Source organism: Dipodomys merriami, unplaced genomic scaffold (assembly GCF_024711535.1).
Source record: "Dipodomys merriami isolate MVZ:Mamm:240054 unplaced genomic scaffold, mDipMer1.0.p SCAF_655, whole genome shotgun sequence".
NCBI classification, from domain to species: domain Eukaryota; kingdom Metazoa; phylum Chordata; class Mammalia; order Rodentia; family Heteromyidae; genus Dipodomys; species Dipodomys merriami.
In genome coordinates, this window is record NW_027206241.1 from 2730 (window position 1) to 565128 (window position 562399).

General features: G+C 55.5%; 10 protein-coding genes and 1 non-coding gene across 32 annotated transcripts; 3 read left to right on the top strand and 8 right to left on the bottom strand.

Moving 5' to 3' along the window:
• Window positions 1–34197: 34197 nt before the first annotated feature.
• Window positions 34198–82637, top strand: LOC138815651 (polypeptide N-acetylgalactosaminyltransferase 9). The gene is made up of 11 exons (XM_070005066.1): window positions 34198–34440; window positions 52108–52288; window positions 59533–59699; window positions 61117–61291; window positions 62211–62408; window positions 66964–67081; window positions 72652–72837; window positions 73779–73916; window positions 80246–80341; window positions 80770–80937; window positions 81693–82637. The coding sequence occupies exons 1-11, from the start codon at window positions 34221–34223 to the stop codon at window positions 81837–81839; spliced, it is 1794 nt and encodes a 597-aa protein (XP_069861167.1). The 5' UTR covers window positions 34198–34220; the 3' UTR covers window positions 81840–82637.
• Window positions 82638–86868: 4231 nt separating this feature from the next.
• On the bottom strand, window positions 86869–91762 carry LOC138815653 (nucleolar complex protein 4 homolog). Its single transcript, XM_070005067.1, has 15 exons — window positions 91626–91762; window positions 91382–91502; window positions 90886–90992; window positions 90232–90339; window positions 89795–89944; window positions 89617–89716; window positions 89466–89500; window positions 89075–89125; window positions 88886–88997; window positions 88625–88685; window positions 88278–88388; window positions 87977–88137; window positions 87499–87581; window positions 87104–87217; window positions 86869–87018 (listed from the first exon to the last, which is right to left on the bottom strand). The coding sequence occupies exons 1-15, from the start codon at window positions 91746–91748 to the stop codon at window positions 86899–86901; spliced, it is 1557 nt and encodes a 518-aa protein (XP_069861168.1). The 5' UTR covers window positions 91749–91762; the 3' UTR covers window positions 86869–86898.
• An 82-nt stretch (window positions 91763–91844) lies between these two features.
• On the top strand, window positions 91845–96377 carry LOC138815655 (ATP-dependent RNA helicase DDX51-like). Its single transcript, XM_070005069.1, has 14 exons — window positions 91845–92362; window positions 92805–92955; window positions 93226–93371; window positions 93463–93534; window positions 93675–93781; window positions 93934–94042; window positions 94124–94269; window positions 94374–94572; window positions 94656–94771; window positions 94846–94962; window positions 95162–95263; window positions 95401–95464; window positions 95553–95687; window positions 95895–96377. Exons 1-14 carry the CDS (start codon window positions 91853–91855, stop codon window positions 95919–95921), a joined length of 2001 nt encoding a protein of 666 aa, XP_069861170.1. The 5' UTR covers window positions 91845–91852; the 3' UTR covers window positions 95922–96377.
• Window positions 96378–97160: 783 nt separating this feature from the next.
• LOC138815656 (E1A-binding protein p400) lies at window positions 97161–209958 on the bottom strand. Of its 13 annotated transcripts, none has more exons than XM_070005072.1 (54): window positions 209898–209958; window positions 203543–204914; window positions 184447–184537; window positions 182560–182667; window positions 181688–182073; window positions 178842–179135; window positions 176435–176620; window positions 175637–175777; window positions 174015–174093; window positions 172925–172974; window positions 172444–172501; window positions 168165–168254; window positions 164396–164503; window positions 162019–162209; window positions 161630–161807; window positions 151741–151877; window positions 151439–151608; window positions 151025–151199; window positions 150364–150500; window positions 146683–146869; window positions 145475–145641; window positions 142874–143040; window positions 141458–141703; window positions 139155–139319; window positions 136536–136694; window positions 135493–135587; window positions 134774–135045; window positions 133935–134137; window positions 133548–133717; window positions 131039–131235; window positions 126739–126850; window positions 125298–125441; window positions 123615–123773; window positions 123349–123432; window positions 122874–123008; window positions 122228–122272; window positions 121992–122145; window positions 121186–121427; window positions 120864–121037; window positions 119508–119555; window positions 117979–118115; window positions 117817–117873; window positions 115251–115329; window positions 114877–115134; window positions 112778–112823; window positions 112583–112692; window positions 108027–108234; window positions 107464–107678; window positions 106300–106515; window positions 105513–105708; window positions 105048–105172; window positions 102677–102823; window positions 100176–100253; window positions 97161–99517 (listed from the first exon to the last, which is right to left on the bottom strand). In XM_070005072.1, the coding sequence occupies exons 2-54, from the start codon at window positions 204875–204877 to the stop codon at window positions 99245–99247; spliced, it is 9384 nt and encodes a 3127-aa protein (XP_069861173.1). In that variant the 5' UTR covers window positions 204878–204914; window positions 209898–209958; the 3' UTR covers window positions 97161–99244. The 13 variants fall into 13 exon arrangements, with proteins under 13 accessions (XP_069861173.1, XP_069861174.1, XP_069861179.1 ...); XM_070005073.1 differs by lacking the exon at window positions 209898–209958 and adding an exon at window positions 206131–206304 and having other exon boundaries at window positions 184447–184534; XM_070005078.1 differs by lacking the exon at window positions 209898–209958 and adding an exon at window positions 206131–206304 and having other exon boundaries at window positions 121186–121349.
• On the bottom strand, window positions 131713–131845 carry LOC138815665 (small nucleolar RNA SNORA49). Its single transcript, XR_011368410.1, has one exon. It is a non-coding gene; the product is annotated as a small nucleolar RNA SNORA49 (small nucleolar RNA).
• Window positions 209959–212706: 2748 nt separating the features above from the next.
• Window positions 212707–217840, bottom strand: LOC138815658 (pseudouridylate synthase 1 homolog). 3 transcript variants are annotated; one of them, XM_070005088.1, is made up of 6 exons: window positions 217749–217840; window positions 217029–217242; window positions 216671–216808; window positions 215061–215163; window positions 213557–214281; window positions 212707–213011 (listed from the first exon to the last, which is right to left on the bottom strand). In XM_070005088.1, exons 2-6 carry the CDS (start codon window positions 217230–217232, stop codon window positions 212964–212966), a joined length of 1218 nt encoding a protein of 405 aa, XP_069861189.1. In that variant the 5' UTR covers window positions 217233–217242; window positions 217749–217840; the 3' UTR covers window positions 212707–212963. The 3 variants fall into 3 exon arrangements, with proteins under 3 accessions (XP_069861189.1, XP_069861186.1, XP_069861188.1); XM_070005085.1 differs by having other exon boundaries at window positions 217574–217825; XM_070005087.1 differs by having other exon boundaries at window positions 213590–214281; window positions 217574–217823.
• Window positions 217841–222354: 4514 nt separating this feature from the next.
• Window positions 222355–249369, bottom strand: LOC138815659 (serine/threonine-protein kinase ULK1). Of its 2 annotated transcripts, none has more exons than XM_070005090.1 (28): window positions 249222–249369; window positions 248630–248722; window positions 248510–248551; window positions 235189–235221; window positions 234956–234992; window positions 232861–233034; window positions 232705–232778; window positions 232447–232548; window positions 232204–232262; window positions 231901–231983; window positions 230478–230528; window positions 229968–230056; window positions 229675–229822; window positions 229217–229277; window positions 228919–229008; window positions 228552–228674; window positions 227533–227663; window positions 227338–227424; window positions 226802–227070; window positions 226431–226624; window positions 225735–225844; window positions 225517–225663; window positions 224987–225135; window positions 224707–224879; window positions 224414–224532; window positions 223975–224132; window positions 223321–223456; window positions 222355–223251 (listed from the first exon to the last, which is right to left on the bottom strand). In XM_070005090.1, exons 1-28 carry the CDS (start codon window positions 249330–249332, stop codon window positions 223196–223198), a joined length of 3099 nt encoding a protein of 1032 aa, XP_069861191.1. In that variant the 5' UTR covers window positions 249333–249369; the 3' UTR covers window positions 222355–223195. The 2 variants fall into 2 exon arrangements, with proteins under 2 accessions (XP_069861191.1, XP_069861190.1); XM_070005089.1 differs by having other exon boundaries at window positions 224987–225162.
• A 12612-nt stretch (window positions 249370–261981) lies between these two features.
• LOC138815660 (matrix metalloproteinase-17-like) lies at window positions 261982–276254 on the bottom strand. 5 transcript variants are annotated; one of them, XM_070005091.1, is made up of 10 exons: window positions 276132–276254; window positions 270786–270918; window positions 270501–270630; window positions 269600–269883; window positions 269039–269215; window positions 268630–268729; window positions 267389–267471; window positions 267011–267163; window positions 264821–265078; window positions 261982–263990 (listed from the first exon to the last, which is right to left on the bottom strand). In XM_070005091.1, the coding sequence occupies exons 1-10, from the start codon at window positions 276252–276254 to the stop codon at window positions 263671–263673; spliced, it is 1761 nt and encodes a 586-aa protein (XP_069861192.1). In that variant the 3' UTR covers window positions 261982–263670. The 5 variants fall into 5 exon arrangements, with proteins under 5 accessions (XP_069861192.1, XP_069861196.1, XP_069861193.1 ...); XM_070005095.1 differs by lacking the exon at window positions 276132–276254 and adding an exon at window positions 274358–274629 and having other exon boundaries at window positions 269600–269733; XM_070005092.1 differs by lacking the exon at window positions 276132–276254 and adding an exon at window positions 274358–274628.
• Window positions 276255–283277: 7023 nt separating this feature from the next.
• LOC138815662 (splicing factor, suppressor of white-apricot homolog) lies at window positions 283278–339124 on the bottom strand. 3 transcript variants are annotated; one of them, XM_070005098.1, is made up of 19 exons: window positions 338764–338778; window positions 337141–338236; window positions 336620–336742; window positions 335859–335990; window positions 332096–332181; window positions 324996–325221; window positions 323675–323787; window positions 322756–322891; window positions 315348–315591; window positions 312696–312827; window positions 311663–311756; window positions 310016–310187; window positions 303940–304170; window positions 302681–302871; window positions 298057–298322; window positions 292319–292444; window positions 285080–285253; window positions 283827–283899; window positions 283278–283646 (listed from the first exon to the last, which is right to left on the bottom strand). In XM_070005098.1, the coding sequence occupies exons 3-19, from the start codon at window positions 336627–336629 to the stop codon at window positions 283581–283583; spliced, it is 2472 nt and encodes an 823-aa protein (XP_069861199.1). In that variant the 5' UTR covers window positions 336630–336742; window positions 337141–338236; window positions 338764–338778; the 3' UTR covers window positions 283278–283580. The 3 variants fall into 3 exon arrangements, with proteins under 3 accessions (XP_069861199.1, XP_069861198.1, XP_069861197.1); XM_070005097.1 differs by lacking the exon at window positions 337141–338236 and having other exon boundaries at window positions 310049–310187; window positions 336573–336742; window positions 338764–339124; XM_070005096.1 differs by lacking the exon at window positions 337141–338236 and having other exon boundaries at window positions 336573–336742; window positions 338764–339124.
• Window positions 339125–348732: 9608 nt separating this feature from the next.
• Window positions 348733–367986, top strand: LOC138815664 (collagen alpha-1(I) chain-like). The gene is made up of 6 exons (XM_070005101.1): window positions 348733–348852; window positions 348936–349712; window positions 353271–353324; window positions 365247–365364; window positions 365837–366013; window positions 366647–367986. Exons 1-6 carry the CDS (start codon window positions 348733–348735, stop codon window positions 367984–367986), a joined length of 2586 nt encoding a protein of 861 aa, XP_069861202.1.
• A 76209-nt stretch (window positions 367987–444195) lies between these two features.
• LOC138815654 (adhesion G-protein coupled receptor D1-like) lies at window positions 444196–537631 on the bottom strand. The gene is made up of 25 exons (XM_070005068.1): window positions 537363–537631; window positions 537209–537245; window positions 531243–531326; window positions 527814–527936; window positions 520847–521026; window positions 512036–512290; window positions 508144–508205; window positions 506815–506970; window positions 506263–506322; window positions 502796–502913; window positions 501811–501921; window positions 500259–500334; window positions 498757–498898; window positions 480825–480898; window positions 475861–475984; window positions 469990–470093; window positions 468510–468621; window positions 468049–468202; window positions 461840–461906; window positions 460409–460475; window positions 453506–453597; window positions 448418–448544; window positions 447005–447046; window positions 446692–446784; window positions 444196–444486 (listed from the first exon to the last, which is right to left on the bottom strand). Exons 1-25 carry the CDS (start codon window positions 537426–537428, stop codon window positions 444385–444387), a joined length of 2628 nt encoding a protein of 875 aa, XP_069861169.1. The 5' UTR covers window positions 537429–537631; the 3' UTR covers window positions 444196–444384.
• Window positions 537632–562399: the final 24768 nt, after the last annotated feature.

Genomic DNA, 562399 nt, shown 5'->3' on the forward strand with positions numbered 1-562399 from the left:
ACGGGTAGCAGCGGCGTCCGAGGTGAGTGTGGCCCATTGGCTGAGGCGGCTGGAGCCTCGGAGCTGCAGGCCCACCTGTGTGCAGCCGGTGTCCGGCCTGCGGGCGCCTGGGCCTCCTGTGACCTGGCCGAGGAGTCGCATGCCTCTTGACTCTGTGCCGTCAGTGTTAGGGTTCAATTGAGCGTTTTCTCCCAGACCCTGCGTTAGAGTCTGAGCCCGAGCAGGAGTTGGTTCAGCGTAGATTGCTGTGGGTGTGGTGGGTTAAGACGGGACCCCGCCGGACCCGTGGCATCTCGCTGGGTTTCTGGCATCCTGCCTGGATCTAGAACCCAGCCTGTCCACACGGCCTGCGGCCGGTCCTCCCTTCCTCTGTTTTCAGCAGGCGCCCAGCCACGTTCTGCCTCTCTCATGACTTGGCCTTTGCATCCGGAGAGAGCTCCCTGGAGCTGCTCTCTTCCCAGATTCCAGCCACCGCCTGCTCCCCGGGTCTGGGCACCGGCTGGGGAGGAGGCCTTGATTGATTGGCACTCGGGACCCGAGGTGCAGAGTGTGGATCCAGCCTCGGGTGCTGGGGTTGTGTCCTCAGGACGCCCCCTTCCCTCCCTGGGCCGCGGTCCTGGCTGGCGGATGCGGGGCAGGGCCTGTGTTTGGGTCCCATCGGAGTCCCAGGCCACGGGCCGGCTCTGAGAAGGGTCCCCTCCCGGCCCCTGCCCCGCATGGAGGGTGCTGGTTCACGTGTCCGCAGAAGGCAGGCAGGAGTGGCCCTGTCTCTGGGCAGCATTCGGAGCCTGGTTTCAAGCCCCCCATCCACAGCCGTGTCCCGCTGCCTTCGTCTGCCCCTCCACCCCAAGGCCCTGCCTTCCTTCCCCAGCACCTGGCGGCAGCTGACTGGAAGTCGGGGGCTCGGGGGTCAGTGCTGTGCCTCTCCCTGCCTGCTCTGCCCACTGCCCCCGTCTACAGCCAGTGTTACGGGGACAGGACCTACTCGTGAGTGTGGGTCAGCCTGTTATCAAATCCACTTGAGTAACCAACTTTTTCAGTTAAAAATTTTAACAGTTTTTTCTTGTCTTTCCCACTGTCCTATGTCCTGCCCCGTGTCTCCACAGCAGAGCACGCAGCAATGTCCCTACAGATCCAGGCAAGGGGCCTCTCTCACCGCCAGATGTCCAGGACAGAGGGAGAGAACTCGGGAAGTGAATGGACCCAAGGCCCCGCACAGCCCACAGTTACGTCTCAGCACAAACATCCAGAAGCCCATGCAGCTGGGAATATGGCTGGCTTGTTTTGTTTTGTTTTTGTGCAGGTCCTGGGGCTTGAACTCAGGGCCTGGGCACTACCCCTGAGGGCCCCCCCACCCCACCCCCCCCCCGCTAGTGTTCTACCGCTGCCACAGTACAACTTCCTTTTTCTGCACCACAGCATTTTTTTTCCTGAGTAGTTTATTGGAAATAAGAGTCTCAAGGATGTCCCTGCTCAGGCTGGCTTCAAACTGGGATCCTCAGATCCTAGCCTCCTGAGTAGCTAGGATTATAGGCGTGAACCACCAGTGCTGGTGGCTTTTTGATTCTTCTTCATTTTGGGCACTATCTCTGAGCTTCTTTTGCTCAAGGCTTGCACATTCTCACTTGAGCTATAGCTTCACTTCTGGCTTTTTTTTTTTTTTTTTTTGGTAATTTATTGGAGATAAGAGTCTCACAGACTTTTCTGCCCAGGCTGCCTTTAAACTGATCCTCAGATCTCAGTAGCTAGAATTATGGGCATGAGTCACTATTGCCTGGCTAGGACTAGCTTTTTTTTTTTTTTTTTTTTTAGTTGAGGGGCTTGAACTCTGGGCCTGGGCACTGTCCCTCAGCTCTTCAGCTCAAGGTGAGCGCTCTACCGCTTGAGCCACAGCACCACTTTTGGTTTTTGAGTGGTTAATTGGAGATAAGAGTCTCATGGTCTCTCCTGCCCGGACTGGCTTTGAACCTCGATCCTCACATCTCAGCCTCTTGAGTAGCTAGGATGACAGGCGTGAGCCACTGGCACCCAGCCTAGGACTAGCTTTTGAAATAGCGCCCACAGTCCTTATTTTTTGCCCAGCAAAATTAATAAATGTTTACTTCCTTTTCTGCAAAACCCTGTTATTTCTTTTTGTGAGCTGGTATTAAGTTTCTGGTATCACTACAGCACAGGGCTGAACTTCCTCTACCCCTGCCCCAAGCTGGGCTCAGCCGGACAGTGCCACTGAGGGCCAGGAGCGGGCGTGTGCAGGCCGCAGGCGTGGGGCTGGACGCTTCTCCGTGCCTGTGGTCCACGGGCTTCACCGAGCACGGACCCACCGGTCGGGCAGGTGCCGCTTGCCTGCTGATTCCACCTGATTTCAGATGAGGCCAGGGTGTGCGAAGGCTGCGTGGCCCCGCGGGCAGGCCGTGCCGGTGCAGACGGCTGGGGTCTGGCTCTCCAGCCCAGCGCAGCACACAGCCAGGCAGATGCACACACAGACGTGTGTGGGCGCAGGCAGACGTGGAGGCGGGGGCTTTCACGGGGACACCTGCGCCAGGTGTGCCTGGACACGGATGTGCGCTCCGGCTGGCGGGTGGCCTCCGGTGACGCTTGTACTCCAGCCTCGTCCCGGCCTCTTGGGAGTCACCTCGCATCGTGTCCGCTAGGCTGGCTGGGGCGCTGTCACCTCACTTTACGTGGGGGGAAATCGAGGCACCAGGAGGCAAGGTAACTGACGGCCAGCAGAGACGAGAGGACACGTGCCCTCAGGGGCACAGGTGCGGGCAGAGGGGCCGAGCTCCGTTCCCGGAGCCTGTGCCGCTCGCTCGGGTGCCTCTCCCTGGACTCTGCAGCCCAGTTCCCGAGGGGAAGGCCCTGCGATGCCCGCGCTCACCTTCCGGGGACACAGGGCTAGAGACCTAACGCTCCCACACCGCCCTCTGGTGGCCACACTGCCTTGGGACGTTCTGGGCCTCCGGTGGCCGTACTGCTCCCTCAGCGTGCCCTGGGGAAGCCCCTGCCAGCGACCCTCACTTCCCTGGGGTCGCTTTTGGGGACATTGGGAAGGACACGGGCAAGAGCTGTTTGGACCCGGTGCTCAGAATGTGGAGAAATAGGGGCCCCTAGGGGGCATCCCTGCTCAGGCTCCACCTCTGTGTCCCGGAACACAGGGAGGACGTGGGCCCAGCCTACATGACCGCCTGCGGCCCAGAGAAGCCCCACCGAGGTCGGTGCTGCTGTGATGAGCAAGCAGCCAGGCCCTGCCGCCCCTGGGCCCCGGAACCCAGCCGTCCAGCCGGGCCCTGCCGCCCCTGGGCCCCGGAACCCGGCCGTCCAGCCAGGGCCCCGGAACCCAGCCGTCCAGCCGGGCCCTGCTGCCCCTGGGCCCCAGAACCCGGCCGTCCAGCCAGGGCCCCGGAACCCAGCCGTCCAGCCGGGCCCTGCTGCCCCTGGGCCCCAGAACCCGGCTGTCCAGCCGGGCCCTGCCGCCCCTGGGCCCCCAAGCCCGGCTGTCCAGCCAGGCCCTGCTGCCCCTGGGCCCCAGAACCCGGCTGTCCAGCCGGGCCCTGCTGCCCCTGGGCCCCCAAGCCCGGCCGTCCAGCCAGGGTGTGTTCCAAGATGCCTCCTGGCCCACCAGCCCCACCCTCCACTGGCATGTGGGGGAGGACCCGAGCCTCGCTCTCCGAGGGGACCTCGCAAGTCCACCCGCTCCCGTCCTGCCCACCGGCCTCTTCCGCGTCCCCACAGGCACAGCCACCTCCTGCTTGCCCACCAGCCTCCCCAGAGCAGGAGGGCATGGCCACACGGAGGAAGGGGCGGGGCAGTGCCGAGAGGCAGGTGGCTCCCTCAGGCCTGGTCCTGGGAAGCGGCTGGGGAGCTGGGAGGGGCAGGCCGGGCACAGGCCCTGGGAAGCGGCTGGGGAGCTGGGAGGGGCAGGCCGGGCACAGGCCCTGGGAAGCGGCTGGGGAACTGGGAGGGGCAGGCCGGGCACAGGCCCTGGGAAGCGGCTGGGAACTGGGAGGGGAGGGCTGGCACAGGCCCTGGGGTGACTGGGAGGCTGTTTTGATGATTGATCCGGAAGCAGGTCTGTGTGAGGCCTGACATTTCATCCTGAGGACTATGGCACACTGGGATCTTAGAGATGAAGGGACCTGAGCCAGACTTGAGGAGGCACTTCCGGGCGCCGGAGGGTTTATGTATGCTATTTTTTGTTTTTCTTGGGCTCCAGAGTCCCGCCCTTAGCTCTTCTCCTGGGTGAGGCCCCGTGTGGGTGTTCCCAAATCAGCACGGCTGGAGCTGCGGCCTGGGTGCCATCCGGGAGCTGCTCAGGGAGTGCTTTGAAGAAGACGAAGGTCCCCGAGGAAGCAGAACCGACTGATGAGTTCCCATCTGCATAGTCCTTGCTCTCGTTGGCTCTGGGCCCAGCTTCTAAAACCCTCCCTGCGCTGGGCAGGGCTGGGTCCATGTGGACATGTACACAGGCAAGTAATCCAATCTCAGCCCAGCTTCACCCCTGCACGGTCGCCCCGGGCGACGGCTGGAGAGGAGTGTGGGGGGGGTTGTCTCTAACCTTTAAACCTGATTACCTTCCCAGCGCCATCTTTAGCCTGAGCCTTCAGTGGAAGGGCGCCGGCCCCCACCGTCCACACCCTCTGGGAAGCAATTCACCTGCTTAGCTGCAGGGAAGGACGGCGGTGCTGAGGGCTGGTCACCAGCCCGGTGTCCCGGGGCTGTTCCTAGGGTCTCCAGGCCTCGGCATTCCCGGGGATGCTCCCCCACTTCCTGGCATGGGGGGCCTTCCCAGGGTGGGGCCGCGACACCCCGTCCTCAGGCTGAAAGCAGGGCACCCCCTTCTCACTCCAAGGCAGATCCTGTGGTCTGCACCGTCAGAAAGCCTCTAGAATCTTCCGCCTAGGCCGCCCTCCCAGGCCCGGACGGCTGCAGCGGGCAGCTGCTGCGCTCTCCTTTCCACTCTGGCCCGTGTCTTTCCCGCTGCTCTGCACGGCGTGTTCTTCACACCTCGGCTGCCGCTGCTCCACGCGGGCGCTGGCTGCCGCCTGTGCCCCGACGCGGTTCACTGGGAGGAGGAGGAGCTCAATCCTCACCTTCTCAGCACCGTCTTCTTGGCACAACCTTCCTGGCCCCTGGTTCACCCGTGTCTCCCACTGTCTGCGCCCCGGCAGGACTCACCAGCACCCGGTGAGTGCTGCGCTCTGCCATAGAACGGTGGTTCTTCGTCTGCCAGCAACCGTGCCTGCTGTGCGGAAGACCCTCAGCAAACTGGTTGAGTGAATAAAGTCAAGGAGCCGCAGCTCTGCAGACACCCAGCTCCGAGGCCCAGTGGCAGTGTGGGGCTGCCCGCCCCGAGGAAGGGGCCGGTGTACGGACAGCGTGGAAGGCGAGGCTGCGCCTGGGGGAAAGGCCCGGGGGTGTTGTGACCACTCCAGCCTGGAGACCAGCACAGACGGCTAATCCTGTCTTCTTGGGAGGCTCAAGATTCTGACCAAAGGGCAAGGCCCCCCTTCGTCAGACCCTTTCTGCTCCCCAGAGGCCAGGCCTGGCTATGGCTACTTCGGTGGCTGTGACAGTACGCACCCGTCCCCGGCCATTACAAGCAACCTGACACGGGGCAGGGGAGGTGCATCCTAGCTGTGTCCCTGTGCTCGCCGGCGCTGCTTGTTATACGACTCCTCTCAGCCACACCGACCGCTACGCTCTTCCGACACCGACAGCGTCTGTCTCTCTTCTAGTTCAGAGTGGAGGGCCTGGGGCTTTTTCTCAGGGACAAGCAAAACTCTTTTCTTGTAGGTCCCTCTGGAAGAGATAAGAAGCCCGGAGGTGGTATCTGCAGAGGCTGGAAGAGCCCGCTTGCTCCTGCTGAGGGGAGGCCCGGACGGAAGGCGTCTCGGGCTCTGCCCGCGGCCAAGGGGACATCTGGGCACTCTCCTGGGCAGTGTCCTGGATTTGGGGGTGGCTCAGGGAAAGCCCTCTGCACCCCACTCAGCAGACTCAACAGCCCAGAGCTCCTGAGAGACTCGCGCGCAGCAGAAGGCCTTTGGGGAGCACATCCTTCCAGATTCTCTGAGTCAACGGCATCCACAAAACATGGTGTTCATAATATGATATTAATGATCATAATTTCAGGTTATTTACGTCTCCCACAACATCAGCCAGCTTCCTGGGATGGCTCATTGGTCTATTCACACATGATTTCCACACATCTCTAAAGATTACCATTTTAACAGCTTTGGTATGGATACTGAGAGGCAGTTACATTTAACAGTGCATAAATCTAATTCCCTCTGCACTCAATTTTCTCAGGCTGCAGAATCCATTTGGGCCTGTCAGGATTTTACTCCAAAGTCTATTAAAGCCTGTCCCTTTCCTTACAGCACCCCTCCCCCCCAATCCTGCAGAAAAAGATGCCTGGCTGATACAGAGTAACAGCCTTTTATCTCTTTACAACAAAATCTAATTAGGCGTGAAGGAGACGGGCAGGGGAGGTCCATCCCGAGCCATGTCACTCTGCCCTCTGCCCAGGGGCTTTGGTCTTAATAGCACCCTGCTGGCCAGACAGGAAACTACAGGCCCTCCCTCCGGTCTCTTTGTTCCTTCCCCTTTTCTTTCTTTTTCCCTCAGGAGCTTGAACTCAGAGCCCGCAGTCTGGCAGCGCACTGCATGCCTGGGCCCTGGGCAGTCCTCCATCCATCGTGTGTTCCACTGCCGCTCTGTGGCTGGCTTCCTCACCATCAAATGCAAGTCTGCTTCACGTCGTTGCTCTCCACAGTTCCCGGCCTGTCCTGTTGAAACCGCTGCTTCTCTTCATGTTGCCAACCAGCCTTTCCACCCCGGCTCTGCTTTGTGCTTCTGTGAGAGCCGCCGTGATTCAGAGCCACAAGGACCCTGGCTTGCCTGTCTCAGCTGCCGACACCGGCCGGGCAAACTGACCCCTGGGCACGGCGCTCGCCGCATGGGGACAGGAACAAGACCCCCAGTACGTGACTGCTTTGTTTTCCTCCTCTTCTCCCATAAAGAGACTCCACCAACTTGTTTCCAGACTACTTCTCAATAAAACAAAAGATGGTAACTGAGTTAGTCCAGTGAGATCAGACCTCGGGAGGTGAGCAGGAGAGGGAGCGGGAGGGGCTCAGGCTGGGCCTGGGGAAGGGCCGGCACATGGAGGGGCCGCGGTCCTGTCCCCGGGGCTCATGGCCTCTGAGCCTCCCTCCCGAGGCAGAGCAGGGTGCTCTGGGGAGAGTGGGGACTGGAGACGCCCAGGCGGGGCTGCTGGCCACAGCCACGACCTGCTACCCAGAGAGCCTGCGGGAGCCCAGGCCAGGGTCCTCACGGGCTCCACACACGCACACGTGCATGCACGCACACACACACACACGGGCTCCACACACGCACACGCGCACGCACACACACACAGGGCTCCACACACGCACATGTGCCCACTCACGCACACACACACACATGGGCTCCACACACGCACACGTGCGCATGCACGCACACACACAGGGCTCCACACACGCACACGTGTGCGCGCACACACACACAGGGCTCCACACACGCACACGTGTGCGCGCACACACACACAGGGCTCCACACACGCACACACACACACACTCAGGCTCCCCCCCACGGGCTCCACACACACACACACACACACACAGGCTCCCCCCACACACACACGGGCTCCACACACGTACACGTGCGCACGCACGCACACACACACACACGGGCTCCACACACGCATACGTGCACACGCACACACACACACACGGGCTCCACACACGCACACACGCACGCACACACACACAGGGCTCCACACACGCACACGTGCACACACACGCACGCACACACACACACGGGCTCCACACACGCACACACACACACACTCAGGCTCCCCCCCACGGGCTCCACACACACACACACACACACACGCAGGCTCCCCCCACACACACACGGGCTCCACACACACACACACACACACGCAGGCTCCCCCCACACGTGCACACTCCCCGCACACACAGGGTCTGGGGAGGGCCGGGCCTACAGGAACCCCCTGATTGCTGCCTCTGCCACTTCCACTGCCAGAGCCTTTCTAGCCTAATCAAGCTCCTCCAAGCCTTCAGGGTCCTGCTGTTGCCACGGCAACAAAACGGCCCATAATAGGTTTCTGTCTCCTTCAATGACCTAGGGACAGGGATGAGGTTTCTTAAGGACGATGGACAGTTCAGAACCAGAGGAAGAAGAGGGAGGGAGGCTGATGGCTGAGCCGTGGAGCCAGGGCCGTGGGGACGGATCAGCGTCTCCCCCCTCCTCCAGGGCATGGCTGCTGGTCCGCTCTGAGCTGGCTCTCCCTCCCTTCCCACTAGGCCCGGATGGTGCTGTGTTGGCAGAAGTGTCAGTCAGTTCTCTGGTGCCGCAGGGAGCGGCTCACAGTTCTGGAGGCTGGGGGTCCTGGGTCACAGCCCTGGACGATTTGGAGATCTCGTGGGTATTTGTGGCGATGTCTGTGTCTTGCATAGCCAGCCACAGCCTGGAGATCCTGAGATACGTTTTTCCTGCTGATCGACCCCCCGCTGCCTTCCCTGGGTTCTTGTGCCAGGGCCATGTAGCTAGGAGTGGGTCAGAGAGCAGAAAAGTGTCTTGTCTCTGTCTCTGCACTCTCTATCGTGGTCTCCATGCCCTGTCTCTCCTGTCTGTATGTCTCTGTCTGTCCTTATGGACTCTATCTCTACTCTCTCTGTCTCTGTTTCTCCATCTGTCTCTCTGCTGTCTGTCTCTCTGTGCTCTGTCGCTTCTGTCTGTGCTTTTGTGTCCCCCCCCACACTGTCTCTGTCCCTCTGTCCCTCCTTTCTGTGTGTCTGCCTGTTTCTTCATATGTCTGTCCCTCCTTTCGTACTTGTTCCTCCGTTGTCTCTGCAGCCCCTCCGGGTGCACGGAGCGGAGACAGGCCTGTGTCCCGCCTTCTCCCTGCTGGTGTCACTGCTGCTCCTGGGCATCCTTCAGAACCCTTCCTTCTCCACCTCCCAAAGCCCCAGGCTGGCCCCCTCCCCGCGTCCTCTTTGTGCACTCTGCATTGAATGTGTCTGGACGTCCCGCAGGTTTCTCCAAACCTGTTGGAGCCTGCTCCTGTTACTGCACAGCCACCCCGGGCTTGGGACGGGGCAGAGGCTGGGGCTCTGCTGGGCTCAGGCCCCTCTCTCCTCCCACCGCTGTGCCGAGCCGGCGAGTCACGTCATGCTGGCACATGTGCCCCATTAGTGCTAGGAAGCAAGCTGAATGCGGCCCCACAGCAGAGCAGCTCTGAGGGCGCAAATCCCTTAATGTGCCGGGCAGGCCTGCGGCTCCCGCCAGCTGCTCTCCTCTGATGAGCACTTTGGTTAAGTGAATTATTCATCGTGGAGATTACCCGCTGCATCCCAGCCGGCGGTTGGAGCCTCACACGGGGCCTCTGGGACCCTGGGCCGTTTAGGCTCCATGTGGGGGAGGGAGGGGGCTGGGATTTCCTGGGGAGAGAACCTGGCCAGGAGGGGCTGGAGGGCCAGCGGGGGCTGGGCTTCCCTGCGATGATCGCCTCCAGGCACAGACACGTAGCACGCACACACCGTGCGCGGGTCCCAGGGGGATGCTGAGGAAGTGGCTGGAAACTGGGGGCAGTCCCTGCGCCGCAGAGGGCAGGGTGGACAGGACCATGAGGAGCCCTTGGGGGCCAGTGGGGGGAAGAGAGCTGTTCTAAGAGCAGCCTCCCCTCAAGCAGAAAAGGGTTGACAGACGCTTCAGAATCCAGCGAGCACCCCACTGCCTGGCTCCCCCGGTCCTAGGTGGGAGAGCTGGGCTGGACACCACACACTGTCCTTCAGCCCGAGAAGTAGAGCCCTCGGCCCAGTGGACAGAGGGACAGGGCTTGCTGAGCAGGACCAATGTGCAGACAAGACCCTGGACCGTGGGCGCAGACGCTCATGGTGGGGCCTTCCTCCAGCACTACGGTAATTGAGATTGCTGCTGGAGGACAGGCTGGTAGTGGACAGGCACACAGGCTGGTGGTGGACAGGCACACAGGCTGGTGGTGGACAGGCACACAGGCTGGTGGTGGACAGGCACACAGGCTGGTGGTGGACAGGCACACAGGCTGGTGGTGGACAGGAACACAGGCTGGTGGTGGACAGGCACACAGGCTGGTGGTGGACAGGCACACAGGCTGGTGGTGGACAGGCACACAGGCTGGTGGTGGACAAGAACACAGGCTGGTGGAGGACAGGCACACAGGCTGGTGGAGGACAGGCACACAGGCTGGTGGAGGACAGGCACACAGGCTGGTGGTGGACAGGCACACAGGCTGGTGGTGGACAGGCACACAGGCTGGTGGTGGACAGGAACACAGGCTGGTGGAGGACAGGCACACAGGCTGGTGGAGGACAGGCACACAGGCTGGTGGTGGACAGGCACACAGGCTGGTGGTGGACAGGCACACAGGCTGGTGGTGGACAGGCACACAGGCTGGTGGAGGACAGGCACACAGGCTGGTGGACAGGCACACAGGCTGGTGGTGGACAGGAACACAGGCTGGTGGTGGACAGGCACACAGGCTGGTGGACAGGCACACAGGCTGGTGGTGGACAGGAACACAGGCTGGTGGTGGACAGGCACACAGGCTGGTGGTGGACAGGCACACAGGCTGGTGGTGGACAGGCACACAGGCTGGTGGTGGACAGGCACACAGGCTGGTGGTGGTGGACAGGCACACAGGCTGGTGGTGGACAGGCACACAGGCTGGTGGTGGACAGGCACACAGGCTGGTGGACAGGCACACAGGCTGGTGGTGGACAGGCACACAGGCTGGTGGACAGGCACACAGGCTGGTGGACAGGCACACAGGCTGGTGGTGGTGGACAGGCACACAGGCTGGTGGAGGACAGGCACACAGGCTGGTGGTGGACAGGCACACAGGCTGGTGGACAGGCACACAGGCTGGTGGTGGACAGGCACACAGGCTGGTGGACAGGCACACAGGCTGGTGGTGGTGGACAGGCACACAGGCTGGTGGAGGACAGGAACACAGGCTGGTGGAGGACAGGCACACAGGCTGGTGGTGGACAGGCACACAGGCTGGTGGAGGACAGGCACACAGGCTTGGGAAAGGCTTCAGCGAAGAGGGAGGCCCCCTCCCTCCTCTTGTTGGAACCGCCCTGGGCAGGCTGTGGAAGGGCAGCACCGAGGGCCGTTCGCAGGTGCCAGCACCAGCTGCTCGCTGCACTTGTGGCCTGGTGCCCGCTGGTCCCTGGGCAGCCTCAGGGCCGGTGAATGCAGACTCCCACCGCAGACGCTTGAACCTGCCTGAGCGGGTGGGAGGGTCTGGGGTTTCAGCTGGGTGACGGAGCCCGTGAGCCCGCCAGAGCCCAGCCTTGCTTTCTGGTCGCAGGCCTTGCTCTGGAGGCTCCCACGCAGTGAGGCAAGATCGACACCTAGTGGTCGGGCGGGACTCAGCGGCGCTGGGCAGCCCCTCCGGCCTTTGTGTTCTTGGGGCTGAAAGCAGCCAGGCTGCAGGTGCCGAGGCGTTGGCGGACATGACCCTGGGACCTGTCTCCCTCTTGTGGAAAGCATCAAGGCTGCCCTCTGGTGGGCCTGGGCCCGGCAGGGCCCCTTCTCGTCACATCAATTGCCAAGGTGCCCTTGCTGGCGTTCGTGGAGGAGCCGGGCCCAGGCGGCAGCCCGCCCTTCCGCCTGCACCTCCATCCTCAGCACCACGGGTCTCTGCATCCCCAGCCATCACTTGCCTGTGACCTGATGCCAGGGGCAGGCCAGGAGGGGCCTAGACACAGTCCCGTTCCCCTCAGGGTGAGCTGGACGGGTGGCTCCCTTCTTCCTGGAAAGGAAGGCAGATCTGGGGAACCAGAACGGCTGCGTTAGCGCGGGTGTGGTCTGCCGACGCCCAGGCACCGCGGGGACCGGTTGTGGTGCTGGCTTGTGTCTGTAGGAAGATGTGGAGGGGAGGCAGGGCTCCTCCCCACACCCATGACCCTGCACAGTCGTGGAGACCCCAGCCGAGGGGCTCGTGGGAGCGTTTCCGCGGTGTGAGAGCTCCCAGGCTGGGGTGCAGGCCTGGACTGCACAGAACAGTCCCCTGCGGGGACAGCAGAACCGCAGCGGCCCCCGGGGCTGCAGGCAGTGGGGGCCGTTTCCAGGGTGGGATGCAGCCGGGCCTGGGCGTGCCAGGCTTGCAGGGCCGGGCACACCCACTAGGTGGCAGCAGGGCCCCATACCCTGAACCTATCAGCTGGCACACCAGCACACACCTGTGTCATACTGAAGTGAAGAGGCCCCTCCCTCCAACGCAGAGGCCCCTCCCTCCAACGCAGAGGCCCTGAGTGACAGCAGGGCCGTCTTTGTCCCTGCAGGACAGCAGGGCCCTGCTGTCCCAGCCCCGGAGGTGTGTCTGAGCACCCTCTCGGATGAGGAAGCAGAGGCTGAGTGAGGCCAGGCCGGCCCGAGGCCATCTGTGAGGGTCCGGAGACCACGTGACAGCCCTGGCCCCCTCACAGGACCCCAGGCCTGGTAGAAAGGCCGGCAGAGGGCCGGGAACTGTCTGCACATAGTGCCACACAGCACAAGGCAGCGGACCCAGTGCCAACAAACCCGAGGCTTGATGCTGGTCTCTGCTCCTCCTGAAGACTCTCCTGTCTTTGAAACATGTCCCAAGTAGCCATCTCCATAAGCTCATACCCCAGGGTATGACACCCCAAGACCTGGGCCGACCCCCAGACCCCCAGGCGGACAGCCTCACGCCCAGAGCTGACTGGCCAGCCTGCCCCAGCTGGCCATCTCAGCGGGCTGGACAGCGTCTGGGGCAGAGCCTGCCTGTGCCCTCCAGGCTGTGCACTCCACCTGTTTGCAATGAATAGAAGCGGCCCTTTCAGAATCCCAACCTGCAGGAGGGCTTTGTGTGCTCTGGGAAGCTGGTTATTTGCCGCGTACATGTGTGAGCACACCTGTGTGTAGATGTGTGAGCACATCTGTGTGTGGACATGTCAGCAGTCTCTGCGTAGACCTGTGAGCATGCATGTGTATATGTGTGAGCATGTCTCTGTGTACATGTGTGAGCACACATGCATGCAGATGTGTCAGCACATCTCTGTGTAGATGTGTGAGCATGCGTGCTGACACGTGTGTGTGTGAGTGTGTGTGTGTGTGAGTGTGTGTGTGGAAGGTCTTCTCTGGCCTGGTCACAGGATTCACAGAGGATTCACTGCCCAGAGCCAGTGGCTCCGCTGGCTCATCTGGAAGCCCAGGAGGCACAGAAAGGCCAAGGGGCCCGGATGCTTGGGGCGGGAGGGCCGGGTGCCTTCCTGGACAGCGGGCCAGGCTCCTGTCCTGAGGGGAAGGGCCATGCAGACGCCCTGCTTTCCCCACGCACAGCCCAGGGTGCAAGCAGAACAGAACAGTGAATCTTCTTAAAATTCATTACATTGTATCGATTGCTGGACAAGAGATAACTCACACCCAGGTCTCTGGTTCCCCCCCACGCAGAGCATGGTCACCCCCCCACGCAGAGCATGGGTGCACACTGGGGTCACCCCCCCACGCAGAGCATGGGTGCACACCTGGGCTCAGGCTCACAGGGTGACCAGCGGGCAGAGGTCTGTGTTTCTGGGCGTCCAGGCGGGAGACCTGAGTGGCTGGAGGATGGGAAGCGAGGGCTGGTGACCGCACTCTCAGGGTGGAAGCCCGGCCTGCGGCCAGGCCGCAGTGGTTCTGGGAAAGAGCATCCTGCGGAGCCCTCTGCACCCCCGTGCGAGCAGCCTCTGCGGGGTCCCTGTCACCACCTCCCCTTACCCCCTTCACGCCCGCCTGACCTCTGCCTCCAGGCCCCGTGAGTCCCAGACACTGTTATCAGTGGCTGCGGCTTTGGAGAGGCTGCAGCCTATTAAGATTTAAAGAGATTTAACGTGACAAGACAAGCAAGAGAAGGAATTTAATTTAGTGATAAAAAAGTAATCAAATCTCGACGTGTGGATGGAGAGGCCTTGCGGGAACCACCGATCGTTCCCAGAGCCCAGCACATAGTTCATCGTGAAGCAATTAGCACTGTGGCTGCCGTTCCAGAATGGCCAGCGGGCAGGTCCCTCCTCGACCCCCTCTGCCACTCGGACCCGGCCACGAGGTCACCTGGGAACAGAAGCACAGCCTCAAGCTGCTGAGCGCGTGGTGCTTAATTTGGAGCGCGCCTATTGTGCTTTTTGGCTAAGTCAGACTTCTGGAAGTCTCATTTACAGCATTGTGCGCTGGCAGAGCCGGCCGCCGCCTCTCCTTCTGCAGTTTTAGCAAACGCATCCTGGTTTTGTTTCCGACGTTCTGTGGTCTGCGCTGCAGAGCGCCCACAGCTTCCGCCGTGCCTGCGTCTTCTCGGGAGCAGCTGTGGCCTCCCTGCCCGCGCTCTGGGGGAGGAGGAGCCCCCCGGGCAGGGGAACAGCGGGGCTCCTCACTCCTGTCTGCCTCACAGCAGCCCACGCAGCACAGCACAGCACCAGTGCTTCTTTGCTGAACATCCCAGCACCTCGCTCTGCGCCCGGACTAAGCCTGGGCCCGTCCCCCCTCCCCACCCATTCTGGGACGTCCTCTTCCCACTCTGTGCCACGGAGGCCAGGACTCCCTGATCCAGAGCCAATCCAGGTCCTGGCCCCAGGGCGTCACCCCTCCCCTCGACCCCCTGCCCTCCCCAGGGCTTGAACTCGGCCTGGGCAATGTCCCTGAGCTTCTCTTGCTCAAGGCAAGTGCTCTACCATCTGAGCACAGTGCCACTCCTGGCTTTTTCTGAGTAGTTTACTGGAGATGAGCATCTCATGGACATTCCTGGCTTTGAACCGCTACCCTCAGATCTCAGCCTCCTGAGTAGCTGGGATTACAGGTGTGAGCCTGCCCAGATGCACCCCTCTTCCTTCTGCTTAGAACTCACCTTGAACCTTCCCTTGAGACAGATAGACCGGTAGGAGGGCCCAACTGTCCCCAGGCCTACTGGATAAGAGGAGATCGGGGCTGAACAACCTTAATGTCGACAATAGGCCTTTATTGTAAAAAGTCATTTTGAGTCCTTTTTTTTGGTGATACTAGAGATTGAACTTGGAGTCTGGTGCTTGTCAGCCAGCGCTCTATATCACTCAACCTCCTCCATCCTGCCTTTACTAAGCAAGCCTGAGCTGCAACCTTCCCGTTTACACTTCCTTGAATTGCTGGGGATGACAGGCTCGGTGAGCTCTTCAGGCTGGCCTTAAACTGACTCCCAGGAGGGAGTTACGATGTCCCTCCAACCACTGGGTCTGTATATCAGCTTCTCATGCTTATTTTCCCTTTAACTAGGCTAAGCTGTTGGAGGCCTGGATGATTTGACTTCCTATTTTCACCTGCTAGGTCCTTCCCCGCTGCCCAGCTGCCTTGCGCAGGGGACTAACAACCAAGCCACCGTGCCAGCCCGGCCGCTCCACACCCTCCCTGATCCCTGAAGCTGCACCACCACCACAGCTGCCTGCTGCCAGAGCCCAGCTCCAGAAGACTGTCCCAGCCAGGACTGTTAATTAAGAGACTCCCATCACCAGCCTCGGTGAGCTGGAGGAGGTCCTGCACCCACTTCCACCCTGAGCTGCTTTGCTCACGGTGAGCGCTCTACCACTGAGCCACAGCTCCACTGCTGGCCTTTTCTGTGTGTGTGTGTGTGGTACTGAGCAATCGAACGCAGGGCTTCATGCGTGCTAGGCAAACGCTCTACCACGGAGCCACCTTCCCAGCCCAGGAAAGTTTCTTATCTCCACCTGGTCCCCACTTAGGCCTAATAAGGCTTCTTTCCAGCTGGCTGAAGAGATAAAGGAGAAAAACCGTGGAAAGTAGAGACATCTGAGAGAAAGCAGAAGCAGAGACAGTGAAGAGCCAAAGCCGGAGAAAGACAGAAGGGCGTGAAGAGCCCAAAGTGAGAAGCTGCAGACCCTCGTCACTGGAAAGTTCCAGAGAGCTGCCAAGCCCAAGCTGGCCTTGAATCTCAACGCTCTGGATCTCAGCCTCCTGAGTAGCATTGCAGGAATGAGCCTCAGGTACCTGGCTGTTTTCTTCTGTATCTGCTTTTTCTAACATTTTATAGTACATATCGGCAACTATAGTAATAAATGAGTTATTCAATGATTAACAGAGGGACATAGAATTCTAAAGAGAATTGATTTTCAATAGAGCAACTGTATTTCTTGCTACTTTTAGGTTATTTATTGGTTCCTTTATGGTGTTATTTTGGCAATCTCTCTCTTCATATCACTTTATTTTGTTGTTTCACCTTAAACTCTTATTTGTGTTGAATTTATGTTATTAGGGTTATTTTGCCATGGGAGAAATTATAAGAGGCTTTCCTTACTCCTGGGATGGGGTTGTCTGTTTGTTGGCTTTTCCCTATGCTCTGCCTAGATTTGTATTTGTATGTTCTCTCTCTCTCTCTGTCTCTCTCTCTCTCTCTCTCTCTCTCTCTCTCTCTCTCTGTCTCTCTCTCTCTCTCTCTCTCTCTCTCACACACACCCCTACCTCAGTCTGCCTCTGACCTTTCCTGTATCCAGCAGCATAGTGGATTGTGTGTTGTGTTGTGCCTCAGTTTACAGATATTGCCTTTTCATTTTGCTTCTGGGGTTTGAGTTCAGGACCTTGTTCTTGTCAGGTGGACACACTACTGCTTGGGCCAGACTCTAGCCCTGATATGTCCTTTCCTTTGGGAAATGTGTTTCTGCCTGTGACGGGTTCTGTTTTGTGGATATGAGGAATTTCTTTTGCTGGTGCTGCCCCTCCTCTGTCTCCATCTTCCTGACAGGTAGCTTAGTTGTTGGGGCTGCAAAGACAAGACCAAGGACATTCTTTCCTCAAGATCCTGGTTATGATGTCTGGGGCTGCTGAGCAAGCCCTAGACTTTCCCCCTTCCCCGGGGAGCGTTTGGGCCCAGGGTGGGGCCTGGACCTCTGCATTTCTGGTGGATGCTGTGGTCTGGAGGCCACATTCTGAGCAGCCTCCGGGGCTTCAACTCCCCCCCCCAACACACACACACACACCGCGCCCCGTGTGCCCCCGCCCCCGCCCCCGCCACACGGTGGCTGGGCCTCTCCGGAAGCCACAGCCACCCCCGCGGCCTCCACCAGGGAGACCACGCTTGCTCCTGGAGGGTTGGGGGTGTTCATGAGAATGCTCTGGCTCTGCTAACTCATCTGCTTTCGGCCTCCTTGAAGAAGGACCATCACTGGCCTCCCCTTTGCTCACCTCTGCTCCGGGAGCTCACCTCCCAGCCCTCTTATCTCCAGAGCGGAGGGGAACCCAAGATTACCGGGAAGTGATTTCCAGTCTGGAAGTCAGCTGAGTTTAGGAGACTCTTAAATGACTTGCCTGGAAATGAAGCTGTGCTTCCGGGTTTACAGTGAAACTTAACCTGTCCCAACTGGACTGTTTGGGGAGATTTGGCCTCGGGAGGCGTGAGCTCGTGGGGCGGAGCAGACAGTGCCCTGTGTTTTAAACGTGTGGCTGTGAGCGGGGTACCTGGGGCTCACGGCTGTCCCCCCAGCTCCTCAGCAGGAAGGAGGTTCCATGCCGGCCAGGGAAGCAAAGTTCTTGAGACTCTGCCTCAGCACAAGGAGCTGGGTTCAGTGGCATGCACCCATTTTCCAGTTATAATTAGAAGCAGACAGGAGGATCCTAGTTCAGGAAGGCTGGGGCAGAAATCAAGACGGGTGGGAAAAAAGAGCTAGAGGTGCGGCTCAAGCAGCAGAGCGCCTGCCTAGCACATGCAAAGGCCCCAGTTCAAGCCCCAGTGCCACCAAACCCTTCAAGCCAACAAATCGCTCCCGGCCTCGTACCACAGATAACGTAGAAAGTCCAGCCCAGCACAGGCTCTGCAAGGTCTCCGCCAGGGCCACCGTCCTGCGGGGATGCAGCACACAGCTCTGGGCAGGGTCTCCCGAGTAGGGTCTGTGCTCTGCGGGTGAGTGGGGTGCGTGCGGCGGCCCAGGGCCTCGCACAGCCTCCGTGGGTGACGTCGGACACAGTTGAGCTCTGAAGCATCACAAGCCATCGCGTGTGTGGGGTGGGGACCCGGGCTCGGGCCCCGAGGGGCCTCTGCCGTCCCCAGACAGCCAGGGCCGAGCCCAGGTCTGCGCTGCCAGCGCCGGTCCCCACGGCGCAGCCCTCGGGGCGGTCGCGGGTGGCTGCTGGAAATGACTGCTTCTGTTTTAATTGAATGTGGAAATGTGTTCCACCCGGGCAGCCCTGTTATTATTTGGTGTTGAATTTCGAGTAAAATAAAAATTAAAATTCCCAGCACTGTTTCCTCTGCAATCATGGATCTCATCCCTGTTGCCGACACGGTGTTTGCAGAATAGCTAATGGATTCAGAAATGTAATTATATTTATAATTGGACTCATACATTAGCCGCTTCTCCAGGGCTGGATCTACATGTGGGAGGTGCGTGCGTCCTGCGTGTCTGCGTGTGTGCGCCAGGTGTGGTGTGCTGTACTGTGCACACGCGTCTTTGCTCTGAGGGGCCTGAGAGCACACATGTACAGGAGCGTCGTTTCTGTGTTTCACACATGTGCAGGCATGAGTTCTGGGCGTGCACACAGGCACACATGTGAAGATGTGAACGGTACCGGTGTGTGTGCGTGCGTGGGGCGTGGGTCTGCAGGTCTAGCCGGCGCTCGTCTCTGAGCCTCCGGGAAGGGCAGGGCAGCCCATGGCACGAGTCTTCCTGCGCAGTCCTCTGGCCTGGCTTCCTCCTTGCTGAGCGCCCAGAAAAGGCAGACGTGGCCTGGGGCCTTCCAGGGCCTGTTTGGGACAGAAGGAATGACCAGTAACGGTGGAGATGGAGGCTTTTTTGGGGTGGTGAGGCTAGCCCATCCCCCCCGCTCTGCCTGGCACTTACCTCGGACGGTGTCCAGCCAGGCGGCCCAGCCTCGTGGAGAAGGGGCTGGCACTGCTCATTGCCAAGGCAACCAGACCTCAGTGCCATTTGTGCTCCAGGCTGCGGGTTCCCAGGGTTGGTCTCTTCGAGAGCTGGTGAAGGCCTGAGGTCTGCGGCTCCCTTTCTTCCGGTGGTCACCGTTTAAGACTCCAGGACAGTGGCTGGGGGTAGGGCATCACCACCCCTGGCCATCGTTTGTGCCCAGAGTCCATCAGGAGCTACTTGCCAGCTTTGGTGTTCAAGCCGAGGGGCCGCAGGCAGCTGAGGGCTCGGAGGACGAGTGCGCACGCCAGGCTCCTCCTTTGTCTCTGGGGCCCCACTATGGCTTGCGACCTCACTTTGAGGACATTAAAAAAGAAAGTCATTTTCTTTTTAAGTAGCATCTATTCGCTACATGGCGGGGGAGGGGGGTTCATGTGGCATTTCTGGTGTGTATACAATGTATTCCAGTCAACAGCACCCCTCTGCCACGCCCCCTCTTCTCCAAGACAATTTCAATGGGTTTAATTGTTCAGTTCTCATGCATGTCATTCTCAAAGGCTGCCCTGGGGCTGTCCTAGGACCAGGCCAGGCCAGGCATCTATGCCAACATGCGAATATCAAGAGAACCCACGCCAGTGCAGGACGGCTCAGAGACTCCGCCATCACGGGAGGGCTGAAGGGGAGAGACAGCCTGGAGAGGTGAAAGCGGACATGTTTGGTTTGTTAGAGAAGGCCAGGTTTATAGAAAATGGACTGTTGCCAAGGAGGGGGTAGCAATGCCCGACTCATTACCTTCCTGCCGTAACTGTCACCTCTCTGCACAGCATCTTCACAAGAAAATAAGATTAAAAAAGAAAAAGGACCGGTTCCCCTGCAGCTGACGGTGCGTTGGCTACCGTGGCCCCACCGGTAGTGACAGCCGGTCCTGAACTGAAGCCGGTGCTCGGGAAGGGGTCACGCTGAGCCCTGCCAGAGCGGTTCCCAGGCGCGGGGCCAGGGGGGACCAGGGCACCCGTGAGCAGGCGGGCACCTGAGGACCTGTGGGTGCTGCGCCCCTTTAGTTCCCGCTCACCGCCACTTCACCCTGCACCGCACCCCTAAACCACCTCACTAAGATGTCAGCACAGAATGGAACTGAGTGGACTGCCTCCTGGCGGAGCTCTGGAGAGGGTCTGGCTGGGGGCGGTGGGCCCAGCGGCGTCCCCGCGGCTCTGAGGCCTGGCCTGCTCTGCCCACCTCACCAGGGCGGGTGGAGCTATCGGGTCTGGAGAGATCTCTGTGTGGCTGCCTCCTTCACAGCAGAACAGAGAAACATTTCTTTTCTCTTTTTCTTTCTTTTTGTCAGTCATGGGGCTTGAACTCTGGGCCTGGGCACTGTCCCTCAGCTCTTCAGCCCAAGGCGTGCACTCTACCACTTGAGCCACAGCACCACTTCCGGTTTTCTAGTGGTTTATTGGAGATAAGAGTCTCACGGACTTTCCTGCCTGGGCTGGCTTTGAACCACGATCCTCAGATCTCAGCCTTCCGAGTAGCTAGAATGACAGGCGTGAGCCACCTGTGCCCGGCTCCAGAGAAACATTTCTGATACAGTTTTCTTTCTTGAGTCTCTGACATACCCATTCATCCTCCAGGCAGGGCAGGGTTTGCTGAGCGAACAGCAGCCTGGTGATGGTATCAACAGGGCTTTGTCTGTAATTATTACACTTAGTCCAGGTGTAATTACCCATAATTTGAGGAGGGGAGCAATCATGTATTTGCTTGTAATGTGCAGTGGCGATGGAGAGCTGATGCGTCTCAGGTCTTCCTGCAAGAAGCTCCTGAGCCTCCTCCACCATGAGCATGCCATGTGACCACCGGCGTCCGTGGGGGACAGAGGCCCACACTGAGCTCCTGCACAGCGTGGAACAGAGTTGGTGTGCAGCCCCACTGACAAACCGCCCCAGCAGGTGCCCTGAGGGACAAAGTAGCCTCTCTGTCCAGGCCCTGCCCACCTGGAGACTGGGAACAAGGTCCATCATCCAGGAGCAGAGTGGAGGGCCAGCGTGGAGGCAGGCGTGGCTGCCGAGCTGGGCGGATCCTGGAGGAGAACTGGTCTCCCCAGCAGAGGGCGCCGTGATCTGGGGGGGCAAAGGGAGCCACTGTCCATCAGGCCACGTGGAGCTCGGGCCTGGCTAAGCCACTGCGGGGAGGAAGACCACGGTTTTTGTTTTCTGAGGGAGTGATGGTATAGCTCTCGCTCCTGTGGGAAGCGTGGGGGGTTCTGACCCCCCTACTGCAGCCCGGGGGGGGGAGCCCCACCAGGGCACCGGTAACCCTATCCCCCCATCTCTACCCTAGGACTCAGAGCCAGGCCTCATGTGCCGGGCCCTCACATCACTGAAGCCGGCGCCCACCGCGTGGCTGCTCACAGCGGCTCAGGGAAACCTGGGGGCCCCACACCCCATCCGTCCTGGCAGCCAGGGCTCGGAAGTGGTCAGGGAGAGGTGCTTCCTCCTTCCCAGTTTCCAGAGCCCTGGGCTGGGCTGAGCAGAGAGCGTCTGCATCATGCCCACAGCATCCTGGTAGCTTCACGATGGGCTTCATTAGCAGGGAAGATCAATAGCAAATGAAGGGGAAGATAATCGGAACAATTACACCGCTGGGTCCTGTCTGAAGGCCCTTCTTCCAGGCTGCCTTCTGGCTCCACCCCGGCAGCATGTCCACACAGGGCTGTCTGAGGCCGGAACCTCAGGCCGGGGGGACAGTGTCTGGTGTGGGTGCAAAGTCCACGGAGACCACCGAGGGGCTGTGGCACCTGCTTCCAGCAGGCACCGGCGTGTCTGCATCCTGGGAAGCAGTCACCAGATGTACATTTGGTCTTCAAGACCCTTCCCCCAATCAGGCATGGGGCATTAATCAATGTGCATGTGCGTCCGCCGCTGTCGACGTTGGTTAGCGCTACCAGAGAGCACAGGAAGCTCTTTATAGACAAACTGGAGTCATGTCCCACCTTGGGGGAGGGGGCCCGCGGGGTCCTCGGAGCTTCAGGGCTGGGGTGCTGTGTGGAGGAAGCTGGGGAGCTGCAGAGCACGGGGGAGAGGGAGAGGGAGAGGAGGAGCCGCGGGTGGAGAGTAGGGCTCGGTCGAATCCACGCTTCCTTCCCCCAGCTCCCCAGCCAGATCCTCCCAGTTATACCTGGTGAGTTTCCTCTGCTGGCCACCAACCACCTGGACTCTCAGGGCCAAGGACCAGCTCCCATTCAGCCTCTCCTGGGGCAGGGGAGTGATCTCCGGGGTGCACACTTTGGGACAAGGGTGCACTGGCCTGGGGACACCCAACCCAGGTCTTTGGTGGGGCCTCTGTAGGTCATCTGGGGCGTCCGTCTGTCCACTGGGCCGTACTGACGAGCACCCGAGTCCCCTCACGTGATCCTGAGCCGTGCAGCCTGCCACGGTCCTCCACCGCCGCCGCCGGCCCCAGAGACCACGTGTCCGTCCCTCCAGAATCTCCAGGCATTTTGCCTTTGAGAGGGAAGAGCTTGGCAAGTGCTTTTCCTTTTCCTTTCTGGTTTGTTTTAAAGGACTGAAAGCCAGCTGCTCTGTGCCACGAGAACATATGGGAGCAAGCATAGTTTCCCTACACAGCCACCCCCCGCCGCAGACCCCACGAGTGCAGAGTTTTAGAACAAAAACACCACGGATCTGAGTTGAATGCACCAGCTGGCCAGGCGGGAGCGGCAGAGCGGCTCCCTGGGAACCGCTGAGCTGCGGGCCGCGCGCGCAGGGGCCCCTCTCCTCTACCCTCTGCTCCAGACACCCGGGGACACAGCAGACGGGGCAGAGGGGATCAGGGCCCACTTCAGGCCCTTCTGTCTGAGCAGGCAGGCCTCTGTGCCGGGGCTCACGCCTCCTGCAGAGGTGTGCTGGGGAGAGGGGTCCGCCTAGAGCCCACCAGGACGGGGTTGTGTCCGGCAGAAGGAGAGTCTGGCTGGAAGGCCGTGGTGGCAGACACAGCCCCCAGTTCCACCTCACAGAGACTCCTGCGTGGCCAGGACCATGGACCTGATTTATGTGTCATTTAATTGTCACCACGGCCCAAGCCCTTACCCTGGGAGTAGCGGCAGGGCCCAGACCCTGGCCTGCAGTGTCCCGATGCTGGGACCCTCTCCCGTCGGGGGCCCAGGCTTGAGAGGCTGGTGCCCAGCTCCTTTGTCTCCAGGCTGGTACTGAAGAGCTGAGTGGAGAGCAACAGGATGGGACTTTGACCCAGCACCACTCGCTGATCCTCCCCCTCCCTCCTGAGTCAGGAACGCGGGGAGGGGCGCGTGGCCCACTGCTGGCTGGGAGACAGGTTTGCACCATCCTGGGAAGGAACATCCGGCTCCCTTCTGGATCGCACTTTGTCCATTCCCTGCCAGCAGCCCAGTGTAGGCTGGGTCTGGGGCGGGGAAGGGGGGAGCAGGAGGGAAGAGGGAGTAGGGTGGGAGGGACAGAGGCCTGCAGGGGTCCCGCGGGGGGCCCTCAGTTCTGAGCTCGGGACTAGGGACACGGTAGTTACAGCCCGAGAGGCTCCACAATGAGGAAGCAGGGACAGGGAACCGCAGGGCGCAGGACGCTGCTCTTCTGGCTCCTTTTCTAGACATGCTGGGGTCTGCGGCCTCTTTGGGGCTCAGTCCTGCCGTGTGCAGTAAGAGCCCCTGGAGCCACCCGGGCCCCTGCACCAGCCAGGGGCTTCTGCAGAGATTTCCTCAGAGATACAGGGAGAAAGGATGGGAAGACAGAACCACACACACACACACGCACACACACGAGTGCATGCACACACACACACAGATCTGAGGAGACGCGCGGGAGGGGCCTGGAGGCCAGAGCTGGGCTGTGTGCACCCAGTGGACAGGGAAAGGCAGAAACGTCCCTGGAGGTCTGAGGAGAGGAGGCCTGGTGAACAGGTATCTCCAGAGACCGACAGGCAGAGTCCAGCCTGAGCTGAGGCATGTCGCTGCATGCCTGCTGTGCTCAGCGTGGCGGGCGGTGGGTGTGGGGCCGCGCGTGGCGGGCGGTGGGTGTGGGGCGCGCGTGGCGGGCGGTGGGTGTGGGGCGCGCGTGGTGGATGGTGGGTGTGGTGGGCGGTGGGTGTGGGGCGCGCGTGGCGGGCGGTGGGTGTGGGTTGTGCATGGTGGGTGGTGGGTGTGGGGCGCGCATGGCGGGCGGTGGGTGTGGGGCCGCGCGTGGTGGGCGGTGGGTGTGGGGCCGCACGTGGCGGGCGGTGGGTGTGGGGCGCGCGTGGTGGGCAGTGTGGACAGGCCAGTGCGGGAGAGTCTGGAGGAGGACTGTCTCAGGGGAGAAGGGTGGGTGGAGGGTGGGACCCAGCGGGGAGCTCTCCCGGGGAGGAGGGACCAGGCAGGGGGCCGGGACGCTCCCCCTGGCTCCCTGGGGATCTGAGCGACCCTGCTGTGCCGTGTTTGGCAGTCATATTAAAATGGGGCTCGTTTGGGGAAACTCAGTTCCACAGAAGCCGCGTAATTGGAACCCGTGGGAACATTTACACTTACGGAGAATTAATGGAAGCTTTGTTGCTGCATTTAAGGAGAAAGCTAGGGAATCTCACGTCATCACCAATACAGAGCACTAAGAGCCTCCTCCCCAGCCTTCTAGGGGCTTGTTTGTAGGAAGCAGCCCCCGGTGCGACTCCTGGGAACTGCAAGGTATCCTGGGGTAGAGTGCAGAGCCAGGCAGGGCTGGGGGGGGTGCAGGGCTGGTGGGGTGTGTGTGTGTGTGTGTGTGCGCGCGCGCGTGTGTGTGTGTGCGCGCGTGTGTGTGTGTGCGTGTGTGCAGGACCGGGCGGTGTGTGTGTGCGTGCGTGTGTGTGCATGTGCGTGTGTATATGCACGCGCACACACGCACAGGGCCTGCGGGAGTGGAGGTCGCGTGTGGGGTACGGGGCTGTCACCGGTTTGAGACCTGACAGTGGCAGGGCTGCTATTTCCACACCTGTTTTTCCTGGTGTCCTCACGGCACCTCAGAGACAGCAGGGCGGCCGCTTCCCAGGCAGGCGAGGCCGGCTGAGAGGAGAAGGGACTTGCCCAGGGCTGCAGGCTCCTCCCTGACGGCCAGGGGCCCAGCCGGCTCCAGACTCAGGATGAAGTCGCGGCCCAGTGACTGAGAGCGGGGCCATGTTGGAAACGGCCCTTGCAGACATGACTGGTTAAGACCAGGGGGTCAGATGACCCTGATCCCATTCGCCTGGTGACCCTCTACAGGGTCACCTGGCCACGGCCAGGGAGAGGGCGGCCACGAGAACCTTTCCAAGCCGGGCGCCTGTGCTGAGCGCTGCTGTGGGGAAAGGCCCGTGGTTCTGCTGGCGGGGAGACCTGGAGCCCACCTTGGCCCAGCCCCCAGACGGCCCCTGACCTCCTGCTTTCTTTCCCAAGCCATGCTCTGGATTTCTTCCTCTGCACCGCTTGGTGCCTACCCCAACCTCAGCTCCTGCTCTGGTTACTCCAGACAGGTGTCTCTTATCGACAGCCACAGTCTCCGCCACGGTGCTCTGTGCCACCACAAGCCCAGCACCATGGGATTGAAATCAGACCCGAGAGCCGAAGTAAACCTTTCCTTTTCCTTCTCCTCTTCAACGTTATTTTGTCCCAGCAACAGAAGGCTAACACACACATCTTTCTTCCCCCTTCCTTTTCCTGGTTCTGGGGCTTGAGCTCAAGGCCCATCCTTGATTCTGTCGTGCTCAAGGCTAGCGCTCTACCACTTGAGCCACAGCGCTACTTCCAGCTTTTTCTGCTTATGTGGTGCTGAGGAACGGAACCCAGGGTCTCACGCATGCGAGGCCAGCGCTCTACCCCTGAGCCACCTTCCCAGCCCCACACGCATCTTCTTTTGGCCCACGTTTACCATAGCAGAATGTCTGGACAGCCTGCTGGAGGTCAGCGTGTGGTCTCAGCTCAGGCCAGACTCAGCTCAGCCGGACCGGCAGAGCCACCACTGACCACAGCTGACCACAGCTGACCACAGCTGACCACAGGTCTCGGTAAGCCTAGTCCATGAGACACACAGCCCGCCACGGATGTACAAGCAAAGCTCGGCGTTCCCTTCCTGCCACTGACTGTCATGCGAGCGGCTGTTTGTCAGGAGCACAGCTGTGGCAATGGATAAGCACTATGTAACTGAACAGAGTCGAGCTGTGATTCCAGTCTCTCACTTGGTGCTGGGAAGAACCACAAACTCTCCTAAGGCCAGATGTCCTCCCATCATCGAAGGGCAATCAGCAGCGTTGCAGAACCCAGACAGACAGGGAGCGGCTTCGGCCCCCTTCCCCAGAGCCACACTCCAAGGACAGACGCCCGGCATCTCGGAGAACTTGGGGGCCCCGGTTCCCACCAGGCAGACGGCAAACCCTCCTGAGTAATTCCTTTGATAAAGTTGTGAAGAAAATTATATGTAGTACTGAAGTTATATAACTGCTATTACAGCTTGTTTAAAATTATTTGGATTTAATTGATCAATTAGATTAAATTATATGGTAGTAAGAGTTGGCAAAGGCCCAGACCAAATCCGGCAGAACTAGAACAGCCCACAGTTCTCAGCTCCAGGAACCTTGAAGCCAGGGCTGATTTAAAAAGAAAAAAGTTTTGTTTGGCTTAGTTCTGGTCCGAGGCTGTGAGTTTTGCTGTGATTTTTTTTTTAAGTTAGGTTGTTATGGCCTTTTCTCCAGGGGTAGTTTAAAAGTAAGCCAGGCATATCCTTGACCATGCGTCTCTCAGGCTGCAGAGAGGCTGTGGCGTGCACACAGGAGCACCCCACTTCTCGGGAGCAGAGCTCAGGGGTGTGTCCAGCCTGTGAGGAAGCTGCCTGAGTCCCGTGGAAATGCGTCCTGTCACACTGAGGCAGAGCACAGCACAGAGCCTGGAAAATAACACCTTAAAAAGCCACAGTGATGCCGGGCGCTGGTGGCTCACGCCTGTAATCCTAGCTACTCAGGAGGCTGAGATCTGAGGATCGCGGTTCAAAGCCAGCCCGGGCAGGAGAGACCGTGAGACTCCTATCTCCAATAAACCACCAGAAAACCGGAAGTGGCGCTGTAGCTCAAGTGGTAGAGCGCTCGCCTTGAGCTGAAGAGCTGAGGGACAGCGCCCAGGCTCAGAGTTCAAGCCCCACGACCGACAAAAAAAAAAAAAAAAAAAAAAAAAGCCACAGTGACGTGTGAGCAGGTGCGTGTGCACATGTGTGTACACGGGTGTGCTGCGTGTGCGTGCATGCATGTGTGCATTGCGTGCCTGTGTGTATAGATGCATGCACGTGTGTGCAGCGTACATGCATGCCCATACGTGCCTGGGTTGGGAAAGCACAGGACTCAGGCTCCTGCCTCTTGGGATGCTCAGGATGGAACTGCAGAAGGCTGCAAGCTTATTCCTCACCCACTTGAGAGAGACAAATACTGCTGTGCAAGCAGGGATATTCAAACGACCGCTAGCCGCAGGAGAGCGCAGGCCAAGGACACGGCAAGGCCTGGCCCACCGGGTTGAAGGCCTGCCAAACCGCCTGATTTATGAAGAATGCATAACTGTGATTCGGGAACAGCTTGCTCCTTTGCACTAAATAAAATGAAAAGGCAGCGCAGGAGCATGGTGTCTGTGAGCACCTCATGTATACAAATGACTGTCATGAATCTTCCAGCCACGGCTGTGCTCCGTGCCTTATCTTTGGGGAGCTCTGTAAAAACACCGTGGTTGGAGAGACCGTGGGGAGGGGGGGAGGGAGGCCTGGGGCCACCACACTGATGGGCAGGAGGACAGAGGCCGCGAGGGCTGGGAGGGCAGGGGACCTCCGCCCCACCCCGTGCCTTGCAGACTCCAACAGCTCCAAGAGCGGAGCCTGCCGCCCGTCCTCGTGGCAGGCTGGGGGCCCCGGGAACTCCGGGAAGATCTTCTGCGCTTCCCGGGGGGGCTCTCAGAAGAAACACCACCTGACCTTCTGGACAGATTGGCTTTCGTGTTAGCAAGCTCGAATTTGTTAGCAAATAGCAGAGACCCAGCCCAAGCCAGCTTAATGAGAGAGGAACTATATTGATTTTTGCAAGTAGGAGTTGCATGAGGCACCGGAGGCTTTAGCAGAGCCAGATCCAGTCATTACAGCCCTGGTATGTGACTGATCCTCGTTATTCACAGCAGTGCATTAGTGGATATAGACCGTGGCTCCCGGAGTCCACGGGTTCCTTCAGGCCTCTGGTGCAGCATTCCCATCCGCCATCATACATCACCACGGTCTACGTGTGCATCTGAAAGGCGCCTGCTTGGATGTGTATGAACACTGAGCTCATAGCACCGGGCTTGGCTGGGGACAGGGTGAGGGCTGCTGGGTGGGCACGGGAGCCTCTGTCTGGCAGCGAGGGCACAGCGGTGCTCTCCGTGTCCTGGCTCGGCTCTGGCCGAGAGGTAGGCTGCCCGGAGGCGGGGAGGCCGCTCTGTCCTTGAGGTAGAGCGGCCCAGCCTGCTCGGTCTGGCTTACAGAGGATCTGAAGAGGCAGGAGGACTGGTATTGGAGAGTACGTCTGTCCCACGAGGCCCCTGTACTGCCTGGCAGTGTCAGATGACGCACCTGTCACAAGGACCTCGAGGGACAGATGTGAGGAGCCCAGCAGACCTCACAGATCCTGAGGGATGAATGGTGACACCTGTCCGTCAAACACAAGATGGGTGCAGTTACCACGAGGGATGGCAGAGGCAAAGGAGAGCCCAAGGGGGCTGACTCATCCAGACCCACCCTGACCGCTGGGGTGGTGGCCTTGGAAACAGAGCGGATGGGAAGCCTGCTGCCTCTGACTTGTGCTGCAGAAGCAGAAATGTTTCAAGTTCACGATGTGAGTGGCAGAGACTCAGACACCTGGGTGAGGCCGTGGCCTCCAGGGAGGGCCCGGTGCGATGCTGGGCACCCTGCAGGCGCAGCAGGTGCAGGGCGACTGTGAGGTGGGGGAGGATGTCAGCACGGGGGAGGGGCGCCGCCGGCTTCTCTAACCCGACGCCAGTGTGGCCTTCCTGTGGCCTCCAGCCAGAGCAGGGCAGGGTGGAAGTCCGGAGACCAAAGGGGCTTCAGCCCTCGTGCCCAGTGCATCCCAAACCTAGTTCATGGTCAGCTCCCTGTTCCCAGTACATAACGTGGATAGGCCAGCAACAGGCAAACGTGTGTCATCTAGACTCTAGTGTATGGAGCGAAGGCCGTTAGAGCGGGAAAGGCCAGGTGGGGGCCACTAGAGCTGCCTCTTCTGGAAAAGTAGCAAATCAAAAGCACTGTGGCACCCTGGAGGGGTGAGAAATTTGGGCCACCGTCAGGACTTGAAGGATGTAGGGGTGCAGGACCCCACACCATTCCCACACCGCTCTCTGGCCGGCCCGCGCAGAGGACAGACGGGTCCTGGGGAATGGGGCTGGTTATCAAACGCTTAAGTAGATGGTGACTCCAGTTGTAGCTCTGCTGCTGTGCCTTTGCTGCTTGAGCCCAGCCAGCCCCTGGTGCATCAGCCTCAGCTACCAACCTGAACAATGGCTTTATCTGTCTGTGTCTATGGGGCCTCCAGGGACAGTGTGCGGCCCGCTGGTGGACGGCCCAGTGGACGGAGCTTTGCCTCCAGCCTTTCCAGATGTCCCTGAAGGACGGTGGTGAGGGTCACTGGGAGGGAGAAATGGCCGGACATGTGACCGTGTATGATTCATGGGCCATAGCCAATGGCTCGGCTGATAGAGGTCTGGAAGGCTCATGGTTAGACAATTAGAGACAAAGACACTGGGGACTATACATGTAGATGGATTTCTCCAGATGAATGAAAGAGGATGTGCATCAAACCTCTATAGGGGAGGACATTAAAAATCAAGTGGCTCATGCCTTTTTGATGAGTAGATTGAGGTTCAAGTCTAGCCCATAAAAAATATTAGTGAGGGGCTGGGAAGGTGGTGGAGCGCTTGCCTTGCATGCATGAGGCCCGGGGTTGTATTCCTCAGCACCACATAAGCAGAAAAAGCCGGAAGAGGGTCTGAGGCTCAAGTTGTAGGGTGCTAGCCTTGAGCTGAAAAGCTGAGGGACAGCGGCCAGGCCCAGAGTTCAGGCCCCACGACCAGACCCCCCCTCCAAGAAAAAAAGAAACCACAAAAAAAATATTAGTGAGACCTAAATTCAACCAATTGAAAAGCCAGGCAAAGTGTCACACGCCTGCCATCTGAAGAATAAATAGGAGCATCACGGTCCAGGCTGGTCTGAGCATGAACTCAAGAACCTATCTGAAAAGTAATGAAAGCAAGAAGGGACTGGCAAAGTGGCTCAAGTGGCAGAGTGACTGTCCAGCAAATGGTCATCTAATGGCTGCTCTTCCTCTGACCATCACATCAAGTTCCAGTTCCAGAGTTCCAGAGAGGAAAAAGGAAAGAGCATAAGGGAAATTGGCTAGACCAGTAAACCAGCCTCATTTAGGGAGGATCTTCCTTATAAACTCTATTCTGTAGACTTCTGTCCACACCCCACTGGCCAAAACTCAACAAGTGACCATCCTTAGATAACCAATCCTGATTTGTATTTAGGTCTGGAATAGGTATTGGAGGTCCAGAGATTCTCAGAGAAGATGCAGAGTAGACAAGTGTCTGTGCCATGGCCCCCAGCCCAGGTCTGGGGGCTGACCTAACTCCAGGGGCATCAACAACACAACTGACATCAAGACTGAACCTATATGAGGCCTATGTGAGTCCCTCCAGGGCTGGTCCTTCTAGCGATGGACTTATGCTACGTCCTCCATCTCTTTGAGGCCCTGTGGAAGAGCAGAGACCATGTGGTCAACTAGGCTGCTTAAAAAGGAGGCCCAGGTTGAATGGTTCTAAAATGTACCCACAAATTATTTATACCCATAAGGAGTGCACATCTACAGTATGCCTTTAGACCGGGGCAGTGGTAGCTCTGTGTAGCCCCAGGGCCAGGCCACAGAAGGACCCCGGTTCCCTCCTGGCTGGCCTACTCAGAATGTCTGTCTGCCATGTTGTGAGGAAGCTCAAGCCTCGTGGAGAAGCCAGTGTCAGTGGGGTGACCTCCCAGCCCTAGCAGACACCAGCGGTGTCTGCCAGACTGGGGAGTGTGAACCAACTGCTGTTCCCACCCTGCCACCCCTGAGCTGCCAGGTCCAGAATCAGGGAGCAGCCCAAGACTTCCCAAGTCCTGCCCTGCTGTTGTTGAGTAACTGGTAGTGAGTCCTGTTCACTGTGGTTCAGTTGTGGATTAAGGATTCACCCCCACAGCAGGATTTCTGCTGAGGGATGAGAGTTCAGCACCACAGGTCAGCAGGGGACAGGAAGAGTCAATCTTGAAATGGTAACCAGAAGAACACCCTAGGATGGCTCACTGGCAGCAGAAGCTGTGCACAGTGGCTCCCAGAAGCTGAACCAGCTGGCAGCCTACTGGGGCGGGGGTTCTGGCCAGTCTCCTGTGTCTGGCCGATGTTAGGCAGGTTATCAACCCTCTCCAGGCATCAGCCCCACACAGCCTTTAACATTCCAGCCTGCAGGACTTCAGAAGGGTCAGCTGCCTTAGGGAGGCCCTGGCTGGCTAAGCTCTCCAAAAATGGACTGGACTGGCACCATGGGGTGGTGGATGGTGGAGTAGGGGATGGGCACTGTGTGAACAGGTGTGTTCTCATGAGTCATGGCAGGCAGTCAGTCCTACAGACCCCATGTCCCCATGCTCAGCTGGTCCTCAGCTTCTCCTCCACAGTCCTACAGACACCTCTGATCCCTGTACTCCCGTCTCCTCAGAATCAAACAATACAGATCTGCTACACCCGGGGACCCGCTCTCCTCCCGCAGAGCTGTGCCATTTCCTGAACCCCACTGTGCTTGCATCTTCAATGAAATTTAGCCAAATATTGATGCATACTTAGCATTACACTTCCTGCTAGGTTTTAGACTGCATAACAATGTATTTACATGAACAAAATAAGGTCTTCTTTTGCAAAATCACTTCCACAGCACTTTCAATAAACATATAATGAAAAGTATTTGATTTCTTTTCTCAAATGACAGTGGCTAATAAATTTGATTCTGGAGCCAAATTGTCTGGGCTTTAGTCCCAGATCCAGGCCTTGCCATCAGAGTGACCTTGAGTAAAGATTTATCCTCCTCAGAGCCTCAGTTTGCTCTTGTGGGGAATTAGGTAAAAACAGTTTGGCCCTCAGTGCAGTTGCAGTTAGAATAAGTCAATCGATAGCCACCCAGGCCTAGAATAGCACCAACGCTGTGTGCGTATTGGGCTCTGTCCTGTCACTCAAGGCTGTCCTTGAACACGTGGAAAACGATGAACAATCCAGAATTCTATCAACAGAACAATACAGCATTTCAAGCAGCATCCTGCAAAAGATATTTATGAAAACCAGATTGGTGTCCACCAACTCCTTGTGCTGTGAGAATCTCTGGGCTCTGTCTCAGGTCACAGCGTTTCTCCAGCAAACTGTGCTGAGCACCAGCTCAGTCCCAGTGGCTGGGTCCTTCCTGGCCGCGTCCTCTGCATTTCTTAAGACAATGTCCTGAGAAAGAAAAGAAAGGTTCCTCCAGGAAAGGACAAATGGGCCTTCCAGTGACTGTTAATCTGCCAAGAGGCAGAAAGTCTCCAGACTGGATAAGCTAGTGTGCCCTTGTTGGGAAGTATGTATTTGAAGAGAACACTGGACTGGCAGCCAAGACAATGCAAGTCCCTACATCACACACACACACACACACACACACACACACACACACACACGTAGTGAACACTCATGCCCTAGACCTACAGCCAGGACCCCACCAAGTCCCTACATACACATGCAGTGAGCATCATACACAGATACATGTGCATGTCCTGATGAAAAGACACAACTAGACACTAGACACACGGACACACACAGGGAAATATACAAACAAGAACAAAGATACATGAACGGGCATGAACATCCATAAATACAGGTAAGCACATAGACACACCACATACACAACGCTTGTACACACAGACACATGCACGTTCGTGTACAGCCACACACTTGCCCGCCTGCCTGCCCGCACACCTCTGCACACAGCATACACACAGCAACAGAAGCATAATCTCAGACACGCACACACATGAACAGAGGCCACACACAGACATAAGCATGAACACGTTCGTGTGCACATGCACGTGCAGAGACACGTGCGTGCAGCCTCCAGGTTTGCGCGTGTAACCGCTAGGTCCAGGCCCGGCTTGCGTGAGCGCTGACCCCGTCCTTGCTCACTGGGTGGCAGAGCCCGCGGCGCGCGTTCGGCTCGGCTGGGGACGGGGCGCCGGGCCGGGCCGGGCGGGTGGTCCTCGTCCGCGCGGGGTCCGCCGGGTTTGCCCGGCTCTGACCCTGAGCGGCCTCCCCGACGCCCGCGTGCCCGGGCTCCCGGGTGGGGTAGGCCTCGGGGGAGAGGGGCACGGGCCTCGGGACCTCGGGGCGCGGTGGGTGCGCGGGGCGCAGGGCCTCGGGACCTCGGGGCGCGGTGGGTGCGCGGGGCGCAGGGCCTCGGGACCTCGGGGCGCGGTGGGTACGCGGGGTGCAGGGCCTCGGAACCTCGGGGCGCGGGGCATGGGGCGCGGGCGGGGCGCGGGCGGGGTACGGGCGGGGCGCGGGCGGGGCGCGGGCGGGGCGCGGGCGGGGCGCGGGCGGGGCGCGGTGGGTGAGCTGGGCACGGGGCGCGGGCGGGGCGCGGGCGGGGCGCGGGGCGCGGGGCACGGGGCGCGGACGGGGTACGGGCGGGGCGCGGGGCACTGGGCGCGGGCAGGGCGCGTGCGGGGCGCGGGCGGGGCGCGGTGGGTGAGCGGGGCACGGGGCACGGGCGGGGCGCGGTGGGTGAGTGGGGCACGGGGCACGGGCGGGGCGCGGGCCGGCGCCGCGTGCATGCAGATGAGCGGGTCCGCGTCACCGCGCACCGGCGCCGTGGCCGCGGGGCGGGCGGGGCGGGCGCGCAGGAGCCGGGGCCCCCGCGCCGCCTCCCGGCCCAGGCCGCTCCCGCGCAGGGCGGACCCCAGGACCATGCCGGCGGCGCCCCGGGCCCGCAGCCCCCGGCGGGCCGCGCGCGGAGAGCGGGCGGCGGCGGCGGCCGTGCGCGCCCGGTGCTGAAGGGACAGCGCCCCGCACGCGCCCCGCCCCGTCCGCCCGCGCCCCGCCCGCGCCGCCGCCGCCCCGCCGCCGCCGGCCCATGCTCCCCGCAGCCGCCCGCCGCGCGCAGGCTCCCGCGGCCCGGCCCCGGGCATGCCCCGGGGGTGAGCCGCGCCCATGGCGCTGGCGCGGAGGGTCCGCACGCTGCTGACGGTGAACGTGCTGGTGTTCGTGGGCATCGTCCTCTTCTCCGCGTACTGCCGCCTGCAGGACCGCGCCGAGGCGCTGGCGCCGGGCGTGCGCGGCGGGCCGGGCCGGGCGGGCGCGCGCGCCGACCGCGAGGCCATCCTGCAGCGCCTGGACCAGCTGGAGGAGGTGGTGTACGGCCGGCTCAACGGTGAGCGCGGGGCGGGGAGGGGCGGGGAGGGGCGGGGAGGGGGCCGGGAGGGGGGCCGGGAGGGGGGCCGGGGAGGGGGCCGGGGAACCGGAGGAGGTGGTCTACAACCAGCTCAACGGTGAGGAAGGCGGATGCAGTGTCTGCCACCCCCGACCCAAGCTCCTCACCGGGGAAGCGGAAGCGGACAGACAGAGGGACGGGCCGCAAGGCCTCCCCTGGCCCAGGGCTTGACCTGGATGACCATCCATCCATCCATGCGGCACGTGGGAATGCCCCCTCCCGGCGACCATTCCAAACTCACTTCCCAGAGAACTTGGGGGAACTTCTAGAGGGGTTCTGCTGTGAGGGGTCCTCCCGGCCCCCTGGAGATGTGGAGGACGCCCCCTTGCCCTCCCCGCCCACTGCGCCCCCCCCAGTGCTCTCCACCCCCCCCCCCCCCGCAGGGCACTCCTCCAGAGCCAGTTACTGGGGATGCACAGGGCTTGCACACAAGTTCCTCGAGGGAGAAGCAGAGGCCCTGGGTGGCTGCGTGACCGGCCCAGGGTCCAGCTGTGTGACCGGCCCAGGGTCCAGCTGTGTGACCGGCCCAGGGTCCAGCTGTGTGACCGGCCCAGGGTCCAGCTGTGTGACCGGCCCAGGGTCCAGCTGTGTGACCAGCCCAGGGTCCAGCTGCATGACCGGCCCAGGGTCCAGCTGTGTGACCGGCCCCGGGTCCGGTGGGGCTGGCAAGACCCCGCTGCCCACATGACCTGAGGCTTGGAGTTGGCCCCTGTGGGCTGTGCTTGGTGGAGCGCCAGGGCAGGGGACAGTGTCTGTGGTGGCAGGTCATGGCAGGTCGCGGCAGGTCACGGCAGCTGGGAGCCAGCGCTCTTCAGAGGACGCATGTGTGAGAGGCAGAGGCTGGGGCTCCAGGGCCGGCCCTGTGTGGGGAGCCCAGAAGGGGAAGGTCGGCACATGCCTCCATCCCCGGTGGTTTTCCCGTGGGACTTGGTGGCCCTAGCATCCCCTTCCTGGAGTGCCAGGCACGGCTTTGGGAGAACGTGGCTCTAGATCCGCACACCATGGCCTGGGAGGGGGGAAGGTGCGGTGAACTCAGCCTGGGGAGCCCTGGTATCATGTGCGGGTTCTGCCCACTCTGCAGTGTGCTTGCCCTTGGAGAGCAGGGCCCCCCGGACTTCCCGATACCCCCAAGGGGCTCCGGACAAGCCCCGTGGCAGCTCTGGTCTTTGCTCTGGTTGAGGCCAGGAGAGGAGAAAAGTTTATCTCCAGCAGCTGCTTGGCACTCGGCAGTGTGACTCACCTCCTGGACGGCACGTGGCCCGGTGATAGCACACGGCATTATTGAAGGGGTTTGCCAGGGTGTTATGGTCTGTTTTATGGGGAGGACCAGAGGATTATATAAAAACATTGGCAGCACACAGGAGTTGTGTAACATCAAGTCGGCCAGCAGCCCTGAGCCCCCAAGGGCGGAGCAGCCGATTTCTGGTGTGGGAAAAGCTGTTTCTGGATGAATGTCTGTCCGAGGGGACGCTGGCTGGGAGAGGGCCGTGCTGGGAGTCTGCGAGCTGCCCCCGCCCTTCTGTCTCCCTGGTCCCCTTTGTCCTCTCTTGGCTTTTCCTCCCATCCTCCCTCTCTTCTCCTCTTCCTGTCTTTCTTTTTGAGTGTTCGCCCTCCCAACCACACCCCTTCCTTCTCCCTGCCCCTGCCTGTTTCCCTCTTTCTCTCTTCTCAGTGCTCTGTGACCCATGTCCCTCACACAGTACTGGAGCCCAGTTGATGTCCAGTCTTTGTCCCAGAAAATAACAAGGGAAACCTGGTGTTTGGCCTGACCCCAGGCAGGCCTCGCAAGAGGGCAGGGCGGTGGAGGGCGGCCCCCACCCCAGTCTGAGGCAGGGTGTCTCTAGCAAGGGCATTGGAGGAAGCTGGGGAAACTTCCGGGAGGAGGCAGCCTGCCCTCTTCCTCACAGCGTGTCCTAGTTTAGATCCTAGAGGTGTGGCATCAGCCTCTGGGAGGTTCTGAGTTTAGAAACAAGAGGAAGAAATCTAAACCAAAATTGATTTATTGCTTCCATTTTCTTGGCTTTGATGGCTCTACCGGAATTCTCTTCTGGCTGAAGGAGTTAGGTGACAAGGAAGTGTGGAGAGAGGAGCCAGGCTCCTTGGTATTGGGGAGGGGCCGGCACCCTCCCCACTTCCTCCCACAGCTGCCCAGTGATCCTGCCAACCTGCCCTCCCCACGGAGGGGGGGGTAGCTCCGGGGGAAATGTGCGGTGGGGAAGCCCAGCCCCGCTCACGTCCGTGTGTGCGTGAGAGAGTGCTTCTAACGTCAGTGCTCAAACAGAGGCAAATGTCTGTGGACAAGGACGGTCTCTGAGCACCTTAACTCGCACGCAGAACGCAGCTCCCACAGCTCTGTGTGTGCAAGTCTACGAGCAGCGAGTCTGAGAGCTCCTGGGCTTGATGAGGGAGGGCAGGGAACACTCCATAGGGTGTTTGGCTACTCACGTCCGCTGCTTTCCGGGTTCACACCTCGGCCTCCACACAGGCATCTGCAGAGTGACAGAACTGCTCTGCTGTGGGAGGTGCTGTGCACACATCACCCCGAGTTCAGAGGGGGCCAGAGATGGCCAAAGCTCTGGGTGGTCTCCTGGTTTGGAGAGAGCTGGGAGTTGAGGATGAGGGATGACCTGCCCAGTTATCTGGAGAGGTGGTACTGGCAGGTGCCAAAATGGTACTTGTTTCGGAAGCGCCTACGTCACCGTTAGTGAGAGAGCAGAGTCACTGGAGGCCAAGCACAGATGCTGCCCAGAGCGGGCGAGCGAGGCCTGGCTGCACTGCATCTGCGCCCTCTGTGGATGCCAAAACCACCGCCCACCTGCCCTCTACGATGTTTCCTCCACTGCCCCAGCCTCCAGGAACTTGCCTGCACTCTAGCTGTCCACCACCCCAAACAGATCCACCCGACAGGCCCCTCTGAGGTGAGGCTTCTGTCTCTTCTTCATGGGTCTTGGGCCCAAAGCCCAGGGCATGTAGCATGCATGAGAATATCCCGAGTGACTGTGTTCATTGTATTTTATTAGCTTATATTAGTTATATGGGGGAGAGTTTATTGTTACAGCTCCACACGTGTTTGTGTTCTATTCCAATTAACCTCACCCCCTCTATCACACTCTCTGCCAACGGATTTGGATCTTAAGCGACAGCTTATGCTGTCACCATACCCATGAATAGCAAGTGCCTACACAATCAGTGCAAGCCAGGCACCACACAGGTGGCTCACGCTTGTAATCCCAGCTATCAGGAGTGGAGATCTGAAAATTGTGATTCAAAGCCAGCTCTGGCAGGAAAATCTTTCTCTCTAATTAACCACCAAAAAGCCAGGAGTGAAACTGTAGCTCAAGTGGTAGAATGCTAGCCTTGAGCAAAAGAGCTCGAGGAGAGAGCCCAGGTCCCGAGTTCAAGCTCTGGGACTGGCGCACACGTGCACACACGTCATGCAGGACATGCAGGACATGCAGCCAGGAGAGGTCTGCTCTGTGTGGGAAGGAAGAGGAAGAGGGACTCAGGGACACAGAGCGCGAGACCCAGGACCCGCCGTGCCATGCACTCGCACTGATAACCCCGGTCACTTAACTCTGTGCAGGCTTCCTTTGAAGCCGCGTGCTTGGCAGTCAGGTCTCCAGCTGTCTGGGGAGCGGTGCGCTGTGCCGTGCGGTCGTGGGGCCTGTGGGAGCGTGGGTCCCCCCTGGGGCTGGCATCCGGTGTGCAGGTGACAGCAAGCCCCTGGCTGCACGGGTCCTGCCCGCTGCCCACTGCGCAGGCTGAGCCTTTGCAAGCGTGCCCAGGGTCCTCCCAAGGCCAGCTGTGAGTGCCAGGGTGGGGCCGGGCAGATGCTGGCAGGTCAGCGGGTCACGGCGTGAGGCCCAGGTGGCCGGTGAGAGGCAGCAAGTCAGCTGGCCGCTGCGCAGTTTCTTGTGACCTCGCCCCCGCCGCCCACCTGAGCGTCCATGTTGAAAAACACTGCGTCTCATGTAGCTCTTCTACACACGCTGTGCTCCCCACACTCCACCTCTGTCCTGGCTTCCCAGAGAAGGGCTGCCGGGGAAGATCGTCTTTGTCGGGGGCCACAGGAGCAGAGGACCCCAGTGTGGGGACCTCCAGCAGCACATGTCTGTTCTCTTGCTGTTTGGATTCAGAAGTCTGGCCTGGTCTCTGCAGTCCGGGGCAGGTGTGGGCAGGGCTGGTTCCCTGAAGCAGGGGACCTGTCCCGAGAAGGCCCTTCCCAAGACGGGTGAGGAGGAGGCGGAGTGTGGGTGAGCCGTGCTGGGGCGGCCCGGGCTGGGAGTTGGAAGGCAGAGCAGAGGGCCCCCTCCTGCCGTGGTGAGAGGCCAGGTCCTCAGGGACAGCAATGGTCAGCACCACGGACAGCTCCGTGGCTGGAGGGCCTGGCGTTGGGGCTGTGTGAGCAGGAAGCCTTTCGGGATTTTCCATTTTCCTAGGCAACCAAGAAACAAGGTCAGGGGCTGAGATTGGGGATTGCAACGTGTGAGTGAGTGTGTGTGTGTGTGTGTGTGTGTGTGTGTGTGTGTGTGTGTGTGTGTGATTACATACGTCCTTATTTCAGAAAACGGTATCGTGCGACATGCTTCATCACGTCTGACTGGCTGCCTCACTCCATTACTCAGGGTGGGAAGCCACTGTTCCGGGGATGTGATACCTGCGTGGACAGAGTCCTGGGCTGTGCGGAGGCCCTCAGGGTGAGGCTGGCCCAGGCCTTTCGGGGGGGAGGCCGGGGACCCCAGGGAGGGCAGCTGCCTGACCTGTTCTCTGACACAGCTGTTCCCCTCTCTCATCAGAGCCCCCTTCGCGCTCTGGATGAGCCCGGTGGAGACTGCTTAGACAGCCTGGGAGGCATTTCCCAGGCCGTTGATTCCATGCGTGCCCTTGACGCTCACGGAGAGGCCTGGCTTGGCTTCCGAAAGCCAGGGGAGAACCATGGCAGCGCTGGTCAGGGTTGGGAGCCAGGGGAGAACCATGGCAGCGCTGGTCAGGGTTGGGCAAGGAAGGACTGGTTTTATTTTCAACACAACTGCCTATCAGATGGGCTCTGTGTACAGCCTTCTGTCTGGAACTCAGCAAGCTCAGGTTTCATTTCCAAGTAAGGAAATTGCAGGTGAGGTCTGAGTTAGGCAAGGGACGGTTTTCACACTATTTTGAGAAAACTGGAAATGTCTTCTAATATTCCCAGGGTCTGCGCCCTTGGCAGCCCATGGAGTCACACGCACAAGACTCTCTCAGCCAGGAGGAGCAGATGCTGGGGTTCTGGCAGGACTGCATCGTACCCCCGCCCCACAGCCGGCATCGTGCATGCACAGCCTCCGTCCGGTGCTTACGCTGCTGCTGCTGCGTGGTGCCTCCTGGGCAAAGCGGCAGCAGTGGTAAGGCTGTGAGGGAGCGGGCGGGCACTGGGAGCCACGCCTGTCACACACTCAGGCTTAGCAAGGGAGGGGCTGAGGGCTGTTTGCTGATGGCAGCGATGATTGTTTCCTTAACCGTTCTTGTTTGTTTCCGCTGTCCACATACCCTTCCTACCCATCCCTACAGGGCCAGCCCTGACAGCTTCTTGTTCTTTGCTTTTTATAGCTTTGGGCTCAGGGCCTCAAGCCTGCTAGGCAGGTGCCTGAGCCATATTTCCAGCTCTTTTTTTCTCAGGTTGTTTTTGAGGCAGGGTCTTGCCTTTTTGGGTGGCCTGGACTCTGGTCCTCTTCCACCCACAGTTAGGAGGACAAGTCCATGCCATCACACTTGGCTGTTTCTGTTGAGATGGGGTCTCGCATTTATTTTTGCCTGACCTGGCCTGGTAGCTGGAATGACGGGTGTGTGCCACCACTCGGAGTGGGTCTGCCTGAGGCTCGGAGCATGCTGTCCCCAGAGAGTCTGGGGTCAGGTGTGAAGGAGGCAGCCGCTGATCGGTCTGTTCCAGGGGTGGCATGCTAGCAGGGACCCAGAAGTTCACAGGTGCTTTGGGGGAGCTGCCCTGACCACAAGTCGGATGGCCTCATAAAGGGAGGTGTTTGCGCTGCACATCTGATACCAAATCCCAGCTGAGTGATACTGGGAAGGTCACTAGTGCTTTCTGAGCTGTGCTTCCACAGTTGAAAACGTAAAAAGCTGTACCTCCGTGACAGGATTATTGAGGAAATGAAACAGCATGGGGCAGCGTTTGTGGTAAAGTGCTTCACACATGGTCGGCCCTCAGAAGCAGCTAGAATAAGGTAGGATCTGGGTGGATTGCGTGAGGTCCTCAATAAATCTGTCTGGTTTGGTAGATGAGTGGGTGGCTGGGTGGATAGATATTTGAGAAGATGTCACATGATACGAACTATGCGCTGCATCTGGAGTGGCCAGAGCAGCTAGAGGCAGGTTGGGCCCTGTATACCCCCACGGAGCTGACCCCCAAATCTCCACAGTCCAGGGCTCCGGGAAGTCCCCTGATATCGGGGAGTGGGTCACCTCTCCCTGTCAGGCTGCCGAAGCCATGCCGACTTCTTCTCTGGTTGCTCTGAGGTCTGCCCTGATCTGATTCAGACCACACCCCCTCGCCACCCCCAGATCCTGCCAGGGGAGGTGGTCTCCATGATCCGGAGCCTGCACACACCCTGTTGGCCTAGTGCATGTGGCGGCCCTGGCTCTGCCTCTGCCCGCCCTGGTCTCCGCCTTCTGCTCTAGGTCCTCACACGGAGCCATTCGGTGTGGGGCCACGCGATCCTCTCTGCAGGCTGACTGGAGCGGGGGAGGGCTGGCCAGGCAACGTGGACGGCTCTGTGGCCCCGTGCCACGGGAGGCAGGGAACGCTCTGCCCCACAGTATGAGGCGGACTCCATCACCATCGGGGACAGCAGCCGGGAAGCGGAGGCACACGGTTGGGAGATGGCCTCGAGCTGAGACGGGGTGGAAGTGGGGCTTGAGTCTGGGCAGCCTGGCTCCAGCGTCGGGCGGGGCTGGCAGACTTCGACTCTTGGCGCCTGTATCTGGGGGAGGGAGAGGGCTGGTGCCGGAGCAGGAGGGAGAAAGAAGAGGCCCGACTCTGTCTTCTGTCCCGGCCTCAGTGGAAGACCCTGCCACACCGGAGGCCTGCCCCCCCCTCTCCCGGGGATGGAGCAAAAGCAGGGACCATGGGCAGAGGCTCTGGACGGCAGCCTGCTCTGCTCTGCTGCTGTCTGCTTCCACGGGAGCCCCGTTTATTCATTTGCTCATCCACCCATTTATCCATCGCTGTCCATCTATCATCCATCCATCTCTCTTCCTGTCTATGGTCCACCCATCCGTCTACAGGACTGTCTGTGCATCTAGGCAGCCCTCCCTGCGGTCAGAGGCCGCGGCAGGCGGAGGGGCGGCTCCCCAGCCAGCAGACGCGGGGCAGCCTCATCCTGTCTCAATGGGTTCCGGGCCCCTCCTTGTGTGACGCAGTGGCTGCGTGGTCTTGGGAGAGTGTCCAGCACACAGCTGGCGAGCAGCCCTGGCGTGGGCTTGATACCACGGCAGCGGGTGGGACAGTCCTCGCTATTTCGACTGTCCCCTCCACGTCCTTGCCCCCAGTGGCTCTGGCCGCTGTACCAACGGGGCCGTGGGCTGTCAGGCCCGTGTTTCAGGGAGCAGCCCGAAGTCCTGTGTACCAGGCACGCCATTCATTTACCAACCCCCGGCTTTGGCCCCATAACTATTCCTATCAGTTGAAGACAGTACTACATCTCCAGAGTTATCAAACCCGGTGCTGGTCTCGGGGAGGAGCTATTTTACAGATACTTCTGTGTCCTGCAGAATATTCATGACCTCACAGTTCCAGAAGGACTGCCAGTCTTTCCACTATTGACCATATGTCATTAGTTTGGGTCCCCAGGGAGCCTTAAAAGACCTACCAAAAATAGAGAGAGTGGATGGAATTGAAGCTGGGATAGGGAGAGGTGTTATCTATGGGGTGGCCGGGGCTCTCGTATTTATCTCTACTTTGTGGTCATCAAAATGAATAGCCAGGCACATGGAGCCAGTCTGCGGTGTTATGGGAGGAGGGAGGAGCTGGGGGCTGGCGGGATGTCCCGTTTGCCCCTTGTCTCCGAACTTCTCACTTGACCCCACGTTGTGTGCCGCGGGCAGCCAAGGGCAGAGGCCCTGGCTAGTAATGGATGTCGTTTTCCCTGTGAGAATGGCAGACTCCTGCTCGTGGGGCACAAGGTAGACGCTTGTGTATCCAAGGCCAGAGCAAGGACTGTGGTCGCAAGGCCTCTGCCCTGAAGCTGCCTTTGTTGCTCCCCTTGGTTCTCAGCACTGTCTGCGTGTGTGTCTGGCAGCGAGCTGGCCAGGAGCCCTCGGGGCGGGCATGTCGTGGGCCAGGGGCAGAGCCCTTCCTCTGGAGATGACTGTCCACGTCTCTGGGCTCCTGGAGTCTGGTCCTACAGCCCTCAACCAAGTTCAAGACTTGGGGGTCACCCGGCCAAAACTGTGTCCACACGTGCTCACATGTGTCTGGAGGTGCAGTGTCCAGTATTCAGAACGCCTCTTGGGGAGCAGGGAACTGGTACGCTCTCTCCTCTCTCCAGAGTTCCCTTCGCTTCTGGCCTCTGTCAGATCGCCATTGCTTTTTAGAAGTAGCCGTGGCGGCGGCCTGCCCTGCCGCGAAGGGGCCCTCAACGTGGGGTTCTTCCTCGGGGTTCCCAGCAAGTGCGGGTCCTCAGGCAGGGTGCCGGGAAAGGCTGCAGTGCGGCTGGATGGACGCATCACCCAAGGGCAGCCACACCGGGGGCTGGGCGGTCACCCCCCACCGTGGGGACAGCGGTCACCCCCCACCGTGGGGACAGCGGTCACCGCCCACCGTGGGGACAGCGGTCACCCCCCACTGTGGGGACAGCGGTCACCCCCCACCGTGGGGACAGCGGTCACCCCCCACCGTGGGGACAGGGTCGGTCACCCCCCACCGTGGGGACAGCGGTCACCCCCCACCGTGGGGACAGCGGTCACCCCCCACCGTGGGGACAGCATCCCCCCTCTCAGAGGCGCCTCCCCTGGGCCTACGCCGCCGGCTTCCCCCTCTCAGAGGCGCCTCCCCTGGGCCTACGCCGCCGGCTTCCCCGTCTCAGAGTCGCCTCCCCTGGGCCTACGCCGCCGGCTTCCCCGTCTCAGAGTCGCCTCCCCTGGGCCTACGCCGCCGGCTTCCCCGTCTCAGAGGCGCCTCCCCTGGGCCTACGCCGCCGGCTTCCCCGGGACGGCAGCCTCCGTGCTCGGGCTGCTGCCTCCCGCAGAACGTTGGCATGTGCTGCTGTGACAGATGGAAGTCGGTGGCTCAGAGACACGCGGGGAGCTTGAGAAGCCACACTTCCTTCAAAGCTGGAAATCGCAGCCACCCACGGGCCCCGCACGCTGTGTGGAGGCGTGGGCCGCCCGGGGTGGGGTGCGTCTCTGTGCGGGAGTTGGGAGGTCTCGGCATGGAGCCAGCCAGGCCTTCCCGGATGGGGCTGTTGGATGGCAGAGGCAGCCTGGCTTTCCCCTCCAGCATGCAAACCCACACGTGCAGGAATCAGGACCCGATGCCTTTGGGATCCATTGCTCGGCCTGCAACCCCTCTGGACACATGCTTGTTAACGTCTTCCAAATGTGAGTTCGAGGCTGAGATAAACATCTCCACACTGAGCCTGGCACTGGTGGCTCTCGCCTATAATCCTAGCTACTCAGGAGGTTGAGATCTGAGGATTGGGGTTCCAGTCTGGACAGGAAGGTCCGTGAGACCTGTTTTTTATTGTAAATGCTGTGCAGAGGAGTTGCAGTTATATGAGTTAGGTAATGAGTGCGTTTCTTGTCGAGCATTGTTACCCCCTCCTTTGTTTTCCTCCTACTATCCCTGCCCTCTCCCACCTCCCCCACTCCTCCCCTGCCTTGTAAGACACGTATTGCTAATTAACCACCAGAAAACTGGAAGTGGTGCTGTGGCTCAAGTAGTAGAGCACTTGCCTTGAGCTGAAGAGCTGAGGGATAGCTCCCAGGCCCAGAGTTCAAGTCCCATGACTGACAAAAAACCAACCAACCAAAAAACAAAACAGACCACCAAGTCTATATTGTCTTCCCTTGAAATCTGAGAAGACTTTGGCCCTGACTCCTAGGTGGTAATGGACAGTTTGATCTCCACAGCCCTGGGTATCTGTTAGCCCATTCCCCACTACCCCATATTGCCACCAGCACCACGCAGAAGGGCACATTCCTTCAGGAACTTCGACTGCCATTTCTGGCAGAGCGCAGCAGGAGGATGTGTGTGTGGGAAACAGAGGCAAGTCCTCCTCGGCTCGGAGTCGCCCTGGATGGGCAGGCAAGCTCCGCCGGCTCTGAGCATAAACAGGACCTCACCCCAGCCTCCACACCGCCATCCGCCCCAAATCATCTCTCGTAATTAGAAAAGCACTCTCCCGTGGGTCATGGGAATGGAACTTCAAATGATTATTCTATAAAAGTAGAATTACTGTGGCCATTAGCCAGCCTTGAGCATAAGTGAGCCATCGCTTCCAATTACAGCACGGATGTGGACTTCCGGGCAGCCTGGGCTCGACCGACTTCCACACAGAAGCTGCTCGTGCTCTTAAAAGTCACATCACTGCCTCTGAATCCAAACCTTGTTCAGAGGTTTTGTGGTAGGAGAGAGATGTCAGCTGGTCTTAGGCTATGTGAGTCACGTGAAAACTGCTGAAAACTTACAAAAGCAGAAATGGAATCAGGCACTGGTGGCTCACGCCTGTCATCCTAGCTACTCAGGAGGCTGAGGTCTGAGGATTGTGGTTTGAAGCCAGCCTGGGCAGGAAAGTCAGTGAGACTCATCTCCAATTGGCCACCAAAGCCAGAAATGGAGCCATAGCTCAAGTGGTAGAGCTGCTAGACTTGAGCACAAAAACCCAGACAGGAGCTTGGAAGGTGGCTCAGTGGTAGAGCGCTTGCCTTGCATGCGTGAGGCCCTGGGTTCGATTCCTCAGCACCACATAAGCAAAAAAGCTGGGAGTGGCGCTGTGGCTCAAGTGGTAGAGCGCTAGCCTTGAGCTGAAGAGCTGAGGGACAGCGCCCAGGCTGAGGTCAGGCTCCACTAATGACAAAAAACAAAACTCAGAGACAGTGCCCAAGCCCCAAGTTCATGCCCCAGTACCAGCACATGCACGTGTGCATGCACATGCATGTGTGGGCACACACGCACACAGCCTGACACTTTAATGCCTGAGTGCTTGGACTTCCCTGTGCCTGGCTCTCCCTGTGCTCTGCAGTAGACACCACGGTCCTGTCGGCACCGGAGAGGCCTCTCCTGCTGCCCCCTTCCTCGGCGTCCAGAGCCCTTGCCCCGTTTACTGCAGAGACTCATCGGATGTGGGACCTAACAGATGCTCTCTTCTTCGCCCTGTCGGAGCTCAGACCCTCCCATGGCCCCATTTCCTGCAGGCTCAAAGCTCCCGCTCTGCTTGTCCCCGTGAATCAGTCCTTCCACGTGACTCCCTAAGCTCAGGGCATCCTCTGCCTGCCAGACCCTCATCCTGACCATGGTGTGATGCCCGGCGTGGGGAAGCTGCCCACCCCTTGTCCTAGCCAGGCAGCTTTGGCCATGGCCAGGGTGGTCAGTCCTGTCGGAGGACAAGCTCCCGGGTTGACGGGGCCCTCCTGTCTGGACAGCACCTGGCATGTGGAGGTGCCCTGCCTGCTTTTATGGAGGCAAATGAATTAATGGTGCTGCTCAGGGCCAGCTCTTTATGCTTTCAGCCATCAAAGAGATGAGTACGGGGATCTCCAGAGACACGGCGGGCAGCCCAGAGTGCAGGTGCGTGAGCATCACCCGTGCTCACTGCCATGCAGTCCACACTGGACATTGGAGTTGGTTCCCGTGTGGATGGGACCCCGGGTGACCGCCATGCTTTCAGAGATTCCTACAATAAGCACGTATGACTTTTCCATCGGGGGAAACGGTCTTTCTAATTAAAGAAGTAAAAGCATACTTTGCTGGCAGCAAAATCAAACAAATCCAACCTCCCTGAAAAGGAATTTGACACCAAAATCTATAGAAATACCCGCGCCTTTGACCTGTGGCTCCATTCCTGAAGTAAACAACCCTTTGTAGTTTATCAAATGATGGATGGACTGGTCAATCTGTAAGCCTACAGGAATCACCAAGCAGGTGTTTGCACGTAGATAGATAGAATAGTCTGCGGTGGGTTAAAAGGTAATTATTCAAACCACCCTGAGCCTTGCCTGTAATGACAAGAGTTCTCTGTGGTGGCCAAAAGCAAATGCAGGGGCTGGGAAGGTGGCTCAGTGGTAGAGTGCTTGCCTCACATGCATGAGGCCCTGGGTTCAATTCTTCAGCACCACATATGCAGAAAAAGCCAGAAGTGGTGCTGTGGCTCAGGCAGTAAGTAGAGTGCTAGCCTCGAGCTGAAGAGCTGAGGGACAGCGCCCAGACCCAGAGTTCACGCCCCATGACCGGACCAAAAAAAGAAAAAAAAGCAAATGCAGCTGCGGCACAGCGCATCATGCCAGCCCGAGTCCCGTCTGCGTCAGCCTCCGTGCCAACGCCTGACACACTGGGGGAGGGCCAGTCACACCCGCTCCGCCCGCCCCCTCTGCTGGCCATCAACACGGAGCACACGTGTCCTCGGCCAGGCTCGGACCCCTCACGTGGCCTGGGTGGTCTCACACCGTCCTTGTCCTGGTCTCACGCTGCCCTTGTCCCCGTCCTGTAGGATTTCTCCATACTTGAGCCTTAAAGGCGGGCATGGAAGACTCCTCCTGAAGGCCCACATTCCATCAAAGTAGCGGTTCCGTGGGACCAATGGAGGGTGTCTGAGGGAGACGGCCCCCAGGAAACTGCATGAGAGGGTCGCTCACCATGCCTTTGCCTGTCTCGGAAGCTCTCGGAGATGGCTGTGGCTTGGCCTTGCGCCTCTTCCACTCTGTTGGGCCACGCATGCCCTGCCTGCGAGGGGGTCCTGCGATCTAGGGTGAAGGCGAGTGCTCTGTGGCCGCCCTGGCCACCATCCACAGAGCCCACAGAAGAGGGCTGGAGACGTGGGCTCTGTCTCCCAGAATTCTGTGGGGCAGATGTTTGAGAGCTGAGCTAAGGGGGGCCAGGTTCCGGTTGTTCTCAGGATCCATCTTCTGCGGGAGGGAGGCGCTCACACCTTCCTGCTAGGAGAAGCATCCGGGGCTGGAAACCAAGCAGCCCCTGCTCACCCCTGGGGGGTCTGGGCACTTTTGGACTTGGTTCTCCCACTGCACAGGATGTCAAGAAAAGCCCCTGTGTTCCTAGGAAGGAGCCCAGGCTGGGTGCCCCGGGCCCTGTGCTGAGTAGGCCATGGTTACCTCCTCATCACCCAACAAGATGGCACACCAGCATCTCCTGCCCCCTGGCAGGGCTGGTCCACACCAGCGCTCTACCACTTGAGCCACAGGGCCACTTCTGGCTTTTTCTGGGTTTATTGGAAATAAGAGTGGTATGGATTTTCCTGCCGGGCTGGCTTTGAACCACGATCCTCGGATCTCAGCCTCCTGAGTAGCTAGGATTACAGGTTTGAGCCCCTGGCACCCAACTCTCAGAGACCCCATTCCAAGCCACGGTCATTGGTTCTGAGAGTTAAGTCCTGATTGTGTTTGGGGAATGGGGGTAGAAACCAGCCTTTTGCTCTTTCCTGGGTACAACAGAGCTTTCGCTCATCAGAGCTGCTTATCCTGAAGGCTGGGGCAGGACTGACCTGCACTGGGTCCTGCTCCAGGCTGGCAGTGAAGCCAGGGACACAGGTGGGAAGGAAGGAAGAAAGCAGTACAGTTTGGGCCTTCACCATTCAAAGGCCTGGGGATGCTGGCTGGGCGGCCTGGCTCGGTGTGGGTCCCAGCACATCGCGGGGCAGGGGTGGCTCACCGGCGGTCAGCACAGTCAGACGTGGGCTGGAAACCGGCCCCACATCCTCGCCGGCCTCCATTCCTGGTGGGATCAAGCAATTCTGCCTCTTTACAAGGAGTCTCTGTGGAACAGGATAGAAGCCAATGAGGGGTACGAGCAGCGGGGGAAGATGAGAGGCCGGAGCCTGCAGAGAGGTGCGGGCACAGACCTTCCTTACAAGTGAGATCTAATCGTGGGTTTTCAATCTGCAGCGCTGTTACCGATCTTCCTGGTTCCAGAGAACCATGAGTGGGGAAACCCAGACTGAGGGGGCAGCTTGACTTCCACCCCAGCTCCGGGCTGTTCTCGCCAATCTCCCCAGCCAGTGCACCGTCAGGCCTCATGGGGTCCCCAGGCAGACTTGTGTTCAGGCAAGAATGTGAGCCCTGATCCAAGAGTGGGTGGTCGTGAGGCCTCATTCCAACACAGTGACCTCCAAGCAAGTCCCTGGACTGAGCCGGCCTCAGTTGCTCTGCAATGCTGGTTTTCCTTCCCCATGAACGTCCAGAGTCAGGCATTCAGGTGGACTTTAGGGTCAGGCATCCAGGAGGGGCTAGAGAACTAGGATCACACATTTGGAATCGATGATCTCAGAGCAGCTGTGTGTGGAAGGAGACGTCACCTCCAGGCTCCAAAGGTGGACAGGCGGGGTGGAGGCGTGCAGGCCTCGGTGCAGCATGGATGCAGGCCTTGGGGCAGGACGGAGGCATGCAGACCTGGGGCAGGATGAAGGCCTGACAAAGGCATGCAGACCTTCCTAACATCAGAACTCTGCCACCACCCCCCCCCGCTCTGGTTCAAGGGGGAGAAGATGCTGAGCTGCAGGAATTCTATACCCAGCAAAGTTATCCAGCACTTGTGAAAAGCTATTTTCAATGAAAGAAGGGATGATATTGACCAAGAAGCATTGTACTCATAACTGACTTACAGAATTGTAATCCCTTTGTACCACTACATAACAAGGAGGAGGAGGAGGAAGAGGAAGAAGGAAGAAGAAGAAGAAAAAGAAGAAGAAGAAGAAGAAGAAGAAGAAGAAGAAGAAGAAGAAGAAGAAGAAGAAGAAGAAGAAGAAGAGGAGGAGGAGGAGGAGGAGGAGGAGGAGGAGGAGGAGGAGGAGGAGGAGGAGGAGGAGGAGGAGGAGGAGGAGGAAGCAGCAGCAGCAGCAGCAGCAATTTTCAGACATCTCAGAAAGTTTGCTTTCCACACAGCCCTTTGGATATGTCTTTGAGACTGTGCTTCAGTTAAGTAAGAAGGAAGCCCCAGACCTGAGAGGAGGGAGTTGGGAAGTGATGGAGCCGCCCGGCTGAGCGTGGGGGTGAGGGGAAATGCAGGGCGGCGACCGGGCACATTGGTTCAAACAGGGAAGCAGGGCGCACTGAGGTGAGTTCTGGGGAGTGGGCCACATTTGCCATGGGAGCATGGGCTTTGGCCGGGCCGCCTCGGGGAAGACCCGGATCCAGAGCTCACGGACTGTGACCTGAACCTGTTGCCTGACCCTCTGTGCTGTAGTTCCTCTACCTGCCTCCGTGAAATTCTTCACTCGGTGGCCGACGTTAGCTAGAGATGGACGCACAGGCCAGACTCGTGGCCCCTTGGGCAGGCTGCACACAGCCACACGTGGCCCGGGCCGACTTGCTTCTCCTTCTGCTGGTTGGTGGTACTGGAGGTTGAATGGGGCCTCTGCTGCCAGGCCTATCACTGGGCCTGGTCCCAGCTCTACTTTTTGCTAGTTTAGTTTTGAAATGGGGGTCTCATTTCCCAGGTGTGCCTGAGCCCCAGATCCATCCACCCGAGTCTTTCCCACCGAGGCGGGGTGACAGGTGTGCACTGGGCTTGCTCTGTGGAGATGGCGTTTTTGCCTGGGCTGGCCTGCGACCAGGACCCTCTTGTTCTCGGCTTCCTATGCTGCTGGGATTGCAGGCCAGGTATGGGCTGCCACCCCGCGCCCGGGCTGTTCTTAGGTCAAGCGTGCGCCGGGCGGGAACTTCCACCCCTGTGCTGGCCTGGGGGGCCTCAGGGGACAGGCCCACCCTCCCAGAAGTAGAGCCTCCAGCATTCTTCCCAAGTCACCACGGTAGCCATCAGAATATCTAAAAATAGAGCTGATAAACATGGGGGAAGCGGACGGGGGTAGGGATGTAGGCAGAGGTGGAAGTGGACTGAACTCACTTTTCATGCCAGGGAGCCAGGGACCTGTCTGCTTTGAGCAGACGCTGGTCTGCACACTCGTCAGACAAAAGAACACAAACCAGCAAAACGGCCTTTCTTGGGGCGTGGAGCTGGAGGGGCGGGAGGGGGAGCACGCAGAGGCTTTGGTTTCTGGACGGCGTGCATTTTTCAACACATACCTGTTTTACTAGAGAAAAAGCAAGGCCCCAACCCCTGGCTGCGCACACTCTGGCTGCAGCCACACATCTGTCATGGCTGGACCCCCGCCCCCCGCTTCTCTCTCTCTAGATGTGAGTGTGGCAGAGACATTAAAAATAACAAGTTTTTACAGACACATTGCAATATTAAGATAAACATGAGAATGATTGTGTCACCAGTTTTCAATTTTATTTTAAATGTGTAGCTTTCAATCCTACTTAAGTATCGATACTAGGTTTGTGCATTTCGAATGGAATATTCCAGAATCCCCCAGGTGTCCTGGAGGCTGAAGGGCCTGGCTGTGTGTAGTGGAGAAGCTCCCTGGCTGTGCAGAGGCCAGCTACTTCCCGCACCCCTGGGCTGGGACCCCAGGGCAGGGCCCAAGGCCCAGCTCACGACCCCCACCCAGGGCAGGGCCCAAGGCCCAGCTCACGACCCCCACCCAGGGCAGGGCCCAAGGCCCAGCTCACGACCCCCACCCAGGGCAGGGCCCAAGGCCCAGCTCACGACCCCACCCAGGGCAGGGCCCAGGGTATGGTACCCCACACCTGCATGATACCCCCACATGCCCTGTACCCCACACCTGCCTGTACCCCACATGCCCTGTACCCCACACCTGCCTGTACCCCACACCTGCCTGTACCCCACACCTGCCTGTACCCCACACCTGCCTGTACCCCACACCTGCCTGTACCCCACACCTGCCTGTACCCCACACCTGCCTGTACCCCACACCTGCCCAGTACCCCACACCTGCCTGTACCCCACACCTGCCTGTACCCCACACCTGCCTGTACCCCACACCTGCCCTGTACCCCACACCTGCCCTGTACCCCACACCTGCCTAGGATGCCCAGGCTCAGGCACCTGTGAGTCCCCACCCAGCTGCCCCAGAGGGCCAGGGGTAGAGGCCTGCCTGGTTGTCTAGACAGAGGGGCGGGTTTTCTCTGGGCCTGGCTTCCTTCCTAGCACCCCGGAGCTGCGGTTCCCCCGTGGCTGCAGTTTCCACTCAAAGCCTTCCCTGCACGGATTGAAAGGGTTTCAATGGCTCAGGCGGATAGAGTGGACGTGGAGCCCCCTTCCTGCCCCTCCGACGGCCACCCAATGACCAGCAGTCCTGGGCTGTTCTTGGAGACGGACGTGCAGGGCCGGACGCCTCCTGTGGTGGGCGATGTCGGGTGACCTGCCCCCGTCAGTGTCCCCGAGCCCCAGGCGTGGCCCGCTGCCCTCTGCCAGCTCCGCTGTGCGCTTTCCAGTCAGTGTTGGATCCCGCAAGCGCGTGCTGGGGGTCAGGGGTCCTCCGCAGCCAGCTCCTTGGATCCTGTGACCTGAGCCTCTTGTCCCTCCAGGCCTTGCGAAGCCCATCGGGCTGGTGGAGGGCCCGGGCGGCCTGGGCCAGGGGGGTCTGGCGGCCACCCTGCGGGATGACAGCCAGGAGACCGAAGGCAAGTTCGAGGAGTTCGGGTACAACGCGCAGCTCAGCGACCGCATCTCCCTCGACAGGTCCATCCCTGACTACAGGCCCAAGAGGTGAGCAGGGGCGGGGCCTCTGGGGCCACAGCCCGGGGCTGGGATGCGGGGGGGGGGGGAAAAGGGGGGTGTTCAGTGAGTCTGAAAGGCGCTGCTCTTCCGTCAGGATCTGTCAAGGCCTTGATCTCCCCCCCCTCCATTGTGGCAGGAGGTTCAGATAAGCCACCACGCCCCCTGCCCTGGCCCCGCTGCCCTGGCCCCGCTGCCCTGGCCCCCTGCCCTGGCCCCGCTGCCCTGGCCCCGCTGCCCTGGCCCCGCTGCCCTGGCCCTGCTCACACCACGAAGGACCGAGTCCCAGGCCCCCGCCACTGTGCTCTGCTCTAAAACCTTTTGAGGGGCCTGGCGGCTAGACTTGAACAAGGGCCCCATTAAGGGACCAGCCAGGGCAGACACTCACAGCCTCCGGGCCCGGAGTCCCTCCGCCGTGGCTCCTCTCCTGTCTGGAGCCCAGCAGGGCAGGAGTCCGGAGAGGGCAGGCCTGGGCAGCAGCCGCACGGACGCTTGTGCTGGGCTGGGTAGTCGGGGCCAGGGCCACGGCAGTGTGGCACCTCCTCGTCCAGAAGGAAGGCTGAGGTGAGAGGAGGTGGGCCGCTGCCCCCCCCGCCCCAGTGTCTCTGGGGTGAGGACTCCTGGGGCGGGCAGGGAGGCCGAGGGAGCTGCAGCCTGCCACCCTCCCTGGCCCCGAGCCTCGCCCCTTGGAGGTGAGCTGTGGCGGGTCAGCCCTCCTCTGCCTGGCCCTGTGCGTGGATGAGGGTGGCAGACAGGCTGAATCTCGGGGTCCCCTGTGGCGGTGGCATGCCCCCAGCCTGTGTCTCCCAGCGGTGCCGTCCTGGGCTCCTCCAGCCCTGTTCTGGTGGCTGCACCACCCCCAAATGTCTTTGTATATTTGGTGCCTGGTTCTTTTATTGTAGGCATTTTTCAGACTCTGAAGAAATCTGCATTATTTGTATCCTGAGCCGGCCAGGGAGCTGGACACTGCCTTCAAATTCTGGGTCAGAAGAAGGTTCAGGGTGTGTGCTGTGAGCCTGAGCCCTGCCTGTCGGGCGGCAGTCCCTGCACTTGGAAGGGAGGGCTGAGGGGAGCCCTTCCTGGGAACGCTACGGAGGGGAAGTCCTCCCAGAGCAAGTGTGGCCAGAGGTCATGGCCGCTTTCCTCTCCTGAGGGGCAGCTCCTGTCCAGGGTGTGGCCTGTGAGGGAGGTACACACCCACAGCCGGCCAGAGGAGACTGAGCGGGAACGCCGCGGGAGCTGCTGGGAAATAAAAGGCCAGCCATGGGCAGCCGGCCCCCACAGCCCTGCGGTGTTGCTTGAAGGTGGTGAATTTATCTCACCGTGTTTGAGGCTGGATGTTAGCTACCAGGGCAAGGCCTGCGGTGCTCCAGCGTCCTCACGTGAGGGGTAACAGACTCCTTTATGACAAGCCCACCTACGTCCAGCATGACCCCCACTCACCTGCGGCACAGCACCAGCGCTCCAGCCGCGTCTATGGTGGCGTGGAGGAGGCTGGCGTGGAGGAGGCTGGCGTGGAGGAGGCTGGCGTGGAGGAGGCTGGCGTGGAGGAGGCTGGCGTGGAGGAGGCTGGCATGGAGGAAGCTGGCGTGGAGGAGGCTGGCGTGGAGGAGGCTGGCGTGGAGGAGGCTGGCGTGGAGGCTGGCGTGGAGGAGGCTGGCGAGGAGGCTGGCATGGAGGAGGCTGGCGTGGAGGAGGCTGGCGTGGAGGAGGCTGGCATGGAGGAAGCTGGCGTGGAGGAGGCTGGCGTGGAGGAGGCTGGCGTGGAGGAGGCTGGCGTGGAGGCTGGCGTGGAGGAGGCTGGCGAGGAGGCTGGCATGGAGGAGGCTGGTGTGGAGGAGGCTGGCGTGGAGGAGGCTGGCGTGGAGGAGGCTGGCATGGAGGAGGCTGGCGTGGAGGAGGCTGGCGTGGAGGCTGGCGTGGAGGAGGCTGATGTGGAGGAGGCTGGCGTGGAGGAGGCTGGCATGGAGGAAGCTGGCGTGGAGGAGGCTGGTGTGGAAGCCGTGGGAGCCTGGAGCTGCTGTCCTCCTAACTGTAACCATGTGGCAGGTTGCATTTTCCAAACACTGAGGCAGAGATCTCGCTTCTGGTCTTACCCCACCATCAGCAGTCTATCTTTTCTCCTCTTGAAAACAAGCGGGCTTGGTGGCTGTCTGTCCATCAAGGACAGCAGAGATGAGCAGTATGAACTCCAGGGCTGCGCGGAGCTACCGTCTGACCGTCTCCAAGCGGCCGGGCTGCAGGAAGCCCCCCTGTGGGGAAGAGGCCGCTCACAGGTGACCTCCAGCCTCCCAGACGCGCAGCCTTGGCCCACATCTGACTTCAACCGCATGGTGGTCTCAGCCTCCCAACCAAAGCTCCCACATGCCCGACCCTCAGGGGCCATGGCAGAAATGAGAGGTGCAGCATGCAGAGCCCCTGGTTGGAGGCTGTTGAGACCGAGACACCGGGGGCTGAGAGGGTGGGACACCAGCCGTGTCGACGGGAGCTGACACATGGCAGCGGCTGCTGGGTCCCAAGGCCTCGGCTGGGTCTGTGGTGGCCAAACAGACCAGGAATGCAAACCCACGGCAGGTCCACTTCATGATCTGGGGTTCTGAGCCCCGGCTAACCCCACTGAAGCCACTCAGCCGGAACCTGCCTACATCCAGGGCTGACCAGGGCAGGCCTTGGTGCATGGGTCTGCACGTGCGTGTGTGCATGTGTGTGTGCCCGTGCGTGTGTGCACACCCACACCCTCGCATGCTCCATCTCACAGGCAGCTCCATCCACGCAAACACAAGTTCTCAAGCGTCTTCCCATCGGACACACCATTGATTTCCCTTTGTCTGGAGGTGGACAGCTTTTCTAATTAAGCAGAGGCTTTAAGCCTGCCACAGAGCACACAACGTAGAGCTTGATTATGAAGACCCGCCCATGGGATGAGAAAAGGGAGCCGGCAAATCCAAATTAAACAGTACCGTAAAACGGATGGCCTTCCCCAAGAAGCCCCCGATCCGGCGTGGTGACGCCGCCCCTTCATGCTGGCAGTCCCCCTGCGAAAAACTGCGTAGGCTGCCAACCCTAATAGAGCGGATTCAGTGGGTGGTGAATTGAGGGCACCCCAGGCCCAATCCGGTGGATGCTAGCTTCCAGTCTGTGTGGCCAGGACAGGCAGAGTTGGGAAATGTGGGCCTCTGGAGGCAGGCATGTCTGTGCCTGACTGTCTCTTGCCTGGGGCAGGCACCCCAGCTGCTCCTTCCTTCCCTCCCTCCCTCCTTCCCTCCCTCCTTCTTTCCCTCCCTCCCTCCTTCCCTCCCTCCTTCCTTCTTTCCCTCCTTCCTTCCCTCCCTCCTTCCTTCCTTCCCTCCATCCCTCCTTTCTTCCCTCCTTCCTTCCTTCCCTCCATCCCTCCTTCCTTCCCTCCCTCCTTCCTTCCCTCCATCCCTCCTTCCTTCTCTCCTTCCTTCCTTCCCTCCATCCCTCCTTCCTTCTCTCCTTCCTTCCTTCCCTCCATCCTTCCTTCCTTCCCTCCTTCCCTCCTTCCTTCCCTCCTTCTTTCCTTCCCTCCCTCCCTCCTTCCCTCCCTCACGCCTTCCCTCCTTCCTTCCTTCCCTCCTCCTTCCCTCCCGCCCTCACTCCCTCCTTCCCTCCCTCCCTCCTTCCCTCTCTCCCTCCTTCCTTCCTTCCTTCCCTCCCTCCCTCCTTCCCTCCTTCCTTCTCTACCTCCTTCCCTCCCTCCCTCCTTCCCTTCTTCCTTCCTTCCCTCCTTCCCTCCCTCACTCCCTCCTTCCCTCCTTCCTTCCCTCCCTCCCTCCTTCCCTCTCTCCCTCCTTCCTTCCTTCCCTCCCTCACTCCTTCCCTCCTTCCTTCTCTACCTCCTTCCCTCCCTCCCTCCCTCCTTCCCTTCTTCCTTCCTTCCCTCCTTCCCTCCCTCACTCCCTCCTTCCCTCCTTCCTTCCCTCCCTCACTCCTCCCTCACTCCCTCCTTCCCTCCTTCCCTCCCTCACTCCTTCCCACCCTCCTTCCCTCCCTCACTCCTTCCTTCCTTCTCTCCCTTTTTCCCTCCCTCCTTTCTTCCTTCCTTCCCTCCTTCCTTTTCTCCCCCCTTCCTTTCTTCCTCCCTCCTTCCTTCCTTTCTTCCTTCCTTCTTTCCCTCCTTCCTTCCCTCCTTCCTTTCCTCCTTCCCTCCCTTCTTCCTTCCTTCCTTCCCTCCTTTCCTCCCTCCTTCCTTCCTTCCCTCCTTCTTCCTTCCTTCTTTCCCTCCTTCCCTCCCTCCTTCCTTTCTTCCCTCCTTCCTTCCTTCCCTCCCTTCCCTCACTGAGTACCAGGTTTTCCCTCCCCTCCCCACCCACACAGTGTAGTTTATTTTCAAATGTCTAGTGAGTACCACTACTGCATTTGTTCGCCTTTTGTCCCCCCTTTTCTGTGCCCCCTTGACCCTCCCAAAGACAGGTAAGTGAGCAAACAAGACAAAAAGAAAAGAAAACAAAAACAACAAAAAATAACCCTCTTGTTTCCATTTCCTGGAGTTTGGGTAAATAGTATCTTCTATCCATAGGCATTGCGCCCTTGTGCTCCTCCCGAGTATCCTCCTTTGGTCTCTCTGTGTGACACCCAGAGTCCTGTGTAATGGATCATGTCCTGGTATATTTTGGACCTTGCTTCGGCTCATGAGAGAAAACGTGCCGTTTGTCCGGGTTTCCCTCTTTGCCGGGGCTGGAGCTGCGGCCAGCCAGCCCGAGGCCTGGCCGTGGGCCCTGTCCTGTCCGGTTGCCCTGTGCCTGGTTGGGACCTGTAGGAGACCCTCCCTTCTGGCTGTTGATCGGGGGCCTGAAGGGAGCACTCAGGACCACGCTCATTCCCGCGGTGGACAAGCCGAGTCTGCAGCCACGGGCCGGTGCGGTGCCTGTCTTCCCCCTCAGACAGGGGTCGGGAATCTGCCGGATTCAGAGCCTGACCACGAGGCTGGTCCTGCCCTTCAGTGAAAGCGGACACAGACTCGGTGTTAGCCGTGAAACGCTGAGCTCCTGCTCCCTCTTCCCAGGAGCTGGCGGCCAGTGATGGCGTCTCCTGCTCGGCTGCGTGGCTGGCGGCAGGCGGATGGCATGGCAGGGCCGCCTTGCTGTGGATTCTGAGCTCACGCATTCTGCCAGGGCGGGAGCCGGCGGGAAGCGGGAAGATGTCCGCACAGAACCAGCTCCCTGACCCGCCTCCTGAGAACCTCCCCGCCTGGATTCCCAGGAACGCCGGCAGGGCTCCTGGCCCTTGGCTTCCTGTCCGCTGGGCTGAGCACGGTCCCTGGCAGGAGACAGGTGCCGCTGTCCAGACTGAGGCTGTGCCCCTGGGAGATGCTTGCTCCCAGGACCCCGAGGGCAGCCCGTGAACCCCGATTCGATCGTGGCCAAGCCCCCAGAGGAGCTCCGGAGCCCGGTAGTGCGCTGCCTCCGTGTTTTCCACGGCCAGGGTCAGGTCTGATGGAACGGAGCCCCGCCGCTCAGCTGCCATCCAGAACCTCTGTAGCATCTGTCTCCTGGTGCTCAGACCCAGCTCCAGCCTCACCCGCTCTGCCCACCATGAGCACCCACCAGTCCGCAGAAGAACTCTGTGCGCCGGCTGGGGTGGGGACAGAGTATCCACAGAAAAGCCCAGAGCCAGCGCCATGCCCTGCTTCAGCCCGGGGAGACCCTGGGCTCTGAGCTGGAGCAGGAGATCAGAAGGGCACATGGGCAGCCACGGGGCATCGGCCCGAGGAGGAATGGATGTGGACGGAGGGGCTGACACATGGGAAGCTGCCCCACACAGTCCCAGGGGAAAGGAGGAAGGGCTGCCCCTGGACCTGGGCCGACGGTGGGGCAGGGCGGGCCCTGCTGGGAGGTGTCTGACGGTGGGAAAGGCAGCGGAGGCTGACCTCAGCCCCGGAGCCCCCAGTCTGCAGCCTTGCCTGCGGGGCCCTGGGCGGCCAGGCAGCCCCTCACGGACCCCGCCCTCTGCTGTGTCCATCACCCCGACCTGGACAAACCTTGGGTGACAAACTGTGGCTGGTGCAGGGCTTCCCTGGAGTCTGTGACCTGCTCAGGGACCAGGGGCACTGCTCTGACCTTGTGGGTGCGGCCCTGACCCCGCGGGTGCTGCCCTGATCCTGCGGGTGCTGCCCTGACCCCAGGGGTGCTGCCCTGACCCCAGGGGCACTGCCCTGACCCCGCGGGTGCTACCCTGACCCCAGAGGTGCTGCCCTGACCCCAGAGGTGCTGCCCTGACCCCAGGGGTGCTGCCCTGACCCCGTGGGTGCTGCCCTGACCCCGTGGGTGCTGCCCTGACCCCAGGGGTGCTGCCCTGACCCCGCAGGGTGCTGCTCTGACCCCGAGGGTGCTGTCCTGACCCCAGGGGTGCTGCCCTGACCCCAGGGGTGCTGCCCTGACCCCGTGGGTGCTGCCCTGACCCTGCGGGTGCTGCCCTGACCCCACGGGTGCTGCCCTGACCCCGCGGGTGCTGCCCTGACCCTGCGGGTGCTGCCCTGACCCCAGGGGTGCTGCCCTGACCCCGCGGGTGCTGCCCTGACCCCGCGGGTGCTGCCCTGACCCTGCGGGTGCTGCCCTGACCCCGAGGGTGCTGCCCTGACCCCAGGGGCACTGCCCTGACCCCGCGGGTGCTGCCCTGACCCCGCGGGTGCTGCCCTGACCCCAGGGGTGCTGCCCTGACCCCGCGGGTGCTGCCCTGACCCCGCGGGTGCTGCCCTGACCCCAGGGGTGCTGCCCTGACCCCGCGGGTGCTGCCCTGACCCCAGGGGTGCTGCCCTGACCCCGCGGGTGCTGCCCTGACCCCAGGGGTGCTGCCCTGACCCCAGGAGTGCTGCCCTGACCCTGTGGGTGCTGCCCTGACCCCGCGGGTGCTGCCCTGACCCCAGGGGTGCTGCCCTGACCCCGCGGGTGCTGCCCTGACCCCGCGGGTGCTGCCCTGACCCCGCGGGTGCTGCCCTGACCCCGCGGGTACTCTGCTGCTCTGGCCCCTCAACCTCTGCTGGACTTCGCAGGTCCTCTTGCTGCACAGTGAGGGGAGAGGCTCCGCATGGGGCCGGCAGGACGCGGCCACCGGGCTCAGCCTCCAGCCGGTCCCGACGGCTCAGCGTGCGGCCGCAGCTGCTGCAGCACTGTGATCCTGCCCCGCACACGCCCGGGCCTGATCCGGCCGGGCCTCGGCAGCCCCTGCCCCCCAGCGGCCATCACGGCCTCCACTGAGCACGGTGCCTCCCGCAGGTGCAGACAGATGACCTACGCCAAAGACCTGCCCCAGGTGTCCGTGGTCTTCATCTTTGTCAACGAGGCCCTCTCGGTCATCCTGCGCTCCGTGCACAGCGTGGTCAACCACACGCCCTCCCAGCTCCTGAAGGAGGTCATCCTAGTGGATGACAACAGTGATAATGGTGAGTGCCACCGCCGGGGGGCTGGCACGGCTCGTGCAGGGGGATGCCGCGGAGGGGAGGGGGCACTGGGGAGGGCCCGCTCTGGTCAGGCCAGCTCCAGGGCGCTCTGTAGGCTGGGGAGGGGAGGGGGCACTGGGGAGGGCCCGCTCTGGGCAGGGGAGGGGAGGGGGCACTGGGGGGGGCCCGCTCTGGTCAGGCCAGCCCCACAGCGCTCTGTAGGCTCTGGGCACAGTGCTGTCTCCCAAGCAAAGAGCAAAACCTGGGGTTGAGGTGACAGGGACTTGGCTGGAGGCCAGAAGGCATGATCAGGTGAGAACAGGCCAGTCCCAACCTCCCAGGGCGGGGCGGGGGGGGGAGCCCCTGTCCTCCCCCACCCGCCTGGGAGAGTCCCCTGGCCCTTGGGCTGTGTGCAGCCCTGGCTCAAGCCTCTGCTCCTGTTCGCACGGTGTGCCTCAGTCCCCTCTGCGCCCAGGTCCTGGGAGGAACTGCTACTGATTGTGGGGGTGCCAGGGATTCAGGGATTCTTCCTTTTTTTTCAAAGTTCGTCTAAAATGTACCCAACTGTGCTAGCTGTTCTTAGTGTGCCGGCACCGTGTTGAGGACATGTGTGGCCCTGTCCCATCACCTCCTAGGAGGCTGCTGGGGCCCTGCCAGGCCAAAGCTCTGCTCCAGCCCCCTCCCCAGCCCCCATCCTGCTGTCTGCCCAGCCTCTCCCCTGCCCCTCCCCTGCCCCTCCCCTGCCCCTCCCCAGCCCCTCCCCTGCCCCTCCCCAGCCTCTCCCCAGCCCCCAGCCCCTCCCCTGCCCCTCCCCAGCCCCCAGCCCCTCCCCTGCCCCTCCCCAGCCCCTCCCCAGCCCCTCCCTAGCCTCTCCCCAGCCCCTCCCTAGCCTCTCCCCTGCCCCTCCCCAGACCCCAGCCCCTCCCCTGCCCCTCCCCAGCCCCTCCCCAGCCCCTCCCTAGCCTCTCCCCAGCCCCTCCCTAGCCTCTCCCCTGCCCCTCCCCAGCCCCCAGCCCCTCCCCAGCCCCTCCCCAGCCCCCAGCCCCTCCCCAGCCCCCATCTTGCTGTCTGACCCCGAGTTGGACTGCTCCAGGGGCCACTCTGGTGGCCAGACTGCACTGTCCTTGGACTGGCTTGTCCATCCAGGTTGTGGCCTGTGTCTGACTTCCCCTCTTAAGGCCGAGCCACCTCCCCGGTGTGATGGACCCCATTCTGCTCATCTCCCGTGGCCACAGCTGGTCCCATTTTCTCCTGCTCCAGTGCCGACCTCCCTCTGCATGGCCGTTTTTCTCTTTCGCTGTCCCTGCGGCCCAGCCCCGTGGGGCTTCGAACGACGCTCAGGAGCTGTGGACGCGGGGCTGAGGCCCGAGTGTCGCAGCGTGGGTCCCCGGCGCGTGCTGAGCCCTCCCTCTCCCCGCAGCGGAGCTCAAGCTCAGCCTGGACCAGTACGTGCACAAGCGGTACCCGGGCCTGGTGAAGGTGGTGCGCAACAGCCGGCGCGAGGGGCTCATCCGGGCACGGCTGCAGGGCTGGAAGGCGGCCACAGCGCCCGTGGTGGGCTTCTTCGATGCCCACGTGGAGTTCAACACAGGCTGGTAAGGGCCGGGGACCCGCTCCACCCCACGGGAGGCTGGGAGCCAGCCCCCGCGGTCCTGCAGGGACAGGGTGCACGGGGCAGGGCTGGGCAGGGACAGGGTGCACAGGGCAGGGACACACGGGGCAGGGCTGGGCAGGGACAGGGTGCACAGGGCAGGGACACACGGCGCAGGGCTGGGCAGGGACAGGGTGCACGGGGCAGGGACACACGGCGCAGGGCTGGGCAGGGACAGGGTGCACGGGGCAGGGACACACGGGGCAGGGCTGGGCAGGGACAGGGTGCACGGGGCAGGGACACACGGGGCAGGGCTGGGCAGGGACAGGGTGCACGGGGCAGGGACACACGGGGCAGGGCTGGGCAGGGACAGGGTGCATGGGGCAGGGACACACGGGGCAGGGCTGGGCAGGGACAGGGTGCATGGGGCAGGGACACACGGGGCAGGGCTGGGCAGGGACAGGGTGCACGGGGCAGGGACACACGGGGCAGGGCTGGGCAGGGACAGGGTGCACGGGGCAGGGCTGGGCAGGGACAGGGTGCACGGGGCAGGGCTGGGCAGGGACAGGGTGCACAGGGCAGGGACACACGGGGCAGGGCTGGGCAGGGACAGGGTGCACGGCGCAGGGCTGGGCAGGGACAGGGTGCACGGGGCAGGGCTGGGCAGGGACAGGGTGCACAGGGCAGGGACACACGGCGCAGGGCTGGGCAGGGACAGGGTGCACGGGGCAGGGACACACGGCGCAGGGCTGGGCAGGGACAGGGTGCACGGGGCAGGGACACACGGGGCAGGGCTGGGCAGGGACAGGGTGCACGGGGCAGGGACACACGGGGCAGGGCTGGGCAGGGACAGGGTGCACGGGGCAGGGACACACGGCGCAGGTGCTCCGCGGGCTCCCTCACCATCCGCGCATCTCCCACAGGGCTGAGCCTGCCCTCACGCGGATTCGAGAGGACCGGAGGCGCATCATCCTGCCTGCCATCGACAACATCAAGTACAACACGTTCGAGGTGCAGCAGTACGCCAACGCCGCCCACGGCTACAACTGGGGCCTGTGGTGCATGTACATCATCCCACCGCAGGACTGGCTGGACCGAGGGGATGAGTCCGCGCCCATCAGGTGAGGGGTGAGGAGACGGCAGGCCTGGGCAGGCCTGAGGCCAGGGGGCTGGGGGCCAGGCGAGAGGAAGAGAGGGAGACGGGGGACAGACAGTGGTAGAGACACAGAGCAAGGAGCCGGTGCTGGCACACGAATCCCGTGGCCCAGGCAGAGAGAGGAAAGTAGGGCCTGAGGATGGATGGTTTGTTTTTTGGTTGGTCCTGGGGCTTGAACTCAGGGCCTGGGCGCTGTCCCTGAGCTCTTCAGCTCAAGGCGAGTGCTCTACCACTTTGAGCCACAGCACCACTTCCTGTTTTCTGGTGGTTCGTTGGAGATAGGAGTCTCATGACTTTTCCTGCCCAGGCTGGCTTTGAACTACGATCCTCAGATCTCAGCCTCCTGAGTGGCTAGGATTATAGGAGCCTAGCTGGGTTTTTAAAAATTTGCTTTATTGTTATTTTAACGAGTCAGGTAATGAGCACATTTCCTTTCTACTGTCTCTTCCCTCCCTCCCTCCCGCCCTCCCGTCTCCACCCATGACATATAGTTCACTTTCATCGCACTGTCCAGGGATGGGAATGCTTTTTGCTGTGGACAGAGACCCACGATTATTTAATCAGATCCCCACAGACTGTCCTGCCGAGACTTTATTTTTTGAATTAGTTCCTTTGAAGAGCGGGATTCGTACACGTTTGGAATGCTCACGTACCTGCTCGTGCCTTGGGAGGCAGGCGCACTGGCCGGGGCCGCTTGCCTTGGTGGGCTGCGCCTGTGCCCAGCGGCCTGGGGGCGCCGCTCAGCCCAGACCCAGCTGCTCCCTGTGCTGTCTCACTGACGCCTGATTCCTACACAGCTAAACCACCTAAGTCGCTGTGTCAGTCCCCCAACCCCCGAGCTCCTGTAGTTTGAGACCTTCCCCCAACTCCCTCCACCCCTGTCCAAGGAACTCCTGGGGAGCCTGTGCCTCAAATTCCAGAGGCTCCCCCTGTCCCGGGGAGGCTAGGCTCCGGCACTGTCCCAGACGTGAATTGCACCTCAGGCCCTGACAGGCCTCCCGGGCGGGGGCAGGGCAGGGGCTGGGTGACTCGGGGAGGCCCCGCTGGCGGAGGCCGCCATGCCCATGAGGCCCTGAGAGCGCCTCGCAGCACCCGGGCCGGCACCCCTTGCAGGAGGGTCTTGCAGGAGCTCAGGGTGGCGGTGGGCAGCCCTGCCCGACAGACTGTGACAATGGAACATCAGCACAGCCGGGCCGGGCACCCTCAGGCCTGGCGTGGCCCTTGCTCTGCTGGCAGAACATCTCCGTGATAATGAAGTCCCAGGGCAGCCTGAAGCCGGGCAGGGCTGTGGGGCCGCGGTGAGGTGGAATCACTGGGCGCCGGCCCACACCTCTCTGATTTCCACCACCGAGGATGTTGACGGTGAGACTGACGAGCCTGCCAAGGCAGCCGGGCCCCTGGGGCTTCTGCTGGGAGCCCGGCTGGGTGCCGACACCGCCTGGCAGGGCCTGGGCTCCAGCTCCATCGCAGTGCCGTGCCACAGATGGGTCCCAGAGCCGCCGGTCAGCGAGCAGGGGTTGAAATGGTCTGGAAGATCCCAACTAGTGGCAAAACAAATGCCTCGTGTGTGACAGTTTATCAGTCAGTGAAATTCAGGAAGCCCAGGAGAGGCCTGGGAGCCATTAACACCTGGTCCTGAAAGCTAGCTAACCAGCACACAGCCGCCTCCGCCCGGCCCGGAGCCAGCCAGGAGGCTGGAGGGAGCAGCCCCTTGTCCCATGCAGCTTCCACAAGCGCCCCCCGGAGGACCTTTATCAGACTGCTTGCGGTTTGGAGCCCGTCCCTGTGCAGACACTGCCTCCCGGCCAGGGCCTTGACAGCATCTCCCGCAGACGGGGGCCCAGGGCCCTGGTCCCGGCCTGTCACCCCCCGGCCCCCAGTGCCCTGGTCCTGGCCTGTCACCCCCAGTCCCCAGGGCCCTGGTCCCGGCCTGTCACCCCCGGCCCCCAGTGCCCCGGTCCTGGCCTGTCACCCCCAGTCCTGGCCTGTCACCCCCAGTCCCCAGGGCCCCAGTCCCAAGCACCCCGATCCCCACCTTTCACCCCCAGCCCCCAGTCACCGCAGTGGTTTCCAAATTTAAGTAAACTATGACATTGGCATCTACGCTCCCCCATGGTCAGAGCCACCAAGTGCAGGACGTAGGGAAGTGGAGACTGAGGAAGAGGAGGGGCCGGAGGGAAGCTGAGATGGTGGCGGGGGTCTGACTGGGCTGGGCCAGGCAGATTCAGAGCCGGACATCAGGAAGGTGATGACCTGTGGCACGTAGTGCCCGAAGGAGCCCAGTCAGTGTGGGCCTGGTCCGTGTGGACCCCGTGTGGGCCTGTGTGGGCCCTGTGTGGACCCAATGTGGGCCCCGGGTGGAACTGTGTGGGCCCTGTGTGGACCCAATGTGGGCCCCGAGTGGACCCGTGTGGACCTGTGTGGACCTGTGTGGGCCCCAGGGTAGACCCTGTGTAGACCTGTGTAGATCTGTGTGGACCTGTGTTGGCCCCGTGTAGACCCATGTAGACCCCGTGTATACCCATGTGGGCCCCATGTGGACCTGTGTGTAACAGTGTGGACCCCGTGTGGACCTGTGTGGGCCCTGTGTGGACCTGTGTGTACCAGTGTAGGCCCCGTGTGGACCTGTGTGGGCCCCGTGTGGACCTGTGTGGGCCCCGTGTGGACCCCGTGTGGACCTGTGTGGACCTGTGTGTGCCCCAGGTAGACCCTGTGTAGACCTGTGTAGATCTGTGTGGACCTGTGTTGGCCCCGTGTAGACCCATGTAGACCCCGTGTATACCCATGTGGGCCCCATGTGGACCTGTGTGTACCAGTGTGGGCCCCGTGTGGACCTGTGTGGACCCGTGTGGACCTGTGTGTAACAGTGTGGACCCCGTGTGGACCTGTGTGGGCCCCGTGTGGACCTGTGTAGGCCCCGTGTGGACCCCGTGTGGACCTGTGTGGACCTGTGTGGGCCCCGTGTGGACCTGTGTGGACCTGTGTGGACCTGTGTGGACCCATCTGTGTGGACCCGTCTGTATGGACCTGTGTGGACCCATCTGTGTGGACCTGTGTGAGCTCATGTGGACCTGTCTGTGTGGACCTGTGTGGACCCGTCTGTGTGGACCCGTCCGTGTGGACCTGTGTGGGCTCATGTGGACCTGTCTGTGTGGACCTGTCTGTGTGGACCTGTGTGGGCTCATGTGGACCTGTCTGTGTGGACCTGTGTGGACCCCCTGTGGGCCCCCTGCGGGCCCCGGGTGGACACAGTGTTCCGGAACCAGCACTGCCAGCACACAGGTCCTTCCACATAAGGACGGAGGAGGCTCACCACCTGACCTCACCGACCCCAGCCCTCGGGAAATGAAGGTGGGTTAGCTGTGCTTCCGAGGCCATCCTGGGCTGGCCCTGCCTCCTCCCCGCACCACCAGCGCCCCCTGGAGGCCTCGGCATGCCGGTCTCCCCGAGGCCGGTTCCTCCTGGGAGGCGGATGGCCGGGCCTTTCTCAGCCCTGTGTGGAGAGCCCACCATTTACCTCCCCAGCTCACCGAGGCTGTGTGGGTTGCTCCCTCTTTCAACATTTCGAGGGGGTTTGTTGGAACCTAAATACTCAGTAGACAGGAGGTAAAGGCAGAGGGTGCCAGGAGAGGCAGGGCCTGGCCGCACCGGGGAAGGGAAAGCTCAGGTCTCCCTGCAGGCTGTAAGACAGCCAGAGTGGAGACGCACCGCAAGAACCTCTGGTGTACCCCCAACCCGAGAGCACCCAGGCCTGAGGCCCTTCCAGCCACGGTGCCCCTTAGCTTTCCTGTTTTCTTTTATCACAGCAAGGTTTTCTCCCACAAATAAATTCAGAGCTAGCTGACGCTGCTGCGATCGTCTTAGGGTTCGAGTTTACTTTGGAACTGAGTAATAATAATAATAGATCATTACCAGCGTTAACAGGCTCGATGGGAAACGGTGTCCGTCCACCAGACATCACGGTCATGGTGGCCGAGGAAGGAAAAGCCACCCTGATGTAACGTGGCCTGTCTGGGGCCGACGGTTAAAATCAGTGTTGAACTTCACTATGGTTGGCTTTGAGGCCAAAATCGAGTGCAGAGTGAGCCGGGCCTTTGCTCGGCTGTTGTCTGGCGTCTGTCGGCTGTCGGTGTCTGTCCTCTGTCGGCCCTGCAGGCCCCACAGGCGGGCTCAGCCCCCCAGGTGTGTGCCCCGCAGGTGTGTGCCCCCCAGGTGTGTGCCCCGCAGGTGTGTGCCCCCCAGGTGTGGGCCCCCAGGTGTGCCCCCCAGGTGTGTGCCCCCCAGGTGTGTGCCCCCCAGGTGTGTGCCCCCCAGGTGTGGGCCCCCAGGTGTGGGCCCCCAGGTGTGCCCCCCAGGTGTGTGCCCCCAGGTGTGGCCCCCCAGGTGTGTGCCCCCCAGGTGTGTGCCCCCCAGGTGTGTGCCCCGCAGGTGTGTGCCCCGCAGGTGTGTGCCCCCCAGGTGTGGCCCCCCAGGCGGGCTCCTGCCCCTCAGGTGACGCCTGCTGCCCTCTGTCTCCGCAGGACACCCGCCATGATCGGCTGCTCATTTGTGGTGGACCGCGAATACTTTGGGGACATTGGCCTGCTGGACCCGGGCATGGAGGTGTACGGCGCAGAGAATATCGAGCTGGGGATGAGGGTGAGCAGGCCAGCGAGGGCCAGCGAGGGCCAGCGAGGCCCCAGCCGTGGGGCAGCCGGTCACCCGACACCAGCAAGGGCGGGGCACGAAGCCTGGTGCTCTGATGCCCTTTGACCTTTCAGGCCCTCTCTCCTGCTGCTGCCTGGTGGCGGGGGGGGGGGGGGGGGGGGGGGGTGGGGGGGGGAGAAGGCACTGGGGACCAGTTAGCTGTGTGGAGGGGGAGGGGTGGGAGCTGGTTAGCTGTGGGGGGGAGGGGTGGGAGCTGGTTAGCTGTGTGGAGGGGGAGGGGTGGGAGCTGGTTAGCTGTGTGGAGGGGGAGGGGGAGCTGGTTAGCTGTGTGGAGGGGGAGGGGGAGCTGGTTAGCTGTGTGGAGGGGGAGGGGGAGCTGGTTAGCTGTGTGGAGGGGGAGGGGGAGCTGGTTAGCTGTGGAGGGGGAGGGGGAGCTGGTTAGCTGTGGGGGGGAGGGGGAGCTGGTTAGCTGTGTGGAGGGGGAGGGGGAGCTGGTTAGCTGTGTGGGGGGGAGGGGGAGCTGGTTAGCTGTGGGGGGGAGGGGGAGCTGGTTAGCTGTGTGGAGGGGGAGGGGGAGCTGGTTAGCTGTGGGGGGGAGGGGGAGCTGGTTAGCTGTGGGGGGGAGGGGTGGGAGCTGGTTAGCTGTGTGGAGGGGGAGGGGGAGCTGGTTAGCTGTGTGGAGGGGGAGGGGGAGCTGGTTAGCTGTGGAGGGGGAGGGGGAGCTGGTTAGCTGTGTGGAGGGGGAGGGGTGGGAGCTGGTTAGCTGTGGGGGGGAGGGGGAGCTGGTTAGCTGTGTGGAGGGGGAGGGGGAGCTGGTTAGCTGTGTGGAGGGGGAGGGGGAGGGCTGGGTCAGCTGGTGAGCCTGAGGACCTGAATAACCGACCGAGTGGGGACGGGGTGGAAGGCGAAGGGAGAGGTGGACGGGAGCGGATGCTCTTTGACCACTTGGGACGCCCCCAGCCCAAGCAGGCGCCCTGCGTGAAGCCCACAGGAGGAGCTGGTCCTGAGGACCGGCGGCCGGGCGGACACAGGGCCAGGGTGTGCTGGCCCACGGGCCGCCGGGACGTGGTCGGCTGCTGCGCTGGCATTCCACCTGGGAAGCGGCAGCCTTTGACCACACGCGGGCCGCCCAGCACAGCTCCCCGGGCCACCTGGCTGGCCCAGGACCGAGGTCACCGTCCCCCGGAGCTCGGCCTCTGTCCCCTCGCCTGGAACCCGCTGCCGTCCTGGTGTGCAGTCAGCGGTGGAGGCCAGTGACCTGAGAGCCCGGAGTAGCGCAGCTCTGCCCACCCCCAGCGCGCGGGGCTTCCCGCCACTCCAGCTCTGTGCTCGGTGCCGCCTGCCTCTGCTCCCGCTTCGGGTCCGTGGCTAACAGGCGGCTCGCACGGCCCCTCAGATCTATTTGGCCCAATTAGAGAAAATCCGTGGTCTTGGGGCCAATTTACATTCCTGTGCTTATAGAAATGCCAGCTGCGCGTCTCCTAATGAGGAAAGGCCTCATGCCGATTAGGGGAAGTGAATTCATCGTGTCCATTCAGTTTAATAAAGGTCAGGACAAAAAGCAAGCACCGAGAGTCTGGTCAGGAAATCCAGCGGCGTGCCGCAAAGCTCCAGGCAAGTGCTGCTGGGAGACGGGGAGGGCTGGCACCGCCCAGGACATGACCCAAGGGGGTGGGACAGGACCGAGGGAGCTGTGGGCCCGTCCTGTGCTGTAGACCTGCTTCGCGGGGCCTGTCCCAGTCAGCTGGGGTGGTGACTAGTACCAGGAGCCTCCCCCGCCAAGCGGTGCTCAGAGCAGGCAGTGACCACCGGCCCTTTGCACACTCTTGCTTCTTCCTGAGTCCAGGACAGTTCTCATGTGACGGGCTTCACCCGCTGTGATGCGTGTTTCTGGAGACGTGGGGTTGGGGTCTTCGTGCACCACGTTGTGTAACAGTGGACTAGTTCTCACCCTTCCCTTGGAAAAGCGGCTCCACCACGCACCAAGTGCACATCTGTCCCCACTTGGGGCTTCAGCTTTCGGCCGTCACCGCGTTGCTTTATGGCCGTCCAGTCCTTCCCGTGTCAGTGGCTCCTCTCTCACCCTGGGACCTCCAGTGCCTTCGGATGGGTGTGCTTGCCTCTCCTTCCGGCCTTTAGCATTCCTCACCACCGAGCCAGCAGCGCCCAGAGCCACGGCTGAGCTGCAGCATGCGCCTGCTGCCCTGGCTTGCTGACCAGCCAGCATCTGCCTTTCTGTCTCCAGAAGGAGGAACTAGAATGTGACCAGCCTGAAGCTCTGGGGGCGGGGTCAGTGGGGGACAGGGGATCCTGTAGAGGGTGATGCACTGACCTGGAGGTAGAGCCATTTGCAAAGCCAAAACCCCCTGGGTGAGTTGTTCCTGCAAGGCCGGTGTCTGGTGGCAGAAGGAAGAATCACCGTGGCCACAGGAAGGAGCCATCGGCCCCGGCACCAGGCCTGGCTGGAGATGGCTTGGCTTGCTGGGAGGCTGGCCTTGATGGGCACCAGTCAGCTCACACCAGGGGAGATCACCTGTGGGCAGGAGCCTGGCTTCTGGTAGCTCAAGAAGCCAACAGACAGGAGGCCACTGGGTGTACCCGGGGCCAGCCTCAGTCACCTTGGAGGAAACTGGACTCAAAGAAGACCCACACAGCCACCTTCTTGGAGGATGGAGGAGGGACGTCCATGTGGACAGACATCTGCGTGGACAGCTGTATGGATGGACGGCTTCTTGCAGCCTCCATCAGCCAAGATGGTGACCAGGAACGGCATCCTTTCCAGTCCCAGTGCATCGAAGGAACCCAGTGAGCATGTGGTGCGCTTGCTCTGACTCAGAAGCCAGGTGCCCAGCCACAGGGCAGCAGCGGCCAGGTTTGCTGCTTGTCCTCAGGAGCCACACTTGTCACCAGGAGAATGGGAATGAGCCAGAGCCTTAGTCCTTCCCGGAAAAATGGCCAGGCGCCCACCTAACCATAAGTGGCACTGGCTCTGCTGCCATTTGTCTGAAGAAGGATGAGGTTGTCTGGGAGAGGATGAGGTCGTCCGGGGGAGGATGAGGTCGTCCGGGGGAGGATGAGGTCGTCCGGGGGAGGATGAGGTCGTCCGGGGGAGGATCAGGTCGTCTGGGGGAGGCTGAGGGTGTCGGGAGGCTGAGGTTGTCTGGGGGAGGATGAGGTCGTCCGGGGGAGGATCAGGTCGTCTGGGGGAGGCTGAGGGTGTCTGGGGGAGGCTGAGGGTGTCTGGGGGAGGATGAGGGTGTCTGGGGGAGGCTGAGGGTGTCTGGGGGAGGCTGAGGTTGTCTGGGGGAGGATCAGGTCGTCTGGGGGAGGCTGAGGTTGTCTGGGGGAGGATCAGGTCGTCTGGGGGAGGATGAGGGTGTCGGGAGGCTGAGGTTGTCTGGGGGAGGATGAGGTCGTCCGGGGGAGGATCAGGTCGTCTGGGGGAGGCTGAGGGTGTCTGGGGGAGGCTGAGGGTGTCTGGGGGAGGATGAGGGTGTCTGGGGGAGGCTGAGGGTGTCTGGGGGAGGCTGAGGTTGTCTGGGGGAGGATCAGGTCGTCTGGGGGAGGCTGAGGTTGTCTGGGGGAGGATCAGGTTGTCTGGGGGAGGATGAGGGTGTCTGGGGGAGGCTGAGGTCGTCTGGGGGAGGCTGAGGGTGTCTGGGGGAGGCTGAGGGTGTCTGGGGGAGGATGAGGTCGTCCGGGGGAGGCTGAGGTTGTCTGGGGGAGGATCAGGTCGTCTGGTAGAGGATCAGGTTGTCTGGGGGAGGATCAGGTCGTCTGGGGGAGGCTGAGGTTGTCTGGGGGAGGATCAGGTTGTCTGGGGGAGGCTGAGGTTGTCTGGGGGAGGCTGAGGTTGTCTGGGGGAGGATCAGGTCGTCTGGGGGAGGCTGAGGGTGTCTGGGGGAGGCTGAGGGTGTCTGGGGGAGGATGAGGTCGTCCGGGGGAGGCTGAGGTTGTCTGGGGGAGGATCAGGTCGTCTGGTAGAGGATCAGGTTGTCTGGGGGAGGATCAGGTCGTCTGGGGGAGGCTGAGGTCGTCTGGGGGAGGATCAGGTCGTCTGGGGGAGGCTGAGGTTGTCTGGTAGAGGATCAGGTTGTCTGGGGGAGGATCAGGTCGTCTGGGGGAGGCTGAGGGTGTCTGGGGGAGGCTGAGGGTGTCTGGGGGAGGATGAGGTCGTCCGGGGGAGGCTGAGGTTGTCTGGGGGAGGATCAGGTCGTCTGGTAGAGGATCAGGTTGTCTGGGGGAGGATCAGGTTGTCTGGGGGAGGCTGAGGTCGTCTGGTAGAGGATCAGGTCGTCTGGGGGAGGCTGAGGTTGTCTGGGGGAGGATCAGGTTGTCTGGGGGAGGCTGAGGTTGTCTGGGGGAGGATCAGGTCGTCTGGTAGAGGATCAGGTTGTCTGGGGGAGGATCAGGTCGTCTGGGGGAGGCTGAGGTTGTCTGGGGGAGGATGAGGCTGCACTCCTTCGAGATCCAGGGCTGGGCCCAGCACTGTATGAGGGGTTTGCTGTCTCTGCCAGCCACACAGGGAAGACCCTGTTGCCAGTATTTTCTGGAATTGACAGAGGTTTGAGCCTCTGATCCATAGCCTCTAATCCAGAGCCTCTGACGCGTAAAAGCATCCCGGAGAGTCCTATATGCAGCCTTCCTATCCAAATATGCAAGAAATCCCAGGGCCTCAGACTCCAACTAGAGGAGGGGCGGGCGTCCTGCTCCCAGGCCCTTCCTGGGAGGAGATTTGTCCAGTGGCTTTGCAATGCCTGCACAGGGAGACATCCGCCCACCAGAGGCCTGGCACTCACCAGAGCAAGTGACCAGGAGGCTCCAATCCTCCAAGACACGCACCGCCTCCAGCCTAGATGCAGTGGGAAGTCACAGCTCGCGTGCGGTCCCTTTGCAATACCTCGGCCGCAGGAAGGAACCTGAGCGAGTGCAAAGCCCCCAGTTCAAAGCTCAGTGCTGCCAAGCCTCCCCCAAACCAATCAGGCCAGTCTTACCAAACAGCTCCCAGACTCCTGCGAGCCAGACATGAGCCAGGGCAGGAGGCATGAAATGAGCTCTGGGCTCCAGGCCCGTGGTCCAGCAGCGGGGAGAGGGAGGGCTATGGATGGGCAAGGATCAGCTGGAGCTGGCGTGGGACACCAGGCCGAGGCCCAGGTCTGTGCGGGGTCCGGCAGGGAGGGGTGCAGTGGTTGGCGCAGATTCCCCTTAGGCCTGGCTGTTGGATGGGATCTGGGGACGGGGCACGTGCAGACAGTGGCCCTGCTGTCACGGGGGCCGTGGGCCTGGGGCAGAGGCAGCTCACAGACCCCTGAGGCTGGAGGGGACGTAGCCATGGGGTGGGTGGAGGCAAAGGATCCACCGTCACAAAACACGCAAGAGAAATCAGTCTTGGGAGGGAACCCCAAAGGGGAGAAGGCTCGCACGCAGGCCCGGTAGACCAGCCGCAGCCTGTGCCCCCCGCCCCTCCCCCAGGGCATCGTCCCTGAAGAAGGCACGGGCGCCCCCCGGCCCCCGACCCCCGGAGGCAGGGCTGTCTGGGCCTCACCGGGTCCCGCCCCCAGGTGTGGCAGTGCGGCGGCAGCATGGAAGTACTGCCCTGCTCTCGCGTGGCACACATCGAGCGCAGCAAGAAGCCCTACAACAACGACATCGACTACTACGCCAAGCGCAACGCCCTGCGGGCCGCAGAGGTGTGGATGGACGACTTCAAGTCCCACGTGTACATGGCCTGGAACATCCCCATGACCGTAAGCCCGTGCCCAGCGGGGAGGGGCGGGGGCATGGGGAGTCAACGCCGGGGCCTCCCCGCCAGGAGGATGGGGCAGGAAAGGGCGGCCACCTCCACGCTGGGAGAGGCTGAGGACAGCCGCGGCTGGGCATGGCCGCGGGGCCTCTCCTCGGCACCTGCAGCAGCCACTCTGGGCCTGGGGTCTCAGAACAACTGTCCCTCAGCTCTTCAGCTCAAGGCAAGCGCTCTACCACCACTTCCGGTTTTCTGGTGGTTCATTGGAGATGAGTCTCACGGACTTTCCTGCCTGGACTGGCCTTGAACCGAGATCCTCAGATCTCAGCCTCCTGTGTAGCTGGGATTACAGGTGTGAGCCACTGGCCTGGTTTGGTTTTTGAAACAGACTCACTTTGGGAGCCCAGGCTCTAGTGCCACCCCTGTCCCCAGGCTGTAAGAAACCTGAGCCGGGGGAGAGGGGACGGGGCCTCTCTGCAGGCCTCCTCACCCTTAGGTCCCATGATTCACCAGGAAGACGGAGCACTCAGCAAGGCCAGCTCGGGGCTCCTAGGACTGATTAAAGTAGCCAAGGGCAAGGTGGTAGCAGGGAGGCTCCCGGAGCAGCCAGGTGTGAGCTCCCAAGGCCCTCCCTCCTGGGATCTGACCACTCAGCTCTCCCAGGACTCTGCCCAGCCCCAGGGTCTGGAGTCCGCACTGGGACTCCGTGTGGGCGCAGTGATTGCCCATGAGATTGGTTCTCGGCCCCTCAAGATCAACCCAAGGAACACAGGTCAGGAAGGAGACGCCAGCACTCAGGGCCCCTCAGGAGGGCAGCGTGTGGACACACATAAGACAGGGGATCTGGATGCAGTCTCGGCACGCCAGGCGGCCGGGGGCTGCTGTAGGCAGGAGACCTGAGCTGCGATGTGCAGCTCTCCACCTGTCCCTGCTTCTACCCCACAGAACCCCGGGGTGGACTTTGGGGACGTGTCTGAGAGGCTGGCCCTGCGCCAGAGGCTGAAGTGCCGCAGCTTCAAGTGGTACCTAGAGAACGTGTACCCCGAGATGAGGATCTACAACAACACCCTCACGTACGGAGAGGTACCGCCTGCACCCGAGACCCTGCAGGGGTGGGTGGGCTTTCCTCCAAGAGGCAGACATCTGCACCCTTCAGACACGCACACTAGAACACCTGCACTCCAACACCCACACCCCAACCAAAACCCACCCCAGCACCCACATCCCCACACCCCGGCACCACATCCCCACACCCACCCCATACCCCGCACCCACATCCCCACACCCCAACCAACACCCACCCCCGCACCCACCCCATACCCTGCACCCACATCCCCACACCCCAGCACCCACATCCCCACACCCCAGCACCCACATCCCCACACCCCAACACCACATCCCCACACCCCAGCACCACATCCCCATACCCCAGCACCACATCCCCACACCCCAGCACCCACATCCCCACACCCCAACACCACATCCCCACACCCCAGCACCCACATCCCCACACCCACATCCCCACACCCCAGCACCCACATCCCCACACCCCAACACCACATCCCCACACCCCAGCACCCACATCCCCACACCCCAGCACCACATCCCCACACCCCAGCACCCACATCCCCACACCCCAGCACCCACATCCCCACACCCCGGCACCACATCCCCACACCCCCGCACCCACATCCCCACACCCCAGCACCCACATCCCCACACCCCAGCACCCACATCCCCACACCCCGCACCCACATCCCCACACCCCAGCACCCACATCCCCACACCCCCGCACCACATCCCCACACCCCAGCACCCACATCCCCACACCCCCGCACCACATCCCCACACCCCCCCACCATATCCCCACACCCCAGCCAACACCCACATCCCCACACCCCAGCACCCACATCCCCACACCCCAGCACCCACACCCCAACACCCACATCCCCACACCCCAGCACCACATCCCCACACCCCAGCCAACACCCACATCCCCACACCCCAGCACCCACATCCCCACACCCCCCCACCACATCCCCACACCCCAGCACCCACATCCCCACACCCCAGCACCCACATCCCCACACCCACATCCCCACACCCCAGCACCACATCCCCACACCCCAGCACCCACATCCCCACACCCCAGCACCACATCCCCACACCCCAGCACCACATCCCCACACCCCAACACCCACATCCCCACACCCCCCCACCACATCCCCACACCCCAGCACCACATCCCCACACCCCGCACCCACATCCCCACACCCCCGCACCACATCCCCACACCCCGCACCCACATCCCCACACCCCAGCACCACATCCCCACACCCCAGCACCCACATCCCCACACCCCCGCACCACATCCCCACACCCCAGCACCACATCCCCACACCCCCGCACCACATCCCCACACCCCAGCACCCACATCCCCACACCCCAGCACCACATCCCCACACCCCAACACCACATCCCCACACCCCAGCACCACATCCCCACACCCCAGCACCCACATCCCCACACCCCAGCACCACATCCCCACACCCCAGCACCAACATCCCCACACCCCAGCACCACTTTCCCACACCCCAGCACCCACATCCCCACACACCCCCACCACATCCCCACACCCCAGCACCCACATCCCCACACCCCAGCACCCACATCCCCACACCCCAGCACCCACATCCCCACACCCCAGCACCCACATCCCCACACCCCAGCACCCACATCCCCACACCCCAGCACCACATCCCCACACCCCAGCACCACATCCCCACACCCCTGCACCACATCCCCACACCCCAGCACCCACATCCCCACACCCCAGCACCACATCCCCACACCCACATCCCCACACCCCAGCACCACATCCCCACACCCCAGCACCCACATCCCCACACCCCAGCACCACATCCCCACACCCCAACACCCACATCCCCACACCCCAGCACCACATCCCCACACCCCAGCACCCATCCCATAGCCCCACACCCCAGCACCCACATCCCCACACCCCAGCACCCACATCCCCACACCCCCGCACCACATCCCCACACCCCAGCACCCACATCCCCACACCCCAGCACCCACATCCCCACACCCCCCCACCACATCCCCACACCCCAGCACCCACCCCATATCCCCACACCCCAGCACCCACATCCCCACACCCCAGCACCCACATCCCCACACCCCAGCACCACATCCCCACACCCCAACACCCACATCCCCACACCCCCCCACCACATCCCCACACCCCAGCACCCACCCCATAGCCCCACACCCCAGCACCCACATCCCCACACCCCAGCACCACATCCCCACACCCCAACACCCACATCCCCACACCCCAGCACCCACATCCCCACACCCCCCCACCACATCCCACACCCCTGCACCACATCCCCACACCCCTGCACCCACATCCCCATACCCCAACACCCACATCCCCACACCCCTGCACCACATCCCCACACCCCCCACCACATCCCCACAACCCCGCACCCACCCCATATCCCCACACCCCAGCACCCACATCCCCACACCCCAGCACCCACATCCCCACACCCCCCCACCACATCCCACACCCCAGCACCACATCCCACACCCCAGCACCACATCCCCACACCCCAGCACCACATCCCCACACCCCAGCACCCACATCCCCACACCCCGGCACCCACATCCCCACACCCCAGCACCACATCCCCACACCCCAGCACCCACATCCCCACACCCCAGCACCACATCCCCACACCCCAGCACCACATCCCCACACCCCGCACCACATCCCCACACCCCAACACCCACATCCCCACACCCCAGCACCACATCCCACACCCCAGCACCACATCCCCACACCCCAACACCCACATCCCCACACCCCAGCACCACATCCCCACACCCCGGCACCCACATCCCCACACCCCTGCACCCACATCCCCACAGCCCAGCACCCACATCCCCACACCCCAGCACCACATCCCCACACCCCCCCCACCACATCCCCACACCCCAGCACCACATCCCCACACCCCTGCACCCACATCCCCACAGCCCAGCACCCACATCCCCACACCTGCATCCCCACACCTATACCCCAACACTCGTACCCCAACACCCACACCCAAATACCCACCTCAACACCACACCAAGATGCATATACATATCTATATATATATTTGCACAAATACAGGATTGTGTATAGACATGCATTCAGATGTGCATGTCCATACATACACATGCACTCATCCTGAGCGCCAATCAAAGCATCTCCTGGCTGGGCACAAGCTTCATCCCTGTAATCCCAGCTACACAGAGGAACAGGTCATGGCACGTGAGCATGTGTGCACACAATCGTGCACTCACACTGTGTAGCCATGATTGTGTACCACAATACATGCAACCCATGTGCCCTCAGAAGCACATACATGGACACCTGTGACACACAGGAGGGCAGACACGCCAGCTCTACAGACCCATGAGTGCCCACAGTGCCCACCTGCACAGCTTCACAGGGCTCCCTCCAAAGCCAGGGGGTGGCTACTGCTTTCCTGCACCCCTCAGGTCTATGCTGATGCAAGGAGCCCCCCAACGGCAGGGGCTGTGCCTCCTCTCCCCAGCGCTCCTCTGCTCTGTCTCTGGGTAAGAGGTGCGCTCTGCCCTGGCCAGCACGTGGGACGGCCAGAAGGAAGGAAGCCTGGAGGGCAGTGCTCACAGACGGTCCCTGGGGCTCCTGGCCAACTCATCCACTCCTGTTCCCTCCATACAGGGCTTCCCCGGGAACCACCAAACGTGGTCTGGAGCCAGGCTCTGTGCCAGCTCTGCCTGCCAAACCCCCAGCCTGAACTGTGAGCTGACTGCACAAGTGCACACGCATGCACGCAGACTACACAAGTGCACACACATGCACGCAGACTACACAAGTCCACACGCATGCACGCAGACTACACAAGTGCACACGCATGCACACAGACTACACAAGTGCACACCCATGCACGCAGACTACACAAGTGCACACGCATGCACGCAGACTACACAAGTGCACACACATGCATGCAGACTACACAAGTCCACACGCATGTAGATTGCACAAGTCCACATGCACGCAGACTACACAAGTCCACACACATGCACGCAGACTACACAAGTCCACACGCATGTAGACTGCACAAGTCCACATGTACACAGACCACACAAGTCCACGCAATGCGTATAGATTATACCAGCCACACACATGCACACACACCACACAAGTCCACACAGATGCATGCAGACTACACAAGCCACACACATGCACACAGACTACACAAGTCCACACGCATGCATGCAGACTACACAAGCCACACACATGCACGCAGACTACACAAGTCCACACGCATGCATGCAGACTACACAAGCCACACACATGCACGCAGACTACACAAGTCCACACGCATGCATGCAGACTACACAAGCTACACACATGCACGCAGACTACACAAGTCCACACACATGCATGCAGACTACACAAGCCACACGCAATGCATATAGATTATACCAGCCACACACATGCACGCATACCACACAAGTCCACACAGATGCACGCAGACTACACAAGTCCACACACATGCATGTAGATTGTACAAATCCATACACAGGTATGTAGATTACACAAGCCACACACATGCACACTCACCACACAGGTCCACACACATGCACGCAGACTACACAAGTCCATACACATGCATGCAGACTACACAAATCCATACACAGGTATGCAGATTAAACAAGCACACACATGCACCCAGACTACACAAGTCCACATTCATGCTTGCAGACTACACAAGTCCACATAGATGTAGACTACACACGTATGTAGATTACACAAACCACACATATGTACACAGACTACAATTCCACACACATGCACACAGACTACACAAGTCCACACACATGTATGTAGATTACACATGCCACATACATGCATGTAGAGTATACAAGTCCACACATGCATGTAGAGTATACAAGTCCATACAATGTATGTACAGTATACAAGTCCACACATGCATGTAGAATATACAAGTCCACATGCATGTAGAGTATACAACTCCACACATGGGTATGTAGATTACACACACCACATACATACATGTAGAGTATACAAGTCCACATGCATGTAGAGTATACAAGTCCACATGTATGTAGAGTATACAAGTCCACACAATGCATGTAGGGTATATAAGTCCACATGCATGTAGGGTATACAAGTCCACACATGGGTATGTAGATTACACACACCACACACATGCATGTATAGAGTACACAAGTCCACATGCATATAGAGTATACAAGTCCACATGCATGTAGAGTATACAAGTCCACACATGCATGTAGAGTATACAAGTCCACACACGGGTATGTAGATTACACACACCACACACATGCATGTAGAGTATACAAGTCCACACACATGCATGTAGAGTATACAAGTCTACACATGGAGTATACAAGTCCACATGCATGTAGAGTATGCAAATCCACGTGCATGGAGAGTATACAAGTCCACATGCATGTAGAGTACACAAGTCCACATGCATGTAGAGTGTACAAGTCCACATGCATGTAGAGTACACACGTCCACATGCATGTAGAGTTCACAAGTCCACATGCATGTAGACTTCACAAGTCCACATGCATGTAGACTTCACAAGTCCATATGCATGTAGACTTCACAAGTCCATATGCATGTAGAGTACACACGTCCACGTGCGTGTAGAGTTCACAAGTCCACATGCATGTAGAGTTCACAAGTCCACATGCATGTAGAATACACAAGTCCACATGCATGTAGAATACACACATCCATATGCATGTAGAATACACACATCCACATGCATGTAGAGTTCACAAGTCCACATGCATGTAGAGTACACAAGTCCACATGCATGTAGAGTACACAAGTCCACATGCATGTAGAGTTCACAAGTCCACATGCATGTAGAGTTCACAAGTCCACATGCATGTAGAGTTCACAAGTCCACATGCATGTAGAGTACACATGCCCACATGCATGTAGAATACACACATCCACATGCGTGTAGAGTATACAAGTCCACATGCATGTAGAATACACACATCCATATGCATGTAGAGTACACACACCTATGTGCATGTAGAGGTCACAAGTCCACATGCACACTACACAAGTGCGCCTCATCTCTTCCCCTCTCTATGGCAACCGCTCTTCCCCCGCCCCATTCCACTCCCTCCCCGTCCCTCACTCCTCCCCTCCCCTGGGCAGAACCCCCCCAGGGTGGCCTGTCCCTCAGGACAGCACCAGGCAGGCACAGCGCAGGTCCCCCACCCAAGGCAGGGAGCCCGAAGGCCCGCACCAAGTGACCCGAGGCTTCTCCTGTTTGCAGGTGAGAAACAGCAAGGCCACGGGCTACTGCCTGGACCAGGGGGCAGAAGACGATGACCGGGCCATCCTCTACCCCTGTCACGGCATGTCCTCCCAGGTAGGCGCCTCCCGGGGCCACCCCCGCTGGGCTCCGGCAGGCACAGAGGGAGGCGTGGGACGCTGCCCACCGTGCTCAGGGGTGGGAGCTGTCCGCCGTGGTCTAGAGCAAGGCTGGGGCTGGGGTGTTCCCTGCCACTCCAGCATCTCGAGCCCTAGGCTGAGTCAGGGGAGGGTGGCCTGGGCTCCTGTGCCCTACCAGGTCTCCCTGTGTCTAGTAGCTCCATTTCCCAACAGCTGAGGGCCGGCCGGCATCCTGAGCCTGGGCGGCGCCCATCTGTCCCTCAGCCCCGCCACCCTGGTGGTCCGCTACGGCGTCCCCAGGTAAAGCCTCCAACACACACCAGGGGCCCATGCAAGCGCCTTTCTTCACCCTGGGGTCAGCCAGGCCTGGTGGGCGGCCACTGACCGCTCCCGCTGCCCCCTCAGCTGGTGCGGTACAGCGCGGACGGCCTCCTCCAGCTGGGACCCCTGGGCTCCACCGCCTTTCTGCCCGACTCCAAGTGTCTGGTGGATGACGGCAGGGGCCGCACGCCCACCCTGAAGAGATGTGAGGATGTAGCCAGGCCCAGCCAGCGGCTGTGGGACTTCACCCAGGTCAGTGGGTGGGGCGCTGAGGCAGGAGGCACCGCTGCCCTCGGGGCTAGCTGGTGGGGTGGCAGCAGGGCAGCGTGGGGGGGTGAGGGTGGGGGGCGGGGGGCGGGGGGCAGGGGGCAGGGCAGCTCCCACATCAGCCCCATGGCTGTTTAAAGCTGGAGGTCAACTCTGAGACAAGCTCAGAGGTTTTGGTCCATCTTGGCAGGGAGGGTGTGGTGGAATGCGATTGAGGAGAGGGGGAGGAGGGGGAGAGAGGGAAGGGGAGAGAGACTGCTGGCAGGCCCCCCTCCCTTCCCTCCATGGCTGGGCTATGCACTGCCCTCCCATACTCAGGACCAGTCTTGCCCATCTTTCTCCATCCAGTCAGGCTGGCAGAATGAGGGCAGCCAGGCATGTCCTCTGAGTGTCCCCGTCCCTGCCCGACTTCCCTGGGGCAGTACTTGGCAGTCAGGAGTGGGTCCACTGTCCTGGAGGGCAGCATGCTCCTCAGCTGTGGCGTGAGCCGCCACTTTGCTTGCTCGGGTCGCTGGAGTTCCACCTCCATTGCCGCTGGGGTCCCCAGGGGCCTGGGCCATTCTGGAGTGTCTGTGGACCAGAGAACGGGGAGCAGGGCAGGCTTGCAGCAGGGCCTGACTAGACAGACCAGAGGACAGGGTCCCTAGGATGTTGTGGTGGCAGCGTGGGGCCGGGCGGGGCTGGCACGGTGGCCTCTTGTACGGAAGGTGAGCTTCCGTACCAGCTCAGCTTCTCCGCAGAGTGGTCCCATTGTGAGTCGTGACACTGGCCGGTGCCTGGAGGTGGAAATGTCCAAGGACGCCAACTTCGGGCTGCGGCTGGTGGTGCAGAGGTGCTCAGGGCAGAAGTGGATGATCAGAAACTGGATCAAGCATGGACGGCACTGACCCTTCCTTCTCCACCCAGCGCAGAGCCCTGTGGACCTGGGCGGGGGCACGGGTGGGAACCGGTCTCTGCAGACCCTACAGACCAAGAGCGGGGCTGGGCCCTGTCTCCCAGGACCGTGGAAGCCAAGCAGCCGGTGGCATCGGCCGCAGGCCGGGAGCAGCGTCTCCTGGGACAGAGATCTGAGACAGAGCACGCCAATGCCGAACCACGTGCCTTTTCTATGGTGTTCCCAGACAGGCCACCGGACAGCCGCCTCCCGCATGTGCCAGTTCCCTGTACATACCCCCACAGTGCCAGCCCTGCTGCCCAGAGCCGAGGCCGGGCAGCGTCTTTGCACCAGACGCCCCTTCCACCCAGCCGGCCAACACCTCCCAACTGGCGGCCCCTTCCTGGCCCACTTACCATCGCCAGACCAGAGCGGCCCTGTGGTCTGGTTAGAGGCCAGGAGACCACGTCTGCCCTGGTCACACATTTAGGAATGGCCAGTGGGGGACAGATGGCAGCGGTTAAGTGGCAGAGACGGTCATACCTGTCTTCGTGGGGGTCAAGGCTGGCCACTGCCAGGTAGCCCACCCCATCCTAGGCCCTGGCTCTTGTTGCCCTGCTGTCCCTGCAGCAGGGGTCAGCAAACAATGCCCCCAGCACCTCGCCTGTTTTTATAAATAAAGTTTTATTGGCACACAGCCACTCCCACTGTTGGCATGGTGTCTGTGGCTGCAGAGTTGAGATGTTGCTGGCAAAGCTAAAAGCTTTTCTGTGGCCTTCCAGGAAAACGCTCACCGATGTCTGCTGGGCCAGGAGGGCTGACCTTGCCAGGCGTTGGCTGGCTGGGGGTGAGCGGTCTGGGGGCCTCAGCCTGGGTGCTGGCCACTGTGGCTCTTGTGCCTCCAGAAGTTCCCTGGCCCCTGGGCTCCATGGCAACCATCCTCGTAGCTCAGGGCCCCTCCGAACTTTTCAGTCATGTGTGCTCAAGCTGCGGGTTGGGTACCATAGCACGAACCTTAGAGACGAGGCTGGTGCAGCGGCATGGGGCCGGAAGCGTGTGCTCACTGGGAGAACAGGCCTGGGGCCGCTGGGCTCACGGCCCCAGCAGGAGCAGGAGGAGGATGGAAACAAACAGGTGCCTGACTGACCGACGGAACCAAGGCCCTGGCTGGCTTCCGGCGCATGCTTGGCTCATTCTCATCCTGGGGGGAGGGGAGACGTAGACGCACACTCAGGAGCGTGAGCCGCAGCCAGCCTCTGAGCATCTCCTGGGGACCCTGTGCCCACTTCCTGCCCCAGCGTCCTGCTCTTGCGTGAGATTCCTTTTCCCCATGCCATGCCTCAGAAATGCCTTCTTCTGGTCTAATTGTCCCCAATTCTGCCTCCTGAGACCTGCTCACAGGTGCGCCTGACTTTCTACCCAACCCGACAGCCCTCACCTGCTTGTTTGTGGGTACTCAGCCCTGGCAATTTCCCAAGAATCCTGAGGAGCCTCAGCCAGCAGCTGGGGAGAGGGAGGTGGGCTTGGGTGGGCTCCTCACAGCCACAAGGTTTGCACAGCGCGGTGCCGGGCACTGCCCGTGGCCAGCAGGACGCCCCCATGGGTTCTGACTCGGGGACACACCCCACTGGGGCCAGCCTACCAGCACAAGGCCCTGAACTCAAACCCCAGTACCACAGAAATAGAAAACAATTAAACAATACAGCCAGATGTGGTCTGTATCGAAGCCAACCTGGGGAGAAAAAAAAGGAAAGCAAGAGATGAGGAGAGAGGATAAAAGAGGAGAAACACAGAACAGCACTGGCAGCACTGGAGATGCAGAACAGTCCACCGGCCTCACTCAGAGCTGCCAAACGGGGCTGGGGCTCCAGTGGTAGAGCTAAGGGGCAGTGCCCAGGCCTGGGATAGCAGCACAAAGGAGATACAGACAGTGAGAGGGAGGAAAAGGGAAAGAGGGGGGAAGAAAGAATCTACCATCTCTCCAAGCTCAGAAACGGATTCTAAGTCAAGGTATGGACAGGGCAGGACCCTGTGACCCCCGTCCCTCCCAGCTCTGGCGTGGCTCGCTTTGGCCGGTGCTGCAGTACCTGAGCCTCCGTCCTCTGTGGCTTCTGTGTCCCCCACCCTTTCAAGGACGTCATTGATAGGACCAGAGCCCCTGCTCCAACTTACCCTCATGCTCACACAAACTCTGCCCTGTCTGGGGCGCTGTAGGAGTTTGGGGAGACAGCATGTGGCACCCTCTTTCTGCAGAAGCATCTGGCTCTTCAGTGGAGCAGAGCCAAGCTCAGACCCAGGGAGTTCTCCTGCCTCCTCCCAGACGGGACCTGGGGAGCCCCATTCCCCCAACTCCCAGACAGACAGAAGCTGCCTGAGCCCCTCCCCACAGACAGACACACAGAAGCTGCCTGAGCCCCTCCCCACAGACAGACACACAGAATCTGCCTGGGGCCCTCCCCAGACAGACACACAGAAGCTGCCTCGGCCCTCCCCCCAGACAGACACACAGAAGCTGCCTGCGCCCTCTGCGCTCAGCTCAGGGCTCCAGGCCTGAGGGTCCAGCAGCTTCAGGCTGTCTCTCAAGCTGATGGGAACAGCATCCCCAGATGACCAAAGCTAATTAAGCTGACAACCTTGACAAGTGGCCTGGTTAACAGCCCAGGGGAAAATAAGTGGAGAAACCTCGTTATTTCTTCTTGCTTTTTAAGGCACCCAATAATCATGTTAAAAGTTAAATTAAATGGCTTATCTGTGCTAGTACAAATCAGCTAAAGTGAGATTTCTTCATGGCTGAGCCTCCAGCCAGCCAGGCCCCAGGCCAACTGCTCACTCCAGATGGATTTGCTCCTGTATATCCAGGGCCCTGAGGTGATACATGCAAAGCTGAGTCCTCCTCTCCAGAGGCTGAAGTTCAGTGGGGTCCAGCTCTCTCCTCTCCTCCCCTTGAGTCCCTACAGCAGATGTCCTTCCTGATAGCCATGGAAATGGCAGAGGCAGGGAGGCCGGAGGAGAGGGCAGCTGGGAGGGAAAGGAAGTGCCCACTAAAGCAGAGGACGAGGGCCGGGCGTCAGTGGCTCACGCCTGTCACCCCAGCTATTCAGCTGAGATCTGAGGATCACGGTTCAAAGCCAGCCTGGGCAGGAAAGGTGACTCTTATCTCCAATAAACCACTCAGAAAACCAGAACTGGCACTGTGGCTCAAGTGGTAGAGTGCTCATCTTGAGCTGAAGAGCTGAGGGATAATGCTCAGGCCCAGAGTTCAAGCCCCATGACCAAAAAAAAAAAAAAAAAAAAAAAAAAAAAAAGACAGAGGAAGAATCACCCTAAGAAAACCACCTGCAGAAGCCAGACTCAGAACCTGACAGGCAGAATTATGAGCAGCTTAGCACAGAAGTGGCAAGACTGAAGGATGAGAGGAAAACTGATACAAAGAAAGATAAACACCAGGCAGGCGTGGAGAGGTAACCAGGGGGAGAGGGAAATGGCTGGCACCGGGAAGGGTGTGAACTTAGATCTCGGTCATGATTAATGTGGACACAGCCACAGTGAAAACAGGCAGGACATCCTGGAGAGGGTCAGATGGGGTCACGCTGGGATGGCAGCAGTGTCCTGAGCAGAGGGTCTCTGCTCTGCCGGACTTAGTGCTGGAAGCCAATGGCCACCCTTCCACTTAAGAGAACAGACATCGTATTCCAGGCCCTGCTCCTGCTCTGGACAGCTCAGTAACGCCTGGCTAATGGAATGCACAAGGCCCAGGGTCAAACCCAGGAACCAATAGGCCTGATGTGCCTCCATCTGCCAGGAGGAGCAGATGGCTAGGAGAGCAGGCTGGGGAGAGAGAAGGGACAGAGGAGGGACAACGGAGAGGCGAACAGGATGATGCAGCCTGCGCCCCGCACTCACGCGTGAACATTTCAGAGCTGCAGCTCATGGGCCAGAAGTATTAGGGCATCCACACAGGTGCAGAAACAACCACCTAACAGCCTAGGGCATCCATGCAGGTGGAGAACCGATCACCTGCCCAGCTTGAGGTCAAAGCTACTACCTTCACACAGGCGCCAGCCCAGAGACGAGGCCTGTGCGGTGCAGAAGGGCAGGGGGGCGGTGGCGCTCCGCCAAGCGTGTGACTCGGTCAGCAGGGGTCTGCTGCAGCTCTCAACACAGGCTGCATGCTGGAAAGACGCCACTGACATCTCATTTTCTACAGTTAATTTGCTAAATGCCAACTAACTGCTCGAGTGCTCCTTCTCACCGGGCGGTCTTCTCCACATCTCTCTAGGTGTATTCTCCACTCCTACGTATGACCCACATTCGCCTCCTGTGGGAGAAGCGGAGGGAGGCGAGAGCATGAGGAGAGCCATTTGCATGGCTTTGTCCTTTTCCATACCAAGGTACAAGAGACACCCTTCTAGGCGCATAATAGGTGCTCAGTATGTCTTGTCCTAATCAAGCCAGATGTGGTATGATCCCATCATTTGAGAGGCTGAGACAGACGGATTGCAAGTTTGAACCCAACCTGGACTACTTAATAAGATCCTGTCTCCCTCCATGGCCCCCCCCCCCCGCACCCCCCCAAAAGAACCGGTCTAGTAAGAGAACTAAGCTGTGGAATGGAGAGCTTCTTGATCTGCTGAATGCCAGAGGCTCAGCTGTTTACAGACAACAGCAGTTTACCTTCTTTCGGGACCCTCGGCCATGGCTAGTGTTTGGTGAGGGAAAGAGGGCGAGTCAGATCTGCTGAAGCCCAAATTCCACCAACAAAGGGGCACCTCGGGGCCTTGCAGAACACACCAGCAGTGCCTGGAATTTAGTTAGTTAGGACTGGGCGCTTCCCAGGCTGGGCTCAAGTGATCCTCCAGGGCCTGCCTCCCTGCCTGCACCAGGCCACGCGGACTCAGTGAGGAGCCCCAGGCCCACACAGCTGCAGGGAAAGCCGAAGACCCACGCAGCCCCTTCCTGCCTCACAGGGCTACAGACGGGCTTGCGAAAACCAGACCCTCCCAAGGCCCTCTCTCTCCGAGACACTCTTCTATAGAAGCCATTTATTGGTGGGGATGGAGTGGTGGCTGGGGTCAGCTGAGCGTGAAGAGCTGGGCGCAGAGGTCGTCCTGCCGGCCTAGCAGGCCCTGGGCGGGGATGAACTCCAGGGGTACCGACTCCGGCCCCTTCTTCTTCAGGTCCCGCTCAAAGATCTGTAAGGGACCCATGGTCCTGGGCTTGCACTCCACAGTCCCACCCTACCACAGCCCTACCCAGCCCCTGCACCAACCCCAGTACCTCATAGGCAGTGAGCTCCAGGAGCGGGGCGATGCTGACCTCAGGGACAGACAGAACCTGGTTGATGACACTGGCAGCTTTGGACACCTCTGGGTGGTAATGCTGCTGGAGCGTCTGAGGGACAGGACATGGGGACCATCCACAAGGGCCACAGCCCCTGTGCCATGCAACCCCAGCCAGACGCACAGACCTCCCACTGCTGGGGGCAGGGTAGGGGGGGTGGGGGGGTAGGGGGGTTGAATGGACGTGCTGATAGGATCAAACAGGGCTCCCTGGGAGCCAAACCAGCATGGGTAGCACTGTGGTAATGCAGTTCTTGTCAGAGACGGAGTGGCAAATTCAGGGGTGGCTTGGGGCTACCAGAGCCCATCCGAAGCATGGAGCCAGCAGCTCACCTGCAGCTCCCATAGGCAGCTCTCCAGTGCCTGGCTCTTGGCTGGATCCTCCTCCATGGGGTCATAGGGGTCAGCATCCAGCTCTAGGAACAAGATCCAGGCCCCATGTGCCGGCTGCTCTCTACGGGGCACTGCCAGGTGTCCTGCCTGGCAGGGTCTTCCTGGCCGTACTCACCAGGCTCCACACCAGGACATGGCAGGTGCAGAGTCTGCTGCCCAGGTCAGCCCCCGCTGTGTCAGGATTTGGGGTGTGTGTGTGTGTGTGTGTGTGTGTCTGCAGCCTGTACTGGTGCTCTCTGGAGTAGGGTCAGCCCCGGTGTGTGTGTGTGTGGCGGGGGGGTGTCTGTAGCCTGTACTGGTGCTCTCTGGAGTGGGGTCAGCCCCGGTGTGTGTGTGTGTGTGTGTGTGTGTGTGTGTGTGTGTCTGCAGCCTGTACTGGTGCTCTCTGGAGTGGGGTCAGCCCTGGGGCTGGACTCACCCAGGCCTTGCGGGCGGTGCACCAGGACTCGGCAGGCAGGGTGTCTGCGCAGCAGGTTGCAAATGAAGGGCAGGACCATGAGGAGGGCCTCGGGAGGTGCCGTCAGAGCAAGGTGGGCAAGGCGCTTGGCGAAGGCAGCCACCAGGTAGGCAGGGAGATGGCTGGACGGGGCGACAGGGTGTGAAGTTTCCAGGCCCCACCGCAGCCAAGGCTGCCGTCCCATGGAGAAGCCCTGCAGCAGCCTGCGTGGCCCCGGCCTCCTATGCTTTTCTGAAGCCTGATGGGTTCTCCCAACACTTACGAGGATGACAAGAAGAGGTCAGCTAGATGGAAGAAGCGGGCTCGATACTTGACGTGGAAGATGGATGGATCCAGAAGGCCATAGAGCTTCCGGTAGAAATCAGGGTACTCCCTGAGACAGGGGGCATGGGGACCACATGGGGACCAGGAAGGAGGACAGACCAAAGCCCCAGCAAATCAGCGCTTCAGCTCCTCCTCCTCCCCTTTCTGTCCTGCCCCGAAGTCTCCTGGGCAGGCCCCGGACTCCCGAGCACCCTCACCGTCCTCTGGGGAGCAAGTCCCCCAGGGAGGGAGGCCAGAAGGACTGGAGGCCCAGGGCCAGAAAGCTCAGCCCAGACCGACACTCACAGGTTGTGTTTGTGGATCAGGATAAAAAGTCCGTTCAAGGCCAGGAGGCTGATGGCACCCCCTGCAGACACACAGAGATATGACGCTTGACTGGTAGCTTCAGGCCCACTGTTCCCACCCTAACCACTCCCATGGCCTGGAAAGACAGCCACTGCGACAGTGCCCTCAGCTGTAAAGCTGGAGGCCCCTGCTCATTGGGCCATCTACATGGCCTCAAGCTGATTAGGAGGTTAAGAGGCGTGACCGTGTGTGTGAACTCACCCACATCACAAGCACTAGTAAGGAAGTCAATCATGAGGGTGGGTTGGGCCAGGTGAGGCAAGATGGAGTCATGCATAACCACGAGCACCTTCTTGTACAGGCTGAGAGGCAGCTGGGAAGATCACAGGAAGTCAGGGTACAGGTGGCTGCCCACTTTAAGACCTCAGCCCCCCAGGCCCATTACCCTACCTTGTGCTTGAGGAAGCAGAGCCACATTGCCTGGAAGGCCTTCCTATGCTCCTGCAATGAGAGAGTGCTGCACTAGCTCCACTGAACCATACGTTCCCCCTCCCCAGCCCAGGGGTGGCGTCGGGGGCCTGCCTGTCCTCTGCCCATCCATACACAGAGTCTGGAGCCGCAGGCCAGACTGGCAGCACCAGACCTGGGCCTGCAGGCTAAGAAGCCTTGGTACAAACGGCAAGGACATCCCTGTAGGCACAGAGGGCATAGGGGCTCAAGCCCAAAGCTAGTGATAAAGTGACCAGACACATATCACAGCCTACCTCACTGGGCCTCTTTCTACCCAGGAAGAGGATGCTGTGCCCCAGGAAAGCCAACTAAGCCTCCAGAAGTATCTCACCTTCAGATGAGTGACCTTCCACTTATTGGACAGCTCTGTAAGGATAAATGAGAAATGTTTCCCAGCATGCCAGAGAGAGGCAAAGCAGCCAGGCTGTCAGACCTGGTCAGTGCTCTGTACACCCTCTCTGGGCTTGGCCCAGGACGATTACCTGTGTGTTTCACATAGAAGTTGGTGGCCTCGCCATCCTGGGAGGGCAGGCTTACAGCAGACAACAGTGTGAACGCATTGTTCCAGAAGGTGAGAGATGCCTGCAGGAAACCTGGACTGAGTACCACTCACCTGCCTTCCTGAGGTGCCACCGGGCAGGAGACGGACTAGCTGCTCACCTCGGGCTGCTGGGTGGTGACCTTGGCTGTGGTGGCCGCAGCCGCCTGCATTGTGTGGTAACGGATGTCATCATGTTCCAAGTACTGGCAGAACTGGGAGATGAGCAGACTCTGGTCCTCCTCGGAGGAGAGGAGGCCTCCCACCACTACCTGGGGGCAGGGGTGCAGTGAGGACCTTCTCCCCCTTGCAGCACCTGGTGCCAGGGCCCTATTGAGCCACCACCACCAAGGGTCTGGCCACATACTCCCTCTTTCCACTGCCAAGGAACCCCCCCCCCCACCTTCAAGAGACCTACAGGAGTCAGTGTCCCTCGGCCCCCAAGGCAAGAAGCCAGAGCATGCCAGAGCATGCCATCCCCCAGACACCAGCTCAGGCAGCTCACTCCCAGAACCCATCTTGTATGCATGGAGCAGTGCTCTGGGTCCCCAGGGCTCACCCTGAAGAGACTGTGGGGGAACAGGTAGTGGCCCTCCCACTGGGCCTTCTCCAAGGGCTTTGCTCCTTCCAGCTGCACAAACGTCATGAGCACCCTGAGGGCCTGCTCCTGTGAAGCGTGGGAATGGAGAGACCATGACACTTCCCCTCCAGGTAACCCTCCTCGGGCCCCCAGCACACCTCAGTCTGGGGAACCCTTACAATCAGGCCCAGGATTAGGCTAGGAAGCAGAAAGAAAAAACCAACCCTGCCATGTCTTGCTCCATACTGTCTCCACTCATGGTCTGGGCTTGCAAGTCCCAACCATGAGAAGGGGCGAGGACACCATGATGCAAAGGCATCTGGGCATGGAGCTACGTGACCGTTCCCTTGACACTCTGTCCCGGGAATGACACTGTCAACTTCACACACTGAGCCTTTAAAGACCCAGGCATGGGAACCAGAACAGTGACCCATGCAAAGCAGGGCTCAGGACAGTTCTAGAACCACAATTACAAACACTACACCTCCAGGGGCAGCAGGATGGCACCAAAAAGCTTAACAGCCTCATGTGAGGACAGGCCGTGGCACCCCCTCTCCTGCTGTCTGCCGCCTCCGCTTTGTGGAAAACTCTAGAGTTGGAGAGGAGACAGACAAAAGTGACCTGGAACCTTACCTTGACCTGGAACGCCGGATGGGCAAGCAGCTCCTGCAGGCGATTACAGCAGCTGTGATAGCGGTGTCTCATCCACACCTTATACTTACACACGGCTCCCTGGGACCCTGAAGAGAACAGTTGGGGGCCATCTGACCTGACACTCACATAGGCCAGGCGGGGCTTCCAACCTCCACACATGGGAACCAGCCCCGAGACCCCTACGGTTACCAGATATTCCCTAAGCCCTGAAAACAGGCACCAGGTGCCCTCCTACGTTGCCCCCACCCCCGGTCCCCTCTCCTCACACTGCCCCGGGGCCTGGACGTGTCGCAGACTGAACACACAACCCGTAGCAAGTGAGCCTTCGAGTGTGGCACAAAGCGCACTGGGAGAAGTTACCCCTCGATGGCATTCACGCGTGCGGACACGGACATCCCGTCTCTCCCCCAGAGAACCCGGCGTGTCCTCCCACCGCCTCCCGCCTCCCGCCTCCCGCCTCCCGCGGGACCCTCACCTGCCCGGACCGTGTCCTCAGAGGGCAGCTGGCCCACGAATAGTTCTCTCCGCTCCAGCAGGGCCCCAAATAGTCTGCCGCACGTGCGTACGGCTTCCTGGATCTCCTCCGGGTCCTCAGACTGCAAAGAGAGGCCAGACCGGGTGACCAGCGGCCCGCGCCACCTCTCCCAGCCCGGCCTCAACTCGGCCTCCGGCCTCGGGAGAGGAGGCCCCGGGGCGCCCGAGCGCCGCGGCCCGCGCACCTGCAGTACGGCCAGGATATCAAACACAGAGTTGGCCTGGCCGCGGCTCGCCAGCACCGCCCGCAGCAGGCCGCCCAGGTCCGGACGCGCGCCCGCCGCGGCCGGCTCCCGCGCCGGCTCCATGCTGCCGCCTGCCTGGTCCGGCGCGCCCGCGGCGTCATCCCGGCGCGCCCATGACGTCATCCGGCGCGCCCGCGACGGTCCGGCCGCTCGCCTCGCCCGTGCGCATGGCGCTGTTTCACGTCGCCCGGTACTCGGGCCTCGGCGCCGGGCAGCCGGAGGCCGAGGCGGAGGCCGGGCAGCACCGCGGGGCCCGTGCGCTGCTCGAGCGGCTGCAGTGCCGGGCCCGCGAGCGCCAGCGCCAGCGGCAGGAACCCGAGCCGGACCCCGAGACTGCCGCGGGGACCCCGGAGGCCGCGGCCCGGCGGCGGCGGCGGCCTCGGCGGCGGCCGCGGCGGGTAGACGGCTTGGAGCCGGGGAGCCCGGACGCGCCCCGGCCGAAGCGGCGGAGAGCGGACGGCGAGGGCGCCGGCGCGGGCGGGCCGGCCGGCTCAGGTTGGGATGACGCCCCACCGGGCCCCGGCTGCCTCGCAGGTGACGGCGAGACGGCGCCGCGGGCGCGCTGCGAGCGCCACGAGGCCCCGGCGGCCCTCGACGGGCGGTCCCTGAAGGGGACGCCTGGACTTCCGGGACCCGGCCCGGTCCTGGGAGGCTTCGCCAGGAGCAAGACGCCCAAGGTGAGCGCCGCTGGGGAGGGAACGGCGAGAGGGCTCCGCGTCATCTTCACTTAGCACCCGGGCGCCGGCAGCGGCGGGAGTAAGGCTTGGCAGAGCGCCCTGGGAGCGGGGGTCTGGGGGACCACCAGGCCGGGACCGGCGTCCAGCCAGGCAGCAGGCAGCACAACTGCTACCAACAGCGTTGCTGCAGCGGAGCTTCATTCTGGGGTGCTGGGGTGCCTGTGGTGTGCTCTGGGTGGGTCTGCTGCCTTCTGCCGCCACACTTGTTTGAGTTGATGTCATTTGAAAAGTGGGGTGGAAATTGGACGTGTGGAGGATTGAAGTCAGACTGGTCAGGGCCTTTTAGGGCCGCCGGCCTCTTTGCTTGACTTTTGTGGCTCTTGCCTGCTTTGCTCCTCTCACTGGCAGAATTCTCTTGGTCTCTCTTGTCTTCTGGGGTTAGGTCCAGCCTTTCCTGCCACTGTGGCTGGCTGAGCCGAGCTGTGTCAGGAAGAACGTCACCGAGGATCTTACTCCACTGGAGGCCATTCCTGAGGTGCACCCTGACCTGCAGAAACAGCTGAGGGCACATGGCATCTCCTCCTACTTTCCAGGTGCTCCAGCCCCTGGCAGCCAGGCAGGGAACACTCACTCCTAGAGCAGCCTCTTCCAGGCTGCTGGCCATGGGGCAGAAGTCCCTGCCATATGAAACATCGGGTGTACCTTGGTGTCCTGCAGCTTGAGCTCCTGGTGTAAACACTTGGGCTTCCCAAGCCAGGCCCTCCTTGTGCCCATGGTGCTGTCCTTGGGCAAATGGGTCCCTGAGGTAGGGCTGGTCCTGCTGTAAAGCTGACCAGGCCCATCTCTTCCCCGCTGTTGTCCAGTCCAGGCAGCTGTGATTCCAGCCCTTCTAGAGAACGCAGCCAGTGGGTTTTTGGTGGGAAGAGGGGGTTACCAGCCCAGCGACCTCTGTGTTTCTGCCCCAACTGGCAGTGGGAAGACTCTGGCCTTTGTCATCCCGGTTGTACAGGTGAGCGCTAGGGTCCCCTTCTCTGCCCACTGAGGAAGCAGAGAGCCACCCCTACTTATGCAGATGGCCCTCTTTCCCACCCTCCCTACAGGCCCTGTTGCATCGTGTGGTTTGCCACGTCCGTGCCCTGGTTGTGCTGCCCACCAAAGAATTGGCCCAGCAGGTATATCAACCGTACTTCCAAGTATGGAGTGCCCAGCCACCCCACTGGGCACATGTGGACCTCAGTCCCTGAGTGACTTACACTAGAGTTCAAGGTAGGGCCAGCACTTAACCTTGGCCAGTGACAGAGACCTCTTGTAGGTGAGCAAAGTGTTCAACATTTACACAGACACCACACCTCTCCGTGTTGCCCTGGTTACCGGACAGAAGTCGCTGGCTAAAGAACAAGAGAGCCTTGTCCAAAAGATGTACGTGTGCCAGTGGTGGGCTCCTCCAGAGGCGCCCTGTGTGTGCTTGCTGGATTCCTGGGGTCAGAGTGAGCTGAAGTGTTGTGTGTGGTACAGGTAGTGCTTATTAGAAAGCCCTGGAAGCAGCTTCTTTCTGTTGTTCTGATTTGCAGAGCAGATGGCTACCGCTGCCTGGCTGACATTGTGGTGGCCACACCTGGCCGCCTGGTGGACCACATTGATCAGACTCCAGGATTCAGCCTCCAGCAGCTCCGCTTCCTGGTAACCTACCCTGGGAGCCTGTTCCCTGAGCTGACCCAGCCTCAGCAAGTGTCCCAGCTAACTGGCTCCTGCCTTCTAAAGGTGATTGATGAGGCTGACCGAATGATCGACAGCATGCACCAGTCCTGGCTGCCGCGGGTGGTGGCAGCAGCTTTCCACAGCAAGGGCCCTGCAGACCCCTGTGCCCTGCTCCAGAGAAGGCAGCCCCAAGCTGTAACTGCCCAGAGGTATCCTGTCTGTGCCTGAACACATGCTGTGCTGACAGAAGTTGTCCTGCAAGTCAGGACAGCACTGGAAGCCCCCTCCTGCCAGCACTCCCCTTGTCTTCCAGCACCTGCTACCCTCAGATGCCTCTGCAGAAGTTGTTATTCTCAGCCACCCTAACACAGAATCCTGAGAAACTGCAGCGGCTTGGCCTCTATCGGCCTCGGCTTTTCTCTACAGGCGTGGTTCAGAGGGGCACCAACGATGGGGAAATGACAATGGACGGGGACTCCAAGGGGAAGTATGCCTTCCCCACGGGGCTCCAGGTCAGTTGAGTACACCTTCCCCACGGGGCTCCGGCTGGTGCCCAGGCCCCAGCCTCCTGCCTCACCCCTTCTACTCCCCACAGCACCACTACGTGCCTTGCAGACTTAGCTCCAAGCCACTTGCAGTCCTGCACCTGGTCCTTAGGACGGACGTGTCCAGGACCCTCTGCTTCACCAATTCCCGAGAGAATGCCCATAGGTAAGCTAGGTTAGGGCATGTATGCCGAGGCAGACTGGGACCCTGGCACCACCTAGCTCCGTCTTCTCTCCCAGGCTTTTCCTGCTAGTACAAGCTTTTGGAGGTGTAAGTGTGGCTGAGTTTTCCTCCTGCTACGGACCCAGCCAGAGGAAGAAGATACTGAAGCAGTTTGAGCAGGGCAAGATCCAGCTGTGAGTACTCGGGCAGGGGCAGAGTCTGCTGTATAGAGGAGTGGGGCTCTCTGAAGGGTGATTACTTCCAGAAATTGGCCTCCTGTGCCCAACTCTATGGCTCAAGGCCTGGAGCTTCTTGCTTTCTCTGAGGAAGGGTGGGCTTAAGTGGGGTGCAACACTTCTGGTTAGCAGAGTCCTCAGAGCTGTGTTCCATCAGCCTCATCAGCACAGACGCCACTGCCCGAGGCATTGATGTGCAGGGTGTGGAGCTGGTGGTCAACTACGATGCGCCCCAGTACCTGAGGACCTACGTGCACAGGTGAGAGTGGCACAGTGCTTCTGGGACTCGGGGCTTGTACACTCCCAAGAGCTCCATGTGTGGCCAGCAAAGAGCTGTCCTGTGAGGTCTCTGAAGGGTCAGGGCCACTGTCTGGAGACAGCTGTGCTTGATTTCAGAGTTGGGAGAACAGCTCGAGCTGGAAAAACTGGACAGGCCTTCACCCTGCTCCTGAAAGTACAGGTGAGGCTTTGTGGGTCTCAGTGGAGTCTAGGGGAGATCGCTGGTGCTAGGGGGGCTGCAACTGGCATGTGAAAACCTTTCCTTACAGGAGAAGAAGTTCCTCCGCATGCTGGCAAAAGCTGGGGTGCCTGAGCTGACTTGCAATGAGGTCCCCAATGAGCTGTTGCAGCCGCTGGTTCCTCGGTATCAGGAAGCCCTGTCCCAATTGGAGAGGACTGTCAAGGTGAGGGCTACTGGGCCTGGGACAGCTGAGCCTCAGGGACTTGAGTAGATGTCAGGACTCACCCTGAGGATGTGTGTCCTCCAGTGCCCGCTTAAAGCCATAGAGAGTTCTTCAGTGAGCCTGAGCTCACTCTTGCTTTTCCTTGATGCTAGGCTGGGCCCTGCAGACAGCCTGGACAGGTACTAACACTTCTTCTACCTCCTGCAGGAAGAGCAAAAGTCCAAGTTGGTCTAGGCAGGGGACTTGGGGAACCGGAGGGACCCTGCTGCTGGTTAACTGCTATCTGTCCTGAGCACTGGATGCTGTGTGAGAAGAAACTTCTGAGGAAGCAGCCAGTGTGGACGGCCCCTTTCCCGCCAGTTTCCTTTGTGTAGGGCACAGCCTGGACCTCAGCTCAGGCCTGCAAGCGTCATGGGATTTGTGTGGCCTCGGGTCCCATTGGTCTCTGGAAATAAACTCCGATGAGGCTGAAGCCTGGATAGGACAGTTGGAAAGTATGGGGAGACTGACATCAAAGATCTTTTCATAGTAGCAGGTGTCCGCAGTCAGCAGTGCTTTGTGATTCACATCACAGGTGTCATGTTCTGCCCTACAACCCTCATATTGATGGGATGAAGAGACTGTCACTGATCATCTCCATTTGTTAGAAGGCTTTTTTTATGTATTAAAGTTTTTTTGTTTTTTTTTAAAGAGGAACTAATTTTGTTTGTATGAAGACAGTACAGAAAAATGTTGGCGGCAGAGCCCTCTGCCATGTTCTTAGGTACCTATGGCTCCAGAACAGACAGACGGACATCTACTGGAGGTGCCTCCAGCTGCCCCCAAACTCACACGACTCTCCCCCCAACCCCCACTCTTACCCCTTTCTTTGAGCGGAAGAGCTGCAAGAACAGGTCTCAGTAGGTGCAAGGCTGCCTCTGGGAACCTGGATTTGGGGAGGGCTCCAGACATTCTCCTGCCTCAGTCCCTGACTTCCCCTTCCTCCTAACCATCTGGAAAATTCCCACTAGCCCTAGATGTGGGCTAGCGCCCCTGCCCTTCCCACCCCCCTCCAGGTCAGGCCCACAGCACTCCATGCCCTTCCCACCTCCAGGACTCTGACTTCCTATAGGGCACGCATTGATCGGCTTCCCATCTGAGCAGCCAACTTTGACTTCAAAGCAAGCAGGTGGCTCAGGCCTGCCTGTAATCCTAGCTACTCAGGAGACAGGTCTGAGTGTTGTGGTTCAAAGCCAGCAAGACAAACTAACTCCCTACTACTTTGAGCCACAGCTCCACTTCAGTTTTTTAGTGGTTCATCGGAGATAAGTCTCACGGGACCTTCCTATCCAGGATGGCTATGAACTGCAATCCTCAGATCCCAACCTCCTGAGTAACTAGGATAACAGGCGTGAGCCACCAGCCTGTGGCTCAGCTCACAGTCTTATTTTAACTTAAATACTACTACTCTTATTACAGATAACACAAAAGAAGTATAAAAAGGGGGTACTTTATTATGCCTTTCATTTGGTAGGACACATCAGTACCCTTTAAAATCCTACTCTTCAAGTACAAATGCTTGTGTTTACAAAGTATTTACAATTCAGACTTGTTCCTTATATTCTGAAACACAACAGCTAACGTTACAAAGTGAACAAAAACAACCGCACAAAGGAAGCCCTTGCCTGTCCAGCATCTGCTTGTCCCACACTTGCCTCACCCCTAGGGAGCATTAGAAATGTCTGGCCTTCCTCTTGCTTTAAGACTAGTTGGGTCCTGTTTGCCACGGGATTAGTTAGTCTGCAGTTCTAGATTCTGCATTTATGTTCTGTTCTGAAAACCTCACACATACTTCCTTAGAGGAAGGCAGGCAGGAAAGAAGATCACTCAGGTTGGTGGGAGCTGCTATCACCAAGTGACAGTACGAACAAGTCTGCTCGCATTGTGTATGGGAGCCTGCTGCAGGCACACTTCAGAGTGAGAGGAGATGCTTGGGTAGGAGGCCTCAATCCCAAGTGTGCTCGGGGCCAAGTCCCAATCTGCTCTTCCAGACTTGCAGAGAACTTTGGCAGATAGTCCATGTAGGGCCTGCTGAAGTAAGTGATACAGCTTTTGACATCTAAGAAAAGGCTGCCAACATGGTGGGAGGAACAAAGAAGGATGAGCACAGTACTGACAAGCAGACGCTGTCACGGGGAGCCAGATCTGAAGAGTGTGGGGGAGACCATGCTCCCTGGTACAGCACACACCAGGAGAGGACTAAGGCCTGCTGTGAGCAGACAGTGCTCAGCTGACAAATAACATGTCAAATCTGTTTTTGCAACACTTGGCTTATGCTTTTTTCCAAATGTCAAATCAGTAACTCAAAAGGTAGTTTGGGTAAGTGTTAGAAAATGCCACCACATTCTGGCGTACACAAGCCACGGAGGCAGAAGATACTGTAGTGTGGACTTGATGAAATGGGAACAGCAGATACAATGACGCGGCTGCAGTGGCACGACACTGATGGTGCACAAGCCTGATGTGTGCTGTTGGGTGCTGACCTCCTCAGTGACAGCAGTAAGGGGAAGAGCCACAGTTGGCCTACCCAACCCTAAAAGGTACACATGACGCCCCCTCAACTCAGGCCTGCCCCAGCTGGACAGCAGCACTCCAGCTGACCCGCAGAACCACAGGTTTGCTGCTACCATGCAACAGAAGTTGGAGTGCTGGCCCCACAGGGTCCCTCTGAATGCGTGGACAGAATGCTTTCCAGACCAAGCCAGGGCTACAGCAAGGGGTCCGTGACCCTGCTCCCAGATCCCACTGAGTTGTCTTACTGCCACACATTGTGTGACATCTGCAACCCAACAAGATGTGCCACCGTGGGCCTCACACCAGAAGTTTCACAGAAGTTCCCTGGAGACGTGTGGCATACAGAGATGGCATGGGACCCAAAGCTCCTTCAAGTGAAAGCTACCACCACTGTGGCAGGGCCAGAAGCCACACTGGCCATTCTTTGGAATGAAAATCCAATCACAGGTTCCTTCCACGTGAGCAGGGGCACGCCAGGTGTACCTGGGAATCAGTACTAAGTATTTCCTGTTGGAATTAAACCATGCATTATGAGGGGGGACATCCTCAGTGGTGCCTATGGAGCGAGAAACTGGTCTCAGGTTATCTTCTGCGATCATTCCTTGAGGAGGTGGCTGAGTCTTCTACCCAAACCACAGCAGACAGTGCCGGAGGCCAGGTTTTAGCAAGTAGAGTCTATTTTATGACTTCACTGCACATGCCCAATGGCTTCTGGAGAGTGCTAAATACTATGTACTAATAGAAACTCTACATGGCTTTCAAAACAAGCACCACTGCCTTGGAGGAAAACTGAAAGGTGAAAGAAACGTCTCCATTGTCACTTTTTCAACTTGTCACAAACACAGATAGGACCATTCTTCCTGCAGCGTCGCACATGTTAAGATAGTCTCACACAACTCTGCACTGACAGTGGCTGCCGAGTGCTGTCTGTCCTGCAGGGTGCTACCCCAGCACCCAGAAATGGCGTGGTGTTCTCCATGCAAAGGCCTCTCTTGCCTTCCTTCCTACTGGCACGGAGGCTTGGTGGGTGTCTTTAATCTCACGGCAGGAACTCTCATCTGCAGCTTGGGCTGCTGGCTTGGGCTGTCGGAGCTGGCTGGGACCTGTGCTGGGCTTGGACCCCCAGGGGTCTGAAGTGGGGCTGAAGCTGTGGTCACCACCTGCTGCTGTATGAGCTTCTGCTGCACCACCTGGGCTGTGGCAGTCACCGCTGGGATCACCTGCACCTGCTGCCCTGCTGTCGCTGCCTGTGTGAGGGTCACTGTCTGCGGAGAAGCCTGAAGGGGATGAGGGGAACATATCACCAGAGTACTGGCCAGCAAGCATGCTGCTCTGACAGAACCACCAGACCACCTCAACTCTGGATTCTAACAGAGCAGAGCAGGGAACAAAGCAGTGCTATATTAAGTTCAGGGAAGAATGGCAGGGATGGGTCAGGAGGCAGGTTGAACCTTACTTCGTTTCTTGAAATCATATGCTAGTGTCACTTGACCAAAGTAAAAAGTTAGGGAGAAACTGCTTTAAACTTAAGGTGTTATACCACATAGCACATTTTGCACTATAAATAAAAACAGGAGAAAGCCTTGGGGCAGGGCCCCGTTGCCTCCCAGCTCTGCACTGCAAGCAGAGTCCTCCTTTAGGTTTACCCTCCCAGGAATCCGGGGAAAGTGGACCACCAAAGGTACCCGCATAATGAGGAATGGGCCAGCGCGTCAGCATGGCAGACCACTGGAATGCCCTGTTGACAGTTCTTTGTTCCCTAAATAGTTAAGGATGTCAGCTTCTTCCCCAGAGCTGATGCTTTTGTATGCATTATGAAAATCAAAAGTAATTCTTTAATCAGGATGAAAAACCAGAAATGCTATCAAAATAAGCGTCCAGTTTATTAAAAAGTCTATGTGTCTGTTTAGGCCACAATGTCTTTCCACATCCTACCTGCTGAGAAGCAGAGGCAACCTGCTGAATGCTGGCCACTGGTGTTTGTTGCTGGACAACTTGTGGAAGTTTTGCAACCTTTGATAAAGCAGAGAAGTAAACACACGAGTCAGGAAGTTTTTCTCTTTTCCTTTTTTTTTTTGGTGTGGGGGAGCAGGGGAGAAGGGAATCAATCTTTGCCTGAACTCTGGGCCTGGGCACGGTCCCTGAGCTTCTTGTGCTCAAGGCTAGCACTCTACCACTTGAGCCACAGCACCACTTCTGACTTTTTCTGCTTATGTGGTATTTAATCAAACCCAGGGCTTCATTCATGCTAGGCAAGCACTCTACCACTAAGACACATTCCCAACCCTACAAGTGTGTGTGTGTGCGTGTGTGTGTCCCTGGGGCTTGAGAGCCTGGGCTTTGTCCTTGACCTTTTTGCTGAAGACTAGCACTCTGCCACTTTGAGCCAAAGCTCCACTTTCAGTTTTTTTGGTAGTTTAATGGGGGTCAGAGTCTCACATACTGTCATATCCAAGCTGGCTTTGAACCATGATCCTTAGATCTCAATCTCCTGAGGAGTTAGGATTACTGGAGTGAGTCACTAGCACCCAGTTCTTTTATAGTTTTGAAGTGAACAAATAGCTTAAGACACTAAAAATCCATCTCAGGTGAGCTTTGGGGCATTGGTAAAAGTAGAACTCCTTACTTGAGTACCTCCTAACTAGACGCCCATAACTTATTTCTGGTCTTGTGTTACCAACAAACAAAAGTGTTGGCAGTATTGGGGACTGAACTCAAACCTCACAAGTGCTGTACCACTTAAGCCATGTTCCCTAAACAGTGTTTTCTCTTTTAATAAAAAATGCTCTGGCAGGCGTGATGTTTATGCACACCTAGAATCCCAGCCAGCACTTGGGAGGCAGACCATAGGAGAACTGTAAGTTCAAGGGCAGCCTGGGGCCATATAGCACGACTTTGTCTGAAAAAACAAAACAACAAACAGGCAAACAAAATACTGCCAACCAGGCACTGGTGGCTCACACCTGCAATCCTAGCTATTCAACAGGCTGAGATCTGAGGATTGCAGTTCAAAGACAGCCCATGCAGAAAAGTCTGTGATACTCTTTCCTCTAATTATCCACCAAGAAAGACTTTAAACCATTCAAATGATAATCATCAACAGCAAGACTACAGATTATTATCAATGTGTATGTAACAGCCACAAATAGAAGATGGAAACTTAAAAACATACTCTATAAAAGCTCAACTCAAGTATTACTTGATATCAATTACATAAATTGATTTATGAAACCTGACACAATTTATGAGACCTTTATGAAAAAGAAACTTAAAAACACTAGAGAAGGCTTAAGTAACCAAAGATATATTATATGGGTGCATCAGAAGCTAGGTTTATACTAGTGTCAATGCTAATCACAGCAATGCAATTCTAACAATTCCAACAGTGAATGAACTTGGCTATAAACTTCCTCAACTGACTCTATAATTAAATATGAAAATGTAAAGAGCCACCAATAATGAGGACAATCCTAAGAAAGGATGGAATAGAGAAATATGCCTGCCAGAGGCCAGGTGTCATTTATCAAGCCAAAGTAATGGAACTGGGCAGGGCATGAACATAAGGCAGGGCCTGAAAAGTCTGAGCAGACCCTCAAAACTCAGTTTTTAATACACAGTATTAAAAGGAACAAAGTATTCACATGGAAAAACTAAATTGAACCTTTCTTTTATGTTACACACAAAGGTTAACTCCAGGATGATTAAAGACCTGAGAGCAAACTCAGTCAACCTTGGAAGGTGACCTGGGAAGATATAACTCCATGATCTGAGAAAGGTCTTAGGCTGTCTTGCCTAGCCAGAACTCCAGCCAGAACGGCAAAGACTAGCACCCCTACATACCTGACCACATCTACACACCAGTAGGTAAGAAGAGCATCCATGCACTGACAAGTCACTGGGACAACCAATGTCCAGACTGCTGAACTCTGGCACCTCCCAGAGCGGGATCTCAAAGTTGCTAAATCAACGAAAGATACTGAACACTCCTCAGTTCCCAGAAACACAAACACTTAGAGACCAACATCGTTCCCACTTGCCAGATAAAGACATGCTCAGGTGCCACACCTGTAAGTAGTCTGACTGGGATAGTTGCTGTAGAAACCAGCTGGAGGTGCAATGCCTCCCCTTACATCCCTGAACACATCCAAGTGGTCAGCTGTGCAGACTCATCCGTGACTCACAAACATACCTGAGGACCAGAAGGTCAGCCAGCACCAACAGCATAAGCCAGCCCTACATGCCACAGGGCTACCGGCATGTTACCCAAGGACTCTGTGGAGGTCAAGGCTGCAGGAAAAGGCTAGAACCACAGGCGTACCCTGTGGTTAGACTGGGCTCCAATGTTGCTCTTTAGCCCTCACTGCTTCCAGTAGCCCCCCGCACCCAACCTGCCATTCACAGCCTGCATGGCACATACAAACCCCACTCCCGCTCACCTGGATTTGGGTCTGTACTTGCTGAGGCCCAGCCAGTTTCTGGGCCTGTGATATGGGTGTAGTCAAAAACTGGGTTTTAAGTGCTGGTTGGGCAGCATATGCGACCTTCTGCTGTGGGCTCTGAGCAGCAATCTGTTGTGCAGTTAGCTGAAGAAAGGAGAGCAAAGGGAGAGGATCAGAGCTACAGGTGTGGCTCAGTGGTATTATACCAGCCTAGCAAACACAAGGCCTTAAATTCAAACTCTGATGTCACCAAAGGGGGGAAAAGCTGGATGTTTTAATACCTTCCTCACACCCTTCCAGACATTACCAGTGGATGACAACCCAGGCTTTCAGCAGGGCTCTACCCTTCTTCCCTGAGCCTGCAGTGACCCCTTGCAGAGATGACCCCATTCCCTGCAGACAGAGGTCCTGCACCCTTCAGCCAAGAGCCCTGGTCAGCCCCTCTGCCACCATGTTCAGTCTTCTCTGACATGGAGGCCTGCTCCTCGGATAGCTGGGTTGCATGAGCTCAGGTGTGGCCAAGAGGCTGCCTGCCATTTTGATTACCAGGGTAGGGGCTGGTCACTGCAAATGGCTGAATTTTACCCAGTCACTCAAATCTGATTTGGAAAATTAGGCAGACATCCAGAAAACACTTAATACAAGCCATAAAAACCTGCATGCTTCACTTTTGTGTGTTAAAAAAAGTTTATCATTTTTTCCTCCCAGGGAATGAGACCAATATTCAGAAAGACCTGTATTATATGGCTGTGTGTTTGCTGCAGAAGCCATGGCTTTGTGAGCACATGACAAAGCAGCTTAGCTATTAGCCAAGGCTGCTGTGAACCAGGCCTGGGAGACGGCACAGCTGCCTGCTGTGACCATAGGTGGCCTGGGCATCTACAAGGGTCGCTGTGCTCCTGAGGACCAGGCACTCCAGAGCCAGGAAGGCATGCTGTGTGGTGTCTCCCAGAGGAAGATGTGGTGACTATACTTGACCCATATCAGCTGTGCCAAATAAGAATGGCACTTAGCCAGCTGTGATGCAGCAGATACATCAGCCCCGGCTGAATCTCCCCTTCCTGACACTGTGTCCTTTTGTGCTCACTCCTCCTTTAGTCCCAAGGACAGCCCTACTGTGTGCCCCCAGAGCATGCTAGTGCCAGGCATCAGCACACTTTCAGCTCTATCAGATCCCCGCTGTGTCTTTCACATGATATGACCATGACTAAAAGAAAGGACAGGTATCTAGCATGCTGCTTGAGCACTGAGAAGCCACTCTCAGCCTGTTGCCACCAGCTCTGCCACTGGGCTCCTTTTCCTGGAGCCTTGGCAATGACAACGACACTCAGCTGAGTGAGGAATGCGCACGCCATAGCAGTGCAGCAAGCACCACCTTCAGCAGAGAGCAGTACAGGGGGCTGAGGATGAACACCTCTGCTCTGTCAGACCTGCCTCCAAACAGACTGACTTCAGTCCTGAGAACAGCACACATGTATCCTGTAATGAGTGCCAATAGGAGGCCATCTGCACATCTGCAAGCTGAGGGGGTCTGGGCTCTATGTTCCCAACAAGACACTAAGCGCAGAAGCCTCTGGAGGGACCCACAAAGGCAGAGCTGGGCAGTGAGAGGCTGTGGAGGGACCCACAAAGGCAGAGCTGGGCAGTGAGAGGCTGTGGAGGGACCCACAAAGGCAGAGCTGGGCAGTGAGAGGCTGTGGGCTCGCGGCAGTCTCCCTCTAGCATCTGCTGCAGCTCTTCCAGTCTCCTTCCTTACACCAGCCCCTTCCTCATCTATCCTCCCAACAAGCAAGGACCAACACAAACTGGGTGATGGTGCCACAGGGAACCCCCAACACTGCACAATGCCCCAGCTTCCCTGAACCCCTCTAGCCCTTCAATTCCACACCTGGAAAGCAGCTTCAACAGAGCCAGACCCCGGCAGCCTGAGGGCTCCTGCCTCAGACCATCATCATCTCACACAGGATTCATTTCAAAAGTAAAAAAGAGCTGGGCACCAGTGGCTCACACCTGTCGTCCTAGCTACTCAGGAGGCTGAGACCTGAGGATCACAGTTCAAAGCCAGCCTAGGCAGGAACATCCATGAGACTCCTCTCCAATTAACTACCAGAAACCTGGCACTGTGGTTCAAGTAATAAGAGCACTTGCCTTGAAGTGAAGAACACAGGGACAGCACCCAGGTCCAGAAGTTCAAGCCCCACAACCAGCAAAGGAAAGAAGACAAGTAATGCTGACCCACAGGTAGCTCTGCTCTTGAAGCCTGTCCTGTCACCCGTGGCGAGGCCTATGACCCCACATAGCCATCCGCTGAAGACCCCTCCTCAGCACAGAGATGCACATAGGTGAAACCTTATATAGAGGCTCATACCTTCTGCTGGACGGCAGTCTGGCCCTGGGCAACTTGTGGCTGGATAGCCTTCTGCTGCTGCACAGCCTGCTGCTTGAGCTTCAGCAGCTGCTGGACATGCACAGGCTGGGCCACAACGGTCTGCCCTGCAAGAGTAACTTTGTCAGGGAGGCCCTGCTCACAGCACGCTCTGCTGAAACTTTGTCAGGCCCAGGGAGGCCCTGCTTACGGAATGCGCTGCCAAAACTGACTCTCTTCTAACAGGAAATGATGAGCCATGGAACTGCACTAAGATAGCCAATGCCAGCCCAAGAAGTGTGCTTCATGATTGTAGTTCAAGGGTGAGAAAAGGTCAAAATGCTAATTTGGGCCAAAACCTAGACCGTAGAAATCGCTGTGGGAGATTACACTAAACGACAATGGGCCTCAGGGTGGGGAGAGGGCTGTCAGGACCAACGGGGCACGCCAGGCTGTGGGGATAAGCACCTGCTGCTTTCTGAGGCTGCCCAATCGCCACGCTGATGCCTGCGACGTTCATGGGCAGGGTTGTGACGCCAGGCGAGGACACCACGGCTGCTGGGACAGACACCACCGGAGGCTTCGCCAAGGCCACCTGCGCTGGCGGAGGGGCCTGCGCTTGCATTTGCCCTGGCGCCTGCAGCTGGGAAGTGGGAACCCGAGTCTAAGCAATAGAAATAAGAAAAGTCAAAAAACTCAGATATATCATTTTCAACATTTCTCAACAATACATCAAGCCATGAAAATTGTATACAGATTGATAACAAAGTTGCAAAGTGGCAGTGATACTGGGGGGGGGGGGAGGGGGGGGGAAATGCCCACATACTGCAGAAAATAATGAATCATGAGGCTGGCCAGGCTTCTTTGCCTGCCAGTGACCAATGCCAAATGAGAGGGTTCACATAATAGCCATGGTTCGTCAGCCTGGCTGCCATGGTCTTACTTCTACTCCCCAACCTCTCTGCACCTCACTAGTTAATCCAATCAGGTCTTGCATGTACCTTGTTCCCTGGCCTCCCTCTCTTCCTTCCAAGATCACAGCCAGGACCACCGGTTATCTACCATACATACTACAACCAAAATTACATTTTGAAGATGAAAAATGGAGACAAAGGTCCCTGGGGAAAGAGCACCTGTCACGCTTCACTTCTAAGTCTACCAGGACATGTATATGTGCAGGAATAAGTAATAGTGTCCAACTAAAATGGAGAAGTGCTGCTGCTTTTGGAAAACAAACATATCTACCAGAACTTACAAGCCGAGCCACCTGAAGATTGGCTACTGTGGTGCCCGTAAGCAAAGCCCCAGGTCGGGGGGCCGTGACCGTGGTGAGCTGGGGGCTCTGCTGCTGCGGGGGCTGCGGGGGCTGCACTTGCACCTGCGCTGGTGGCTGAGGTCCAGGCTGGGCCTGTGGTGGTGGAGGCTGCGGTGGCAGCTGCATTTTTTGCTTCTGCATCTTGATGATGTGTTCCTATAACCCAAATAAGGTACAATTTCTGCCACATGACAGTACACATCCTAACGCTAAGTTGCTCCTCTGCCTCCAGGAAGTACAGAGGTGCATACTTGCTGATATACAGAATGCAATCACCTTATGGCAAAGTGACCATTTACTAGAAATCCGCATTTCACCAAGGAAACTAGCCAATTCTGACAGATCAGCAAGTTCACAGCCAACAAATCAACTGAAATATGGAGCTGTCAAACTTATTAAATAAACAATTACTTATTAATAAATATCATGTCTTTAGCTCAAAATATTTTTTTTAAATAAATGGCTTTTGATTAGTTTTGTTTCTGTCATCTTCTGGTGCTAGGAATCAAATCCAGGGCCTTGCACATGCCAGGCAAGTGCCCTACTGCTGAGCTACATCCTCAGCTTAAATGGCTTTTTCAGAAGAAAATTTATAGTGAGTTGTTCATGATTATCTTATCTTTTTGGATATGAGAAATGAAAATGACTTTTAAACGAATGGAGAGAGAGTAGGGTAAAGGATGAAGGACCCTGGTGCACAAACAGGCAAGCAGGATTCCTAGTAGCTGTATGGTGAAAAATGGTTCTTGAAGTTTGTCACTGCCTAGATCCAGTCAGGTCAGAAGACTCTGACATGGTACAGAGGTCAAGACCACTTACTAGACAATTTTCCACCACTGGGTACAGGAATTCCTGAGCACTATAGAAAGGAATAAGGTCTCTAAAGTGCTATGAACAAGTCTGAAAGCATTTTTTGTAAATATTCAAGTCTTGTCTGGATTGACTTTGATCCAATAAGTTGCATTAGACACAATTAGACATATTTCCTACCTAAAAGCAATGCTAGAATTTTGCAAATACACTCTGAATTACACTATGCAATTGCATTATGCAATCTGCTACAGATAGGCCACAAGTGTCTGTCACACTCGGGGAAGCACTCACCGGTGCCAGCTTGCCCACGGCTTTGATCTGTGCAGGGGACTGAGCCTGGCCCTGGATCTGTGGAACCTGTACTTGGGAGGTCTGCTGTTGTTGTTGTTGCTGCTGCTGCTGCTGCTGCTGCTGCTGCTGCTGCTGTTGCTGCTGCTGCTGCTGCTGCCTGAGGAGCTGGAAGTGGGCAGGGGTGATGGTTTTTCCAGGAAGCTGAACCCCTGTGGCTGTGAAAGGTGTGTTAGTTAGGCTTACCCATCCTCATTTCTTTTTACTTATTTATTTTTTGTTGGTCCTGAAGCTTGAACTCTGGGTCTGGGCGCTGTCCCTTACCTCTTCAAAGCTCAAGGCTAGTGCTCTACCACTTGAGCCACAGCGCCACTTCCAGCTTTTTCTGTTTATGTGGTGCCGAGGAAGCGAACCCAAGGCCTCATGCATGCCAAGGCCAGCGCTCTACCACTGAGCCACCTTCCCAGCCCCCCATCCTTATTTCTTCTAGAACAACACATGCAGGATACAGCTTTAATAAGCTCCAACAGTGGATACCAACATAAGCAAATCCCCAGTCCTCTTACCTTGGGACACCTGGGTCACTAAAGACCGAGTTGGAGTCTGTACGGGAGTCAGGTTCGTAGTGACCACAGCTGAGGCAGTCACAGAAGTGACTGCTCGAACACCTTGAGTGGTTGCCATGGACACCAGGTCAGTGGTTGCAGTAGCAGGGGAGCCAACTGCTCGTTGCTGGGTATGGACCACGGGGGCAGGAGTAGAGGCTCCAGATGCCTAGGAAAGGCAATCACAGACATGTATCAAGCTGCTTCACATGGCACTCCAAAGCTTTCCACTCAGAGCAGGAGACAAAAATGTTCCAGGTTCCAGAATATACATCCTGGAGCTGTCTCTTCACACACAAAGTGTTGACAGTACGTGTTCCACGGAAATTCAAAAGCAAGTGCCTTGAGCTACAGAACGATGCTCTCTCACAGTGAACCATTTTAACCATAGAAACAAGTAATTTCAGGGGTCAAAGTTCCTGCCCCTGTATCCCTTTCCATTTGCTCACAGACTACCTGGTACCCAGGAACACGATCGGCTCCTGACTATTTCTGTACCTCCACACATCTTCCTGATGTTCACCATCATCCCTAAGATGGGCAGAGGTATGGCTAGCTGTTAAGAGTCTTGTGTTTCTTACCTTCATCTTGCTTAATTCAGCATACTACTCACTGCCTCCCAGATTCCACCTTGTGGCCAGGCAAGGGGGTATTGCCCAGCCTGGCTGTCTATTATGCCCTACTACCCTACCCTTCTCCACCACACAACAAACCCCAATGTTCAATTTACCTTCCTGGACTACTTGGTTTTTTTGAATCTTCTACATTTCTAGATTTTTTTTTTTTTGGTCAGTCCTGAGGCTTGAACTTAGGGCCTGGGCACTGTCCCTGAGCTTCTTCTGCTCAAGGCTAGCACTCAACCACTTAAACCACAGTGTCATTTCTGGTTTTTGTTTATATGGTGCTGAGAAACTGAACCCAGGGCTTTATGCAGCTAGGCAAGCATTCTACCACTAAGCCACATCCCCATCGCTCTTGGAAATTTAAGTTCAAAATGCTATTTTGTACTATTTTACGCTTGTTCTTTATAAAATATTTTCAAAAGACAAAGAACACCAAAGTGAGCAGTTACCTTCTTTCATTATGATAAAGAGTCACTGGCCCTGGACTTCATTACTTTTCATATGAGGCAGTGAGCTGTTGCCTCTGAGGTTAACCTTCTTCTGCTGCTATTTTTAGAATCTTTTTATCTCTGACACTATGTAAGTATCCATTCTTTCTATCAACAGTGATGAGGATATCAGGTGAACTTTGCATATGTAAGGATCAGTGTCATCAGCCAGTTTTTTTTGTTGTTGTTGTTTTTTTGGTCCGTTGTGGGGCTTGAACTCTGGGCCTGGGCGCTGTCCCTGCACTCAGCAACTCAAGGCGACTGCTCTACCACTTGAGCCACAGAGCCACTTCCAGTTTTCTAGTGGTTTATTGAAGATAAGAGTCTCACAGACTTTCCTGCCCAGGCTGGCTTTGAACCTTGATCCTCAGATCTCAGCCTCCTGAGTTGCTAGGATTACAGGCGTGAGCCACCAGCGCCCAGCTTTATATCTTCAGATACTATCTCTGCTCAACAGAAACAGGATCTAATTAAAGATTTTAGATCCTCTCTTTTTTTTTTTTTTTTCTGGGGGGGGGGGGGTCCGGTCGTGGGCCTGAACTCTGGGCCTGGGTGCTGTCCCTCAGCTCTTCAGCTCAAGGCTAATGCTCTACCACTTGAGCCACAGCACCACTTCCGGCTTTTTTTTCTTTTTGCTTATGTGGTGCTGAGGAATGGAACCCAGGGCCTCATGCATGCAAGGCAAGCGCTCTACCACTGAGCCACCTTCCCAGCCCTCCTCTCTCTTTTCTATGGCTCCTAAATTTTCTCTTTACGTCCATCTTGTCCCTATGATGCACTGGAAGACTTCTCTTCCAGTTTATCAATTCTTTCTGAGTAAGTCCACTCATAAGTGTCACCCTTATTTCTAAATGTTCCCTCATTTCCATTGTTTTCAGAGCCTCATGTTGTTGCTTGGCTTTTTCACTCACAACTGGTATTCCAGCATTATGCCACACTTCCAGCTCTGGCTTTTTGCTGGTTAATTGGAGATAAAAACTCTCTCACTTGTCTGCTTGGGCTGGTTTCAAACTGAGACCTTCAGATCTTAGCTCGGAATAGATGCATGAGCCACTGCATCCAGCTCTATGGTCCCTTGAAATACAGGTTACTTTCATTGAAACAAATCATAATTGGTGGCTCTTACAAGCCATGCCTTCTACTGTACTGTCTCTACTGGTTCTCACTCCAGGGCCTTTCTCTTATTCTGAACTTGAGTTATTTTTTTATTGCATGTAGTTCATTCTTGAAAACTGTTTGTGGATATTCTCAAAAAGTCAAAGATGGATGCTAGTACTCTAGAGGGAATCAGTATTTGTTTCCACTTAGCTGGCTAGAAACACTGCTGGTCCCAGCTGGCTACACTTGGCTTAGCGGGCAAGGCCAGAGGGGGAGCACACAAACTCTTAAGGCTGCCGAATGCACACTATTCACATTACTGTTTTCGGCTCAACACAGAGGTATAGGGGAAGGGGCACACAACAGGGTGTCAATATGTAGCCCAAGCTGGCCTCTGCCTCCCAAGTGCTAGGATTCTTGGTGTGCATACAACCACACATGGCTGCTGCTGTTCTTTAAACCAAAGGTTGATTTCACTTCTGGCCTACTCTTGCCCTAAGGGATCCTGGGCATGTATGTCAACAGCATCCTCTTAAGACTCCACCTTGGGCAAGGTGTAGGAGAGTCAGGCCCACCTAGCCAAGCCCTGGGTAGATTTGAGTCCTCTGTCCTCAATGCTGAAATCTACTCTTCAGGCAAACATGGCTTCATTCATTCTTCTTTCAATTATGGTCTGATCATTATTGATTCATTTGTCAGCCCCTTGAAGATCGTAACAATTCAATTTTTTTCTAGTATTTTTGTCAAATGAAAAACTGAGTTGTATAAAAATACTTAATTTCACTTATTATCAGAAACAAAGTTCCTTTCTGGACTACTGATAGTTTTTTACCTACCATTTTCTGCTCTCATCAATCCACATACACTGCCATCTTTCCTAAGACAAACCTCTTCTCCAACAGTCAAGGGCTCCCCACTGCCAAGTGGGTGAAATCCATGTTCCTTAGCCTGATTTTCAAACTCCAATCTAACCTCAATGTGTATAGTACTACGACACAGGAGTCCCTCAATAAGTATCAATCAAAGGCTTTTGTCAAGCTGAGCACAGATGGCTCATGCCTATAATCCTAGCTATTCGGGAGGCTGAGATCTGAGGACTGTGGTTCAAAGCCAACTGGGGCAGGAAAAGTCTGTGAGATTTATCTCCAATTAATTTCTACCCAGGGTCTCCTCCTCCTCCCACTGCCCAGGCATGCTGTCTATAGTCATCCGGCCTGGCCACACAAGGGCTCTGTGCCTGTTTCCATTATTCTCATGACTGACTTCCTGTGGCTCAGGTCTCAACTCAAGTATCAAAGGCATTTGCTGAAAGGCTCTTCCTAACCAACAAGGCACCATCCAGCCTTAGGTATCCTAAGAAATGTTTGCCTAGGTAAATATAGCCAAGATTTTTCTCCTATTTTCTCCCAGAAATGTTTTAGAGTCTATAAAATTTTTGGTCTTACATTAAAGCTAGAATCCATGATGATGGTTTCTTATACATGGTATCAATTATGAGTCAAGGCTCATTGTTCTGCTTATGATTCTCCAACCCACACCATTTGATGTAGACCATCCTCTCCCCACTGAATTCCTAGGCATGTTGAGGAAACTGACTACATAAAGGCAGGTATCTCCACTCCTGACTCCACCTAGCTCACTGTTCATCCTTGTGTCTCTCATCTTCAAACAGAAAAGGCACTACCTCAACCCTACACTATCTGGACATGGTACTGGTTCCAGAGCATTGCCACTGGCCAGAGCTGCTTCTCTTCAGTCAGGTCACATGCTACCTTGGGGTCTTCCTACCACCACTTCAGTTCTGTTTTGTTTTTGCAATGTACTGTCAATGAAAGCTGGTGGTCTGACAATGGAAAAGGGCTTCTGAACAAGCGCTCAGCCTTGCTGGCCTCTACATACTCCAGAATCTGTGTGAAACCAGGTCAAATTCTCAAAGGCACTGTGTTCCTTCCCCCAGCACTGTGCCCCTACCAAGTCAACCTAATTTTTGCTTCTGCACACAGAGCCAGGGATGCAAATATGAAAGGTACTGTGTCACCAGGACTGGTGATGTGTCCTCCTATCTACCCTACCTCATCTCTGACATGCATTCTGTAGAGGACCAGTAACATCTGAAACTCACCATTCCTCTGTATAGGAAAGAAACTATCACCTAATAACAGAGCGAGCTGAAACAGCTGTGTTATCAGCTACTTATTCTACAAAACTAAACAGCACCAGTACTTCCTCACCAATGGAATACTCAAAAAGCAAGGCATCACCTCAAATTACAAAGAAAGTAGGGCTCCCACACACAGGGGCAACTCACAGCCAAGGCTCCTGGGGCCACAGGTGAAGCAAGGCGCTTGTTAATGGACTGGAAGGCAGCAGCTGGCACACCTGCTATGGTGTTAACAATCACATTTCCACTCACGGTGCCTGCAGAGAAGATGCTTGTGAAACAAGAGGCCCCCCCCCCAAAAAAAAAAATCCAGTTCCCATTTGAATACTGTACTCTTCTCACCTGTTGGTATGCTTGTCCCAGTAACTGATGTTTTAATGGTTCCTGCCTATTTAAAAAAGAAAACACAAGTGAATTTCAGGCCTAAATTTTCCTGGCACAAGCCCTCCAAAGGGTTCAATTTCATCAAGAGTCAGAGCCAAACTCCTGAGCAATTACACAACCACCCAGGGCCTCTTCCAGCCTGCCTCCTTCTCCCACTACCCAGGCATGCTGTCTTTTGTCATCAGGGCTCTGTGCCTGTTTCCATTGTTCTCATGACTGACTTCCTGTGGCTCAGGTCTCAACTACCAAAGGCATTTGCTGGAAGGCTCTTCCTAACCAACAAGGCACCATCCAATTTGAGCCCTTTCTGTCAGCACTTAAAATGATCTTGGTCTACCCTCCAGTGATCTTAAATGGAATGTAAACTCCAGCAAGCAGGAAGTTTATCTATCTTGCTCACTGCAGTGGTCCTTGCACACAGACAATCTTTAGCAAATGTGTCATTTGAATGAACAAAGAATGTTGACCAAGTACATTAAAAAATATTACACAAGCCGGGAGCCGGTGGCTCATGCCTGTCATCCTAGTTACTCAGGAGGCTGAGATCTGAGGATCATGGCTCAAAGCCAGCCTGGGCAGGAAAGTCTGTGAGACTCTTATCTCCAATAAACCACTAGAAAACCCGAAGTGGCGCTATGGCTCAAGTGGTAGAGCGCTTGCCGGGAGCTGAAGAGTTCAGGGACAGCGACCAAGCCCAGAGTTCAAGCCCCACGACTGACAAAAAAAAAAAAAAAAAAAAAAAAAAAAAATTACATAGCCATCAAAAAAAAAATAGGATCAAGTCATTTTCATGAAAATGGATAAATGGAGATCATCCTGTTAACCAAGATAAGGCAAGCTGAAAAAGCCAATGTTTCATGTTTTTGCTTATTTGTAGTAGCTAGACTTAAAGGACATACATATACATGGACAAGGACATACACATAAACACACAATGAGATTCTTTAGGAGGAAGAGGGGAAGGGGAAGAGGTAGAAAGAATGATGAAGGGTGAATTTTGAAGATGGCATATGGAATCTCAGTGAAAGCTGCTAATCAATAGGACAATAGATGAGTGGATGGAGAAAATAGAAGGTTATTCTGTTTATATACACCTCTGAAATGCCATGGTGAACCCCTTGGTACAATTAATATACTCTGAAAAAAGAACGACAAGAAAGTAATACAGGTTCTTCTTGGAGGAGGGACAGAGTCAATAGGAGAGGAAGAGAGAGTAATTGAAAGTGAGTATGGTTGTACTCTTTGCATATATGAAAATAGGACAATGAAACCTCTTGAAACTGTTTTGGAAGTGGGGAGGAAAGCAAGGGAGATACTAACGGAGGGGTGAGTCTGATCAGGGGATAAACTGTACTTGTGTATGGAAACATCACTATGAAACTACCTTGTACGACTAATACATACTACAACATTGTTGTTTTTTAAAATCCCATCCATGGTCAAATATAATTTAAGAAAAAAAATAATGTAGAGAATAACTCTACATAAAAAAAATACATTCACACCTGGCCAAGCCCAAACTGTTTCCCCATTTGGCATTGAATCTGTTCTCTCAAAGTGCAACACTACACATGGGATTTCTATGTCTGTGTGATAAGCCCATCACATGTGACACACAGAAAAGGAACATACCAAGACATAGTAAAAGAACACACTGAGGTGTAGGTGTCAATAGTGGTGGGCTGTATAACTCTGCCCTTTTTGTGTACTTCATGGCTTGGACATGTGGTCAGGCACTTATATGCAGCTCTGAGGGAAGGAGCAGCATGTCCCCAAAGAGACGAGGGCTTGCTTTAGCCCTGTGTGCCTGCTGCTGGCACAATAGGCATCCAGAGGGGCTGAAGGGGCAAGCTCATTTCCATCACGTTCTATGGGATCTGGGTTCTTACATGCCCCAATCCCTATACTGTAAGAGCAGTCCAGCCCTCCCAACTCAGCAAGGCTCTCTGGCTACCAGCCTTGGAAGAGGGTGCTTTCTCTGAGGCAGGGTGGCGCCTCTATCCTGTCTCCTCAAAGAGAGAGGTCTGCAGAATATATCAAGGAGCAGGGGTCCTCACCAGCACTGCAGCACTGCCCACAGTTGTGATTGTGGGTTGCCCCTTTGGTGGGGCCTGTACAGGCTGTGGCTGGGCCTGGGCCTGGGTCTGGGCCTGGGTCTGGACAGCAGGTGGCCCCGCTGGCGGCTGGCTGACGGCTGCCTGTGGCTGGGGCAGCGGTGGAGGCGGCTGCTGTGGAGGTGGTGGAGGTGGCTGCTGTGGTTGTTGGGGCGGCTGGGAGACAGCTGGCTGCTGTACCTTCTGCTGGTCTGCCAAAGCCTGGAAGGGTCAGGTGAGAAAGGGGTACTGTCAGAGAGGGGGACCAGCGCTGGGCGAGCCGCGTGGCTGCAACACACGCTGGGGAGCACAGCACAGCACAGCCCACTGCCACATACCTTTTTCTCTTTTGCAATTCGCTCTGCACGGAGAGATGCAACCTGAATGGGCGGCAGTGGCTTGTCATAGTTGATTCCACTGAAAGATAAACGTAAAACTTAAAAATTCAGTAGTCCCCTCACCTGTAGTTTCAGCTACCTGTGCCAAAGTATGACATGGAAAATTCCAGAAATAAACCATTTATTCCTTTTTGTTTTGTTGTTTTCTTTGCCAGTCCTAGGGCTTGGGCACTGTCCCTGAGCTTCTTTTGCTCATGGCTAGCTAGCACTCTACTACTTGAGCTTTTTTGGTAATTTATTGGAGGTAAGAGCCTCATGGACTTTCCTGCCTCGGCTGGCTTCAAACTACAATCCTCAGCTCAGCCCCTGAGTAGCTAGGATTACAGACATGAGCCACTGGTGCCTGGCAGTTTATACCTTTTACACTACACACTGTTGTTAGTAGTATTAAAGATCATGACTGTCCCACCCCTGTCCTACGCCCAGGACATGGATTGCCCCTTCGTCCAGTGTCTGCCTCCTATCAGTTATCAGGTTGACTGTTGCTGTATTGCAGGCTTATGTTCAAGAAACTTTTATTTTACTTAATAATGGCCTCCAAGTACAACTGTCATGATGCTGGTAATTATTATGTGTCAAAGAGAAGTTGTGAAGTATCTCCTTTAAGTGAAAAAGTGTAAGATTTTTACTTAGGAAAAACCGTAACAGCTGACCATTGGTGGCTCATGTCTATAATCCTAGCTACTCAGATGAGTACTTGGCTGAGATCTGAGGATTGTGGTTTGATGACAGTCAGGGCAAGAAAGTCTGTGAGACTCTTATGTCCAATCAGCCATCTAAAAGCTGGAAGTGTAGCTGTGGCTCAAGTGGTAGAGTGCAGTGCTAGCCTTGAACACAAGAAGGCTCAGGGACAGCGCCCAGGCCCCGAGTTCAAGCCCCAGGATTGGCGCACATGCACACCCATAGCAAATATAATATGCAATACTATCTGCAGTTCTAAGCATTGACTAGCAGGCATTGCCCCACATTAATAAGCTCCAAATGCTCCCAGGAATTCTTACAATCACCAGTGAACACAGAGTCTGTTTCTAGCTTCCCCACAACTGCCTGGACAAGTGCTTCAGACAGACATAAAAATAGACTTCTCTTACATGTACTCCATGCTTTTCACCTGCTACATGACAGGTAAGAGTCCAACTGTGTAGGACTCCTGCCAAGCCCACCTCTTGCTCCTGGTTCCCTGCAGCAATGGTTTGCCTGTGCCCACAAAGAGGGTTTCCCATTTAGTTCACACCCTACTTTCCCAAAGAAGTGTCTGAATGACTCCCCGGAGTACCTGTAGACCTTTACCCTAAACCTAGACTGCTGCCGTGTGTGTGTGTGTGTGTGTGTGTGTGTGTGTGTTTGTGTGTGTGTGCACGCGTGTGCGTGTGTGTGCGCGCGCGTGTGTGTGTGCGTGCGTGTGTGTGCGCACGCATGCTTGTGCTCGTAGATCTCTCCCTATCTGTTCTCCCTGCCTTCATATTAGGTAAAAAGAGGACAAAACAGTGTCTATCAGGCCACTACGTTAGCCTGCAACCAGTCAATGAACACTAACAATGAACTCATCCACTTAATTGACAAGTACTGATCCAACCCTGCTCTATGTCTCTATAGGTGCTAGATCCCTACACTGTACAGATAACAAACACACAGATAAAAACACACAGAACCTCTAAAGGCAATACGTACTACAGAGAGAAGAGGAGTAGGGCAGGCCTGTGATTTTCAACAGGATTCTCCTCCCTTTGGAGGCAGGGCCCCATGAAGCCAAAAGCCAGGGCTCTGGCTGTACCGGAGGCAGGCTGGAAGAGGCCACTACAGGCTCTCAGCAGATGTACCATGAGCCAACTCACCTTGACAATGACCACTCTTACAGCTATGTGGGAAGGAGATCTACAGAGTCTCTGGACTAGGAAATCAGGGACTAGACAGGGGGTGACCAACATGAACATGGCAGTGATGGTGCCTAAGCCAGCATTTGTATACAACACCGTCAAACTACATGCTTAGTGCTCAGATTCCACAACTCAGCTTGCTCTGTTTCACTTCCCCTCCCCATTTCACTATCCACTTACTAATTCATCTTTTAATTCTTCTGCCATTAAATCTCTACACAAGTACAGTCATCTCTGAACTTAGCATATTAAGGTACCCAACAAAACCTATGCCTGAAGAGAGGCAGGATGAGAGAAAGGAATTCCCTGGAAGTTGCTCCCACAGTCCTAGAACATACCCCTCGTGTCTGTGAATGTGGGTCACCAGAGTGTGAGCAAGGAAAATAAACCGGGTCCCAATAGAAACAAGGCACACTTTCCATGTGTCTATGTTCGGTAGGGCCACCTGGCCTAGCCTGCCTGATAGCAGGAGGCTCCAATCTCCCAGGCCCAGATGCTACACCATTCCTGGCTGGGCCTGCGATACACTTGCCATTGGCATGGAAGTTCACTAAACTTACTGAATTTCACTGGACACTAAGACAGACATATTTCGAGTAGAGAAAAATGTGTGTCACACACACACTTACCTTTCTGCCAACACTGAGGCATGCTTGGGGTTCTTCTGAAAAGGATTCATGCCAAGCCTACAGCACAGAAAAGGAGAAAGGAATTATAAGCCAAGGGAGTACATAATGAAGGTAGAGCGCTCACCACCAGCCACAACCCCAGCGAGAAGAGCCTGGACGCACAGAGGTTTGATGGGAGGGCTCCGCTTGCCAGCAGTCACCTTCATCAGGTCAAAGTGGTTTGTGTATAGCTGGGTATGTGTAGCATTCTCATCCTGTGCATAGAGCTGGCTTGTGCGGAGTGGACGGTTGTTCTTACTCTGAAACAAAATGGACAGGCACTCATCAAGGCTGGACCGTGGGCTTGACAGCCGACCGCTGGGGAAAACAGCATTCACTGACTCAGAAGCCTGAGACTAAGCTCCACGTGGCTCAACCCATTTCCTTTCCCTTCCCTTCTTTTTCTGGCTGTCATTTGCTGGCAGCTGGTGATATCCCTTAATGTGTGGGAACCCTTGTTTATGTGAGCCTCATGGTTATCTCAGAGGGAAACTTACTCCCTTCTGCCGAGGAGAGAAAGGTTACATAGAGCACTTGGGTCACATAGCAGGTAATGGGATGAGGGCACCTCCAAGAATGCCCATGGACATGAAGCAGGCAGTGCCAACCCCACAGGCCCCTCCCTCCTCCTTCTACCCACAGTAGAAAGGTGACATTCAGAAACTTAAGTCTAAATGTGTGCCCTGGGGACACTGACTTTATTTGTGCCTGGTAATCTCTCCTGCATGAATCCCCCAACTAAACAAAAGGTCACTCAGTTATTGCCTACTTGAGTGCATTCTTGCTCCAAAGTCATCTTAGCATTCCATATAATTTAAAAGTGACTCCCTAACCTATGGAGAGAAGCACTGTACCAGGTCTGTGTAGGTCAGAAAAGGTCAGTAAGGAGTTAGGGCAAGAGCTCAGAGCTCCTTCTGGCCCAGAGCTCTTTCTGCTTCTCGGTATCTCTAAACTCTAGGCAACCCATACCTGGAGTCCCTGCCAGAGTGTAAGCAACACAGCACATGCCAACACAGTGACAGTCCCAGTGTAGGTGTGCTGTATGTATGCACGCACACACATGTGGAGACACAAATAGTCTGTTGGTAGAGGACTGCTTTAACTTCAGAGGGAATTTCAAGGAAAAATCAGAGGAGAAAACCAACGTGCAAGGTTACACGGGTCCACTTCCTGAGCATTGTCCAATATATGGAGCACTCTCCTATCAAAATAAAATCAGGCAAAAGGGAAGCAGGAGAAAGAAGAATAAGGTCAGGTGCATCACATACACCATAGAGTGAAGGCCCAAGCCAAAGGCAGAAGGACTCTGTGTTCTGTGAAGGAACCTGTTAGCTCTGGCTGTGACTGGTTCTCAGGTAGGCGCTGCTGGCTTTCCTACCCACACACATGCCCAACTACCACTGCTGAAGGCCTTGACAGGGAGTGAGCACCTGGGAGGACGTCCCCTATAAGACTCAGAGAGCCGTGGTGTGGTCCCCTCAGGTGAAGAAGCCAATCCTCTACGTACAGGAATAAAAGGCACTTGATAAAATCTTAGGCTTCGGGATTCTGTTATCACTAAAATACAGACTCATTCTGAATCTTGTTCTATGCTCCTTTGCAGAGGATCTTAAACAAAGCTTTCCAACTCATTCAGAACATCTCCTTCATACCTTATAAATATTTTGTGCCTTTTTCTTTGGATTAGCTTCACAAATCAGCTATAAGAGAAGAAAAAATTTTAGCTTTATTTTTTTTCCATATTAAGGTAACGGCTATTATTATCAATGCTTCCAAAACATAAAAGAGTGAATGTGAGAGTTCAGGGAGTCTTAAGGTGGAGGCACCACAAAATGGTATCATGAAGAAAACTTGCTTTTTTATTCTGAACAAAAAAGCAAACAGATGCTTTATTCTGAGACAAGTGTTTCTGAGATGAGAATTGAGATGACTGAAGGCGTGGTTCACAGAGTCGTGGTGTCAACATCATCTGGAGGCATACCAACTCAAACAATTCTCACAAATTGTAACCAGAACAGCAAATTTAACAGGGGGATGAGATGTCTGCCTCTACGGATGTGGCTGTGGCCCCTGTGCTGACAGGACACTTTGGGGGTGGAGGGAGTGTGGCAGGGAGAAAGTCAGTATTCTCTGCCCACTTGCAGTGGCACCTGCTATTGGAAGTGGGCCACAACCCCCCAAAGGGTGCAGGACATTTGTAATGCTGGTGCAACAGAACCTGCAGACTTTGTGCTGAGGTAAGACTAGCAGCTGTGTGGCAAGAGGAGGGAGGTGTGTGAGGAAAGCCAGATGGAGAAATGGAAGGAGACAAATTCAGCTGAGTGGGGAAAAAGCCGAATGAAGGCCTGCATGTCCCTGAGCAGCAGTGCTGACTCATCTGGGCCAGGATGCAAACCACAGCCGGCTTCTTAAATGAAAGACACAATGGTTTAGCTGTGCTACAAGTAAATGAACATTTGCAATACTCATAGTTAACACTCAGAGACTATTTGTGCTTGTCAAACCACTGATTGGGCACCAAAATAGCAGAAGAAGACAAAAGATTATTTTTTTTAAGTAAGCTAATCATTATGACATCCAAAACTCTCTTTAGAATAAAAAAAGTTGAGCTGGGGGATGGTAGAATGTGTTTGCCTAGCATGCTTGAGACACTGAGAGCAATCCCCCATATTGTCAAAAATAAAACCCCAAAGGAAAAAAAAAAAAGCTACAATTTAGATGACACAGTTTTCCAAGCGGCAGTAGCAGCACAGCTGTTGGTATCAGGTTGAGTCTGCTGCTAATAATCTACCATGATCCTAACAAGTGTAACATCAATCTCTCCACGGCTGCCTGTGCTGCATGCCCGGTTCAGTGCAGACATGAAACTTGCTGCATGAGGATGCTGATCCCCTCAGGGACAAAGGAGCTACCAAGGCAATGCACAGCAGGGCACCAGCCAGCATCACAGGCTGTGGGCACTGTGCAGGCCTTCATCCTCCCAGGAAAACCTAGGAGGCTAGGCTCACCTTCCCTTCCTCTCTGGGAATGATGACATTCTCATAACGGTTGCGGCACTGCTTGGAAGAACGGTAGATTCGGCTGCAGGAGTTGACAACGTCACTGACAAGGTCCCAGTTAGGTGTGTGGGCAGGTGACACAATTGTGAGGTTCAAGGGCAGCTCAAGTAGCTGCTTTACAGCCTGTAGGACAAGGTTTCAGATCCAACAGGTTAAGAAGCCACACACTAGAAGGTCTTTCTTCCCTGTCAAGACCCCTCACAAGGCGAGCACACTAGCACGTGTGCACAAGCACTTGGGTGCTCCCAGGCAAGGTATGAGTGCTGCTCACCTGCAGCAGGGCCCAGTCCTCGCCAATGAGCCACTCAGGGCTGTCCTGGGCAGGCTCCCCAGAGGGCTTGACATAGGTAGGCAGAGGTTTAGCGAAGGGTGTCTGTTGCTTCAGCAGCAGGTTCTTCTTCTGCTCTTTGCCTTCACGTCGGATTTTTAGCATGCCTGGGGTTGCCCGATCGAACAAGGATCGTGGTGGGACAACTGCCTCACCATGCCGCTGCTTCTTCTTCCTCCCTGTGGCTAAACAGGGGTGACTTCAGAAAAATAAGACCCTGCACCAGCAGGGAAGAAAAGAGGAAACAGGAGGGCAGCCAAGAGGTGCTCACGTCGTGGAAGCACCTACTAATTCTTTCCTTGAGTTTTTTACTTGTTTTCCTGAGACAGCCGGCCTGAAACGCAGGATCCCCCTGGCTAAGCTTCCCAGATGCTGGGATTATAAGCATGTGTCACCATACCTGGCTTCTTTGTTAAGTTTACTATTAACAAGAGCTACAACCAGGAAAGGCTCCTCACTGGAAACAGCACAACAAATGAATAGGGTGTAAGAGGGGAACTGATAGGGGTGTGGTTCCCTCTTCCTCACTCAGCAAAGAGGAAGAACCACAGCAACTTAGGACACTCCATCAAGCACAACAACTTGTGGGGGCATAAAAACCTGCAGTAAGAGAGCAAGGGAAGAGCTGACATTGTCCAAGAAAAAATGTCCTCTTTACCTGACTTATGTACCTATAACCCCTCTGCACTTCACTTCTACAGTAAAAATTTACATTTTTGTAAAATGAATAAAAACCTGCAGTAACACACCTGAGGGGTCTGTTTTATGCCGTTTGCGCTCCTTCCTTACATACACGGGAGGCAGCTTAGCTTCTGGGATGGGTGTGGTTTCATACATGAGACACATAACGGAATCAATGTAGATGTCATTGTCATCCTGAGGAGGAGTGGGTGGGGTCCAGAGCTGAGAAGAGAGAGAAAGTCCCATGAGTGGCAGAGCTGCATGAAGCTGGGAGTTCAGGCACACAGGAAGAGGAGCTACGTACCGGCATGACTTCTGTCTGCCCATCAGCATCTTCATAGACATATTCCTATGGAAACATGGCCAAACTTAAAACTCAAAATGTCTTGGTCTCATGTTCTAGCTCACAAGTTATTTACTTTCACATTAACTCTTCTAAGTGAGTTTGATCAGCATGACTAAGATTTGTTTTCCTGCTTCTATGCAAATCCTTGTGTAAGGGAGCTTCTCTATGTACAAAACCCCAACTGACAGAGATTTTAAAATGGGTTTTACTGGGCTGGGAAGACGGCTCCGTGGTAGAGTGGTTGTCTTGCATGCATGAGGCCCTGGGTTGGATTCCTCAGCACCACAGAAGCAGAAAAAGCCCGAAGTGGTGCTATGGCTCAAGTGGTAGAGCACTGGCCTTGAGCTGAAGAGCTGAGACCCAGAGTTCGGGCCCCATGACCAACAAAAAATAATAATAATAAAAATAAATAAATAAATAAAATGGGTTTTACTTGCTACTAGCAATGTAACTGAGAAGACCAGCATCAAACTGAAGATCTCAAAGAGCAAGTAAGCTATAAAGAAACTGCTTTCAGAACATGAGCTAGGTATAAGTATGAATGAACAAGGCAAGCAAGATGAGAGAGAGCTAACATTTGGAACAGGGTAGACACAAGCTGTACCATGCTATAGGCATCCTCCCTCGTATAGGTGAGCAGCTCAGCCTCCTCCTGCTCACGCTGCAGCTGGGCCTCCTTCTGCTGCAGGCTCTGGGCATTGCGAGACTCCCAGTTTCTCATTGATGTCATCACCATGTCCTGGTAGAAAGAGCACCAGGAAAGGCACTTTCCAGATTAGAGCCATTGGGTTTGGGTTCCTGCGGGCTGCCAACTCCCTAGGCACCAGCCTCTGTGCACAGGTGGACCACAAAGAGCACGTCTCACAGGTCTCTCTGCTACACAGGCTCTATTCCCTCCAACACAGAACCAATGCATTGAACACCACAGCTGCCTGTGCAAAGACTCCAAGACCTCCTTCTAAGTGAGTCTCATACCACTAGGTTTTGGCTTTATTTCTTAATTTAATAAAATTACATCTACTTCAAGTCCAATTTAGCAATGAAAAACTTGAGACGTGATTAAAAACTGATTCTCTTACCTCACTATTTCTCTCTTTTTCTTGTTCAATGGTTGCATGGAACAATTCCAAGTAATTCAAAGCATATTTTTCAATTGGCGTTAGCTATTTCAAAAAATATTTTGAACAGGGTAAATAGCAAGTTAATAAAGATCTATAAAGTCATTTACAAAATCCTTTCAACAATATTTGAATTGAAAAAGTAAATGTTCATAGTAAATAAACAGTATCTTACAAAAAGGCCCACATTTAAAAATAATTAGCTTTAAGAGAAAATAGCTCCAAACCTGTTCCATAAAATCAGCTAGCTCCTCCAGCTGCGACGGTTCCTTGTCACACCGAGGGCCCTCTGAGTCTGAGAACATAACACCAGTGCTCAGTACAGGTACAGCCTCTTCTGCAGACCTCGGCACGTCTTCCTCCAGATATTCGATGCTCTTGAGGGCCTATGGAGGTTTGGCATTGACTACTGAGATATACTTTCTAAATGAAGGGGTTAATAAGGTTAAGGCCAATGCTTTCTCTGTAAGCAATAATGAGTCTCTACACTGAGATCCTTGTATACATTTGTGTCACACTAAGGCACTAGTGAAAATCTGGGCATGACAGTATACACCTTGAAGTCACAAGTTCCAGGCCAGCCTGGGCTACACAGTGAGTTCCACGCCAGCATGGGCTACAGAAAAACTGTTTCAAGGGAAAAAAAGAAGGATAGAAGGGAAGGATAGTCGGAAGGTGGCAGTGGCTGAGGGTAGGGAGGCCTTCTGAACAGTTCATTTTCCAAAGCAGAAAAGGCAGCAGCTGGTCAACACCTGTTTGAAAGAATAAGCTGAAAACAAGGAGCAGGGCACACAGCTCTTATTTTCAGAAGAAACAAGCAATGAAGTCAGTGGCCATACCTGAAGCCAGACAGGATAAGAGAGGCATAGAGACCAGATCCTTCCATGGTAACAAAGGAAAGAATCTCTAGAAATAGGAGCTATAGCCCCTCCCTTAATAGGGGCTATAGTAGCAAGAAGGGATTCAGAAAGTGAGAAAAACGTGAGGCCCAGATCTGTGGTAAGGAGGGCCTCTACCAAAGCCAGAGGTGGGAGGTAAGAGACCTTGGTAAACACTTGCAACACACCTCTACATACAAGGCAGTCATCCTGAGGCCACCATGGGACCTAGGTACACACCTCAGTTCTTCCAGAGCTAAAACAGTAATTCACGCAACCCCATACCCAAAATATTACCACTTTAGTTTATCCCCAAGACAAAAAATATTAATGAAACACACAGCATTCTCTCTAAGTCTTCAAAGTCTGTGTATTCTACACTCATAGAACACTGTCATGCAAGTTAGCTATAGTTCTAGTGCTCAGTGGCCACATGGAGTCAGTGGCTGTTTTAGTCAGAGAAGGGGAGGCCAAGACAGCTGATTGTAGCAAGGGGCAAACAAGAAGGGCTTAAAAAGCACATATGAAATAGGGAGATAATCTTCCCCACTATTCTATTCTATTCCCTTCCCTTCTCCTTCCCTCCCTTCCCCTTCCTCCCTTCCTTTCAGTGCTGATCTTGGGGCTTGAACTCAGGGCCTGGGTACTGTCTCTGAGCTTTTTTGCTCAAGGGCAGTGCTCTACCACTTTAGCCACAGCTCCACTTTCGGTGGTTAATTGGTAATGTTCCACAGACCTCCTGCCAGGGCTGGCTTCAAACCACAGTTCTCACATCTCTGCCTCGAGTAGCTAGGGTTATGGGTCTGAGCCTGGCACCTGGCTCCTTCACCCCTCTTTACAGCTGGAAATGCCCACACTGTAAGGATGGAAGAAAGGGAGGGAGGCTATGAGCTGGGTGAGGTTATAGGTCAGCAAAGAGTCAGACTAAATACTCAAGAGTCCTGTCAAGTAAAAGACACAGCCACTGTGAGGAAGCATGTGGGATCAGGACCCAAATAACATGTTCCTCATCAACAGAGCCTTCACTCTTACCTCTATGAAAGGCCTTGCGATCTTGGGTGCAATGGTTTCGCTCACAGAGGGCTCCTGAGAAAGCACTACAAACTCCTCAGCTCTCACTGGAAAGCCAGCGTCATCCATGGGAGAATAAACCTCAAACAGCTCCTGAATAGTTCGCTGAACATTAAAAATAAAAATTAAAAATCAACAAATAAGCACACTACTCCCCAGAAACAAAGATGCAATCTTTTTTTGTTTTTTTGGTTGGTCATGGGGCTTGAACTCAGGGCCTAGGTGCTGTCCCTGAACTCTTTTGCTCAAGGCTAGTGTTCTACCATTTGAGCCATAGCTCCACTTCTAGTTTTCTGGTAGACAATTGAAGATAAGAGTCTCACAGACTTTCCTGCCAGGGCTGGCTTCAAACTTTGATCCTCAGATCTCAGCCTACCAAGTAGCTAGGATGACAAGTGTGAGCCACTAGTGCCCAGCTAAAAAGGTAATCTTTTTTTTTTTTTTTTTGGGGGGGGGGTCTGGTCGTGGGGCTTGAACTCTGTGCCTGAGCGCTGCCCCTCAGCTCTTCAGCTCAAGGCTAGTGCTCTACCACTTGAGCCATAGCGCCACTTCCAGCTTTTTTCTTTTTGCTTATGTGGTGCTGAGGAATCGAACCCAGGGCCTCAGGCATGCAAGGCAAGCGCTCTACCACTGAGCCAACTTCCCAGAACTAAAAATGTAATCTTATACCTAAACCTGAGACTTAGGTAACTTAAAATGCTCAATCATTTCTCATAAGTGTCTGTTTTAAAAAAAAAGTACCTGTCTAGCAAGCACAGAGCCCTGTGTTCAAACCCCAATACTGTCACACACACACATACACACAAATTAAAAAGAAATTTAAAAAAAAAAAAAAAAGGAAAAGGGACAGGGAAAGGGAGGGAAGGGTGAGAACAATTCTGCTGCTAACCCTGAGAAGTGAGGGAGGTATGAGACAAGGTCTTACTGTGTAGCCCAGGCCAGCCTTGAACTTACCCTCCCGCCTTGATCTCACAAGTGCTGGTCTGCGCCAACATGCCCAGTTTTTTTTTTTGTTTTGTTTTGTTTTTGTTTTCTGGTGCTCTCAGTACTGGGCTTAAACTCAGGACCTAGATGCTATTGCAATCCCTTAGCTTTTTCAAGGCTGGCATTATACCACACTTGAGTCATAGCTCCATATTTGGTTTGTTAGTATTTGGAAATAAAGAGGCACATGGACTTTCCTGCTTAGGCTGGATTCAAACTATGGTTATTAGATATCAGCCCCTGAGTAACTACAATTTATGTGTGAGCCATCAGCACCCAATCCAAAGAATTCTTAACAAACAGGGGTTGTTGTAGGAGTGACTCAGTTTGTAGAGCACTAGCCAATGAGTGAAAGTGTCAGGTACCAAGTTTGAGTCCTGGTCTAGGAACTGAAAGAATAAACAAACAAACAAAATACCTGAGTTAAGAATGCCATTGAGTAATCATTTCCCTGAGCAGCCACTTCTCGAATCAAATCTTTAGTTCCATTTTTCAACAATTTTTCTTCAATAGAATTGCCACTTACAAGCCTGTAACAAAATACACACACACACACATACACACACACACACACACAGAGTGACAATTAAATCATCAGGAAACAGAATTCTTCTAGATATCTGGATGTCATCTAGAGAACCAGCATCTGCCCACAGTCTTTGTGAGCACCTGCTAGGCTGCAAACACTCCAATCTTGGCCCTCGAACAGCCTGGAGAGCAAGCTGGGCCCTCTAAGTGTCCACACTGTCCACATGGCATCCTCTGCCTGGCACAGTCCTCTCTTGGCAATCTCAACTTGGAAATGTTCCATTTAGTCCTTCCAGACACCGTGAGCATCTGTCTTCTTTCAAAATTTCCCTGATCCTAACAGCAAAGATGAATACTTCCCTAATTGCTGCTTGTTGAGACACTCCCAAGAGAGCTTTCATTCTCATGTAAGCTGGACATTTTTTTATCAGCTGATCCCAGGAATACAAAGGAATTTCACTCATGTAACAGAAAATGAACAGCAGTCCTACAGGGGCAAGCAGACCCATCCTATTACTTCCCCCAGAATGCTTGTTTTGATGCTAAATGCTAAAACCCAGAGAAGTTCCAACAAACAAGATTTTCACAGGGATATTAAGAAATGGGATTTTTCCAGAAAAATCCTGAAATAGATAGCAAAAGACAATCAAGAAGCATGGAGTAGAGTGACAATCAGATGCTGGGGAGAATGAAATGAAACTGTACTCAGCCTCGATCCTATTAACTCATGCTTACTGCAAATAACTTGATTATATAATGCAAGGAGGAAGAAGAGAACCAGTTCAATCCCTCGTCACTCTGAAATAACATTAAAATGAGATGTTTTCATTGACACTGTTTGCACACACACATACGTACAGTAAGACAGTGTCACCTTCTATCTGTGTGATGCCGTGCACCAAGTGAATAACTTTTTTTTTGGAGGGGGGGCAATACTTGGGTCTCACACCTGCTGGGTAGGTGCTTTACCATTTCAGCTACATCCCAGCCCAAAGGTGTCCAACTTTTTTGAAACAATTTTTTAAACTCTTATTATAAAGGTGATGTACAGAGGGCAACAGTTACAATCAGGTAAAGAACAAAAGGGTAACTTTATTTATTTATTTATTTATTTTTGGTCAGTCATAGGGTTTGAACTCTGGGTCTGGGCGCTGTCCCTCAGCTCTTCAGCTCAAGGCTAGCGCTCTACAACTTGAGCCAGTGCCACTTCCGGCTTTTTTTGCTTATGTAGTGCTGAGGAATTGAACCCAGGGCCTCATGTATGCAAGGCAAGCACTCTACCACTGAGCCACCTTCCCAGCCTTGGGTAACGTTTTTAATAGACATGCATTTTGCCTGCTTCTCTGACCCCTTCCTCCAGGAAGCCAGTGTTTGGGAGGGGGAGCCTATCTGCCTGTCACAGGCACCCCATAGTTCCTGCTTTGTGCCATGTGAATAATGAAAGTCCATCCCGACACCACAGGTTATGATGGGACAAAGGATACAGTATTTTAATTACAGCAAACTTTGTCCGTGTCCCATAAACAGTTCCCTATTCCATGCTGCTGGCTATCTGCCGACTGTGTCTACAGACATTTCATCAGACGTTAAACTTGTATCTCTCTGCTTATCAGTGAGATGGTTATATTTTCATGTTCATTTTGCCACGTGGGGTTGACTAACCAAATTCCTAAGTTCACTTTCTCTCCACTTTTTGTTGTTGTTGTTGATTATAGGGCTTGAACTCAAGGCTTGGGCACTGTCCCTGAACCTCTTTGTACACAAGGGTAGCACTCTACCACTTGAGCCACAGTGCCACTTCTGGGGTTTTTTTTTGTGTTGTTTTTTTTTTTTTTTTTTGGGTCCGGTCGTGGGGCCTGAACTCTGGGCCTGGACGCTGTCCCTCAGCTCTTCAGCTCAAGGCTAGCGCTCTACCACTTGAGCCACAGCGCCACTTCCGGCTTTTTTCTTTTTGCTTATGTGGTGCTGAGGAATCGAACCCAGGGCCTCAGGCATGCAAGGCAAGCGCTCTACCACTGAGCCACCTTCCCAGCCCCCACTTCTGGTTTTTTAAGTTGTTAATTTGAGATAAGAATCTCACAGGGACTTTTCTGTCTGAGCTGGCTTCAAACCACAGTCCTCTGATCTCAGCCTCCCGAGTAGCTAGGATTACAGGTATGAGCCACCTATTTCACACTTCCCAAGTGATTATTCACCTATTTACTTGGTTGTGGTGTTTTCCTTCAGAGCTTATCTAGAGATTAACTGTTTACCCCATCTGGACTGTCTTGTTTCTAAATGAAAACAATGACTTGATCCTTCTCTAGCTCAGAAACAGTGTGCAGCAACTTATTATACAGATTAGTATTACAGCATAGTAACAAATGTTTCCAGAAATTTAGAAACATATTATGGGGCTTTCTCTATTTCCCCCAATTACCTGTTTGTCCAGGTACAATTTTTTTTTTTTTTGGGGGGGGGGGTCCGGTCGTGGGGCCTGAACTCTGGGCCTGGGCGCTGTCCCTCAGCTCTTCAGCTCAAGGCTAGTACTCTACCACTTGAGCCATAGTGCCACTTCCAGCTTTTTTTTTTGCTTATGTGGTGCTGAGGAATCGAACCCAAGGCCTCATGCATGCAAGGCAAGAGCTCTACCACTGAGCCACCTTCCCAACCCTCCAGGTACAATTTTTATGCTTGAAGGTATAAATACAGATCTAAATTCTTTCAGGAGATCTTTTATATTTCATAACAGTTCAAACAAACAAGTATAACATGTAAACACTGAAAGCCAGCAAGCTAAGAGGCCCAATTAAATTACAACTTTAAGCAAATGTCAAGTATAAACAGATAAAACAGCAGGCATACAAATGTGTTTGAAGGAAAAACAAACCAAACATAGAAACTTGTAAAATTAAATTATGGAATATCATCTTTGGTTCTTTTATTTCTTTGTTAGTGACTTTTCTTTTGCTAGACCTGGGGCTGGCACTCAGGGCCTAGGGAATGTCCCTGAACTTATTTTGCTGAAGGCTGGTACTCTACCATTTGAGTCACAGCTTCACTTCTGGCTTTTTCTGTGGTGAGCAGTTAAGAGTCTCACAGACATTTCTGCTTCAAACCACAGTCCTCAGATCTCAGCTTCTTGAGTAGAAGTTACAAGCCTGAACTACTGACGCTTGGCTTCATTAGTGCCTTTACATAACGTACGTGTGTATATGTGTATGTGTGTGTGTGTGTGTGTGTGCTTCATTAGTGCCTTTACATAACGTACGTGTGTATATATGTGTGTGTGTGTGTGTGTGTGCGCGCGTGCGTGTGTGTGTGTGTGTATATTTTTATTTATTTTTGGCCAGTCCTAGGGCTTGAACTCTGGGCCTGGGAACTGTCCTTGTGCTTCTTTTGTTCAAGGCTAGCACTCTACCACTTGAGCCACAATGCCACCTCTGGCCTTTTCTATTTATGTGGTATTGAGGAATTGAACCCAGGGCTTCATGCATGCTAGGCAAGCACTCTATCACTAAACCACATTCCCAGCCTACAATATATATATTTTTTTGCAGTACAAGTTCTGGTGCTTGAACTCAGGCCCTTGGCGATGTCACTGAGCTTTTATTGCTCAAGGCCAGCACTCTACTATTTGGGTCACAGATCCACTTTTGGCTTTTCTAGTGGTTAACTGGAGATAAGAGTCTTATGGCTGGGGCCACTGGCGGCTCATGCCTGTAATCCTAGCTACTCAGGAGGCTGAGATCACAATTCGAAGACAGTCTAAGCCGGATCATGAGACTCTTATCTTCAAGTAACTACCAGAAAACAAGAAGTGGTTCTGTAGCTCCAAGTGGTGGAGTACTAGTCTTGAGCAAAAGAGCTCAGAGATAGCACTCAGGACCAGAGTTCAAGCCCCATGACCAACAACAACAAAAGAGTCTTACGGACTTTCTCACTCAGGCTGGCTTTAAACTGCAATGCTCAGTCCTCAGCTTTCTGAGTAGCTAGGATTACAAGCCTGAGCTGCCTCAGTAGTGCTTTCTATATTCCTCCCTCAAAGGTTCTCATGATAAGCATTTCAACAACATTGTCCTCAATGGTAGTCACCTATATATGTGGATATCCTTACAAGCATTTCAACCACACAGTCCTCAATGGTAGTCACCTGAATATGTGGATATCCTTACAAGCATTTCAACCACACTGTCCTCAATGGTAGTCACCTGTATATGTGGATATCCTTACATCTCCCCATTCGATCACACCACTCCTGAGCCTTGGCATCCATCACTGGATTTAGGTCATTGTCATAAAAGACAACAGTGTCGGCTTCAACAAGGTTTATGCCAGTGGCACGGCTATGGGTAGAAAAAAGGGCACAGAAAATCCGCCTATCTCTGTTGAAACTCCTCATCAGCTCCTGAGAGGAAACAAAATGTTCAGGTGTTAGTATTCCTGGAAAACACTGTGAGACTTAAGAAGCTTTCTAACATCCCCCAATTTGAAAAGTTACTTTGTTACAAATTGGTTTGTGTTCCATGTGAGACATGGTCTGTACATCTTATTCTGGTTCTTCTGGACCTGTGGTCACCTTCCATACTGGCCACACACATGCGCACTGTACAAGCAGCATAGACATTAATCCGCTATGAAAGAGATGTGATGCTCTGTCTCCCCCTTCCCGCCACCCCACCCCAGTCCCAGGGCTTGAATTCAGGGCCTGGGCACTGTCCCTGAGCCTCTTTTGCTCAAGGCCAACACTCTACCACTTGAGCCACAGCACCACTTCTGACTTTTTGTTTATGTGGTATTAAGGAAGCAAACCTTCATGTGTGCTAGGCAAGCACTTTACCACTAAGCCACATTTCCAGAACACATTGTGTTCTGCCTTGTACTTCTTGTTAGCTCAATCTGTAGGCCCCACAAGAAAGCAGAGTCTTGCTGGGGAGGGAGATGTGCTTTCTCCTCTATCCTCAGGCAATGCCAGGGCACTCTACAGGCAAAAAGCCCCTGGAGTAAGGATGAGGACTTGGAGAGATATACCTCTAACCTCATAGTGTGAACCAAGCATTAAAATGACAATGTGAAACTTCTCAAATATAAATCAATTCCATGCCAAAACAAAACCTAAACTGAACAACTCTCTTCCTTGAAGAAATCCTAAATTGCTATACTCTTACAAGAAATTGGTGTAATATATCTGGTGTTTTTCTTTCTAGGCCTTTGGGGGAGGGCGGAGACTGCTGTGGGCAGTAAGAGCTCCCGCAAGCATCCTGCCTTCTGTACTTGGGACCTCTTTGCCATGCATTCAAGCTTGTCCTGAAATGCTAGGGACAAGGGTTTCGTAGTCTGCCCTATGCAGCTTCAAAGAACAGTTTCTACTGACAACACTGCCAAGTCTTATGAACACAGAGCTTTTTGCACTCCTATTACTGGACATTCACTCTGTTCTTGATTGTGGCTTCATAAACTTTCTACAGGGAACAACTATGTATACAAATTTTTACTTGGTGTGTTGCTATTGCTGTGTATTGCTACCTGAATATGAGTTTACTTGATTCAGCCGCTATCTACCTTTGAGGTCCACAGTGTCACATTGGCTTTATTTTTTATTTATTTATTTTTTTTCTGTCCTGGCACTTGACCTCAAGGCTTGGGCACTGTTCTTGAGCTTGTTTTTTTTGTCGGTCATGGGGCTTGAACTCTGGGCCTGGGTGCTGTCCCTCAGCTCTTCAGCTCAAGGTAAGCGCTCTACAGCTTGAGCCACAGGGCCACTTCCGGTTTTCTGGGTGGTTTATTGGAGATAAGAGTCTCATGGACTTTCCTGCTTGGGCTGGCTTTGAACCATGATCCTCAGATCTCAACCTCCTGAGTAGCTAGGATTACAGGTGTGAGCCACCAGCACCAGGCTTTGAGCTTCTTTTTGCTCAATGCCAGCACTCTACCACTAGAGCCACAGCACCACTGACAACCTTTTCTGTATATGTGGTATTGAGAAATTGAACCCAGGTCTTCATGCATGCTAGGCAAGCACTCTACCACTAGGCCATATTCCCAGCCCACTTTTTTTTGTGTGTGTGTGCCAGTCCTAGGGCTTGAACTCAGGCCTGGACACTGTCCCTGAGCTTCTTTTGCTCGAGGCTAGCAATCAACCATTTGAGCCACAGTACCACTTCTGGCTTTTTCTATATGTATGCTACTGAGCATTTTACACAAGCACTCTACCACTAAGCTACTTTCCCAGCTCCCACACTGGCTTTCTAGAAAGTTATACTGACAGAATGCCAGCAAACGTGAGGACCCGAATTAAAATCCACAGAACAAACAGAAAGTTCTGCTAAAGCATGCTTCCACCAGCACTGCCGAAGAAGACCTATTACTGGGCCTAACAGAGCAAAAGCCAGGCACATTATCTCAACTTGTGTTTCTTTATACTTTAGTCTAAACAGTACCCATATCCGTGCCTTGATCCTTGCTCCACAGTTACTTCCTGAAGGACATTGTCCTACAGTACCTACCTGTCATTGATGCCTGTCCTAACTGAGACACCTAGCATGTAACTAGATACCTGTGGAGGGAAGGGACTGACTAACCATCTTGGAAGTGCTATCTCTCTGCCTAGAAGAGCCAGGGTACCATTAAGCTTATACTACAGTGGTAAATGAGGCTGGAAAATAGTGACTAAGGGTTATACATCTAAACAAGTCGTATAATGAACAAGTTATGTCTTACCTGCCGCTGTTCACTGTTGGCATTTTCATCAATTCTTATATAGGTGAGATAATGGAAGTTCAAGAACATTTCTAAAATGTCTAACATAAGAACCATCTGTGATAAAATCAGCACCCGGCGCCCTTCAGATTTCAGCTTCTGAAGCAGGACTGCTAAAGCTTCTAACTTTCCTAGGAAATGAAACATCAAGAGCAACTCACATGAGTCCTTCACTTCCATTTCCAATGTGGGAAGCAGGAAACGTTCCTCCCCGATTCCCCATTCTCCCTACTTTATCCTGATATACTGAAAGAAATCCCTGCTGAAAATTAAAAAAGAAAAAAATCTCATAGTACAAAGCAAGCACAACCTCATGCCATGAACTCATGCCGAAACAGTCTGTCATACCTGAGTCAAACTGCACCAGTCTCAGCTCAGGGAACTGTAGAGAACGCAGTGCAGTCAGCTGCTGAAGCTGCCGGAGATAGGGGGCAGCATGCTCCCTCAGACGCTGCCTCAGGGCCCGGAGCCCACAGCTGTACAGTGAGGGTGGCCTGGCCACCCACAAGGAAGGGGGCGCAGCCACCACAGGAGGAATCACACAGGCCACCCTGAGGAGCAGAAAGCACATGTGGTCACCACATGGCACCAGAACCTTTGGCAGTATGAGTGGAAGAGAAGCAACAAGAGCACCTGACGATCATCATGGGCTGCCATCGTCCTTCACAGCACGGGGGCAGGCCTGGCCAATTATGGCAACCGGGGACCACCTCAGACAGCCCAGCCCAAATAACCAGCATTGGACACTCTCTAGACCATGGCTCATCATTCAAGCTCTGAAGTTGACCTGAGACATCAGGGCCAAACACTCAGGGGACTGCACATAGGGTCAGAACTTGGAAAAGAGGTAAAGATCCAAGCCCAGCAGGAACAGCACAGACAGCCTGGCTACAGCTACAGCTACAGCCCATATGGCCCTGCTCCACTACTGCCTGTTCTGAATTCAACATTCACCAGTGCACGAAATCAACTTCAAAGAATGTTTTTCTGAAAGGATTTGATGGAGAGACCCAGTAACATGACCCTCTGGACCCTGAAAAGCAACTTCGAACAAATTCCTAAGAGATAACATGGGGAGAAGTATATCAAAATAAGAACACTGGAAAAAGTACAAAGAAAACGGGTATAGCATAGTGAAGAAACACACACATACACAAAAAGTTACAACACTAAGTTGCCTAACTTACCTGTCAAGAATATCCTGGAGCGATTCTTTGCGCTGATTCAACGTTAATATCAGATCACCTTTACTTTTTGAGGGTAATAGGTAACAGCTCGTTGACCCAACCCCATTCCCAAAACTGCTGTCAAAAGAACCTGGCCAAGGCCTCTTTCCTCTGCCAGGTAGAGAACAAATCCTCAGCAAGTCTCTGCCATATACCGGGGTTTGGGAACAGCGTCGTTCATTGACAAAATGCATCTGATCCAGCCGCTCCTTCAATAGCCTGGTCTTTTCCTCCTTTACCAAAAACATGATTTAAAAAAGTTACTTACTGAAGAAAACACAACAAATTATCTCTTCACCCTGGATCCTTTAGCATAACATCTACTGTGTATATTGATGTACACAATCCTTGTTCCATGGGAACTAGTGACAGAAAGGAAGCAGGAAAAGGAAGACTTCTTTCTCTTCCACCTCAAGATACAGAGGACTTCTCATCCTCAAGAAACATAAGGAATGAAATTTTTAAAAAATGTTGCATTCCAGTTTCTTCTGTCATTGGACTATGTGTTAAAATCAGGACTACAATTCAGAGGGCACAAATGTGTGTGTGAACTGCCTGATCAGATGAGCCCAAACAGACTTCACGGTCTCTGCATGCAAGCAAACAGCTTCTGAAAGCTGCCTGCTCCACACTGGCAGTTCACAAGCTGCCAACGCACGCCCACACAGCCCGGCACGTACCTGAGTCGGCCCTGCAGCAGGAGAAGCTGGTTTAGAAGCCAGCCCAGGTTCTCCTATAGCCATGGCACTCACTGCCACTCGACCCGGAACGCCAACTACAAATGCAAAAGTGAAGAGCTGAGAAGGTTAGCATGACAGCCAGCATGCACAGGACCCAGTCCCAGGGGTGGGCTGCCTAGACAGGAATTTGCCCACCTCTGGAGCAGGTGTGATAGATGACTCCCAAATTCTCAAGGAGGTGAGAAGAACTGGGAGGGTAAAACCCTGCAGCTACCATCGGAACTGTGCTGGGTGACCGTGCAGGTATGGAAGCACGTAGCAGCTCATCCCACCCTCCCAGCCTTGCGGTCTCATCTAGCCCACCCTGGCAGAATGCTACCGGTCCATAGAGGCCCTGCAGCATCATCAGAGATGACTTGGAGGTGCAAGCGGAACTAAACAGAAGCCACTGAACAACTAGTACACAGAGAATGACCAGTAAACCAGTTGCTTCTGACCAATAGGGCAGACCCATCAGCCACTTGATATTATTCCCTGTGGGTGTCCACATGTCTAACCCACCCACCACTAGGTCCAGGACAGAGCACATCTAGGCAGAGCCAAGGTCTTTAAGAGGAAGCTGACAGGGGTGAAGCATGAGCTAGAAGCCCAGCAGGTCTGGAAGCTAGGCCACCCAGAAAGTTTGATTCTTGCATGCACAGGGGCCCATGGCCCACTCCCAAAGAACTTTAAGTATGCTCAGTAAGTGTGTTGGTGACATATTAACAAGCTGAATTACTCATGGTTCCCAAAGTCTCTTGTTAAAATAAGATCAAAACAAAAAATTTCAAACAGTGGGGACTGGTTATATGTAAGGACCTTTGAAAGCAAAAGAGAAAGAGAATAAACCAAGCTGATGCCACAAGATATCTGAGGAAGCGACAGTCACAGCATGGCTTGGATGTGCAGAGGGCCTACAGTCAGATACACAACACCTCCCAATTGCTCGGAAGAGTCAGAAAGCAGCTAAACACCAAGCCTTCCTCCTGAGCAGAACACCCTACCTTGTGGGGTCAAGGGTGCGGGGCTGGGGCCAGCAGTTGGGGGCTTGCTTCCCAGGGTGCTGTGCATAGCACCCGCCTGAGACACGGTCTGCATCACCACGGGGCCGGGGGCTCTCAGGTAGGGCTGCCCAGGGGCTGACACGATCTGGAGGACGCTGCCTGCAATCACACGTCCACCAGAGGCGTCAGTTATAGGTACGTGCTCATTACAGCACACACCCATCACTTCTAAATGTTACAGAAATAAACAAACACACTAAATACCCCAAATCATATTTACATAAGCAGATCAATGCAAAGCTCACTTTGAGGAAGACGGAAATATTTCATCCCCAGTAAAGAAGTGTTTGAGGAACAGTTGCTTTGCTCAACATCAGGAAAAAGGGCCAATGCACCTTATAATGCCTCACACAAACACCTCGGTACAGGTCTGTGGGGGCTGCATGGCTATCCCAAGGATATGATTCACGAGAGAGCCCCAGTTCCCAGATCCATGTGAGAGCCTGCTGTGTTTCAACTGGTTTGAAGAATTGCCAGGAAAAATGGGTTTGACCCAGGTATCCCTAGGTTTGCAGCTGTTTTGGAGGGTTGCTTCCCAAGAGTGTGCCAAGGAAACAAACGACCACCAAAAGTGTTCATAGATGAGCTAACATCTGACATCCTAAACCCTGGAAAGATGTGGAATCAAACCACATGAAACCAGCAAAAACCCTTTGCCCTGTGGTTGGCCGGGTCGCCACCTCCCAGCAAAGCTGCAAAGGGAGGGGCTGGCAACAACTGCAGAGGATGCTACTTCTAAATCTTAACTTTAAAATGAGAGCTAAGGACACATCTGGCACTCATAGAGCTAAAGTGGCTAAAACTGTTGTCACATAATGATTCAACACTGATTTTAGGGAGCCACTCAAATTTTCATTCCCTCATTTTCTTTGAAAGTAGTAACTAGAAAGCATGTTACTCTTAGCCAAAGGTTAAGCTAAATAGTCTAGTCAGGTGTGGCAGCATGCACCTGTGGTCCCAGCTACTAGGTAACATAGCCAGAATCTATTTTAGAAAAAAAAAAAACAGAACAAAAAACAAAATGTGTATATGTAAAAGAAAATCATCTCTCACACCAATCTCTAGTCTTTGACATTTCTTGAACAACTCATCTCATAATCACAAAGAGGCAAACATTGCTTTTTCTTTTTGCCAGTCCTAGTGCTTCAGCTCAGGACCTGGGCACCATCACTGAGCTTTTTTGCTCAAGGCTAGCACTCTACCACTTGAGCCACAGCTCCACTTCCAGGTTTCTGGTGATTAGTTGAAAATAAGGTTCTCATAAACTTGCTTCTCTGGGCTGGCTTTGAACTGTGATCCACTGGTGCTTGGCAAGTATTTCTATTTTGATTTATAAAATAGGGAACTATTTTCAAAGAGCAGATGCTGTTAATAAAAATGACTGTGGTGCATGCTGGTGGCTCACGCCTGTAATCCTAGCTACTCAGAAGGCTGAGATTGGAGGGTAGCAGTCAAAGTCAGCCCGGGAGCAGGGAAGTCCATGAGACTTATTTTTTTGTCGGTTGTGGGTCCTGAACTCAGGTCCTGAGTGCTATCCCTGAGCTTTTGTGTTCAAGGCTAGCTCTCTACCACTTTGAGCCATAACTCCTTCAGGTTTACAGGTGGTTAATTGTAGGTAAGAGTCTCATAGACTTTCTTACTCAAGCTGCCTTTAAACTGTGATCCTCAGATCTCAAGTCTCCTGAGTAGGTAGGATTGCAGGCATGAGCCACCAGTGTCCCTCAGCTCATGAGACTTTATCTCCAATTGACTACCAAAAATCTATAAGTGACTGGGAGCTGGTAGCTCACATCTGTAATCCTACTTACTCAGGGGGCTGAGACCTGAGGATCATGGTACAAAGCCAACCTGGGCAGGAAAGTCCATGAGACTCTTATCTCCAAGTAACCACCAGAAAATCGAAGTGGCACTCTGGCTCAAAGTGGCAGAGTGCTAGCCTTGAGCAAAAGATCTCAGGGACAGCACCCTGGCACTGAGTTCAAGCCCCACAACTACCTCCCTCTCCCTGCCCCCCTCCCCCAAAAAACAAACCCAGAATCTGGAAGAGGAGCTGTGACCCAAATGGTAGACACTAGCTTTAAGCAAAGAAGCTTAGGGACAGTGCCCAGACCCGAAGTTCAAGCCCCAGTACTAGTACACATGTATGTACACACACACACACACACACACACACACACACACACACACACACACACACACACACACACACACACACACACACACACACACACACACACACACACACACACACACACACACACACACACACACACACACATCGGAAGTGGAGGTACATCTGTAGTGGCAGAGCACCAGTCTTGATTAATCAAGCCCCAATATTGGCACATAAAATAAAAAATAAAAAAGACTATCATTAGGGTGCCTCAAGTTGACACCAATCCTCAACAACTTTATGCGGTGAGACTTGTTAACACCACTGCTAGGTAAAGAACCTAAAATTTGAAGAGGCAGCTCACTTGCCCGAGTCACTCCACCAGGCAGGGTAGGTCCTCAGGCATGTGCCAACAGTGGCATGCTTGTCATTCTCAGCATTAGTACCTTGTAGCTGTAGGGGCTGGCCTGCTGTGAGCTGCCGAAGCTGACTATGTGACAAGGTGAACTTGTTCCCCTGGAATTGCAGTGTCACTGGTGTCTCTGGCTGGGCAATGCGGCTCTGCGGTCCTGCGATGGATGCCAATTGAGCTATTTTCACTACTTCTCCACCTGTTGAAAGGCAGAGAAAAAAGTTAAAACTGGGACTCTTACATGACAATTATGTCTTACAAATAATGGGCCACCTACAGAAACTGAAGTGTCCTAGAAACACTAATTAGGAATTGTTCTTTACTGCTTCAAGAAAATAATTGTTATATTAGAAAAAAAAGCCAAATATAACAGATTTTAATGGTTAACCTATTTGATCACAAAATGTTGGAATTACTGGTATTCAATATTGATATCATCAGTCAAACTATTAGCGAATATTTTACTTTTCTCCTCAAATGATTATTTAAAAAAACCAAAACAGCAAACAGCAAAAATAGCAGAAATCTACCTGTAATAAATTTAGAAATCTGTTCTGGCAAATCTTCAAAAGACTCTCAAAATCTGAAAAAGCATGTGTTCAACTAAGCTCACAGAGGTTAAAAGATTTTTATCACTAGATAAAAAGAATAAACAGTGAGCTTCAATTACACCCATAATGTTTTAAAAAATCTAGAAATGTATTTAAATAAGTCATACCTAAGTAAAGCTTTTAGATATAAAATTTCATCCTAATTCAAACTAGACTGTAGGATTCAATCTACAACATTTACTGTGGAAAAAAGAAGTGAAACTTTACACTGTTTAAACATTTTAAAACAACGTAGTTCAACGTTATGTCTCCAAAACAGTCCTCCTATCAGGCCAAACCTGTGCAGCTAAAAGGCTTTTACCAAATGGCTGACATCCAAGTACAAATGCTCCTCCCAAGAAAACCCACACCGAAATCATTAATGGTAGCATAAAAAGAACAGTTAGTAAAATGCTGGAATCATTAATGGTACCATGAAGAGAATAGTTAATAAAAGAATTGGAAAATATCTAAAGATATCTTGCCTACAGAAAAACTATGAGCAAGAAAAGGAAAATGGGGAAATGAAAGTAGGAGACAGATTTATATACAGAAATTCAAATCTCCTCCTAACACTCCTTGGTCTGTAGGTTAGTAAAGCCTAGTTGACATAAAAAGTTATTCCCCCTTCATGCTCCTCTAATGCGTAGCTCCCCAAACACAAATACAACCTCATCTCCAGCCAATGGAAACGGGAGCATGTAAGGGCTTTCTCCCCTCATCTGCCTGCCTAAGATAACTGCTCTTTATTGATGGCAATGAAGAGATACTCATAATGAAAAAAGGAGCTGCTTCTCTACTTTTCCTCCCTTCTCTCTCTCCAGGAAGGCCTAACACAATTTTGTCACATAAGAAAGAACATACAGCCGGGCGCTGGTGGCTCACGCCTGTAATCCTAGCTACTCAGGAGGCTGAGATCTGAGGATCGCGGTTCAAAGCCAGCCCGGGCAGGAGAGACCGTGAGACTCCTATCTCCAATAAACCACCAGAAAACCGGAAGTGGCGCTGTAGCTCAAGTGGTAGAGCGCTCGCCTTGAGCTGAAGAGCTGAGGGACAGCGCCCAGGCCCAGAGTTCAAGCCCCACGACCGACAAAAAAAAAAAAAAAAAAAAAAGAAAGAAAGAACATACATGAGGCAGTATTTGAAAAATACACAGCCTGCAATATTTTAAGTTAGGATAATCTCCCCAACAGGAGAATAAAGGTCCATATGAGCTTTGAAAACATGCTGATCCTGCTGGCCAAACTAAAACGTGCTCTACTGAAAAAAGAACACTATGATATTTTAGCTTGGTATAGTATTACAATATGTCTGTTAAGCAAATATTCTTCCCATTTTCACACTTGATAACACTTGAGAAGCCAGAAAAAAAAAAGGTATTTGGAAACCTAATATCAACTAATATAACTTCACCATAAGCTCCTCAGTGTGGGGCTATAGACTGCTGGGCAGAACCTTGGCTGACCCTAAGCTGAAGTGCTAGCCTGGCACACCAGTCCAGCACAAGGAACGCAGGAGAAAAACAGAGCTGGCAAGGGTAAGGAGAAAGAGCAGAAAAGAGCAGGGACCTGGACGCTGACCTCTGGAGAGGCCCCACCCTCGGGGAGGTGTCAGGCTCCAGGCAGCACTGAGGCCTGGGCTGAGGGGCAGACAGAAGTAGTGGACAGCAAAGCTCTTCAGACATCCCATGTTCCTGACATGCTGCCCCAGGCAGCAACAGCAGATGCTGACTAGTGAGGCCACTTACTGGGCAAGCGGGCCTGGGCCTGCGAGGTGAGCACCAGCCGCTGAGGCTGCGGGCTCGGACCCGCAGCCAGCGAGGGGGCCTGGGGCGGGGGCGGGGGCGGGCCTGGGGTGGAGGCCTGGGCATTGGTCTGGGCCCGCAGTTTCACAGGATGGGCCGGGCCTGCTGCTGTGCTGGAGGTCGAGGCAGGCTGGTGGTGTCGAGGCGCACCGACGGAAGCCTGAGAGGTCTGAAACGGGGCTGCTGCCACTGCAATCGATAAGGTTGGTTTGTGCAAAGCTGTTAGAGGTTCTTCATAAAATGCAGTATTTTATACCCGATTTTCAAAGAAATTACATAAACATTTCAGTTTCTCAAACGAGAAGCACTCTCTTGGGGAAAAAAAAAAGTTGGAGGGACTTACACAGTTCTTGAGAAAAGAGGACCAAGGTTCAACCTGCTGCTGAGTTAGGCTCACTGTGAGCTGATCAGCACAAGCAGTGTGCACTTCTCAGAGGGGAGAGAAGGGTTTGGAGCCAGCCCAGTCCAACAGTTCTATCAATTACAATAACCCTCTAGACACAAGGAGGCATCTGCTCTCACCTTTTCATAATCTCACCACTGCTGTTGTGAGTACTTGTTTATCTCAAAGAAAAGCAATGGACTTGAGCGGCTGATGGTTAAAATGCCTTTGCAACCTTTTCTGTACTTCACCCTATCCTTCTTCAAAGTTACCATCAGTTACTTGAAAAGACCGCACCACACATAACAAGAACAGACTTTCTCAGGAGCTTCCTAATATGCCTTGACATACATAAAAAGAAATCATTTGCTAAGGCACTCACCATCAACACTCACTCAACAAAGAGTGAAGTTTCTTGTACAGGGAAAACCCAACGCAGCAAGCAAAAACACCTACAAGCTGATTGTGGTGGTGCATGCCTATAAGACTTGATTCACATGCATGTGACTTTTTTTTTATTTGGTACCAGTCCTGGGACTTGAACTCAGGGCCTTGGCACTGTCTCTGAGCCTCTTTGTGCTCAAGGCTAGTTTTTTTTGCTCTGAGCCACAGTGCCACTTCCGGCTTTTTCTGTTTATGTGATACTGAGGAATTGAACCCAGGGCTTCATGCATGCTAAACGAGTACTCTACTACTACTAAACCACATTCTTAGTCCATGCCTGTGATTCTTAACTCAGGAGGCTGAGGCAGGAGAATTAAGAGTTCAAGGCCTGGGCAAGATCCTAACTCAAGATACCAAAAATAAATTTTAAAAAATAAAGGCTACTATCATGGGAAAGTGTACATGGAACCTTTGGAGACAATGATGGTCCCTGCACCCTCTCAGCAGTGGCTGCAACACACAGTAGGGCAAGAATGCAGTGCCATGTGCTTCCCCAAGCCTTTCACAACAAGTGTGATAGCTAGGTGAGGTACCTTTTGCATCCGGGTTGGCAGAAAAGGTGGCAATTGGTGGCCGTCCTCGAACCTGGCCCTGTGGAGCAGCAGCAGTGGTGTTGGCAGTTGCTGTCCGGGGTGTGTGGGTGGGGAATGCCACAGTGCGACCCTCAGGCTTCTGACCATACTGCACAGGCTGGAATAACCTAGATGCCAGTTGGATCAGGCAGAAAGATACACAGAAGATCACCAAGCTGCAGAGTTCAAACTCTAAAGGACTGCCCACAGAGGCCCACTGAGAGTCCTCAATTCAGGAGCAATGTAATTCTGAAGACAGCTGTTCTCACTCTCAGCCCAGGAAAGCTGTTGACAAACTCTGTACTTAGAAGTGGCACGTTGCAACCCAGGCACCGGTGGCTCACGCCTGTCATCCTAGCTATTCAGGAGGCTGAGATCTGAGGATCACGGTTCAAAGCCAGCCCAAGCAGGAAAGTCCATGAGACTCTTGACTCTTATCTCCAATAAACCACTCAGAAAACCGGAAGTGGTGCTGTGGCTCAAGTGGTAGCATGCTCGCCTTGAGCTGAAGAGCTGAGGGACAGCGCCCAGGCCCACAGTTCAAGCCCCAGGACCGACCAAAAAAAAAAAAAAAAAAAAAAAAAGTGGCACGTCACCTAATTCTTGGTGACATTAAGATTATCTCTCTTGGGCTGGGAAGGTGGCTCAGTGGTAGAATGCTTGCCTTGCAAGCCTGAGGTCCTGGGTTCGATTCCTCAGCACCACATAAGCAAAAAGAAAAAAGCCGGAAGTGGCACTGTGGCTCAAGTGGTAGAGCACTAGCCTTGAGCTGAAGAGCTGAGGGACAGTGCTCAGGCCCAGAGTTCAGGCCCCACGACCGGACCAAAAAAAAAAAAAAAAAGATTATCTCTCTTTTTTAAAGATAATCTTAATAGGGGCAGGGAAGGTGGCTCAGTGGGAGAGTGCTTGCCTTGCATGCATGAGGCCCTGGGTTGGATTCCTCAACACCACATAAGCAGAAAAAGCTGGAAGTGGCGCTGTGGCTCAAGTGGTAGAGCACTAGCCTTGAGCTGAAGAGCTGAGGGACAGTGCCAAGGCCCAGAGTTCAGACTGACAAAAAAAAAAAAGATAATCTTAATATAAAGTATCAATGTGGACTAGAAAAAACATCTCTGGCTTGTAGCATCTGCACACTACACTTCAGAGTAATAGCAAAATGGGCGGAAAAGTCATGCTGAGTAAATACGGACTCAGGATGGGGGGGCACGGCAGGTCTGGAAAGGCACTCACGTGAGGGAGGGACACCAAGTCCAACAAGGTGGAGCCTGCTCTTTTTTTACCTAGAAAACGGGAGTGGCAGTTTTCAAAACCACTGTACAAAGACAACAGGCAGAGATAACATTGAGCCTCATTTTGTGTGCTGGTCCTGGGCCCAGGGTTTGAATTCAGGGCCGGAGCTCTGTCCTTAGGCTTTTTGCTTTTTTGCTCAAGGCTAGCGCTCTACCACTGGAGCCTCTTCTCTCAGCTTTTTTGGGGGGAATTAACTGGAAATAAGGTCTCACAGATTTCCCTTGTCTGGGTTGGTTTCAAACCATGGCCCTCAGATCTCAGGCTCCTGAGTAGCTAGAATTACAGGCATAAGCCACCAGCACCTGGCTCCACTGAGCCTTTTAACAAAACCCAGTGAGCACAAGTGAACCCATTTGTCTGGTACATCAGGTCAGAGGTTTCCTAAGTAGACAGGCTGGGGGTCTGTAGAAACCTGCTGCTGCCATTCCTACCACCACCAATCTGAAGACAACTGGTCACAATACTCACGTAAGCCAAGGTCAGAAGGGGCTATCAATCTGCTGAACTGGCTCATCTTCTCCCCACCCCCTGCTTTTTTTTTTTTTTTTGGGTTGGCCATGGGACTTGAATTCTGGGCGTGGGTGCTGTCCCTGAGCTCTTTAGCTCAAGGCGAGTGCTCTACCACGAGAGCCACAGCACCACTTCTGTTTTTCTGGTGATTAATTAGAGATGAGTCTCATAGACCTGCCTGAGCTGGCTTTGAACCGCAATCCTCAGATCTCAGCCTCCTGAGTAGCTAGGATTATAGGGATGAGCCACTGGCACTCGGCAGAACAGGCCCCTTTTATCTAAAGTACCAACTTTCATTTCATTTCAGGAATCTAATCACTGGGCTTAGTCTACTTAGTCTATCCTGAATCATGTAGTTCTCACTATCACCATCTAGTATGTCTATCCCTCTCAGATTCACAAAACCATCCTTTCACATTGCTGTGGAGATCTTCTGAGAACAGCTTTGATGCAATCCAGTAGAAACCCCTGCCTACCCTGTCACAAGCGTACCACTAACAAGATGCCTGGCTATACCAGCCGGCTGACTAAACTCTCATGTGCATCCCAAACCACAAGCTTGCTTAAGAGCACTCCTTGGACAGCAGCGACACTTGCTGTCCAGGAAAATTCCTGAGAGAATCAGGAAACCTACTTAAGATTACAGCATTCCTCTTCACTATTGATGGCCCAGGGTCAGCTGAAGGGGTGGAGAGTTCCCAACCCCAAGTGCTAGGGAGCTGACTCCCAGCCAGGTGCTGCTCCTAACTCACACCCACATACCTGCTGGCCTTCAACTTCACTGCTGCTGGCCGTGTTGATGGGGGTGGTGACACAAACACCTCCTCCATGAGTTTCCGAGTCACCTTTTTCTTAGATAACAATTCCGCTTCGTGGCGAGTGATTTTATTTTCTAACCCAATAAGATCAAATATAGAAAGATCGGTTTCCTAAGTAGAAAAAGAAAAGAAAAAAGAACCAAAAAAAAAAAGTGCTATACAAGATGGCAGAGGAAATAACTGAGAGGGAAACCATGAGCTGCTATAAGGAGGGGAGCCAAGCTGAGAAGGCTCTACCCTGGAGGGCAGCTCACAAATACTGCTGGGGTTAGGCAGGTCATGACTCCCCTATGCTTAATGCACTTGGTCCTCCCCAGGGTCCCAAGAATGAGGAACAAGCCCTGAGAGACAAACTAGAGCTTAGAGAAAGAACTTAGGCAGCTCCAAGTCTGGACACTATGGAGAGAGCAGGGGAAGGGCTCGGGTGAAGCCTGTATGAGCTGGGGCATGTGGAAGTTGGTGTAGAAATGACTTTAGCAAGGCTCACTTCAGTGACTTGAAGTCTCACTGGAGGCCGATCCTGGGCATTTCAGTAGACAGGAACAGAACTGCTGGAGGGCACAGCCCTGGGTCCAACGACATCCAGTCTAGACACATAGCTCTGCCTCTAACAGCAGCAAGCACCCGCCTTCCCTGGTACCACTGGTCATGCTTCTCAGGGCTTTAGATAACAAAAAAGTAACCCCACCCCCAAGAGGAGGGCAAGAGCAGGGCAGTGAGGAATGGAGAGTGGGAAGTGGCAAGCAAGCCAGGTGGCCCCACCACAGTGGCCTGTTAGCAGTTCTTCAAAAGAGGAAGACACAAAGTGACCCGGCAGCTCCCTTCCTAGTGTACTCGCAAGAGCAATGGAAGCCCATGTCTATGCAGAGACTCTTACTTCAGCCTTCAAAAAGGATATTCAGAAAAACATTCTGACAAACAAAACAGGGTGAACTTCAAGAATATGTTAAGTCAAAGAAGTGAGACACGAAAAGCTGCATGTGATTCTCATAAAGCAACCAGAACATGTTAAGTCCACAGATTGAGAACAGTCTGATGGTGGTCAGGTAAGGCTGGAGAAAGGGGCTGAAAGTTGCTTTGTATAGATGCCTGAGTTTTATCTAGCAAGTGCCTGGAAAGACCTCAAGCCGTGATTTAGCTTTCTTTACTTACCTTCCAAAACTCTCTCTCCAGGGCCTTGAGAATGAGAGAGGCAGATCGGTACTGTAGAGAGCCAGCTGCATAGGACGATCCTGGGAGCCGGGGCTCCACCAACCCAGGGTGGTTGCAGATGCGTTGCAGCCGCATCAGGACACTCAAGACACTGACAAAGTGCCCGCTCTTCAGAGCTTCTTGTGTCCTGCTCATTGGAGAACAGACAGGTAGTTGAGGCAGAACGGCAAATCTGTATTTACACTCTGACTCCTTACCATCTCCTATACTAACCCCAGAAGCTTCACTGGCATGTTCCCCTATACTACATGACATTAGTTTTGCTGAACATTCAGGTCCACATTCCCACACAGGCCTTTTATTCACCCACTGTGTCCCTCATCTTCCCTATGCAAAAATATACTCTGTCAGAGAGCCATGAACCAGAGGCCAGACATGGGAGAGCTGTCCTTTCAACAAGTTTCCACCACTGTGACGAGGACCCTGAAGGAGGAGCAGAGGCAGACAATTCCAAGGGTGAGAGGAACGGGCCAGGCAGAAGGGCAAGATGAAAACACTGCAGAAAGTGAATCCCCAGTCTCACAAGATAGAGCTGCTAACACCTGATCCTATGGGGGTTGCACTGAACAATGGTGAACAAGATACCGAGCAGGCAAACAGCTGGGCCCTGGTGCAGCTGGAATGGACCTCCTGGAAGAGAAGAAGCTTGCCTGGATAGAACACAGCATGTTTAGCAGCCAGAAATATGTAGTGAAGGTTGGCTAATCTGGAGAAATTCAGGAATGAACATGGAACCTGAGAAGGTATGGAGCGAATCACTGCAGGTTTCTAAGTCAAACATATCTACAACAGGAAGAGGAAAAAGTTAGGAGAGGAGCAGCTCAGGACAAGCCAGTCTCCTGGGATGACGCTGCCCCAGGGCGTGCTGCAACAGACTCACCTCCTGAAGCCACCAGCACAGTGGCTTGGGTGCTGGGACACATTGGGGCACAGGAAGGAAGGGTGAGCAATGACAGTGCCTGGCTGAGAGGACAAAGATGGAAGAAAGGGACAGGGAGGGAAGTTATTTGACTTCTGCTCCATTGGTACTGTGTTGAACTAAGAGCATCTTATTCTCATTCAGCTCTCTTCATTTATAGGGCTTTATTATTGAGGCACAGCTCTAGTTCATTGGAGATAATCTAGTGAACTTTTCTGCCCAGGTTGGCTTCTAACCATGATTCTCTCAAGTAGATAGGACTATAGGTGTGAGCCAATGATGTACACTTTTCTTTTATTTTAGCAGTACGGGTGTCTGAGCTCAAGGCTCAGGCTTACAAGCAGATGCTCTTATCACTTAAGACATATCTGGTGCTCAGGGAAGGAGTTTAAACAGTGTCATGGTTCTCTGTAGGAAGGCTGATCCTGGGGTGAGGCTCCTGGAGAAAGACCAAGGAAAAGGAAAGACAGGAGCTTCCTAGAGAAGAACATAGCAAGAGGAACTGAAGAACACATATGCAGCTCTCTGAGGAGCCTGGAGACAAAGCAGAGCAGACAGTGCAAAAGCAGGGTGAAGTCTCGATGGGCAGCAGCCCTATCTCAACGGCACAATGCAAAAAGGAAGACTGGCCAGGACAGGACATTCAGCATCCCTGGAGGACCTGAGGTAGACAGCAACAGCCCACAGTGTGGCAGCACCTGACAATGCTTTACAAAACGACCAAAGGCGAGACAGAGGAATATGCACACCTCACACCCTAGCACTTGATATGCAGAGAAGAAAACCACACATAAATAGGAAGTTTCTCCCTACCATGCCACTAGGGGGGCAGATGCCACAGAATCAGCCAAAGATCAGTAAAACAAGATCTGCTTTCACCTACCGGGCCCTAGTACTACAAGTCTCTCACACCTCAATAACAGACACCATAACTCTCAACATAATGCTTAATTCCATGAGTACAAGCCAATACATTAAGGAACAACTTGTCAGAGCTTCTGGTTGGTAGGTGAGCTAAGAAATGCAAGGTAACTGAGGAATGCTTCCCCTGTGTGCTGGTGATAGCTCCTGGCCACCACAGAAGCTGCATCCCCCTCCACCGGACATTGTGCATCAACCAGACCGAAGCCAGCAAAGAGTGACACCACTACTTCACTGAGAGATCTGACTGGCACCACAGCAGAGGCAACGGCAAAGCACCTTTGGCTCCCACCACATTCAGAAGGGCTAGCCACAGATGATGTTATGGCTGGGTGTACGTTATTGTTCCTATTCTACAGTGAATTGACAAGGTGAGTTTCACACCACTGGTTTGTTGAGGACTGCCGGAGAAACTAGAAAGTAAGCATGCATACATATTTCTGTCCTAAATTTCTCAATAATTTTATTTTCTTGTGAGTCCTGGGGCTTGAACTCAGGGCCTGGTGCCATTCCTGGGCCTCTTTGTACTCAAGTCTAGCGCTCTTACCTCTTGAGCCACAGTGACACTTCTGGCTTTTTCTGAGTAGTTTGTTTGAGATGAGTCTCATGGGACTTTCCTGCACAGACTGGTTTTGAAATGTGACCCTCAGATCTCAGCCTGAGAAGTTGGATTACAGGCATGAGCCACCACAGCACCCAACATTTTCTTTTCAGTCATAGGGCTTGAGCTCTGCTCTGGGCCTGGGCGCTGTCCCTGAGCTCTTCAGCTCAAGGTGAGCACTCCACTACTTGAGCCACCGCACCACTTCCCATTTTCTGAGTGGTTTATTGGAGATGAGATTCTCAGGGACTTTCCTGACTTAGCTGGCTTTGAACTGTTGAACTGCAAACCTCAGATCTCAGCCTCCAGTATAGCTAGGATTACGGCTTACAGATTACAGGTGTAAGCTACCAGTGCCCAGCTTTTTTTTTTTTTTTTTAAATGCCAATCCTGGGGCTTGAACTTAGGACCAGGTGCTGTCCCTGAGCTTTTATGCTCAAGGCTACAACTCTACTACTTGAGCCACAGCTCCACTTCTGGCTTTTTGATGGTTAATTAGAGATAAGTCTTAGGATTTTCCTGCCGGGCTGGCTCTGAACTGTGATCTCCAGATCTCAACCTCCTGAGTAAGCAGGATTAGATTTGAGCCAGTACCCAGGTCCCAATAAACTTTTGTTTTTGGTTTTTTTTTTTTTTGGGGTCCAGTTGTGGGGCCTGAACTCTGGGTCTGGGCGCTGTCCCTCAGCTCTTCAGCTCAAGGCTAGCGCTCTACCACTTGAGCCACAGCGCCACTTCTGGCTTTTTTCTTATGTGGTGCTGAGGAATTGAACCCAGGGCCTCAGGCATGCAAGGCAAGCACTCTACCACTGAGCCACCTTCCCAGCCCCCCAATAAACTTTTGAGACACACTGCAATAAGGGCCAAACGAGGAATACACAGTGCTACCCATGACTATAAGAACTTCAGAAACATAAACATCATTCTCAGGGCTGCAAGTATACACAATGTCCTTAAGATGAGAAGCAGCAGGGTGCTGTGAGGCCAACAGCCAGCTGCAGACAGGCATCACCAGCTGCTCTCCATCTTGGTGCACAGTGAAGGAAGATGCTCACACAATTGGTCTGCACCCATCTGTTCATCCTGGTTCTCACAAGCAAGAGCTCCCAACAAGACATCAGAGAACACACCTAATGCTCAGAGTGGGGGCAAGCAAGTGGGCACACGCAAGCCCAGCACTCACCCAGGCTGTAGAATGACATCCTCATACAAGGCCTTCTGCCGACTGGAAAGGCGACACTTCAAAACGTGCTCATACTTTCTGGTCAGCTGCTTCTCTACATCTCTCTTAGTTCTCCTCAAAATAAATGGCTGTGTCACCTGGAGAAAACAATGACTGTTTTCTTCCCAAAACAAGGCCCTAGCACATTTATAGTAAAGCACATGCACGTTCATGAGTAAGCTGGAGGAGACACACAGGTCTAACACATTTACAGTAAGGCGCATGCATGTTCACAAGTAAGCTGGAGACACAGAGGTCTAACACATTTACAGTAAGGTGCATGCATGTTCACGAGTAAGCTGGAGGAGACACAGAGGTCTAACCCATTTACAGTAAGGCGCATGCATGTTCATGAGTAAGCTGGAGACACAGAGGTCTAACACATTTACAGTAAGGCGCATGCATGTTCACGAGTAAGCTGGAGGAGACTCAGAGGTCTAACCCATTTACAGTAAGGGGCATGCATGTTCACGAGTAAGCTGGAGACACAGAGGTCTAACACATTTACAGTAAGGTGCATGCATGTTCATGAGTAAGCTGGAGGAGACACAGAGGTCTAACCCATTTACAGTAAGGCGCATGCATGTTTGCGAGTAAGCTGGAGACACAGAAGTACAGGTACCCTGTGGAGCCTTATGACCACTTTATGGTAGTAATCTTGGTTCTCTTCATTGGAGGCTTTCAGGGGAAAGCTCAGGTAAGGCCTGGAGATCCCGGGGATGAGAAAGTGCACCATGGTCCAGAGCTCCAGGAAGGTGTTATGTAGTGGTGCATCGATCAGAAGCAGGCGCTGCTGGCTGCAAACACAATGAGGTAAGGCTGGAATCTTAAATGCATGATTCTGCACAGTCCATCTCTCTGGGCAATGTGTACAAAAGGGGCAATAGCCATTCTATGCAGCTCATGTTAATGAAAGGGTCTGAACAAAGGAGCTCTGGGTGTCTCCTCAGCCCTGTGACAAAGGTGAAGGGTACAAGGCAGTATTACTAGGGGTGGGTGGGCAGCACACAGTACTTGAGTGGCATTCAGACCTGACCTGTGCAGAGTGAAAACAGCTTCCCAGTGCCTCTCAGTCATGCCCTTCACACGCTGCATCTCATCAATGACAAGGCACCTCCAGCGCACCCTGGAGAACGCAGTGTAACCCCTGAAGAACTGCTTATAGGACGTGATGCAGACATGGAAGCTGTTGGGCTCAGCCCATTCCTGCAGCACAGAAAGAAGCCCTTGTCTTCCCGCGGTTCTTGGCAGCCATCATCTGCAAAGCACTGACAGACTGCCACGCCACATCAAGCCAGGCCTACTATACAACAAAAAAAAAAAATAAATTAAAAATACCTGTCTCTTTGCTTTGAGTTCCCTGTGACTGCCAACATAGGAGAGGGTTTTTAACCCAGGACACCAGCGTTTCAACTCAAGTTCCCATTTGAGTATGTTGCAGCTCCTCACAACAACAAGATGGGGACCCCAATTACCTACAAAAAAGACAGAATATTTCACTTAATCTGTCCAGTCTAATCACCCGACACCATGTCTTAGCAGCAAAGCTAGTTAAGTAGGTGACACACAAGGAAAGCAGACATCAAGGTAACAAATGCTGTACACTAGCACTCCCACTGAACCTGAGCAAAGTATCAGCACAGGGATGAGTGAGAATAAAAGGGGTAACATAAGGGAGGGAGACCAAGATGGCGACAGGGCAGTAGGGAATCGCCACAGCTCTCCCCAACCAAAAAGAGAGTTCGAGTTCCAACGCTTAATCTCCCCAGGAGACCAACAACAACAAAAAGACGAACACTCAGAGAAAAACAGGAGGTGGAAAATAACAAAAAAGAAAGAGAGGAAAAGAAAAATTTCAGAACAGAAGAGCGAAGACCCCACACCCAACTTTTACTAGCCGTTCAGCAGCGCGCCAAGCCACCCGGCGGGGGCTGCCGGAGCCCCAGAGACACAGGGGGCCGCCTGCAGATCACCCGCGCAGAAGCCGCCTGAGGTACCGGTTTGCAGAACAACTGATCGCCAGGAACAGAGAAACCTACCAGCCGGGAGTCTCCACGAGGATCCCACCTCCACCCCTCACTCCCCACCCGAGCAGAGGCTCCATCCCACGCAGAAGCCACCTGAGGCACCGGTGTCAGACCCGCCCATTGCGACAACCCGGGATCCCAGTGGCACAGGGAGCTGCATGCAGACCACCTGCGCAGAAGCCGCCTGAGGCACCAGACCCACTGTGACAGCCCGGTGGGGACCGCCCGGGGCCCCAAGGCACAGGTGGCTGCCTGCAGATCACCCGCGCAGAAGCCGCCTGAGGCACCGGTGTCAGACCCACCAATCTCTACAACTCGGCGTCCCAGAGAGACAGGGGGCTGCCTGCAGATCACCCGCGCAGAAGCCGCCTGAGCGTGGACACTGTGGACCCGACAGCTTCGATAGAGGCAGAGACAGAAAAGAATCACACAGAGCCACCACCGCCCAGCCCAGCCCGCAACCACCCCAACTGAACTCGGACTGCAACAGCAACTGACGACCTACACCACACAGAAACAACTAGCTCCAGGGTGAGTACCCCACAGGGGTCAGTGTATCCCTCAAGGGAGACCAGAGCTGGAGGGAATCCCCAGACCCTGACCTAGACTCCCTACCCCAACACCCGGACCACAGGACCCACTAAAACTGGGAACTGTTTGAGAGCTCCACCAGCCCGTGGAGCACACTCCGCTGGCCAGGCTAGAGCAAGAGCGCCCCTGGAAGGGAGCTTAAATGCCCAAGCCAGGAACAGCGCCCCTGGGTCAAGACAACCAACAGTAGAAGAAATTTGAACTGTGTACCCCAGGCTGCATAACCTAGGTGGTATACACAGCAGCACAGGCCCAACGAGCGCGCTCCAGGCTGGGGCCGGAACCAGGCCTGGGGATCCAGCGCCTGAACAACACAACCAACTTCTCCTAACTGAAGTCAAAAGCTGAGCATACACCTCAGCAGAGGGGAGAAAAACAGGGAACAGCACCCCCTGGGAAGCACGCCTGTGACAACAAAAGACCTGGAGGCCCAGGACAAGAGAAGCCCAAACCCCACCAAAACCCCACCCATATACCCTAGGCTGGGAATTGGGCAACACAGGCTGCCAGCACCTGATAGTAAGCAGGAGCTCAGACTGTTAAGGCGGCTCAGCAATAGAGTGATAGTCTTGGATGTATGAGGCCCTGGATCTGATTCCTCAGCATCACAAAAACAAAAAGGGTCAGAAGTGGTGCTGTGGCTCAAATGGTAGGGTGCCAGCCTTGAGCTGAAGAGCTGAGGGACAGCACCAAACCTAGAGTTCAAGCCCACCACCAGCCCATAACAAACAAACAAACAAAAACACATCAGGAGCCCATAGCAGACTCCAGCATCTGGGAGAGTGCATCCAGAGCATCTGATCTTCCCAAGAGCACCCGTAGGAGCAAACACAAGCAGTCTAGGCTGCTCAACCCTTCCAAAGGCGGGAATTGCCAGCGATCTACAGCAGAGAGCCGAGAATCCTAAGTAGGTCAGACCAGCAGCTGCAAGTAGGCACCCAACAGAACCCAGATCTGGCACAGACTCTCTGTACCAAAACAGAATCAGCAACTAAGCAAAGACAGACACACCAAAACAAAATTGCAGATTAGTCTCCTGAACCCCCATGCGAAAATCAGAGAGAAAAATTACAAGGTTTACAACCACCCAGGACAGCAAGCTATCCTCAATAGCCAGCAGCCACACAGGGGAGAGCCCCAGAGGGAGCAAAGCAGGAATGGAAGACAAAAGCTACATCCAAGGGTTGCTGGAGGCAATGACTCAAGAAATAAAGCAAGAAATTGATCAGAAATTGAAAGAGCACAAGGATGAACTATCAAAAGAGATACAGGATATCAAACAAGAGATGCATGCAAAAATAGAAGCTAAACTAACCTCAGTAAGAAGTGAGATAAACGCCAAATTAGAGGTAATGCATATTGATCTCACCTCACTAAGAGGTGAGATCAGTATTATGAGAACCAACATCGAATCCATAAAGGGATCCATTTCCTCCATGCAAACCACAATAGAAGCCACGGTCAACAGAGTGAATGAAATGGAAGGTAGAGTATCAGATACAGAATACACCAAATGGACCAAAAAGTGACAGATATGGAAAAATCACTCAAATTAAACCAAAGGGAAATTTAAGAGCAAGCAGATAATGCCAAGAAATTTAACCTTCATATAATTGTAGTGGACGAAGGTGAGGAATTTCAGAGCAAGGGAATGCAACACCTATTCAACAAGATAATCGGTGAAAATTTTCCCCACCTCAAAAAAGAACATCTTACCTACATAACAGAAGCGTATAGAACACCCAACAAGCAAGATCCCAGGAGAAACACTTCTAGACACATTATAGTAAAAATGATAGATCTGAATAATAAGGAAACAATCTTGCATGCAGCAAAAATGAAGAAGGAGCTATACTACAATGGGAAAAAAATTAGAATCACTGCAGATCTCTCCACACAATGAACGCAAGAAAGGCCTGGGAAAGTACCATACGAGCCCTGAGAGCCAATAACTGCCAACCCAGACTGATATACCCGGCAAAGCTAGCATTCACATTCAATGGAGAGCTGAAAATTTTTAATAGCAAAGAAAAACTAAATGAATACATAAACATTAAGCCAGCATTACAAAGAATTCTAAGAGGGGGGACACAACCTGAAGAAAGCAACCAGGAACTGGGACCTGCCCCAGACAGGCATTACTCAAAGTCTAACTGAGCAAGCACAGGAGGAAAGGAAAGAAGAAAAACTTAGGAAAATGGAATGACAGGGACAACAATGCATCTCTCAATACTTTCTCTTAATATTAATATTTCTCTTAATATTAATATTAATATTAATTGGCTGAATTCGCCAATTAAAAGAAAACGAACTGAGGACTGGATCAGAAAACAAGACCCATCCATCTGTTGCCTTCAGGAGACCCACTTCTCAGCCAAACATACAAACAAACTCAGAGTGAAGGGTTGGAAAAGGGTCTACCAATCAAATGCCCCCAGTAAGAAAGCAGGTGTAGCTATCCTGATATGTGACAAAATAAACTTTTCATTAAAATCAGTACAGAAAGACAAGGACTGACACTACATATTAATACAGGGAACAATCCAAGAGGAGGATATTACCATCATCAACTTATATGCCCCAAATATTGGTGCACCCAGATATGTTAAACAAATGCTCTCAAACTTACAGAATAAAATAGATCCAAATACAATAATACTAGGAGACTTTAACACACCACTCTCATCAAAGGACAGGTCTACCAACCAGAGGATTGGCAAAGAAGCTACCGAATTAAGTGAGGCCATACTTCAAGCAGAATTAACTGACATCTACTGAGTGTTTCACCCTAAAACAACACAGTACACATTCTTCTCAGCAGCTCATGGAACTTTCTCCAAAATAGACCATATCATAGTTCATGCAAGGAACTTAAGCAAATACAAAGGGATCGACATAATCCCCTGTATCCTATCTGACCACAGTGGAATCAAGCTAGTTCTCAATAACAAAGCATACTGCAGAAATTTCCCTAATACATGGAAATTGAACAGCACACTCCTTAGCAATGCCTGGGTAACAGAAGAGCTCAGAGAAGAAATAAAACATTTCCTACAACTCAATGAAAATGAAAACACCTCACAAAGAAACTTGTGGGACACAGCAAAAGCAGTCCTGAGGGGCAAATTTATTGCCCTCAGTGCCCACATCAAGAGAATGGAGACAGACCAAGTAAATAATCTCATGTTGCAATTAAAACAGCTAGAAAAACAAGAAAAAATGGAACCTAAAGTTACTAGACGAAGCCAGATAACCAAATTAAGAGCAGAGATTAACCAATTAGAAAATCAGAAAATTATAACCAAAATAAACCAAACAAAAAGCTGGTTCTTTGAAAAAATAAACAAAATTGATGGCCCGTTGGCTAGATTAATTAAAAAAAGAAGAGAGGAAACCCATATTAACAGGATTAGGGATGCCAAGGGAAAAATCACAACACGTACCCAAGATATCCAAACAATTCTAACGGACTACTTTCAAAAGTTATACTCTCTAAAGGAAGAAAATCTGGCAGAAATGGATGCATTTTTAGAGAAATACAAGTTGCCCAAACTGAGCAAAGAAGTAAACCAATTAAATAAGCCAATATCCTATAACAAGATACAGTAAGCTATCAAAAGTCTTCCAACAAAAAAAAGCCCAGGACCAGATGGATTCACAGCAGAATTCTATAAGACCTTTAAACAAGAACTGATACCCATACTCCTCAAGCTCTTCAGAGAAACAGAGAAGGAGGAAGCTATCCCAAACTCATTTTACGAAGCCAATATCACACTCATCCCCAAACCAGGCAAAGACCCAACCAAAAAGGAGAATTACAGGCCAATTTCCTTGATGAACACAGATGCAAAGATCCTTAACAAGATTCTAGCTAACAGAATCCAAAAACACATAAAAAAATTATACACTATGACCAGGTAGGCTTCATCCCAGAGACGCAGGGATGGTTTAACATACATAAATCAATAAATGTAATTCAACAGATCAACAGAGCCAAGGTCAAGAATCACATGATTATCGCCACAGATGCAGAAAAGGCCTTTGATAAAATTCAACATTCATTCATGCTAAAGGCTCTGGAGAAAATAGGAATAGAAGGAACATTTCTAAAAACAATAAAAGCCATTTATGACAGACCAATAGCCAATATTATACTTAATGGGGAAAAGCTACAACCAATTCTCCTAAAATCAGGAACAAGGCAAGGATGCCCACTGTTGCCACTCCTCTTCAACATAGTCCTGGAACCCTTAGCCAGGGCAATAAGGCAAGAAAAAGACATTAAAGGGATCTGCATAGGGAAAGAAGAAGTTAAACTATCCCTTTTTGCAGACAACATGATACTATACCTTCACGATCCCAAAAACTCCATCCCCAAACTCTTAGAAATCATAAATCACTTCAGCAAAATAGCAGGATACAAAATAAACCCACAAGGGCTGGGAAGGTGGCTCAGTGGTAGAGCACTTGCTTTGCATGCTCGAGGCCCTGGGTTCGATTCCTCAGCACTACATAAGCAAAAAGAAAAAAGCCGGAAGTGGCGCTGTGGCTCACGTAGTAGAGCGCTAGCCTTGAGCTGAAGAGCTGAGGGATAGCGCCCAGGCCCAGAGTTCAGGCCCCACGACTGGACCCAAGAAAAAATAAATAAATAAATAAATAAACCCACAAAAATCAGTTGCCTTCCTGTACACTGACAATGTACAAGAAAAGAGGGAAATAAAGGGAGCAACCCCATTCACAATAACCTCCCAAAAAATAAAATATTTAGGAATTAACCTAACCAAAGATGTAAAAGAACTATTTAATGAAAACTATAAACAGTTAAAGAAAGAAAAAAGAAGACACTAGGAAATGGAAAGACCTCCCATGCTCTTGGATAGGCCGACTTAATATACAAATTCAATGCAATTCCTATTAAAATCCCAATGACGTACATCACTGAAATACAAGAAAACAGTCCAAAAATTCATATGGAACAACAAAAGACCTAGAATAGCCAAAACAATTCTAGGGGATAAAGACAATATGGGAGGGCTAACCATGCCAAACTTCAAACTCTACTACAGAGCTATAATAACAAAGACAGCATGGTACTGGCACAAAAACAGACCCGAAGACCAATGGAACAGAATAGAAGATCCAGAAATAAATCCACAGGCCTACAGCCAGCTGATATTCGACAAAGGAGCCAAAGACATACAATGGAAGAAACACAGCCACTTCAACTGCTGGTGCTGGGAAAACTGGGCGGCCACATGCAGAAAACTAAAAGTGGACCCCAGCCTATCACCATGCACCAACATCAACACAAAATGAATTAAAGACCTTAACATTAAACCTGAATCTCTGAAACTACTGCAGGACAGAGTAGGAGAGACACTTGAACTAATAGGTACAGGAAGGAACTTCCTGAACAGAGTCACAGGGTCACAACAAGTTGGAGAGAGACTTGACAAATGGGACTACCTTAAAATAAAAAGCTTCTGCACAGCTAAATCTATTGCAACCAAGCTAGAAAGACAACCAAGTAATTGGGAAAAAATATTTACCAGCAATATATCAGACAAGGGGTTAACATCCTGTATATACAGGGAACTCAAGAAACTAATCCCTCCCAAACAAACCAATTACAAAATGGGCAAGGAAACTAAAGAGGGACTTCTCAAATGAAGAAATAAAAATGGCAAAGAAACACATGAGGAAATGTTCATCATCCCTGGTGGTGAAGGAAATGCAAATAAAGACAACCCTGAGATACCACCTTACCCCAGTCAGAATGTCCCACATCCACAAATCAGCCAACGACAAATGCTGAAGGGGATGTGGAGAAAGAGGAACCCTATTACACTGCTGGTGGGAATGTACACTTATACAACCACTTTGGAAAGCAGTCTGGAGGGTCCTTAGAAAGCTAAAGATTGACCTCCCTTACGACCCAGTCATACCACTTCTAGGCATCTACCCTGAACAACAGGAACCAATATACAAGGACACGTGCACCTCCATGTTTATTGCAGCACTGTTCACAATAGCTAGGATATGGAAACAACCCAGATGCCCCACCACAGATGAATGGATCCAAAAATTGTGGTATCTATACACAATGGAATATTATGCAGCCATTAGAAATGACAAAATAATGGCATTTGCAGGGAAATGGATGGAACTAGAAGGAATCATGTTGAGCGAGATAAGCCAAGAGCAAAGAGACAAACGGTACATGGTCTCCCTGATAAGTGGATGCTAAATCCAAAATGTTAGGTGATAGGACAAAACTAACAGGACTTAAGAAACAAAGAACTCCCACTCATCTGGTTGAACCACTACTAAATATCCCCATGCTGCTGATCACATGTATGGTGCATAACATGTGAACACCGTTATATGTTATAGACTGTGATAGACAATTTGCTCCAGGAAAGTTAGAATGAACTTGTGACTTTAAATGAGCATCATTATTCCACAATACTGTGAAATTCGGGAAATTATGTAATCACTTAATCACAATAAAAAAAAAAACCTCGGGGAAGGGAGGGAGGGAAGGGATGGTAGGGGGAAAACAATAGAGGGGGTAACAATGTTCAATAGGAGGTGTACTCATTACCTCACTCTGTATAGATTCTGTATAGAATCTTTACAATGAAAAAAAAAGGGGGTAACATAGATCAAGAGGCACTGTATTCACAAACTGCTCTGCTGAATGGCAATTCCTTTGTACAACTACTTAAAAAAAATAAAAATGTACTTAAAAAAAGATAGAAATGCTGCTCAGAAAGGCAGAACTCAGCAGGAGAGGCAAGAGGGATATGTATATAATAGCACAAGAAAGCCTTGGGTACAATGGTGGATACCATAGGTTGTACAAACCAAGTGATTCAAGAGTTTGTGATTAGGGCTGGGATGTAGCTCAGTGGCAAAGCGCTTGCCTAGCAAGTGCAACGTCCTGGGTTCGATCCCCAGTACCAAAAAAGAAAAGACAAAAAAAAAAAAATACAGTTAAAAAAAAAGAGTTTGTGATTAGGTCTGGGCATGGTGGTTTGTTACTGTAGTCTTGGGTAGGTGAGAATCTTAAGTAGGTAGATAGCAGTCTGAAGCTGGCCACATGTAAACAAATAAACAAAAAACCTATGAGACCCTATACAAAAAGTATCTAAAGTGCTGGACCTGTGACATCAAGTGGTGGTATGCCAATCTCGTAAGTGCAAAGTCCTGAGCTCAACATCCCCCTCAAAAGAACTCTGTTCCCACAAAAGAGGAGGGAGGGAGAGAAGGAAGAAGAAGAGAAAGATGGGGAGAAAAAGTGGGAAGAAGAAAAAGGAAGGGGAAGAGAAGGAAGAAGAGGAGAAAGAGGAAGAGAAAAAGAGGAAGAAGAGGAAGAAAAGGAAAACTCAGAGTCAATTGGTGCACGTTTCTCTCATATGCAGAAGCTAGATTTAAAATACACTGGGACATGTTATTACACAGGACTCTAGGTGTCTCACACAGTGAGACCAAAGGAAGATACTCTTGGGTAAGGCACACAAATGTACAATGCCTATGGGGCCTCTGATCATATATTTTTCAAAATAAACTCCAGGAAATGGAAATTAGTTTTTTTCATTTGTTTTTTGTCTTTTTCTCTTTTTATTTCTGCTTTGTTTGTTCATTTATCTGTTTTTGGGAGAGTAAGGAGTGTATAGAAAAGGAGGGACAAAGGGTGAACAAATGCAGCAGTGGTATTCACCAGACACAACTTGTGGGTGGAGATGGGAGGGACAAACAGAGAATGAGGGAAGGAGTGACACTATCAAAAAAAGAGATGTTCTCTTTATCTGACTTACATAATGTAACTGTGACCCCTCTGCATGTCACCTTTATAATAATTTTTTTAAAAAATAAGCATTTTTAAAAGGAGGAAAAGGAGAGAAGGGGAAGTAGAGGAAGAGAAGAGGAGGAGGAAGAAGAGGAGACTAGCATATTCTGGAAACCATGCATCTGCTCTGCTGCTCACAAGCTGTGTGTGACACCCAAGTTAGAAAGCTCAGTTGCAGGTTGGCATGGCTTTGTATTAAATTTTGAATAACAGTGAGTCATTTCACCTAATGTTAATTATGATGTTTTAGCTGTTACGCAACAAATATTTTTGTGTTCTCTATTTTTAAGACAGTGTCTGATTATGTTTTCCAGGGATACTTCTGTCTTACTCAGCCTCTTCAGTACTGGGAATACAGCCATTCATATACTACATCTGGCTACAATGAGTTTTTGTTTTGTTTCACTAGTACTTCAATTCAGAGCCTCACTTGCTCAGCTGTTTACTCAGCTGGCACGCTACCATTTGCATCATGCCTTCAGCACCACGTTTTGCCAGTTAATTAAAGATGGAGTCTTGAGGACTTTTCTGCCTAGCTACCTCTGAACAACAATCTTTTGGAACTCAACCACCTGAGCAGTTAGGATTTCAGGTACAAGCCACAGATGCCTCACTTGCAATGGAAATTTGAGCCCACATTCTGGCTCAGGTCAAAGGACAGGGGCCAAGAGAAGGTGAGAAGGCCGAGTCCTCACCCTCATACAGCCTATGTGAAATCTTAGCACATGTGTATTGTCCAAAAATACAAATCTCTTACCTTCATTACAGGCAAGGTGGGCAAAAAAAGCAATAATCTGCACTGTTTTACCAAGCCCAGCCTCATCTGCCAATATGCCATTCAGATTCTTCCTATAGAGTTTGGCCAACCAATCCAGACCAATCTTCTGATAGTCTCGGAGTGCACCATACAATAAAGATGGCGCATTAAACTTCACCTGTAGTGACAGACCAGCCAAAAAATTACTTGTCAAAATAATGAGCAAAAATTCTTTCTCAAGCTGAAATCAAAAGAGTCAAGTGGTATTACTGTTGGCCAGTTACAAATGATGAGGCCATTTTTGGGAACTTCTGCAGTTGGGACAAAGAGCCTATTTGGAATAGAAAGCTTTCCTTGTACAATTTGCACACAATGACCCCATGCCTCACCGCAGTTGTGACCCGGGCACTGCCCTTGGGCAGGACAGCTTCAGCCACAGCTGTGACTTCTGCAATGTCCTTGGTGTTAGGTTTTCCAAGGTTCACTCTTTCTGTGGCTTTAAACTGATCCATAATAAAGAGGGAGTCTATGAGAACCGAAGCCCTCTGGCTCTCCCGGTCACTCAGACACTCTTCCATATCTAGAACAACAATAGAAAAAAATGGAACATGAAAAGAATGGAAAAAACAGAAAATATGAATACTTCAAGCCAGACACTGGTGACTCAAACCTGTAATCCTACCTACTTAGGAGGCTAAGATCTGAGGATAATAGCTCAAAGTCTGCCAGGGCAGAAAAGTCCTCATGAGACTTATCTCCAATTAACCACCCAAAAACTGGAAGTGGCACTGTAACTCAAAGTGGTAGAGCACTAGCCTTGAGCAAAAGAGTTCAGGGTCATTCCTCAGGCCCTGAGTTCAAGCCCCACAACCAACAAAAGAGAGAAGACCAACGAAACTTTACCTTTGTAACCCATTTTATATAACTACCTGGATAAATGAACAAGAACCCCTATGAAATATTACATTTAAGACCACTCTTGACGCTCGCCTTGCATGCATGAGGCCCTGGGTTCAATTCCTCAGCACCACATAAGCAGAAAAAGCCGGAAGTAGCGCTGTGGCTCAAGTGGTAGAGCGTTAGCCTTGAGCTGAAGAGCTGAGGGACAGAGCCCAGAGTTCAGGCCCCATGACCGGACCCAAAAAAAAGAAAAAAATAGACCACTCTGGATAGCCTCAGTAACTTGGTATTTGGGAAAGTTCTCTATGACATTTAAGAGCTAGAATAATGGATAGAAAGTATCTAAGAAGAAGAAATCTCCCCTCCACCACTCTAGAAAAAGCTGAGGTGTGGCTCAAATGATAGAGTGCCAGCCTTGACTGAAAAAACTAAGGGAAAATTCCCTGGCCCGGAGTTCTATTTCCTTCTTTCCTTCCTCTCCTTCTTTTTCTTCCTTGCTTCTCTCTCTCTCTCTCTCTCTCTCTCTCTCTCTCTCTCTCTCTCTCTCTCTCTCTCTCTCTCTCTCTCTCTCTCTCACACACACACACACACACACACACACATACAATCAGGTGTGAAAATGAAAGCTAAATAACTAGGGGTGAAAGCTTAAAATTAAATTATTTTCCAGTTTTCCCCTTCATCAAACTAAAAGGAAAATAAACACTTGAAACAAGAACTTTTTGAATAAACTTTAAATTCTATGCTCTGGCTAACTTGGCATATTTATCAGAGCACTGGATAAAGTTGCGCAGGCTATGATCATGTTTTTCTCTAGATGTCTAACAGCCATTGTTTTATAAACGTTAGGTTTTTATCATGTTTTGGGAGCTATGCTATGTTAGTTGAATACATTTGACGTAGTTGAGTTTGCTTTTCATTAGTCATTCCAGATAGATATAGGAAATACATAGTCTACTTCTCTTCTTATTTTACTTGTTCTTTTTTTTTTCCTGTCAGTCGTGGGGCCTGAACTCTGGGCCTGGACACTGTCTGTCAGCTCTTCAGCTCAAGGTGCCACTTCCGGCTTTTTTTGCTTATGTGGTGCTGAGGAATCGAAGCCAAGGCCTCATGCATGCAAGGCAAGCAGTCTACCACTGAGCCTCCCCACCGCCCCCTCCCCCCAGCCCTTTTTTTTTTGTTAGTTGTGAGGCTTGAAATCTGGGTCTGAGTGCTGTCCCTGAGCTCTGCAGCTCAAGGCAAGTGTTCTACCACTTGAGCCACAGTACCACTTCCAGTTTTCTGGTGGTTAATTGGAGATAAGAGTCTCATAGGAAGTGGTGCTGTAGCTCAAGTGGTAGAGCGCTAGCCTTGAGCTGAAGAGCTGAGGGACAGCGCCCAGGCCCAGAGTTCAAGACACACGACCGACAAAAAAAAAAAGTGTTTCATGGACTTTCCTGCCTGGGCTGGCTTTGAACCACAAGCAATCCTCAGATCTCAACCTCCTGAATAGCTAGGATTACATGCGTGAGCCACCGGTGCCCAGCTCTGCTTGTTCTTATTGTTGGATACATGTGCACATAAGCAGGGACAAGACAAGTGCTGAAGGACCCCCATCCCAAATTTCAGGGCCCTTCAGCAAACTTCCTCCTTGTTTTAAAATGTAGGAGCTTTTTCGCACAAGACTGGCACTCTTATTCATTTGAGCTACACCTCCACTCTGGCTTCTGGGTAAATAAAGGTCAGAGTCTGATTTGTCTTCCCAGACTGGTTTTGAACTGAGCTTCAGTCTCAGCCTCCTGAGTAACTAGGATCACTGGTGTGAACCACTGGTTCCCAATTCAAACCCTGCATCTTTATAATACTAGAAAAATACTAGAAACATACCCTCTTCTCCACTTGTCTCTTCACAATCAGGTTCAGGTTGTGGCCACTGAAAACTTGGCAGAAAGGCACCTTCATACAACTTCATTAGGTCAATTAAGGGCAGTTCAGCTGAAAGGATTGCACAAAGAAACACCATTATTTTATAACAATTGTCAGTTAACTGAAAAGAAAATACAACAAGGAACCAAAGCAAAAAGGTAAAAAGGATTTTTTCTAGCTTTAGATAATTCCTCAGAAACCGTACATGCAAGTTGGAATATCTTTTATAAAATGACTGGAGCCATGACTAATAATAATTTCTGAAGCTCAACACAGGTGGATCACATCTATAATCCTAAACTACTGAGGAGGCTCAGACCTAAGAATCATAGTTCAAAGGCAGCTTTGCCAGAAAAGTCCAGGAGACTCTATCTGCAATTAACCAGCAAAATGTGAGACTAAGGATATGGCTCAATTAGTAGAGCACCAGCCATAAGTGAAAGAGAGTAAGCACACATGCTCTGAGTTTAAGCCCTGGTACCACCAGTAACAACCAAAATTCTTGAGATTTCCAAAAGTATTGAGGTTTTCAGACTTGGAAATATCTACATACAGCTGACCAGGTAAACAAACCTAACTAGATGATATAAAATGTTCTAAAATCTGAAGCTTTTTGGCAGTACTGGTGAACTCAAGGCCTTACAAGCTACCATTTGAGCCACATCTCCAGCCCTTTTTGTTTCCATTTACTTTTCAGATAGGATCTCAACCTTTTGCCTAGGCCAGCCTGTGCTGCTCCTACTTCACCTTCCTGAGTGACTGGAATAATGGGCATAAATCACAACCACCATCCAAAACCCAAAGCTTTTAAAGCATCATTTTCCTAGTGCTCAAAAAGTTTTGGAGAGCTGGGCAGTGGCTCATGCCTGTAATCAGGAGGCTGAGATCTGAGGATCATGATTCAAAGCCAGCCCAGGCAGGAAGGTCCGTGATACTCTTACCTCCAATAAACCACTAGAAAACTGGAAGTGGTGCTGTGGCTCAAGTGGTAGAGTGCTAGCCTTGAGCTGAAGATCTCAGGGACAGCGCTCAGGCCAAGTTCAAGCCCCACGACCAAAAAAAGAAAAAAAAAATCAAGTTTTGGAGGGTTTTTATTAAAGAGCAAAAATATTCAGTGGTAGAATACTTGCCCAGCATGTGTGAGGTCCTGGCTTCAACTTCCAACACCACAAGAAAAATTAAAATGAAGCCTGGCAGGGCTGGGAAGGTGGCTCAGTGGTAGAGCGCTTGCCTTGCATGCATGAGGCCCTGGGTTCGATTCCTCAGCACCACATAAGCAAAAAGAAAAAAGCCGGAAGTGGCGCTGTGGCTCAAGTGGTAGAGCGCTAGCCTTGAGCTGAAGAGCTGAGGGACAGCGCCTAGGCCCAGAGTTCAAGCCCCACGACCGGACTCCCCCCCCAAAAAAAAAAAAAGAAAATGAAGCCTGGCACTGGTGGATCACATCTATAATCCTAGCTAATCAGAAAGTTGAGATCTGAGGACTGCAATTTGAAGCTAGCCAGGGCAAAAAACTCCATGAGACTCTTATCTCCAAGCTGGTAGTAGAGCTGTGGTCCAAGTGCTTGAGCATCAACTTTGTGTGAAAAAGTGCCCAGACCCTAAATTCAAGCCCCAGGGCTGGCATATACATATACCAAAAATTGAATTACCACTGATGTAAAACAACTAATGGTCATGATACATACAAAATGTTAACTGGGTACCAGTGACTCACACCTGTAATCATAGCTATTTAAGAGGCTGAGAATGGGAGGATTGTAGTTTGAGGTTGGGCCAAAGAATTCATGAGACTCCTATCTCAATCAATATCTAGGTGTAGTTGTATATGCCTATTAATCAGCTCGCAATAGTCAAAGTTCAAGATGGCCTAGGCAAAAAGCAAAACCCTATCTCAAAAGATAACTAGAAGCCAGGAGGTGGTGGCTCACACCTGTAATCCTAGCTACTCGGGAGGCTGAGATCTGAGGATAAGGTGTGAAGCCAGCCCAGATGGGAAAGTCAGTGGGACTTTTTTCTCCAGTTAACTAAGAAAAAGTCATAAGTGAGGTGTAGCTTAAGTAGTAGAGCATCAGCCTTCGGCAAATAGTAAAGGGACAGGACTCAGACCCTGACTTCAAGTCCTAGTACTGAGCATCTTCCTAGCTCAGAACACTTGTGTTGACAACATCAATCAATTTATTTGTGGTTGAGTTGTATAAGCTCTGGTAAGACTTATTCACTACAGGATGTATTTTGGAGGCCATCTAGGTAGGAAAATCCATGTGATTCTTATCTATAATAAACTACTCATGGGGATGGGAAGGTGGCTCAGTGGTAGAGTGCTTGCCTCTCATGCATGCCCTGGGTTTGATTCTTCAGCACCACATAAACAGAAAAGATTGGAAGTGGCACTATGGCTCAAGTGGTAGAGTGCTAGCCTTGAGCTGAAGAGCTCAGGGACAGTACCTAGGCCTAGAGTCCAACCCCCAAAACCGACAAAAAAAAAAAAAAGTACTCAGAAAAAGCTGGAAGTGCTGTGGCTCAAGTGGTAGAGCGCTAGCCTTGAACAAAAAGAAGCTCAGGAACAGCACCCAGGCCTTGAGTTCAAGCCCCACAACCAAAAAGAAAAAGAAAATCCATGGGATTCTTTTTTGGTCTGGTCGTGGGGCCTGAACTCTGGGCCTGGGTGCTGTCCCTCAGCTCTTCAGCTCAAGGCTAGTGCTCTACCACTTGAGCCACAGCGCCACTTCCGGCTTTTTTCTTTTTGCTTATGTGGTGCTGAGGAATCAAACCCAGGGCCTCAGGCATGCACGGCAAGTGCTCTACCACTAAGCCACCTTCCCAGCCCTGCCATGGGATTCTTATCTCCAATTAACAACTGAAAAGCTGTAAGTGAATGGAGCTGTGACTCAGTGGCAGAGTACCAACTTGCCCTTGACCTAAGTATTGGAAATGCACAATACTGGAATGCACACACACCCTTACCAGCCTAAGACTGTAGAGTCAAAATAACAAATACCACAAGTATAAGCAGTGACCTGTATAGGATATGATACCAAGGAGACTGAAGCCCTTCTTTTTGCCCCTTACATAACAGAGAATAGAACCAAATACTCATCTCTACCAAAAAAAAAAAAAAAAAGATAGTGGCAAAGCGTTTTCTTTAAAGAAAGACTGAGAGGAAGCCAGGCATGGTGGCACAGCCTGAATACCACCACTCAGGAGGCTGAGGCACAAGAATCATGAGTACAAGGTCATCTTGGGATATATAGTTAGACCTTATAGGAAGGAAGGAAGGAAGGAAGGAAGGAAGGAAGGAAGGAAGGAAGGAAGGAAGGAAGGAAGGGAGGGAGGGAGGGAGGGAGGGAGGGAGGGAGGGAGGGAGGGAGGGAGGGAGGGAGGGAGGGAGGGAGGGAGGAAGGAAGGGAGGGAGGGAGGGAGGGAGGGAGGGAGGGAGGGAGGGAGGGAGGGCAAGACAAAAGAGAACAGGGAAAGAAGGGAAAGGAGGGAAGAAGAGGAGAAGAAGAGGGGAAGAAAAGGGAAGGAGGAAGGGGAGAGGAGAGGAGAAAAAAGAAAGGCGTAGGGTTGTAGCTCAGTGTTAGAGAATACGTTTGACAAGGTAAAGAAAGGCCTAGGTTCAATATTTGGCAAAAAGTTAATTAATCAATCAATCACCCAATTAAGTACACCCACTCAAGTACACTAAAATAAAGAAGACTTTTTATCAGTCTCCAATAAGATGAGAGCCTACCTTCTTTGGCTAGGTTAGAAAGTTCTGTGTGGTGGTCTACAAGCCCTTCATGTGCTTCCTCCTCTTCAATGGTGTCCTCTTCATCTTCCACTGAAATGATCATCGGAGGTCAAAGGCATCCAAGACTCTCAAAGTTACCCAACATAACCAGGTGTCAGAACTGTTTTGCAGAGCCAGGTGCCAGTGGCTCACATCTTTAATCCTAAGTACTCAGAAGGCTGAGATGTTATGATGATAGTTTGAAGCCAACCCAGGCAGGAAAGTTCTTAAGATTCTTACCTCTAATTAACCACCACAAAGCAAGTGGAGCTATGATTCAAATGGCAGAGCACCAGCCTTGAGTTCAAACTCCAGTCATGGCACATGTGCGCACACACACACACGTTTCAGATGGATGTGGTATGCACACCTGTAAGTCTAGCACTTAGGAGGCTGAGTGAGCAGGAGAACCTCAAGTCTGAGGCCAGCCTGGGCTACACAGTGATACCATCTTAAAGCAGGCAAATAAAGAAGCAAAGAAAAAGTTTAACATTACCCATGTACTTCATGTAAAGTAGTTCCTGAGCCTCTAATTTTCCAAACTAACCCATTCTTTCTTTTTTTTATTATGTTTTTTTATTGTGAAAATACTGTACAGAGTAACCCATTCTTTCTTGTCAAAGGGGGTACCCCTAATTAAACATCTACTAAGAATTTTTTTTTTTGTCAGTCATGGGGTTTGAACTCTGGGCCTGGGCATTGTCCCTGAGCTCTTCAGCTCAAGGCAAGTGCTCTACCACTTGAGCCACAATTGCCAATTCTGGTTTTCTGGTGCTTAATTGGAGATAAGAGTCTCACGGACTTTCTTGCCTGGGCTGGCTTTGAACCACGATCCTCAGACCTCAACCTCCTGAGTAGCTAGGATGACAGGTGTGAGCCACCGGTGCCCTATGATGTAAGGATCATAGTTCAAAGCTAGCTCCGGCAGGAGAGTCCATCAGCTAGAAGTGGAACTGTGGTTCAAGTGGCAGAATGCTAGATTTGAGAAAAAAAGCTGAGAAACAGTGCCCAGGTCCTGAGTTCAAGCCCCAGGACCAGGGAGGAAAGGAGGGAAGGAGGGAGGGAAGGAAGGAAGGAGGGAAAGAAGGAGGAAAGGAAGGAGGGAGGGAAGGAGGGAGGGAGGAAGGAAGGGAAGGAGGGAGGGAGGAGGGAAGGAAGGAAGGAAGGAAGGAAGGAAGGAAGGAAGGAAGGAAGGAAGGAAGGACTTTTTTTTTCAAGTTTTATTCTGCAGATTTAGAAATTTGAGATTTTTTTTAATAACTGCAAAAGAAAATTCAGTTACACCTAATGATTAACAGAATGTAGTGGTGTATTATCTAAACAGAAATCATGCTGATGTGCCATAAGAAATTGTCTATGGGCTGGGAAGGTGGGCTCAGTGGTAGAGCACTTGTCTTGCATGCATGAGGCCCTGGATTCGATTCCTCAGGACCACATAAGCGAAAAGAAAAAAGCTGGAAGTGGCGCTGTGGCTCAAATGGTAGAGCGCTAGCCTTGAGCTGAAGAGCTGAGGGACAGCGCCCAGGCCCAAAGTTCAGGCCCCACAACCGGACCCCCCTCCCAAAAAAAAAGAAATTGTCTATAAGTAAAAAAATACAATTTAGGGCACAGCATTTGTATCACAAATTACAGTAGGGGTATTTTGCAAGAATTTAATCAAACTAGAGGATTCTGAATAACTGTCTCTTTTAAATGCAGCACTTAAAATTGTAACAACTCTGTGCATTCTTTTTTCTTAAAAAAAATGACGTGTGTCATAGAAATGCTGCTTTATTGCTGCAGGTCAAAGTTCAAGGCTCAAGAGGTACAGGAGAAATACAAAGGTAGCCTTTAGAAAGTTGGTTTTATGTATAAAAAAGGTAAAGTTTATAAAAGTTAATTTACAAACCAAGAACAAAAGTGGTATGCACGCATTATGTATAAGCATCCTTAAAACATTGAAATTTTCAAATGCATAGCCTAAAAAAAAGCCTCTGCTCCTGAGAGAGAGAGAGAGAGAGAGAGAGAGAGAGAGAGAGAGAGAGAGAGAGAGAGAAAGAGAGAGAGAGAGAGAGAGAGAGAGAGAGAACGAGGAGGACAGGAGGAAAGAAAGAAAAGAGCCCCCCTCCAAATCACACCATTATTTTCTTTTGGGTGATTACACATTTCCACAGCCACCAAGTTCACAATCCACTCCATTTTCTTTATGATACAGTATCTAGATATGCACAAAGCCATCAAAACTTGGTAATACTTAGCAAGAATGACCTAAGAATTAACAACAGGGGGGGCTGGGAAGGTGGCTCAGTGGTAGGGCACTTGCCTTGCATGCATGAGGCCCTGGGTTCAATTCCTCAGCACCACATAAGCAAAAAGAAAAAAGCCGGAAGTAGCACTGTGGCTCGAGTGGTAGAGCACCAGCCTTGAGCTGCCAAGTCTCACACTTAAGATGTCAGGAAGGACATCTTAAATCACTTTGTGTGTCCAAGATCCAAGACTACAACCAATTAAAACCATGTGCTCTCCACTCAGTTACTAAGCCAACTGCTATCTACACTGATGCACTGCAAGATACAGCCCACCCTTCCAATAGCAAGATATGATCAGTGACAGGCAGGGGCCTAGCCCAGGACCTTCCAGGAAGATGCTTGTTTTCTACAAGCTGGAGGCAAGCAGTCAGCTACTCTGCCTTGCCTTTCACAAGCTTCAATGACAATAGTGTTGAATAAGCACAGCTGAGCCATAGAGACCTTCTGTCCCAGGATGGTACTGGGACAGAGAAGTAGAGACAAGCATGGGCTTTGATAACACCCCAGGTTACCATATAAATGTTGTGAGATACATACACCAGGTTCCTAGCTCATCCCAGATACTCTTCTGAGTTTTGTTTCTGTCCTTTACAACAGAACTTAATCCTAACCCAATAATCTGGCCAAATCTCCCTGTCAACTTCCAAATAACAATCGATACATACCAAAATGTCAAACTTCCAAAATCTAGACTTTATACTTTATAATGAAACAAATCAAGCCAAACAAACAAAAAAGCCTGAGACTGCAGGCTTTTCCTGGCATCTGACATATTACACAATGTTAGAAAATTACTGCTGCATGTCCATGTCCCACGCCTGTATTTCTAGCAACTCAGGAGCCTGAGATCTGAGGATTGCAGTTTGATGCCAGCCCAAGTAAGAAAGTCCATGAGACTCTTATCTCCAATTAACCACCCGAAAAACCAGAAGTGACACTATAGCTCAAAGCGGCAGAGCATTGGCCTTTAGCAAAATAGCTCAGGGACAGACAGGGGCCTGGCCCTCAGTTCAAGCCCTATGATCCACAAAATAATAATAGTAGTAGTAATAATAATAATAAAACAAAAAAAAACTGCAGCTGCAACCCTTTTCCTGCTCCCTCCCTCTGTTCCTACAACCAGGGCCAGTCCTAAAGACTTCTGCCACAACTGATTCAGGTTTACAACCAGGTAAAAGGCTGGTGGTCATACGCTGTACCCACTCAACACTGGTGGTCACTCCTGTGGTTCTACTCTGAGTTAGGAATCAACACCTAAATGGCACAGGAGATGGTTCCTGAAAAGTCATAGACTGGCAAATCTAGGGGTGATGGCCAGTGAGCACATGTGACCACAAGAGACAGGTCCACACCAATACCCCAGAGTCACCATTCAAGAACATAAAAGCTGGGTCCTATGCCATTTGAGGATAGGGTCCTAACCTCTTCAAATGTACCTGGATTTCAAGAAACAGACACTGCCATACTGCTCAAGAAAATCTTCCAAGTCCTCTAGAGATATAAAAAAATACTACAAAGTTGCGAGGAACCGGTCATTTTCATCTATAATCCTAGCGACTCAGGAAGCTGAGATCTGAGGTACATGGTTCAAAGCCAGCCTGGGCAGGAAAGTCCATGAGACTCTTATCTTCAACTAACCAGCCAAATGCCAAAAGTGGAGATGTGGTTCAAGTGGTAGAGTTTTATCCTTGAGTGTAAAACCTGAGAGACAGCGCCCAGGCCTTGAGTTTAAATCCCTGCATCAGCATAAAAATAAAATAAAAAATTTAAAAACCTACAAAGTCACTGGGACAATTACAAAGGTTAACATTTCCCACAGATTTAAAATAACAATACTGCTACAGCAAAAGTCACCACAACTTTATGGTCTAAGGGCATAGATGCACGTTATACTTTGTTATTTCAAGAGCCCTAAAGAGTAAAGGCCAGCTCCATGAGGATGGGGCACAGACCTTCATCATCAGTCAAAGATGTGCTAGCTTTTCTTTTTCTTCCAGATATTCCTGGATCCTGAAACAGAATAAAAATCATAAACATAAGATTTAAAGTCCCAGAATGGGATGTCAAGGCTAAAACATCTATTTAGTACATATTCAAAGAAACAGAGGGGATCCACAATACACTTCCTTAACTTCAACCCATGGCAAAGACACCCAGAGAAAAGAGGGATCCACAACTTCAGATGTGGATCTGTAATCACTATTTAGCTGCATCCTCCCAAATCGCCAAATCCACACCTCAAGTGAGACTATGAGCTGTGAGGTGACAGTGCTTCAAAGCAGACTGATTTAGAATAAAATACATAAATATGTATAGGTTATATTGATAACCCACATATTTCTCCAGATAAAAACAACCCCACTGCATTAGAACACTGCATCTTACTCACTTTGCTTCCATTCTTTGTGACAGATGTAAGAATCTTGAACTTACCAGAAAGTGTTCGGGTAACACATCCAATCCCTTGGGCCTCAACTCTTTTCCTAGAGACAAGAAACATGATTAGTTTTCACTGCAGCTGAGGGGAAATCAAGCATTTCAATCAATGAATGTCTCTGCCCATGCCAGCTGTGCACTGTGGCTGCCATGTTCAAGAAAGGGTCCAGGGGCTGGGAAGGTGGCTCAGTGGTAGAGCACTTGCCTTGCATGCCTGAGGCCCTGGGTTCGATTCCTCAGCACCACATAAGCAAAAAGAAAAAAGCCAGAAGTGGCACTGTGGCTCAAGTGGTAGAGTGCTAGCCTTGAGCTGAAGAGCTGAGGGACAGCGTCCAGGCCCAGAGTTCCGGCCCCACGACCGGACTCAAAAAAACAACAACAACAAAAGAAAGGGTCCATATGCTAGCTCCAGTCCACCTCCTCATTTCTGATGACCCATCCCATAGTTCTATGACTTTTAGCAGGGGTCACTTCCCAGCCAGTTTCCTCATCAATAATTTATAATGCATCATGCAACTCTCCACCCTAACGTGGGACATCTTCAGATGGTAAGATAGTGAACCCTCCTTTGTAGATACCTAGGATTGATGACTGAAGGAAGCTGCCACAGAAATATTAGGGGGAAAAATAAGAGCATACAGAGGCTATACCAAACAATCCCAAAGGAACCTACAACTAATAGCTGCCTCCCTTGCTGTCTAAAGACTGACTGACTGCAGGTAATCTGCACTCTGTCCCAGAATAGACAGATATGAGCTTGCTGACTCACACTAGCACATGGGAAAAGAACTGAGATTTAAAACGAAACAAAACATAAAAACCTACATTGGCTACACAAAGAAAAATGCAACAATCAAGCAGACCAGGCCCTTCCCAATGGGCTCCCTGAGCAAATGGCTTCTCCAGCATGGTCACAAGAAGCCAATACAAAAAGAAGCTGCCTGTTGAGCAGAGAGTCTGAAGTGTAATCTAAAAATGTTATGGGTTTTTGTTTTGTTTTGGTGCTAGAAAGTGAAGGAGGAGGCATGGACCCTACCACCACACTGTGCGCTGATTCCCTGCCAAGGATCTTTTAAAATAATCATACCTCTTCTGAACACTTTCTGTAAACTTAAGGCTTTTTTCCTTTTCTCTTCTAATTCCACTTGCAGTTTTATTTCCACAACCTAAATACAAAGAATTAAGTATAAGGATGTGAGAAAGGAAAAAAAAACAACATGTAAGTCATACAAGTTCCATATGTAAAACATTAGAAGTCAATATATAGCATATAAAGTACTATTCAACATCATTTCACATTAATTCAAAAACAAAATTTTAATTTGGTGCTTCTCTCTCTCTCTGTCTCTCTTTCTCTGTCTCTGTTTCTGTCTGTCTCTCTCTCTCTTTGGTGCCAGTCCTAGGGCTTTTTAATTCAGAGCCTAGATGCTGTCCACGGTGGCTCACACATGTAATCCTAGCAACTCAGGAGGCTGAGATCTGAGGATTTCAAAGTCAGATTGGAGATCTCAACTGGCTCAAAACCAGCTCAGGCAGGAAAGGCCATGAGACTGATTTCCAATTAACTAGCAAAAAGCCGAAAGTGGAGCTATGACTCAAGTGGTACAGCATTAGCAGTAGCAAAAAAGCTCAGGCACAGCACACAGGCCCTGAATTCAAGCACACAAAAAACGGTTAGGATGAGCCATTCTTGCCTTTGTGTTTTTCTTTGTGCCTAGAAACAAGGTCCAGTTGCAACTGTAGCTTTGAGATGAGAAAACTATGGCAAATCTTCTCCAGGTAATTCTTGGTGTGAATGGCTTTGAAAGCAGTTTTCCTCGGGATGGCTGCTTGCTAGCATGCTAGTACACACACATTCTTGCTCCCTTTATTTTTTTGGTCAGTTGTGGGGCTTGAACTCTGGGCCTGGGCCCTGTCCCTTAGCTCTTCAGCTCAAGGCTAACCCTCTACCACTTGAGCCACAGTGCCACTTCCAGATTTTTCTGCTTATATGGTACTGAGGAGCTGAACCCAGGGCCTCGTGCATGCGAGGCAAGCGCTCTACCACTTAGCCACCGTCCCAGCCCTCTTGCTCCCTTTATTAAAAGCTTTTTTTTTTTTATTTAATCTTACGACCAAATAGAATTTGTTTGTTTGTTTGTTTTTGGGTCCAGTTGTGGGGCCTGAACTCTGGGCCTGGGCACTGTCCCTCACCTCTTCAGCTCAAGGCTAGCGCTCTACCATTTGAGCCACAGCGCCACTTCTGGCTTTTTTCTTTTTGCTTATGTGGTGCTGAGGAATCGAACCCAGGGCCTCAGGCATGCAAGGCAAGCGCTCTACCACTGAGCCACCTTCCCAGCCCCGACCAAACAGAATTTGGGCAAGATATAGTTAGATACACAAATAAATGGAGAAGCCAGGTGCTGATGGCTCACACCTGTAATCCAAGTTACTCAGGAGGCAGCCAACTCATCCTAACTTTAATATGGCTCAAACAACAAGAGGCAAGTATGGCTCACACCTGTAATCCAAGTTACTCAGGAGGCAGCCAACTCATCCTAACTTTAATATGGCTCAAACAACAAGAGGCAAGTAGGCAGGAGGTCTCACACCTTACATTTCCTAAGGGCAGTATCTTCTCTTGCTATCAAGGTTCTGTCCAGAGGCACTCAGAATCCCAGCTCAGACCCACTCTGATTTTAATGATCCCACTGAAATTCCACAATTTACCTGCTCAATGTTTGACCAAAAATATTCTATTTCTCGGGCAGTTGAGGCAGCAATACGTCTTAATCTGTTCTGCTCTTCTTTCTTCCCTCTTTCTTCACGAAGCTTCTTTTCCTCATGATGACGTGCTACTGTTCTAACGAGCTAGAAAAGCAAAGTTTAAGACTTTTATGTTGTACTCTACGTCTTGCCAGGAGATGTAAATTTTAAGGCAGGTTCAAGTCACATGAGGCAGGTGAAGTGGCACAATCCTAATTCCAGGCCTTGGAAGACTGAGGCAGGAGTACCCCAAGTTGAAGGCCAGATAGAGCTACATATAAAGACTCTGCCAATCAAACAATAAAGCAAGCACAGTCAATTTAATATCAGAAACTTCCTCCTACTCTCTTTAGGTGTACTAGAACAAACAGTGGTACAAACAAAAACCATCATCTTTTGATGTCTAATTTTTCTAGAAAGCATTATTCTACTAATTAGACACATTTTTCTCACATATATATTATACTGCATTACATTTTTTTTCCAGTTTCACATGTGACCTTACTCAACACAGATCAGCAGCAAGTTTAATAGGTAAGAGTATTTTACTGCATTAAAGCAGCAAAACTTACTAAGTTTTGTTGGACTGGGGTGTTCACTTTTTTTGTGTGCTGGTCCTGGGACTTGAACTCAGGCCTAATGCAGTGTCCTTGAGGTTTTCTGTGCTCAAAGCTAGCATTCTACCACTTGAGCCACAGATCACAGATCTAAATCTCAACTACCACCACCAATGGACACAGCACAGTGCTGTGACAAATCTACCTTCTTAGCAGCAGCCAGCTTCCATCTCCGCTCTTGGGCAAAGTCTGTAGCCATCCACTGCATCTCCTCTAGCAGGTAGTCCCAGTGAGATTTAGGGCGTGGGGCCTCCTGCAATTTTGGCAGTCGCCTTAAGGACCACAATCCTTCTTTCCTTAAATCTGCTATTCGTTGATGGATCTGGTTTTCCTGTAAGAAACATACCACCAGGGTGGGAGGAGAGTCAGCATATTATTATTGTTCCTATAATTAATAACCCAATTGTGTGTGTGTGTGTGTATGTGTGTGTGTGTGTGTGTGTGTGCATGCGCGCACGTGTGCGTGCCAGTATTGGGGTTTGAACTAAGGGCCATTTGCTTTCACTAGGCTTTTTCACTTAAGCCACATTTCTATTCCCAATTTTTTGCTGGTTAATTTGGTATAAGAGATTCACAAACTTTGGATCCTCATATCTTAGCCTCCTGAGTAGGTAGGATTGCAAGTGTGAACCACCAGTGAGTGCCCAGTTCAGATTTTGAAATCTTATGGTGTGAAAAGCTCAGTTAGAAAGGTGTTAAAAGGAGAAAGACCTCAAGGAGGTCACAGCTTAAGATGAGCTTTGTATAACAGCTAAAGGAGAGCACAGTAGAATAAGTGTGACTCTCACAGAAGGCTCAGGGAAGCCAGACAGCAATCCTTCTCAATGTCTAAGAAGCAAAATAAAACTGGGCTGGGAGTCAAGGCTTACCTAGCATGTAGGAGACCCCGTATTTATTCAATCCCCAACACATTATTATTATGTTTTGTTGGTCATGGGGCTTGAACCCTGGGTTTGGGCGTTGTCCCTGTGCTCTTCAGCTCAAGGTGACCGCTCTACCGCTTGAGCCACAGCGCCACTTCCGGTTTTCTAATGGTTCATTGGAGATAGAAGTCTCATGGACTTTCGTGCCTGGGCTGGCTTTGAACCACAATCCTCAGACCTCAGCCTCCTGAGTAGCTAGGATTACAGGCGTGAGCCACCGGCGCCTAGCTAACACTTTTTTTTTTTTTTTAAAAGATCCAATGTTTAGGGGTGGAGGTGTGGCTCAGTGGTAAGACTACCTGCTTAGCAAGCACAAAGCCCTGAGTTCAAGCTCCAGTATTGCAAAAAAAAAAAAAAAAAAAATTAAGCCGAGCGCCAATGACTCACACCTGTAATCCTAGCTACTCATGAGGCTGAGATCTGAGGATCACAGTTCAAAGCCAGATCTGGTAAGAAAGACCATGAGACTCTTATCACCAATAAACCACTAGAAAACCAGAAGTGGCATTGTGGCTCAAGTGGTAGAGCGCTAGCCTTGAGCTGAAGAGTGCAGTGACAGCCTCAGGACCATCAACAACCCCCCAAAAAAAAAAAAAGCAAGACCCAATGTTTTGGGTTTTTTTGGGTCCAGTTGTGGGGCCTGAACTCTGGACCTGGGTGCTGTTCCCCAGCTCTTCAGCTCAAGGCTAGCACTCTACCACTTGAGCCATAGCGCCACTTCCGGCTTTTTTCTTTTTTGCTTATGTGGTGCTGAGGAACTGAACCCAGGGCCTCATGCATGCAAGGCAAGCGCTCTACCACTGAGCCACCTTCCCAGCCCAAGACCCAGTATTTTTAACAAAGTATTTACAATACAATAGCTGGGATTTTGTTGAAAATAATTGGGAAAAGGAAGAAATCAAGGAAGGCTTGGCTATGTACTGACCAATATGCTATATACTGACCAATAAGCAAGACAGTGAGATTTTCACATATGCCTTTCAAATCTCTGATGAAGCTGAGCAAAAGACTGTAAGTATACTCCCAGCCCCACTTGTGGCTGTTGGAAAGTAGCCCAAGATGGCCAATGTGTCCTGAGGAAAAGACTCCTCACATGAGTCTGCTTCTATCAGAGGAGGTTGCACCACATGGTTTAGTCATGCTTTCTAAAGATCATAAACCACATTCAATTGTTCTTACAACTAGGTATTCCGTTTTAAATTAGCACATACTAAAAAACAAAAAACAAAAGTTGGGTCCCAGTTGCTCTCAGCTACTCAGGAAGGTGAGATCTGGAGGTTTTTGTAGCCAGCCAAGCAGAAAATTTGTCCTTGAGATTCCATTTCCAAAATAGCAAACAAAAGTCAGACAGGAGGCGTGGCTTATGTGATAGAATGACAGCTGAGCACACAAGCTGAGTGAGGACAAAGCCTTGAGTTTAAACCCAGCATTGGGGGGTGGGGGTGGGGGTGGGGGGGAGGAAGGTGCATCATAAACTAGATTATGCACTTGCAGTCACAGTTATTTTCTAGGCAAAGGCAAGAAGGTCACCTGAACTGTGGAACTGAAAACTAGCCTGAGCAACAAAGCCAATAGTAAACAGTCAACAAAAACCTGGAATACATTTTATACTTGCTTGGGCATAATTACCAGTGTTATCTGCTCTGCCAGCTTATCCTGAGAACTGTCCTGAGATGAGGCAGCGTTCTGAGCAGGGCTCTGTGGCTTCGGGGGGGCTGGCACCGCAGCCCCTGGAGAACGAGAAGTGGCAGGAGACAGTGCTTTGCTAGTGGCTGAGGAGGGTCTGTTCACTGGTGAAGACCGTGCAGGCAAAGGCCCCGGGCCTGAGCCACTCACGGGTGTGAGAGATGAGGAAGAAGAAGCAGGCAGAGACCGCTGGCAGGGCTGGACAGAGTCCAGGGGAAGCCTGGTTGATGCCACTGCCTAGCACACAGAAGACAAATGAAACAAGATCAAAACAAAGCTTCATGACATCCACAGTGCCCAAACACCAGAGCACTCAGATGAAAGAGGCCAACACACCCAGTGCTTCCTCTTCATAGCAACACATGCTCACAAAGGCCCATTACAACCACAACTAAGAAACAAACTAGAGGAGATCTCCAAATGTCACCCTGCCTTACTTCCAGAAACCCTAACAAGAGTGCTCACAGCAAACTGTATCTTCAATACTATGTTAAGAGCTCAAGGAAACTTTATTTTTTTCTTTTTTGCGTCTTCCAGCTTTTTCTAGACTTTAAATTTTAATCACATAAGCTTTTTTTGCTAATTGAAAATACTTAGAGGAGAAAATTCCAAGTCATCTCTTGTGGCAGGCTACCACGGTGGAAAATCCCCTACACTGTCCAGGGCCAAGCTTACAAAACTTAAGATGCTTCCAACTGTTCTTACAAGATGGAGTAAAATCCTCTCAGGATCCCTGCTCAAGATTACAGCTCCAGGAAGGTGGCCCAGTGGTAGAGTGCTTGCCTTGCATGCATGAGGCCCAAGGTTCGATTCCTCAGCACCACATAAGCAAAAAGCCAGAAGTGGCGCTGTGGCTCAAGTGGTAGAGCGCTAGCCTTGAGCTGAAGAGCTGGGGAACAGCGCCCAGGTCCAGAGTTCAGGCCCCACAACCGGACCCCCCCCAAAAAAAAAAAAAAAAGATTACAGCTCCACCACTTGAGCCACATCTCCACTTTCAGCTTTGTCTCACAGACTTTCTTGTCTGGGCTGGCTTCAAACTAATCCTCAGATTTCAGCCTCTTAAACAGCTTAGGATTACAGGCATAAACTACTGACATCCTGCTGCTTTGTTTCTTTTTGTTTGTTTTGCTCTGGTTTTGGTGCTTGAACTCAAGAGTCTGGGTACTGTACTTGAGCTTTTTTTGCTCAGGGATAGCACTCTGCCACTTGAGCCACCCCTCCAATTCCAGTTTTTGTTTTGTTTTTTAGTTTATTGAAGATAAGCATCCCATAGACATTCTTGCACCGGCTGACTTCAAACCGTAATCCTCAGATCTCAGCCTTCTGAGTAGCTAGGATTACAGTGCCTGGCTGCTACATTTCTTAATCGTGATGTTCATGTTGCTGAGTAGCAGAGCCACTTAAGCCACTCTGCAACCTCCCCCCCCCCTCCCCTTTTTAACAAACGTCCCAGCTGGATTTTGAGTTTAACTTCATTGCAATCTATAGCTAAGTCTTAAGTATTCTGGACTGGTGGCAAAAGTTATTAGTAGCTACTGCTTATTAATCACCTGTGGAGTGAGCTGTGAGGAGGGACTAGTTTATTTTCTCTGTGCAGTAACTACGAAGTACCCTCTATTATCCCATTTTACTGATGAAAAAGCACAGGCCAGAAAGGCTCATTGCAAGGTACCAGTAACCATAGCTACTCAGGAGGCTAAGATGTGAGGACTCCCCTGGCAGGAAACTCCTTAAGACCACCAAAAAGCCAGAAATGAAGCTATGGTTCAAGTGGTAGAGTGCTAACTTTCAAATTTTATAGCTCAGGGGCAGTGTCAGCCCCTAAGCTCAAGCCCCTAAACTCATTTAATAAATGAAATAATAAATATTAAGAGTTTTCAGTGAAGTCTGAGAGAACAAGAGAATCAAGGTATGTTTCTGGAAAATGTTTTTCCCACTCCCATGCTCTCAGTGAGTTGGTGCTCATGGGTCCTTAGGAGAACCTCTGGCCAGTTTACTACAAACATTCCCAAGACATATGAACAAAATGATAACTAACTGGGGGAGTAGGGACACTTTAAACACTCAAAATATGTGTTAAGGCTGTATAAGTAATGCCTTATACCAAACCGTGGAGCCTATGGCATCAAAAAAACAGGGCAGGGAGGCCCCCATGGAGAATGTGTGACAAATGTTTACAAATATGACTTTGCTCTTGGACAGAGGTAGGATCATTACCATATAACTCAGGCCAGTCCCATGATCTCTTGCAACTGGTGAGTTCAGTGACTACCTGAGATAATGGCCCTTCCGAGTGTGTCAATGGATGGGTGCTCCCGTACCAAGAGCAGCAGTAGTCATGGGTTCAACTACTTTAATGGCTATAATTCAGTCAAAAAATTTACATTCCAACCCAAGCACCAGTGGCTCATACTAGTAATCCTAGGTACTCAGAAGGCTGAGATCTAAGAATTATGGTTCAAAGCCAGTCCGGGCAGGAAAGTCCATGAGAATCTTATTTCCAATAAACTACCAAAATGCCGGAAGAGGAGTTGTAGCTCAAGTGCAAAAAAAAAAGCTCAGGGATAGCATCCAGACCCTAACTTCAAATTCCAGGACTGGCAAAAAACAAATTATGTTCCAACTGCTAAATTAACCAACTACTCTCATAGGCCAATGAGGTTCTCTGAAGACTGTACAGTTAGTATAGTGAGCCACCTGCCATTTACACAGACCACAAGCCACCTCTGCACACCACTTCCCTCTGCTTGCATATCTAACTTGTAACCAAACAGCAAATGCCTCAGTACCTGTGTCTGAGATGAAAGCTGAGATGCCTGCATCTGTGCCTTCCCAGGCACTGGAACATGGAGAGCTGGCTGTGTAGGCTGTGGAGGAGGAACAGGGAGCTGGCTGGTTGCAGGAGCAGAGAGAGGGACATTCGGTTGCTGAGTCTTCACGGGGATTTGGAGTTGAGTCTGAGCCTCCACCACCTGCGATTGCTGTGAAAACTGCAGAGTGGAAGAGAGGGCTGCAGCAGGAGCACTAGCTGGGGACAGCCTGGTGGGCAGCTGTGGTGGTGGAGTGTGCAAGCTGGCGGCATTCTGCACAGGAGGCCCCGTGGAAGGGTCGTACTGCTGCTGGCTCTGCTTCTGCCCAGTGTGCTGCACAGCCTGAGGGGTGGGGGGCATCCCTCCTAGGAAGTAAGGAAGAACCCAGAACACTGACTTCAGAGCACGTCAGCTTCCACCAGGTAAGTTCCAAGGGCAACTCACCACCATACTCAAATGGGAGTTAGTGTTCTATCAGACCTAATGTCAGAAGGAGCACACAAAGAAGGAAGGACAGGAGCTCGGCCTTTGCAGGTTAGCACCAAGCAAAACAAGCATCAAATAACCAACCACAGGGCACCCCTACAACAGCAGCAATTAAGAAAATCACAAGTAAAACTGCTAGAAAGCACAATGACAAGGCAAAGTGTGGCTCCCATTAGAATGGCAAGACTGTGTCTCCAGGGGCTTCCTCATCCTGTACTGACCGGGGCACACAGAAATGTCCCCATGTGAGAAATTCACATTAAATATAACCGCTCGACTGCACAGCCTTGGGCTGGGCTGGTCACAAGGCTTCCATGCACTCCCTCGCTATGAGCTGAGAGCACTGGCTCTGGTGCCGGGCTTACCTTGGACAGTTGGCATTAACTGCTGTAGAGGGACTCCTGCGTTCGCCCCAGGGTGCTGGAAAACTACCCCTGGATGACCCACTTCAAGTCGAGGCCTCTTAGACTGCTCTAGAATAATTTTCAAGAAAGGTGCCATTTCATGTAAAAATAAAATCACACAATGTATAGAAAAACATGTGCAAGTGTTTTCATAATTTAGAAGAGGGAAGCCTTTATATGCCATAAGGAATAAGGGGATTATCTTCATTAAAATGTTGACAGAAGAAAAAGCATAATAAAAAGCCAAAGAATAAGCAACCAAGAGAAATTGCAACACATGACAGACACAGGCTGATTTATTCAACATTCTGACATAGTTTACAAATGAAAAATAAAAGTCTCAACAACCATGAGAAAACAGGCACAGAACATGAGCAGTTAGCTGTGAGCAGAGTCACAAATGGCTAACAATTAATGATACTCTGTACCCTTACTTAAAATCAGAGATATCTAAATCTAAACAAAAGATACAATATTCACTGTGGGATCACTGAAGATGAAAGGTTTTATTGAACAAAATAACACATTAAAATGTAAGAGAACCAAGGCTGAATTTGGTGACACATGCCTGGTCCCAGCCAGGCAGGAAGTAAAGACAGGAATACTGTGTTTCAAGGCCAGACAAGGAAAAGTCAGCCCAAGAACCTTAGTGAAAAGCAAACTAAAAGCAAAAGGATTGGAGGCATGGTTCAAGTGGTAGAGCATTTGCTAGAAAGTCATGAGGCCCTGAGTTCAATCCCCTAGACCAACAAAAAAGAGAGAAGCAGAAATTTCTGCTGGAAATATAAGTGCCCTGTCCTGAAGAACAGCTGAATGAAGCCACCACCTCACTACTGCACATCCTCTTTGACCTGGCAGTTCATTTCTGGGCTTCCCTTTAGATAATGCTGACAAACATGCCAAGAAAACACTTTTGAGATTAGATATCCAAACCTCTATCAACACCTAAGAGTGACAAATGTGCAATAATACTTTCAATAACAAGCAAACACTTGTATGGTCTGACTGCTAAAGAAGGAATCGTCTACCCTATGGAATACTTGGAAAGGCAGCCATTAAGGTCCACTTTTTGTTGCTTTGTTTTGTTTGTGCTGGTAACTTGGGCTTGAATTCAGGGGCTTGTACTCTTGATTAGTTTTTTCTGCTCAAGGTTCTATCACTTGAGCCATACTTGCACTTCTGGCTTTTTGCTGGTTAACTGGGGAGAAGAATCTCATGGCTTTCTCTGCCCAGGCTGACTTCAAATCTCAATCCTCAAATCTTAGACGCCTGAGTAGGTAGGATTATAAGAGTAAGCCACCAGCACCTGGTAGCTTATTTTTAATATTTTTAAATATTTTAAAAAATATTTTAACTTATAAAAATGTGTCACAATTGAACTTTTTTCAGAATGACATGTACTTAACACTTGTACAGGAATGTCTTTGAGAATCCACAAAGCATGGGTAGTGGTCCCTGTTATGCTGGGGAAGAAGCTGACCACAAGCCAGGGTAGCTTGAAGCTACCTTCTGAACTGCCTCTGTCTCTCACATAAAAATGTGCCATCACATTTATAATTTAAAGAAAATCCAGTTAAAAAAAAAAAGCACACAACTTCAAAAAGCAGATAAATAATGCCAACATTTAATCACAACATAACAATGGTCCATGGAAAATGAAAATGGAATATAACTCATCAAATGAAAAATTTCTAACTTTAATATACAATAACATTCACATCTTTTGTTTTAGCTGATAATCACCAAAAGAAAATTTAATTTTAAAAGTAGAAATTAAGCTTTTAGAAATACATGGCAACTCCATCGCCACTGCCACTATGGCCACTTCCACCTGTGCCCAGGACATACCTGTGGGTGGTACAGCCTGCTGTCTCTTGAATGGGTCAGCCTCCATCACATTGCTAGCCCCTGCCACCAGGCTCCCAGTCAGGGCTTGCTGCTGAAAAACAATGAAAAGTAATGAGATTATGGTCATTTGTGGCATCCTAAGGATGAATATAAACTAAAACTATCAGGATTCCTTTTTTATACGAGAAATGTTATCTATCCAATGTCTTTAAATATACACTGTAATATACATTACTTATAATAAATACTTCTATGTACAATAAATACTTTAATTAAGGTTGTAACTTACCTCTGGAGGAAAAAGGGACTTGTAAAAGATGTTATTCGGGTTTTAATGGAATTGCAAATCATTACCTTTAAACACTGAATGACAACAAAAGGGTTAAACTGGGAAACCTTAGGTTTTTTTGATACTGAGTCACAATGCCAATAAAACTTCACACCAAAAAAAAGCTCAGTAATTACAGTTTGTCTTCCTACTGGAAAATGACACTAAAACCCAAATTAACAGCAATCCAACTTGGATCCTGAATATGGTATTTTTTTAGTAGCATCCCCTTGATACTCATATTGTGCTATTAAATGTGTTATGTAACTGTTTAAATAAACCAGAAAAAGCCAATCTGAATAGGCAACATGCTACATGCATGGCTTCAACTACTGTACATGATGCTCTGGGAAAAGCAAAACTGGAGAAACAATCAGTTGGTGATTACTAGGAGTTGGGTGGACAGGAGAAATGACTAGGTATAGCACAGGATTTTTAGGGCAGTGAAACTGTCCTATGTGATCATATTACATATACTGACATTACATATTTATCTAAGCTCGTAGCTCACCTAGAGTGAACCCCAGGGTACAGGATGCATTTGTGAAATAATGGAATGTCAGGCAGGCTGAGTGATAAACCCTCAATAGGTGTAGTGATAATAGTTGATGCTTTGTAGGAGCAGAGGGTGTGGGAAGTCTCCATACTTTCCTCTCAATTTTGCATTAAGCCCCAACTGCTCCAAGACAATTCAATGTTTAAGAAACAGCTTACAAGGGCTGGGAATGTGGTATAGTGGTAGAGTGCTTGCCTAGCATGCATGAAGTCCTGGGTTCAATTCCTCAGTACCACATACACAACAAAAGCCAGAAGTGATGCTGTGGCTCAAGTGGTAGAGCACTTGCCTTGAGCTGAACAGAGCAGAGACAATACCTAGGCCCAGAATTCAAGCCCCAGGACCACCAAAAAAAAAGGACTGGGAGCTGATGGCTCATGCCTATAATCCCAGCTAATCAGGAGGATGAGATCTGAAGATCTCAGTTTGAAGACAACCCAGATAGATAAGTCTGAAAGACTATTATCTACAACTAATTAGTAAAAGGCTGGAAGCATAAGTGTGGCTCCCGTAGCAGAGAGCCAGACATGAGAGAAAAAGCTAAGCAAGAACCTGAGGCCTTGAGTTCAAGCCCCAGCACAGCACGCATACACTCACACACAAAAGGGCCATCTACAAATTATCCTGTCTAGATATTGGCAGAAGTCCCAGGAAGTTCATCTTTGTTTACATTTTTAAAAAGTAACAATTCCCCTTTCTCTGATTTGTTGTCAGGAGCCTGGAGGTTAACATGCAATATTCTGTAAAACAGTTGCCAAGCTGACAATTAATTAAACTTCACTATCTGTAATCAAGATCTGATTAGCAACAACCCCTTAACATTCAAACTGAAACTTACTTTAGTACCACCATAAGGAGAAAACAAAACAAAAATCCTGGAACTACATTTGGGATCTAAATCTAAGGACACTTCCATAACTGAGCAAGATACCCAGTATAGTACAAGGTAATTTCTGGTGGAGACAGATTCTATTAATCTGATCTCCTATTTGTCATCTAAGTCTTCCATTTGATTACTGGTCATGCCTATGGTTCAAGAAGCTGACAGTTGGGGGGCTGGGAAGGTGGCTCAGTGGTAGAGCGCTTGCTTTGCATGCTCAAGGCCCTGGGTTCGATTCCTCAGCACCACATAAGCAAAAAGAAAAAAGCCGGAAGTGGCGCTGTGGCTCAAGTGGTAGAGCGCTAGCCTTGAGCTGAAGAGCTGAGGGACAGCGCCCAGGCCCAGAGTTCAGGCCCCACGACCGGACCCAAAAAAAAAAAAAAAAAAAAAAAGGAAGCTGACAGTTGGACGTGCTGAGATTCACGCCTGTCATCCTAGCTACTCAGGAGACTGAGAGCTGAGGATTGCAGTTCAAAGCCAGCCCAGGCAAGAAAATTCATGACACTCTTTATTTCCAGTTAACCAGCAAAAACCAGTGACCTTTCTTTAGTAGAGCTATAGTTCATATGGTAGAGCGCTAGTCTTGTGCAGAGCTCAGGGACAGCACCCATGCCCTAAATTCAAGCCCAAAACAGTCTCAGTCTCTCAGTCAATTCTCTCTTTCTCTCTCTCTCTCTCTCTCTCTCTCTCTCTCTCTCTCTCTCTCTCTCTCTCTCTCACACACACACACACACACACACACACACACACACACACACACACACACACACACACACACACACACACACACACACTGACTAATAGGAGCCTAAGATCTAAAGATTGAGGTTCAAAGCCTGCCTGGGCAGACAAACCCATAATAATCTCCAATTAATAGAACTGGAGGTATACTTCAAATGGTAAAACACTGGCCTTGAGCAAAAAAGCTATTCAAGAGCAAGCAAGCAAACACACACACACACACACACACACACACACACACACGCGCACACACACACGCACGCACGCACGCACGCATGCACGCACACACACACACACACGCACGCACGCGCGCGCACACACACACACACACGCACACACGCACGCACACACGCACACACACACGCACGCGCGCGCGCAAGCCAACAGTACACCGGTAGCTATGCCTATAATCCCAGGGCTACTCAGGAGACAGATCTGAGGACTGCAATTCAAAGCCAGCCTGGGCAGGGAAGTCTGTGAGATGTTTTTATGCAATTAACCACTAGAAAGCCTGAAGTGAAGCTGTAGCACAAGTGGTTCACTGCCAGCCTTGAGCAACAAAGCTCGAGGATAGTTCCTAGGCTCTGAGACTCAAGGCCTAAGACCAGCACCAAAAAAACAAAACAAGACAAAACAAATAAGGAATAACATTGTTTGCATTTAATTTTTCTTTTCTCTCTTTTTTTTTTTTTTGGGTCTGAAAGCAGGACTCAAACTCAGTACCTGATGCTTTGGCTCACTGGCTAGCGCTTTACTTAGCCATGCCTCCAAACCCTTCATTTTTAAATCTGACAAAGTGAACAGCTTAGATTCTGTGAAACAAGTATCTTTGTCAAGTTCACCAAAAAAAAAAAAAAAAGAGCCGGAGCCAGGTACCAGTGGCTCACAACTGTCATCCTAGCTACTCAGCAGAGTGAGATCTGAGGGTCACAGTTTAAAGTCAGCCCAGGTAGGAAAATCCACAAGACACTCATTTGCTATAAACTACCAAAAAAGCTGGAAGTAGAGCTGTGGCTCAAATGGTAGAGCACTAGCCTTGAGCAAAAGAAGCTCAGGGAGACAGTGCCAGTCCCTGAGTTCAAGCCACAGGCCTGGCAGCAAAATAAATAAAAATAAAGGAGCTGGATACCAATGGCTCACACTTACAATCCTAGTGCTCTTCTCTAACTCTGTCCTTCAAACTATGCTGCCAATACAGCTATACATATGTTTGCAATGGCCAAGGTTTCATTTATTTCAATGATTACTCAGATGAGTCTGCTATATGAAGATATACAAGCCACTGGTCAAGCTCTGCTGCCAACATGTTTTCTTCTTTGCACTTTAGAATACCAACACGCAGTGACCCAGGGACATCACTACATTTGTTCTAGTGCATAAATACAAGAGCACCTCAAGACAGAGCTGCCAAGTCTCCACCTTAAGATTTATCTTCAAGGGGCTGGGAAGGTGGCTCAGTGGTAGAGCGCTTGCCTTGCATGCATGAGGCCCTGGGTTCGATTCCTTAGCACCACATAAGCAAAAAGAAAAAAGCTGGAAGTGGCGCTGTGGCTCAAGTGGTAGAGCACGAGCCTTGAGCTGGAGAGCTGAGGGGCAGAGCCCAGCGCCCAGGCCCAGAGTTCAGGCCCCACAACCGGACCCAAAAAAAAAAAAAAAAAGATTTATCTTCAGCCAAGAGCTCTCACCTTTATTCCTAGCTACTCAGGAGGCTGAGATCTGAGGATCACGGTTCAAAGCCAGACCGGGTAAGAAAAAGATTTACCTTCAAACTCTAAATTAGAGTAAAAACAGCAGAATCAGATTATTCAGATTCATCTTCTTTACAAAAAGGAATCAGGATCCTTGGGAAAATAGCTGATTATGGGGCTGTCTGATTAAAGAAACATAGACAAGGGCTGGGAAGATGGCTCAAGTGGTAGAGCACTAGCCTTGAGCTGAAGAGCTGAGGGACAGCACCCAGGCCCAGAGTTCAGGCCCCACAACTGGCAAAAGAAAAAACAAAAAAAAAAAAAAAGAAAAAAGAAACATAGACAAATCTCCTTTTTTGGGGGGTGGGGGTGGTGGTGGTCTGTTCGTGGGGCCTAAACTATGGGCCTGGGCGCTGTCCCTCAGCTCTTCAGCTCAAGGCTAGCGCTCTACCACTTGAGCCACAGAGCCACTTCCAGATTTTTTCTTTTTGCTTATGTGGTGCTGAGGAATCAAACCCAGGGCCTCATGCATGCAAGGCAAGCGCTCTACCACTGAGCCACCTTCCCAGCCCCTCCTTTTTTTTTTTTAAAAGGAAGTACTGGGGATCTGAACTCAGATTTATACTTGTTAGGCAGGTGAACTGAGTTCACACCTCCAGCCCCTGTTAATTTAGCAAATTTTTCAGGTAGAGTCACACCTTTTTTGCTATAGACCTTCTTCCTAAAGCCTCCAATGTAGCTGGCACCTGTACAGGCATGCACCACCATGCCATGCTTATTGAGACAGAGTCTCATAAACCTTTTTTTTTTTTTTTTTTTTTGCCAGTCCTGGAGCTTGAACTCAGGGCCTAGACATTGTCTCTGAGCTTCTTTTGCTCAAGACTAACACTCTGCCACTTGAGCCATAGCACCACTTCTGGCTTTTTCTGTGTATGTGGTACTGAGAAATCAAACCTAGGACTTCATGCATGCTAAGCAAGCACTCTACCACCGAGACACCTTCCCAGCCCTCAGACTTTTTTGCCCAAACTGGCCTCCAATTGCAATCTTCTGATGTCTGCCTTCCAAGTAACTAGAAATACAGACTGAATCTTAAGCCAAGATTGGTGGTAAACACCTCCCCAGAACTGGGGAGGCAGAAGCAAGAGGATTTTCAAGTTTGAGAACAGATTGGGCTACATAGTAAAATTCTGTCAAATTAATAAAAGGAAAAAAAAGGAGAGGAGGAGGGAAAAAGGGTGGAGAATCTTAAACATTTTGAGTCATAAAGTAACATGGACATGTCACAAGTACACTAGAGCAGCTTACAAATAACCTCAGTACAGATATAAATGAGAGCACCATGGGAAAGAGCCATAGAGAGGGACTAGGCAGCAGCTGCCTAGCAAGGAGCCATGGGGAAGTTTCAGAGTGAGAAAAGTAGACAACATATCACCATGTGGGTTACTGCACAGTTGTCAAAACTTGACACTATAATAAAGGCCAGTGCATTCCCTGTTTATAAAGTACACCTCAATATAAGGCAATTCATCATTTTTACAGACACACAAAGTCAAATTGCAAATGATACCAACAGACACAGAAACTGCATTTGAGGGCTAGGCATTCAAAGAGAGTACTTAGCCTTACCAGAAATCACCTGCCTGAAATGAGTAATCACCTGACTGTGAGTCAGAGAAGAATCCCAGGCTCTGAGGTCACTTCCTGAACCTCCCTGGCCACGCCTCTTACAGACAGACTCTGAGATCACTTCCGCATCTGCTGGGTTCACACCTCCCACTTTTCCCTATATAATCCCATTCAACCATAAGCCTTTTCTTTTCTTTTTTCCCCTTCTCTTCCCTCTCCACACAGCATTTCCTGTGGCTGGCAGTTTGCTCCTTCCTCCTCCCTCTGCCCCCTCCCCCCCATATAAACTCTTTTTCTGCCTGAACCACGTGGCAGGCCCCTTTGGCCAAACCTTTCATCTGGTATCTAAACTTGGGAGGGGACGGCATCAGGAGTTGCTCGCTGGATCCCCTCTTCAATCGCCTGACCACCCTTCCTCGGACCCAAACTGCCGAAAGCCAAAGAAACTCCACCTCAGACATCTCACCTTTACCATGGCTGCCTATGCACCCACCACACCATCTCCTCCCTATGTCTGGTGAGTGACTCATCTACGGCACTGTTGTTCATCTGCTGTTTTTTTCAATGTGGTGCCACGCCAAAGGGCTCCTACATCTCCTTGGCTGGTCACTTAAATGGGGAATCTGACTCTTAATCTAAAAGAGAAACAGGGGGCTGGGAAGGTGGCTCAAGCGGTAGAGTGCTAGCCTTGAGCTGAAGAGCTGAGGGACAGTGCCCAGGCCCAGAGTTCAGGCCCCACGACCGAACCCCCCCCCCAAAAATTAAAACAAACAAAAAAAAGAGACTCAGGTGGACAGGGACACCTCTTTAAACTCATCAGACTCCTAGGGTCCCATCAATCTCTCCCAAGCCAAGACACTCCCTTGGGATGTCTTCCAATGCCTTATAGGCTAAGAAATCAGTCTTCATGGCCCAAACTTTTGGCTTGTACCCTGGAGTGTGCAATGCAGGCTGGGTCCTGGGGACCCCCTCTTAAGTTCCTTCTCAAAGCCTAGCTGTTCTGAGCTTGAAACCTGATCTAAAACCAAAAGATACTTCCCCACTTAAAAATTTGGCCTTAGTAACAACTGAACAATTACAATCACTGACCTGAATATAGCACTTGTGACTGCACAATATTGCAAAATTTGGACAGTTTCTGCCAAGGCAATGGTAAATGGTCAGAATCTCCATATGTTCAGGTATTCTCTGTTCTCCTTGCTCATCCTTCTCTGTCCTCTGTCCCTCTAAGCAAACTCCCTCTGTTGACTTTCAATTCTGTGCCTCCCAGACATTTCCTCTATAAAGACAATTTACCTTTTCTCATAGCAGCTCAGTCTGCCTCTGTATCTCCTCAAGGGCAGCGACACTCTGTTAGTGTGCCCCTTCCTTTCTACTTGTCTGTCTGTTGGCTTTGTGTTGCTTGTTTGCTTGCTTGCTTTACCTATCCAATAAAGCTCCACCAAGTTTTCTTACCATCATAACTCATGAAGAAATTCACCATCTTGACCACAAGATATGTCACAAGATACCCACCCTTCCACCACCCATCCAGGAAGCAGTCTGTGATGAATTTGTATGCCAATGTCACCACCTGTCTACTCAGGTCTTGGAAACTGAGGCCCGCTCATCTAATGTGCTTTGCTAACAAAGATAGCTATACATATTCTGTTCTAGGTTATGTAGACCTTGGTTATCTGTTTAAAAAAAAAAAAAATCTGTTGTTGGCAAAAGTTTGTTTCTTGAGTTTTGTTTTGTATTTTCTTTGGTGTTGCCTGTTTTTCTATCATGCAGTGGCCAAAAATGTCTTTTTGCCACTGGAATTCCAGAAAACTTACAGCCAATTTTCTTTTTTCTTTAAACCTAAGCATACCTTAAAACTTTTGTGCACATGTTCAAAACAACCTCGTTTTAATACATTAAAAACTGTCACCATGGTGTGATGACAGTTTTGTTGGTCTAGGGGCCTGAACTCTGAGCCTGGGAGCTGTCCCTGAGCTTTTCAGCTCAAGGCTAGCGTTCTACAATTTAAGCCACAGCGCCACTTCCAGCTTTTTCTGCTTATGTGGTGCTGAGGAATCAAACCCAGGGCCTCATGCATGCAAGGCAAGCACTCTACCACTGAGCCATCTTCCCACTCCCAAAAAAGAAGTCTTTTCTACCACACTAAAGTGCTTTGGTCTTGAATACTGATATCTTGAGTATTATTTCCTAAAATTATTTTGTTTTTTATTTCAATTGTGTATCTGTGCTGCTCATGACCAGCAACCACGGTTAAAAATGAGTGATGTTAAACTCCACCTACAAAGAAGGTAATCAGATTTGGGTATTACCAAATGTTCCAAAGGATTATTATCTTGCATAAAGAGGAAGTTTAGTTAAAAGGCTTTCCACAGGTTATTTTTAAAATGCAAATTAAAGCAAAGGGAGTGTAAAAAAAAATGGAGAAGTTAGTAAAGAAAGGCTTTGGAAAGGGAATTAAAAATGACTTCCTTTGGAAACAATAGAATCTGGGCAGTAAGAATTGTCTTAAATATTTGTTTCCAAGTGGAGAAAGGGGAAACTAAGGCTACCTAAGTTCACATATATATTTGTTCACATTATGGTCTTTCAAATGAACACCTTTAACTTGAATGCTATTTTTTGCTGTCTACTGTAAGGTTTACAATGGTTTCAATCTAAAGTGCTAAATTGAATTAATCAGTTGCCGTTCCAAATTGTGTTTTTTCATTGCAGATTTTTGTCCTTTGCGGCACTTAGTCAAACCCAGAGAGAAATAAATAATTCTTGCGAGTATTTATTGGTCAATTCTCTACTAGTTCCAAGTGAGCCCTACTTAAAAACTGTTTCTATTGATCTCCTTGTTACTTTAATTGGAAGTAAAGGGACAAAGATTTATATGATCTGAGGATCATGTTTCTAAGCCAGTGCAGGTAGAGACTTATCTCTAACTAGCATAATGCTCAGAAGTGGTACCGTGGTAGAGTGCTAGCCTTGAGCAAAAGAGCTCAGGGACAGCGCCCAGGCCCTGAGCTCAAGCCCCATAAACTGACAAAAGAGATGCCAACAAAGACAAAGCTAGTCTTAGCATGGAGGTATCATAGAGAGGAGTAAAAGGGGTTGGTGTCACATCCTAAATAGAGTCACTGTGCCCTAGCCCTTTCAAAATTAAGTAGAGCAAGATCAAAAGAAAAGTTAATAATAAGCATGCCTATCTAATGTTCATACTTGTCTTTCTTCTTAATGGACAGGAATTTATACTGAGTCCTCGGCTCAGGGCTGTTTGCCCTGGTAGCTTCCTAGGTGCCATCCATATTGTATAATCCAGGCACAGAAAGTGTTCAAGCCTCCCACTGGACCCTTAGCCACTCCAACCTAGCCCCAGATTCTGACTGCTTATTCTCCCACTCCCCTTCCCCCGCCAGTCCTGGGGCTTGAGCTCAGGGCCTGGGCATGGTTCCTGAGCTCTTCAGCTCAAGGCTAGCACTCTACCACTTGAGACACAGCATCACCTCTTTTTCTGCGTATGTGGTACTAAGGAATTGAACCTAGGGCTTCCTGTATGCTAGGCAAGCACTCCATGACACATTCCCAGCCACTGACTCCTTTTTTTTTTTTTTTTTTTTTTTGATTGGTTGGTTGTGGGGCTTGACTCTGGGCCTGGCACTGTCCCTGAGCTCTTCAGCTCAAGGTGAGCACTCTACCACTTGAGCCACAGCTCCACTTCCAGTTTTCTGGTAGTTTATTGAAGATAGGAGTCTCATGGACTTTTCTGCCCAGGCTGGCTTTGAACCACGATCCTCAGATCTCAGCCTCCTGAGTGAGCCACCAACGCCCGGCTTGACGGTTTTTTCTTTTGCTTTCTTTCTTTTTTTTTTTTTTTGTCATCAGTGTTGGGGCTTGAACTCCGGGCCTGGGTTCTGTTCCTCAGCTCTTCAGCTTAAGGCAAGTGCTCTACCACTTGAGCCACAGCACCATTTCCAGTTTTCTGAGTGGTTTATTTAAGATGAGTCTCACGGACTTTCTTGCCCAAGCTGGCTTTGAACCGTGATCCTCAGATCTCAGCCTCCTGAGTAGCTAGGGTTATAGGCGTGAGCCACGGGCACCCAGCCTTGACTGTTTATTCTTAACCAGTCTACTATGTTCTCCCTATCCAGTATCCAAATGTTCATCAATCAAGTCGCTAGAGACCTTATCCAACTCCAGGACAGCCCGGAACGCAGGAGATAAGGACTAGCCAAATCATCCAATTATTGTTTAGCCCCTGCCTTGTCAGACTTCTTTCAGATTTTATCCAAAGACACAAACATGTTCACCATCAAGGAACCATTACTGCTGCCTTCTCACAGACCAGATGACATCTGCCTCTTTACTCCTAAAACCAGTGCCCTTTCTCTCTCGGCATGCTTCATCTTGTACAGGCTGGCAGTTTGCTCTCTACCCTCAATAAACTCTTTTCTCTCTGAATCATGTGGCAGTCTTCTTTCACCAAATGTTATACATGTTATACATGGTTCAAGTAATAGAGCACCTGTCTAGCAAGCATAAGACCCCAAGTTCAAAACTCAAGTACTACCCCCACCAAAAAAAAAAAACAAACACCAGAATTTAATGAAATTCAACAGCCACTGATGATAAAGAAATAAAGGAATTTCCTCAGCCTGCTAAGAGCATTGTTCCCTTCTATATCCTGGTGAAAAATGTTCCCACTCCTATAAGGCAATATCACACTGAAGTCCTGACCAGTGCAGCAAGGCATGAAGAAATAGCTATAACCCTATTTGGAAGGCAGAGATTAGATTCTGATTCAAGGCCTATCTCCCTGAACAAAAAGTTAGACAGATTCCCACGTCAACCAATAAAAAGACAAGGTGCAGTAGTGTGTGCCTGTTGCCCTAGCTATGCAGGAAGCATAAACAGGAGCATAGTCCTAGCCAGCCCAGGCATAAATGCACTAGACTATTTGGAAAAAAAAAAAAAAAAAAAGTAAAAACAGCTGGGGAAGAATTGCCTAGCAACCACAAAGCGGACCCAAACTCCAGTACTGCCTCCCACAAAAGGAATAAAAGTCACAACAGTTTCAAAGAAAAAAGTTAGTCTTGCTCTATTTACAGACATCAGTCTCTGTGCATGAAATCCCATGAGATTTATAAAAGAGACTCTAAAATTAATACAGGAGTTTTATAGGCTTAAGAATATAGGTATGAGTGGGTGTTGGTGGGCCATGCCTGTAATCCCAGCTAAACAAGAGTTCTGAGGATTGTGGTTCAAAGCCAGCCCATGCAAAAAAGTCCATGAGACTTTATTTTTAGTAGATATTTTTTATTGTAAAGATACTGTACAGAGGGGTTACATTTACATGAGTAAGACTTTCCTATCCTCCTTTGTTTTTCCCCTACTATCCCCCTTCCCATCCTAACTCCCCTCCCCCACTATAAACCATCAGAATAGTGGAAGTGGTGCTGTGGCTCAAAGTGGTAGAGCACTAGCCTTGAGCACAGAGAGATGCTCAGGGGCAGTGCCAAGACCCTGAGTTCAAGCCCAAGGAATGGCAAAAAGAAAAAGAATACAGGGCCAGGGAACTCAAGCCCCTCTACAACCTGTTGTTCTACATGCTTGCAATGAACAGCTGGAAATTGACTTTGTAACTGTACAAAAAAAACTAACAAATTACATATACAACACTGACATGCTGAAAATTTTGAAAGAAATCAAAGACCTAAATAAGTGGAGAGGTCCACCATATTCAAGAACTGGAAGATTTGATATTGTCATGACACTGTCTTCTCCCAAAACTGGTCAGCAGATGCAATTCAACCCCAATAAAACTTCAGAATGTGGCTTAGTGGTAGAGTCTAGCATGAATGAAGTCCTGGGTTCCATTCCTCAGTACCTCATAAAAAAGGGGGGGGGAGGGGAATAACCAAAAACAAGTTAAAAAAAGAACAAACAGCAGGCAGAACAGTGCTGTACTGGCAAAAGGTAGACTACAAGATCACTCAGACCAATGGAAAATAAGAGTTCAGCACGGAAGGGCTGGAAATGTGGCTTAGTGGTAGAGTGCTCACCTAGCATGGAAGCTGTCTAGCACAAACAGGATCAACATGACTCTTCACTGAGTTGACAGATTAGAAAGATTATTTCTTTTTTAAAACAACGTCTTAAGCCAGGCACTGGTAGCTCACACCTGTAATCCTAGCTACTCAGGAGGCTGAGATCTGAGGATCACTGTTCAAAGCTAGCCCAGGTAGGAAAGTCAGCAGGGTAGGAAAGTCAGCAGGAAAGTCCCTAAGACTCTTATCTCCAATTAACCACCAGAAAACCAGAAGTGGGGCTGTGGCTCAAGTGGTAGAGCGCTAGTCTTGAGCTGAAGCGTGCAGTAACAACACCCAAGCCCAGAGTTCAAGCCCCACGACCGACAAAAAACAACAACTACAAAAAGTGACTTTCTATGTAATCCAGGCTTGCCTTAAACTTGAAACCTTCCTGCTTCAGCCTCATAGGCATCCAACACCACACTCAGCTAGGAGTCTAAGGCCTGATATTTGGTACAGTATGCAAAATACTGAACCTCTCTCTATGTCTGTCACACTGCACATGTCTGTCACACTGCACAGACTTAACTGTATAACTAGCAAACAGAAGAAAATCTTTATGAGCATAGACTGAGCAAATAGTTCTTAGATACAATACCAGAAGCTCAATCCATTAAAAAAGAAAGAAAAAGGTTAAAGAAGCTGAAACATGTGTTGTCAGAGTAGAGTGAGGAAAGGAGAGGGGAGGCAGAAGAAAAGTAGGCAAATGTAGTCATAATATTCAATGCATATATGTGAAAATGGAAATTTTGGATAAGATGGGAGAATGGGTGGAATTGGGAGGCAGGAGGAAAACGATAACTGAACAAGATACACTGTACTCATCAACTGATAAGTTGAATTGAAACCCTTTTGTCCAACTAAAGATAATTTTTTTTTTTTTTTTTGGTCAGTTATGGGGTTTGAACTCTGGGCCTGGGTGTTGTCCCTGCACTCTTCAGCTCAAGGTGATGCTTTACTGCTCTACTACTTGAGCCACAAAGCCACTTCCAGTTTTCTGGTGGTTTATTGGACATAAGTCTCACAGACTTTCCTGCCCAGGCTGGCTTTGAACAGTGATCCTCAGATCTCAACCTCTTGAGTAGTTAGGATTACAGGTGTGAACCACCAAGCCCTGCTAAGATAATTTTTTTAAACTTAAACCAATAGTTGATGATTAAACTTCATCAAAAGCGAAAACATGCCATCCTAGCTACTCAGGAGATTGAGATATGAGGATCACGGTTCAAAGCCAGCCCAGGCAGAAAAGTCCATGAGACTCATCTCCAGTTAACTACCAGAAAACTGAAAGTGATGTTGTAGCTCAAGTGGCAGAGTGCTCGCCTTGAGCAGAGAGAGGCTCAAGGACAGAGCCCAGGCCCTGGGTTCAAGCCCCACAATCAGCAATAAAGAGTAGGAATGATGGGGCTGGGAAGGTGGCTCAGTGGTAGAGCACTTGTGCATGCCTGAGGCCCTGGGTTCGATTCCTCAGCACCACATAAGCAAAAAGAAAAAAGCCGGAAGTGGCGCTGTGGCTCAAGTGGCAGAGCAGCAGGGACAGCACCCAGGCCCAGAGTTCAGGCCCCACGACTGGACCACCCCCCCCCCAAAAAAAAAGGGTAGGAATGAGCCTGGCGCTGGTGGCTCACGCCTGTAATCCTAGCTACTCAGGAGGTTGAGATCTGAAGATCACAGTTCAAAGCCAGCCCGAGCAGGAAAGTCCTGAAACTCTTATCTCCAATAAACCACTAGAAAACAGGAAGTGGCGCTGAGGCTGTAGGATAGAGCGCTCACCTTGAGCTGAATAGCGCCCTGCCTTGGGCAGGGATAGCACCCAAGCCCAGAGTTCAAGCCCCACGACCAACAACAACAACAAAAAAAGAATAGGAATGTAGCTTAGTGATAGAGTGCTTGCCTAGCATGCATGAAGCTGAGGGTTCAATTCCTCAGTACCACAGAAACAGAAAACACTGAAGTGACACTGTGGTTCAAGTGATAAAGTCTAGCCTTAAGCAAAAAGAAGCTCAGGGACAGTGCTCAGGCTCTGAGTTCAAACCCAGGACACTCCCCCGCCACACACACACACACACACCCCTAAAAATTTGCTCTGCAAAAGACAAATGTTAAAAAAAGAAAGAAAATGATAAAGACTAAGAAAAAAAACCAGGCGCTGGTGGCTCACACCGATAATCCTAGCTATGAGACCCTTATTTATTTATTTTTCCATTATTTAAACAATACTTTATTAGTGAGACCCTTCTTTCTTTTTTTTTTGGGGGGGGGTCAGGTCATGGGGCCTGAACTCTGGGCCTGGGCTCTGCCCCTCAGCTCTTCAGCTCAAGGCTAGCGTTCTACCACTTGAGCCACAGTGCCACTTCCGGCTTTTTTCTTTTTGCTTATGTGTTGCTGAGGAATCAAACCCAGGGCCTCAGGCATGCAAGGGAAGTGCTCTACCAGTGAGCCACCTTCCCAGCCCCCCTTATTTCTTTAACCACCAAAAAGCCCAAAGTGGAGGCTGTGGCTCAAGTGGTAAAGCAATAGCCTTGAGCAAAACTGCTACAAGACAGCACCCAATCCCTGAGTTCAAGCCCTCAGACTGTCACACACACAAAAAGAAACTGTAAAAAGCACACCAAGTCTGGCACCAATGGCTCATGCCTGTAATCCTTGCTACTCAGGAGACTGAGCTCTGAGGATGGAGATTCAAAGCCAGCCCGGGCAAAAAAGTCCATTTACTCAAATGAATGTCCATGTTCACACACACAAAAATAATTTAAAAATCTGTAAGTAAACAATTATAGCAAGTTTATTCAGGAATCCCTAAAATGAAAACAATCCAACTATGCTTATCTCCAATTAACTACCAGAAAACAGGACATGGTGCTGTGGCTCAAGTGGTAGAGTGCTAGCCTTGAGCTGAAGAGCTCAGGGACAGCGCCCAGGCCCAGAGTTCAGGCTACACGACTGACCAAAAAAAAAAAAAAAAAAAAAAAAGCACATCTAACAAAAAAAATTTGATATCCAGTTTGGAGGCATGGCTCAGGTGGTAAACAGTGCATGCCTACTAAGAACTCTAAGTTCAAAACCCAGTCTCATATATATATATAAAGTAAAAAACCTGCTATCCTATAAATTGTCAAATGTAACCATGAACAAAACAATTCAATGAAAAAAATGGGTAAGATATAAACAGATGTCACCAACGAAGACATACAAAAACAACTGAAGAACAAAGGAAAAATCATCCAACCTCAGTCTTAGAAATACACATAAAGATTACTATGTACTTAAAATTAACAGACAACCCAACAACCTGACTTCAATTTACTCAAATGAATGTCCACGTTCACACACACAAAAATAATTTTAAAATCTGTAAGTAAACAATTATAGCAAGTTTATTCGGGAATCCCTAAAATGAAAACAATCCAACTATGCTTCAAGGGGTGAAAGGATAAACTTGGTACATTTATATAAGGGGAATGCCATTTCTAACAAGAACAAATGGGCAAATGAATTACGCTGAGTGTAAAGGCTGGACGGCAAAGACCGCTGTGTATGATTCCATCTATGCCTCATCTGGACAAGACATAATACTGTCCTGGAGAGCATGGAACAAGGGAGAAGGAGGTCTTAATACAAAGGGGCAAGTAAAAGTACAGTTTAGGATTAACATAATCAATTCTGCTTCTTGACTATGGCAGAGCTACACAACTCCACACATTTGTCAAAACTCATAGAAAATATAAGTGAACCAGTGAACCTAAAGTGAATTTCTCCAAATAAAAACTTAAACAATACTGAGAGCGACATTTTATAAACTACTGATTAAGATGAGTTTACTATATATATAACTGAATGTCACAATTGAGGAAGAGTAAAGTCTCTCCTGACAGAAGATTTCAATGAGTAAATATTGAAGGTGCCAGGCACTGGAGGCTCACAACTATAAAATGTAACTACGCAGGAGACTGAGATCTGAGAATCCTGGTTCAAAGCCAGCCCAAGCAAACTCAAAACTCTTATCTCCAATTAACCAGCAAAAAGCCAGATGTGGAGGAATGGCTCAAGTGTCAAAAAATCTATCAAGGCCTACTTCCAGCACAGAATAATTAGGTAAGTAGGCAGATGCAGAAAGAATGATGGCGGCAGAAAATCTACTTAGGAATCTTTACAGAATAACTGACTCAGACACAACTCATCAACTGATGCTAGAATTAGTGAGTAAACGTTTAATGAGAAATAAGATATTTACATAATCTCAAAGTACCTTTCCCAGTTTTTCATTATTACAAAAGGAAAAAAGGAGTAACTGTTCACTGAAGGATGCTGGTAGATACCACCATAATTAATCAGTGCTCAAAATTAACAGCCCTACTCATAGGACACAGTAACTGCTATAGCATTTCTCTAAAAAACACATGACCCGGAAGTGGCGCTGTAGCTCAAGTGGTAGAGCGCTCGCCTTGAGCTGAAGAGCTGAGGGACAGTGCCCAGGCCCAGAGTTCAAGCCCCACGACCGACAAAAAAAAAAAAACACATGACCCGAATGTGACATAAGGAAACATCAGACAATCTTGCATCACAGGACCTTCTACAAAATAACTGACTTGTACTCCTCAAAACCATCAAGGTTACAAACTGGAAAACTGGCTTAGATTAAAGAAGGGTAGAGGGACACAGTAACAGCCCTATGGGAGATATACTGGGTTGGGGAAAAAAAACATAAAGGACACTTTCAGGACAAGAGATGAAATCTCTAGCCCATCATAGAAGAGTATTGGATTATTTAAGTTTCCTGATTTTAGTCATTGTACTGTGGCTAGGTAAAAGAACATCCTTATCTACTAGTGTTGAACTACTTAAAGGAGTATAATATGATGTTATACACTTGGATGAGAGAATGAAGATAATGCAAATGGGACAAAAAAAAACAGAAACTGGTAAATTTAGGAAAAGGGCATAAGAGAAAAGTTTCATATGATTACAATTTTTATGTGCTTGAAATTACATCAAACAAAAATTACAACCAAAAATATCAAAGATGAAGATGCTTTCAGAACTCAACACAATCTAGTTCAAAGCTCCTAGACTTTGGAATGTGTTTTAAAATCTTGGCATTCTCATTTCCTTCCCTTAGCAGCCTGCAGTCCTGATGATCTCAGGAGGTATTCACATCAGTATTTCCTCCAGCTAAAAAACACCAAATTATCATCTGCTTAAGTCTTTTTTTTTCCTTGTTCTGTTTTGCACTGTTCTCAAAATACAAGTAAAAGACACAAGAGAAAAAAAAAAGAACAAACATTAAAACACAACACACAAAGAATCCTGAGCATACAATAAAGAGGACTTTAAATATTAGATGTCATGCACACTAAAAGCTACTACCACATTGCAGGTACACACACACAAAAAAACAATGCAGTAATAAAGTCTGTGTTGTCATTCACTCATGCAATTTAATTTCATAACTATATATGCAGGAAGACTTTTTACTTTTTAAAAACAAGGAATGGGCTCTGGAAAAAAAAATGCTGAAGAGCGAATAGTAAATCGAAGGTTAAAATATCTGGATGAAGGAACGTTTGGGATGAGACTACAATTTAGAACCATCAAAAAGTACCTGAAATGGTTGCTGCTGAGATGAAAAAGCAGCAGAAACATTTGGCGGAAGCTGGGTTGCTATAGCAACGGGAGTCCCAGTCTGCCCATCCTTGCCTGTCACAACCTTTACCTGAGAGAAATATTTTGAGAAAAAAAGGCAACATAATTTTTAAAACTGCTCAAAATTTTGTTAGAATTTCATTGCTGACAGTTCGCTAACTTGGGTGTTTAAAATGGATTATTTCTGCACTCTGAACTGACATCTTCATTGCATAAAACCTAACAAATGCCAGTGTTCAGGGGCTCCTGTTTGGTCACAGGCAGCACCCTAGATTCTGCAACCTCAGGTTTTAAGGTGGGAATAGCAGACAGACTCAAGTTACAGCAGCTTATAGTTCCTTGGGCCATCTGCACCACAATACTACATTGTGTATGTACTATGTGGGGGTCACAGAGCAAAGGTCTACTTCAGCAGACACTTGGGGAGATTTGCTTCAAATACATATAAGGTGACTGAGCTTACAGGCAACATCAGTATACAAACATAAAGAAAACTAAATTTCACTGTTTTATAGCACTAGTAGGTAAGGTCCTTGAAGTAATCATAAAGACCTTCTGAAAAACATAAGATCTTCTGAAAAAAAGAAAACACAGATGGCAAAGCCACACAAATACATCCATAGATGTCAGTGAGGAGCAAAGAGACAAGCTTTTGCTCACCAAAAGCTGGTATTTTTGCTGAAGGGCTGACAAAGGTTTAAAATATTTTGTATCATAGAACAAAATAAGCTCCACCAACATAGTATACACTACACAACACAAAGGCACAAAATACAGTGCATCACAATACAGCACACTATCGCTCTGGTACTCAGGAAGCACAGATCCGAGATACTTAGCAGCCACAATGGTGTAGGGTTTACTGGGCCCCATTCTAGGTACCCAAAAATTAACTGTCTACAAAAGATTCTATCTCATTCAATATAGGTCTGCAAAATGTGAGTTTAAAACATGATCTCAAATCTAAAACTACATCTAAAAATTGGGGAAAAAAATTCAGTGTTGTTTTTGTTATTTTGTTTTTTGACACAATACCTGTACTTTAATTATAAAGATACATACAAACACATGTAGTAACTTATAATTTATGGCTGGTCATTTAAACCCCCTTTAAAAAGCCACATTGGTGGATATTTTTATGTACAGACCTACACAAGATGAAACCTGGAAACCAGGCAAGAGGCAACAAGTTTCACTCCTCTACCCAAATCTTGTAGGCTGTCCTGGGTGTCGGCCAAGGACTATACCCAAACAGGAGAAACATGGACCATGGAGGCTGAGCTCTCTGCCCAAGAGGTCCTGGGTCTTGGTGACCACACCCAGCACCAAGAAAGTGTTACTAGTCACAGGACCATCCTGCACATTCCTCCTGATGCAGGTGCAGTGAAGTGGTGCTTCCTCTCCGTGAAGGAATAAAGAAATGCACTCTTCTGAACTTTACCCCTCCATCAGATCCTTATAGAACCAAAGGCTTTGCAATAACCCAAGCTCATTACTTTGTTGTATATATCTAACCAGTGTCACATAGGCCCCATAGATTACTAAGCTGTTTCTTACCTCATCGTTGATAACTTCAGATTTTTCTTCCTCCTCCTCCTCTTCCTCCTCCTCTTCTTCTTCAATGTCCAAATCATTCTGCCTAAGGTATGCTTGCAGTGGAGCATAGTGCTTCTTCTTAAAGGCTAGGAAGTCCATCATGTTGCCCTGAAGGTGCTGCAGGAAGAACAGCTCAATCAGACACTCTTGGAAGACCTCTCGGAGCGCCTCCATCTCCTTGTGGTGGTGGTCCAGGCATTGCTTCCTCATCTGCGCCAGCTCCTGGGAGGCTGGAGGGATCTCCTCCAACTTCTTGGGGGCCTTTTTCACCCCTGCACTCCCTGCAGATGTGAGGGGCAGACTAGAAAGGCCTGGGGGCATGGCAGTCCTGGACGGGCTGGTTGGTGGTGGTGGGGACGTCATACCAAATGCTGAGGTGCTCCCAACCCCAGGGAGCAGCATACCAGGTGTCCTCTCGAAGCTCAGAGGTCTGCTCAGAGGTTGCCCCTGGAGCACCTGCTGCTGCTGGATCAACTGGCCCTGGATGAGGCTGCTGATCTGAGGTGGCAGGCTTGCCGTGGTGATATGACTTGGGCTGGCCAGAGGCTGTAGACCAGCCCCTCCTGCAGCTGCAGGGCTCTGGGGCCCCAGATGGTGAATGGTACCTCCAGATTGTGTATGAGGCTGGGATAGTCGCCGTTCTGGAACTGTGACAGGAGCTCCTGCATGCTGGAGCTGAACCTGTGCTCCCTGAGCCATCTGGGTGAGGCCTGGTGCCTCCTGAAACACAAAGTGCCCACCGCTGGATGGGCTCAAGCTGATCTGCCTCACAAGAACACTGGCATCCACAAAGCCTCCAGTGGGGCTATTGCTGCAAATGCCAAGCCCAGGGGTTGGAGCACCTGCTCGCACACTCTGCAAGGCCTGTCCTGGCCCAGGGCTAGCCTGCGTAGGGCTTTGCGTCTGGACCTGCTGGGACAGAGGGGAAGTAACTTGAATGTAGGATGGAGAGCCATGCTCAAACCGCCTCTGCTGTGTACTGAACTGGAACCCTGGAGAGGTAGGGTTGGGCAGTGGAAGGGGGGCCAGTGTGATCTGTTGGTTCCCTCCCACGATGGGACCGACGTTCTGCAGGGTGATGTTCACACTCTGCCCAGCCACAGGGCTCCTGCTCATCAGCTGCTGGATCTGGTAGCCAGGGGACTGGGGTGCAGACGGGCTGGCAGATGGAGCGAAGGGTGCTGCAGGGGATGGAGGTAGGTTTGGGTGAGCTGGCTGCTCTTCTTCACTGCCAGTGGAGGACCTAGACCTCTGCAGCTGATGCTGGACATGCTGAGGGCCATTTCCATGGTGCATTGTCACCTCTCTTTTTTAATCCAAAGTATTTGTTCTCCTAGAAAATCAAAATTAAAGTCAACCTACTGGAAGGCAGATACAATGATCACTAATATGATTACCATTGAAAGGCACTGAAGAGTCATAGAGCATATATTCACACGGATTCAAACAAGATCACCTATTATTAACTCTTCTCAGACAATGTACGAAGGCCTATTAATTATTACCTACAACTTCCTTCCTTCCTCTTCTCTCCAGCTACTCAACATGCCAACTAGAAAGAATGTCAAGGGAAGATGTTCTAACTCTCCAACCCTGGCTGCCATGAAGCAGGAGGTCAAGAAGATAGTAAATCCCATTTGAGAAAGGCCTAAGCATTTTGGTACTATACAGGACATCCAGCCCAACAGAACCTCATTCACTCTGTAAATGGCCCCACTGTGTCTGCTGCAGTGGCCAAAGGCTCTTCTCTATAAGCAGCTGAAAGTGCTTCCCAAAATTCACCAAGGACTTGGATGCCAAATACCTGCCTAACTGTGTAAGTGTAAGCTGCTCCCCAAGGGCAGACCAGAGAAGAAGAAAGAGATACTGTTGGCTCAAGCTGGAAAGAAAACTGACAGTTTTCCCATTAAGAGACTACAGTCCCCTGTGAAGAAGTCAATATAGTTACCACTTCGGTGGTAACTATACAAAACTATAACTAAAATGCACAAAAGTAATAATAACTTGTTTTTCAAGACAGGCACCAGTGGCCCACATCTATATTCTAGCTACTCAGGAGGCTGAGATCTGAGGATCACACTTCAAAGCCATCCCAGGCAGGAAAGTCCATGAGACTCTTATCTCCAATTAACCAACAAAAAGCTGAAGTGGTAGAGTACCAGCCTTGGGTGGAAAAAAAGAAGCCAGAGCTCTAGGCCCTCAGTTCACATCCCAGTTCCAGCATGCTCATGTGCATCTGTTGTGTGTGCACGCACACACACACACTCTCACAAAAAAGTTGACAACCCTCATCTCCATCATATAAGCTGGTCGTGGTGTTGTATATTCAAGAGACCATTCGGCAAGAGCCTACCTGAAAAATAACTAAAGCAAAGAAGGGCTGGAAGAACAGTTTATCAGGTAGGGCCCAGCAAACATGAGGCCCTGAATTCTAATTCCAGTACCACCAAATAAAATACACACACACACATACACACGTACATATATACACATACACATATACTTATCAATAACAATCCACAAAGATATGTCAAAGTATTAATACTGACCTGAAACTGATGAACAAATAGACTATGGTGGAGCTCACAGCAGAGCACAGACTCAGCAACTGAAGAAAAGGAGCTACTGAACCACCCAACAGCTCGAGTGAATTCCAGCCCAAGAAGCCAAGTGGCAACCCAATGCACACCACGCACATACGAATCACTCACTGACAGAACATTCTGGAAAAGGAAAAAACACAGGGCTGGAGGTTAGGCGAGAAAGCAGTAGGGCTGAAGATAGGGAAAGGCTCACTACAAAGAAGCAAGAGAAACCTGAGGAATGGGGCTATGTCTATAGCCTGATGTGTAACAGTGGTTTCAAGACATAATGCACGCTTCACAAATTCACAGAACTATATGAAAACTGTGAACTTTTAACTGACTGTAAACTATGGCTCAAGCCATCCTGAGGCTTGAACTTAGCATCTGGGTGCTACCCAGGAGCGTCTTTTGCTCAAAGCTAGTGCTCTACCACTTGAACCATGGCTCCACTTCCAGCTTTTTGCTGGTTAGCTGTAGATTACAGTGTCCCAGACTTTTCTTGCCTGGCCTGACTTGGAACCTTGACTACCAGACCTCTGCCCCCTGAGTAGCTAGGGCTATAGGCATGAGCCACTGGTACCTGGCTTATACCTAATTTAATAAAGAAATGGTTCCTGACTTCAGTGAGTTCACAGTCCGGTTAGAGAAATAAACACAATCGACCAAAATGCTTTGATTTGGAAGTGTTTCCCCAAAACATAGTGCAAGTAACTCAACAGATAGCAGGAAATGCCTACAGCCATACCACCCAAAACACCTATCTCAGATATCAGGAAATCATGAAGCAAGACATTTGTGTTTTCATAATATTCATACACATTTATAGGGTACAGAAGTGGCAATTAAATAAATGGTGTTCTACCACTTGAGCTGAAACATAACGATTACATTTTATGTGATGATTGGGAGGGGATGGCACCACAGCAGCAGGGTAGTGACAGCCTGTAACACACATCACCCTAGGCCTAGCCATTTGAAGCTCCTTCCTCCACCTAAAGTATCATCACTCTTCAGAACTCCTTCTTACAGAATGCCATCTTTAATCCCTGAGAACCATTTCAAGTCATCTTTGCTTTCTCAAAAGACAACAAAAGACTTTACAATTGGGACTCTAGTGGCAGGACTCAAGTAGTAGGCCCTGAGTTCAAGCACCAGTACAGCCCAAAAAGACAAAAGAAAAAAATATTCTAATAATCGCTTTTATCTAAAGAAGTTAAAATAAAACAATCAAAAGACTGAGATTTTAGGATCAAGGTTGCAGGCCAGCCCAGGTAGAAAAGCCTATAAAATTTATCTCCAATTGAGTGACTGACAAAAAGCCCCAAGTAAAGAAATGGCTCAATTGGTAGAGTGCCACCAGCCTTGAGCAAAAAAGCTAACAGTTCAAGCCTGAGTACCAGCAAAAATAAATAGTTGAACATATTACAAACAGGTCACGCCAGGCACTGGTGGCTCACGCCTGTAATCTTAACTACTCAGGAGGCTGAGATCTGAGGATCACAGTTCAAAGCCAGCCCGGGCAGGAAAGTCCATGAGACTCTTATCTCCAATAAACCACTCGAAAACTGGAAGTGGTGCTGTGGCTCAAGCGGTAGAGCCCTCGCCTTGAGCTGAAGAGCGCAGGGACAGTGCCCAAACCCAGAGCTCAAGCCCCACGCCCAACAACAACAAAAAAAGAGCACTTAAGTCACAAGTGAGGCCCTGGGCTAATCCATACTACCATCAAAAAAATTAAAAGATGAGATCATAGCAGGCTCTTAACTTGAGACACCTCAAGCCCCTTTTCAGAGAGGTATGAAATGCTTTAGCAAACATGGAGCAGTGACTCCAAAACACCATTTTTTTTCTTTTGTCGGTCCTGGGACTTGAACTCAAGGGCTGGACACTCACTGTCCCTGAGTCCTTCTGCTTAAGGCTACTGCCTTACCACTTTTTTGGGGGGGTCCAGTTTTGGGCTTGAACTCTGGGCCTGGGCACTGTCCCTCAGCTCTTCAGCTCAATGCTAGCGCTCTACCACTTGAGCCACAGCGCCACTTCTGGCTTTTTTTTTTTCTGCTTATGTGCTTTTCTGCTTTGGAATCAAACCCAGGGCCTCATGCATGCAAGGCAAGCGCTCTACCACTGAGCCACCTTCCCAGCCCTGCGTTACCACTTTTGAACCACAGCTCCACCTCTGGTTTTCTGGTGATTAATTAGGATGGGAGTCTCACAATTTTCCTGCCCAGGGCTGGCTTCAAACCACGATCCTCAGAGCTCAGCCTTCTGAGTAGCTAGGATCAGACATGACATCAGCCACCAGTGCCCTACACAAACCACCACTCTCTATGTCATTCTCAATCTTTTCTACTGAACTATAAAGAACACTTGACACAGTTCTAATTTCTCCAGCCCCTGGAAAATGCAAGAGTGGCAGTTACATGTGTTTGTTCTCTGTTCCTGTGCCATGGCTGTTTGGAAGCCTCAGCCATTATAATCACCAAGAATTTTTTCATTCCTCTTCCAAGATCCAGTGTCTACACTGTCATGAGATATGGCCTTCAGGACTTAAGGTTCTGATGTACACAGGGCTCTGGTGGCACACCTCTATGATCCTAGCTATTCAGGAGGCTGAGATCAGAGGATCGTAATTCAAAGCCAAGCCAACCTGGGGAACAAAAGTCCCAGATACTCTTCGTTGGTCTTGGGGCTTGTACTCTTCTGGGCCTGGGTGCTGTCCCTCAGCTCTTCAGCTCAAGGCTAGCACTTGAGCCACAGCACTACTTCTGGCTTTTTCTGCTTATGTGGTGCTGAGGAATCGAACCCAGGGCCTCATGCATGCTAGGCAAGCACTCTACCACTGAGCCACCTTCCCAGCGCCCCCCCCCCAACTCTTATCTCCAATATACTACTCAGAAGAAGCTAGAAGTGGCACCGTGGCTCAAGTGGTAGTAGAGTGCTATTCTCGAGCACAAAAAGGCTAGAAAAGAATTATCAGAGATGACAGTGTCCGAAAAGAAATGTACTCTTTACCCGACTTTCCTAACGCTAGCCTCTGCACGTCACCTTTATAATAACAAAAACACGAACTGCAAGAGCCAGTCTCTCGCTCGCACAAAGCGCGCGCACACTCACACTCACACTCACACACACTCACACACACGGATGGGCGGGGCCCTGCCCCAACGACGACCCATTTCCACCACCAGACCAGGGCCTCGACAGAGCTCAGAGCGGCAGAGCTCACGCTTCGGCTCCTTTCACACCCTGCCTTGTCAGGCCCAGGTTCGGGCCCACGGAAAGGAGGCCGCGGCCCAGCTCCATCCCGCCCCGTCCAGACTCGGGCCCACGTCGAGGAGGCCGCGGCCCAGCTCCATCCCGCCCCGCCCAGGCTCGGGCCCACGTCGGGGAGGCCGTGGCCCAGCTCCGCCCCGCCCCGCCCAGGCTCGGGCCCACGTCGGGGAGGCCGCGGCCCAGGCTCGGGCCTACGTCGGGGAGGAGGCCGCGGCCCAGCTCCGCCCCGCCCCGGCTCGGGCCCACGTCGGGGAGGCCGCGCACTGCGCGTCCCGGGCTGTCCGGGCGGCGGGGCCCGCCCAACGCCGCGCGCGGGGATCCCGGCCGGCCGAAGAGGGCCTTCGGGGCCGGCCCGCCGCCGCCCGCCCCTCCAGAGCAACGCCGCGGCCGGGGCCCGCCGCGGCGCGGGCGGCTCGACGCCTAGACCTCCCCCGCCGCCCGACGGCCCGCCGCCCGCTCACCCTGAGCCTCCGGGCCGCGCTCCGAGGCGTCCGAACGGCGGCAGGCTCGAACGCGCCACAGCCGCTCGGTGCATCCGGGTCCGCGGGCGCCGGAAGCGGCGGCGCGGCGGCTACGGCGAGCGAGAGGGGCGCGCGCCGGGCTGGGACGCCGCTCATGACCGCGCGAGGGCGCCCGTCGGCGCCGGGACGCGGCGGGGCGGAGTTGCGGAGCTTGAGTCGCGGGCTGACGGGGCCGGGCGCGGGACCGGGGCCAGGGCGGAGGTCGGGGCTAAGGACGTGGGGTCGGGGCTGAGGGCCGGAGCTGAGGACGTGGGGTCGGGGCTGAGGGCTGAGGGCCGGGGCTGAGGGCTGAGGGCCGGGGCTGAGGGCTGAGGGCCGGGGCTGAGGGCTGAGGGTCGGGGCTGAGGGCTGAGGGTCGGGGCTGAGGGTCGGGGCTGAGGGTCGGGGCTAAGGACGTGGGGTCGGGGCTGAGGGTCGGGGCTGAGGGTCGGGGCTGAGGGCTGAGGGTCGGGGCTGAGGGCTGGGGCTGAGGGTCGGGGCTGAGGGCTGAGGGTCGGGGCTGAGGGTCGGGGCTGAGGGCTGGGGCTGAGGGCTGGGGCTGAGGGTCGGGGCTGAGGGCTGAGGGTCGGGGCTGAGGGTCGGGGCTGAGGGCTGGGGCTGAGGGCTGGGGCTGAGGGTCGGGGCTGAGGGCTGGGGCTGAGGGCTGGGGCTGAGGGTCGGGGCTGAGGGTCGGGGCTGAGGGCTGGGGCTGAGGGCTGGGGCTGAGGGCTGAGGGCCGGGGCTGAGGGTCGGGGCTGAGGGCTGAGGGCCGGGGCTGAGGGTCGGGGCTGAGGGTCGGGGCTGAGGGTCGGGGCTGAGGGCTGAGGGCCGGGGCTGAGGGTCGGGGCTGAGGGTCGGAGCTGAGGGCTGAGGGTCGGGGCTGAGGGCTGAGGGTCGGGGCTGAGGGTCGGGGCTGAGGGTCGGGGCTGAGGGCTGGGGCTGAGGGTCGGGGCTGAGGGCTGAGGGTCGGGGCTGAGGGCTGAGGGCTGAGGGTCGGGGCTGAGGGCTGAGGGTCGGGGCTGAGGGCTGAGGGTCGGGGCTGAGGGCTGAGGGTCGGGGCTGAGGGCTGAGGGTCGGGGCTGAGGGTCGGAGCTGAGGGCTGAGGGTCGGGGCTGAGGGCTGAGGGCTGAGGGTCGGGGCTGAGGGCCGGGGCTGAGGGCTGAGGGTCGGGGCTGAGGGCTGAGGGTCGGGGCTGAGGGTCGGGGCTGAGGGTCGGGGCTGAGGGCTGAGGGTCGGGGCTGAGGGCTGGGGCTGAGGGCTGAGGGCCGGGGCTGAGGGCTGAGGGCCGGGGCGGGGGCCGGGGCTGAGGGCTGAGGGTCGGGGCTAAGGACGTGGGGCCAGGGCTGAGGGCCAGGGCTGAGGGTCGGGGCTGAGGGCCGGGGCTGGGGGTCGGGGCTGAGGGCTGAGGGCCGGGGCTGAGGGTCGGGGCTAAGGACGTGGGGTCGGGGCTGAGGGTCAGGGCTGAGGGTCGGGGCTAAGGACGTGGGGTCGGGGCTGAGGGTCAGGGCTGAGGGTCGGGGCTAAGGACGTGGGGTCGGGGCTGAGGGTCAGGGCTGAGGGCTGAGGGCCGGGGCTGAGGGTCGGGGCTGAGGGCTGAGGGCCGGGGCTGGGGGCTGAGGGCTGGGGCTGGGGGCTGAGGGTCGGGCTGGGGGCTGGGGGCTGAGGGTCGGGGCTGAGGGCTGAGGGTCGGGGCTGAGGGTCGGGCTGGGGGCTGAGGGCCAGGGCTGAGGGTCGGGGCTGAGGGCCGGGGCTGAGGGTCGGGGCTGGGGGCTGAGGGCCGGGGCTGAGGGCTGAGGGCCGGGGCTGAGGGTCGGGGCTGAGGGCTGAGGGCTGAGGGTAGGGGCCGGGGCTGAGGGTCGGGGCTGAGGGCACGGGGCCAGGGCTGAGGTGCGGACTCCCAATGCGGGGCGGGGCCTGTGGCTCCCCGGAGCTCGCCAGGCTGCTGCATCCCCTCTCTGTTGACGTGCGGGGCTCCGAGTGCGAGTGCGGGCCTACCGAGGTGCAGCCAGCGGGGCCGAGGCACAAGTTGCCTCAGGCCTGTCACGCTGACTACCGAGGGGCAGCTCTGTCCCCGCCCCACCACCCAGGGGAAATAAAACCCCGTGGCACAACTGAGCCAAAAGCATGGCTCAGGGGATGAAGCGCCAAAGCTGAATTCAAACCCCAGGACCTCGGCAAAGGTGAGAGGAGGAAATGTGCACTGTCACCCACGGGCCCCCCCAGGGAGACCTGGCGTCCAGCAATGCACACGGGGCGCGGGTCAGTGCGGCGCGCTATCCCCTCAACCCGCACAGTAGATGTGACAGGGCCGTTGGACGGGTGGTGTGGGATGCAAGGGCTTGCATGGTGGGAGGGGTGAGGATTCTACCAGCAGCAGCAGAAGGGGACAGCACACTGGTCCACCACAGCTTCCTCTGCGAGGAATGCACAGCAGATGGGCAGAGGGGAAGGCCTGAGGGCGTGAGAGAGGGTGAGGTATGTGCATATGCCTTGGAAGCTGCCAGGCTGCTGAACAGGGTAGGGTCTCCCCACAGCTTAGGAGCTGGCCAGCAATGGATTGGCTGAGACTATGGCAAGGGACTGCAAAGAGACAACTTCAGGGAGACCAGAAAGGGAAGGGCTGGAATGTTGGGTGGGCTGGAGGAACAAGGAGAGGGCAGCAGCAGCAGCAGCACCACCTCGTGCTGCCTGCCCTTTGCTACCACATCCCTCAGCCAACTGTCCGATCCCAACAGCAGCTCTCCATTCCTCAACACAAGTGAGAAAAAGATAACATCAAACCTTATTTTTATTTAATAAGAAAATCATCTCCTTATAAAAAAATAGTGTCTTTACATGCCAAAGTATGCACACATAATGCATGAGCTAAAAATAGATTCAATGCAGGTATTCCTGGGAGGAAAATTCAATATCCTGAGGTTATGAAGCCAAGCCACACCTGACAGGCTGGCCCCAGAAATCTTGGCTCCCCATATCCCACTCAGGTGATGGGCACAGCATGGAGACCCTGGGTGGGGCTCTGCAGCTTCAGTCCGTGTCTCCATCTCCGTCACTGCCCTCCAGGGAACTAGGGACCTGCAGAAAAGGGACAGACAGGAAAACGACTATGGGTCTGGCACTTACATCTCATGCAAGTAGGCATTCCTCCCCGGGGGTGGGGGGGACTGGGGGAAGACCATGGCAATCTATCATCCGTCCTTCTTCCCCACTGAAAAGGCTGGTCCACAGTTACTTCACTCTACAATATATATAGCAATTATCACCTGGTCCATCCAAGGGGCTGGCCTGAGACCAGGTTATGAGCAGTGTCAAATGCTCTCACACAGCAAAGCTGGCCCCCACTCCAGTGCCACCCTCATAGATGCAGACAGCTTCCAAGAGTACAAGGCTGGGATAAAACCATGCCTGAAATTTCCTACTCAGACCGGCCATGGGCCAGCATTACCCAGCACCGCCTGGCTGGCTCCAGCTCAGTAAGTCTTAAGCACCTAGGTCCCCTGGCACTGAGGGTAAAGAGTGAACAGGAGGCCACCAGTCCTCCGCTGCTATCTGCTTCTGGAGTGACATGTATGGGCTTCAGCATGCTCATGCATACACTAAGAATGGGAGCCAGTACTCACCCACTGGGCCAGCATCTTGAGACTCAGCCCTACCTTGGCGCTTGTGCTAGCAGTTGCGAGCGCAGTAGCACTGAAGTCATGGACAGGCAGGGTGCTCAGCCACTGGGCCATGGACCTCTCATCCCGCTCTGTGCTGACAATGGTGGGATAGATAAACTGCTCCTTGAAGGCTGCCACCTTCCCCTCCTCCTGAGTCCAGTCCAGTGGCTCATGCAGCCCATCCCTGCCAAAGCGCTGGTTATACTTCTCAAAGTGTACCCTCTCCAGGACCAGGCCAAGCCCAGGTGCCTTAGGGACATCCACCTTCTCCTCCCCCCAGCTGCGCTCTAGCACACTTTCTGGGGCGTAGCCCTTCACAATGGCAACCACCAGGCCAACCATCTTTCGGATCTGGTGCATCATGAAGCTCTGGCCCTTGACCTTGATAACAGCAAACTCCAGGCCCTCACGCACAAAAGGCTCTTCACAGTACATCTCCAAGATGTAGCGCCGTGCACTGGGCTCCCTTGGCCCCTTCTGTGAGGTGAAATTGTGGAAGTTGTGGGTGCCAGTGTAGCAGGCCAGTAGCCTGTTGACTTGCTGCAGGGTCTCCGTGCTCAGGCGGTAGGTCTCATCCTGCACATCCCGGTCCTTATGGGCAAAGGCGAAGGTGGGCAGCATGTAAAAATATGTCCTGGCATCGCACTTGTTCTTGGAGTTGAATCCTCCAGTCACCCTCTTCAGTCCTGGAGCAGCACATAAAAGATGAGCATGAGCTAGCCATCGGTGACTCCTTCCTGCAATATCCTAGCTGCTCAGGAGGCTGAGATCAGAGGATTACAGTTTGAAGCCAGCCAGGACCAACAGAGAGAGAGAGAGAGAGAGAGAGAGAGAGAGAGAAGGTATTATGATCCATTCATATCAATTTCTGATCAGGGCTGGGGTGTGGCTCTGGTAGTATACCTGCCTGGCGTGCACAAGGCCCAAGGTCCATCCTCAGCACAAAAAACTGTACCTTAAATACACGTTAAAAGCCTGTGCCTTCAAAGAACAGATTTTTCTTTTTTGAAAAAGAGGAGGAAAGGAAGGAGATAGTTAGGGGAAAGGAAAGTAGGAAGAAATAGGGAAACGAGGAAAACAGGCTAGAATATGCCTGGAAAACTTGCTCAGCAAACACAGGCTCTTTTTGTTTGAAGCACTGCCAAGACAAAAAGCAGAGAAGCTAAGAACCCCATTTAGCAATTCTGTTACAAAAGGGAACAGCCATCCCCTTCTGACCAGGAATATGATGTCCATACTCACAATGAAACAGCAGTGTGAGACAGAGGGCTCACCCAACTGTCTGCCACAAGTGGCAGTTCTGACTTCCTGAAGACCTACGGCTGCCCTGTCACCTGCTAGGCACCTGCAGTTCTACTGCTCTACATCCTCGAAGATGGACAAAGAAGGCCAACCCACACAGCCCTGTGTCTCTCTGCAAGGCCACCAATAGCCAGGTTGCAGCCTGTTACACGTCAAGGCTTACCCAGAATCCGAATGTGAGAGGGAAGGTGGCTGTTGATCTTGTCCAGGATGTCATCAATCAGCCATACTTTCAGGGATACCACCTGACCAGCTGCAGATACACCCTGAAAACAGAGTAGAGAGCTGGGAAGGTGGCTCAGTGGTAAAGTGCTTGCCTAGCATGCATGAAGCCCTGGGTTCAATACCTCAGTACCACATACACAGAAAAAGCGGGAAGTGGAGCTGTGGCTCAAGTGGTAGAGTGCTAGCCTTGAGCAAAAGAAGCTCAGGGACAGTGTCCAGGCCCTGAGTTCAAGCCCCAGGAATGGCAAGAAAAAAAGCAGAGAAGCCGGGCACCAGTGGCTCACACCTGTCATCGTAGCTACTCAGGAGGCTGAGATTTGAGGATCATGGTTCAAAGCCAGCCCAGACAGGAAAGTCTGTGAGACCCTTATCTCTGATAAATAACCAGAAAACTGGAAGTGGTGCTATGGCTCAAGTGGTAGAGTGCTCACCTTGAGCTGAAGAGCACAGGGACAGCGCCCAGGCCGAGTTCAAGCCCCACAGCCGACAAAAAAAAAAAAAAAAAAAAAAAGGCAGAGAAGGAAGGAGAAATGGATGGAGCCATCCCCACCCTGAGTACAACCTGCAGCACCTCATTCCCTAACAGAGTGGGGTTAGGAGACATCCAGCTCCATAGGCCTCCAGAGACACCAGTGAACAGTCAAGTATGACAACAGTGCTGTCGCTGGGCTTTGGTGGATGATGCACATCTGTAATCCTGGCTACTCAGGAGGCTGAGATCTGAGGATCATAGTTCAAAGCCAGCCTCAGCAGAAACAGCAAAAAAAAGTGGAAGTGGAGGTTTGGTTCAAGTAGCAGAGCACCAGGCTTGAGTGAAAAAGACAAGTGAAGACAAGTCCCAATACAGACAGGCATGCATGCACACATCCACTCACACACACAAGACTATCCCAAAAATACCAGTGCAGGGCTGGGAAGGCGGCTCAGTGGTAGAGCGCTTGCCTTGCATGCCCGAGGCCCTGGGTTCAGTTCCTCAGCACCACATAAGCAAAAAGAAAAAAGCCGGAAGTGGCACTGTGGCTCAAGTGGTAGAGCGCTAGCCTTGAGCTGAAGAGCTGAGGGACAGTGCCCAGGCCCAGAGTTCAGGCCCCACGACTGGACCCCCCCCAAAAAAATAATAATCTGTGGCTGAGAAGGTGGCTCAGTGGTAGAGTGCTTGCCTTGCATGCATGAGACCCTGGGTTCGATTCCTCAGTACCACATAAGCAGAAAAAGCTGGAAGTGGTGCTGTGGCTCAAGTGGTAGAGCGCTAGCCTTGAGCTGAAGAGCTGAGGGACAGCGCCCAGGCCCAGAGTTCAGGCCCCACGACGGAGACACACACACACACAAAATACCAGCACAGCCAAGGGCCGGTGGCTCACACTTACAATCCCAGGTAGACATGTCCACGTTACTCTCACCTCCACTTGACCAACACAAAGCCAGAAGCAGTGTTGTAGCTCACGTGTAGAGCGCTGGGCCTGATCACAACAGCCCAGGGGCCCTGGCCAGGCCCTAGCGCAGGCCCACGCGGCCGCGGGCCCGGGCGGGGGCAGGGGCTGCACCCACCTTGTCCGTTCGGGCACATCGCTGGAAGGACATCTTCCTCATGTCCGTGCCGTGGTTCTCGGGAATGCAGCCGGCCCGGACGAGAGCGGACACCAGGTCGTCCTCGATTGTCTTGAACTGTGAGGCCCCCACATTCCTCTGGGGGAGAGAGACAGACGTGGCTGTTCCCGCCCCGGCCGGCCTCGGGAGGGCTGAGGCCCCGGCGCCCCGGCGCCCCCGGGCGCAGGCGCTCCCCCTGCAGGGGTCGGGGCCCTTCCAGGCCCGTGGCCGCCGCGCACTGTCACACCTGCAGGGCGGGGAGCCAGGCCGGCGCGGGGCCGGCGGGGCCGGGGGCCCGGGGGGGGCCCGCCCCGCGCACCTGCATGCCGTGGTAGCCCTTCCCCGAGTAGGCCACGAGCAGCACGATCTTGCGCTTGGGCGGCTTCCGCGGCGGCTCCGCGTCCTCGCCGCCCCTCGGCCGCTTGGGCGGCTGCGGCTGCGCCTCCTCCCACACCCAGCCGCCGCGGGCCCTCCGGCCGGGCTGGCGCGGGGTCCGCGCGGGGGGCGCCTCGTTCCCGGCCATGGGCGGCAGGCTGGGGAGAGGGGGGCTCAAGTCGGAGGGGGACCGGGCGGCGCCTCCCGCAGCGCTTCCGGAGGGCCGGGCGGGCGGCGCGGGGGCGCGGGGCCGGGGGGGCGCGGGGCGCGGCGCGGGGCGGGGGGGGCGGCGCGGGGCGGGGGGGGCGGCGCGGGGCGCGGGGGGGAGGGCGGCGCGGGGCGGGGGGGGCGGCGCGGGGCGGGGGGGGCGGCGCGGGGCGGGGGGGGGCGGCGCGGGGCGCGGGGGGGAGGGCGGCGCGGGGGCGCGGGGCCGGGGGGGCGCGGGCGGGCGGGGGGGGAGCGGGCGGGGCGCCAGCGCCGGGTCTTTACCGGGGCGCCCGCAGGCCGGGGCGCGCGGCCCACCGTCCCCAGGCCGTCAGCAGCGCTGCCCGCAGGCCCGGGAGACCCATGCACGGCGGCCGGCAGCGCCTCGCCGCCCCGGACACGCCAGCCTCCGACCTCCGGGGGACCCAAGCGAACCTCTGACCCCTCCTGCCCCTCCTACCCCCGCTTCTCAGGAGTCCGGAGACCCGGCCCCGGCTACCCGCTCGGGGAGCGGCGGGCCACGTGGGCGAGGGCGGAAGCCGTCGGGAGGTGGACGGCGGCCGAACGCGATCAAAAGTCGGTCGCGGAAGAGGCGGGGCGGAGCGGGGCGCGGGGGAGGAGAGAGCGGGGCGCGGGGGAGAGAGGGGCGGGGCGGAGCGGGGCGCGGGGGAGGAGAGAGCGGGGCGCGGGGGAGGAGAGAGCGGGGCGCGGGGGAGGAGAGAGCGGGGCGCGGGGGAGGAGAGAGCGGGGCGCGGGGGAGAGAGGGGCGGGGCGCGGGGGAGAGAGGGGCGGGGCGCGGGGGAGAGAGGGGCGGGGCGCGGGGAGAGAGGGGCGGGGCGCGGGGGAGAGAGGGGCGGGGCGCGGGGGAGAGAGGGGCGGGGCGCGGGGGAGAGAGGGGCGGGGCGCGGGGGAGAGAGGGGCGGGGCGCGGGGGAGAGAGGGGCGGGGCGCGGGGGAGAGAGGGGCGGGGCGCGGGGAGAGAGGGGCGCGGGGGAGAGAGGGGCGGGGCGCGGGGAGAGAGGGGTGCGGGGGAGAGAGGGGCGGGGCGCGGGGGAGAGAGGGGCGCGGGGCAGAGAGGGGCGGGGCGCGGGGGGAGGAGGAGAGGGGGGCGCGCAGGGGGCGGGGCGCGGGGAGAGGGGGAGAGGGCGCGCAGGGGCGGGGCGCGCGGGGAGGAGGAGAGGGGGGTGCGCAGGGGCGGGGCGCGCGGGGAGGAGGAGAGGGCGCGCAGGGGCGGGGCGCGGGGAGGGGGAGAGGGCGCGCAGGGGCGGGGCGCGGGGAGGGGGAGAGGGCGCGCAGGGGCGGGGCGCGCGGGGAGGAGAGGGGGGCGCGCAGGGGCGGGGCGCGCGGGGAGGAGAGGGGGGCGCGCAGGGGCGGGGCGCGGGGAGGGGGAGAGGGCGCGCAGGGGCGGGGCGCGGGGAGGAGGAGAGGGCGCGCAGGGGCGGGGCGCGGGGAGGGGGAGAGGGCGCGCAGGGGCGGGGCGCGGGGAGGGGGAGAGGGCGCGCAGGGGCGGGGCGCGCGGGGAGGAGAGGGGGGCGCGCAGGGGCGGGGCGCGGGGAGGGGGAGAGGGCGCGCAGGGGCGGGGCGCGGGGAGGAGGAGAGGGCGCGCAGGGGCGGGGCGCGGGGAGGGGGAGAGGGCGCGCAGGGGCGGGGCGCGGGGAGGGGGAGAGGGCGCGCAGGGGCGGGGCGCGCGGGGAGGAGAGGGGGGCGCGCAGGGGCGGGGCGCGCGGGGAGGAGAGGGGGGCGCGCAGGGGCGGGGCGCGGGGAGTAGAGGGGGGCGGGGAGGGGCGGGGCGCGGGGGGGAGGAGAGGGCGCGCAGGGGCGGGGCGCGCGGGGAGGGGCGGGGCGCGGGGAGGAGAGGGGGGCGCGCGCGGGGAGGGGCGGGGCGCGGGGGGGGAGGAGAGGGCGCGCAGGGGCGGGGCGCGCGGGGAGGAGGAGAGGGGGGCGCGCGGGGAGGGGCGGGGCGCGGGGAGGAGAGGGGGGCGCGCAGGGGTGGGGCGCGCGGGGAGGGGCGGGGCGCGGGGGGGGAGGAGAGGGCGCGCAGGGGCGGGGCGCGGGGAGGAGGAGAGGGGGGCGCGCGGGGAGGGGCGGGGCGCGGGGAGGAGAGGGGGGCGCGCAGGGGTGGGGCGCGCGGGGAGGGGCGGGGCGCGGGGAGGAGAGGGGGGCGCGCAGGGGTGGGGCGCGCGGGGAGGGGCGGGGCGCGGGGGGGGAGGAGAGGGCGCGCAGGGGCGGGGCGCGGGGAGGAGGAGAGGGGGGCGCGCAGGGGCGGGGCGCGCAGCCTCCCGCGGCTTGGAAAGAGGCTGAAGGAGCCGGGCAGGGGAGCCAGGTGCCCAGGCCCCTGGACCGCGGCTCCTTCCGCTGGTGCAGTCAGGTGCGCTCGGGTGTGCGTTGGTGGGCCGCGGACGCACCGCCGGTGGGTCCAGCTTCGCACCCCGAGGCCCTCGGCGACACACCCGGACCCCGGCGAGGAGGCGGAGTCGCGTCTGCCCCGAAGCCGGGTCGGGCCCGCCGGGACCGGAAGCGGACCGAGGCACGCGGGCTCCGGGTGCACGCGGCAGGCTGGCCCGGCACCGGGGGGCCTCGCAGTGGGGACCCGGGGCGAGGATAAGGCTGGAAAGCCGAGGCTCCTGCCTGCCCAGGCCCGCGCCCTGCCCTGACCCCGGGGAGGGAAGGGGCACAGCTCCCAGGGCCTGGCACCCCAGCTGCCCCCCCTTCCCAGGGACGCCCTGCTCTGTCTTGCCCGGGACTGGTGCAGGACCCGCTGGAGCGGTGAGACGCCCCCGGCCCCCGAGCCCAGCCCTGCGCGGGGCACCAGGGAGTTCCCGGACGGAGGAGGAGAAGGAGGCCCTGCCGCCGGCCCCACCCGTCCTGACAGCCGGAGCCGGAGGGTAAAGCTGTGCCCGCAGAGTCGGGCCTGACCACCGGGTGTCAGACGGTCCAAAGCGCGCTTTCTTCTCGTGGTTTCCCAGGTGACCCGAGACCGAGGCCGCGGGTGAGCGAGGCCGCGGGCCGGGCCGGGAGCCCGAGAGCCGAGCCCCCAGCCCACACCGAGGCCGCAGCCCCGGGCCCCCAGCCCACACCGAGGCCGCAGCCCCGGGGCCCCAGCCCACAGCGAGGCCGCAGCACAGACCGAGCCCCCAGCCCACAGCGAGGCCGCAGCACAGACCGAGCCCCCAGCCCACACCGAGGCCGCAGCACAGACCGGGCCCCCAGCCCACACCGAGGCCACAGCCCCGGGCCCCCAGCCCACACCGAGGCCGCAGCCCCGGGCCCCCAGCCCACACCGAGGCCGCAGCCCCGGGGCCCCAGCCCACACCGAGGCCGCAGCACAGACCGGGCCCCCAGCCCACACAGCCCCAGCACAGACCGGGCCCCCAGCCCACACAGCCCCAGCACAGACCGGGCCCCCAGCCCACACCGAGGCCGCAGCCCCGGGCCCCGACCCGAGTCACTGCAACCCGATTCACTGCAAATACGAACACCAGTCAGGAGAACGCGTGCAATGTGGCTCCCGGGCGGCAAGGGCCTGGTCTGGCCTCCAGGCAGCGTTTCTCCTGCCCAAGACAAGCCTGTTCTCTGGGGTCCACTTGGAACCAGCCCCTGCTGGGTTCCAAGGTCCCCACTTCCCATGTCCCCTCAAAATACGGCTTCTTGATGAACTCCCACTCCTAATACTGTCCCTAGCCTTTTAGCAATGTTATGTTTACCATATAAAAACAGTCGTTTAGGGCTGGGAAGGTGGCTCAGGGGTAGAGTGCTTGCCTATCATGTATGAAGCCCTGGGTTCAATTCCTCAGCACCACATAAGCAGTAAAGGCCAGAATGGCGCTGTGGCTCAAGTGGTAGAGTGCTAGCCTTGAGCTGGAGAGCTGAGAGACAGCGCCCAGGCCCAGAGTTCAAGCTCTAGGACCAGCACAGAAGAAAAAAGCAAGCCCTCCCTGTACAACTAATGCATGCTACCAAAAAACCCAAAAAACTCAGCCCCAGTGACACCACATCAACAATTGCAGGTTTATTTCCTTAAATTGACATTACACAGAGGGACATAAAAGGGGGGACTCACATAAAACTCATTTTAATATAGATGGGAAGGATGGGGGAGCCTGGACACTACTTTGTGGAGAACAGGATTTGCACCCAGCATCCATAACCAGACGTGCGCGCGCGTACACACACACACACACACACACAGCTACCAGGAAACCACAGGACCAGGGGGCAGTGAGCCCCTCGGGTGCCACACACACACACACACACACACACACACACACACACACACACACACAGCTACCAGGAAACCACAGGACCAGGGGGCAGTGAGCCCCTCGGGTGCCACACACACACACACACAGCTACCAGGAAACCACAGGACCAGGGCGCAGTGAGCCCCTCGGGTGCCACTCACACACACACACACACACACACACACACACACCAGGAAACCACAGGACCAGGGGGCAGTGAGCCCCCTCCCCGCAGTCACTCCAGTGGTTCTGGACTTGCTGGCCAGAGCAGTAAATGTAACACTTCCATGCAACAAGGGGAGCCAGGGATGATGATAAAGGAAACTAGTCTTGGGGGCATTTTCTTACTCATCCAAGCACAGTGGCAATATTTCAAGTATTGCAAAGAGAAACACTTGTGTCTGTGTGTGTCTGCCCTTGCTTGGAAGTGCAGACCCACATCTGCCTGTGGACACCCAGAGATACATTCAAGTAGGTTGGGGCAGGGCCGAGGCCAGGCTGTCGGACCAGGGAGGCCAGGCAGTATCTGGCTCATGTGGACCACGGAGCCTAGAAGACGGGCCTCAGCAGGGTCTCCAGTGGGTGCGGGAGCCTTGCCATCCTGACGAGGGAGGCTTTGCATATGTGCTACTGTGCCCCGGCGAGGGAGCTGGACGGGACAGTGGGCGGAGAGCCAGCGGAGGCACGTGCGGCACCGGGCCTCCGGCAGCTGGGCACACCTGCACACCCGGCAGCGCCAGCTGGGCTCCAGGCGCCCCACCCCGCCCCACCCCTCCAAAGCAATTTCTTAAACATCTAAGTCTCCTTCTTGAAAGAAAACATGAGCTTCAGGAAAATAAGACATTTTATACATAAAGTGAAAAGATCATGACAGGTGTTCACGGTATAGTGAGCTGGTGTTTCTGACTGTCCTTAAAATAACATTTAAATAACAGTACTCTCCTCCCTCCCCTCCACCCCCAGGGGAGCAGCCTGTTCTGTTTTCCTTCTGAGGACCAAACACAGGCAGTGGCACACTCCAGGCTATTAATGTTCGTATACAGGTATCTGCATATGTACAACACCTCAGACGGCGGGACTGGGAACAGAAGCCGTTTCCCAGTGGTCTATGCTGTAGGCCACCAAGGGGCCAAGTCCTCCAGTCTCTGTCTACATAAAGTGCTTGGGTGACTTACAAAGCTGGGTGGGTGATTTCAGAGGGAGAGGTTCCTAGAGAGATGGGGAGGCCAAAAGGCTACACCCCTTTTCCTGGGTGAGCCAGGGAGCAAGTGAGCCATGAGGAAAAGCTCGCTTTGGCTTGGAGTCAGCAACACAGTCTTAGGGCCTTGCCTACCCTTGGGGCTGTCCAGTGCACCTGCCCGCCACCTCTTGGCACCGTGACTGCCTGCCAGGGGAGAAGACAGCCAGGAAGGACAAGCTCAGGAAGTCCTGTCTGGTGGGGCAAAGGCCCATTCCAGGTGTCCAGCCAGCAGAGGGCAGCTGAGGCGGTGGGGCGGTGCCAGGCCGGTGGCCTCAGGTGCTTGGCTCCACCTAGCGTCATCACAGAAGCTGGTAGGTGGCAGGCTCAGCACCATCAAATCTGTGCTGAGGTGCAGAGTCTGGCCAGTACACATCCTACAGGCCTGCAGAGCCCAGCTCCGAGGACACCACAGCCAGACAGCAGAGGCTCAGGCACAGACGCCGGTCAGGAGGGCCGAGAGTCTCCGCTCGATGCACCGCTTGCCTGTGGGGGAGGAAGCGTGAGTGTGGGGCCCCGGGCACCCCCCAGCCACGGGGCTCCAGGCACACTCACACTTGGCGATATTGTCGATGTCAGCCTGGTCCGTGAGCATGTGCTGCAGCCCCTCCAGCAGCAGCAGCGCCTTGTGGTAGCGCGGCACACAGCCCTGGCGGTGCTGGAACAGCTCGTCCAGGGCGGCAGACTGCACCTGAGGCACAGATGCAGCTGAGCATGAGGCCCCCAGGGCTGGCCATGGCCAACAGGCCTCAGCCAGAGCCTCCGCCTCACACAGGGCACACGCACCGCAAGGGCCTGATCGGCACTGAGCCCGACGGCCAAGAGGCCACTGCGAAGTGTTAGCTGTGGCCGCCATGGGGGGCCAGGTGACCAGGTGGGCCCTGTGTAGCTATGCTCTCTGGTTGGTCCAAAGAAGGCTCTCAATCCCACCCTGGCAACGGGAGCAACAGTGCTGGCCATAAGGCTCACAATTCCCCGGCCACCAGTGCCACTCAGACCACCGTGGTGACCACCACACCCCAGCGGCCAGTGGGAAAAGTCCCCAATGCCTGTATTCTGAAGCCCACAGCATGGACACACTATGTGTTCCAAGTACCTCAAAACCGCTAATAAAGGCCAGGCCACCAACTTCCCACAAGGCACAGAAGATAGGCCTCTCGCTCGCTGCTAGCATCCTGGGCTACGGCGCCAAGCCCCTGCTCCTCGTACCATCTGCACAGCGTGGTTGAGGATGAGCCTCTCGGCCGTGACGCTGTGAACGCCGTCCAGCAGCCGCTGCTTGTCCAGGAGGAAGCGCTGCAGCCGCAGGCTCAGGCCTTGGCAGGACTCCACGCTGGCCTTGTATAGCTCATTCAGCCTGCGCACCACTGCAGGAGGAGGGCGGCGGTCAGCTCAGCCTCTGCAGAGAGCGGCGGACCTGCAGGAGAGCTGAGCCAGGGCAGGCTGGGGCCTGCGAGGACGAGGAGACGGGACAGGCCCCTCCATCTCACCCCTTGCCGCCAGTCCCCAGCAATCCTGACCTTGGATGCAGCTCAGAGTTGTGTCCAAGATGTCCCGCGCCCACATCCTATGCCCAGCACCAGACTGTGCAAGCTCTGGGCGCCTGTCTGGCCTGGGCCTACGACTCCTCCCTGCTCTCTGCTCTCACCCTGCTTCACCGTGGACGACAGGCAGAGCTTGCCGGCCCGGATCTGGCCGATGGCTGTCTGCAGGCCAGAGGACAGCAGCTCAGCCGCCTTCAGGTACAGCACGAGTTGCTCTGCGAAGCTGAGGGGAGCGGGCAGGTCAGAGGCAGTGCAGACCCTGGCCCAGGCCGCCCCCCCCCCCGGCACCCCGGCCCAGGCCGCCCCCCCCCGGCACCCCGGCCCAGGCCGCCCCCCCCCCTCGGCACCCCAGCCCAGACCGCCGCCACCCCCCCCCCGGCACCCCGGCAGCACTCACCCCCACTCCTGGCTCAGCAGGCTGATCTGGTCGGCCACCATGCTCTCCTGAAGCTGGTACTCTGGGCCCCCAGCCGCCTCGCTGGCCCTGCCCTTCAAGGCTGCAATCTCCAGCACTTGTTGGACGAACACGAGTGTGAAGCGCAGGCTGTGCAAAGTCTCTGTGTGCTCTTGCTGGGGAGGACTACAGGTCAGGCCCTGGAGGGCTGGGGATGCTTTTGCTGCAGGGGAGAAGGGCAGGCCCCCCCCCCCCCACTCCAGCCAGGGACCCTGGGCCTGACCTCCATGAGGGTCTCCTCAGGAAGGTCGGGGGCCTCGAAGGTCACGCCCCCCTCCAGGTTGTCGGCAAAGCTGTAGCAGTGGCCCGGGGCGGGGAGATCAGGGGCCTCGCTGCAGGGCCCAGGCACCAGGTGGCGGGCAGAGGAGGGACCTGCGGGGCCCAGAGCCCGGGAGCCTGCTGTGAGAGATGAGGCGCTGCGCCCACCCCCCTCTGTGGCGCCCAGGGATGGGGACCCTAGAGTCCAGAGGGCCTCCGCCAGTGCCTGATGCAAAGCAGGGCACACAGGGTGGGCTGGGCCAGTCAGAGGGCCCAGGTCACCACCCACAGAGCTGCCCAGAAGTAAGGAAGTTGGAGCCATGTGGATGCAGGCTGAGGGGACCCCTAGATGCCAGGCGGCCACGCCCTCACTACAGGGGTGTCACTGTCCCAGCTCCGGAAGTGTCCTGGTGGCACCACTGGAGCAGTCTGCCTGGGATGACAAGCTGGGCGGAGGACCCGCCCCAAGGTACCGCTCGGGCTCACAGCCCTTACCTGAGAACATTCTGGTGCAGGAGGGGCCTTGGGGTGGCGTGGTCCCACTGGGGGGAGAGCCCACGGTAAACACTACCGGGGACGGGCTGCTGGCCCCCCCAGCGCGGACTCCTGGGTGCAGGGTCCCTCCGGAGCCAGCCGAGGGTGCTGGGGGACAAGGTAGGCTTAGGGCCTGTTCTGGGGCTGCCCCGCCCCCACCCCTCTAGGCCCCTGCCTACCAATCTCCATGGGCTTCTCCTGCAGGCTGTCTGTGCTGCCCGAGTTCGAAGCCTGGGTGCCAAAGGCAGCCTTCAGGAGCAGGTCGGTGAGGCGGCTGCTGCTGAAGGACCTGCATGGCGGCAGAGAGGGGTTTTCGGGAGGAGCCAGCAGGGAGCGGCAGGGAGCAGGGAGGGGTTTTCGGGAGGAGCCAGCAGGGAGCGGCAGGGAGCAGGGAGGGGTTTTCGGGAGGAGCCAGCAGGGAGCGGCAGGGAGGGGTGTGCAGAAGGGGGGGGGGGGAGGGACCTGTGGGAGGAACGGCAGTCTGGGCCCCTCGCGTGGCTGGACCACTCCACTCAGCCACCATTGCCCTATCTTAGATGGGGAAACTGAGGCGCAGGTGAGCAGCCCTGAACCAGGGTCCCAATGCCTGCCACACTGGGAAAGCCGCAGCAGCAGATACTGAATCCAGAGCCAGAGTCAAGCCAGTCACTGGTGGCTGGCGCCTATAATCCCAACTACTCAGAACTGAGGCTGAGATCTGAGGATCACAATTCCAAACCAGCCTGGTCAGGAAAGCCAAAAATACAATGTAGCTCAAGTGGTAGAATGTCAACCTTGACCAAAAAAGCACCCAGGTGGAGTTCACACCCCAGGACCAACACACACACAAAACCAAGGCAAGACAACGCGAGGACACAGCCCTCTGCCCCACTCACCGGGCAAAGGGGCCCCGGGCTTCTTCAGCGGGCCTCAGGCCGGGGCCCAGCGGCTGTCCCTGGAAGGGCCCTGCCTCTGAGAGATCGGGCAGCGTGCGGTTCCGAGGGGGCGGCATCACTACACCCTGCCGCGCCAGCAGCGCCAGCAGGTTCTGGGAGCTGGGGGCCTTGGGAAAGTCGAAGGAGGGCCCGGCCTGGGAGGAAGCCAGGTGCTGAGAACACACCCGGCCCGAGGGGCCCGTGCTGCGCCTGTGCCAGGCTGGGCAGGCGTGTATGTGCGCGGGCTTGAGCCTGAGCAGGAAGGGGAGCCGCAGGGCGGGTTCCCCACCTCACCCACGGGGCTTGGGGCTGTGGGAAGCGCCTGTGGTTACCTTGGTGGGGGAGCCCAGGATGGGGGGCAGGGGGCTCCGCTGCAGAAAGTCAGGCAGCTTGGGGGAGCCGCGCAGGGGATGGCAGGATGGCAGCACGGGGCAGGGCTGGGGGGCGCTGCTCTGCGGGGGGCTGAACGTGGCCCCCAGCGGGTCCACAGGCGGCTTGGACAGCTTGGGGCGCACGACGTGCAGGTCAGACAGGTTAGGGGCGCTGTGCAGACGGCAGCCCAGGCCGGCCGTGCGAGAGGAGTGCTCGGGCACCGAGGAACCTGGCGCGGGACACCGACTCCATTACCACCCTCGGTCCCCCAACTGGGCTCGCTGGAGCACACACCCCAAGACTGCTTCCCCTCGCAGTCACCAGGATCCCTGACCCCTCACCCCCAACCAGTCTCTGCTTTCAACCTGAGGAAACAGGCACGGAAACACTGGGCAATCTGCCTCACTCACTACACAGCCACGTTTCTTCCACGGCCAGCAGCCATGCCTGCCTGCCTGCCGGCCGACACTCACACCCAGGGCAGCACCGCACTCACCTGCTCCAGGGGCCCGGAAAGCTCGAGTCTCAGCTGCTTGTGGCGAAGGCTCCCGGCTCCAGCCAGCCTGCTCGGGAATGGTCCCCACTGGGAGGGAAGGACCGTGGTCAGACCAGGAGAGACCACAGGCGCTGCATGCGGGCCCATGCACACAGGGCAGGGGCGCTAGGGGACTGTGGAGAACACCCAACTCACCTTGGGGAGACGGTGTGTAGGGCCGGCCCCCGCCCAGAGACAGCTTCCTGGCCTGGATGGCTCCGTCAGCGTGAGATGGGGGAGACGGGCTGGCCCGGGCAAAGCTCAAGGAGCTGCGGACGGTAGAGGACCTGCAGACAGGGCCCTGCCCGTCACAGCCAGCAAGGCTGCGGTGAGAACACCCAACACCACGCCGTCCGCATGACGGATGGCCTTCTCAAGAGGTCCTGGGGCCTCCTGGCTGAAGCCCAGAGCCATCCCTGTAAATGCCAGCCCCAGCTGCCCATGGAGACAGAGAAAAATGCCCCTCCCTGCCATTTCCTTCCGTCAAAATTAATACAACTTTGTGAACTGAGGACACCTCCATATGTCACTAAAGAATAAGAGGTCTGGAAAGGTGGCTCAGTGGTAGACTGCTTGCCTTGCGTCCATGAGGGCCTGGGTTCAATTCCTTAGTACCACATAAACAGAAAAAGCTGGAAGTGGCGCTGTGGCTCAAATGGTAGAGCACTAACCTTGAGCTGAAGAGCTGAGGGATAGCGCCCAGACCCTGAGTTCAAGCCCCAAGACCGACAAAAAAAAAAAAAAAAAAGAACTCTAGAAAGCAGGGCACTGGGGGCTCACACCTAGCTGCTCAGGAGGCTGAGATCTGAGGATCATGGTTCAAAGCCAGCCCAGGCAGGAAAGTCCATGAGACTCTTATCTCCAATGAACCACCTGAAAACCGGAAGTGGTGCTGTGGCTCAAGTGGTAGAGCCCTCGTGAAGCACCCAGGGACAGCGCTCAGGCCCAGAATTCAAGCCCCACAATCACAAAAAAAAGCAGCTCAGGGACAGTGTCCAGGCCCTGAGTTCAAGCCCCAGGTCTGGCAAAAAAAAAAAAAAAAAAAACACAACAAAACCCATGACTGAGAACAACAACAGAAATAACTCTAGGGTCTGCGTGACTGCGCATGCATGACCCTGTGGGCCTCTCCCAGGGCCCGCAGTGGGGCCCGCCACAGACCGGGGGACACCCACCGGGCCTGGAGCTGCGTGGGTGACTGCAGGTTCTGCTCGATGCGCTGGTAGTTGTGCACCTGAGTGGGGACTGGGATGGGGACCGAGCCGCCACACCTGCCGCTGCAGAAGGGCCCAGCCCGGCTGTGGGAAGAGAAATTGGACCACTGGAGGCGGGGCAGGAGGAAGCCCAGGGCAGAGGCTCCAAGAGGGCCCCGCAGGCCCCAGGCTCCATTCTGCTCCTACACAAAGGCAGGAGGCAGATCACCCCATCCCCCAACAGCCACTCCAGGGGACAGGGCAGCCATCTAGCCTCTGGAGCTGGCGGTCTCCCCAGTCCCGGCTGCAGTGACTCAGGGAAGCCCAGCCAACGCCCAGACCAGCTTACCCTGAGGGGCTGGGGGAGCTGCTGCAGGTCGGGGAGGGAGATGGAGTGCGGCCGCGGCTCTCCAGGCCAGCAGAGGCCACCAGCGAACTCCTGGTAGGAGAAGGGACAGGCAGGCTCCCTTGGGTTGACGTGGCGCAGACCCCAGCCCTCCCTCACCCCAGGGTTTTGGGTTTGGGGCTTTTTTGGGGGGTGCAGTGCTGGATCCTTTCCAACCCCCGGCTCCGAGCGGGGGTTGGAGAACAGGACAGCACAGGCCGCTCTGAAGGCCCGGCTCCGCGACTGGGTGCTGGAGACTTACCCGCTGCACAGCAGGCTGTCCGGCGGGGGCTTGGCGCTGGCCACCTCAGCCACCAGGTCACCTGCGGGGAGGGGAAGACATCTGGCCGGGGGTCCCCGCTCTCCTGGGCCGAGCTGACCCTTTTCTCTATGAGTAAGGAGGATGCCCAGGCAGAGAGGGGCTGGTTTGAAAGGTGGCTTTGGGGACTGAGAACTTAGTGGCTACTGAGGACTCTGCTAAAGCCAGCTGCAGAAACAAGTCATTGGTTCCAGGTAGACACAGGTGCAGCCAGGTCCCGGAATGAGAAGCTGGTGGGAAGGAAGCCAAAGCAACCTTCACAGCAGCAGCCGGGCGGGAAAGGGCTCTGAGGTCAGCAACTCCCCCTGCAGAGGCTGGCCGGTCCCTGCGCCCTGGGACACGCCCCACACTGAGTCTCAACCCCTACCGCAGCAGGCCTTCGGCTTCCACAGCCAACAGACCTGGGAACTGGGCTGGGACCATGACAAAGTCATCCGTGTCACACGAATCCTTGCTGCTGCCGCCAGAGTCCCGGGAGCCCCGCAGGAAGCCGGCGGCGTCGGCCGGGGACGTCAGGGTCTTCTGAAGCTGTGCCATTTCCCCCAGGGACTGGAGGACAGAGGAAGGGTCAGCGAGGCAGCTGGGGGACCTGAGGCACCGGTGCGATGACCCCGTGCCCGCCCTCTCACCCCCACCCACAACGGCCCAGGGCGCAGGCACCCAGGGCCCCAGCTGCCTCTGCCAAGCAACTCACCGGCGGGGAGGCCAGGTGGGATGTGGAGCTGCTGCTGGAGCTGCTGCCGGACCCCGAGCTGGGGTAGGAGGGCACGGGCACAGGGGGGGCTGGGGAGAGGGGGGGGTCAGCGGACAGCGGGCCCTCCCTGCACTGGGGACAGCTGCGGAGGCCGCTAAGCCAGGCCAGCTCAGGGAGGCGGAGAGCAAGCATGCCCGTCCCACGGCTTTGGAGGGGGGTAGGGGGGAGAAGGAAGGGGAGGGGAAAGGGGAGGGGGAGGAGGAAGGGGAGGGGAGAGATAGCCCCCCAGCTGCCCCCAAGCCGCTCAGCCGTCCCCCACCCTCCCAGCCTCCCCCTCACCGCCCCTCCCAGCACCCTCCGCCCCCCCACTACCTCCCACCCCCCTCAGTAGTCTTTCCCAGCCCCCCCCGCGCCCCCCCCCCGCGCTGCATCACAGCCACCCCGCGGCCGGCTCGGCCGCTTGAGGGGCGCAGCTCGGGCCTGGCCCAGGGTGTCGCGCGCGGGACTCACACTTCCGGATGGAGGTGCTGGCGTCTAAGAACGGGTGCTGGAAGAACTCGTCTGTGGAAAGAAGACCCCGGCCCCACTCCTGAAGGCCCCGGGCGGCTCAGGCCAGTGGCCTGAGCCAGGGGGAGAGGCGAGGCCTGGCTGGCCTGGGGAGGCGGGGCTGTGTGGGGAGGCGGGGCTGTGTGTGGAGGCGGGGCTGTGTGTGGAGGCGGGGCTGTGTGTGGAGGCGGGGCTGTGTGGGGAGGTGGGGCTGTGGGGAGGCGGGGCTGTGTGTGGAGGCGGGGCTGTGTGTGGAGGCGGGGCTGTGTGTGGAGGCGGGGCTGTGTGGGGAGGCGGGGCTGTGTGGGAGGCGGGGCTGTGTGGGGAGGCGGGGCTGTGTGGGGAGGCCTGGCTGGCCTGGGGAGGCGGGGCTGTGTGGGGAGGCGGGGCTGTGTGGGGAGGCGGGGCTGTGTGTGGAGGCGGGGCTGTGTGGGGAGGCGGGGCTGTGTGTGGAGGCGGGGCTGTGTGTGGAGGCGGGGCTGTGTGTGGAGGCGGGGCTGTGTGTGGAGGCGGGGCTGTGTGGGGAGGCGGGGCTGTGTGTGGAGGCGGGGCTGTGTGTGGAGGCGGGGCTGTGTGTGGAGGCGGGGCTGTGTGTGGAGGCGGGGCTGTGTGGGGAGGCGGGGCTGTGTGTGGAGGCGGGGCTGTGTGTGGAGGCGGGGCTGTGTGGGGAGGCGGGGCTGTGTGTGGAGGCGGGGCTGTGTGTGGAGGCGGGGCTGTGTGGGGAGGCGGGGCTGTGTGGGGAGGCGGGGCTGTGTGGGGAGGCTGGGCTGTGTGGGGAGGCGGGGCTGTGTGGGGAGGCGGGGCTGTGTGGGGAGGCGGGGCTGTGTGGGGAGGCCTGGCTGGCCTAGGGAGGTGGGGCTGTGTGTGGAGGCGGGGCTGTGTGGGGAGGCGGGGCTGTGTGGAGGCGGGGCTGTGTGGGGAGGCGGGGCTGTGTGTGGAGGCGGGGCTGTGTGGGGAGGCGGGGCTGTGTGGGGAGGCGGGGCTGTGTGTGGAGGCGGGGCTGTGTGGGGAGGCGGGGCTGTGTGGGGAGGCGGGGCTGTGTGTGGAGGCGGGGCTGTGTGGGGAGGCGGGGCTGTGTGGGGAGGCGGGGCTGTGTGGGGAGGCCTGGCTGGCCTAGGGAGGCGGGGCTGTGTGGGGAGGCGGGGCTGTGTGGGGAGGCGGGGCTGTGTGTGGAGGCGGGGCTGTGTGGGGAGGCGGGGCTGTGTGGGGAGGCGGGGCTTGTGGGAGGCGGGGCTGTGTGGGGAGGCGGGGCTGTGTGGAGAGGCGGGGCTTGTGGGAGGCGGGGCTGTGTGTGGAGGCGGGGCTGTGTGGGGAGGCGGGGCTGTGTGGGGAGGCGGGGCTGTGTGGAGAGGCGGGCGGCAGGGGGAGGCTGCCCTGTGGTGCTCACCAAAGTCCATGCGGTCTCTGTGGCTGCGCTGCAGCAGAGCCAGGAGCAGCTGCCGCAAGGGGGCGGAGGTCTCCCGGGGGATGCTATGCAGGGCAAGAGAGAGCGAGCTGACCGCATCTGGCGGGATGCCCTGGGGTCAGGGAGAGGGGTGCCGGGGAGAGGAGCTGGGAGGACACACCAGGGTCAGGGGAGGGGAGCTGGGAGGACACGCCAGGGTCAGGGGAGGGGAGCTGGGGAGGACACACCAGGGTCAGGGGAGGGGAGCTGGGGAGGACACGCCAGGGTCAGGGGAGGGACACTTACGCAGGGGTCAGTGTCTTGTTCTTTTCGTAGAACAGGCGCAGGTCCTGCGGGCTGCTGGCCTGTGGGGTGGCAAGGTGGGGCACAGCTCCCTGCAGCCCTGCCTCCCGCTGCGGCCTGCTCGAGCCCGTCCCTCCCAAGTGGCCCTCGGCCAGGAGCACAGGCTAGCTCACCTGCCACGCCCATGCCTGGCCTTGCAGGACTGTGTGGGTTCTCACCCTGCGCCCCAGAGCTGTGGGGTCTCACCTGGAAAGGGGCCTTCCCGGTCAGACACTGGTAAACAATGGTGCCAATGCTCCACAGGTCCGCCTTCCCGTCGTAGTGCTGGGACATGATGACTTCAGGGGCCTGTGGGGGGCGGCACTGGTCAGCACAGAAGGGACTTCAGAGCCCTACACGGGGCCCGAGGCCAGGTGTGGCAGAGCAGTGCCATCCTGCGGCCTCCCCCTGGACGGAGGGCCCCACTCAGCAGGCCCTCTGTCGGGATGGAAAGAGGTCACGCACCATGTACATTGGAGAGCCGCAGAGGGTGGCTGCCATCATGTTGCTCTGGAGGTACCGGGCAAACCCGAAGTCGGCTGCGGAAGACACAGGGACGGGGAGGCGTCAGCAGGGTCGGGCCGCGCAGGGACCACCCCAGCGGCCGGCCCCCAGCCTCACCAATCTTGACACGGATATTGTTGGGGTTGGCGCGGCGTCCCCCAGGGTTGGACAGCAGGATGTTCTGAGGCTTCAGGTCCCGGTGGATGATGCCCTTGCTGTGCAGCAGCCGCATGGCACCGGCAATCTGCTGCAGGAAGAGCCTGATGGTGTCCTCACTCAGCGTGCGCATGGCTGTAAGGTGAGGCAGACTCAGGGCACAGGCCCCTCGCCCAGACACGCGGGGCTCACCCCTGCAGGGAGCAGCGTCCACCGTCTGGCCAGCTCCAACTCTGCCCACAGGCTTGGAAAGCGCAGGCCTTCTCTCCCCTGTCCCCCTGCTGGCTCTGCATGCCATCCTCCCACAGCCCCTGGTTCCCCCTCCAGACCACCCCAAAACAGCCAGCTCTTTGGGCTCCTGACTATACTGTTTCCTCTGTTTGCGGGTACCCATCTAAACCCAGCATCTTCCTCAGACCCCCAAAAGAAAGAGGCTTAGCCGCTCTTTTGGAGATGATGGGGCACACCTGCACTGAGCCCTGGTGTGCACCCCAGGTGCCCACCTCTCACTCCTTGCTTTCATTGGAGCCCTGGCCTAGATCTGGCCTAACACGCATGAAGCGTGGGAACTGACCAGCAAAGACCCAACTGTTCCAAATCCAGGGTCCAGGAGGCAGCTGCCACCACAGGAAACAAGAACACGGGGCAGACAGACAATGGTGCCCAGGGACCAAGGCCTAGGTCTGAGCCACCCCTCACCTCCGAGCCACCCTGCAGGCCCGGGGTGCTCCTAGACTCATCTGCCCTGTCAGCTCAGCCACAAGCCACTGTCTCTCTGTACCCCTGGGGGTTGGCACCAGGGCCCCTGTCAGCAGAGGGATGAGCCCCAAAGCAGAAAAGCTACCCACATGGAGTCAGGTCTCAACATCTGTGTCTCTGTCTGAGGGGCGTGTGGTCACAGGTTCCCACCTGGCCAGATCTGAAGAAGCCCTCTGTCCGGTGTGCCACCAGGCCTTGCTAGGCCCCCCCACAGCCCCTGTGGCCCTGAGTGATCAACCCCCAGGTGCCAGGCTCCAGCACTAAGACTGGCCCGGGTCTCTACCTGCTGGGGCCGTGTGGACGCCCCCCCCCATGCTCTGCACCACCCATCCCTGCCCTCAGCATTGCCCCTCCTGCTGCTGTGCACCCCCTGTCCACCCCCCATCTCCTCCAGTCCTTCTGGCCAAACTCTTCCCCCACACACCACTCAGCCAACTCCTTGAGACCAAATAGATGCCTCCAGGGGCTGGGAATGGGGCTCAGTGGTAGAGTGCTTGCCTAGCACATACAAGGCCCTGGGTTCGGTTCCTCAGTACCACATACACAATACATGTTCACAGTGGCACTGTGGCTCAAGTGGTAGAGCGCTAGCCTTGAGCAAAAACTGCTGGGAGGGGTGAGGGGGAGGGCTGGGGGGGGAGGCTGGGAAGGGATGGGGAAACAAAGGAGGAGGCTGCAATGCTTGATAAGAAATGTACTCATTATCTGGCCCATGTAATTGTAACCCCTCTGTATAGTATTTTCACAATTAAAAAAAAAAAAAAAAAAGATGTCTCCCTGGCAACACTATGAATGGAGCAGGAGGAAGCCAGCACCTATGGCTCCCGCCTGTAATTCTAGCTACTCAAGAGGCTCAGATCTGAAGGACCACAGTTCAAGGCCAGCCCGTGCAGATGCCATCTCAAAAACAACCAACAAAAAGCAGGACTGGAGATACAACTCAAGTGGTGGAGTGCCAGCCCAGCACGCTTAAGGCCTCACGCTGAACCCTCATTCTTCCAAAACAAGCCAACAAACTGGGGAGCCGTCTCCTCCCTGCAGCACTTACTGAGCCACGCCCCCACTCACCGCTCCCCAGATCCTTCCCGCTGTGCCCATGGCTCACACAGAACATCCACACTGCCAAAGCAGAGCCTAACCATTCTGCTCACAGAGAACATCCACACTGCAAACCATTCTGGCCACAGCCGTCCCTCAGCAGAAGCCTCAAGGAGTAGCTGTGGAGAGGGCAGGCAGCCAGAACCAGGGCTGAGAAAGGCCCAGCAGCAGCATCGCCTGGCCGTGCAAGTCCACTCACTGTGCAGGTAATCAGCGAGGTCCCCGCCGTTGCAGTACTAGAAAGACCAGCGACAGCGTCAAGGAGTGGCCGGTCCTGTCCACCTCCACCCTCACCGCCCCCGCCCCTCCCTCATGCGCCCTCCTCCTGGAGATGTCAATGGTGAATGTCCACTACCCCCAGCCCTGCCCTGTCCTGACCCAGTAATGGGGGACGCCTTCATTCCACGCTATCTCAGACCCGCAGGAACTCACCTCCATGACCAGGTAGACAGAATTGGCCATTTCCTGCAAGACAGAGCAAAGGCCATGAGTGATGGGAAGAGTGGCCTGCTCCCACGGGGACGCTGCTTGTGGCTGCTCTGGGCACTCAGGACCACAGCTCCACCAGCCATCTGCCTACAGAGCTCAGGCAGAGTAGATACAGCCAGGCCCCCATGGCCCTTCTGGACCAGCAGAAATACAGCCTGAGTGACAGGAAGGTCAGGGAGGCGGGGCCTGGACTCACTGGTCTGGTCCTGAGGCCTGCCTCCTGGGAGGCCTGTCCACGAGGAGCCATCCTACTAGGGTTCAGAACAGGTATGGGTGGAACCTGACCTCCAGCTCCAGGAGCTACCAGCTTCCAGCTCCAAAACCAACGACGCCAACAGATTACTGGTTGGTGCTGGCAGGCTGAGTCAGCAGCTGCTCTCAAATGCCTGGCCCTACCGGTGGGCCCATTGCACTGTGCCCAGACCTTGATTCCAACAGGGGATCATCCTGGCCACCTCTGTCCACGTCCAGCCAGCAATGCCAGCCAGCTTCCTTCCTGCCACCCAGATGTCCACACCTGAGTGTTAGAAGCACGCTCCCTTCTGTGAACAAGCGCTCATCAACAGCCCTGCCTGGTGTCCCGTGAACAGCACCCACTGATGGCAACCAGGCTCAGTGTGTGCCCATGCTAGGCCCTGAACAGCCACTCCTCAAAGCAGCTGGGAGAGCTATCTATCCTCCTGGCCATTTCAGAGGAGAAACTGAGGCCCAGGGGTCAATCGGAGCAAGCAGGATGGTCTTAGGTCTTCCTTAGCTAGGGGCAGTACCACCGGTCAGCCAGGAGTCCTCCTCGCCACCTCACCCCTCCTCCCGCAGCCTGGACCAGATTCACAAGGCTGCCCAGCCACAGGACTCCCTGCTGCGAAGCAGGACGCAGGGGCACTCAGAAGTCCAAAGCTCTGAAACAGGCTTTCAGAGACACAGGGGCCAAGGCACAGCTCAGGACTAGAGCCAGGCCCCGACCAGCCGCTGCCCTGCTCCACCTGTCAGCCACAGTGCCCCGCACACCCTAGACATGCAATGTACTCAATGCCCAGCCAGCCTGGCAGGCCCGCAGAGCCCTGCCCTACTCAGTTCCCACACCCAAGACTGAAGAGCCACAGGTGATCAAACTTCTAGAAGACTGGCAGGAAGCTCTGCCTGCCAGTGGCACCCAGTGTCACCGCCCATTCCTCTACCCCTGAGCTGCAAAAGGTAGGGGTGGGGAAGGCAGAGGCCTAGGGCCAGACCCAGCATGTTCCCAAGTGTGCCCAGGATCCAGACAGGCAAGGAGGGGCAGGGAGGCCTGCAGGCCAGCAGCAAGGAAGGCTGGTGGGCCCCACCCCAGGTGAGAAGCACCGCACTGGTCTTAGATCCGCCCACCACCTCTGCCCCCCAGGCCAGCTGTGGTGAGAGATAAGAGTCTCAGCCACAGGATGGGAGGCAGCCAGAGACTGGACCAGAGCCAGAGCCCGCAGACAGCTCAGGCAGGCAGGAGGTGACAGATAACAGCCCCAAAACAGCCGGGGCACAGCAGCACCACGTGGTTCCCCGCTGCCCGAGATGTTTCTCCAAGGAGCCTCCACGGCCAGGGCCTCTGGGTCCCTTGTCCTGGGACAAGGCAGCCAGGGTTGGCGGGGTGGGTCCCAGGCCAGTCTTCAGGCGGCTCAATCCCACCCAGCCAGCCAGGGAACCAAGAAATAACGACACTAGTGGAAGCAGGGCGGAGGAACAGGCGTGTGCAGGGTGGGGGGGACAGGCGTGTGCAGGGGGGGACAGCCATGTGCAGGGAGGACAGGCGTGTGCAGGGGGGACAGGCGTGTGCAGGGGGGACAGGCGTGTGCAGGGGGGGACAGCCGTGTGCAGGGAGGACAGGCGTGTGCAGGGGGGACAGGCGTGTGCAGGGGGGACAGGCGTGTGCAGGGTGGGGGGACAGGCATGTGCAGGGTGGGGGGACAGGCGTGTGCAGGGGGGACAGGCTGTGCAGGGGGGACAGCCATGTGCAGGGGGGACAGGCTGTGCAGGGTGGGGGGACAGGCGTGTGCAGGGTGGGGGGACAGGCGTGTGCAGGGGGGACAGGCGTGTGTAGGGTGGGGGGGGGATAGGCGTGTGCAGGGGGACAGGCGTGTGTAGGGGGGACAGGCGTGTGCAGGGTGGGGGGACAGGCATGTGCAAGGTGGGGGGACAGGTGTGTGCAGGGGGGACAGGCATGTGTAGGGCGGGGGGGACAGGCGTGTGCAGGGGAGGGGGGACAGGCGTGTGCAGGGTGGGGGATAGGCGTGTGCAGGGGGGACAGGCGTGTGGAGGGGGGACAGGCGTGTGCAGAGTGGGGGGACAGGTGTGTGCAGGGGGGACAGGCATGTGCAGGGGGGACAGGCATGTGCAGGGGGGACAGGCGTGTGCAGGGTGGGGGACAGGCATGTGCAGGGTGGGGGGACAGGCGTGTGCAGGGGGGACAGGCGTGTGTAGGGCGGGGGGGACAGGCGTGTGCAGGGCGGGGGGGGGAACAGGCGTGTGCAGGGGAGGGGGGGACAGGCGTGTGCAGGGTAGTGGCAAGTCCACTCCTCCCCAGAAAGGCAAGGCTTGAAGAGAGCCTCAAGTCCCCTTTGAAGCCATGGGGCTTGGCAAAGGCTCTGCCTCCTGCAGTCCCCACCTAGAGCCTGACCAGGGTACTGGCCCCACCCCAGCCAGGCCCTCAGCTCCAAGACTGCCAAGGCCCCAGGCCACTTGGGACGGCCGGGACATCTGCCCTCCACAGTGACCACAGCACACCACCCTGCAGGCCGGCCTGCACCCAGTCCTACTGAGACCCGGGGCCATCTCCAGCATCTCAGGGCTCTCCAAGACTGCTGGCAGCCACAGGTCCCAGCAATCCAGCTTTACTCTACTCTACGCAGCAAACTTGGGCAGTCACACCCACACCACCAAGCCTGATCTCACAAGGTACCCAAAAGTGCTGGGGGTCAGGGAGGGGAGTCTTAACAAAGCATCTGGGAGCCTCCAGAGACTCAGCACAGATCCCGGGTCAGCCTTCCCCTCTTGCCCTAGGAGATGGCTCCAGATGGGCCTCTGGGCTTGGACTTCAGCCCCTAGCATGAGCTGGTCCACAGCCAGCACTCAAAATTCTCCCCACAGCCACCTAGACAACAGAGAGGCTTAGAAGCCCGTGGCACAGATGAGAAAACCCAGACCCCAAGGAGCCAGGAAACTGCCCAGAGCTGGGAAATGGCCCAGCCAGCCCACGCCGGCTGATCCCAGTCAGAGTGTGCCAGTGCCAAGCCAGTAGCTGTCTGAGGCTGTACAGCCTCCCGGAGGGCCCAACTGCGTGGCTTCTAGCCCTGGCAGGGGCAGGCGGTGAGGCCACGCCACAAAGCGAGAGGTCCTCTAGGCACCTACAGGGAAGCTTTCCTAGAAACATTCGTGCTTCACCGTGCTCCCGGGAGCTCCCCATAGACAGTGGCTTTCTCTGGGGCACCAGGCCAAGGGAGCCCAACTCAAGCGCCACACTGCCCCTGCCCTGGTCCAGCCTGTTGTTGCTCCTTTGGGGAGGGCAGGCCTGGCCAGCCCGTAGACTGATGCCTGAGGGGCAGCGGATGGCAGCAGTAGGCACCCAAAGGAAGCTCTGGGAGCAGCGCTGTGGCTCACGATGGTAGAGCACTGGCCTTTCAAAGACAGTGCCCATCCAGAGTTCAAGCCACGACTGATAAAGAGCAAGTAGGTTTGGAACCACCTCCTAAAACAGACACGCAGAGGTGGGAGGCGCAGCTGAGTGACCATGCCGGGCTCCGAGAGGGCACCTGCTCTGCAAGTCACAGCTGGCCGGAGGGCTCTCCCGAGGAGGGGCGCTCAGACACAATAAAACCCTGGAAAAGGGAACAGAACTGATGCGCTGAGAAAAGCAAAGGCCCTGCTCACATGCTGGACCAGGCAGCCAGCAACCGGGCAGCCGCACAGGCATCCATCCGGGCACTATGGGGTAGCCACACGCCTGGACACAAAGGTGCTTTTTCCAAATAGGTGACAAGCTCCTACCCTCCACCCATGGGACTCTGGTCTGCCCACAGGGGATGGATCTGGCAAAGAGGCTGGCAGCACTGGTCTACTTAACTCTTCCTGGGATGCAGATGGTGCCAAGTTGCTGGCTGGGTGAGGGACGGACCCATGGGAGAAGTAAGCCTGCCATGCCCGAAGGGCCACAGACCCAGGCTGACCTCACTGAAAGTTTGGTGGCCAGGCCTGACAGGACCCTAAGCTCCGTGCTACCCGCCAGCTTCCCAGATGGAGGGGCTGACCAGGGCCTGTCAGGGCCTGTGAGTGAGGGATTGTGATCTGCAGGAAGACAAGCCCAGCGTGGTCTTCCCTGGGACCTGACCCAACAGCTCCGCCCACGCCCAAGCTGAGACCCCACTGTCCACCCTCCTGCCACCAGTAAATAGAGGCCAGGCATTAGGGGCAGGGCTCAAGTGGGAGCCACTCAGATTCCCTGCCCCTAATGCCTGGCCTCTATTTACTGGTGGCAGGAGGGTGGACAGTGGGGTCTCAGCTTGGGCGTGGGCGGAGCTGTTGGGTCAGGTCCCAGGGAAGACCACGCTGGGCTTGTCTTCCTGCAGATCACAATCCCTCACTCACAGGCCCTGACAGGCCCTGGTCAGCCCCTCCATCTGGGAAGCTGGTCTTTTCTTTGCCAGTCCTGGGGTTTGAACTCAAGAGCCTGGGTGCAGCTTCCTAGTAGCTAAGATTACAGGCGTGAGCCACTGGCGCCAGCCAGATCACACACTCTTACCAGCAAGAGCCAGAAGTGGAGCTGTGGCTCAAGTAGGAGACTGCCAGCCTTGAGCAAAAAAGCCAAGCAAGAGTGTCAGCCCCAAGTTCAAGACCCAGTAACCATGCGCACAAGCGCACGCGCACACGCACACACATATACATACACTAACAGAGGATTGTTCTGACTTAACTGTAAAACACCATGGTGAAACCTTCTTGTGCAATATGTATACATATATATTTATTTATTTACTTATTTGGTCTGCTGTGGGGATTGAACTCTGGGCTTAGGTGCTGTCCTGAGCTCTTAAGCGTAAGGCAAGTGCTTTACCACCTGAGCCGCAGTACCACTGCAGCACTGCTTCCGGTTTTCTGGCGGTTAATTGGAGATAGGAGTCTCCTGGAGGTGGGCGCCAGTGGCTCACGCCTGTCATCCTAGCTACTCAGGAGGCTGAGATCTGAGGATCGCGGTTCAAAGCCAGCCCGGGCAGGAGAGACCGTGAGACTCCTATCTCCAATAAACCACCAGAAAACCGGAAGTGGCGCTGTGGCTCAAGTGGTAGAGCGCTCGCCTTGAGCTGAAGAGCTGAGGGACAGCGCCCAGGCCCAGAGTTCAAGCCCCACGACCGACAAAAAAAAAAAAAAAAAAAAAGAAAACAGCACAGCACTGGGGTTTAACTCTGTGATAGAGCACTTGCCTACATACAAGGCCCTGAGTTCAATGCTTAGTGCCACAAGGGGGAAAAATAACCTCAACATGTAAGAAATAACTTAGAGTGGAAGGATCTATCTGAGCCTATCACAAATGAACAGATTTTCTTATATATAAAGAACTCTTACCAACTGATAACATTCATTTATTCAGAGGCAGGCAGTTCTAAGCTGTCATCACAAATACTTTTTTTTTTTTTTGGTCCGGTCCTGGGGCCTGAACTCTGGGCCTGGGCGCTGTCCCTCAGCTCTTCAGCTCAAGGCTAGCACTCTACCACTTGAGCCACAGCGCCACTTCAGGCTTTTTTCTTTTTGCTTATGTGGTGCTGAGGAATCAAACCCAGGGCCTCAGGCATGCAAGGCAAGCGCTCTACCACTGAGCCACCTTCCCAGCCCACAACTACTCTATGAATAAAGAAAACAAGCATCAACAGGCCTATGTCTCACAGGCCGGCCTAGAGCAGCACCAGGACTCAGGCTCAGGGCACTGACCAGTCACACCTGGCCTGGGGAAGAAAAGGGAGAAGAGCCTGCGGAACATCTACCAGAGCAGGGTAAATGTCAATGCTCACACCAGCATCCAACAACAACCCTCACTCCGAATCCATGGAAACACAACTGTACCAAAAAGCTGTGTCCACCTTTATCCATAAAGATGAAGAGTCTGAGCTGACCTCCCTGCGGGAACAGGGAGCCACCAGGGCTGGGGGGGGGGGCACCACTGGAGGATAACTCAGGAACAGCCACCCAAACTGCACCAGGCTTCCCTCTTGCTTGCCCAGTGTCCTGCAAGTCATGGGTACCATGTGGCTGGAAATAACCAACAAGCGCCTCCAAGGCCACCGTGACGGCCGGAGAACTCGCCCCTGTCTGTGCCTCGCAGGGCTGTGCCTCCACTTGCCAAAGAAGTGCAAGAGGAGGTCAAAATTTCATTCAATCCGAGCTGGGCGCAGTGCTCACGTTTGTAACCCTAGCTCAGAAGGCTGAGATCTGAGAATCCTGGTTTGAAGCCAGCTTGGGCAGGAAAATCCGTGAGACTCTCATCTCCAATTAACCAGCAAAAAAAAGGCAAAAATGGAGCCGTATCTCAAATGCTAGAGTACCAGTCTTGAGCTAAAAAGCTAATGGACGGCCTGGTGCTGATGGCTCATGCCTATAATCCTAGCTACTTCTAAGAGGCTGAGATCTGGATCAGCACCCAGGCCCTGAGATCAAGCCCCAGTACTGGTCCAAAAAAAAAAAAGTCAGTCCATGAAGGAGCAGCATGTACAGTACAGCCAGAACTAGAACCTGCTGTCCAGCCCCTGACTCTCAACCACTAAGTAAGTCTGCAGGTACCCACGCCAAACAAGAAATCAAAATACATCCTTCTGACTTAGACTGACAGCTGGGTTTAACAAGATTCATAGTGCCTCTCACCTTCTCCAAGACATTCTCAAATGTAAGGAATCATAGTGGAGGTGTGGTGTACAAAGGAAGGAGTGATCATGCCAAAGACACAGTCAATTATGATCAACGCCACAGTGGGACTCTACCTGCCGAGCAATGGGAGGATGGCCTTTAACTCCATGGCCTCCTGCAGTTTAGAGACTTACTTAGCCAAATCATTTATTACCTGTTTTAAAAGCAAATCACAAGGCCTCAAATAGCCAAAGCAAATCTGGAAGAATAAAAAGAAAAAAGCCAGGCTGGGAATGTGGCTTCGTGGTAGAGTGTTTGCCTAGCATATCTGAAGCCCTGGGTTCAATTCCTCAGTACCACATGAACAAAAAGCCAAAAGTGGCACTGTGGCTCAAGTGGTAGAGGCCTAGCCTTGAATACAGAAAAGCCCAGAGACAGTGCCCAGGCTCCAGGACTGGGGGGGAAAAATGCTTACGGTTCCCAGTTCCGAACCTCAAACCTTATTTTTTTTTTTGGGGGGGGGGGTGGTCATGGGGCTTGAACTCTGGGCTTGGGCGCTGTCCCTGCGCTCTTCAGCTCAAGGCGAGAGCTCTACCGCTTGAGCCACAGGGCCACTTCTGGTTTTCTGGTGGTTAATTGGAGATAAGAGTTTCATGGACTTTTCTGCCCGGGCTGGATTTGAACCATGATTCTTAGACCTCAGCCTCCTGAGTAGCTAGGATTACAGACGTGAGCCAACAGCGCCCGGCCCTCAAACTGTATTATAATAAAAATAGCTTAGCACTGGCACAAAAGCAGCCTAAAAACCAATGAAATAGAATGGAAGGTCCAGAAACAAACCTGTATACTTAAAGCCGTTTGTTGGGAAAGACAGCCTTTTCAACAAATGGTGCTGGGAAAACTGAACATCCTCATGCAGAAAACTAAAATAGATCCTTGCCTGTCACCTTGCACTAATGCCAAATCAAATCGATCAAAGACCTCAACGCCAGACTTGAAATCTTGAACTACAGGAAGAAGAAACATTAGAACATATTGGCATAGGCAGGAATTTTGAGTAGAGTTCCAGGGGCTCAGCAAATTGGAGAACTTGGAATACATCAAACTAAATAAAAAGCTCCTACACAGCTAAGAACACAGTTATGAAACTAAAATGACAGACTACAGAATAGATCTTTACCAATTACACATTAGACAAGGGCCTAATATCCCAAATATACAAGGAGCTCAAGAAACTAAATCCAGCTGGGAATGTGGCTTTGTGGTAGAGTGCTTGTCTAACATGCATGAAGCCCTGGGCTTGATTCCCCAGTACAACATAATCAAAAAGCCAGAAGTGGTGCTATGGCTCAAGTGGCAGAATGCTAGCCTTGAGCAAAAGAAGCCCAGGGACAATGCCCAGGCCCTGAGTTCAGGGCCCAGGAATGGAAAAGAACATCCACCCCAAATCAATAACTTAATAGGCAAAGGAGCTAAATAGAGACATCACAGAAGCAGAACAAGAATAGACATGAAACACATGAGGAAATGCCCAACATACCTGGCAATAAAGGAAATGCAAAGGGCTGGGAATGTGGCTTAGTAGTAGAGTACTTGCATAGCATGCATGAAGCCCTGGGTTTGATTCCTCAGTACTACATAAATGGAAAAAGCTGAACGTGGTGCTGTGGCTCAAGTGGTAGAGTGCTCACCTTGAGTAAAAAGAAGCTCAGGGACAGTGCTCAGTGCCCCAGGACTGGCAAAAACAAACAAACAAAAAAACCTAAACATAAAGCCAGATGCTGCCAGGTGCCAAGGCTGAGATCTAAGGATCACGGTTCAAAGCCAGCCCAGGCAGGAAAGTCCGTAAAACTCTTATCTCCAATAAACCACCAGAAAACCAGAAGTGGCGCTGTGGCTCAAGTGGTAGAGCACTAGCCTTGAGCTGAAGAGCTGAGAGACAGTGCTCAGGCCCAGAGTTCAAGCCCCACGACCAACAACAACAAAGAAAGCCAGAGGCCCTGATGAGTCCCATCTGTAATCCTAGCTACTCAGGAGGCTAAGATCGGAGGATCACAATTCAAAGCCAGCCTGCCAACCTGAGCAGGAAAGTCTGTAACACTTTTATCTCCAATTAACCACAAAAAGCCAGAAGTAGAGCTGTGGCTCAAGTGGAAGAAAGCTAGCCTTGAGCACAAAAGCCTAGAGACAGTATACAGGCCCTGAGTTCAAGCCCCGGGACAAGGAGAGGAAAAACAAAAACCCTAAACATAGAGCTACCCTCTGGCCCAGCGATAACAAGCTTGGGCATCTCATCCAGAGCCTCACAAGCCAGGATAAAGACACTTGCATACCCATGTTCACTGCTGCACTAATCACCACACCCAATGGGTGAGTGGATCAAGAAAATGTGCTACACACACAATGGAATTTCAGTCATCTATTAAAATATGTCGTTTACAAGGAACTGAATAGACCTATTAAAAAAAAAAAACTGGGGCTGGGAAGGTAGCTCAGCGGTAGAGTGCATGCCTTGCAAGCATGAGGCCCTGGGTTCGATTCCTCAGCACCACATAAACAGAAAAAGCCAGAAGTGGTGCTGTGGCTCCAGTGGTAGAGCGCTAGCCTTGAGCTGAAGAGCTGAGGGACAGCGCCCGGACCCAGAGTTCAGGTCCCATGACCGGCAAAAAAAAAAAAATTAAAAAAAAAAAAAAAAAAAAAAAAAAAAACTAAAAAGCTGGGTGCCAGTGGCTCATGCCTAGCTACTCAGGAGGCTGAGATCTGAGGACTGCAGTTCAAAGCCAACCTGGTCAGGAAAGTCCTGTGAGACTCATCTCCAATTAGCCATCAGAAAACCAGAAGTGGCACTGTGGCTTCAAGTGGTAGAGCACTCACCTTGAGCTGAAGAGCTGAGGGCAGCGCCCAGGCCCAGAGTTCAAAACCCACAACTGACCAAAAAACAAAACTAAGTGAAGTCAGGCCCAGAGAGACAAACAGCATGTATTTCCTTCCTTCCTTCCTTTCTTTTTTTCTTTCATTTTTTGGGTCCAGTCATGGGGCCTGAACTCTGGGCCTGGGCGCTGTCACTCAGCTCTTCAGCTCAAGGCTAGCGCTCTACCACTTGAGCCACAGCACCACTTCCGGCTTTTTTCTTTTTGCTTATGTGGTGCTGAGGAATTGAACCCAGGGCCTCATACATGCAAGGCAAGCACTCTACCACTGAGCCACCTTCCCAGCCCCTCTTTATTTATTTTTTTTTTTGGTGGGTTGTGGGGTTTGAACTTTGGGCCTGGGCGCTGTCCCTCAGCTCTTCCGCTCAAGGAGAGCGCTCTACCGCCTGAGCCACAGCGCCACTTCCGGTTTTCTAGTGGTTTATTGGAGATACGAGTCTCATGGTCTTTCCTGCCCGGGCTAGCTTTGAACGGAGATTCTCAGATCTCAGCCTCCTAAGTAGCTAAGATTACAGGCTTGAGCCACCGGCCCCCAGCAATATTTTCTCTTATATATGCAAGTTAGATCTAATATACAAACACACATGATAACATGTACAACCTTATAGATGCATATACACACAAGTTGACTTAGGGAAGAAGTCCAATTATGTAACTCCTTTGTTTAACTCAATTTAACAAAATACCAGGAAGCTGAAACATGTTGTGGGGGAGACAAGAAGGGAGGTGTACAAATAAAGGAAGATGTGAGAAAATGCAGTCATTACATTTAATTTAGTGTACACTGTGTAAAAGTTGAACTACATAACCTGAGTGTAGGAATGGGAGGGGAGATGGAGAAAGATGGAAGGGGTGATACCGAACAGGATGTGTTGTACTTATGACCTGACTTCTGAAGTTGAAACCTCTTTGTACAACTACTTAATAAAAATAATCTTTTTGGGTGGGTTGTGGGGCTTGAACTTTGGGTCTGAGCACTGTCCCTCAGCTCTTCAGCTCAAGGCGAGCACTCTATGGCTTGAGCACAGCGCCACTTCCAGTTTTTCAGTGGTTTATAGGAGATAAGAGTCTCATGGGCTTTCCTGCCCGGCCTGGTTTTGAACTGTAATCCTAAGATCTCAGCCTCATCAGTAGCTGGGATTACAGGTCTGAGCCACCAGTACCCAGTAAGTAGTAAATAAATAAATAAATTTGTTTGTTTGTTTTTGGTCAGTCATGGGGCCTGAACCCTGGGCCTGGGTGCTGTCCCTCAGCTCTTCAGCTCAAGGCTATCGCTCTACCACTTGAGCCACAGCGCCACTTTCAGCTTTTTCTGCTATGTGGTGCTGAGGAACTGAACCCAGGGCCTCATGCATTCAAGGCAAGCACTCTATCACTAAGCCACCTTCCCAGCCAATAAATATATTTTTTAAAAAGCAAATCATTTGCCAAACACCTATGGCTCATGCCTGTAATCCGAGCTAATCAAGAGGCTGAGATCTGATAATCACCATTCCAAGCCAGCCCAGGCAAGAAAATCTGTGAGACCCATCTCCACGTAACCACCAGAAAGCCAGAGGTGGCACTGTGGCTCAAAGTGGTAGAACACTAGCCTAGAGTACAAAAGTTCAGGGACAGCATCCAGGCCTAGAGTTCAAGCCCTAAGGCTAACAACAACAACCAAACAACCAGGAAAAAGCTGGCATTCAAGTGGTAGAACATGCCATCTGAGCACGAAAGCTGAGTGAGCACAAGGCCCTGAGTTCAAACCCCAGTACATTAAAAAAGGAATAAGAAGGGCTGGGAAGGTGGCTCAGTGGTAGAGCAATTGTCTTGCATGCCTGAGGCCCTGGGTTCGATTCCTCAGCACCACATAAGAAAAAAGAAAAAAGCCGGAAGTGGCGCTGTGGCTCAAGTGGTAGAGCGCTAGCCTTGAGCTGAAGAGCTGAGGGACAGCGCCCAGGCCCAGAGTTCAGGCCCCACGACCGGACCCCCCCCCCAAAAAAAAAAAAAAAGGAAAAAGAAGAAGTCTTGAGGATTTAAAGCAACAATCACACACACCTAAGAGTGGCAAAGTCCCAGCTGAGAAGCCCTGGGAGTCCCTGGAATGCAAGGCGAAAGCTAGGGCTGACAATGCTCAGCATTTCCTCTAAACAAAGGAAGTGTTGTCAACACTGGAGGGAGTGGCAGCTGCCCTGTCGGTCAGGTGTGTGGATGAATGCAGCGGGGCCACGAGGAATGTGCTGAAGTGGCAACAGAGATGGCCACACGAGCCCAGCCCACATCAGTCCAGCCCCACCCTTGACGCCCAGGCAGGACAGCAACGTAGAGTGCTGAGAGCGGCGACACCGGGAGTGAGGGTAAGCTTGTGGGCTGGGGGCCTGAGGCTTTCTTGGAGGGAGTGGGTGGGAGAAAGGGTGGGTGAGCATAAGGAAAAGGAGGGAGACAACTCGGGCAGGCTCCGGCAAAGAGAGGGGCAGGGGGAGGGGAAAGAAGGCAGGCAGAAAGGACAGCAGCCTCCGAATACAGAACACAATGTCTCCAGCAGTTTCCAGGTACTCTAGGTCACACTGGACCTAGGCCCTGCCCACAGGTCACCTCATGGAAGTGTCACAGCCCCCAAGGCCACAGCCAATCGGACAGTGGAGGAGGGAGAGGAGAGGAGGCAGGAGAGGAGGAGACAGGGGAGGAGCGCAGAGAAGGGAGGCCACCAAAACACAGCCACCGTTGGGAACTTCCTTAGCCAGGGCTGGCCCCGTGGCCCCAGTAAACAGGTTTCAAAACCATTAGTCAGCACTTTGTCCCGCAGTCCTGCCTGGGGCTCCTGGTCTGGAAGCCCAGAGCCCCTACCCTGGACCAGGGGCGGGCGGGGGGGAGTGTGTAGGCTAACTGGTCGGCCAGTTTGCTTGCTGGGGTGCAGGCCTGAGGTGGCCCCCTCTGGCCACAGGGCAGCCAGTCCAGCGGGCGCAGCCCCAAATGCCAGCCAGAAGGAATCTCCCGCAACCCCTCCCCCTCCCAGCGTCTGACGCAGAAGAGACCGTCCAATGCCCAGCCACTGGGGCAATGTCAACAAACAAGCGGCCAGCCCAGACAGGTGGGCCTGCCTGGGCCAGTAGACTCAGTCAGGGCCACTAGGTCAGGCACGAGGGAGGGGGTCGCCCTGGCCGGGTCACCGGGAACTCAGCACACCTACATGACCAGGCCGGCCGGCCAAAGGTCCGCCACTGCTGCTACAGCCCCCTCCCCGTCCAGGCAGCCGAAAGCACTGGGGGATCCCCGGCTCCCAGGGGAAGCAGTCAGACATGGACCAGAGATGGGATCCCAGGGCCCACCGGGCCTCGGGCTGGATGGGCAAGGGTGCCCGAGCCTTCTGCCCACACCAGGTGCTGGCCTGGTGCCGGCCTGGAGCTGTCTCGGCCCCCAGGGGCTCCACACTGGGCAGCCCGGGGCCTGAAGGTGTGCATGGGTCAGCCCCCCCAGCCGGCCGCGGGCCGCCCTACCTGGAAGTCGTACAGGGCCACGATGTTTTCATGCTTTAATTCCTAGGACAGAGACCCGAGTTTCTGGTGAGCAAGGCCCGAGCCGGCCCGGCCTCTGCCCGCGGCCAGGCGCCGGCTCACCTTGAGGATTTTGATCTCCTTTCCCAGCAGGGTCTGCGACTTGGCCAGGTTCTTCTTGTTGATGCATTTGACCGCGACCTCCAGGTCGTGCTTCTGAAAGCCAAGCGTCGCGCTCAGGCCGGGCCAGCGGGGGTCGGGGGTCGGGGGTCGGGGGCCGCGGTCAGCGGGGCGCAGGGCTCTCGGGCGGGGCCCGGGCCGAGCGGGGCGGGGACGGCGGCTGGGGTCTGGGACGCGGGCCGGGGCCGGGGCCGGGGTCTGGGACGCGGGGCCGGGGTCTGGGACGCGGGCCGGGGCCGGGGCCGGGGCCGGGGTCTGGGACGCGGGGCCGGGGTCTGGGACGCGGGCCGGGGCCGGGGCCGGGGTCTGGGACGCGGGCCGGGGTCTGGGACGCGGGGCCGGGGTCTGGGACGCGGGGCCGGGGCCGGGGCCGGGGTCTGGGACGCGGGCCGGGGTCTGGGACGCGGGGCCGGGGTCTGGGACGCGGGGCCGGGGTCTGGGACGCGGGGCCGGGGCCGGGGCCGGGGTCTGGGACGCGGGGCCGGGGCCGGCGCCGGAGCCTCGGGCCCGCTGTCCCGTCCGGCCCCTCACCCACCTCGCGGTGGCGGCCCTTGAAGACCACGGCGAAGGCGCCGTGCCCGATCAGGTCCTTGCGGGAGAACTCGAACCGGCCCACGGTCTCGGTGCCGCCGCGGCCGGGCTCCATGGCGCGCGCGGGCCGGGGCGGCGGGCCGCGGGGCGGCGGGCCGGCGCGGGCGGGGCTCAGGCGGAGGCGCGGGCGGCGGGCCGGCCGGGCGCGCGGGGCCGGGGGCGCGGGGCCGGGCGCGGGCGCCTCGCCGGGGCCGCGCGCCCCATCGGGCGGGCCCGGGCCGGGTCCCAGCCCCGCGGGCCCGCGGGCCTCCGGGCGCGCTCCCTCGGCGTCCGGCGCGGCGCCCTCGCGACGCTGGCACTCGGAACCCACTCCGACGGCGACGGCGGCCGCCACCCGGCTCGGGCTCGGAGCCGGCTCGGGCCCAACAGCGGCGTCGCGGATCCGGCCCGGCGGGGGAAACAAAAGAGCCGCGGCGGCCGGGCCTCCGAGCCTGAGGCACCCGCGCAGCCGCACTGCGAGGGGGCGGGGCCTCCCGGGACCGGGAGCTCGCGCATTGGCGGGGCTGGAGGAGGGTGTGGCTGGGGGCCGGAGGGAGACGGGCGCCCGCCCGTGGGGCGGGGCCTGAAGAGGCCGGAGCAGCGTCAGTGGAGGAGCCCCGGCGGGGGGCGGAGCCTGGCGGGCGGGGCCCGCTCGTGGGCCGCGGAGGGACGCGTCCCGGCGCGGCCCCTGGGGTCGGTGGCTGTGCGGTCGTCCGTGGCGCTCCCCGATCCGCCCGGGCTCAGCCGGGCCACCGCCCCGTCCCGCGTTCGGCTGGTGAGCGGGAGCTCAGGCCGGCCTCGAACTTGCGCCGCGCGGGCGGGTCGCGGGGCCGGCGCTGTGTGGCGGCTGCGAGCTCGGGCCTTGGCGTGCCACGCCCGGCCCTGCTCGGGGGGTGGTTCTGGAGATCAGGGTCTGTCCAGCCTCGGCCTCCCGAGTTGCCCGGATTAGGGCTGAGCCGCCGACACCTGGCAGAATGTTTTCCCTTCGCAGGCTGAATCACGGTCGTCTGTGTGAGGGAACAGGCTCCACTTCTGGCAGGCAGAGCCTCGAGTGGCTTCCGCCCACATGATAAGTGATGGTCATGAATACGGGTGTGAGGAAAACCTCGGCGCTGCGTCTGTTTCCCGTTCCGCAGAGCAGAGTACAGGGCGGCCTTCCTGGGCCAGAGGATTCCATTCCGCTTGAGGCTTGAACCCAGGACTGCACCCACCTGGGAGCTCCTATGTCCTAAACAGGAGCAGGGGTGTGAAGTGGTAACTCTGCCTCTGATTTGCATTTCTCCAAGGGTCTGGAACATCTTCTCTCGTGCCATTGGTACATTGTGCTCAGGGAAGCACCAATTCAAGTGCTTCCTAATGTGGGGGGCACTAGGGTCCATCTACAGGCCACACCCCCAGCTTTCCGGCCGAGTCAGGCAGCGGATAATCTTTGCTGCCTGACCTCTTGTAGGAAGTCTGCAACCTCTGTCCTAGACTATTGGGGAATCCTTGGAAGGCAGCTTAGGACAGCTGCTGTTTGCTCGCAGATTCGGGGTCATTTTGCCTCCCCCTCCACTCAACCCTGGGGGACTGGGACACGCCAGGGCCAGACCCCTCCCCACTGGGGCACTGTGAGGGTGCAGGTCAGCCAAGGGTCAACACGCCAGGGCGGTGGGATCTCCGCTGGCACCAGTGGCTGGGCTGTGAACCAGCAGCCCTGGCCAGGCCCCTGGGAGAATGTGGGAACATGCTCCTCACGGCCCAAGCCCATCCCAGAGAATTCCAGCAGAGCCCTGCCCAGGGAAGGCAGGGGTCGTCCAGACACCGTTCCCCCATTCTCTGTTACCCAGAGAACATGGCCTCTTGAGTCGGAGGCTGAGAGGAGGGGAACCGCCCCCGCAGGTTGCAGTGGGGACAGCCTGAGGGCTGGGGGGTGATGCCAGCCCCCCCCAAGTTGGAGGGGGGAACGGACTGAGGGCTGGGGGTGCCAGCACCCCCAAGTTGGATGGGGGACCCACTGAGGGCTGGGGGGTGCCAGCCTCACTCCAGGACTCTGGGCTAACCTGCTGTACACACCCAATTTTCCTAACAGTCCCAATCTAGACACACCCTCAGTGCCCCTGCATTGTGCAGCGCCCCCCTCCCCCGCACTGTGACTGTACTTGGTGACATTCTAGAAGAAACGCCCCCCCCCTTTTTTTGGAAGTCCTGCCAGAAATTAAATGAGTAAGGTTGGCTGGAATTGGGTTTGACCCTGAGCACCTAAAAAATAAAAATAAATTTAAAAAGAAGTTTTCAGTTGTGCCATAATATGAATACAAGAAGCCAAACACAATGCCAGGCATGGTGGCTCGCACTTTTAAGCCTAGCTACTTGGGACATGGAGATCTGGGGATTGTGTTCAAAGCCAGCCTGGGCAGAAAAGACTCATCTCCAATTAACCACTAAAAGCCAAATGTGGAGCTGTGGCTCCAGTAGTAGAACCAACCTTGTGTAAAAATCCTCAGGATCAGTGCTTAGGCCCTGAGTTCAAGCCTTAGTGTGTACACACACACACACACACACACACACACACACACACACACACACACACACACACACACACACACACACACACACACAGAGCCCTGGCCCCACACCACCCCCTCCCAAAGGCAGAGAAGTTATTCCCATTGATATGCAATGCCCCTGGCAGGCTAGGTGCTGGCCTGGAAAGTGGTTCTGGGAAACGAGGGGCGGAGAAAGAGCTGTGCTCATTCCAGGCTGAGGCTGTTACCTGAGTGACCTCAACACCCCTGTAGGTGGGCTAGCCCAGGATCGCCCCCAAGTGATTCCCAGGGGAACCTCCGCTCCGTTTTAGTCTCACCGGCAGGCTGAATGGCAGCCCCATGCTTTGGTGCTGTCAACTGGCAAGAAGACCAGCAGAAAGGATTGTAATAGATGCTTAGGCTACTCCTTCTCCCCCGCCCCTCCCCTTGTCAGTCTTGAGGCTTGAACTCAGGGCCTGGGCCCTGTCCCTGAGCTCTTTTGCCCAAGGCTAGCGAACTACCACTTTGAGCCATAGCCACTTCTTTCTTTCTAGTAGTTAATTGAAGATAAGAGTCTCAGACTTTCCTGGCCTAGGTAGGCTTTGAACCAAGATCCTCAGATCTCAGCCTCCCAAGTAGCACCAGCTCTGGGCCTCAAGCTACTTTTTGCTTAGAATCCTTGACTGTTCATTCAGGTGGGGTGTTTAAGTTAATTCAAAGCCAGGTAAAACACCAGGGCCCCGGGCTCTAGTCAGTGACTGTTCGCTTCCCTTAGGCAGTCCCTTTACTGTCACCTTTGATTCCAGTAAGCACAGATAAACATCTCCAAACAAAAGGCAAATTGCCCCTCAGACAAACAATACCTTCTTAATCTCCTTTCTCTAAGCCTCCTTTCTCTGCCTCCTTTCTTTCCCCCAGTCGGGAGTGTGGGGCTAGAGGCAGAACCTGAAATGTAAAATTCCTAGAGTGGAGTCTTGGCATCCAAAATTCCAGCTTCAACTTCACAAAAGGAAAAACAAAAACAGAAAAGAAGCCTGGCCAACTGCTGGGAAAAATCTCTGTGCAATCCCAGAGCAGGGGTGCAGGCCTGGCCACACCCTTCTCTACCCCCAAATCCAGACCCCACCCCTACTCCTAGAAGGTGAGAATGATTTGAGAACTTTTCACCCAGCTCTTCCACTGTTGGCCGGTAAAAGTCCTCTTCACTGCCCAGTTAGCATGGGGTCTCATTACTGCTTTACAATTCCAGGAGGGAAAAGACAGTTTTGGGTAAAACCTGGCCAAAGCGTTTGTCTTCCTGGGGTGAGGAGCTAGCTGTTTGGGACTGGAGAGAGGTGGTGGCTACAAGACATTGCGCAATGCCACAGAATCATTCATTCTGCAGTGGTCCTGTGAATCTCCTCTCAATAAAGAAGGAGGAAGAGTAAGGTTCGGATAGCTCACACCTGTCACCCTAGCTACTTAGGAGGCTGAAAACTGAGTGTTGCAGTTTGAAGCCAGCCCAGGAAGAAAAGTCTGAGAAACTCTTATCTCCAATTAGGTTCTCAGGGAGGAAAAAAGGAAGTGAAACTGTAGCTCGAGTGGCTTCTCAGTCTCCTTGAGCAGAAACACACAGGGACAACGCCCAGGCCCTGAGTTCAAGCCTCAGGACCAGGAGAAAAAAAAGGAGAGAAGGAGAGTCAGCAATGGTGGCTCTCACCTGTAAGTCTAGTCTTCGTGGCTATTCTGGAGGCTGAGATCTGAAGACTGTGGTTCACAGCCAGCCTGGCAGAGAAGTACCCTGAGACTCTCATCTCCAATTAACCACTCAAAGTTGGGAAGTGGTGCTGTTGCTTAACATGGTAGAACACTAGCCTTGAGCAAAAGAGCTCAGGGACAGTGCCCGGGCCCCCAGTTCAAGCCTCATAACTGACCCTCAAAAAAAAAAGTCTCACAGACTCCTGCCCAGGCTGACTTTGAATTACAATCCTCAGATCGCAGCCTCCCCCTTAGCTAGGATCACACGCATTACAGGCATGAGCCACCAGTGCCCTGCTTTGATCTGTAGCCTGGTTCACTCAGGGGGCTGGTATGAGTCATGGCCACCTGTCACCTTGATGTCACTGCGTCACTTGGGAAGGTGACAGAGTAGATGGTGGTGGCAGCAGCACCCCTGTGGTGTGCTTCACGCCACAGCAATGTGGCCCAAAAAAGGTTGATTTTCTGTTTTCTTCATTGTAACATTTAAGAAGCAGAAATCCACAGGCTCAGTCCCAGTCTCCGAAAACCCGCTGAGATTCTATCAGGGCAAGGGCCGAGGCGTGACTTAAGTGCAGAGCGTATGATCCTGAAGAAATACACATAGACACCCTGGACCCCGCTTCATCTAGAGCATGGGAGGAGCTGCAGGGCAGAGAGCAGCCAGGGAGTCCCGGGTCCGAGGCTGTACAAGCCACCAAGCCTTGTGAGGTCGGACTCAGCTGCTTTAGTTCTTTGCTTTTTGGTTGTCAGAACTGGACGGAACTCAAGGCCTGTTTATATTAGCATGAAGGGGACTTGGCCAGGCTGCTTGCTCCAGCTATAGTAGACCATATGACTGTGTATGTGGGGGGGAGGGGGGTGGGGATGGATGTGGTGTGTGTGTGTGTGTGCGCGCGCGCACGCGCTGCTCCTGGGGCTTGAACTCAGGGCCTGGAGGCTGTCCCTCAGCTTTCTCACTTAAGGCTACTGCTCTACCACTTGGGTCACAACTCCACTTCTAGCCTTTTGGCAGATAATTGGAGGTAAGAGTCTCATAGACTTTCTTGTTGGGGGACTGGCTTGAAACTGCATTCCTCAGATCTCAGCCTCCTGAGTAGCTAGGATTACAGGCGTGAGTCACAGGCCCTCAGCTCAGAGCATGCAAATGAAGGACTATGTTTGCACCAATCACAGGCCTTCTGCTGGGCTACCAGGGCAAGGCTCTGCCTCTGGCCTGGGCGGAAGGGCTGCGGGACCGTCTTCAGCTCACTGAGGCTTGTGAGTGGAGACAGCTGTGCGCCAGCAGATAGTTGTTGTCTAGTTCCCTTTGGACATCCATGGAGAGTTCTGAGCAGCTGGGCTGCCCACCGTGATCTGTCTGTTTGGTTGATGACACTAAGCCATGACCTAGTGGCTGTCAATTATGGAGTCAAATCACCCCAAACCCTACGTCTTGGCTTACTTAAATAAAAATAATAATAAGGGGTGGGAATGTGGCTCTGTGGTAGAGTGCTTGCCTGCCATGCGTGAAGCCCTGGGTTTGATTCCCCAGTACCACATGAACAGAAAAAGCCAGAAGTGGTGCTGTGGTTTAAGTAGTAGAGTGCTAGCCTTCAAAAGAAGCTCAGGAACAGTGCCCCGGCTGTGAGTTCAAGCCCCAGGACTGGCACCAAAAAAAAAGAAAGAAAGAAAAAAGTTAAACCAGACTCTCCTCCAACCTCCAAAACCAAAACCCAAAAAGCAAAGACTCCACAAGTCGTGAGGAGTGGGGGCTGGGGTAGGGTGGGGGCTGAGAAAGGTCCCAGGACATGGGCCGAGGCTTGTAGAGGGATTTGTCCCGGCTGGGTGTGGGGCTCCGAGAACGGAAAGGTGTCTGTTTCCTGGGAGGAAAGGAGGCCCGTGGGTACGGCAGATGCCTGGCCCTGGCGCAAGCCTCATGACATGGCTGCAGACACCACCCTACCCCCTGCCCACGGACGCCACACCAGGTGCTGCCTGGGTTACCTGGCGCCAGCCAGAGCCAGAATTCAGGTGGAGGCCCCAGGGCTCTGAGGCGGAGCAGCCAGTCCTCAGCCGTGCATCGCGGACACCACACCCGCACACACGTGTGGGACACACACGTGGGACTGTGGGGCTGTGGCTTTTCTACTCAAAGGGCAGTTACTTGGGCCCCATCTTCCCGGTGCTGAGGTCTCCCACCTTTCCCAGCTGCCCCTGGGGGGTGGAATTCCTGTCCCTGAGGTTGGAGGCCACGTGTGCGGGTTCTGGTTGGTCTGTGGCCAGTGCCGCTTCAGGAATAACTTCTGGCTGTGACCTGGTGCTCCTGGTCCCTGTCCAGGCCCCGGCCTTGGGTCCGCTGGTCGCTCAGGAGGGCAGTCCTGAGATGCCCGCTATCACTGAGCTACTGGTGACGAGGACATACACGGGGACTGGCCAGAGGCGCTGGGGACACCTGCGCGGTTCTGTGCTGCTGAGACTTCTGGAGCTGGGAGCTGTGGTGGCCGTGACGTGTACATACCTGGACGGGACACGCAGCAGGGCGTCCCGGGGGTGGAGGGAGCTGCTGCCAGGGCTGACTCAGTGGCTGCACTCACGCCGCCCCAAGCACTGGCTGTCATCCACTCAGCTCACTGGGGATCGGCCCCTCTGGAGTCTGATTCAACTTCATTTGCTCACCAGCTCCACCCGTGCTGGCCCTGGGCGCCTCCTGTGCCACACCCCTGCTGGGCACGTGCTGCCCTTTGAACCTGCCATGGCTGGTGTTCTGAGCCTGTGAGGATTCGGCCCAGTTGGTCCCCGGGAGGCTTGGGTGCCTACCTGCCCAGCTTGCTGTCTGTCTTCTTTTGTGTTTGTAAGTGACAGACTGGGACTCAACGTGGTTTCTGATGCTTTCACTCACGGGCTGGTGCTCTACCACCTGAGCCACAGCCCCAAGCCCAGGGTTTCTTATTCTTTTTTCCAGCTATTGGTACCTATCACAGGATAATTGCCCCCGCATTAGCTTAAAGGGGCAGCAAAACATGTTGGGGTGCTCTTTCTGAATGCTCTCTCTGGTCTGGATCTGTCTGTGGCTCTGTGTGTGCGCGTGCGCTGGTGCTGGGGCTGGAACTCAGTGCCTCCCCTACTTGCTCTGGGAGGAATGGTTGGGGTGCCTGGCCTTCACCTGCGGGCCCAGGTAAACAAGCAGGGTTTTTCAGCAAACCAAAATCAACCGCTCATGATATTGTTGCATAGGAAAATACCTCATTCTTCAAGAGAGATGCAAAGTGCTGGAGCAACACGTTATGATGTGTTTGTTATGCTTTAAAATTATTGCAGCAAAAATAAAAATAAATGAATCCACATGGCTGTATACAAACAATGATTGCATCCAGGCACGTGTATGATTGCTCATCCTGAAGCTAGAGTTTTAGGCTCCAGCCCAGAACCCTGGTTCTACATGCCCAGCTCCAGGCACTTGCCCCTGCATGACCAAGAGACGGCAAAAGTCCTTCCCTGGGGGAGGCGGCTTGCCTACAAGCTCTGCCGGTGCTCGTTCTAAACACTTACATCCAGACGCGAGCTCAGCCCTGTCCTCCAAGGGTTCTTGGGGGCCTGGGAACAGCGGCTGATAAAAACAGAGGCAGGAAGCTGGGCACCGGTGGCTCACGCCTGTCATCCTAGCTACTCAGGAGGCTGAGATCTGAGGATCCTGGTTCAAAGCCAGCCCGGGCAGGAAAGTCCATGAGACTCTTATCTCCAATTAACTACCAGAAAGCCGGAAGTGGCGCTGTGGCTCCAGTGGTAGAACACTCACCTTGAGCTGAAGAGCTGAGGGACAGCGCTCAGGCCCAGAGTTCAGGCCCCACAGCCAACAAAAAAAAAAAAAAAATGGAGGCAGGAATGGCTCCCAAGCGTGTCTTCCTCTTTTAGTTTATGTGTGGGCTTAAGCTTAAGTACCTGTTACAACTCAGCAACTTTGTGTGTGTGTGTGTGCGCGCGTGTGCGTGTGCGCGTGTGTGCATGTACACTCAAGCGTGCACATGTCCAGGTACTTGGGCTCGAACTCAGGGCTTTGTGCCCTCCTTTGGCTTTTGTTGTTGTTGGTGGTGGTTGTGGGGCTTGAACTCTGGGCCTGGGCGCTGTCCCTCAGCTCTTCAGCTCAAGGCTAGTGCTCTACCACTTGAGCCACAGCGCCACTTCCGGTTTTCTGGTGGTTTATTAGAGATGAGAGTCTCACGGACTTTCTTGCCTGGGCTGGCTTTGAACCAAGATCCTCAGATCTCAGCCTCCTGAGTAGCTAGGATTACAGGCGTGAGCCACCAGCGCCCGGCTTGAAATTTTTAAATCTTAAATGCTTATAATTTTTCCTGTGTGGGCTGGGAAGATGGCTCAGTGGTAGAGCGCTTGCCTTGCATGCATGAGGCCCTGGGTTTGATTCCTCAGCACCACATAAGCAAAAAGAAAAAAGCCGGAAGTGGCGCTGTGGCTCAAGTGGTAGAGCGCTAGCCTTGAGCTGAAGAGCTGAGGGACAGTGCCCAGGCCCAGGGTTCAGGCCCCACAACCAACAACAAAAAAAAAAGAAAAGAAAAAAATACAGGTGCTGCCGGGCGCCAGTGGCTCACGCCTGTCAACTCAGGAGACTGAGATCTGAGGATCGTGGTTCAAAGCCAGCCCGGGCAGGAAGTCGGTCATGGGGCTTGAACCCTGGGCCTGGGCGCTGTCCCTCAGCTCTTCAGCTCAAGGCTAGCGCTCTACCACTTGAGCCACAGCGCCACTTCTGGTTTTCTGGTGGTTTATTAGAGATGAGAGTCTCACGGACTTTCTTGCCTGGGCTGGCTTTGAACCAAGATCCTCAGATCTCAGCCTCCTGAGTAGCTAGGATTATAGGGGTGAGCCACCAGTGTTCAGCTCCTTTGGCTTTTTTTTTTTTGGCCAGTCCTGGGGCTTGAACTCACAGTTTGGGTTGAGCTTCTTTTGCTCAAGGCTAGCACTCTATCACTTGAACCACAGCTCCACTTCTGGATTTTTCTGTTTATGTGGTACTGAGGAATTGAACTCAGGGCTTCATGCTTGCCAGGCAAGCACTCTACCACTAACCCTCCCTCTCTGCCCCCTCCCTTCCCTTCCCCTTCATTTTGTTGCAACATTTCCACACATTTACAGTATTACAGTATATTCCAATCACTCCCCCTCCCCCCCATTGCTTCCTTCCCAGAACAATTTCAACAAGGTTTCAATGTGTCCTAAGCAGCTGAAGATCTACTTTGAGGAATTTCAACCTCTCAGGCTTCCTGTTAACTCAGCCTCTCCCTTTAGTACCCACCCTTTACAGAACCTGAGTGTTTTCCTGGCCCACCCAACACCAACTGATCCGCAGATTTGATTGAAGGACTAATTTCTTTATTATATTATTATTGTTATTGTTATTATTATTATTGTGTGTGCATGCGCGCATGTGGGCAGTTTAACTCAGGGTGACCGGCTCTCACGTTTTTCTTTTTTGCCAGTCCTGGGGCTTGAACTCAGGGCCTGGACACTGTCCCTGAGCTTTTTTGCTAAAGACTAGCACTCTATCACTTGAGCCACAGCACCACTTCTAGCTTTTCCTAAATAGTTTATTGGAGATAAGAACCTCCTGGGCTTTCTGGCCATTCTGGCTTTGCATGGCGATCCTCAGATCTCAGCCTCCTGAGTAGCTGGGACTGTAGGCGTGAGCCACCAGCGCCCGGCATCAAAATGTGGGAAATTTCTTTGTATGGTTGAGACCCCCCAAATCAGAAACATCTGGGAAAGGAGGCTCAGACCACCATCTGTGTGCCCTAGGTGGGTGTAGAAACAGCTGCAAATTTCAGAATCATAAACCACTCTTATCTTGGCCACCAGAACTGTGGTCTACCGGTTGGAGGGGCCGCTGGACCACAGGACTGTATTTCCCCAGATGAGAAAGTGTAAAGGCTACCGCTGGGAATCAGGGTTTCGAGTCTCGAACTCTCATTTCCACAAAAGCATACACCATGAGGAATCCCCTCAAACAACTGCTGGTTCTGGTCCGGACAGACTGGTGGAAGCCATCCATTTTGGGAAGCTATAAAGCTCTCTCCACCCGTGCCTGACACACACCCATGCTGGCAGTGAGGGCGCAGACACACAGGCCTCTCCTTCCTGGACCAGGCCGCTTCCTGCCTTCCCACTCTCATCTCCCGAGGGTTTGAACCCTTCCTCAGGTGCTGTGGGCCTGGGGAGCCCCTTTCTCCTCTGGGGGCCTCAGGGAGCTCCAGGCCTGGCCCCAACCCAAATGCCTCCCAGGGAGGAGAGCCAGGGGGACGCGCAGCCCCTGGCAGGACGGTTTCGGGCATTTAGGTTTTTCAGCAACAAACCTGTCCAGCAGGCTGGGGTGAAGTGGCTGATTGCTCAGAGGGCTGGGTGGGGCGTGGGGGCCAGGCCGGTGGGCTGGTTCCCCTCCCTGCAGTAATGAAGACAGGGCTGACGGATGAAGAAGTGGTGTAGGGCAGCTTTCCCCTGTCACCCTGCTACTCAGGAGGCAGAGATCTGAAGGCTTCCATTCAAAGTCAGCAAGTTCTCGAGTTTCTTACCTCCAGTGAAGTAGCAAACTGCCAAAGTGGAGGCATGGCTCAAGTGGTCGAGCACCAGCTGTGAGCCAAAAGCTGACCAAGAGTGGGAGACCTTGAGTTCAATCCCTGGTATTGGCACAGAACTAAAAAGAAAACACAACACTTTCCACCTCCCCGCCCCCCCCTCCCCCAAGTCCCAGAACTCTGGAGTCTGAGGCAGGAGGATCAATATAGCAAGACCTTGCCAAATAAAATACAAAATAAAACCATACACTCAAGCAGTCCAAGTCAGAAGGGGCTGGCCAGCCTGGGCACCTGCTTTTAGCAAGGACACACTCTGCTTTTCCAAGCCCACAATCTGGTTGACAAATGTGGAAGAGAGGCCTGGAGATGAGCTGGCTCAGCGAGGATCACCTGGCCAGTTCAGGGCAGAAAGCAGCTGGAGCTGTTGCCGGCCTGGACAGGGCAGGGGTGGAAGGTCGGAGGCCATCTGTGCCTGGCCTGTGGGCCAGAGTCCAGCCGGGCAGGCCATGCTGTGAGGCGGGAGCGGATTGCATCAGGGCCAAGCTGGGGGTGGGAATTCCCAGGTGACGCAATGTAGGTCCAACATCCTGGTGCAGGCCCCGGGGCCTTTGCCCAATCTCTGTCCCTCCAGCCAGGTGGATCTCCCAGGCTGTCTGTGTGCGTGCAGGGGGAGGCAGCCAGATTACCGGTTCTCCCTGCAAACCGAGGCAGCCCTCTTCCCCGCCGAGTTAATTAGGGGGTAGTTGTTTACTTGCTATTACCTGAACCCAGGCACAACCCATCTCCTGAAGCTTTGTGCTGCCCGGCCCAGTTCACAGAGCCTTTCCAGTTCCAACTCCCCAGAAGAGCTGGGGAGCTGCTCACTCAGCCCTCCTGGCTCCCCGCTGCCAGTCGGGGAAGGACCTGTCAGCACCGCAGTCCTGTGGGACAGGGACTCCGTGGGGCTCCCTGGGGAGCCCACTGCCTTCTCTGCGCAGGCCCTGGGGCTTGCACTCGGGGTCTGGGTGCTGTCCCTGAGCTCTTTGGCTCAAAGCTAGCGCTCTACCTCCAGCCAAGCGACAGGCCTGGCTGAGAGCAAGCTGGGCATCACGGAGCTGCTGGGCTGGGAGCAAGCCGGGTGGGCAGCACAGAGCCGCCGGCTGGGCTTTCCCCGCAGAGGGCATCGAGAAACAAGCTGGGGATGGGGGGGGTGGAGGTCTTGTGGCCAGGCATTCCCAAGTCACCCCCCAGGTCACAGGGTGACAAGTGACCCAGGGAAGGATCTTGTCCGGAGCTGCTCCCCTGTGCAGGCCTGCGGAGAGCAGAGAGGGGAGCATGCCTGCAGCTTTGGAAGCTGGCCGCCCACCCCATGCGGACGGGCTGGGGGGGCCTCAGGGAGCCTCCTGTTTACCTCTTCGTCCCAAAGGGCACAGAGCTTTTACCGGGTGCTGGGGACATGCTAGGCAAGAGCTCTCCCACGGAGCCGCCCCCAGCTGGTGTAGAAAAACTTTATTAGTTTGGATTTTGAAATGACAGTGAGACTTCTGCGAGAGGGCCCTGAGCTCAGCACCCTTGCGGGTCCCCCAACTGTACAGGGTCCCCCCACAGGCTGCAGGACACCGGGACCCGCCAGGGGCGGCGCAGCAGCACAGCCCTGTGGACCAGGGCTGGGGCGGCCCATCACTTCTGGGAGTGGGTGGCAGACGGCAGGCTGGCGGGGGAGCACAGGCCTCTGCCCGCACACGGCCCTCTCCCGGGCCGGCTCCCGGTCCAAGGGTCAGCAGAGCAGGCTCTAGGCTCTCTGCACCAGGTGCCAGAGGCGGGGATGGAGGGGTCCAGGGGTGTGGAGGGGTCTGGATGGGGGAGTCTGGTCCAGGGGTGTGGATGGAGGGGTCTGAATGGGGGAGTCTGGGGGTGTGGATGGAGTGGTCCAGGGGTGTGGATGGAGGGGTCTGGGGGTGTGGATGGTAGGGTCTGGATGACAGGATCTGGGGATTGTAGATGATGGAGTCTGGGGGTGTGGATGGTAAGGTCTGGATGATAGGATCTGGGGATGGTGGTACCTGGGGGGGTTTGGATGATGGGATCTGAGGGGCTGGATGATGGAGTCTGGGGTGAGGATGATTCCGTCTGAAGGGTATGGATGGTGGAGCCTGGGGGTGTGGATGGTAGGGTCTGGATGATAGGATCTGGGGATTGTAGATGGCGTCTGGGGGTGTGGCTGATGGAGTCTGGATGATAGGGCCTGGGGGGTGTGGATGATGGGGTCTGAGGAGTGTGGATGGTGGAGTCTGGGGGTGTGGATGGTAGGGTCTGGATGATAGGATCTGGGGATAGTAGATGATGGAGACTGAGGGGTGTGGCTGATGGAATCTGGATGATAGGATCTGGGGATTGTAGATGATGGAGTCTGAGAGGTGTGGCTGATGGGGTCTGAGGGGTGTGGATGATGGAGTCTGGATGATAAGATCTGGGGATTGTAGATGATGGAGTCTGAGGGGTGTGGCTGATGGAGTCTGGATGATAGGATCTGGGGGTATAGCTGATGGGGTCTGAGGGGTGTGGCTGATGGGGTCTGGATGATAGGATCTGGGGATTGTAGATGATGGAGTCTGGATGATAGGATCTGGGGGTGTGGCTGATGGGGTCTGAGGGGTGTGGATGGTAGAGTCTGGGGGTGTAGCTGATGGGGTCTGAGGAGTGTGGATGGTGGAGTCTGGGGGTGTGGCTGATGGGGTCTGAGGAGTGTGGATGGTGGAGTCTGGGGGTGTGGCTGATGGGGTCTGAGGAGTGTGGATGGTGGAGTCTGGGGGTGTAGCTGATGGGGTCTGAGGGAGTAACAGTGGTGTCTAGGGCACACACCTGTCTCTACTGTCCTCTGCTGTGCTGCCCTCCCCTCAGATCAGAGCCAGGGGCTCGGCCTCCCTCCCTCTCACATCCAACTCCAGGAGACAATGCTGTGGCCTGCCTGGCCACTCCTGGAAGCCCCCATGCCCACCATTGCTCTCCTGCTTTCCTGCCTGGGGCCCAGGGCTCACCCCACTTGCTCCTGAAGCCTGGACCCGGGTGGGTCTCCCGCGCAGCCCGCAGGACACCTTGCCGCAGCCATGGGTGCTGGCAGGCTAGCTCAGGGGTGCGAATGCCCCCCGGGCCCGTCCCAGCACAGAGGGAACGGGAGTCGGCGGCACAGGAACGTCCTCTGCCTGTGGCTGAGCCCAGGACTCCGAACTTGTCAGAGCAGGGGCCTGGCTGCGGGCGGCCGGTGGGGTGGGCCCGGAGCGGAGCAAGCGGGGACCCTGCTGGCAGCCGGCTTTGGCTCCTAGCAGGGCTCTGGGTCAGTGTGTCCATGTCTGCACTTGGAAGTTTCTCCACTGGGCCTCGACTCCCTATTGGTGGCCGAGCACAGGGCCGGCTCAGGGGACAGAGAGGTCAAGAGGACCACCAAAGCGCAGGACATCAGAGCCGCTGTGACCCAGAGCAGGGGTGGCGTCCTCCCCGCTGCCCTCCGGGGTCCCTGCCAGGTGAGGTGGGAGATGTCTGATGTGGGGCCCGTGGCTGGGCCTGCGGGCGGCCCACAGCACGTGTGGTCTTGCCCTCTGGGGTTCCCTCTTCCCTTGTGGCCAGCGTCTCCTCAGGGTGCCCGGGCAGGGGCCATAGAACCCAGTGCCCAGGGCAGTGGCGGCAGCGGCAGCAGCGGCAGCAGCAGCAGCAGCAGCTTTGGGGGCCCCGGGGGTGAGAGCCGATGTGCGGCAGAGGTGCAGGAGCAGGTGGCCGGGCTGTCCTGGGCTCCGCTGCGGCCCTGTGCCGGCCCCGCATGGCCGCCGTCCTCGGCAGGAGGCTCTCCGCACACCAGCCAGTCCCGGGCCGTGGACTGTGGGTATCCGGGGGCCACCTCGAGCTCGCCATCCAGCACCTTCCAGTACTCCTGGCCGCGGAAGAAGTAGGACGCACCTGCAGAGAGGATGCGGACGGTGGTGGGGCAGCCCTGCGTCTCAGGGGGCCTCAGACCGGCCCTGAGCAGGCCTGGCTGGAGTGGGAATGGGCTGCCACCTCTAGCTTCCTCCCCGTACATGGTTTTGATCTAGGATCTGCTCCGTGCAAGCGGCTCTAGTTGCTGGGGACACAGCACAAAGGGGGGGAACCAGGACCAGTGCTTCAGGGAGTTCTAGGTAGAGCCCCAGGGCTGGCATAGTGAGCAGGTGACGCTCAGGAAAGGCCTGTGTGGGCACTGGGCCAAGGCCGGAGAGAGAGGGAGAGAGAGAGAGAGAGAGAGAAAGGGAGAGAGAGAGAGAGAAAGAGAGAGAAAGAGAAAGAGAGAGAGAAAGAGAGAGAGAAAGAGAGAGAGAGAAAGAGAGAGAGAAAGAGAGAGAGAGAGAAAGAGAAAGAGAGAAAGAAAGAGAGAGAGAAAGAGAAAGAGAGAGAGAGAGAGAGAAAGAGAAAGAGAGAGAGAGAAAGAGAGAGAGAGAGAGAAAGAGAGAGAGAGAGAGAGAGTGTATGTGTGTGTGTGTGTGTGTGTGTCCATCGTGGCAGGTGCAGAGGCCTGAGGCAGAGTGTTTGGGTGTGGGTGGACCTGGCTCGCTGGGCGGGCTGGGGCAGATGAGGGGGTGTGGTGGTTACAGATCCAGGAAGGCCAGGGCCTCTCAAACGTCATGGGGTCAGTGGCTGACCACACCGTTGCACATGTGGGGGGGGTCGCTCCTCCCAGAAAGACCACTGCGACTCATGTTCCACACAGAGGAGGGAACGGAGGGCGGGCAGCTCTGCCCGCGCCCAGCGCTCACCATCAGACCAGCGCATGGCGTCGTCCGGGGGGCTGGGGACGCCCCTCCACAGGGGCCCCTGGACAGGGTAGCCGGGGTCCATGCGCCGGGTGTGGTCATCATAGCGCCAGTACAGCTGGTCCTTAAAGAAATAAGTCCTGTCATTGTGCTCCTGGGAGAAGGCGGCGTCCACGCCGCCCGGCGGAAGGCTGAAGTCGGAGATGGGCCGCGGGTATCCTTCCTCTACGTTATTGTCCTTAAACACCCAGTATCTGTCTCCTGGGGGCGAGAGAAAGAGCCAGCGGCAGGGCTCAGCTCAGCTCAGCCCGGGGTGGGGAGCTCCAGCTGGGCTCTCCTGTGTCTGTCACCCTCACCCAGGCAGGGGGCACAAGGTGCTCACCCCCCCCCCCCCACAGGGCCTGCGTCCTCATGAGCATTCACTGAGCACCGACTCTGCGCCTGGCGTTGGTCACCAGGTTACCAGCCACCTGTGTGTGCGGGCATCCACTTACTGCCGGGGACGGAGATCTGAGAAGCACCAGTGGCCCCACAAAGCTTTCTTGCCTTCCCTATCAGTGTTCCACACACAGGGTGGGGACAGATTCACAGGCAAAGACACAGAGTCAGAGGCCCAACCTCACAGCCCTGTGGACTTCATGAGGAGTGAGCTACTAATGCCCTCGGCCTGGACCGGGTTTGCACACGTATCCCATAAAGATTCATTCCTAAGCAGCTGGTGCTGGAATCGCAGTCCAGCACTTGGGAAGCTGAGCCAGGAGGAATCAGAGTTCAAGGCTGGCCTGGGCTACACAGACAGGCCCTGACTACAAAGCAAAAAGCAAAACACAGAAAACGGCTAGCCAAAAGCCAAAATGACACAAACACCGCACGCAACAAGCAGCCAGTACGGCTCATCTGTGGGGAGACGCAACGGGGAGTGGCACAGAGTGCATGCAGATGAGTGTGAAGCGCAGGCTGGCCAGGATGTGGAGAGGAGCCTGCGCTGGCTGCGAATGAGGAAGGCACAGCCATCGTGGAGAGGAGCACCACGGTTTCTCAAAACATTAAACAGCTGAGTGTTGGTGGCTGCTCATGCCTGCAATCAGCCAGGTACCGCTGGCTCACGCCTGTCATCCCAGCTGCTCAGGAAACTGAGATCTGAGGATCATGGTTCAAAGCCAGCCCAGGCAGGAAAGTCCATGAGACTCTTATCTCCAATGACCACCAAAAATTTGGAGCTGTAACTCAAGTGGTAGAGCACTAGCCTTGAGAAAAAGAAACTCAGGGACATTGTGCAATTCCTGAGTTCAAGCTCCAAGACTGACAAAACAAACAAATAAATTTTTTTTTTGGTCGGTTGTGGGGCTTGAACTCTGGGCCTGGGCGCTGTCCCTCAGCTCTTTAGCTGAAGGTGAGCACTCTACCACTTGAGCCACAGCGCCACTTCCGGTTTTTGAGTGGTTAATTGGAGATAAAGAGTCTCACGGCCTTTCCTGCCCGGGCTGGCTTTGAACCGTAATCCTCGGATCTCAGCCTCCTGAGTAGCCAGGATGACAGGTGCGAGCCAGCAGTGCCTGACCACATAAATGTTAGTTAGCCTTAAAAAGGAAGAGGCTGGCTCGGTGTGGCTGCACGTGCCTGTGTGTGCCTGAGCTCCTAGATCTGCGTGGCAGCCCCTCACTGCTCCTCCTCCTGGCCCTGGAGGCGCGTCGGGACTCTGCCCCAAGGACAGATTCCGTCTGTGCGCACTGTGCCCACAGTCGGTGCCCAACACACACGAGCCAAGAGCTCAGGCTGGCGCGGCGCTGCGCTGTCCCGTGCAGGGCTGGAGGATGGGGGCAGGTCTGTGCCGTGCAGGGCTGGGGGATGGGGCAGGTCTGTGCCGTGCAGGGCTGGGGGATGGGGGCAGGTCTGTGCCGTGCAGGGCTGGGGGATGGGGGCAGGTCTGTGCCGTGCAGGGCTGGGGGATGGGGGCAGGTCTGTGCCGTGCAGGGCTGGGGGATGGGGACAGGTCTGTGCCGTGCAGGGCTGGGGGATGGGGGCAGGTCTGTGCCGTGCAGGGCTGGGGGATGGGGGCAGGTCTGTGCCGTGCAGGGCTGGGGGATGGGGGCAGGTCTGTGCCGTGCAGGGCTGGGGGATGGGGGCAGGTCTGTGGGCCGGCGAGAGCCACGGCGGGCACAGCTGGTGGAGGGCGAGGCCTGGGGCACCCACCTTTGAAGAACACGATCTTGTGGTCGCTGGTGCGCTCGTACACGGCGTCCACGCTGTCCAGGTGCAGCGGCAGGCCTCGCCAGAAGCGGTGCATCTGAGCTGGCCGCAGGGACACCAGGTGCCGGTCCCTTGTCAGGCGCCAGAAGTACTTGCCTGAGGGGCAGACGGGAAGTGGCTGGGGGAGGGCTGTCCCCCCATCCCCCATCCCTCCGAGGCCTGAGGGGCAGACAGGAAGTGGCTGGGGGTGGGCTGTCCTCCAAGGTCTGACCCTGGTAGCCCCCATCCCTCCGAGGTCTGCCCTGGTCCCCCTTTCACTCCCCCTCCCCCCCCCCTCCGTCCCTCTGAGGCCTGCCCCTCTGCCCCTGGGCCCTGCATTACCTTTGAAGAAGAAGGCTTCCCCGCGGATCTGGGCCACAGCGTCGAAGTGCGCAGTGCACCTGTGAGGCACGTCCGTCCTCAGCCTGTGGGCACAGAGCCAGCGCTGGGGTCAGGGGTCAGGGGTCCCGAACCCAGAACCTCAGGTGTGGATAACTCTCATGGGCTTGGCCAGACAGCAGACTGTTCTGGCTCATCTGTTCTGGCCAGAACCAGAGCCTCCTGCCACTTCCCAAGCAATAGAGGTCCAACCTCTGCACACAGTGCAGCATGCACACCGTGGGCAGGTTTAACCTCAGCACACAGCGCAGGTCTAACCTCGGCACACAGCGCAGGTCTAACCTCAGCACACAGCGCAGGTCTAACCTCGGCGCACCCCGGGCAGGTCTAACCTCGGTGCACCCCGGGCAGGTCTAACCTCGGCACACAGCGCAGGTCTAACCTCGGCGCACCACGGGCAGGTCTAACCTCGGTGCACCCCAGGCAGGTCTAACCTCGGCACACTGCGGGCAGGTCTAACCTTGGAGCACCGCGGGCAGGTCTAACCTTGGAGCACCGCGGGCAGGTCTAATCTTGGCACACAGCGCAGCATGCACACCACGGGCAGGTCTAACCTCGGCACACAGCGCAGGTCTAACCTCGGCACACCCCGGGCAGGTCTAACCTCGGTGCACCCCGGGCAGGTCTAACCTCGGTGCACCCCGGGCAGGTCTAACCTTGGCGCACCATGGGCAGGTCTAATCTTGGCACACAGCACAGCATGCACACCACGGGCAGGTCTAACCTCATCACACAGCAGTGGACCACAGCTGGAGACCCCCAGGGGCAGTCTGGGTTCTGTACACCACGGTGGTGCTGAATGGGAGTCTGGGACCCAACTCCAGTTTCCCAACACAGCCCCAGAAAAGGAATGGTAGCAACGCTGTGGGGGAAGGGGCATGCAGGGGTGCGTGTGGGGGGGAAGGGAAGGAGCAGGGCACGTGCGGGTCTTCAGGATGGTGAGTGTGTTCTGGGGAGGAGGAGGGGGCGTGCAGGGGTGTGGGGGGGGGAGGGAAGGTGGGGCGGGATCAGGGCACGTGCGGGTCTTCAGAATGGTGAGTGCACCGGGGAGGAGGAGAGGGTGTGTTCTGGGGAGGAGGAGGGGGCGTGCAGGGGTGCGGTGGAGGGAACAGGGCATGTGCGGGTCCAGTTGGCACCCAGTGAGGCTTTGTGCGGCTGGGCCCGGCTGTGGGGCTCTGGCTTACGGGGTGCTGGAGCGGTTTTCAGGGGGCTCTGGCAGCAAGGGGGGCTCCTCAGGCTCTGGGGTGTCAAGCTGTGCCGTGGGGGACACGGACTCACGCACACCTGTGGGGACCAGGAGACAAAGGTGGAAAGGCCCCCCGCCCGCCCGCCCGCCCGCCCGCCCCGGGGACTCCGCAGAACCAAGCCTGGCTCGGGCCCCGGCCCCGGCGCTCAGTGGGGTAGCCCGGCCAGCACACCCAGCAAGCAGAGGCCCCGGGAGCTAGGGGTACACGCCAGGCCGGCCGCGGCCCCCCCTTCCCCCCTCCTGGGCCAGGGCAGGGAGCAAGACAGCCCTGCATGCGGAGAGGCCCAGGCTGCGCGCCCACCGTGTGCGGCCACCGGGGGCGCGTCCCCCGCGGGCGCCAGGCTCACCGTACAGCTGCCAGACGCGCACGCGGTCCTCATAGGGCAGCCCGTAGCGCAGGGGGTCCCCCACGGGACCTCGGTAGTACGGCTGCATGATGGAGCTTGAGGCGGCCACGTGGCTCAGCCCGATGGCGTGGCCGAACTCGTGGACGGCCACCGCAAACAGGTCCATCCCGTGGGAGTCTGGGGACAGTGGCCGTGAGGCAGCGGCCAGCGCCTCCCCTGGTCACAGTCCGTGTCCCGTGGGCTCTCCCGCGCCGTCCCCCTGGGGGCCTGTACTCTCGTGTCGGGGAGGCGGCCGGGGCCGACACTGGGGCCCCGGGTCAAAGGTGAGCTGGGCAGGCAGTGTGGAGCAGTGCCATCCACGGACGGGTGAGGCCCGTGGCCCAGGCGCCACCAGAACGAAACGGGGCACAGCAGGTCTCAGGACCCCCAGACCCGCACTGCCTACGCCGCAGCCTGTGCCGGGCCCCGGCTGCCTCTCCTCCCGCAGAGCTGTGGCATCCTGCCTGCGTGGCACCCGGCTGTGGGCGGGCAGGGGCGCGTCAGTCCCACGCACACACCTACCCGAGGAGCGAAAGGTCCAGGTCTCGTCATCGTCGAAGTGTGTGTCTCCCGCGGCGCGGTGGTCTCCGGGGAAGAAGGCGTGGGCCACGGTGCCTCCCGGGCCGTCGAAGGGGTAGCGGTCCTCGTGCTCAGCCCTGGAGAAGTCGATTTGGATGTCGGCAGCGTTGCCGGCCACCTCGTGGAAGTTCAAGGGAGTGATGTCGCTCCAGACTTTGAGGGCGTAGTACATGAGTGCACGCACGGTGTCCCGGCCCAGCGGGGAGTCCCGGGGGAAAGTCCGGACTCTAGGGTGGGGGTCAGGGAAGAGGTCAAGCGGGCCGCCCCGACCTCTCTGGGACCAGCGCCTGCGCTGCGTCGGGGTGTACATGTGGACATGCACCCAACTGTCTTTTCCTCCGGTCCCCAGGTGCCAGGCCCAGCGCCTGGCAAGGACCAGGGACATGGCCCCCACATACGGGGGGGAGGGGCGGGGGTGTCCCGGGGCTGGGACGCCGGGGTAGGAAGCGTCAGCGTTCTGGAGGTACCAGTCCATTAGCCCCAGGCCCAGCCTCACCCAGGGGCTGCCCTGAGCTGGCAGCGGCCCCGGGGACAGCCTCACCCAGGGGCTGCCCTGAGCTGGCAGCGGCCCCGGGGACAGCCTCACCCAGGGGCTGCCCTGAGCTGGCAGCGGCCCCGGGGACAGCAGACGGTCCAGCCAGCTGTGCTGCAGGTGCTCACACTGGTCCAGGCTGTGCGTCCTCAGGGGAGGGAGCAGCCGGAGCTCCGGGAAGGAGCGGGTCACACGTGGACAAAAGCACGGGGAGGCAGGGCTGCCGGGGTCCTGTCCCGCCCACATCCCGCCTCAGGGCCCCAGGCTGAGTCCCGGGGCGCTCACGGTGGGCTCAGGCCTGCCCACACCTACCTCCAGGACAGGTTCCTCTTGTTCCACTTGGTGGGTGGCGCGGTCTGGCGCCTCCTGCGCGTCCGGGCTGCGGTGGGCAGGTCCGGGAGGGAGCAGCGTGGGGTCTTCATAAGGGCCAGCGTGGCCTCATCTGTGGGGTGGACAGAGGTCAGCAGCCGGGCCTCAGCCCCCTCCCCAGCCAGGGGCCCACGGGCATCCGAGGGTGTGCTGCCCTTCCTCTCTGCCCAGCCAGCGGAGGCCAGCGGCAGGGCCAGGACCCCCCCCCCCCCCGCCCACAGCACTGACCCAGCGTGCCTGTGGCCTGCAGGCCCCCGAACTGCTGCATGGTGGCAATGGCTCTGGACAGCTCCTCCTGCGTCTGCAGCTGTCCCGTGGCGGGGTCGGCTGGGGGCAGGTAGCCAAATCTGCTCAGCCACTCCTGGGGGTGGAAAGCAGAGTGAGGGGTGTGGAGGTGCGGCCCCGCCTCTGAGGAGCCTGCGCTGCTGTGGTGCCCAGGCCGATGCCACCCCTCCCTCCCGCCAAGGAAGCCACGCCACGCCCGAAACCTGTGCGCACCAGTGCTAGAGCTTGAACGCAGGGCCTGGGCACAGTCCCTTAGCTTTATTTTTTGCCCAAGGCTGGTGCTCCCATGAGCCATAACTCCACTTCTGGCTTTCTGCTGGTTAACTGGAGGTAAGAGTTGCACAGACTTTCCTGCCTAGCCTGGCTTTGAACCTCAATCCAAATCCTCAGATTTCAGTCCCAAGTAGCTAGAATTTTTGTTGTTGGTTGTGGGGCTTGAACCTGGGCTATTTTGCTTAAGTCTAGTGGAGTCTCAGCTCCACTTCAGTTTTTCTGGTGGCTTATTGGAGATAAGAGTTTCAATGGGGCTGGGAAGGTGGCTCAGTGGTAGAGCGCTCGCCTTGCATGCATGAGGCCCTGGGTTCGATTCCTCAGCACCACATAAGCAGAAAATGCTGGAAGTGGCGCAGTGGCTCAAGGGGTAGAGCATGAGCTTTGAGCTGAAGAGCTGAGGGACAGCGCCCAGGCCCAGAGTTCAAGCCCCACAACAAAAAAAGCAAGCAAAAAGGCCTGGGGCCTGGTTCAAGTGGTAAAGTACTTGCCTAGAAAGCACAAGTGAAAGTTCTAGAGTAAAACTGAAAGGTTCTTCACTGTGGCCCCCACCCCAGGCTGCTCCCTGGAGAAGGGAGGTCCTTGGGGTGTCTCTTCTGCCTCCATCTGGCCGTGCCCAGGGATGTGGGGCCGAATGGGGTTGTGACCCCGTGGGACTGGCCTGCGGTGAAGGGCTGACAGGAGGCGCACGCAGAGTGCCGCGTGGGAGCCTTCCGGGAGAGCCAGCACATAAGAGGCAGGCCCAGCGCCCGGGGGCTGGAGGCCCCGCGCGGTGGGGACTGTGCTCACGCACTCCAGCCACCAGGTGGCGCTCCGCGCACGCCCACCGCGGAGGAGGCTGCAAGGCCACTTTTCCTGCTGGCTTTCCCACTTGCTGGCTAGGAGGGTCTGGAGGTGTTGGTTGGGGTTCGGGGGTCCTGAGCCCACTCCTCACCGAGGCAAGCCTGCGTTGGCCTGCCAGAGGCCCAAGGAGGAGATCTACTTCTCTGATCGTTGAACGTTTCCCTTCCGAATCAACACTCGCTGGGGCCCGGTCCAGCCTGAGTGGGAGGCTGGCGTGGACGTCCCGGGCTCCTGCCTTTTCCTCTCAGGTGTGAGAGCATGTGGGCATGCTCATGCCTGTGCTCAAGTCCACAGGTGGCCGGGGCAGAGCCACCCCGCCGCCGGCTCAGACACCCTCTGGGCTTCCTCCAGCTGCAGGGAGCGCGGGCACAGAGGCCGCTGACCACCGGGGAGGAGGGAGGAGGTCCCAGGAGGTCCCCCTCCTCCCGCCCTCCCCAAGCGGGGCTTTGCGGAGGGGAGCGCGCGGGCTGGGCAGCTGCTCAGCAATGATGTCCTGCCCCCTGGGGCAGACCTCTCCTGTGCCACAGGAACCTCCCACAGGCCCCAGGCTGCTCCCGGTCAAGGGCCAGCACCCTGTGGAGGCTGACCTGCAGTGGGCTTCAGCCAAGCACACCTGCAGACAGAGGGCGCCCTGCACCCCAGTGGGGGAGGGGAAGCAGACCCCCCAGCAATCTCCTAGGGCACAGGCTCCACAGCTGCCCGGGCTGACTTTTACCACCACACAGCCCCGTGGCTAACACATCGGAAATGTTGAGTGAGGCTAATGGGCCAGCGAGGTGCCTGTGAGCCGAGGGCCCTGGGCAGCAGCCCGGGAGAGCTGCCCAGAAGCTGGGGTCCCGCAACAGCCCCGCCTAGCCAGTGCCTCACAGGAAGCCACGGCGGCAGGCTCTGCCCCCCCCCCGTCCCGTCTGAGGCCACGAGGCCCCACCCTGGCCCCTGCCCCTCCCCTGGCTACTGCCTCCTGTGCGGCCCTCCCTCCGGGGTCCACAGACCCAGACGCGGTCTCCAGGGCAACAGAGGCTGCAGCCGGCAGGGCCGAGCATCCAGAGGCAGGGTGAACCTTCCAGAAGGCCATTGGGAGGGGCGAGGAGGGGCCCTAGCCTGGGCTGGGTGGTGACTCAGGGGTACTGGGGCCACGGCACGAGGGGGCCAGGACCCCCCACCATGTCTGTGCACCCCCGTGCGGTGTCACCCGTCACAATGTGACACAATGTTCTTTTTACAGCTCTAACGAGGCGTAATGTGCATAGCATAAACCCCCTCTGGTCATTTCAGCAAATTTACAGGGACACAGATAGCGCCCCGGGGCTGCGCACCCCTTGGCTGCACCCCGCAGCAGGGCATGGCGGCCCGCGGCCTGCAGAGCCCCCCCCCGCAGACCCCCCCATCTGCTGCCCGGGGTGTGGGCGTCTCTGGGCAGCAGCCCCGCATTGCAAGCGAGCTAACAGGCCGGAGGCTGTGACAGCGGCCACCCGGTGCACAAGGGGACGGACGCCCAGAGGGGACGGGAAATGCGTCCTCCTCACACAGCACACGGTGAACAATGAAGCCCCGTCCGCTCCGGGTCCACGCGTGACATGACTGGACCACGGGAAGGCCAGGAGCTGGCCTTGGCCTCCTCTGGGCGGGTGTTGGTGGGAGCGGCCCCACGCGTGTGGCTGGGGTGGAAGCCTGGCTGTGGCCCTGGGGCCTGCCCAGCAGCCTCTGCGCTCGAGTGAAGGAGGGGCGTGGGGCGCGGCGGGCGGCACACAGGACAGCCGGCCTGGGGTAACAGGACGGCTGGAGACTGGCAAGGAAATGGCAAGTGTAGAGCGCTGAGGGAAGCCCTGGACCCAGACATCCTGGAGTAGAAAGGAGCCAGGGGGGGGGGGGCGCTCTGGAGAGGATGGAGAGCAGGTGGGTCAGGAGCTGGGGACGGGGGGGGGGGGGTGGTCAGGAGCCGGGGACGGGAGCTCAGGAGCCGGGGATGGGGGGTCAGGAGCTGGGGACGGGGGGGGTCAGGAGCTGGGGACGGGGGGGTCAGGAGCTGGGGACGGGAGCTCAGGAGCTGGGGACGGGAGCTCAGGAGCCGGGGATGGGGGGGGTCAGGAGCTGGGGACGGAAGCTCAGGAGCCGGGGATGGGGGGGGTCAGGAGCTGGGGACAGGGGGTGTCAGGAGCCGGGAACGGGAGCTCAGGAGCCGGGGACGGGGGGGGGGGGGCGGTCAGGAGCCGGGAACGGGAGCTCAGGAGCCGGGGATGGGAGCTCAGGGGAGGATGGAGAGCAGGGGGAGGGACACAGAAGCCACTGGCAGTGGCCAGCTGGGTGGATGGCTGGGGCCCCAGGCAGGGGACACATGGGCTTGTGCCTAGGCCACAGTTCCGGCTGTGGCTGCCCCGGTCATCTGCAGAGGCTGAACTCACCCTGGCAGGAGGCTGTCTAGGGCTGAAGCTGCCTTGTTCCATAGGAAGGTGGAGGGCCGCAGGCTGGACGGCACCACGGCAAGCGGACCCGGGTCTGCCCTCCCAGCGGCTGCCCAGACCCCTCGGACGCTCACCCAGTGGCAACCAGGATCCTGGCACCAGAAATGGGCCTCACGCCTGCACAGCCCTCGCTAAAGAGATGACATCTGTGGGATGAGGTTCCAGGGGTGGCAGAGCCAGCGCCACGCGGGTGTGCGTGCCCACGCTGCCGGCTGGCTTCTGGAGGCAGCGCTCCCTGCAGCCTGCCCCGGGCCGGGCCGCCCCGAGCCTGCCCCTCCCCGGGGCCTGGCCCCCCACCGGCCTGCCCCCTCCCCGGGCCTGGCCCCCCACCGGCCTGCCCCCTCCCCGGGGCCTGGCCCCCCACCGGCCTGCCCCCTCCCCGGGGCCTGGCCCCCCACCGGCCTGCCCCCTCCCGGGCCTGGCCCCCCACCGGCCTGCCCCCTCCCCGGGGCCTGGCCCCCCACCGGCCTGCCCCCTCCCCGGGGCCTGGCCCCCCACCGGCCTGCCCCCTCCCCGGGGCCTGGCCCCCCACCGGCCTGCCCCCTCCCGGGCCTGGCCCCCCACCGGCCTGCCCCCTCCCCGGGGCCTGGCCCCCCACCGGCCTGCCCCCTCCCCGGGGCCTGGCCCCCCACCGGCCTGCCCCCTCCCCGGGGCCTGGCCCTCTCCCCCAGGCTTGCCCCCTCCCACAGGCCTTACCTCCCCCCCTCCCCGACCTCCCCCTCAGGCCTGCCTCCTGCCCGGAGCCCAGCCGCCCCTGGCCTGCCCCCGCCTCCCCCAGGGCCCCCCAGCCCCCACCCCCCAGGCCGCCCGCCCTCCCTCCCCCCAGGCCGGCCCGGGCGCTGACTCAAGGAATCCAGGGACACCTCAGGGCGCTGACTCCCGGGCGCGCGGCCTCGGCCTCCCGCGGGCGCCACCCTGCGCGCCAGGGCGGGGCTGGGCCTCTGCTCCCAGACCGCGGAGCCGCTCCGGACCCCGCTCCGCGGCGGGGCCAGCTGGGAGGGCGCAGCGGGGGCTCGGGGACCCCAGGCCCGGCCCCGGCGCGGGCGTCACCGCGGAGGGGACCGCCAGAGGGCGCCGCGGGCCGCGGGCGCAGCGCGGGCAGGACGCGGCTCCCGCACCCGGTGGCCCCGCGCCGGGGCGGCGGCCGGGCCGGGCCCGGGGCTCCCGCGTTCTTCACCGCGGTGGACGCCGGCTCCGCGCCGGCCGCGCCCGGCCTCGCCCCGCCGGCGGGACGGGCGGCGACCCCGCTCCGGCCGCGCAAACTTCCCAACTCCCCGCGCCGCTCCCGCAACTCGGCCGCGCGAGGGGCCGAAGCCCCGCGGAGCCTGCCCGGCCCGGCCTCGGTCTCCCCGCCGCGCGTCGGGCGCTGGAGCCCGCGCCGCCCGCGCCCCGCGCCGCCCGCGCCCCGCGCCCGCCCCGCGCCCCGCGCCACCCGCGCGCCCCGCGCCCCGCGCCCAGCGCCCCGCGCCACCCGCCCGCCCCGCGCCCCGCGCCGCCCGCGCCCCGCGCCGCCCGCGCCCCGCGCCCCGCGCCGCCCGCGCCCCGCGCCCGCCCCGCGCCCCGCGCCACCCGCCCGCCCCGCGCCCCGCGCCCCGCGCCCCGCGCCACCCGCCCGCCCCGCGCCCCGCGCCCGCCCCGCGCCCCGCGCCGCCCGCGCCCCGCGCCCCGCGCCGCCCGCGCCCCGCGCCCCGCGCCCCGCGCCGCCCGCACTCACCACCCCCAGGCTGAGGTCCTCGGCGCGGGGCGCGGGCGCGGCGCAGCCCCCGCGGGCCGCGAGCGCCAGCAGCCACAGCAGCAGCGGCGGCGGGCCGGGGCCCCGGGCGGCGCGGCGTCCCATCCCGGCCCGCGCCCGCTCTCCGCGCCGCTCGCTCCGCGCCCGCCCCGCGCCCCGCGCCCCGCGCCGCCGACCGCCGCGCGCCGCCGGGGCGGGGCCGAGCGCCTGGCTAATGAGCCCGCCCCGCCCGCCGCCTTAAAGGGCCCGCGCCGCGCGGCGTCGTGCGGGGACGGCCCCGGGCGCCGAGGCTCGGCCGTCCCCGGGGAGAGGGCCCGGCCGGGTTCTCACGCAGCCTGCGCGACGGGCGCGCGGGAGGAAGGGGGAGCCCGGGACCCGGAAGGCGGGAGGGGGGCGCGGGCCGGGGAGGGCGGGAGGGGGGCGCGGGCCGGGGAGGGCGGGAGGGCGGGAGGGGGGCGCGGGCCGGCCGGGGAGGGCGGGAGGGGGAGAGCAACCCAGCCTGTGGAATGGTTTGGAATCACCTGGTCTGGGGTCTGCTTGTGGGAAGGGGGGCTTGGTCCTGGATGCAGGGGTGAAGGTGTGGGCGCACCCCGTCCACTCCTCCCCACCCCTGTCCATCCACCCCTTACCCGATCCACCCCCTCCCCTCTCCCCCTCTTTCCCCACCCCGTCCGCCCCCTCCCCCCATCCACTCCTCCCCACCCCCATCCACTCCTCCCCACCCCCGTCCATCTACCCTCCCCATCCCGTCTACCCCCAATCCCACCTCCCCCCACTGTCCTCACCCCATCCACCCCCCATCCACTCCTCCCCACCCCGTCCGCCCCCCACCCCGTCCACTCCCCCAGTCAGTCAGAGCTGAGCCTGGCCCTGGAAGGGACACATGGCCAGCAGGCAGTTGTTGGGAGCAGAGAATGGGTTTGGTGCCTGCTGGCTGCCGTGTGCTTACCGGTACCCATTTCCTTCTTGCAACTTTTCCGCCGTGGAAGCCGTGATAAATCCCAATGTGCGGGGGCAGGCGCGGTGCAGAGCTCCAGCAGCTGGCCAGCGAGGATTCCACTCTCAAGACAGTGCCCGTGCGTGCGTGCTGTCCTCGCTGCCCTTCCTTCAAAGACAAGGCCGCTGCACCTGCCTGGGGCCAGGCTCCCCGCCTGGGGCCAGGCTCCCCGCGTCACCTCTCCCAGGCACGCCCTGACTTTCTGTTGGGATAGTGAGGCGCGGGCTCCCGTTGCATACCTGCTCCAGCCCAGGAAAGGGAGACCAGGCAAGGAGGATGGGCAGCAGCCGTGAGGGGCCGGGAAGCGCTTTTGGCCTCCTTGGAGACAACTGTTCCCTCCACCAGAACCAGTTCAAAGCCAGCGAAAGGAGGAAAAGAGCAGCCCAGGATCATCGGACGCAAAGGGTGGCCTTCCACCCAGTGTCCTGAGGTCTGTCCTCCTGGCTTGGCACCGGGGACATCAGGGACAAGGGGGCTCGGCCAGGCCCGTGCACGCTGGCTCTGGGGGAGGGGGGGAGTGGGCTGCAGAGAGGGTTAATCAAAGCCCCAGCAGTGTGGACCCTGACCCTGAGTGAGGACTGGGGGCTCAGGGCTTGGTCTGTGGGCTGAGTGGAGAATTTAGTCATTTATTTTCAGGGCCTGGGGCCCCGGCACCATTCCGAGGTTCTTTTGCTCAGGGTGAGCACTCTACCAGTCGAGACACAGCACCACTTCCGGCTTTTTTGAGTAGTTCATTGGAGGTAAGAATTCGTGGGCTTTCCTGTGGGGCTGGCTTTGTCCTGTGATCCTCAGACCTCAGCCTCCTGAGTAGCTAGGATGGCAGCAGGGCCCCGGTGCCCAGCTAGAAACTTACTGTTGTGGATTCTGGATTCTGGAGTCCTGGATTGAGGTCAGTAGGGCACTGCCTCATGCCTGGCACACAGACGGCACCTTCCGCCGACTCCCATAGTCCGCAGAAGCCCACTGGTCTCCTGAGGACACCAGTCCTGGCGGCCTAGGGTCCCCTTTGACTTTGTACCTTAGCTCTCCAGCCAGCAAAGCCACCTCTCCAGGCACACCTGGTCCCCTGCCGAGCCTCTCCCCTCTCCTCACAACAGCTGTTGCAGAGATGGGCCAGAAGTCACATTAAACCTAAACAAGACAAGCCTTTAACTCCATTTACTGACTGGGGAACAGGTGTTTCTCTTTCCTCCCTGTTCTACTAAAATAAGTCCTTGCTATAATTTTAAAAAAGAAGAAAAGAAAATGAGCCCGGTGCCAGCGGCTCATACCTATATAACCCTAGCACGTACAAGGATGAGGTCTGGAAGATGAACTTGAAGCAGCCTGGGCATCGGTCTCAGCTGCATTTAGCCAGCAAAAACTGGAGGTGGAGCCATGGCTCAAGGGGTAGAGTGCCAACTTTGACAGAAAAAGCTGAGCAGGAGCTTAAGGTCCCAAGTTCAGGCCCCAGTACTGACACACACAACACATGCACGTGAGCACACGCATGCACATGCATATGCATACCCACCCAACACACCAAAGAACCCTCAGAGCCGACTTTGAAGCCAGCCTGGGCAGGAAAAAACCATGAGACTCCATCTCTAAAATAATGGTTTTAAAAGTCAGGTTGGAGGAATGAATCAAGTGGTAGATTGTCAGCTAAACGAGCAAGCCAGCCCTGAGTTCAAAGATCTGTATGTAAAAACAACAACAACAACAACAAAAAACAAAAACCGTGTGCTAATGAGATCTAAGAGTAGTTCTTTTTCTTTTTTAAAAAGAGGGCAAATAGTTCCTGTGAAAGACTCATGCTCTGGCTAGCAGGACTAGGGGCTTTTCCTCCCCCGTGGCCGGTGGGGAGCAGCAACCGGGTCCTCAGAGGTGAGCAGGTCAAGTGGGGAAACTGGGACGGTGGCTGCAGGCACAGGAGGCTCGGGGCGAAGAAAGCCCGGGCATCGGGGTTCCAGACACGCTTCATTCAAGAACGCAGGACTCAGGGGTGCGCAGGACCGTCACGCCGCCCTCACGGTGGTCTTACTCACTGTCACCGTGCTCCTTCTGTAGGAGCTCCTCCATCCTCGACACACCCCGCACTCCCGTAACCCTCCATCTACTCTGCTGTCCTATCTGCTGCCTCCCTCACCGGGCCGCAACCACTGCTGTCCTGCCCACACAGCAGGCCGGCGCCAGGACCAGCCCCACAGCAACAAGGGGCCAAGTCACCGTCAGCCACCAGTGCGCGTAGCTTGTGGAGAGCGGCCCCCTTTGTTTACCCGCTTGGGCCCATGTGGGCTGGAACCTGGGGACCGCAGGCTGGCGATGACCAATTCCTGCACAGCTGCTCAGGTGACGGGTCCTGGCAGCTGCCAGCTGGGCCAGGCTCACCCACTGGCCACTTGCACGGCAGTCTGGTCCTGGGCCACCCAGTGCCTGCTGGTCTCCTTGGGGCCCGAGCTGTGCCACGGAAAGAGAGCCACAGCTAGGCCTGTGTCATGTCGGGACCGGCACTCAGGCAGGAACAGCTCTTCTTCCAAGACTCTGAGTGTTCAAAGCCTAGGGGCTGGACTGGCAGAACTGAGGCTCTTGGGGGCATCGCCCCAGCTTTCGCAGGCAGAGTTACGGCTGCAGATACACAGCGGCTCCCACATGGCACCTGTTTCGATCCTGGGCCTGCAGCAGCAGCAGCAGCAGCAGCAGCAGCAGCGCTCGGTAGGGTTGCATCTCAAGGCTTCTGCTGATGGAGCCTCAGCCCGGCTGCAGGCAGTGTGATTGCCCTTATGTCCAGGGTGTCTGGGACTCTGAAGGCTGGGCAGCTCTCTGGACCTCTTCCAGTAGCCAGAGTCTGCAGCTTGCTTCCTCTAGCTTTTTTTCCAGTCTTGGTACTCTACCCTGTTGCTGTCATTCAATGCCCTGGCCAGGCTCCGGAAGTTCACTACTACTGATGTCATCACGGCAGCCCCTCTATGAGTGAGGAAGCTCAGAGACCACTGGAGAGAATGGTTTTTCTTTTTCTTTTTTCTTTTTTTGGGTCCAGTCGTGGGACCTGAACTCTGGGCCTGGGCGCTGTCCCTCACCTCTTCAGCTCAAGGCTAGCGCTCTACCACCTGAGCCACAGCGCCACTTCCGGCTTTTTTTTGTTTTTGCTTTTGTGGTGCTGAGGAATCGAACCCAGGGCCTCAGGCATACAAGGCAAGCGCTCTACCACTGAGCTACCTTCTCAGCCCCATGGAGAGAATGTTTTTTTGGATCAAATGTTACAAATGCAGGGGCAACGCAGGAAGGCATCACCTAGACTACCCTCCGCGTGGGGCCTATATACTAGAAAGGGGGCAGGCCAAAGCTGTTTCTACCAATCACAGGAGACCACACAAATGAAGATTGGACCTGCACCAATCTCAGGCCTGCTGAGGCACGGGGGGGGGGGGGGGGGGGGGGGGGGGCGGAGGGCTCCGCCCCTGGCCTGGGTGGAAGCCGCTGCAGGACCTCGAGCTCCCTGAGGCTTGTGACATCTGGGCCGGCTGTTGGCTGACAGTTGTGGCTGGAACAGTCTTGTGCTCCAGCAGCAGGCAACTGTGGTTGTCCAGATCCCTCAAGGCAGCCACCAAGAGTTCAGAGCAGGTGGCTGCCAGCACACACCAAGCAAGGCCTCACAGGGAGTCAAGCTTAAAGGACCAACATTAACAAGGTGTGCTCACAATAAAGTCTGTCTTTAATGCTGTGATTGACCAGTATTGAACGGCCGTCCCCTATTTGTCTCACGGTTTGCTGACATGACAGAGGACAGTAGCTGGGGGCTGGGGGCTCAGGGATCAGAAGGTTCTCGAACATGAAGGGTCCGGGGAGACCACAGCCCAGCCCTAGAACATGGCAATCCCAGGTGGTCCACTTGTGAATCACTCTGACGGTGCACCACAGACAGTTTGAGCTATCAGAAAACCCAAGCTAGATGGGCCTGAGGCCACAGGTACCCTTCAACTCCCCAAATGGAATCTGTGTCTGTTAAACACCAAGTGCGAGGGTCCTGGGACCCTCCCTGCTGTCTCTGAATCTGGTGCCAGGGATGGTCCACGTGGGGTCAGTGTCTCATCTTGAACACACGTGCACACTCTAATGGTATGAGCTGTTCCCACGGTATCGTAGCCAGCTGCGCTGTGCCTGGCTGAGCACAGCTCTGACATCTCCTTGACTGTGTGTGCGTTCTTACCTGCTCCCTTGCTCGCTGGTTCTGGCGGCCACTCCATCTCTCTGGGACCAGCCTGCTGTCTCTGGCTCTAACTGCCCCCCCCCCCCCCCCCGGCCTGGTCCGAGTGGTGTGGGCTTGCTGAGCGCACACAGCTCTGAGGCTGGGCCCGAGCCCTGCTGAGGCTGCGCTGGTGGCAGAGGCCTTCTCTGGAAGCCGTGAGCCCATGGCTGCACAGCGTTGTGGCAGAACCAGCGGGGTCCCGCGGTAGTCTGGCTACTGCCAATCTGTTTCTGCTTTGGCACCATTTACTGCTGGTAACTTCAAGTTGGTGAGGTGGTTACCTGGGCATCACTTCTACCCGTCTCAAATCCCACGCATGTCCTGCAGGACACGTCCAGGCTAAGACAGAGGCTGCCGCATGCACCTTCTCGGCCATCCACTCAGATGCCTGGCGCTCCTGCTTCCCCAAGCTGCCCCTGCTGAATAGTTAATGAACTTGTAATTAAAGCAAGTCTTCACCTCACTCCATTCAGCTCATTTGCTCTGTAGGTTATCCTTCAGGGAACCAGGGCTCTGTGCCGCCCAGACTCCCAGGCTGGCGGCCGGTGACCTGGGTCCTGGGCTCTCTGTTGCCCACTGTGGTCTCAGCCAGGGGCATGTGTACAGCTACTGGCATTCAGGCATGAGGAGGGTGCACGCCGCATTTACTGGGTGGCAGCTGTGGCCTGGCCACTGGGGAGGGGCCTGGGCCCTGGCGAAGCACCTCAGGAAGAGCTGGGGGAGAACACGGCGCAGCACCTCTTAGGAACCACCTGGTGAAGGGACCTGCGGGCTGCTTGCTCCCGTGAGCCCCTCTTCAACCCCTTCTCCAGGGTCCCCACTCTGCCTGCCCACCCGCACTAGCCCACAACCAGCACAGGGTCTGCCACATGGGCTGACCCGAAGGTGAAACCTGATCCTGGAGGCCAGCCTGGCTGGGGAGTCAGGCGTGAATGACGGGGCACTGTGGGGTCAGAGGCTTTGACAGCCAGAACCCCGCAGGGCCTGTCAGTGTCCCAGGCACCTGAATGCCAGGACAACCTCCAGGCAGGAGTGGACCCGCAGCGCCTGCAGAGCCAATGGCAGCCTGGCGCAGGGCCTTGTCACCACTGCACGGCGCCAGCCTGCAAGACAAAGGGCCGCGGGTGGCCTGCGGTGGGCCAGGCCAGAGGCACGGGAGCCACAGGCGGGGTTGGACCACGCCAGGACAGAGGCACGGGAGCCACAGGCGGGACAGAGGCACGGGAGCCACAGGCGGGGCTGGACCATACCAGGACAGAGGCATGGGAGCCACAGGCGGGGCTGGACCACACCAGGACAGAGGCATGGGAGCCACAGGCGGGACAGAGGCATGGGAGCCACAGGCGGGACAGAGGCACGGGAGCCACAGGCGGGACTGGATCACGCCAGGACAGAGGCACGGGAGCCACAGGCGGGGTTGGACCACGCCAGGCCAGAGGCACGGGAGCCACAGGCGGGGTTGGACCACGCCAGGACAGAGGCACGGGAGCCACAGGCGGGGTTGGACCACGCCAGGCCAGAGGCACGGGAGCCACAGGTGGGACAGAGGCACGGGAGCCACAGGCGGGACAGAGGCACGGGAGCCACAGGCGGGGTTGGACCACGCCAGGCCAGAGGCACAGGAGCCACAGGCGGGGCTGGACCACGCCAGGACAGAGGCATGGGAGCCACAGGTGGGGCTGGACCACACCAGGACAGAGGCATGGGAGCCACAGGCGGGACAGAGGCACGGGAGCCACAGGCGGGACTGGATCACGCCAGGACAGAGGCACAGGAGCCACAGGCGGGGCTGGACCACGCCAGGCCAGAGGCCACCCCTGGAGCGTCCTGACCCACAGTCCAACTGCAGGTGACATGCAATAAACAGAGCCACAGCCCAAAGAAGGAAGCCACCTCAAGGCTGTGAGCTAGAAAAGAGCTTTCTTCCCATTTTATTCGATAATACATCTCCACAGAAACATGATATTATTTACAAATATACAGGTAAGAGATTGCTGGTCAAAAATCTTAAGCTGAAAATGTCATCAAAAATTTACAAAAGCCACCGACGGTCCCAGGGAGTCTGGAGAAGAACCCGATGGCCGTGGGGGTCTGCAGGCGGGAGCTGCCCCGCCCCCGCTTCGGTGCCAGAGTCCTGGAGCTGTGGCCCCACCAGCAGGCGAGTGATGCGCGTGCGCGCGGGACTGGCTCCCGTGGCGGCTGTGCCTCAGGACGCGCTCGTTTGCAGGTTTTTGGAAGCTGCGAGCATCGCTCTTACTTTGGCCATGAGATCCTACGCAGTAAGACAGGGAGGAGGGTCTGTGAGCTGCAGCCCAGGCTGACGCCGGCTCTCACGGGGCCAAAGTCACAGCCTCGGCCTCGTTCTAAACCTCCCACTGATGGCCTCCGTGGCCACAGGCACAGGGCCCTGCCCACCACAGACTGGAAGGGGCAGACACGACGCGGACTGTACCTGAGTGATTTTGCTCTGCACAGAAGAAACGATTGCTGAAGAGATCTGGCCATCTTTTTCCTGAGAAACTCCCCTAATACAGAAGAACAGAAGCTTAAGCACACACCATCTGGTCAGTGATCGAGAGCGTCCACGCCCCAGCCTCCCCCAGCCGGAAACACTGCATTTGTTTCCAGAAACTAAAAATTACAAGCATCACAAACATGTATTTTATGTTATACCCACTTCAAGCTATTTTCTAAGATGACTCTAGCTCAAAATCTGTCTTCATATCATTTTTTTTTTTTCCTTTTTCCTTTTTGGTCAGTTGTGGGGCTTAAACTCAGGACCTACGAACTGTTCCTGAGCTCTTTTTGCTCAATGCTAGTGCTCTACCACTTGAACCACTGCACCATTTCTGGTGGTTCACTGGAGATAAAGGTTCTCCTGACCTTTCCTGCCTGGGCTGGCTTTGAACTGCAACTCTCCACCCTGGGTCTCCTGGGTAGTTGGGATGACAGGTGTGAGGCACCGGAGCCCAGCTCATGTCCCTGATTCTCTGGAAGACGGCGGGAAGGAGGCACTTGTGCCTCACATTCAGGCTCCCGGCCGAGGCCTGGAGGTGCTCACCCCCTCTAAGCCGGGAGAAGCATCTCAGATGCTGACTGGCTCGTGTGAGCTGCTCTCTGCGCCTCCAGCCCCCATCATGTCCATTCACTCCTATGAAAGCTCAGCACCCAGATCAGGTGGGCCTCTTACCCCTCATGGGACCCTCCTGGTGGGGAGGGGCCAGAGCCCCTGGGAGGAGGCGCTTCCCCACAGCCTGGGCCCAGACAGCTTCAAACTGGGCCTCGGTGCTCCCGGGTCCCTGCCATGGGCACCTGACTGCAGTCCCCTCTGGACTCTCATCTGGCTGGAAGTTAGCTAGCCCCTGGCCTTTGTGGCAGAGGAGTGCTGGTTCCCCTGGGCTTTCCACGGCCCACTCCTGAGGGCAGATGTCAGAAAGACCCTGTGGAGCAGGACGGGGCATGGCCGGTCTGCAAGGCTGCTTACCCCTGGATCCAAACAGGCTACTGCAGGACCTCTGGGATCTCGGGGCGGAGGGGGGGCCCTTCAGCTATAGCGTGGCTACGAACAGGTTCTGAGGAGCTGTCCCAACTCACTCCCATGGGAGGCCAGGCCAGCTGACATCCCCGCCCAAGGTATGCCCCAGAGACCGGCACCCCCTGCCACTCTCTGCTGTTCCCATTGAGACCTGCCCAGGTCACGGTCACCTGGAACGCTCCTGGCTGGAGCTCCGGCTCTCCACAGGAGAGATGCTGGCCGAGTGGGCGGCATGGGCCGCTGGACGGTGGGCTGCCTGCTTGCTGGGGGAGGAGGACTGGGACCGGGCCTTGGCCTTGGTCCGAGACCTCGACCGCCGCTTCTTCTTCTTCTCATGGGGACTTCTGTAAGGAAAACATCTTGGTGAGGAGTGCACAGGCATGGGGTGTGCCCCGAGCTTCCTTCTGGAGGCATCTTCACAGTGAGACCTCTCTCTGCAGCTGTATCTCTCTCCACGTGTCTGTGAAAGCTGTGGCCCTCCACCTCTCCACGCATGCTCATGAATTCACCTCTCCACGCATGCTCATGAATTCACCTCTCCACGCATGCTCATGAATTCACCTCTCCACGCATGCTCATGAATTCACCTCTCCACGCATGCTCATGAATTCACCTCTCCACGCATGCTCATGAATTCACCTCTCCACGCATGCTCATGAATTCACCTCTCCACACATGCCTGTGAAACCTGTGGTCCCCACCCACGTCTGTGAAACCTGTGGCCCCCCCACCCACGTCTGTGAAACCTGTGGCCCCCCACCCACCCACGTCTGTGAAACCTGTGGCCCTCCACCCACCCACGTCTGTGAAACCTGTGGCCCTCCACCCACGTCTGTGAAACCTGTGGCCCTCCACCCACACATGTCTGTGAAACCTGTGGCCCTCCACCCACACATGCTCATGAATTCACCTCTCCACGCATGCCCGTGAAACCTGTGGCCTCCACCCACGCATGTCTGTGAAAGCTGTGGCCCTCAAGTCCACCCACAGCGCACCAAGGTTCACACAACCACCCACGGCAGCCACCCTGCAGGAAGAAGCTTGGCTCTGGGTCATGTGCTGGCTTTCATTGCACTCTACCCATTTTACATGGTTTTACACTTACACTGGTTCAGCAAGGTTCTCAAGTCAAACACCGCACACACGAAAGCTCAGCACTGTCCCGCCCAGCGCTGTGGGGGATGATGGCTGCATACCTGCCTCTGACTACGAGTCCCAGCTGGGCACAGACCAAGTCCTGCTCTGGGGCCACTACCATGCTCAGCATCCTGGTCCGTCCACTGTCACACTCGGTGTCCAGGTCCGTCCACTGCCACACTCGGTGTCCAGGTCCGTCCACTGTCACACTCGGTGTCCAGGTCCGTCCACTGTCACACTCGGTGTCCTGGTCCGTCCACTGTCACACTCGGTGTCCAGGTCCATCCACTGTCACACTCAAGTGTCCAGGTCCGTCCACTGTCACACTCGGTGTCCAGGTCCGTCCACTGTCACACTCGGTGTCCAGGTCCGTCCACTGTCACACTCGGTGTCCAGGTCCGTCCACTGTCACACTCGGTGTCCAGGTCCGTCCACTGTCACACTCGGTGTCCAGGTCCGTCCACTGTCACACTCGGTGTCCAGGTCTGTCCAGTCCTGAGATGCTGTAAGCCTACTTCCATCTCACTCAGGATAGGACCCCCGAGCCCGCAGCCCCTGTCACACCTCCCTCAGACTTGCTCATCTTTTTTTTTTTTTTTTTTTTGGGTCCGGTCATGGGGCCTGAACTCTGGGCCTGGGCGCTGTCCCTCAGCTCTTCAGCTCAAGGCTAGCGCTCTACCACTTGAGCCACAGCGCCACTTCCAGTTTTTCTTTTTGCTTATGTGGTGCTGAGGAATCGAACCCAGGGCCTCGAGCATGCAAGGCAAGCGCTCTACCACTGAGCCACCTTCCCAGCCCCGACTTCCTAATCTTTAAGAAGCACCAGGAAGCCGGCACGAGTGGCTAGCGCTGTTATCCTATTCAGTACGCTTCAAAGATAGCCTCAGCAGGAAAGCCCGAGACTTACATCTCTAATTAACCACCAAAAGGCCAGGCTCAGGAGTAGCACACTAGCTTTGAGGCAGAGTCTCAGGCTGTTACTGTCCCTTCTTCTCTCCCTCCTGGGTTACTGATGGATACCAGGAAAACACTGAGGTGTTCTGGACACTTCCCGGCAGCTAGCTCATGGCCTCTACACCTTGGCTAACACAGCCCAGCTGCCTCTCCATGGGACACATGCCTCAGTGCTGACTGCTTCTCAAGGTCATGGGGCACAGGGCCCTGTCTAAGGTAAGGTCACGGGGCACAGTGCTGCCTCCCAAGGTCATGGGGCACAGCTCTGAACTAGCTTTCTCCCGGGGTTACCCCTCTGTCCTCCAGGAGATGCCCCGGAGCCCATTGCTGGCTTCATAACAACATAGCTGTATCTTGCCACCAGCATGGAGAAGGGGTTGTGGTGGTGATGGTTTATTTCCACCTTTATAGTTCTAACCTATTTGATCGATCTACTTATCTATCCATCCATCCAGCTTTTTTGCCAGTCCCAGGGCTTAAACTCAGGGCCACTGTCCCTGAGCTTCTTTTGCTCAAGGTTACATTATTCTACCACTTGAGCCACAGCGCCATTTCTGCCTTTTGTTAAGGTGGTACCGAGGGTTTCAGACATACTAGGCAAGTACGCTATCATTAAGCCACATTCCCAACCCTGTGTGCTAATAGTTAAAGTGGGGGTATAACTCAGTGGTAAGAGTGCTGGCTTCAGCATGTATGAGCCCTAGTTCAACCCTAGCACTGAAAAACACAATGTAGTACTTCTCTGTAAGCCGCCCACCCCAACCTCTGCCTTTTTGTCTGTTTACCCAATCGCCATTCTTTACACGAACATTTTACTGTCTAACTCGCTCCACTTGCTTTTTCGCTTTCTCTTTCTGCCCTTTTCTGCTTCCTTTAGAATCTAATAAAGCATCGTAAGTGTTGCGTATCTTCCAGCAGCCCTTGAGCCACATGCACGGTGGGGGTTACAGTCTGTATCTCTTCACTATCAGAGCCTTGAGGAGCGACACGGGAGCCGCCCACCAACAGTGCTTGCCAGTTGCTCCCGAGCGCCACGTGGCACGCACTAGGTGCTCAATGGCACTACCACCACCAACAAAAACTACTGGGCCATTCATTTATTTTTCTTCTTTCCTTCTCCTCCCCCTACCCCCTTCTTCTTGTGCTAATCCTTGGGCTTTGTGCTTCTGCTGGACTTTTAGCTTTCTTGCTCACACTGATGCTCTCTCACTTGAGCCAGGCCTCCAGTCTGACATGTTGCTGGCTAGTTGGAGATGGAATCCTATGGACTTTTCTGCTCAGGCTGGCTGTGAACTGTGATCCTCCAGCTCTCCAGCCCCTTAAGGAGCTAGGACGCTTTTGTTACGCATCACTATGTGTTATGAATGCTTGTGAACGTACTCGTGAAACATGCTTTTATAATGGACTCAAAGTGCCTCTTGTGAACAGTGTGGGTTATCTGTTACCACACTGCATTGACCTTTATGCTCAGAGGATCAAAGAGCACTGGGATGTATAAAAAAAAAAAAAAAAAAAAATCAGGCCGGGCGCTGGTGGCTCACGCCTGTAATCCTAGCTACTCAGGAGGCTGAGATCTCAGGATCGCGGTTCAAAGCTAGCCCGGGCAGGAGAAACCGTGAGACTCCTATCTCCAATAAACCACCAGAAAACCGGAAGTGGCGCTGTAGCTCAAGTGGTAGAGCGCTCGCCTTGAGCTGAAGAGCTGAGGGACAGCGCCCAGGCCCAGAGTTCAAGCCCCACGACCGACAAAAAAAAAAAAAAAAAAAAAAAAAAAAAAATCAGACCAGCTTACAAGGACTCCCCTGGTCAGATATGAGGCAATGTTACCATGAACGGAGTGGTGAGGTGAGAGACTGTATGGAGCCCATCGAACTAGCCCCAGGCTTCGAGCCTAAGGTGCCATGAAAATGGAGGGCTCTTCCTTCCAGAGGAGGCGGCTAACAAGCTCACAGCAAGAGGGCCAGAAAGCCACTATCCCGCCAGGGACAGCTGGTGTGCCAGCGGGCAGAGCCGCCAGAACACGGTTCACACAGGCCCACAGGGCCCTCACAGACCCCTGCCTGCTCAGAGGAAGACGCAGAACATCCTCACCAGGCCACTGCCTCGGCAACAGACACTGGTGCAGACAGACATTGCTGTCTCCTGATGCTACACAAACTGGTTTACAAATTGTTCCTGCCAAAATAATGCACACCTTCCTGAAAACAGGGAGCAGTCCAACGGGCCCTGCAGCAGCCGGCCGGCCAGCCTGGGTTCAGAGCACATAGGCAGGAGGGAAAAGGAGCAGAATGCCCAAAGGAGCAAATGTGGCAAAATGTAGGGAGTCACGGGTGGAATATGTGTTCATGCGTGTGAGCACTGCATTAGGGAGTCACGGGTGGAATGTGTGTGTTCATTCGTGAGCACTGCATTAGGGGGTCACGGGTGGAATGTGTGTGGTGTTCACGCGTGTGAGCACTGCATTAGGGGGTCACGGGTGGAATGTGTGTGTTCACGCGTGTGAGCGCTGCATTAGGGGGTCACGGGTGGAATGTGTGTGCTCACGCATGTGAGCACTGCATTAGGGGGTCACGGGTGGAATGTGTGTGTTCATGCGTGTGAGCACTGCATTAGGGGGTCACGGGTGGAATGTGTGTTCACGCGTGTGAGCACTGCATTGGGGGTCACGGGTGGAATGTGTGTGGTGTTCACGCGTGTGAGCACTGCATTAGGGGGTCACGGGTGGAATGTGTGTGTTCACGCGTGTGAGCACTGCATTAGGGGGTCACGGGTGGAATGTGTGTTCATGCGTGTGAGCACTGCATTAGGGGGTCACGGGTGGAATGTGTGTTCACGCGTGTGAGCACTGCATTAGGGGGTCACGGGTGGAATGTGTGTGTTCACGCGTGTGAGCACTGCATTAGGGGGTCACGGGTGGAATGTGTGTTCACGTGTGTGAGCACTGCATTAGGGGGTCACGGGTGGAATGTGTGTGTTCACGCGTGTGAGCACTGCATTAGGGGGTCACGGGTGGAATGTGTGTGTTCACGCGTGTGAGCACTGCATTAGGGGGTCACGGGTGGAATGTATGTGTTCACGCGTGTGAGCACTGCATTAGGGGGTCACGGGTGGAATGTGTGTGTTCACGTGTGTGAGCACTGCATTGGGGGTCACGGGTGGAATGTGTGTGTTCACGCGTGTGAGCACTGCATTAGGGGGTCACGGGTGGAATGTGTGTTCACGCGTGTGAGCACTGCATTAGGGGGTCACGGGTGGAATGTGTGTGTTCACGCGTGTGAGCACTGCATTAGGGGGTCACGGGTGGAATGTGTGTGGTGTTCACGCGTGTGAGCACTGCATTAGGGGGTCACGGGTGGAATGTGTGTGGTGTTCACGCGTGTGAGCGCTGCATTGGGGGTCACGGGAGGAATGTGTGTGGTGTTCACGCGTGTGAGCACTGCGCTACGGAGGCGCAGAGGAGCGTGTGGTGTGTGGGTGACGCTCTATGAAACCCTTCCCAGCAGGCCTCACCTAGCCATCCCAGCACTCAGGAGGCTGAGACAGCAGGCTTTTGGGTTCAAAGCCAGTCTGGGCTACATAAGAAGCCCCTGTCTAATCCCCCAAAACCACTTCACCTTAAGTGAAATCATTTTAAAAACAAGTCAGCAAAAGAAGTAGGCAGTAGTGTCTGTAGAAGTAGCCTTGGGTGGATGATGCCACAGGATTAGTGTGAAGTGAATTTGTTTCATGCAATGGAGAGACCCGCAGATGAACCGCACAGCTGGACTTAGAACTCAGTAGAAAACTGGCCTGTTTGGGCTGGGACTGTGGCTTAGGGGCAGAAATACTTGCCTAGCATGCATGAAGCGCTGCGTTCGATTTCTCAGTACCACATAAACAAAAAGCCAGAAGTGACACTGTGATTAGAGTGCTAGCCTTGAGCCAAAAAGAAAATAAAGAAAAAAAATGAAAAAAGAAAACTGATCTGTAGTGGCGTCTCTGCCCTCCTTGCTGGTGGGCAGAGAGCTGACCACCCTCCCTTCTTTACCCAGAGCTCCTGTGGGCAAGCCACACAGGGCAGCCACAGCTGGGCCCCCTATCGCTAACACCTCCTCCCAGGACTGCCTTTAAAGAAAGGCTAATTTGGGAGCAAAGAGAGAACTGTTGTGTGAAGAGAGATCTTTGGCTACAAGGGATTAATTTTAGACTATGCCCTTTATGCATTTCAAAGGTGGTGCTGACTTTCAAATGTTAAGCTACTTGCTTAAGGAATAAAATGCACACACTGGTAGCTGGGCATACTGAGTGCGGGACTGCCAAGGCACAGACCCAGCGTCTGAACAAGAACCGTTCACTAGCAGCAGCCAGCTTTTCTGTTCCATTTCCAGGAGGAGTTCTGTCTTCCGGTGGCTTCCATGATTACCTTGGTCTCCCCAGGGCCCTTCGAGGGCGCTGTGGGCAAGGGCTGACTGCCATCTGCTGTCCCCCCAGGGCCTGGCCTTACTCTGTCTACTTGGCCCACTGCTCAGCCCTACTTCCTGGATCCTAAGGCTCCCGTCCCTCTGGAGACACTGGGAGTCTGTCAGTGACACTGGCCATGAGAACAGCCAAGAGGCTGCTCTCAGGTGTCCCCAGTGGCCGCGAGTGCGCTGCCCTGGAAGTGCTGCCCACCCCCTCAGGGCTGCGCAAGCCTGGACCTTGGTGTTGCTCAGAGGAGCACACGCCAGGTCCCAGGGCGATGTGTTCTGCTGAGCTCACTGGGATGGGCCCCCTGCTTCATGCCCTTGCAGTGACTGGTTGCTAGTGTGTACTCCCCTCTGCTAAGCCGCCACAGGCCACACACACAGGGTTGGCTACCACCCCATGGGGGGGGGGGCGGGGAGGGCTCACAGAAGGGAACCCAGGGCACTGAGTGAGCGTGGTGCAGCGTTGGGATGGCCCCGGCGGGCCGAGGCCTGATGGGGAGACTGGGGAGGACACTAAGGCGGAAGTCACAAGCTCCTGTCCTCCTTCCTGTGCCTTGCCAAGAGGCAAGAGGGGGACATGAGCGCTGGTCCAGGAAGCAGTAAGGTTGGGGTGCAATGCCCTGGTGAGCCTCTAACTCCAACAGGCAGCAGGCCACCCGGCTGGGCCAGCCTGAGCTCCAGGAGCGCACCTCATTCATCACCTACAGTGATAATGAGCATGCATGCGCACGTGCGCACACACACACGCGCACACACACACACACACACGCACGCGTGTGCAGACATGCACACACACAGACACGCACACAGTCTTCAGACCCTTTCTGCCCAGGGAACCCTCAAGTGTGCACCTGTGGGTACACGGCCACCTACCTGGAGCGAGTTCGTTTCCTGCTGGCCCCCGGGCTGCTGCTCACTCGGTACGCAGTGGGGACGCTCCTCTCTTCCCGCCGTCTCTCGGGGGAGTGTGCTCTCCTCCGAGGGGACCGGGACCGTGACCTGGACAGAAGTGGTGGGACAGCCGGCTCTAGAGTGTGGTCCGTGCAGCACACTCCCCCGCTGCCGCAAGCAAGGCAGGGTCTGCACTCAGGCACAGACAGGGCCCAGGGCCCTTCAGATGCCTGCTCTGCTCACTCCTGACCCATCGCCCAGGCTGTCGGTTTGGGAGGCTGCACTGGTATGGCCACTGCCCACAAGGTCACACTCTCTCTGCCCTTCCTAGCCTCTGTCCGTCCATCTGCCTGAAACTTTCAGCTGGCCGATGCTGTCAGATGCAGGCAAGGGAAGGCCCCTGAGGGTCTGCAGGTCTGTGGGCCGCAGCTGGCCTCCTACTCACATGGCCTCAAGCTGGGTGGTGCTGCGGGCTCACTGGCATAAAGCCCCAAACTCAACTCAGCATGCCACTCTCACAACAGCTTGGGCTGAGCAATTCAGATAATACGAGGTTACACGGATGGAAAAGCATCCACTAAAACTTACTCTTCTGTTCACTGGGCCTAAAGAGCCTCATTCTGTTACTGATGGGACACAATCCATCCATAGCAAGAAGGACCCCAGGGGCCCCACCCGATGGGTGGCCGAGGTCCCTGATACAGGTCCCTGGACAGTGGCCCGGGACTTCTCCTTTAGTTCTTTGTTCATTCAGTGAAATTACTGTTTCAGAAAAGCCTGTAATAAGCAGAAATCTGGGGGGAAAAACCCTCATATTTCTGTTCTGTTTCCATGACAACGCACTGAGAAACAATATAAAGAATAGCTTGATTGTGCCATTTGAAAAAGTTTTCCACTGAATCATTTTAATTACAATAAAACCTCCAAATGCACAAGCACTGTTGTTTCAAGAATCAACCTGTAGTTACCCTTGACTGCCTTGTGTGGAGAGACATCACTCCTGAGCTACACCTGGCCCAGAGCCCACTTGAGAGTAAGGTGCCTGACGCAGGCTCTTCTCCCACCCGGTGGTGTGTGGACTCCTTGTACAGCCCTACCTGCTCCCCAGACCTTCCTGAAGACCCGAGGATGGAGCATGGAGGCCAGGGCAGGCAGACACCTTGACATCTGACAGCTCCCCTGCTGTGCTGCCCCAGGCTCTGTGCACTGGTCCCTGGGGAGACCTCACATGCAGAATCAAGTGTGCCAGGTTGGGTGCTACCAAAACTGTGAGGAAAAACTTCTCTTTGTTGTCTCTGGGCCTAGGCGCTGTCCCTCAGCTTTTCAGCCCAAGGCTAGCGCTCTACCACTTGAGCCACAGCGCCACTTCCGGTTTTCTGGAGGTAAGAGTCTCAGACTTTCCGGCTTTGAACCTCGATCCTCAGATCTCAGTCTCCTTAGTAGCTAGGATTATAGGTGTGAGCCACTGGTGCCTGGCACCTATCAATTCTTTTTTTTTTTTTGTTTGGTCATGGGGCTTGAACTCTGGGCCTGGGCGCTGTCCCTCAGCTCTTCAGCTCAAGGTGAGCGCTCTACTGCTTGAGCCACAGTGCCACTTCCGGAGTAGTTTATTGGAGATAAGAGTCTCATGGACTTTCCTGCCCAGGCTGGCTTTGATCCGTGATCCTCAGATCTCAGCCTCCTGAGTAGCTAGGATGACAGGTGTGAACCACCGGCGCCCGGCACCTACCAATTCTTAACAAAGAACTCCACAGTAAACCCAACAGTCAGGAAGAGCAAGTTAATTCCCAAGGCCCGCAGCTCACAATGCTAACAATGCACAACACTGTTTCACCGTGGCTATCATCAGTCAGACTCCTTACAAGGAGGTGTGGCTGTCCTCAGGGAAGGAAGCCACCTCAGAAAAGGCACAGGAAATAGCAATGGATAATGCTCTGGGTCTCACTTTGAAGGAGAGAAGCTTTAGTTTCTATTCTGTTCATCAGGCTCAGTGTGGGAACCCAGAATTCCATCTTACAAGTAACTCTGTGCAGCGTCATTTGAGGGCTTCTTAAAGATGACAAGTGGTCTCAATTAAAGGGTTTCAAGTAAAAGGCAACGCAGATAGCTCTTCTTGTGTAATTACAATGGTCTGCTCTCAAAGAAAGGCGTGATGAGCCCATAAAAACCACAGCAACTCTGAGTAACTGACCGCATTTGGTCTTTTGTAGCTTCCCCCCCCCCCCCCCCCCGAGCTGAGGACTGCACTCAGGGCCTGTGCTCTCCAGGCAGGTGCTCTTCGGCTGAGCTAACACCCAGCCCCAACTGCCCACATTTGTAAGGAGCTTCTTTCCATCGATGCAAGCTGTCTGCCTAACCTACCTTGTCTGTGCACTCACCCTCCTCTGTCAGGCCCTTCAGAAGGGACGGTGGCCTGGCAGCCAGTGCTCACCAGACCAGGTTTCACCTGACCATACAGCTATCCTGCGGGCTGGGGCTGCCTGCCTGGCCTTCACCAGACCCGGTCAGGGTTCACTGCACAGCACACCCCTGTCCACAACAAGCATTATCATCCATTATCATGTCAAGCATTATCATGCATATCCCGTGTCTCTAAGAAACAGGATTAGGAAATCAAATTGCCTTTTATTCATTACTGTGCAAAGAAAATGGACAATAAAACTTCACAAATTTCAAACCAAATTATGACTTCATTTTGCCTGAGTTCTTTCAGACTGAATAATAAGTCCTAGCCCAGCGCTGGTGGCTCACGCCTGTAATCCTAGCTACTGGGGAGGCTGAGATCTAAGAATCAAGGTTCAAAGCCAGCCCAGGCAGGAAAGTCCATGAGACTCTTATCTCTAGTAAACCACCAGAAAATGGGAAGTGGTGCTGTGGCTCCAGTGGTAGAGAGCTAGCTTTGAGCTGAAGAGCTAAGGGACAGCGCCCAGGCCGAGTTCAAGCCCCATGACTGACAAGACAAAAAAGACACACCAAAAAAATGCTCTCAATCTGTCCTCTGTTTTTTGTTCCTGAGTAGCTAGGATTACAGGCATGAGCCACCAGCGCCTGGCATATATTATCTTTTTTTTTTTTTTGGTAGGTTGTGGGGCTTGAACTCTGGGCTTGGGCGCTGTCCCTGCGTTCTTCAGCTCAAGGAGAGTGCTCTACCGCTTGAGCCACAGCGCCACTTCCTCAATCTGTCCTCTGAAAGTACTTATGGAGCTAACTTGTAGAAAGGAAGCAATATATCATTACCATATAGATATCTGCCCATAAGCCCCCAAAGACTGGGGGCAATCTGAAGAGGCATTCGGACACTTACATTAATACCAAGTAATCTCACTTAAAGGTTTTAAAAAAGAAATGCACTTTCAAGTTTTAGTCTTATATAGTTTAACAATACCTAATGCGGTCGTCAGTGGCTCACCCTGTAATCTAGCTACTCAGGAGGCTGAGAGCTGAGGATCAAGGTTCCAAGCCAGCCCGGGCAGGAAAGTCTGTGAGACTCTTTTATTTTTAATTTTGGGTTCAATCCTGGGGCCTGAACTCTGGGCCTGGGTGCTGTCCCTCAGCTCTTCAGCTCAAGGCTAGCGCTCTACCACTTGAGCCACAGAGCCATTTCTGGCTTTTTTCTTTGTGCTTATGTGGTGCTGAGGAACTGAACCCAGGGCCTCATGTATGCAAGGCAAGTGCTCTACCACCTTCCCAGCCCCAGTCTGTGAGATTCTTACCTCCAATAAACCACCAGAAAACTGGATGGCACTGTGACTCAAGTGGTAGAGGGCTAGCCTTGAGCTGAAGAGCTGAGGATAGTGCCCAGGCCCAGAGTTCAAGCCCCACGACCAACAAAAACAAGCAAGCAAACAAAAACAATATCTAAGTCATAAACTTTAGGCATAAGTAAACTGTACAGTACTTCATTCCACTTAGAATGCTTGATGTGATTGATATTAAAACAAATGAAAACAGGAACAGCAGGTAAAGAAGTCTGACACATACATACTTCGGTGTTAACTAAAAAAAAAGTGGTAGAGTGCTAGCCTTGAGCAAGAGAAGCTCAGGGACAGTGCCCACGCTCTGAGTTCAAGCCCCAGGACTGGCTGGGGACACACCACTGGGGCTAGTATGCTGGGGAGCCTCACTCAGGCCTATGCTGTTTGTTTTCAGCTATATAATTGCAATACCAAAGTTTTCCAAATGAGAAAATTTTGAAAAAGAGAATTTGACCCACAATACAAATCATAGGAGCTACATATATAAAAATCAGCGGGTACCAGTGGCTCATGCCTGTAATCCTAGATCTGAGGATTGTGGTTCAAAGCCAGCCTGGGCAAGAACATCTGTGAGACTTTTATCTCCAATAAACCACCAGAAAACCAGCAGTGGCACTGTACTTCAAAGTGGTAGAGTGCTAGCCTTGAGCAAAAAAGCTCAGGGACAGCACCCAGACCCCGAGTTCAAGCCCCACAACTGACAGAAAAAAAAAAAGAAAAAAGGTATGTCACACAGTTGTAGACATGAGATTTGTGTGTGTGTGTGTGTGTGTGTAATGGTAGGAAGTGACTGAATTTCTCAAGAACTAGCCAACGAAGAACAACAAAGGCAAATCTATAGTTTCATTAACTACTTGATAAACCCTGTAAGCTTTGAAACAGGAAAACACAGCGTATGGCTTTTGTGGCCGTGTCCAGTAAGGTGAGCGTGTAGTACGCCCCTGACAACACGAAGAGCACAGGACATCTTCATTTTCCCACAGAGCCAACATGGCTTCCGGAAGAAACAGGGAGGCCCAGAGTCAGGCCGTGTGAGGCAATAGGAAGAGCTCAGGGGACCTGGGGACAGCTGATGGTAGAGCAGCCTTTCTGAACCTCTGGCAAGGTGACCACTGCTGTGTTTTGTTTACCTAAGGAGCGAATTCTGTGATCTCTGACTGAGTTCACATTCTCAAACACTGGCTCATCATGAAGAGGACTTTGGGAGCCTAAAGAGGTACACGGTTAAAACAGATCCGTACTGTTGTCTCTTGTTTTTGGGCTAGGGTCTCGTTTTTTGTCTGCACGAGCTTGGACCACAAACCTACTTAACCCTTTCTGCATAGCTGGGTTGACAGATGTACACTGTGACACCCAGTTGTACTGGTTGAGAGGCGGTCTTACTAACATTTTCCCCCTGGCTGACCTTGCTACAAGTTTCTATCCCAACCTCCCAAGTAGCGGGGATTATCCCTGGCCTCTGTGGTCTCACTCTGACTCACACTTGGGGGTGCAGGGCATCTGAACCAGACCAGGTATTCTTGTTTTGCAGGAGAAATTCATCCACACTAACAGGACCAGGGTCCTAATGGAAGGACTCTGCCCATATGTGCTAGGCTTGCTCTTCGCATACTCACACCTGGCCTCTCTTGGCACACACAGGCTGGGCTTGCTCACACGACTGTTAGCACTTAAGTACACCATTACCTTTCTCTTGTTTTTGGAGACAGTCTGGCTGTATTTCCCAGGCTGACCTGACCTTAAGGCTCTCCTGCCCCATCCCGAGTGCTGGAATCACAGGCAAAATTAAGCGATGTCTGAAAACCTGGCAGTAGTTGGCATGACTTGAAAAGTAGCTCTCCTGTGGACATGGAGCACTCCCACTCCTGCCTCCACCCACCTGCCCTTCCAGGCCTTCGCTCGGCCACACGTGCTGCTGGCTGAGGGGCCTAACGTACACAGCGAGGCCCGGGGCGCCACACCCACCTTGAGCGCCGCACCGTCCGGTAGGCACTGGGCAGGGAGTGCCTCGCTTTCGAGTGGGGCCTGGACCTGGACTTGGAGGACGGGCGGTATTTGGGAGAGCGAGAGCGAGTCCGAGACCGTTTTTTGTGCTTTTTCTTTTTCTTCTCTCTCTCTTCTTCTCGGGGTGGATCTCTGCTTTTGCTTGAAGGCCTTTCCGGTGGTTTTGCATCCACAGTGGGCAGAGGTCTGCCTCCAGCCAGCAGAGGACAGGGCACAGGACTGGCTTCCTGAGAATGAAAAGCCAAGGAGTAGCCTTAACAGGCATTCTACAGCACAGCTCCAATTTCTACTTTATTGCAGCAACACGTCTACCCGCTGGATGGCGTGAGGGTGAGGAAGGAGAGCCTTCTCTCTGGGGGCTGGCCTCTATGGGGCGAAGGACAACTCTAGAGACGTTGAGCAGTGTTGGTTAGGCTGTCTGTGGCCAGCAATGAAGGGGGCACCTTATCAAAGACACTGCGTTAGGAAAACCCATATTCGCCCTTTAACAACTTTCCATCCAGGGATGCCACAACCTCTAACACCAGGTTTTTCATGAATCTGAAATATTTTTAGAGGAGGCCTAAGAGATTGGTCTCTGAATTTAGGACTCTTGGGTATGTCACATGCACACTGAAGCCCGCACTGGTCTCAATGCACGTCACTGAGAGCAACTTTCACCCAGGGGCCCAGGCACCCAACCCGCAGGCAGCCAGCCGCCTGCTTTCTGCCGAACCTCTACCAGAGGGCAGTCCTCAACTCACAATCATGAAACACAATTTCCTCTTTTCTGCCTGGAAGATTTAGGTGTAAGGTTTATGGAAAAATTCAAGGCAACACCTGGGTGGGCTAGCCTGGTCTGCTCCCGCTGCCTGAGCCCCAGGAAATGGGACGGGGACAGACGTGGTGTGCGCTTGCGTCTGTACATCCGGGGCAGTGGGTGGGCTTCCCTTCCTGCCTCTCACCTAACAGGGCCTCCAGAGGTGCGCTTCCTCCGCTGCTCAGGAGAGAAGTGAGCTGTACTCTCTGGGACAGGCAACAACCTAAGGTCAAGTGATCATAAGAGTCCCACGGACTTTCCTGCCTGGGCTGGCTTTGAATCACAATCCTCGGATCCCAGCCTCAGCCTCCTGAGCAGCTAGGATTAGAGGTGTGAGCTACGGGCACCCAGCTGACCCTGGAAAATTCTTTTACCATGATAGATAGCAACAAATCAGCATATGAACTCGCAATAGTGCTTTCGCCAGTGAAACACTGAGTGCCGGGAACCGGAGCGCGCTCCCACAAAGCAGCCATCACACAGCCACGATGGCGCACACTGTCAGCTTGACTGGACGAGAACGCACCTAGCACACACACATCGTTCTGAAACAAGTACTCACCATGTAGCTCAAGATGGCCTTAGGCTTGTGATCTTCCTGCCTCAAGCTCCTCAGTGCTACCACGACAAGCAGGTAGCACATACCCAGCCATGCCCGCTTTTATCAGTGCTACCTGTACACATCTTTACTTTATACAATGTCTGGTAATTTAGCATACTATCCATCATTATCTTTCCATGTCAACAAGTATATTGAAGGGTATCTTTAAAATTACGCCTGCAGATGTCAAATTATCTCTTTAAGACCAATGAAATCAAACAGATTAGTGCGGAGAAATAGATCAAGTACGCACAAGAACCCAGCACAGAACAGAGGAGACTCCTGACACCAGTAGGGGTAGGATTTGTAATTTATTGAATTCTATGCTCCTTAAACGGAAAAAAAGTAGAGTTGTGGACGTAGCTCAGTGGTAAAGCATTTGCCCACATTGCCTGAGGTGCTAGGCTCAATCTCCAGTATTGAAAGAAGGGAAAAAGCAGCGCTGAGAACCAACAGCTAACACCACACGGCACAGACAAACGGCCAGGACCCCTCGGAAGCTCCTCTGCAGTGTTCCACATGAAGAAGGTACCCCACAGCTGGGGGCGCACTGGGGGGGCAGCCGGCAGAGGACACTCACAGCAGAGAGACCCGGAGCCCCAGCACTCCCACCAGCGGGCGGGGCTAACAGGCCGCCGGAGGCAGGGACTCACAGGCAGCCACTCAGCCCACTGACTATTTCAATGTCAGCAACACATCAAGCACGAATTCAAGCTCTGGTGTGGAAAGACTTGCTCTGTGCACGAAGAGAGCAAGATGCTGCATAGTGCCTAGGGAGGGCCCCATTTATAGTGCTTAAACTTGTAAAGAGCAGTTGGTGCTTCATGTGGATGGAGGGTTAGCGTATGGAGAGAAAATGATTCTGGGTGTGGTGGCTGGCACAGACAGACATGCTTTTGTTTGGGAGGCGGTCCGTCATGGGGCTTGAACTCTGGGCCTAGGCACTGTCCCTCAGCTCTTCAGCTCAAGGCAAGGACTCTACCACTTGAGTCACAGCGCCACTTCCAGTTTTCTGAGTGGTTTATTGGAGATAAGAGTCTCACAGACTTTCCTCCTTGGGCTGGCCTCAGATCTCAGCCTTCTGAGCAGCTAGGATTACAGGCATGAGCCACCAGTGCCCGGCTAGACAGACATGCTTAATGCACTAAACTGCATACAAGAAAAAGGGTGCAAGTGATAAACCTCAAGTTATCAATATTTTACTGCATGAAAAACAAAATAAGTTATTTGTAGGTATTAAAAAAGAAGGACAAGACCTTTAATCTTCACTGTATACCTTTCTCTAGCCTTGGAACCTTCCAAATTATATGCCTGGTGCTTTTATAAAGGGAAAGTAAACATAGGAAAATGCCAGCCCTCAGGGCGAATGGCAAGCCTGTGGCTGCTCAAGGCAGACGGCAGTCCAGTTCCCGCCGAGCTCTGCGCTAGCTCTGCGTGTGGGCACCTGCTCGTCCCAAAGCCAGGTGGGCGGGCTCACCTGGGCTCCGACGGATCTGAGGCACCAACTCCACTCTGCTAAGTCCCACACCCTCTAAGAGCTCTACATCTAGGTGGCTAGTTGGGTCAAAGGTGCCAGTACCATACTTGATAAGTCAAGGACAGCCTGTCCCCTAATGTTCCTTAAGACTAAATAAATATTTTTGAGTTTGACTCTTACTTATGACAATAGCCAATTTAATTGCAAGAGTTTCTGTTTCAAAGCAATTAGCGACATTTATCACCATCTGCTACGACCATTACATTTCTGATGAAATAGCCTAGCAGCTATCATCTGTGTGTACACACAGATATTCAGGGAGGTTACTCCAGAGACAAAACACTCATATCCATGGATTAGACTAGACTTATCTCCCTCCTGGAAACAGAGGCTCAGGCTGGGCTGGCCCTGGGCACACGCGGACGGGAGTGATGATGGCCACTGTGATGAGGACTCCGGCAGCTGGGGACAGTGAGCTGATGACAAGCTGCATCTGAGCTCACCATGAGGAGCACAACACGCAGATGCAACCGTGCAATGCTGCTGGTCTGCAGATGTCTCTTAAGGAACCCCTTTATCCAGTGCACAAATGACAGCAAAACAATAAAGGGCATTAAATTATCCCTTGGCCTCCATTTCTTGCTTTTGTTTTTGTACCAGTACCAGCTTGAATCCCCTGAATTTGAGCTCTCACTCAGCGTTTTCACTACGGCTAGCAGCCAACCATTTGAGCTATGCCTCTAGCTCTTCTGCTGGGTAACTGGAAACAAGAGTCTCTTGGATTTATCTGCCCAAGCTGGCTTTGAATCACAATCCTCAGATCTTAGTCTCCCAAGCAGCTAGGATTACAGGTGTGGGCCACGGCACCTGGCAGCTCCCTGCTTTCTCAAGTCCTCCCCCCACCCGCCTCAGCCCCTTTACTGTATGCACACGTTTTACAGCTGCTACCACAAAGCACAGATAATTATGCTTCTCTCCTACTCCAAGAAAACATCCCTTCTGAGGCCACAGCTGCCCTTGTGGCCTTTCCTGGCTACTGCTCACGCTGCTCCATCCCCACAGAAGCCATCTCAGAGTTAGGAGCACCACTTATGTGGTCCTTTCTGAGTCTGTAGAATGACTGGAGCCAGGGGCCCACAGAAACCTGTCTGTGGAGAGCCTTGGGGGTTGGGTCAGGTGGTGGTGGCTGCAGCCCCCTCCCCTTGAGAGCTCCTTTTAAAGGACACCACTGAGGATGGCTCTAAGGACAGGAACCAGGGAGCAGTGATCTGGCCACCACAGGGCATCCTGGACTCGATCAGCTGATTCTCACAGCTTCTGCAGCGGGGCTCAGCTCTGCTTTCTGAGAGATGGCAGATGGACTCCTGACCCAGAAAGCCGCCTTGGCCTTCAGCAGGATGCTCAACTCTGAACGCAGTGTGCTGCTCTCCACAGCCCAATCCATCAGCCAAGTGACACTGGCAGAGAACGAGTACGGAATATTGGCCTGGAGCTCTTAAGAAACACCAAGGTACTTAAAGTAAAAAGAGCAAAGGGCCTCTGCTATGCTAGGGACAGCCCAGCTCTGAAGACATTCAGGGACACGGGGTGACGTGTGGCTGTGGGTGGGTAGGAGCCAATACAGAAAGGGGGTCTTTTACCATGGGAGACTTATGCCAGTGCTGGCACCAACTGTCATCATGCCTGCGAAAGACTTTCTTCTACATACCTCAATTCCAAAGGGACTCTCCTCAAGCTTTCCCACTTCTGTCTCTGGCAGAGGATTTTTTAAGGTCTGTAAGAATAGAGCCGCCTTCCTTTTACGTTCAGCCTGAAGCTGCTTCTCCTTTGACTCCTTGGATGCCTGGGCCAGCTTCTCTCGAGCCGCAGCTGCGAGGCGGTCCTCCAGCTTTTGCTTTGCTAAAGGGACAGAGAATGTGGAGTCTAGAGCGAGCATCATTTTTATCTTAAGTTTTACAGGCACCAACAGGGCCAAACAACACTATTACTTAAGAAAACCTTAGTAAGATACAAACTTCAGAATAGGCAGACACATGGCCAGACCATATATTGAGAGAATTAGTTCAGAACACTCGTCAGGGAGAGTACTTCAGTCCCAGTCAGACTGGAGGCCCCCATACTGTTGCAAGCTGCAGAGACGACTGGGAACCTCAGGATAGAGCAAATACATAGTACATCTGCACTACTCCTAGCAGGTATGGTTAGACGGCCACAAGTCTGGCCAGGGTCTAGACCAAATTCCCTGCGAAAAGTGTCTTATTCCAAGTGACCTGACAAGCTGCTGTGCCACACACACAGGAAGCGCAGGTCTGGACAAGTGCTTGTGCACACGCACACTTGGAGAGAATAACTGCAATCCCAGCCAAAATCACTGACAAGAAGGCATACTGGTAAAGTTACCTTTTATCACACTGCTAAGTATAGCTTGATCTGTTTGTGTATACACAGAAAAAACATCTAAGAAACCCAGTGAGAACAGAAAAGAGCACAAATGTATTCATTAATTCACTACTTTAATACAGAGTATAACTTAGTAAGCCAACACCCCCATGCTGCTGGCAATGTATCAGGGACACGCATGACGATGAGCCAGGGCCGAGAATCAGCCCGGGCACGCATCATCTTCAAGGGCTGGTGATTCTGCTGAGAGACAGCCTCACAAAAAGGCATCTCCCAGTGTGGTGCATTAACGCAGGCTGGGAGTCCAGACGGGGTGGCTCACCCCCGGCTGTCATCAAAACCCAAAGCGCACCTCCATTAGAGCTGTCCACAGTGCATTATGCTGCTCTGAGAACAAACTGCCAAGAGCACTGCGTCTGAGCTAGCGAGCAGTGGGGCTCGGCACTCTGAGAAACTCCTACTTGGCTCCAGGTTCTAGTCTGCAGTCTTAGAATTTCAGGCTTAGCAGATAAATCTTATATTAACGTCTTGTCTTTCTTTTGAGAATGTTAAGAGCTATTAACAAACCTTGCTTTGCTTCTAGCTCCTCCTGGGTAAGCTGGGGCTTCTTCTCCTCGACAACCACACAGGGTGCGGCTGTGGCAGGGCTGGTGGTGGCTGCGCTGCTACAGCTCTCCTGGCACTCTTTGCTTTCTTCATCGTCTTCACTGTCATCATCTAGCTTAACTCGATTTTTTTCCAGGGGAAGGAGGTCATTTTCTTTGGCCTTGATTGCAAAGCTTATTGGAGCAAATGAAGCTATTGGGAAGAGGCGAAAAGTGCTTTTAGGGAACAGATGCAGAGCAGACACCACGGCCTTACCATCTACATGGGCGCCGGTGGGTGGGAGGTGCACAGCTGTGGAGCCCTGTCTTACTCTCTACAGCCCGCAGGGACGTCTGCCCTGTCAAGGGGCCCTGTTTACATGTCCCCTGCATGGCACACAGCTGAGAGGTGCCCCTGAGCCATTGCAGTGTGGGCAGCTCACCACAGGCCGGCTAAGCAATGGGGCCTGCAGGGCAGGCCACCACGGAGCCACAGTAGGACACGGGCAGAGAGCCAGAGGATCACCTGCAGTATTTTCATTTTTCTTCTACTTTTTCATTTTCCAGCACTTGTTATATAACTGAATTTGCTAAGAAAGCATATGATATGACTCCACTACAAAATGGAATCTTTAAAAATTAATTCATTTTAGCCGGGTGCCGGTGGCTCATGCCTGTAATCCTACCTACTCAGGAGGCTGAGATCTGAGGATCGCGGTTCAAAGCCAGTCTGGGCAGGAAAGACCATGAGGCTCCTATCTCTAATAAACCACCAGAAAACCAGAAGTGGCGCTGTAGCTCAAGTGGTAGAGCACACGCCTTGAGCTGAAGAGCAGAGGGACAGCGCCCAGGCCCAGAGTTCAAGCCCCACGACCAACAAATAAAATAAAATAAAATAAAAATCTGGGAGTAGAACCCAAGTCAGAGACAGAGCTGCATAAAACAAGGCCAGCCTGGGCTGAAGGTACCCAGCTGGTCAGGGTGAGGGTGAGGCTACTTACTTGTAGCCTGCTTGTCTGTAGTAGCAGTCTCTTTAACAAACAGGACTAAGGAACACTTAAAAAGAGAGAGAGTTTCGTACACAACATTGGTGGAATCACGTACGGAGCCAGCTCCCAGCCTAGGAAGAGTGGCATGGGCACAGATGGACCTGAGTCGCAGCCCAGAGCGGTAGCTCTGAGTGACTCCTTCCTTCCGCCTCAAACAGCTCCTTCCAGCAATACATTCTCTGTGGGAAATTGTGAAAGGTCGACTGCAGCTCAGAAAGGAGGAAAACATCTGTGCATAGCCTGCACACATGCACACTAGCAGAGGGATGGTGGACCACACCTGACCTTCCTAACTTCATACTCAGTCCCGTTCCAGGTAACTGGTCTAGACAGTCTTCTCTATGTTCAATATAGCATTCCAATATGCCTTATTATAGTTTCCATGTCTACTTCCTCCTTCTTTCTATATGAGTTCTGGGACTTGAACTCAGGGCCTGGGTGCTGTTCTTAAGCTTGTGTGCGCTCTCTCTCTCTCTCTCTCTCTCTCTCTCAGGTTAGATACCTACTTGAACTATGGATCTACTTCTTGCCTTTGGTGATTAACTACACCTAAGAATTTCACAGGCTTTCCTGCCCTGGCTAGCTTTAAATGGTGATTCTCAGATCTTAAGCCACAGAAGTAGATAGGATTATAGGATTATAGGCATGAGCCACCAGTACTTGGCTGTTTAAAATTTCATACTCCTTCAAAATAAGTCTGGGCATGGTGCCTCATGCTGGAAACCTAGCTACTTGGGAAGTAGAGATCAGAGGACTATGGTCTGAGACCAACAGGAGCAAAAAGTTGGCACATTTCAATCAATCAGTAAGCCAGGCAATGGTGGAGCATACTTGTAATCTCACCTACTGGCTGAGAAGTAGACAGGAGGATCATGGTCTGAGGCTGGGCCTAGGCAAAAATGAGATCCTACTGGAAAAATAACCAAAGCCAAAAGAGGGCTGGGAGCATAGCTCAAGTAGTACACCAATAGGCTAGCATGTGCAAAGTCCTAAGTTCAAACCCAGTACCTCCGAACAACAACAAAAGAGCCAACTCCAAAATAATAATAAAAAACCCAAGCCCCATGCGAAATGTCCTGTGCAGAGAGCTTGCCAGGCCACATTTCTAGGAGTGGAAGGACATTTGCTCTTAAAATGTGGACTGAGCCTTCCACTTCCTAACGTAACATGCCACCACATCAAGGCTCCTCCACTACCAAGTCACATACCCCAGACAGACAGACACAGACACACACACACGTTTTGAGAGGTCTTGCTACACTGCCTATGCTAGTCTCATATTCCTGAGTTCAAGGGATCCTTTCTGCCTCAGCCTCCAGAAAGCAAGTTCACACCACCATAACTGGATGAGCAATTATTTGTTAATATGAAAGGCAAAACTTTTTTTCTTTCTTTTTTTTTTCCAATCATGGGGCTTGAACTCTGGGCCTGGTGCTGTCCCTGGGCTCTTTTTTTCCAAGGCTAGTGCTCTACCATTTGAACCACTGTGCTACCTCTGGCCTTTTCTGTAATTTATTGGAGATAAGAGTCTCCTGGACTCCGGGCTGGCTTTGAACTGGGATTCTCAGATCTCAGCCTTGTAAGTACTAGGATTACAGGCGTCAGCCATCAGCACCTTGCTTTTGGGGTACTTTTGATATATAAGATTTTACTATATAGCCCAGATGGCCTCAAACTTGCAATCCTGCCTCAACCTCCCCAGGGCTGCAATTACAGGTAGACACTATGTTACTAATGATCATACCTAAAAATTCCTTCCTGGCATCTGTTTCCCTCCTTTTCCTGTCCTCAGTCCATCTTTTGCTATAGACATCATCTTACTGATTTCTAAGAGCTCTTTCTTCAGCAAGAACAGCAACACTTTTATCTTATATGTTAGCAGTGTTACCATCATTTTGACATCTTTGTTTTGACCTTATTGAGGTCCTGCTTCTAAAAGAACGATTAACTTCCCCTCACCCCCCACTTCAATACTTACAAGGCCTTTTCAACTCCAAGATTAAAGAATTTACTTTCATTTTCCTGGTTTTACTTTTCACACTTAAATATTCAATTCTGGAATTAATGCTGTCAAACGTGATCTAAGTCTTACTTAGCTTTGTTTTTTTTTCAGTACTGGTGTTTGAACTCAGGGCCTTGTGCCTGCTAAGTAGAAACATATCTACTGGAGCTTACATACACCTCCCTTATTTTACTTTTCCAAGGGAAGAGCCTGTTTTTCCAGCATCAGTTATCTTCAATACTGAACAAGTCCCACCAGGAATGGCGGGCACTCTGGCTCTCTTTCTGCCCTGCTAATGCATCCCTGGCATGGGAGACCGAGCTGAGCTGGGCAGTGCCGCTCACTCCTGCCCCTCTCCACAGTGGGATGCACTCACGACTCCAACACTTGTGCTTCTCAGGTGGCTGTGGTCCAGGGACTGCGGACTCCGGTGTTCAGCGCTCTGGAGCCGTTTCTTGGGGTGAGTTAAGCCAACTTCAATTTGTCTTGGCCTCCTGCCTGGCTCCAGAGCCAGGTCAACTACAGTATTTCAACAATTCTTCCAGGCCTATACATCTTTGCCAGTTCCTTAGCTCTTCTTGAGACAATCTTAACATATTTATTTCAAAATACTATTTTTCAGTCACTTTCCAAATTCCTCTGAATTTAAAGGTATATGCTATCTTTGTATAAAGACATCTTTACATTTTCATTTGGTCATGCTGTGTGTATCTGTATTTCAGTACGGAACATGCAATTTCCTGGCCTTTTCTCCCCTTGCTTTTTTCATTTTTCCTTTATTTTTATTTACCATACTAGAGGCTGCGACTTAGCACTCTACTACTTCAGCCATACTTCCACTCCAGGCTTTTGCTGGTTATTTGGAGGGGTGATTCTCGATGATTTCTCTACCCAGGCTGGCTCTGAATCTGGATTCTCAGATCTCAGCCTCTTAGAATTAGAGGTGTGAGCTGTGTGCCCTGTTTTGATTTTTGAGGTACAGACCAGACTGGTATTGAATTCTCATAGAGACTTAACTTCCTGAATGCTAGGGTCACAGTCACTGCTACCATGTCTGGTTTTCTTCCTAGGTTCCTGTGTGTGTGTGTGCGTGTGTGTGTGCGCGCGCACATGTGCGTGCACACGCACACACCCACTATAATGTTTAAACTTGGGGCACCGTGCTCATTTGTCTTGGTTGCTTGGCTGGGTTTGTCTGCAACTCAGCATTTTTGCTGGTTATTTTGTAGACGGGTAGACGGAGGCATGGACATTTCTGCCTGGGATGGCTTTACAGGAACAAACCATGACATCCTGTCCTAGGTCCTCTTCTCTTCTCTCTTTTTAGAGAAGAGTGCTAGAGACTGAACTAGGTCTTTGTACATGCTAAATACATACTGAGCTGTATCCTAGCCCACTTCCTAGGTTGACTTCAATGCTCGTTTTGTTTTCACTTTACATGTCATCAAAAACACATAGGGTTGTATGTTTTTCTCTGAATAATATTTTCTTTTTCTTTTTTTTTTCCTTTTTGGCAGTGCTGAGGATGGAACCCAGAGCTTTCCCCATGTTAGAGAAGCACCTGTGCTGAGTGGATCCGCTGCCTTGTCTTTCTTGGACACAGTTTCTGAATGCTCATGAGTGCAGGTCTGAACGGATCCACTGTCCTTGCTTGCTTGGACACACAGTTTCAGAGTGCTCACATCTGTAGGTCTGCTCACATGTCTGTTTGAACATCTCAGGCTAACAGGGATACAGAAGGGAAATCTGCATGTGTGGCTTCACCGGCCCCGACCAACGTAGCTGGGGAGTGAGTGGCCAAGTGGCAGGCAGGCAGCAGCTAGCTAGGAGCCACGGCTCCCACGTCACTAGGCTGGCCGGATGAGCTGAGAGGAGCCGGTCTGTAGGGAGCTTCCAGGGTGTTGCTGCTTCCCAGATGCTCCCATCACCCCATGTCAACAGTGGATCCCCTAGCCACTGTCTCCATCTGCAGACATCCTTTTCATCTTCTTCCCACATGAGGACAGCAGAAGCTGTTGTAGTCTGTCTCTGTTCATCTCAGTGGGAGTGAAAACCATGCTCAGGTGACTTTCTGAGCTGATGACTGGGTCACTCTCAAAGACCACCGTTCCCATCACAAAGGCCCCTTTGAGAAGGACAGGCACTCTTGCTGCAAAGCACTGCCCACCACTGCCTTTTCTCCCTGTCAGGACCCACCCCCACTTTCGTAAAAGCTTCCTTCCAGGCCACTGTGCCACCAAAAACTTCTGACACAGCCCTTCTGGCTGAATGACTCCGCCAATCTACTGGACGGGTAAAGCTATCCTGTGAGCCTAGGACCCCAGGGGAAGCAGAGCTCCCGGAGCTGGTCAGAGCCTCTGCACATCATGACCCATCTACCACCCAGAGTCAGTCAGACTACCATTTCAGGGCAGCGACATGCCGGCACGCCCCACCCCACAGCTGTGGCCCTGGGCCTCTGGGGACCCCTTTCTCCTACCACTACCTACCTCAACATCCTTTTCTGCACAAAGCCTCCCTCTTCCCTCCCTCCTCACACTCTACCCCATGAGCTCTCAGAGCAGAAGCCAGATATGCTGCACTCTATTGCTTTAGCCATCTGTACATAACCTGTCCTATCAGACTCAACCTTCCTTTCAGGGACAGAGCGAAGTGACTAAAAGGAAGCTTGCTTAGCAAAGAAAGAAAATGACCTTTAATGTGCACAACTTCACAGGCCGGGATGTGGCTCCACGGTGGAGCACTTCTAGGTGTGATCCCCAGCACTATCAACAAACCTGCCCGCTACAGGGGTCTGTGCAGGCCAGTAAACAAACAGATCCCTAGATCTAACTTACATCCACAAGACTCTGAAGGCCAGGCTCAAAACATACAACGAAGCGAACAAGTTTTAGTGGAGCCACTTAAAAGAGGAGCTGGTCCCAGCCTGACCTACGGCTCAGGAACCTGTCCCTGAGACTGAAACTCTCTCGCTACTTCAGGCTATCTGGCCTCACCGGACGGCGCACCTTTCACCAGCTTCCCATCCGCCGCACTCTTACTGGACGTGGCCTCCTTCTTCCCGCCAGAGCCACCTCTGCCTCCTGCCTCAGCTGTGTCCTCAGGAGTGCCGTCGTCCCCAGAGTCCCCTGGCTTCTCGCCGGCAGATTCTGCAGGGGCCTCCTCTGATACTGATGCCACCTGGAGAGACAGACATTACACACATATCACACGAGGAATCGCGGGGACTTGTCAAAAGAGCAGCTCATCGACAGCAGCAGCACGTCTACATGGATAAGAAATAATTCCCATCACCTACAGGTGAAATTCCTTCAGTCTGAGCAACATGAGATAAAGTCTCAAAAAAATCTACTAATAGGCAGGGCCTCCATTACTGCTCCCCACAAGTAACTTAAAGAATTCCAGGGCTGGGAATATGGCCCAGGGTGGTGCACCTGCTTCACCCGCATAGGTGGTGGTGGGAGGCCCCTCTGCTCAGTCAGGTGTGGTGGTGCATGTCTGTAATCAAAGCATTTGGAAAGCAGAGGCAAGAGGACCAGAAGAGACCAGACTAGCTAATACAGCAAAAAAGCAAGAAACCAAAATTGAAGCAAAAATGGGAGAGAGAAAAATACAAGGGAAGTCAGGTGTCAATGTTATAAGGCAATGTAAAGGCAGGAGCTGATGACAGGAATGAGATGAAAAGCTTCAAGTACAAGAAAACCACAGAGAGGGCAGAGAAGAGAGGCAGGGCCACCACTGCCCCAAACATAGCTCCATGGACACGATTTAAGCTCTAGGATGTGAAGCATGAGGCACAAGTTTCCATCTTTATGAGATTCCTTCCATGTTAGCAGATACAGAACACAGATCTCATCCCAAGTAGATAAAAGTAGAACTCAATGTATGAACAAACGGGGTTATTGAGCCAGGTGCCCCAGTGTCTCACACTTGTAATCCTAGCTACTTAGGAGGCTGAGACCTGAGAATCATGGTTTGAAGCCAGCCCAGGCAGGAAAGTCTGTGAGACTTTTTTCTTTTTTGTCAGTCGTGGGACTTGAACTCTGGGCCTGGGTGCTGTCCCTCAGCTCTTCAGCTCAAGGCTAGCGCGCTACCACTTGAGCCACAGTGCCACTTCTGGTTTTCGGAGTAGTTTATTGGAGTTAAGAGTCTCATGGACTTTCCTGCCAACTTTCCTACCCGGGCTGGCTTTGAACTGTGATCCTCAGATCTCAGCCTCCTGAGTAGCTAGGATTAAAGGTGTGAGCCACTAGTGCCTGGCTTGTGAGACTCTTATATCTCCAATAAAAAAATACTCAGAAAAAGGAAGTGGCATTACTGCTCAAGTGGTAGGTCACTAGCCTTGAGTAAAATCTCAGGGACAGTGCCTAGGCCCTGATTTTAAGCCCCAGGACCAGTACAAAAAAAGAAAAGAAAAGAAAAAGGCTATTATTGCTTTTGTTGGTTTGTAACATGTTGGACAAATGGCTATGAAGATACTATGAGTGAATGAATTATTTCCACAGATCTAAACCAACATTCACCTGAGAGGTAAGGAAAGTCAGAGACAGCACATGTCAGACACACAACAGGTATTAGTGTGGTGGGCTCATACGTGGAGAACAGAAAGTTACTTCTGCACCTGAGATCAGAGCCCTGCACCCTCAAGACCATACCTGTGTCCTATCACCTCCTTCCTTCTGCAAGAAGAACTGCTTCTTAAACTCATAATAAGCATTATACTGGTGCCATGGCTGTAGGAACTCAAATCTGTGGACACAGGAAGGAAACAGGTCACTCAACATGACAGGTGTGCTACGCAGCAAGGCATGAAGCCAGCAGGGGTTTCCTGTGAGCTGTACCCACCCTGGAAGCTGACTCCGCACCCATATCCCATCCACCCACCCACAGCAGAGACCAGGGTGAGGCTCCTGTCCAGAGCCCTTTCCATAGTAGCAAGTAAAGCCTCATGCTTTATGTTGACCACCAGAGGCACAGGGCACAACTGGATTTTAAAAAGGTGTTGTTATATTTCCTTTCCAGTGGACCCCAAGCAACATGAATTATCTAGGCACTTTTCTCTAAGATAGCATTACTCTTTTTATTGCACAGTAAAATAACCTCTCCAACTCTAATTTAACAAGAGGAACAAAAAACATGTTTAGCCAGGAGTCAGTGTCCCAGGCCTATAATCCTAGCTACTCAGGAGGCCGAGTAGCGAGGACAGCAGTTCAAAGCTAGCTCAGACAAGAAAGTCTTTGAGACTCTTATCTCCAATTAACTACCAAAAAGCTGGAAATGGCACTGTGGCTCCAAGTGGCAGAGTACTAGCCTTGAGCACAAAAGCTCAGGGACAATGCCCAGGCTGAGTTCAAGCCCCAGAACCAGCAAACGCACACACACTTGCGCGTGCGCGCGCACACTCACGCGCGCGCACACACTCACGCGCGCGCGCGCACACACACACACACACACACACACTTATAAAGACACTTTAGGAAGAAAAGGATAAAACCGTAAGAAAGGGATTACATGGCTAAACTAAAAAAAAACCTAAGCTAATGTCTTTAATCCCATACACTTAAAATGCCTATTATTATTGTTTTGTTGCAGCATCAGGGAGGAAACCCAGGGAGTCTCACATTTTAGAAGCAAGCACTCTGCAACCAAGCCATAGCCCAGCCCAATACTTCCAGCTCTTCCTCTCACCTCTGATCGTTCTTGGCACGTACGCTGGTCTCAAATTTAAGGCCATTCCTTGCAACGTATTCTGCCAGCTTATCAATCACAGGCTGGACGTCAGGAGGCGGGGGGATGATGGCGGCCACGGGGGCAAGCGCACTGTGGGGGAGAAGCAGGTGAGTGGGTGTGTGCCAGACAGCTCGAGGGGTGGGGTGGGGTGGGGATGATGGTGCACGGCAGGGGAGAAGCTGGGGAGCAGCCTTGTACTCAGCAACGGCATCAGGCCTCACACTGGCTACTGAAGGGTCTTCCTGGACTCAGAAGCCACATCAACACAGGAGGGAAAGATGATACAAGAGGGAGGTACCTGACCTGAGGATGTAGGTTCCCAAATACTAATACAGCCAATCACTTAAGGAAGGAGGGTCCAGAGTGATAGTAGGGCTTATTGAACAAGTCAGAGAAAGAAATCTTCCGTTATTTCCCTCTAACCCTGAGTTAAAACAACTAAGGACAAGAGTCAGCCTGGTTAACTTTCAGGGTTTTTTTTGGGGGGTGAGGGGGGTGTCTTCTGTGGAGCTAGGCAAATGCTCTACCATTGAGCTATATACCTAGTCTGGGGTGCTTTCTGAGCATGATCAGAAAGAGGATTATTTATGCAGGGAGATCTGAATATCTGCCAGATTTTCCCAGCACCCCTTGCTGGATGTCAAGATGCCTGCCTGGGGCTTCCCTGTGGGAACCGAGAACTCCGGTCATCCCTCACCTGATCCTACCTGAATGGCTCTGTCCACCTCACAGCAGTCAGCCAAGAGTTACTCAGCCGAGGTGCTGGGGCACTGTGTGATCAGCCGAGGTGCTGGGGCACCGTGTGATCAGCCGAGGTGCTGGGGCACCGTGTGATCAGCCGAGGTGCTGGGGCACCGTGTGATCAGCCGAGGTGCTGGGGCACCGTGTGATCAGCCGAGGTGCTGGGGCACTGTGTGATCAGCCGAGGTGCTGGGGCACTGTGTGATCAGCCGAGGTGCTGGGGCACTGTGTGATCAGCCGAGGTGCTGGGGCACCGTGTGATCAGCCGAGGTGCTGGGGCACCGTGTGATCAGCCGAGGTGCTGGGGCACCGTGTGATCAGCCGAGGTGCTGGGGCACCGTGTGATCAGCCGAGGTGCTGGGGCACTGTGTGATCAGCCGAGGTGCTGGGGCACTGTGTGATCAGCCGAGGTGCTGGGGCACTGTGTGATCAGCCGAGGTGCTGGGGCACCGTGTGATCAGCCGAGGTGCTGGGGCACCGTGTGATCAGCCGAGGTGCTGGGGCACTGTGTGATCAGCCGAGGTGCTGGGGCACTGTGTGATCAGCCGAGGTGCTGGGGCACCGTGTGATCAGCCGAGGTGCTGGGGCACCGTGTGATCAGCCGAGGTGCTGGGGCACCGTGTGATCAGCCGAGGTGCTGGGGCACTGTGTGATCAGCCGAGGTGCTGGGGCACTGTGTGATCAGCCGAGGTGCTGGGGCACTGTGTGATCAGCCGAGGTGCTGGGGCACTGTGTGATCAGCTGAGGTCCTGGGGCACCGCACAAGGAGAGGCCCACCATGAATGTGCATGAGTGGGATGTTGCATGGGAGTCATGTTTACAAAAGGCTACACTGCATTTCTAAAAGTCTTTTCTTAGCTTGGGAGAGGCAACTCACGCCTGTAACCCTAGCTACTTGGGAGGCTGAGAATGAGAGGATGGTGATTCACAGCCAGCCTGGCAAGAACAGCGTGAGACCCCTCCTCAACTCAGCTGGGCTCAGGGGCGGACATCCTGGAGGGTCCATCAGTCTGGGCAGCACGGCCAGTGAGACTCCAGCTCAACAGAGATGGACGTGGTGGTAGGTGCCAGTCATCCTAGCAACAACAGAAAGCCTACAGCACCAAGTTCAAGGGTCCAGGCAACCTCCAGCGAGGAACAAGACCCTATCTTGACAGTAACTTGTGAAAAACAGGTCTGGAGGTGTGACTCAGTGATAAGAGTGCTTGCCCAGGAAATGCTAGGTCTTGAGGCCAAACCCAAGCACTACCAAGTTAAAAAAGATTTACTTTTTTGAGAAAACTCAAACCCAGCCCAGGCTGGCCTGGGCTGTGTAACCCTCCCTGCATCAGTTCCCAAAGGCTGGGATTCCAGGAGCACATCATCACGCTCAGCTTTTATATGGACTTTTATAAGGGTCTCAGGTGTGTAACTTGGGGATCTGAGCAATAACTACGTAAACAACGGCAACAACAAGGTCTCCACACCCACAACACAGGGGCGGTAAACGCTCCCTATGCACCCTGGGGTGACGGGTACCACAGCACACACAGCCGTGGTGGTCGTGGACACAGGGCACTGTGGTAGGGACAGCACACAGCACACACAGCCGTGGTGGTCGTGGACACGGGGCACTGTGGTAGGGACAGCACACAGCACACACAGCCGTGGTGGTCGTGGACACGGGGCACTCTGTGGTAGGGACAGCACACAGCACACACAGCCATGGTGGTCGTGGACACAGGGCACTGTGGTAGGGACAGCACACAGCACACACAGCCGTGGTGGTCATGGACACAGGGCACTGTGGTAGGGACAGCACACAGCACACACAGCCGTGGTGGTCGTGGACACGGGGCACTGTGGCAGGACAGCACACAGCACACACACCTTGTGGTGGTCGTGGTCGTGGTGGTCACCTCACTGCCTGCTTCAGCTGTGGTGGGCGGGGGAGGAGGCGTGGTTCCAGGAGGCGGCGGGGCGGTGGTGGTCACTCCGGGGGAGCTGGACACGGTCACTCCAGCAGGAAGGGTGCTGTAGTAGGTGGCCACATCAATTCCTGGAGGCGGCGGCGCCAGGCAATAGGTGCCATCTGGTAACATGTAGTAGCTGTAGTACATGGCAGCCACAGTCGCTGTAAGACACACAAGAATCAAACATGGCGTCTCCTCTGCATCCCCAGCCACTCCGATACCCAGTGCACACAAGTCTTCTGAGAGGCTGGGACCACAGGTGCACACCACCATTCCTGACTGGGGTAAGGTTTGAAGACAGATCAATATATTATTCTGATACACGTACTTACTGAGCAAGCAAAACCTGACTCCAGTGAACCAGAGAGAGATGTTTTCTAAAAGTACAGTGGTACATAGACAATGAAGTTACGGGAAGTGGGAGGGACGCTCAGAGCTTCTCCCCAGACTGGGGCTGCTTACCATCTTGAGACAAGAGAGGAAACTGCCCCAAAGGAAGAGAACAGCCAAAGGCCGGGATAGACACCTGCCAGGAGCGGGGACGGGGCGCTGTCCTGCTGGCCTCAACCTCTGAAACCCCAGAGACAAAGACTGAAATCCTGGCCAAGCAGACCACATCCAGACCCGGGACCTGTGTTTGTCACGGCCTCTTCCTGCCCAGTTCCCTCTCTAATTATCACTCATGTCTGTACCTTGGAGAGAGCTGAAGGTTTACTGCACTCTGTTTATTTGGTGTATATAAGTGATGTGGATCTGACATTCTACAGATTGGGCCAAGGGCCCCAAACTGCTGGTTTCAAGGGGAGAAAGGAAGGTAAGGTTTGTTTTCCATGGGGTCTGGGAATGAAATACAGTACCCAATGCACTGAGCCATCCCCAAGTTATCTTATTTTTCCAAGTTTTTGTTAGCAATGTGTGTGTGGGGTCTGCGCTATTTCTATACATGCATATAATGTCATGTGACCACTCACCCCCTACTGCCCTGTAGTTATCACGCCTCCAGGTCTAGTTCTCACATACGAGGCAGCGTACTATCTGTCCAAGTCTGGCTTGCCTCCATCTATTTTTGCTACAAATGGCGTAATTTAATGGCTGAACAATACTACATAATGTGGGTATGCATGTCTACGTTGTGTTTTCTCTGCTCACTCATCTACAGATGAGCATCTAGGCTGATGGCTGGCACAGGCTGGCTACTGTGCAAGGTGTGCTGCGACACCACAGGGCTGTCAGGTCTCTGTTGGGTGCTCATTCCTCCATTTATGCCCAGAGTGGTACGGAAAGATCTTGAACAAGTTCTACTCTTAATATGAGGAACCTCCGATAAATCTCCATACTGGAGACACAATTTACATGTCTTTTTGTGCAGTATATCAGGGTCCTCCTTCCCAGGGTACAGTGTATGCTGGTATAGTGCCTGGACTTGCTGGGCAGCCACACCTTCGGCTGATGGGAGCCATCTGAATTGGATCGCTATCTGCATTTCCTTTTTTTTTTTTGGTCGGTCATGTGGCTTGAACTCTGGGCCTGAGCGCTGTCCAGCTTGCATTTCCTTTATGGCTAAGGAAGTTAACATTCAGGTAAGATACTTTACAAGGACCAATCTCCTCTAGTTTCACAGTCAACAGTGCTGAGTATAAAACTCAAGCCGGGCGCCGGTGGCTTACACTTGTCATCCTAGCTACTCAGGAGGCTGAGATCTGAGGATCACAGTTAAAGCCAACCCGGGCAGGAAAGTCTGTGACTCTTTTCTCAAATTATCCACTAGAAAACTGGAATTGGCGCTATGGCTCAGGCGGTAGAGCACTTGCCTTGAGCTGAAGAGCTGAGGGACAGCGCAGCGCCCAGGCCCAGAGTTCAAGCCCCAGGACCGACCAAAAAAAAAAAAAGTAACTAAAAAACAATTATAACCTCTTAATGTGCTCCAAATCTTTTATTCTTCCACAAAGAGGTCTTTCAGGGCTGAATTCTTGAATTATGAAACAAATTTTTACTTGCAGCTCAGGCATTACGTCACTGTGACGTCAGACTATTGCTGATTCCTGTCTCAGGCATGAGTCTCTCAGGGGCAGTCTTATAAAGAAGGCCTTTCAGTCCCTGGCCCGGGCTCTCCCTTCTTTCTGGTAACAAGGGCCACTTCATTTCTACCTTCCTAACACGCCAAGGATGCCAGTGCATTTAATTCCTGGCCTGCCCTCCCTTCTCCTCCCTTCCTGACTTACAATGAAGTTATTTTTAAAAAGAAAATGCCATAACCAACAGAAAAGGCACACTTGCAAAACAAGAAAAAAAAAAGTCTAATCTAGCCACAAGAAATGATTTAATTTTCACTTCTATCCTTTTTAGAATAAAGCACTGTACCATTACAAAACCACTGTGAGCTGTACAATGGGCAGCACGTTACCATTGCTGCCTCCAAGATGATCTTATTATCCTTTTCTGCAAGAATTTATTGCTGAACAGCAGAAGACAAATAATAAAAAGTAAAAAGCTTCGAGATAGCTTACTGTAAGGCTAAAAAATGGAAATTGCTAATTTTACTTATCTATATCTAAAGAGCTTCTAGAAGACACTTTTGTGTGCACATGTGTGCATGTATGTGTGCACATGCATGAGCTGGCTGATCCTGGGCTTGAATTCAAGGACCAGGTACTGTCCCTGAGAGTTTTTACCATTTGAGCTGCAGCTCTATTTCTGGCTCTTTGGTGGTTAGCATCTCATGGCCTTTCCTGCTGAGAGCTGGTTTCCAACCGTGATCCTCAGATCTCAGCTTCCTGAGTAGATACAATTACTGGTATAAGCCATGGGCATCTGGTTAAGAAAAAAATCCCTTAAAATAAAAATAGATGGGTCTTCCCAGCCTGCCATATTAGTAGAAAGTAAAGCACAAGGAGTGTCGGAGGATGCCCTGGGACTAGTAAACTCCAGTGGGACTGCAGCAGAGGGAACGCAGATGCGGCAGGGCCAGGCTGTGTGCGAGCTCTACAGAAATAGGCCGAGAAAGTACTCCTGATACCAGCAATATACCAGACAAGGGGTTGATATCCAGTATATACAGGGAACTCAAGAAACTAATCCCTCCCAAACCTAACAAACCAATTACTAAATGGGCAAGGGAACTAAAGAGGGACTTCTCAGAAGAAGAGATAAAAATAGCAAAGAAACACATGAGGAAATGTTCACCATCCCTGGTTGTGAAGGAAATGCAAATAAAGACAACCCTGAGATACCACCTTACCCCAGTCAGAATGTCCCACATCCTCAAGTCAGCCAACGACAAATGCTGGAGGGGATGTGGAGAAAGAGGAACCCTATTTATTACATTGCTGGTGGGAATGTACACTTACACAACCACTTTGGAAAGCAGTCTGGAGGGTCCTCAGAAAGCTAAATATTGACCTCCCTTATGACCCAGTCATACCACTTTTAGGCATCTATCCTGAACAACAGGAACCAGTATACAATAAACCAGGTGCAATAAACATGCACCTCCATGTTTATTGCTAGGATATGGAAACAACCCAGATGCCCCACCACAGATGAATGGATCCAAAAATTGTGGTATCTATACACCAAGGAATATTATTCAGCCATTAGAAATGACAAAATAATGGCATTTGCAGGGAAATGGATGGGGCTAGAAGAAATCATGTTGAGCGAGATAAGCCAAGAGCAAAGAGACAAACATACATGGTCTCCCTGATAAGTGGATGTTAAATCCAAAATGTTAGGTGATACGACAAAATTAACAGGACTTAAGAAACAAAGGACTCCCACTCATCTGGTCGAAACACTACTAAATAACCCCATGCTGCTGATCACATGTATGATATATATGTGTACACTGGAGGGGAACCAGGAGGATGACACAGAACTAGAGGGAATCAGGGAAAAACATACAGCAGTGGGACCCATCAGCTGCATTGGACATTGACCAAAATGAACTAAGCAACTCAATGGCAGCAATGGAGGGAGGGAACAAGTGGGAAAGAGGGAACAGCTGATGCTATGCAAAACCAAAGAAATGTACATACCACCCAATGTGGAAGAAATAACTGTAGCGCAAAGCTCTTAGAACTCATAAATGTTATAGACCGTGATAGACAATTTGCTCCAGGAAAGTTAGAATGTGTTTGTGACTTTAACTGAGCATCACTATCCCACAGTACTGTGAAATTTGGGAAATTACGTAACCACTTAATAACAATAAAAAATTTGGAAAAAAAAAAAAAAAAGAAAGTACTCCTGAAACAACACATTAAAACCACAGTCCAGGGGCTGGGAATGGGGCTTAGTGGTGAGTACTTGCCTAGCATGCATGAAGCCCTGGGTTCCATTCTTCAGTACCATATAAACAGAAAAAGCTGGAAGTGTTACTGTGGTTCAAGTGGTAGAGTACTAGCCTTGAGCAAAAGAAGCTCAGGGACAGCGCCCAGGCCTCTTTGAGTTTAAGCCCCAGGACTGGCAAAAACACCACCACCACCACCACCACCACCAAAAAACCCACAGGCTAATGTGGCTGGTGGCTCTTACCTGTAATCTTAGCTACTCAGGAGGCTGAGATCTGAGGATCATGGTTTGAAGACAGATCCCAGCAGGAAATGTCTGTGAGCCTTTTTTTTTGGCCAGTCCTGGGCCTTGAACCCTGGACCTGGGGGTGATGTCCCTAAGCTCCTTTTTGCTCAAGGCTAACACTCTACTACTTGAACAAAACACTACTTATAGCTTTTTCTGTGATTAATTGCAGGTAAGTCTTATGGGTTGGCTTCAAACCATGATTCTCAGATCTCAGCTTCCTGAGTAGCTAGAATTACAGGGGTGAGCCACTGGCACCTGGCTCCATGAGACTCTTCAATTAACCACCAAAAAGCCAGACATGGAGCTGTGGCTCAAGTGGTAGAGTGCTAGCCTTGAGCACAAAAGCTCAGGGGCAGCAGCAGGCCCTGAGTGCAAGTCCAAGGATTGGCGCGTGCGCACACACACACACACACACACACACACACGGTATAAGCAACATACATTTGGAAAGCTCTAGAAAATGAAGAATAGTACACTGGGAACAATGAACTATAATGCTGTTCATCTTGGAGTGGTTCAGGAGCTGGTGGTGCAGGAGTGAGTATCTGAACTTCACAAACCTCATGTCAAGCATGCCTGCTGAAAACAGGGTGAACATTTTTTGGCTACAAAAAGCCCTTTTTCCACATGTCCTTCCCTCAGTGTATAAAAAAAGGGGAGGGGGGAGAGGAGGAAGAAGGGGAGGAGGAGGATTCAGGGCTGGCTTGTGTGCCCCTGGTTCGGACCGAGGCTCTGCAGCTTATCTGGGCCAGGGAGCCCTACCACGCACTCTCAAACACACGGCCCTGGGATGTTCATACTATCATGGTTTGGCTCCAGTCACTGTCTCCACCAGGCCGTGGCTGCATCACAGAGTGGCCACACTCAGCCTGTTCCGTCCAGGGTCGTCCTGCAGGGTCTAAGCGTACACTGCGGCACTGAACAAACACTGCCAACAGGCAAACTCTGTCACGCAGCCTACACTCCATCTGGCTGTCTGCCACAGAGAAGACAGCTCCACCTGCTGCACCCGCACGCTTCCTGTTTCCTTCTGTCAAAACCTGTCTTGGACACGTTCTAGTCAGAGGCACTGTCCATTCACACCCACTAGCTCCCTATAGCCACTGGGCTGGTGCCAAAGAAAGATGCAGGTAAGCAGAAGTTGGGCTGCTTCCTCTTTGGCCACCATGCCCCAGCCAACTACCTGCCTGGTGGAAAGAGCACCTCCCCTCCAGGGGAGCACGGAAGACCACACTGGTATGCTAAAGGCTCTTCCCTCACTTCAAGTGACTGCTTGAACACATACATCAAGGTTTACAGTCAGTTAATAACTTCAAGTCATTAAAAAGATAAGAGAATCGAAATAAACGTAATTCTGCAGTGCATATTAAAGTTGGCTCTGTGTCTCCTCCAGCTCGATACCCACAATTCTACCCACCTTGGGTTGAAAATATTCATGGGAAAAGTTTCATTTGTACCGTGCAAACTTCCATCATTATTGCTTTAACAGTATTAACAGTACAATATAACAGCTGCTCACCAGGCATTCACATTGCATTAGTTGCCCTAAGTCATCCAGAGATGACTTAAATCCATGGGAGGAGAGTTGAGCACCCATGGTTTTGGTATCTGTCAGGGGTCCTGGAATCAAGTCCTGCAGATACCCTGAGTATCTTGTTCTTATGTCTTTAGTGACAGCAATCATGTGTCTAGCCAGAACCTGCCTTCTCAGTTCTTATCCACCACCCTTCCAGCATTAGGGTTAATTCAGGCCTGAGCTCTTGTTCAGCTTTTTGTGTTCCCAACTGGAGTCTACTACTTGAGCCATGCTTCTAGTTCTGACTTCCTGACGGCTAACTGGAGACAAGAGTCTCGTCTCAGCCTCCTGAGTAACTTGGGTTACAGGTGTGAGGCCCTGGTGCCTGGCTCTCTCTGTTGTTAACAGAACCATGTCCACTCAATCTTACATGTCCATTCTAATAGTCTCACATTACCACAAAATTGTGTCTAGCACAGACAAGACCATCTCTCCAGAATCTGTGCTCCCCCCTCTTCTTCACAGGGCTCTGTCTTTGTTTAGGGCAGCAATGTGTTCAACCGCAGACCCTCTCGCTGCCTCCACCACAGGCAAGGAAGACCTTGAGATATTAGCCAACGATGGGCTAGAAGAAGCTGCGGGAAGGGGACACAGAGGGGCATCTTTGGCTGGCACAACCTGTCTACCTTTGACCCTACTCTTCCTGCCTAGTTGACATTGGGACAGAGCAGCTCTCTGGCCACAGGTCCAGCCAAAGAGATGACCTGGTCATCTCTTTCAAGTTAAGATCTGGCCAGTTAGCTCCAGAGTCAAGGGAGTATACCCTGGATCTGAGATCTGGATGCAATCAGAACACACTCAGTGGGTCCTCCCAAGTCAGGACACACTCAAGGGTCCTCCCAAGTCAGGACACACTCAAGGGTCCTCCCAATCAGAACACACTCAAGGGTCCTCCCAATCAGAACACACTCAAGGGTCCTCCCAATCAGAACACACTCAGTGGGTGCTCACAATCAGACACACTCAAGGGTCCTCCCAATCAGAACACACTCAGTGGGTCCTCCCAAGTCAGGACACACTCAAGGGTCCTCCCAAGTCAGGACACACTCAGTGGGTGCTCACAATCAGACACACTCAAGGGTCCTCCCAATCAGAACACACTCAAGGGTCCTCCCACGTCAGGACACACCCCGTGGGTGCTCACAATCAGACACACCCCGTGGGTACTCACAGTCGGCCGTGTATTCCACCTGTGAGGGCTGCGTGGATGCCCCATCTGGGGGGTGTGGCGTGGAGGCAGAGCTGTCAGCTTGTGCTTTTCGGACAAGGGCTGCCAGGGGGTGATCTGGGTCCACCACCTTTAAGGGCTAGGGACAGAGAAGACGGGTTCTGAATCACATACAACCCTCTCGTTGCAAAAGACTCAACTTCAAAGTGCAGATAATCACAGGAAGGAGAAGATTGTTCAAGCCAACTTGAAACTTTGTCCTTCCTCCAAGGAATTTCTGATTTCTAGTAAACAGATTTTATCCACCCATCAGGCATTCCCTATACAGGCCAGACAAACTTTATGGTTGCTGAAAGTTTGTTTAAACCTCACAGACTTCTGCTTTTCATATTACGAATGGTGGATTTCTTCCTAAGGATGAGGGGAGAGTCAGAAGTAAATACATCTAGGGAAGGGGCTGGAGACATGGCTCAAGTGGTAGAGCACCTGCTTAGGAGGCAAAGGGCCCCAAGTTATACCCCCAGTACCACTATAATAGAAAAAAACACACACATCAAACCGTACTTTTAAAACTGTTTCCGAAGGTAACAAATGACTGAGCAGATGTTCTGAACACTCAAAAAAGCGTAAATTCTGCAATGAAGTCTACATGGCAAAACCAGTTCCAAGTCTTCACTAAATTTCTACTTATTCTAAGTATCCTAGATAGAAAAATAATCTGCTTGTGAAATTTATTAATGTGTATGTGCAGAAAACAAATGCTCTGTCACCAAGCCCAACACAAAAATGTACAAGACATCTCAAAAACAATCAAATTACAGCTGAAACACACAAGAAACACCATGCTCAGTATTTTCCAAACTTAAACTGGCAGCAAATTTGTTATGCCATAAAAACATACAGATAACAATGAAACAAAGACCTTCATCAGCTCTTCAAGGCGGCTGCTCTTTTTGGAAGCGAAGAGAGAGGGGTGCAGATAACTCCCATCTTCCTCATCATCCTCATCCTCATTGTCAGAGTTTGGACCTGACTCTGAAATAAAAATATGTACCATTAAAATCATACTAAAAATTTTGGTAGTGAAAAAAGAATATATGCTGCAAAAACCCCAGAAACAGACAAGGGCAGGCTACTGCATCATGTTATTATTTCTTAACCAAGAAATCTGTCCACAAAACCTGTGGATAATATTACTTATTCCTTGAAGTTGTTCAGAAAAAAGACCAAGAGGAAATGAAGTGTGACCCTCAACCACTTCACAGACTCCCTTTAGGGAGTCCCTAGCCTAGAGGCACTAAAATAGGCATCTGGGTGCCGGTGGAGCATGCAGAGAATCCTAGCTGCTCAGGAGGCTGCAATCTGAGGATCAGGGTTTGAAGCTAGCCCGGGGAAGGAGGGGTGGGTGTGGAGGATCTGTGAGACTCCATCTCCAAAATAGTCAGCAAAAAAACTGGGATAGAGGAATGACTCAAATGGCAGAAAATTAGCTTAGCGAACTAAGCTAGCCGCGCAAGTGCGTCCGAGTTGAAACCAGGAAAAAACTTAAAGGGCAAAAACCTTACATACTCATATAAAGTAATATTAACCCGAGGGGACAGATACCCTATAGGGAAGCTGGAGAAAATAAAACCAGCATTAAGATTTATACAAATGGGCTGGGCACAGCTCGGTGGTAGAGTGCTTGCTTAGCATGTCAGACCCTGGATTCTATCCCTAGCACTGGTGTATGTGTATGAATGTACACAACTGAAGTGAAACATCTGACTTCAGCTGAAGAGAACAAGATTCAAGGTAACATACACACAGAAAGAGGCTTGACCAAGTACAACGAACCATTTTCATTTCTGTGGACATGTATAATTTAACTTTATGGCCCCTTAACAATGATGCAAGCACACACACTTGTAGAATACTCTGCCAAAGAATAACACTCCCTGCTTTCTTTATTAAATGTTAAGCAGCCGAAACGAGAGGGAAAATGCCCAGCCTAGCTAATTATGTTAGGATGGCATCGATATTTAATTATATTTCACCCATCTGTGAAATATTAACTGAGAATTCAATATGGTACACCAGCAGGGTTAATTATCAAGCCTTGTCACAGGATTTCACAAACACTGAGAATTCTAATCTAGATTTCAATTCTCTATCTCTGAAAAGGAAGTTTTTCATATTTTCCCATACTCCCCTCACCCGGCCCCTGGCCCAAAGTCTGAACGGGATAGAACAGGTTCGTGTACTTTTTTTCTCTTCGTTCTTGTTTTCTGCCAGCACTGTGTACCGTCCTTCTTTCATAGCTTTCTGGATGAATTTGTAGTATGGGTTGAGGTAGTGGTCGAAGCGTAGGAAGTCGAACTGCGAGTTTCGTGCCTGCTTGGCCTTCAGCATTATTTCAAACTGCGCCCCCTGTTTGCACACAAAGCTGGCTGTGCGCTCGATGATGGCGTGCATCCTGGCTGTTGGTGGCTACGAGAGAACACACAGGTGTGTGGTCAGTTTGTCTTCTTTCCCGCTGGTCACATGACTTACTTGAAAGTCAGAAACAGTCCTGGTTTTATGGTCCATTTTAAGACATAAATGACATTTCTGCTAAGGAGCCCAGTTTAGTACTATCCTTGCAGTATATCATCCTGTCCAGATCTATCTAGTACTATATCCCTGTAGTACATCATGCTGACGAAGACTAGTACCATCCCTGTAGTACATCATCCCGTCCAGGTCTAGTACTGTCCTGTAGAACACCATCCTGTCCAGGTCTAGTACTGTCCTGTAGTACATCATCCTGTCCAGGCCTAGTACTGTCCTGTAGAACACCATCCTGTCCAGGCCTAGTACTGTCCTGTAGAGCACCATCCTGTCCAGGTCTAGTACTGTCCTGTAGTACACCATCCTGTCCAGGCCTAGTACTGTCCTGTAGTACATCATCCTGTCCAGGTCTAGTACTGTCCTGTAGAACACCATCCTGTCCAGGCCTAGTACTGTCCTGTAGTACATCATCCCGTCCAGGTCTAGTACTGTCCTGTAGAACACCATCCTGTCCAGGTCTAGTACTGTCCTGTAGTACACCATCCTGTCCAGGTCTAGTACTGTCCTGTAGTACATCATCCTGTCCAGGCCTAGTACTGTCCTGTAGTACATCATCCTGTCCAGGCCTAGTACCATCCCTGTAGAACACCATCCTGTCCAGGTCTAGTACTGTCCTGTAGAACACCATCCTGTCCAGGTCTAGTACTGTCCTGTAGAACACCATCCTGTCCAGGCCTAGTACTGTCCTGTAGTACATCATCCTGTCCAGGCCTAGTACCATCCCTGTAGAACACCATCCTGTCCAGGTCTAGTACTGTCCTGTAGAACACCATCCTGTCCAGGTCTAGTACTGTCCTGTAGAACACCATCCTGTCCAGGTCTAGTACTGTCCTGTAGTACACCATCCTGTCCAGGTCTAGTACCATCCCTGTAGTACATCATCCTGTTCAGGCCTAGTACTGTTCTGTAGTACATCATCCTGTCCAGGCCTAGTACTGTCCTGTAGTACATCATCCTGTCCAGGTCTAGTACTGTCCTGTAGAACACCATCCTGTCCAGGTCTAGTACCATCCCTGTAGAACACCATCCTGTCCAGGTCTAGTACCATCCCTGTAGAACACCAGCCTGCCCAGGTCTAGAACCATCCCTGTAGAACACCAGCCTGCCCAGGTCTAGTTCTAGAACTCTCCTGTAGTACACCATCCTGTCCAGGCCTCACGTCCACGAGGGCAGGCACTGCATCTTAAAGAGTGCGGAGAAGCTGGCCTTTCAGTGCATGGAGTTCGCATCTTCCTACTAACTCAGACACAAGAATGGACTTCAGTGGGTTCCTGAAGTTTATAAACACATATGTATTTTTCTATGGGTAGAGTATATTTCAACACTTCTCCAAAACATGGAAGGCTCCCTTCCACTAAACAGCACTTTGAACATCCAAACAAGTCCAGGAGCTCACTCCTCCTCCTCAGCACTCACCCCCTTCCTTGTGTCTGCTTCCTATAAAACACAGTTTAGGGCTCCATCTCACTGCCAGTCCTGGTTAAAACCGTGTGCTAAACCAAAGGCAGTCCAGGTGTGGCCTGGCCGGAGCAGGTGGGAAGGCACTACAGGTAGTGAGGCTTCTGACTACAGCCACAAACCCGTGCTTCTTCCTTTTACTTTGGCTCCAGAGCTATTTCCACCACATCATGTGGTCACAAACAGAACCTGTTAGGCCAAAACTACAAGCCACATGTCTGAAAATACTTTTAGTAACAACAAAGAGAGTAATACTAGGAAATTATATGGGAATGAAACTGAAAATTGCTCTCATTAAAAATGGGCAGTTAAACACTGAAGATGCTTATTGTAATTTCAGTGTCTCATCCTGAAATTACAAATGGCTTAATTCTCAAACTTAATTTCTGAATAAATAATGTCCTTCACACTGAAATGGGTAAACATGTACTATTAAACGTATTTAGACTCCCAAACAAATTAAGTTCTATGTTAAAGGCCCACTGAGTCCTGAAATATGGACCCTGATGTAGAATTTCATTGGCTTTGGCTACATAGATGGTTCATTTCTAAGCAGCACATTCCATAAACACATCAATGATTAACAATTAATTCAGAATAATTACACTCAAGGGAAAACACAATCCCACACAGTGCATGCTTTTTGTGAACCAATCAACTTTTAGGTCTTAAAGGCCTTAAGAGTAGGCCTATTAATCATCTAATATGACTACAATCGTTATAATGCCACATGTAGGTAATTTTACAAAGAAACGACTGCACAAAAGCAAAGCATCTATGAATACGTTCCAAGATCTGCTACCAGGAAACGTGAGATTAAAGTATCTGGCTTGATGGAAGTTGAGACATGGCTTACATGAGAAAGCACCAGCTACGAGCAAAAAAACCCAGCATGAGCTCAAGGCCTGGAGTTCAAGTTCTAGTACCAGCACAGGGGAAAAAAAATCCGGCTTGGAAAAAGCCATTCTTTGTTATGCAGATCTTAGACAATTTCTCTTCATTTAATGACATGAATATCCCTATTATACAATGACATTTTAAGACGCAGTTTGGAAGTATGGGGGTGCAGCTCAGTGGCAGAATGCACGCACACACAAGACTGCAGCACAGTGGCAGAATGCACACACACACACAGGAGACCGCAGCTCAGTTACAGAGCACACACATGCACACACACACACACACACACACACACACACACACACACACACACACGAGAGACCCTGGGTTAGGAAGTGTGGGGTGCAGCTCAGTGACAGAATATACGTACACACACACTAGACCGCAGCTCAGTGACAGAATGCACACACACACACACAAGACTGTAGCTCAGTGGCAGAATGCACACACACACACACACACACACACACACACACACACACACACACACACACACACACACACACACACACACACACACACACACACACACACACACACAACCCAGCACCCAAACCAAACCAAACCAAGTCAGTCCACAGGTAAGCATGCCCAAGTTATTATAAAGACTGTCTGGTAAATGTCTTTCTAGTCTAATCCCACGCAGAAGCCCTGTGAGCTAAGGGAAGTCTATTAAGCCAAGTACCACTATCTCCTCACACCTGCAAACTCCATCACCATGGCTTCAAGCTCAAGGAAGAGCACTAGACAAAAGGAGAGCTCTGGGAAGCTCTGGACTCACATCTAGCAGGGTGAACAAGGAACGAGAGGGGAAGATGAGAAATGAGGAAGAAGCCCCAGGGCAGTCTACGGGCCTCTGGTCCTCCAAAGGGGAGAGATGAACTAATTGCTTTTTTTCCGTAGGCCCAACAAGCACCAGATTCTGTCACAACTCAAGTGTGCAAGCGAAACTATAGACACATTAGCAGGAATACTAGGAAATTTTTTCCCACCTCTTCAGAACAGGAAAGGTCTTCCAAGTATTATGCTTACAACTCTGCAGCCTCAAGGGGAATGGCATACACAGTAAAATGACAAAGCTCTTAGAAAGGCTTTTGCAAGACCAAAGTAGCCAAAGGCTCCCCCATCAGACATGAGTCCTGACACCACAAGAAAGGACACCTCTGCAAGAGGGCAGCGCATATTAGCTTCTTTTCTTTTCTGTCCACACAGGGCAACAGCCTGAAAGCCAGAGTGCAAGCAAACTTGGACAACGCTCAGCAACACTGAACCAGAGGGTCTCAGCGCTCCAGTCAGTCGCTGGCTAGGACGCGGACCTGACCCTACAGGCCCGACGGCAGCTCAGAGCTCAGTGTGCTCTCCTCTGGAAGGCAGGTAATTATGGAACCCATCTGTCATAATTGCTAAATATCAACGGAAAGATGAGCACAGAGTGGCCGTACAATGCCTGGGAGAGAGGGTGTATGCTTAGTGAGAGCTTCCGGAGCCCTTTACTTTATTTGAAGTCTGAAATGTGAACTAACAGCAGTTCCTAAGGAGCCGCAGTTCTCTCCTTTCTTCCGTATTCTAAGGTTGGTGCCCCAGGGGCTTGTGCTCTGGGAGGCAAGTGAAACAGCACTAGACAAACAGGGGTCCAAGTTACCACGGGCACCTGGCAGATACTGCTCACCTCTGCCACTTGAGTGAGTAGTACTAACTGCTTGCAAGTACCAGATGGCTCCAGCATGGCACACCCACCCAGGTGGAACAGGGGAGTTGGCTTTGTGTGGGGAACTCAGGACTGGCCACAGAAGGGCTCTGAGACCCTGGGAAATGGGTAGCCAACTGCACGTACATGTCAGACACATGACATGCTTAGAGGAAGAATAGGTCTCTACTTCCCATGGAAGAGAAACATATGATCATGGAGACGATGAATCAATAATAAGAGGCATCTGATCACCTGACAATGCCTGAACCTAGAGGCTCAATAGACTGCTGGAGAAGCTGTGTGGGGTCTGTCGTGGTGGTACAAGGAGGGCCCCAACCCAAAGCCAGATTAAACCAAGGGCTCCTTACAGTGTCTGCCTAACTAACCGCAGGAGCGGGCCCTCTCCACTGCAGCGGTACCAGCCCGTGTGGCCAGTTCAGCCATTCTATGTCCCCTTAAAAATACTCAACATTGGTGACTTGAGACAACAGGATGTGATTTATATGATGCATTTCTGACACTGCCAGGAAGGAAATGGAAGAGGCAAGCCAGACTCACCGAATTCTCAAGTAGGCTTCCACATTTGCCTCTTTACTCAAGGATACCTCCAAAACCGCCAGTGGAAGGAATGGACACCTAGGCCTGTGCTCTCCACTGTGTGACAGGTATTTTTACCTCAGGCATACTGTTTATTAAACAATTTATACTTTGGCTGAAGATAACCATTAAATGCTGTAATAGGAATTATACCAACAAAATTCTATTGTACCTTTCCATTTATATTTGCACAGAAATTAAACTCTGTGAAGCTTTGGCATGAAATACAATGAAGCAGGTACAATATTTAAGGCTTCATTTCAACGGGTCAGAACACACAAGAAGACCATGTACGATAATACACGGAACAGATATCGATATAAGGCTCATTGATCTCCAGATAATATTTTTTTGTTGGTTGTGGGTCTTAAACTCTGGGCCTGGGCGCTGTCCCTAAGCTCTTCAGCTCAAGGCTAGCACTCTACCACTTGAGCCACAGCACCACTTCCAGCTTTCTGGTGGTTAACTGGAGATAAGAGTCTCATGGATGTTCCTGCCCAGGCTGGCTTTGAACTGATGTCAGCCTCCTGAGTTCCTAGGATTGCAGGTGTGAGCCACCAGCACCTGGCTCCAGATAATATTTGAAGCTTTAACCACAGAAAATGACCAAAAGTTGGAACTAAAGAATCAAACATAGGTAGTAATTACAAAAACCCAAAGAGTTAAGTATATTTGTTTTAAAAAAAGAAACAGAGAAAGAAGCTGGTTTAAGGGCATGAGTCTGCCGCCCCCAGGGATGCCGGAGGGCTGTGGCACAGGCCAGCAAATGTAAATGAGACCCTAACTTGAAAACGGCCACAGTAAAGGGAGCTGGAGGTTTAGCTCAAGTGGTACAATACTTGCCTTTCAAGTGCAAGGCACTGAGGTCAATCCCAGGGGGTGAGAATATGTAAATGAGTAAAGTGAGGAAGGATTGAAAGGGCTATTTTTGGTATCTCTCATCACATACTGCAGGGAAGGAAAAAAGGCTGAACCCAGGGTGGCAGTGGGCAGCAGAGGGAGGGTCAGACCCTGGGTCTGTGAAGTGCTGTCTACCCAGTGACTGGTACGATGGATATCAACACGCACTTGAAACGTTTCCACTGACAGCACTTGCAACCCAGGTACAACAAACTCAAAGAAAAAACCCTTTGCTGCTGAGCACAAGCACTTGACATCCATATCCATGTGTACCCCTGCAACGCCCACATGTGAACACCCCTTGAAAATACAAAATACACCAAAAGCAGCTTGGCACACAACCTAGAATACAGAATTCCCACAATAAATACTCCGAAAAACAAAGAAAAAGCTCAGCATTGGCTTTAACACCGACTGCAATTTAACAAGACGAAACTGAAGAAATCAGGGCTGAACTGGAGACTCAGTCCCGAGGGTAACCAGCTGCAAAGCAGCCTAACCAAGAACTCCCACGTTGGCTTTTCTCACGGGCAGAAGAGCGGACTAGACATGTACAGGGACAAATCATGACAGAAAAACTGCCCAAAAAATGTTAGGCAAAGATATAGCATCTCCCCCCAAAAATCATACCAGAGAGAAACAAGGCACATGGGTCATGAGCAAAGCTGCCTCGAGCATGGCCGTTTTCATGTCTACATGTGGATGACAATACATGCACCTGATTCTGACATGGTGGTTCATGCTGGGCAAGTCACGTGCCCTCCAGACCACCCCCAAACAGGCCCAATGTGTTAGTTATTTTGCTATATTTCTTTTCTTTTCTTTTTCCCGGTTGGTTCTGGGGCTTACACTCAGGGCCTGGGCACTGTCCCTGAGCCTCTTTGTGCTCAAGGCTAGTGCTCTACCCTCGAGTCACAGCACCACTTACAGCTTTTTCTGAGTAGTTTATTGGGCTTTCCTGCCCGGGCTGGCTTTGAACCGCAATCCTCAGAGCTCAGCCTCCTGAGTAGCCGGGATGACAGGCGTGAGCCACGGCGCCCGGCTTATTCCATCATCCTTAAAGCATGTGAAATGTGATGCTTCCCCCAGCTATCTCTACAGCGTGGAGTGCCTGGACAGCAGCTGGATGAACACAGTCCTCTTGCACGTGCAGCACCCAAGGTGAAGACAGAGCAACGCCGACAGAGAATTGAGAAGAAATACACATACCAGTTCCACGTCAGACGGGACATTCAATCCTAAAGGGGCAATGAAAGGTTCTTCGTTTTCTTCCAAATTTTCAGCCTCAGACTTTTCTGTTAAAGCAAACAAATAAAACTTCTGAGCAATGTTCACCAACACAACTTCCTGCTCTACCTCCCTATGTCTAATACTCATTTCACCCTCCCAGAGACAAGGGCAGCATGGCAGAAGTCTGAGCTCCAGTCCTGCTGTTCCCAGCTGTAGAGTCTGGGCATGTATCTGTGATCCTGGCACCTCTGCAGTTCCTGTGTCTCCCTCAATGCAGTGCTAGCTCTACGGTACATATATGCCAACAAGGTGCAAGTGAGAAAGCCCGCCCCCACGGAGATCACCATCAGAGCAGGATGCTCGACACTGACACGGCCATCAGAGCAGGGTGCTCGACACTTAGCCAGGACATGGATGTTCTGCTTTTCCCTCTGTTGCTTTTACTTCTGCATTTAACTAACTGGCTTTTCAAGACCTCCTTCCAGTAGGTATCACTGTGTGTCTATGTGTGTATGTAGGCGCACACACGTGCATGTACACGGGCCTGTGTGTGTGAGCATGTGCCAGTCCTGGGGCCTGAATTCAGGGTAGGTCTGGGCACTGTCCCTGAACTTTTATGCTCAAGGCTAGCGCTCTACTACTTGAGCTATATGGCTTTTTGGTGATAATTGGGGACAAAGATCTCATGGCTTTCCCTGCATAGGCTGGCTTAAAACTACAATCATCAGATCTCATTTCCTAAAGATAGAGGATTACAGATGTGATCCTGGTGGTATAATCAATTTTAATAATCAAATTGTAAAACACTTGAGCATTTAAAAAAAATGTCAAGATATCGCATAAGCAACATTATCACTGTTTTTTTCTTTCTTTTTTCATAAACAATCAGATGTATTTTTCCATTTCTGTTCATTCATTACAGCCACTGAACAACATTTGTCTGTGTGCTACACAAGTTGATTACAATGCCAGTATGGTATAGGAAAATGTACCTTAGCCTACTAGCCAATATATACAGGGAGTTCAAGAAATTAACCTCTCCCAAACCTAATAAATCAATCACTAAATGGTTGAGGGAAGACTTCTCAGAAGAGGAGGTAAGAATGGCAAACACACGAGGAAATGCTCATCCTGGCTGGCCATAAAGGAAATGCAAATCAAAACAATTCTGAGATTCCATCTCACCGCAGCTCGATTGGCCAACATTGTGAATTCGGATAACAAATGTTGGTGGGGGTGTGAGGAAGAAGGAACCCTACTGCATTGCTGGTGGGAATGTAAACTAGCACAACCACGCTGGAGGTTCCACGTATGGAGGTTCCTCAAAACACTAAACACAGACCTTCCCTACAACCAGCCATACCACTCCTGGGCATCTACCCTGAGCATCATGAGCCGGGATATGATAAAGACACCCGCACATTCGTGTTCACTGCCCCACTATTCACAATAGTGATCCTGTGATCCTTGTATCTCAGACTCCTGAGTAGCTAGGTTTACAGGTGTGAGCCACCTGGCACCCAGCTTCTATCTATTCTTACAGAAAAACAGGCTTAGTAGCACAGAATAAAAACCTGCCATTGCGATACACACTTAACGCAAACTAAATTCAAACAGCCCTTTCTTGTTGAACAAAAAAGTATACACGATGGTGGAAAGTTATAGAATATAAAAGACAAGACCAACTGAAAACAGTGTGCTGCCAGAAGGGAGAGGGAAGTCAGGTACTGATGGGCAAAACCAGGCCACGAAGGCCTTGCTGACTAGAGTAACGGATTTAATTAAGAAATGTCAAGAATACTGTGAGCCTGAGAATCAAGGAATACACAGATATGATGCTGGGTCAGAAAACCATTAGTGCAAGTTAAAATAGTTACACACAAAAAGCCCAATTTTTGTAAAAACTTAGCATGGGCCAGGCACCAGTGGCTCATGCCTATAATTCTACCCACTCAGAAGGGGGAGATCTGAGGATTGTATGTAATTTGAAGCCAGCTCAGACAGAAAAGTTTGTGAGACTCTTATCGCTAATTAACCAGCAAAAAGTTCAAGTGACTGAAAAAAGCTAAGGGGCATCACGTAGGCCTGAGTTCACCCAGTCCCTGAGCTGAAGTCCCAATGACCACAATCATACATACACTTACACATACACAAGAAAAAGATACAGGGAAAGTTTTGAGAGCATGATTTTTATAAAGAAAGTAACCAAATTTGCTAAAGAGAACTTTGTGAAGAGGAAGTATACTTGAAGAGAAACAGTTATACTAATAGTCTTGAAAATCAGAACTGTAACTATTCATTATCACTTCGCTGATAATTATACCTAGGCAGCAATCCAACATCTAGAACAGAGCAGACAAACTGAAATGCTAGACAGAGATACGGTCAGCTCTGGGACACTCAACCCTGCTGCCAAGGCAGACCTGCAGCAGACAGCATGAAGCAGCACATTTATTCACCAATAAAACTATCTATGAAACTGCACTTGTGGTTAAGGGTTGCTCACCTAACCCAGACTACTAGGACAGGGTAATTTATTCTGGAATGCCAGGCACAGGTGTCTCACGCCTATAATCCTAGCTACTCAGGGGGCTGAGCTCTGAGGATCACAGTTCAAAGCCAGTCCAGGCAGGAAAGTCCATGAGACTCTTTCACAGGTTTAAAACAGCCCAGGCAGGGAAGTCCATGAAATTCTTTTTTTTTTTGTCGGTCGTGGGGCTTGAACTCTGGGCCTTGGTGCTGTCCCTCAGCTCTTCAGCTCAAGGCGAGCGCTCTACCATTTGAGCTACAGCGCCACTTCCGGTTTTCTAGTGGTTTATTGGAGATAGGAGTCTCACGGTCTTTACTGCCTGGGCTGGCTTTGAACCGCGATCCTCAGATCTCAGCCTCCTGAGTAGCTAGGATTACAGGCATGAGCCACCAGCGCCTGGCAAGTCCATGAAATTCTTATCAAGAACAACTAAAAATCCAGAAGTGGAGCTATGGTTCAGGTGTCAGTGCTAGACTTGAGCAAAAAAGCTCAAGACAATGCTCAGAACCTGAATTCAAGCCCTGAGTTCAAGCGCAAGAAACAGCATAACAATTAAAAAAAAAAAAAAAAAAGTCCATGCAGAAAGTTTTATGTTCCTTAATGAACTTTGAAAGTCTACTAGGAAAGTCTACAGGCTCACAAAGCAGACTGCCTAGGACTCTTTTGCTTGCCCAACATGCTGCTCTGTTGCCACACAACTCTTGAGGGGGAAGGGTCTAGCCACGGGCAGGAAGGACCCTTGTACAACTGGCAGGACTAAGGGTCACAGGGTTCCCCAGTCTTAAGTCCACAGGGTGTGAATGACTTCTCCACAGGGTGTGAGAACTTCTCAAGTTCTCTTTGTCAAATGGAACATGTACACATAAGTGACCCCTCTTAAGTGTCCCAGGCTCCCATCACCGCTACTGACAAGTGATCAAAGCAGGGAGGCTAAGACAATGGGGTTCTCTTTGTAGTAAATGAGCTTCAACTTTAGGCAGCACTCTTTAAAAAATTAAAGCTTTCAGAGTTAGCGCAGGAAAGCACGAACACAAAATCACTAAGAAAGAGGAATAATTAAAAAAAAAAGAAACAACCCTACTTGAATCCAGTATAGAAAAAGTCTGAATCCATTTTTCACCTCCATGAACAATTTACTTTTTAGTTTCTCGCTTTATTTCACCAAAGGAAGGTATCCTACTATAATCGTGATGATGTCAACAGCCAGCGCACCTCTCAGTTTGGAAGGTTCCTCCTCCTCGGTCGGCTCAGATGGGTCATAGTAGTCACTGCCATACGTAAAACCCACAGCACTGTAATTCCCGTCCTCGGCTAGCGCCTCACTCAATCGCTTGTATTCTTCCTCTTTGAATAAAAATGAGAACTTTATTAATAAAACTAGAAGTTTACCATTTCTAAAGTTGTAGCTAACAACAAAAGTATACGACACTTTTTTCAAATTCTTTTCAAGGTGAAAATGTTTCTGAAAACGCATACTTTTTAGCTATCAAAATGTATTTCTGCCAGTACACATTTACCACAAATAGAAGAATACATGTCTCTTAAGGAAAATTTCTTCCTGCTGAGAAAACTTTGGGATTAAGAACTGCATTAAAGATTGATTGTTAAGGCAAAGACAAGAACATCAATTTAATTCATACAATACTGTTAAAGAAGAACAGTTAAAGAGATTGGTTTTTTGTTTTTTGTTTTGTTTTGTTTTTTTTTTTTCAAATCCCAGTCTGCCCTCAAAAGCTGGGAAAATTCTTTGTGGCTCTACATATAAACTATCCTGAGGTCCTCTCAGAACGCAAAGACTCGTTTTTCCAATCCACTGGGTACTGTCAAGATAATATCAGAAAGAGTGAGTAAAATGAATGGGAGCAAATTTTTAAATACTTAAAAATTTAAAAGTTGTGGCAGAAGTAAGTCTTTCTTGAGCAGTACCTTGCCTGGCCTCCTCCTCAAGCAAGTCCGTATGCAAGGCTAAATACCTCTCTTCATCACACAGCGCCTCTACTCGCGCCTCCTCTTCAGAGAGTTGGTAGTCTCGGTTCCAGGTGGCATACTCAGCATCATACGCAGAGAGGTCATGCAGGTGACCACGCCCATCATATCTGTAATGTGAACGCGCAGGTCAGCAGACAGAAGTCACTGTCTGGGCTGATTGTGTGTGACACTCTACGTACATACTTACCAATTAAAATAATAAAATACAAGTATTAAAGCAAACGTAAGGCTTTTCAGATTTATATTTAACGTGGCTAGTCATATCTCACCTACTTTTAAACTCAAATTAACTTAACAAAGTCTATACTCCTTTCTACAGCACAGTAAAATTTAATTAAAGGAAGATATTCCTTTAAAACATAAATGACATCCACCTCTCTAGCAGTTCTTACCGTGTATGATTTGGTCAACCATTCAATGCCACTTGCAAAAAAAATAATATTTTTTTTTTTCTGAAAAGTTAACTATCATAGCTTACATTCACACAAACCGAATACATAAATACCTATCCGTAAGAACCAAACGGTCGAAATTTCCTCGCTTCTTTCTGCTAGTCCCGAACTCTCAGGAGAGATCTTCATCAAAGAAACTTGCGTCCATTGGAGATAAAATCTTGGCTAGGCTGGCCCCCTAGCCACTTGGCTGAGGAAATAAGTGCTGGGTTATGTGGTAGAGAGACACACATACATAGGAACAGTGACATATACATGCAGTTTAAGGAGGTTCACTAGGAAACAGGGCAAAACCAGTAGAGGAGGCAGTACAGCATTTCCTTCTAAACTTCCTGTCCCAGGAAATAGCATAAATGAAGACATATCTCACATGGACCAATAGTTACTATTTGGGGAATTAGGAAAGCACTTGCTGTCATGCTTATAACACAAAGATTCGGTGATGGTGCTGTCAAAGTACAGCTATCTGAGAATAAATGAGTGAGCTAGTAGACTTTAGACAAAACACTCAGATTTGAGGTTGCAATAACGATGCAACCTCAGACAAAAGTCTGCCTCACATACTAAAGTCGAATTTTGCAACAGAGACCAAATTGATAGGGGAAAAAAGTCCAAAAGTTCCAGGGAACTTCAGGCATTGCACTCATTAATTTTTGAAGTCAGTTTTGCTTTGATGTAAACCTCCTTAACTTACAAATGTAGATTATATTTAAAAACCGTACAGGCGGTACAAGTGTAGCGTTTGCTCCCCACCAGCTCTGGGAGGCCTAACTCAAGCCACGTACAGAATGATACAGAGAGCGCGGAGAGCTGGGCGTCAGTGCTCCCCAAACTTTAATTTGAATACATGTCAGGAGTAACACTTTGGAAAGCAGGCCTGGTAACTCAGGCCACAACGTCACTGGCTAGACAGCGGTTCAAGGCCCGGCACGCCTGGGCAGAGAGCGCACCCCATCTGCAGCAGCCCCCTCACAAAGTCCTTGCTTCCTAGCTCTAGCTCCACAGGGGACTGTCAGGGATGGCAAAAGGCCTCCCGGTCAGCGTGAGTCCATCCTGGCCCAGCTCAGAGGTCCTCCCTACAGTCGCGTTCCAAGGCTTTGCAGACGCAGTCTTGGGCCTCTCCAACGGTGGGCTTCCTTCACCTTGGAGCTTAGTGGCAGGAGGTCGGTGCAGTTAGCTTTGCAGTCCGGCTCGGAGGCCGAAAGGGATTCCCAGACCCGGGGAGGAGGGCGGGGAGCCACCCTACACCCTGCGGCGCCCCCCGAGTCCGCGCCCGGGCCGGCCCGCCGCGCCCGCGCCCCGGGACGGCCCCTCGGCGGGCCCGGGTCCGCGCGGAGGGCCTCGGCCGCGCTGTCCGGCTTCTGCCCGGCGGCGGGGCCGGCCCGGGGCGCGGCCGGCTCGCGGGGTCCGAAAGCGGCGTTCCGGAGGCCGCGCGCGCTCCCGGCTCCCGGCTCCCGGCCGCCCGCGGGCGGGGCGCGCGGCCCCGGCGGCTTCCTCCGGCGGCAGGCGCGGCGCCAGCTCCGGCCGCGGCCGCGGGGCGGGTCTCACCGTCCCCCCTCCCGCCGGGGCGGGAGGCCCCCGGGCCCCCGGGCCCCTTCGGCCCCCGGCATCGAGTCAACGTCAGGCGGAGCGAGCGGGCGAGGGAGGGGAGGGTCGGCGGGGGGGGAGGCACCGACCTGTCGATGAGGATCTTGGGGTCCCCCATCCAGGGGATGAGGTGCTGTCCCTGCTCCTGGGCCAGGGCCCGCTCGTCGTCCCGGAACAGCTTGCAGGCGTAGCCGAAGACCAGCAGCTCCACCCGGCCGCCCGCCCCGCCGGCGCCGCCGGGCCCGGCCTCCTCCTTCGCGCCGCCTTTTCTCTCGGGCTTGGCGCGGCCCGCGCCCGCGCCGTACATGGCGGCGGCCCCGGCGTCCGGGCAGGTCCTCCGCTGCGCCGCGCGACGTCCCGAAGCCTCCCGGGCCTGGCCCCTCAGTCCCAGACGCCGCGTCCCGGCCGCAGCCTCGACACGGCCGCCATGGCGGGCCACAAAATGGGGGCGGCGCGACTTCCGCCAGGGCGGCCTCACTTCCGGCGGCCGCGGCGGCAGATTCGCCGCGCGTCGGGGCCGTTCGGGCCGGTGCGAGAGGCCGCAGGCCCCCGCCCGCGGCCGCGCGCGTCCCGGCGGACGGACGGACGGACGGACGGGCGGGCGGGCACGCGGCCTGGTCGGCAGGGCTGCGGGTTTCGGGGCCGCCGAGAACGTGGCGAAAGTGCGGCGCGCGCGGGCGCGAAGGGGGCGGGGGGCCGCGGGAGGCCGCGCCGCGGACCCAGCTCCGAGGCGGCCGCGGGCGGGGGCCCGGCCCCCGGATGGCGCCTCGGCTCTCGAGGCGGCCGTCCGGGGCCCTGAGCCGCGCGCACTGGCGGGCGGTGGCAGCGCCGGCGGCGGCCGCGGGCCCTCGCAGGGCGGCCGGGGCCCGGCTCCCGGCCCGGCCGCTCCACGTCTCCGCGGGCTGCGCTTGTTCCAGTGACTCCGGGTCAGAGGCCCAGGGCGGCGGGGTGCGCACGCGGCTTCCCGCCTGGCCGGCCCGGGGTGCGCACGCGGCTTCCCGCCTGGCCGGCCCGGGGTGCGCACGCGGCTTCCCGCCTGCCCGGCCCGGGGTGCGCACGCGGCTTCCCGCCTCGGCCGGTCGTGGGTGCGCACGCCGCTTTCCGGGGTGCGGACGCTGATGTGGCTTCCCGCCTCGGCCGGTCGTGGGTGCGCACGCCGCTTTCCGGGGTGCGGACGCTGATGTGGCTTCCCGCCTGGCCGGTCGTGGGTGCGCCCGCCGCTTTCCGGGGTGCGGACGCTGATGCGGCCTCCCGCCTCGGCCGGCCCGGCCCCGGTGCGCACGCGAGCGTCCGGCCCGGCCTCGGCGTGGTGTCAGAGCTTAGGCCCAGGGGCGTTCGTGGATGGCGTCTGGAGGTAAGGCCTGTGGACGAGGACGCGGTCGCCCGCGCAGCCGCGTCGCCGCATTCTCGGGGTCCCCGGGCTGTGCGCGTGGCCGGGCCGTGGACGGAGGGAACCCTGCGTGGCCGGCCGGCCCTCGGACCTGCTGTGATGGCCCCCGAGGCAGGAAGCAGCAAGAAGGCTCCTGGACTTGCCACCTCTAGAACCGAAGTAAATAAACCTTATAAATAACCAGCTCTCGGGGCTCTTGTGTCTCAAAGCTGCCGTTGCTGGGCCCGTGAATCACCAGGAGCAAGGTTAGAACTAGGCCTCCAGACTTTCCATCTTTGTGTTTGCTTTTTGTTGTCGTGGGTTGTGGGGCTTGAACTGAGGGCCTCGGTGCTGTTCCTGAGCTCTCTTCCCCAAGGCTGGTACTCTACCATTGAGCCACAGCCCCACTTCAATTGCATGGTGATTAAATAAAAGTCTCGAGCTGCAATCCTCAGATCTCAGCCTCCTGAGCAGCAGGTTGCAGGTATGAGCCACCGGTACCTGCTGTATTTATGTCTTTGTCTAGAGCCATAAAAATGCCTTAGCTGCTTCAGTTACCTGGATGCCGCCCCTAGCATCCAGGAAGGGCTAGAGCTCCCCCTCCCCACCCCCAGCCATTACACACATTACTAAAACAGGGGCTGGGAAGGTGGCTCAGTGGTAGAGTGCTTGCCTTGTATGCCAGAGGCCCTGGGTTCGATTCCTCAGCACCACATAAGCAAAAAGAAAAAAGCCGGAAGTGGTGCTATGGCTCAGGTGGTAGAGCGCTAGCCTTGAGCTGAAGAGCTGAGGGACAGTGCCCAGGCCCAGAGTTCAGGCCCCATGACTGGATCCAAAAAAAAAAAAAAAAATTACTGAAACACTCTACCACCCCAAACACAACAGTCTTAATTATACACACCTTCTCACCCACTGCCCCCTAAGACAAATGGCTGTACCCCTGCCGACAGCCCAGGATTGAAGTGCTGTCTTTTTGTCTTTCCAGGACACTGCCCCTCACCTTGCCTCTTTATTGGCATACAGGGTAAGTGGCTGGCCCTGACATACGGAACTCCTGGAGTTTGGACCTGGGGGCATCTGAGACTTCAGTTTCACTATTAAGACAGATGTTAGCAGGTTTTAGAAAATTGAGCAATAATCAGCTCCTATCAAACGTTGCACTTCTGGTTTAACCTGTCTTCGTTGGACAGGTTCCTCATCAAGGTTTAACTCAGTCTTCCCTTGGTCATTGTGGCTTCATGTCCATCATTGGCCATTTCATTCAGTGGCAGAAGACATGGGGACCCCTTAGCACAAGGTGGGTGTTGAGCTTGGTTTTGGTTCCTGCATTGTTCTCTCCATAAGCAGAGTATTCTTTTACTATCAGAAGAACAAAGACGAGAAATTGCCAACTAGCAACATGTAAACATGTAATTACTATATTGCCACACAAAAGAGTCTATGGATCTGAACAAGCTGTATTAAAAAATAACTCCATTTTGTGCAACAGTTTACCAGCTGAGAGACCAACCCACAGCAAGTGTTTCCCCAGGCTGGTGGGAACCCTGGAGGGCCTCTCTGTTCACTAGGGATTAAGAATGTCATGCTGTAGCCTTTTGGAATTGGACTTGTGTTCTTACCGCCAGGGCCAGGATTTGACTCGATGTGATGGGTGGCTCTTCTGCTGCACCCTGGTAGATGAGTCTCCATGGATAAACCAGCTAGGTCAGCCCAGAGCTCTGTTCTTTCTTCTCCCTTTGCCAGCTGTACAGATGCCGTGTCAAGGCATCACCAGTCACATTTCATTCCTCTCCAAACTGACCGGATGTCATTTCTTGCTCCAGCTGGAATGGAGTGGGAACTGTTTAGTCTCAGTAGAGACATTGTGATGTGTTTGGGATTAGACATCCCTGCTGGCCGTCTCTGTATGTCCACTGACAAGGACCACGGACTGCCTTCCATCTCCACCTCTTGGGCCTCACTGCCTCTCGTTGTTAGACTCTGTGGTGGATCTCTGCACACATCTACCTCGAGTTAACCTTGTGTGGTAAAGGGGACTTATAGCTGGCTCATTGAGGGTTTTAAGCTGGGGAGATAGTCCTGACTTATCCAAGGGCTCAAGGCCATCACCGTTTTTACCAAGGGAGTAAGAGACTCAAGAGAGAAGGTCACCCGAATTTGGAAACTGAAGTTTGCAAGGTGTGTGTGCTCCTGGATGTTGAACAAGGCAAGAAATGGATTCTCAACTGGGATTGTGGTTCAAATGGTAGAGTGCACTGAGTTCAAGCTCTAGTAACACCAAAAAACAACCCCAAAAGAATAAAGCAAATTGGAAGAGCAGGCCATATGGAATATTAAACAAGCAGAAGAGTTTACTAGCCACTTCGGGAATGCATCGTGATGGCCAGTCAGCACAAGGGGAGAAAGGGAATGCCTGAGGCCCAAAGCACCACTGAGGGGGAAAATGCCATGGCTGGCTGGCAGCGCCCAGAACCGAAGTGCAGAATTGACAGTTCTGTCCCTAGCTTACATGCAGTTGGTGCACCTCTTTGTCCGTGCAGGCTGGCAGCGTTCCTACCTTCTTAGATTATGTGCAGGCCTGGGTTTCTTAGTCTCAGAAAAATCCTGCCTGGTGACACGGGTCCAGGGTAGTGGGACAAAACAAACTAAAAGACTCGGCCTGGGATCAAGTGGCTCAAGTGACTTAGTTGAATCCCCAGTACTGCAAAAAAAAAAAAAAAAAAAAAAGTTAACATGTCTTTAACATTTATCCTCAAAAAGTAACAGTACAAGGATTTCTATCATAACAGCATCCTTTGTAAAGAAATTGTGAAATCGTTTAAATAGGGATACAGGTGGACCCATTGCAACAATGAGATGTACAAGTCCTTATGTCAAAAACGAACTTTACAACTTTGGTGGGGGGGGGAGGGTTGGTGGGGGAGGATGGGATGGGAGGGGGAAACAAAGGAGGCTACAATGCTTGATAAGAAATATGCTCATTATCTTGCCCATGTAATTGTAACCCCTCTGTACAGTATTTTCACAATAAAAAAAAAAAGAAAATTGTAGAGACACTCTGAGTATGGAAAATTGGGGATGCATTTATGAATTATTAGATCTCACCCTTGTAGCATACCAAACAGGCGTTAAAACAGTGCGGTAATGTGCCCAAGGAATTGGAACACATCTAAACAAGGATATTCATCATGGTGCTGTTTGTAATAAAAGGCAGAGATAAATATCTGCAGATGGAAATTACTTACGTAAATTATAGGGCACCAATTCAATGGGACACTGCAGCCATTAAAAATAATGAGGATGCTATGTAGGTACCCACGTGGAAGAATCATGTAAAGTATAAATGAATGCATATGTGTGCGAGTGAGATTTGTAGGTACCCAATCATGGGCCCTTCCTGGCCTGGCTGGTGTGATCTGGTCACAGCATGGGCAGAGGGCAGGAGCCTTCCTGTCTGTCCTTTCCCTTTGCAAGGCCCCAGGCTGTCAGGTTCCAGAGACGCTGCCTGCTGCCTCCTGTGTACCATCCGTCAGACACATGCAGTGCAAGAGATTGGGAGTCCTGGGCTGTTTCCACCTGAGTGATGGATGGGGGCCTGTGGTCATGGGGACACCAGTCGTGGAGTAATGACTCGGGCAGTGGCAGCACTCCTGATAAAGCTCCCAGCTCGGCCCATCACTCAGGGCCCGAGTCCCTGCAGTCTCAGATGTGACCACCCCTTATTTCACCTGCAGAGTGTGTGCTGCAATTTGTTGCCCAGGATGGATGTGGGTGCTGTTTTCCTTCTGTGATTTAAGGGAGGCAAGGGGGAGGTGTGCACAACATTGTCTGTGAGGCCTTGCTCCCAGCACCACAGCTGCTGTCCGGGGTCAGGGCCTGAGTCTGGGGAGACATGCGGGCTGGGTGCATGGGGATGGGCACGCTGTGTCGTCTGCATGTCAGTGTTTCAGGGCAGGGAGGGGAAGGACGCAGGCTTGCTGGGGCACAGGCCTGAGCCATGCAGCCCACGTGTAGTTCACCTTCCTGAAGCAGAGACGGTGTCAGTTTCCCGGCTGCCTTGTGGGAGCGGTGTGACATCCTTGTACTGGGTGCATGGTGGGAAGTTCCTGGTAGTGTTGATGCTGACCTCCACTCTGCTGCTGCTCCACCTGAAGTCACCAGGAATCCACCCTTCCACCTACCTTCTGTCTCCCTGCCGGGAGGCACCCAAGGCTGAAAAGAGGATCCTCTGTCCTCACAGGCCTTACCATCTTCGTGATCACCTCATGACCATCTCCATCACCACCACCACCATCATCATCGCCATTGTCACCAACACCATTAGCAGCACAATCATTACCATCCGCCCCTCATGATGGAGCCCTCATCCCCATCACTCCACCATCATCATTGTCACCACCTTCACCACAGATGTCCTTAACAAGAATTCAAAGGGGAGTGGTTACAAATGGCCACCAAGTGTCTAAGAAATGTGCCCCTCGGCAGGAATGGTGTGCCCTGTCCTGGCTCAGGTGTGCCCAGGCCTGGCTCAGGTGTGCCCTGGCCTGGCTCAGGTGTGCCCTGGCCTGGCTCAGGTGTGCCCCCGGGCCTGGCTCAGGTGTGTCCCGGGCCTGGCTCAGGTGTGCCCTGGCCTGGCTCAGGTGTGTCCCGGGTCTGGCTCAGGTGTGCCCGGGCCTGGCTCAGGTGTGCCCCCGGGCCTGGCTCAGGTGTGCCCCCGGGCCTGGCTCAGGTGTGCCCCGGGCCTGGCTCAGGTGTGCCCTGGCCTGGCTCAGGTGTGTCCCGGGTCTGGCTCAGGTGTGCCCTGTCCTGGCTCAGGTGTGCCCTGGCCTGGCTCAGGTGTGTCCTGGGTCTGGCTCAGGTGTGCCCTGGCCTGGCTCAGGTGTGTCCCGGGCCTGGCTCAGGTGTGCCCTGGCCTGGCTCAGGTGTGTCCCGGGCCTGGCTCAGGTGTGCCCTGGCCTGGCTCAGGTGTGTCCCGGGTCTGGCTCAGGTGTGCCCTGTCCTGGCTCAGGTGTGCCCTGGCCTGGCTCAGGTGTGTCCTGGGTCTGGCTCAGGTGTGCCCCCGGGTCTGGCTCAGGTGTGCCCTGTCCTGGCTCAGGTGTGCCCTGGCCTGGCTCAGGTGTGTCCCGGGCCTGGCTCAGGTGTGTCCCGGGCCTGGCTCAGGTGTGTCCTGGGTCTGGCTCAGGTGTGCCCCCGGGTCTGGCTCAGGTGTGTCCCCGGGCCTGGCTCAGGTGTGCCCTGTCCTGGCTCAGGTGTGCCTTGGCCTGGCTCAGGTGTGCCCTGGTCTGGCTCAGGTGTGTCCCGGGCCTGGCTCAGGTGTGTCCCGGGCCTGGCTCAGGTGTGCCCTGTCCTGGCTCAGGTGTGTCCCGGGTCTGGCTCAGGTGTGCCCCTGGCCTGGCTCAGGTGTGTCCCGGGTCTGGCTCAGGTGTGCCCTGGGTCTGGCTCAGGTGTGTCCTGGGTCTGGCTCAGGTGTGCCCCCGGGTCTGGCTCAGGTGTGCCCTGTCCTGGCTCAGGTGTGCCCTGGCCTGGCTCAGGTGTGTCCCGGGTCTGGCTCAGGTGTGCCCTGGCCTGGCTCAGGTGTGCCCTGGCCTGGCTCAGGTGTGCCCGGGCCTGGCTCAGGTGTGCCCTGGCCTGGCTCAGGTGTGCCCTGGCCTGGCTCAGGTGTGTCCCGGGCCTGGCTCAGGTGTGCCCTGGCCTGGCTCAGGTGTGTCCCGGGTCTGGCTCAGGTGTGCCCTGTCCTGGCTCAGGTGTGCCCTGGCCTGGCTCAGGTGTGTCCTGGGTCTGGCTCAGGTGTGCCCCCGGGTCTGGCTCAGGTGTGCCCTGGCCTGGCTCAGGTGTGCCCAGGCCTGGCTCAGGTGTGTCCCGGGCCTGGCTCAGGTGTGCCCTGTCCTGGCTCAGGTGTGCCCTGGCCTGGCTCAGGTGTGCCCTGTCCTGGCTCAGGTGTGTCCCGGGTCTGGCTCAGGTGTGCCCTGGCCTGGCTCAGGTGTGTCCCGGGTCTGGCTCAGGTGTGCCCCGGGCCTGGCTCAGGTGTGCCCTGGCCTGGCTCAGGTGTGTCCTGGGTCTGGCTCAGGTGTGCCCCCGGGCCTGGCTCAGGTGTGCCCCCGTCCTGGCTGAGCTGGTGTGTTCTTTATTTCACCATTCTGCATTTTTGTCTTTTGTTAAAGCATTTCGTATGTCCAGGTTAAATTTTTGGACATTTGAATCCACAGGTTTTATCTTGTACTTTGTGAAAGTACTTTGGGAGATTGGTGTGAGGCTGACTTCGCTTTATGTCTTCTGCAAGAACTGACCGTGTGTCACCGTGGTGCGCTCACCCATCCTACAGATTGGAGGTTGTGTCTTCATGGTTTCTGACGTCCCATTTGCAAATGGCTGCTCCTGGCAATTCCATTCTGTTCTGTGGATGTGTTTGCTCTGCCTGAGCCAGTTCCATCCCATGTATGAGCTATTTATCTGCGGTGTGTCAAACCTGGAGACCACCACGTTCTCCTCCTCCTCTTCCTCCCATTCTTCCTCCCCTTCCTCCTCCAGGCTCCTATTCTCACACTATTCTCACACTTTGTCTTCACGGAGAATTTCATCATCTACCTGTCAGTGTCTCTCCAGGCCATGTTGAGACTTTGGTCCTCCTGGCCCGGAGAGAGACGTCCAGCTCCTGTGTGGGCTTCGGCCAGCCCCTCTGCGTGGTTTTCCTAGGATGGTTTGTTCAGACTCTTTCCATAGCTGTGGAAGGAGTAAGGTGGGCAGAGGCACTGGGGGCTGTGGTTCTCAGCACAACCAGGCGGAGATCCGTCCACATCCCACAGGCGGCCCAAGCCCCGCCCTGACAGTCATCTCAGAGAGGTGTCCTTGGGAGCCAGGGACGCCGGACCTCAGGAGCCAAGGAGCCTTGTGTTTGCTCCAGTGAAGCCCAGACTCTGAATTAGAGGAAGGAGGACAAAGAAGAGAACATTGGGTCCAAATCAGAGACCGGGAAGGACCCTGAGCACAGATCCTCTCCCACCCGGCCCCAGCTTGGGGACCTCGTCCCTTCTCTGCTGCAGCAGTGCTGTCAGCCGAGTCCCGCCCTGCATCCTCCCAGCTCCGCCCAGCCATCACGTTCTGCTCCCCCTCCTCCCTGGCTTTCCCTCACGAGCATATGCCCCACACTTATTTATCCGTCTATTCATTTGCATCTGTGTGGCCACCCACCTGCCTCTCTCTAAACTGGGCCCAACCATAATGAGACCTCCTTCTGTTTTTTTGAAAACAAAACCACCTAAAGTCCTCATGGCTGCCAGGAGTGGTTTCATGGCAGAGCAGGGAAATCCCCCAATGGTCCTGCGGCTCAGCAGCAGGGAGGAGAGAACCAGGCTCCCTGTGGGCTTAGCTTTGAGCAGAACACAGCTTCCCTCAAGAGAAAGCAGAGGACCTGGCCGGTCGCAGGCCCAGGGCTGGACTGAGGGCCTGCTGGCCTCCTGTCCCAGCCCTCTGTGCTTCACTCATTTCCCACCTGAGATGACAGGTGCTGAGCCCAGGGAGGGCCCGGTCTCTCTGCCGGGTCTGAGCTGTGGCCCCAGTACTCAACGGTCCAGGGGGTCAAGAGGCTGCAGCAGATGCCCCCTCTCCCCATCGCTGCAGGACACGTGCCACGCCCTCAGGGGCAGCAGGGACTTCTGCATCGGTGGGTTTACTGGAGAACAGAAGGCTCATGGATTAGGACTTCACCCCAGTGCACTACACTGAAGCACAGCATTAGATTTGATTATACTCAATTAAACAAACAGTAACCACCTCACCTCAGGCTGCTCACGCTCATCCTGACTGAGCCTCGAGTCTGTCCCCAGTATCGGCTCACTTCCCTGCCATTTCCCTCCAGGGAGGAATGGCCTGGCATCCACTGGCAGACCTTGTCCCGTCCTTCCCAGCTCCCTGCAGACACAGGTCTGCTGCGTCCCCACCACACAGCACCTAACATCCACGGCACTGAAACCAAGGGGATGTCTCCTTTCCTCCAGCGAATTGAGCCCAACCCACACCTCCGTGCTGCCTTACAGGAAGGTCTGGAGGTCCAGTCTGAGCTCCTCGGCCTCCCCACTGCTGCCCAGCCTGGGAGTCCCGTCAGGATCTCTGCAGGGTCCCCCTGGCTGCTGCCTGCCCCAGGCTCTGTGGGCAGCGCCCGGCACCATCCGTGGGGATCCCCTGCTGACACGCAGGCTCAGGGGTCAGGAGAGGCCCTGCTCCCAACAAGCTCCCTCTGCCCGGCTCTGGGCAGAGGGCCAGAGCGCACCTCTACTCGGCTGCCCCGGGGACCCTGGAGCTCAGGGGCCTCGGTCCAGCCCCCGACCGGATGGAAGGTGTCTGGACAGTTGGGCTCTGGGCATGCTGAGCTCCCGGGGCCCTGGTGGCCCTGATGGGTGAGTTCCTCTGCGTGCCTCCTCTCGGCGCCCACGGGGCATGCCAGTGGCTCACCAGCACAGAGCCGGGCCAACGACAGCCACAGACCCCGCGGGCCAGTGGTGCTAGACCTGCTTGTGGGCACAGCCCAGGGCCGGGTGTGCTGGACCTGCTGGCTGGCACAGCCCAGGAGCCCCGGGCCAGCAGGCAGCCCCGGAGGGTGGCTCTGCCTCGGGGACCCGCCCTGTGCGCCGACCACGACCTCCTCAGCCTCCGGCGAGGGAGGAGCACTGAGGCGCACGCAAACCATAGGCGAATGGCGGCTCACGGGGCCTGGCTGCTTCCCGCGGGTGAGCTGCACTCGTTTCCATCACTGGCTGGCAGAGCTGCTGGGAAAGGCATCTTCAGTGGCCAGCTGTCCCAGGTCCAACAGAGGGCGCGTGAGATGCCCCCCCCCCACCTGCACGCGGTGCCTCGTCCAGAGCTCCCGCCCTGTCCTCTGGATGCCTTCCCTGGCAGCGCGAGCGTGGGCACGGGGACGGACAGCGGCAGGCGCCTGACCAGGGGGTGCGGGAGGGCGCGGAAGTCAGCGGGGAGGACCCTGTGTTTGTCCACCCCCGGGCGCCAGCAGGGCCGGCTGGAGTCCCACCCGTGCCTCCCCTTGGCCTGCCGCGGCCCCGCCCTCTGCCCGAGCCGAGAGCAGTGTGCTGGTTGGCTAGGGGCTGGCCTTGTGACCTGTGGAGCCAGGACTGCGATGATGCCCAGGGGCTGCTGAGTGCGGTCCTGACACAGGGCCAGCTCTCCAGTGTGCAGCCGGGGCCGCCGCGCCACGCAGTGGACACGCCAGGGTCACCTCCACCCAGCGGTGGACGCAGCGGGGTCACATCCACCCAGCGGTGGACGCGGCGGGGTCTCCCAGCCCAGCAGTGGCAAATCGGGGTCCCCCAGCCCAGCAGGGCAATCGGGGTCCCCCAGGCCAGCAGGGCAATCAGGGTCCCCCAGCCCAGCAGTGGCAATCGGGGTCCCCCAGCCCAGCAGGGCAATCGGGGTCCCTCAGCCCAGCAGTGGCACAGTGGGCTCCCCAGCCCAGCAGTGGCAATCGGGGTCCCCCAACCCAGCAGTGGCAATCGGGGTCCCCCAGCCCCTCAGTGGCAATCGGGGTCCCCCAGCCCCGCAGTGGACGGCTTCCCAGCCACACTGCTCTTGGAGGTAGCACTAGGATGTGGACCCCTGTCAGGCCAGGCCCCTGACCACTGGCTGGACGGTCCTCCACACAGCTCAGGCCCTGAGCTGCAGGTCAGCCTCGGACAAGCCTGGGACGGAGGACGCTCCCCATGGACGCCCCTTTCTCCCCAGAGCCTGGCCCACGGCCGCGCACAGCTAGGGAGCAGCACACGGTGCCATAAACGCGTCCCAGAAGATAACGTGAAGCCCAGAGCCGCGACGTCTCCAGGAAGACACGTCCTTGCAATGAAAGCCATGTCCCCTCCCGGTCTCAAGGACGAGGATTGGAGGCCAGCGAGGGCATCACCTCTTACAGTAAGTGTCATCTGACCATTAAAAATTAATTCGCCTCAAGTATACCGTCAGGTCCCGGGGACGTGTGTGTGTAATTCAACAGAGTCTGTGAGGCTCAGCTGGCGCTGAACTCCAGCAGAGGGTCCGCAGAGGACAGAGGGTGGCTTTGCTGCTGGGGACTGCCAGAGGCCCCTAGGCTCTGCCACAGACAGACAGACAGACAGACAGAGAGACCCAGCACAGCCCAGGGCTTCTTCCCCTCTTCCCACCACAGTCCTGTCTCAGGTAAGGCCCTGTAAACAAGTGTGGGCTGGTCTCCTCCAGGTATCCGTGTCTCTGGACCCATTATCTGTGGTCCAGGGACCAGATGTCTGAGGACTGTGGCAGCAGGGTGAACCGAGCTCCATGCAGGCTCCCCTTGTGCCGGGCCTTTCTAGTCCAGTGAGACTGGCCATGCTCCATCCTCTGTGTTCCGTGTTCCGTTCTGATTGGCCCATTGGTCTGTTCTCCATTGCAATTGTCCCGGATCCATGGAACTAGAGCATACCCCTTTCCTAGTGTGTCATTCCACACACTACAGTCCTGTTCTGACCAGGCTGTGCTTTATTCTGGGTGGCAAGGGAGCAAGAAGGCAGAGAGAGGACCAGCGACCAGGTGTGACTTTCTCAGGGACTCCCGGTGACCTTCAGTTCCATATGGGGCCTACTAGCTGGGACCATGTCACACGTGAGCCTGTGAGCGTTCCCATCCACAGCACAAACAGCGTGGATGGAATGGAGACACTCTCTGTACGACCTCTCATAATCTAAGATGGGCGGCCTGCCTGGGTGGTGGAAGGAGCCAAACAGCACCGGAGCAGCTCACCTTCACAGACCACCCCTCCACGAACACCTCGGACACATGCAAAATGGCCTCAGCCTGTGTTTCCAAGGACAGAATGGAAACTGTGAAATCACAAGCTTTTGGAGAAATAAAGGAGAGAAAAACGTGTGACCTTGGGGTAGGCGTTGGGGAAAACACAATCCACAGGGGCAAAAATGAGAAATTCATCAAAGTTAAAATATTCCACTCTGCAGAAGACACGCTGAAGAGAAAGCTAAGACCAGCCGCATCGGGCAGAAACCTGCCGTCCTTCTACCAGACAATGAGCCCGACCCAGCATGTTCAAAACACCTCTAAACCCAGTCGACGCAACACGGATCAATGGTTCACAGGTTTTACCTAAGGAATGAGTGCGCTGAGCTTGGTGGTTCACACCTGTAGTCCCAGCTCTCAGGAGGCTGAGGTGGGAAGGCGGGCAGGGGGGTGGGGAGGGCTGGCGCTCAGGGCCAGCTGGAGAGCTCTGGTCTTTGGTGCTGCCCCGGGGAGCCTCAGCGGAGCTGGTGGCCGCAGTGAGGTCTCAGCCGTGCCCCTCACAGCCGGACCCTCCCCCCGAGAACGTGACCTGGGCGTGTAGTGGGGTCACAGCTGCAGGGGCGCATGCCGCACGCTGAAAGAGAGGCATTCTTCAGTGCCCCTGTCTAGAAATAGACTGGTGTGCCCCCCGCCCCACCCAGCTGTGACCCCTGCAGGCCACTGTGTCTGCTCGGTGGGAGGGAACCCCAAGTGTGGAGGCCGTCCCCCAACAAGTCCTCCTTGTGTGGCTCTGTGAGAGCCTTTCACGCCGCCCGCCCCGCCCAGACCGCGCAGCTGCAGGTCCTCCTGCCCTGACCCCTGGTCCCTGTCTCCGCCCTGGCTGGGGGGCTGGGGGTTCGGGTGCCTCCCAGCCCTTCTTCCCCCTCCCAGAGGGAAGCCTGGGGGTAGGTGGCGTCTCCTCAGCTGCCCCCAGGAACTGGGGGTGGGGGTGGGCAGAGCGGTCCTGCCCCGGAGCGTTAAGTCCGAGGAGCGCACACTGTCCGTGACTGCAGACCTGTGCTGTGTGTGGTGTTGTATGCGTGTGCACAGCTCTGGGCATATGCCACGTGTGTGGATTTAGGACATGTGTGTGTCCCTGTGAATGCACACATGCATGCTCACACGTGTGTGTGTGTATGTGTGTGTGTTTACTCATAGTGTCCACATACACAGCTGCGGTGCTCAGCCTGTCCCGCTCCTGGAAACCGCTGGTGACCGCACAGGGCGGGAGGGCAGGCGGTCGCACCGGGCAGGGGTCCTCCCGCATGCTGGGCCGCGGGTGTGCCTCCTCAGGACCAGGGCCAGGCCTGGGCTGCACAGGGGTTGCGCTGGGCTCCCCTGGTGGTGGACAGGAAGTGTGCGGGACCCTGCCTGGCAGGGAGGCCGGCGCTGCCCCCCTCGGGGCATTTCCTCCTCCTCCCTGAGCAAAAAGATCCCTGCGTCCACCTCCCCGAGGCCCACAGCAGAGCTGGGGACAGCCCCTCCGCAGCTCCCTGACTGGACCTCCTGCTGTGCCTGCCCTGCCCTGCCCGGGGCTCTGCTCCCAGCAGAGAGATGCCTGGTGTGGGGATCTGCACAGTGTGCGCTGTGTGCCTGGGGACGCAGCCGCCCCCAGCACACACATCTCCCTGTTTTTCTGCTGAGTTACCCAGTCCTGGCCCACCTCACTGGGGGAAGGAACTGGGCTGCAGGTCTGTGGATGAGCCAACCACTCTCCTGATTAGCATAAGCCCCATGAAGCCACCCTTCTAATTAGCATATCTCCCCAGGAGCCACCCTCCTAATTAACATATGTCCTCAGGGTCAGAAAAGACCCCACTGGGATGAGAGGTCACAAAGGCCGCTGCTGGACTCTGCTGGAGCCTGTTGGGGTGAAGAGTTAGCAAAGGCCCAGACTGGGGTTGTGGATCAGAAGGGAATTCTGGGATGGCTGATGGATCAGAAACCACCAGGTGGCTCTTGGCTTCGGGGAGCATGCAGCTCCTTCAGCCCACTGTGAGGCTCCCTGGGTTGTCCCAGGCCTGGGAAGGAGGGGGGCATTTCCACGCAGGACAAACAGCACGGGCTTCCCCGCAGAAGCTGGACAGCACAGGCCCTTGTGTATGGACAGTTGACATGTCTTGTCAGCTGCGACCTTTGTGTAACGTCATGTGGATTTATAGCCCATGCAATTATATTTTGTTCCCGAGTTTCCAGAAGCTTCCCAGGGCAATACCGACAACACCTGACTCTCCAGACTCGGGTAGCAGAGGGGAGGCAGCAGACACAGCTAAGGCTTCCTCGGGGTCCTGGCCTGCGAGAGGATTTGCACTGGGTCGGCCGAGGGCGGACCCCTGCCTCTGCTTTCTGAACCACGGAGCACAGATGACAGGTTTCAGAGGTATCGATGAGCTGCCCCAGCCCTGCACAAAGCGGGTAACGGCGTGCTCCTCTTCCCCCCAGAGCCCCCTGACTGCAGCCGGTCTCCGTCAGGGTGTTTGTGAGAGCCAAGCTCAGGTGAGCTGGGTGGCCTGCTCTCTCTCTCGCAGAGAATGGCCACTGACCTGTGCTGTTGTTTTCAGAAGCCAGGTGCCAGAGGAGCCTAGGACATCCTGCTTGTTCGCCTCAAGACCCTGACATTCCAAAAGTGAAAACCTTACTGCTTGATCATGCGGCTCTCCCGTAATAATTGTTCTCCCACCTGCTCCTCCTAGGTGGGTAAAAACAGGAGCAAGGAGGGACTTGGAAACTGTAAGCAATGTCCAAAGCATGGCTTTAAAAAAGCAAGGTAAGCCAGCTCCGGTGGCTCACGCCTGTCATCCTGGCTACTCAGGAAGCTGAGATCTGAGGATCGCGGTTCAAAGCCAGCCCAGGCAGAAAAGCTCGTGAGATTCATCTCCAATTAACCACCAGAAAGCCAGAAGTGGCGCTGTGGCTCAAGTGGTAGAGCGCTAGCCTTGAGCTGAAGAGTTCAAGCCCCACGACTGACCAAAAAAAAAAAAAAAAAAATCCCTGCTAGTGAGAGATCAGAGGTCACTGGTGGACTAGGCGGCACGGACAGCAGCCCAGGATGCAGGGGCTCTAACTGACCACTATGGACCAGTATTCCTCCTCTACACTGGAGTCTGGAGTCTTCCTTCACCTCCAAGAGACCCAGTGTGCTTCCAACGGTGTGCTGTGGTCTCCCACGGGCACCCGGCCGGCACCCCTGCACAGCAGCGTCTCAGGATGGTTGTCATGGGGACTATGTGACCCCTTGCTACCGCTTACCTTCTCGGGGATGCTCAGGCTCCGTAATGTCATAATCAGGTGAGGCCGCTGCCCGGGGTAGGGATGAGGTCACGGTGCTCAGGTGTCTTTCTGTTGGGAGACCAGGGCTGGCTGGCCAGCTGAGCCTCAGCTGGACAGTCTGTTACTGTGGCCGGAATTGTCTGTCTGCTCTCCTACTCTCCCTTAAGGATGCTAGAACCAAAGTGTAAATGGAAATAAAGAACTGAAAATTTCATCCAAAAAGCACTGCTGACGCCATCATTTGGACTTGACTCTCACGCCGGGAGCCGGGCTTCCCGCTGAGTGCCCTTCTTTGCTGTTTTGTAATAATCTCCCTTTGGCGCGGAGGACGGCTGGGCAGAGCTTTGCAGACATCCGTGGGCCTGCTGGGGTTCCCACCGCGTCTCCTCCCGCAACTGCATGCCTGTGGGGCCTCACCCGCCCAGGCCCGCTTCTCCGGGCTTCTCTTCCCTCAGGTGGCTCCCATGAGCCTGTAAAGACTGGGGGGGGGGGGAGGGGGCCCGGGCTAGGCTAGGCAGACATTCTTCTCCCCAGGAGGTCCTGGTTTTCCTGATCAGGAAGAGAAGCCCTGCCCCTCTCCCTGCCCCCTCCCACTGCAGGGGGGTCATCTCAGTGCCCACACGGGCTGGGCCCTGAGCCCACGGACCACACACATCCTGTGTGATTCCCCATGGCCAGGAGGCCACATTCACCACCGGCTGCGTGAACATGGGGGTTTCTTTCTCTTTCTCTTTTTTGTCCGATGCCAGGACTTGAACTCAGTATCTGAAACTTCTGCTCATTGGCTAGCGCTCTACCAACTGAGCCATAGCTCTGACCCCATGAGGTAGGGTTTTAAACTTTATTCTCCACGGACAGCAGGGGAAGCGGTTCAGAAATACAAACAAGCTGCTTTGGGAGGGGGGGTTACAATGCCAATCTCTTCCCTCCTCCCGCCCCAGCACCCTGCCCGCTCTCCCCCAACCTCGGGGCAGGGCTGGGTGGGGGCTGCCCTTCTGGAGCCTGGCTACTGGCAGGCCCTAGCCTCGGGATGTGATTCTTAGTTTGTTATTAAAGCGATGTTTTCCCTGTTTGAAGGCCATTTGAGGCTGAGAAACAGAGGAAGATTGATAGAGGAAGAGGGAGGGAGAGATTCTAATTTACTGGTATTGATCATAAACTCCTTTGGTCAGGTCAGAGCCTATAACAGTTTAACAAACGAGACAGGATGTTGTTGTTTTTCTGGAGGTGGAAAAGCCACAGGTTCTGAGATGTGGCAGGGCAGTGGGGCCAATTAGGTGGTGAACCAGGCCCGGCTCCCCACCCCCCGCACCCCAGAGGAACATGGCTGTTACCCTGAGGCTCCTCCTGGTGCCGGCTTGGGGTGGAGGGCTCAGGGAGGATGGCTTTACAAGGCATCCAGAGCAGCCCCTTTCTTCCTGTATGTCAAAAGTAGCCTGCAGATCAAACCAGCCTGTGGCAGGTGATTTATAGCCCACCCGCTCACGGGCCCTGAGCAGGCCAGGAAGGTAAAGTCCAGGGCTGGTCCCGGCAGCTGCTGAGGCCTTGTGCTGGACGGGGCGTCCCTGTGTGGCAGCTGCCTCTCTGTGGAGGACCAGGCCATGAGTAGGACAGAGGCAGGCGCCTCAGGATGCACCGGGGAGCAGACACAGCGGCTGGAGTCGAGGAAGCTGGAGGAGAGGCTGGGGCCGGGCCTGGCCCCAGGGCTGTGAGACGCCAGCTGCCCGCGCTCGGCCGGGCCCTGGGCTGAGCAGGCGTCGGGGGAAGGTGGCACCCACTGCCTGGCAAAAGAAGGAGAGGGGCGTCCTGCGGCACGCGTGGGCAGAGTGCAGGAAGAGCGGAGTGCCACACTGGGTGCCAGGCCTCCGTGTCTGCCCAGCGGGGGCCTGCCCCCTTCTTAGGTGGTTAGATGTGGGTTGGTGCCTCTGAGCCGCGTGGCTGAGGCTCTGGAATTGCTCTTAGAACCTGGGACTCTTCGAGGGGAACCGGCCACGGGACCGGGAGAGTGCATGTGGCACCCGAGGCCAGCCGAGCACTGGGCCGGGAAGCAGGCACCAAGACAACCAAGACAAGTCTCCTGGTGGACTGCCTAGGGGATTTCTGCGTGCAGGATTACCCATGAACACACTGGAGGACGTTTAATCCCTGTGGGCCTCCTTGCTCTGAGGGGAACCTCAGAACGTGTCAAGCGTGTGTGGCAAGGGTCCAGCCCCGCCACGTCCTTGGCTTTAGAGGTAAAACCGTCTTCTCCAAAGTGTGCTGTTTCAGGTTCTTCTCAGGACACCCCCTCCCGTCAGCCCAGGAAGTTCTTTTCTACCCCGACTTCGCATTTTCAGAAGGAGGCTGGTGGCTCTTGTCCAGTGCTTTCGCTGTCGCCTTTGGGACAAACTCATGTGGCTGTTGTTTTTTGTGCTTTATTCTATCGATACAGTGTAACACAGGGATTGAAAACCACGCGGAAGTCCCTCCTTGTGAAGTCTTATCACTGCTGGATTTAGTTATCGTGGAGTCTATAATTCACCAAGGGTATTGAGTTGTTGATTCTTGTGATTCACCCCCTCCCCTTTTGTTTGTTGAAAGAGTTTGTGAAGGATCGGTGGTAATTCTCTATATATTTGGCTAGCAAAGACCTCTGGGCCTGGTGTCTTCCATGATGAATTCAGTCTGTTTGTTATAGAGGTCTGTCCATGCACTCGACCTCGTGAGTCAGTTCCAACAGATTTGGTTCTTGGAATCTGACCGTTTTATCGAGGTTACTTAATTTCTTAGCATATAGTAATTTGTAAGCATCACCTTATCATACTTTTGCTGTTATTTTGGGGAAATTGGTGACAGCCCTTCTTTTAGCTTTGATTTTCGTAACTCAAATCTTTGTTCATTTTTCTTAGTCTAGCTAAATGTCATTTTTGTTGATCTTTTTAAAAACCAACTTTGTTTCATTGATTTTTTTCCCTCTACTGCCTTTATGGTCTCTTGAGTCATCTATTATGTCTGAACCTTTCTTCCTTCTCTCTGCTTACTTTTGTTTTATTGTGCTAATATTTTTCTAGTTTCTTAAGGTGTAATGACATGTTATAGATTTCAAATCACTTTTCTTTGTTCACATAAACATTCACCGTTGTAAATCATGCTGCTGGCAAAGCATTAGCTGTGTCACAAAAGTTTTGGTATATTGTATTTTCATTTTTGTTCATATATAGTATTTTCTAATTTCCTTATTATTCCTCTTCTCTCCTCCTCTTATAGGACTGGGACTTGGACTGTGGACTTGGGTACTTGCTTGTTAGGCATACCCTTACCTTTTTGCTTTTATTTAGTTTTTTTTGAATTAGGGTCTCCTTATATTTCTGCTTGGGTGGCCTGGGCTGTGATCCTCCTATTTCTGACATCGCGATGTGTGGTACATGGCACCCACACAGGTATTGGTTGAGATGGGGTCTCTACAAGCCAACCCCACAATTTCAACTTGGATCTATAGAATACTCATTTGCCCAGTTACCTGTGATGTTTATATATGGTGAGTTGTGACTCTCACATTTCCAGGTAATGTTTATAGTGCCCCAGTTAAACTTGTCTGGAAACCTCATCTATTTTATTTATTTATTTATTTATTTATTTATTTATTTATTTTTGGGTCCAGTTGTGGGGCCAGAACTTTGGGTCTGGGCGCTGTCCCTCAGCTCTTCAGCTCAAGGCTAGCGCTCTACCACTTGAGCCACAGCGCCACTTCTGGCTTTTTTCTTTTTGCTTATGTGGTGCTGAGGAATCAAACCCAGGGCCTCAGGCATATAAGGCAAGCACTCTACCACTGAGCCACCTTCCCAGCCCCAACCTCATCTATTTTACACCCAAGATCTCCCACACATGAAGCAAGTGCTCTACCACTGAAACTGCGCCCCAGCCTCCCTTTTGTAGTGTTTTGTGTCTGAGATGGGGGTCTCACAAATTTCTAAATTCAAAAGTTTTTATCAGCTTTAAGTAGTTGTACAAAGGGGTTTCAATTCAACATATCCGTTTATGAGTGGAATGCATCTTGGTCAATATCCCCAGGAGCTGGGGAATGCAGGCTCCCGAGTATTCTAAACATCCAAGGGTTGGTCCTTGGCTTCTGTCTACCTTGTTCCCTGCAGAAGGGGCAGGGAACAGAGGCTACCGAGGAAGGCGCCAATGGCACCGGCCCTGTCTCTATGTAGGATGCTTTGCTTCCTGAGCAGCCAGGGCCTGCTGTCTGCAGGACCAGACCACATCTGTGAGGCTTCTGCCTTGACGTTCATGTGCACGTCAGCCATGGCTCGGCTCTGCGGCCATCCTCACAGCTCTGCCATCTCCTGCAGAGCCTCCCCGGCCATCCGTCTCCCGCGCCCCCGGCATGGCCCCTCGTCACCTTGTCTGCGGGGGTATGCTTGTGTCTGTCAGATCCAATGCAAAGCTTCCGGGAGGGCTGTGTCTTATCTCACATTTTCTCTGTGACCTGGCTCTTAGCACATAGTGGCTGCATCTTTCTACCGTTAACTTCATGCTCACAGAGAGAAAAAAAAGTTACAATGACTGGCAGGAAGCTTGAAAGAAATCATTATTTCCTGTTCGGCGTTGTTGCAAGCTCTTTCGTTTGATCTGTATCATTTCGGCATCCTGTCCCTCTGGCGCCTACAGGTAGGAAATGAAGAAAGGCAGGAGAACTTGTCTTCTGATGGCCCTCCCTCCTGCTAGTCACGACGCTGCACACCAGGGTCTGAGAGTTCATTATCTCAGTCCAGGACGTTGCTTCTGTGTCGCTGTCTGGGGACTGTCTGGTTTTCCCAGGCTCTGCATAGTTAGGCCAGAAGGACAGAGAAACAGATTGTTCCGCTCTTCCCAGGCCCACGGTCTGGCCATCCTGTCAGCCTGCATTGTAGCCCTGAGGCCTTCCCAGGGGTCATCAAATCCACAGTATTCAGGAAGTGTCCAATAAACCACAGCTGAGTGAACACAAATGTAGAAGTAATGTGGCCGATGTGCCCCTCACGGATGGGTTAGGGTCCCTTGCTTGCTCGGGAGGGAGGGGATATGTATTCGAGACCCACGCTGCTATCATGCCACTGCCCAGGAGTGGGTGGGATGGAGCCCAAGACCCTGGAGTTCAGGTGCTAGTAACGGGATTTGCTTTCCTTACAAAGGAAGAGGCTGTTGCTCTGGTGCCCGGTAGAGTTGAGGCTGTAAAAAGAGGGGAGGGAGCCAGCCACAGGGGAAAAGAAAGCAGAGAGGGAGGAAGGCGGGGCCCCACCTGCATGTCCTGGTGGTCATCAGGAGAGCACCATGGGGCCAGGTCCACCGGCCACACGGACGCGGAGCACTCAACACACCAAGCGGCACGGCTGCACTTGATTCTCCTGTAAGCCCAGGAAACAGCTTCTCCTTGTCCTGGCCTGCTGCCACCCACGCATGCCTGAAGGGTGCCAAAGGGCTTCACACTGCCCAGGTCATGGCTTCCTCATGCCCGTGTCTCAGTCCTTACACTGATAGTGGCTGGGGCCTGTCCTCCAGGCCCGGCCACACATCTGACCTCACCGGCTGAGCCCGTGGGAGCTCGGCTGGCATGGGTCCCGGCCAAGGCCGCGGGAGCTCTGCGGGCCTGGGTTCCAGACAGTGAGCACCATCACCAATCATTCTGGAAAGGCATCACAGGTCTATGTGACTGCTCCAGGTTTTGGGGAGTTCTGTGCTGTGTGAAGTCTGCAGGCCCCTGCCCAGATCATGGGAGTGGAGGGGAGAGGCCGCTCTGCACACATGGCCAGTGGCCACCAGGCCGGAGAGTCATGGGACAGTGACAGGGGGCTCTGCCTGCCTCTAGGGAGGAGCCAAGCCCCCGGGCCCCAGAAGATTCCACAGTCACTGCTCCATGTTCCCTGCAGCTCAGCACGGCCACGCATTTAAATTTTCAAGTCAAGCCAGAAAGTCAGATTTTAATGTGAAATCCAATTCTTAAAAGTTGGCACAACCTCAAAAAAGAAAAAAGCAATACTGTGAAGGCCGTCCAAAGACATGGAGAGCGGCGGGGCTGGAGGCTGCTCCCTCCTGAGTGGAGACAGGCGTCTTAGTTCTTGACAGAAAGATGACAACTCTCTCCCAAGATGGGCAATTCCTCCTTCAAAGATGAAGAACTGTTCCCCCAGCCTTCTCGCCATTCCCCCCGAGGGAAGATGTGCTGGTGTTGGAACTTCGTTCCTTGCACTTGCTAGATGGGCACTCTACCATGAGCCATACTTTCAGCCCTTTCTCTTTGGTTATTTTTGACCGGAGTCTCGCTTTTTGCGAAGGCCAGCTTGGATCATGTGCTCCTGTTTACACTTCCCCTTTGGCTGGGGTGCCGGGTGCACACCACCACACCCAGCTTTTCATTGGTTGAGATGGGTCACATGACAATCCTCATCTCAGCTTCCCGAAGACCTAGGATTAGAGGCTTGAGGCCGCATTGCTTGGCTTCTGGAGTTGTGAGCACAGCCTTGCTCAGGTGTGCTGGGGTTGTGAGCACAGCCTTGCTCAGGTGTGCTGGGGTTGTGAGCACAGCCTTGCTCAGCAGGTGTGCTGGGGTTGTGAGCACAGCCTTGCTCAGGTGTGCTGGGGTTGTGAGCACAGCCTTGCTCAGGTGTGCTGGGGTTGTGAGCACAGCCTTGCTCAGGTGTGCTGGGGTTGTGAGCACAGCCTTGCTCAGCAGGTGTGGCTGGGGTTGTAAGCACAGCCTTGCTCAGCAGGTGTGCTGGGGTTGTAAGCACAGCCTTGCTCAGGTGTGCTGGGGTTGTGAGCACAGCCTTGCTCAGGTGTGCTGGGGTTGTGAGCACAGCCTTGCTCAGGTGTGGCTGGGGTTGTGAGCACAGCCTTGCTCAGGTGTGCTGGGGTTGTGAGCACAGCCTTGCTCAGGTGTGCTGGGGTTGTGAGCACAGCCTTGCTCAGGTGTGCTGGGGTTGTGAGCACAGCCTTGCTCAGGTGTGCTGGGGTTGTGAGCACAGCCTTGCTCAGCAGGTGTGCTGGGGTTGTGAGCACAGCCTTGCTCAGGTGTGCTGGGGTTGTGAGCACAGCCTTGCTCAGGTGTGGCTGGGGTTGTGAGCACAGCCTTGCTCAGGTGTGCTGGGGTTGTGAGCACAGCCTTGCTCAGGTGTGCTGGGGTTGTGAGCACAGCCTTGCTCAGGTGTGCTGGGGTTGTGAGCACAGCCTTGCTCAGGTGTGCTGGGGTTGTGAGCACAGCCTTGCTCAGCAGGTGTGCTGGGGTTGTGAGCACAGCCTTGCTCAGGTGTGCTGGGGTTGTGAGCACAGCCTTGCTCAGCAGGTGTGCTGGGGTTGTGAGCACAGCCTTGCTCAGGTGTGGCTGGGGTTGTGAGCACAGCCTTGCTCAGGTGTGCTGGGGTTGTGGGCACAGCCTTGCTCAGGTGTGCTGGGGTTGTAAGCACAGCTGTGCTCAGGTGTGGCCTGCGTAGCCTCAGATATTCTGTGCAGTGGGCAGGGGTGAGCTTGAGGCCCCTTTACCACCAGAGTCAACCCTGACAGAGGAGCCAGGAGGCCACAGGAAAGGGCAGGATGTGGGGCTGGGAAGGTGGCTCGGGGTAGAGTGCTTGCCTTGCACGCACGAGGCCCTGTGTTCAATTCCTCAGCACCACATAAGCAGAAAAAGCCAGAAGTAGCACCGTGACTCAAGTGGTAGAGTGCTAGCCTTGAGCTGAAGAGCTGAGGGACAGCGCCCAGGCCCAGAGTTCAGGCCCACACTGACAAAAAAAAGGGGAGGGCAGGATGAATACTCAAAGGTATTTAATTTTTAAGACTGCCCTTTTGACTCATAGGTTATTTAGAAACATGTTGCTCAATTCCCAAATATTTGGGGATTTTCCAGATGTCTTTCTGATATCGATTTTTGCTTTAGTTCTGATATGGCTTAAGAACACACTTGTAAGGTTTCTATTCTTGTTTTTATGGCCCAGAATATGATCTGTAGCTTAGTGTGATGTGCATTTGGCTGCCGTGGCGGAGGGCACTGTGGAATATCTCTTAGGTCAAGCTGGTAGATAAAGCTGCTAGGTCATCAATATCCTCATCGATTTTCTGTCTCTTTGTTTTATCAATTACTGAGTGTGCAGGGTGGATTTGTCAATTTCCCTCCTCAGGTCTATCAGCTCTCCCTTCATGTGGTGTGGAGTTTTGTTGTTGGGTGCATAGATATTTAGGATCACTACGTCTGCTTGGAGGAGGGAACCTTTTATCATTGGGTAATGGCCCCATTTTACCCCTGAACATTTTTCCTGCTCTCATCTACTTTGCCAAAATCAATGCATTTACTCCCCTTGAGCTACAGCTTGTGTTTTCCTGATATAGCTCTTCACAGACCCATGTTTTATGTTAACTTAGTCAGCATGGGTTTCTTAGTCAGCATGCACTTACTTTTCGCTGATGGCTTGGCATGTGAAGTGGCACTTAACAAGACTATAGGTAGAGAGAGCTTGACAGCTCTCATCTACACGTGGTCTTGCATTTTTCCACCTCTGGCTTGGGTCTCAGCATGGGAACTTTCCTCCAGGCTCTCAGCACCCAGCCTTCCTTTCTCTAACCGCTGAGGTTATCTGGGATCCCTCTGAATGACCTTTTCCTCTCTGTCTCTGTGACTCTGACTTCTCACATTACTATTTTGCTCTTTCTTGTCGTTTCCTTCTGCTGAAATTGCCCACCAAATAGTGCATTGATTATCTTTTCCATTAGAACCTTTATCACATTATTTCTGAAATTTTAATTTCCTGCCTGTAGGCATAATGCTATATCTAAGTCCGGTCTTTACTCTGCTTGGGCACGTTTGTCTTGTTTATCACATGACTTGTTGGGAGCAGGACTTCTGTGACAGGAAGGGGGCAGGGACTGAGTGGGGGCCAGGCCGCCATGTTGAGATGCGCAGATCTCTGTCTGCCCCCCTGGGGGCTCCGCACTACTCTCCGGAGCTGAGGGGTGAGGCCATGGCTACCCTGTCCCATCCAGACGTCCGCTCCTCCAATGGCAGTGTCCCCGCCCCCTGCCACCCAGAGCTGCTGCGTGGACTGTCACTAGCACAGAGGCTTCTCGCCACCGCGCTGGTGTAGATGAGAACATTCTGATTTCTCCACAAGACCTTGCTTTGGGGTGTGGCCAGCCTGTGTCCCTGTCACCTCCCCTCCTCACGAGGATCCATCAGGTGGGCCTGTGCTCCTTTTCCCCTCTCCAGCCTGGTGAGGGCGGCTGTGGCCCCTCCCTCCCCAGGACTCTCAGATTCTCCCTGGCTGTCCCCTTGGGCACCTGCTGTTTCCTGGAAGAGGCATCTCGAAGGAACCGGCTGTGGAGCTCCATACCTGCAGCTCCCAGTGCTTCGTGTCAGACCAGCTTAACCTTTTAGCCATTCGACAGCACATTTCCTCATTAGCTAAATACTCACTCTGTTTTCCTACAGGCTTGTAGAGTCGGAGTGAATTTGCCCTGACACAATATTCACACAGAGGCCAGAGGAGACACTGAGGATGGTGCACCAAGGCCCTGAGATTCAAGTCCCCAAACCAAGTTGCATGTGTTGGAGCATTCTGGAGTACAGTCTGGAACATTCTAGGTTCCTGCTGCCACCTGAGGATGCACCTGAGCCTGTCATCCCCAACATGTGAGGGCAAGGCGGGCAGTGGGTGCAGGCCCGGCCCTGTCCCCACAGCGCAGAACCAGCTCTGAAGGGCAGACGCCAGGGCCTGCCTAGCGGGGAAGAGCCCAGGCAGACTGGGGAGGGAGACGCCAGGAGCAGGTCCAAGTTCAGTAATCCTCACTCATGGCTCCCTTCGGTTCTGACTTCTTGACTGTTTGTATAAAGCTGGGTTCATCTGGTTCTTGTGTCTGTCAGGCAGATGCTGGTCTGGTGTGAGGGCATTGTAAGCATCGGTTTTTAAAAATGGCATTTACGTTTTCATCCCCAGTCCACTTAATTCATTACAGCAGTGATGGAAGGAATTGAGCTCTCTGAGCGCTGGTCACTTCTCTCAAAGGAGCGTGCGCCTGGATGGGGCCTTGTGCTTCCTGCCGAGAGGCCACCCCCCCCCCCCCCAAGGCCATGCACAGAGCGGTGAGCGTGCCGCCGCACGGGCATTTTGCTGTGGATTGTCAGGCTCATTTTGCAGAATTTAAATGAAAAATATTTAAAGTGCCAGCAAATTTCAAATTTCCCAGGCACCGACATAAAGTTGCTTTAGTTTCTCTCTATCTCTTTTGATCTGAAAGCAAAAGCAATAAACAAGCCAGCAGCAAATCGATGAGATAATTATTCTGTAACGAATTCCAAGCACTGTAAATTAACCTGTCAAATGGCTCTGGCCCTGTGGGGTGTTCTCAGCCCTGAGAACGCTGAGGGGAGGGTGCGTGTACACCCCACATGCCAGCATCGACACAATCAGTCTGGGGAATGGGAAGGGGAGGCTCGGAGGGCCAAGAGGACATGATGAGGAAGGGGGATTACTGTCTCCCGCCCCCCGCCCACAGCGTGGGATTCCTCTTCCCTGGGACAGTGCGCTAGAGGAGGTGTGATCGGGAAGGAGGGTAGGCCTCATGGAGTCTGTCCAGGGAACGGGCCCGTGGCTGCTACCATAATTGGCCGCTCTGGAGCCTCCTCTGCTGCTATTGGGTTAACAGGCGGAGCGCGTCCGTGTGTGGCACGCAGCTCCTCTCGCTCTGCTGCGGGCGGGTGTGCCGCTCTCCTGACTGTGGGTGCCCGCCAGCCAGGCTTCTCCAGAGGGGTGGCACCCAGCACCCCCTCAGGCCTGGCCCTTTCCTGGGGCTCATCCCGGGGCCCAGGCCACGGGGGCATGGCTCTGTGTGAGGCTGGTCCCCGAGCGTGGGGAAGGCTGGCGGTCCGCAGGGCAGTCCGTGTAGGATGAGAACAGCTAGTGCTCTGTTCTCACCCGGAGGCTGGGAACTTCTTCCACAGCAGTCAGAGCAGGGGTGATGCCAGGAGGTACCAGTGGGTGCGGTGACCTTCTGCTCCCACCCCTCTGTGCAGGCCAGGCGGGTGCTAGCCTGGGAGAAGGGGGTATGCCCATTTCTTCTGGACCTGGTTGGAAACTGGAGGCTCCCTCCAGGCTGCAGGACTTCGACACCAACTGGGCTCCTTCCCCTTCCCCCTCTCCCCAGGGCGTGGGCATTGCTAAGCGGGCCCTGAGGGTAGCTTTTTCTGGGGCCAAGTCCTTCTCTTTGGCCAAAGCTTGGGATGAGCCTGGAGTGTGGCAGCTGCCCACGAGCCCTTCAGCCTGCACGCCTTCCATAGCTGGGTCTCTATTCCCATCCTTGAGCAGATCCTCAAGCCCAGCACTCAATGTGACTTTGACTGGGCTCTGGGAGCCGCGTCTCCCACACTGGCTGGGCTGGTGGGAGCTCCCGGCCAGCAGTGCGACTAGCCAAGGATGAGAATGAGTCAAGCTGGGACTCAGAGCCCAACCAGGAAATGCTGGTCTCCCTGATCTCCAGGAAGAGGTGGCAGACTGTTCTCGCCGGCTCTGAGCCGTGATCTGGGGACAAGCGTGGCATTGCGGGAAGGGCTGCCGTATGAAGGAAGCCAGTGCAGAGAAGGCGGTCTGTGTGCCGGTGACAGCACTTGAGCCCCTACATCAAAGCAAGTCTCCAGGATATCTCAGTGGCTCTTCTGGCTTAGGCTGGTTCGATTTGAGTTTGCTGCTGCTCACCACAGAAAGGCTTCCCGCAGGTGCCTGGTCTGACTCCCGCAGGTCCAGACCCCGTGAGCTGGCCGAGGCCTTCCCCACGCCAGGCCTCTCTGCACATCACGCTCCACATCCTCCTGAGTGGGGTCCCTGCGACCCTGGAGATGCACAGCAGGGGAGCCAGGCAGTCCTGCACTCTGGAGCTGGAGGCCGAGGCAGCTCCTTACCTGTGTCAGTGCCTCGGTATCCTCAGGCCAGTGCGTTTACTAGGTCATCTTCACTCTTGAGGCCAGGCTGAGGGTTAAATGAGAGGGTGCAAGGCAGAGAGAGAGAGGCCTGGGCGCAGGGAACTTCCTGCCAGGCCCAGCAGTAACATATGCATCGAAGGAGTCTGCATCCTCCCACCGAGGTCAGGAGTCCCGAGATATTCTTCACCCGAGTCATCCTGAGGTGTGCCCGCCTGTACTTGATCACCGCTTGAGTGCTGGTGGTTGGCACGTCCATCCTGCACCCACTGGCAGAGCTCCGGGCAGGCCCCACATCACGCCACTGGCCTGCGGTAAATGAGCTGTAACAGCACACAATTATCCTCAAAGGTGATCTGTGTCCTTTTCTTTCTAAATACATTTGTGCATTATGAGCCTGTAATTAAAACTGAGGTGGCATCACTCGGCACAAGATCATGCATGCAGAATGAGGGCTGCAGCCAGGCTGAGGGGCTGGGTGTCTGGGCCTTGAGGTAACTGAGTGCTGCCCAATGCACCTGCTGTGTTCTCCTCAATGGAAGCGGACTTGAAAGTCTTCTGAAGACCTCAATGCATGTTAATTCCCCACCCCATCTCCATTTCCTGTGCTCCTTGAAGGCTTTATGAGCAGGTGGCATGCTGGGAGGGAAACTGCAGCAGTGGGACGCCCCCTCCCCCGTGGGCAGCAGTGGGACGCCCCTCCCCTCCCCCGTGGGCAGCAGCAGTGGGATGCCCCCTCCCCCGTGGGCAGCAGTGGACGCCCCCTCCCCCGTGGGCAGCAGTGGACGCCCCCTCCCCCGTGGGCAGCAGTGGGACGCCCCTCCCCCGTGGGCAGCAGTGGGACGCCCCTCCCCTCCCCCGTGGGCAGCAGTGGGATGCCCCCTCCCCCGTGGGCAGCAGTGGACGCCCCCTCCCCCGTGGGCAGCAGTGGGACGCCCCTCCCCCGTGGGCAGCAGTGGGACGCCCCCTCCCCCGTGGGCAGCAGTGGGATGCCCCCTCCCCCGTGGGCAGCAGTGGGACGCCCCTCCCCCGTGGGCAGCAGTGGGACGCCCCTCCCCCGTGGGCAGCAGTGGGACACCCCCTCCCCCGTGGGCAGCAGTGGGACGCCCCCTCCCCCGTGGGCAGCAGTGGGATGCCCCCTCCCCCGTGGGCAGCAGTGGGACACCCCCTCCCCCGTGGGCAGCAGTGGGACGCCCCCTCCCCGTGGGCAGCAGCAGTGGGACGCCCCCTCCCCGTGGGCAGCAGCAGTGGGACGCCCCCTCCCCCGTGGGCAGCAGCAGTGGGACGCCCCTCCCCGTGGGCAGCAGCAGTGGGACGCCCCTCCCCCGTGGGCAGCACTGGGACACCCCCTCCCCCGTGGGCAGCAGCAGTGGGACGCCCCCTCCCCTATGGGCAGCAGTGGGACGCCCCCTCTCCCGTGGGCAGCACTGGGACACCCCCTCCCCCGTGGGCAGCACTGGGACGCCCCCTCCCCCGTGGGCAGCAGCAGTGGACGCCCCCTCCCCTGTGGGCAGCAGTGGGATGCCCCCTCCCCCGTGGGCAGCACTGGGACGCCCCCTCCCCCGTGGGCAGCAGCAGTGGACGCCCCCTCCCCTGTGGGCAGCAGTGGGACGCCCGCTCCCCCGTGGGCAGCAGTGGGACGCCCGCTCCCCCGTGGGCAGCAGCAGTGGACGCCCCCTCCCCCGTGGGCAGCAGCAGTGGGACGCCCCCTCCCCCGTGGGCAGCAATGGGATGCCCCTCCCCCCCCCCGTGGGCAGCAGCAGTGGAGTGTTGGGAGCCCACGTGCAGAGTCAGGGGCAGTCCTGTCGGGGCGGAGCTGGGCAGCGGGTGTACAGCGTGGCCGAGACCCGGGCTGTGCTGAGCCGCAGGCCGCCAGCTGTGCCAGGGACGAGTGAGTCCTGGTTCCTGGGGCCCAGGCTGCAGCCCCGGACTCCAGCTAATGTCAATCAGGCAACTTTGAAGCACCTGTGAGGGATTTTCACTGGCTTTTGAGTCTCCCCTGCTGCTGACATGCTGGCATGCAGTGGGAAGAGGAGGGGGAGGGGGAGGAGGAGGAAGAAGGGGGAGGAGGGGACTTGGGATGCAGTCCTCATTCTCTACCTTCTCATTCCATTCCGAGTGGGCAATCTGAGCGCCAGGATGACATCTTCCACTGGCCCCCTCTGGTAAAGCACAGCAGCTTCACGGAGGCTGACCTTCAGCAGGACAGTCAAGTTACAGATGAAGAGCAGGCACACTCAAGGAAGGAAGCCAGGCCCAGCTTCCCTGTCCACCTAGTGAACAGCCCTGGGAGAGGGACCTTGGCCTAGCCTTCCTCCTGAGCTCTGGGCGGGTGCTCCCTTGCCTGATGCCAGCTCCATCTCAATCCCTGGGGATGCCCGAGCCTCCTGAACCTTGGCCGCCCACCACCAGCTTGGGAACTATGGCGTCCCAATCGAGCACCACTTGTGATGAGGGAGATTTTGGGGCGGCCTGGTCAGCTGGCTGCAACCTGGGGAGACAGATGAAGGGGGATGGTTTGGAGCATCCCTGTAAGCGCTCTCTATCCAAGAGATAAAGGCCTCGCTGCAAAACACGCATGGCACCAGAATAGCTGGAGAAGACATGGACTCAGGAAGGTTGTTTTGACTAAAAGCTTCTCCGTGTTCTCTGGAAGGTCGAAGGGTGGTTAGCTCAACAGAGACCCCTATCTCCTGGGCACACATGCCCAGCTGAACCCACTGCTCTGGTTTCCAAAACTGCTGCATTTCTGAGTGTCTGGAATTTAACAAAAGGGAAGTTCAGCTCAGAGCTGCTTTCTTTCTAGCCCCGGGTCTGTGTCTGGGGCCACAGTGAGCTGGGCAATGGTGCCCACGCAGCCTGTGTCCAGAACCCGGAGTGGCCTCCTGTGGGCAGTCTGGGGCACCGGTGAGCAGCCTGGCCACGTGAACGGTCTGTGACAGGCCACGCGGGCAGTGTGTGCCATCCGTGAGGCCACCTGTGTCACCTGTGTGCTGTCCCGTGTCCTTGGCACTGTGTGTGCTCACAGTGAGGATGGCCTTCCTGGCTGTTGGTCAAACACTGCTGCTGGATTCACCTCCCCTAGGTGGCGTTGTGCATGTCACCCGAGGACATGTCTTGTGGGGCATTTCCGTGTGCACCCCTAGCTGCACTTATTTCAGGTCCTGCTGTTAGCCATGCCCTCTGATCACACAGCATCCTGCAGCCTGTGCACGCTCGCTTGGGTGGTGGCGGGCTGCTCCCGTGCGGCTGCAGTCACCCCTAGCGGCAAGGTTCACGCTGCCTTGTCCCCGGGTCACAACCTCCCGTGTCGTGCTGGGGCTTACCTGTGTTGTGCGGTGTCTGCATACTACTCCGTGTGTAACTGGCTCAGCGTGGACATGAGCGCTGCAGGGGACATGAGCGCTGCAGGGGGGATGAGCGCTGCAGGGCGGGGAGAACCTTCCAGCATTGCCCGTAGGAGCTTGGGGCTTGCACACCGTTGCTCTCTCTGGGTCGCTTCAAATGGTCGCCGGGTGGTTCACAGGTGTGAACAGCGTGTAGGTGTGCATGTGTGTGTTCACGGGTGTGAACAGCGTGTAGGTGTGCATGTGTGTTGGGGGGCTGGTGCGTGGGACTGGTGGGGCTGGTGTCCCCAGGTCTTTCAGGTGGTGTGTCTCTCCAGCTCTTGGTGGTTAGTTATTCACCTCACTTCCGGAGAACACAGTTTTCCTGGTTGTGTGAACTTTCCAGACATAATACTTTCAAATAATTTCATTAGCGACTTCATTTTCAGCTGTACATGACTTTATTAAAAGCTTCCTCTTAGGAATTAAATTTTTCATGCTTGGTTTCCACCTGATGGGGAATTCACTGCAGAATTTACTTAAATTTATTGCAGTGCTCTGTGAGTTAATAGTGTGTGCATTGCTAACCAGCAAATGGATTTCTTCAACTTTACTTTTGTGCGCACCTGGGGATTATGAAGAGTATTCTGTTGGTAACTGACCTTTTCTTCCTAAATGTGCACACTACAGGAGGGAGTGGGCTGGGTTTGGCAAAAGCTGGTCAGTTTGGGTTCCTGTCTAACAAGCTCATTATTTGGAGTGTACAGTTGCTTATGACAGACCTTTTTCATTTCCTTTTTGTTGTTGCTCGAGTGGCTTGAACCCGCCTCGGTGCTGTCCCTCAGCTCTTTGCTCAAGGCTAGCGCTCTACCACTTCAAGCCATAGCGCCACTTCTGGTTTTTGAGTGGTTAACTGGAGATAAGAATCTCCTGGAGAGGTTTCTGCCTAGGCTGGCTTCAAACCTTGATCCTCAGAGCTCGGCCTCATGAGTAGTTAGGACTACAGGCGTGAGCCATCAGCATCCAGCTTGACTTTCTTGCTAACACAGCACTGATGGACCACATGTCTCCCTATGCAGACCGCTGCTCATCCCGTCAGGTTTTTGCTTGCTTTGTTTTGCAGAGGAGCAATATTTTAAAATAGTCTTTCCATTGTTACCACAAACCGTCAGCATGTTGTGAGAAACTGTGCTGCACCAGGCTTGTGCTCCTGCTGCAAGTGGAACCACAGCGCCCGCGCTCCACGGGCCCGCACAGCCGTTGCAGACACTGGTATGGAACCGTGAGTGCTTTTATCCAACCGCTTAAATTGTATAAAATTGCACGTATTTATGGGCTAGTGTGGTAATGTGATACATGTAAACACTGGATAGTGAATGGATCATAGTGATTAACATTTTCAATTCTCTATAAAGTATTTTTTTTTCTGGGAACTTAATTCATTCTCTTTTTCTCTCTGTCGGTCTCTGCTGGTCACAATGTCTGAACTTAAGGCCTTGCCTTTGCCTGTCTTGTTTGCTTCGCTGATGTTCTTCCATTAAGCCATGCTTCCAGTTTGTCTTTTTGCTGGTTATTTAGAGATGGGTTTTTTGGACTTTTCTATCCTATCTGGATTCAAGCCTTGATTCTCTAGATCTCAGCTCCCTGAATTGCTAGGCTTGTAGACCTGAGCCAGCCGTGCCGGACTCTCTTGCTGTTTGTAATGGAGCTCCTGAGTTAGTCTCATGTGGGGAAATGGGTGGGGAAATGGAGCGTGGTCAGTAGAATAACGGTTTCTACAGGTGTCTACCACAGACTCCTATTCCTGGAACCCGTGACCACGTCACCTCTCCTGAGGTGGGGGCTTTGTGCTCAGTGCCGTGGGCTTACAGAGGGAGAGCGGGCTCAGCGCCCAGTGTCATCACACAAGTCCTTCCGGTATGAGAGCCAGTCCCAGCTCCAGAGAGATGAGCCGGCAGAAGGACGCGGGCCTTTGAGAGGAACAGCTCTCTCACGGGCCTTGAGAACAGAGGAGCGGCGCAGACGGGGCGTGCACGTGGTCCCTGGAAGGTGGAAAGGCCCCAGCTGACGGCCAGTGGGAACGCGGGGCCCGCCCTGAGCCTCGCAGTCGGGAGCACGGCCTGCCGTCACCGGCCGGGCGACGTCAGCCAGGACACCGGGCCACCCCTGAGCCGCAGGACCGCGAGGACAGGCGCTGGCGTTGTCTGATCTCGGGCGGAACGGAGGCAGAGGTGGGGAGTGGCACAGGTCGAGTGTCTGGGCAGGGGAGCAGGTGGGCGGCCCAGGACCCCAGCAGAGACCTCAGCCCTGCAAGCTCACGCTCACCCCCGGGGGCGGCGCTGCCCTCCACCCAGCTCACGGGGCAGAGGGCCGGCCAGGACCTCCTGGCACTGGGGAGAGGGAGCTGCGGAGTTCCCAGCGTCCGTGAAGACCGTCACGTTTGTGCTTTTTGTGCCTGACTGTGAAAATGACACATGTAGAGATGGGTTTCATTGGGAAAACTGCTCTTCCTGTCTGAGCTCTTCACGCTGCCCCGGGCTCGGTGGGGTCCCTCCCCCTGGCTGGCCGGTCTGAGCCACACACCACTATTTATGGAGTGGGTGGAGAACTCCTCGCTGCCGTCGCCAGCACGCTAGCTCAGGCAGGAGTCCTGGAGCATCGGCCGTGGCCTGTGGAGGCCCCGCTTCCTCTGTGCAGCCCACGCTGAATTCTGTGACGATGCTGGCCCATGCCCACATCTGAGTCCACAGCGAGGCCGGGGCTGGCCGCGCCCTGGACCTCCCCTCCGCCCCTGACGTTCACGGCACAGCTGGTCTCTGTTGACAGCGCTGGGGTGGACAGAAAAGGGGAGGTTAAGTTCTTTAGTCAGCTCCCTCCGGATCAGAGATGAAGGAAGCAGACACAAGGAGATGGCGGAGCGACAGTCTCTCCTCTGTGGAGAGATGGGTTTTACTCTGCCTCGATGTTACGGATTGGCGTCTACATGGACTAGACTCTGTGTTGAGGTCGGGGTACCTGACCAGACCCGCTCTCTTCCTCAGGCCCCTCCAAGCCGTGGCTCTGGGGCGTGAAGGGTCACGGTGGGGCCTCCACGTGGGCTGGTGCCCTTCATCAGGAGAAGACACGGAAGAGCCGGCTGTCTTCATCCCTTCTCTACCTGGCTGGCCCTGACCTTGGACTTCGACCTCCAGAGCCAGTGTGTTTCTCTGGTTTCCGTCTATGGCATTTTGTTAGAGGACTCCGAAGGAGGCTGGATTCTCGAAAAATTCCTAAGTGAACACAAGTGACAAACTTCAGTTGTGCCTGACATCGCCCTCTGAGCCAGCATCACCTGACATCGCCCTCTGAGCCAGCGATGATCGGGAGCAGCTGCAGCCTCTCTGGTGCCCAGGAGAAGATGGCCTTCCTCTCTAGAGGCCCAGCCCCGCCCGACATGACCTTGACCCTCTAGCTCTGTGAGGAGCAAACCTCTGTGTTTACAAAGTGCCCAGCCCGTGGCTTCCTGTCCTAGCAGCACAGACACCTGCGGTGGAGGAGTGAAGATGTCGGTGACTGTGACCTGCAGAGGCCGCTCCCTTGCATGGGAGCCGGCCGGCTTTGAGTGCTGGGGTGTGGGGAGAGGAAGGAGCAGCAGCAGAAGCTGGTAGTGGCTGGCGTGGCCCCTGGGGAACACTTTGAGCCATCCTTCAGGTACAAATTAAAGCGTGTCTGCGGGGAGCCGATGTATGCCAGGGCCTCCTTCCCTCCGGCGGGGGTGGGGGACGGGGAGAAAGCAAGCAGACGCTGTGCCTGAACCTTAATAACCACTGGCACGTGAGAAAGGCAAGATCGCATGAAATCAGAAAATCAATTTTCATCTAACAGGAAAAATAATACAGAAGCAGCTCCAGGCTGAGTTATTCTTCTGGGTTCTGGGTTTAAGCATTAGGACAGAGGAGATAAGAAATACAGGTGGATGCGGCCCAGAGGGAGATAAAAATGTATATCGAACATGAAGAAATATTGCAGTCCAGGGTCCGATTAATGAGAAAAATGGGAAGTATTTGATAAAAGCCCTTGACTACAATGCTCCATCCATAAATGCCTTGCATGGCGTGGTGCAGATCAGAAAGTCACCCCTGCCCTCTGGGAGCCCGTGCGGTGTGGCCACAGGACTCCCAGCCTGTCACCGTGTGGCGGCCCTGTGCTAGGACGCCTCCTTCCTCAGCCCTTGCCCAGGGGGAAGGGTCACACTCCCCTGGGAGGAAGCAGAGACACACACAGGTCCCGGCCCTGGGCAGGACCCCCCCAGCCCCCCGCAGGGCCCTCGGCAGGACCCCCCTAACCCCCCGCAGGGCCCTCGGCAGGACCCCCCCAGCCCCCCGCAGGGCCCTCGGCAGGACCCCCCCAGCCCCCCGCAGGGCCCTGGGCAGGACCCCCCCACCCCCCGCAGGGCCCTCGGCAGGACCCCCCCAGCCCCCGCAGGGCCCTCGGCAGGACCCCCCCAGCCCCCGCAGGGCCCTCGGCAGGACCCCCCCAGCCCCCGCAGGGCCCTCGGCAGGACCCCCCCAGCCCCCGCAGGGCCCTCGGCAGGACCCCCCCAGCCCCCGCAGGGCCCTCGGCAGGACCCCCCCAGCCCCCCGCAGGGCCCTGGGCAGGACCCCCTCAGCCCCCCGCAGGGCCCTCGGCAGGACCCCCCCAGCCCCCGCAGGGCCCTCGGCAGGACCCCCCCAGCCCCCGCAGGGCCCTCGGCAGGACCCCCCCAGCCCCCGCAGGGCCCTCGGCAGGACCCCCCCAGCCCCCGCAGGGCCCTCGGCAGGACCCCCCCAGCCCCCGCAGGGCCCTCGGCAGGACCCCCCCAGCCCCCCGCAGGGCCTTGGGCAGGACCCCCCCACCCCCTGCAGGGCCCTCGGCACATGGCCGGGCACCGTGAGGCAGTGACACCCAGGGGGCCACACACCACACAGGTTTTAAGTTGAAAGTCACGTCTGCCGAGGACACAACTTGTTCCCCATTAGAACAAGACTGTGATTATTTGGTTTTACTTTCTGCTCAGTAGGAGATACAATGGATTCCTTTTTGTAAGACCAGTGTACATGGAAAACGGGTGATGACGGTCCCCAGCCCCTCTGCATGTGACCTTCCTGCGCAAATGTCCTGAGGTGGACCCTCAGCACGCTCTGTGGTCCTAGGAGGACGGCCGGGCAGCGTCCGGCAGCCCGTGAGCCTGGAGCTTCCTCTGGGGACCGCGGTGCCGGCCGGTTGGGCAGGAAGGAGGACACGTAGGTACCTCTTCCCCTGCCCGCAGGCCGAGCCCAGGCTGGCTGCGCGGCCGTGGCTCTGAGGCCCCGGTGTCGTCTGTGGGGAGGGGAGCGGCGGCACCCGGGCCTCTCTGCGGGGCCCTCTGCAGTAGCTGAGCCTCCACGTGGCCTCCTCCGTGGAGTCCCAGCTCAGGACACGAGAGGCTGCTGGGCCTGAGCCCCCCCCCACCATCTGAGCGTTTCAGCAAGCACCCCAGCGTTCCCTTCTGCGGGCAGTACCCCGGCGTTTCCTTCTGCACACATATTAGATCCAGGGAGCCTGGGTACAAGGAAGACCGCACTCGTATTAGATCCGAGCAGAAAGTTGGGTACCTGCAGTATGGGAGGAAGTTGCTCAGAGACCTTGTGCCTCTTGGTCCAGTTCCCAGTGTGACAGCTGGCAAAACCAAGGCCCAGCACCCTAGCTGGTGAGCGACACTGTGGCTTGTCGGGACATGCGGCGGTCAGCAGGAGGCGGGGGTCAGCAGGGGGGTGTCCACGTGCTCAGCGGGCCCCTTGACTGGCCACCTTCTGTCTGTGCCTGGCCCTGGAGACGAAGCCTGCAGTAGCCTGGCCGGCTTCCTCCACCCTGGCACTCACGGGGAGCCAGCAGCTGGCCAAGGCCAGCCAGCTCCGCTCACGCTCCGCGTGAAATGAGTCTGGTGTGGATCGATACGCTCAGGCTGCTGGGCCGGGCGTGATGCGCGTCCTGGAGGAGATAGCTGGAGAGCCAAGCTGCCTGCGGCGGCATAGGAGAAAAATGTCTTTGCCAGCTGTTCAGGTTCCGTTTTCCTCCACGCTCAGGAGCGTGTGTGCACAGCCTTCCAGAGTGTTCCCCAGCCAGAAAGGCCAGGGCTGTGGCTCAGCACCTGCTCACTTCGGAACGGCTGCAATCCCACCCCGGCCTCTGCAGAGCAGCCCCCATCCTGCAGCCACCCCTGTCCCATGTGAGGCTGTGAGTGCTCCGTGGGGGAGGACCCTGTCCCGGGGTGTCCTGAGCCTCAGCGGCCCGACGTGGCCAGCTGCACCTCCCCCACCTCAGGAAGAGGCTGGCGGCCTTCGGGGAGGGGCTGGTCCTCATGGGCCTGTGGGCGCGGAGCAGGGTGTGAAGCAGAAAACTCGGCCTGTTCAGGGCCCCAGCTCCGTCCAGGGATTTGTCATCATGCACAATTGTCCAGAGACCCCAGGGGTGCCTGTGACCAGGACTGTCTGGAGGTGTTTCTCCGTCATCGCCGTTGAACCCCCTCCCACTCCAAGCCTTCCCTGCCCCTTTGTGCAGGGATGCCCGCCCCTCGCTCTCTTCGGGGATGTCTGCCCCGTCCCTCTCTTTGGGGACAGCTGTCCTGTCTGGCGTCCGTGGGCCCCTCTGTGGGGTGTGGGGGGGTTGGTGTTCTGACACCGAGGCTCCCCGCGAGGCTCTGTGGATTAGGCTGGCTCTGTCTGTGCATCAGTGCGTGGAATGATGGGATGGGAGTCCCTGGCCTGCTCAGTGCATTCCTCCCTTGCTCGGTTCAGCACTGGGTGGCATTGGGAGGAGGTGGAGCTCCAAGGCAGGATCCGTGGAGGTGGCAGGTCACCGGGGTGCTTTGAAGGGAGCGTCTCATCCTTGTGTCTCTCTGCTTCCTAGCTGCTGTGAGGGAGCAGCCTCCTCCGTGCCCTGCGTCCCCCACTGTGACCACTGACCCCTCCACCCCTGGCCAGCCACCGCTCCTTGGAAGTGGAACCCAGATTGGCCTTTCTTCCTTCCGGGACAGGAAGCTCAGGTGCACCAGGCCTTCCCGCCCCTCCCCCCAAGCGGGCCGTTCCTGTCCTGAGGACATTTGGGGTCCAGTGCTCTGTCCCTTGGTCCAGACAGCACTGGACAGGACACTGCGGCCTCCCCTGGAAGAGCTCATCCTGCAAGTACTCAGTGCGGGAGGAGGACCAGTGGGACGCCATTTGAGGTGAGCAGCCAGGCCTGGAGCCGGGCTCTCCGGTGTCCTGCTGCCCACTGCCCGCTGCCCACTGCCCCACCCCAGGGCCTCCGTGCCCTGGTCCACACCTGAGCTCAGGAGTGGTCCTGGGCCCTGCCCGGAGCGCAGGCTGCAGTCTGGTCCTGTTCTCTTCCACATGGCTCGATGCTGCCCTCTGTGGTCACTGACTGTATTGTCAACTGGGGGCACAGAGACAGTGGGATGAGCCTGGGGTCCCCAGCCACTGGGACCTGCTGCTCTGGTCCCTGCCAGTGCTGGAGGGCGGGGCCTGGTGGCTGGAGGGCGGGGCCTGGTGGCTGGAGGGCGGGGCCTGGGAGGGCGGGGCCTGGGAGGGCGGGGCCAGGTGGCTGGAGGGCGGGGCTGGGGAAGGCGGGGCCGGGTGGCTGGAGGGCGGGGCCTGGGAGGGCGGGGCCGGGGAGGGCGGGGCTGGGGAGGGCGGGGCCGGGTGGCTGGGGAGGGCGGGGCCAGGGAGGGCGGGGCTGGGTGCTGGGTGCTGGGTGGCTGGAGGGTGGGTCTGGGGAGGGCGGGGCTGGGTGCTGGGGGCTGGGTGGCTGGGGAGGGCGGGGCCGGGGAGGGCGGGGCTGGGGGCTGGGGGCTGGGTGGCTGGAAGGTGGGCTGCCCTGACCTGGGCTGGGTGCTGGGTGCTGGGTGGCTGAAGGGCGGGGCCGGGGAGGGCGGGGCTGGGTGCTGCGTGCTGGGTGGCTGGAGGGTGGGCTGCCCTGACCTGGGCTGGGTGCTGCGTGCTGGGTGGCTGGAGGGTGGGCTGCCCTGGCCTGGGCTGGGTACTGGGGGCTGGGTGGCTGGAGGGTGGGTCTGGGGAGGGCTGGGTGCTGGGTGCTGGGTGGCTGACGTGGGAGGGCTGGGTGCTGGGTGCTGGGTGCTGGGTGCTGGGTGGCTGGAGGGTGGGCTGCCCTGACCTGGGCTGGGTGCTGGGGGCTGGGTGGCTGGAGGGTGGGTCTGGGGAGGGCTGGGTGCTGGGTGCTGGGTGCTGGGTGGCTGACGTGGGAGGGCTGGGTGCTGGGTGCTGGGTGCTGGGTGCTGGGTGGCTGACGTGGGAGGGCTGGGTGCTGGGTGCTGGGTGCTGGGTGCTGGGTGGCTGACGTGGGAGGGCGGGGCTGGGTGCTGGGTGCTGGGTGGCTGACGTGGGAGGGCTGGGTGCTGGGTGCTGGGTGCTGGGTGGCTGACGTGGGAGGGCTGGGGGCTGGTGCCGTTGACTCAGCCTTCGGTCTCAGAGCTGGTGGTGTGAGCGGCTCCGTGGGCTGCTCCGAGGTTCCACTGTCTATGCAAATTAACCGAGCTATAAATCACGCTGTCACCCCGCGCCCGGTGCAGGGCCTGCTGCTCTCTTCGCAGTGGGGGCTGCGGTGGGGCGCTGGGCACCGTGACAGCTCTGCCCTGGGCAGCCAGGGAGACAGATGGAGTCCAGCGTCTGCGCAGAGGAGGCGCGGGGTGGGGGATGGGTTGGGGTGGCCCTGTGGGGGGGTGGGGGATGGGTGGGGGTGGCCCTGTGGGGGGGGTGGGGGATGGGTTGGGGTGGCCCTGTGGGGGGGTGGGGGATGGGTGGGGGTGGCCCTGTGGGGGGGGTGGGGGATGGGTGGGGGTGGCCCTGTGGGGGGGGTGGGGGATGGGGGGGAGTGGCCCTGTGGGGGGGGTGGGGGATGGGTGGGGGTGGCCCTGTGGGGACATGCTGAGGAGGCCTTGTCCCTCCTCCCTAGGTCCCACCTGACCTGCTGGGAGCAGCTGGGGGAGGGAGGAGCAGCCATGGGGGGGAGGAGCAGCCGTGGGGGGGAGGAGCAGCCGCGGGGGGGGGAGCAGCCGCGGGGGGAGGAGCAGCCGTGGGGGGGGGAGCAGCCGTGGGGGGAGGAGCAGCCGTGGGGGGGAGGAGCAGCTGTGGGGGGAGGAGCAGCCGTGGGGGGAGGAGCAGCCGTGGGGGGGAGGAGCAGCCGTGGGGGGGAGGAGCAGCCGTGGGGGGGGGAGCAGCCGTGGGGGGGGGAGCAGCCGTGGGGGGGAGGAGCAGCCGCGGGGGGAGGAGCAGCCGCGGGGGGGGAGCAGCTGGGGGGGGAGGGAGGAGCAGCCGTGGGGGGGAGGAGCAGCCGCGGGGGGGGGGGAGCAGCTGGGGGAGGGAGGAGCAGCCGTGGGGGGGAGGAGCAGCCGCGGGGGGAGGAGCAGCCGCGGGGGGGGAGCAGCTGGGGGGGGGAGGGAGGAGCAGCCGTGGGGGGAGGGAGGAGCAGCCGCGGGGGGAGGGAGGAGCAGCCGTGGGGGGGGGAGCAGCCGTGGGGGGGGGAGCAGCCGTGGGGGGGAGGAGCAGCCTTGGGGGGAGGAGCAGCCGCGGGGGGAGGAGCAGCCGCGGGGGGAGGGAGGAGCAGCCGTGGGGGGGGGAGGAGCAGCCGTGGGGGGGAGGAGCAGCCGTGGGGGGAGGAGCAGCCGCGGTGGGCACTCGGCTCTCCGTCCATCGAGGGCCCTTCCCCTCAGGCCTGCCTCCGCTGCCCAGCGCCCGCCGTGGACACGCGACTTCGGGATGCCAGCTGCCCCTCTGCTGCCAGCAGCCGCCCGGGCCTGTTGCCCAGACCCGTCGCCCGACCGTGGCCGTGCACAGCAGCACCGCGGCTCTTGCCTTTCCCCCGGGACGCAGGCTGGGCCTGGAGGCCTTGGCGCCGCCCCAGGGCCCCAAGCTGACCCCCCCTGACCGGCTGCGGCCCGGGCGCTGGGCCGACACCAGCCGGGCTGCACAGAGGACGCAGTGTGTTCATTCTGAGAAGCCTGGAGAGCGAGCGTGGAGGGTCTGGGAATGGTGAGCTCCCGTCCCCGAAGGAGGAGTTCCAGCCGAGAGAGGGCGCCGCGGAGGCCGGCCGGCACGGGGCGCCGTTCCCCCTGCTCTGAGGCCCAGCCAGCGCTGACAAGCGGGGAGGCTTCGGGACAACAGCCCCGTCTCCTGCCGCCTGCGCAGGGCACTGCAGAGCAGTCCGGGGTCAGCAGGCGGGGAGCTTTTCCACGGCTGAGGCGTGTGCAGAGGTGTGAGCACTGCGGGAGCACTGTGGGAGCACTGTGGGAGCACTGTGGGAGCACTGCGGGAGCACTGCGGGAGCACTGCGCGCATCCCCGCGGGCACTGCGGGCACTGTGAGAGCACTGCGCGCATCCCCGCGGGCACTGCGGGCACTGTGAGAGCACTGCGCGCATCCCCGCGGGCACTGCGGGAGCACTGCGGGAGCACTGCGCGCATCCCCGCGGGCACTGCGGGAGCACTGCGCGCATCCCCGCATCCCCGCGGGCACTGCGGGAGCACTGCGGGAGCACTGCGCGCATCCCCACATCCCCGCGGGCACTGCGGGAGCACTGCGGGAGCACTGCGGGAGCACTGCGCGCATCCCCACATCCCCGCGGGCACTGCGGGAGCACTGCGCGCATCCCCACATCCCCGCGGGCACTGCGGGAGCACTGCGCGCATCCCCACATCCCCGCGGGCACTGCGGGAGCACTGCGGGAGCACTGCGCGCATCCCCGCATCCCCGCGGGCACTGCGGGAGCACTGCGGGAGCACTGCGCGCATCCCCGCATCCCCGCGGGCACTGCGGGAGCACTGCGGGAGCACTGCGCGCATCCCCGCGGGCACTGCGGGAGCACTGCGCGCATCCCCGCGGGCACTGCGGGAGCACTGCGCGCATCCCCGCGGGCACTGCGGGAGCACTGCGGGAGCACTGCGCGCATCCCCGCATCCCCGCGGGCACTGCGGGAGCACTGCGGGAGCACTGCGCGCATCCCCGCGGGCACTGCGGGAGCACTGCGCGCATCCCCGCGGGCACTGCGGGAGCACTGCGCGCATCCCCGCGGGCACTGTGGGAGCACTGCGCGCATCCCCGCGGGCACTGCAGGAGCACTGCGGGAGCACTGCGGGAGCACTGCGGGAGCACTGCGCGCATCCCCGCATCCCCGCGGGCACTGCGGGAGCACTGCGGGAGCACTGCGGGAGCACTGCGCGCATCCCCACGGGCACTGTGGGAGCACTGCGCGCATCCCCGCGGGCACTGTGGGAGCACTGCGCGCATCCCCACGGGCACTGTGGGAGCACTGCGCGCATCCCCGCGGGCACTGCGGGAGCACTGCGGGAGCACTGCGCGCATCCCCACATCCCCGCGGGCACTGCGGGAGCACTGCGCGCATCCCCACATCCCCGCGGGCACTGCGGGAGCACTGCGGGAGCACTGCGCGCATCCCCGCGGGCACTGTGGGAGCCGGAGCACTGCGCGCATCCCGGCATCCCCGCGGGCACTGCAGGAGCACTGCGCGCATCACAGCCCCAACGCCAAAGCTGTAGGAAGCCTCCAGCAAGCACGGAACTGTCGACACAACACCCTGAGACGCACCCCCCCGGGTCAGGGTGACACCCCAAGACCACCTGGCGCGTGCAGATCTGTCTGCTAGACCTGTGGCGTTTGCTGCTCGCGATATGGCCTGTGCGTGTTAAAACAGCACGTGTTACGCATGAGCCTCTGTTCAGAGGGAGTGAAATGAAGGCGGCGGTGCTTCGTGTCCCTGCGCCCCGGCCCGCGCCTCCCCCGCTCATTGCTTCTACAATTAAGCAGACAGAAAGCTTTAGCGCCCGGCTCTGTGCCCAGGCCGGTCCTCCTGCGTTTGGGGTGTGCGTGCACACCGGCTCTCAGCACTGCGGGGCCTGGGGGGCGGCCGAGCCCCCAAGCAGAGACCACGGGAACCCGCCCGGTCACCCGGTGGCACAGCGTGGCAGCGCGTCTGCACACAGACTCTCAGGCCGCATTCACCTTTCCTGGTAGCAAAGGTGTCAGGAGCAAACTAGGCTGCGGCAAATAGTCCCAGATGGCTTATGTAATAATTGGTGTATGTCTTCAGAGTAAATTGATCGCATGTTTAGTGTTGCATCTCACAGACTCTGACATGGGTGGACGTGGGAAGAGTCAGGCCCTCGATCACACAGTGGAGGAAGTGGGGGAGCACAGAGGACAGGGTGGGGAGCAGGGGGACACAGGCCGGGCAGCCCCAGAGGAACTGAGAGCCGCACCCCAGGCAGAGAGCGCGCGCCCGCTTCTCAGGCCCCAGAAAGCACCACAGTCAGAATGGAGCAGGAGCCACTAGCAGAGGCACAGCACCTAAGGGGTGACCACGTGGCCCACCAGCACCAGGCCCAGGCCAGGCTGGGGGAAATCCCTCGTCCATTTCCGTGTTCTGTCACCACCAGGACTCTGGGAATCCGTGGCCTCTGTGTCTGCGTGCCCGTTAACCACACAGCTGTTGGGGGTACTCCACCACCACCTCGGGGACCCCCCCACCTGCCCGGGGTGGGGTCCACGGGCCCGGAGGGAGCAGAGTCCGTGCTGTGGCCTGGAGGGCAGAGTTCTCCCTTTGTATCCACGGCACCTCTGCTGTGTTGTGACTGCGGAGACAGAACTCGACGCCTGCAACGTACGCGACAAGCAAAAGACAAACGCGCGGCCCTCCCGCCGTAGCGCAGACAGCTGCTCCGTGCAATTACATTTCCAGTGTGTTCAGAAAGGGGGAAACTAGTTCAAGCCCATGGTCATTACTTTGAAACTTCTGAAGCCTGGTTTCCTTCTGAAATCGCTGGAGTGTTGGGTAGGGCTGCTGGGGGCTTTAGGACAGCTCCTGGGAGATCTGAAATCCTGGAGGGGAAGGCGGAGGGAGGAGACACAGCGCCTCCCGTTCTCAGCATCTCCGCCCCCGCCCCCACCGTCCACCCATGGCTCAGACTCCACCGCTCAGTGTCATTTAACCAACCACCTTCCTCTAGAGACAGGTGGACGGAGGGAGTGATGAGAGGTCACTGGGGAGAAGCCGAACGCAGTTCTGCATGGGTGAGAAGGTTGTGGGCTGGGGTCCCTCGGCTGCAGGGCTCCTACGTGAGGGGGCTCTTCCGTCCTCCTCCATCCCCGGCCCCTCGGGGACCCGGAGAGGTTGGAGCCTGCTGGAAAAGCTCCTGCTAGAAGATGCGGCAGCCCGGAGACCACATCGCCAGGCAGAGGAAGGTTAGGTACCTAACTGATCACTCCGGCAGTTACATTAGTCCTCAGTTACTAACGCAGGAACAGCATATCTGATGCAAACCCCGAAAATGTCTCGTGCCAGGGTGAGTGGGGTACAGGGGTTCGATAAGTAAGACAAGTGCAGCGGGATCCGGGATCCCCTCTGCCCCCACCCCACCCCGGCCTGGAGGGAAACCATGGCCCCCAAGAAGTTGTGGCAGAGGGGGCAAAATACCATTTCAGTGAAGTAATCAACTCTCCTGACTGTGTTCTCAGTAAAAGCACCCTAATTACGCACTTAGAACTTGAAATTGTCTAACAGGGAGGACCCGGTTGGTAAGGAGCTATAATTCACCATGGAGATCCGTCTAGTTGGGAAGACATGCGGCACAGGCCACTTTGCCATAGATGATGAGCTGAGTCTCTGGAGAATGAGCAGCAATACTGTCATAAAGAGCCCGCTTGGAGCCCTGGGGAGAAGCTTCAGGTTATAAGAGCCAAGAAATTAAATAAATAGAAAGTTGCTTTGAAATACATTCTGCTCACCGATAATTTGTCTCTGAGTGTTTCAGAATTACTCAGTGTAAGATGTTATGAATCGCTCTGGCGTTGTTCAAAGGCTAGCCGTCCGCGCTCTGTGGTGCCCGTGCGCACGGCTGACTGCAGACCGGGCTGCCCGGTGGACGCCCTGCTCCTCCGCGCGGTGGGACAGAAGCCTCCCCACCCCAGGTGAGGAGAAGACACCACTAAACTGGACTCCCACACAGCCGAGGGGGCGGGCCTCGAGGTCTGGTCCAGGCCGAGCCCCGACTGACCCCCTGTGCAAGGCTGACCTCCGGCCCAGCTCTACAGCTCACCGGTGGGAGGCCTTTGGCTCAACCAGAGGGCAACTGTGGGCAGCAAAGAGAAGCCTTTCCAGCCCACGTCACTCCAGGGCTTGGCAGCTTTGTCCTTTTGGGGTCTGGCAGCCCCGAGGGTGGCAGGAGACAGCGGCATGCATCAGGCGGTGTCTTTGGGCGCTGCAGCGCTCCCCTGGGCCTCAGTCCAAGGGTGACTGAGCCCTGGCTTAGGCCCAGGGGACCCTGTGCCCTGGGCAGGGGGAGCTAGGCGGCCGCTGTTGGGTGTCAGGCTGGTCTGATGACGCTCCTCTGCAGGGGCATACTGCGCTACCCCAGGAGGTCTGGGCTTTCACGCCTGTCCTGGTGGCCTTTGTCTTCCTCTTTGGAATGTGGGCTCTTTTGAAGTCTCTGGCTTAGTGGTAATAATTTCCTCTGCTTTTCATTCCTCATGGAAGGCGTCTACTTCGATTGAGAAGTACAGGTTTCTGGGGTACAGTAATCTAGTTGGTGGTTGTTTTCTTTCAGGGTTGGAAATACACGATTCCATGCCCTTGTTGGTTTTCAAGTTTCTGGAGGGAAATCTGCTTTTCTCCTGGGTTTGCCTGTGTATGTGGCTGCACTCTTCTCTTGCAGCTGACGATATCCTTTCCTTCTTCTGTGTATCTAATGCCTTGGAAAAGCATTCTTCTGGTTTCCTCTATTTCAGAGTTCTGAAACTCCCCCATTCCCAATAACTATCTCTTCCTCCAGACATGAGAAGCTTCCCACTATTTGTGGAATGCTTATGAGGCCTTTAGCTTTTTAGCTTGAATCTTCTGTTTTGCAATCCCCATGATTCTTAGGTTTGGTCTTTTAATGGCATCCCAAAAGTCCTGCCAGTCATGCTTTCCCTTCCTTATTTTTTCTTTATCTTCATCTGAGTGTTCTGGCACATTTACATTTCCTTCAAGCCCTGATGTTCTATGCACAGTTCCATCTAGGCTACTGGAGAAGCTTTCAACTTAGTCTTTTATTTGAGTTTTTGAATGTTTCATTTCCAGAATTTCAATTTGATGGTCTCAGAACTTCTACATTTATATTGGACTCCTCTTGCATGTCCTGAATCATTTCTTCCCTTCATCCTCTCTCTCTCTCTTCAGAATACAGTCTCTCCTTTGTTACCGGTCTGTCCTCATTTAGTCAAAACAAAGATGCTTCTAGTCCGCCATCTTGCCCTTCCTCTCCTGTCCCGTTTGTTCTTAAACCCAATGTCCTCACACTATGATCTTTTGTCAACATTTTCCCACCACAGTAAAATGTCACCACTGGACGTCTACGTCGGCCGCCGTGCAGTGTCCGGAGTGACACTGCCTTCTCTGTGCCTGGGGTGGGACTCACCTGCAGCCCGCCCAAATCCGGAACGCAAGGTCAGGGGGCGCCCAGCACCTGCTCGGCTCTCATGAGCCGCGGAGCGCCCCAACACCATCCTGGTCCCCCGCTGTCCCCAGCCCTGTCCAGGCAGCCGCTGTCCAGGCTGATCGCACGAAGTCTCGGATGCTGGCGAGGCTCTCCGGCCGTGCTGAGGCTCCCGCTCCTCACAGAGCCCCAGGAGCTGCCACATGGGCTTGGCAGCCACGGCCGCCAGCCCCACGCAGAGTCCCTGCTGGATTAGGAAAGGCGTGGGCTTATGCATATGCGAGCAGAAGAGAGACTCAGAATGGCTGGGTCACCATCCTGGTTTGGAATCCGTTATTGCGGCGAACTAATTAGACTGATATTTCAAGCAGAGCTCACGCTTCAAAGCACAACATTAAAAAGTAATTCTGCCACGGGGAAGCGGAGGATTTTTCACACCAGGTCCCCACCGCGGGGCCTGGCAGGAGGCCACCAGGCTGGCCCGGAAGGCCGGGGACAGAAGAGGGAAGAGGAACGGTGTTTCCCCACCGCTGTGCAGCGGGGTCCAGCCCGCCCTGCTGTTGGAGGTCTCGGAGCCCGGCCTGCAGGAGGGCCTGGTGGGCGGGAGGTGTCAGGCAGGTGTGCGGTGGTCGCGCTGTCCTCACCACTGGAAGTGACGTGCCTGGGACACGCCCAGGCCTGGCACCTCCCACGCTCCCCTCTGGACCAGCAGCGCCCGGGCCCGGAAGGCAGAGGTCCCCCCATCACCCCAAAACCTCAGTGCCTGGCCCTCCTCACCCAGGATCAGGTCCCAGACAGGAACCCCACACCCACGAGAGCGTGAGAAACACCCACCCGCGCCACGCTTTGCCTGCTGGTGCTCTTTGTCCTTCCGCAGGCCTGGCTTGAGCAGATGCTGTTGATAGTTTAGTCCACGACCATTCCCGGCCAGTCATCCATTCCCTCTGTGGTTTTTAAACTGGATTTATCTTCACAGCCTCCTATACAACGTTTATCTTCCTGGGGCCTGTGATGATTTCATTGATTGCTATAATTAACCACCCCGAGATCTCAGACTTGTTAGGAAAAGTATCTGATCAAGGGAATACAAAACTTGCCATTTCTTTTTTCTTTTTTCTTTTTTTTTTGGGGGGGGGTGTCCAGTTGTGGGGCCTGAACTCTGGGCCTGGGCGCTGTCCCTCAGCTCTTCAGCTCAAGGCTAGCGCTCTACCACTTGAGCCACAGCGTCACTTCTGGCTTTTTTCTTTTTGTTTATGTGGTGTTAAGGAATTGAACCCAGGGCCTCAGGCATGCAAGGCAAGCGCTCTACCACTGAGCCACCTTCCCAGCCCCAAAACCCGCCATTTCTGTCGTTTAGACCCATCAGTTTTCTGAAGGTCAACGAAATGTTAGCTGGAGTTTGGCCCAGGACATCCAATTTCCATGCAGTCTTTGAGAACATAAAGTCTGGACTTGGACTCCAGCTAGTAGAAAGGAGACACCTGGGCTCATGTTAACTTGGCTGTGTGCCCTCTTAGAGGCCTTTATCTGATTTCTATTACAGGAAGGACACTTTCTTGTACACTTTCTGCTCTGAGGCTGGGGCTGTCAATCAGATCAAGACCAGTTCCCTGAAAGGCGGTAAGTAGCAGGAGCTGACAGCGATGGTGAGGTTTACTGGGTTTATCCACTGTGGCGCAGCGTCCTCTGGATGGCCATAAAGCAAGCCGAGTCCCTTTAGCTGGGCCATGTCAGGCACTGCTCTGGCGTCCTGTGAGCTCCTCTAGCCCAGGCCCAGGGGCAGGACTGCTCCCTCATCTCCTGGGGACCCGCCGCTCTGGGGTGACCACCCCAAGTGGCTGCCCTCAGCTGGGCCCTCAGGCTGCGGTGAGCCCTGCTTGTAAGGACCAGGGCAGGGCCCGTGGAGGAGGGCCCCCGCTCAGGCCTCCCTGCGGGTTGGTGGGTCATGAGGTGTGTAAGGACGGGGTGGAGGGGGAGCGGGTCCTGGAACTGTGCTGGCTGGACCTTCCCTGACCCAAACGCACATTTAGCTTACCAGAATCAAAACTTACAGTTTGCAGGAAGAAGACAGAAAGGTTCAGTTTGGATGATGTGTATTATTTAACCCTAGCATGGCATGTGCGTCAGGTGTGCATTTCATCACGGTCTCTCTGGGCGAGAACCATCCGGAACTGGTAGGTCTGCCGAGGCCACCGTGACCAGCAGTTTGACCCGCTGACCCCGCACCTGGTGTGGACACGGCCCACCCAGCAGTGGCGCACAGCTTCCTGTTAGAGCTGGCAGACCGGAGTCCCTGGCAGGACTGTCCCCGTCCCAGGCCGCTCACCCCGAACTGCCCACTGACTCCAGGGACGTCCTGGCCACGGCTTCCGTGAGGTGGCAGGAGACAGAGCCAGTGCCTTGCCCAGATGGCCACGCGGGTCACGGCCAGGGGGAGCTGTCCACAGCCCAGAGGGGTTAGGAAGCACAGCCCCATCCTGGGCGGGCGCCCGCTGGCACCCTGAGACGCAGAGGCCCCGTTTTCCTTCGCTTCTAATCCGGTGCCTGAAACCTGGCTGCCGGGAGGCCTTCACTCACGTCTGCCTGTGTGGACGGCGACTGCATTCCTGACTCGTGAAATGTTTCCAGTGTGAGGTGAAATGGAAGCAAAATGAGAAATGCCAAGAAAGTGCTTACCCGGCAGGCGGGCTTGGCTGCCATCCGTCATCTCTACAGGCCCCGCAGATGGTGCCCAGCCTGTAAACGCACCAGGGCTCAGGGAGGTGTGGCTCCCGTGGGACCTGGGCAGCTGCGGCCAGGCCACGGCCACCCCAGTCCGCAGGTCCATCCCTGCACGGGACGAGTCTGGGTGGCCGTAGCCTCAGGTTCTGCTCAGGGAACCAAGCGAAGATGGCAGAGCCTGGGCCGAGGGAAGGAGGCCTGGACCCCGGTCAGCTCAGGCCTGTACACGCCCAGGGCTCTTAGGCCCTGGACTCTGCCCTGACAGATGGCCGCTCGGTGCACCATGTCCAGGTCTCCCGGATCCCCTGCAGGTCTCTGGTGTGGGAGCAGGGGAGGCCAGTGGGGACAGCATAAGGGAAGCGGCCCCTCCTGGCCCGGCCCCTCCCCGCCCCTCCAGGCCCCACCCTCCAGGCCCCACCCTCCAGGCCCCGCCCCTCCAGGCCCCGCCCCTCCAGGCCCCACCCTCCAGGCCCCGCCCCTCCAGGCCCCGCCCCTCCAGGCCCCGCCCCTCCAGGCCCCGCCCCTCCAGGCCCACCTGCTCACCATCGTCCAGTCTCCTGTGGGCTGCGGTTGCAGCTTCCCAGCCTGCTCCGTGGCCCGGCTGACTGTCCTGGTGCCGACTGCAGGCTTTCTGGTTTTATTAGCTATTTTCTTTCCTTGCCAAGTACGTCAAATGCAACCTAGGCTGTGTCAGAAGCAAAATGACCTCGTGTCTACCCCACCCAGTGCAGGCCTCCCCGGGCCCGAGTCCAGGGGCCTGTCCACGCAGCAGCAGCCACCTCCAGGCCCTTTGGGCCACGCTTTGGCAATCTGCAAGGGAGCCTGGGAGGAGTCTGCATGCTAGCGGAGCGAGCGTCCAGCCATATCCCGGAGGCTCTGTGGATACAGGAGAGTGTGGATGCTGAGGGCAGATGTCCGTGCCCCGTGGACAGGCCCAGCCCTGTGTCTGCCTGTTCAGAGGGCCCTCTGGTCATCACCGTAAACAATTAGGAGGCGAACTCGAGCAAGGACGGCAGCCACACACAGGTGGTCACTGACAACTAGGGAAGAAAGGCAGGCCATCGATTTCAAACGAGCCAGAATTGTACATTCATGAGACTTGTTTCCCAGAAGTAATTGATGTCATGAATGCAAAGTGGAGGAAGCAACGGCAGTGGGCTTTGGGGGAAAGCGATGGGCGGCGTACGGCTCGCGTGTAGCTCAGCCGGGCTGCACGGCCGCCGGCGTGTTCTCAGTGCTGTTTCTGCTGTGGGCCTCTTCGACAGTCTCGACTTTTACTGTGTGTGGTGGTGTCAGGCCGTGGCCGTGGCCGTGGCCATGGCTGTGGCACGCAGATCCTTAGATCCTTGAGCCTTGTTCACGGATCTCCCCTTGCAGGGCCAATGCAAACCCGTGGCTCCCCAAGACCTTTTCCCAGCCTTGTCCCTTGCACCGCCTAGGAAGCTCACGGGGGAAGACGATGCTCTGTCCTTCCATCTGTGATTAGTGTGCTTGGGTGACGGGCTCAGACGCTCTGTCCTTCCATCCTCAGACTTGGCTCGTGGGCTCAGGCATCTGCTCTTCTCAAAGTGCACCCCAGGTCCAGACACCACACAGGAAAGTCCCAACTCGGCCGAGCAGGGAGGGAAGAACACTGCACGCTCCCACGTCCACAGGCACCGCAGTCCAAGCCCACAGCTGTGGAGAGCCCATCTTTCTCGCTAATGAACGATTGTTCTGCACAATGGCTGCTAATTTGCCTTTCAGAAACAATGATCCACCCAGTGTCTGACACAGCAGAATTGTCTGAGCTCCAGCAAGCTGGGCGCGGGGTCTGAGCCTGGAGGCGGCGTCCTCCGGTTCCGGCTCTGTCACCTTCTCCGGGGTCCTGGCTCTGAAGGGAGAGTCCCACGGAGCCATGGTGAACGGGGCAGCAAAGCTCCCGCCGCCACCGTGCATCTGAGTGGAGGGGGGAGCTGAAGCCAGGGCCTCTGTGTTTAGATTTTCCTGCGAAAGGTCAAGGGATGTCTGTCAGAGAAGCACAGGGACGAGAAGACTCACGAGGGGCTGAAGCGTGCGTGGCCACTGCGGGGTCCCTGGATGCGGAGCTCACCCTGGGCCCTTGGGATACGCAGGCATAAAGCTCTCCCGAGCGGCCCAGAAAGTTGGGCGGGGACCACTGGGCCGGGCGGGCTCTCATCCCTGCGCCAAGTGGGGCTCTGTTCGCCTGGAAGCGAGGTGCCAGATCCACAGCCGCAGCCCCTCAGGACAGACACACATCAGAGCTTAGGCACTGATGCTGGCACCCGTGCGGTGTTGTGACGCGGCTCAGCAGGACTTCCGGGCAGAAGCGGGGTCCCCTGTGGTCAGGAGTCCGCACTGCCCCCAGCTTCCCGGCGTGGGGCAGACTCCCTCAGGACTCTCCTCTAAGGGGTGGCAGAGTCCTCCATGTTCAAAGGACTCCGTTGGACAGCCAGTCCTTACCACGTGGCCCCCGCCACGTGGCCTCCACAGAGGTCAGTCTCTCCAGATGAGACGTCTTCCCTTGCAGTGGTCTGTCTGTGTGGTACCGTTCCCTTCCAGGAGCAGGCGTAACCCTGCCTGTTGGGGAGGAGAGGAACATTTGTGTCACAAATACATCCGGCATGCAGTTGTGCTGCTGGCCCTGAGCTGTGCTTCTGGTCCTGGGCCAATGTGTGTCAGATCCTGACGCAAGTCTGCCCATTGGAGATCGCAAGAGTGCAAGCCAGTGTCCGTCAGACGCTGGCCTCCGAGTCCACTCCAAAGAGCGTCCATCAGCAATGTCCCAGCGAGTCCAAGAACTGGAGCCAGTGTCCGTCAGACGCTGGCCTCCGAGTCCACCCCAAAGAGTGTCCATCAGCAATGTCCCAGCGAGTGTGAGAACTGGAGCCAGTGTCCGTCAGACACTGGCCTCCGAGTCCACCCCAAAGAGTGTCCATCAGCAATGCCCCAGCGAGTCCAAGAACTGGAGCCAGTGTCCGTCAGACGCTGGCCTCCGAGTCCACCCCAAAGAGTGTCCATCAGCAATGTCCCAGCGAGTGTGAGAACTGGAGCCAGTGTCCGTCAGACACTGGCCTCCGAGTCCACCCTGGAATGTCCATCAGCAATGCCCCAGCGAGTCCAAGAACTGGAGCCAGTGTCTGTCAGACGCTGGCCTCCGAATCCACCCCAAAGAGTGTGAGAACTGGAGCCAGTGTCCATCAGACGCTGACCTCCGAGTCCACCCCAAAGAGTGTCCATCAGCAATGTCCCAGCGAGTGTGAGAACTGGAGCCAGTGTCTGTCAGACGCTGGCCTCCGAGTCCACCCTGGAATGTCCATCAGCAATGCCCCAGCGAGTGTGAGAACTGGAGCTGACCCCCGTGCGTCACTCCAGCTTGAATGTGACCTGAGACACGGCCGCTGAGCCCCATCCGTGTCCGGCCTCCTCTGTGTCACGGCAGGGCGGAGGCGGTGGGTGGTGTCCTTGGCGAGTGACGTGGAGGGCGGCCTTTGTCCCCGCAGGGAGCTGAGCCTGGTGAGGGGCCGCAGGTGGAGGGACTGGGTGAGGGCCTGTTCATCCACTCCCCGGTGCCCGGCCCCGCGGACGCCTCGGGAGGGCGTGCGTGGTCACCTCCGTGAGGCCTCTCTCACAGCCTGGCTGACATCGCCAGCTGGCGCACGCAGGAGCCTCTGAGCCTCTGCTTCTCACGGCCCCGGGGGCCTGGGAGCGAGCGTCACTCGATGCGTGGCTTCTAAAATGAAAGGATGGGTGGAGAGCCAGCTGCTGGCTGAGTGGGTGGGTGGGTGGATAGGTCGCAGGCAGACGAATGGCCAGTAGACGGGTGATAAAGAGAGGCTTGAAGGCTGGTGGGCGAGGCCTGTTCCAGTGAACTGGGTGGGCGGGCGGATGAGCGCACGGATGGGAGGCGTGTGGTGGAAGGACGGCTTGCTAAGTGGATGGGTCGACGGCTGCGGGTGGATGGGAGGGCGTGCTGAGAAATGGATGCACCACGGTCAGGTGGCTGGCTGGCTGCTGGGCGGTGAATGGATGGTTGGTGGATGGATGGATGGTAGAGGAATGGCGGAAGGGTGCCCGCCGCCTGGGTGGGTGACCCCCAGGTGCTGTGGCCTGGGATGAGCTTGGAGTGTCCGCCCGCTGTGTCCCTCACGGCTTGCCCCCCCCCCCCCCGGGCCTCATCCCAACCACGTCTCGTTTAATGAGCTCACCGCGACCGGCGGTCATCCAGCCGGCACTTTGGGTAATTGCTTTGTGCTTCCAAATGGAGCCTGGGGCAGAGCCTCTCCGGGAGCTCAGGCCCAGCTCCTCCTGCCTGAGGTAAGCCAGGAGAGCCGGCCTCCGTCAGTCCAAACGCAGGTTCGGGGAGCCCTGTGCGCCCACCCTGCGTGACAGTCCCGGGAGGGGGGCTGGGCTGAGCGTGTGCCTGGGGTGGGGGAGAGTGGATGGGCCTGGCGCAGCCAAGGCCCCGCACCTTGCATTTCCAGCACACGATTACTTGGGGAAATACAAGCAAGGAAAGTTGCTGGGTGGGCAGGGCCCTCGGAGGCTGGCCAGCTGACTGGGCTGGCCCAGGCCCTCTCCCAGCCCTGCCCACGATTCGTTGGAAAGAAACAGTCACGCTGCACGCAGGTGCTGCTGGCCAGGCCACGGCAGACGCCCGCTGCTGGGCCGCAGCTCTCCGCATGCACCCCCGCCCCTTTTCTGCAATCAGAGGTGTTAGGATCACCTGGGAGTTTCCTACTCCCACTGGGGCCAATCAGCTTGCAGTCTCTGCCGGAGGGAGGAGGTATCCAGGCGGAGGCCGGGAGGCTGGGACGCGCGGCAGGTGGGCTACACAAGCTCGCAGAAGCGTCTCCCCGGAGTGGCGCGTGCACACGCTCTAGCGTGATTTGCAGGCAGGTTCCGGCCGGGGAGTGGGAGCACGCAGCCCAGGCCTCCCAGCCTCAGGAGACACACACGCCCGGGGCTCCTCAGGGAGTGAGGCCCTGGGGCTGCCGCAGCCTGGGGCGGCCGCGCGGCTCCCCGGAGATGACTCTGAGGGAGCATTTGGGATTAACTTACAAAACTTGATTCGCTTTGAAGAGCAGCCCCGACACCCGCAAAGCCCACAAGCTGGCCACATGTGGCCATGCAGCTTTTCAAAGAAGGGACAGGGGACGCTGAAGGCCATCCCAGGCCCCACAGGAGCCGCAAGCAAGGCACACGCCCCAGAGATCCCTGCTGTTAGTCCCCCAGAGTCATTGTATCTTCATGATCATCCTTAACATCACCACCACCATCGCCACCATCACAACATCCAACACCACCACCATCACCAGGATGACCACCTTCATTTTCACCACTATCAGCATTAGCAGCACCCTCCTCTTCCTCCTCCTCCTCCTCAAACATCATCACCATCATCACTACCATCACCACCACCATCACCACCATCATCACCATCACCACCACCACCATCATCACCACCACTACCACCATCACTACCACCATCACCATCATCACCACCACCACCATCACCATCACCATCACCACCACCACCACCACCATCACCACCACCACCGTCACCACCACCACCATCACCACCATCACCACCATCACAACCACCACCATCACCACCACCACCATCACCACCACCACCACCACCACCACCACCACCACCACTACCACCATCACCACCACCACCATCACAACCACCACCACCATCACCACCACCACTACCACCATCACCACCACCACTACCACCATCACCACCACCACCACCGTCACTATCACCACCACCACCACCATCACCACCACCACCATCATCACCACCACCACCATCATCACCATCACAACCACCACCACCATCATCACCACCACCACCATCATCACCACCACCACCATCACCACCATCACCACCACCACCACCACTATCACCACCACCAGCACCACCATCACCACCATCATTACCACCACCACCACCATCACCACCATCACCACCACCACCACCATCACCACCATCACCACCACCACCACCATCACCACCACCATCACCACCACCACCATCACCACCACCATCACCACCACCGTCGCCATCACCATCTCCACGATTGTCGTGTCAGCCGGTGCCAGCTTCCCCAGCCCCACCGTCCCCTCCTCCCACGCCAGACTGAAGGTGAGCACAGCCCGGATCTCTTGCCCATTCAGCCAGGCCCTACCCTGTGTTTAGCACGTGGCACACAGGTATGTGTTCAAGTGTTCCTCCTGCAAGGGGGTATCACTAACAGGCACATTTGATGTGGGCTGCGCTGGAGTTCTGCCCCTGCATGCCAACATTACAGGAAGTACACAGCTCACTGCAGAAGACTGGAGAGCCTGGACCCAAACCACAGACCACCTTCAGCCCCTCTGGCCGCTCCTCCTGCCTGGCCGCCTCCCCCTTCACTGCCCCCCCACACCCCCAGCCCTCGGCTTCGTGCAGCTCCATTGATTAAATGCCCAGGCCCATTATGTGATGGATTTCGCATCCGTGCACGCTGCCCTGGGAGCAGGCCCAGGCGCACGGGCTCTCTAAATACAGACATCTAATGGCGGGTGTGTGACCCGGGTGGAGGGAGGCAGGAGAGGGAACTTCTGCTTCATTAGCCAGGGCCAGAGGGCCAAGCGGGAGGGAGGCGCACGCAGGGCCGCGGCCTGAGCCGGCTCTGGACGGACAGGCCCGGCTGCCGGGCTGCTGCCCCGCTGGGCACAGGCCGGGACGGCTGCCGGGGGGAGGAGTCCTGAGACGCACGCTTCAGAGACACGCAGTTCTAATTCCAGGGAAAGTGTCAGGTGTGGTGAGCCCCTTCCTCCCTCCTGGCTTCCGTGCCTGTGGCTCTGCCACTGCCCTGGCCAGCGGCATCCCGCCCTTCCCTGACCCCCAGGCTGAGAGGAAGGAAGCTTCCTACTCTGGAAGTCTCTGGACCCTAACGCCCTGAAGACGACCCTTTGTACCTGTTCCTCTGAGAAAAGCATGACTTTCAGCCAGATCTGTTGAGCACCGAGCCTGCTGGGGCCTCCCGCAGCCGGGGCCGGCTCCTGGGGGCAGCCGGAGCCTGCTCCGCGTCTCAGCCTGGGCGTGGGGACAGGGCCGCGTCCCTGGATGGAGACCGAGCAAAACCCCTGCAGCCCTGAGCAGGAGGGACTGGATGGGACCCACCGACTGCCCACCAAGGCCTGGAGTGAGGGCTGGTGGGAGGTGTGCGTCAGAGCTGGCCAGGGCATCCTGTCCTGTCTGGGGACCCGGACAGTGGCCTCAGGGTGCACCTGCCCGGAGTCCACAGCCTCCTCTGTGCCCAAAGCCACCAGCCGCTGCCCTGGGAGCCGTGCAGGTGCCCGAGGTCCGACCTGGAGCTGAGGGCTCTGGGAAAGTGGCTCAGCCCAGGGAGCACCACCACGAGAGGTCTGCAGAGCCAGCGCTGCTCTGAGACCCGGGCCTGCTCTGGTCAGCAGGACAAGAACCTCTTAGTCCCTGTGGCTTCCTGACGCTTGTCCTGGGGGTGGTCAGGAGGGCCGCGCTCTGAGGTCAGGAGGGCCTCGCTCTGTGTTGAAACTGCCCCTCCCTGTGCTCAGCTGCCCTGGCAGGGCGCTATGTGGCGTCCGGGGCCTGGCCAGGGTCCCCTAGCCAGACAGCCCTGGGCCTCTCCTTCCCCGGGGGTGGGAGGGGAGGGCAGCCTCAGGACAGCTGCTGCCTGCAGGTCCTCGTGAGGAGCCGGCAGCGTCCTCGGCTAATATTTATATGGTGACCGCTCCGGGAACTTCCCGGGGGCCTGGCCAGCTGCCTCCCGCGAGCTTCCCCCAGCACCGCAGGAGCTGGGAGCGCTCGGCAGCCTGGCGAGAGTCAGCGCCGTCGCCAGGGAGGACAGCGTCCTTTCCTGCGCTGAGCGCCGAAGTCGACACACAGGAAGATCCAAGGCCGGCCGCAACCCCGCCGTCCCGGCCGCCACATCACCGGCCCTGCTGCGAGGCCACCAGTGGGACGCTGCCCCATGAACGGCACTTCCTGCAAACTCAGGTGGGAAATAAGGTCACAAAGGAAGCTGCGCAGAGACCGGGACGCGCGGGGCCGGGGGCCGGACGCGTCGGGGCAGCCAGAGCCGTCCCCTGCACTGGGGAAGGGCGGGGCAGCGCCGGGCGGACGGCACCACCTCCCAGCTGACCGGGGCTCTGCCCAGCGCAGTGTCCTCCCAGCTGACCGGGGCTCTGCCCAGCGCAGTGTCCTTCCAGCTGACCGGGGCTCTGCCCAGCGCAGTGTCCTTCCAGCTGACTGGGGCTCTGCCCAGCGCAGTGTCCTTCCAGCTGACCAGGGATCTGCCCAGCGCAGTGTCCTTCCTTCCAGGTCTGTCGGCGTCAGGACCCCGTGGCAGGCAGGCAGGGAAGCAGCTCCAGCCAGAGCTGGGCCTGTCCAGGGTCCTGAACGTGGCCTGGCCCGGAGCGGACGCAGCCGTCCCTGCTCAGGCTGCGGCTCGGTCGGTCTGCTCTGTGGCAGGGCACGGCACGGCCAGCCGGCCAGCGGCGTGGCTCATCTGCTCCATGAGGAGGCACAAGGGCAAGAGTTATGCCGGGAGCCCCGGCTGCTTCCACCGGAGGCCGGATGCTGGGTGCGCGGCCTGCAGAGTGGCCTGGGCTTGGGCGCCTCGGCCCCCGAGGAGGGGTCACCCCGAGCTGTGCCAAGGACAGGCAGCCTCCCCCTGCTCTGAGCCTGCACTTGCCGGTCTGTGCGTGGAGGAAGGGGCGTGTGCACCCGGGAGGGAGGAAGGGGCTCCTGCAGAGAGGCTCAGAGATCCGCGGGATGCAGAGCCCGTGCCAGCCTCAGAGCTCGCTGCCCCCGGGCCTGGGCCTGGGCTCAGGTTCCAGGCTGTGGGGCCGCGGCCTTTCCTGCGCGCTCGGTGCTGGCTGGACCGCGTGTGGGTGAGTGTGCACGAGGAGGCCAGTGAGGCCATGGTGCCCCCCGGCTCCGTGAGCCCAGGAGCTGTCAGGGTGGCAGCTGGAGCCAGAGGGACCCCCCAGGTGTCCCAGCCCGGGGCCGGGGGCGCCGGAGCCTGGAACCCTCCTGGAGTGCACTGGGCTGCCCCAGGAGTGTGGACTGCAGGCCCCAGCTATCCATTACAAACCCCAGGTGCTACCCATCACGAGTCCTGTGGGCACCGCAGGGAATCTGTTAGTGCTCCAAACCCAGGAGGCCCTGTGCGGGCGCGGCCCAGGGAAGAAGGGCTGCCTTCTGTCCTGTCCGAAGGATGCACGTCAGAACTCGGCCCCACCGCTAAAGCCTGTGTAAAACTGTATTTGCCTTGATTTTCCTGAATTTTCAGAAGGACATTAACCATAGGTGTTTCACACCGAAATTTTAAATTAATAAGAAAATGAATTCTAGAACCACTCACATAATGCTATTTCCTAACAACTGAGTCAGGTTCATTTCAATAATGCAGGAAGGAGGCATGGGAGCGGAGCTGGCAACGTTTTTGCTCCGTCTGACGCTCAAAGACTTAGGGGTTATTTATCCCTTTAATTCCCCGGAAATGCAGCCGTAAATCTGTATTATATGATTTTAATGAATATTCATTTCTGCAATGAAATATGCATTGTTCTCATTTTTCTGATGCAAAGGAGGGGGAGGGGCCGGGCTGGGAGGGAGAGGGTGCTCCCAGGCTCTGCTGACTGTGACTTTGGGGTCCAAGAGGGTGCAGGGTGCACACGGCACCTCAGTGAGCGGCGTCCCTGGGGAAATCCACCGTGGCACACACCTGTGGTTTGTGAGTCAAGCCTCAGTGGAGGTAAGCTGTCCATGCTCTGAGTGGGCCTGGGAGCCTCTTTCCTTTATGGCAGGAGAGAACAGGAGGGCTCAGGATCCTTGGTGAGCACTGAGTTGTGAGCTGTTCCCTTGCTCAGGTCTAGGTAAAAAGTCAAGTAAGAGAATTCTAAAGGAAAGAGCCAGGGGCATCGGGTGGGCACAGTCCGCACAGTGCAGGCTGTGGACGGAGCGAGGTCAGCTCAGCCTCTGCCAGACTGCCCGAGGGCCACAGAATTGCACACACCCCTCAGCCAACAGTCACCTCTCTAGCCCACCCTCCCCCCCAGCCCAGTGTTTCCCTCCCAGTTCCATGCCTCCAAAACCCTCCTCTCTTCCCCTCCCACCCCAGGTCCTCTCCCATAGGAAGCTCCATTCTGTGGTGGAAATGGCAGATGCCACCGCCTTGCAGCCAGGAGAGGGGAGAGGCGGGGACTGGAAGATGCCGGGGCCGCACCCGGGGGCGCGCCTGTGTCTATACACTGGCCCTGGGCAGGTGATGCGATGCTGCCTGACACGTCGGTGCTTTCGCACACAAGAGCCTCCCAGCTGGCCAGGGGGCCACGGACCTGCCACCCTTTTGTGGACGTTTGACTTAATATCGCCAGTGTGTGGGTTCTGGTGGCGTTGGCGGGGCACACACCCAGAGGACCTGTGTTTGACCCAAACTCGGGAAGCAGAATTGGCTGGTAGTGAGAAGGCCTTGCTGCGTGGAGCTGTGTGGCCAGCCACGCTGGGAGGGGGAGCTGTGGCCAGGCCCTGCCCTGGCCTTGCTGGCCTGTGCGGGCCTGTCCAAACCACACCCGGGCCCCCCAGCTCCCATGTGCCCCTTAGGTAACTTTGTTTGCCAAATCTTTGCTTTGTGACAGCTCTGCTTTGTTCACAAGCAACCAGTCCACTGGAAAAACCAATTAAGACAAGAAGGGATGAGTGTTGCCATGTGAACGTTTAACCAGCACTGGGAGTAAACAGCTTAGAACCACTCACATCAAAATTAGGCAAATATTTCACATTCAGCACGCACTGCTATCTCAGACTCTGGCGTTTCTATGGAGACACGCAGCCCTTGTTCTAACTAAATGGCCCTCTGTGGCCACGGCCCTTGATACCCAGTGCAGGGACTGCCGCTGCCCCGTGAAGCCCGTGGTGGGGTGTGGGCAGGGCCCAATGCGGCGCCCCTCTAAGGCCAGTGCTGTGGAGGGACGGCATGCTTTCTCCTCAGGAGCACGGTGTCTGCAGACCAGGCTGGTGTGCTCTTGTGCCTTGGCGGGAGGCGGGAGCGGCCTGCGCATGACCAGCCGCTGGAGGCCCAGGGCTGCGTCCTGGCCTCACTCCACCGGGAGAAGTGGAGGCCCCAGGGCCACGGGCAGGAGCTTGCATTGTCTGGGATCAGGGACTGGAAAGAAAACGCCAAGTAAAAGCTACCTCCGAGCAGAGCCAGCATGCCTCATTAATTCCTTAGAAATACGGTTTGCGCAGAGCTGGAGTCGGGGACGGGCAGGCCATGGCAGGTCCTGGGGACAGAATGAGCTGAGGTCCAGCTGCTGTGGCTCACGTGGCTGGGTCTGACGGGGTCCCAGAGCTCAGGTCTCCAAGGCCAGGTCCTGACTGGCAGCCCTCCTCTCCGACAGGTCATGAACAGGAGGACCCCACCGGTCCACGCAGGGACCCATTTGGGTTTTTCTCCAACCCACTCCCCATCAATCCGTGATGTGTGGGTGTCATGGTGTGAAGTGAGGATTGATTCGGGTTCTAGATGGTGAAGGCATGGATGGAAAGGGTTTCATTTCACAGTAATACCAGTGCGCTGCCTCTCTGGTTGTGCTTTGGAGTGTGTGTGTGTGTGTGTGTGTGTGTGTGTGTGTGTGTGTGCACGTGCGTGTTGTGCTGGTACTGGGGTTTGCATTCAGGACCTCACCCTGTGGCATGGCATTTTCACTCAAGGTTGGGGTTCTACCACTTGAGCCACACTTCCCCTTCTCATTTTTTTTTGCAGGTTAATTGGAGACAAGAGTCTACAGAATTTCCTGCTGGGCTGGCTTTGAACCTTGATCCTCACATCTCAGCCTCCTGAGGAGCCAGCACCAGGCCCGAGCCGCCGGCGCCCGGCCGTGAATGTGGCTTTGAGAACTGTACCTCCACAAGGGCGAGCAAACGCAGCAGTGGTGCTCACCGGACACTCCCTGAAAATGAGCTGTACCACTCACGGGGGGGTGAGAGACTGAGGGGAGGGCTGACACTGTCCAGACAGAAATGCGCTCGTTCCCCGACTTACGTAGCTGTCCCCCCTCTGTGCATCGCCTTTATAATCTGTTTAAAAAGTGCCCCTCAGTATTTAATAGAAGACTGCCCAAAGTACCAAGCACCCTGTCACGTAACAAGCACTTAGTACCAGCAGGCACTGCTCTACAATGCTTGACAAGTATTCATTAGTCCTCATAAAGGCTGGATTAAAGCATGTCTTTGATGTCTCTTAGCATCCCTCCATCTTATGCAACTTTTGCATGAGCTATTTTTTCAAGAGGAGGAAAACACTGAAAACAGACTCGAGAGACCCAGTCCTGCCCGGTGTCGGCTGGAGTGTTGTCTTTAAGGCTGGAGCCGACCGCGGAGACGGCCGCTCCGCGGAGCCCTGGCGCGGTCCTGGGGTCCCCAGGTCCTGCCAGGTCCTGGGGTCCCCAGTGGCTGGGCGTCCACCCGCCCTCCAGAGGGGTCAGCAGGATGCAGAACTCCTGTGCACTGCAGTGGGGCTGCCCAAGCCACACGGCCAGCACACCCCCTCCTCCCCTGCCTGGCCCGGGCCTCTGAGGAGCCCGGGCAAAACGGGTCCGTGCCGAGCCCGGCCGGTGTGGCAGGACTGAGGAGAAAGAGCACGTCGAAGCCGGTCATTGCAGGGGCTGACCCTGGGTCCCAGCACCCGCACCACATTCCCTCTCGTGGCCTTGGCGTGACCACCCCTGCCAGACTTGTAACTTCAACTTGTGTGTCTACTTTCTACCTGACACAAGAGACTCACACACCTGCAGATCCTTGGTGTGTATTCAGAGGCGCACGGTACACAAAGATGTAGCTGAATGACGTCCACAGTGGAGGGAGCGGGAATGAGGACGCGGAAGAGCCATGTGGAAGTTAAGCCGATGTAAATCCAAATTAGAGTGTAATAACGTAAAGACATTAAACGTAATCCCCAGAGTAACCTCCAAGAAGAGAGCAATAGAATGCACGCAAAGGGAAATGAGACAGGAATCTAAACACTTCACTACAAAACAAAATCAACTAAACACAAAGGAAGACAATAGCGCAGAAAACGAGGCTGGAAAGCTCGAAGGCATACAAAATAAGCACCAAAGTGACTGAAGTGCATCTCTCCTTATCTCTGGGCCTTACAAAGGGAGGATGTTCAGGCACAAGTCACACATGAACGCCGAAAGGTGTTTGTGTATGGATGGCGGTGCTTTACAGGGGAATGTGGGCAGTTCACCGAGCTGTAGACAGAGCAAATGACCACTTCTCCCGGGGTGATGGGCTAAGAGCAGAGCACCGATAAACACTGTCCACATTGTGCAAGCAAAGGGTAGGCCTGGACAGTGGGTGCCCCCCCCTTTCTTTTGCCAGTCCTGGGCTTGAACTCAGGGCCCTGGGCACTGTCCCTGAGCTTCTTTTGCTCAAGGCTAGCACTCTACCACTTGAGCCATAGTGCCACTTCCAGCTTTATGTGTTTATATGGTACTGAGGAATTGAACCCAGGGCTTCCTGAGTGCTAGGCAAGCACTCCACTGCTGAGCTACATTCCCAACCCCTTGTGGGCGCCTTTCCATGCTTTGCTTTTTTCCACATGCACTAAGATGTGGGGGGTAAGGTGCTCGGATGCCCTAGTGCGGAAGCCAGCACTTCCCGAGCGCCCATGGCCACCATCTCCAGAGCATCCTGCTTCTCTGGGCGTTTCTGAAATCCCAGCTCCTATCCCAGCTTCCCAGGACAGCAGAGTGCCGGCTCCCGGCCTCCCACTGGGCTCCCAGTCCTCATGCTGGGCTCCTGGGCCTCCCACTGGGCTCCCAGTCCTCATGCTGAGCTCCTGGGCCTCCCACTGGGCTCCCAGTCCTCATGCTGGGCTCCTGGGCCTCCCACTGGGCTCCCAGTCCTCATGCTGGGCTCCTGGGCCTCCCACTGGGCTCCTGGGCCTCCCACTGGGCTCCTGGGCCTCCCACTGGGCTCCTGGGCCTCCCACTGGGCTCCTGGGCCTCCCACTGGGCTCCTGGGCCTCCCACTGGGCTCCTGGGCCTCCCACTGGGCTCCTGGGCCTCCCACTGGGGTCCCAGGCCTCACACTGGGGTCCCAGGCCTTATGCTGGGCTCCCGGCTCTTCTGCTCTTCCGCCCAGGTTTCTGCATTAACGCTGTCCACTGTCCGTGTGACATTCTGGAGGAGTCGGCTCTCTCTTGGGGCAGAGCCAGGGCTAGAGTGGCCTTCGTCCTCTTCAGCTGGGACGTTTCGTCAGGCAGGGTGGCAGACGCGAGGTGAGGCCATGCCACCTTGGCCGCAATGGAAGTGCTCCGGCCCTGCAGTGAGTTCTCACCCTCCGCCAGCCCAGCGGCCTGCGACCACAGCCACCTAGCAGCGGAGGATCCCAGATCCCGGCCAGTGGCCACGGTGCCGGCTTCCCGCCGGGGCCCGACCTCCCTCCCTGGGACTCGGCCCTGCAGGCCCGTCCTTGTCTTGGAAGAGGCGCGCGGGTGGGACAGTTGGAAGGAGAGTGATGGGCATCTTTCTGCGCGTGGGGTTGGCTGTGAACGACATGCTACTCAGAGGATGCTGGCTCCCCCTGCTGCTTCTCCAGCAGCCTGCGGCCCTGCGGACCACCACCTGCCCCCCCCCTGCTGTGGACGGGCCCTGGAACATGGCTGAGAGGAATCCCGGCTGGGCCACTCCAAGGGCAGCCAGGGGCAGCCGCACCCCGCAGCGCAGCCCAGCTCTGCAGGAGCCGCAGCGTTCACGCCTTCCAAACAAGACCACTGCCTCCGGGCGCCTCTGTGCTCTGCACTGGCTGGAGCCTCCGGGCAAGCTACCAGGAAAGCAGCAGGAGCTTCCTGGCAGAAGCCTGAAGAGGAGGCTTGTGTCGGCGCCGCGCTGAAAGGCTGAGAGAAGTCAGAGGATCTAACGCAGAGCCCCTCTGTCTGCCAGCTTCATAAACCCGTGACCGGCTGCGGGAGGGAGATGGCCTCCATCCACGGCTGGCCTCCTCGGTTCAGGCTACGGGCCCAGCGTGGGCTCGGAGCTGCAGCGTCCTGAGATCGCCGTTTAACCACCGATTGCCACCTGCCACAGCCAGAAAAGCACCCCACCCCCTGCCTTGGGGATCTCCCGGCCAGCCTGCCGGTCCTCGGAGTCCAGCCCAGTCAGCAGGCTCAGGGCAGAGCTGGCCCCTCCTGAGGGCGGCAGCAGCTGGGGCTGAGGGACACGGGGTTTCTGGACTGAAGGCTCATTAGACAACGATCCTTGGTCTCCACCCAGACTCAGGGGATTCAACACCTGAGGTCTTCCTTCCCATGCTCCAGAAGCCACAACAGCCCCCTGGGCTGCCCGTCCCCTCTGCCCGGCCCTGGGGCCCCTCTGCCCAGCCCCATCCCTCTGCCCGGCCCCAGGGCCCCTCTGCCCAGCCCCGGGGCCCCTCTGCCCATCCCTGTCCCCTCTGCACAGCTCCGTCCCCTCTTCCCGTCCCTGTCCCCTGTGCCCTGTCCTAAGGCGGCCTCCTGCCCCAGGAAGCCAGCCAGGCCAGTCTTGAAATCTTCTGAAATTAACTTCCTCTGCCAGAGGCCTTCTGCTCCGACAGCAATCGCTCATAATTGCTCATTTTGGGATCTGATCAGGTACTTCCTTGACAAGAGCCTGTGGATATAATGTTAATGGAAAAAAATTACATTTGGCATTTCTGTTCTCTTTGTGCCAAAGGCCGCAGGCCCAGCTTCTTATTAGATTTCTGCTGGCAGATTTATTTTTGCATTTCCTCTTTATTACGGGGCCTAATGGGACCAGAGCTGTCTCGAGGGAGAGACGCTGCATCTCCACCTCGTCGCGGGACCCACGGGCGAAGGTGCCAAGGAGAGGGAAGGCAGGCTGGGCAGGGCGCACCTGGCCTGGTCGAGGGGTCCCCGCCCTGTGCTCCCAGAGGTCCTACTTCCTGCTGTGGGGGGAGTCTCGTGTGGCCGGCTTGGCGTCCTGGGGAGAGGCTGGCAGGGCTCGGCCAGGGGCCTGGGCACAGCCTCCTGTGGCCCGGACGCCTTCCTGAGATAGAAGGCTGAGACGGGGGGAAAAGGGGCGAAGTGGAATACAAAGGCTGACCCTCTCCCCCCCAGCCCTCATGGTTGGAACTGGGGGTACGTCTGAGGTCTCCTCTCCACGACGCAGGAAGTCTGCTTCCCGGGCAGACAGCACTGGCTGCACCCACAGCCTGGCTGCGCGTGGAGCCACCGCCGGGGGGAAAAAGCCCCAGCAGGCCGCTGTGGCCAGGGAGCCGGGAGTGGCCTGCATTCCCCTCTTCCCTGGCCCTCAGCTGGGACAAGGACGCTGCGAGGCGGGACCTGACGGCAGAACAGACAGAGGGGTCCCCCGGGACCTGGGGCGGGGCTGGGAGGCACCCGAACCCCCAGTCCCCCAGCCAGGGCGGAGACAGGGACCAGGGGTCAGGGCAGGAGGACCTGCAGCTGCGCGGTCTGGGCGGGGCGGGCGGCGTGAAAGGCTCTCACAGAGCCACACAAGGAGGACTTGTTGGGGGACGGCCTCCACACTTGGGGTTCCCTCCCACCGAGCAGACACAGTGGCCTGCAGGGGTCACAGCTGGGTGGGGCGGGGGGCACACCAGTCTATTTCTAGACAGGGGCACTGAAGAATGCCTCTCTTTCAGCGCGCGGCATGCGCCCCTGCAGCTGTGACCCCACTACACGCCCAGGTCACGTTCTCGGGGGGAGGGTCCGGCTGTGAGGGGCACGGCTGAGACCTCACTGCGGCCACCGGCTCCTCTGAGGCTCCCCGGGGCAGCACCAAAGACCAGAGCTCTCCAGCTGGCCCTGAGCGCCAGCCCTCCCCACCCCCCTGCCCGCCTTCCCACCTCAGCCTCCTGAGAGCTGGGACTACAGGTGTGAACCACCAAGCTCAGCGCACTCATTCCTTAGGTAAAACCTGTGAACCATTGATCCGTGTTGCGTCGACTGGGTTTAGAGGTGTTTTGAACATGCTGGGTCGGGCTCATTGTCTGGTAGAAGGACGGCAGGTTTCTGCCCGATGCGGCTGGTCTTAGCTTTCTCTTCAGCGTGTCTTCTGCAGAGTGGAATATTTTAACTTTGATGAATTTCTCATTTTTGCCCCTGTGGATTGTGTTTTCCCCAACGCCTACCCCAAGGTCACAATGTTTTTCTCTCCTTCATTTCTCCAAAAGCTTGTGATTTCACAGTTTCCATTCTGTCCTTGGAAACACAGGCTGAGGCCATTTTGCATGTGTCCGAGGTGTTCGTGGAGGGGTGGTCTGTGAAGGTGAGCTGCTCCGGTGCTGTTTGGCTCCTTCCACCACCCAGGCAGGCCGCCCATCTTAGATTATGAGAGGTCGTACAGAGAGTGTCTCCATTCCATCCACGCTGTTTGTGCTGTGGATGGAAACGCTCCTCTCAGACGTGGCCCCGGCAGGTGGGGCTGGGAGGGGGAGGGGGAGGCGTGGGAGGGGGAGGAGGGGGAGGAGGGGGAGGGGGAGGAGGGGGAGGGGAGGGGGAGGAGGGGGAGGAGGGGGAGGGGGAGGAGAGGAGGGGGAGGGGGAGGAGGGGGAGGGGGAGGCGTCGGAGGGGAGGTGTGGGAGGGGGAGGAGGGGGAGGGGGAGGCGTTGGAGGGGGAGGTGTGGGAGGGGGAGGAGGGGGACGGGGAGGTGTGGGAGGGGGGAGGGGGAGGGGGAGGTGTGGGAGGGGGAGGAGGGGGAGGGGGAGGTGTGGGAGGGGGAGGAGGGGGAGGGGGAGGTGTGGGAGGGGGAGGAGGGGGAGGGGGAGGCATGGGAGGGGGAGGAGGGGGAGGGGGAGGAGGAGGAGGGGGAGGGGGAGGAGGGGGAGGGGAGGAGTGGGAGGGGGAGGCGTGGGAGGGGGAGAAGGGAGAGGGGGAGGTGTGGGAGGGGGAGGAGGGGGAGGGGGAGGTGTGGGAGGGGAGGAGGGGGAGGGGGAGGCGTGGGAGGGGGAGGAGGGGGAGGGGGAGGCGTGGGAGGGGGAGGAGGGGGAGGGGGAGGAGTGGAGGGGGAGGAGTGGGAGGGGGAGAAGGGAGAGGGGGAGGTGTGGGAGGGGGAGGAGGGGGAGGGGGAGGTGTGGGAGGGGGAGGAGGGGGAGGGGGAGGCGTGGGAGGGGGAGGAGGGGGAGGGGGAGGAGGAGGGTGCCACTGGGGTTCTTAGGGGGTTGTTCCTGCTACTCGGTCCCATCTCTCCTTGCTTCCCACCCCCACTACAGGAACTGCTCAGAGCCCCTGTCCCCAACCCACAGCACACTGAAGCCAGGAGCCAGAGCCAGCCCTCCTCCCCCAGTCCTCCTCCCCGAGCCCTCCTCCCCCAGCCCTCCTCCCCCAGGAGCCAGCCCCCCTCCCCCAGGAGCCAGCCCTCCTCCCCGGGGAGCCAGCCCCCCTCCCCTGGGAGCCAGCCCCCCCTCCCCCGGGAGCCAGCCCTCCTCCCCCAAGAGCCAGCCCCCCTCCCCCAGTCCTCCTCCCCCAGCCCTCCTCCCCCGGGAGCCAGCCCCCTCCCCCGGGAGCCAGCCCTCCTCCCCCAGTCCTCCTCCCCCAGTCCTCCTCCCCCAGCCCTCCTCCCCCGGGAGCCAGCCCCCCTCCCCCAGGAGCCAGCCCTCCTCCCCCAGGCGTTGTGCGGGAACTTCGGTGCCGTGGTTGGAGGTGGTAATGCGTGGCAGGGCTGCTCTGGGTGTGCGGCTGGCTGGGGTAGGGGGCAGGGAGGACATCTGGAGCGCGGCAGGCAGGTGGGCAGCGCTCCGGGCTCTGGGCTCCTGGCGGGTTCCCAGGCCCCGACTCTGAGAAGGATGGGTGTGTCCTCAGGGACAGCCTGGTACAGGAAGAAGGGCCACGTGGACGAGGCTGGATGGGGCTCCCTGGTGGCCCCTCCGGCAGCAGGCGGGGAAGCGGACAGCAGTGGTGGGGGGACACAGCGGGGAAGTTTCTGGAACACGCTCCCTGGAGGGCACAGTCTTCACCTGGAGCCTTTGGTGCCTCTGGGGTGGAGGCCGGGCCCCGGGGGTTCCACGCGCCCCAGGATGGACGGCCACTGCCCCCCGGGCACTGGTGAGCTGGGCTGGGGTCTGGCCGCCGGGCGGGTCTGTGGGGGACTGCTGCCCTGGAGCCCCGGCCGTGCCCGGGCTGCTGAGCCACCCCGCGGCTCCCCGGGAGAGGACTGCGTAACCGCGCCTCTGCCGAGCTGCCGGGCGTATGCAAGAGGCCAACTGAAATCAATAGAAAGCGCTGTGTGCGCGCAGTCGGACATGGCAGATCCGTGCGGAGGACGCACGGCCCGGCCGGCATGCGCCGCGGCGCTGGCTCGGGGCCAGCTCTGGGCAGCAGCCTCCTGGGCCCGCAGCGGGTCAGAGTTCCAGGGGAGCCCTGGGGACCGCCCGCCGCCCTGAGGAGTCTGTCTCCTTTGCTGCCTCTTTGGGCCCAGGTCGGTCTGTGGTCACCAACCGTCCGCCTGGCTGGGCAGGCCTGGCTGGCTGGTGGTGATGTCCCCCCGCCCGCCCCGCCCCGGCTGTCTGGATGGGTCCCTGCATGGTGGAGACGCAGTGTGGGCATCTGGGAAGCCTGAATGAGAATCAAGAAGTCATCCAAGGTCAAGCAAGCTAAACATCAGTTTCACATTATCTCCTACACCCGTGACTGTCCTCTTCAAGGGCGGCTGGTCTGGGATGGAGCCATGGCCTCCAGCTCCACATAACCCCCTCTCCAGAGCTGCCTGTGGGGAGGCGGCTACACAGGCCGACCTCCGGCCTTCCTCCGGGCTCAGTGGGAGCCTCCAAGATGCGCTCTGCACACCTGCCCCGAGCCGTGACCCCGGCCTGGCCACCAGCTCCTCGGCACCAGGCGGCAGCGCCCGCAGGGCTGAAGGCTGAGCCCGGGGTCAGCGAGCTCGCTGCCCGCTGCCCGCTGCGGCCCGGGGCGCTTGCTGGTGTGCCCAGCTGCGGAGATGCCCTCAAGGCATTTTCCCACCACATTTCTCAGCTTCTCCCTTCAGGAGTCTCGTCTCCCTCGCTTCCCCACTGAGTTTTCTGACCCGACGGCAAGTTTTTCAAATCTTTCTGCTCTTGATCCTCTGTGGACTAGAAACCTGGCTAAAAGCTGCCATCCATCCCCCAGCCACAGCCCGAAAGCTGCGCTGTCACCAAACCTCCTCTGCCACGTTAATCAGCTCATCACTTGAAAGCTCAGCCTCCCCAGAGCCTCAGGACACAGACAAAACGCAGACAAGCTCTTTACCAGAACAGAACACATCCGCCCCCAGCCCAGCTCCCAATCCCTGCCCACGCGGACTCCAGCTGCCGACGACTTCCAGAAGCACCGTCCAAGGGGCATTCCGCTCCCGTTAGACACGCAGCAACTACACGGCCACGCTGCACCTTCTCTCACAGGAAACTGACCGCCCACAGAGGCGCGCACAGATTCTTCCATTTCCCTGACAGCTGTCTAGTTTTCTTTAGCATGGACGGTCCATGCATGGGACCAATCACCTGTTAGGCATTTTAGTCACTTCCAGATGTGGAAAACATAGCAAGGCTTAAAATTGGTCTTCATCCTGCCAGGGAAAGGAGCCCTGGAGGTCCACTCACCGACGGCAGCGTCCACTGCACAGGCACGTTTGTTTGGAGGACTGACGGAAAGCCAGGGAGGGATGGACAGGTCGACTGAGTTAACTCCTGCAGGTCTGAGGTAACTCCTGCAGGTCTGAGTTAACTCCTGCAGGTCTGAGGTAACTCCTGCAGGTCTGAGGTAACTCCTGCAGGTCTGAGGTAACTCCTGCAGGTCTGAGGTAACTCCCGAGTTAACTCCTGCAGGTCTGAGGTAACTCCCGAGTTAACTCCTGCAGGTCTGAGGTAACTCCCGAGTTAACTCCTGCAGGTCTGAGGTAACTCCCGAGTTAACTCCTGCAGGTCTACGCGGATGTCAAAATGCACGGAACCTACGTTTGCACCACAAGGCCTCAGTACAGCCGCTTTCACAGAGCGACCACAGTGAGGAAAAGCGGTGGGAGAATCCGGGAGAAAGAAAAATCACATCAAATAGAGTAGAAATGCCAGAGACATGGAGGGCGAAGCAATGTGACATCGATCGCAGGTCCCATTGCTGAAATCTGATGGAAGATCAGGAGTCGTGAACTCCTACTAGAAGCTGTACTTCTAAAATACTGCAATTATGGAAGTGATGCTACACTGAAATGGATGGAAGGAGAGACGGAAGAATAGATGGATGGACAGGAGCCTTGGGCTGTGCTGGGTCTGTCTGTCTGTCTGTCTGAGGCAGAGCCTAGGGGCCTCTGGCAGTCCCCAGCAGCAAAGCCAGCCTCTGTTGGACCCTCTGCTGGAGTTCAGCTCCAGCTGAGCCTCACAGACTCTGGTGAATTACACACACACGTCCCCGGGACCTGACGGTGTACTTGAGGCGAATTAATTTTTAATGGTCAGATGACACTTACTGTAGGAGGTGATGCCCTCGCTGGCCTCCAATCCTCATCCTTGAGACCGGGAGGGGACATGGCTTTCATTGCAAGGATGTGTCTTCCCGGAGACGTCGCGGCTCTGGGCTTTGTGTTATCTTCTGGGACGCGTTTACGGCACCGTGTGCTGCTCCCTGGCTGTGCGCGGCCGTGGGCCAGGCTCTGGGGAGAAAGGGGCGTCCATGGGGAGCGTCCTCCGTCCCAGGCTTCTCCGAGGCTGACCTGCAGCTCAGGGCCTGAGCTGTGTGGAGGACCGTCCAGCCAGTGGTCAGGGGCCTGGCCTGACAGGGGTCCACATCCTAGTGCTACCTCCAAGAGCAGTGTGGCTGGGAAGCCATCCACTGCGGGGCTGGGGGACCCCGATTGCCCTGCTGGCCTGGGGGACCCCGATTGCCCTGCTGGCCTGGGGGACCCCGATTGCCACTGAGGGGCTGGGGGACCCCGATTGCCCTGCTGGCCTGGGGGACCCCGATTGCCCTGCTGGCCTGGGGGACCCCGATTGCCACTGAGGGGCTGGGGGACCCCGATTGCCACTGAGGGGCTGGGGGACCCCGATTGCCACTGAGGGGCTGGGGGACCCCGATTGCCCTGCTGGCCTGGGGGACCCTGATTGCCACTGTAGAGCTGGGGGACACCGATTGCCCTGCTGGGCTGGGGGACCCCGCTGTGCCACTGCTGGGCTGGGGGACCCCGATCGCCCTGCTGGGCTGGGGGACCCTGATTGCCACTGCTGGGCTGGGGAGCCTGCTGTGCCACTGCTGGGCTGGGGGACCCCGCCGCGTCCACTGCTGAGTGGAGGTGACCCCGCCGCGTCCACCGCTGGGTGGAGGTGACCCCGCTGTGTCCACCGCTGGGTGGAGGTGACCCCGCTGTGTCCACCGCTGGGTGGAGGTGACCCCGGCATGTCCACCGCTGGGTGGAGGTGACCCCGCTGTGTCCACCGCTGGGTGGAGGTGACCCCGCTGCGTCCACCGCTGGGTGGAGGTGACCCCGGCATGTCCACCGCTGGGTGGAGGTGACCCCGCTGCGTCCACCGCTGGGTGGAGGTGACCCTGGCGTGTCCACCGCGTGGCGGGGTGGCCCCGGCTGCACACTGGAGAGCTGGCCCTGTGTCAGGACCGCACTCAGCAGCCCCTGGGCATCATCGCAGTCCTGGCTCCACAGGTCACAAGGCCAGCCCCTAGCCAACCAGCACACTGCTCTCGGCTCGGCTCGGGCAGAGGGCGGGGCCGCGGCAGGCCAAGGGGAGGCACGGGTGGGACTCCAGCCGGCCCTGCTGGCGCCCGGGGGTGGACAAACACAGGGTCCTCCCCGCTGACTTCCGCGCCCTCCCGCACCCCCTGGTCAGGCGCCTGCCGCTGTCCGTCCCCGTGCCCACGCTCGCGCTGCCAGGGAAGGCATCCAGAGGACGGGGCGGGAGCGCTGGACAGGCACCGCGTGCAGGTGGGGGGGGGCATCTCACGCTCCCTCTGTTGGACCTGGGACAGCTGGCCACTGAAGATGCCTTTCCCAGAAGCTCTGCCAGCCAGTGATGGAAACGAGGGCAGCTCACCCGCGGGAAGCAGCCAGGCCGATACTGGGACAGACTGTGATGATGTGATTTCCGCATTGCTTTGCTATGGCTGCCGGCTGCACTCTCCACCTCCTCTCCCTCACTGCGGGGTCTCCTCAGACCCCGCCCCTCCCACGCAGAGTGCAAAGTCCCCGGCGGGGGGGGGGGGTGGGGTGTCACTGCCCAGCCAGGCACGCCCCCGGACCTGAGGCTCAGCCAGCTGAAGGCCTCAAGCTCTGTAACTCCAAGTCAACGCTCTTTGCTTTCTGCAGGACTGGCTCTGAGCTTCTCTTTAGGGGAGAAGGTGGCACCTCACCCAGACAGCTGTCACAAACCACCCTGCCACCTGTCTGTTCTTCCTCCTGTGGCCTAGGGCTGCAGGCCTCTGCGGAGGCGCTGGGAAGTCCCAGCCGAGCCCAGCCCGGAGCACCTGGGGCAGGGGGAGGCTGGCCTCTCTCCAGGCTGCCTCCTGGTGGCCAGGTCCCTCTCTGCGGGATAGAGGTCAGAGTCATGGGGCGGGGGCACTGCCCTCAACGTTTCTGCCAATCTGTGGATTCTGAAACAGATTCTTGAATTAAAAAGCTGTTGACAAGCAGAAGACCGGCACACAGGATGCACGATAAATTAGAAAAGAGACTTGAAAATCTTACACCTTATTTCATCCAGGCAGAAAACGAATGTGTCTGTCAGGCTTGTACATTTTTACCAAGGCATCTGTGCTAAATAAAGGCCTCAGGTTTCAGAACTGTCCTCGGCTCCTACAGCCTGGAGACGCGCATTCCTGGCTATTTGCTGGGACCTCAGCACACGGGTGCCTCTCCGCAGGACCGAGCAGGGCTCCAGGCTCGGCCTAGCACCGCTGGCCCTCATGGTTCTGGGGCTTCTCCAGACAGGCTAGCCCTGTGATGTCCACGCACAGGATCAGCACAGCGCCTGCAGCCCCCCAGCCCTGCCAGGAGCTGGGCTGGGACACCGGGACCTCTGCCAGGCTTGGAGGAGACTGCCCACGAGGGCAGCAGGGACAGCAGAGCGGCCCACAGGAACTGGTGCTGGCGTGCAGCGGCGGAGCCCATGTCCCCTGCCTGGGGTCACTGCCACAGATGTTGGGCTGCCATTATTCTTCTGACTGCCAAGGCCGTGCCTCAGTCTCCTCAACTGTAAATGGAGTCGTGCACAGAGGGTTTGCTGATTCAGCTACACTGGGTGCAATGGCTCTGTTTTCTCAAAGCCCCCTTGTCCCTGATGGAGCCCCAGACAGCAGGAGTCGAGTTTGGGCTGCAGAGCCGAGACCAGGCCAGCACATGGAGGAGGCACCAGCACGTGCTCGGTGATGGGGGGGGATGCGTGGGCAGACCGCAACCCCTGGCTACCGAGGCCTGGGGACAGGGTGGGGCTGTGAAGACCAGGCGCTCAGAGGCAGGGGAGCGGGCAGGCTCCGCCACCATCCGCATGGCGAATCTGGAAAGACCCGCCAATGCGTTCCACGGTGCAAACAGCAGGGAGATTGATTTCAAAGTGTGTCCTGCTGATTTACCTTTAGGCAAAGCTGGGGAATGAGGCTGAGCAGTGACCTGTCCCCACAAACCGTGTTTGCTAGAGAGCTGCAGAAGGAGGGAAGGAGAGAGCGCCATGCCCCGCCCCGCACTGCCCGGTGCACCCCCCGCCCCACCCCGCGCCATGCCCCGCCCCGCACTGCCCGGTGCACCCCCCGCCCACCCCGCGCCATGCCCCGCCCCGCACTGCCCGGTGCACCCCCCGCCCCACCCCGCGCCATGCCCCGCCCCGCACTGCCCGGTGCACCCCCTGCCCCACCCCGCGCCATGCCCCGCCCCGCACTGCCCGGTGCACCCCCCCCGCTCCACCCCGCGCCATGCCCCGCCCCGCACTGCCCGGTGCACCCCCCGCCCCACCCCGCGCCATGCCCCGCCCCGCACTGCCCGGTGCACCCCCCGCTCCATGCCCCGCCCCGCACTGCCCGGTGCACCCCCCGCTCCACCCCGCGCCATGCCCCGCCCCGCACTGCCCGGTGCACCCCCCCCGCTCCACCCCGCGCCATGCCCCGCCCCGCACTGCCCGGTGCACCCCCCCCGCTCCACCCCGTGCCATGCCCCGCCCCGCACTGCCCGGTGCACCCCCTGCCCCACCCCGCGCCATGCCCCGCCCCACACTGCCCGGTGCACCCCCCGCCCCACCCCGTGGCCTGGCATTTGTTTCAATTCTTCAGAGACACCGGGTCTGCTGGTCATCCTACCTCCCCTCCAGCTGCTGGCCGCTGGAGAGGAGAGCCTCCAGCACCAGTGCAGGACCACACCCCCACTGCATGCGGTGACCCTTGTGCAGCCGAGTCCCCTACGGGCCGCGTCCAGCCGTGTGGTCCCTGTCACCTGGAAGGCCGTGGTCCATCCCTGTGACCTTGCTCACCGTCCAGGTCCTGTTGGGTGATGCCCGCCCCAGGGCCCAGGCACGGGCGCAGCCGGCACCCCGGGGCAGGTACGTGTGGCGAGCTCACTCGGGTCAGGGCCTCTACTGGTACATGGGTACCAACTGCTCAACACTCAGGGATTTTCTCTTCCAGTTATTAAATGTGAACATTATCATAAATTAAATCATGCAAACTTACAATTAAGTATTATATTGAAGCCAAAGGCAATAAACACTGGGGAATGTCTCACACAGCTCTGTGTGTGTGTGTGTGTGTATGTGTGTGTGAGCGTGTGTGTGCGTGTATGTGCCAGAGCTGGAAAGTCTCGGTGGTGGGAGCCATGAACCTCAGACATCGCCCAATGGCACACACAAGAGCGCAGTTTACCTTGGAAATGTTTTACCAGATGGGAGAGAACAAAGACGGAAAATGTTACTAATGCAGAGTGTGTGTGTGTGTGTGTGTGTGTGTGTGTGTGTGTGTGTGTGTGTGTGTGTGTATGATGCATGAGTAGCACCGGAAGCAGGGAAATGTTCTGCCAGGGTTACACATTATTTCCCCCCCTCGCTGGTAAGGGGCCACATCCGGGCCCGGCCTGGCTCTCCTGTGCCAAGGCTGTGCTGTGATCACACGGTTGGTGCACACGCTGTGGCATCTGTGCAGCGCTCGCTCTCTGGACAAGCTGTGTCTCTGGCTGGTTCAATCCTCTGTGTTTTCTGTGCCAAATGAATCCCCAATTCGCAACCACAGAGTGTAGTCTGGATTCCCGGGAGGGAACAGCTCCACCGTGGTTTCCACCAAGAAACCGATTTAGAGGTTTGCTAATTATCACAGAGGCCTGGGGTAATGAGCGGTCGGCTATTAAAAGGCCTCTGCAGGAGGGAAAGCTGCGGGCTCTCAGGCCCGGCCGGGGAAGCCACCTGTGTTGCTGGTCCCTGCCAGGCTGCTGTTCCCAGCTCCTGGGGGCCAGGCCTCATCCCTCCCGCCAGCTCCTGCCCACAATGCCTGCTTTCTGGGCACAGGAAAAATAGTGCAGACCCGGCCCATTTCCTCAGAGCAGGTGACGCAGAACCAGCTTGCAACCCAGAGGCCATACTTCAATAACCAGCACAGATTGATTACAGATATGATAGTTCAGCAAAAATCAATGCAAGCGTTCTCTGAGGAGTGGCTGGTGATATTTCACGACTCTAAAATTGAGTGCTACAGAGCTTTCACATCAGTAGGGCAACGATTTTTGTGCACGTACCAGGGGCCTGCCTGGGACCTCATCAGGACTAGGCGTGGGGTCTGCCTGTGACATAATCAGGATGAGGGGCGGGGCCTGTGATGTCATCAGGATGAGGGGCGGAGTCTGCCTGTGATGTCATCAGGACTAGGGGTGGGTCTGCTTGCTGATGTCCTTTTCTCCTTAGGCACCTGTGCTGGGGAGGGGCAGCCACGCCCCAATTCTGCACCTCTGCTTCAGAATCCAGGCCTTCCACTCGCACAGAAAAATCAATGCCCTGTTGTTGGGCCTGTTGAGGAGGAAGGCATTGGGTGTCACAAAGCATTAAGCCTTTCTCCAAACAGCTGAAGCAGGGCAGCAGTGCCAGGGTGTGTTGGTGTCCCCGGGAGCAGGCAGGGCCCCAGGCCAAACCGCGTCCAGCGCATGGAGATGCAGGAGACTGGACGGAGGCTGAGCGCTACCGGCTTCCCGGGAGCCAGGCAGGCACGCGTGGTGGTGAGCGCACGGTGCGCACACCCCGGGACGCCTGCCCGCCCGGCCGCTGCCCAGCGCCCAGGAGTCAGGGCTCAAAGCACCTGCGCTGCCTCCCCTCTGCCTTAGATCAGAAAACCCAACACAACGCATATTTCATTTCAGAAATGAGTACTCATTAATGTCACATGATGCAGATTTATAGTTGCATTTCAGAGGCAAATTAAAGAAATACATAACCCATAAGTCTTTGAATGAGTTTTCCTTAAACAGAAAGATCTCCAGGTTTTTTGTTTTGTTTTTCCTACAGACACCTACTCGATTATTTAAATTAAACTCAGATGTTAGGAAACAGTCAAAATGGCTCCTTGTTTTTATTTTTTTATTAAGACCAAATGTTTATGCAAAGCACCTGGATTTATTGCTCTGCTGTGAGTTCAGTGAAGTGTATAACAGCGAACATTTTAAAGGAAATATCAGGGAGATTCAGCAAGTGGCAAAAATCCCCAGGACCCTCTGGGACAGGTAGCTGGCCCTTCCCCAGGGGCCCCAGGGCGGGGTCTCATGGGGCTCTGCCCAGGCACAGGCCAGGGCTGGGAGCACTCAGCAGGGGTGGGGGGTGGTAAGTCACCCTGGAGGGGCTGCTGTCTGCAGGTTCCCAGGGAGGGGGGAGGCTCCCTCGGGAGCACTATGCCAGGCTCCGGCGCCCCCGGCCCCGGGCTGGGACACCTGGGGGGTCCCTCTGGCTCCAGCTGCCACCCTGACAGCTCCTGGGCTCACGGAGCCGGGGGGCACCATGGCCTCACTGGCCTCCTCGTGCACACTCACCCACACGCGGTCCAGCCAGCACCGAGCACGCAGGAAAGGCCGCGGCCCCACAGCCTGGAACCTGAGCCCAGGCCCAGGCCCGGGGGCAGCGAGCTCTGAGGCTGGCGCGGGCTCTGCATCCCGCGGATCTCTGAGCCTCTCTGCAGGAGCCCCTTCCTCCCTCCCGGGTGCACACGCCCCTTCCTCCACGCACAGACCGGCAAGTGCAGGCTCAGAGCAGGGGGAGGCTGCCTGTCCTTGGCACAGCTCGGGGTAACCCCTCCTCGGGGGCCGAGGCGCCCAAGCCCAGGCCACTCTGCAGGCCGCGCACCCAGCATCCGGCCTCCGGTGGAAGCAGCCAGGGCTCCCGGCATAACTCTTGCCCCTGTGCCTCCTCACGGAGCAGAGGAGCTGCACCGCTGGCCAGCTGGCCGCGCCGTGCCCTGCCACAGAGCAGACCGACCGAGCCGCAGCCTGAGCAGGGACGGCTGCGTCTGCTCCGGGCCAGGCCACGTTCAGGACCCTGGACAGGCCCAGCTCTGGCTGGAGCTGCTTCCCTGCCTGCCTGCCACGGGGTCCTGACGCCGACAGACCTGGAAGGAAGGACACTGCGCTGGGCAGAGCCCTGGTCAGCTGGAAGGACACTGTGCTGGGCAGAGCCCCGGTCAGCTGGAAGGACACTGCGCTGGGCAGAGCCCCGGTCAGCTGGGAGGACACTGCGCTGGGCAGAGCCCCGGTCAGCTGGGAGGTGGCGCCGTCCGCCCGGCGCTGCCCCGCCCTTCCCCAGTGCAGGGGACGGCTCTGGCCGCCCCGATGCGTCCGGCCCCCAGCCCCGCGCGTCCCGGTCTCTGCGCAGCTTCCTTTGTGACCTTATTTCCCACCTGAGTTTGCAGGAAGTGCCGTTCATGGGGCAGCGTCCCACTGGTGGCCTCGCAGCAGGGCCGGTGATGTGGCGGCCGGGACGGCGGGGTTGCGGCCGGCCTTGGATCTTCCTGTGTGTCGACTTCGGCGCTCAGCGCAGGAAAGGACGCTGTCCTCCCTGGCGACGGCGCTGACTCTCGCCAGGCTGCCGAGCGCTCCCAGCTCCTGTGGTGCTGGGGGAAGCTCGCGGGAGGCAGCTGGCCAGGCCCCCTGTGGGCCTTGCCATGTCCCAGAAAGACTGGAGTGCCCTACGTGGCTCAGCACACAGGTGTCTGCAACCAGTATGCACACCTAGGTGTGCCAACAGACACGTGCACATGCATGTGCATGCGCGCACACACACACACACACACACACACACACACACTACATGATCTCCACATCTCTCAGGAAGCAGCACTGTGGAAATGGCATGAAAACCAGGATATCCTCACCTGCACAGGAGAATGAAATGGTCCAGCTATGCGGAGATGCTAGCTGTATCTGAAGAGCAACTTTCTCTCGTTCTAAAGAACTACCGAGTGTGCCTTTTGGCATGCTGCCTTCCCTCCTTCAGCCTGAGAACTCACTCACGGGATCCCTCCTGACCCCCAGGGCAGGGAGACGCTCAGCGATTCCTGCCCACCTTCCAGCTCCTGGGCTGGGGAATACCGGAGGGTTTCTGTCCGGTCTGTCTCCCAGAGCTTTACCTGTGCATTTTGGCTCCCAGTTTGATGGTGGGCAGCTGGGCTGCAGGAGCAGGCTGGGAGGCCTGCCCGGCCAGACCCCGCCCTCTGCCCTGGGCAGCTCGCCCTGCAGTGCGGTCACTGCCATTTGGTGCGTGCCATCTGTCAACCCCTGTTTCTCCACACAGCTCCCGCCCCAGGGCAGGCCGGCAGGTACAGGAAGGAACTGCACACCGCACCGTGCGCCCACCAGCCGGGAGCCAGGTGGTGTGCTGTATGTAATCAGCAACTGCACAAGTCAGGGTCTAGGAATCCTTCCTGAGCAGCACTGGCAAGGGGCAGATGTTCTTCACCAGCCGGGGTGGGTCTCGGGCAGTTCCTTCCCTTTCCTGAGCTGGTTAGTGGAGTGGTTGGCAATGCCCGTCCCCCGCTCCGCCCAGTGGGCCCAGAGTGAGGACGGAGCTGCCCCCTGCACTGCACTCTCCAGCCGTCTGCAGAGGTCCGTCAACCCCTTCCTCTGGGCAGGCTCCAGGCAGATGTGAGAGAGTTCCAGAAGCGTCCCTCCGCCTCTGAAGCGTGCGTCTCAGGACTCCTCCCCCCGGCAGCCGTCCCGGCCTGTGCCCAGCGGGGCAGCAGCCCGGCAGCCGGGCCTGTCCGTCCAGAGCCGGCTCAGGCCGCGGCCCTGCGTGCGCCTCCCGCCCGCTTGGCCCTCTGGCCCTGGCTAATGAAGCAGAAGTTCCCTCTCCTGCCTCCCTCCACCCGGGTCACACACCCGCCATTAGATGTCTGTATTTAGAGAGCCCGTGCGCCTGGGCCTGCTCCCAGGGCAGCGTGCACGGATGTGAAATCCATCACATAATGGGCCTGGGCATTTAATCAATGGAGCTGCACGAAGCCGAGGGGCTGGGAGGGGGGTGCAGGGGGAGGCGGCCAGGCAGGAGGAGCGGCCAGAGGGGCTGAAGGTGGTCTGTAGTTTGGGTCCAGGCTCTCCGGGCTGCAGGAGTCTGCATGCCCTTCCTCTCCCTCTCCCTGGGGCGGGTGGATGCCTGTGCTGCACTGAGCCACAAAGACGATGTAGCAATAAGGGACAAAGCCTGGGCCCGCTGGGGCCACCGCCTGGTCAGCCGGCTCAGGCCTGTGCCGTGGGCGACCGGGAATCGCGGCTCTGTGCACGCCCCTTGAGGGGTCGCTGCTTCTGCCGTGGAACTCATCTCCTAACGGTGCCCTGCTCACGTTAGGGGGTCACAGAGTCACCGTCCCCGGTTCCCCTCAGCCCACGTTTCTACTCACAGTGTCAGCCAGCTTCCCGTCTCGGACAACGCCCTGGGGAAATCCGCCGTGAAGAGGAAGGTGGATTCTCAGCTCAGAGCTGCTGTCCAAGGTCACTGGGCCCCGTGGCTCTTCGGGCCCGCGGCGTGCAGTGATCCGTGGCGGGAGCGCGTGGGCCAGGAAGCCGCCCACCTCAGGATGGCCACAAAGCAAGGGAGCAAAGGCCGGGCGGGACTCCAGCATTCTCTTCATGTGAATTTCTCCCAGGGCCTAATTTCCTCTCCTGGGCCTCCATCATCTTGCAACTGCATCAAGATGAGAGCCCAGCCTCCAGCCCACCCCCCAGCCCCGGGCCTCCAACCCCCCCCCCAGCCCCGGGCCTCCAGATCCCCCCAGGGCCTCCAGCCCCCCCCAGGCCTCCAGCCCCCTCCCAGCCCCAGGCCTCCAGCCCCCCTCTCCCCAGCCCCGGGCCTCCAGCCCACCCCGCAGCCCCGGGCCTCCAGATCCCCCCCCAGGGCCTCCAGCTCCCCCCAGGCCTCCAGCCCCCCCAGGCCTCCAGCTCCCCCCCCCCAGGCCTCCAGCTCCCCCCCCAGGGCCTCCAGCTCCCCCCAGGCCTCCAGCTCCCCCCCCCAGGCCTCCAGCTCCCCCCCAGGCCTCCAGGCCCCCCCAGGCCTCCAGCTCCCCCCCAGGGCCTCCAGCTCCCCCCCAGGGCCTCCAGGCCCCCCCCAGGCCTCCAGCTCCCCCCCCAGGCCTCCAGCCTCCCCCCCCAGGCCTCCAGCTCCCCCCAGGCCTCCAGCTCCCCCCAGGCCTCCAGCCCCCCCCCGGCCTCCAGCTCCCCCCCCAGGCCTCCAGCTCCCCCCCCCAGGCCTCCAGCTCCCCCCCCAGGGCCTCCAGCTCCCCCCAGGCCTCCAGCCCCCCCCCAGGCCTCCAGCTCCCCCCCCAGGCCTCCAGCTCCCCCCCCAGGCCTCCAGCTCCCCCCAGGCCTCCAGCTCCCCCCCAGGGCCTTCAGCTCCCACCAGGCCTCCAGCTCCCCCCCCCAGGGCCTCCAGCTCCCCCCAGGGCCTCCAGCCCCCCCCCAGGCCTCCAGCTCCCCCCCCAGGCCTCCAGCCCCCCCAGGCCTCCAGCTCCCCCCCCCAGGCCTCCAGCTCCCCCCCCAGGCCTCCAGCTCCCCCCCAGGGCCTCCAGCTCCCCCCAGGCCTCCAGCTCCCCCCCCCCAGGCCTCCAGCTCCCCCCCCAGGCCTCCAGCTCCCCCCCCAGGCCTCCAGCTCCCCCCAGGCCTCCAGCCCCCCCCAGGCCTCCAGCTCCCCCCAGGCCTCCAGCTCCCCCCCAGGCCTCCAGCTCCCCCCAGGCCTCCAGCTCCCCCCCCCCCAGGCCTCCAGCTCCCCCCCCAGGCCTCCAGCTCCCCCCCCAGGCCTCCAGCTCCCCCCAGGCCTCCAGCCCCCCCCCAGGCCTCCAGCTCCCCCCCCAGGCCTCCAGCTCCCCCCCCAGGCCTCCAGCTCCCCCCAGGCCTCCAGCTCCCCCCCCCAGGCCTTCAGCTCCCCCCAGGCCTCCAGCTCCCCCCCCCAGGGCCTCCAGCTCCCCCCAGGGCCTCCAGCCCCCCCCCAGGCCTCCAGCTCCCCCCCCAGGCCTCCAGCCCCCCCAGGCCTCCAGCTCCCCCCCCCAGGCCTCCAGCTCCCCCCCCAGGCCTCCAGCCCCCCCAGGCCTCCAGCTCCCCCCAGGCCTCCAGCTCCCCCCCAGCCCCGGGCCTCCAGCCCCCCCAGGCCTCCAGCTCCCCCCCCAGGCCTCCAGCCCCCCCAGGGCCTCCAGCCCCCCCCCCAGGCCTCCAGACCTGAACCACAGAGCCAGGGAGGCAGACTGGCTTGTCCTCCTGCAGCTCCCATCGCCAGCGTGGTTCCGACACGTCTCCCAGCATGCATTGTGTCAGGCCTGGGGCTACATCCGGGAGGTGCGCCCACCGGGGAGGGGGGCACACACGGTCCACGGAGCCAAGGTGCACAGCTCTGAGCTGGCGCTGACAGGGGCACGGTAGCTCCTTCCAGGAAGTCCCTCCCCACCGCTGACTGCCGTCGCTCCCCAGCAAGCACTGGAAGAGGGAGGCCTACCCAGACTCCTGCCCAGGGTTTAGGAGTTCAGAATGGACGGAATGGCCAGAGCTCTCTCTGTCAGGATGATGCAAATACTGTGGAACTGCACATCTAATTTGCACAGGAGGGGATTTCTCCTGAACCTGTCTTTCTTCCCCAGGCAAAAATTATGCTGTTAATCTGATTTTTTTAAATCCGTTTCAGATGTCTTTTTACAAAATATTTTTAAATAGTTCCCACTGAGAACTTCCCATCAGCTAAGATGAAACTAGACAAGTGGAGCTCTTCCACATGCCCAGCACAGGTCCTGTGTGAACGCACAGTGAATACCAGCCTGTCTGTGCTGATGCACAGTGACTAACCAGCTGCAGTCAGTGCTGATTGCACAGTGAATAACCAGCCACAGTCAGTGCTGATCACACAGTGAATAACCAGCTGCAGTCAGTGCTGATCACACAGTGACTAACCAGCCACAGTCAGTGCTGATGGCACAGTGAGTAACCAGCCGCAGTCAGTGCTGATCGCACAGTGAATAACCAGCCACAGTCAGTGCTGATCACACAGTGAATAACCAGCTGCAGTCAGTGCTGATCACACAGTGACTAACCAGCCACAGTCAGTGCTGATCACACAGTGAATAACCAGCCGCAGTCAGTGCTGATCACAGTGAATAACCAGCCGCAGTCAGTGCTGATCACACAGTGAATAACCAGCCGCAGTCAGTGCTGATCACACAGTGAATAACCAGCCACAGTCAGTGCTGATCACACAGTGACTAACCAGCAATAGTCAGTGCTGATCACACAGTGAATACCAGCTGCAGTCAGTGCTAATCACACAGTGAATACCAGCTGCAGTCAGTGCTGATCACACAGTGAATAACCAGCTGCAGTCAGTGCTGATCACACAGTGACTAACCAGCTGCAGTCAGTGCTGATGGCACAGTGAGTAACCAGCCGCAGTCAGTGCTGATCACACAGTGAATAACCAGCCACAGTCAGTGCTGATCAGTGAATAACCAGCCGCAGTCAGTGCTGATCACACAGTGAATAACCAGCTGCAGTCAGTGCTGATCACACAGTGAATAACCAGCCACAGTCAGTGCTGATGGCACAGTGAATAACCAGCAATAGTCAGTGCTGATCACACAGTGAATAACCAGCCGCAGTCAGTGCTGATCACACAGTGACTAACCAGCAATAGTCAGTGCTGATCACACAGTGAATAACTAGCCACAATCAGTGCTGAAATGCGGAGGCAGTCTTGGAGGCCCAAGGGAAGAGGCTGGGATGCCAGGCCAGGTGGTAACACCGCTGCCTACATTAGCTTCTTTCTCTTCCCTGTCACGCCCACACACTAACAAGCACAGCACAGCTGTGCCTGGTGCTTGCATGGACATATTTTTCTCTTCTCAGGACACTGGCACATGGTCACATGACTTTGCAAAGACGCATCTCAGGGGTCTGGTCCTGACTTGATTGACAGCCCAAGCCTCAGACCAGAACATGTAAAAGAAACCAGATGCCAGTGGCTCACGCCTGTCATCCTAGCTACTCAGGAGGCTGAGATCTGAGGACCGAAGTTCAAAGCCAGCCCGGGCAGGAAAGTCTGTGAGACTCTTATCTCCAATAAAGCACCAGAAAACCAGAAGTGGCGCTGTGGCTCAAGTGGTAGAGCACTAGCCTTGAGATGAAGAGCTGAGGGACAGCGCCCAGGCCCAGAGCTCAGGCCCCACGACCAACCAAAAACAAAACAAAACAAAACAAAGTGTCCTTCTCGTAATAGAAATCAGACAAAGTCCTCTAAGAGGGCACACAGCCAAGCTAACGTGAGCCAGGTGTCTCCTTTCTACTAGCTGGAGTCCAAGTCCAGACTTCATGTTCTCAAAGACTGCATGGAAATTGGATGTCCTGGGCCAAACTCCAGCTAACATTTCTTTGACCTTCAGAAAACAGATGGGTCAAAACTACAGAAATGGCGGGTTTTGTGTTCCCTTGATCAGATACTTTTCCTAACAAGTCTGAGATCTCGGGGTGGTTAATTATAGCAATCAACAAAATCATCACAGGCCCCAGGAAGATAAACGTTGTATAGGAGGCTGTGAAGATAAATCCAGTTTAAAAACCACAGAGGGAATGGATGACTGGCCGGGAATGGTCGTGGACTAAACTATCAACAGCATCTGCTCAAACCAGGCCTGCGGTAGGACAAAGAGCACCAGCAGGCAAAGCGTGGCGCGGGTGGGTGTTTCTCACGCTCTCGTGGGTGTGGGGTTCCTGTCTGGGACCTGATCCTGGGTGAGGAGGGCCAGGCACTGAGGTTTTGGGGTGATGGGGGGGCCTCTGCCTTCCGGGCCCGGGCGCTGCTGGTCCAGAGGGGAGCGTGGGAGGTGCCAGGCCTGGGCGTGTCCCAGGCACGTCACTTCCAGTGGTGAGGACAGCGCGACCACCGCACACCTGCCTGACACCTCCCGCCCACCAGGCCCTCCTGCAGGCCGGGCTCCGAGACCTCCAACAGCAGGGCGGGCTGGACCCCGCTGCACAGCGGTGGGGAAACACCGTTCCTCTTCCCTCTTCTGTCCCCGGCCTTCCGGGCCAGCCTGGTGGCCTCCTGCCAGGCCCCGCGGTGGGGACCTGGTGTGAAAAATCCTCCGCTTCCCCGTGGCAGAATTACTTTTTAATGTTGTGCTTTGAAGCGTGGGCTCTGCTTGAAATATCAGTCTAATTAGTTCGCCGCAATAACGGATTCCAAACCAGGATGGTGACCCAGCCATTCTGAGTCTCTCTTCTGCTCGCATGTGCATAAGCCCACGCCTTTCCTAATCCAGCAGGGACTCTGCGTGGGGCTGGCGGCCGTGGCTGCCAAGCCCGTGTGGCAGCTCCTGGGGCTCTGTGAGGAGCGGGAGCCTCAGCACGGCCGGAGAGCCTCGCCAGCATCCGAGACTTCGTGAGATCAGCCTGGACAGCGGCTGCCTGGACAGGGCTGGGGACAGCGGGGGACCAGGATGGTGTTGGGGCGCTCCGCGGCTCATGAGAGCCGAGCAGGTGCTGGGCGCCCCCTGACCTTGTGTTCCAGATTTGGGCGGGCTGCAGGTGAGTCCCACCCCAGGCACAGAGAAGGCAGCGTCACTCCAGACACTGCACGGTGGCCGACGTAGACGTCCAGTGGTGACATTTTACTGTGGTGGGAAAATGTTTACAAAAGATCATGGTGTGAGGACATTGGGTTTAAGAACAAACGGGACAGGAGAGGAAGGGCAAGATGGCGGACTAGAAGCATCTTTGTTTTGACTAAATGAGGACAGACCGGTAACAAAGGAGAGACTGTATTCTGAAGAGAGAGAGAGAGGATGAAGGGAAGAAATGATTCAGGACATGCAAGAGGAGTCCAATATAAATGTAGAAGTTCTGAGACCATCAAATTGAAATTCTGGAAATGAAACATTCAAAAACTCAAATAAAAGACTCAGTTGAAAGCTTCTCCGGTAGCCTAGATGGAACTGTGCATAGAACATCAGGGCTTGAAGGAAATGTGAATGTGCCAGAACACTCAGATGAAGATAAAGAAAAAAATAAAAACTCCTAGGACGCCATTAAAAGACCATTAAAAGACTCGGTGGCACTTGGGAGCCCGGGGCTCTGCGTGGAGGTCAGGCTATGCTCAGCGGGTCTTGAAGATAGCAGTCGGGCCACCATGTCCTGTGTCTGTAGCCGGGACCCAGCCCAGGCCACTTCCACGGCTTCTCGCCGGTGTCTTGGGGGCCTGGGCTGCGGTGGGCCCAGCAGTGTGGGTGCACAGCCCCCGTCCACAGCGCCCACGCTGCACAGGAGGTGGTGCTTCTGCAGACAGGTGCTTCTCCACCCAAAACGCTCCTCCGGCCACGTTCAGGCTGTGTCCTTGACGCTCCCAAATCCTAGCTCTGCCCGCACCAACTGCTCCAGGTCCACAGGGTAGGGAAGCCCAGAGCTAGGCCCCAGGCTGGATGGAGAGGGCTCTGGAGGCAGGCCCCGCCTTCCCGCTCCCCGGCCCCAGCCCCAGCCCGGGATACAGACCCGCTGTCATCCCTTGGCAAACTCAGAGCCCCTCCTGTTCCATCTGCAGGCCCCTGCGCCCGCACCTGCCACCATATTACACCAAACTAGAGTGAGTTTTCCTGGAATTGACCGAATTATGTTTCCCACAGGAGCCAGATCTTGGGCAGGATGGGGACTAAGCCGGGTTATATGAAAGTAATCATGCCTGGCACACTTGGTTTATGAAGTCTGGAATGAAAGCCTCTGTGGCCAGCTCTGGAGTGGGGGGTGGGGTAGAAGCAAATCTGTCTTTATCCCCAGGTAACAGGAGAGCATCTCCCAGGAGGAGGCCTGTCCCCGGGCAGAGCCCAGGCGGGGCCGGGGTTTCTCTGCAGGACCCCTGCTCAGGGCCAGCAATCTGAAGACAGCTTTCCAGTCTGCCATTCACTCCGCAGCTTCTCCCCAGGCCGCCGCTGAGCCATGCTCTGCCCTATACCCCTGCTCTGGCCGAGGCCCAGACAGAGCCAGCCTAATCCACAGAGCCTCGCGGGGAGCCTCGGCGTCAGAACACCAACCCCACCCCCACTCCACAGAGGGGCCCACGGACGCCAGACAGGACAGCTGTCCCCAAAGAGAGGGACGGGGCAGACATCCCCGAAGAGAGCGAGGGGCGGGCATCCCTGCACAAAGGGGCAGGGAAGGCTTGGAGTGGGAGGGGGTTCAACGGCGATGACGGAGAAACACCTCCAGACAGTCCTGGTCACAGGCACCCCTGGGGTCTCTGGACAATTGTGCATGATGACAAATCCCTGGATGGAGCTGGGGCCCTGAACAGGCCGAGTTTTCTGCTTCACACCCTGCTCCGCGTCCACAGGCCCATGAGGACCAGCCCCTCCCCGAAGGCCGCCAGCCTCTTCCTGAGGTGGGGGAGGTGCAGCTGGCCACGTCGGGCCGCTGAGGCTCAGGACACCCCGGGACAGGGTCCTCCCCCACGGAGCACTCACAGCCTCACATGGGACAGGGGTGGCTGCAGGATGGGGGCTGCTCTGCAGAGGCCGGGGTGGGATTGCAGCCGTTCCGAAGTGAGCAGGTGCTGAGCCACAGCCCTGGCCTTTCTGGCTGGGGAACACTCTGGAAGGCTGTGCACACACGCTCCTGAGCGTGGAGGAAAACGGAACCTGAACAGCTGGCAAAGACATTTTTCTCCTATGCCGCCGCAGGCAGCTTGGCTCTCCAGCTATCTCCTCCAGGGACGCGCATCACGCCCGGCCCAGCAGCCTGAGCGTATCGATCCACACCAGACTCATTTCACGCGGAGCGTGAGCGGAGCTGGCTGGCCTTGGCCAGCTGCTGGCTCCCCGTGAGTGCCAGGGTGGAGGAAGCCGGCCAGACTACTGCAGGCTTCGTGAGAAGAGGTCTCCAGGGCCAGGCACAGAGAGGGCCACAGGTCAACGGCGCCAGCAATACTGGGGTGCTGGCTCCCCAAGGACCCGGATCTACCAGCAAGATTAAAGAGATAGATTAAACAGGTTCAGAGATGGGATAGATGTGATTAAATCCTGGCCCAGGCGGACACTGCTGTCTCTGAAAATGGTCGCAGTCAGGGAGGATGCCCGGGCTCTGCTCCTCGCACCCAGGCCCAGGCCTTGGTGGTTGGCAGACACAAGGCTGCATTCTGCCACTGTTCCACGGGTGGATATTCACGTGACTCCTTTCACGCTGCTCACATGGTGAATGTGCCAGACACTGAACCCTCAGACACCCTTTCTCTGCTCGTTTCACTGGTGGGTGGTTCTCATGGCCCAGTGCCCACAGGGTGGGCATGAACACCACCCATCGCCCACAGCCATGCTTCACTCCGGGAAACCAGCCCTGGCCGGGCTGACACCTGTGTCTTAGAAGAATCTCTCTCTATCCGGGCACAATCACTGGGCGGCCCCGAGCCCAGACCAATTGGGCAGCCCTTCCTGACCACTCTGGGCACTGTGATTGGCTTCAGGATGGCCACAAGGCCCCACAGACCCAGCGAACACTGGGGTGTTCGTGCTCACAGAACCCCACGTGATCTGGACAATGGTGGCAGCGCGCGCTGTGCACATTATCCTATGTTTTAGGAAAATTGCAGTTTTGCATAAAAATAAGCCTGTCAGGAGTACTGTCACAATATTGCTGGTGAGGAGATGACCAGGCTTTTATTCTCCTGCTCCACAGCTCTTTCATTTTAAGCTCGCAGTGCTAATACACTCTCTTTGTGGGTATCTCAACAGTGCGCGGACACTTGATTTCTTATAGATAAAGCAAAACTCAAATAAAAATGACTTCATTTTCTCAACGTGACTATAAAGGGAAAGACGTTCACTTAAGCAGGGAGGGAGGAGGGGCGGCTGTAACGATGACGAATCATAAGGTAACAGTGATGAAGGCGTCCCAGAGGTGGTGACCGAGATGACCACAGTGACCGTGCTGAGGGTGGTGATGGTGAAGATGGGTGTGGTTGTGGTGATGATGGTGTTGAAGATGGGTGTGGTTTTGGTGATGATGGTGTTGAAGATGGGTGTGGTTTTGGTGGTGGTGGTGATAGTCATGAAGATGGGTGTGGTTTTGGTGGTGGTGGTAGTCATGAAGATGGGTATGGTTTTGGTGGTGGTGGTTTTGGTGGTGGTAGTCATGAAGATGGGTGTGGTTTGGGTGGTGGTGGTTTTGGTGGTTTGGTGGTGGTGGCGGTGGCAGTAGTAGGATGGTGATATTGGTGGTGATGGCTGTGATTTTGATAACGGTGGTGATTACAGTGGTGACAAGGCTGATGGTGGTAATGGCGTATAAATGGTAATGATTATGAATTAGAAAGGAAGAAAATAACCATGAGTGTAACACGGCCCATCATTCACTGGCTTGTGGTGTGGACAAGTGGAGGAGCCTCTGGGTGACTCCGTTTCTTCATCTTCTCAGTGAGCCTCAGGCCCTGGCCTCAGGGAGAGGGCTGAATGAGCAAGTCCCATTACCTAAGCTCAGGGCTGTGGTCAGTGCAGCACATACACTGCTCACCGGCTTCTTGCACGGACAGGGAAGGACCGGGGTCCATGCCGGGTCTGGCCAGCGTGCCCAGGAGGGAGCCTGTGCCTGGAGCCTGGTTCTGGCTAATAAACTGCTCTGACCCCCTTTCACTTCAGGACAAAATGGCAGTCTCAAGAGCCTAGCTTTTTCTTTCTTTTTTTTTTTTTTTTTTTTTTTTGTCAGTCGTGGGGCTTGAACTCTGGGCCTGGGCGCTGTCCCTCAGCTCTTCAGCTCAAGGCGAGCGCTCTACCACTTGAGCTACAGCGCCACTTCCGGTTTTCTAGTGGTTTATTGGAGATAGGAGTCTCACGGTCTCTCCTGCCCGGGCTGGCTTTGAACCGCGATCCTCAGATCTCAGCCTCCTGAGTAGCTAGGATTACAGGCGTGAGCCACCAGCGCCCGGCGAGCCTAGCTTTTTCTATGAGGAAAGACAAAGTATCACCAGCAGGGAGATCAAACCAAGACAGAGTCCTCTGTTAGCAGGTGATTTCTCGGCTTCAGTCTTGTTTCCTTCCAAGTCAATATCCCTCGGTTACCATACCTCACACGTGCACAGTCCGAGCAGGAACTCCTGGTGGAGAGAAGGGGTCAGGCACGGTGCGGCCAGGACAACGCCACAGCCGTCTGTCTGGGCCACGCGCAGTTAGGGCTGCAGGCACCCCGACAGCAAGGCACCCCACCACAGGGAGGACCATCTCCCGTGAAGAAGCCACGGAGTGGCCCACCAACGGCAGAGCAGCCTCCTGGACCGGACCCTGGCCCGCAGGCGCGAGTCAGAGCCCCACCCCAGGGAACAGGGCACGCCGGGCAGCCTGTGGGACCAGCTCGCTGATTCTGATTCGCACACCCTGAGGGAGTCTCTTGATCTTTCTGTGCCCCAGTTTCTTCATCATGAATACAGTGGTGTCGACGACCCCTTCATGTAGATTTCTGGTGGCAAGAGAGGAGTGGCAGATGGAAAACGGAAAGTGGGTGGGGGACATGGCGAGCACCATATCTGGAGGCAGCAGGGACGGGGAGGAGACCCTGACGGCTTTGACAGCGGTGTGAAGGGTGACATGGTGATAACGTGGGGCGTGGAGGAAGGTGACGCTACGGGTGACCCCGGCAAGGGTGGCCATGCAGGCGGCGGTGACCGTGCCGATGGCGATAATGTTGGCGAGGATGGTGATGGTGATGTTGCTGACGTGGTTACAAGGGTGAGCATGGTGCTGATGCAGATACAAATACAGTGATAACGATGCCAACAGGATGGGACCAGGCCAAGACTGCAGACGAAGATGGCGCTCATGGTTATAACGATGCTGCCGCTGGTGCTGGCCACCGATGGACAGGCGATGAGCAGCGGGACATTGGTGGTGAGGAGGGGTGAGGAGCGTGGCTGCCCGGGGTTAGGAGGAAGCGCTCGTCCGCCTTTCTCCGTCTTCTCTGAATCCCCACCTCACCGGCATGCAAGTTCTTTATTCTGAGACAACAAAGATGGACAGGTGCTCAGGTGACCACACCCCATCTATCACTTTGAGACGCTGGGGTGCTGAGGGGCTAAGGGCATGGGTTTAGTGAGGATGCGGGGAGCCTTCAGCCTGTCCGCAGTGCCTGAGCCAGATCCCACACCTGTGGATGGGGCAGCCACCACACCTGGGCTGCAGGAGCCAGCACGACTGTCCGTCTCCTCCCCGGCCTGACCATCATGAGAGCCCTGCACGGGCGTGGCCGTCTGTCTCCTTCCCCTGCCTGACTCTATCATGGAGGCCTTGGACAGACCCTGGTGCAGGGCATTGCACAGGACCCGGGCGATGCTTCTCTGTCTCAGCCCTGGAGCCCAGTGCCTCCATTCCAGGTGGTGGGAACGGGTCGCCCTCTGGGGACAGGACATGTCTCCAGACACAGGAAGAGAAGGATTATTTATAGACAGCACATGCTGGTGTATACTGTCAATAAAATGCTTCAATTATGCAGAGCTGAATAATAACACGGCTCTCGACCTCCTAGGGTTGGAATATTTCCAGTGATCCACTGACGATGTGAATTAAAGTTATATAACAAACATCACACTAAGAGGCAGTATTCCTTTAGATAAACAGACACTATTTTCTAATGTTACTTCCATTTACAATTTATGCTTAATTGCATAGCCGCGCAGGGGCTCGAGTCACCGTGGGGGTGGACCAGCAGTGCCACCTTGTGAAGCTGTCTCCTCAGAGCGCAGGGTGTGACACAGGCTTTGCGACCGTCCCGGCCCCGTGTAGCTCCTGGGACCACTGCCTCCAGGCGTCACTGCAAGTCCTGGCTGGCTTGTACCTGCCTCAGTCCTTGGCCGCACCACAGACCAGAGGGGCCACTGAGCACGTGGACAGCCCCCTGCTGACCCCCGCCTCCTGCTGACCGCCGCATGTCCCTGACAAGCCAGTGTCGCTCACCGGCTAGGGTGCTGGGCCTTGGTTTGCCAGCTGTCATGCTGGGAACTGGACCAAGGGGGCACAAGGTCTCTGAGCAACTTCCTCCCACACAGCAGATGCCCAGCTTTCTGCTCGGATCTAATACGTGTGCAGTCTTCCTCATACCCAGACTCACATCCCGGCTCCTTGGACCAGCGTCTCAGCCACAGACAAAACACAGCATCCCTGTGTGTAACCGCAAGGACAGAGACGAACCTGGGACCCGGGGCCACTGGGAGACAAGGAAACTCCATTTCAGCTCTGCAGTTGGGGCCCCTGGGAAGGAAGTCAGACATATCCCCTTCTGGCTGGCTCCTCAGCCCTGACTGGCAAGAGCTGTGGCTGTAGATGTCTGGGCACCAGACGGGGAGGTGTGTCTGCAGACACGGCCGAAAGCAGGGGAGGAAGTGCCCAGGGGCCTCCCGCCCAGCTGACGGGACCCTTGCGTGTGAGTCGGATGCTTCACCACCGTGACTGACACCTGCAGCCTCTGAGAGCAGAGAGGCTCTGGGCTTCAGAGCTGCCAGGCCCCCACCCCCCCGCCGTGGGCCTGTGGGGAGGACCAGTGTCGTGGCAGGGAGCATGCTAAGGATCTGCTTGCCTCACGGTGCTCAGGGAGCAGACGGACAAGAAGTGCACAAGGCCCGCCCCCCCAGCACCCCTCGACATGACCCACCTCCTCCAGGCATGCTCCACCTCCCAGAACTGCCACACCACCTGCAGAACCATCCACACGTGAGCCAGAGGCAGCATTTCACATTCAAACCACAACACGACCCTCAGCAAACTCTTGTGTTCATGCCAGTCCTTGTTAGGGTTTCTGTTGCTTACAACTGGAAGTGAATTCCCATTGCGCTCCAGCTCCACCCCCACGGGAGCAAGAAGAGCCACGAGGAGAGGAGCCATGTGCACGCGGCCTCCGTGGTTCTCCTGGAAGCAGCCATGCCTGAAGCTGTAACTGGGACACTCACACTTGAGCCGCCAGCTCCCTTCCTCTCATGCCTCTGAGCTGGGGTTTCTGAGCTGTGCCACCTGCAGGGTTAGCAGTGGTTGACTCCTGGTTAGCAGTGGTTGACTCACTCCTAGTTAACGGTGGTTGACTCCTAGTTAGCAGTGGTTGACTCTTATTTAGCAATGGTTGACTCCTGGTTAGCGATGGTTGACTCCTGGTTAACAGTGGTTGACTCCTGGTTAGCAGTGGTTGACTCCTGGTTAGCAGTAGCTGACTCCTAGTTAGCAGTGGTTGACTCCTGTTTAGCGATGGTTGACTCCTGGTTAGCAGTGGTTGATTCCTGTTTAGCGATGGTTGACTCCTGGTTAGCAGTGGTTGACTCCTGGTTAACAGTGGTTTGACTCCTGGTTAGCAGTGGTTGACTCCTGGTTAGCGATGGTGAGCAGTGTGCTCACTCCTGGTGAACAAAAGTGTGAACACAGTGAACTTCCCAGACAAGCCGGGCTGTGCTTGTGCCAAGCTTCGGATGGGGACAGGCCAGGGCTCTGCAGGTCCCTTCCACCTGCCGGTAGGACCAGAGCCCTCTGGGGCCACACAGGGCCTGGACTTCCCTGGTCCTGCACAAGCAGGCAGAAGAGCAGGGCAATGGACAGGTGTGGAGGGGGACTCTGGGTCCTGGCTCATGCTGTATGGAGAGCAGAGGACAGGGTGCAGGGGGCCCAGGACCAGACCCACCAGGGACATGGAGCCTCTGGAGTGCTCCCGCAGAAGGAAATGCTGGTGTGCTCCCTGCAGAAGAGATTGCTGGGTGCTCCCACAGAAGAGATTGCTGGGGTGCTCCCACAGAAGGCATTGCTGGGTGCTCCCACAGAAGGCATTGCGGGGTGCTCCCTGCAGAAGAGATTGCTGGGTGCTCCTGCAGAAGAGATTGCTGGGTGCTCCTGCAGAAGAGATTGCTGGGTGCTCCTGCAGAAGAGATTGCTGGAGTGCTCCCACAGAAGGCATTGCTGGGTGCTCCCTGCAGAAGAGATTGCTGGGTGCTCCCACAGAAGGCATTGCTGGGTGCTCCCACAGAAGGGATTGCTGGGTGCTCCCTGCAGAAGAGATTGCTGGGTGCTCCTGCAGAAGGCATTGCTGGGTGCTCCCACAGAAGGCATTGCTGGGTGCTCCTGCAGAAGGCATTGCTGGGTGCTCCTGCAGAAGGGATTGCTGGGTGCTCCTGCAGAAGGGATTGCTGGGTGCTCCTGCAGAAGGCATTGCTGGGTGCTCCTGCAGAAGGGATTGCTGGGTGCTCCCACAGAAGGCATTGCTGGGTGCTCCCGCAGAAGGCATTGCTGGGTGCTCCCACAGAAGGGATTGCTGGGTGCTCCCGCAGAAGGCATTGCTGGGTGCTCCCACAGAAGGCATTGCTGGGTGCTCCTGCAGAAGGCATTGCGGGGTGCTCCCACAGAAGGCATTGCTGGGTGCTCCCACAGAAGGCATTGCGGGGTGCTCCCACAGAAGGGATTGCTAGGTGCTCCCACAGAAGGCATTGCTGGGTGCTCCTGCAGAAGAGATTGCTGGGTGCTCCCACAGAAGAGATTGCTGGGTGCTCCCACAGAAGGGATTGCTGGGGTGCTCTCTGAAACGCTCATGGCAGTGGGGGGCTCAGGCAGCGGCCTGCCGTGTCCTGAGCTGGGACTCCACGGAGGAGGCCACGTGGAGGCTCAGCTACTGCAGAGGGCCCCGCAGAGAGGCCCGGGTGCCGCCGCTCCCCTCCCCACAGACGACACCGGGGCCTCAGAGCCACGGCCGCGCAGCCAGCCTGGGCTCGGCCTGCGGGCAGGGGAAGAGGTACCTACGTGTCCTCCTTCCTGCCCAACCGGCCGGCACCGCGGTCCCCAGAGGAAGCTCCAGGCTCACGGGCTGCCGGACGCTGCCCGGCCGTCCTCCTAGGACCACACGGGCGTGCTGACCCACCTCCACACCAACAATGGGATTTTACCAATTACAACTCCAAGCCAATTACCGCGCGATTATTCTCTCACAAACACCATTTTCTTCCCTTGAAATGGATTAATGGCACTGACTTAGGCTGGGAGTGCATCTGTTTACAGCTGGGGCACAGACTCCAGTGTCCGCTGCCCGAGCTCAGTCCCCTGCTGGGCCAAGCGCAGGGTGACCGGGCAGGGCCGGCCCCCGTCTCCGGACCAGGCACCCCTGCCAGGGAGACCCCAGTTCTCCTGACCTATGTCAGACCCCTGGATCCCTGCTCACTGGACATGTGGCCGTCTCTCAGCTACAGGCCTTTCCTCACTAAAGTGCACACAGCAAAACTGCCTCAATGGGTGTCTATTACAGGAGGAGTCCACCAAAGCCCTCAGCACAGGCCTACATGCCGTAGGTGCTCAGTAGACATCACCTCTATTTTCCTATACACAGTAGGTGCTCAGTAGACATCACCTCTATTTTCCTACACGCAGTAGATGCTCAGTAGACATCACCTCTATTTTCCTACACGCAGTAGGCGCTCAGTAGACACCACCGTTATTTTCCTACACGCAGTAGGCGCTCAGTAGACACCACCGTTGTTTTCCTACACGCAGCAGGTGCTCAGTAGAATCGCCTGTATTTTCCCCCCACAGGAGGCACTCAGCAAGTGCTCATGAAGGACCTCCAGTTCTCTGCATTAAAGGATGTAGAGCTGATCTGGAAATCCACAGAGCTGGGTCTTCGGCCCTGGGGCCTGTTTGAAGGCTTTTCATCAAATTCTTCCCCATCTGTCATAAACACGGTCCTGGACTCCAATCATTATTTATGCTAATAGGAATCTCTGTTCCCAAGCTCCTATTTCTCACTGGTTTAAACCCCATTTGATCATAACCATGGGAGCTACAGCTCCTACTTGTTATTTTTCACACTGGAATTGATATTCTGGTTCCGTGAGCCCTGCTTTCACACGCTGCCTGCGGGGTATTAACTTCCCATCACCTCCTCACGTCTCATTTCTCCAGCTCACCTTCACAAGGAGAGACGCTCTGAGCAGGTAGTTGACTCATTTGGGGTTAGTTTTAATTCGTATCTGACAGAAAACTAAAATTGCTCAAACTTAAACCTTCCTGTTTTCCCTCGGGCTTCTTTGTCAGTCACTTTCATTCCTTTTTCCTCCTTTTCTTTAAAACGTAAAACTCACATAAAATAAATGACTTTGAAGTAACTTCAGTGGCATTTTGCGTGTTCACAATGTGTTTCAGCAACCTTCCCAGCTCTCAGTGTTCGAGTCCTTCTTCACTACGACTACGTCTACTCTTCTTCATATTCCTTCACATGCCGCATGGCATCGCTTCACCCTTCCTCTTCGGTTTGCTCTTGGTGGGTATGGTTACTGCTGGGCTTGGTGTGGATCTTGCTCCTTGCAGCTCTGCAGAATTTCTTAGCTCCAGTGAGCTTTAAGTATATAGCATCATGCTGGCTGAGACCCGGGATGCATCTGCTTCTTCCTTTCCTTGACCACCTTTTTTTTTAACCAGAACTCTGGCAGGCATTGGAGGTGGTAGATGTGCGCTGGTCCCCACTCAGAGGGAAGCGAGCATTCACTCAGGGTAGAGTTCAACGTGGGTGTTCACGATACCGCCCGGTCAAGGCCAGTTCCTCCTCCCCCAACGTCCTGTGTGTTTTTATCATGTTAGGTTGTGGCTGAGCAGACTGCTCGGCTTCCTGCCTTGCTCTGTCCATACAGCGCCTCCTGGACAGAGTAGGCGTCGAAGCTCCTGGTGTACTTGGTACAGATCACCCCAGCTCACCACACAGTCTTCACTACGCTTCAAACTTGAGCTCCTGGGTTTTGTCGAGGGCTTTTGCATCTGTGCTCATGAGGGATACCGGCAGTTTTCTTCTCCTCTGGTGGGTTGTGTCTAGATTTGGTATCTCAGTAATGATTCACTCAAACTACACTTGGAAGTGTCTCCGCTTTTCCAGGAGCACTGGGGGAGATGTGGTGTGAATTCTTCCCTAGCTGTTGAGAAGGCCTCCTGCACGTAAGAGGAACATGGGCTCTGTGGGCGCCAGGCAGTGGCCTCTCGCTGACCACCAGGTCTCTGGGGCTTACAGTGCCATCCTTTTCTGTCACAATCTCTCTGGACTCCCATCTGGCGAGGCCCAGCCCCAGCGCTGTCAACAGAGACCAGCTGCGCCGTGAACGTCAGGGGCGGAGGGGAGGTCCAGGGCCCGGCCAGCCCCGGCCTCGCTGTGGACTCAGATGTGGGCATGGGCCAGCATCGTCACAGAATTCAGCGTGGGCTGCACAGAGGAAGCGGGGCCTCCACAGGCCACGGCCGATGCTCCAGGACTCCTGCCTGAGCTAGCGTGCTGGCGACGGCAGCGAGGAGTTCTCCACCCACTCCATAAATAGTGGTGTGTGGCTCAGACCGGCCAGCCAGGGGGAGGGACCCCACCGAGCCCGGGGCAGCGTGAAGAGCTCAGACAGGAAGAGCAGTTTTCCCAATGAAACCCATCTCTACCTGTGTCATTTTCACAGTCAGGCACAAAAAGCACAAACGTGACGGTCTTCACGGACGCTGGGAACTCCGCAGCTCCCTCTCCCCAGTGCCAGGAGGTCCTGGCCGGCCCTCTGCCCTGTGAGCTGGGCGGAGGGCAGCGCCGCCCCCGGGGGTGGGCGTGAGCTCGCAGGGCTGAGGTCTCTCTGGGGTCCTGGGCCGCCCACCTGCTCCCCTGCCCAGACACTCGACCTGTGCCACTCCCCACCTCTGCCTCCGTTCCGCCCGAGATCAGACAACGCCAGCGCCTGTCCTCGCGGTCCTGCGGCTCAGGAGTGGCCCGGTGTCCTGGCTGACGTCGCCCGGCTGGTGACGGCAGGCTGTGCTCCCGACTGCGAGGCTCGGGGCGTGCCCCGCGTTCCCACTGGTCGTCAGCTGGGGCCTTTCCACCTTCCAGGGACCACGTGCACGCCCCGTCTGCGCCGCTCCTCTGTTCTCAAGGCCCGTGAGAGAGCTGTTCCTCTCAAAGGCCCGCGTCCTTCTGCCGGCTCATCTCTCTGGAGCTGGGACTGGCTCTCATACCGGAAGGACTTGTGTGATGACACTGGGCGCTGAGCCCGCGCTCTCCCTCTGTAAGCCCACGGCACTGAGCACAAAGCCCCCACCTCAGGAGAGGTGACGTGGTCACGGGTTCCAGGAATAGGAGTCTGTGGTAGACACCTGTAGAAACCGTTATTCTACTGACCACGCTCCATTTCCCCATGAGACGTGTCCTGTGGCCTGTTCATCTGCCACCCTGTCCCCATCATCTGACTTGAAAGAGGCCTTGTCAAGACCCAGAGCAGACTCTGGTCTCCAAGTCCATTCCTTGGATGTGAGTCAATCCGCAATGGGCATGGCGTATCGGGACAACAGAGCAGGCTGAGCTCTGCTTGGAGGCATGCTCTGCCTGACACTGGACTGGGTTGAGGTTACGGAGCCAAGTGTCCAAGAAAATAGAACCCTGAATCCCCAGGCCCAGCCTCTCCAGGTTGAAGCACTGGCCACTAACTGTTTCTAAGCGTTTGGGGTAGAAATGAGGTTTTGTCCACCCGAGTGAAAGCTGAGGATCCTCACGTATAGTCTGTGCCCTGGAAATCTTATTTACCAGCCTCGCCCAGCCTCCTGCACCAGCCTCCAGATCAAATCGAATCCCGCCCCCTTGCTCCAGGCCCCTGGTGCTCCAGCGGCCCGCAGTATTCCTGTGTTTGCACACTGCCTTTGCCTGCCCATCCTAGTTTCCACGCCGGGCTTCCTCCACCCTTGGCCGACCTGGCGAGCACCCACTCCTGTGAGCCCTTCCAGGCCTCTCCTGAGGACCCCAAAGCAAAAACAAAACATCCATGAAATATTCAGTCAGTGCTGTAAACGACAGCCACCCACACAGAACTGGTGAGACCCCTGCAGCACACTGAAAAGAGGTCAACAGGCTGCGCCTGACAGGTGGGCTCCCCCTCCGAGTTCTGGGCCCGGGGTCAGGGGTCAGGGACACAGCAGCCCCAAGGCTTGTCACGTGACAGAAACCCCTGCAGCCATGGGAATTACAAACTCCTGTGGCCCCGCCAAGGGGCCAGCCCTGCTCACGGGCATTGCTGCTGTGGACAAGGGGGGCCTCGGGCAGCAGCTTCCTCTCCTATGTGGGAGACTAACTCCAACATGGGATGAAGTGGGCTCCCTGACTGCAGGGCTGAGGAGGGAGCGAGGAGGGAGCGCAGCACGGCCGGGCCTGGCCGGGTCTGGGCTGCGCGCTGGGCGGGCTCCTCCTCTGCCTTTGGTGGCTGACTGGACCCAGGTCCGCCCCGGGCCCCAGGGCGGCCTCGGGGCCGTGACGACTAGGCTCTGGCTCCACTCAGGACTCAGGCTGTGACCGCATGAGCACTCCTCTCACCGCGGCGGCTGTGGCAAACTCACGTGCATCCCGGAGAATTTCCACACAGAACGCCTATCGCTGTCTGCAGACGTCCCACCGCTCTGTGTCATCAGACGAAGCGGAAAATCTCAGGCCTGCAGTCTCTGGGTAACGCGGCTGCACGCGGTCTGCAGTTCTCTGATACTCAGGAGCCTGTGGCTGATCTGTCCACTTCTGGGATCATACACTAAGCATTTAGGAAACAAGTCCGAAATCCGCTCTGAGTGTGGAGACCTTCCCAATCACAGTGTGTCCACCCAGGCTTCGTGGGCTCGGGCGGCCCATCCTCGGCACAAGCACTTGGGATCGCGTCCACCTCTGAGAATGATCACTGCGTCGTCACCCAGGTGGCCCCGGGAAGGTGTGGCCGTGTAGGAGTGCAGAGGGAGCGCTGTGGGAGGCTGAGGAGGGCCGGACGCTGGCTGGACAGTGAGGGTGGCCTGAAGGCAGGCCTTCAGCGTGTCCCGTCGAGATGTGGGTGGTCAGTACTTCCCACTGGCAGTGTCCTGAGAAGGTCACATGCCCTCAGCCTGTCCAATCGGAATGAGGGTCAGACCTGCCCCCCGTGCTGACAAGAGCGCGAGGTCTGAGAAGCAAGGACAGCTAGTTTGACGTGTCATAGCAGGGAGCCTGGAGTTGGAGCCCAATAATGGAGACAGACCCCTCTGCAGGGTGGTCTGAGAATGGAGACAGACCCTGCTACCGGGTGGGGCCGGGAGATGGAGCCAGGCCGGCTGCTGAGCTTGGATCTGAGGAGTCCATGGCGCTCTGACCCTGTCTGAAGCAGGGCCCGCCCCGCGGTCTTCAGGCCCGGGAGCCGAGCCCTCCCTGTCTGTCCTGTGGAGCAGACTCGAGGCAGCTTCGGCCCATCCATGGGAGTCTGAGCGGACCCCATCTGGACCGTGCCGCCCCGGCTCTGCTGTAGTGAGCCTCGGCGGCGCTGTGGGCTGCGGCTTCTTCTGTAGAAGGAGAGCTCAGCTCCACCAGGAAGGGGAGGCCACTGACCCAGACGGCCCCTCCCCTCCTCTGCACTGTCCAGTGAACACAGGCCACCACAGAGCAGGGCCAGACAGGGGTCAGCTAGGGTCCTCCTCCTGTCTGCTCTATCTGCTCAGGGCTTGCCTGTGGTGCAGGCAAACATGGAGGCTTTGGCTTTCTAGGATGCAGCCCTGGCCAGACTCCTCGGTTCCACCGGTCCCTTCATGTGTCTGTGAAATGAGCAGAGACGGGCAGGGGCCTTCCCAGAGAACCCCTCTGTCTGGAGTCCAGGGCTGCAGCCTGGGCCCCAGGAACCAGGACTTGCTCATCCCTGGCACAGCTGGCGGCCTGTGGCTGCGCACAGCCCGGGTCTCGGACACCTGGGAGGTGAGACCCCCCCCCCACACCCGCTGCCCAGCTCCGCCCTGACAGGACTGCCCCCTACTCTGCACGTGGGCTCCCAACATTCCACTGCTGCTGCCCACGGGGGAGGGGGCGCCTCACTGCTGCTGCCCACAGGGGAGGGGGCGTCCACTGCTGCTGCCCACGGGGGAGGGGGCGCCTCACTGCTGCTGCCCACAGGGGAGGGGGCGTCCACTGCTGCTGCCCACAGGGGAGGGGGCGTCCCACTGCTGCCCACAGGGGAGGGGGCGTCCACTGCTGCTGCCCACAGGGGAGGGGGCGTCCACTGCTGCTGCCCACAGGGGAGGGGGCGTCCCACTGCTGCCCATGGGGGAGGGGGCGTCCCACTGCTGCCCACGGGGGAGGGGGCGTCCCACTGCTGCCCATGGGGGAGGGGGCGTCCCACTGCTGCCCATAGGGGAGGGGGCGTCCCACTGCTGCTGCCCACGGGGGAGGGGGCGTCCCACTGCTGCTGCCCACAAGGGAGGGGGCGTCCACTGCTGCTGCCCACGGGGGAGGGGGCGTCCACTGCTGCTGCCCACGGGGGAGGGGGCGTCCCACTGCTGCCCATGGGGGAGGGGGCGTCCACTGCTGCTGCCCATAGGGGAGGGGGCGTCCCACTGCTGCCCACTGGGGGGAGGGGGCGTCCCACTGCTGCCCATGGGCGGGCAGGGCTGGAGAGCTGGACACCTGGTTCATGCAAAGAGGTCTATCTACAAGAGCGCTTCATGCGCTCAGTGGTGGCTACACCCCTCACGGACCACAGGGCAAAGCTCCCTGCTCCTAGAGCTGTGGCCTGGATTAAGGACGCACACCAGCCGGGCAGCTGTGTGGCGCCCGGGGGCTCCTCACAGTGCACTCGCAGGAGAATGGCTGCTGTCAAGAAAAACAAAGCTATGCTCCACTGCCACAGCCCGACACTCAGGCTCGTCCCTGTGCTGCCCCATTGCCCTCCCTCTCCCCCAGGCCAACACCACTCTATCTTCCGCTTCTGTGAGTTCATTTAGATTTGACATGAGCATCTGTTTCCATCTCCCTTGTCTAATTCACTCAGCCCAGTATTGTCAAGATTCAGCCAGGTTGCCACAAATGACAAGATGTCTTTCCTTTTCAGGGCTGGGTAATATTTCATTGCGCAGGTGTATACTCACCCACACGCTCTTAGTCCTTTGGGTGCCGACAGACCTTCAGGTCCTTCCATGTTTCAGCTGCAGTAAGCAGGCCACGGAGATGTCTTTCTCCTTTGGACATATACTAGGTATTGGGGCCACGGGCTACCCAGTATTTCCAGCCCTTACCTCTACACTCCTTCCTGGGGGGTGGGCAGGGAGACCACTGTCCTCATGACTGCCCTGCGGACCGCCAGCCTTCCCCACGCTCGGGGACCAGCCTCACACAGAGCCATGCCCCCGTGGCCTGGGCCCGGGGATGAGCGCTGGGAAAGGGCCAGGCCTGAGGGGGTGCTGGGTGCCACCCCTCTGGAGAAGCCTGGCTGGCGGGCACCCACAGTCAGGAGAGCTGCACACCCGCCCGCAGCAGAGCGAGAGGAGCTGCGTGCCACACACGGACGCGCTCCGCCTGTTAACCCAATAGCAGCAGAGGAGGCTCCAGAGCGGCCAATTATGGTAGCAGCCATGGGCCCGTTCCCTGGACAGACTCCATGAGGCCTACCCTCCTTCCCGATCACACCTCCTCTAGCGCACTGTCCCAGGGAAGAGGAATCCCACGCTGCGGGCAGGGGGTGGCAGGTGGCACCCTCGGGCTCCCCACGGCCAGGGGCCGGGGCATTCGGCACACCGGTTGGGACCCTCACAGACACAGAGCCCTCCACTGGCCTCTGCCATGAGCAGGGCGAGCCCTGCTACCTTCTCCAGGTCACAGGCTGTGGGGCAGGGAGGATGCTCAGCCTTACTGGATGGGGCCTGGGCTAGGGGCCTCAGCCTGGTGAGGGCCACAGAGACCCACCCCAGGCAGGAAGGCTGCGATTTCATCCCACAACTCAGAGCAGCACCCATAGTTACTTCTAGAATTTTCCATCTCCTCTTGGACTATGGTTGGCTATAGGTCACAGCACATAAGGTACAGGTACCGTAACAAGGCAACATTTAAACACAAGCAACAGTGACATGAGAATCTTTTCTCTAGATATGCCATAGAACAAGGATGTTGCAGCCTAACCTGCCGGAGTTGTAATGTGGCACTAATAAAGGTACAACAATTGGATCAAAATCACTCTGACACAAATTCCTGTTAAAAATAGCAACCCAGACATTAAACAGCAAAAAAGAGAAAACTTAAGGCCAGAAAGTGTGGCCAGGATGACAAAGGCCACCCTGCCCCAGAGACAGGACGGGAGGGACGCTTGGCAGCAGCGCCCAGGTGAGGGCAGACCCCGGAACTGGAGGCGGGGTGACTGACAGGTCATCAGGAGGGAGCCTCTGGCCACAGCCCGGCTGCGTGCTTCTCACGGCTGTGACAAACCACCGGAGCAAGGTTTTATCTGGCTCCGTCTGCCGGGTTGCTGTGCCACGGCTTTCAGGCCACAGGATGGGAAGCAGGCGGTGGGGTCAGAGACGGCCGCACCCCTTCCTCCACAGGCCCTGCCTCCTAACCGCCAGTGTGACCTGGGGTGCATACGGAGCCCCGTGGCCAGACACTCCCAGCGGAGAAGCCGTGGCCTCCCTGTAGGAAGACACTCACACCTCACCATTACGCTGGCTTACCACCAAGCACAGTGAGCTAAAATGACCCAGATACAAGAGCAGAAAGCAGGAATTCGACCAATGGTGCAAACGTTGCCCACCTCCTCCCTGCCAGTCCCCTTCCAAACATGGTGGGGAAATAGTTTCACAGGTCTAGAAGACTGCAGGAAAATGGTGGCCTCCCAAGTGCCTCTACCATCTGAGGACTCTGATGGACAGGCACAAGGGTGCAAGGCTGGGCTAGGAGTCAGGTCAGGAGCCAGGCCAGAGCAGCCTTACAGTGACCTGCCCATGGCCCCTTCGCCCTCTGCTAGGCCCTCCCCACGCACAAGGAAGGAAGGAGGCCGAGGAGGGGCAGGCCAGGGCCCCTCCTCACACCAACCCAGGAGATCTTGGTGCATGCCACAAGGGATGCAAACGGCCCTCATACCCACAGCTCTCAGCCACTTAGGAAACATACCGGAAAAGATGCCTGTGAGTACCTCAGCAGTAATCAGAGAAGGCAAATGATGGTCACTTCACACGGTAAATGGGTAAAAAAAGTCTTCTTCACCTTCTTGGGTGGGGAATGAGTCTCACTGGCTGTGGGAACTGACTAGGAACCATTTTGGCAAATGATGTCAATGATGGCACATGTCTCAAAAACTCAATTTTTACATTCCAACTTGAAAAATCCATGTACAAAAAATGCCATAAATACAACACTGTACACTAAATCTACACATCAATCTAGCTATTCTCTGTTACAGGTAGGTATAACAGATACTAAAAGTTACATAATATATACACAACTTACACTCAAAAACAGAGTGACGTGTAACTGAAACGAATGTGTATTATGTGTGCTGTGTGACAAGCACAGGAATGATCTCCTTGTGAAAGTCACGTGATGAATGTGGTTGTGTGATGACTGTTGCACATGAACCTTAGTCATGAGCCGTCCATGGTGACACAGGGCTCGTTTGGGAGCACACGGAGCCTAACTGCTGTGTATGAAGTGGGGAGGGCAGGTGCTTCAGGTGCCAGGAGCAGAGCGCTGAAGCAACCGAGTGACCCGGGGCCGAAGGCAGGGACTGGTGAGCACAGTGGTAGGCCTAGGCCCTGCCGCCCCTTCCCCCCAAGCCTGCTCTCTGCCCTGGAGGCGGTGCCCAACCCCTGGGACGCAGGTCTCCTGTGGGAGTCCTCAGGGCTGGGACGTACTGTAGACACAGGCTGCTCGTGACACCCGGCCGGGGGCTCACCCAGGAGCTTCGCCTTGGAGCCCGTGAGACTCCTGCTCACCTCTCACTGCCAGCAGACCCGGACCGGGAACACCACCGCGTATTTAAGGTGTGAGATTTTATTTCATAAAAGTCGCAGCACACATTCACTCCTTAGCGGCATTCATCAAAGCTCCTGCACTACAAACTACTTTAAAAACACCATTCTTCCCAACTTCTTATTTGGGACCAAATTATGTGTAGATAATAAATGGTTGCTGAAGCCAAAATCCACAGCCTATAAATAAAGTACACACTTTCATTCAGCGAAACAAAAGGCTCACAGACATGCAACGCGTCGCGGCTGTCAGCGATGTGGGCTGGAGACAGTTCCGTACTCTACTCCCTCCCACAGAGCCCACTGAGGGCACAGAGTGGCACTTCTGGGTCTGACCCTGCACCAGTGATGTGGCCTGGGGCAACCCAAGAAGCCAAGGCAGAGGCCAAGTGCACACAGAGCCGGCCGGGCTGCAGGGAGGGCAGAGGGCGGCTCACAGGCTGGGCTGGCCACATTTAGACCCGAGAGAAAAGCCACCTCACAGCCACACTGTCCCTGTGACCCCTGTCCCACAGAGGTGCCTGAGGGGGCTGCACGGCATGATCAGGAGTCCGGCTGCTGGGCCTCAGGGGAGAGCACTTGCCCAGTAAAAGCCTGACTGGGCTCCATCCCAGCACCACAAATAAACACAAACCAGAAGCACAGCAGGGGCGGGACAGGATGCTCAATGGCATCACAGGGTCACAGCTTACAACTCTCCAGTGTCAGAGCTGGGTGTGACTGCTAGGCATGGGCGTCCCAGACATGGGGGAGGAGTGGGAGGGGAAGGAGCTGGGGGGGGCACAGGTCTGCGTTGTTCTGCGTGGAGGAGTGGGAGGGGAAGGAGCTGGGGGGGGCACAGGTCTGGAGTGGGCAGGGAAGGAGCTGGGGGGGGCACAGGTCTGGAGTGGGAGGGGAAGGAGCTGGGGGGGGGCACAGGTCTGGAGTGGGAGGGGAAGGAGCTGGGGGGGGCACAGGTCTGGAGTGGGCGGGGAAGGAGCTGGGGGGGGCACAGGTCTGGAGTGGGAGGGGAAGGAGCTGGGGGGGGCACAGGCCTGGAGTGGGAGGGGAAGGAGCTGGGGGGGCACAGGTCTGGAGTGGGAGGGGAAGGAGCTGGGGGGGGCACAGGTCTGCATTGTTCTGTGTAGAGGAGTGGGCGGGGAAGGAGCTGGGGGGGGCACAGGTCTGGAGTGGGAGGGGAAGGAGCTGGGGGGGGCACAGGTCTGGAGTGGGAGGGGAAGGAGCTGGGGGGGGGCACAGGTCTGGAGTGGGAGGGGAAGGAGCTGGAGGGGGCACAGGTCTGGAGTGGGCGGGGAAGGAGCTGGGGGGGGCACAGGCCTGGAGTGGGAGGGGAAGATGCTGGGGGGGGCACAGGCCTGGAGTGGGAGGGGAAGGAGCTGGGGGGGGCACAGGCCTGGAGTGGGAGGGGAAGGAGCTGGGGGGGGCACAGGCCTGGAGTGGGAGGGGAAGGAGCTGGGGGGGGCACAGGTCTGGAGTGGGAGGGGAAGGAGCTGGAGGGGGGCACAGGCCTGGAGTGGGAGGGGAAGGAGCTGGGGGGGGCACAGGTCTGCGTTGTTCTGCGTGGAGGAGTGGCACACTGGCCTGGCTGTGAGCACCTGCTCACACAGCTGACAGAGACTGGTCCACAGGTGGGGAGGAATGGCTGCTCTTGTCCCAAGGGCCAAGCTTGGTGGAGGCTGTGCCTGGCTGTGTCCTGTTGATCTGCAAACCACAAGGAAATGAGGCTGAAGGCTGCTCCTGAAAGGAAGAGGTGCAACTCCACATGGCCCCACGAAGCTGTGTGGGGATCCTACCTGGTGAGGCAAAGACCCTGAAGTCCCACAACCTCCCTGAGACAAGACAACAGAGCACCCGAGGACACAGAGTACAGTGTCCACGAGATCATGAGCACCAGAGGACACGGACCAGAGCGTCCACGAGATCATGAGCACCAGAGGACACGGACCAGAGCGTCCACGAGATCATGAGCACCCGAGGACACGGACCAGAGCATCCACGAGATCATGAGCACCCGAGGACACGGACCAGAGCGTCCACGAGATCATGAGCACCCGAGGACACAGAGTACAGTGCCCATGAGATCATGAGCACCTGAGGACACAGACTACAGTGCCCACGAGATCATGAGCACCAGAGGACATGGACCAGACATCCACGAGATCATGAGCACCAGAGGACATGGACCAGAGTGTCCACGAGATCATGAGCACAAGAGGCACTGATCAGAGTGCCCACGAGAACAGGAGCACCAGAGGACATGGACCAGAGTGTCCACAAGATCATGAGCAACAGAGGACACGGACCAGAGCGTCCACGAGATCATGAGCACCCGAGGCATTGATCAGAGTGCCCACGAGAACAGGAGCACCAGAGGACATGGACCAGAGTGTCCACAAGATCATGAGCACCAGAGGACATGGACCAGAGCATCCACGAGATCATGAGCACAAGAAGACACAGACCAGAGCATCCACGAGATCATGAGCACCAGAGGACATGGACCAGAGTGTCCACGAGATCATGAGTACCAGAGGCATTGATCAGAGTGCCCACGAGAACAGGAGCACCAGAGGACATGGACCAGAGTGTCCACGAGATCATGAGTACCAGAGGCATTGATCAGAGTGCCCACGAGAACAGGAGCACCAGAGGACATGGACCAGAATGTCCACAAGATCATGAGCACCAGAGGACATGGACCAGAGCATCCACGAGATCATGAGCACCAGAGGACACAGACCAGAGCATCCACAAGATCATGAGCACCAGAGGACACAGACCAGAGCATCCATGAGATCATGAGCACCAGAGGACACAGACCAGAGCATCCACGAGATCATGAGCACCAGAGGACACAGACCAGAGCATCCACAAGAACATGAGCACCAGAGGACACAGACCAGAGCATCCACAAGATCATGAGCACCAGAGGACATGGACCAGAGCATCCAGGAGACCATGAGCACCAGAGGACACGGACCAGAGTGTCCACAAGAACATGAGCACCAGAGGACACGGACCAGAGTGTCCACAAGAACATGAGCACCAGAGGACACGGACCAGAGTGTCCACAAGAACATGAGCACCAGAGGACATGGACCAGAGCATCCACGAGATCATGAGCACCAGAGGACATGGACCAGAGCATCCACGAGATCATGAGCACCAGAGGACACAGACCAGAGTGTCCACGAGATCATGAGTACCAGAGGCATTGATCAGAGTGTCCATGAGAACATGAGTACCAGAGGACATGGACCAGAGCATCAATGAGAACATGAGCACCAAAGGACACGGACCAGAGCATCCACGAGATCATGAGCACCAGAAGATGTGGACCAGAGCATCCACAAGATCATGAGTACCAGAAGATGTGGACCAGAGCATCCTTCACATCCCTCCAGGTTCTGTCTGAACATAGGTACATTCACCTGAGCTACCTCCATGAGCCCACTATGCCCGGCACTATGGTGGTGGGTCAGAGGAATGCACAAAGCCAGCTGAGTCTCTGCTCTCCCGGGTGTGCCTTCCAATGGGGCAGCCAAAGGCTTCCAGCAAATGGATGCCTGGTGGGAACACTTGTACCTAGTGTCCTAGTGTCGCCCCTGAGCAAGGACCTAGAAGGCAGGGGGAGGGTTGCCTGCTAGGTTCTGTCCCCCGCTGCAGGGGTGTGGAGGACAGGAAGCGGTGAGCAGAGCTCTGGGGAGGAGGGGACAGCCTGGGCCCTGGATGGAGAACCACCTGCAGTGCCACGCAGGTCAGGGAGGCTGGAGGTGGCCCCAAGCCACGCTGCTCTAGGTGGAGGCCACAGCAGAGCTCTGAGGTCTGCAAGGGGCAGGGGCAGGCATGGGGACAGACACCACCAACCAAGAGAGCAAAGATGGAGCCGCAGCATGCTGCACTCACCACGTCTGAGCTGAAGGGCTTCACATGGCCGTTGCGGGCAGAGCTGCTTGTGAGGGACCAGACCTTGGTTTTGTGCTGGAAGGCAGCTCTCACCTTGGAAGCAGAAGAAAAGAGCTGTTAGAGCGAGGCTCAAGTGGCCACTATCAGAGGCCAGCATAAATGGCTCGGGGAACTTGCTCAGATGCAGTCCCAGGACAGGTTGGAGAAAGGAAATCCCGAGTTCCTCAGGGCAATGTGCCTAGGGAGACAGCATCCACTCTGCCTTCCAGAAAGGAGAATGATTCTGCAGTGTCAGGGGGTAGGATGGACATACCTCTGAATTCAGGAGGCAGTGGAAGAGGAAGATGAAGAGGCCCTAGAAGGGGAGAAATGACATTAGAGCCATTGTGTTCAGTCTCAAGCTCTTCCAGGGAGTGGCACTGGCTGGCTGGGGAAAGGGCTTGCTGTGATGGGTGTTGTGGATCCCACCCTGAATCCAGCTGGGCTTTAGTGCCCCACGGGGGGGGGGGGGGGGGGGGGAGGAGGAGGGGAGGTTCAGAGACACTCAGGGCCCTGCTGGGGGATTAGGGGCACTCAGGGCCCCACTGCAGGGGAGGGGGGTTCAGAGGTGTTCAGGGACCCACGGGAGGGGGGGCACGTTCAGAGACACTCAGGGCCCAGCTGGAGGGTTTAGAGGCACTCAGGGCCCCGCGGGGGGGGGTGCATTCAGACACACTCAGGGCCCAGCTGGGGGTTCAGGGGCACTCAGGGCCCTGCTGGGGGGTTAGGGGCACTCAGGGCCCCACTGCGGGGGGTTCAGGCTCAGCTGGGGGCTCAGGGGCACTGGGAATTCAAGGGTGCTGCTCCACTGATGCATAAGCACAGGGTCAGGTGGATCCCCAGAGAGGCTCAAGACTGGGATGGAGATTAGATGCTCAGGACATCAGAGTCCTGCCTAGTGGAGCCTCAACATCCAACACTGCCCACTCTCCTCACAGGCCAGGCTTACGGTAACAACCTAACAGATACAGGAGCGGGGTGTCCCAACAGCTGCAGACTGCTAACCAGGCCCCGCCCAGCCCTTCAGGGAGCTCGCTTGCTTTGTGCCCCACTAGCTGAGTCCTGCCAGGGGCCTAGGTCCTGAAGGAGGAAAAGGAAAAGGACAAACGGGGGTGGGGCGGGGCAGCTAGCGTGCGTCAGGACTGGGAGGGCTAGCCTGTCACACTTCACAGCAATCAACCCAAGGAACACGGTGCAGGGCTGCTCACTCCCAAGGGAGAGCCAGACACCACTGCCTGTGTAGAGACGCAAGGAGAGCGGAGAGGAGGCTGTGCCTCGGGGGTGGATGGTGGACTTACATCCCCTTCCTCTGTGGGCCTGTGGGGGTGAGGGCCAAGCTGGTGACACTCCAGATCTCTGCTTTCCAGGATGGTCCCCATCTGCCTTTCTATCCAGGACACAACCTGGGGTGTCTACTACTAGGCCCCCTGCCCTTCAGGCCGACGCACCTCCCACCAAGGGGCAGCCATCCTGCCCCTGAAGCATCCCAGAACCCCTATGAAGCATGCCTGCTGGACAACCCCATCCCCAGGCCTTGGGCACATGCTGCACCACAGGCTCAAGAGGGCGTAGAGAGACCATGGATGGCTTCCCTCCTGCCCCTGGGGTAACCTGTGCTCCTCACTCACACTCCCCTACGACCAGCAGCCTGTGGCCTGGCCTGGCCTGGCAGTCAGCAGGCTCTTACCTGCAGGGAGTTAAGGATGGCGAACATGTACTGGAAGACCAAAGCCCGGTCATTGACGGCGAGGACCCCAAACACCCACGAGGTCCCTAGGATGGGCAGCAGCACAACCACAGCCTTTGCTGTCAACCTGCAAGAGACAGCAACGGTCACTCAGGCAAGTGGGTGAGCAGGGTGGACAGCAGGACTGGCCTTAGGTGCCAGTGTCTGCTGGGAGTGAGACCCAGAGTCCTCTGCAGGTGAGCTCCGCCAAGGCCTGGGCCTGGAGGGAGCTCCGGGAGGAACGTGTCCCCAGTCCTGTCCCCTCAGCATTGTCGGGTACAGGAATTCCAGAAAGACACACAGGCTCACATAGCACCAGACCCTGAAGGTTACCCAGGACACCAAAAGAGGTCTGTCCAGGCCCAGTCATGTTGGAACTGTTTGCAAAGATGGGCGGGAAGGGGGGGGATTAGGTGGGTACAGAGACAGTGAAGATCCTTCCAGTACCCATAGAGATACTGGAAAGGCCCCGGGGCTCCCTGGCATATTCTACCAGAACTCACATCTGCAATGAGATGAGATGGCTGGTCATATTTCTCCAGGCTTCCCTGGGCAGCAGCCACAGAGCCCCCCTGGTGACCAGTCCAGGTTCTGAGTATACCAGCATTCTGAGACAGTGGCAGTGGGCTCTCAGAGGACAGGGATCAGAGCAGATACCAGACGAGTCCTTGCTGAACCACTGCTGGCTGGCCATCCACCCTCCCCACAGGATGTCTGCTAGCATGCGTTTCTCTCTCCTAGCACTTGTGGCCTCTTGACATTGGTGGGACAGATGGTCTCACACCCCATCCAATGATGGTCATGATGATACCAGTTTTGTCAATGGCAGGAACAGAGAGTATGCAGATGTCCCTACCCCAGGCCAGTGTCAGTGCCCACCTGGACCCCAGAGCCACCTTCCCAGGCAGCGCTGCTCTGTAAACAGAACATCCATGCCTCTCCTGCCAGCTATCTCCCTTCTTGTGCTCTAGGAAACTGGTGGTCCTGCTCTTTTCTCATTGGAAACGGTCTCATCAGGACAGCCAATCATGTTGCCACACTATCCCTGTGGTGGGGGAGGTCATATGACTCAAATCAGCCAATCAGCAAGCTTCTGAACTAAAGGCCCTAGAGCTCCTACAGTGGTCAGTGTCTGCGAGTGACAATTCCTTCCCCTCAGGCTTCTTCAGCTGCCCAGTCTGTGGCTCTTTTGCCAAGGGGTCCGTCCACTTTAGAAGCTCCACGAGGCTCTGGGCTACTGGTCATCTCCTAGGACCATTATAGCCAGAGATTCAGCAAGGCAGCACCCTCTCCACGCAAGACTACAGAGAGGCCCAGGCCACCCGTGATGTGTGAGGTTCCCTTCCTGCTCACAGGGCGGGTGCCACTGCTGTGCCATGGCAGCTGGCCTTGGGGCCACTCCCACCCAGTCCAGTCGCCCAGTATAACCTATGAAGAGCGGTCCCAGGCACCAGGGAGGAGGGAAGGGAGTGGAGCCGAGTTGCCCAGAGTGCTGGCAGAGACATCCCTTGCTCTAGTGTACCCTCAGCATGCATGTTCCGGGAGACCAGGGGTCCTGGTCCCCACTGTGCCTGCAGCATGCAGAACAGAGCTCTTGGGACAACTCTCGGTGAATAGCAGTGAGCAGTGAGCAATGCCAGGCTGTCTGGCTCAGGCCTCTCTGGTATGCCAAGAAACTGATGACTAATGTCCAATCCATCCTCTTCTGAAACAGATGGGCTTCTTACAGTAGAGTACTTACGCATCTGAGCTTTGGAGACAAGCCTAACCAGCAGTGGGGCCTGCTGCCCAGCTCAACAACTGTCACAGGCCTCAGTTTACCCCCAACACACGGCACAGGAGTTTCCCTCTCTAGACCGCAAGGGCGGTAAAGCTTGGACTTGCTCACCCCTGCTGTCTCACGGGGCGGCAGCCCCTGGGAAGTGACCACTGCGGATCAAGTGTGGCGTGCGGCACGCAGCATGCAGCACCTCCCGGAGAAGGCGAGGCACAGCTGCAGCGAGGCCCTGGCCACAAACCCTGAGTCATGGCACTGACAGCCCAGGGCCTCGGGGAAACAAGTCGGTACGGTGAAAATACCACACCTGTACTGGGAAGCAGAAATGTCACACATGACCTAGCTCCTGGAGAATCCTGTTTAGATGGAATGGCCACAGATGAGCTCCTTCCACAGGAATGGCTTGGCGGCCCGGGAGGACAGCTCGCCGGGGCTCTGCAGGCTCTCTCGTTAGCTCAGCCAAGACCAGCAGCAACGCTGTGCAGAGTGGAGAAGGGGGCCTGGCCTGGGAGGAGGCTCACTTCCCTGCGGATGTCCCCGGCACCCACATGCGCCCCTCCCCCACCATGCACCCCTCCCCTGGGGCTCTTCACCCCCATTCCACCTCCAGGCCCAAGTCTCATTCCCACACACAAAATGTTCTCTCTTCTCTCTTAAGCATGTGGAACTTGGATCGATAAATTGACTTTTTGTTAAAAGTGAAAGCCACTGTTCAGGCCCTGAGGAGGCATCTAGGCCCACGAAAATCCATCAGATTACATCTATGATGGGGGAATTACAGCAGCCCAGGAGCTTCTGTGAGCGCCACCGTTGCTCCCTTCCTGCCAGGCTGCTCTGCATCCCCAGCCCTGGGGTGCCTGCTGGTGGCACTGAGACCCACTGATGGCACCAGGGGCAGGAGCGCATCCCAGGATGTGGGCACACATGCAAGGAAAGGGGCAAAGTCCGTGGGAACAGGCCGGGATGTACACCTGTCGGTGTCTACCGGGATGGCTTCCAAGAGGGCCACAGCAGTACAGGGCGCCATGGTGGTACAAGGGCACCATGGTGGTACAAGGGTATGGTGGTGGTACGAGGGCACCATGGTGATAAAGGGTATGGTGGTTGTACAAGGGTATGGTGGTGGGGGGAGGCCACCATGGTGGTGTGAGGGTACGGTGGTGGTGTGAGGGTACGGTGGTGGTGTGAGGCTATGGTGGTGGCGTGAGGGCATGGTGGTGGCGTGAGGGTGTGGTGGTGATGTGAAGGTGTGGTGGTGGTGTGAGGGCGTGGTGGTGGTGTGAGGGTGTGGTGGTGGTGGTGTGAGGGCGTGGTGGTGGTGTGAGGGCGTGGTGGTGGTGTGAGGGCGTGGTGGTGATGTGAGGGCGTGGTGGTGATGTGAGGGTGTGGTGGTGGTGTGAGGGCGTGGTGGTGGTGGTGTGAGGGCGTGGTGGTGGTGTGAGGGCGTGGTGGTGGTGTGAGGGCGTGGTGGTGGTGTGAGGGCGTGGTGGTGGTGTGAGGGTGTGGTGGTGGTGGTGTGAGGGCGTGGTGGTGGTGTGAGGGCGTGGTGGTGGTGTGAGGGTGTGGTGGTGGTGTGAGGGCGTGGTGGTGGGGCGAGGGCGTGGTGGTGGTGTGAAGGCGTGGTGGTGGTGTGAGGGCGTGGTGGTGGTGTGAGGGTGTGGTGGTGATGTGAGGGTGTGGTGGTGGTGTGAGGGCGTGGTGGTGGTGTGAGGGCGTGGTGGTGGTGTGAGGGCGTGGTGGTGGTGTGAGGGCGTGGTGGTGGGGCGAGGGCACCGTGGTGGTGTGAAGGTGTGGTGGTGGTGTGAGGGTGTGGTGGTGGTGTGAGGGTGTGGTGGTGGTGGGGAGAAGGCGCCATGGTGGTACGAGGGTGTGGCGGTGTGAGGGCACCGTAGTGGCACCTGGCTCCCAGGGAATTTCCCACAGCAGCCCTCACACAACGCTTTCCGTGGAGACAGGTGGGTGTGAAGGAGGCTGCCTCTTCAGAGGGACTTGGAGAGCAGCGAAGGGCAGGGCAGTGGAGGAATGGGGTGGCATGTGGTGGGGCAGCGAAGGCCGTGGTCCTGCAAGTGCTGACCCTGGATAGCATGGTAACGTCTGCTGGAGACAGACCTTCAGACAGACACTGGCTGGCCTTGAATACCCAGGGACCTCAGGAGCTAAGGGTAGGGGGAGGCGGGCAGGGCCTTCATGCCCAGGCTGAGCTGGGTGGCACGCAGGCCTGGGGCAGAGCTCAGGCCCTCACAAGTGACAAAAGGAAATGACTCTGGCCCCTCTGAACACTCCTCCCAGGGTGCTCAGCCTTGAAAGCCCCTGGGTTGGAAAGCCTCAAAGGGCCACAGCTACTTGTCAGGTTAATTTACAGTGTTTGGATTCCTTACAGAATAATTACCTCATTGATTTGCTGTTGGGCTGTTTGTCTCTTTTACTTTCAGATCAGAAAAGATAGACTGTAGCTACAGTGACTTACAGTGTCAGCAGCCCAGTGTCTACGCCGCTCTAGAGCGTCCACACTAACCGCGAGGGGCTGTGCAGGGTGCCCCAGGTTGGGGCACCTGAGGCCTGGGCCCAGGGTGAAGCCCACAGGGGCCTGTGGTGAAACCCACCCCCACTGTTCCTGGGAGGCAGGCTTCCTTGTGCACGGAATGCCAGGCACAGCTGTCCCGCCACAGAGTGCAGGGTGAGTCTGGGAGCTGATGTGGAGGACAAAGTGGTAAAGGGGGTCACCATCCTGGAGCTGCAGAGCCCAGGTCCAGGCTGGGGACGTTAAGGTGGTCTAAGCCATCAGCAGGCTCTAATCTTCCATGCCAGGAGGCTGTGTTCTGTGGAGCCCCGTTCACGCAGCAGCGCCACCAACAGGTGCTATTCCCCTTCTGGGCTGAGAGCCAGGAGCCTGGAGTACTGGATCCCCACAAGGTGTGAATCTGCTGAGTATCCCTCTCCCTTCTGCGCCCCTCCGGACGGCCATCCCTGGACACCAGCAGAGCCCTCCCTCTCCCCTCCGCACGGCCATCCTGGACACCAGCAGAGCCCTCCCTCTCCCCTCCACACGGCCATCCTGGACACCTGCAGAGCCCTCCCTCACAGGGGCCACACTGTGTCAGGGCTTGCCCCCCGGGGTCCCTGGGATGAATGAGCCACCAAGCGAGGCTGAGAAGCCAGGGCTGCCTGTGACCTCACAAGGACATGGGCGATGGGTTGGTAATGGCAGGAGATGGCTCACTGACCCTCCAGCAGCCTCCAAGAGCTGCACGGGGCAGCTCACATGGACTTACTTGAAGGCACTGGGGTCCCCGTGTATCTTGTAGTTGTCAGCGCTGATCTGGGAAATAACTCTGGTGACAGCAACGAGGATGCCCACGTTCACCTGCAGGGGAGGAGCAGCTGAGGTCAGGGCCACCATCTGCAGAGCCAGACCCAACTCCCTGTGCGGCTGCAAAGACCCCACACACCCCCTGCACCAGCGGCACTGCCAGCCCAGGCCTTGCTGAGGCTCCTCTGCAGAAACGGCCTTAGCCAGAGCCTGAGGCATGTTCCATGCCTCCCCCTCTCCCCCAGCCCTTGGATTCAGGGCCCAGTCATTTCCCACTCCCAGCCTTCCCCCCCCTTCCCCCCCTCCCAGAAATCAGCAGGAGCCTTTTGTTGAGCTTTTCACAGCAAGACAATTCCCAGGCTGTGCTGAGGCCCTGGGCTCCACTGGCTGCTTCTGGGGAAATGGGACCCATGTGAGTCGGCCCCTAGCTCTGTCCAGCCTCCTGTTTATCCTATGGCAGGAAGTGGACGGACGCGTCCTTGTCACTTCCCCTGCATGCCGCATCTTCCCAGCAACTCAGTTCTGCTCATTTCCTCACAGAGGATAGCGCCCACCCCCACTCCGTGAGGGTAGCACCAAAACTGCCCAAAAGCTGGGGGGACAAGAGACATGAATAGGGGAGCAACCAACACAGCCTTGCAGGGAGAAAGGGGGGGGACGTGCTGATGGTCCCAGTGACAAGGAAGCCACATTCACTTAGACATGGAGGGGCAGAGGGACAGCAGCTCCCCCATCCAGCCAGGATGAGAGCAAAGGTGAGAAAGCGACTCAGTGACTGCTTCAAAGACAGACATCCGTCCACACCCCCAGGGACCACTGAAGCCCAGCACAGCTCCCGCTCTTCAATCAAGCTGCTGCTGGCCTCAGGCACAGAAGGCCAGTGTCACAGGCAGGTGGACAGGGAACGGCCCTGGGTCAAATACCACAGGCCCTGCTGTTCTGAGATTCAGTGTTTTCTCTTAGAGAAAAAAAAAAAGCTTCAGTTTGTATGCCATCTGTTCACTTCCACAGTTCTAAGTGAGAACAGCAATTGCAGCTGTCCCCTGTGGCTTTTCTTGGGGCAGGGAGCTCATGGACCCTTACTCTAAAGGTTCTGCCTTCCACTTTGGAAATCTACATCCTGGACACCCCACTGCAGGTGGACCAGAGCAAACAACCTGTGTGTCCACCTCCCTGCAGTCTGGCTGCTGAGCGGGCCCTCACCGTGGGCACCAGATGTGGCGCAGACGAGGTGGCTCTTCCTACACGGTGATGGGACGCGATGGCACTGCACCCAGGAGGAGCCCGGCTCTGACAGTGCACGGGGTGTCTGCGGAAACGCCCTGGGACAGGGGAGCCAGGCCGGCTGCCTCCCCGAGGAGCCTGGGAAGCACGGTGCATCGCCACGTCTTAATTGAAAACCTATCAATTATTAGGGAGTCAGCTGGCCACTTGTGTCCCATTTCTCAGCTGTGTCCTGTGGCTGGGGAAGGTTTAACCAGTGTCCAGTAACAGCGGGACCGGGAAGCCTGGGACTGGCTGAGGCTGGGCAGCCCTGAGTTCAGGGTCTCGTCATTGCCTCTGGGTGTCGTGAAAACCAGCTCTGCACAGATCGACCAGGTGCTGAGAGAGTACACAGAACACTTCTTCTGAGGTAGGGCTGCCAAGAGGTGCTCACAGGAGCCTCAGCACTTCACACAGGGCTCTGTTCAAGACGTCAGGGCCCTGATGTCTCCCACACTGTCTGTGAGCCACACACACATTCCTCCTCCCTCCCGGGTCTATCTGGTTTCATGTGGAAGCTGGTCTGGTCCTGTGTGTGGTGGTGTGGGGGTAGAGGCTGTGGCTCCAGAGGATGCCCCGGACCTGCACAGGTGCTGCACCAGGGGGCCAGAGGGGGATTTTATGGAGACGCAGCCAGGACAGGCTCTGTGCTCGACTCCGGTACCTCGGCCCCCACCTGGCATACGTGTTCTAGTAGTCCTGTGTAGGGCCTGGGCATCTCATGGGTTAGCATCCCCTACCAGAACTGAGACATACTCTGATGGCTGACATCAAAGAAACAATTCACAGCCTGCATTTCAGAAGGAATAAGACACACGCTCACAGGCAGCCAAACTGGCACAGCACCCAGGCGGTGGTGACCTCTGGAGGAGGAAGGGGGAGCAATGGGCAGGGCCCGGACTGGCCCAGGCGCTTTCTCCATCTGGCTCAGGGTCACCAGAATCTTACCAGGAAAAGGACGTATGTGCACACATGTATGCGCACACACACAATGTCCATGCGTACTGTGTCTCTATGCAGGAATCTGTGTACAGTACTATAGTTGTTACCTCTGTGTGTCTGAGTAGCTGTGTGTGCTCACAGATCTGAGTATCCAGCTCTATCTGTCTTTGGGTCTCTGCATCTGCTGGTGCCTATGCTGCAACGTAACTATGTCGGCATTTCTGTTTCCACCTGTACCTGTAGGTCTGCATCTAGATGTAATATTATTTTCATCTCTCTGTGGGTCTATCTGGACTTGTGTAGTCACATCTGCAATTAAAGGTACATCTATGACTCTGTATCTACCTATGTATCTACACTCACCTGCATGCCTGTTATGTGTGTCCTGCATCTAACTGTCACTCTAAACGCAGCCACCTTGGCCTCTCTGAGGAGATGAGCATTTTTGAGTCGTAGAGACCCCTTTCTTCCCTGGCCTGGAGGCACCGTTGTCCCATGGGGACATAGGCCAAAAGGCTTCTGCTCTCCGCGGAGCCCCTCTCTGGGTGGGGACAGGGAGGCCTGTCGAGTAGAATTGGGTGTGCCCCCCTCAAAACTCCAGAATGTGACTGTACTTGGAACAGGGTCTTTAGAGAGGTGATTGCATTAAAGTGAGATTAGGGTAGGCCCTAATCCAACAGGACTGGTGTTCACACAAAGAAGAGGACAATGTGGGGACACAGGGAGGTGTCTGGTGCACCCACCCTGGACACTGACAAGCCAGGCCAGAGGCCCTGGGGAAACCAACCTTCCATCACTTGGAATGTGAGACTTCTGCCTTCCAAACAGTGGAGGAGTGATTTCCTTATTTAAAGCACTTTGTCACAGCAGCTTGGGCACTCGAGCACTGGGTGGGACCGAGAAGTCAGGGAGCGAGTGTGTGCCTGTGCCTGTGTGAGTGTGCCTGTGCCTGTGTGAGTGTGCCTGTGCCTGTGTGAGTGTGCCTGTGCCTGTGTGAGTGTGCCTGTGCCTGTGTGAGTGTGCCTGTGCCTGTGCCTGTGTGAGTGTGCCTGTGCCTATGCCTGTGCCTGTGTGCCTGTGCCTGTGCCTGTGCCTGTGTGAGTGTGCCTGTGCCTATGCCTGTGTGAGTGTGCCTGTGCCTGTGTGAGTGTGCCTGTGCCTGTGTGAGTGTGCCTGTGCCTGTGTGAGTGTGCCTGTGCCTGTGTGAGTGTGCCTGTGCCTGTGTGAGTGTACCTGTGCCTGTGTGAGTGTGCCTGTGCCTGTGCCTGTGCCTGTGTGAGTGTACCTGTGCCTGTGTGAGTGTGCCTGTGTGAGTGTGCCTGTGTGAGTGTGCCTGTGCCTGTGCCTGTGTGTCGGCCTCCAGTCAGGTGACTGGAGCTGCTACTGGAGGATCCAGTTCTACCCTGTCCTCCGCACTCCTGTGGAGGCCCACGGTGGCCTATGCTGTTCCCTACATCTTGCTTTTGCCGGGCACAGGGACGCCAACTAGCCTGACACGCAGTATAGGCTTCCACTTTCTAAAACCGCTTTAGTTTAAAGCTGTGTGAGCAGCGTGGGGTGTCTTAAGATGCTCATACTGTGAAGCCGCCCTCCCCGAACCCTCACCTCTCACCAGGGAGCCCCTCGAGGGAGCTCCAGCCTACATTTTCTTGTCCATTATGCACTTGGGCGAGAACACGTGCCCACAGAGAGCTTTTACACAAATGGGGTCGGGCCACGCTTGACATCCTGAGCCTGCTTTCTTCATGTGGAGGGAAGGCAGGGATTCCTGGGTAAATGGGGACAGGGCTCCATCCTCTGAAGAGGGAGCACGGCACCGCCTGTGGACCAGCATGCACCCCGACGGTCTGCAGGGCCCTCCGCAGCACCCTCAACTGTTCCTGCCAAGGGCTAGGAAATAAGTACCATCAGCTTTGAGGGCCACGGTCACTGCTGCAACGTTCATCCCAGGGCTGTGTCTGAGAGCAGCTGCAGTGGGCCTGGCCTCAGAGCTCCAGGGCGGCCTCTCCCCTCCACTCCCATGATCTGGGCAGGGGCCTGCAGACTTCACACAGCACAGAACTCCCCAAAACCTGGAGCAGTCACATAGACCTATGATGCCTTTCCAGAATTATTGGTGATGGTGCTCACTGTCTGGAACCCAGGCCCGCAGAGCTCCTGCAGCCTCAGCCAGGACCCAGCCCAGCAGGTGACCTGGTCACCAGCAGCTCCCAAGGTCCCCTCCCACACTGCCAGCATGCCACAGAGAACATGACTCTTACTGGGGCCTCTCTGGTGCCCATGGACCCTTCAAAGCCCCTGTCACCAGTAGGACCCCGTGTGGGGAGCCCAGCAAATACAGGAGGAAGATAGGGGTCATGGGAAGGCCTCCCATCCCACACAGCAGCAAGGACAATGAGCGTCACCACCACGGCCCTCCCCCCCAGCGCTGCCCCTCTGCAAACCCTTCAGCCAAGAAGGCTGTGGTGTGTGTGGCACCAGAGGTACCTGAGCAGAATCTCAACCAAGAAGGAATAAAGAGAGCCTCTCAGCATCTCTCCTGGAGTCACTGCTAATTGCCCACCCAACGCGGACAGTCACAGGAGCTGGGAACCGACAGGGAAAGGAGCAGGCTAGGCGAGAGAAAACGGGCTGCTGTGACTCCTCTCAGAGGAGGGGTCCTCAGCCTTCATCTGCTGAGGTGAGGTCAGTCCTCAGGTCAGCCTGGAGGACAGTCCCTAGCCGCTATCAGGCAGGGCCTGAGACAACCAGGACATGGAAGGGCTGAGTGTCTGGGTGCTGCCCCATTCATCATCAATTAGCCTTGGTCCCTGTGACTGAGTACCCGGCCCTCACCAAAGGTTAAAGGGCAGAATAGGGCATCCAAGAACCAGTTGTGCCTCAATCTGGATAAAAATCTCTGTCTTGTGTACCAGTGTTCAAAGCACCTCAGGAGTTTACGCTGAGAACTCACATAGCCGTGATCGAGACCACAGTGACAGAGAGAGGGCTCTTGCTGCAGACCTCTGCTTCCTTGAAGGCAGCAGGCCAACACAACAGCACAGCATGGAAAGACATGGGTGGTATGCCCTGCCTGTCCCCTCTGACATCACGCCACGCCAACCTCAGCACTGAGCGTCTGCCCGGGATGTGAGTGCAAGGGAGCAGGAGAGGAAATGGACCCAGACTCCAGGGCAGCAACCATGGAATACCAGCTGCACGGAGTGCTGGCCAGTCAGAACATCCTCCTCCTCAGGCTCAGCAAGGGGCCCATAAGAGGTGACCTCTAACCTGGCTTATCAGGAAGGATGAAACTCAGTCCTAAGAATGTTGTGATGGCCGTGGTTTCTGGGATTCCGTGGGAGCCGTGGCTGTGGTCACTAGGATTCTGTGGGAGCCGTGGCTGAGGTCTCTAAGATTCTGTGAGAGCCATGGCTGCAGTCACTAGGATTCCGTGGGAGTCGTAGCTGCAGTCACTATGATTCTGTGGGACCGTGGCTGAGGTCTCTAAGATTCTGTGGGAGCCATGTCTGCAGTCTCTAGGATTCCGTGGGAGCCGTAGCTGCGGTCTCTAGGATTCAGTGGGAGCCATGGCTGAGGTCTCTAGGATTCCGTGAGAGCCGTGGCTGCGGTCACTAGGATTCTGTGGGAGGCATGCCTGCGGTCTCTAGGATGCTGTGGAAGCCGTGGCTGAGGTCTCTTAAGATTCTGTGGGAGCCGGGGCTACAGTCTCTAAGATTCCATGGGAGCTGTGGCTGCGGTCTCTAGGAGTCTGTGGGAACCGTGGCTGAGGTCTCTAGGATTCCGTGGGAGCCGTGCTTGAGGTCACTAGGATTCCGTGGGAGCCATGCCTGCGGTCTCTAGGATGCTGTGGAAGCTGTGGCTGAGGTCTCTAAGATTCTGTGGGAGCCGTGGCTGCCGTCTCTAGGATTCCGTGGGAGCCATGGCTGAGGTCTCTAGGATTCCGTGGGAGCCGTGGCTGAGGTCTCTAGTATTCCGTGGGAGCCGTGGCTGAGGTCTCTAGGATTCCGTGGGAGCCATGGCTGCGGTCACTAGGGTTCCGTGGGAGCCATGGCTTCGGTCACTAGGGTTCTGTGGGAGCTATGGCTCTGGTTACTAGGATTCTGTGGGAGCCATGGCTGCGGTCACTAGGATTCTGTGTGAGCCTTGGTTACGGTTACCAGAGTTCTGTAGGACCTGGGTGGTCTCTATTTTGGGGCCACTGCACCTTGGAGCAAGAGGCAACCCAAGTGTCATCCTGCCCCAGGAATGGAGTGGGGAATGGAAAAGACACTGCGGGGAGTGTTTCAGCTCTTACCAGCTTTGCTGTCACTCACAACTAGAGGAATCCTAAAAGTGATGTGTGTGGCTCTGCTAGTACCACTGCCCACTCCCACAGCCTGGGGAGATCGAGGCTGGAGTTCTCGCAGAAAGGGGAAGCACCCATACTTCTCTGCACTAGGCTAACACACACTGCCGGCCCTGGTGAGCAGGCCTCCCTCCCCAGCGGGCAGACCCCAGAATCATGCCCCTTGCAAGACTGCAGGAAACCAGGCTGAGAGTCACCCACCCAAGAGGAGCCATGAGGAGAGAGGCTGAATGACAATGCACTGCTGTACCCTTAGTATGTCCCAGGAGCCCAGGGTCATTGCACAGCCCACTCTTGCCCATGGAGACCTACCACAATAACCAGCAAGGCAGGACCCACAAAGGCCCAGATGGCGCCGGTCCCCAGCGACAGCCAGCAGCTGTGGAGGGAAGAGAAGAGTTAACATCAGCGGCTTCACCTGCCATGCTATGGGTTTGACCAGGGTCCCAGGGGCACAGGCAAATGATGCAGTGGCCCCCACTGAGAGAATCTTCATCTAGTCAGGCTGTGGCAGTCTCCCAGGATTTCCCAGAACTGCATGTCAGGTCAGAACCCTTTAAAAGTGCTGGTCAAACCCAGAGTTAGTTTTCCTTGAAGTACCAAAATCAACATGGGCTTGCCAGGACCAGAGCCAGCACCACTATCCTGGATGAGGGCCCAGAGGACAGACAAGGAGGCTGTGGCCCTGGCCACCCTCCCAGGGGCTGCTGGTCGGACACTGTCCTGCATGGTCCCCAACCTACAGGAAAGGTCCAGCCCATCTGACACTTTCCCTAGCATCCTGAGACACAAGAGGCCAGGATGTGAGATTCTTCCTGGCTTTGAGATGTGTGGCTAGAACTCAAGCAACACAGCTCCCTGATTCTGTGTCCTTCCACGCCCAAGGTACCACGTGGGATTCTGTCCTTCCACGCCTATGGCACTGTCCAGAACCCAGGGCCCCTAGGATGTGTCACCTTCCAGACTCCTGAACACCAGCTACAGTGGCAAGATGGTGACATGGGTCTTGGACCAGATTCCCTTTTGTGACCAAGCAAGAGATCTTAAGACTTACCCACTTGGGGCAAGTGTGTTCACCAATGTGTTGACTCAAGATATAATGTAGTGGGCAAGGGCTGTGTACTTACTAACTACCCAGGAAAGGCCTCAGGATCTCAAACTTGGGCTGTCTGGGTGCCTAGACCTGTAAGTCTGAGCAGACTACATGCATGGAAAAGCTCTAGTCAGGAACTCCCACCAGCCCCACTCCATTCCTGGGGCACCATGACACCTGTGTTGCTAGTTCTCCCTGCCTCTGGCCCAGGCCTTTCTTACTGTCAAGGCCTGGGGTAGCCCCCCAGGGGCCTACCTATACCCAGATGCACATGTGTGGATGAGGGCTACAGGAAGACCCGCCCCCAGGGGCCCACCTACACCCACATGCACATGTATGGACAAGGGCTACAGGAAGACCTGCCCCCCAGGGGCCTACCTACACCCAGATGCACGTGTGGATGAGGGTTACAGGAAGACCCACCCCCCAGGGGCCCACCTACACCCAGATGCACGTGTGGATGAGGGTTACAGGAAGACCCACCCCCCAGGGGCCCACCTACACCCAGATGCACGTGTGGATGAGGGTTACAGGAAGACCCACCCCCCAGGGGCCCACCTACACCCAGATGCACATGTGTGGACGGGCTACAGGAAGGCTCACCTCCTGCCCCACTGCCCTCCAAGACCTGCAAGCCCAGGCCCACTTACTTGTTGTTCCTCCCATAGCTGTCCATGGCTGCTGACATGGAGACAATGCAGATGAGAAGAGGGGTCCCTGCACAGACAGAGGCCAAACATTTAACTGGTTCACTTAATACCTGATGTCTCTGAGAGCTGTGGATACGCAATGGGACACGGAACATCTCCTATCCTGAAGGAACCTAACAGAGATCATACCTATTCTCTCACTTGCCTACAATGAGGATCTGCAGGGGTCTTTGTTGTGGGAGGACCCGACTGGGCTATGGTTCTCAGCCAGGCTGAGCAGGTCCCCGGGGACTTGGGCCAGTGGCTGCAGACATTCTGTTTATGATAACGGGTACACGCTGCATGTGATCTGGATGCCTGCCAAACTGGATCCCCAATCTCTGTGGCTCAAGGATGGGCATGAGACCTGGATGCACCAGTGAGACTTAGCCAGAAACTTCTTTAAGAATATCAAGAAAGAGGAGCTGTCCTGCTGCCTGGCTCCAGGGAAGGGATGAGAGGCATGGAGGGCAACTCTGCAGCTATCTTGGTACCATGGGAGTGGGGATGAGGGAGTTCAAGACGCTGAGAGTGAGGGAATCAAGGAAGGCCACTCGGACTGCACTGAGCCATGCCTGACCTCCCCCACCACGAGCCTGTTATACTGCACAAGCTGCTAAATTCTCTTTTCACCTAAGCCAGTTTGAGTTGGAGTTCTGATGCTTAAAACTGAGTGTGACTAATTAAATGTGTTTACTGTTTTATAGAGCTGTGTCACACTTCCGGGAGGCAATGGCAGAAGAGAAGTTTAACAAGGTAGAAAAACATCTCGACCAGCAATTCCCAGAGCTCTCAGTCTTGCTACAGAGAAAGGATTCTGGGGTCAAACTGCTTTTACAGACTCTGGCCTGACCAGAGTGAACTAGTCTTTAATCTCACTTTGAAGCTCAGGGGGTTTATATGTGAATTCGGCTATGAATCTACAAAGGGAAAATGTATTGTGTGCTCCCCAAGCTAGACCATCCCCGGCGTTTGTTCTGGAAAAGCTGTCCACTTCCATCCCCGCAGCTGAACTCAGAGCAGATCCCTCGTGAATGTGGTCTGTTCCTGCAGACCATCTGCTCCGGGCTGCTCAGAAAGCACAGCATCAGACATGGGGCACCCGTCCAGCCTCCCACCCCAGCTCTGTGCCCCTGCAGGGCTGAAAGTAGGGATGGGAGGGGCTGGCTCTCTCCCACCCCCTAGGCCCTGCAAAGCGGGTATTTAAGAAAAGCACTCCTAAGGCAAGCTGCACTGCTGGTTTTGGGGAAGTGCTCCAGGAAGGTGGCTCTTGGCGTCAGTGCTGGGTGGTCTGGCTCCAGAGGGCAGCTTGTCCCCACTGCTTCTCCATGCTACAGTAACTCCCCAGCGTCCCCCGGGAGGGCAGCTTCATGTCCTCCTTCTGAGCTGAGGGAGGAAGCTGTCGCTGAGGGGCTCTGCCTGCAGCATGGCCTCCCACTCTGGGTCAGCCTTCAGCTCCTTAATTAATGGCTGAGGTTGAGAGAGCTCTGTTGCCTGTAGACTGTCTTTACTTAGGCCCACAGCCAGCCCAGCCCGGTCGGGATGAAGGATGCCTTTTACAGGCTCTTGACGAAATTAATTAAGGGGGAGCTGACGGGATGATGGATGGAGCTGCGGGTGAGCAGAGCCGCCTGTGCTCTATTTGCGGAGAGCTGCGTCAGGCCACAGCCTCCAGCCCTGCGGGCACCGCATGTGTCAGAATCGGTGCCACACAGTGCCAGCTGTGCTGTGAAGGTCAGGAGACCTGGACTCCTCGCTTTTCAAAAGAGCACAGAAATTGTATGTAAAGGTCCTCAATTTTTAAACACTGGCAAATAATTACTTTTTCCAACATTGTACAGATCAAATCAAACCTCTCTCCAGGCTGGAGTGGATCATCATCATCATCACACACACACACACACACACACACACACACACACACACACACACACACACACACACACACACACACACACACACACACACACACACACACACACACACACACACACACACACACACACACACACACACACACACACACACTGAAACACACTGACACATCCTCATACAATCACACTCACAGAGAAGCTCCCAGGAAATCCACGGCTCCTCTCTCGCTAAAAACAGCCCTGTGAAGCCCGGGCTGTGCAACAGAACGGGAGAGACACTGACAAACCAGGTGGTTGGGTCTTGCCATCTTCTAAATTGTTCCTACATGAGGTCAGAGGTCACAGGAAGGAGGAATGCTGCTCTCTGGGGAGCCAGAGGACCGAAGGGGCTGGTCACACTAGAACTGGACTGGGACAGCAATGGGCCAGCCTGGTGTCTAACATGTGTTAATGTACACATGTGGACCCAGGCAGGAGCAGAGAGGTGGGCACAGGACCCTGGAATGGCCACCACAATTAGAGGTGGCTCTGTGTCCCCTGCTCCAGTCCCTAGGGCAGCCAGGAGGGACGCATAATTTACCTCCACTTCATCCTTCAATAAATTATATTTGCCAACTCAAGGCACAAAATAAACGTGTGTAATCTGCTGCTGCATAATGAGAACTGTGAAAACTGCATCTATGGAGAAAACCAGAAGCCAGGAACAGGTCCATAATGCCCGGCCAGTGTTTCTAACATTTTAAGAATGTCAGGTGCTGGTGTGCAGCACAGAACTCTGGGAGGAAGCAGGGCCCCTGTGCTGGCTGCCACTCCCAGGGTGGGCAAGCGCAATGCAACCAATGAACCATGTGCGTGAGCAGCCACCCGGAGACCGAGTGCCGTGCAGACCCATGGGCCCCTCGACTGTCTGAGTAGATTACACAAGCTTCCCTAAAGTTGTGGGAAGTTTACTCAAGAAAATCTTGGTAAGAATGGGGAGGACCAGCTACACCTGAGCCTCCCTCCCCAGCTCCCCACGAAGGAGGACCCACTCCTATGGGCTCCTCTGTCGAAGCTCTGGCCCCAGAGCTCTGGCTTCTGCTGACCCCCGGGTCTAGGAAGGGCCATCCAGGTGGGAGCAGCTGACAGGCTGAGTTCCCTTCCTTCAACACTCATTCAGGGTGTGGTCTGTGCAGCACATAGGGCACAGACAAACTCTGCAAACAAGAGGTGACTGCAAACAGAGGTACCTCTGTCCCCTGCAGGAAGAGTCAGCTTACAGCTGCACTCCTGGGGGCAGCGAGGAAAGCACACTTTACCCAGCAGTCCAAGTCAGGAAACTAGCAAACAAGGAGCCATGGAAGAGGAAGTCAGGATTTGGATTACTACAATGTATCATCTAAACAGCCAGTTTATAAAAGATGTTAAGACACATAAAGAAAGAAGGAAGTGTGGCCGGAACAAAGAGGAAAGCAGGCAGCAAAAGCCACCTTCAAGAATGGAAGACTTCAAAGCACTGTCACAAGTGTGTAAGGAGAGAATGACCCGCCCTGCAGCAAAGAACAGAAGGAAGGCACCATGACAGCGTCTTGTCAGTAAGAAATTATCAATTAGGAGGGGAAAGATTCTTAAGAGAAATGGCAAGAACCAAGCTGAAAAGTGTAATAACTGAAGAAAGCCTCGCTGAAGACTATGGCAGGAAAAAGTAGTAGGCTTGAAGATGGGCTGCCCTGGGTGAGGGGCAAGGGAGACCAGAGGGGCAACAAGAGCCGTGGACCCCAGGGAACGTGAGTGCCCCCAGACACAAATGAGAGAGAAAAGAGTGCAAACCCCGGAAGAGCACAAGAGAATAAAATGCTTAAAGACAAAGAGAATCCTGAAAAAATGTGTCTTCACACCAAGAACCCTGATCGGATTAAAAACTGGCATCATGGAAAATTCCAGAGCTAGAGTCCATGAGAGCAAAATACCAAAAGGAAAAAGAATCCTATGTCTAGCAAAACTGTCTTTTAAAAATGAAGGTGAAATAGAGACATTTCCCAGAGGAATTTGCAGCTGCTAGGCCTGCCCTACGAGAAGACTTCAGGACCTTCTCCAGGCTGGAAGTAGCCCTGACGGTTATTCTAATACATGCATGGACACATGGACACATGGACACACACACACACACACACACACACACACACACACACACAAATATACTTAGTACCAATAAGGGAATGATGGCATTATAAGAGACAGCATAAAACATAGCCTTCTTCTCTCATGATTGAGTGAAACAGTAATAGTAAAAGTGAAATTTATATAGTTGTTGTATTAGGCCTGTAACAAGAAGGAAAAAGTCTTCATTAACAGTGCAGAGGAGGCTGAGTAGCAAGGTGTTATCAGAGTGTGGTGATAAAGCCAGATAGTAGCTAGAAGTCACAGGGCAGAACGAACGAAGCAGAAACTGCAAATAGGAAGATAATACGACAGATTCGGTCATTCGTGCTCTGACTCCTTTCTTACCTCAGCTCCTTCAGAGGCGTGAGATTCAGTAAAGTAATAGTTATACAACAGACTGTAGAGTTGTACCACATATAGATGCAGTATAACTGTGAAAGAATGAAATAATAAATCTCGCTTAATTTAGTGTAAGTCTGAAATAGGTTTTAATATGCTAAGCTGTGTAGAGTAAGCAACAAAGCAGTCGCTAAGAGGTGGAAGTTCATAAAGGGAATTACAGTGTTACAGCAGCCATCACCTGACACTCAGGACGGCAGACTAGCCGCCGCAGATGCCAGTCTCTACATACATCAAAGTGTGGATGTGCAAGGGTTCAACAATCCAATGGAAAGGCGGAAAGAAGCATCAAGATCCAACTGTATCCCACCCACAGGAGACATGGTTCAGCTGCAAACACACAGACATGTGGATGTGGAAAGTACAGAAAAGAGGCTGGAGGCATGGCTCAATGATACAGCCTTTGTCTAGCAAGTAAGAGGCCCTGAGTTCAATCCCCAGTCTGCTGAGGAAAAGATGCACCCTGTAGTGAGCAGCTACAGGAAAGCAGATCTCAAGATGAACAACAATGGAGCTAGAAACCTCCTCAATATAAAAGGATCTGTTTATCAGAAAGACAAATATTAATGTATGTGTAACCCCTAAACAGAGCTCCCAGAGACACAGAACAAAACCTAATAGCTGAGAGAATGCAGTAAAGTGGAGACACCAATCCTCACTTTCAACCATGGAGAGAAAAAGCAGACAGAAGTCAACAAAGAAACAGGACTTGAATCACTGTGAACCAGCTCCCTCCAATACCCACAGAACACGCGATCTTCTCAAGGGCAGATGGAATGTTCCCAGGATCCATCATTTACTGAGCTGTAAAGCAAACCTTGATACACTTCAAAGGACTGGAATCGTACAACTTGTTCTGCAACAGAACGGAATTAGGAATCAGTAGAAGTAAAAATATGGGAAACTCACAAGCGTGGAAATTAACACTCATAAATGACCAAGGGGTCAAAGGAGTCAGAAGTTAGAAAACACATGGAATGAACAAAAATGAGGTCCCCCAGATCAAAACATATGGATGCAACTGAGGGAGGAGAAAACACATACCTACATATGCCTGTCCTAAAACTCGACAACTTGTGTTTTTTTTCTGAACACACAGGAAGAGAAGCAAGCAGAGGAAAAGCTTTAAAAAATGCCCAGGGGAGGAAATAGTGAAGTTTAAAACTGAAATTAATAAACACATCACTGAAAATTATAAAGCTGGTAAAACTAAAAGTTGCTTCCCAGAAAAATGGCCCAATGAGGTCAGAGGCGTAGTAAGTGTTCTGGATGATGTGATGTCTGGTCGTCCTTCCCATATGGGCCCCTGGAGAACAACGGGGAGCACGCCTGGTCTCCCCATCCCGCCGACCTCTCCTAGCCCTGCATCTCCTGCCTACCCCAGCCTATCCCATAACAGCAGAGGTGCCCTAGTCCTCCAGCCCCGCCCCTCTAGTAGTCATAGAGGTGCTTGCTGTCCTCTGTCCCCAAGACCTTGACGACCATGCTGTAGAGATGCAGCCCCTCCACCAGCATCCACGCGAAGGTGCTCAGGAAGAAGTAGTGCAGAAGCATAGCAAGAGCCCGGCAGGGCACCTGGGACCAAGCAGAGACGGGTCAGACCCTGCTGCTCCAGCAGGCTGTGCAACTGTCTCCGCCTCCCTGACTCCTTTCTTCTCCAAGGGTCCAGGCTTTAGTTTCTTAGTCCAAGGGGTTTGCCGAGCCCCGTGTCCCTCCCCATCCCACCTGCCCCTCCCCGCCCGCCCCTCCACCTACCCCAGCCTATCCCGTAGTAGTAGAGGTGCTTGCTGTCCTCTGACCCGAAGACTTTGACGACCATGCTGTAGAGATGCAGCCCCTCCACCAGCATCCACGCGAAGGTGCTCAGGAAGAAGTAGTGCAGAAGCATAGCGAGAGCCCGGCAGGGCACCTGGGACCAAGCAGAGACAGGTCAGACCCTGCTGCTCCAGCAGGCTGTGCAACTGTCTCCGCCTCCCTGAGTCCTCTCTTCTCCGAGGGTCCAGGCTTCAGTTTCTTAGTCCAAGTGCCCCTCCCAGCACATGCAAATTCCCCTCCCCATTGACTGCAGGACCACTGACAGGCTGCTCGGAGGCTGGTCTGAACTCTGAGCTGCAGAGGCCAGCAGAAGGTGTGGACAATGACTCTGGAGGAGCTGGGGGTGGGGAGGCCAGCAGGAGGCAGAGGATGATGGCAGGACAGGGCGGGCACCTACTCACCGTGCCAGGCTGCCCCTGGAAGCTGATAAGCAGCAGGACCTGGGCCGCCAGGACGGCAAACGACAGGTTGGCATGGATGTGGTAGCGCTGGTTCCTGATAGTGCTGACGGAGCTGAGGAAAGGGAAGGCAGGGTGTGAGGCCCAGGTCAGCTGGGCTTAGCCGCGACTGCTCAGCCCCAGCTGGGCTCCCTGTCCAGGGTCTCCACAGGGTCCCAACACCCATTCCTCCAAGAGCAATCAGAGTGGTCTTTACAAAACCCAACCTAAGGCTGGTACTCTATCCCCGAGTGACAGGTCCCAGCTCCTATCACAGCCCCAATGGCCCAGGAGTCAGCCTTGCCAGATGCTCAAATGGCTCTTTCTGTTCCTGCTCACTTGCTCCAGCCCTGGAACCCCTGCACCTGCAGCCCTTGCCCAGCAAAGCTCTGCGTGGAGACTCGGGCCAGCCTTAGAGAGAGCTCCCACCTGCCTGCTTCAAGCAGCTCACCCCTCGGCGCGCATGAGGGGACCGCCATGTGCCAACACTGCTCACGCTCTGCTCTCCTTGGCTACTGACTGCCACTCCCCCCACCCCCTGTATCTGCCTTGCACCATCATTCCTTGAGGCCTGGTGCCATGGCTGAGGGGCAGGATGGTCAGGGATGGCTGAGGGGCAGGATGGTCAGGGATGGTCGTGTCAGGATGGTCATGTCAGGATGGTCAAGGATGGCCGTGTCAGGATGGTCAGGGATGGTCGTGTCAGGATGGTCATGTCAGGATGGTCAAGGATGGCCGTGTCAGGATGGTCAGGGATGGCTGTGTCAGGATGGTCAGGGATGGTCTTGTCAGGATGGTCAGGGATGGCTGAGGGGCAGGGTGGTCAGGGATGGCCTTGTCAGGATGGTCAGGGATGGCCTTGTCAGGATGGTCAGGGATGGCTGTGTCAGGATGGTCAGGGATGGCTGTGTCAGGATGGTCAGGGATGGCTGAGGGGCAGGATGGTCAGGGATGGCTGAGGGGCAGGGTGGTCAGGGATGGCTGTGTCAGGATGGTCAGGGATGGCTGAGGGGCAGGATGGTCAGGGATGGCCTTGTCAGGATGGTCAGGGATGGCCTTGTCAGGATGGTCAGGGATGGCTGAGGGGCAGGATGGTCAGGGATGATTGTGTCAGGATGGTCAGGGATGGCTGAGTCTACCTTTGGCTGAACTGGATCTCACAAGAACTCATATCACCTGGCTGGAGGCCTTTCCAGACCTTTCCAGCTTGGTGGGGCATGGTGTCCCCATCTTCTCAGCCTCATCTGTTTTTCTAGGTTCCCTGGCAGCCCCATGGCCTTTCCTGGCACCTGAGCTCAGGGAACAGCCCCCGCCCCCAGAGCACAGGATGTGCAGACGCTGGGCAGGGCCAGGATGCTCCCAGGGAGGTCCGGCGGGGGCGGTGTGTACATCTACAGGAAGCGGCCAGCAGCCTCCCTGAGCGCGGGGGCGAGGGGTGACTCACGACAGCACAGCGAAGGTGACCAGCGTGGCGGCCAGGCAGAGCACTGACAGGGAGCAACCGATGTAACTGACGGACGACAGCGCCACCTGGTGTCTGTGTGAGAGCTGCAGGTGCAGAGAGGGACACAATGGCCTGAGGCTGGCGGGCCCTGGAGCCTGCTTCCCACCCCAGCCAGTCCTGTGGCTGTGACCTTGGTTTTGGCATTTCAGGTGTTCTCAGCTGCCCAGGTCCTCTAGCACCCATCCACCTCCTCGTACCCGGGGGCTGCCTGGCTGTCCGGCCGCGAGCCTGGACTCCTCCTCGGGGCCTTGGTTTCTGACCATCACAAGCCTCAGTGTCGTCTCAGGGCCAAGACCCTGCATGAGTGCCCTACGTAGGCACCCGCCCCCAGCCCGGGAAGAGCAGCCACTGTGTTGCCCTGCTGCCTCGGCCTGGGGCCCACCCAGCACGGCTGAGCAGCTCTAACAGCTTTCAGAGTTTAAATTACAGGCTGCTCCGCCAAGCCAGAGGGGGGTGGGGGAGTGGGGGCTGTGAGGGACAGACTGTGTCCAGACACCACCCTCAAGCATGTCCACAACGGTGCAAGTCCAGGGAAACACAGCTGTTTCCTGAGAAATCAGGTCTGTAGACACCCAGATGGAACAATCTCTCAGATACACGAATACATTTTTAGGACCGTAATCTTCACCCTTTGTCCAGAGAACAAAGGGGCTGTGAGCTGAGAGACGGGAGGAGGGAGAAGCGCAAGTCGGGGTGGGCTGAGACAGACAGGAGGAGGAGGAGCTGAGGGGGAAGAGCTCCTCATGGCCCCTCATCCAACAGGTGTCAGACTTCCTGCCGGAGGGCAGAGATCCCAGGGCCCCACTGCCCTTGGCATGGCCAGGAATGCCAGCCTTTTAACAGAGGAGAGCTCCGCCCACTACTCCGGTGTGCCCAGAGCCTGGGGCCCAGGACAGGCCCAGGCCTCATGCTCAGGGGTAGGCACTCTTAGGCTAGCTGCTCAGAGCTAGATCCTGGGTTGAGATGGAGGAAGTATCTACTAAGTATGTGTGCTTGGGCTAAATCCTTGGGCTGGGTGGAATCTCCTACCCGCCCAAGTCCTCACCATAGTACCCAGGAAGCAAGGTCCCCCTGCACTGCACAGGGAGGCCTGCTCGCCAGTTCAGCACACAGCTGTGGGGAGACTGTGCCCTCTAGTTAGGAGGAGGGACCAGGCCGCACCACCTTGGACAGGCCCTCACTGAGGTCATCTGCAGGCACACGCCAGGCCTGTGTGATAGCCGGTCCTGTACTGTGTCCGCCCCCAAGAGAAGCCAGTACTGCCTGCCTGCACCCTGCCCCACCCCACCCTGCCTGAGAGCACCGAGGGAGCTCACCAGGGCTCTCAGCGGATCCACCTGTGAGGCCCGCTCCCCTCCTACTGGCCAAGTGCAGCCTGCTCAGCACCTGCCGACCGTGGGGCCTGCCACCAGGGTCCAGGGTAGATAGATGGGAGGCGGCCATGGTACAGCTGACATACTGCTGCCCCAGGAAGGGGTGGCATGTCCTGGTGTGCCCAGCCGTGCTGTCCTTCCCTACCCACAGACAGATTTAGAAATGACCGGAAAGGCCTGAAGTTTGCTTCAGGACAAGGGAGGCTCTGAGTCAGAGACCACAAACTCAGATGCCTGTGGAGGCTCCCAGAGGACACGGATAGCATGACACCGCTCCTCGAAGCCACGTCCCTCCAGGCAGACACATCCTCCTCTCAGACAAGAAGGAAGGACAGGCTACTGCCTCTGGTGCAAACCGAGGCGGGAGGGGGGCAGACGTGAGCGGGGCTTCGGGTGGCAGGTGCTGAGGACAGGGCCCGTGGCCCATGCTCACTCCAGCCGTTCCTGGTGTGGCCAGGTCTGCTTTATTGAAAACCAGAAAGGCAAGCTTTATGAAAATACATCTGTGCCTGAAATGCTGGCTACCAATTTTCCCAAATCGAAACCTCGGCAGTTTCAATTTCAAATGAAACTTGTCTCCAAGCCAAAATCAGCCTTTAGACCACTGTTTGGCTGTCACATTGCAGGCTCTCTGAGGCCAGGCACCAGGAGGGACTCTGCCCGGAACCTGTTCTGGCCCAGGGCTCCTGTACTTTTGCCAGAGCACTCCCAGTGACACCCCAGAACCTACAGGAAAAGCCTAAGGACAGGCTGGGGAAAAGCCACTGAAGAGACCATGCCTGAGGGAGAGGCCATGCCTGGGGAGAGGCCATGCCTGGGGAGAAGCCATGTCTGGGGAGAAGCCATGCCTGGGGAGAAGCCATGCCTGGGGAGAAGCCATGCCTGGGGAGAAGCCATGCCTGGGGAGAAGCCATGCCTGTGGAGAAGCCATGCCTGGGGAGAAGCCATGCCTGGGGAGAAGCCATGCCTAAGGAGAAGCCATGGCTGGGGAGAAGCCATGCCTGGGGAGAAGCCATGGCTGTGGAGAAGCCATGCCTGGGGAGAAGCCATGCCTGGGGAGAAGCCAGGCCTGGGGAGAAGCCATGCCTGGGGAGAAGCCATGGCTGGGGAGAAGCCATGGCTGGGGAGAAGCCATGGCTGAGGAGAAGCCAGGCCTGGGGAGAGGCCATGGCTGGGGAGAAGCCATGGCTGGGGAGAAGCCATGGCTGGGGAGAAGCCATGGCTGGGGAGAAGCCATGCCTGAGGAGAAGCCATGGCTGGGGAGAAGCCATGGCTGGGGGAGAAGCCATGGCTGGGGAGAAGCCATGGCTGGGGGAGAAGCCAGGCCTGGGGAGAAGCCATGGCTGGGGGAGAAGCCAGGCCTGGGGAGGGGAGAAGCCATGCCTGGGGAGAAGCCATGCCTGGGGAGAAGCCATGGCTGGGGGAGAAGCCATGGCTGGGGAGAAGCCATGCCTGAGGAGAAGCCAGGCCTGGGGAGAAGCCATGCCTGAGGAGAAGCCATGCCTGGGGAGAAGCCATGCCTGGGGAGAAGCCAGGCCTGGGGAGAAGCCATGCCTGAGGAGAAGCCATGCCTGGGGAGAAGCCAGGCCTGGGGAGAAGCCAGGCCTGGGGAGAAGCCAGGCCTGAGGAGAAGCCATGGCTAAGGAGAAGCCATGGCTGGGGGAGAAGCAGCTGCCCTGTAGCAGCCCGGTTACTGCCAGTTCAAGGCCTGGGTAGCCACCACAGCCTTCCTGGGTGCCCCCCTCCCCACAGGGTGCATCTCTGGGCCCTCTGGACATGAGTGAGCGTGGGGTGGGGACACCAGACAGGAGAGTTGAAGCTCGCCTGTGTGAGCCCACTACTCTGTCATCCCACAGTAGCCCGCTGGTCCTCACCCCCTCCGTATCCCAACGCCACTGCTCTCCTTCATGACCTTCCTGCAGTTTCTTTTCCAAGTTGGCCCTGTGGCTGTGTTACTTTCCACTAGAGTGCTGGACAGAAGACACCTGTCATACGCCTTGGCAGGGCCAGCCTGCAGCAGCGCAGGCCGTGTTCAGGAGTCCCTGACCACGGTGCCCCTGCGTCCTGTCCTCAGACAGAACACACACTCCAGCCCCACCTGCCTCCTGTGGTCTCTGGGCCACTGCCCTGAGGGCTGACCCCTCCAGGGCAGCTCTGGAGCACAACAGTTCTAGCCACAGCTCACTTAAGTGGGGTTTGCCTGAGTGAACCCCATTCTTTGATGGAACTGCAGAGAAGGCTGGGAAAGCCTCTGGAAATGAGCTCCAAGGAGAAACAGGTATGGGGAAAGCCAGGAGAGACGCTGAGAGAAGCACCATGAGTGTGGCGGTAGCAGCAGCCCAGCCCAGCGCCAGCCCCAGCCCAGCCCAGCCCAGCGCCAGCCCCAGCCCAGCCCAGCCCAGCCCAGCCCCAGCCCAGCGCCAGCCCAGCCCCAGCCCAGCGCCAGCCCCAGCCCAGCCCAGCCCAGCCCAGCCCAGCCCAGCCCAGCCCCAGCCCAGCGCCAGCCCAGCCCCAGCCCAGCGCCAGCCCCAGCCCCAGCCCAGCCCAGCCCAGCCCAGCCCAGCCCAGCCCAGCCCCAGCCCCAGCCCCAGCCCCAGCCCCGCCCCAGCCCCAGCCCCAGCCCCGCCCCCGCCCCGCCCCGCCCCGCCCCGCCCCAGCCCAGCCCCAGCCCAGCCCAGCCCCAGCCCAGCCCCAGCCCCGCCCCCGCCCCGCCCAGCCCCAGCTCCAGCCCAGCCCCCGCCCCGCCCAGCCCCAGCCCAGCCCCCGCCCCGCCCCCGCCCCGCCCAGCCCCAGCCCCAGCCCCAGCCCCAGCCCCAGCCCAGCCCCGCCCCAGCCCCAGCCCCAGCCCCAGCCCCACCCCGCAGGACAAGCTCAGTGTTCTGCAGAAGAGGTGGGTTTGGCAGGGACATAGGTCACGTATGGGCCTTTTTAACTCATGAACATGTCGCACATTTGCTAACACTTGTGGGATCTGCCTTAATTTCTTTAACATTCATGAGAAGGTTCAATTTTAGCAGGGATAATTTTAGACCATTTTCAAATCAACTTTTTCTGGCAATGAATGGATATGATCTTCTCCCACTAAGACACCCACAGACTGTCTAAATCCAGTGTCACCAGTGAGTGGTGACAGATTTATCATCAGAGTGCTTCGGGATCCTGTTCTTGTGACTTTGTGGAATGCACCTCTTCCCTTTCTCCCTAAAACTGCACAATGCTCTGCAACTTCCTGGTGGTCCCTGGTGCCCCTACCCACCACTCCCTATGTTCCTGGCCCTCCCACCGTTCCACAGACTCTCCTGATGCCCACACTGCTCTGCAGACCCCCCTGGTGCTCACACCGCTCCACAGGCACCCCTGGTGCTCACACTGCTCCACAGACCCCCCCTCGTGCTCACACCGCTCCACAGGCACCCCTGGTGCTCACACTATTGGTGTCCCCACTGCTCTGCAGACCCCCCTGGTGCTCACACTACTGGTGTTCCCACTGCTCTGCAGACCCCCCTGGTGCTCACACCGCTCCACAGGCACCCCTGGTGCTCACACCACTCTGCAGACCCCCCTGGTGCTCACACCGCTCCACAGACCACCCTGGCGCTCACACCGCTCTGCAGACCCCTCTGGTGCTCACACTGCTCCACAGACACCCCTGGTGCTCACACTACTGGTGTTCCACTGCTCTGCAGACCCCCTGGTGCTCACACCATTCTGCAGACCCCCTCTGGTGCTCACACCACTCCACAGACCCCTCTGGTGCTCACACTACTGGTGTTCCCACTGCTCTGCAGACCTCCTGGTACTCACACCACTCCACAGATACCCCTTGTGCTCATACCACTCTGCAGACCCCGCTGGTACTCCCACCATTCTGCAGATTCTGCAGACCCTCCTGGTGCTCACACTACTGGTGTTCCCACTGCTCTGCAGACCTCCTGGTGCTCACACCGCTCCACAAACCCTCCTGGTGTTCACACCACTCCACAGACCCTCCTGATGCTCACACTGCTGGTGCTCACACCTCTCCACAGAACCCCCTGATGCTCACACTGCTGGTGCTCACACCTCTCCGCAGACCCCCCCGATGCTCACACTGCTGGTGCTCACACCTCTCCACAGACCCCCCTGATGCTCACACTGCTGGTGCTCACACCTCTCCGAAGACCTCCTGGTTCTTTACGCGGCCTCTGAATGTCTCCCCAAGGGCAGGCAGCCCAGGGGCTTCTATGAACCCCCTTCCAGGCGAGAGGCCTCTGTGGCGTCCTTGTCCCCTCCAGTTCCCCTCACTGTGGGCTTTCCATGTGCATCAGGTCACCTTCAACTTGCCCTTCAAACTTGGTAACAGTGGGTCCAGTCATTCCCGGGGACATAAAAAGAACGGCACAGCCTGGCCGTGGGTCTAGGGCCTGCTCAGCCGATGCCAGGCCACAGGAGCACCTACCTCCAGAGGGACCACCTGCATGAGGATGGCGAAGTTGGTGAGGTGCGTGCAGTGGCAGACGGAGTGGCTGAGGTTTCCTTCTGTGAGCGCACAGCCCTGGCTCGACCAGATGCCTTCCCCGGAGCTGAGGAGACAGCAGGCATGGTCAGTGGGGCAGCACCAAACCTTGGCCAGGGCCAGAGAGAGCCACATCCCTAGCCCCACCAGGCCACACACTCATGGCTACTTGTCTCCCCTGCTGGGGAGCGGCAGTCCAGACATGCAGCATGGTATTCTTAGAGCCTGCCCAGCAGAGTGGACGCTGCTGGTGTTGAGGGGACGACGGCTTCTGCTGGGATGGGGGGGACGAGCTGCCCTGCACTGCCACTCTGGAAAGCGCCTGGACTAGGCCCACCGTGAGACAAAGTGACAAATGTGTGGGTGGCCAGCTCAGGGGTGCTGGGCTATACACACGTGTGCACACACACACACACACACACACACACACACACACACACACACACACACACACACACACACACACACACACACACACACACACACACACACACACACACACACACACACACACACACACACACACACACAGAGCCGAGGAAACTCAGCAAATCCTGAGTGCTTCAAGAAACCACTACAGCAGCAAGTGTCCATCAGAGGAGTGGACTAATGAAAGCAGTGTACAGAATTATGGCAAGATAGGGAGTGGCGCTGTGGCTCAAGGGGTAGGGCGCTAGTCTTGAGCTGAAGAGCTCAGGGACAGTGTCCTCGCCCAGAGTTCAAGCCCCACGACCAACCAAAACAAAACAAAAGAAATATGGCAAGATAGATAAATGAGATGCGGTCCATAGAAACACAATAAAAACAAGATACAGCTTATAAAAATATGGCCAAACAGAAGCAAAATGATATACGAGGAAAATGGGGGGAAACTACTGCGTCCCTAACCAGGGTGCACTGCTGCAGATACAATGATGCCAGAGCACAGAACAACCCCACTGTGCATGTCCGGGGGGTGTCCTGTGAGTACAGAACCAAGCGTACAGAAGGGACCCTCCACCGTGGTCACCCAGGGAGGGAAAAGGGAGGCTAAGCTGTAAAGGATGCAGGGGACACTTCCTTTATGATGGCCTTGCTTGTAACTGGCACGTGACTAGTATAGTTGCTTACAGCAGGCGCTTAGACAAGACATGACCTCCACAAGCATGTGGATGGCAGGTGGCTAATGAATGCAGCGAGAAGATGGACCATTTTGAAATCATGGTCTGTACTTCTCTGTATTTTCAAGTTCCCCAAAGGTGTCAGAAGTGGTTCTTCGCAGAGCTGCAGCTTTAAGCAATCAGCAAAGGCAAACCTTTGCTTCAAGCAAAGGCAGGAGCCCTTAGGGAAAGGAGCTGATAGAGATGAGAAACAGGACTGGTTTGTCTTTGCTTCATATTGAGTTGTAACCGAAACACCACCGTGGATGCCATAGTACATGTCCATCCACCGGGACAAGCCGTGCCTCTCCTGCACCTCCCAGCTGAGGAACACACACTAGCAGCACACCAACGTCCCAGCATGTGGCCAGCACCATGTGGAGCCCTTCCCCAGTGGGATCTGAACGAGGTGAGAAGGCCATTCCAAGGGGAGTCAGAGGACTGAGAGACAGCAGTTCTAGCGATTGATGAGTTACTCGAGGGAGGCAGGAAGCATCTGCAGAGCAAGGCCAGAGCCACTCAACCACCTGCTCAGCAGAGCCCGGCCCCATCAATAACTTCAGGATAAGAGACCGACAATGGTGGATGCCCCTGCCTCACTCTACCTCACCCTTAAGTCTAATTTCCCAGGACCCAGACAGGTGTTACCATATATGCTGTTATTTTCTACAGCTCCTGTGTCTGTCTGCTGCACGCACAAATGCAACTGTGATTAGAGGTAACCTGAGAATTAGCAGACACTGAACAAGTAGACTTGTCAGGAGGTAGATACAGAAATCCTGCCAGATGCTGTGAGTGCCACAGAGGAAGAACACCGTAAGGTGTGATGCTGCCTCGACCAGCAGGGGTGCAGAGCCGAGTGTGGCCCCTCACGGGGTGAAGTTTCATCCCAAAGCAGTTGTGGACACAAGAAGATGGCTCCCTCCTGCTGCACAGACACTGAGGGAGCAATCCAGCCTCAAAAATGTGCACAGCCCACGACCTCTGAAGTCTGCAGCTAGACAAGAAGTGGTCACTCAACTGCGTGAAGAAAATTTGAAAATACAACAAAAGACACAGCTATCAACAGGGGCAGAACACAAAACTAAGATGGGGTGGAATGATAAAAGGAATGTTAAACTAAATAACACCAAGTACTCCCTATGAACATAGACAATATGTCAATTGTTGAGAAGTGTGCACACATGCACACACACTCTCAGTGGTCATTGCTGGGGGAGGACAAGAATAAAGCACAAAGGGGAAAATAGTTTATGTGGGCACTGGAGTCTCACACTTGTAATCCCAGCTACTCAGGAGGCTCTGAGTATTATGGATTATGGTTCGAAGCCAACCTGGATAGGAAAAGTCTGTGAGCTTCTTGTATCCAATTAACTACCTGAAAAAACTAGAAGCAGAGTTGTGGCTTAAGTGGTAGAGTGCTAGCCTTGAGCAAAAATGCTCAGGAATAACAACCAGGCCCTGAGTTCAAGTCCTAGGACTGGCACAATAACATTAATACTACTTCAGAATGGGTGTGGTGCCATCTGATACCTAGAGGATCATAGTTTGAAGCCAGTGTAAGCAGTAAAATCCACAAGACTCTGTCTATAAAAAGCAGAGCTGGAAGAGTGGCTCAAGCCGTAGAGCACCAGTTGAGCCAGCAAGTTGTGCAAGGGCAAGGCCCTGAGTTTAAACCCCAATACCAGCAAAATAAAATTAAAATAATACTTTAAGCCTACAGTAGTGATTCACATGCATAATCTTGGCTACTTGGGAGGCTCAGACTGGGAATATCGTGGTTGGAAGTCAGCCCAGGTAAAAAAAAAATTCTCAAGACCTCATTTCAAGCAATAAAAGGCTAGTCATAGTGACGTATGTCTGTCATCCTTGTACATGGGAAGTAGAAATAGGAGGACTGCAGTTCAGGTCAGCTGGGATGGGGAGGTGGGGAAAAAACTCTACTAGAAAAATAACACAAAAAAAAGGGCTAGAGGCATGCTGAAGTGACAGAACAAGCAAGCGGGAGGCCCTGAATTGAAACCCCAGTATCATAACGCTTTACTTTCTAAAAGAATAATATACTGAGATATTAGTTACATAACTTCTTGGAGAATAAATTTAGAAAAATAAAGTGGCACAGTGAAAATACCTTTCAGAATAAAGGAGACTAATTCTCTTAACCAAGAGCTGAATTTATTTTCAACAGACTTGCACAAGAAAGGCTAATGGGAAGTAGCACGGAGAAATGTAGCTCTGCACAAGACACGGGTGAGACCTCGGGAAGCAGGCCTGCAGGGCCCCATTGTGGGCGTCACTGCTGTGGTCTTGTTCAACTTTCTACAAGATGATCCGTGTCAAGGGGGCAGGCAGCAGCCACGTCACTTAACAGTTATGGCACCTAGGACATGTCACCTAGCCTTCGTGGCACCAGAAGACACAACTGAGGAGTCAGCCAGGCCTGGGCAGCAGGAGCTGTGGGAATGCCGGTCACACTTCTAAAACCATGAATGACACAGTACTGACTGAGGGCAGACAACGATGAACTCAACAAATCTACAGCAAACTTAAGGTAACTGTTACAAAAACTTCAAAAAAGCATAGATTAGAAGTCATTGGTGAAGTAAAATAGCATCATAAAAATACTCCCAAAATCAAAAGGAGAAAAAAATAAGTAAACAAAACACAAGAAGCAAGGAAAAGATGGAAAAATTAGAAAACAGCTAGCAAAAGAGTCCGTTTTAATCCAACTGTATCAATAATCATATTAAATTCAAGTTACCTAAACACACCAATTAAAAACAAATTGTCAAGCCTGGGTAAAAGGCCTTGAGTTCAACTCCAGTAGTGGAAAAAAAAGTAAAGGATTTTTTTTAAAAAAAGCAAGAAAAAACATAGTCATATGTAGTCTAAAAAAAAAAACCCACTTCAAAATGCACAAATCAGATCAGACAAAAATGTGGGTGAAGATATCCACTCACAGGATGTAAAGATGCAAGCACAAATCTAAAGCCAAGCAGCTGCCTTTAAATGAGACCAACACACAGGCCTAGGATCAAAGAGGGTATTACATCAAGATAGGAGCCTGGACAACCAAAGCATATGTGCTGCTAGCAACACAACTCCAAAACCTGATAAGGGAACTGGAAAAACTGGAGGAGGAAGAGGGCCTTGCGTCTGCGGGGGGTGGGGGGAGGGTTGGGGCACACGGCCCTCTGCGTCCTCACTGGGGACCGGGGATGACCAGCCATGCTGGGCACCTTTCCCCGCCCCCACTGTCCACTTGCTTCTTCTCACAAGCTCCATCTTTAGTTCTCATTATTTTTTCCAAGGTATTTGTGGGGGTTTTGGCAATAGAACTTGTTCCTATTCCTGGATATGCTTCTGGACATCAACTCTAAATATAAGACCCTGAAATGCTGACGTATCACCCGGCAGAGGGCTGCCCCCCACACCCGTTCCCAGCCACACGCTCAGGCTCCTCAGGTCAGGGGCATCCAGGCCTCAGGACTCTGCCCAGCCACACAGCATGCTCTATCCCCCCACCCCCACCATCAGCTCCCCTCCCCTGAGCTGGTTGCCCTGGGCTTCTTGAGGCTCATGCTGATGCATCTGCACAACAACTGGCTGCAAAACTCAGCACCTGTGATCATGCAACCCTGCTGGCTACACGGGTGGCCTGGATCTACCCTGGTCTGCGTGACTGGCCTGGGCTGGACACCTATGGGGCACACAGCCCCATCCTTCCTGCCGCCCTTGTGCCTGCGGGGGCCCCGGCACCCACCATACCTGAAGTCCAAGAAGGCACAGTACAGGAAGAAGCGGCTGCTTTCATTGGTGGCTTCAAGGTACTGCTTGTGAGTCTGAAATAAGAAAACAGAGATGCTGTGTGAGGTGATCTTCATGTGGAAGAGGCCTCCTCACAGCTGGAGATGCAGGCTGGTGCTGAGCGGTAGCGTAGCCACAAAGCGTGGCCACCTGCATTCCACCTCGACTCCTGCCCACATCTCCTCTGCCCATACCGGCCACAAGCCGGCACTGCTGACCGCAGGGCCTTTGCGTCAAATGTACCCACCCTTGTGAATGCTGTTCATCCAAGTCAACTGCAGTGCCCTCCCTCCTGTCAGGACTCTCTCAAACTGATTCCCTTGAAAGATCTTCTGGGACGGTTTATAGCAGTATCACCAGTCCATCCCCGGACTCCACCCTATCCTCCCTAGCCCCATTCCTCTCATCTATTTCTCATAGTCCTGATCACCACATGGCCAGCTGCATGTCTACTTGTTTGCCATCATCCCCCTGTGAGCACAGTGTGGACAGACCCTTTGGGTCCAGTGCCTGAGGGGCTATACACAGCAGTGCCTGTCAGATAAAGGGATGTAGGAATGACAAAGTGACAGACGGATGAACCATCTTGTTTTCAAGCCCTCATCATCTCCTGGACCTCCCTGTTGGCCACCTTAGGCTGACTGCAGCAGAGCCTTCAACTTGACAGGATAGTGGCTCCTCAAGGGACTGTGCCAGGAGCCAGGCCTCAGGCCTCACCCTGTGGGGACACGAGGGTCACTCCCAGGTGGTTTGGCTCTTGTCCGGGGTCTAGCTCTTTCCCAGTTGAGCCAGGCACCTCTCCCCTGGCTGGATGACTCCCACTGCATTGTCTGACCATAAACATCCTGGATGTGAGCCTTTGCTGCTCCCTCCACTGCAGCCCAGCGTTGCTGGGAGCCACACCCACGAGGACAGCACATCAGGCACCCCACGCTGGCCTGCACCCTTCTAACCTGGCGGTGGCCACAATGCCCACCGCAAGCGGAGCCCCAGGAGGACCCCGGGATGCTCTTCCCCATCCTGGGTGGCTGGGCTCCACGTTTCCCTGGTCATATTCACATTGCCCTGGTCTGCCTCTGAGCTCCTGGCCCTCCTAGGCCAGAGATAAATCGTCTTCAAGGCAATCAGACCCAGCCAGCAGGCAACGAGCTGAGCATGTGTGGTCTGGAGGGAGAGCAGACATTCTTCAATAGGATCTGGGGCCAAGATCACAGCTCAGAAGAGGAACTCCCTGACTGGGGTCAGCCCTCAGAAGTTTCCTCTAGGGCTCAGCTCTGGGGCTGGGAAGAGCAAAGCTCCTCCATCAGTGTCTGGAGAAAGGCCCTCAACAAGTTTCCAAAAAAGGCTTCGAGATTCTCAGGCAGATGGGAGCAGGCATTTTTCAACAAATGGGAGTGCAGTTGTGCCAGAGGAAGGAAGGTGAGTCATCTTTCGTGGCACACTTCTGAAGAGAAACATGGAAGGTGCCAATATGCTATGCACCTCCCTAGGGGGAGAGGGGCTGTCCCTGGTTTTCTTCATCACCATTGGGCACCCAAGCCCCTCTGAGCTCCATACCCAGGGACCCTGTTGCTCTGAAACATGGGTATTGGCTCCAGCAGAGAGCTTGTCCTTGACAACCTGGTCATCTTCCATCTAGCAGGAAGCGTGAGCTCCGGAAAGTCCCCGCAAGGTGCAGGCCCCTGGCCACTGTGAACAAGATGGGATGCAAGCGGCCCTCCCCTGATCACTGCTCACATGAAGGGGGAGAAAATACAATGTCTGAGCATTGCCTGAATATTCCTTGTGCAAAGGTCAGCCAGCATATAATCTCACCCGTGAAGTTAGAGGGTCAGAATGCCTGGGCAGAGGGCCAGGCTCAGACAGAGGGTCTGGAGCAGCGCAGCACCCCAGCAATGGGTCAGAGAGGGCTCTCACCAAAAGGCCCACGTACGATTGAGAGCTTCATAGCCTCACGCAGGTGTCCAGGCGCAGCTGAAAACTGTTTTGTCAGATCAAGGGTCAGGAGACTCTCAACTTGAGAAGAAAATGAACAGACATCAACACTGAGTGACCCAGCAGAGGAATTACTGACAAGCGTTTTCAAAGCAGCCATCAGAATGCTTTCACAAACAGTAACACTTACTTGAAACAGATGAAAATTACAAAATCTTGGCAAAGAAACAGATGACATAAAACAGAACTAAATGGAAATTTTAGAAAAACAATAATAACTTAAAACTTCAATGAATGGGATCAATAGCAAGATAGAGCAATCAAAGAACAGGAAGAATAATTTGAAGAAAAAAATCGACAAATTATAAATTTAACAAGAGAAAGAAAATACACTGTAAACAAATAGTAACAGAATCTTGGAGCTTGTGGTACCAGAGCAGCCGATCTCACCTCCGTGCCACTGAAGTCCCAGAGGGCTGGCGAACACTCCAGAAATAATAGCTGGAATGTCTTAAATTTGGCAAAACATGTGAACATACAGATTTGAGAAGCAGAACAAACACAAACCAGCGCCCTACGCCTCATAATCAAGACTGCCGAATGCTAAAGACAACGAAAAATCATGAGCACAACACAGGGTGTGACCCCTGCCAGTCCTACTGTCCAACTCTGTGAGCAGCTCACCCATCAGTGTGACTCAGCATCATGGAAGAACACAGTGATGCTGGCCAGGCAAGCTCCACAGACGTTTCAAGCCACCAGCAGGAGCTGGTGAGTGGGGATAGGTGAGGTGTTCAGACATGCACCCCACGGGGATGCCTGCCTGGAAAGAAGAAAACATGGAAGCATATCAAGGTGCTCCCTCCACTCCCAGACCTGTGGGTGCCTCTCTGAAGTGTCCTGTTACTCCAACCATATGGATAGCACCAAATAAGTGGAAATTACCATTCCTCCTTTTCTCTATCTCTAACCCCAGTTCTGTGCATGGCAGCACGAGAACCCCACACTCAATGGATGCAGGACACTGGCTGTAGGAATGGCACCACCATGTCCCGGGGTGGGGGTGGGGGGATGACGTACTTCTGCTTCATTGGAGCTCTGCATTCAAGCACCTCTTATGTGGCTGGGGACAGATCCACGGGGGGCAGGGGCGGGAGGCGACTGTGCTGTGGTGCTCCCACGCCATCTGTATGCACCTCTTATGTGGTCCAGGCCAGATCCGTAGGGGACCATGGTGCTCCTATCCATCTGCAACCTTGGCCCATCAGATCCACCTCACCCACAACAGGGCTGTCAGTGTTTGCAGTGAGGGCTCTCTTGGGATTGTTTTTCCTCCTACATGTTCCTAAATTGCTCATGAAATGTTGACACTACGAATTATTTCCCCCTAGATACTGGGCTAGAACTGTTCCAAGATGCTCCACAAACTCTGTTCTGATGCTACCGTGCTGTGATATAAAAAGAGAAGAAGTGGCGCCCAAACTGATGCTCTGACGCTGGTCCGCTCAGTCTTTCCTGAGAGTCCACCATCATTCTCCTGCCCCTGAATTCTGATGAGACTGGGATCCCACGAGGCTGGATCTGGGCCTCATGAAGATCGATGGTCTTTATTACAGTAAGAGGAACAGACTGGTTCCTAAATCCATCATCTGAGTTGTTCTTGTTTCCAACACTATGAATTTTGTCCTTGAGCCAGAAAACCTTCCTGGGTTATAAACTGCAGTGCAACCTCCTGCATGTCTGAAAAGGGTTACATCCAGAACAGGTGGACACCATGTCCACCTGCCGATGACACTCAGCCATCTACAAATACAACTCCAATACCATTTCCCAGGCTGGAGGATTGGCAGATAATCGGGAAATTCCAATTACAGGTATGTACCCAAATCACCTAGGAAATACAAGACTTCTGCAGAAATGATGGCACAGATTTAAAAGGTTGAGAAATTCTGTTTTGCAGCCTGACTCTGCAGTTGTGTCCCCAAACCTGATACCCCTCACTGGAATGAGGCTCTGTCCATGAGAGAGACTCGATGGCTCCCAATGTGCACTCCAGAACCTTCCGAGAAAGGCCATGCATGGTGTCCTGGTGCAGCTCTTACCAGGGTCTGCTTGCCTCCTATTTCTGTTCTTATTGCTTATTTCACATTATCCCATCTGCTACTCTACTTTATATTCTCATAAATAAAACAGCTTCATCCCAATCTCCCTAGGTCCCAAACACATACACTCAACCTTGTCAATAAAGAAGATGTTCAGCTCGCCCTGAAAGTCCTCCACACAAAGGGGTAATATCCGGTGGGCAAGTCCCGTGACGCTCACACCGATTCTGTAAAATGAACACCTATGGAAGACGCTGCTTAACTCATTAGTTAACAGGAAAACAGGGAGGCAATTACTACCCCTTAGAGGAAAAGTTAAGAATCGTACATAGACGAAGCCATTGTGAATGCTGAGGTAAATCTGCCTAAAAGACATGAAACTGGAAAGCTTGTCAAGATCCACGGGAGAGAGTCCATAGGATAAAATCCACATTTCAGCAGAGAGAGCTGCCTGGACCCTCAGCAGCACGGAGCCGAGGAAGACGAAGGCCCAGCTGGAAGCACTTAGCACTTCTGCTCTATTTCAGTCTTCCACACTTGTTCCCTCTGTAAGTTAATTTTTAAACTAATTTATTCCAACATAGGTTCAAATATTAAACGGATTTTCACGCCTCAGAAACAGGATAGCAACACAGGTATAAAGGCCAGATGAGACTCCTGTCCACACTAGAGAACTAACCGCCTACCAGAACTAACCGCCATGTAGGGTAGTTTATGAACTGGGGCTTCAAGAGCTGAGAAGTTGGTGGTGGATGAGGGACACACCTGAGGGGTGGGAAGCAGGCCCAGAGGGGAACTCCCTGCTGGCCCCACTTTCAACAGAGAATTTCCAGATGGTGCTGATGGGTAGCACAGTCTCTGGTGCCTGGAACTGGGTGCAGTTCTAGCAGGAGAAACCCAGAGAAGGAGGGTCCCAAACCCATCCCAGGGCCCACTGAGTGCTCCGCTGGCCACGGTCAGAACCTGCAAGAGGAATGGCAGGGAATGGAGGCTGCACTGGAGTGTGTGCTGCGCAGGACAGCCTGGGGAAAGCCACAGAGAAGGCAGGGCTACAGGTGGACTGCTCCAAACCTTGAAATAGCCGGACAGCGAGTGAGTAGCTGAATGAAAGAATGGCGATTCTACTTATATACTAGAAAATTTAAGTTGACCTACAGCAGAGATGACTGGTCACCTTGGCATGAAGGGCAAGAGGGAAGGTATTAATGGGGGCCAGGAAATGGGGTGTACGTGTGCTGACGATCCTCACTGGAGTAATTCAATTTCATACTTTAGAGCTGGTACCCCAATAAATCTAGACTGGGTTGTGTGTTTGCGTGTGTGTGCAGACTAGAGCTGCACTGGGGAGGCCCACAAGAGCCAGGAAGAGACAGTGAACAGGGACGAGCCGAACTGTGTGATAAACCGGGGAATGCTAGACCACAATGTCGGCAACCTGGTCAACAACAGCTGCTGGTGTTATGCAGAGCAATGGTGGAAGTTGAAAACATCTCAGATTTCCTACTCTGTGACCCTTCCCTATGCAAAGTTAAGCAAAATAATGACACTGGCAGGAAGATAGCCGGGCCCATCTTGGTGGGGTTACCGCCATGCTGCTCCCACTTTGCAGACTCGGTGTGGTTGACTTTTTCTGAAATGTGTCCCTGGTGATAGGTGCTGTTCTACTTATTCACTGTAACAGTTGCTACTGAGTCTAAAATTCAGGAAAACAGCCCTATTTACGGGGTTATTGTGGGGTGACGGCCAATTGCTTCTGAGATGATCACCTGTCATTCTCAGATGAGGAAAACCACTTTAGTCTTTCCGAAGCACCAGGCTTGTTCTGTGAAAAGCTTTTACTTAAAAGATACACATTTCTACTGCGTGGCTGAGCACTCCAGCAGAATTAAGCAGCCCTGAACAAAGACTTCCGTGAAAAAAATGAAACACTTATCCTAGATGGAGAAGAGGGTGCCCCTGTTGGTGCAGGAGAGAGGCGGGTGGGCAAGAGCAAGGGCAGCCCCGGGCTCCCTCAGCAATGACCTCCCGCCTAGTGACAGTGTGAGGATCCCGAGGAGGCGGCAGAGGACAGGAAATGACACACGTCGCTGCAAGGGACCAGCACAAACACAAGTGACGTGGGAGCTCGGGAGCTGGGTGTGGTGGAACGGCCCAGGCACGCCGCAGGAGGGCTGAGCCCTCCGCTCCACACAGTGGCATCACAGCTGACTCCTGGAGAGGATGCACTGTGGTGGCCTCAGGACAAGATGCCGTGGACCCTCAGCTCCATGGCCACCCAGGACCCAAAGGTGATGCGTCCACAAAGCCTGGCCCTGAGGCCCGCGCCCCACCCTTTGACAAAGCTCACGTTAATCCTCTAAGCCGCCTAGGAAAGGACAGTGCCCTTGACGTAGGATGCTTTAGCTGCGGAATCTACTCGTGCTTTTGTCCGGGCACGCTGTGGGGAGGGGGCACAGAGTGCCTGCCCAGCAGCATGGTCTGAGCTGGGCGGAGCCATCACGGATGGTCCTCACAAAGGGACGCCCGGGGCCTCCTGCAGGAGAAATACATCGGGCCCCTGGCCTCTGAGGGGTTGTCCTCCACTCCCCACGGGCTCAGCAGCTGCATAAGCTGTCCACCCTGCCCAGCTAAGTGGGTTGTCACTGAAGGACGCTCTTGGGGGGCGGGCTGTGCTCACATGGAGGACTCAGGAAGGACTACCAGCAGCAGCAGCAGCAGCCCCAGCCTCAGAACACAGGCCCCGACCCTAGCTGGTCTCAGAGCCTCCACTACTGTGGCTGCCAGCGTCACTTCCCCTCACACATCAGGGTCTGTCCACCTGAACCCACACAGGAAAGGAGGCTGGCAGCACGAAAACAGAATGAGATGCAACACAAACCCTCAAGGAGACCCAGCGGCCAGGCAGTGTCCTCTGGAGCAAGCCTGGCTCCTCCCCGTGAGCAAGGCTTTGTGTCAGGCAAGTCCTGAGTCCCTGGCCTCCCCCATCACAGCTGCCGGTGCCACCAGGCCACCCTGACCTAGCCCAGACCATGGCCGAGGTGACGGTGACTCCATCCGGACAGGCAAACCTTCCAACGGCCACCAGCCGGCCACAAGCCAAGTGTTGTCTCAGCTGGGATGCACGAAGTCCAGCTTCTGGCATGGATTTCTAGATCTCTGGAGACTTCACAGTTCCGCAGGCAGGACCCACAGAGGCAGGGCAGAGGCAACTTCCCGGACCACCCAGGGAGCCTCATAAGCCCTGAGCAGCTGTCCTACTTATCCAGATCTCCGGCTGTCTCTGTCTCTTTCCCTCATCTCCTCCATCCCAGAGCTGGCTGGCTGACTGGCTGGCTGGGGGGCGGGGAGGTGGGAAGGGGGACTGGGGGCCCTATTTGGTCTGGTGGGAGCACAATCATGCCTTCCCACAGAGTGGCTTTCTCCCATCCAACCAGGAATAAATGCATTACAACGTAGACTACAAAGTCATCAGACCAGCATGTCATTGCTACTATTTCTGACTGGTCACCAAGGGAGAGAGGCATGCAGTACTTAGGCTGGAAGTCTATCCACACAAGGGCAAGCCAGGCATGGGGTCATGAAGGCACAGGGACCACACGGGTGGGACATGAATGGAGTTGAGACATAAGTCAGGGTTGCACCTGGTGCTGCTTCCTCAGAAGAGCTGGCCTCACAGCTGGGGGCTGCTTCAAGGGCTCTGCTTGGCCCTGATGTAGCCCTGGGTTCAGATGGCCCCTGATAAAGGGGAAGCCAAGTCCAGAGACAAGGCTCTGGACCACTGTACCCCTCCCACCCCACCCCTCTTCTCTCCTTTCTTCCCCACCTCCTCCTGCCCCGAGTGCTAGGAAGAGTCAAGGGCTGCCCGGAAGCTGATGCTTGGATCTGTTCACTGCCTTGATGGAGACATGGAGAAGGCCTTCCTGCTGCAGCTGCAGAGGCAGAGGGCACAGAGGCCCAGACCCCAGACTTGAGCCCTGAGTAGGGCTATTCCTGTGGCATGCGGTGCACCAGTATCTGAGAACAGGCCTGCCCGCCCCAAAGCACAGGCAGAAGGCAGAGTCTTTGATGGAGCTCTAAAAAGCGGCTGGGTCAACAACCTGTGATCACTGGGGACCAAACCATGGTAGTGAGGGTGCCTGGCAGGCCCCGCCCGCACGTCCAACACGCCGCCCACTTAGCTCCCGCTGGAGGCCATGGTTGAAACCTGCACATCTGAATCACATCATGGCTGCAGCCTGGGGGTGCAGGAAGACACGGGAGGACGAGAGGGTGTGTCCACAGCCAGCTGCAGAACAGGCTGGAAGGAAATACATTCCCTGGGGAGAGGCACACACACAGAGGACCTGGGTCTCACTGGGTGACCCCATCCACTAGACCTGGCCTCCCTCCCCAGTGCCCTGTTCTGGAAACAGAGTGCACTAGCTTGCATGCCTGGGTCACACAGACTGGGTACTCCCTGCTCAGGCAAGCGGGCCTCCTTTGCCCACAGGAAGCACCATGTCCCTGAGCATGCTGATCACCATGGTCCAGCTGGTGGGAGGTCAGCAGACTCACCGTGCAGCCCTGCAGTCCCAAACACCTCAACCACAGTCCCTTCTCTGCTCCGGGGATAACACCCCAACCACCCCCTTGTGATAAAGACCAGAGCATTGGGTAGGGCTTCCAGTTCTGTGCAGCTATTCCAAGAAACCAAGCTCATCTTCCAAGGGAACTGGAGCCCCCACCCCAGCCCTGTTTGTTCACTGAGTGTGAGGCACAAGCACAGCCAAAGGGGTGCAGACTACCCAAGAAGAGCCTATGTAAAAAGAGCAGCATGTGAAGCTGAGCTCAGGGCCCTGAGGCGGGACACACACGCACACACAGAGCGACAGGAGACCCCCTGCTCACACTGGAGCCTGTGTGGAGGTGTGCACACTGCACGTGGGGGCAGGGAGCTGCCAGGCAGCAAGCCAACAGTGAGGACGGTGGCATAGACTGAATGTGGTAACTTATGATGCTTTTCCTGCTGCACGAAGCCTGACTTCTGCCCTCACTTATTCTGCTCCTGGTCAGGGTTAGACCGGGGGTCTGGCTGACTATTCATCACCCGCCAGGAGGCCCTCGAGACCCCCCCATGCCCTGGAGAGCTGTGGGCGGAGGCTGTTCTCAGACGCAGTGCTCCAGCTGCTCCTGGACACCAGGACGCATGCTGCCCTCGCTCCTTGCCTGCCTGTCCTCCTCAGCCCTCTGCCTGCCTCACCCTCTCCCTGGCTGTGGGCTGGTGCACAGACCTGCAGATTCTAGTATGACTGCCTTCCTATCCTTGGGAACCAGGCAAGCGATGCTGGTAGTCAAGATGGAAATACTGCTGCATCATAAGCATCAGCCACTGGCCTCAACTTCTGTGTTCCCAGTCCAGACTTCTCTGCCCTCCCCTTTTGCTTTTTTGAGACAGTGTCTCAGCACGCAGTCCTGGCTGATCTGGAATTTTTGATCCTCCTACCTCTACCTCTAGAGCATCCGGATTATAAATATGAGGGCTTGAGCCCTATTATAAATAGGGCTTAAGCCCTATTTATAGGGCTTGAGAGTTACAACATATAATACTATAATTTATTATACATCAAGATTATAATGAACCCTATTTGCATTATTATAAAAGATAAGGCTGGAGCCGTATTCGTGTTCCACACACATGTGTACAAGTGTGTACATACATCTGTACACACATGCTGCAAATATTTAAGCAGGTAAACAAGGAAAACAGCAGCTCTTGTACAGTGGCATGAATGTGCTGTTTTGTCTCTGATGTGAGTGAACCTTCAAGGGATCACCATCCTTTCAGACACACTGAAAGTAACTGCCTGCGAGAACACAGACTGCACCCCATTGCGATCCCACCGCGCTGGGTGCTGTGTGTAACAGGCATTACCGAGTCTACGTCTAGGGAAGTAGGTGAGTTTTCATCTATTATTTTGGTCTCAATTGCATTGTTATAACGTAGTTTTTTCAAGAAATAACAACAACATCACACTGCCTAAGTGATGGTTCCTGCAGTGTTTCTATTTCCCTGTCTTAAAACAAGCAGCTGAACATCCTGTCTGAGGCCAGCTATGAACACTGTGCCATTGGCTAGGTGCAGAAGAGACAAGTCTTGGCTGGGTGAATTTTATGTCTGGAGGCAGGAAGTGCAGTGCGTCTGGAGAGGCAAACAGCAGGCTGAGCGCACTCTGCAGAGTACAGGCAGGGGCTCCAGCTGCAGGCAGAACTTCTGGCCCCAGGAACACCACCTCATTACAAATCCTGTGAGCCACATGCTGCATGACATGGAGAAATGCATCAAGCTGGGGCATCAATGGACACACAGAGCCTACGTGCCTCCAAGGAACAGACATGACACCGTGGGCCACGGCTGGCCCAGGAGGGCCCAGGAGAGACAGTGGAGTTAAGACACAGGAGGCCCTGGAAGCAGGGGAGAAAACGTGCTCCCCAAGTGTGCTGTGAACCATTGCTGTGTGGAACAGACCAGTGATCCCCTATGTGAAGGGCCTAGAAGTGATGTACACTGGAGAGGAGGGGTGAGGCTGCATGCTGGTCAGGAGGAGTGGGGTTCCGTGCTGATCAGGAGGGGTGAGGCTGTGAGCTGTCAGGAGGGTGAAGCCGTGTGCTAATCAGGAGGGGTGAGGCTGCATGCTGGTCAGGAGGAGTGGGGCTCCGTGCTGATCAGGAGGGGTGAGGCTGTGAGCTATCAGGAGGGTGAGGCCGAGGCCGTGTGCTAATCAGGAGGGGTGAGGCTGTGGCTGGTCAGTGGTGAGGCAGCGTGCTGATCAGAAGGGGTGAGGCTGTGAGCTCATGAGGAGGGGCAAGGCAGTGCTGATCAGGAGGGGTGAGGCTGTGAGCTCATCAGGAGGGGTGAGGCTGTGTGCTGATCAGAAGGGGTGAGGCAGCGTGCTGATCAGAAGGGGTGAGGTTGTACACTGATCAGAAGGGGTGAGGCTATGCACTGATCAGAAGGGGTGAGGCTGTGGCTGATCAGAAGGGGTGAGGCAGCGGCTGATCAGAAGGGGTGAGGCTTTGAGCTTATGAGGAGGGGTGAGGCTGTGGCTGGTCAGTGGTGAAGCTGTGTGCTGATCAGGAGGGGTGAGGCTGTGAGCTCCTGAGGAGGGGTGAGGCTGTGGCTGGTCAGTGATGAGGCTGTGTGCTGATCAGGAGGGATGAGGCTGTGAGCTCATGAGGAGGGGTAAGGCAGTGCTGATCAGGAGGAGTGAGGCAGCGTGCTCATCAGGAGGGGTGAGGCTGTGCTGATCAGAAGGGTAAGGCTGTGAGCTCATGAGGAGGGGTGAGGCTGTGAGCTCACGAGGAGGGGCAAGGCAGTGCTGATCAGAAGGGGTGAGGCTTTGAGCTCATGAGGAGGGGTGAGGCTGTGGCTGGTCAGTGGTGAGGCTGTGTGCTGATCAGGAGGGGTGAGACTTTGAGCTCCTGAGGAGGGGCAAGGCAGTGCTGATCAGAAGGGGTGAGGCTGTGAGCTCATGAGGAGGGGTAAGGCAGTGCTGATCAGAAGGGGTGAGGCTGTGAGCTCATGAGGAGGGGCAAGGCAGTGCTGATCAGGAGGGGTGAGGCTGTGGCTGGTCAGTGATGAGGCTGTGTGCTGATCAGGAGGGGTGAGACTTTGAGCTCATGAGGAGGGGCAAGGCAGTGCTGATCAGAAGGGGTGAGGCTTTGAGCTCATGAGGAGGGGTGAGGCTGTGAGCTCCTGAGGAGGGGCAAGGCAGTGCTGATCAGGAGGGGTGAGGCTGTGAGCTCATGAGGAGGGATGAGGCTGTGGCTGGTCAGTGGTGAGGCTGTGTGCTGATCAGGAGGGGTGAGGCTGTGAGCTCCTGAGGAGGGGTAAGGCAGTGCTGATCAGGAGGAGTGAGGCAGCGTGCTCATCGGGAGGGGTGAGGCTGTGCACTGGTCAGGAGGCCTCTCCTCTGTTTCACTGTGACACTGCAGGTGCTAACCACTCACCGGCATACACACAGATGGAGAAGGCCATGGGGCCTCCATCGCTGCCCACCCAAACAGGCTGCTTCTGCCCCGTGGACTGTGGCTCAACATGCCTCCACAGCGCCAATGGTCAGCAGAGGACAGAGGGCTGAGGACACAGGGTCTCTAGAAGCTGGATTCTCTTCTGGACTTAAACCCAACAAGACTGACGAATATCTGGCCTCCCGACTGCTGTTTCCAGTCAGAGTTGGGACAAATCTTGTTCAGCAGCCACAAGAAGCCAGCAGCACACCCTTGTTCCAGAGAAAACAGTTGATGTGTCTGTCAATATCAAGTTTCTTAACTTACACAAGGCAAAAGTGGTCAAAATAAAGTTTGGGCTGGTGGACTGCAGCAGTGATGCACTGGTATCTGTGACTGGCTGGGAGCCCTGAAGTCACACCAAAGCAGGCATCTCATCCACTGATGAATACGGTATGCAAAGTAAAAGACACGCAGATGGCCAATCCTCTCAGAAAGGTGTCCAGTCTTATCAGTAACCAAAGGAATGCAGACAAAAATAAGCGGATGTGGCTTTTTGTCTATGAGAGATAGCACTAATGAGCTCCACTAGTGACAACATCAATTATTACTGCATTAATCTTTTTTTAACTTTTTTTTTTCACTTTTTAGGTATGGGGAATCAAATCCAGACTGTTGCAATTACTAGGCAAGTGCTTTGCCACTGAGCTGCATCCCTGCATTAAACTCTAGCATGGATTTCACCTGTAACAGCCAGGATAGCTCAGACCCTTGCCCAGCTCCACTGAGCTCCTGCATACAGGGAGGATGCATAGCGGAACATCCAGAAACACAGCCATGGAGACCAGTCACGATTTATGGCTCAGGGGACACTGCAGGGTAAGAGCAATGCTTATCTTGCTAACAAGTTGAGCAAGGTAAATTGGATATCCGTGGGTGGGAAATAAATCTTGACCCTAGTTCACAGCACATGCACATACAATTAGACAAGCGTCATAGATCTAAATGGGAAAGAGAGCCATAAATGCTTAGGGTAACACAGACGCCACATCGTGACCTTCAGGTAGATAAGACTCCTTGTCCAGGACACAAGAAGCATGGAGCTCAGGAGAAGAGCATGACGGGCTGGGTGCACTAAAACTTACAGCTGCTATTCATCAACAGTACTGTAAGAGCAAACAGGCAAGACCTGACCGAGGAAGAAATATGCCATCCATGGGTCCAACAAAAGACTCACATCCAAGACCTGCAAGAACTCCCAAAACCAGTAAGAAAAGTAGCAGCAGAAAAATGGGATAGGACAACTTAAAAGAAAAAGTACCAGAGGGCTGAGTGTGGTGGTACACATCTGTAATCTCAGCTGTGCACGAGGCAGAGAGGGGATGATCACCACCTGGGTTGGCTTGGGAAGTAAGAACCTCTCCAAAACATAAACTACAGCAAGAGCAGCTGGAGACGTGGATCAAGGGGCAGAGTGTGTGCCTAGGAAGCACAAGCCTTGAGTTCAAACAACAAAGGAGGCGTCAATCACTATGACCAATAAACACATAAAAAGGGACATCAACCTTGCAGGGAAAAGCAAATAAAAACCAGATGTGAAGACACTCACCACTCTGGCGGTGGACCTGGAAAGGATGTCTGCTCCTAGAACAGGGTGTGTGGAGTACGCTCTGCATCACTAGACACCTAGCTCTAACCCTTTCAGCCTAGGAGTCTACAACTCTCTTCCCTCCCTCTGGAGGGAGACACAAACCCTAAACCTCCAAAACAAACACTAAACCTCTGAATTAAACCCTAACCCTCCAAAGCCAATTTTAAAATGAAAAAAAAAACAAAACAAACATGTGGCCACTTAATCAGGGTAATATGCAGCCATATTAATCAGGCCATTGTGTGGGAACACAGGTTCCTTATGGTGTTTGTGATGCTGACACTCTGACCCAAGACGGTGATCAGACAGGTAAGTGGACTACAATGCAGCCATGAAAACAATCCCGAGTTCACAGCTACTGTTCTAGAGATGCACACTGCTGACCTAGGACTGGGGAGCTGTGAACAGTTTGCTGGTACAGCCCCCTCTACACAACCCCAAGGGCTCTCAGGCCCCTCAACCACTCTTGAGAAGGCAACTGAGGTGTCAGTGCCCACCTGTCATCTCCAGAAGGTGGATTCAATGGATGCTTAGCTATGTGCGTGTGTGCATCTGTGCATGTTTGAACGGCCATGTCTGGGCACCACCATATGCCCGGTTGGGTCAGCCTACTCCCTACTCCCTGAAGCACCAAAGATCAGCCCCATCAAGAGAAAGGAACTCCATAAGAGTTTTTCCTCATTTGCCACAGGCGTTAAAGAATTAACATTGCCATAATCCAGGTCCAAGAGACACCAAGAGAACAACCATGCTCACAACTCCCTCAGCCTGGCTCTGAACATGACTTGGGAAACAAACACAGGACTGCATTCATTAGCTCCAAACTGGAAGTGACTGGACGGTATGGAAGTGGACAGATGGAGTTTCACACGACTGTGCATGACCAGCCGCTCCTTCCACAGTGATACAGGCCTGCGATCCCAGGGGGTTTGGCTAGGCCTGGGCCTATCTGACTGTCACAGCTGGGAGGGGTGCTCCAGGCACCCAGTGGGTGGGGAGGGAATACTATATTTAGCACCCACGGCACTCAGGTGCTCAGCAGGGGTCTGACAGTCCTCAGTCTCCCCAGCTTAGTGCTGAGAGTAAGTCAAACTGGGTGATCAGCACCACTGAAAAACAGCAAACTATTGCACCGTACTGCACTTGAGTGTGACCCACAATATGACCTGCCCTGCAGAGGCACACCAAAGGGCATGCTAGCCTTGTGCAAAGCCTCTGGGGTCTAGACTTTTGCCCACTCCAGTGTCCCAGCCTCCCAAGACCATATGGAACACATGGAGGGAGATTTCTGTCCTTCTGGCAGAGGTTTAGGAAGGGAGACTATTGTCCTGCTCGGCCGCCAAGCCTCTGGAGCATGGGGGAGCCGACTTCCCCCTGCCTGGGCAGCCATGGGCCTCGTGTCCCGGCCACCGCGGGCCTGCTGTGGCGCAGGCTGGGGGGTGCAGCAGCGTGTCCCTCATGTCCCGGCCACCGCGGGCTGCCGTGGCGCAGGCTGGGGGTGCAGCAGCGTGTCCCTCATGTCCCGGCCACCGCGGACTGCCGTGGCGCAGGCTGGGGGTGCAGCAGCGTGCCCCTGGTGTCCCAGCCACCATGGGCCTGACGTGGCGCAGGCTGGGGGGTGCAGCAGCGTGTCCCTCATGTCCCGGCCACCGTGGGCTGCCGTGGCGCAGGCTGGGGGGTACAGCAGCGTGTCCCTCGTGTCCCCAGCCACCGTGGGCCTGCCGTGGCGCAGGCTGGGGGGTGCAGCAGCGTGCCCCCCTGTGTCCCGGCCACCGTGGGCTGCCATGGCGCAGGCTGGGGGGTGCAGTAGCGTGCCCCCCTGTGTCCCGGCCACCGTGGGCTGCCGTGGCGCAGGCTGGGGGTCAGCAGCATGTCCCTCGTGTCCCGGCCACTGCAGGCCTGCCGTGGCGCAGGCTGGGGGGTACAGCAGCGTGCCCCCCTGTGTTCCGGCCACCGTGGGCTGCCATGGCACAGGCTGGGGGTGCAGTAGCATGCCCCATTGTGCAGGAATCACCAGGTGCCCACTCAGGAACCTCAGCATTGGCCCATACCCCAGCCCTCAAGACTCTGGAGAGCCCCATCTGCTTCAATTTTGCTGTGACCTTGGGCCATAAGTCTCGTCAGAATAAACCACCATGACCCCTGCTCTGTGTTACCTCCCGTGATGGGTGGGGTGCCTTCCGAGTACCCTCTCAGTGTGTTCCCCTCAACAAGAGTCCATGGGAAATGTTGCCATCCAACAAATCAATGCAGCTTAGGACACTCTTCCAAATACTCCCAGAAACCAAGCGACCTTCAAAGAAAACTCCACAGCCTGGAGAACACTTGGCCAAGACACACTTCAATTACTATCCTCTTCTGCTATGATAAAAATTCCTCTCTGCTTCTTTTAGACAAGATTCCTTATTCAAGGCTTTCTTTGTTAAAAATAACCACAGTAACCGGACATTAACTAGGGCTGCGTTTTGTCCACCCTTTCTTTCTGGTTTCCAAATTGGCACCTTCTCCTGTGAACCTTCTGTCGACAGCTGGAGACTGGGGGCTGCACTGGGAGGCTCACTGCCTCCTCTGAGGAGCGAGGGCCTGGCCAGGGGATGCTCCGCAGCCCCGCCTCTCCAGCGCCTGTGTGGGTGGATGGGCAGCGCGACAGCCCATCTTCCAGAGCACAGCGGCTCGGTCCTGCCTGCAGCTCCGGGCCCCACTAGAAGCCATCCTGTCCCACCGCCTGGGTGCCCAACTCTCCTGCTATCTCTGTCCAGATGTTCCACGGCCACCACACCTGCTCCTGTGCCCACACTTCTCAGCTGTGCTGTGTGGGGAGTCGGGGGAGGGGGAATACACATGTGGGCAATGATTCCAGGCTTTTCTGCCTCCCAGAACTCTGCTCAGATCATAGGATCAGTGTCTAAGGCAATCTGTGTTCATTTAAACCAGACAGCTTTAAATGGCTCATCTTCAGAGATGAGTCTCACATGCACACAAACATGCCCCCCCCACACACACATGCATGCACACGCATACACATTTTCCAGGAAAGAGAAGCAGTTGGGGCTGCCATTCTGTTCTGCATGCACACCTTTCTGCTCTTTGTCACAGCACAATGACATGGCCAGGGGCCAGAATAAGGGAGCGGAAAGGACAGGGGTCTGTTTGTAAATACTTGGAAACAGCCTAAATGCCAGCAGGCAGGAGCGGATGGCAAGCCCTTCATTCGCCAAGGAAAAAATGTCAACTTCACAGATTAGTACAGACTGCCTGTGAGGTGCTGGGGAGACAGACTGAGGGGGCAAAGGTTCCTTTACTGCCTGCCCTTCTCAGGAGAAAGGAAGGGAGAAGAAATGACACTGGGACACAGAGACACAAGGTTAAAGGGAGGAACCATGGTTTTCCATTGCGAATCTTACACTTTATACCAGCCCGATGAACACCAAAGGGGTGTGAGTGTGCAGGTATGTACATGTGCAGACACAGAGATGCCAAAGCCAGCCTCTGGGCCAGGCCTTCTCCCCTCAGGAACCTAATCATGACGATGCCCACCAAAAACATCTGCTGTCACCCACCGGCTCTCTGCCCCACAGGGCAGCTAAACCTAGGCCACACAGAGGCGCTAGAGGCCATCAGAGGACCCTGCTGCGGTGCACAGCACCGACCAGACTGCCCTGTGTGCAGCTCACAACTTCTGAGCTGCATAGGAGGCTGTGTGCGTGCGTTGGAAGGGGGGGCACATACATGCATGCGTTAGAGGGGGGGGCACACACATGCATCTTAGGGGATGGTGGCACGTCAGATGCTCTGTGTTCCGGCTGCACTTTCCAATAGCAGTAAATTAAGAGTTAAGACCACAATGATGAAGGACCAGAGTGTGCAGATGCTCCTAAGGGCCAGGGACTGTTTCCCTCACTCAGAGTCTGTTCTGCAGCCTGTTTCCCACTGTCACTCAGGATAACTGAGAACCAGACAGCCAAAGATCCCACAGGACAGTGGCCACAGCCGTGTCTCACCACCGTGGCTGTGCTGGCTCATCCTCTCAGGCTCAGAGGCCCTGTCACCCAGAACAAGGCACGCCACAACTTCAGGTCATAGATAGGGTCTTGCTGCAGCTCAAGGCCCAAGGATGGAGTTTTGAGAAGGGAATACAACCCCTTTACCAACCCCAAGCCCCTTCACATGCACACAGCCAAAAACACCATGCAGCCAGAGTGGAAGGCACCCCACTCACCAGTGTGTGCCTGAGATGGACGGTGAGCAGGGGAGAACGGGACAGATTCTGGGAGAGAGCAGGCGGCGGGGACACCTCCAGGGAAATCAGGTGGCTAACCACAGAGAGCAGGCAGTCTCTGTAAAACGCTGCTTCGGAAATCCTGCCAAAGAAATGGAGACCGGTTCCAGCTGGAACTCCCTGGGAACAGGAGCTTTCTGAGGCCTGGGTCCTCGGGAGGAGCTGGGCTTTCTATCTTGCAACCTTGCTGCTCTCCATGGTGGATTTGAATCTGTCAGCTGAATTCTGCGGGTCAGTACCTTGTCTCTGAAGTCTGATACCAGAACTACAAGGTTAGATGCTGCTGGAAGAACAGAATCATCACACCAGGCTCTGGATCTCAGCACTGGGACCTCATTGCTGTGTGACCCTGGGCAGCTCACCCTGGCTGAACTTTCTTCCCTAGTTACCAAATGGTAAAAACAGGGATGGCAGCATCTGCTCCTTCCCTGATGGAAGTGCCTCAGTTTCCCTCCAGCAGGCAACCCTTCCTTACTCCATCACTGAGCTTGGAGCTGACTCCCTCTAGCTCAGAAGCAACCCTTCCTTGAGGTATGAACCAAACAGTACATCACAAGACATTGCTCAAGCCACAGTGCCACTCAGAGATGAGCACAGGACCCACAACACCCACGAAGACACAAGACTCAGGGCAGAGGGTGTCCCAAACCCACAAAGTTGGGGCAGGATGCTGAAGGACAAGGTCTCCCAGCTCAGAATCTCCTGGGGGGAGGGGTGGGGGACTGGCTGAGGAGGAAGCCCATTCCAGGGATGGATCCTGAGAGAGAGCCCCATCACAACTGAATGCTAGATCAAGCTGCTCCTGAGCTTATGTGATCCAATAAATTCTCCTTTTGTTCAATGTAGTCATTTAAACTAGATTTTCTGTTATATCCAATCTCCAGAAGCCTGCCTAATGTGCGTGGGGCTTGCCTTGTAGAATTAGAGGTGACTTTTATAGCCCTGAAAGCTCTTCAAGGCCAGAACCAAGGAGTGGGCACAAGGTGCCTGAATGAGGGATGGAAGGAGACCATGCTCAGGATCTGGGAGGACAGCACTGACCGGACCCAGGGCAAAAAAAGAGACTCCGGCCTGCCTCACTGCATCCAGTCCTGCGAGGTCAAGACTGAATCTTTGTCATAGGAACAAACTACAGGCAGCCCTCCAAGCATGGAGGATGGTCACCTGGCTACCCTTCTAGTCTGCAGATGTGGAACTGAGGCTCAAGCAGCTAATGCCACATGGTCAATCTTTGTGGGGTCTCTGCCCTGTGCTCCAGAGCCCCATATAACCTGCCTGCTCTAGGTTCTGTTGGATCCCAGTGCAGGGTCCTGCGTCTCCTCCAGGCGGCCACGGGCCGTACTCCCTCCAACTGTGAGGTGCTGGAGTTCTCTAAGCAAAGTGCTGTGCCTGTGCATGGCAGCATGGGCGCATCACTGAGGTTAGCTGCCCAGGCGACTCACCGTGTGCTGGCTGGCGGGATGCTGTGCAGGTAGTGGTGTACAGAATGGTAGAGGAGGCCCACGATGGTGGTCCAGGCTGTCGGAAAAACAGAGATCACTTCAGGACCCCGCAGGGGAGCAGCAGATTTACCTGCCAGCCATGCTCAGCATGGCTGAGCCTTAGGCCCAAGGCAGCTCCTTGGTGGAAGAAAACGAAGGACAGCAGGAACAGCGACTATAGGAGCAGCAGTGCCATGGTTGTTCCAAGGAGTGCCCAGCAGCAGACCCCAGCTTTGGGGAGAGCTGAGATGCCAGAGCCCTGAGGGCAGACGGGCACTCCATGGGCTCTTCTGGGAAGTGCCCTTTGCCAAACGTGTGGGAGGGAATACCGTCTGCACAAAGGGAACGCCCTCTGCACACACTTCTGGCCATCTTGACCCTGGAGGTGGCAGGAGGAGGCGCTCAGGCTCTCAGGTGCTGGCAGCCACCCGGCGTTCACACACTTGACAGCTGGGTCCTCCTCTGCCCTGCATTCCATCTTGAAAAGGTGAGCATGTGTCCCCTGTTCTCCCACGCCACAGGCACATGGCAGCCTGTCATCCAGGCTGCTACACACAGTGATACTTCAGACATGACTCCTGCAACTCACACGTCAACCACCATGCACCAGGCACTGCTACACACAGTTTGCTTTTTGGTCCTGTTACAGTATCAGGAGGAGGACACTGTATTTCCCAGGTACAAATGCTCAGTAATTTGCCCAAGCCATAGAGTCAGCAGTGGCTGAGCCCAGGTTCCAGCCCGAGTCAAGGCTTATCATCAGCATAGCTGCTCCCAAGCATGAAAAGTTTCTACATGTGGAGAACTCTGGGCACCCGACACATCCTGCACCCAGACGTGGAGGACCCAGCCCTCAGCAGGGCTGGTGGGGTCTCTCCCTGGGGACAGAGCACACCTGTGTCCTTACCAGGGGAGCTGGAGGCCAGCAGGCTGTCCTCCAGGTCATAGGCAGAGAGCGAGTGGAAGGAACTGGGCACTCAGGGAGGGGCAGAGCGGCCTGGCTGGCCTGGGCTCCATCCCTTGGGCAAGGACCAGGTATCCAGGTGTTGAGGCCGAGGAATTGGTCTCCACTGTTCATGGTCCAAGTGGGTAAGGCCTGTGAAGGCAGATCCACCTCTCCAGGCACTAGAGGGGACCTGCACCCCGACAGGCTCCCACCAGAGTTGCTTGTCACAGGACTTGACTTAGGTTGCCTGGTATTGGTACCTGGATCCTGAACTAACCCCTCACCTAACCATAGCACTCTATCTGGGGAGAGGAGACAGCCTGTTATCTTTGCCTGGTAGGAGCTAAGCAGACCTGGAGACACTCCAGACCCACCTGGATGCAGATTCCCAGAGCTCCATCTCGAATCCCTGTCCAGTCCATGGATGGCACAGTCAGGGCTTCCAGAGGCACCCACCCAAGCAAGGGCTTTGAGACTGGCTGTCCAGCACTCAGGGGTCCTGGCATCAGGGATCTTTAGCCCACTAGTAGCACCCCGGTATCCTTCAGAAAGTCCATTCACACTTACCTGGGCTGCGAAGGGCCTCACGGGGAATCTCGATATAGCTCTGCCCATGGGCAGGGAAGCGGTAGTGAAGGGCGCTCAGGGTCTGGGGCAGGACCCTGGCCACAGAGAAGTCTACGGGAGGAACGTTGAGGGGACCAGGTCAGAAAGCTCACAGGCCGCAGGAAACAGGCTGAAAATCACACTGGTATTTGCTTTAACCAAGTAAATTCCCTGTGGAGTGCAAGTCCCCTGAGAAAAAGTGGTAGTAAGCAGATACATGCACATGCACACACCTATGTGCATGGACATGTCAGCACAGGCATGTGCATTCAAGCACCACACATGAAGAAAGGCTCTTGCTGAAAGAATGCCCTCCCTCCTGCCCTCTGAAGTCAGCCCTCTCAATAGTCAGCCATGACGGAAGCAGGGGTGAGATGGTCATTGTGTGCACGTAGCCTCATGATGACGGAGCATATGCTAGGTGGCTGGCCAGTCCTGTCCAACCTCTGAGAGCCCATGAGGAGTAGCAAGATGAAAACATCAGGGCCTCAACTTTGGGCAGCAGGCAGACCACCATGGCATGGACCTCCTGGCCGGCAGACATCCAGTGCTGCCCTGTGGTGAGCTGCAGGTGGTGTCAGCTCCTGTATGTACCACAGAATGGTAGTGCTCACAGACGAGACTGGGAAGACTGGCCATGCCGTCATTGGAACCCGATTCTGCTATTCACCATCCACCTTTGGTTGTGGCTTCTGTTTCATTCTGAACCTAGACAGCCATGACGAGACAATCCATTCCTGTGAGGCTCACGTGTACATAACGAATAACACCTCTACCCTGATACGCGTGTGCATTTGCCTTCAGCTATGACTGTACAAGGCAATGCGATTCAGGAAAATGGTGAGGTCCACCTCAACTCTTGACTTTGGGGGCTCAAACAGCAAGAACCATAGCAGGCCAGCACCCTACACCCTCCCTGCACAGGCCCCCCAGTTGTGACACCTACCTGCCAGGGAGGAAGAGCCTGCCAGAAAGACCTGAGGCCGGGTGGAGTGCAGGTTGGAAGATACATGGCCCATGACAGTGTCGATGGTGTTGATCAGGCCTAGCACCAAAGTGTTCTCCTGCAAGCAACAGACATGAAGGGGCCATGAGGGTCCCCTCGGTCAGCAGAGAGAACAAAATCACACCTCCCACAGAAGCCACAGAAAGTGAAGTCCCAGTATCCCGCCCCCTCAGGAAGGGAGATGGAGACAGTCCCAGCATCCCACCCCACAGGCTGGGATACAGAATAGCGTCCCAGCATCCCGGCCCTCAGGCTGGGAGGTGAGTCCCAGCATCCCGGCCCTCAGGCTGGGAGGTGAGTCCCAGCATCCCGGCCCTCAGGCTGGGAGGTGAGTCCCAGCATCCCGGCCCTCAGGCTGGGAGGTGAGTCCCAGCATCCCGGCCCTCAGGCTGGGAGGTGAGTCCCAGCATCCCACCCCACAGGCTGGGAGGTGAGTCCCAGCATCCCACCCCACAGGCTGGGAGGTGAGTCCCAGCATCACCCCACAGGCTGGGAGGTGAGTCCCAGCATCACCCCACAGGCTGGGAGGTGAGTCCCAGCATCCCGGCCCTCAGGCTGGGAGGTGAGTCCCAGCATCCCGGCCCTCAGGCTGGGAGGAGAGTCCCAGCATCCAGGCCCTCAGGCTGGGAGGTGAGTCCCAGCATCCCTGCCCTCAGGCTGGGAGGTGAGTCCCAGCATCACCCCACAGGCTGGGAGGTGAGTCCCAGCATCCCGGCCCTCAGGCTGGGAGGTGAGTCCCAGCATCCCACCCCACAGGCTGGGAGGTGAGTCCCAGCATCCCACCCCACAGGCTGGGAGGTGAGTCCCAGCATCCCACCCCACAGGCTGGGAGGTGAGTCCCAGCATCCCACCCCTCAGGCTGGGAGGTGAGTCCCAGCATCCCACCCCTCAGGCTGGGAGGAGAGTCCCAGCATCCAGGCCCTCAGGCTGGGAGGTGAGTCCCAGCATCCCTGCCCTCAGGCTGGGAGGTGAGTCCCAGCATCCCACCCCACAGGCTGGGAGGTGAGTCCCAGCATCCCGGCCCTCAGGCTGGGAGGTGAGTCCCAGCATCCCGGCCCTCAGGCTGGGAGGTGAGTCCCAGCATCCCGGCCCTCAGGCTGGGAGGTGAGTCCCAGCATCCCACCCCACAGGCTGGGAGGTGAGTCCCAGCATCCCACCCCTCAGGCTGGGAGGTGAGTCCCAGCATCCCGGCCCGCAGGCTGGGAGGTGAGTCCCAGCATCCAGGCCCGCAGGCTGGGAAATGGCCATGGCCCAAGGAGCTCAGAGCAGGGACATGGGTCACACTGACCATAGTACTGCTCCACTGCTGCTGAGACAGACACTCTGAGCCCTCCAAGCCCTCGGCAAGTCCCGTCCACTTCATGAGGACAGCCAGTGGCCCTGGGCCTCCCCAGCCTTAGGACACTGGCAGTACTCTGTGAAGGGCTGGCTGGTTCAGAAGTACCACATACTGGAAGCACTGGAGACTGCATCTTCTCTGGCCTCCTCTTTCTACCCCTCTGCATCCCCAGAGAGAGAGCAGCCCTGACACTGCCCTTGGAAGATCAGGTCCCTCCAGTTTACACAGCTCTGCTGCTAGACCCTATGTCCACCTCAGGCTGACCCTTCTGGGTCCTTGGGGACAGAACAAGGAAAAGGATCTGTTCTTAGACTCCCTGTACCAGGCCCTGCTCTGCCTTCCCTGTGTCTCCTCCCACCTTTAGCCTTGCAGATGACATATCTGTCTCAGCATTCCACAGTCCCTCACCAATCCATTCTTTGGAGAACTCAATGAGCTGGAAATAGAATGCAGAGGCCAATTTCAGGCATCATCTTTAGGCAGGTGGCCTGATTTCAATCAGCCAAGCAGCTCTGCACACAAGGGTCTATGTCTCCAGCATGCATTTCAGTTGGGAACAGATACTTAATTCTCTTTAATGCACATCAGAGCCTGCCGAAGCCCATAGAGTTCCATGATTATTCATATTTTGCAGAAGATCTCCATATTTTGCATTCAAAAAAAGTTCATTTCAATGAATGCAGAAACTCATCTGTCTGAGTCCCCCACCTGCTGTCCCCTTGTGACTCCCTGGCTGTAGCCTGTGCACAGCATCCTTTTGAAATTAAAACCTTGAGGGGTAGTGCTTTCTTAAAGACAGAATCTATTTCTCAGTAATACTGTACTGACTTACATTCTAAACACTTTCTTCTGCTTCTGCCAATGTTCAACAATCTCATTTCATTTGAAGTTGTTCAAATAAGCAGCTCACCAAATGCAAATAACTCACTCAGCCTTATTAATAAAGAAGGGAATGAGACACTGCCTCTAGAGCTGGAAATCAGTCTAGAATACATGTAATGGTGAAGGGTCAGGGGCAAGAATGCTGTAACAGGTACTTCTGGTCCAGACCCTTCAGGGCCAAGGCTTGGGAATCCTGCCAGCAGCCCAACATCTTCTGTTACCCTGGCAACAGAAGATGGACAGTAGAGCCAGGGCCTGAGACACTGCATGGAGAGGAGTCTCCTCTGACCCAGGGCAGACTCCTGTGCCTGAAAAGTAGGCGTCCTCTGAGCTAGGCTGTTGCAACGTGGGACTCTGTTGTTACTGTAGTGGTCAAACCCATCCTGACTAACACACAGCATGCAGAAGATTCTAAGGAAAAATAGGCTCAGTCAGACATACGTGTGTGTGTGTGTGTGTGTGTGTGTGTGTGTGTGTGTGTGTGTGTGTGTGTGTGTGTGTGTGTGTGTGTGTGTGTGTGTGTGTGTGTGTGTGTGTGTGTGTGTGTGTGTGTGTGTGTGTGTGTGTGTGTAATGTAGATGCATATGTAAGAACTGAAACTAAACTATAAGGGATGTACACAAGACTGACTTAGTCTTAACATTTGAGGTGATTTTCATGCTACGTACTTTTTTATGATTGTCGCTTTCCAACTTCTCCATAGTTATTTACTGACATATGCTTTAAACAGGTAAAAATCAATAAGTCTTTTAGAAATAAAAGAAAATCGCTCTACCTGCTCCCTGGTTATTTTAGCTGCAGAGAACAAGAGCTTCTTGTTTTCACACTTTAATTGTAACACCATAGCATGCTCTATTTTCACTTTACTCAGAGATCTGTAAATACCAAATATGTTTCTTCAGTACTATTCAAGAATGGTACGATGTTTTAAAAGTATAATACAGAAAATGACAAAGATCAACTCCTGAAAGGAAAGAAGTCACCCCACTCCTCCCATAGGACAGGGACACATCAATGACTGATGCTACAGGGCCCTCTGCTAGGCAGAGGTCAGCTGATACCCTGGTAAAATGAGCTTGGTGTTCCAGAAGGCAGCTAGATCTGGGCAGGGCTATCATGCCACTTCTAGGAGACAGAATGGTTCCCTGGCACACACATCTTCAGATTAAACTGTTTCTTCTCTTACCTCTGATGTGTAGGTCCAGCTGGGCAGGAGAAGAACTTGGCCCACCGTTCTGAGGAAGGTCTACAGGGGAAAGTGGCCCCGGTTAGTGCACACCCTGAGGCCTCCACTTGGAACCCACCAGGCCTCTAGGGGTCAAAGGCTATGTTCTGCATACAGTGGAAAGCAATAATGGGTCACATTAGCGCATTAAAGTATCAGGCTGTATCTTATAGATGCCATCCCATTCGGTCACTGTAAAACCAGTGACCACCATGTGGTGTCATAGTAAAGCCAGCCCACTGTGAGGATGCAGCTGTGACACATTCATCTGTTTTCATAACTAGTAAGCTCAGTGCCCACAGGCCAGTGCCCCACACACCCACATCCAGTCAGGTATTCTGTCCACTTATTCTTCCCTTCCCTGACAGGAGGCCCAAGAGGGTAGGGAAGCAGCAGCATGGAGGGGTTTGTATTATGATTGAATACATATAAGGCATCAGCTGTACCATCAATGTTTAGGTCAAGGCCCTGGTCCTGTTTTTAACAAGACTAGTGATTCCTGGGCTCTGTTACCTCCGTGAGGTTCAGTGCTGTTTCTTCAGAGAGGGACTTGTTGGGTAGGCTGCGTGACACATTTTGAAGATAGCGCAGTACAATTCCAGGTCTTTCGAAGTTCTTCCTCTCCTCTGTCAGGTTGGCTATGATGGGATGGTAGGCATCTGTGGGCACCTGAAGGAAATTGGCCATGTGACCTTCTGCTGAGCACTAAAGCCAGATAAACTGTACAAGTGCGGGGTCATATACTGGAGCCATGGCTAGAATCCTAAGATAGTAATGACATGGCACACTGAGGCACAGCACTACATCCCCACAACTACGGTGATTCAGTCCATGAACTGAGTGTAGACCAGCTTAAACATGATAGCACCAGGGAGAGGCTGACAGGGATGGGGTGGGGTGGGGAGACCTGGAAAGAGACTGACAGGGATGTGGGGGTGGGAGGAGACAGGGGAGAGGCTGATGGGGATGGGGGGACTGACGAAAGGCAGATGGGGGACAGGGAGAGGCTGACAGGGATGCAGACAGAGGAGAAGCTCACAGGACACAAGAGGACTAGGACTCCAGCCCATGCAGACACTCAAGTGCATACTTGCCACTGAAGCTCTCAGGCAAAGAGAGTTCTTTGGCTACTCATGCAAGTTTGAGTGGGCAATACTTTTTCTATGAATCCTTTCCTCCAATTCCAAAAGGAAAGACAGGATGGGGGAGCTGATCAGGGAGGCACTCAGGAGGCAGCCCTGGTGGAGCTCTGCTCTGCCGCCTTCACTTTTAGGTAATGGAGGTGACTAGAGACAGTAACGAAGAGTGTCCTTTCTTCAGTCACTCTTGGCACCTAGAATCAGCCCTGAAGCTGGCTTCCCTCCCGTCATTTGTTATTTCTTCTCAGACGCTGCACTCCTAGTCTGAGAGCACTCAGGCTAAGCAAAACCTGAATGTTGGGGGGGGGGGGGGCGGGGAGTGGCGGGAGGAGAGAGACTGATGTGAGGCTGCTAGCCACACCTGAACACACTCCTGGCATGGACTGACATGAAGCTGCCAGCCTCACCCTGAATGTGCTCCTGGCATGGAGGGCTCCTGGGCAGATCACTGGGGGTGTGCCTGGGAAGGGCATATCTTGTCTATGTCTACCTTTCTCAGCTGCCAGGAAATGGGCAGCTTTCCTCCACTCTACTATGATGCTTCAGCCTTTCAGACTCAGACTCAAGCAAAGGAACCGGCCCACCCTGAACTGAGCCTCTGAAACCATGAGTCTAAAGCTTCCCCCCCTGGCTGTCTTCCTGCTATCTGGTCACAGAGGTGGAAAGCTGCGGACACATGAGGACAAAAGAAATCCCAGCTCACCATGGTGTAGGCTGTGGGGGTCACGAAGAAGCTCGGTGGTGTTGAAGACAAAGCATGTTTTCCTGGAACAAACCAACCATGCCTCAGCAAAGGTGCAACAGGACTGCCCTTCCTCCCCTCAGGAAGTTCTGTCCTTATTTAGAAGTTACCAGCTGGAGATATTCAGACAGCTCAAAATGTCTGGAGTAGGAATGTTGCTTGAAAGATAAGATTAATATATTAGCTAGATTAATTAACATAGCTGGAGTATGTAGATTCTCCCAGCTTAAATTATTTTCCCACTTATATTCTAAACTGTTTTGAAGGCTGGGAAGGTGGCTCAGTGGTAGAGTGCTTGCCCTGCAAGCATGAGGCTCTGGATTCGATTCCTTAGCACCACATAAGCAGAAAAAGCCAGAAGTGGCGCTGTGGCTCAAATGCTAGCCTTGAGCTGAAGAGCTCAGAGACAGTGCCCAGGCCCTATGACCAACAAAAAATAAATAAACTGTTTTGAACAGCCTTCATGCAAGTTATCATATAAAAACAATTATTAAGCCGCGTGCCAGTGGCTCACGTCTGTAATCCTAGCTACTCAGAAGGCTGAGATCTGAGGATCACGGTTCAAAGCCAGCCCAGGCAGGAAACTCCGTGAGACTCTTATTCCAATAAACCACTAGAAAACTGGAAGTGGCGCTGTGGCTCAAGTGATAGAGTGCTAGCCTTGAGCTGAAGAGTGCAGAGACAGTGCCCAAGCCCAGAGTTCAAACCCCATGACCGACCAAAAAAAAAAAAAATTATTCAAGGTATCACCAACTTTAAATAAGGACAGGAAAAGAGGCACAGACTCGCCGGAGATAAAATAAAGAGCAGTGCTTCCCCTGGGAGAGAGGAAGGGAGACTGAACCCCCAAAGAGTGGGCAGAAGAGCTCACAGATGACTTCATGTCACTATGATCTCTGAGACCAAGGTGAGGCCACGTTACTGGTCTGTCTCTTCCACCAACTTCCTAGATAATCCTCTTCATTCTTGGAAACTAACTCAAGGTTGCTTTAGGTGACCTGAGGAAATTATATCACTTCCCTTGCTGGCTTGGAAGTGGCAGGGCTTTGGGCTTGGCTGGGTGACAGGAGGGGCCGTCCTGACACTGATGGAAGAGCTTTGTTCTCTATGTCAGAGTGACATTCGCTCCAAGGGGTTAGAGAGTAGCCACAGCAAACTTACACTAACTCATGTGAGGCCACTAAATCCAGGGAAAGTAAAGTCTCCCCTGTTGGTGGTGACCACGTGAAGCCTGAGAAGCAACACTCGGCCTAGCTCAGCCCCACACTGCCCCACCCTGCAGGCAGCTGGCAGATGCAGTGAGTTCCTGGCATACACAGACGCTGTCTTCAAATTGCATGGCTCTGCGCACAGCCTTCACTTTCTCCACTTCCCTGCAGAGGAGCTGCTTCTCATCCCAGTGGCCAGGGCAGGGTGACAGATGGTCAGCACTCTGCTTTCTAAGGAAAGGCCACTCCTATGCACCTGGACAGGTCCATCAGGAAACGGCATCGGCTCCAGACGATGGGGTTAGAAGGAGGCGTCCCCTCAGACAGGGCACTCATAGCAATGCCTTCTCTGAGCATCTGCGGTCCTCTCACAGCTGCCTAAGAACAGTTTCTACAGGTTGGATTTCAGCTCCAATGTCAGCCTGTGCATAGCTGACCCAGCCCTGTCATGTTGAGCCAGCTGAGCCATGGAGAGTTGGGCTGCACACAGGACCTTCCAGAGGCCTTCTTCAGTTTTCTTCAAAAGCTTGGTCTCCAAAACCCAATCTCTGCATGAGAAAGGAGCTGATAGCTATGGACACAGCTTGAGACAGGCACAGGAATTATCTCAGGAGCTCTAAGTGTTCAGAGCCACTGTCTAACATCACCTTCCCTACATGTGGAGGGTCCAAGAGGGCCTGGGGCACAAAAGGCCTGGAGGAAAGGACCAGAAACAACTGCAACTCTTCCCAATGTCAGTAAAACAGGCACCTGCCAGGAAGTCAAATCTGTTTGTGATACAAACAACACCTTAGTCTCAAAGTGACAACTCTTGAGTCCCGGGCAACAAAAAGCAAAACATTGATACCACTTTCCCTTCTACTGGACACGATGATCCTATCCCTTCTGTGAAAGTAACTGAGTCCCATTTTCCTTGGTGAAGGCTACAGGACAGAAATGCCCAGAGCTGCCCTGGACACTGCTCCCTCTTCTGAGGCCCACATCTCCAATCACCCTTTGGGGATCCCCTCTCCTGCAATGTTTGGACCAGGCTGACCCCTGCTGTGTCCAGGGATGAGTTGGACTCAGGAATAGCTAATCAGAACCATCATATACAACCACAGGAATTAGCTGAACAAGCCAACCACACTCAGGTCCCACCCAGCTGTGGGAGGTGATGGGGAAGGGAGGCTCTGTATTTCTGCTGAGGTTGCTGAGGGGAGGATGTGACCCACGAGGGGATACAGCCATCTTGGCAGCCACAAGATCATTTAATATGGACAAAGGCAGTGTCAAGACAGACTCATAGTAGCAGAGATTGGGACATGAACCCAACCAATTCTGAAGCAAATTCTCCCCTAGACTTTTCATTGTGTGAGATAGGAAAACAGCAAAATAACAAATGGTCTTCTTGGCTGAAGTGGTTCTGACCTGGGTTTTCTCCCACCCAGTCAATAGTGGCCCAATGAGGTCAGGTCCTGACCAAGGGTGGACCAGGCTGTGGGACCTGGCTCCTACCGCATGGGTCCTAACTGCCCCTGGGTGCTAGGGCAGCTCACCAAATGTGTAAGGGGCACACATGGTAACTGTCATTTCCTGACAGACTGCTCTCTGTGTAAACAGAGAAGTGGTGAGCACAATGGTGATAGAATCATGCGTATTAATTTTAAATCCATCAAAGGCTCTCTGGCAACATGCCACGTTCCTTGCATGGTGCCAGTGGCCTGGTAATTTGTCACACTTTGTCTTTGCAACACCCCCAGGAAAGGAGGTGACGGTATATTTACCGAATTTTACAAAGGAGAAAACTATGAGCAAAGAGATAAACATTGTACAATTCTATTCGTATGGAATTGACAGAACAGGTAGGCCATGGGGCAGACAGACGGGTCTGTGGCTGCCAGAGGCTGGAAGGAGGGAAATGGCAGGTGACTGCCAAAGGGGCACAGGGTTTCCTTTGGGAGAGTCCAATGTTTTAAAACTAGATGAGGGTAGTGGCCACACTACAGATTTAATTTGCTAAATGACACTAAATTACTCACGTTTAAATGGTTGTTAATGGGATTTACTTTTTACCACAAACTTTAAAAAGTCCCATGTTTAGCACAGTAAAAGTCTGAACCTTGATCCACCTGCCCACAGCCCCTGCTCTGTACCAACCTGTAAGGGGCATCTTTGGGGCTCACAGGGCTGACCAGGGAAAATGGCTCAGGAGAGGTTTGTGGACCAAATGCACTAATGCACCCCATGTTTATTATCCAAAGCTTTCTGAAACCATCCATCACATACACCTCGAAGCCCTGTAGTACTCAGGACATTTTTAATCACAGAGTATCTCTGGTGAATTGGTGAATTTATCTTAGGGAACAGGTGTTCTGGAAAACAACTGTATTTATCAGGCTCACTATGATATAGCTCACACCTGCAGCACTGCTGGCTGTGACCAAGGAGACTGGGAAGGAGGGATGCTGAGAAGAGGGCCCCAGGACCAGCCCTCATCCCACCTCAGCCCTCCCACTCACTGGCCAGTGGCCCCGCCCACAGCCACTCGCTCACTGGCCAGTGGGCTCTGTCCACAGGCCGCCCACTCACCGACCAGTGGCCGTGTCCACAGGGCACTCACTCACTGGCCAGTGGCCCCGCCCACAGGCCGCCCACTCACTGACCAATGGCGGCTGTGAAGTACATCTCAATCTCCTCTGGAGTCAGGGCCCGTTCCCAGATGATGAACTCGTCAAAAGCTCCGTTCTCATATCGCTTGCTGTGGTCCTGCTCAGAGCCAATCACCAGGTTGACGTGGGGCTCGCCATAGGTGTGCGACACCTTCCCGCTTGGATCAGAGGTGCTCAGGGTGCCATTGACATAGACTTTCAGGCCCTCCTTGGATTTCCATGTAAACAGGATGTGAGTCCAATAGGGACCTGGAAAAGAGAGACACTTGTGAGAGCCATCGGAAGGAGTGTTGTGCCTCGGGCTCTGAGAACAGCCCTCTCTCTCAGGATGACTGGTAACTTAATGTAGGGCCTGAGGCACAAGTTTAGTCAGTTTTAGCAGTTCTTTTGCTTCCACCCTTGAATTTTCACATGCGAGTCACGAATTTAAATCCTGACAAAGGTTGATTAAAAAAAATAATAATAAGGCAAGACAAAGAGCCTCAGCCACTTAGACCATGAGTTCATTGTCAGGAACAAGACAAGGGTGCTCTCACAACTTTTCAACTTCCTACTGCCAGTCCTGGCTAATACAAGATGGCAAAAAAAAAAAAAAAAAAAAGAGGAAAAATGTATACACAGGTGGAGAAAGATATAATAAGCTATCTTTGTTTGCAGATGGTATGTGACTATGTAAAAACCCTGAATACACTGACAACAACAAGAACTGAGCTAGGCAGGTCACACAAGCCTATACACAAGGCCTAAGCCAAGGAACGCCAGGAGTGGACCTCTGTATGACCATGACGTGTTAATGCAGGCCAGCGGCACCTGTGGGTGCCAACTGTGGGCAGAGGCGGAGACACACAGGATCGCTCTATTCTTTGCACTCAGTTCTGCTGTGGATTGAAAGGTCTGTTGAGAACCACAACAGCACACCGTCCAGCTGTACTGGCCAAGCCAGCAGAAGCCAAAGAGCTGCAGCAGGGAGCAGCTGAGAGTGGAAGCCTCCTTGAGGACCAGGTCTGGACGCTGACTGGCCAACTGAGGTTGGCTGCCCCATCTGGAAGGCAAACCTGCACCCACCATTCACACCAGAGGTCAAGCCCATGTACTGCCGGTCTTTTTATTTCCAAGCAAAACTGGGAAACCCCCATGCTAAAATGAAATCATAACTAATGGCTGAAACTCACCCAAAGTATTTTTAATACTACTTAGGCAATCACAGAACACGACCATAAAACCTCTGAGGTCCTGGGCCCATGGCCTGTGGTGTCGGTCTCAGCTATGGCACAGAATGGCACAAGAGCCATCTAGGCAAGTGCGGTAGGCTAGGCCAGCCCATCATGAGGAAGCCCCTCCTCTTCCAGCCTGAGAGCCATGTTCATGTATGAGAAGATCTTATACCACTCTGAGGGCAGCTTGCTGCTGCCCAAAGGGGCCCTGTTGTTTATGAGCTCTGTGTAAGAAGTTCTAATGGGCTTGCTGCAGAGAAACAGGGCAGCCCTTCTAAATAACACAGCACCCGCCACCCAGCCATTGAGGATGACCAGCAATTACATCAGGGCTTCTTACTCAGGATTGTGCAACATTCTAAATAATTTTAAGTCTCTGGAGGACACTGGGATCCTAAACAGGCCCACAGTATTATTACTCTGGATTCTGAAAATAACAAATCCCTTCAATGTACAAATGAAGAACATATTTCCCTGCAGAGATGTTTACAAAATCTCTCCATTTCCCTGCGTGAAAACCGTAGAGTTTATCTTAACACGTGTTAAAGTTCAAAAAACCTGCCAGGTGCCTCACATGATTGTCCCAAGGTGCACTGGGATGAGGCTCTTATACACACACAACTCTGACAGCAAGCAAGAGATGGTATGGGTCACAGCTGAGGTTCCAACAGTACTATGTACGGCGGAGTACAGGCGGCCGTGGGGATCCAAGAGGGCAAATCTGGAGTGTGTTAGGAGCACAGGTAGAGGCATGGCCTCAACTGCAAATGAAAGACCCAAGCACAGGTGGTAAGAACCTGACTGCACACACTGCCAGGCACAGAGGTGGGATCTAGGTAGACCATGTAATAAGTGAGTCACAACTTCCCTCCAATGAACCAGAAATAAATTTCCCAAAATACTTCAAAGGTACCTCTTTTCTACGGAGGCCTCCATCTTCAGCTTCCTCCCGCCCCTCCACCTTTGCCCAGCCCTTTCTGGTCCCCGCCTGGCCTGCCAACTGAAATCCCCCATGGCCAAGTCTCTGCCTTTTCAAAGTCCACTGTGGACCCTCCCTAGCCTTCCTTGTTTTCTCCTACACCTCAGACTCAGGCCCAGTAGATGACCTTCAAGGCCTTAATAAGGACCTGAGGACCTTCCCACCCCCATCAAGCTCAGCATCTCAGCATCTCTGCCTCTTTCCAGTGTCCCTAGTGCCACCACCACCAAGACCACCAGTCCTCAGTCCTCCTCCTCCATCACCAAGACCACCAGTCCTCAGTGCTCCTCCTCCATCACCAAGACCACCAGTCCTCAGTGCTCCTCCATCACCACCAAGACCACCAGTCCTCAGTGCTCCTCCTCCATCACCAAGACCACCAGTCCTCAGTGCTCCTCCATCACCAAGACCACCAGTCCTCAGTGCTCCTCCACCACCAAGACCACCAGTCCTCAGTGCTCCTCCACCACCGAGACCACCAGTCCTCAGTGCTCCTCCTCCACCACCAAGACCACCAGTCCTCAGTGCTCCTCCTCCACCACCAAGACCACCAGTCCTCAGTGCTCCTCCTCCATCACCGAGACCACCAGTCCTCAGTGCTCCTCCTCCATCACCGAGACCACCAGTCCTCAGTGCTCCTCCTCCATCACCGAGACCACCAGTCCTCAGTGCTCCTCCTCCATCACCAAGACCACCAGTCCTCAGTGCTCCTCCTCCACCAAGACCACCAGTCCTCAGTGCTCCTCCTCCATCACCAAGACCACCAGTCCTCAGTGCTCCTCCTCCATCACCAAGACCACCAGTCCTCAGTGCTCCTCCTCCATCACCAAGACCACCAGTCCTCAGTGCTCCTCCATCACCACCAAGACCACCAGTCCTCAGTGCTCCTCCTCCATCACCAAGACCACCAGTCCTCAGTGCTCCTCCATCACCAAGACCACCAGTCCTCAGTGCTCCTCCACCACCAAGACCACCAGTCCTCAGTGCTCCTCCACCACCGAGACCACCAGTCCTCAGTGCTCCTCCTCCATCACCAAGACCACCAGTCCTCAGTGCTCCTCCTCCATCACCAAGACCACCAGTCCTCAGTGCTCCTCCTCCACCAAGACCACCAGTCCTCAGTGCTCCTCCACCACCACCAAGACCACCAGTCCTCAGTGCTCCTCCATCACCACCAAGACCACCAGTCCTCAGTGCTCCTCCTCCATCACCAAGACCACCAGTCCTCAGTGCTCCTCCATCACCAAGACCACCAGTCCTCAGTGCTCCTCCTCCTCCACCAAGACCACCAGTCCTCAGTGCTCCTCCACCACCACCAAGACCACCAGTCCTCAGTGCTCCTCCACCAAGACCACCAGTCCTCAGTGCTCCTCCACCACCACCAAGACCACCAGTCCTCAGTGCTCCTCCACCAAGACCACCAGTCCTCAGTGCTCCTCCTCCACCAAGACCACCAGTCCTCAGTGCTCCTCCACCACCACCAAGACCACCAGTCCTCAGTCCTCCTCCTCCATCACCAAGACCACCAGTCCTCAGTGCTCCTCCTCCATCACCAAGACCACCAGTCCTCAGTGCTCCTCCATCACCACCAAGACCACCAGTCCTCAGTGCTCCTCCTCCATCACCAAGACCACCAGTCCTCAGTGCTCCTCCATCACCAAGACCACCAGTCCTCAGTGCTCCTCCACCACCAAGACCACCAGTCCTCAGTGCTCCTCCACCACCGAGACCACCAGTCCTCAGTGCTCCTCCTCCATCACCAAGACCACCAGTCCTCAGTGCTCCTCCTCCATCACCAAGACCACCAGTCCTCAGTGCTCCTCCTCCACCAAGACCACCAGTCCTCAGTGCTCCTCCACCACCACCAAGACCACCAGTCCTCAGTGCTCCTCCATCACCACCAAGACCACCAGTCCTCAGTGCTCCTCCTCCATCACCAAGACCACCAGTCCTCAGTGCTCCTCCATCACCAAGACCACCAGTCCTCAGTGCTCCTCCTCCTCCACCAAGACCACCAGTCCTCAGTGCTCCTCCACCACCACCAAGACCACCAGTCCTCAGTGCTCCTCCACCAAGACCACCAGTCCTCAGTGCTCCTCCACCACCACCAAGACCACCAGTCCTCAGTGCTCCTCCACCAAGACCACCAGTCCTCAGTGCTCCTCCTCCACCAAGACCACCAGTCCTCAGTGCTCCTCCACCACCACCAAGACCACCAGTCCTCAGTGCTCCTCCACCACCACCAAGACCACCAGTCCTCAGTGCTCCTCCTCCAAGACCACCAGTCCTCAGTGCTCCTCCTCCACCAAGACCACCAGTCCTCAGTGCTCCTCCTCCATCACCAAGACCACCAGTCCTCAGTGCTCCTCCTCCACCAAGACCACCAGTCCTCAGTGCTCCTCCATCACCAAGACCACCAGTCCTCAGTGCTCCTCCTCCATCACCAAGACCACCAGTCCTCAGTGCTCCTCCTCCATCACCAAGACCACCAGTCCTCAGTGCTCCTCCTCCATCACCAAGACCACCAGTCCTCAGTGCTCCTCCATCACCAAGACCACCAGTCCTCAGTGCTCCTCCTCCATCACCAAGACCACCAGTCCTCAGTGCTCCTCCTCCACCACCAAGACCACCAGTCCTCAGTGCTCCTCCACCACCAAGACCACCAGTCCTCAGTGCTCCTCCATCACCAAGACCACCAGTCCTCAGTGCTCCTCCACCAAGACCACCAGTCCTCAGTGCTCCTCCTCCACCACCAAGACCACCGGTCCTCAGTGCTCCTCCTCCACCACCAAGACCACCGGTCCTCAGTGCTCCTCCTCCACCAAGACCACCAGTCCTCAGTGCTCCTCCTCCACCAAGACCACCAGTCCTCAGTGCTCCTCCTCCACCAAGACCACCAGTCCTCAGTGCTCCTCCTCCATCATCAAGACCACCAGTCCTCAGTGCTCCTCCATCACCAAGACCACCGGTCCTCAGTGCTCCTCCTCCACCACCAAGACAACCAGTCCTCAGTGCTCCTCCATCACCAAGACCACCAGTCCTCAGTGCTCCTCCTCCTCCACCAAGACCACCAGTCCTCAGTGCTCCTCCTCCATCACCGAGACCACCAGTCCTCAGTGCTCCTCCTCCACCACCAAGACCACCAGTCCTCAGTGCTCCTCCTCCACCAAGACCACCAGTCCTCAGTGCTCCTCCTCCATCACCGAGACCACCAGTCCTCAGTGCTCCTCCTCCACCACCAAGACCACCAGTCCTCAGTGCTCCTCCTCCATCACCAAGACCACCAGTCCTCAGTGCTCCTCCTCCATCACCGAGACCACCAGTCCTCAGTGCTCCTCCTCCACCAAGACCACCAGTCCTCAGTGCTCCTCCATCACCAAGACCACCAGTACTCAGTGCTCCTCCATCACCACCAAGACCACCAGTCCTGATTGCTCCTCCTCCACCAAGACCACCAGTCCTCAGTGCTCCTCCTCCATCACCAAGACCACCAGTCCTCAGTGCTCCTCCTCCTCCACCAAGACCACCAGTCCTCAGTGCTCCTCCTCCACCACCAAGACCACCAGTCCTCAGTGCTCCTCCTCCATCACCAAGACCACCAGTCCTCAGTGCTCCTCCTCCACCAAGACCACCAGTCCTCAGTGCTCCTCCTCCATCACCAAGACCACCAGTCCTCAGTGCTCCTCCTCCACCACCAAGACCACCAGTCCTCAGTGCTCCTCCTCCACCAAGACCACCAGTCCTCAGTGCTCCTCCTCCTCCACCAAGACCACCAGTCCTCAGTGCTCCTCCTCCTCCACCAAGACCACCAGTCCTCAGTGCTCCTCCTCCATCACCGAGACCACCAGTCCTCAGTGCTCCTCCTCCACCACCAAGACCACCAGTCCTCAGTGCTCCTCCTCCAAGACCACCAGTCCTCAGTGCTCCTCCTCCATCACCAAGACCACCAGTCCTCAGTGCTCCTCCTCCATCACCAAGACCACCAGTCCTCAGTGCTCCTCCTCCTCCACCAAGACCACCAGTCCTCAGTGCTCCTCCTCCATCACCAAGACCACCAGTCCTCAGTGCTCCTCCTCCTCCACCAAGACCACCAGTCCTCAGTGCTCCTCCTCCATCACCAAGACCACCAGTCCTCAGTGCTCCTCCTCCTCCACCAAGACCACCAGTCCTCAGTGCTCCTCCTCCATCACCAAGACCACCAGTCCTCAGTGCTCCTCCATCACCAAGACCACCAGTCCTCAGTGCTCCTCCTCCACCAAGACCACCAGTCCTCAGTGCTCCTCCTCCATCACCAAGACCACCAGTCCTCAGTGCTCCTCCACCAAGACCACCAGTCCTCAGTGCTCCTCCTCCATCACCGAGACCACCAGTCCTCAGTGCTCCTCCTCCACCACCAAGACCACCAGTCCTCAGTGCTCCTCCATCACCAAGACCACCGGTCCTCAGTGCTCCTCCTCCTCCACCAAGACCACCAGTCCTCAGTGCTCCTCCTCCACCAAGACCACCAGTCCTCAGTGCTCCTCCTCCACCAAGACCACCAGTCCTCAGTGCTCCTCCACCAAGACCACCAGTCCTCAGTGCTCCTCCTCCACCAAGACCACCGGTCCTCAGTGCTCCTCCACCACCAAGACCACCAGTCCTCAGTGCTCCTCCATCACCAAGACCACCGGTCCTCAGTGCTCCTCCTCCACCAAGACCACCAGTCCTCAGTGCTCCTCCTCCATCACCAAGACCACCAGTCCTCAGTGCTCCTCCATCACCAAGACCACCGGTCCTCAGTGCTCCTCCTCCACCACCAAGACAACCAGTCCTCAGTGCTCCTCCATCACCAAGACCACCAGTCCTCAGTGCTCCTCCATCACCGAGACCACCAGTCCTCAGTGCTCCTCCATCACCGAGACCACCAGTCCTCAGTGCTCCTCCTCCACCAAGACCACCAGTCCTCAGTGCTCCTCCATCACCAAGACCACCAGTCCTCAGTGCTCCTCCATCACCAAGACCACCAGTCCTCAGTGCTCCTCCTCCACCACCAAGACCACCAGTCCTCAGTGCTCCTCCTCCATCACCAAGACCACCGGTCCTCAGTGCTCCTCCATCACCAAGACCACCAGTCCTCAGTGCTCCTCCTCCACCACCAAGACCACCAGTCCTCAGTGCTCCTCCTCCTCCACCAAGACCACCAGTCCTCAGTGCTCCTCCTCCATCACCAAGACCACCAGTCCTCAGTGCTCCTCCTCCACCAAGACCACCGGTCCTCAGTGCTCCTCCTTCATCACCAAGACCACCGGTCCTCAGTGCTCCTCCTCCATCACCAAGACCACCAGTCCTCAGTGCTCCTCCATCACCAAGACCACCAGTCCTCAGTGCTCCTCCTCCACCAAGACCACCGGTCCTCAGTGCTCCTCCTCCTCCACCAAGACCACCAGTCCTCAGTGTTCCTCCTCCACCACCAAGACCACCAGTCCTCAGTGCTCCTCCTCCTCCACCAAGACCACCAGTCCTCAGTGCTCCTCCTCCACCACCAAGACCACCAGTCCTCAGTGCTCCTCCTCCACCAAGACCACCAGTCCTCAGTGCTCCTCCACCACCACCAAGACCACCAGTCCTCAGTGCTCCTCCTCCATCACCGAGACCACCAGTCCTCAGTGCTCCTCCATCACCAAGACCACCAGTCCTCAGTGCTCCTCCATCACCAAGACCACCAGTCCTCAGTGCTCCTCCTCCACCAAGACCACCAGTCCTCAGTGCTCCTCCATCACCAAGACCACCAGTCCTCAGTGCTCCTCCTCCATCACCAAGACCACCAGTCCTCAGTGCTCCTCCACCACTAAGACCACCAGTCCTCAGTGCTCCTCCACCACCAAGACCACCAGTCCTCAGTGCTCCTCCATCACCACCAAGACCACCAGTCCTCAGTGCTCCTCCACCACCACCGAGACCACCGGTGTTCTGGGTCTGCCTCTCTTCAATTACTTAGAATCCAGCAAGTTCCAGGACTCATGGATAACATTTTTACAACAGAAATTATCTGCAAGCAAGGAAGAGCAGCGCCTCCCCTAACAGCACCAGCCACGCAGCAACCACTGGTACTGTAACAAGGCCCCCTGACCAATGCCAAGATGAGGGACAACGAAAACCATGGGCCCAACTGAGACCAGGGGCCCAGAGCTATTTGGTACTATGCATCCCTTCCCATGGGCCCAGTTCTTCTACTACAGCCCCAAGTGCTTGCCTGTACAGGGAAGACGGGCTGAAATGCGTATGCTGCCTCTTCTTGCACTGCCTATGGTGTGAATGAGCCTCCTTTCTCTGATCTTTTTTTGGTATATTAGGGTGGGGCCTAACAGGATTCCCTGGAGTTTGGGTGCAAGGCCTAAACTGGTTCTCCCATTGCCCTTTGCTTGCAGGTTCTATTCCATTCCCACCTCCACTCCACAATGCACACAGCAGCTTGCAGTGAGCTCCCAGTCAGGACTGCCTGGCCCAGCTCTGAACCCCTTGTCACAGGCTTCATGCCCTCCCAGGGACACCTTGCTCATGCGCCCCCACAGGCTCCGCCGGGTCCTGCTGTCACAACACCATCAGGAGCTCTGGGCTACAGACACCACTCACCTGGCGGGCTGAAGGTAGCCTCCCATGTCATGGAGTTGTCACGCGTGTACAGCTCCACGGAGCCTTTGCCACCACTGGAGCAGACTCTGAAGCCATCAGAGATGACCTGTCCCCCATAGGCAGAGGAGACCGGTCTGGATTGCTCGCCTTGTGTTTTCCAGAAAAAGGAAAACGTGACCCCTGAGGACAGAAAGAGGTGGGTAAGCTGGTGGAAGCAGAATATGTACAAGTCACTCAGAAGAAAGAGTGCACTGAGGACTGCTGGCTCATGTCTGCCAAAGGCTCACTCAATAGCTGGTGTAGACAAAACCATGGGGCCAGTCTAGTGACTGGCTGAGGTCAGATCCCATGCAGTCCACTCCCAGGCTTGCAAATGCAAACCTTCAGCGTGGCCCTTCTTTTTCCCTGTCCAGACCCACCAAAATCTCTTTTGTGAATACATTTTACAAAGAACCATCTTGTATATATGGGTTGATAAACACTTGAAGAAAACATTTACTGCTTCATGAATTTCCTTCCGTGTCCATAAATACACTTCTACATGGTCGTTTTTATATCTTCAGTTACATCCTAACAGAGTTCATAGCTTTTTAAAACAAGCCCCTCTGCTGAGTTGTAAGATGTTCTTTAAAATTTTGAAAGAATATTTCAAATGGAACTTGAAGCTAATTTTTTTGCACATCTCAAATTATATGTCTTTAAACTAAATTCTCAGGAGGAAAGTTCTTTTCATGGGAGAAATGCACGTTTAAAGTCTGTGCTGCCCCTGGCACTTGCCTCCCACAAGTGCTAAGGCTCATAGGAGGTTCATGGGAGAAACACATTTTAAAGGCTGCGATGCCCCTGACTCCCACCTCCTGCCGATGGCTCACAGATGCTGGCCGCAACCATTTTTCTGCAGACACCATCTGCAGGCTCTTCCTGCTGGGCAAAGCAGTATGCCATGTGGATGAAGTGGTCCCTGTTAGAATGGTCAGTGCAACGAGCTGCTCCAGGTGGACCCGACCCCCAGTCTCCAGATATGGAGGGACACAAAGCCAGCCTCCCACAAGTCTGGGGCCCAGCTTCTCTCTCAGGGCCACAGGGCTCAGCTGTGTTGGCTTGTGGCCTTGTCATTACCCTGTGCATCTCTAACCACCTACCTATACTCTGCTTCCTACCTCCAGTAAGCCATACCCACCTCCCCTTCCCTCTAAGTAAGAAAAGTTTTCTTGCATATGTATTTACGTACTTGTATGACACGTATATGTACACTTGTATTAATGTATGTACATACTTCTATTACATGTATATGTACAATTGTATTAAAGTATGTATTAAAGTATAGTGATGTGTATATACACTTGTATATGTATGTGTGTATTGCATGTTTGGACACAAGTTACATGCATGTATATGTTTGTATGTACAGTTCTGTATGTATTGTGTACATGTATGTCCTCCTGTGTGTTGTATGTGTATTCGTGTGTATGTGTGAATACACTTGTGAATGATTATACATGTATGCACTTGTGCATATTGCATGTGTCCACAAAGATACATACATATCTGTATGTTGTGTGCATGTCTACCCATGTGTACATTGCATGTCTGTGTTACATACATGCACACCCACACATGTGCACTCTGCAGTAGCCTGGCCCCAAGTCAGGCTGGGGTCAGTGACCACCCATGATTCCTGGTTGAGAACAAACAGAGCTGGTGAGGATGGGGCAGGGGCAGAGGGGAAGAGGGAGAGGAGTGGGGGAGGAATCACCTGGAACCACTGAGTCTACAGAAGGCAGCTGCTACTGGTAGAGAAACTGGTGTCTCTTTGATAGCCATCCTCACTGCAGTATCTCTGAGTTAACATATTTGTTTCAAGACTTTCCAATGCCATAGCAGCTAAATGGCTCTGTATCTTTGTGTGGTCAAAGCCCCAGAGTAATTAATATAAACACGGAAACCCTGGCACAACTTTTATAACCCTGGCTTGGAACTTCTCACTCTATTGTTTTGGTAAAAGGAAACTCTCATAGAAATAGTGAGGGAAAGGGTGACATTGTCCAAAAAGAAATCCATTCATTGCCTGACTTATGTAACTGTCACCCCTGTGTACACCACCTTTATGAAAATTTTAAGAAGAAAAAGAACCTCAAGATTTTGAATGTTCTCACCACCACAAAGAAACAGTGGCAGTCTGGGTGACAGATTCGTCAGCTGAGCTGGTCTGGTCATCCACAACACATACTGGACCCATGATTATGCACAATCACTCTGGATCAGCTACAAAGGAAAGCTGACTTTCAAAGTAGGACTAGGGGCATGGCTCAAGTGGGGCAGAGGCAAAAGAGGGCATCAGACCCTTAGTTCAAACCTCTGTACCACAACCAAAACAAACAGAAAACCCCATACCATGAACCTTACAGTACCGGGAGAGTCCTGGACTCTGGAAGTCTCCAGTATTCTACCTGGGTCCTTGGGGCACCTTGCAGGCTGCTGAGGAAAGCTGAACCATGGGGAGTACTACATGACATGAACATCAAGAGAGACATCGGAGGTGGCAACCTGTTGTCATTATGGTACATATCACACATCCTGTGGACAGTAAGAGAGGCTGGAGGGCAGCATGCAGGCCACACTCCAATGGTGGGAGGAGGGGACACAGTGCCAGACCTCTTCCTTGTACTCCATGTCACAGAGGTCAGAGTGAACTCCAGACTACCCGCCTGCCTCTCTATGCTCAGAAACAACTGATTTCATAGCAAGGCACACATGGTGAGTTGTGAAATTTTTGTTATGAAATGTAATCCCAGTAGGATTCACAGAAGTTGATATTTCCCAAAAGAAAATGTTGCCGCATTTAATTCCTTTTCCTCAATTCAATATGATGCTGTCCTGGCTACAGGACTCTCCCCAGGAAAAATAAATAATAAAAAAGTCAATACTGTTAGGTAAGGATTAGGTAATAAAAATAAATCTTAAAAACTCAGTGTGGCCGGGCGCCGGTGGCTCACGCCTGTAATCCTAGCTACTCAGGAGGCTGAGATCTGAGGATCACGGTTCAAAGCCAGCCCGGGCAGGAGAGACCGTGAGACTCCTATCTCCAATAAACCACTAGAAAACCGGAAGTGGCGCTGTAGCTCAAGTGGTAGAGCGCTCGCCTTGAGCTGAAGAGCTGAGGGACAGCGCCCAGGCCCAGAATTCAAGCCCCACGACCGCCAAAAACAAAAAAAAACTCAGTGTGGTGTTGGATTGAGGACATAAAAGCAGGTTGTGGACCCGTAGCCTGCTTCTTAGCTCACTCTGCCTAAAACACTATGGGCCCTCTAGGGATGGGCTTGTGCATAAATGCCAGCCTGTGTCTCCAGTCTGAAGAGACTCAGTGTTGTCACAACCAGAGACTGAGATCAATATGGAGAAAGGAAAGGGAAGGGAAAGAATGAAGCCTGACACTGACCAATTGATTCTATATGTTGTTCTTGCAATGAGCAGTGAATCTGAACCCATCCAAAATGTAAAATGAGGCGCACGTCCTCAGAAGACAGAGGTCCCTGGAAATGAATGGGAGCTGTAAGTTCACAAATATTAGTGTTATGCAAAGTCACAGATGAAGTCAAGAGATGGATAATCTAAGCAGACAGTCCACCTGAAACACACTCACTCATGTCTACCTACACTTTCAAGGCCCAAGGTGAAATGGCCATAGGAGAGTGTCCAGAGGCCCAAACATTCAAGCAAAGAAAGCATGGAAGACACGAGATGGTCTTCGTCCTGGAAGTGACCGTGGCACAGCGCCGACACCGGCCCGCGGCCCACACGGCGCTGCTCAGCGTCCCTCCTTCACAACTGTCCATCGAGAAGCGTCTGGTCTCCACGTTGCAGACCACAGCGCTCGGTAAGAACAAAGGAACTGAGCTGAGGCCGGCGGCCCCGCTGGGGGTCTCAGCTCCTCGGGAGGCGGAGCTCTGCCGACCGCAGTTCGATTCCTGGCCGCGCCTGACAAGGGCGTCCGCGGGACTCCTCCCCAGAAGCCGGAAGTGGGGCTGAGGCCTGACAGGAGCGTCCGCGGGACTCCTCCCCAGAAGCCGGAAGTGGGGCTGAGGCCTGACAGGAGCGTCCGCGGGACTCCTCCCCAGAAGCCGGAAGTGGGGCTGAGGCCTGACAGCAGCATCCTGGGACTCCTCCCCAGAAGCCGGAAGTGGGGCTGAGGCCTGACAGCAGCATCCTGGGACTCCTCCCCAGAAGCCGGAAGTGGGGCTGAGGCCTGACAGGAGCGTCCGCGGGACTCCTCCCCAGAAGCCGGAAGTGGGGCTGAGGCCTGACAGCAGCATCCTGGGACTCCTCCCCAGAAGCCGGAAGTGGGGCTGAGGCCTGACAGCAGCATCCTGGGACTCCTCCCCAGAAGCCGGAAGTGGGGCTGACCGGCCTCGACCCAGCGGCAGCGCCCAGGCCCCGAGGTCGAGCCCTGGGCCCGGACGCCTCCGGACCGGCCTCCCGGCCAGCCGTGGGCGGCTGCGGACAGCGACACCTCTGGGCGTCGGGGACAGGAACCCTGGACGAGGGCGCTTCGTCCCGTGCCATGACGGGCGAACTCCATGCTACCCCGAGTTCCCGGGCCAGGCAGGCGGGAAGGAAGGGAGGACAAGGTAAGGACAAGCGGACTCACAGGCTGGCAGGAGGGAGGCCCCGCCGCGGAGAGGCCGAGTCCGGAAAGGGCGAGGGCCCGGGCTCGGCCGCGCTTGAGTTCCAAGTGACGAAATGGCTGGAGCAGAGCGTGCGCGCATGCGCAGTTATCTGGGAAGGGCGGCGGGACGCAGGGGCATGCGCACCAGTGGCCAAGTGGCGGGGAGGAGCGTGCACATGCGCACAGGCATGCGCACGTGTGTGAGGCGGGCAGAGGGGACGCTTGGGCGTCGTACAGCAGCCCAGTTGCAACCCACGTGCCCGTCAGGCCCGGCGGGGACCGTGCGTGCGTGCGTGCGTGCGTGCGTGCGTGCGTGCGTCCGGCGCGGGGCAGTCGGAGCAAGGCGCCCCGGCGTCAGGAAGGCTGCTGGCTCCGGTGATGCTGAGGTACCGCGCGCCGAGCCTGGCAGGGCCTCCACACCGCCCGACCCGCCCAGCCCCGCGTCCCCGGCCCGCCCGCGGCCCGGCCTCCGGGACCTTCCATCCCAGGCCGCCCCGCGAACATGTCCACCTTGTTCCGACAGCTTTTTAAAGTTAGCCACCTCGTGCCTGCCAAGGGGGGAGCGGAGGCAGGGCCTGGCCCCAGGGCCCCGGCGGGGAGGCCGGACACCCCGAACCCCCAGGAGAAGGGGAAGGGGCCGTGACTGCAGCCGCTCCCGCTTGGCTGAGCGGGTTAGAGATGGCTGCCGTGGCTCCCGCCTGTGTTCCCAGGTGCTCTGGAAGCTGAGCTAGGAGGATCGTGGTCTGAGGCCAACTTGGGCAAAAACGCCAGACCCTATCGGGGGAGGCATGGCTCAAGTGGTAGAGCACCTGCCTGGCAGACCGAACGGTTTCAGTTCAAACCCCAGGACGCCCCCACCGAAAGAAAGTTGTTAACCCTAAGCTCCTCAAGAAACAATTTAGCCCAATGTCAGGAATAACTACAAAAGACCAAGGATCCCAAAATGGGAATACGCCTTTTCTTGAGGAAAATAGAAGCCCTTAAACATTTCCTATTTTTCTATTTTTGTAGCAGCTAATTTAAGATTTTTAACTCCAAGGCTACTGGACCTTGGGGTCCAGGGGCCTTGCTGGGAAGCTTTGAGCTTTGAGCCACACTTCCCTTGGGCCCTGCCACACGCTCCCTCTGGGTCCGTCATCGGGGAAAGTACTAGCCCTGGGACTCCCAGGACCTGGGGGAGATAAACTCTAGCTGAGCCACAGAGATACTCCCTTCCCCAGAGCAGCTGCTGCTCTGGAGGCCAGGGAAAGCCATATGAAAATGTCCCACTCCCCAGAGCTCAGCCTCGCCTGAGCTCCCCAGAGGGGAGTTTGAGTTTGCAGAAATAAGCCTGCTGTGTTCCCAGGGCTCTTTGAACTGGGGACAAGCTCAAGTCCTATTAGCTGCTTCCCAGCCTAGGTGTTGACCTCAGAGCTGTTCCACACAGATCTGGGCCTGGCAGAGTCTGAAATGTAGCCTCCCACATTTATCTGTCCTCATTGGAATGGAGTCTGTCTCTTCCTAGAACCACACACAACCTGTTGCCTCGGGCCATCTAAGACCCAAGATGTCTCAGAGCCTTAAGCAGGACTGCATGAAACTTTTCTACCCTTAGGAACAAACATTTCCATTTTGCCTAAAAGAAACAACTTGAAAGCTCCAGCTGGTGATAATGGCAGAGGAGAGACGGCTCAGAAAGTTTCAAACTCAGCCCAGATGTGCTATGTTCACAGCCAGACCCCAGGAGCAGGTTGGCCTCTCACGAGGAATGAGGAAAAGCATGGGTCCCTGCTTGCCCTTTCCCACCTGTTCTTTGTCCATGCTGTCACTCTAACCACAGGCCTCGGCTGATGGTGGAGACAGATACAGCAGCCCTGCCAGCTGCCCTCAGTGGCCCAGGCACAGCCAGTGTGAGGGTTAACAGGCACACCCTGCAGACTGGGCATCCACATGTCAGAGCCAGAAATAACGTGGTGGCAGCCACACCATCAATTTGCTTCCCACAAATGCCGCAGCCCCATCCCAATCTGGGCGGGTGGCAGCAAGGTGGCTCCCCAAAGGAGGGTCCCCTCCTCTGTGACAAGATGAAATACCACCATCCCATAGCTCTGGGCCACAATGGTGTATAACTCTCATCTCCAGGATGGCACTCCAGTCTGAGCTCAAGCTGCCTATGTTGCCTCCGCTCCCTCTCTCCAGCTTGTATTTGACATTTCATGCTATAATTGATGGGAGCTTCATGTTCACATCTGCCACTGGCCAGAGAAGCAGCCATTACCCACAACAAAACGCATGGAAGTAGGAGAGGCAGCAGTCACTTACCCTCAGGGCCACACTGAGCCGGGTTGCTGATGCAAGACGTCTTGTACCTGCCGTAGTAAAGGAGTGTTACCCCCTTCTCCTCCTTGAGGTAAATGCCTTTGTTGACCTTCCCTTCCACAATATCTGAGTGAGAGGAAAGACAGCACTGTGTGTTAGTGACCCTATGAGACTGGAAGCCTAAAGACACAAGTCAGATTCACAGCTTCCTTGTCTTCATAATTGCACATTCATAATACCACACACTATCTAGAAAATTAATGGCATTCATTAATATTTAACTATTAGTAATTATAAATAATGTATAAGTTTAAGTGTTAGGTGGTAAATTATTATAATATCCTATTGATGTCTTATTAATGTGTCACATGCATTACAGCGGAATGATACAGTAACTGTCCTTTTTGCCAATGGTTGAACCCACTGGGGTGAAACGAACGGCTGTGCCCCGCTGTCCTAATCATATCACATGCTGCCGGATCCTTCCCAGCCCATTCTCGTTTCGAATTTCCTTTAGTAGACTGAACATGGAGCATGATGTGCTCTCTGTTCTCCTGAGCTCGGCTTAGGGCATTCTAATCCCACCTGGCTGTGGGGCCTGTGTTTCCGACCTGGGAGGGCCTGGGACAGTCCGAGGAGGGCCTGCCAGCTGCAGGACCCCACAGCCATAAATCCCTTCAGAAGCCCTGCCCATCCAGACATCTTGTTTTGTCCTCTTTCTAACTCAAATGTGTCTGATGGAGGAGAGACAAAGGCACGGGGTTTTTAGAGAGGATAAGCGGGGCCTATGAAACCTAACAGTGGCAGCATCTGTTGTTCACTGTGGTCAGCTTGCTCATTTTCCTCTGCTACTTGGGAGAGACTGGGGAGAATGGCCCTGTTGGCTTTGGGTACAATGTATACCCAGGAGCTGTTCGGCCTTCTGACCCAACACTGCCACCCAGACCAGCTTTATGACTGGATAACCCCCCGGGGACCACTGTTTGTCCTTACTGTGTTGAAACTATTGTTTTTACTTACCCTGTTTCTTGCCAGAGAGATCTATACCTTATACAGCACTAAATGGATAAATAACAGTTTCTTAACTGAGTTAGGCTGCACAAACCCCTAAGCAAGACCATTTGCTTGGCAAAATTAATTGCAGGAGTCAAACACCCCACAGTTGAAGGAGCAACTGGGAGATGGGCTAGAAAATGGATCTATGTGATTAGAACTGGTCTCTGAGGCCCACCAAATAAATGCCACAATCGCTGCCCTTCTGTTTCAGCTGCATGGAGAACACACAGCCCTGTGGGCTCTGGGATCATTAAAGAAGACAGTAATTCAGTCATGACTCTCGTGGGGGTGTGTCTCAGAAGAAAGCATCTTAGGAGTTTTAAAATCCAGCTGCAAAGATAATGCTGATTTTAACGTTTGGAAAAGATTAAATTCTGGATGAAGCACTTTGAATTAATTTTGATTTTCCTTGAAAAGGGCTTCTTCTCCCCTCTTTCTGTGTTTCGAAAAGATCTCATCTTGGCTCGGTTTTGCTTTGGAAATAAGCTTCCATTTCAGAATCTGCTGGGAATATGGACAAGCACCTGCCCCTCTGAGCCTGGCCATCCACCCTGGCTCTGTCTGCTTCTACTAACTGCTACCCACTTATCTGCCAGCCAAGAGAGTGGCATCCCACAGGACTGGACTGCTGAGCCCTCAAGTTCACTGGAGATCCCAGCATGACAGAAATCAGAAACACACACAAGGTGCTCACCTACGGTTGCAGAGAAATTGGAGTAGGCAGAGTCATTGGTAGAAACAAAGGTAGAATTGTGGGAAGGGAGCACAGTGAGGTTGTGGGTTCGCAATGCTGGGTGAGACAACAAGAGAGAAAGCACAACACATGAGTGAGACAATGGCAAACATAAGTAAACAAACAGAACCAGCACATCTCTCAACAAGGCCTGCCTTGGAGGGGACTCCTTCCACCCCGGCCTCCCCTCCTCCCCAGGGCTCCCTCTGCCCTTGTGCCAGCCAGCTGCAGTACACTGTTCATTCCAAAGATGGGTGCAGGAGCTGTCGATCCCGGCCACAAGCTCAGAGGTAAGGGTTCCAGAGTGGCTCCACTCTCGCACAGAGGCGTAGTTGAGAGATAAGATACTGAACTTGGCCATTTGTGAAATGGCTACAACAAAAGAATTTATGGAGATGGTTTGGTGAGAACTGATGAGACACAAACATGGCGTGAACATGGTGAAATGGTGACAAGTGACAAGACAGAGCCTAGTCGCACACAGCAGGCAGCAGCACATCCATGGCGTGATTCCCAGCCATCCACCATCCTTCTTCCTTGAGGACCTCTCGTTGAACTGAAACGTGCCAGGGCGGCTTGCTGGCAGGGTGACATGGTGAGAGGAGACCACTTGATGCTCCACTTCCAGGGTTTCCAGAAAACACTGATCTGTTTATTTAGAGTCTGACCAGAGTCAGTGCACTCAATGGACAGCGGTCAGCCCCTTCGCCATTGTATTTGTGTGATTTCCTGACTTAATCGATTAAATGACTGGCTCAGATGAGGGCTGGGGGACGAGCGCTCTGATAGGTAGCTATCAGGCTCTTTATTGAAATGACTCCTAATATATTAGTTGCTGGATCCTGGGCAGTGAGCTATTTATTTTGACAACGCATTTCCACTTTTCAGGGGTATTACCTCCAAGAGCTTAAAAACAAAGACCCAACAGGAAAAATGAGGTTTGACCAGGGCAAGTGCTCTCTTTTCTCTGAACCAGCCACATCAGAAACTTGCAGTGTGTTTTCACCCCACAGAAGCATGAATTCAGAGAAAATATTTGTCTGTAAGGCTGTGCTCAGGGGCGGCCATCCACGTAAAAGGAGGGCAGGCTAGCAAACCACACTGAAGACAGCGCCCTGTGTCCTTCCCAGAGACCCTCCCCCACCACCAGGCTGTGACTTTGAAGCTTAAGAGTATAAGGAAACATTGTAGAGGGTTCTGTGGATTCCTGGCAGCACACTAAATCTCAGCCATAGGAAGGTGACGGTGTGCTGGCAGGGTGGGGCTCATGGCCATAGTAATCAGTAGCCTGTGGTTTTTTTAATGTATTACATGGGATGGGAGCATGGCTCAAGTGGTAGAGTGCTTGCCTAGCAAGCATGAGGTCTTGAGTTCCAACCCCAGTACTGCCATATATGTGTATGGATTTTGTACACAAACACACACACTGCAAGGAACCAGAACAGAAATGACTGGAACACAGGCTGAGCTCTGTACTATGGCACTGTGGCTGGACACATCAGCCACTTGATAGCATCAAGAACAAAAGTTGTTCAAAATTTCTATTTAAAAGGGGGTCTCGGGCAGAGGCATGGCTCAAATGGTTCTCCTGGTGCCCTGATGCCCCAGCCCCTGGCCTGTGGCACTCCAGTGCCCAGGTCTACCTCCAGTGGTATCCTGAAGTTCATGGATCCCGTCCACATCTTCCAGTGGCCAGTAATGGGAAGCAGAGGCCAAGACAGCAAAGCCTGCAGAGGAAAGGATGGAGCTGTTAAATCACCACTGGGGAGGAAGGAGCTGAGGATGGAGCTGTGAGCTGGACCTTCGATTGATTGGGAAGAGTAAATGAACCCCACAATGAGCCAATGTCTGCCATCATTGGACAAGGAAAGAAACAATGAAAAACAGTTCTGGAAGAAGGACACGAACCTCAGTGCTCCTCAGTGCTGTGCCAGACATTGTTGGAGGTATTTGGGAAACACTTTCTTATCCGTGCTAACAATGACTGACAAGATAATTGTGTCCTTTGCCTATTTGTAAGATCAGCAAGAAAGTCCTGGCTCAAATTGCATGCAAGGCCATGTTAGGATATTTCCTAGGCCCAGCCCTGCTGCCCCCCGCCGCCCCCCACTGTACCTGTATCCTGCCCACTGAGAAGGGTTGGCTTCATGATCTTTTTGTTTACATATTATGCAGATATACTAGTTTCTAGTCTCATGTTACATGAACAGATGAAGTCACTGACTTGCTGGTTTATTGCAGAGTCTCCCAGATTTGTCTGTCTACGCTGGCTTCAGATCTCCATTTCAGCCTCCTGAGTAGCTTGGATTACAGGCATGAACCAATTGGCACCTGGCTGGATAGCTTATGATAAAGATGGTGTCTTAAACAAGAGAAATATACTCAGCAAAAACTGGTGGAGCCATTAGCCGTTTGAGGAGAAAAAAAGGAGCCCACCTCATGCTTTATACCACCTGGATCAAAAGATAAGTGTAATAATATAAAAGCGTTCTGAGGTGATAAATTTGACTGCATTGTTTTTAATTTTTGCTCAGAAACAAGTTAAACTGTGAAGTGATAATATTTATGTTAATATATGCGACAAAAATGTCTTGATTCCTTCTTGGATGTATTATGGCTGCTATATCTTTAAACCTCTCAGGCTGAGGCATAGCACTTGCCTAGCATGCCTGAGAGAGTTCCTGGCTTTGTCCCCAGCACCAAAACAAAACTCCTCCTGTTAAGAAAAAACTTGTTAGCTGGGTGCCAGTGGCTCACCCCTGTAATCCTAGCTACTCAGGAGGCTGAGATCTGAGGATAGCAGTTCAAAGCCATCCCAGGCAGGAAAGTCTGTGAGACTCTTATCTCCAATAAACCACCAGAAAATGAAGTGGCGCTTTTTTTAAGTGGTAAGAGTGTTAGCCTTGAGCTGAGGAGCTGAGGGACAGCACCCAGGCCCAGAGTTCAAGCCCCATGACTGACAAAAAGAAAAAACTTGTTTCCATTTTGTCCTTACAGCACGTTACATACAAAAATCTAAAATGTAAGCCGAGGACAAAGTGCTTTCTGGAGCATAAAGGCAAGACTCTGCCCACGGCCTAGCTCCTGTTTACAGGCTAGAGAGCCCTGCTGGACATCTGGAGGCTGTGTGTGGGACTCGGAGAAGCAAGAGGCCAAAGCACCCATTTCATCTACCATGATTTCCACATAAATCTAGGGTACTCACTGAAAAAAACCTTCACTGACTTTTATTTACCACGGGAAAAATCAGGAAAAGAAATCACATACAGTGTATAGAGAACAGAGGCCAGCTCCTCAGATCCCCTGTGCGTCGCTGACCTATGGACACAACACCCTCACCATCTCCGGTGACTGAGGCTACAGCTGGTTCTGGGAGGAATTGCTGAGAAGCATAGGTATGGTATCACCCCAGAAGGAGCTGCAACCCCAAGGGCGTGCCGAGGAAGAGGTTCTCAGGAGGGGCTGCTGGACCTGCTCCCCTGCTGCGCTTCCCACAGTGCCTAGCCCCCTGTGACGTACTGCCGTGTGAACTCACAGCTGGGCACAGGGACGTGGGCACAGACTGCTGCACCTACATGCCAGGCCCATCCTGAGGGCATGGCTTTGCGGGTTAAACAGCTGGCGGCATGCATCTGCTGACAGGCAGGTGCCAGCGATGAAGGACCGGGACCTTTCCAGGGCAGGAGGGCTGTGGCAGGTTGAGCTGCAGACACCGAACCACAGAACCCTGTCCATGCCATGTTGGTGCCACTGCAGGTCAGTTGCCCAGAATCTCCAGGTCTCTGCTTTTGGAGACGTTAGAGATCCGGGTGTTCTAAGTGTAGAATTCCCCCCAATTTAGTCCTGTCAATTTTAAATAACAATGAGGTGGTACTAACAGGATAGGCCTGGCTCGTCCACAGGCCCATATAACCTAAAGGATTGAGAGAAAGCAGAAAGGCTCTTGCTCTTTTGTGACAGGCTGCGGCCGCCTTCCCATCACCAAGGACAAGAGCTGATCTAGTCAGCCACATGGCTCTCGCAGGCAGACCCACCCAAGGCAAGGTGTCTTCTTAGACATTGTGGCTCGTCTGGCAGTCACATGGCCATTTGGGGATGAGTCAGAGACAGGAGAAGACAGTGCAGGGAGGTTGGGAGAAAGAAGAAAGAGGAGGGGAGGCAGGACAGGATAAGAGACGACAGAGGCGGGGGAAGATTCCCAGCCATTGCCATCATAAGTCTTGCACCCATATCTAAAGTTCCATCATTTTAGGTTGGCTGGGAGAAGACAAGAATTGATGGTGACAACAGCTCATAATTTTCCTGGTTCTTCTCTGCCCCTTGCCTCCCCTTCCCAGGACTCCACTTTCGAGGGGTCCTTCAAATGACCTGTCCTTGGTCCCCACCAGTCCATCTCTGCCTGCTGGGCTCTATCCGCCTCCCTTCAACACTGAAGCTCATGTTCCCCACTGCTTGGAAAGCTGGTCCTTGTGTTTTGTGTAGCTGCCTCTTTCCAATCCAGGTCTTGGCCTCCCCTCAGGCCTCCTGGCCCTGTCACCACCCTCTCGGCCCTCTCCCGGCGGTTACCTCCACCAGACGTTCTGTGCCTGATCTGGCGTCTGGCCCCTGAGTCAGACTTCTGCTATGTAAAGGATTCTATCTCCTCTCTGTGTTCCGTGCGTGTGTACGTGCATGCATGCGTGTGTGTGTGTATGTGTGTCTGTGTGTGTGTGTGTGTAACTCAGATTTTTTTATTTGAAATCTCCCAAGGTCCGGATGTTAGTCATTATAAACATACTCTAGCTGAGCACTGGTGGTTCACACCTATAATCCTGGCTACTCAGGAGGCTGAGATCTGAGGATCACTGTTTAGAACCAGCCTGGGCAGAAAAATCTGAGATTCTCTGTCTCCAATTCACCACCAAATAGCCAGAGGTGTTTCAAGTGGTAGAACATCAGCCTTGAGCAAAAACAAAACAAAAAATTAGAGTGTGAGGCCCTGAGTTCAAGCACAAAATTAATAAATAAAAAAATCACAGGTAGAATGGGTGATGAAATGCAGGAATGAGTAGAGACCAGTTCATCATGAACATAGGGTACACAGGGAATGCAATTATATCTGTAGTCCTTGCCCCTGGAAAGTCACTATCTGATAGACCCCTGTGTCTGACAGGACGACAGTGCTGTTTTTCAAAAGGCCATCGTGAACGTAGTTTTCCACCCTAGGAAGGTGACATTCAGGTTCCCACAGTGCAGGGCGGGCCACTGTCGACCACACACCACGGGTCACTGTGTGGAATGACCACCGTGATTACCTGCTGTGGGCTCCCCAGCCTCCCAAGAGGCAGGCAGGTGGCTGCCGGGCATGCTGGCCCCAGCTGGGGCCAGAGCCCCACGGCCCCCCGCGTAGGAAGGGTCCGAGTGGTGACATGGCTGCTACTTTTCTCAAGTCCCCTGGTCCTCATTACAGTCATTACCTATAAAAGGACATGTTTATAAACTTTTGCAAATGACTTGCAGTCTCCTAGCCAGCACCATCTAGGGGTCGGAATTAACCGACAGGCACAGCTTCGTATGTTGTCATGGGGAGCCAGGACCAGGGCTCGGTGCCTGGGTGGTGGCAGATGTCCCTGCCCGGCTGGTCCCAGTGTCCGCTCTCCAGTCTCTCCACAAAGTGAGGACAGGGTAACCACACTAAACCTGCTCGGCCACCATCCACAGCACAGAGGCTCCTGAGAAGCGGCATGATTTGAGATCACTTACGAAGCTAAGCCCCCTGTGTACTGGCAGAGCTAGGGATCCAGCAGCCCCTGAGCCAGTGTGGACAGATGACCCGGCCTGAGCATCCCCTGGGGGTGTGCCTGCAGCCTGGCTCAGGCTTCCAAGTGAGGCGCCGCCCAGCCGGGTCCCCTCTGCCACAGATCGAGGGCAAGTGACCTCTGCACACCGACGAGGCAGAGGGCACACGGCCAGGTGCCAAGACGGACCAACATGAACAGCATATCCTGTTGGGCCTTCTTACCAAAACAAGTTTGGTATGGCTGCATGAACCAGGACACTAGCAGCGCCCATGCTCAGCTCCAGCTCCCACACCCACCCAGCCCTGCACCACCGTCCTTTCCCCGTCACCTCCTGGGGTGCCATGCCCCTGACTGCCACCCTGATGCCTGTGTCCTGGTCCATCACTCCCATTGCTGAAGTGCAGGCCTGGGAGATCTGCCACCCGGTACAACCCTGTAAAGATGCCCAGCACACTGCTGGCGAACGCTTAACAGCTAACGCCCTGAACAGCTAACGCCCTGAGGGTGATGCGTGCCAACCCTGTACCCACCCCTTCTCCCCATCTGACCGGGGCTCCCTGTGTGTGCCATGCCTGTGTCCATCTGCAGGGCTCCGGAGAGGCGGCCGGGCACCGAGCAGGCCCCACAGCTGTGGATGGGGTGACGCTATGTCCAGGGGCACAGCCTGGAAGGCCTTTGGAGTGATTTTGAGTGTGTTGGAGTGATTTAGGGGAGCCCCTTTCCATGAGCAGACCCCTCCTCACTGCACGCCTCCTTAGTGTGGTGACAAGTGTGGCTACCTGGCCCCTGGGTCCTTCTGCCGGGGCAGTGGCTGGGGAACAGGTGGGCCCATGGCTTCCACACTCCTGCAGAGGATTTAAGGAGGGAGGGCCTTGAAGACGTGGGTGGGAGAATCGGCCACCTCTACTCGGAAGGGCAGGGCTGAAGTGCACCTACATGACGTTGCCAGAGGGCCCTGGCAGCCAGGCCGTGGCCTGGGCTTGAGCTCCAGCAGCCATTGTCAGGTTCCCTGGAAACAGGCGGGCTGCTCACGGCTGCCAGGACCCCACCCCCACACCCTCCACCCCGAGTCAGAGGCCTGGCTCCAAGCCAGCCATAAGCCTCAGCAAAGGGTCAGAGTTAGAAGCGGCTGGGAGCCCCAGGCCTAGAGCCGCCAACCCGGCCCCCCGGCCGCTCACCCCTTCCCATCCCACCCTTCCACACCCGGTCTACACACACGGACACGCTGCAGCAAGGCCAAAGGCGGACAGGTACCTGTGCCTCATACCTGTAATCCTAACGGTCAGGAGGTCCACACCTGAGGATCACAGTTTGAAGCCAGACTGGGCAGGAAAGCCCCTGAGACTCTTATCTCCAGTTAACCACCAAACAGCCAGATGTAGAGCTGTGCCTTAAGTGGTAGAGTGCTAGCCTTGATCAAAACTGAAAGACAGCGCCCAGGCCCAGAGTTCAAGTCCAGTACCTTCACGCACTCGCACACGTGCGGGCCAGGTGAGGTTTTTCCCCATGCCATGCCAGGCACTGGCAGAGGACCAGCCCTGCCAGGACGGCGGCACATAGGGCTTGTGGCGCAGAGGGAGCTCTAGCGGGCTCAGGTGAGAGAGGCGGGAAGCACATCCCTTCACCACAAGGTCCCACGTGTCCCACGAGACCAGCTTCCGCATCACAGTATGAAGATGTTGGCCAGACGGCCCCATGGCAGGGTCGACAGGACAAAGAGGAGTAAAAGGCGACCCTGGACAGCCAGGGTGCTGATCAGCTCTCCCTAGGGTGCCAGCTAGGCAACGAGAGGCCGCGGCCGGCCGGCCCGCGGAGGTGACACCTCTTACCTGGGTGGTCCTGTGCTCTGCGTGGGACTGCACACACCTGCAAGGGAAGGTCACACTGTGAGACACCCGCAGGAATCACAAGGCCACACCTCGGGACGCCGGAGAGCCTCCACAGACGTCCATGTGGACACACTGCGGCTGCTCGGGACGTTACCTGGAATCCACAGACACAGAGCAGCAGCCAGGAGCGCCAGTGGCCGAGGGACGGCAGCTTCTTCATGGTTCCCAGAGGTCAGAAGAGGCGGGGACCCGCGTGGAATTCCTGAGAGGGGGGCTCTGGCCTCTACTTTCCCCTTCTTTGGGACAGGGATACTTCACAGGCTTCAGGACTTGAAAATCAGCTCTGTGGAGTTTGTGAGAGAGGTGTGCTCTCTCTCTCTTTCTCTCCACCTAACAGGCAGCGGACTGCAAGACGCAAAGGCCAGCTCCAGACTGAGAAAGCATCCAAAAGGCTGCACCACAGCCCTCCCGCCGCCCGCCGTCCCCCAGAGGGGCCCGCCTTCGGGGCTGGGCGGGGCTGGCTGTCCTTCCCGCTTCTGCCTGGAACCGGAGGGGAACCGGGAGGCTCTGCCTTAGTCCCGTAGTCCCGGCTCCTGAGCTCCACAGCTGCCCCTCTGCCTGTGCCTCAGGCTCTGGGTGGGGAGGAGTGAGGTCAGCTCCAGTCAAACTTCACTCTCCTCTCTATTTATATCCTGTCCCCGCTGTGTTCCTGGGTCCTAACTCCAGCCGCTCCAACAACCAGAGCAGCCCCACAATCACACAGACATGGAGATGGGGTAGGAGGTGTGTTAAGGTGTGTGTGAGACACAGAGTAGGAGGGGTGTGAGGCGGTGTGAGTGCAGTGGCGTGAATGTGTGAGGGTGGGTGCGAGTACAGATGTGTGAGTGGGTGTGAGTGCAGGGGTGTGAGGAGGCACGGGTGGGTGTGAGTACAGGGGTGTGAACACGGTGGGTGTGAGTGCAGGGGTGTGGGTGTGAGTGCAGGGGTGTGGGTGTGAGTGCAGGGGTGTGAGGAGGCACGGGTGGGTGTGAGTGCAGGGGTGTGGGTGTGAGTGCAGGGGTGTGAGGAGGCACAGGTGGGTGTGAGTGCAGGGGTGGGTGTGAGTGCAGGGGTGTGAGGAGGCACGGGTGGGTGTGAGTACAGAGGTGTGGGTGTGAGTGCAGGGGTGTGGGGGTGCAGGTGGGTGTGAGTAGGTGTGAATGCAGGTGGGTATGAGCAGGTATGTGAGGGGGTGTGGGTGGGTGTGTTCAGGTGTGAGTGCAGGGGTGTGGGGGTGTAGGTGGGTGTGTGCAGGTGTGAGTGGGTGTGAATGCAGGTGGGTATGAGCAGGTATGTGAGGGGGTGTGGGTAGGTGTGAGTGGGGGTGTGCAGGGGTGTGGGGGTACAGGGTTGTGTGCAGGTGTGAGTGGGTGTGAGTGCAGGTGGGTGAAGGGCTCCCGGAGCTGTGGGGTGAGCATAGAGGTGCACATTACAGACACTTCCTTCTGGGCTCAAGCCCCATGACCGTCACCAACAAAAGATACCTTCCTAGTAGCACCTGAAACTCACTGTAACAAACACTTGTGGATGAAACCACAAGCTCTGCTGAGACTTGGGTCTCAATAAATCAGAGAGAGATCAGGTGGCAGAAAGGAGGTGGTGTGCTGGGCTGGCCACGCGGGCTCCTCGGCCCTGAACGAATCAGGAATGCCAGAGTGACTGAGGGGCCCCGAGGAACTCCGGCACTGCCAGGTCACATCTCGCCTGTGATAACCAAGTCAGACCCCCCCCCCGCCAGCTATGCCTCAGTTTACACAAGGACAAGGGTTCATCCAGCCTGCCTGACCACACACACACACCGTGGCCAAGACTGTTACTGCCACCAGCTCTGTCTGGGGATGGAGCAGAGGACCCAGCACACCCCACCCCACACCTCCCCGCTCCCCGCAGCTGCCCTCCTGGGCAAATTTCATGGGTGAAATCCTTCACCTGCAGCGTGGAGACTGTGTCCACTCTCAGGGGTGGTAATGAGAAAGAGTGACATGTAAGGCTCTTTGTAAAGTGCCCAGCAAAAGCGCACACTCAATAAATGCTAGCAGGAGCCTCACTGTCCTAGAAAACAACGCTCAGTAAACGGGATAAAATGATCGTCTCTACGGCCCGACTTTAAATGGGAATTACGAATCTGTGTTCAGTCCACTTCCTAAAGAGGGTAAGAAAGTCGGCTGGGGGAAGGGAAAGGGATGTCAAAACCCAAGGTGATTATTTAATGTGTGCCTTGGGCTGACAGCGTCTGCGATTACATCTGCCCGACCCTGGGCCTCCCTGCCTGGCTGGAGGCTCCGACGGGCTGTGCGCATGCCCTGCTGCAGTGTCAGGAATCCTGGGACTCCGGACCCCAAGGGCTGCGATCGCACCCTCGTGCCTTGTGCCTTGTGTGTGATTGCCAGGGGAGAGTAATTTACAGCCTTCCCTTTACACCTTGTCATTCTCCACATGCTCCAGCAGCCTCCGCTGGAGCAGAGAAGGGAGAGGCTGGAGGTCAATTGCTCTTCTCTGGCTCCAAACTTAAGCAGGATAAAACAAGTGGTTGAATACAGAAACCTTTCCTATTTCCAGGACAGAAAACACACACACACACACACACACACACACAAAACTGGGGTGTTTGCTTTTGGGTGGAGGAGGGGTGGCCTAATACAGAGCTCATGTGAGGCTCCGGCTGGCCTCAAACTTGTGATCCTCCTGCCTCTGGAGTGCGGGGAGTACAGACAGGTGCAACTACGCTTGGCTATTGGGGTGCAGAGGGTTTGAAGGCAGTTCTTGTCATTACAGAATGATCCTCAGGAAATGGAAGGTGTCACAGCCCCTAACTTCCTCCCCACAACTGGTCACGTGAGTCCTCAGGTCTCCCCCTGCTCAAGCTCCTGTCGGGCTGCCAGGTCCTAGGAGCTCCGTCCTTGGCTAACACATTGGGGACGCAGAGGCTCTTGGAGCACCATGGCATGCTCCAAACAGAAGTCACAGCACAGAGGAGATGAACGGAGGCCCAGCCTCCAGGTCCAGCCTGCGTTTGGCCCTGTTTGTTTCCACAGCAACGTCTACAGTGTCTGCACAGTCTGTCTTTCACTCTGCAAAAGTAGAACAGGCAAGCGACCAAGAACAAATGGAAATCTTCACACTGAGAAGGCAATTACTGGAATTAAACATGGTGCTGCCCTTGGTAAGACCCACTGATGCAAATGACGTCACCTGTGCAGCAGAGAAGCGGTAATGACGGGAGATGGGAGCCTCCAGACCAGGGGCCAGCAGCAGGCGGCGGAGGGCGCTCTCCGGGCCCAGGGGAGGGGAGAGTGTGCTGCCAGGAGTGTTGGTGAAGAAATAATGGCTGCAGTCCAGACAGACAGAGGATAGACAGAGACACAGACATCCTATTGGCTCTGTTTTGTTATTTTTTTAAGAACCCTGACTCCTACAGTAACAGAAGCAGGAGGTTAGCAAAGGGGTGTCATAGAAATGAAGGCATCACATTTACAGAATGCCCCACCCAACAACAGCAGAACTACAGGAAACCTCCACCAAGATAAACCTATCTCAGGCCATAAAATAAAATTAATCAATATAAAAGACATGGAACCATATAAAACTTGACCTCCAGACATTATGAAACAGCGATAAGCCAGCAACAGAAGAATGGCAAGCAAAAATCAAATTGCTTAGTAAAAACCACTCCTGCCCAATCCACAAGTCATTCTTTGTTTTTGTTTTTGTTTTTTTGGTCTGGTTGTGGGGCCTCGATTCTGGGCCTGGGCGCTGTCCTTCAGCTCTTCCACTTGAGCCACAGTGCCACTTCCGGTTTTTTTCTTTTTTGCTTATGTGGTGCTAAGGAATCAAACCCAGGGTCTCATGCATGCAAGGCAAGCGCTCTACCACTGAGCCACCTTCCCAGCCCCCACAAGTCATTCTTAAACAATAGATAATACATTGAACTGAGTAAAAATTGAAAATATATCAGATTTTATGAGGTACAGCTACTGCCGTGTTTGGAGGAAAATTCATAGCATTGAACACCTCTGTTAGACACACCTTGAATCAGTCATTTAAACTTCTATACTAAGAGGATAGAAAAAGAGCAAAATAAACCCAAGGAAGCAGCTTGCATTCCTGGGCAGAGAAATAGCTGCCAAAATGGAGGCATTCCACAACTTCCCTGCCTGTGAATCTTCAGTGACACAGAATTACTCAGGGGGGCGGAGTCGCTCGCCCCTCCCTGAAGCTCGGACATGACTTTCCAACTTGGTATCTTTTCCTTAGTGTTTTCCAACCAAACAGTATCCCAACTACCTGCCTATGTGGTCCTGTCCCCGTGGGTCCTGTCCCCGTGTGTCCTGTCCCCACATGGTCCTGTCCCCGTGTGTCCTGTCCCCGTGTGTCCTGTCCCCATGTGTCCTGCCTGTGTGGTCCTGTCCCAGTGTGTCCCTGTGTGTCCTGGCTGGCAGGGCCACAGGGCTCCACCAGGCTCCTCACCCAGCCTCCAGCCTCAGACAGAACGCCACCACACTTAACAGTAAGCGGTGTCCTGTGTCCCATGGGCTAGGTGCCACCTAGAGATTCGGCAGTCTGGTAAATGGGCTCTGTTGGCTCCATGGCCGGATTCCGCTGCCCAGCAGGGACTACCAGTGCCCTGAGGCCGCGTGGGGAGTTGGCAGGACCACCACAGAGGCCATAGACACAGACGCCCTTCACCCTCAGCTTGGTGATGAGGAGGAAGGAAACTTCCAGAACCTCAGCAGGCTCATCCCATTCACTTAGTCCCAAAGGACACCACAGGTAGTTTTGTTTTCAAAAAGGAAATAAAAGGCAACCATATGGGCGCTCCCCAGGAGGTAACACCTCTGAGACTCCAGCCGTCTGCGTCTGCATGGTGGGCAGATTCCTGTGCCTGTGAAGAGGAGACTTGGACAGACTTAACTGGTAAACATCGTTCCCGCTTGGCCCCGTGTCCCATGAGCTCTTAGAACCAACTCCTGGGGGCCGGGCACCAGTGGCTCACACCTGTCATCCCAGCTACTCAGGAGGGCAAGATCTGAGGATCAGGGTTGAAGGCCAGCCTGGGCAGGAACGTCCATGGGACTCATCTTCAATTAATCAACAAAAATCCAGAAGTGAAGAAGGTGTGACTTAAGTGGTAGAGCACTAGCCTTGGGAAGAAGAAAAAAGCTCAGAGACAATGGCCAGGCCCTGAGCTGAAACCCCAGGACGGACACCAAAAACAAAACAAAAAAACGGCCGAGTCCTGGAGCAGGTTCCCACACGGCGCCGAGGCTGGGGTGCCAGTCCCCACCGAGCTCAGGAGGTTTGGGGCAGGGGAGGAACTGCGAGTCTAGAGCTGCCACCCCAGGCTGCACACGCACCCCGGCACCAGCAGGAAGGGCCCAGAGATGCGCAGGGAAGCGGGGCAGCCCTTGTGGCCTCTCGTGCGGTGGTCCGTGCGGGTCAGCGGCCTCGTGCGGTGGTCTGTGCGGGTCAGCGGCCTTGTGCGGTGGTCTGTGCGGGTCAGCGGCCTCGTGCGGTGGTCTGCGCGGGTCAGCGGCCTCGTGCGGTGGTCTGCGCGAGTCAGCGGCCTCTCGTGTGGTGGTCCGTGCGGGTCAGCGGCCTCGTGCGGTGGTCTGCGCGGGTCAGCGGCCTCGTGCGGTGGTCTGCGCGGGTCAGCGGCCTCGTGCGGTGGTCTGCGCGAGTCAGCGGCCTCTCGTGCGGTGGTCCGTGCGGGTCAGCGGCCTCGTGCGGTGGTCTGCGCGGGTCAGCGGCCTCGTGCGGTGGTCTGCGCGGGTCAGCGGCCTTGTGCGGTGGTCTGCGCGAGTCAGCGGCCTCTCGTGCGGTGGTCCGTGTGGGTCAGTGGCCTCTCGTGCGGTGGTCCGTGCGGGTCAGCGGCCTCGTGCGGTGGTCTGCGCGGGTCAGCGGCCTCGTGCGGTGGTCCGTGTGGGTCAGCGGCCTCGTGCGGTGGTCTGCGCGGGTCAGCGGCCTCTCGTGCGGTGGTCCGTGCGGGTCAGCGGCCTCGTGCGGTGGTCCGTGCGGGTCAGTGGCCTCGTGCGGTGGTCCGTGCGGTGGTCTGTGTGGGTCAGGGGCCTCTTGTGCAGTGATCTCTGCAGTTCAGTACGCCACTTCCCTTACCCCAGGCACACTGCTGGTGAACCACGTGTCAGCATGTCCAGGAACGTGAGGGATCCAGGACTAGAGGGGGGCTGAGCTCGGGCGTGAGCATGCCGTCCTGTGCTCACCACAGGGAAAACGCCCCGCCTGTGTGGCTCTCGCGCCCGCGCCGCGCCCTGAGCCGCTCCCTGCGACTTCACTGAATCACCTGAATATTGATCAGCAGCGCCTGGCTTCCTTCCTGCACCTCTTTCCTCTGTCCCTCGGCTGGAGTATTTCTAGGACAAGAACAACCCTTTATTGTCTTTGTACCTGTGCTCGGGGACCCCTGCCGGACCCGGTGAGTGACACGGAGGAATTATAACCGTGGAAAATACCAGCCAACCGCCAGCCTGCAGGAGCGGCATGAGACCCTGGGGCCGCGGAGTTCCCGCGTGGCGTGGGCCGCGGGCGGTGCGGGCTCCGGGGAGGGAGGCTTCAAGCTCCTCACCACAGCCTCAAAAGTCATCCCGAGTCCATAAATAAGAACAAAACCGCTGCAAGGTCAGAACCAAACCTTTCTAGGACATACAAAGCCCTGGGAAAGAGGGCGTGTGAAAGAGAGAGAGAGACCCACGAACCGTGAGTCCTAGCCAGCCACGGCGGTGGCCGGGCGCACCCCGATACACACGACGCCCCGCTCCAACACCGCATCTGCCCAGGGCAGCGGGAGAGGACAGCGGCCCTGAGCGCCACACAGCTGCACAGGCCAGAACCGCGTGCCATGCCGCGGAGGCTGGGGAAGCCCAAGCTTACTCTGGGGGACGAGAAGGCCCCGGAGCGCGCTCCTCCCAGCGCCGTCGGGCCCGGCTTCGTCGTGCCTTTGCTCTTGCGCTGGATTTTGGTTTTGGGGTTTTTTTCCTCCAGAACCTTTGACTTGCTCCTGGATGTGTGAACTCGTGAGAGGAGCGGAGGACACCAAGACCTGACAGAAAGGACTCGCTCGTGGAGCCCTCCCTCACCAGGGTCAGCACCAGCTTCATCCCCCCATCCTCCAAGCGGGGGCTGTGCCTGGAACGGGTTCTGAGCCCCCCCCCACATCCCCACCGCCCTATCCTCTGAGCAGGGGCTGCCCTGCCTGAGCTCCCTGGGTCCCAGTCCTAGAACCCTCACAGCCGTCCTAATGAGATCCATGCTTGTCACTCCTTTAGAGACAGAAGCCTAGTGAGGTCCCCAGCGGCAGTCCCAGTGAGGTTGTAAAGATCCAAACCCAGAGCTGCTGACCCCAAGTTCTTACAGAAACAAAATATGCCTGTCGGGAAAGCTTGCCGCTCCCTGACTGTCCCAGTGTGCACAAAACACAGTGACCACCGCACACAGCCCGAGATCACAAAACAGTGACCACACCACACACCCCGAGATCACAAAACTGACCATCACCCACACCCCGAGATCACAAAACAGTGACCACCACACACACCCCGAGATCACAAAACAGTGACCACCGCACACCCCCCGAGATCACAAAACAGTGACCACCGCACACACCCCGAGATCACAAAACAGTGACCACCGCACACACCCCGAGATCACAAAACAGTGACCACACCACACACCCCGAGATCACAAAACAGTGACCACACCACACACCCCGAGATCACAAAACAGTGACCACACCACACACCCCGAGATCACAAAACTGACCATCACCCACACCCTGAGATCACAAAACAGTGACCACCACACATACCCCGAGATCACAAAACAGTGACCACCGCACACACCCCGAGATCACAAAACAGTGACCACACCACACACCCCGAGATCACAAAACAGTGACCACACCACACACCCCGAGATCACAAAACAGTGACCACACCACACACCCCGAGATCACAAAACTGACCATCACCCACACCCTGAGATCACAAAACAGTGACCACCACACATACCCCGAGATCACAAACAGTGACCACCGCACACCCCCCGAGATCACAAAACAGTGACCACCGCACACAGCCCGAGATCACAAAACAGTGACCACCGCACACAGCCCGAGATCACAAAACAGTGACCACCGCACACCCCGAGATCACAAAACAGTGACCACCGCACACCCCGAGATCACAAAACAGTGACCACCGCACACCCCGAGATCACAAAACAGTGACCACCACACACACCCCGAGATCACAAAACAGTGACCACCGCACACCCCCCGAGATCACAAAACAGTGACCACCGCACACCCCGAGATCACAAAACAGTGACCACCGCACACCCCGAGATCACAAAACAGTGACCACCGCACACACCCCGAGATCACAAAACAGTGACCACCACACACACCCCGAGATCACAAAACTGACCATCACCCACACCCTGAGATCACAAAACAGTGACCACCGCACACAGCCCGAGATCACAAAACAGTGACCACCGCACACCCCGAGATCACAAAACAGTGACCACCGCACACCCCGAGATCACAAAACAGTGACCACCGCACACCCCGAGATCACAAAACAGTGACCACCACACACACCCCGAGATCACAAAACAGTGACCACCGCACACCCCCCGAGATCACAAAACAGTGACCACCGCACACCCCGAGATCACAAAACAGTGACCACCGCACACCCCGAGATCACAAAACAGTGACCACCGCACACAGCCCGAGATCACAAAACAGTGACCACCGCACACCCCGAGATCACAAAACAGTGACCACCGCACACCCCGAGATCACAAAACAGTGACCACCGCACACCCCGAGATCACAAAACAGTGACCACCACACACACCCCGAGATCACAAAACAGTGACCACCGCACACCCCCCGAGATCACAAAACAGTGACCACCGCACACCCCGAGATCACAAAACAGTGACCACCGCACACCCCGAGATCACAAAACAGTGACCACCGCACACACCCCGAGATCACAAAACAGTGACCACCACACAGCCTGAGATCACAAAACAGTGACCACCGCACACACCCCGAGATCACAAAACAGTGACCACCACACACACCCCGAGATCACAAAACAGTGACCACCGCACACAGCCCGAGATCACAAAACAGTGACCACACCACACACCCCGAGATCACAAAACAGTGACCACCACACACCCCGAGATCACAAAACAGTGACCACCGCACACCCCGAGATCACAAAACAGTGACCACCGCACACCCCGAGATCACAAAACAGTGACCACACCACACACCCCGAGATCACAAAACAGTGACCACACCACACACCCCGAGATCACAAAACAGTGACCACACCACACACCCCGAGATCACAAAACAGTGACCACACCACACACCCCGAGATCACAAAACTGACCATCACCCACACCCTGAGATCACAAAACAGTGACCACCACACATACCCCGAGATCACAAAACAGTGACCACCGCACACCCCGAGATCACAAAACAGTGACCACCACACACACCCCGAGATCACAAAACAGTGACCACCGCACACCCCCCGAGATCACAAAACAGTGACCACCGCACACCCCGAGATCACAAAACAGTGACCACCGCACACCCCGAGATCACAAAACAGTGACCACCGCACACACCCCGAGATCACAAAACAGTGACCACCACACAGCCTGAGATCACAAAACAGTGACCACCGCACACACCCCGAGATCACAAAACAGTGACCACCACACACACCCCGAGATCACAAAACAGTGACCACCGCACACAGCCCGAGATCACAAAACAGTGACCACCGCACACAGCCCGAGATCACAAAACAGTGACCACCGCACACCCCGAGATCACAAAACAGTGACCACCGCACACACCCCGAGATCACAAAACAGTGACCACCGCACACCCCGAGATCACAAAACAGTGACCACCGCACACACCCCGAGATCACAAAACAGTGACCACCACACAGCCTGAGATCACAAAACAGTGACCACCGCACACACCCCGAGATCACAAAACAGTGACCACACCACACACCCCGAGATCACAAAACAGTGACCACCGCACACCCCCCGAGATCACAAAACAGTGACCACCACACACACCCCGAGATCACAAAACAGTGACCACACCACACACCCCGAGATCACAAAACAGTGACCACCGCACACCCCGAGATCACAAAACAGTGACCACCACACACAGCCCGAGATCACAAAACAGTGACCACCACACACACCCCGAGATCACAAAACAGTGACCACCACACAGCCTGTCACTCCACCCCCCACTTCCACAGCCACCCACCACCGACAGGGTTACTTCACAGTTTTATAATTCTTTCCAAGACTTTGGAACCGTTCCCAGTCTGGTAGCGTCCTCCCGTTTGGAGAATCTTGCTTTATTTAACCTGTGGAATCATTCTCGCTGGAGCCTTGGCGATGGGCCCTCCTACAGTCGGAGGCATGGCTCAGGTGGTGGAGAGCCTGCCTGGCAAGTGCAAGGCCCGAGTTCAAACCCCAAGTGATTGATTTTCCTCATTGGCCACCATCATAAGATGTGGAAATTGGCAGCATTAAAACCAGAAGTACCTTCCTCCTTAAGAGAGGGCTGGGAGATGGGCACCAGTGGCGCACACCTGTCACTCCAGCTACTCGGGAGGCTGAGACCTGAGACTCTCGATTCAAAGCCAGCCCGGGCAGGAATGTCTGTGACTCTTATCTCCAATTAAGCACCAAAAAGTCAAAAGTGGAGCTGTGTGGCTCAAGTGGTAGGTAGAATGTTAACCTTGAGCCAAAGAGCTCAAGGACAGAGCCCAGACCATCCCTGAGTCCCAGCTCCAGGACACAGACAGGCAGAGACAGACAGATAGACACACACACTCACACACAGAAACAGGACCAGAAGCTCACGTTCACCCTTAACAAGACTTCAGGTGCCCCAGGCCACGAGGCCGTGTTGTGAGTGTCAGGGACCCGAGGTTCTGTCTCGAGCAGAGATGGTGTGCAGTCCAGGCACGGTTTTGAGCTCTTGGCAGGAACTCAAAGATGAGGAATATAGACCAGAGGTGGCTAAACACCTCCATATGTCACTTTTCTGGTACATTTGCATTAGCATGGTGTAAAATCTGTGGCCAAATAGATTATGCTATAGCTACACAGAAAATAATCCCTGGCCCGGTGGTTTTGGCTGGAATCCCCAAGTTCATATCGTAACCCCTGGTGCAGCCAGGAGCTGTGCGGCATGTGCATGGTGTGCATGTGGGGTGCACACTCCATGCCATGTACCTTGTGTACGCATGGTATGTGCATTGTATGTACATGGCATGTATCTGCTGTGCACAGGGTGTGCGTGTGTGCACACATGGTATATGCATGGCGTGTACACTGTGGGCATGGTGTGTGTGGTGTGTACATAGGCACATGGTGTGTACATGGTACATTGTGCACACTGTGTGTACATGGTGTGTGCATATGTACATGGTATGTACATTAGCTTACAGAGCATCTACGCAGTGTGCATATATGGAACATGCATGGTGTATACACTGTGTGCATGGTGTGTGTGTGGTGTGCACACTGTATGTGGTGTGTACACACGGTGTGTTCCTTGTGTGTATGCAGTGTGCACATATAGTACTGCATGGTGTATACACTGTGTGCATGGTGTGTGTGGTGTGCACACTGTATGTGGTGTGTACACACGGTGTGTTCCTTGTGTGTACATAGCATGCACATATAGTACGTGCATGGAGTGTACACTGGGTGCCAGTCACCCTCTTCTGGTCATTTGCAAATTGGGATGAATTGAGAACAGACAGGGCTCCCAACCCGAGACAAGTCCTGTGGAAAGGGGGCCGGAGCCCGCCCCTCCCGCGCCCGCCCCAGGACAGATGCAAGGAGAGGGGTGCTCCTTGGAAGAAACAGCCTTGAGCACACCGCGAGCACCGCAGTGGCGAGCGTCAGGACAAACACGCCGCCTCATCAGGCAGAACTACACGTCGGGAGAGCGTGACTTCCGTCTGTGTGGTGCCCGCGGCGGGGCACAGGGCCAGGGGGCTCTCTCCCCCAGGACCTGTCACCCCTGGGCCACACCTCCTGACACACACACCGTGGAGGTAAACATTTCAAGAATTTGGGGTGGGAGTAAACAGCCCAGCCCAGGAAAGACCTTCACAGATGTCTAAACCCCGAAAGCAGGAGAGACAGGGCTATCACTCATGGATAGCCTGGCATCAGAGGCTGGCATCAGAGGCCGGCATCAGAGGCCGGGCATCAGAGGCTGGCATCAGAGGCCGGGCATCAGAGGTCAGCATCAGAGGCCTGCATCAGAGGCTGGCATCAGAGGCCGGCATCAGAGGCCGGCATCAGAGGTCGGCATCAGAGGCCTGCATCAGAGGCCGGGCATCAGAGGCCGGGCATCAGAGGCTGGCATCAGAGGCGGGCATCAGAGGCCGGGCATCAGAGGCCGGGCATCAGAGGCCGGGCATCAGAGGCTGCATCAGAGGCTGGCATCAGAGGCTGGGCATCAGAGGCCGGGCATCAGAGGCCGGCATCAGAGGCCGGGCATCAGAGGCCGGGCATCAGAGGCCGGCATCAGAGGCCAGGCATCAGAGGCCGGGCATCAGAGGCCGGGCATCAGAGGCCGGGCATCAGAGGCCGGGCATCAGAGGCCGGGCATCAGAGGCTGGCATCAGAGGCCGGGCATCAGAGGCCAGGCATCAGAGGCTGGCATCAGAGGCCAGGCATCAGAGGCCGGGCATCAGAGGCCAGGCATCAGAGGCCTGGCATCAGAGGCCGGCATCAGAGGCCGGGCATCAGAGGCCGGCATCAGAGGCCGGGCATCAGAGGCCAGCATCAGAGGCTGGCATCAGAGGCCGGGCATCAGAGGCTGGCATCAGAGCCCAGCACCTCCCTAGGCCTGCAGGGAGGCAGGGCTTGTAGCCATCCTCTCACAGTCTTGTTCAGTGGTACAAAATGGTGCCCATGAACCCTAAAACCTTCATTTTCAACCAGGAAAATAGAAGGTCCAGCTTAGAGGAGGAGGATTCCTGTGTTTAGCTCTCCCAATAATTTTACATTCCCTGGTGGTGTTAAATGCTGGGTAGATTTATAATAGAAAGCAATTATCAGACAGTTCGGTTTTCAGCTAATACAGTCCCTTTAAATGCAGTGTTTTCTGGAGTTGCTGATAAAAGCCAGGCTCAGGCGATCACATTTTGGGAGGCAATTTCTTTTATATTTTTGAAAAAGTGATTACAGACAAATTTGCTTTGCCAAAAAAGCCAACGCCTAGTACACTTGTACTTTATTTTCCTGGCATCCCTCAGTTCCTTAATTCTTTTGCAATTAGAGAAATATTTGATAATAAGTTCTCTTACTGGAGTCAAATTCCTCTCCTCCTCCTCCTCTTCCTCCTCCTTTCCTCCCTCTTCTCCTCCTCCTCCCTTCCTCCCTCCCTTTCTCCCTTTTTTCCTCTTCCTCCTCCCTTCTTCCCTCTCCTCCTCTCCTCCTCCCTCTCCTCCTCCCTTCTCCTCTCTGCTCCTTGGCTACCCCCCCCCCGTGTCTCCCCACTGCTGGGTTTTGGGGCCACACAAGGGCAGTGTGGTGATCCCCTGACCCAGGAGGCAGGTGCCCTCCCCTCCTCCTCCCACACTGAGGTGATATTTGCTCCTGAGACAGCAGGACCTTTATGTTGGCCTGAGGCCGACCTCACAACTCCCCACCTGTCCTGGAGGTGGTGCGCGCGCGCACACACACACACACACACGTATGGGGACAGGGCAGAAGGCCATGTCTACCCCCCATCTCAATGGATGGGGCTCCGTGTCCACACCCTGGCCTGACCCCCGGCCTGACCCCCAGCCTGACCTCTGACCCCCGGCCCCCACAAACCCACAGCCCCATTTTTCTAGGCCTGGGCCAGCACTGGAGCAGCCCCACCCAGGCGCCTGGTGTCAGTGGGGTGCTCACGCTCACGCCCCGCAGCGCTGACGCAGGCCCGCCCCACCCTGGCCCACAGCCCTGGCCCCCACGGGCGGGTTTGCAGCCAGCCCGGTCATCCTTTGGCTACGAAATGCTGGCAGGGAGGCCCCAGGCCGACCTCCAAGAGCAATCTCGCACTCTGGGCGTCAGCGATAAAGCAGACTCCACCGAGAGCACGGGGCCCGCCGGGGAGACTGAGGCAGGTGAGACTCAAGACTGCTCAGGGACAGACAGTTCTACCTGGAGCCTTCTGCCCACACCGGACCCTTCCCCAGTGTGACCCTCCATTCCCGCTGCCAGGTCCTGGCTCCCGGGCCTGAGATTCCACCTCAGAGGGACAAAGCCAACTGCCCCACCCAGCAGCCCGCCCTCTGTGGACCCCATCTCTAGGAGAGACCGGGTGCCCAGGCCCCCCCCCGCCCCGTGGGGATCCTCCAGCTGGCTCTGCTGGAGACAAAGGTGACTGCGGTCCTGCGTGGGAGGCAGCAACGCCTCAGGCCACAAAACGTGGCCCACTGCCCCACGAGCCCAGGGCCCCAGACCATGGGCCGAATGCCAGACTCCTGCCAGGGAAAACAGAGTAGGCCACACAGCGTCCGAGGGGCGCCAGGGCGGGAGGGCTCCATGCCCACCACGCAGGCGCCACGGGCCCGTGAAGAGGCCTGCCTGCCTGGCGTGGCTGCCGGCATCTCTAGCACTTGGCGACTGATCTGTGGTCGCTCAGAGGGGTGTGTCCCTGCCTGGTCACCCCACTTCCAGCCCCTTGTTCTCAGGGGCCAAGCCCCCCTTGGCACATCAGTGGACACACCGGGCTTCGCCACCCTGCTGGAGAGCGTGGCCACCGGGGGCCGTGGCTCCGCTCCCTCCCTCCCCATCAGAGAGAAAATCAAAGGGAAGCAGCCACGGTCCCTTCTTGACTCCGATCTGCCTCGGGTCTCCTGCCCCCCTGAGAGCAGCCCTTCCCCACCATCGCGGTGGTGGGGTGGGGAAACCACGGGGCTGGGCAACCCTGACATCCACAGCAGGACGAGGCCGCCATGCGCCGAGTGACCGCCCCGCGTCCTCCACCTCCCCAGCACCGCCGCTGCCAAGCCCGGCTTTAATCACCTGTGCCCTCTGGCCTCGGCCTGGCGATGGGGCAGGGGAACCGAGCCGGTGCTCTGTGTGCTCCAAGAGGGGGCACGTGACTGCTCCCCAGATGGAGTCTGGGTGCTCACTGTCCTGGGGGGGGAAACAAAGGGGGGGTCCACAGGTGACGAAGGCCATCTGCCCATTCCACATTTCTGAGACCGACCTCCAACCCCAGGCTCTGCTGACCCCTGGTGGCCGTCCATGTCCGTGGCCCAGGTGGAAGGAATCTACGCAGTAATACTTGGTGCTGTGCTGCAGCACACCGGGTCAGCGTGTGACCCCCGCCCGGCTCTGTCAGCTCAGTCTGTCCAATGAAGCTGTACTTCCTGTAGAGAGAAGGGGGCTCCTTGGCCCGCCCCCTGGCACAGCGCCCGATGGGGCGGGGACAGATCCCGGGTCACCTGCTGGCATTCCCACATGCAGCAGGCCTCAGCTGTGCTCACAGCCCCCTCTCCAGCATGCTCCACCCTCACCTGGGAGTGAAGCCCAGGCCCTCCGCCACCTCCTCCCCCTCTCCCTCCCGGGGCTGGCCCAGCCTTTGAGCCGGGGCCTCCGCCTCCGCTCAGCCTCCTCCCTCACTCCTGGTTGCTGGTCCACAGCCTCTGCCATGCTTGGGGCCGAACACTGACAGCCAGACGTGCCGGTCTGCACGTCCACTACCACACAGGCCCCCCCCCAGCCCTGCCTGCCCACCGCCCATCCCCGGCCTGGCACGGTCTTGCACACAGTGGGGACCCAGTTTCCTGTGGCAGCTCCCCCTCCAGGCGAGTCTGCGCCACACCCTGGCGCCCGGAGCCACTCCCAGCTCACACAAACCCACCGCCCGAGCCACACCTGGGGAGAGTGTGAATAAACAATCCAAACAGCCACAGCTGCCTCTGTGCGGAGTCCGCCCCTCCTCCACCCACGCACCAGACCTAACAAACAGCCTCGAAAACCCTACCGTCCTCCAGCACTTGCAGATCCATGAAGCCTCGAAGCCGCCAACGGAGCCTGGCGTGACCCTCCGCCGCGTGGGCCGCCGCCTTGCATTCACTGGGCCCGGGGCAGTGCACATCTGGAGCCCTGCCTCCAGACCCCTGCCAGCTCCCTCACACCACCGACTGACCCCCACAGACTGCATCCATTTAGGCTGGAGACACAAAATCATTCCAGGATGCGGCAGCTTCCTGCACATAATCATGGGAGTTCCAGCCCGGACAGTAGCTGGGCTGGAGCCCTGGGCCCAGAGGCACAGCCCAGGCTCCGGCCTGCCCGTCCCCATTGTCATTTCCTCCTGACCTCCGCCACCAGCATCTCTTCCTGCAGTGCAGAGCATGTGTGGCTCACTTGTACCCTGGCCCAGCCTGGCCTGTGCCCTCCTGCCCACATCCTGCTTTGGCCAGCAGGAAACCGACAAGAAGGTGCGGAGAGAGGAGAGAACCCATCCTGACACTAGATCTTCCTTCCTGGTCACCTGCAACTCAGCACTGCAGCATTGAGGAGGAGGAGGCCGCGACCCCAGGCAGGCCGTGCTGGGGCCAAGCCCGCCACCTGTGGAACCAAGGGGGGTGGGGCGTGCAGACACAAGTCAACATGGAGCACGGGCGCCCCCTGTGGCTGGACATGGAAGTGCAGGCCACAAGTGTGGAGCACGGGCGCCCCACGAGGCTGGATGGGGAACTACAGGCCACAAGTGTGGGGCTCGGGAGCCCTCGCGTGGCTGGAAGCGGAACTGCACTAGGTACACGGGCACCCCGTGTGGCCGAACATGGAACTGCGTCAGGAGGGGAAGAAAGGGTAGGGGAAGAGGTAGGAGGGGAGGGAGGAGGGGAGGGAGGAGGAGAGGGAGGAGGAGAGGGAGTGGGGGGAATTCTTACACACAATAAAGACTCCCTCAGCCTGTCCTGCATAGCCCTCCAGTGCCTGGTGAGGGGGTCAGGGCTGAAGAGGCTGGAGGAGAGGGTGGTGATGGATGGGCCTGGTCCCATCCTGCTCGGGTGCTCTGCCCTGTGTTACCCAGTTGCCGTCAGAACCAGGACTGCACCGCTCACGGCCAGGAGAAAAGTGCCGAGCCGTGTGTGGGAAACAGGCAGGCTCTGTGGGGAGGGGGAGGGTTGAGGGGAATGCATAGTGGGAGAGGTTAATTCCACTATGCACTGATGAAGAAGAAAAGCGAAATGCGAGTCAGTACATAACACAATCTCATTTGGAAAAATGCAGTGGGAAACACAACAAACTCACATTTAATGAGCTTTTCATGCATTCAACATATTTAAGGAAGAGAGAACAGCACTTAAAAGAAATAAAGAAAAATGACTCCACTCATTTAAAAAGCATTTCTCTCTGGAGGAAGAAGAAAGGTTTAAAATAATTTTAAGGAATCAACAAGCCGGGCGCTGGTGGCGCATGCCTGTAATCCCAGCTACTCAAGAGGCTGAGATTTGAGGATCCAGGTTTGAAGCCAGCCCAGGAAGACAAATCCTTATCTCCAATGAACGATCAAAAAGCTTGGCGGCAAAAGTGGTGGAGTGTGAAACGTAAGTGCAGAAAGGGATGGGGCCCAGGCCTTGAATTCAAGCCCTCATACTGGCACACGCACATGTGCAAGTGCACACGTGCTCATGCACACACACACACACAGAGGATTGAAGTCTAGAAGTTCGTAAGAACTAAGTGAAGAGAAGGCTTGGTGCACCCGGGAAGATGGTGGGTGAGTGGAGGGAACATCACACTCCCGGGCAGGGGACACAGGGCACAGGCTGGATGAGTCAGCCAGCCGGACTTGCTTCCTCCCAGCCTGGAGGCTGGCGGTCTGGACACAGCCCGGGATGGCCCCCAGCACTCGTTGCTTTGCAGCGGCCTGCTGCCTTGTCCTCTCAGCCCCTCCCCCTGTGCACAGCTCTGTGCCTCCCTGGGTCCAAATCTCCTGTCTCCCTAGGCCACGCCTAGGGGAGCAGGCCGACCCTCAAGGCTAGGGGGTGTCTCATAGGAGAAGTTGTGTCTCCATCACTTCTGTCTGCAAACAGCAGACTGCTTTGGGTCCCCAAAGCCGCCCCACAGCCAGGCTCAGTGCCAGATAGCCATCACTGGCCTCGGCTCCTCATAAATCTCACACGTCACCAATGAAAACACACAGGGGAGGGGCTTCTGCTGGGTCTTGCTTTGCTGAGGAAAATGAACAAGAAAGAATATGCAGAAGTGAACACAGGCAGCAAGAGAGAAAGTGACAGACACACTTGTGCAGGCGTGGGCAGGGTCAGGAGCTCTCGATGGCTGCAACCAGCTACGCCCATCGGCACTGGTGAGATCTGCGACCAGAGAGGGGGCTGCGCACCAGCCTGCACCCAGGACCTGACAGAGGAGATTGACATCTTTTTTGTCTGGGAGAATGAAGTGACTGCAGTGACATGCTAGAATACGTGCAGAACTGAGGGAAAGCAAAGAAAACCCCAGCCTTGTGTTAGAACACCACTCCTGGCCATTTCTGAGGAGTTTATTGGCAATAAGTTTCATGGACTTGCCCGGGCTGGCTTTGAACCGTGATCCTCAGATCTCAGCCTCCTGAGTAGCTAGGATGACAGGCGTGAGCCACCAGTGTCCGGTCAGAAACCACTTTTGAAAATGGATAAATTCAACTATATCTTAAAATGATAGACCCAAAAAGAATGACAGTCGGTGAAAGTCTGTCCATAATGAAGAGTCCCCAGGATGGAATAGAAGCTGTCCCGCAACTCGCAAGCAGAGAATGAAGGAACGGGAGTGGAAAACAAGGCCCCCCGCCATGGGAAGAGGCGTGGGGCTGCAAGCGAGACGGGTCTGTGGTCACTCAGCCCAATGGCAAGATTCCAGAACTCCGTGGCAGCCGCGGCGCAGCGTGGCAGTGCCAGCCCTGACAGGCAGTTAGGTCACAGCCCTGGGAGGGGCCCAGGGCCAGCAGGGCCACCTCTGGGAGCTTGTGCACGGATGGCATGCACGCGTGCAAGACAAGTGACCAAGGACACAGCACTGCCACTTCATAGGGTGAGAGATACTGTAAACAACAGAGTGCGTGGGCAAGGGTGGGGGCAAGAGAGAGCGAGAGAGCGAGAGAGAGGGAGAGAGAGGGAGAGAGAGGGAGAGAGAGAGGGAGAGAGAGAGAGAGAGAGAGAGAGAGCGCACGAGCCAGTTCAACACATCGTGTCTCCAAGATACCTTGGCATGTGGGAACAGCCAAGGGCACATGGTGGAAACAGCTAACTTTTGTTCTAAATGGTAGGAAGTAAGAGCCGTGGTGGACAGGAGAGACAGGAGGGGAGAGGAAGGGAGGGTCGGCTCTGCAGGGAGTCCCCCCCCACCCCCTGCTGGGGCCCTGGGAGTGTCCAAACCTCCCGAATTCCATTCATTACAAGTATTACAACCTCATTAAAGGTGCACACAGTGTTCTGCTGGAGGAAGCTGAGGATGATGCCTCTCCCCCACTCCCCTTCCCTTTCCCCTCCCCTTCTATTTTATTCTCCTTCCCCTCCCTCCCCTCCCCCTCCTCCTCCTCCCCCTCCCCCTCCTCCCCCTCCTCCTCCTCCTCAGGGCCTCAGTGCTGAGCCATGCCTCCAACAGTTTATTGCCGGGCCTTACTTCCTGCCAGGGTGCAGTCTGGGAGTGAACCCCATGTCCAGCTTCCTGTTGTAGGTGGCCAGGAGGTGGACTGCCACACCCAGTCTCAGTGGGAAAGGGTCTGGTGGAGTTTTCTGCCCAGACTGGCCTTGAGCTGTGAATCCCAGCCTCCCGAGTCGCTGGGCCACAGGTGCAGACCACTGGCATCCGGCTCCTTGTGGACTCCGCAGTCGGGAGAAGGCTGGACGGCAGGGCGCTGCTTCTTTGTGGCTGGGGCTGTTTCCAGGCTGCGTGGCCACAATGATGAGGGCCGAGCGCCGAGCCCCGAGCAGGTTGCTGTGATATCTTCTGATTGAGGCCCCAGATGGTGCCGGACAAGGCATACCACCTCTCAGCTCTGCTGTTTCACAGGATTAAGGTCAGCCGGTGTGAGAGGGGTCACTTGACTCCTTTCAGATACAAGATTCTGCTTAACCTGGGTGCCCATGGCACGACCCACGGCTCTTTCCGTATTTCCACCATCTGAGACAGACGGATGGCTGTGGAGAAGACAGACTAGAGCCCTGAACACGATGTCCAGTGCTTTTATCTTCCCTAATAAAATAATGAGCAGGCGATTCCTCCATGCGTGGGGCTCCCTTTGCTGGGGTGACTGAGCTGGTGGTATTGTACCAGCAGGAGGAGATGGTGGGACTCCACGTCCCCCCTTTGTCTGGCTGGCCACCCCTACCCTTTGGTAGCCATAGCAACAAGGATGCTCCTGACACTGAGGAGGGAGGCGGATGCCCACCGTGGTGGAGGAGGGCTCAGGAACGTCATGGGGCTCAAGTGAGCTGCGTGCCGGCCTCCTGCTCCTGCCTCCTCTCGGCAGACACCTGCACGGAGGAATGCCGGCCAGCGCCTGGCAGTGGCATAGAACACCAAGATGTTCACCGCTTGGAGAGCCCAAGCACACAGGAGAGCCCAAGGCTCTCAACTGGAAAATAGCACATACGAGCCCCAGAACCCACTTAAATAAAATAGAACATTCAAGCCCCAGAACAGCTTAATAAAATAATAGCACACACATATCACTTTATTTTGTTGTTTTTGTTGTTCGGCCATGGGTCTTTTGAACTCAGGGCCTGGGTGCTGCCCCTGAGCTTTTTCACTCAAAGCTAGCACTCTATCACTTTGAGTCACAGCGCCACTTCTGATTTTCTGGTGGTTCATTGGAGATAAGAGTCTCACAGACTCTCCTGTCTGGGATGGCTTTGAACACAATCTGCAGATCTCAGCTTCCAGAGTAGCCAGGATTACAGGCGTGAGCCACTGGCACATGGCTTCTATTCGTTTTGTTTAGGGTTAAATGAGATGTTGGCAAGGTATCTGACAGTTTGGCTACTACAGACTGGTCATAAATACTCGGTTTATTGCATAGATCATCCATTACTAGCATCTATACTAATAATATAATGACGATATCAATAATCCGTATCTTCTGTGAGGAAATTGAGTTAAACTTTTAACTAAGATCTAATCCGATTCATCAGAGTGCAATCTCTCATGGGACAGTGGGGCTCCCATATCACTGTAGAAGCTGCCAGAAGGATTTTCTAACCTGGCCTGTTCATGCCGTGCCACGCCCCAACTCCCTCCAAACTTCTTGGATTTGCTTGAGTTTAGTGGGACAAAACAACAAGGGCCCCATGCAGGGCTGGTAGGGCCGAGGAGCTGGGCCCAGCTGACAGGCCCCGCCAAGAGGATAGCAATCAAAGATCTGTTTTGTTTTGCCTCATTTTTGTGGTGCTGGGGGTTGGAGCCTGCATCTCTGTCTCGCTCACGCTAGGCAACAGAGCTACACACTCCCAGGCAGCAGCTCCCGCTCACCGAATACTCCCATGGAGGCTGCAATAGGAGACCGACGTCACCAGGGGTTCACGTCTGTCATCCTAACTGCTCAGGAGACTGAGATCTGAGGTTCCTGCCAGCCCTGGCAGGAAAGTCTGAGACACATCTCCAATTAACTCTCCCAAAAAGCCAGAAGTGAAGCTGTGGCTCAAGTGGTAGAGTGTTAGCCTTGAGCAAAAAAGCTCAGGGACAGAAGCCAGGCCCTGAGTTCAAGCCCCAGGACTGTCACACAAAAAAATTTACTCCTGCCGGGCACTGGTGGTTCACGCCTGTCATCCTAGTTACTCAGGAGGCTGAGATCTGAGGATCGCGGTTCAAAGCCAGCCCAGGCAGAAAAGTCCATGAGACTCTTATCTCCAGTTAACCACTAGAAAACCAGAAGCGGCGCTGTGGCTCAAGGTAGAGTGCTCAACTTGAGCTGAAGAGTTGAGGGACAGCGCCCAGGCCCAGAGTTCAAGCCCCACGACCAACAAGAGAAAAAAAAAATTACCCCTAGCCCCACTTCCTGCACCCCTCTCCTCCCCCGTGGTGTCTGCGCCATCTCAGGTCTCATGCAGCCTGGCGAGAGCAGCAGTGTTGGCTAAACTGGATGGAAAATGCCATGAGGAAAGTGTCCAGAACGCACTCTAAGTTATCAAGAGGAGCCTCCCAGAAGCGGCCCGGGAGGAAGGAAACTGCAGACTCTGCCACTGGCCAGAGCCGCAGAGCCAGGCCGGCGCTCCAGGAAGCCTCGAACCCTCCACCACCTCTACTCCAACCGCTGCCCGGGTGGCGTGCGAGCTTGGGGAACACAGTGCCCTTCTACCACCCCAGTCCGTTCCTCTCCAATTACTGCGACCCACTCCTGTTTGCCCCAAGAATTTGCACGTGCTTTCAATCAGAAGCTCATTGGCACTCAACATGAAGCATGTCCTGTCTTCGCCCTGGCATGCGGCCTTCCTTTAAGTAGACTTATTTCAAATGGCGACTCTTCACGCTGATCGCTCACCGATGAGAAGGCGTTCACAACCAAGACTGAGGGGCTTTATGAAACTGGAGCACTGTTAGCATTGAATGCTACCAAACATGGGCTGGTCACTGGCCAGCCCAGGCTGGAGCTCGCAGACCAGATCAGGGGTGACACTGTCAGTGCTAACTCCCAAGGCCGCCCTCGCGGAAAGCCCACACGGGCACACGAAGCCGACCCCTGCCCCAGCCCGTCACGTGGCTGACTTGTCAGCGTGGGACTCCCCCTAAAAAAGGTCAAGGCTGGGCTCTGAGTCAGCACTGAACTCGGCTCTGCCTGGTGTGAATCAGTAGAAGAAAATTCCTGGAGTTACAGACTCAGCAATAGTGTGATTTCTGTGTTATATAAAAATGTACGAACTGCATCGAATCCCTCTACACACTTGCATTTGTGCACACTCAGTCCCACACACTCACATTTGGACACTCACATAAGTGCTCAGGCATCTTCACAGTTCACAACACCTTCAAGTGTGAGCACTGTTAGAAAGAGCCCTTACCTATTTCATTCACATGGCATGAAAATCTGAACCTGTGAAAGCACTGGTGGCACATGCCTGTAATCCTGGCTACTCAGAGGCCAAGATCTGAGGATCAGCACAAAGCCAGCCTGGGCAGGAAAGTCTGTGAGACTTATTTCCAAAGAACCACCAGAAAACTGGAAGTGGAGTTGTGCCTGAAGTGGGAGAGCACTAGCTTTGAGCTGAAGAACTGAGGGACAGTGCCCAGGCCCAGAGTTCAAGCCCCAGGACTGAAAAAAAAAAAAAAGCGGAGGTGGGGGGAGAGGAGGAATATATTAGAGAGAACCTCGTTTTTGTGTGTATGCCCACATTAGGCTCCAACTCGGGGCCCTGAGCTCTCGCTTGGCTTTCTCCACTCAGGCTGGTGCTCTACCACTTAAGGCACAACTCTACTTCTAGCTTTTTGCTAGTAAACTGGAGAAAAGTCTCACTGATTTTATCTACCCAGCCTGGCTGTGAACTGTGGTCCTTAGACCTCAGCCTCCTGAGGAGCTAGGATTACAAAAGTGAGCCACCAGTGCTAGCAAAAGTAACTTTTCTTAAAAACTGAACCGAATGAATCTAATTACATAGAGAGTTGATGGTGTAATTAGGATAATTGCAACACAGAATTATCTCAAGTGGTTTTAAACACTATTATTTTGACTGTGGACCAACAAAACACACGCAGAAATACAGAAGTACCTTTGCTGGCACCGGCCTGAAAGGGAATGCTGGTATGTGGTATTTGCAAACTGGGATGTGTAGTAGAATAAAGAAATGAAGTAACTAGCTGGGTGCTGGTGGCTATGCCTGTAATCCTGAGGGTCGTGGAGGTATGGCTCAAGTGGTAGGGTGTCATTCTTGTGCAGAGAAAGCTAAGCAAAAGCTTGAGTTCAAGTCCCAGCACTAGCACCAAAAAAAAGGAAGAAAGAATTATATTGACATTGAAGACAGAGATTTCCTAACATTAAGACATTAAGGAAAAGCTAAGTATTCTAAATCTGTAATTGGAAAAATAGCATGAATCGAGTACTTATTATTTCCTGTAGGTTATAGCATTCACGTCTCCTGTTATCAACCAAGTGGACCGGCAGTGGTGACAGGCCAGCGGCAGCCTCTGCCCAGGAGGAAGCATTTCTCTCCCACCCACTGCACACAAGGTCTGAACCAGACAAGCCCAGGACTTTTTGTCATGCGTGAGAGCAAAAATTGTATGAAAGGGGAAATAAATAGGTCAGTCTGACAGGTTGCTACTGGCCAGAGTGCAGCTCGCCCTCAACAATGAAAATAATGATAGGACTGCGCTGTCTCGAAGCACAGTTCTTGGTGAGTTGTATTCAGGGATGAAGCCCGGCCTCTTTCAGCTGGCATCACGTTCATCATGCTTATCTTCATGGTTAAGTAATACTCCACCGTGCCGATGCACCACACTCCCTTTATCTGCTTGCTGACGCTTTGGGGTTGTTTCTGCCTCTTGACTGCTGTAACAAGGGCTGCCACGGACTTCCACACACAAGTGTCTGTCTGAACGCCTGTTCCTGTCTCTTGGACACAGGCCTCGAGGCTGGGGCTTACGGTCACCCACGCGTTTTGGGGGGCATAAAACCTGCCCTATCAGTCAGCGGGGATTCCCTGCCCCTGGCCCATCTCCTCCTGCCCGCTCTGGTCCGTGCTGGGCTCACACGGCAGCACTAGGGCTGGAAGACACCTCAGAAGGCAGGTACTCTGGGCCCTTGACTTACCTAGGGCTGGCGGCTAGCTAACCCCAAGGCCGGCAAGGAGCTCATCAGCTCCCGCAGGAGACCTGCTCTGCTTTTGGACTCCTGGCATTGCCTGGTTACGTGCCTTCCTAACAACCACTTCGTGCAACCATTGTTCCCTTAGGTTTTGCCCTTAGAAATCTACTTCCAGCCAAATCCATCAATGTCGCCTGGGTTCCAAATGAGAGCCTAAATATGGACAGTGGGAGAAGGGGGCATCTCACTGTGTGCGCCTCAGACCATAGGAAGCAGCAGCACTTACCCAACGGCCT

Bases quoted from the DNA above. Each gene is read 5' to 3' on its own strand.
- LOC138815651 (XM_070005066.1), top strand. From the start codon at position 34,221: ATGGCGCTGGCGCGGAGGGTCCGCACGCTGCTGACGGTGAACGTGCTG. The intron at 61,292-62,210 runs GTAAGGGCCGGG...CATCTCCCACAG, and splicing joins GTGGAGTTCAACACAGGCTG to GGCTGAGCCTGCCCTCACGC. The intron at 62,409-66,963 runs GTGAGGGGTGAG...CTGTCTCCGCAG, and splicing joins GATGAGTCCGCGCCCATCAG to GACACCCGCCATGATCGGCT.
- LOC138815653 (XM_070005067.1), bottom strand. From the start codon at position 91,748: ATGGAGCCGGCGCGGGAGCCGGCCGCGGCGGGCGCGCGTCCGGACCTG. The intron at 91,503-91,625 runs GTGCGCGGGCCG...CTCTCTTTGCAG, and splicing joins ATATCCTGGCCGTACTGCAG to TCTGAGGACCCGGAGGAGAT. The intron at 88,138-88,277 runs GTAAGTGTTGGG...CGCCCCGTCCAG, and splicing joins GACCTCTTCTTGTCATCCTC to CCATCTCCCTGCCTACCTGG.
- LOC138815655 (XM_070005069.1), top strand. From the start codon at position 91,853: ATGGCGCTGTTTCACGTCGCCCGGTACTCGGGCCTCGGCGCCGGGCAG. The intron at 94,270-94,373 runs GTATCCTGTCTG...CTTGTCTTCCAG, and splicing joins CAAGCTGTAACTGCCCAGAG to CACCTGCTACCCTCAGATGC. The intron at 94,573-94,655 runs GTCAGTTGAGTA...TACTCCCCACAG, and splicing joins CCTTCCCCACGGGGCTCCAG to CACCACTACGTGCCTTGCAG.
- LOC138815656 (XM_070005072.1), bottom strand. From the start codon at position 204,877: ATGCACCATGGAAATGGCCCTCAGCATGTCCAGCATCAGCTGCAGAGG. The intron at 176,621-178,841 runs GTAATTATGCCC...TGTTTCTTACAG, and splicing joins TGGCAGAGCAGATAACACTG to GAAAACCAGATCCATCAACG. The intron at 174,094-175,636 runs GTAAATTGTGGA...CTTTGTATTTAG, and splicing joins TTTGGTCAAACATTGAGCAG to GTTGTGGAAATAAAACTGCA.
- LOC138815658 (XM_070005085.1), bottom strand. From the start codon at position 217,653: ATGGGTCTCCCGGGCCTGCGGGCAGCGCTGCTGACGGCCTGGGGACGG. The intron at 217,243-217,573 runs GTAAAGACCCGG...CCCTCTCCCCAG, and splicing joins CCCGGCCTGCGGGCGCCCCG to CCTGCCGCCCATGGCCGGGA. The intron at 215,164-216,670 runs GTGGGTGCAGCC...CTCTGTTTTCAG, and splicing joins GATGTGCCCGAACGGACAAG to GGTGTATCTGCAGCTGGTCA.
- LOC138815659 (XM_070005089.1), bottom strand. From the start codon at position 249,332: ATGGAGCCCGGCCGCGGCGGCACCGAGACCGTGGGCCGGTTCGAGTTC. The intron at 231,984-232,203 runs GTAAGTGTCCCT...TGCCCTGCATAG, and splicing joins AACAAGACACTGACCCCTGC to CATCCCCCGGGAGACCTCCG. The intron at 225,845-226,430 runs GTGAGTGGGGCA...GCCGCCATGCAG, and splicing joins GCCCGGGGCCCCTTTGCCCG to GTCCTTCAGCAGCAGCCGCC.
- LOC138815660 (XM_070005091.1), bottom strand. From the start codon at position 276,254: ATGGGACGCCGCGCCGCCCGGGGCCCCGGCCCGCCGCCGCTGCTGCTG. The intron at 267,164-267,388 runs GTAATGCAGGGC...TCTGCCCCTCAG, and splicing joins GGAAGCCTTCTTCTTCAAAG to GCAAGTACTTCTGGCGCCTG. The intron at 263,991-264,820 runs GTGAGCGCTGGG...TCCTCTCTGCAG, and splicing joins CGCCATGCGCTGGTCTGATG to GTGCGTCCTACTTCTTCCGC.
- LOC138815662 (XM_070005096.1), bottom strand. From the start codon at position 338,981: ATGTACGGCGCGGGCGCGGGCCGCGCCAAGCCCGAGAGAAAAGGCGGC. The intron at 322,892-323,674 runs GTCTTTGTTTCA...CTCTGTCCCTAG, and splicing joins GCCTTGAAGAGCTGATGAAG to CCCTTAAAGGTGGTGGACCC. The intron at 315,592-322,755 runs GTGAGTACCCAC...TGTGTCTTACAG, and splicing joins GGTGGAATACACGGCCGACT to CGACTGTGGCTGCCATGTAC.
- LOC138815664 (XM_070005101.1), top strand. From the start codon at position 348,733: ATGGCGGCTCACGGGGCCTGGCTGCTTCCCGCGGGTGAGCTGCACTCG. The intron at 348,853-348,935 runs GCGCGTGAGATG...CTTCCCTGGCAG, and splicing joins TGTCCCAGGTCCAACAGAGG to CGCGAGCGTGGGCACGGGGA. The intron at 353,325-365,246 runs GTGAGCTGGGTG...CCCTCTCCCCAG, and splicing joins TTTGTGAGAGCCAAGCTCAG to GGCGTGGGCATTGCTAAGCG.
- LOC138815654 (XM_070005068.1), bottom strand. From the start codon at position 537,428: ATGAAGAAGCTGCCGTCCCTCGGCCACTGGCGCTCCTGGCTGCTGCTC. The intron at 501,922-502,795 runs GTAGGTGTCACA...TTCCTCCCGTAG, and splicing joins AGGCTCTTCCTCCCTGGCAG to ACTTCTCTGTGGCCAGGGTC. The intron at 446,785-447,004 runs GTATGTCCATCC...TCTGCTTCCAAG, and splicing joins ACTGCCTCCTGAATTCAGAG to GTGAGAGCTGCCTTCCAGCA.